The 523701-nt window shown below is 50.5% G+C and overlaps 183 protein-coding genes and 1 non-coding gene across 184 annotated transcripts in view; 87 read left to right on the forward strand and 97 right to left on the reverse strand.

Annotated features, from left to right (window-relative positions):
• Positions 1 to 3897: 3897 nt before the first annotated feature.
• Positions 3898 to 7403, reverse strand: BO88DRAFT_449065 (uncharacterized protein; the record flags this gene model as incomplete). Its single annotated transcript, XM_025710465.1, has 10 exons — positions 3898 to 4199; positions 4263 to 4359; positions 4429 to 4539; positions 4588 to 4869; positions 4920 to 5137; positions 5195 to 5693; positions 5746 to 5853; positions 5926 to 6072; positions 6126 to 6140; positions 6189 to 7403. The coding sequence occupies 10 exons, from the start codon at positions 7401 to 7403 to the stop codon at positions 3898 to 3900; spliced, it is 2994 nt and encodes a 997-aa protein (XP_025566974.1).
• Positions 7404 to 7942: 539 nt separating this feature from the next.
• Positions 7943 to 9158, forward strand: BO88DRAFT_410609 (ankyrin repeat domain-containing protein; the record flags this gene model as incomplete). Its single annotated transcript, XM_025708009.1, has 2 exons — positions 7943 to 8355; positions 8423 to 9158. 2 exons carry the CDS (start codon positions 7943 to 7945, stop codon positions 9156 to 9158), a joined length of 1149 nt encoding a protein of 382 aa, XP_025566975.1.
• A 2570-nt stretch (positions 9159 to 11728) lies between these two features.
• Positions 11729 to 12546, forward strand: BO88DRAFT_467366 (YukJ family protein; the record flags this gene model as incomplete). Its single annotated transcript, XM_025711518.1, has 2 exons — positions 11729 to 12086; positions 12110 to 12546. The coding sequence occupies 2 exons, from the start codon at positions 11729 to 11731 to the stop codon at positions 12442 to 12444; spliced, it is 693 nt and encodes a 230-aa protein (XP_025566976.1). The 3' UTR covers positions 12445 to 12546.
• Positions 12547 to 12600: 54 nt separating this feature from the next.
• BO88DRAFT_400858 (uncharacterized protein) lies at positions 12601 to 13086 on the reverse strand. The gene is made up of 2 exons (XM_025705703.1): positions 13039 to 13086; positions 12601 to 12973 (listed from the first exon to the last, which is right to left on the reverse strand). Exon 2 carries the CDS (start codon positions 12875 to 12877, stop codon positions 12650 to 12652), a length of 228 nt encoding a protein of 75 aa, XP_025566977.1. The 5' UTR covers positions 12878 to 12973; positions 13039 to 13086; the 3' UTR covers positions 12601 to 12649.
• A 416-nt stretch (positions 13087 to 13502) lies between these two features.
• BO88DRAFT_467368 (wax synthase family protein) lies at positions 13503 to 14662 on the reverse strand (the record flags this gene model as incomplete). Its single annotated transcript, XM_025711519.1, has 2 exons — positions 13503 to 13769; positions 13832 to 14662. 2 exons carry the CDS (start codon positions 14660 to 14662, stop codon positions 13503 to 13505), a joined length of 1098 nt encoding a protein of 365 aa, XP_025566978.1.
• A 2340-nt stretch (positions 14663 to 17002) lies between these two features.
• BO88DRAFT_379363 (uncharacterized protein) lies at positions 17003 to 17798 on the reverse strand (the record flags this gene model as incomplete). Its single annotated transcript, XM_025704482.1, is given in 3 exon segments — positions 17003 to 17180; positions 17235 to 17653; positions 17666 to 17798. 3 exon segments carry the CDS (start codon positions 17796 to 17798, stop codon positions 17094 to 17096), a joined length of 639 nt encoding a protein of 212 aa, XP_025566979.1. The 3' UTR covers positions 17003 to 17093.
• Positions 17799 to 19772: 1974 nt separating this feature from the next.
• On the forward strand, positions 19773 to 20273 carry BO88DRAFT_329936 (uncharacterized protein; the record flags this gene model as incomplete). The annotated part of the gene is made up of 2 exons (XM_025702617.1): positions 19773 to 20058; positions 20113 to 20273. 2 exons carry the CDS (start codon positions 19773 to 19775, stop codon positions 20271 to 20273), a joined length of 447 nt encoding a protein of 148 aa, XP_025566980.1.
• A 741-nt stretch (positions 20274 to 21014) lies between these two features.
• Positions 21015 to 22688, reverse strand: BO88DRAFT_431676 (uncharacterized protein; the record flags this gene model as incomplete). Its single annotated transcript, XM_025709314.1, has 2 exons — positions 21015 to 22578; positions 22616 to 22688. The coding sequence occupies 2 exons, from the start codon at positions 22686 to 22688 to the stop codon at positions 21041 to 21043; spliced, it is 1611 nt and encodes a 536-aa protein (XP_025566981.1). The 3' UTR covers positions 21015 to 21040.
• A 2498-nt stretch (positions 22689 to 25186) lies between these two features.
• On the reverse strand, positions 25187 to 27094 carry BO88DRAFT_484172 (uncharacterized protein; the record flags this gene model as incomplete). The annotated part of the gene is made up of 3 exons (XM_025712269.1): positions 26779 to 27094; positions 26110 to 26709; positions 25187 to 26024 (listed from the first exon to the last, which is right to left on the reverse strand). The coding sequence occupies exons 1-3, from the start codon at positions 27003 to 27005 to the stop codon at positions 25187 to 25189; spliced, it is 1665 nt and encodes a 554-aa protein (XP_025566982.1). The 5' UTR covers positions 27006 to 27094.
• Positions 27095 to 28075: 981 nt separating this feature from the next.
• Positions 28076 to 29678, forward strand: BO88DRAFT_440517 (3-isopropylmalate dehydrogenase). The gene is made up of 3 exons (XM_025709796.1): positions 28076 to 28596; positions 28663 to 29083; positions 29132 to 29678. The coding sequence occupies exons 1-3, from the start codon at positions 28119 to 28121 to the stop codon at positions 29343 to 29345; spliced, it is 1113 nt and encodes a 370-aa protein (XP_025566983.1). The 5' UTR covers positions 28076 to 28118; the 3' UTR covers positions 29346 to 29678.
• A 362-nt stretch (positions 29679 to 30040) lies between these two features.
• Positions 30041 to 30761, forward strand: BO88DRAFT_400862 (uncharacterized protein). Its single transcript, XM_025705704.1, has 2 exons — positions 30041 to 30064; positions 30133 to 30761. Exon 2 carries the CDS (start codon positions 30276 to 30278, stop codon positions 30534 to 30536), a length of 261 nt encoding a protein of 86 aa, XP_025566984.1. The 5' UTR covers positions 30041 to 30064; positions 30133 to 30275; the 3' UTR covers positions 30537 to 30761.
• Positions 30762 to 31513: 752 nt separating this feature from the next.
• BO88DRAFT_484174 (uncharacterized protein) lies at positions 31514 to 32017 on the reverse strand (the record flags this gene model as incomplete). Its single annotated transcript, XM_025712270.1, has 2 exons — positions 31680 to 32017; positions 31514 to 31623 (listed from the first exon to the last, which is right to left on the reverse strand). Exons 1-2 carry the CDS (start codon positions 31912 to 31914, stop codon positions 31514 to 31516), a joined length of 345 nt encoding a protein of 114 aa, XP_025566985.1. The 5' UTR covers positions 31915 to 32017.
• Positions 32018 to 33669: 1652 nt separating this feature from the next.
• BO88DRAFT_467401 (polyketide synthase) lies at positions 33670 to 35118 on the forward strand (the record flags this gene model as incomplete). The annotated part of the gene is made up of 2 exons (XM_025711520.1): positions 33670 to 34506; positions 34571 to 35118. 2 exons carry the CDS (start codon positions 33670 to 33672, stop codon positions 34982 to 34984), a joined length of 1251 nt encoding a protein of 416 aa, XP_025566986.1. The 3' UTR covers positions 34985 to 35118.
• A 512-nt stretch (positions 35119 to 35630) lies between these two features.
• BO88DRAFT_440519 (cytochrome P450) lies at positions 35631 to 37415 on the reverse strand (the record flags this gene model as incomplete). The annotated part of the gene is made up of 5 exons (XM_025709797.1): positions 35631 to 36241; positions 36306 to 36684; positions 36711 to 37057; positions 37114 to 37264; positions 37338 to 37415. 5 exons carry the CDS (start codon positions 37413 to 37415, stop codon positions 35631 to 35633), a joined length of 1566 nt encoding a protein of 521 aa, XP_025566987.1.
• Positions 37416 to 38034: 619 nt separating this feature from the next.
• BO88DRAFT_484176 (type I polyketide synthase) lies at positions 38035 to 46366 on the forward strand (the record flags this gene model as incomplete). The annotated part of the gene is made up of 16 exons (XM_025712271.1): positions 38035 to 38570; positions 38634 to 39147; positions 39215 to 39338; positions 39397 to 39509; positions 39563 to 40007; positions 40062 to 40511; positions 40570 to 42701; positions 42763 to 42859; positions 42919 to 42944; positions 43032 to 43901; positions 43959 to 44112; positions 44201 to 44244; positions 44301 to 44375; positions 44422 to 44762; positions 44815 to 45292; positions 45348 to 46366. 16 exons carry the CDS (start codon positions 38035 to 38037, stop codon positions 46248 to 46250), a joined length of 7302 nt encoding a protein of 2433 aa, XP_025566988.1. The 3' UTR covers positions 46251 to 46366.
• A 1072-nt stretch (positions 46367 to 47438) lies between these two features.
• On the forward strand, positions 47439 to 49521 carry BO88DRAFT_467422 (Zn(II)2Cys6 transcription factor domain-containing protein). Its single transcript, XM_025711521.1, has 4 exons — positions 47439 to 47912; positions 47956 to 48292; positions 48354 to 48384; positions 48465 to 49521. Exons 1-4 carry the CDS (start codon positions 47782 to 47784, stop codon positions 49319 to 49321), a joined length of 1356 nt encoding a protein of 451 aa, XP_025566989.1. The 5' UTR covers positions 47439 to 47781; the 3' UTR covers positions 49322 to 49521.
• An 886-nt stretch (positions 49522 to 50407) lies between these two features.
• BO88DRAFT_331369 (sugar porter family MFS transporter) lies at positions 50408 to 52053 on the reverse strand (the record flags this gene model as incomplete). Its single annotated transcript, XM_025702673.1, has 2 exons — positions 50408 to 51520; positions 51580 to 52053. 2 exons carry the CDS (start codon positions 52051 to 52053, stop codon positions 50408 to 50410), a joined length of 1587 nt encoding a protein of 528 aa, XP_025566990.1.
• A 1178-nt stretch (positions 52054 to 53231) lies between these two features.
• On the forward strand, positions 53232 to 54576 carry BO88DRAFT_449080 (putative isomerase YbhE; the record flags this gene model as incomplete). The annotated part of the gene is made up of 4 exons (XM_025710466.1): positions 53232 to 53505; positions 53569 to 53609; positions 53667 to 53985; positions 54050 to 54576. 4 exons carry the CDS (start codon positions 53232 to 53234, stop codon positions 54574 to 54576), a joined length of 1161 nt encoding a protein of 386 aa, XP_025566991.1.
• Positions 54577 to 55012: 436 nt separating this feature from the next.
• On the reverse strand, positions 55013 to 55735 carry BO88DRAFT_330668 (gluconokinase; the record flags this gene model as incomplete). The annotated part of the gene is made up of 2 exons (XM_025702646.1): positions 55013 to 55477; positions 55553 to 55735. 2 exons carry the CDS (start codon positions 55733 to 55735, stop codon positions 55013 to 55015), a joined length of 648 nt encoding a protein of 215 aa, XP_025566992.1.
• A 161-nt stretch (positions 55736 to 55896) lies between these two features.
• Positions 55897 to 56890, forward strand: BO88DRAFT_449082 (putative glycerol dehydrogenase (GCY1); the record flags this gene model as incomplete). The annotated part of the gene is made up of 4 exons (XM_025710467.1): positions 55897 to 56073; positions 56134 to 56163; positions 56228 to 56525; positions 56601 to 56890. The coding sequence occupies 4 exons, from the start codon at positions 55897 to 55899 to the stop codon at positions 56888 to 56890; spliced, it is 795 nt and encodes a 264-aa protein (XP_025566993.1).
• Positions 56891 to 57502: 612 nt separating this feature from the next.
• BO88DRAFT_440521 (flavin-containing monooxygenase) lies at positions 57503 to 59634 on the reverse strand. Its single transcript, XM_025709798.1, has 3 exons — positions 59270 to 59634; positions 58802 to 59210; positions 57503 to 58741 (listed from the first exon to the last, which is right to left on the reverse strand). The coding sequence occupies exons 1-3, from the start codon at positions 59562 to 59564 to the stop codon at positions 57517 to 57519; spliced, it is 1929 nt and encodes a 642-aa protein (XP_025566994.1). The 5' UTR covers positions 59565 to 59634; the 3' UTR covers positions 57503 to 57516.
• A 254-nt stretch (positions 59635 to 59888) lies between these two features.
• BO88DRAFT_379378 (uncharacterized protein) lies at positions 59889 to 63468 on the forward strand (the record flags this gene model as incomplete). The annotated part of the gene is made up of 16 exons (XM_025704483.1): positions 59889 to 60030; positions 60106 to 60141; positions 60202 to 60277; positions 60339 to 60834; positions 60887 to 61122; positions 61171 to 61429; positions 61477 to 61499; positions 61551 to 61623; positions 61675 to 61796; positions 61843 to 61956; positions 62023 to 62091; positions 62145 to 62286; positions 62334 to 62474; positions 62527 to 62598; positions 62663 to 63208; positions 63265 to 63468. 16 exons carry the CDS (start codon positions 59889 to 59891, stop codon positions 63325 to 63327), a joined length of 2610 nt encoding a protein of 869 aa, XP_025566995.1. The 3' UTR covers positions 63328 to 63468.
• Positions 63469 to 63889: 421 nt separating this feature from the next.
• On the reverse strand, positions 63890 to 65222 carry BO88DRAFT_467434 (putative NAD binding Rossmann fold oxidoreductase; the record flags this gene model as incomplete). Its single annotated transcript, XM_025711522.1, has 5 exons — positions 63890 to 64426; positions 64487 to 64548; positions 64607 to 64708; positions 64770 to 64881; positions 64938 to 65222. 5 exons carry the CDS (start codon positions 65220 to 65222, stop codon positions 63890 to 63892), a joined length of 1098 nt encoding a protein of 365 aa, XP_025566996.1.
• A 1283-nt stretch (positions 65223 to 66505) lies between these two features.
• On the forward strand, positions 66506 to 67454 carry BO88DRAFT_449087 (SDR family NAD(P)-dependent oxidoreductase; the record flags this gene model as incomplete). The annotated part of the gene is made up of 2 exons (XM_025710468.1): positions 66506 to 66550; positions 66657 to 67454. 2 exons carry the CDS (start codon positions 66506 to 66508, stop codon positions 67452 to 67454), a joined length of 843 nt encoding a protein of 280 aa, XP_025566997.1.
• A 210-nt stretch (positions 67455 to 67664) lies between these two features.
• On the reverse strand, positions 67665 to 68757 carry BO88DRAFT_421611 (carbon-nitrogen hydrolase family protein; the record flags this gene model as incomplete). The annotated part of the gene is made up of 2 exons (XM_025708525.1): positions 67665 to 68335; positions 68433 to 68757. The coding sequence occupies 2 exons, from the start codon at positions 68755 to 68757 to the stop codon at positions 67665 to 67667; spliced, it is 996 nt and encodes a 331-aa protein (XP_025566998.1).
• A 459-nt stretch (positions 68758 to 69216) lies between these two features.
• Positions 69217 to 71478, reverse strand: BO88DRAFT_467442 (tat pathway signal sequence domain-containing protein; the record flags this gene model as incomplete). Its single annotated transcript, XM_025711523.1, has 2 exons — positions 69217 to 70480; positions 70543 to 71478. The coding sequence occupies 2 exons, from the start codon at positions 71476 to 71478 to the stop codon at positions 69368 to 69370; spliced, it is 2049 nt and encodes a 682-aa protein (XP_025566999.1). The 3' UTR covers positions 69217 to 69367.
• Positions 71479 to 73041: 1563 nt separating this feature from the next.
• BO88DRAFT_331457 (LysM peptidoglycan-binding domain-containing protein) lies at positions 73042 to 73716 on the reverse strand (the record flags this gene model as incomplete). The annotated part of the gene is made up of 1 exon (XM_025702678.1): positions 73042 to 73716. One exon carries the CDS (start codon positions 73714 to 73716, stop codon positions 73042 to 73044), a length of 675 nt encoding a protein of 224 aa, XP_025567000.1.
• Positions 73717 to 75950: 2234 nt separating this feature from the next.
• On the reverse strand, positions 75951 to 76865 carry BO88DRAFT_484180 (SDR family NAD(P)-dependent oxidoreductase). The gene has a single exon (XM_025712272.1). It carries the CDS (start codon positions 76824 to 76826, stop codon positions 76041 to 76043), a length of 786 nt encoding a protein of 261 aa, XP_025567001.1. The 5' UTR covers positions 76827 to 76865; the 3' UTR covers positions 75951 to 76040.
• Positions 76866 to 77766: 901 nt separating this feature from the next.
• On the reverse strand, positions 77767 to 79894 carry BO88DRAFT_379384 (phosphotransferase family protein). The gene is made up of 2 exons (XM_025704484.1): positions 79643 to 79894; positions 77767 to 79595 (listed from the first exon to the last, which is right to left on the reverse strand). Exon 2 carries the CDS (start codon positions 79502 to 79504, stop codon positions 77918 to 77920), a length of 1587 nt encoding a protein of 528 aa, XP_025567002.1. The 5' UTR covers positions 79505 to 79595; positions 79643 to 79894; the 3' UTR covers positions 77767 to 77917.
• A 357-nt stretch (positions 79895 to 80251) lies between these two features.
• ags3 (alpha-1,3-glucan synthase Ags3) lies at positions 80252 to 87915 on the reverse strand. The gene is made up of 4 exons (XM_025709799.1): positions 87418 to 87915; positions 87183 to 87358; positions 80525 to 87127; positions 80252 to 80469 (listed from the first exon to the last, which is right to left on the reverse strand). The coding sequence occupies exons 1-4, from the start codon at positions 87778 to 87780 to the stop codon at positions 80421 to 80423; spliced, it is 7191 nt and encodes a 2396-aa protein (XP_025567003.1). The 5' UTR covers positions 87781 to 87915; the 3' UTR covers positions 80252 to 80420.
• A 4720-nt stretch (positions 87916 to 92635) lies between these two features.
• Positions 92636 to 94551, forward strand: BO88DRAFT_400867 (cytochrome P450). The gene is made up of 3 exons (XM_025705705.1): positions 92636 to 92911; positions 92980 to 93417; positions 93474 to 94551. Exons 1-3 carry the CDS (start codon positions 92736 to 92738, stop codon positions 94384 to 94386), a joined length of 1527 nt encoding a protein of 508 aa, XP_025567004.1. The 5' UTR covers positions 92636 to 92735; the 3' UTR covers positions 94387 to 94551.
• A 1309-nt stretch (positions 94552 to 95860) lies between these two features.
• On the forward strand, positions 95861 to 97637 carry BO88DRAFT_331421 (MFS general substrate transporter; the record flags this gene model as incomplete). Its single annotated transcript, XM_025702675.1, has 6 exons — positions 95861 to 96025; positions 96096 to 96694; positions 96754 to 96772; positions 96832 to 97142; positions 97200 to 97470; positions 97530 to 97637. The coding sequence occupies 6 exons, from the start codon at positions 95861 to 95863 to the stop codon at positions 97635 to 97637; spliced, it is 1473 nt and encodes a 490-aa protein (XP_025567005.1).
• Positions 97638 to 98510: 873 nt separating this feature from the next.
• BO88DRAFT_440528 (F-box protein) lies at positions 98511 to 99758 on the reverse strand (the record flags this gene model as incomplete). The annotated part of the gene is made up of 4 exons (XM_025709800.1): positions 98511 to 98617; positions 98674 to 99074; positions 99154 to 99496; positions 99525 to 99758. 4 exons carry the CDS (start codon positions 99756 to 99758, stop codon positions 98543 to 98545), a joined length of 1053 nt encoding a protein of 350 aa, XP_025567006.1. The 3' UTR covers positions 98511 to 98542.
• Positions 99759 to 100397: 639 nt separating this feature from the next.
• BO88DRAFT_379395 (GNAT family N-acetyltransferase) lies at positions 100398 to 101384 on the forward strand. Its single transcript, XM_025704485.1, has 2 exons — positions 100398 to 100880; positions 100947 to 101384. The coding sequence occupies exons 1-2, from the start codon at positions 100493 to 100495 to the stop codon at positions 101177 to 101179; spliced, it is 621 nt and encodes a 206-aa protein (XP_025567007.1). The 5' UTR covers positions 100398 to 100492; the 3' UTR covers positions 101180 to 101384.
• A 39-nt stretch (positions 101385 to 101423) lies between these two features.
• Positions 101424 to 102851, reverse strand: BO88DRAFT_331551 (NAD(P)/FAD-dependent oxidoreductase; the record flags this gene model as incomplete). The annotated part of the gene is made up of 2 exons (XM_025702682.1): positions 101424 to 101685; positions 101749 to 102851. 2 exons carry the CDS (start codon positions 102849 to 102851, stop codon positions 101424 to 101426), a joined length of 1365 nt encoding a protein of 454 aa, XP_025567008.1.
• Positions 102852 to 103853: 1002 nt separating this feature from the next.
• Positions 103854 to 105182, forward strand: BO88DRAFT_410640 (aromatic ring-hydroxylating oxygenase subunit alpha; the record flags this gene model as incomplete). The annotated part of the gene is made up of 2 exons (XM_025708010.1): positions 103854 to 104674; positions 104735 to 105182. The coding sequence occupies 2 exons, from the start codon at positions 103854 to 103856 to the stop codon at positions 105180 to 105182; spliced, it is 1269 nt and encodes a 422-aa protein (XP_025567009.1).
• A 1383-nt stretch (positions 105183 to 106565) lies between these two features.
• On the forward strand, positions 106566 to 108950 carry BO88DRAFT_421623 (putative C6 transcription factor; the record flags this gene model as incomplete). Its single annotated transcript, XM_025708526.1, has 6 exons — positions 106566 to 106627; positions 106693 to 106804; positions 106858 to 106913; positions 106982 to 107382; positions 107455 to 108368; positions 108432 to 108950. 6 exons carry the CDS (start codon positions 106566 to 106568, stop codon positions 108948 to 108950), a joined length of 2064 nt encoding a protein of 687 aa, XP_025567010.1.
• Positions 108951 to 110165: 1215 nt separating this feature from the next.
• On the reverse strand, positions 110166 to 111354 carry BO88DRAFT_440533 (alpha/beta hydrolase fold protein; the record flags this gene model as incomplete). Its single annotated transcript, XM_025709801.1, has 2 exons — positions 110166 to 110603; positions 110661 to 111354. The coding sequence occupies 2 exons, from the start codon at positions 111352 to 111354 to the stop codon at positions 110317 to 110319; spliced, it is 981 nt and encodes a 326-aa protein (XP_025567011.1). The 3' UTR covers positions 110166 to 110316.
• Positions 111355 to 112119: 765 nt separating this feature from the next.
• BO88DRAFT_356488 (transcription factor domain-containing protein) lies at positions 112120 to 115033 on the forward strand. The gene is made up of 6 exons (XM_025703731.1): positions 112120 to 112542; positions 112638 to 113186; positions 113261 to 113424; positions 113497 to 113676; positions 113748 to 114083; positions 114151 to 115033. Exons 1-6 carry the CDS (start codon positions 112516 to 112518, stop codon positions 114800 to 114802), a joined length of 1908 nt encoding a protein of 635 aa, XP_025567012.1. The 5' UTR covers positions 112120 to 112515; the 3' UTR covers positions 114803 to 115033.
• On the reverse strand, positions 114976 to 117367 carry BO88DRAFT_91109 (tetrahydrofolylpolyglutamate synthase). Its single transcript, XM_025713250.1, has 4 exons — positions 116831 to 117367; positions 116657 to 116782; positions 116496 to 116603; positions 114976 to 116423 (listed from the first exon to the last, which is right to left on the reverse strand). Exons 1-4 carry the CDS (start codon positions 116933 to 116935, stop codon positions 115149 to 115151), a joined length of 1614 nt encoding a protein of 537 aa, XP_025567013.1. The 5' UTR covers positions 116936 to 117367; the 3' UTR covers positions 114976 to 115148.
• Positions 117368 to 117683: 316 nt separating this feature from the next.
• Positions 117684 to 119663, forward strand: BO88DRAFT_91126 (MFS transporter). Its single transcript, XM_025713251.1, has 2 exons — positions 117684 to 118111; positions 118172 to 119663. Exons 1-2 carry the CDS (start codon positions 117800 to 117802, stop codon positions 119408 to 119410), a joined length of 1551 nt encoding a protein of 516 aa, XP_025567014.1. The 5' UTR covers positions 117684 to 117799; the 3' UTR covers positions 119411 to 119663.
• A 713-nt stretch (positions 119664 to 120376) lies between these two features.
• Positions 120377 to 122439, forward strand: BO88DRAFT_379415 (4-coumarate-CoA ligase 1; the record flags this gene model as incomplete). Its single annotated transcript, XM_025704486.1, has 5 exons — positions 120377 to 121533; positions 121590 to 121878; positions 121947 to 122050; positions 122098 to 122251; positions 122323 to 122439. The coding sequence occupies exons 1-5, from the start codon at positions 120431 to 120433 to the stop codon at positions 122437 to 122439; spliced, it is 1767 nt and encodes a 588-aa protein (XP_025567015.1). The 5' UTR covers positions 120377 to 120430.
• Positions 122440 to 124074: 1635 nt separating this feature from the next.
• On the forward strand, positions 124075 to 124849 carry BO88DRAFT_331083 (nuclear transport factor 2 family protein; the record flags this gene model as incomplete). Its single annotated transcript, XM_025702659.1, has 2 exons — positions 124075 to 124264; positions 124326 to 124849. 2 exons carry the CDS (start codon positions 124075 to 124077, stop codon positions 124847 to 124849), a joined length of 714 nt encoding a protein of 237 aa, XP_025567016.1.
• Positions 124850 to 124936: 87 nt separating this feature from the next.
• On the reverse strand, positions 124937 to 126890 carry BO88DRAFT_467476 (carboxylesterase, type B; the record flags this gene model as incomplete). The annotated part of the gene is made up of 6 exons (XM_025711524.1): positions 124937 to 125570; positions 125621 to 125918; positions 125980 to 126095; positions 126148 to 126462; positions 126528 to 126612; positions 126672 to 126890. The coding sequence occupies 6 exons, from the start codon at positions 126888 to 126890 to the stop codon at positions 125023 to 125025; spliced, it is 1581 nt and encodes a 526-aa protein (XP_025567017.1). The 3' UTR covers positions 124937 to 125022.
• Positions 126891 to 127538: 648 nt separating this feature from the next.
• BO88DRAFT_467480 (putative extracellular exo-polygalacturonase) lies at positions 127539 to 129187 on the reverse strand. The gene is made up of 2 exons (XM_025711525.1): positions 128505 to 129187; positions 127539 to 128439 (listed from the first exon to the last, which is right to left on the reverse strand). Exons 1-2 carry the CDS (start codon positions 128915 to 128917, stop codon positions 127632 to 127634), a joined length of 1221 nt encoding a protein of 406 aa, XP_025567018.1. The 5' UTR covers positions 128918 to 129187; the 3' UTR covers positions 127539 to 127631.
• Positions 129188 to 129829: 642 nt separating this feature from the next.
• Positions 129830 to 130917, forward strand: pmeA (putative pectin methylesterase; the record flags this gene model as incomplete). Its single annotated transcript, XM_025709802.1, has 3 exons — positions 129830 to 130272; positions 130328 to 130440; positions 130490 to 130917. 3 exons carry the CDS (start codon positions 129830 to 129832, stop codon positions 130915 to 130917), a joined length of 984 nt encoding a protein of 327 aa, XP_025567019.1.
• Positions 130918 to 131310: 393 nt separating this feature from the next.
• On the forward strand, positions 131311 to 134054 carry BO88DRAFT_421633 (thermophilic desulfurizing enzyme family protein; the record flags this gene model as incomplete). Its single annotated transcript, XM_025708527.1, has 7 exons — positions 131311 to 131433; positions 131491 to 131686; positions 131759 to 132063; positions 132354 to 132443; positions 132580 to 132923; positions 132997 to 133470; positions 133541 to 134054. 7 exons carry the CDS (start codon positions 131311 to 131313, stop codon positions 134052 to 134054), a joined length of 2046 nt encoding a protein of 681 aa, XP_025567020.1.
• Positions 134055 to 134369: 315 nt separating this feature from the next.
• BO88DRAFT_379426 (2OG-Fe(II) oxygenase) lies at positions 134370 to 137000 on the reverse strand (the record flags this gene model as incomplete). Its single annotated transcript, XM_025704487.1, has 5 exons — positions 134370 to 134564; positions 134622 to 135181; positions 135248 to 135629; positions 135683 to 136759; positions 136926 to 137000. The coding sequence occupies 5 exons, from the start codon at positions 136998 to 137000 to the stop codon at positions 134370 to 134372; spliced, it is 2289 nt and encodes a 762-aa protein (XP_025567021.1).
• Positions 137001 to 138035: 1035 nt separating this feature from the next.
• On the forward strand, positions 138036 to 139178 carry BO88DRAFT_467490 (putative glycosyl hydrolase; the record flags this gene model as incomplete). The annotated part of the gene is made up of 1 exon (XM_025711526.1): positions 138036 to 139178. The coding sequence occupies one exon, from the start codon at positions 138036 to 138038 to the stop codon at positions 139176 to 139178; it is 1143 nt and encodes a 380-aa protein (XP_025567022.1).
• Positions 139179 to 139669: 491 nt separating this feature from the next.
• On the forward strand, positions 139670 to 140984 carry BO88DRAFT_421636 (uncharacterized protein; the record flags this gene model as incomplete). The annotated part of the gene is made up of 2 exons (XM_025708528.1): positions 139670 to 140543; positions 140599 to 140984. The coding sequence occupies 2 exons, from the start codon at positions 139670 to 139672 to the stop codon at positions 140982 to 140984; spliced, it is 1260 nt and encodes a 419-aa protein (XP_025567023.1).
• Positions 140985 to 142002: 1018 nt separating this feature from the next.
• BO88DRAFT_421637 (general amino acid permease) lies at positions 142003 to 145818 on the forward strand (the record flags this gene model as incomplete). Its single annotated transcript, XM_025708529.1, has 11 exons — positions 142003 to 142842; positions 142893 to 143045; positions 143611 to 143655; positions 143735 to 143927; positions 143994 to 144101; positions 144151 to 144261; positions 144313 to 144418; positions 144476 to 144638; positions 144694 to 144776; positions 144835 to 145044; positions 145110 to 145818. The coding sequence occupies 11 exons, from the start codon at positions 142003 to 142005 to the stop codon at positions 145816 to 145818; spliced, it is 2721 nt and encodes a 906-aa protein (XP_025567024.1).
• Positions 145819 to 145954: 136 nt separating this feature from the next.
• BO88DRAFT_379436 (SNG1 family protein) lies at positions 145955 to 147555 on the reverse strand (the record flags this gene model as incomplete). Its single annotated transcript, XM_025704488.1, has 1 exon — positions 145955 to 147555. The coding sequence occupies exon 1, from the start codon at positions 147446 to 147448 to the stop codon at positions 145955 to 145957; it is 1494 nt and encodes a 497-aa protein (XP_025567025.1). The 5' UTR covers positions 147449 to 147555.
• A 1029-nt stretch (positions 147556 to 148584) lies between these two features.
• On the forward strand, positions 148585 to 150258 carry BO88DRAFT_467499 (uncharacterized protein; the record flags this gene model as incomplete). Its single annotated transcript, XM_025711527.1, has 3 exons — positions 148585 to 149145; positions 149193 to 149679; positions 149747 to 150258. 3 exons carry the CDS (start codon positions 148585 to 148587, stop codon positions 150256 to 150258), a joined length of 1560 nt encoding a protein of 519 aa, XP_025567026.1.
• A 550-nt stretch (positions 150259 to 150808) lies between these two features.
• BO88DRAFT_449119 (uncharacterized protein) lies at positions 150809 to 151372 on the reverse strand (the record flags this gene model as incomplete). Its single annotated transcript, XM_025710469.1, has 1 exon — positions 150809 to 151372. One exon carries the CDS (start codon positions 151370 to 151372, stop codon positions 150809 to 150811), a length of 564 nt encoding a protein of 187 aa, XP_025567027.1.
• Positions 151373 to 152132: 760 nt separating this feature from the next.
• BO88DRAFT_421641 (uncharacterized protein) lies at positions 152133 to 155111 on the forward strand (the record flags this gene model as incomplete). The annotated part of the gene is made up of 9 exons (XM_025708530.1): positions 152133 to 152324; positions 152397 to 152517; positions 152550 to 152663; positions 152705 to 152880; positions 152902 to 152962; positions 153411 to 153710; positions 153772 to 154161; positions 154219 to 154314; positions 154378 to 155111. The coding sequence occupies 9 exons, from the start codon at positions 152133 to 152135 to the stop codon at positions 155109 to 155111; spliced, it is 2184 nt and encodes a 727-aa protein (XP_025567028.1).
• A 770-nt stretch (positions 155112 to 155881) lies between these two features.
• On the reverse strand, positions 155882 to 157846 carry BO88DRAFT_356522 (MFS transporter). The gene is made up of 2 exons (XM_025703732.1): positions 157338 to 157846; positions 155882 to 157286 (listed from the first exon to the last, which is right to left on the reverse strand). The coding sequence occupies exons 1-2, from the start codon at positions 157589 to 157591 to the stop codon at positions 155951 to 155953; spliced, it is 1590 nt and encodes a 529-aa protein (XP_025567029.1). The 5' UTR covers positions 157592 to 157846; the 3' UTR covers positions 155882 to 155950.
• A 1196-nt stretch (positions 157847 to 159042) lies between these two features.
• On the reverse strand, positions 159043 to 159519 carry BO88DRAFT_449122 (uncharacterized protein; the record flags this gene model as incomplete). Its single annotated transcript, XM_025710470.1, has 1 exon — positions 159043 to 159519. One exon carries the CDS (start codon positions 159517 to 159519, stop codon positions 159043 to 159045), a length of 477 nt encoding a protein of 158 aa, XP_025567030.1.
• A 790-nt stretch (positions 159520 to 160309) lies between these two features.
• On the forward strand, positions 160310 to 160992 carry BO88DRAFT_467518 (cell wall mannoprotein 1 family protein; the record flags this gene model as incomplete). Its single annotated transcript, XM_025711528.1, has 2 exons — positions 160310 to 160648; positions 160710 to 160992. 2 exons carry the CDS (start codon positions 160310 to 160312, stop codon positions 160905 to 160907), a joined length of 537 nt encoding a protein of 178 aa, XP_025567031.1. The 3' UTR covers positions 160908 to 160992.
• A 509-nt stretch (positions 160993 to 161501) lies between these two features.
• Positions 161502 to 163658, forward strand: BO88DRAFT_440547 (flavin-containing monooxygenase). Its single transcript, XM_025709803.1, has 6 exons — positions 161502 to 161630; positions 161695 to 161817; positions 161874 to 161953; positions 162002 to 162320; positions 162377 to 163012; positions 163067 to 163658. Exons 1-6 carry the CDS (start codon positions 161549 to 161551, stop codon positions 163516 to 163518), a joined length of 1692 nt encoding a protein of 563 aa, XP_025567032.1. The 5' UTR covers positions 161502 to 161548; the 3' UTR covers positions 163519 to 163658.
• A 71-nt stretch (positions 163659 to 163729) lies between these two features.
• On the reverse strand, positions 163730 to 165418 carry BO88DRAFT_467520 (proline-specific permease; the record flags this gene model as incomplete). The annotated part of the gene is made up of 1 exon (XM_025711529.1): positions 163730 to 165418. One exon carries the CDS (start codon positions 165416 to 165418, stop codon positions 163730 to 163732), a length of 1689 nt encoding a protein of 562 aa, XP_025567033.1.
• A 973-nt stretch (positions 165419 to 166391) lies between these two features.
• On the reverse strand, positions 166392 to 167153 carry BO88DRAFT_421645 (uncharacterized protein; the record flags this gene model as incomplete). Its single annotated transcript, XM_025708531.1, has 1 exon — positions 166392 to 167153. One exon carries the CDS (start codon positions 167151 to 167153, stop codon positions 166392 to 166394), a length of 762 nt encoding a protein of 253 aa, XP_025567034.1.
• A 1942-nt stretch (positions 167154 to 169095) lies between these two features.
• Positions 169096 to 171460, reverse strand: BO88DRAFT_356526 (copper amine oxidase; the record flags this gene model as incomplete). Its single annotated transcript, XM_025703733.1, has 5 exons — positions 169096 to 169640; positions 169688 to 170313; positions 170375 to 170539; positions 170591 to 170939; positions 170996 to 171460. 5 exons carry the CDS (start codon positions 171458 to 171460, stop codon positions 169218 to 169220), a joined length of 2028 nt encoding a protein of 675 aa, XP_025567035.1. The 3' UTR covers positions 169096 to 169217.
• Positions 171461 to 172111: 651 nt separating this feature from the next.
• Positions 172112 to 173459, forward strand: BO88DRAFT_440549 (uncharacterized protein; the record flags this gene model as incomplete). The annotated part of the gene is made up of 3 exons (XM_025709804.1): positions 172112 to 172243; positions 172292 to 172415; positions 172474 to 173459. The coding sequence occupies 3 exons, from the start codon at positions 172112 to 172114 to the stop codon at positions 173457 to 173459; spliced, it is 1242 nt and encodes a 413-aa protein (XP_025567036.1).
• Positions 173460 to 174427: 968 nt separating this feature from the next.
• BO88DRAFT_467529 (GMC family oxidoreductase) lies at positions 174428 to 176311 on the reverse strand (the record flags this gene model as incomplete). The annotated part of the gene is made up of 5 exons (XM_025711530.1): positions 174428 to 174513; positions 174598 to 174660; positions 174786 to 175238; positions 175319 to 176204; positions 176282 to 176311. Coding segments are annotated over 5 exons (1518 nt in total), but the record flags the coding sequence as incomplete, so codon positions are not given.
• A 745-nt stretch (positions 176312 to 177056) lies between these two features.
• On the reverse strand, positions 177057 to 178779 carry BO88DRAFT_467532 (D-isomer specific 2-hydroxyacid dehydrogenase family protein). Its single transcript, XM_025711531.1, has 4 exons — positions 178199 to 178779; positions 178091 to 178143; positions 177949 to 178036; positions 177057 to 177888 (listed from the first exon to the last, which is right to left on the reverse strand). Exons 1-4 carry the CDS (start codon positions 178516 to 178518, stop codon positions 177294 to 177296), a joined length of 1056 nt encoding a protein of 351 aa, XP_025567038.1. The 5' UTR covers positions 178519 to 178779; the 3' UTR covers positions 177057 to 177293.
• Positions 178778 to 180271, forward strand: BO88DRAFT_410672 (alpha-hydroxy acid oxidase; the record flags this gene model as incomplete). Its single annotated transcript, XM_025708011.1, has 8 exons — positions 178778 to 178871; positions 178925 to 178958; positions 179010 to 179347; positions 179405 to 179572; positions 179627 to 179701; positions 179796 to 180007; positions 180059 to 180135; positions 180196 to 180271. The coding sequence occupies 8 exons, from the start codon at positions 178778 to 178780 to the stop codon at positions 180269 to 180271; spliced, it is 1074 nt and encodes a 357-aa protein (XP_025567039.1).
• A 2723-nt stretch (positions 180272 to 182994) lies between these two features.
• BO88DRAFT_400882 (sulfatase domain protein) lies at positions 182995 to 186223 on the forward strand. The gene is made up of 3 exons (XM_025705706.1): positions 182995 to 183617; positions 183667 to 185367; positions 185414 to 186223. Exons 1-3 carry the CDS (start codon positions 183301 to 183303, stop codon positions 185988 to 185990), a joined length of 2595 nt encoding a protein of 864 aa, XP_025567040.1. The 5' UTR covers positions 182995 to 183300; the 3' UTR covers positions 185991 to 186223.
• Positions 186224 to 186876: 653 nt separating this feature from the next.
• On the forward strand, positions 186877 to 188130 carry BO88DRAFT_449133 (aminoglycoside phosphotransferase family protein; the record flags this gene model as incomplete). The annotated part of the gene is made up of 1 exon (XM_025710471.1): positions 186877 to 188130. The coding sequence occupies one exon, from the start codon at positions 186877 to 186879 to the stop codon at positions 188128 to 188130; it is 1254 nt and encodes a 417-aa protein (XP_025567041.1).
• A 111-nt stretch (positions 188131 to 188241) lies between these two features.
• BO88DRAFT_356539 (acyl--CoA ligase) lies at positions 188242 to 190034 on the reverse strand (the record flags this gene model as incomplete). The annotated part of the gene is made up of 4 exons (XM_025703734.1): positions 189915 to 190034; positions 189261 to 189860; positions 188893 to 189206; positions 188242 to 188832 (listed from the first exon to the last, which is right to left on the reverse strand). Exons 1-4 carry the CDS (start codon positions 190018 to 190020, stop codon positions 188242 to 188244), a joined length of 1611 nt encoding a protein of 536 aa, XP_025567042.1. The 5' UTR covers positions 190021 to 190034.
• A 1074-nt stretch (positions 190035 to 191108) lies between these two features.
• BO88DRAFT_440553 (putative amino acid transporter) lies at positions 191109 to 193106 on the reverse strand. Its single transcript, XM_025709805.1, has 7 exons — positions 192731 to 193106; positions 192667 to 192680; positions 192544 to 192616; positions 192166 to 192497; positions 191761 to 192119; positions 191371 to 191712; positions 191109 to 191321 (listed from the first exon to the last, which is right to left on the reverse strand). Exons 1-7 carry the CDS (start codon positions 192895 to 192897, stop codon positions 191238 to 191240), a joined length of 1371 nt encoding a protein of 456 aa, XP_025567043.1. The 5' UTR covers positions 192898 to 193106; the 3' UTR covers positions 191109 to 191237.
• A 1474-nt stretch (positions 193107 to 194580) lies between these two features.
• On the reverse strand, positions 194581 to 195622 carry BO88DRAFT_356546 (SDR family NAD(P)-dependent oxidoreductase; the record flags this gene model as incomplete). The annotated part of the gene is made up of 4 exons (XM_025703735.1): positions 195299 to 195622; positions 195006 to 195235; positions 194848 to 194949; positions 194581 to 194774 (listed from the first exon to the last, which is right to left on the reverse strand). Exons 1-4 carry the CDS (start codon positions 195574 to 195576, stop codon positions 194581 to 194583), a joined length of 804 nt encoding a protein of 267 aa, XP_025567044.1. The 5' UTR covers positions 195577 to 195622.
• Positions 195623 to 197215: 1593 nt separating this feature from the next.
• Positions 197216 to 199728, reverse strand: BO88DRAFT_467556 (glycosyltransferase family 2 protein; the record flags this gene model as incomplete). Its single annotated transcript, XM_025711532.1, has 4 exons — positions 197216 to 197548; positions 197610 to 197801; positions 197880 to 198777; positions 198845 to 199728. The coding sequence occupies 4 exons, from the start codon at positions 199726 to 199728 to the stop codon at positions 197216 to 197218; spliced, it is 2307 nt and encodes a 768-aa protein (XP_025567045.1).
• A 3925-nt stretch (positions 199729 to 203653) lies between these two features.
• On the reverse strand, positions 203654 to 204532 carry BO88DRAFT_440555 (class I SAM-dependent methyltransferase; the record flags this gene model as incomplete). The annotated part of the gene is made up of 1 exon (XM_025709806.1): positions 203654 to 204532. The coding sequence occupies exon 1, from the start codon at positions 204482 to 204484 to the stop codon at positions 203654 to 203656; it is 831 nt and encodes a 276-aa protein (XP_025567046.1). The 5' UTR covers positions 204485 to 204532.
• Positions 204533 to 205126: 594 nt separating this feature from the next.
• On the reverse strand, positions 205127 to 206834 carry BO88DRAFT_379468 (putative proline permease; the record flags this gene model as incomplete). The annotated part of the gene is made up of 2 exons (XM_025704489.1): positions 205127 to 206432; positions 206479 to 206834. 2 exons carry the CDS (start codon positions 206832 to 206834, stop codon positions 205127 to 205129), a joined length of 1662 nt encoding a protein of 553 aa, XP_025567047.1.
• A 1069-nt stretch (positions 206835 to 207903) lies between these two features.
• Positions 207904 to 208876, forward strand: BO88DRAFT_91415 (rhamnogalacturonan acetylesterase). Its single transcript, XM_025713252.1, has one exon. The coding sequence runs from the start codon at positions 207993 to 207995 to the stop codon at positions 208770 to 208772; it is 780 nt and encodes a 259-aa protein (XP_025567048.1). The 5' UTR covers positions 207904 to 207992; the 3' UTR covers positions 208773 to 208876.
• Positions 208877 to 215661: 6785 nt separating this feature from the next.
• On the reverse strand, positions 215662 to 216321 carry BO88DRAFT_91447 (uncharacterized protein). Its single transcript, XM_025713253.1, has one exon. The coding sequence runs from the start codon at positions 216155 to 216157 to the stop codon at positions 215825 to 215827; it is 333 nt and encodes a 110-aa protein (XP_025567049.1). The 5' UTR covers positions 216158 to 216321; the 3' UTR covers positions 215662 to 215824.
• Positions 216322 to 219851: 3530 nt separating this feature from the next.
• Positions 219852 to 223440, forward strand: amdX (putative C2H2 transcription factor (AmdX); the record flags this gene model as incomplete). Its single annotated transcript, XM_025702642.1, has 2 exons — positions 219852 to 219930; positions 219989 to 223440. The coding sequence occupies 2 exons, from the start codon at positions 219852 to 219854 to the stop codon at positions 223438 to 223440; spliced, it is 3531 nt and encodes a 1176-aa protein (XP_025567050.1).
• A 1195-nt stretch (positions 223441 to 224635) lies between these two features.
• Positions 224636 to 227593, reverse strand: BO88DRAFT_484214 (uncharacterized protein). Its single transcript, XM_025712273.1, has 2 exons — positions 227366 to 227593; positions 224636 to 227298 (listed from the first exon to the last, which is right to left on the reverse strand). The coding sequence occupies exons 1-2, from the start codon at positions 227528 to 227530 to the stop codon at positions 224752 to 224754; spliced, it is 2712 nt and encodes a 903-aa protein (XP_025567051.1). The 5' UTR covers positions 227531 to 227593; the 3' UTR covers positions 224636 to 224751.
• Positions 227594 to 227996: 403 nt separating this feature from the next.
• mvp1 (sorting nexin Mvp1) lies at positions 227997 to 234603 on the forward strand (the record flags this gene model as incomplete). The annotated part of the gene is made up of 9 exons (XM_025702653.1): positions 227997 to 228054; positions 228160 to 230882; positions 230939 to 231611; positions 232021 to 232095; positions 232133 to 232645; positions 232705 to 233457; positions 233513 to 233655; positions 233717 to 234307; positions 234418 to 234603. The coding sequence occupies 9 exons, from the start codon at positions 227997 to 227999 to the stop codon at positions 234601 to 234603; spliced, it is 5715 nt and encodes a 1904-aa protein (XP_025567052.1).
• A 4862-nt stretch (positions 234604 to 239465) lies between these two features.
• On the forward strand, positions 239466 to 243124 carry BO88DRAFT_91553 (Na+/H+ antiporter Nha1). Its single transcript, XM_025713254.1, has one exon. The coding sequence runs from the start codon at positions 239801 to 239803 to the stop codon at positions 243011 to 243013; it is 3213 nt and encodes a 1070-aa protein (XP_025567053.1). The 5' UTR covers positions 239466 to 239800; the 3' UTR covers positions 243014 to 243124.
• A 1488-nt stretch (positions 243125 to 244612) lies between these two features.
• On the reverse strand, positions 244613 to 246517 carry BO88DRAFT_91565 (adaptor protein STE50). Its single transcript, XM_025713255.1, has 3 exons — positions 246105 to 246517; positions 245869 to 246030; positions 244613 to 245797 (listed from the first exon to the last, which is right to left on the reverse strand). The coding sequence occupies exons 1-3, from the start codon at positions 246385 to 246387 to the stop codon at positions 244758 to 244760; spliced, it is 1485 nt and encodes a 494-aa protein (XP_025567054.1). The 5' UTR covers positions 246388 to 246517; the 3' UTR covers positions 244613 to 244757.
• A 4353-nt stretch (positions 246518 to 250870) lies between these two features.
• BO88DRAFT_330929 (uncharacterized protein) lies at positions 250871 to 251467 on the forward strand (the record flags this gene model as incomplete). The annotated part of the gene is made up of 1 exon (XM_025702654.1): positions 250871 to 251467. One exon carries the CDS (start codon positions 250871 to 250873, stop codon positions 251465 to 251467), a length of 597 nt encoding a protein of 198 aa, XP_025567055.1.
• A 445-nt stretch (positions 251468 to 251912) lies between these two features.
• On the reverse strand, positions 251913 to 254950 carry cdc48 (AAA family ATPase CDC48; the record flags this gene model as incomplete). The annotated part of the gene is made up of 6 exons (XM_025712274.1): positions 254635 to 254950; positions 254543 to 254570; positions 254419 to 254474; positions 254108 to 254357; positions 252549 to 254040; positions 251913 to 252499 (listed from the first exon to the last, which is right to left on the reverse strand). Exons 1-6 carry the CDS (start codon positions 254682 to 254684, stop codon positions 251913 to 251915), a joined length of 2463 nt encoding a protein of 820 aa, XP_025567056.1. The 5' UTR covers positions 254685 to 254950.
• Positions 254951 to 255656: 706 nt separating this feature from the next.
• On the forward strand, positions 255657 to 256822 carry BO88DRAFT_91656 (gamma-glutamylcyclotransferase family protein). The gene has a single exon (XM_025713256.1). The coding sequence runs from the start codon at positions 255943 to 255945 to the stop codon at positions 256564 to 256566; it is 624 nt and encodes a 207-aa protein (XP_025567057.1). The 5' UTR covers positions 255657 to 255942; the 3' UTR covers positions 256567 to 256822.
• A 36-nt stretch (positions 256823 to 256858) lies between these two features.
• BO88DRAFT_400902 (uncharacterized protein) lies at positions 256859 to 258058 on the reverse strand. The gene is made up of 2 exons (XM_025705707.1): positions 257773 to 258058; positions 256859 to 257684 (listed from the first exon to the last, which is right to left on the reverse strand). The coding sequence occupies exons 1-2, from the start codon at positions 257988 to 257990 to the stop codon at positions 256904 to 256906; spliced, it is 999 nt and encodes a 332-aa protein (XP_025567058.1). The 5' UTR covers positions 257991 to 258058; the 3' UTR covers positions 256859 to 256903.
• Positions 258059 to 258494: 436 nt separating this feature from the next.
• On the reverse strand, positions 258495 to 260232 carry BO88DRAFT_431728 (uncharacterized protein; the record flags this gene model as incomplete). Its single annotated transcript, XM_025709315.1, has 1 exon — positions 258495 to 260232. One exon carries the CDS (start codon positions 260230 to 260232, stop codon positions 258631 to 258633), a length of 1602 nt encoding a protein of 533 aa, XP_025567059.1. The 3' UTR covers positions 258495 to 258630.
• Positions 260233 to 260236: 4 nt separating this feature from the next.
• On the reverse strand, positions 260237 to 260488 carry BO88DRAFT_400903 (uncharacterized protein). Its single transcript, XM_025705708.1, has one exon. It carries the CDS (start codon positions 260476 to 260478, stop codon positions 260287 to 260289), a length of 192 nt encoding a protein of 63 aa, XP_025567060.1. The 5' UTR covers positions 260479 to 260488; the 3' UTR covers positions 260237 to 260286.
• Positions 260489 to 261885: 1397 nt separating this feature from the next.
• Positions 261886 to 262785, forward strand: BO88DRAFT_449153 (Mpv17/PMP22 family protein; the record flags this gene model as incomplete). Its single annotated transcript, XM_025710472.1, has 4 exons — positions 261886 to 261990; positions 262070 to 262345; positions 262403 to 262669; positions 262729 to 262785. The coding sequence occupies 4 exons, from the start codon at positions 261886 to 261888 to the stop codon at positions 262783 to 262785; spliced, it is 705 nt and encodes a 234-aa protein (XP_025567061.1).
• A 332-nt stretch (positions 262786 to 263117) lies between these two features.
• BO88DRAFT_356588 (DCN1 family protein) lies at positions 263118 to 265161 on the reverse strand. Its single transcript, XM_025703736.1, has 5 exons — positions 265006 to 265161; positions 264845 to 264888; positions 264054 to 264124; positions 263825 to 263999; positions 263118 to 263761 (listed from the first exon to the last, which is right to left on the reverse strand). The coding sequence occupies exons 1-5, from the start codon at positions 265087 to 265089 to the stop codon at positions 263335 to 263337; spliced, it is 801 nt and encodes a 266-aa protein (XP_025567062.1). The 5' UTR covers positions 265090 to 265161; the 3' UTR covers positions 263118 to 263334.
• A 494-nt stretch (positions 265162 to 265655) lies between these two features.
• BO88DRAFT_440571 (ribosome biosynthesis protein NIP7) lies at positions 265656 to 266513 on the reverse strand (the record flags this gene model as incomplete). Its single annotated transcript, XM_025709808.1, has 4 exons — positions 266371 to 266513; positions 265884 to 266305; positions 265733 to 265834; positions 265656 to 265679 (listed from the first exon to the last, which is right to left on the reverse strand). Exons 1-4 carry the CDS (start codon positions 266387 to 266389, stop codon positions 265656 to 265658), a joined length of 567 nt encoding a protein of 188 aa, XP_025567063.1. The 5' UTR covers positions 266390 to 266513.
• Positions 266514 to 266618: 105 nt separating this feature from the next.
• BO88DRAFT_400907 (nuclear export protein Noc3) lies at positions 266619 to 268888 on the forward strand. The gene has a single exon (XM_025705709.1). The coding sequence runs from the start codon at positions 266655 to 266657 to the stop codon at positions 268722 to 268724; it is 2070 nt and encodes a 689-aa protein (XP_025567064.1). The 5' UTR covers positions 266619 to 266654; the 3' UTR covers positions 268725 to 268888.
• Positions 268889 to 269215: 327 nt separating this feature from the next.
• Positions 269216 to 272209, reverse strand: BO88DRAFT_379516 (uncharacterized protein; the record flags this gene model as incomplete). The annotated part of the gene is made up of 2 exons (XM_025704490.1): positions 271999 to 272209; positions 269216 to 271920 (listed from the first exon to the last, which is right to left on the reverse strand). Exons 1-2 carry the CDS (start codon positions 272129 to 272131, stop codon positions 269216 to 269218), a joined length of 2838 nt encoding a protein of 945 aa, XP_025567065.1. The 5' UTR covers positions 272132 to 272209.
• Positions 272210 to 273862: 1653 nt separating this feature from the next.
• On the reverse strand, positions 273863 to 278769 carry BO88DRAFT_410698 (PT repeat family protein; the record flags this gene model as incomplete). The annotated part of the gene is made up of 2 exons (XM_025708012.1): positions 273863 to 278424; positions 278502 to 278769. The coding sequence occupies 2 exons, from the start codon at positions 278767 to 278769 to the stop codon at positions 273863 to 273865; spliced, it is 4830 nt and encodes a 1609-aa protein (XP_025567066.1).
• Positions 278770 to 282376: 3607 nt separating this feature from the next.
• BO88DRAFT_484230 (alpha-L-rhamnosidase) lies at positions 282377 to 285290 on the reverse strand (the record flags this gene model as incomplete). Its single annotated transcript, XM_025712275.1, has 1 exon — positions 282377 to 285290. The coding sequence occupies one exon, from the start codon at positions 285288 to 285290 to the stop codon at positions 282522 to 282524; it is 2769 nt and encodes a 922-aa protein (XP_025567067.1). The 3' UTR covers positions 282377 to 282521.
• A 534-nt stretch (positions 285291 to 285824) lies between these two features.
• BO88DRAFT_91882 (uncharacterized protein) lies at positions 285825 to 287265 on the reverse strand. The gene has a single exon (XM_025713257.1). It carries the CDS (start codon positions 286967 to 286969, stop codon positions 286196 to 286198), a length of 774 nt encoding a protein of 257 aa, XP_025567068.1. The 5' UTR covers positions 286970 to 287265; the 3' UTR covers positions 285825 to 286195.
• Positions 287266 to 289863: 2598 nt separating this feature from the next.
• On the forward strand, positions 289864 to 290728 carry BO88DRAFT_400911 (cysteine-rich PDZ-binding protein). The gene is made up of 3 exons (XM_025705710.1): positions 289864 to 290194; positions 290292 to 290415; positions 290474 to 290728. The coding sequence occupies exons 1-3, from the start codon at positions 290006 to 290008 to the stop codon at positions 290557 to 290559; spliced, it is 399 nt and encodes a 132-aa protein (XP_025567069.1). The 5' UTR covers positions 289864 to 290005; the 3' UTR covers positions 290560 to 290728.
• On the reverse strand, positions 290593 to 294727 carry BO88DRAFT_440578 (CAF1 family ribonuclease). Its single transcript, XM_025709809.1, has 7 exons — positions 294171 to 294727; positions 294024 to 294116; positions 293743 to 293969; positions 293048 to 293693; positions 292557 to 293003; positions 291241 to 291908; positions 290593 to 291175 (listed from the first exon to the last, which is right to left on the reverse strand). The coding sequence occupies exons 1-7, from the start codon at positions 294403 to 294405 to the stop codon at positions 290882 to 290884; spliced, it is 2610 nt and encodes an 869-aa protein (XP_025567070.1). The 5' UTR covers positions 294406 to 294727; the 3' UTR covers positions 290593 to 290881.
• A 256-nt stretch (positions 294728 to 294983) lies between these two features.
• On the forward strand, positions 294984 to 296835 carry pex26. Its single transcript, XM_025713258.1, has 2 exons — positions 294984 to 295528; positions 295590 to 296835. Exons 1-2 carry the CDS (start codon positions 295077 to 295079, stop codon positions 296452 to 296454), a joined length of 1317 nt encoding a protein of 438 aa, XP_025567071.1. The 5' UTR covers positions 294984 to 295076; the 3' UTR covers positions 296455 to 296835.
• Positions 296588 to 298406, reverse strand: BO88DRAFT_400917 (uncharacterized protein; the record flags this gene model as incomplete). The annotated part of the gene is made up of 3 exons (XM_025705711.1): positions 298165 to 298406; positions 297276 to 298092; positions 296588 to 297208 (listed from the first exon to the last, which is right to left on the reverse strand). Coding segments are annotated over exons 2-3 (1319 nt in total), but the record flags the coding sequence as incomplete, so codon positions are not given.
• Positions 298407 to 300706: 2300 nt separating this feature from the next.
• On the forward strand, positions 300707 to 301917 carry BO88DRAFT_330831 (putative succinate:fumarate antiporter (Acr1); the record flags this gene model as incomplete). Its single annotated transcript, XM_025702649.1, has 5 exons — positions 300707 to 300773; positions 300828 to 300875; positions 300939 to 300988; positions 301040 to 301238; positions 301304 to 301917. The coding sequence occupies 5 exons, from the start codon at positions 300707 to 300709 to the stop codon at positions 301915 to 301917; spliced, it is 978 nt and encodes a 325-aa protein (XP_025567073.1).
• Positions 301918 to 302424: 507 nt separating this feature from the next.
• BO88DRAFT_421685 (actin monomer binding protein) lies at positions 302425 to 303738 on the forward strand (the record flags this gene model as incomplete). Its single annotated transcript, XM_025708532.1, has 4 exons — positions 302425 to 302443; positions 302588 to 303225; positions 303312 to 303563; positions 303622 to 303738. 4 exons carry the CDS (start codon positions 302425 to 302427, stop codon positions 303736 to 303738), a joined length of 1026 nt encoding a protein of 341 aa, XP_025567074.1.
• Positions 303647 to 304584, reverse strand: BO88DRAFT_92022 (PHF5 family protein). Its single transcript, XM_025713259.1, has one exon. It carries the CDS (start codon positions 304350 to 304352, stop codon positions 304026 to 304028), a length of 327 nt encoding a protein of 108 aa, XP_025567075.1. The 5' UTR covers positions 304353 to 304584; the 3' UTR covers positions 303647 to 304025.
• A 305-nt stretch (positions 304585 to 304889) lies between these two features.
• Positions 304890 to 306403, forward strand: BO88DRAFT_440584 (pinin family protein; the record flags this gene model as incomplete). The annotated part of the gene is made up of 4 exons (XM_025709810.1): positions 304890 to 304900; positions 304987 to 305437; positions 305549 to 305617; positions 305691 to 306403. The coding sequence occupies 4 exons, from the start codon at positions 304890 to 304892 to the stop codon at positions 306114 to 306116; spliced, it is 957 nt and encodes a 318-aa protein (XP_025567076.1). The 3' UTR covers positions 306117 to 306403.
• A 257-nt stretch (positions 306404 to 306660) lies between these two features.
• Positions 306661 to 308463, forward strand: BO88DRAFT_356629 (alpha/beta fold hydrolase; the record flags this gene model as incomplete). The annotated part of the gene is made up of 7 exons (XM_025703737.1): positions 306661 to 306739; positions 306920 to 306972; positions 307072 to 307179; positions 307239 to 307348; positions 307439 to 307769; positions 307836 to 307887; positions 307965 to 308463. The coding sequence occupies 7 exons, from the start codon at positions 306661 to 306663 to the stop codon at positions 308240 to 308242; spliced, it is 1011 nt and encodes a 336-aa protein (XP_025567077.1). The 3' UTR covers positions 308243 to 308463.
• A 27-nt stretch (positions 308464 to 308490) lies between these two features.
• On the reverse strand, positions 308491 to 310390 carry BO88DRAFT_440586 (uncharacterized protein). Its single transcript, XM_025709811.1, has 5 exons — positions 309893 to 310390; positions 309693 to 309840; positions 309568 to 309640; positions 309387 to 309511; positions 308491 to 309329 (listed from the first exon to the last, which is right to left on the reverse strand). Exons 1-5 carry the CDS (start codon positions 310080 to 310082, stop codon positions 308621 to 308623), a joined length of 1245 nt encoding a protein of 414 aa, XP_025567078.1. The 5' UTR covers positions 310083 to 310390; the 3' UTR covers positions 308491 to 308620.
• A 502-nt stretch (positions 310391 to 310892) lies between these two features.
• Positions 310893 to 311540, forward strand: BO88DRAFT_449169 (60S ribosomal protein eL43; the record flags this gene model as incomplete). Its single annotated transcript, XM_025710473.1, has 4 exons — positions 310893 to 310911; positions 310999 to 311029; positions 311175 to 311339; positions 311477 to 311540. 4 exons carry the CDS (start codon positions 310893 to 310895, stop codon positions 311538 to 311540), a joined length of 279 nt encoding a protein of 92 aa, XP_025567079.1.
• Positions 311541 to 312720: 1180 nt separating this feature from the next.
• BO88DRAFT_92100 (putative PHD and RING finger domain protein) lies at positions 312721 to 314826 on the forward strand. Its single transcript, XM_025713260.1, has 2 exons — positions 312721 to 313108; positions 313226 to 314826. The coding sequence occupies exons 1-2, from the start codon at positions 312808 to 312810 to the stop codon at positions 314803 to 314805; spliced, it is 1881 nt and encodes a 626-aa protein (XP_025567080.1). The 5' UTR covers positions 312721 to 312807; the 3' UTR covers positions 314806 to 314826.
• A 1143-nt stretch (positions 314827 to 315969) lies between these two features.
• On the reverse strand, positions 315970 to 316071 carry BO88DRAFT_t44. Its single transcript has one exon. It is a non-coding gene; the product is annotated as a tRNA-Ser (tRNA).
• Positions 316072 to 316335: 264 nt separating this feature from the next.
• On the reverse strand, positions 316336 to 316997 carry BO88DRAFT_400926 (uncharacterized protein). The gene is made up of 2 exons (XM_025705712.1): positions 316872 to 316997; positions 316336 to 316780 (listed from the first exon to the last, which is right to left on the reverse strand). Exon 2 carries the CDS (start codon positions 316630 to 316632, stop codon positions 316381 to 316383), a length of 252 nt encoding a protein of 83 aa, XP_025567081.1. The 5' UTR covers positions 316633 to 316780; positions 316872 to 316997; the 3' UTR covers positions 316336 to 316380.
• Positions 316998 to 317789: 792 nt separating this feature from the next.
• Positions 317790 to 319808, forward strand: BO88DRAFT_92202 (MFS transporter). The gene is made up of 2 exons (XM_025713261.1): positions 317790 to 318752; positions 318821 to 319808. Exons 1-2 carry the CDS (start codon positions 318005 to 318007, stop codon positions 319726 to 319728), a joined length of 1656 nt encoding a protein of 551 aa, XP_025567082.1. The 5' UTR covers positions 317790 to 318004; the 3' UTR covers positions 319729 to 319808.
• A 918-nt stretch (positions 319809 to 320726) lies between these two features.
• BO88DRAFT_330037 (sister chromatid cohesion factor PDS5) lies at positions 320727 to 325380 on the forward strand (the record flags this gene model as incomplete). Its single annotated transcript, XM_025702619.1, has 3 exons — positions 320727 to 321083; positions 321195 to 322868; positions 322924 to 325380. 3 exons carry the CDS (start codon positions 320727 to 320729, stop codon positions 325378 to 325380), a joined length of 4488 nt encoding a protein of 1495 aa, XP_025567083.1.
• Positions 325381 to 326939: 1559 nt separating this feature from the next.
• Positions 326940 to 329662, reverse strand: BO88DRAFT_92270 (SWI/SNF chromatin-remodeling complex subunit SNF5). The gene is made up of 2 exons (XM_025713263.1): positions 327470 to 329662; positions 326940 to 327358 (listed from the first exon to the last, which is right to left on the reverse strand). Exons 1-2 carry the CDS (start codon positions 329549 to 329551, stop codon positions 327023 to 327025), a joined length of 2418 nt encoding a protein of 805 aa, XP_025567084.1. The 5' UTR covers positions 329552 to 329662; the 3' UTR covers positions 326940 to 327022.
• A 1400-nt stretch (positions 329663 to 331062) lies between these two features.
• BO88DRAFT_92215 (endonuclease/exonuclease/phosphatase family protein) lies at positions 331063 to 332295 on the reverse strand. The gene has a single exon (XM_025713262.1). The coding sequence runs from the start codon at positions 332089 to 332091 to the stop codon at positions 331195 to 331197; it is 897 nt and encodes a 298-aa protein (XP_025567085.1). The 5' UTR covers positions 332092 to 332295; the 3' UTR covers positions 331063 to 331194.
• Positions 332296 to 332730: 435 nt separating this feature from the next.
• BO88DRAFT_330867 (GMC family oxidoreductase) lies at positions 332731 to 336673 on the reverse strand (the record flags this gene model as incomplete). Its single annotated transcript, XM_025702651.1, has 8 exons — positions 332731 to 332926; positions 332995 to 334171; positions 334277 to 334582; positions 335508 to 335728; positions 335788 to 336170; positions 336225 to 336295; positions 336364 to 336400; positions 336488 to 336673. 8 exons carry the CDS (start codon positions 336671 to 336673, stop codon positions 332731 to 332733), a joined length of 2577 nt encoding a protein of 858 aa, XP_025567086.1.
• Positions 336674 to 338517: 1844 nt separating this feature from the next.
• BO88DRAFT_400931 (curved DNA-binding protein (42 kDa protein)) lies at positions 338518 to 340685 on the forward strand. Its single transcript, XM_025705713.1, has 5 exons — positions 338518 to 338662; positions 338942 to 339025; positions 339096 to 339200; positions 339271 to 340083; positions 340149 to 340685. Exons 1-5 carry the CDS (start codon positions 338635 to 338637, stop codon positions 340337 to 340339), a joined length of 1221 nt encoding a protein of 406 aa, XP_025567087.1. The 5' UTR covers positions 338518 to 338634; the 3' UTR covers positions 340340 to 340685.
• Positions 340686 to 343112: 2427 nt separating this feature from the next.
• Positions 343113 to 345771, forward strand: BO88DRAFT_449177 (putative PHD finger domain protein; the record flags this gene model as incomplete). The annotated part of the gene is made up of 3 exons (XM_025710474.1): positions 343113 to 344464; positions 344521 to 345300; positions 345363 to 345771. The coding sequence occupies 3 exons, from the start codon at positions 343113 to 343115 to the stop codon at positions 345769 to 345771; spliced, it is 2541 nt and encodes an 846-aa protein (XP_025567088.1).
• Positions 345772 to 347259: 1488 nt separating this feature from the next.
• Positions 347260 to 349589, reverse strand: BO88DRAFT_400936 (putative lectin family integral membrane protein). Its single transcript, XM_025705714.1, has 7 exons — positions 349099 to 349589; positions 348965 to 349031; positions 348836 to 348906; positions 348601 to 348781; positions 348359 to 348553; positions 347789 to 348305; positions 347260 to 347725 (listed from the first exon to the last, which is right to left on the reverse strand). Exons 1-7 carry the CDS (start codon positions 349185 to 349187, stop codon positions 347598 to 347600), a joined length of 1248 nt encoding a protein of 415 aa, XP_025567089.1. The 5' UTR covers positions 349188 to 349589; the 3' UTR covers positions 347260 to 347597.
• Positions 349590 to 349829: 240 nt separating this feature from the next.
• BO88DRAFT_431758 (dolichyl-P-Glc:Glc1Man(9)GlcNAc(2)-PP-dolichol alpha-1,3-glucosyltransferase ALG8) lies at positions 349830 to 351719 on the forward strand (the record flags this gene model as incomplete). Its single annotated transcript, XM_025709316.1, has 6 exons — positions 349830 to 349906; positions 349986 to 350064; positions 350129 to 350322; positions 350380 to 350873; positions 350929 to 351068; positions 351121 to 351719. 6 exons carry the CDS (start codon positions 349830 to 349832, stop codon positions 351643 to 351645), a joined length of 1509 nt encoding a protein of 502 aa, XP_025567090.1. The 3' UTR covers positions 351646 to 351719.
• Positions 351720 to 351836: 117 nt separating this feature from the next.
• BO88DRAFT_92474 (uncharacterized protein) lies at positions 351837 to 352462 on the forward strand. Its single transcript, XM_025713265.1, has one exon. The coding sequence runs from the start codon at positions 351960 to 351962 to the stop codon at positions 352323 to 352325; it is 366 nt and encodes a 121-aa protein (XP_025567091.1). The 5' UTR covers positions 351837 to 351959; the 3' UTR covers positions 352326 to 352462.
• A 1981-nt stretch (positions 352463 to 354443) lies between these two features.
• Positions 354444 to 357838, forward strand: BO88DRAFT_421700 (DDT domain protein; the record flags this gene model as incomplete). Its single annotated transcript, XM_025708533.1, has 7 exons — positions 354444 to 354446; positions 354536 to 354577; positions 354655 to 354798; positions 354853 to 354955; positions 355018 to 355034; positions 355091 to 356694; positions 356773 to 357838. The coding sequence occupies 7 exons, from the start codon at positions 354444 to 354446 to the stop codon at positions 357836 to 357838; spliced, it is 2979 nt and encodes a 992-aa protein (XP_025567092.1).
• Positions 357839 to 358454: 616 nt separating this feature from the next.
• On the forward strand, positions 358455 to 360410 carry BO88DRAFT_379586 (coenzyme A transporter). Its single transcript, XM_025704491.1, has 2 exons — positions 358455 to 359033; positions 359109 to 360410. The coding sequence occupies exons 1-2, from the start codon at positions 358701 to 358703 to the stop codon at positions 360081 to 360083; spliced, it is 1308 nt and encodes a 435-aa protein (XP_025567093.1). The 5' UTR covers positions 358455 to 358700; the 3' UTR covers positions 360084 to 360410.
• A 252-nt stretch (positions 360411 to 360662) lies between these two features.
• On the forward strand, positions 360663 to 362023 carry BO88DRAFT_400938 (RNA-binding ATPase activator ESF2). Its single transcript, XM_025705715.1, has one exon. It carries the CDS (start codon positions 360725 to 360727, stop codon positions 361778 to 361780), a length of 1056 nt encoding a protein of 351 aa, XP_025567094.1. The 5' UTR covers positions 360663 to 360724; the 3' UTR covers positions 361781 to 362023.
• A 4103-nt stretch (positions 362024 to 366126) lies between these two features.
• Positions 366127 to 368141, reverse strand: BO88DRAFT_400939 (ribosome-binding protein NMD3). Its single transcript, XM_025705716.1, has 2 exons — positions 367990 to 368141; positions 366127 to 367894 (listed from the first exon to the last, which is right to left on the reverse strand). Exons 1-2 carry the CDS (start codon positions 368049 to 368051, stop codon positions 366379 to 366381), a joined length of 1578 nt encoding a protein of 525 aa, XP_025567095.1. The 5' UTR covers positions 368052 to 368141; the 3' UTR covers positions 366127 to 366378.
• Positions 368142 to 368301: 160 nt separating this feature from the next.
• On the forward strand, positions 368302 to 372266 carry BO88DRAFT_379593 (pex2/pex10/pex12 family protein; the record flags this gene model as incomplete). Its single annotated transcript, XM_025704492.1, has 3 exons — positions 368302 to 370367; positions 370634 to 370751; positions 370819 to 372266. The coding sequence occupies exons 1-3, from the start codon at positions 368352 to 368354 to the stop codon at positions 372264 to 372266; spliced, it is 3582 nt and encodes a 1193-aa protein (XP_025567096.1). The 5' UTR covers positions 368302 to 368351.
• A 130-nt stretch (positions 372267 to 372396) lies between these two features.
• BO88DRAFT_356682 (glycoside hydrolase family 125 protein) lies at positions 372397 to 374563 on the reverse strand. The gene is made up of 3 exons (XM_025703738.1): positions 374134 to 374563; positions 372859 to 374069; positions 372397 to 372799 (listed from the first exon to the last, which is right to left on the reverse strand). The coding sequence occupies exons 1-3, from the start codon at positions 374259 to 374261 to the stop codon at positions 372528 to 372530; spliced, it is 1611 nt and encodes a 536-aa protein (XP_025567097.1). The 5' UTR covers positions 374262 to 374563; the 3' UTR covers positions 372397 to 372527.
• A 410-nt stretch (positions 374564 to 374973) lies between these two features.
• BO88DRAFT_400941 (uncharacterized protein) lies at positions 374974 to 377254 on the reverse strand. The gene is made up of 9 exons (XM_025705717.1): positions 377147 to 377254; positions 377029 to 377084; positions 376722 to 376966; positions 376482 to 376660; positions 376121 to 376423; positions 376040 to 376064; positions 375851 to 375988; positions 375623 to 375805; positions 374974 to 375566 (listed from the first exon to the last, which is right to left on the reverse strand). Exons 1-9 carry the CDS (start codon positions 377204 to 377206, stop codon positions 375418 to 375420), a joined length of 1338 nt encoding a protein of 445 aa, XP_025567098.1. The 5' UTR covers positions 377207 to 377254; the 3' UTR covers positions 374974 to 375417.
• A 247-nt stretch (positions 377255 to 377501) lies between these two features.
• Positions 377502 to 378872, forward strand: rad18 (E3 ubiquitin-protein ligase RAD18; the record flags this gene model as incomplete). The annotated part of the gene is made up of 3 exons (XM_025702623.1): positions 377502 to 378003; positions 378053 to 378167; positions 378224 to 378872. The coding sequence occupies 3 exons, from the start codon at positions 377502 to 377504 to the stop codon at positions 378870 to 378872; spliced, it is 1266 nt and encodes a 421-aa protein (XP_025567099.1).
• A 76-nt stretch (positions 378873 to 378948) lies between these two features.
• BO88DRAFT_330400 (putative vacuolar sorting protein SNF7 family protein) lies at positions 378949 to 380622 on the reverse strand (the record flags this gene model as incomplete). The annotated part of the gene is made up of 5 exons (XM_025702629.1): positions 378949 to 379635; positions 379703 to 379897; positions 379968 to 380186; positions 380262 to 380508; positions 380576 to 380622. 5 exons carry the CDS (start codon positions 380620 to 380622, stop codon positions 378949 to 378951), a joined length of 1395 nt encoding a protein of 464 aa, XP_025567100.1.
• A 477-nt stretch (positions 380623 to 381099) lies between these two features.
• On the reverse strand, positions 381100 to 383859 carry BO88DRAFT_379611 (TRAPP III-specific subunit 85 family protein). The gene is made up of 2 exons (XM_025704493.1): positions 382396 to 383859; positions 381100 to 382344 (listed from the first exon to the last, which is right to left on the reverse strand). The coding sequence occupies exons 1-2, from the start codon at positions 383465 to 383467 to the stop codon at positions 381197 to 381199; spliced, it is 2220 nt and encodes a 739-aa protein (XP_025567101.1). The 5' UTR covers positions 383468 to 383859; the 3' UTR covers positions 381100 to 381196.
• A 535-nt stretch (positions 383860 to 384394) lies between these two features.
• BO88DRAFT_421710 (tRNA adenylyltransferase) lies at positions 384395 to 388225 on the forward strand (the record flags this gene model as incomplete). The annotated part of the gene is made up of 7 exons (XM_025708534.1): positions 384395 to 385193; positions 385240 to 385791; positions 385850 to 386065; positions 386340 to 386497; positions 386555 to 386660; positions 386795 to 387222; positions 387272 to 388225. The coding sequence occupies 7 exons, from the start codon at positions 384395 to 384397 to the stop codon at positions 388223 to 388225; spliced, it is 3213 nt and encodes a 1070-aa protein (XP_025567102.1).
• A 585-nt stretch (positions 388226 to 388810) lies between these two features.
• Positions 388811 to 389932, forward strand: BO88DRAFT_331563 (DUF3716 domain-containing protein; the record flags this gene model as incomplete). The annotated part of the gene is made up of 3 exons (XM_025702683.1): positions 388811 to 388949; positions 389017 to 389352; positions 389418 to 389932. The coding sequence occupies 3 exons, from the start codon at positions 388811 to 388813 to the stop codon at positions 389930 to 389932; spliced, it is 990 nt and encodes a 329-aa protein (XP_025567103.1).
• A 263-nt stretch (positions 389933 to 390195) lies between these two features.
• Positions 390196 to 391471, reverse strand: BO88DRAFT_400947 (uncharacterized protein). The gene has a single exon (XM_025705718.1). The coding sequence runs from the start codon at positions 391210 to 391212 to the stop codon at positions 390292 to 390294; it is 921 nt and encodes a 306-aa protein (XP_025567104.1). The 5' UTR covers positions 391213 to 391471; the 3' UTR covers positions 390196 to 390291.
• A 614-nt stretch (positions 391472 to 392085) lies between these two features.
• On the reverse strand, positions 392086 to 393782 carry BO88DRAFT_440608 (uncharacterized protein; the record flags this gene model as incomplete). Its single annotated transcript, XM_025709812.1, has 5 exons — positions 392086 to 392697; positions 392720 to 392789; positions 392852 to 392921; positions 392980 to 393360; positions 393419 to 393782. 5 exons carry the CDS (start codon positions 393780 to 393782, stop codon positions 392086 to 392088), a joined length of 1497 nt encoding a protein of 498 aa, XP_025567105.1.
• Positions 393783 to 394545: 763 nt separating this feature from the next.
• BO88DRAFT_421713 (aminotransferase class IV) lies at positions 394546 to 395529 on the forward strand (the record flags this gene model as incomplete). Its single annotated transcript, XM_025708535.1, has 1 exon — positions 394546 to 395529. The coding sequence occupies one exon, from the start codon at positions 394546 to 394548 to the stop codon at positions 395527 to 395529; it is 984 nt and encodes a 327-aa protein (XP_025567106.1).
• Positions 395530 to 398750: 3221 nt separating this feature from the next.
• Positions 398751 to 400788, forward strand: BO88DRAFT_330433 (Zn(II)2Cys6 transcription factor domain-containing protein; the record flags this gene model as incomplete). Its single annotated transcript, XM_025702632.1, has 5 exons — positions 398751 to 398873; positions 399004 to 399376; positions 399497 to 399801; positions 399850 to 399984; positions 400039 to 400788. The coding sequence occupies 5 exons, from the start codon at positions 398751 to 398753 to the stop codon at positions 400786 to 400788; spliced, it is 1686 nt and encodes a 561-aa protein (XP_025567107.1).
• Positions 400789 to 402209: 1421 nt separating this feature from the next.
• Positions 402210 to 403515, reverse strand: BO88DRAFT_421715 (uncharacterized protein; the record flags this gene model as incomplete). Its single annotated transcript, XM_025708536.1, has 3 exons — positions 402210 to 402413; positions 402465 to 403143; positions 403226 to 403515. The coding sequence occupies 3 exons, from the start codon at positions 403513 to 403515 to the stop codon at positions 402210 to 402212; spliced, it is 1173 nt and encodes a 390-aa protein (XP_025567108.1).
• A 1255-nt stretch (positions 403516 to 404770) lies between these two features.
• On the reverse strand, positions 404771 to 407321 carry BO88DRAFT_329826 (C6 transcription factor; the record flags this gene model as incomplete). The annotated part of the gene is made up of 2 exons (XM_025702611.1): positions 404771 to 406037; positions 406090 to 407321. 2 exons carry the CDS (start codon positions 407319 to 407321, stop codon positions 404771 to 404773), a joined length of 2499 nt encoding a protein of 832 aa, XP_025567109.1.
• Positions 407322 to 407410: 89 nt separating this feature from the next.
• Positions 407411 to 408189, reverse strand: BO88DRAFT_92809 (uncharacterized protein). Its single transcript, XM_025713266.1, has one exon. The coding sequence runs from the start codon at positions 408079 to 408081 to the stop codon at positions 407449 to 407451; it is 633 nt and encodes a 210-aa protein (XP_025567110.1). The 5' UTR covers positions 408082 to 408189; the 3' UTR covers positions 407411 to 407448.
• A 586-nt stretch (positions 408190 to 408775) lies between these two features.
• On the reverse strand, positions 408776 to 411043 carry BO88DRAFT_356714 (deoxyribodipyrimidine photo-lyase PHR1). The gene is made up of 2 exons (XM_025703739.1): positions 409690 to 411043; positions 408776 to 409629 (listed from the first exon to the last, which is right to left on the reverse strand). Exons 1-2 carry the CDS (start codon positions 411003 to 411005, stop codon positions 409086 to 409088), a joined length of 1860 nt encoding a protein of 619 aa, XP_025567111.1. The 5' UTR covers positions 411006 to 411043; the 3' UTR covers positions 408776 to 409085.
• Positions 411044 to 412646: 1603 nt separating this feature from the next.
• On the forward strand, positions 412647 to 414980 carry BO88DRAFT_449202 (putative protein kinase; the record flags this gene model as incomplete). The annotated part of the gene is made up of 1 exon (XM_025710475.1): positions 412647 to 414980. The coding sequence occupies one exon, from the start codon at positions 412647 to 412649 to the stop codon at positions 414978 to 414980; it is 2334 nt and encodes a 777-aa protein (XP_025567112.1).
• Positions 414981 to 415401: 421 nt separating this feature from the next.
• On the forward strand, positions 415402 to 417635 carry BO88DRAFT_400953 (FMN-dependent alpha-hydroxy acid dehydrogenase). The gene is made up of 3 exons (XM_025705719.1): positions 415402 to 416530; positions 416596 to 417265; positions 417339 to 417635. Exons 1-3 carry the CDS (start codon positions 415829 to 415831, stop codon positions 417512 to 417514), a joined length of 1548 nt encoding a protein of 515 aa, XP_025567113.1. The 5' UTR covers positions 415402 to 415828; the 3' UTR covers positions 417515 to 417635.
• Positions 417636 to 418427: 792 nt separating this feature from the next.
• Positions 418428 to 420102, forward strand: BO88DRAFT_356723 (lytic polysaccharide monooxygenase auxiliary activity family 9 protein). Its single transcript, XM_025703740.1, has 2 exons — positions 418428 to 419541; positions 419668 to 420102. Exons 1-2 carry the CDS (start codon positions 418659 to 418661, stop codon positions 419964 to 419966), a joined length of 1182 nt encoding a protein of 393 aa, XP_025567114.1. The 5' UTR covers positions 418428 to 418658; the 3' UTR covers positions 419967 to 420102.
• Positions 420103 to 423305: 3203 nt separating this feature from the next.
• BO88DRAFT_410747 (nuclear transport factor 2 family protein) lies at positions 423306 to 424333 on the reverse strand (the record flags this gene model as incomplete). Its single annotated transcript, XM_025708013.1, has 3 exons — positions 423306 to 423565; positions 423632 to 423814; positions 423868 to 424333. 3 exons carry the CDS (start codon positions 424331 to 424333, stop codon positions 423306 to 423308), a joined length of 909 nt encoding a protein of 302 aa, XP_025567115.1.
• A 1496-nt stretch (positions 424334 to 425829) lies between these two features.
• BO88DRAFT_330454 (cytochrome P450) lies at positions 425830 to 427857 on the forward strand (the record flags this gene model as incomplete). Its single annotated transcript, XM_025702636.1, has 7 exons — positions 425830 to 426203; positions 426295 to 426504; positions 426570 to 426702; positions 426763 to 426837; positions 426896 to 427440; positions 427500 to 427553; positions 427671 to 427857. The coding sequence occupies 7 exons, from the start codon at positions 425830 to 425832 to the stop codon at positions 427855 to 427857; spliced, it is 1578 nt and encodes a 525-aa protein (XP_025567116.1).
• A 1150-nt stretch (positions 427858 to 429007) lies between these two features.
• On the reverse strand, positions 429008 to 429548 carry BO88DRAFT_410749 (fungal hydrophobin; the record flags this gene model as incomplete). The annotated part of the gene is made up of 3 exons (XM_025708014.1): positions 429008 to 429064; positions 429120 to 429205; positions 429251 to 429548. The coding sequence occupies 3 exons, from the start codon at positions 429546 to 429548 to the stop codon at positions 429008 to 429010; spliced, it is 441 nt and encodes a 146-aa protein (XP_025567117.1).
• Positions 429549 to 429926: 378 nt separating this feature from the next.
• BO88DRAFT_410750 (alpha/beta hydrolase) lies at positions 429927 to 430963 on the reverse strand (the record flags this gene model as incomplete). The annotated part of the gene is made up of 3 exons (XM_025708015.1): positions 429927 to 430412; positions 430461 to 430811; positions 430850 to 430963. 3 exons carry the CDS (start codon positions 430961 to 430963, stop codon positions 429927 to 429929), a joined length of 951 nt encoding a protein of 316 aa, XP_025567118.1.
• Positions 430964 to 431657: 694 nt separating this feature from the next.
• On the forward strand, positions 431658 to 433006 carry BO88DRAFT_400957 (palmitoyltransferase YKT6). The gene is made up of 4 exons (XM_025705720.1): positions 431658 to 431756; positions 431821 to 431986; positions 432058 to 432338; positions 432389 to 433006. Exons 1-4 carry the CDS (start codon positions 431736 to 431738, stop codon positions 432506 to 432508), a joined length of 588 nt encoding a protein of 195 aa, XP_025567119.1. The 5' UTR covers positions 431658 to 431735; the 3' UTR covers positions 432509 to 433006.
• Positions 433007 to 433966: 960 nt separating this feature from the next.
• Positions 433967 to 434927, forward strand: BO88DRAFT_421726 (uncharacterized protein; the record flags this gene model as incomplete). The annotated part of the gene is made up of 2 exons (XM_025708537.1): positions 433967 to 434106; positions 434162 to 434927. The coding sequence occupies 2 exons, from the start codon at positions 433967 to 433969 to the stop codon at positions 434925 to 434927; spliced, it is 906 nt and encodes a 301-aa protein (XP_025567120.1).
• A 2304-nt stretch (positions 434928 to 437231) lies between these two features.
• Positions 437232 to 439076, forward strand: BO88DRAFT_421727 (cytochrome P450; the record flags this gene model as incomplete). Its single annotated transcript, XM_025708538.1, has 5 exons — positions 437232 to 438134; positions 438183 to 438304; positions 438354 to 438658; positions 438717 to 438818; positions 438889 to 439076. 5 exons carry the CDS (start codon positions 437232 to 437234, stop codon positions 439074 to 439076), a joined length of 1620 nt encoding a protein of 539 aa, XP_025567121.1.
• A 1453-nt stretch (positions 439077 to 440529) lies between these two features.
• Positions 440530 to 440887, forward strand: BO88DRAFT_449213 (uncharacterized protein; the record flags this gene model as incomplete). The annotated part of the gene is made up of 2 exons (XM_025710476.1): positions 440530 to 440779; positions 440859 to 440887. The coding sequence occupies 2 exons, from the start codon at positions 440530 to 440532 to the stop codon at positions 440885 to 440887; spliced, it is 279 nt and encodes a 92-aa protein (XP_025567122.1).
• Positions 440888 to 441168: 281 nt separating this feature from the next.
• BO88DRAFT_467698 (Zn(II)2Cys6 transcription factor) lies at positions 441169 to 443331 on the reverse strand (the record flags this gene model as incomplete). The annotated part of the gene is made up of 6 exons (XM_025711533.1): positions 441169 to 442186; positions 442257 to 442569; positions 442654 to 442904; positions 442955 to 443104; positions 443239 to 443252; positions 443309 to 443331. 6 exons carry the CDS (start codon positions 443329 to 443331, stop codon positions 441381 to 441383), a joined length of 1557 nt encoding a protein of 518 aa, XP_025567123.1. The 3' UTR covers positions 441169 to 441380.
• A 1005-nt stretch (positions 443332 to 444336) lies between these two features.
• Positions 444337 to 445893, forward strand: BO88DRAFT_449215 (cytochrome P450; the record flags this gene model as incomplete). Its single annotated transcript, XM_025710477.1, has 1 exon — positions 444337 to 445893. One exon carries the CDS (start codon positions 444337 to 444339, stop codon positions 445891 to 445893), a length of 1557 nt encoding a protein of 518 aa, XP_025567124.1.
• Positions 445894 to 446333: 440 nt separating this feature from the next.
• BO88DRAFT_467704 (uncharacterized protein) lies at positions 446334 to 447324 on the reverse strand. The gene is made up of 2 exons (XM_025711534.1): positions 446768 to 447324; positions 446334 to 446716 (listed from the first exon to the last, which is right to left on the reverse strand). Exons 1-2 carry the CDS (start codon positions 447223 to 447225, stop codon positions 446362 to 446364), a joined length of 813 nt encoding a protein of 270 aa, XP_025567125.1. The 5' UTR covers positions 447226 to 447324; the 3' UTR covers positions 446334 to 446361.
• A 254-nt stretch (positions 447325 to 447578) lies between these two features.
• On the reverse strand, positions 447579 to 449037 carry BO88DRAFT_379660 (short-chain oxidoreductase). Its single transcript, XM_025704494.1, has 5 exons — positions 448910 to 449037; positions 448799 to 448851; positions 448623 to 448749; positions 448332 to 448555; positions 447579 to 448284 (listed from the first exon to the last, which is right to left on the reverse strand). The coding sequence occupies exons 3-5, from the start codon at positions 448704 to 448706 to the stop codon at positions 447711 to 447713; spliced, it is 882 nt and encodes a 293-aa protein (XP_025567126.1). The 5' UTR covers positions 448707 to 448749; positions 448799 to 448851; positions 448910 to 449037; the 3' UTR covers positions 447579 to 447710.
• Positions 449038 to 449503: 466 nt separating this feature from the next.
• Positions 449504 to 452237, reverse strand: BO88DRAFT_467718 (Diacylglycerol acyltransferase family; the record flags this gene model as incomplete). Its single annotated transcript, XM_025711535.1, has 4 exons — positions 449504 to 450488; positions 450556 to 450948; positions 450999 to 451640; positions 451687 to 452237. The coding sequence occupies 4 exons, from the start codon at positions 452235 to 452237 to the stop codon at positions 449504 to 449506; spliced, it is 2571 nt and encodes an 856-aa protein (XP_025567127.1).
• Positions 452238 to 453031: 794 nt separating this feature from the next.
• On the forward strand, positions 453032 to 454995 carry BO88DRAFT_467721 (cytochrome P450). The gene is made up of 6 exons (XM_025711536.1): positions 453032 to 453140; positions 453187 to 453282; positions 453333 to 453402; positions 453450 to 454005; positions 454060 to 454435; positions 454497 to 454995. Exons 1-6 carry the CDS (start codon positions 453054 to 453056, stop codon positions 454818 to 454820), a joined length of 1509 nt encoding a protein of 502 aa, XP_025567128.1. The 5' UTR covers positions 453032 to 453053; the 3' UTR covers positions 454821 to 454995.
• An 884-nt stretch (positions 454996 to 455879) lies between these two features.
• On the forward strand, positions 455880 to 460031 carry BO88DRAFT_379662 (putative ABC multidrug transporter; the record flags this gene model as incomplete). Its single annotated transcript, XM_025704495.1, has 4 exons — positions 455880 to 455921; positions 455984 to 456178; positions 456226 to 459527; positions 459583 to 460031. 4 exons carry the CDS (start codon positions 455880 to 455882, stop codon positions 459929 to 459931), a joined length of 3888 nt encoding a protein of 1295 aa, XP_025567129.1. The 3' UTR covers positions 459932 to 460031.
• A 189-nt stretch (positions 460032 to 460220) lies between these two features.
• BO88DRAFT_400967 (orotate phosphoribosyltransferase) lies at positions 460221 to 461529 on the forward strand. Its single transcript, XM_025705721.1, has 3 exons — positions 460221 to 460374; positions 460433 to 460568; positions 460640 to 461529. Exons 1-3 carry the CDS (start codon positions 460281 to 460283, stop codon positions 461124 to 461126), a joined length of 717 nt encoding a protein of 238 aa, XP_025567130.1. The 5' UTR covers positions 460221 to 460280; the 3' UTR covers positions 461127 to 461529.
• Positions 461530 to 463392: 1863 nt separating this feature from the next.
• On the forward strand, positions 463393 to 465185 carry BO88DRAFT_400969 (MFS transporter). Its single transcript, XM_025705722.1, has one exon. The coding sequence runs from the start codon at positions 463454 to 463456 to the stop codon at positions 465110 to 465112; it is 1659 nt and encodes a 552-aa protein (XP_025567131.1). The 5' UTR covers positions 463393 to 463453; the 3' UTR covers positions 465113 to 465185.
• A 439-nt stretch (positions 465186 to 465624) lies between these two features.
• On the forward strand, positions 465625 to 466784 carry BO88DRAFT_467733 (uncharacterized protein; the record flags this gene model as incomplete). The annotated part of the gene is made up of 2 exons (XM_025711537.1): positions 465625 to 465849; positions 465870 to 466784. 2 exons carry the CDS (start codon positions 465625 to 465627, stop codon positions 466782 to 466784), a joined length of 1140 nt encoding a protein of 379 aa, XP_025567132.1.
• A 743-nt stretch (positions 466785 to 467527) lies between these two features.
• BO88DRAFT_421738 (uncharacterized protein) lies at positions 467528 to 468561 on the reverse strand (the record flags this gene model as incomplete). The annotated part of the gene is made up of 2 exons (XM_025708539.1): positions 467528 to 468131; positions 468227 to 468561. The coding sequence occupies 2 exons, from the start codon at positions 468559 to 468561 to the stop codon at positions 467528 to 467530; spliced, it is 939 nt and encodes a 312-aa protein (XP_025567133.1).
• Positions 468562 to 472997: 4436 nt separating this feature from the next.
• Positions 472998 to 475072, forward strand: BO88DRAFT_440627 (MFS transporter). The gene is made up of 2 exons (XM_025709813.1): positions 472998 to 473719; positions 473777 to 475072. Exons 1-2 carry the CDS (start codon positions 473390 to 473392, stop codon positions 474959 to 474961), a joined length of 1515 nt encoding a protein of 504 aa, XP_025567134.1. The 5' UTR covers positions 472998 to 473389; the 3' UTR covers positions 474962 to 475072.
• Positions 475073 to 475108: 36 nt separating this feature from the next.
• Positions 475109 to 476165, reverse strand: BO88DRAFT_431793 (bZIP transcription factor; the record flags this gene model as incomplete). Its single annotated transcript, XM_025709317.1, has 1 exon — positions 475109 to 476165. The coding sequence occupies exon 1, from the start codon at positions 476126 to 476128 to the stop codon at positions 475109 to 475111; it is 1020 nt and encodes a 339-aa protein (XP_025567135.1). The 5' UTR covers positions 476129 to 476165.
• A 690-nt stretch (positions 476166 to 476855) lies between these two features.
• Positions 476856 to 478130, reverse strand: BO88DRAFT_379676 (putative protein kinase; the record flags this gene model as incomplete). Its single annotated transcript, XM_025704496.1, has 4 exons — positions 476856 to 477044; positions 477106 to 477413; positions 477468 to 477814; positions 477874 to 478130. 4 exons carry the CDS (start codon positions 478128 to 478130, stop codon positions 476856 to 476858), a joined length of 1101 nt encoding a protein of 366 aa, XP_025567136.1.
• Positions 478131 to 479338: 1208 nt separating this feature from the next.
• Positions 479339 to 480354, forward strand: BO88DRAFT_449227 (NAD(P)-binding protein; the record flags this gene model as incomplete). The annotated part of the gene is made up of 4 exons (XM_025710478.1): positions 479339 to 479464; positions 479546 to 479588; positions 479656 to 479867; positions 479944 to 480354. 4 exons carry the CDS (start codon positions 479339 to 479341, stop codon positions 480352 to 480354), a joined length of 792 nt encoding a protein of 263 aa, XP_025567137.1.
• A 123-nt stretch (positions 480355 to 480477) lies between these two features.
• On the reverse strand, positions 480478 to 480920 carry BO88DRAFT_449228 (Phosphoenolpyruvate/pyruvate domain-containing protein; the record flags this gene model as incomplete). The annotated part of the gene is made up of 2 exons (XM_025710479.1): positions 480478 to 480663; positions 480732 to 480920. The coding sequence occupies 2 exons, from the start codon at positions 480918 to 480920 to the stop codon at positions 480478 to 480480; spliced, it is 375 nt and encodes a 124-aa protein (XP_025567138.1).
• Positions 480921 to 481247: 327 nt separating this feature from the next.
• Positions 481248 to 481741, reverse strand: BO88DRAFT_449229 (uncharacterized protein; the record flags this gene model as incomplete). Its single annotated transcript, XM_025710480.1, has 2 exons — positions 481248 to 481470; positions 481548 to 481741. The coding sequence occupies 2 exons, from the start codon at positions 481739 to 481741 to the stop codon at positions 481248 to 481250; spliced, it is 417 nt and encodes a 138-aa protein (XP_025567139.1).
• A 536-nt stretch (positions 481742 to 482277) lies between these two features.
• On the reverse strand, positions 482278 to 483117 carry BO88DRAFT_93101 (uncharacterized protein). The gene has a single exon (XM_025713267.1). The coding sequence runs from the start codon at positions 482830 to 482832 to the stop codon at positions 482509 to 482511; it is 324 nt and encodes a 107-aa protein (XP_025567140.1). The 5' UTR covers positions 482833 to 483117; the 3' UTR covers positions 482278 to 482508.
• A 1594-nt stretch (positions 483118 to 484711) lies between these two features.
• On the reverse strand, positions 484712 to 485565 carry BO88DRAFT_93141 (ATP synthase subunit C family protein). Its single transcript, XM_025713268.1, has one exon. The coding sequence runs from the start codon at positions 485374 to 485376 to the stop codon at positions 484903 to 484905; it is 474 nt and encodes a 157-aa protein (XP_025567141.1). The 5' UTR covers positions 485377 to 485565; the 3' UTR covers positions 484712 to 484902.
• A 4482-nt stretch (positions 485566 to 490047) lies between these two features.
• Positions 490048 to 491273, reverse strand: BO88DRAFT_467744 (uncharacterized protein; the record flags this gene model as incomplete). Its single annotated transcript, XM_025711538.1, has 3 exons — positions 490048 to 490197; positions 490411 to 491100; positions 491163 to 491273. Coding segments are annotated over 3 exons (951 nt in total), but the record flags the coding sequence as incomplete, so codon positions are not given.
• Positions 491274 to 492046: 773 nt separating this feature from the next.
• BO88DRAFT_400973 (uncharacterized protein) lies at positions 492047 to 492912 on the reverse strand. The gene is made up of 3 exons (XM_025705723.1): positions 492760 to 492912; positions 492333 to 492698; positions 492047 to 492272 (listed from the first exon to the last, which is right to left on the reverse strand). Exons 1-2 carry the CDS (start codon positions 492824 to 492826, stop codon positions 492343 to 492345), a joined length of 423 nt encoding a protein of 140 aa, XP_025567143.1. The 5' UTR covers positions 492827 to 492912; the 3' UTR covers positions 492047 to 492272; positions 492333 to 492342.
• Positions 492913 to 494442: 1530 nt separating this feature from the next.
• BO88DRAFT_449234 (uncharacterized protein) lies at positions 494443 to 495080 on the reverse strand (the record flags this gene model as incomplete). Its single annotated transcript, XM_025710481.1, has 2 exons — positions 494443 to 494966; positions 495017 to 495080. The coding sequence occupies 2 exons, from the start codon at positions 495078 to 495080 to the stop codon at positions 494443 to 494445; spliced, it is 588 nt and encodes a 195-aa protein (XP_025567144.1).
• Positions 495081 to 495410: 330 nt separating this feature from the next.
• Positions 495411 to 496304, reverse strand: BO88DRAFT_400974 (uncharacterized protein). The gene has a single exon (XM_025705724.1). It carries the CDS (start codon positions 496254 to 496256, stop codon positions 495666 to 495668), a length of 591 nt encoding a protein of 196 aa, XP_025567145.1. The 5' UTR covers positions 496257 to 496304; the 3' UTR covers positions 495411 to 495665.
• A 259-nt stretch (positions 496305 to 496563) lies between these two features.
• Positions 496564 to 498018, reverse strand: BO88DRAFT_400975 (shikimate dehydrogenase family protein). Its single transcript, XM_025705725.1, has one exon. The coding sequence runs from the start codon at positions 497913 to 497915 to the stop codon at positions 497028 to 497030; it is 888 nt and encodes a 295-aa protein (XP_025567146.1). The 5' UTR covers positions 497916 to 498018; the 3' UTR covers positions 496564 to 497027.
• Positions 498019 to 498350: 332 nt separating this feature from the next.
• BO88DRAFT_400976 (putative pathogenesis associated protein Pep2) lies at positions 498351 to 499168 on the reverse strand. The gene has a single exon (XM_025705726.1). It carries the CDS (start codon positions 499099 to 499101, stop codon positions 498358 to 498360), a length of 744 nt encoding a protein of 247 aa, XP_025567147.1. The 5' UTR covers positions 499102 to 499168; the 3' UTR covers positions 498351 to 498357.
• A 257-nt stretch (positions 499169 to 499425) lies between these two features.
• Positions 499426 to 501531, forward strand: BO88DRAFT_440633 (3-dehydroshikimate dehydratase; the record flags this gene model as incomplete). Its single annotated transcript, XM_025709814.1, has 3 exons — positions 499426 to 500220; positions 500420 to 500501; positions 500630 to 501531. The coding sequence occupies 3 exons, from the start codon at positions 499426 to 499428 to the stop codon at positions 501529 to 501531; spliced, it is 1779 nt and encodes a 592-aa protein (XP_025567148.1).
• Positions 501532 to 501557: 26 nt separating this feature from the next.
• On the reverse strand, positions 501558 to 503604 carry BO88DRAFT_421748 (C6 zinc finger domain protein; the record flags this gene model as incomplete). Its single annotated transcript, XM_025708540.1, has 2 exons — positions 501558 to 501654; positions 501701 to 503604. 2 exons carry the CDS (start codon positions 503602 to 503604, stop codon positions 501558 to 501560), a joined length of 2001 nt encoding a protein of 666 aa, XP_025567149.1.
• Positions 503605 to 503787: 183 nt separating this feature from the next.
• BO88DRAFT_379696 (putative pentafunctional AROM polypeptide) lies at positions 503788 to 506224 on the forward strand. The gene is made up of 2 exons (XM_025704497.1): positions 503788 to 505889; positions 505944 to 506224. Exons 1-2 carry the CDS (start codon positions 503832 to 503834, stop codon positions 506136 to 506138), a joined length of 2253 nt encoding a protein of 750 aa, XP_025567150.1. The 5' UTR covers positions 503788 to 503831; the 3' UTR covers positions 506139 to 506224.
• Positions 506225 to 506482: 258 nt separating this feature from the next.
• Positions 506483 to 507012, reverse strand: BO88DRAFT_484302 (uncharacterized protein; the record flags this gene model as incomplete). The annotated part of the gene is made up of 2 exons (XM_025712276.1): positions 506483 to 506708; positions 506990 to 507012. The coding sequence occupies 2 exons, from the start codon at positions 507010 to 507012 to the stop codon at positions 506486 to 506488; spliced, it is 246 nt and encodes an 81-aa protein (XP_025567151.1).
• A 382-nt stretch (positions 507013 to 507394) lies between these two features.
• Positions 507395 to 508461, forward strand: BO88DRAFT_379698 (uncharacterized protein; the record flags this gene model as incomplete). The annotated part of the gene is made up of 2 exons (XM_025704498.1): positions 507395 to 507794; positions 508048 to 508461. Exons 1-2 carry the CDS (start codon positions 507579 to 507581, stop codon positions 508459 to 508461), a joined length of 630 nt encoding a protein of 209 aa, XP_025567152.1. The 5' UTR covers positions 507395 to 507578.
• A 501-nt stretch (positions 508462 to 508962) lies between these two features.
• Positions 508963 to 514401, reverse strand: BO88DRAFT_440637 (MFS sugar transporter; the record flags this gene model as incomplete). Its single annotated transcript, XM_025709815.1, has 21 exons — positions 514310 to 514401; positions 514141 to 514260; positions 513876 to 514084; positions 513780 to 513826; positions 513677 to 513731; positions 513509 to 513627; positions 513185 to 513451; positions 513014 to 513135; positions 512791 to 512963; positions 512676 to 512741; positions 512546 to 512626; positions 511670 to 511833; positions 510860 to 511612; positions 510563 to 510815; positions 510391 to 510510; positions 509958 to 510289; positions 509873 to 509910; positions 509699 to 509781; positions 509508 to 509566; positions 509160 to 509398; positions 508963 to 509092 (listed from the first exon to the last, which is right to left on the reverse strand). Exons 1-21 carry the CDS (start codon positions 514375 to 514377, stop codon positions 508963 to 508965), a joined length of 3498 nt encoding a protein of 1165 aa, XP_025567153.1. The 5' UTR covers positions 514378 to 514401.
• A 792-nt stretch (positions 514402 to 515193) lies between these two features.
• BO88DRAFT_330999 (oxidoreductase, short chain dehydrogenase/reductase family) lies at positions 515194 to 516249 on the forward strand (the record flags this gene model as incomplete). The annotated part of the gene is made up of 4 exons (XM_025702657.1): positions 515194 to 515669; positions 515721 to 515832; positions 515883 to 515996; positions 516049 to 516249. The coding sequence occupies 4 exons, from the start codon at positions 515194 to 515196 to the stop codon at positions 516247 to 516249; spliced, it is 903 nt and encodes a 300-aa protein (XP_025567154.1).
• Positions 516250 to 520334: 4085 nt separating this feature from the next.
• BO88DRAFT_400982 (uncharacterized protein) lies at positions 520335 to 521452 on the forward strand. The gene is made up of 2 exons (XM_025705727.1): positions 520335 to 520443; positions 520650 to 521452. Exon 2 carries the CDS (start codon positions 520705 to 520707, stop codon positions 521221 to 521223), a length of 519 nt encoding a protein of 172 aa, XP_025567155.1. The 5' UTR covers positions 520335 to 520443; positions 520650 to 520704; the 3' UTR covers positions 521224 to 521452.
• Positions 521453 to 522583: 1131 nt separating this feature from the next.
• CweA (putative GPI anchored protein) overlaps positions 522584 to 523701 on the forward strand; it is a 4583-nt gene continuing 3465 nt past the window's right edge. Inside the window, exon 1 of the mRNA XM_025703741.1 lies at positions 522584 to 523701. This exon is cut by the window's right edge and continues 3465 nt beyond it. Coding sequence (XP_025567156.1) covers positions 522748 to 523701 — 954 coding nt within the window. The 5' untranslated portion in view covers positions 522584 to 522747.

The raw sequence follows: 523701 nt of genomic DNA on the forward strand, positions 1-523701 counted from the left end.
CTCACAGAGAGATAAGCTAATAAAATATATTAAATAAAAAAAGAGTTTCTAGTATTATAAAAATACTATCACCTGCTCTATTATCTATTCCATGCAGAAATTACAGAAGTTTAAATTTGATAATAAGATTTATTTTTTTTTTTTTTTTTTTATAATCTTTTTCCCTCTAACCTCACCAGCCGCACGGAGGGGCGAGAGGACGAGGCATATTAAGAAAAATAGTATTATAAATAAATATAATATATATTTACTTTCTAAGCCCTGTTTGACCATCTGTTTACTGCAGAAATCATGGAGATTTAAAGATAATTATTAGAATACAAGCTCAGCAGCCCCACGGAGAGATAAGCTGATAAAATATATTAAGCAGCCGGAGAATCTCTGAATATAAAAGCTTCCAGTATTGTAAGGATATTATTATCTGCTCCATCATCTGTTCCCTAAAGAGGGATCCAAATATTATAAGAACACTGCTACCCGCTTGACCTTCTGTTTACTGTAAAAATTACAGAGGTTTAAATATAATAATAGGATTTATTTTTTTTTTTTTTTTCTTCTATAATTTTTTTTCCTCCAACCTCACCAGCCGCACGGAGGGGCGAGAGGACGAGGTATACTAAGAAAAATAATATTATAAATAAATATAATATCTATTTATTTATTAATTTCTATTATACTTTCTGCAGAAAGAATATTATCTATATACAAAAACTATAATAAAACTGTTAATTATAATATTACCTCTCTTTACCATCTGCTGGCTCGGCGGGATCACGCAGGTCTAGATATATTAATATAATATTATTTTTTTTAATAATTTTATCTTATTTTTATATTATTATTATCTTTATAATTTACTGTTTAATACATAACCTCTGCTTTCTTATAAATAACTGTAGACATATATACAGACTATCAGGTATTAATATTCTTATAGAAAGAAATACTTCTTGAAAATATATAATCTAAATAAAATAAATAATACTAAATATTAAGATAATTACTGAAGTAGGTGTTGTCACGTGCCAGGTATTCAGGCTGTTTATAAATAATTTCTTACTTTAGGATTTATCATAAAAATATTAATATATTACTTTATGTAACGCTTATTAGGATAACACTTATTATTATAATATTTATTTTTATAATATTTAATAGACATATTTGGGCTTAGAATCTGTAGAAAAGGGTATTAACTTAATTTAAATTTCTATTACATATACTAACCCGATTGAATTTCTGTTACATATGCTAATTATATTTAGAAGAAAATACTTTTATCTTTAAGTCCTTATAGCTCCACAGAATAATTAATTAAAAAAATAAAAGCTATATTATTATATTCCTTATAAAAAGCTCTATCAAATAATACTACTTACAACTTGATCAGACATCATTTGACCGTTGTCCCGTTGTGAAGATTTCCCTACTAGAAACCCTAATAATTTAAATCTAGAAATAATTTAATAAAATATAATAAGACTCTTTCTTTCTCTGCTTAATAAGGAAAATATTATTTCAAAATATTAAAATATATATAAAATTCTTTTAAATTTTAGCTATATTACTGGTAAGCCTGTTCTAGTTAAGCTATAATATTTTAAATTAATATAAGAATCTAGTCTTTGAACTAAAATTATAATTTTTTAAAAAATTATTTTTTTTTTTAGATTTTTATTATTTATAAAATAGTACTATCTTTGTCTGTATAATAAGTCTATATAATTAATAGCAGCAAGAATCTTATATTTTTTTAATAAATATTTCTTAGAAACACCTCTGAACATATATTTTAAATTAGTAATTTATTCCTGATACTTTTAGAGATTAAAGTTCAGAATAAAGTAAGAAATATCTCTAAATTTAATTTTTTTTTATTCTTATCTAATTTAGAGAATCAGTAGTATTTTAAAAATATTTTATTTAAAAAACTATTTTTTTAAAAATAAATTATTTTTTATTATAAATTAATAATCTATTTTAATTAATAAATATGATCTTCTAACTGTTGAATCTTTTTAACAATAGAGATAATATTTAATAATAATTCTAGATTAATTTAATTATTAAATATCTTTATTTCTCTATTATTTTTAATGGGTGGCATCTTCCTTAGATAATTAAAAAAAAAGAATTAAAATATAATAAGATTTACTTATTAAAATAAAAAGCCTGTTAACTAGATAAGAAATCAGCTACTAAATACTATATAATTATTTAATAACAGAGATAGTCTATATCTATAAAATAAACTAATTCTTAAAGAATTAATAATTTATTATAGAAGGATTAGTACCTTATAAGTACTAGAGAAATATAAAACTATTATTAATAATTTTATAACTCTTATAATTACTATAATATATTATCCTGATGACTTTTATCCTGATAGCTAGGTTATTCTATCACAAATCTCTTATTTTATTTTACTAGAGTATCTAGATAACTACTAATATAATTTATTCTTTTATTATAATTTATATTTTTACTTATTTATTTTACTTGTTATTTATTTATTTTATTACTTGACTAGTAATATCATACTTTAATATTAAATAAAGAGTATATATGATTTGAGCTTTCTAGATTATAAAATATATAAGATTTTTAGAATTTATTATATAAATATTAATATATTACTTTGTATAATATTTATTGGGATAATACTTATTATTATAATATTTATTTTTATAATACTTAATAGACTTAATTAGGTTTAGAGTCTGTAAAAAAGGGCACTAATCTGATTTAAATTTCTGTTATATATGTTAACCTGATTAAATTTCCTGTGATAGAATAACCTAGCTATCGGGATAAAAGTCATCGGGATGACGTATTATAGTGGTTGTGAGAGTCGTGAGGTTATCGATAGTGGTTCTATACCTCTCCGGCATCTATAAGGTACTGATTCCTCTGTAATGAGCTACTGATCCCTCAAGGATCAGTCTATTTCGTGGATATAGGCTACCTTTGTCATTATCAAACAAATATATGATGTTTAGTGGTTGATTCCTTACCTAGTCGACAGGCTTTCTACCCTGACAAGTAGATCCTATCACATTTCCGTTACATGTGCTAATTATATTTAAAAGAGAATATTTCTATTTTTAAATATTTATAATACTATAGAATAATTAATTTAAAGAAATAAAAAATTATATTATTATATTTCTTGTAAAGGGCTCTATTGAATGATACTACTTATAACCTGATCTAACTTCATTTGACCGTTGTCCCGTTGTGAGGATTTCCCTACTAGAATGCCTGCAAGATGCCAGGCAGTGATCAACGCGGAAGATAGCCATATAAAGTATTAATAATCATTAATAATCATGATTAGAAATAGCAGAATTGGAAGGATTCAACCCCCTGCACCTCCCCACCATACTAACAAAATTACCGGGGTCAACCGGAGTATAAGATATCCCCTTGCTTGTGGGTCAATGCAACAGCTGATAGCTCAATTTATGCGGATCCATGATAAATGAAGTATTTGGTAAGTAAGAGGCGTCACAGATAATGGCTATCTTAACAGCGTTGGAGTGGTCTTCTAGGAAGCTTATTTGGCTAGGCAATCTTCGAGACGGAACAGTGTTGTGGTGAACGGAGCCGTTTTTTAAACCAAGAAATAGGATTAGCTCCAATATAAGTAGATAGTCCCTTGGGAATGCTCTGCGTGAAGAACACCATGGCACGCAGCGTTTGGTGTCCTCTTCAGGAGGGATACCGTTTGGACTGCCTCATGCGATGGTACATCACAAAGGTACGTCGCAGGAAAATAACCAGGTATGGAATCAAACTATCAAACCAGAGAAAGACCTGTAGGAAGTGCAACCTGATATCGTATGATGGACTGCTTTACTACTGAGGAACATGGGGAAACTGGCATCTTGAAGACTATCTTATCGAAGACCTCTCACGTCCAACTCTGCCTGGGCCGTTTTCGGGGTCCCGTTGGGTCTCGCTTTGCCGTCTATCACAGAGGCGTGAGCGTAGCAAGGAAGAAAGCGCGACACGACTCTGTTGAGACTCGCGATTGTTTCCCCTATCGTTAGGGCCTGACGCCTTATTCTCAGAAGATTCTGAACGCGAGGTGGAGGGTGAAAAACATTTCCATATCTTCTTGACGATTTCTGGTAGTCCAAAGCACATCCAGAAGAGGGGGATTAGGAGAATAAGGGTGGTCACCATGGTAATCACTAGCGCAGTAACCATTAGCATGGCTTCTCGTCAGTTCATAGATTGACAGGATGGCGGGATACCTTCAACCTCGAAGACCCAGCCGGGATTATATTTGTCGCCATTTTCGAAGCCTCGAATGGGAAGAGCTAGTAGCTGTCCAATAAAAGACAAGGGAAGCTAATCACATTAGAATCATTAAATCCGAACCAAATGTACCCGGAACTGATTACGCGGTGCCGGACATACAAAACAGACTGTGATAGTCGTGAAGACGAATATAACGCGAGACTGCCTCGATTCCTCTTGCGCCTCGTCGATCATAGATTCCCTCTGCCAGATGTCAAGAAGGGTAATTAGCTGGGCGCAATGTCAGTTAGAGCATGGCTATATTAGCAAGTGACGAACCGAGTCTCGAACGCTGCGCGCGTTCTGTTCCAGCCTTGTAAATCGTTCCAGTGGATAGTGGACGTAGTTATCCGATACATTCACCCTGGGTCTCCATTGTTGGATACTGTTCATCGCAGCCGCCTGGTCGTTTAACGCTCTCTTGATGATGCCGATCTCATCCATAACGTCGCTGATTTTCTTTAGTAGGCCGGCGCCTTTCTGAACTTCAAGCTGGATGTGCTTGTTTGATGAGCGCACGGACTTCTCAAATCTCTCGTAGCATTTGCTGACTTCGTTGGACTGTATTACGTTAGTAATGGTTTGGTTGGACCTTATTGACCAGTACATACCACATCTGCAATCGCATGATCAAATGCGTCGAAGGTTGTGTAACCCTTGCCTTCGGACACATACCATGAGTCTTCAATGTACTTAATGCAACTACACGCTATCTTGAAAATAAGATCGTCTACCGTTGCAGCGGACTGAATTTCGCTTCGGACTTTATCAAACATGGACTGGCCGTACCGTGAATCCCATCTTTCTGGGAATGCTGAAATGATTGTACCTGGGAAAGATGTCAGCATATTCTGGTATGAAGCAACAACGATTGAACGCAACAAACAGTGGTCAATTTTCCAAAGCCAGAGCTGGGAAACCATCAGCATTTGTAGGCGGATCGGATCATCCTCCAAGTCAGTCCTGGCTGAAGGCATTCCTGGTTCTGAGTTTTGCATCAGTTGGCATCGCGAACCTTCCACCACGCCTTCATTGCCTTCGGGTATCACGATTTCTGAGGGCGTCGAACCCTGTCTGATGTTGCATGGCTTTAGTCCCGATGTTGATGCACCCGATTCCGCAATGGCCTTCCGGCCGATCAGAAACGCTGTGAGAACTTGGTTTTGGTCTCGGCTTTTCAAATCATCAGGCTCCAGGAAGTCATAGTTTGACTCGTCCAGTGTACGGGGGAAGTGTGGCTTGCAGTCTTTGTAGCTGCTCCCCAAGTCTTTCATTGCGTGGATATGTTTTCGGTGATTATCACAACCATCTTTGGGGCCTCCAACCTCCTCATCTTCCAAGCGTTTCTTCTCATCAACGCTATAGTCCACATCAACCAAGGGGAGCTATGTCGTCAGCATACTGAATTCCATTTGCTGAGACGATGTGCTGACTTACAACTAAAGAAGCTCTTTGGCCTATCTGGTTCTCTGCGGGGTCGATGAGCTCACTGACAACTGATGAGGCTCGGCGGAGTTTCTGTTTTTCTCGGCTACAATTTTCGAACTTTTTGTCCAAGTGTTATTCCCCAAATATGTTATGGCTGCGCAACGTTTCACATTGCGGAGAGGGTCTTACCACGAATCCAGGCTGCCTATGGCGTGCGACCAGCCCGGTCTCGTTGAAAGTTTCGAGGATAAACCGCTTTATATCGGCGCTGTCAGACATACTCGTGCCGCTTGGGTTCATCTGTGAATCGGATTTACGAATAGCGTCGATTAAGTGCTAAATCGAGGTTAAACTTCCACTCGAGCTTTTCACGTGCCTGGGACCCTTACATCTACCCACAGCCTCTAATCAAATGTTAGCAGTCCCGAGCAGTGATGCGGGGAATAACGTACGATCGTGTATGGCAGGTGAAACCACCTGAAACCACCACTAGACATATCCAGGGACGCTTTCCCAAGGGCATCGCCGTATAACATATCATAAACTGTAGGCAAGTATGTCCTGGTCAGCGGGCGCGTCACTTGCCATGGTGTCAGATCTTCCATAGCCCCCTCTGCTAGCTGATAGGAATCGAGATGCGATTCATGAGGATCGTCATGCACGGATTCTTTGGATGTTTCATTGGAGGTTGTCTGCATCCCAAGATACCAGATTGAGCTTCGGAGTTTTTTGCAAACTTCCCTACGTTCCGCATGCGGTTCAAAAGGTCGAGCGGGTTGATAGACAAACAAGGGTCTCGGCTTGGGCATGGTCCTTGGCGATTTAACCAAACTATGAATTCTATCCCACCTTCCGGACGCTGCAATTGTTTCTGGCGTCATTCCGAAACGATTAACGGCGGTTGGATTTGCCCCAGCGTTATAAAAACATTCAGCTAACTTTTTGTCCCTGTTGTTAGCGGCGTTATGAAGGGGGGTATTCCCCTCCCAGTCTTTGGCGTTGGGATCTCCTCCAGCTTCAAGGAGACGAGTGACGATTTGCAACTCGCCTTTGTGTACCATGTGGAGAGGGGTCCTGTCATGGTTGTCTCTAGCGTTGGGGTCTGCTCCAGCCGCTAGAAGCTTGAAAATCACTTCCCCAGCATCTTTAGAGGTGCGAAACTCCTGAAAGAAATTCAGCACTAGGTGTATTGGTGCACCGAATGTCGGGACTATTGCATTGACTTCCGCACCGGCGTCAATGAGAGTAATGGCATTTTGTGCTGCTCCAATAGACAAGGCCAGATGGAGGGGTGGTCTCTGCCTTCCATCCCTCAAATTAACATCGGCGCCGACGCGGACCAGAGCTGCAACGATCATAGGTGCATTTTCAGCTCTCGAGTTAGCGGCGCTATGAAGCGCCGTCTTGCCTTCGTGGTCTCTGCTGTTCACGTCTGGCCTGAGAGAGAGAAGGAGGTTGAGAATAGATAAAGAGTCTTTCTCAGCTGCTTTATGTAGGAGATAGTGTTCTTCCACTAGTTCACGGCGGTCGACACCAAGGCGTGCCAGGGTAAGAAAGGCTTCCCGAAAGCTGTCTTCATTTCCATGGCAGATATCATCCTTCATCCCATCAAGAATGGTCAGAGGATCGTCCATGTGCTTACGCGTGTTAACAAGTTTTCTGTCCATCGTGGGATGTAATATTGAGGTGGACTGAAAGTCAAAGCTAAGACACTATCGACGACAGGCTTCCGAAACTCAGCGATGATCTGATGATATACCTTGGACAGACGGCTATCTTAACGTACAAGGCCTGTATCAGCCCATACCTAGGGACCATGGGTCCTGAAACTAAGAGATACAAACCCGGTGAGGTTGATGGCCATGCAGTACGAGACTTTATCCGTGGATCGAAATAACACGCCAGAGATGGACACGAGAAAACAACAAGATCGGAACAAGCAAGCGTTACCGTTCACGCCTGGCAATCAATAATCCGGGTCATGTCCACATGACACCGCCTGGCTCTGATAGAATAGCACACTGACTGGTTCAAACACGGGTCGTAGTGGTGAGACCCTTGGCTCACGAAGATTTCAGCAACACTCCATCAACAACTCTTGATCGATTTATAACACACCGAACCCAACGACCATTTTCCCGGCTCCCGACCAACTCCACTTATCTTGATCACATTTTGAAACACTCAATACATCCACGCAGCTACTATGAGTTCGAGATCTCAAATTCGGCTGGACGCCACTGTTGCTGACTGTGGCCTTGTGGCTGAGCTTGCGCTGAACGTCTATCGCTCATGTAAAATGTCCGCGGCGGATTTTCAGAGCATGTCGGATGATATGTCCACTCTTTATATGACTCTCAGGGACATACGGGAAGACCTCAGCCAGGACGCTTCAGGCTTGAGCCACACCGGCATGGACTCTCTAAGAGAGAAGCTGAACACTGTACACGGAGCTCTCCGGTGCATTGATGAGGAGCTGAAAAACTACGAGAGAATGACATTTAGCTCCCGCCTGAGATGGGCGTATCTCAAAGATGTGTTGCCGAACACTGGCGAGGCCCATACTCGGATCGTCGGCACAACAACCGCATTGCGCCTTCTGGAAAAGAAGATGTCTATGTAAGTGAAAAACAAATAAGTCTGGAATCGAGAATTCAGAAGAGATAATGACGAGTGTTTGTTGCAGGACCTGCGATAAAGCTCTCGAGAAACAGATAGTGAAATATCTACGAGAAGTCCGGGATGGACTACACGAGGATTCGGTGATGAATCTGGTTCCAACGGACATGCCCTCGAAGCATCAGCGATGGCAAGATTTCAAGGAGGAGCTTCAAAGATATGTGGGTATACCACCCACAGTGGTCGATGACCACTGGGATTTCATCCATGCTGTTGTCCGTCGCGCGCAGAAAACTGGTGATTATGACATCGAGCTCCCCGAACCCTCCCAGGACGAGCGTGCGTTGATGAAGCAGATCGAAGAAAGCTTGGTGCGCAGGTCTAAGGATATGGATAAAAACATGAACGAGCTGCGTCAGAGAGCCCCTCATATCGACAGCAAGAAGACTTCACCAATCGTCACCATCGGCCTTCGTGCGTTACGTATTGTCTCAGATGAACGCCTAATCGTGGCGGCGGACGAAGGAGACTTGAAACGTGTCAAGACTCTGATTAATCGCCGCGCGAATGTCAATGCTTCTGACAGATGGCGCTGGACGGCGCTGCACATGGCGGCCTATGGTGGATACAATGAGATTGCCAAAGAGCTAATCGCAGCCGGGGCAGACCTCACAGCTAGGACTGTGGATGGGGAGACTCCACTCAGGTTGGCAGAAACAAACAGACATGTGGATGTAGCCGCTACCATTCAAAACAGAGTAGATGAGTTACATGACCAGGCAGGCCGTCAAAAGCCTCACTAAAGCAATGGGCAGCCAGTTTGTATGTACCAATCAAATGTCTAAGTCTATTGTAGCTTTTAGTGGTTACGTCAAAGATCTTTAGAGAAAGTCGTCCGTTATTGTATTCTATGAGGATATCCTTACTAACACATGTCTTGGCAATTGTAGGTATTCTGATACAGAAAATATGACCCAAATTATGTTGATCATATGGAATCAATTCTGCGCGGTTATGGCTTGCGCTTGGATCGCCCGGGAGGCTCTGCAACCTAGACCATAAGTCATGATATACTTGAAATGGATTTCACATGTGGATTTCTAAGTAGCCGCTGCTCCAATTCATCGGACCGAATCCCTTAGACATCATTGCGCTTAATGATTTACTAGTCCGTTCCATGGGATACATTTTCTAAATAAACACCACCTAGAAGATCACACTGTTCCTCAAATAGTGACGCCGTCAGAATTAACTTTCACCGCGAGGCTTGACCACGGTATTAAGGAGCCCCATACGAACCGAGATTACTCGACGCAGATATACGTTCCATTTCCGTGGGCTTAAGTCCCTATTTGAAGGGACAGCTCAGTCCCGTGTTATAATAAATTAGCACGGCGTCATGATTAGATCATATGTATCACCCTGAGATCTTTCCAGACTGTAGACAATATAACAGTGTCTGGACAACTGACTACGTTATGTTTTACGTTCGGGTCGCAAATCTTGGTAGCGCAAATATCATCCTGCGTCCTTCATGATGGAATAAAGTTTTAATATAGTTTTGAGTTTGGAATCAATCCAGTACCATCCAGATCGCTCTACAATAAGGCTGGTCTGAGGATAATAGGTAGGATAATATTATGATAATTGAGTTGATTAAGTATTACTATGAGGCCAGGGGTAAGGCCGTTATTTATGTTAGTGGGTGGAGCCACTAGCAGTCAGATTTTATTTAGAGTGATGATGTAGTCGAGTAGTGAATAGCCGGGCCTGATCCGTTTCGGTGACGGATAGACCACAAATAGCCAGGTCTGCCGAGTGGAGTGAAATAAAGTACCTAAAATTCCATGCAACTTGCGGACAGATCAAGAAACTCTAATTCTGAAGGTTCGCAGACCTTCTGACCTCGTACCCATAAACCCCATCACGTCTCCAGACCGTACCGAACTCAGAATCAACTAATGGCCCAGACTTCCACTGATGAGGTGGAAAAGTCGGCCGGACTTACAATCCATCTACGAGCACTAGTGAGAGAGTATCTTACTGCGCCGCTCTTTATGGTTGACATGGGAACTGGCTCACGGTGGGTAAATGGCCGATTATTTATTATAGTAGAATTTAGTTCTATATTGGCAATAGATAGGACATTCTTTTACAATTTAATATTTGGCTTGAGGACTTCTACTAGTTCTAGAATGAGCTGGACTTCGTAGTCAGGCATCTTGTTTTATAGTAGGTTTCCTGATTGGTGGAAAAGCTTATTGTGAAGTAGCTTTGTGGGATGATTTAGATTAGATAAAGCGGTGATTGCAAACAGGGTATAGGAGCGCTGGTAATAATAGAGACAGGTAAAGTACTGGATTTATATATGAAGCTGAAGTGTGGCGAATGACCAGTTTAAAGTGTAATAGGAGAATATCTGTATTGTTGGCTGTAGTTACTAATTTACTGGGCGCAGAACCAGTGTATGCCTTGAGTTCACTAGCCAATCATTCACTTTCTTTTAGGAAGGTAAAGGGATAATATGCCATGGCTAATATGCAGTAGGCGCGTTAGCAATCGTTCATTAGCCCCAGAAATAGCCTTCAAGTCTCGACCCGGGCCGCTGACAGCCGTAAAGAGGGTATACGCGCACAAGTCTCAGAAAAGCTTTTCTACCTACTATGGCTGACGCGAACGGAAGTACCCAGAGTACCAGAGTAGGTGTGATAGGGTAACTGCTCCGGCAGCGTGACAATGGTATGGCGGGTGATCAAGGTGTGTCTCAAAATATTGCCTTCTGCATGGCGGTCCCAAAGTAGAACACGAGCATCGCTGCACCAATGTGTATGTGAATCCTGGCGATACCAGATACTATTCATCAGTACTGTCACATAATACTAGCCTGGGTGAATCCCATGCTAAGTCGAGACTAGCGCCGTAAAGCTTAAATTAGCGGGATGGATCTGGACCCCGCTCACCGCGCCGGATCCGAGAGTTGCATCTCGCCCGGTCGACATAGTGGCCTCGGGTCCTGCAAAATTTATTTGTCGCTAGGCTGGTCGGTCTGGACAAGTCTATACCACATGTTCTGCCCCGGGATTGAGATGAATACGAAGGCCAAGAAACATTCTCTGACGGAGATGCTGATTGTACGACATGCTTGAGAGCGTTTTCTTTAGCGACTTTGCCAATTGATATTTTCTCCTGTTCAAATATCCATCGATGCCTAGTACTCCAGCGGAAAGATAAATAGGAGCGCATGTAAGTCAAAAGCAGTTCTAATGACTCAGTACTACTAGTAGTAATGTGTATACTTGCTAGTAGCTGCTTAACATATCTGACTAGTACTGCATTCTAGTACTTCGTCTAATAATTTCTTGACTTGAACAACATGCCTGTTCCCCACTACGGCGTCTGGGTTTGTAAGGCAGTCGACATTTATGCCGAACCACCTAACGTGCGCACGTCACACATTTATCTTCAATTCATCGACGACTCTTCGGGAACGCGAGAGGCTGCTATTAACGTCGAGTCCAGCGGTCGAGAGTCTCGTCTGGTGTACAAGTTGTCAAATGACTTGCCTTCTGCAGTCACCGACAAACTTAAGGACCTCAAGCCAGGCTTTTACCTACTTCAGGATTTTGACACGGATGGGAACCTAGATAGGCATCGCCATCATCACTTACACTATAGACACCAGAGGCTGCGCCACCTCGATCTACAGGGTCTCGACTATCAGCGTACTGAGGGTCTGGGGTGAACATTCTGGAAGGCGAGGTCTTGGAGTATGATAAGGAAGGGCCCAACAATGACCTAAGAGAGAAGCTAGTTCCCCTCCTCGAGAAGGCCAAGAAAGAGAAAGAGACCACGACTGTCTATATATTTGGCTCGTCTTACGGATCGGGAATCCATAACATTCATATGAACCAAGGCAGTCATCCGAAGTATGACAATGGTATCTACTCAGATGGGGCCCTACTGTTCAAGTTCGGGGACGACGGGAAAGGAGTGTTTCTGGCCTTTGCTTCACAGATGCTACCGACTGATTATGATGGATTAGCAGAGCCAGATAGTGAAAGCTTGCTGCAGTCAATTATGGGCACATGAGAAATCATAATATCCGGGAGTTGATGGTAAAGGCATGCAGTTATCCTGCAACAGATTGGCCTATGCTGGCACAAATTGTGACTTAACTTATCCTTAGCTGTAATAGTTGTTTTGAACATTCCCTTTCATTTTTGAATCTTATTCTCAATTTCCCCATCAAAATGCTAACTTAATGTCTTACATATACTAGAGTAAACATCTCCAATTACTGAAACGCCCTTGTCTGATACACAGGGGTAGTAACACCTGGTGACCCCCAAAAGAACAGTGTTCTTCGCTTTCCCCCCTTCAATTCCTGCCTCTGGTTCTGTCTGCGTAGTTCTTGTTCACGAGCACGCATCTGTTTGCTTCGCTTCCGACTTCGACGCTGTTGGTATCTCGAGTCGACGGCAGTGTTGTTGGTGCCGAAGAGTTTGCGGAGCCAGTCCAGCATGGTAGCGTCTTTAGAATACTCTTGAATATTCGTCTTCCTGATTGGCCACCGAAAAAAGCCCGCGTAGGTAGTAAAGTAAAAGCAATGCCGATTACACTGATAATATAGCATAAGTTAAAAAAGAACATTGTCTCTAGTGGATGGGCTGTGTTTATCCTCACGTTCAAGTTAGATGGGAGGACTTACAGTGGCCGACTTGTTGTATGAAGAATGTAGTAAATAGGAGCTTTTCTGATGTTAGCTTATGTGGGTATTCCGTGAATTTATTATGTTATGAACTAGAATTCAGGGCAGGTGACTGGTGGGGCGTAGTCTCACTTGATTTGCAATCATGTGACACCCCTCCTCTGTGGAACAAGATACTTCAATATTCAGAGGTGCCCGGGTGCCCGAAGGCTCAGCCAAAAAAAAAATGAGTAACCAATATCATTTCCTCACTAGTTATTTAACTAAGTAGTAGGGAAGGCAGTACGGGATGGCGGGACGGCTTGGGAATCTTGGTAATTTCTTCTTCGTTCCATCAACTTTGTAAATTTGTCCTGGTGACGGCAGGGATCAGCAGAATCACCTGACTTATTGATGACCAAAACCCATTCAGAAATAATACTACTGACTACTGCCAACCTTAGTGTCCCTGAACTTGCGTCAAAACTGCATGCATTTTCGGATACGGCCACTTGGGAGTGATCCAGAAAAAGAACCCCAGAACCCAAATATATCCCACCGCCACGGTGATCTTGTTTGAGAGTATTAACGAAATATCAATTTCGTCACCCCCATTATATCTCTTCACGCACCTCAACCTGCGCACTACAAGCACCTCCAAAGCACTAGCCATGAAATTGGCTACGAAGAAGAGCATATCGTGGTGCGGATGACATGGCTCGCCCGACTGCCAGTCGGCAATCGCATGGCACAATCCGGAGAGCAAGAACGTCCAGAAGGCCAGGAGACTTTCTCGCTTCGGCATCCAGGTGTAATGCCGATGAGATGGCGGGTGACCTGTGTTCCAGAGGAAGCGCAGGAGGAGAATGTGAGGCCATGCCAGAACTTCGTCCAGAAGCGGCTGATGCTGTATGCTTCAAGGGGGCTGCCAAAGAGTGGTTGCCATTCATTGGGATCGTCGAGGCGGAGTATGACAGTGAAAAGGATAGAGAGAAGAGTGTTGCAGAGATCGAGCATGAGGTAAGCAATCCAGATCCAGTAGACGGAGAGAAATAGGCGGATTTCTACCTCGCGGAAGGTAATAGGGGGATGATTATATGGATGAGGTAGAAGTCGGCGGAAGAAGACCTTACGGGAGGGGGCGAAGTCTTGAGCGGTAAAATTGAAATGCAAGGGAACAAGTGGTCCGATAATAATAAACTGAAAAGCCCAGCAGAGGATTATTCTGGTGATTTTGTAGAATGTGAAACTTGCTCGACCGGGAAATGTAATGGCGCGCTTGTTTCGTGGTGGGAGCCCAGGGCTCATGCGACGTTGCGGATCGTTCCAGAATTTGTATGTCGCGAGCCACGAGGATGATGTCCGGGGCACCCTCAGTTGGTCAAAATAGAGGACTGCTGCTGCATGTTGGATCCAGATGCAGGTGAAGAGTGCCCACAGCACATTCATACCAGTGAGCCATGTCAGGTAAGGGCTCGTATGCAGTGAGATGATTGCGCTACCGTATAGCAGTGGCGAGACATACAGTCGACCTCTGTAGGGGAGGTGGATGGCAACCCAGAATGATGCGCTTGAGAAAGCGAAAAATGCTGGGGGTATAAGGGACATCAAAAGCATCATGGGATGCTTGGAGAGGTGATCGGAAAGACGCAGGTGGAAGAGATCAACCGGTAGAATGTAGACGGAAGACTTTAATTTCTCAGTCCACTAAGTTGATTTTCGTACCTAACTATAAATTACCTGTTAAAAAGACACGTACCTCCCCCAACCAAGGCCTGTGGTGCGACATAATGCGACAAATCGCCAATCCCTGACGCGTCACTCTCAAATGGTCATTTCTAGGGATGAATATAGTGTTGGGACAAGTTTTTAATACCCTGATTCTTCGCTTTGCCAGGTACCCTGGCGTTAGCGCACTTGGCTATGGCCTGATGCCGTAGTTCAGCTGCATATTAATTACCACCATGTCATGAAGTCAGTGAAAACAAAAGAGAAATATATCATCTATGAGTCGTGTTTCACATCTCCCTCATAGGGTTCTTAATGATAAAATATGCTATTGCGACCCCCAACTCGTACACCACAGAAGAAGGAAAATGTGGAAGCATTTATGGCTCGATCACTGTGCAGAGAATTGCCCCACCCATCTACCGGGTACTCCTGATTGTTGCATGCAAGGCAAGGTAGCAGGTATCTGAGGTACCAGCAAGCATTCCGGTTCCATAGGCCCGAACAGAATCCATTTGATTAGAGATATGGCAAGTGAACTATAGCCAGGTTATCCAAGAACTCGGGCCCACGCCAAGGCTAATGCGCGAACAAAGAAAGTTAGTATCAGGCACTCTTAGTCCAAGCACGAGCTCAAGAATATCATTTGGTGCGCGGAGACTGGTTCCAAGATATTTTTCCCGCTTCTTCAAAAAGCCGCCGACAGTAAGCTGATTGGGACAATCAGTCTGGTGGAGGGGCCGACGCACAGGCCTGCGAATAGACATTACCTAGGGGCTCAACCAGGGGGAAATCGGTGGTAGTTTGGAGCATCAAAGCTTAGAACCCCGACTGCAGCGGTTCATACCAGTACGCTTGAGGAGTACTTCCACACCAACCATCTGTTCCACGCATGTAGCAACGAGGCAGCCAATATGATACAGATTTCGCTGCATTCTCTGCTTCTCCACAGTAGACTGTTAGAGCACTCCATCTTTACATGGCAAGCACCCGCCTAAGTCTCACGTATGGCAAGGGAGGGAAAACGCAAACACAACCTGCTAAGCGTGCTGGGCTAATTTCGGGTATGAATATGAAACGGGCCGTGGGGCTAAGAGACTCAGTCAGAATGAACTCAATAAAGATAATGACGAGAGACGCTGGAAGAGGACCGCGGCATACTAGGGAGCGGGTGGTGGGGCACCCCGCTTTTACGGCACTAGTGTTCACAGCCTTGTCAAGGAAGAGATTCCATTGAGTCCAGGAGCTTTGCGCAAGAAAGAAGCCTTGGTGAAGGGGGTGAGTGTGATGGATGTGTCTTAACATCTAACTCGCAATGTTCAATATCAAGGGACCAACATCCTATATGTGCCATATAATATGCCGACAGGAAAGCCACAGACAATAGGAAATTAAAGTAGTCGAGATTGGGTATAAAGTCCCACTACGTAGGAATTTAAGGATAGAGACTGGACTATAAGAATTTGTAGGTATAGTTATTGGAATGTTATTTCAGAGTGCAACGTCGACGATTGACTTCCCTTGGGATAGTGTTTAAAAGTGTCTACATATTCCGAATTGCGGCATTTTTTTCATTCGTCCATTTATGAGTTCTGGCTGTCACCTGACAGTAGATTTGCAGAGCTGCTGTATGCAATAATGTGATCGCTCAAACCTTTCCTGCCGCTAAAGCATGATTGTAGTTACGTTTTATTCGGTGGAATGGATATTCCTAAATCATATGATCAAATTGAATTGGTCGGGGCAGAATTGACAATATCCATTGGCAAATTCACAGTACTGGTCCCATCTCCTTCATTGCTGGGCTGTCTTAATTCTCATCCGTGGCAGGTCTGGCATGGGTAAGAGCATTTCCGACTTTCTGCATCTCTCTCGTAGCCTTTTGGGGCGATGAAACATAAACACTGTATCTAGTGAATGAGTATTTACTGTCTTCATTCGAGATCATGTTGGACTTGGTTGACTGTAACGTTTTCTATTATCGAGTCGATCAATGACTGCAATATACATATTTACTCGAAGCTGCAAGAAGTGCTGTCTGTACACCTATAATATTCAAACATCACATTTGTGTGGTCAAAGTATTACTTCGAACGCAAGTAGGACGTTCAGCTGTTGGTTCTACCCAACAACGGGTACGAGAGAGAATCCTAGATGCTATTCTGGAATATAGGCGTTTAGGAAGCACTAATGATGGCCGGCTGTACATTTACCAGCTCTGTCTATTGTATCCGATGACGAAGAACCTATCATAACCCCAATAAACTATATACGTCACTGGCGATCACTGGGTCTTGCCTTTCTCAGTCTGTAGGGTATAGCTTCATCTGTTGTGAGTCTTAGAAGAATACGACGATGGCATGCTGCTGTACTTAAGCAAGGTGGCCAGGAGCACGCCAATAATCGAGGCCTATGGGCACGCTGTTAGGGTCATCATATGGAAGTATTTATAGAATGAGCCTACCAACGACAGGTCGAAGCCTTCTGCAACTGTCAGCTCCCATTCGGGGCGTTTTCCCGGTAGATATACCGAGAGCATGTCCTTAAGCTCTGCTATCATCACCAGTACCCCGTTGTTATAGACATGCGTGTTTACTTTCCATATATCCTGTCCGCGGACTTCCAAGACAGTGTCCTCGCTGGCTGCAGCGGCGTTCTTAATGTGGACGTCGAACTTGTCCTTGAAAACACTCCATTTTGTCGCGATGGTGGCAGTAGGCTCAGCATCGTGGTTTTCACCAGGTAGGTGGACAAACCATGTCACGCCAGACTTTTTACGATGGAGTTCAAAAAGGGGCAGGCCAGATAAATCAAGAAAATACCGTCGCTGACTCAATAATCCAAAGTCACCGTCGACGGAGAATAGTTTAATTGGGAAACCAGCTTCACTTTAACAGGTCGAGATGGTGAAGTCGCCCCCGGAACAGCTCTTACTGTATTGCTTGATCCTGATGGTAGTGAGACGGGACGCAATATATTCCGGCCGAATGCCGATCGGCTTTTTGAGGGTGGTTGGTGTTGACACCATCGGGTTTGACCGGGTCTGGGAAGGAGGTAATGGATCGGTTGGGGTTCAGTAGAAGGGTTCGCTGGGGGGGACTAAACACATAAACCCCATTGTGATGGGTAGAGGAGTGTCATCTTATCTAGCTTCAAAATGGCCTTATTACCCAGGCTCCAACAGAGCAAAGGACGGGAAACTGGGGATATTGGTATTATACGACAGGGATTATGGTGTGCCCAGGCAACTGAACCGACGTTGGTAGACAAACAGTGAGCCGCGCCAAGAACGGAGACCTTCTCATGACTTGTCACGGGATGTGATATTTACATTGGGTTCTGTCCATCTACCTGGATCTACTATGGACACAATACATTACCACGCCGGCTTGGCATGCGGGAACATTAGTTGAACACTTTCAGATCTTGGGCCCCTTGATAGTAGCGCACGCCGATGGCCATAGCGCGATATAGCTAGGAATCTAAAAAGCCTAATTAGTCCAGATATACTGACCCCTGGATTCTCCACAAATAGCACTTTCCTGGCAATCAAACAATTATTGAGCTTGTAGCCGATACAATAGCCTGCCTCGCTCTACCTTCCTGAAATTTCACATCCAAGTTAAGATAGTGAGAGTGGGAACAAAGAGAGTATTAATACCCAGTAAACAAGTGCCTATGACGCCACGCCAATAACAATCAACGTAACCGTGACTATGCACAGGATAAGTAGGGTTTTCTTAAGCCACAGACTCATCCACCCAACATAAGAAATATAGCCATACACCAAGCCCACTATATCCTCGCGGTAGACAAACTGCTGGCCTTCTGGATAAATCCCCGTATCATCAACAGCATTATTATCACCTTTAGTCAAGATAAGTTACCTGGTTTTCATAAATATGCCTTGGATCTTCACAGACAAAAAGGGGGAGCGGAGGACATACTCTGATTACAAAACCCCATCTACTTCTCGTTCAATGACCCGAATCGCTCGGTGTACCATTGGTAGTGGACGAGCATCGAACCACACAATTGGAATATCACCGGTATATACCCTGTGCTGCTGATTCCAAAGAAATATGAGATCTCCTCAGTGGAGGCTTGGCTCCATTGATTCTGACAAGACCACCATGAGGGGATATGCAGTGCCGGCAATAACACATACAATCTTCCAGGCCACGAGAGAGACACCTAATGTCTTAAGGATTGGTAGTGCTTTGGAGTAGATGCATCTTAGCTTCATATCTGAAGTCACTTGGTGAAGCCGTAGTTGGCAATAGTGTAGAATGTGGTAGACCCGAGAGGACATAATGGAGATTCGGGGGAAAGCCGACGCTGCAAACTGGATGCCAGAGCACTTTTTAGCTATAGCGGCTCTCCTCTCTTGCTCTTGAAAGATTGTGTGACCTAATCGCTTGGCGTCAAGAGGATGGATATACCAACCTGGTAAATCCAGGCTCAGTCATTCCTAGGATAATCAACCGCCCCAACGCCTAGCTGGGAGCAAAACGTGGTTGGTCTGTTCAACATCAGCTACCCCCAAACACCCATGATATGGTTGCAGCCAACGCATTTGGGGTCACTTCGGTGTGATCCCACTCAGTATTGGTCCAATATGTGGAATAAGTAGGTCCGCTCTCATTATCTTCCCTGTCGGTTGTGGCCTCTTTTCTTGATTGTAACATCACCAGACATTAACCTCTAATTCTTGATAGGCCGACCAAGAGAATCATTGACACAAGGGCGAGGACCGTCCCCTCGAAGCTGTTAGAAGGATGCATGTTAGCGTGCAGGGATTTGACTCCCGTCTCCAGAAAATGACGCATCTCTTCATCCAAGTCTAGTGATGTGGTGCACAACAAAATTATAAAAGGTCCTCAATACCCAACTCTCTGACATCCAGAGAAACCAAACCAATCCTCTCCTTGAATCAGCTGCTGCAATTTCTACCCTATTTTCCCCACCTTCCCTTTCACTTCCATAACCTAGCAACCATAACATGTACAACAAGTTCGTAGTCGCCGGCATATCCGTTGCCGCCATTTCTCTTCTTCCTTCCTGTCCCGCACCTCCCATCGCTTCTCTCATTATCACCGGCCTAGCTGCTCCTCTTGCAGGTAATCTGCTCATGATTGGTCTCAACGGCAACGTCAAGCGTGCTGAGGTCAACGGCGAGGCTCGATTCAAGCGCCAGTCCTGGCCAGGTGTCCCTGACTACAACATCCAAATGTGCCATGACGCCAACATTGGCAGAAGCGTGACTGTCACTCAGACCTCCACTTCTTGTACATGCTCCTACGTCCCTGAAAACTAAAAGTGGAATTACTGATCATTACTAGCTCTAAGAATTGAGAACGTTGCGGCTGAATGCATGAACCTCGCTAGCCTTTTTACTGAGGAGGGAACCCCCAGCCCATGTGGCTCTGCTTGCCTCGAGTACATCAATCTCAGCACTGAGGACAACCAGAAGCTCATGGACATTATCAATAACCTCCTCTAAGAAGGCTTTGGCTGGTAGATAACGCTGGACAAACGAAGGATGACCTGGAAATTGTACTGTTAGCAGTTCGCATGCAGCAACTCATCGCTTTGCTGTAATATGTAACAGCAGTCTCTGAATATGATCTGCTTATAAGTGTTAGCCTTCTCGAGCTCCTTTAATTTCTTATGATTTTAGACTGGAGATGCCTTACACTGATCTCGAGATTATGATGTTTTTGTATCTAGAAGGATGTATGGAGAACATCGTTTCCAACGTCTTCGTACCCTGATTGCGCAGAAGAGTAGCTTCAGATGTTCAGCTGAAATACTGCTGCTACGGTGTCGATTAACGTAACTGTACACACGAAAATGCACTTACATGCCTGGCCCGCGGGTTGGGGCAGGTCAAGATACCTGTGTGAGGCAACTTACCCAAGCGACGGACTATCTTGACAAAGTAAAGTTGTTCGAGACTATTGGGACGTGATATATAACTTTACTTAGGCTTTTAATATTCCTAATGTGGGTCTCAGTTGATTATTTCCAATCGCTACGCTGGTGCTACATCAGTGGGGCCTAAGTACGACGCACTGCTTCGGTTCGCATAGGTTCGCCGGGTTTTAATTTGTATAGATCAAGCTGTATAGTCGTGGTTACTATTACGTTTTTTTCCTGTCAGACGTGGCACCAAGTGCGAAACTAATCAAAAGTTACGGCTCAAAATCCAGAATCAAGAAGCACAAGAGATGGTGTAATGATGACTACAGGAAGCTTGTCGGATCAAGATCAATAAATCATTGCGAGCCTTAGTGCTGCCTCGTGGATTCCCACGCTGCGCCAAACCCGAAATATGTGATAATCGCCAGGGTGCTCCCGTTCCATATATAGTTTGTAGACGGTTCGCATCGCCTCATCGGTAATCTCATCTCCATCGGTCAAGAAAAACAACACCCCTGGCCCAGTGAGAAAGTCCGGGCGGTCGAGGACCACAAAGAAAGTCTGGTAGGGTTCCCTGTGCCCGGGGTTTTCGCGGTTGTACCCCTCTTGTGGGAACTTGCGGGCACTTTGTCCTAAAGCGGGCTGGGAAAGGGCCACTCCCACCTCGGGTCGCGAATTCATTAACTCGCGATGAAACGACAGAGTCGCGCCTAGTGACTGGTTGGGGGCGGAACAAAATTCAAAGTATACTGTCTTTCTTTCGGGCAGGCTTTCCAGGATCGCGGCGGTGAAAGCCCGCCCAATCATCTCCAACGTCAAGGGATTTTCGTTGCTGTGAGCAAATGTGACGTATATGATATACCTGAGACCTGGCTCCTGGATAGGCACAGTGCCTGATGTCAGGACAATAGCCGCTTTGTCGGAGGATGGCTGGGCAACAGCAATTTCCTCAGGCAGTGACTCAGCTCTGCGCTGCCACGCCTCTATAACCTCCGGCCTAGGTGGTTCAACCGACCTATTAGGGTCGCCCTCATCCTCTCCCAGGCCGTAATCGTACACGTAATCCTCAACCACATCATCACGTTGGCTTCGAATGTGAAGGGAGGCCAATTCTCGACGGACATGGTAGATATTTCGGCACTTGCGAACCACAAGCTCCTCCCGTTCCGGCCAAATTCTCTCCTCCCATCCCTCGTCGTCATCGGGCTTGGGTGAAGGCAGGTCAACGCGAGCCTGGTACGGAAAATAGCGGTCGAAATTGACGAACAAAGGTCCGGTTTCGGCTTCATCATCCGGATAATGCGGATAGTCGCGGAAACTGTAGGACATAATAACAAATATAACTCCCTGGAGTTGCGGATCCTCTCTACTGAGGGCAACCTTTGCGATCCCAGGGAAGAGACCATCATCTCGAGATGGTGAGATGGCCTTGCGATGGAATATCTCACGCCGCTGATGCTCCACGCAGGCAAATACATCGCTTTGTGGGGTACAATAGATCTCAAATGACGGCCCGGGTAATGTGGATATCTCACGGGATAAGTATCGGCATATAGCGATGGGATCATTCTCTTGATCGAGGGCAACAGTCGTATAGACCTGAATTGCGAAGGCTGGATATATCGCCTCGGGTTCCGGCGTGGTTGCTTTGTAGACTAACAGAGCTGCAGGCTGGCTTGCATGGTCTTGATAAATCTGAGCACTCCATTGTAGTCGCCCGCGCCGTGGGATATTCCTGTTTCTGGCCATTGCTTTTTCTGAGCTGACTGGAAGGAAGTGGCAGTTGAGAATGCCAGGATAGTAGGACTGTAGACTGAAAACCCTGTGCCATGTTCTAATCCCACCGCCGAGCTGACCGCTCTGCTTGGAGTTTCTGCAGGTTTCCGCTGATTGGTGTAAGTGTAAAGCCTCTTAGTCTCTTACTGTAAGCGGCAGGCCAGTCTGCCACGTAAGGGAGACGACTATCCCATTGCACTGTGAGATATCCGTCTCTCATGCTTTCTTACCTAACCTATTCTAGTCTACTTTAGGAACAACATCTACCAGCAGCCTTTGGAGAATTGGTAGCTGCTGACAGTCTAACGGAAAAATACCAAGGCATTGAAGGAAGTTAGCATGATAGATAATAAGAAAGCAAAAAGGGGTCCGAGTTGCTGCTTAAATACTATAAAAGTAGCTATATGTTACAGCCACCTCCTAGTTAACTATCACTTAGTAAGGCGGACTTGTCAGGCAGAAAGCGTCGGTAAAGGCAGCGCTCGGGCAATCGACAAATCTAGACCAGTAATATTGTTTATCTTGTATTTAGTATAGATAAATAATAACTATGACTAGTAACAAGAGCATTCTCCTGATTATCCTAATTAATTATCTGGTGGGCCATAGATATCATAGATTAGTGTGTTCTATTTTTAGCAGGCTATGCTCTGATATATGTAGAACTCAGTATTATAGATATGCAAGTAATAGAAATTTATGTTCATGTTTTTCCCCCAAGAATTTGAGCTTATCGCGAAATGAAAAGACTCTAGGTTAACTGGGACTCATTCTTGCCATTATTCGAATATGATTCGTAGAACAATTGGATAAATAAAATAACGATAAGTAAAGATAAAGCTGTGCTGTATTTCCCATGCCCTTTGCTATCATTACTCGGTTCCATTCCCTCTTGCTTTCTGTTTCTGTCCGTTCTCCAAGTCTCTCCTTTTTCCTGCTTCCTTTGCCTTACTTCTACTCCTTGATCTACGTTCGTTTTGTATACTTCTAAAGTTTATTACCACGTCTCACAAACTATCCAGAAAGCATCCACATAACCTGGCAAACCCTTATGCCAAAACTTGTTCTTCTGAAGATACCCCAGCTTTTTCTCACATATATCATCACTAATTAGCACTCGGACATCCAGTGCATGACTTTTAATCACAGTAAATATCTGCCCCTTTGCACAAGCAGCATATTCAGTACATGCGTCAGTGTCTTGGCAACAGTCTGTCGCTGTAGCCAAGTCACTACAGTGTAGCTCCACGGCCTTCTTTGATTCATCTGTTATGCTCAGAAAGATTTCAATACGTTATCTGTCGACTGCAGGGTTTGTGGCGATGGCTTGAATAGAAGATATGGGGATAGCTTCGCTGACAAGTGTGTTGTATTGTCCGCCGACGATCGGGTTGCCCCATGGGTACAGATGGCTTTGTGATGGGCCTCGTACGCATTTTCAAATTTGGGTCCGGCAGCGGAAGAAACCTTTTAGCAGGGTATGCCAATAAGGGGAGAGCTGGTAGAGGTGGGGGTGAGGAGGGTTAGGAGACAGTACATTTTGCGGATAGGGTTGAAGTTGTAGGGTTCGTGATCAAAGTGCATAGAGGTGTTAGGACGATTATGAATCGAGTATGGTAGATTGTCAAGTCACTTGTCCAGGATGTTGCATAAACATAGGGGGAGAGCCCCCTTATGTACCCTGATCATCCGTAACACACGGTTATATGGGGATTGTGGCGTCTCATATCTGAAGGTCCCATTGTGTTCGTAATCACTTTGAGGTCATTCTTACGTTCGATGTTGCTCTTGACTTTAGTGATATTTCGTACCGCTAATGGACTCAGCTTTAAGCCTCCAGATCTTGACTATAGATTGCTCTAAGATACAGCTCGGGGCCCAGAGGTCTGTAGCGGGGAAATGATTTCCGCATTTTCCACCGTGTTCTGGGCTAGGTGAAGCTTGCGTCTGTGGCTCAGCATACCATATAATAATGGCAATGGATATTGCAATCCGATGCGGGGACTTCCGCAGCGTAATTCTGCTGATTTCTTTGCATAACAGGTCATCCGGCCGTTAGAGCCAAGATTACTATTGGGCATCGATCTTACTCAACCACAAATAGCGACTTGTACATTCGATGGATGACTTCTGCAAAATTTGGAAGATAAACCTCATTGACAATGGTAGTACTTATGGGAGGATACACCAAAATACATATGCTATCAATGATCCATAGGCAAGTTACATCGAACGCTTAAGGCTCCGCAACTAGCTTCAGTATAGTCTTATTGCTTTGCAAAGCGGCGGATGTAGATCCTAATCTGCTGCTTCTGCCTGATTCTGGTTAGTATCCACCATATCGAACTTCTTGGGAATGACTAGTTATTGTGGTGATAAGATCATGCGATGCCATAGATAAGTGTATTATTGAATCGTTGCGAAATTTTTAGAAAGTCCTATCCTTAAGGGGGAGAAGAAACCTTCAATTCCGAATTCATAAAAACAGGAAGATGTACTTGGTTATCGAACAAAGTACTGAGTCCTTTCACGCCTTGCCGTCAAGTAGTAGCAGCCACCAATGCTTGTGGTAGCTTTGCGTCTTTATCCGGAGCAGAAGAACGAGCTATCATATCAGGTTGCGGTACTGCAGAGTATTTATTACTTCGACATAGAAACCACCTACATTGGTCAGTTGTTTTGACTTCGAGTCGAGCGAAACCTAATCAAACGGTAAACCTACCATAGGGCAGCTGCCAATGCTACGACGGCCGGGGAACCAAGTCCCACACTCAAGCCGATAATCAGTTTGTGGTTGTTGGAATGAGAGTTGTTGTGGTCGTGGTCATCATCGGTATTAGGATGGGCGTTATTAGTGGCGGTCGCAGTGGGGGGAACGTAGGATACCGGTGTTCCAGATGTAGAACCCAGTCGGCGAGCATTACTTCCAAAAGGGATAGCACTGGTCAAGGATGAGAAGGTGCTTGCAGGGTATGTGGCGTGTATGCCCGATTCGACTGTGAGAACAGTCGTCATAGTGCTCTTCACCGATGTCGTACGTTGGAGATGGACAGGGCAGTTGATGAGTCCTTCTGATGAACAGTCAACAATAGTATACGTCGTTGAGGTAGATACTGTAGTAGTGACGAGATCGTTTCGCTGTCCAAGGGTGGCAGAGGGTGTTATGGTCGCCGGAGATGTCTTATAGCCGGCACAAATACTATCCAGCGTTGTGTAGAACACTGGCACGGTGGTGTTCGGCGTGGGGCCCCATTGGTATGTATCAACAGCAACTGTCGCCCCCGCAGCAGCACCCACAGCAAGGGTGTACTCTGCAACCGCTTCAAAGCCGCAGTGGGCATCATTGCTAGTAGAAGCGTCGATCTGCAACAGGAAGTCGGCCACATACGCGGACACTTCCCCTCCAATCCCTGCACTAAAGCTGAGATACTCGAACACGGAGACCGAGTTTGGGCTTGATATCTGGAAACCAATACTTGTTTGGACTTGTAAGAGGGCCCGCAGGGTTCCATGGCCTTGGACGGTTACTGGAAGAAATTCCATCCGCCCACCGGGTCTACGACATGTTAATTAGTGTTGTTCACCCGGGAAGAAAAGCCCACCTCGCCTAGGGCCTCAGCTTGTGATAGAGAATGACTCACACGGTGATACTCGATACATTGCTGTTGAACAACTCCAGAGCCAGCGTTAAGCCATCTTCCAGCTTTATGTGGATTCCACTGCTAATGTCGATTTCCGCTTGGGCTATTAGAACAAGCGAAACCTGGAATATAGCACCGGCCTCAAGACTAGATATTGATATTCCGGCTGGGGTCTCGGAAGTGAAGAGGTCTAGTGTGTAGGTAGCTCCGGCCGACAGCTGAAGATCTAGGTCCAGATAGAGCTCCAAGCTATCGAACTCGACCTGTGCATGTACTCCCGGAAATCCGTTTGCCTCATTTAGGTCAAAGTTATGATCCAATGTCGGCCAAGCGGGGATATCGATCAATTGGAACTGGGAGACGTCCTCGAGAATATCGCGGGCGGCTTCACGCGCATAATCTTCTAGCTGAGAAAGTGCAGAATCTGTGACATTCGCAATATCTGCCTCGGCGCTATCCACGACCGTGGTGACATTGAACCCATCCTCGACTGTCAAATAGCCACCGACAGAACCATTTATATAGCAGGCTTTGCAGACAATTTCCAGGCCAGATTGCAGGCCTATTGTCCCGTTTTTTGACCCAGCAGAAGTTTCCGTGCTAGGATAAGAGCGTCAGAATTAGGGTGTGTACTTTGCATTATGGAGCAAGCGGAGTTAATTTGATTACCTTGCTCCAATGGAAAATATAGTAGCATTTGCCCAACTCTTTGTCAACAGAGTCTGGTTCATCGAGTATGTCGTCCCCCTAGCCTCGTGTAGAGCCCATCTAATGGCGATGGTGGCGTCTTTGTCAGCATTGGTGTCAGCTTGCAATGGGGCGTATTTCCCCCCCATTGCGCGCACGATGTATAAGAATTGCAGGCAGAGGAGCCCACAGATGCTTTTGGTCATCATGCTGAAGCTGTTAAATTGCTAATCTCCATTTGCTTTCTGAATATGGAGGCAGGCGAGTGATTGTTCAAATAGTTGGCTGCTTCGCTCAGCCTTGTGCCGCACCGCAAAGGGGCAAAGGTGGTAACACAAAAAACAGTTGTATCACAGCCCCCTTAATACATTTAGAGGGCGAAATGATGGCGCAGCTTGCCTGCATTAGCGTTGTAATCGGCCGAAACGTAACTCTCGGGAGCTGAAATTGGGTCGCGATAGCTTTCGGTGGATCGTATACGGTACAGTATATTACCTGGTTCTGTTACTCTATCACCACTATAATTGTGGAATTATTATAGCCCAAGTTCATTGGCATCATGTGGTCTCAAAAGGAAAGAGAAAAAAAAAAGAAAGATATTATGCGGACAGGCATATCCCCATTAGACTTATGGGTCGTCTGGGAAGGACTAGGACAAGGCTAATTTGGCCCTAGCCCTTCCTAGCGGCGGACGGGCCTTCGTGTCGAGGTTTCCGTGCCTCCCTCTCATATCGCTTGTGCTACTTTTGGATTGGCCTCCTCTTGGGTATCTTGAAGATGAACGTATTCTTAGAGAAGACATTCGGTCAACCATAGACTATTCGTACAGATCGTGGCAGAAGTTACGCGAGGAGGTGCTAATCCCTAGATCTTTATTGCTATCATCAGTATCGAGCTATCAAGATCATGAATATGAGAGAAAGATGGAAATAACCTAGGGTAATATTTGTGTGTGAGAGGTACTATAGTGATAAATAGTGTCCCGGGTCTAAGTCAACCTTGTATACTAGATAGACCGGTTCTATGGCTTCCCAAACTATCTCCAGTATTTCTCTTAGCTCAATCTTCCGAAGAGCTGTTCATTGTGATGAATAATATGCATCGGGAGGAGAATGGAAGCAGATCCATGTCTCTCGAAGAAAAGGGATAGTCATTATCGGGGGAACGCCGGTTGTTGTTATTCCCCGCACTTTCGGCCTGATCTCCGACCGCGGAACGGATATAGTATCACCGTTCCTACGGGAGGGATGCTCTACTAGATCTCAGGACTTTCCCACCTGCGCTGGTTGTTACTCACTCAGATCAAAAAGGCTACGAACACCATGTCGGATTCAAGAAACTACAACATCCTTGTCCTCCCAGGGGACGGGATCGGTCCGGAGGTCATGGCCGAAGCCATAAAGGTCCTGCGAACCTTCAACACTGCCTCAGTCCAGTTCCATCTGCAAGAAGAACTTATTGGCGGCATATCTATCGATACCTATGGCCAATCCGTTACACAGCCCGTAAAAGATGCCGCAGTTTCTGCAGACGCCGTCCTTTTCGCCGCGGTTGGGGGTCCAAAGTGGGATCACATCAGGCGCGGACTTGACGGCCCAGAGGGGGGTCTATTACAGTTACGCAAGATCATGGATATCTATGCAAACTTGCGACCGTGCTCTGTGGAAGTTCCAAGCCGCGAAATTGCTAGGGACTTTTCACCGTTCAGACAGGAGGTGATCGAGGGGGTCGATTTTGTAGTCGTGCGAGAGAATTGTGGAGGCGCCTATTTTGGCAGAAAAGTTGAGGAGGACAATTACGGTAAATCTCAATTCGCTGAGTGGGAAGTAGAAGGTGGCTAATATTTATTCTGTAACACGAGTGCAGCAATGGATGAGTGGGGCTATTCCACTATTGAGATTCAACGCATTGCTCGTCTCGCCGCGGAGCTTGCCCTGAGGCATGACCCACCATGGCCCGTGATTTCTCTTGACAAAGCCAATGTCTTAGCATCATCACGTCTGTGGCGCCGTGTTGTCGAGGAAACCCTTTCAATAGAGTATCCACAGGTGAGGTTGATCCACCAGCTCGCAGATTCAGCATCATTGATCATGGCTACCGAGCCCCGAGTCCTCAACGGTGTGATTCTGGCGGACAATACCTTTGGTGACATGATATCGGACCAGGCGGGGTCACTAGTTGGAACACTAGGTGTCCTGCCCAGTGCTAGCTTGGATGGTCTTCCTCATCCCGGCAAGAAGGAAAAAGTTCGCGGTCTATATGAACCAACACATGGCTCCGCTCCGACGTAAGTGCTCTTTGATATCCTGTTTCTCCTATTGCTAATAGCTTGAAGAATAGCCGGCAAGAACATCGCAAACCCAACTGCGATGATCCTCTGTGTGAGCCTCATGTTTCGATACTCTTTCAACATGGAGATCGAAGCGCGCCAGATTGAAGATGCTGTGCGAGCTGTTCTAGACAAGGGAATCCGCACTCCTGATCTCGGGGGCAAATCAGGCACTAAAGAGTTTGGTGACGCCGTTGTCGCTGCACTGAAAGGGAAATAGCAGACCTGAAGCGTTATACCCAGACTTGCGACAAGTATCATATGTGTTGATTTCCTAAGATATGTTAGTGGTCACTTGGACACTAGAAGAATGTTGTGAGTGGCCAAATCAATATAGTTAGCAACATTTACCTATATGTAGTCGGCCTTTGCCGTCCTGTGGTGAGCGGGCCGTCTTGATGGACAAATGGTTGAAACATCCTTCCTTTGGGGCTGATATTGTTACAGAAGATTTCATGAGTACCGCGACATTCGATGTCTGAATTTGTGTCTCATTCTTATTGTTTGACCTAGACTGGGGAGATAAACCGATCTGGTGGTGTGAATCACGACGATGCTTCGGCAATGTGAAGTTGTTTTGTGATGAATTATCTTTCTCCCCTTAAGCACATATGATCAAGTAAATAAATCTACGACCTTTTCAGCAGTTACCTGCAATTGTTAACGTGATTGAGGTGGCATTGCATCTTCCCGGGGCTGCTATCCTTTCGACATATTAGGCGTTAAGGAGAGTTATGATGAACCATGGTTTCACAGACAGGTGAAATTCAACGTCCACTTATATGGTGTTTTCGGACGGTTTATTTCTTAATCTGGCAAGCAGATGACCTTATTAGTAACGGCACAGACGTCATGATTACTTATACCTGATTATGACCGGGGTGCCCCATCCCTCTCTCTCTCATGAATCCTGCAAGCTGCGTAACAACTTCTGAAAATGCAGGTGCCCTTTCCTAGTATTCCTCCTTATATCGGCAGATCGGTAAACTAATACTGGCTTCTACTAGATCTAAGCAACGAATAAGCTACCGAAGTGCGGTGGTTACCACGCATCCCACAATAACAGGAAACGAAGCAAAGCCGAGTGCTATTCATCGTACACACGATCATCTCGTTGAAATCATCGATACCCCAGTACGATATTTTTAAAATGGAGGCAAAGAAGAATCTACTCTGTGCTCAGCTCGAAGGTCGTGAATCGCCTGCCCCGGAAAGTCAGACCGCCGAACAACAGGCGCCTTTTTGCTGGGGCAGAATTCCTCGCAATCTGCAGCAGCCAGCATATACTTCAACAAAGGGGAGCTCTGACCCCGTCAAGCCCTTTGTGTTGGAAAGCAACCCCGTCCATCCTCTGGAGGCGTCGTTGGCGGCGCAATATGCGCATGACAAAAAGAGGAGTATCTCAGAATGATGTTGGTTTTATCTCCCTTTAACTATTGTTTCACTTCGCCGCATTATCTGCTTTTATTCTTGGGTGATGTATCCCGTCTATTAAAATACTCTGTGGGCCCCGGCTCATTCATATTTCGTGAAGACGTATATGACTTTGTGGTGAAATACCGAGAAGGCACTTCTATAGCCGTTGGTACAACGGTGTTCAGGATCCTTGACATAACGGAATAACACTCATTAACACTCTACCTTGGGTCATGGAATAGATGTAGAAGGGTTTTCATATGTATAGCAACACACCATGCGGTCCCATAAAGCGGTCTTCCTTAACGCTTTAATAAGAGAATCATCGACGCTGTTAGAAAGGGTAGATAGCGTGATCAGCAGAGATGTTACATTATCTACCCCTGTAGCATCAATATAAGCGTACTCTTACAGAACCCCGGGGGTGTCGTCAAGTACCTGTTGAAAATGTAACTACGGACCGTCACAATGAGTGGTGACAAAATTTGTGTTTTCAAAACAAATATCACTTCCAACAGCTTGGATCGATACTAGCAACTGCGTCACTCAACCTGACTACGGAGATATCATCAGGTCTTTGGTAATGGACGTCCAAGATTGAAGGGTTCCAACCCTGCCCCTGTGTGGACTTTAAACCGATGTGACAAATAGGTTCAGACATATGGGATATTAGCAGCGAGGGCCCATGCCACCTATTTATACATACCTTTTTAAAGTCAGATCCACGACAATCCTAAATGACGTTTGGTCTGAATGTGCTTTACTAAATTAATAGCACAGTGGACCTGGCAGGATGTCGGATACTGGATCCTATCTAGACGAGTGCCTTTTCTTCTTATCATATGCGATCTTCGAAATTGTGCACATTTTTTAGCTCAACGATACGGATCAATCTCCTCGTAACATTTGCAAATGTTATTCACAGATAAGATTCGTTCCTCATTCCACTGCCCGTATACTTCCAACCGACTACTAGTTCGAGACAAGCTTGTAGCTGGCGAACGCAGTGTCACTGTCAAGGCATCCTGGCGCAGTTACATTTTGGACGCCCTCCTCGCAATTTGAATCGGTGAAGAATTGCGCTGGGAAGAATTGTCAGGTGATATGAAAGACCTTAGGGAGATGGAGATTGACTTACCAGCATATCCTGCTACGACGTAATAGGTGGTGATAGAATGAATGGCATAAGGGCCTGCAAAGGTGCCACATTCATCAAGGCCGGATTGGTACAAGCCAAGCTCACCCATGTTGTCCTCGGCACAACCAGTTTCACCCCAGAGGCGGAGTTGGATAACTCGCGTGTCGGTGGTGGGCAACGCCATTGCGGAAACGGCTAAAGCGAGAACGGAATAGATCTTGAGCGTGAACTTCATAATCGCGATGTGGTCAATAGCTGGTGATAAGAAATGGAATTTGAGATTTGGGTATCTGAGGAGAGAATCTGCAACGATTGTGGTAACGCTGGTGATGATAGAGGTATGTGTAGTCTGTGAGTGTGGTGCCAAAGACAAGAGTTAGGTCTGGCATCTGGCTGATGGTCTTTATATAGTTATACTTTGTGATGAGTAGCAATTTCGTTTATCTAATTTTACTCCGTGGGCAGTGCAATGTCCGGATGGCAGGGGAGGTCACATGCGACATAAGGACATACCTATTACGAGGAGGTTTTAGTGTACTTGGTAGACTTAGCTGGGGTCATGGTGCACATTGCCGTTCACCCAACAGCATGATCAAAGACATGCACGTAGTTCATACAAGTCATACGTCTTGAGCTTAGCAGTAGAGTGGTTCGATCCCAGTTTCCTGTTCTGGCCGCACGGAGAAACATGTCTTACCCAGGCCAAGTCCGTCAGCCCGACCGTCCACTCAGAGCGCGGTGATGCGCGCCCCATGGAAGTGCCATCTGCAAATGACGAGGCATGAGGAGAACCATCAGGCTCCCCATCTGTCTAAAACAGCCAGTCTTCGGGATTTACCCAACTCCACCCACGAGCGGAATTCGTCTGAGAGACCTCTGCAGTCTGTCCACCTCAAAGCGGTCCGTTCCAAGGTCATTCGTTAAGATGGACCATGCGGTACGGTCAAACCAGGAGATGAATGTCAATACTAGCAACCCCCCGCCAGATAGCTGCTGGGACCTACTTTGCCCTCAAGGCGGCAACTTGGGCGAGTTCACATCCGGCACCACCGACAAGACGTGGCTATGCTGAATCCAGAGATAGTATAGCTTAAGCGCTCCAATTTATGCAGCTTATTTCATTCTCGCTACTCATCATACTCTGGCCCAAAATAGACCCGTTGTGCCCTGGACGCCTGTCAGGCCCCCCGCGTAGTAAGTCGGTAAATCGTCCAGGATGAATGACTTGACTCAGTCACGCACGAGCGACTTACGTTACTATCGCATAATGCTCCGCACAACTGAATATGTTACAACTCAAGATTGTCTGTGGAAAATAGAGTGATCAGGGTTCTGTGCAGTGGAGTTCCCACCCAAGACCCGGCAGTCGTCGCACTGGCAATAATACCAGCATGCAATGCAACCAATTGAGAAGGTTGTAGGATGCAGGCTAATTTCGTGTCTTGCGTTCAGCCAGCAGACGGTTCACAGACATGGTCTACTACCATTTCGGGTGCTAGCATCCATCAACCCACCTGGGCTCTGTGTTATTCTTCACCAGTCATTAACCGGCGCGCCCTCGGCTACCATGAGCCAACAACTACAGCCGTTCACGAGAGCGATTGCCGCGCTACGATTGTTACCCCAGACTGTTTGGTGGAGATGGGTGGTGGTTTGACTGCTGACTTTCACTCCAAGTCAGAAGAGTTCGGTCCGCCCGTCTCTCCCATTCCACTAGTATCGCCTCGAGGTTAGCGACTGCCAAGAATGCAGTAAATAAGGGCCGATAACAAGCGGCTATCTCCTATCTTCTGCGATAAGCTCTAGGAAGGGCAATATAGCTTGCAATTTCACCGAGAAGGACGGAGTGTAACTTATGAGCCGAATCTGGATAATCGCCGAGCAGTCGCATAATCACCGATTCTTGCCCAAAAGCAACCTCACCAGCAGTCATGAAAAAAGAGCTGATGCCTTCTTCGTCATCGAATATAGTGTTCGGAAGTCTCACACCATGACAGTCTTCGCTTCATCGACCATCCAGCCGGACCAATCCCAACCGTGGCAGGAGATTGATCGGCTGGTGGAGAAATATTCCGCGCACCCAGATACCGTCACGCCCGTGCTCGCCAATGCTGTGGTTCTTCTTACAGGAAGTTCAGGAAGCTTAGGGTCGCACTGTCTAGCACAGCTAGTTCAATCCAACCAAGTGAGCCAGGTCATCTGTGTCCTCCGAAATAGTCAGAGTCCTAGCCCATCCGTCAGCCCCAAGGCCTATCGCCAGCAGCTGCAGGAGAAGAAAATATTCCTCTCCGAAGCCGAATGGTCTAAAGTTACCTTTATCACTTGTGATCCCACGGACTCGCACCTGGGACTTGACGCAAGCGAGTATCAAGATGTCCAGCGTCGTATCACTCATGTTGTGCACGCTGCCTGGCCCATGGACTTTCGTCCAGGTTTATCGTCACTCTGTGATCAGTTCCAGTTCCTTCGCCATCTCCTGCTTCTCGCCGCGTGCGGAGGCGTGCGCCGGCGATTCCTCTTCGTCTCTTCCATTGCGGCGGTGGCCCAGCGTGGGCTCACTCCAGCCCATGCCGGTGAATTGATAGAGGAGGCCTCCATGGTCACCCAGCAATCTGCTACTGGACTGGGGTATGCCGACGGAAAGATCGTTTGCGAAAAGATCCTCGAACGGGCGGCAGCCACGTATCCAGACGAGCTGGAGATCGCCATAGTCCGAGGCGGGCCTATCGTAGGATCTCGCGCCACAGGCATCTGGACCACCAAGGAGGTGGTGCCGATGATGTTGCGATCATCGTTGAGCCTTGGAAAGCTGCCCCAGCTGCGAGGCGTAAGTTGCACTCGGAATTCTAAATGCCATGGAAGATGCAACCGCTAATGTGATGTATGCACAGACCTTGTCGTGGATGCCCGTTGACGATGCGGCCGCCGTCTTTTGCGAGATTCTTCTTGCGCCGCATCCGCTGGCGCCGGTCTACCAGGTGGAGAATCCCATCCGTCAGGCATGGAGCGATCTGTTGGATACCGTGGGCCCTGTTCTGGGGCTGACCACGCGCATTCCCTTCGACGAGTGGCTGGCTGCTGTGGTGGAAGCCGCCGAGACGGAGGGCTCCACGCGCAGGTACCCCGTGCTGAAGCTGAAGGCATTTTTTGCGCGGTTGTTCCAACCTGCCGTGTGTGGGCATGTTATCCTGGCCACTGATCGCTCCCGGGCCTGTTCGCCCACTCTACGCCAGATGAGGGCCGTGGAGGATGAAGTGGTGCTGAAGTTTGTGCAGCACTGGAAGGACATTGGCTATTTTGCCTAGGCAGCATTGTATCCTTGTTATACCTGTGACTTAGGCCGATCACCGAACTGCAGAAACGAGAGAATGACACATTAATCTTTGACCTGGTATTCCTTTGGATTTGCACACTTATCCTTGTCCCAAGTATGGATATTGAACCTTGTGTATGAAGACTCAGTAAAGGGTGCCAACAACTCAAGTCAACAACCGACTGCTTTGCCGAGCTGCCGACCGTGGGCTGCGCTGGATAGACTGCCCCTGAACGGGCTTCGCAGCATAAGTAGCTTCGTTTTCCTTCTTGAGTTTTCACGGACCACCAGTGTGTTGTTTGTGGTCCTAATTAATTTATTGAACCCGACAATTCGAAGAAAATTGTCAAGTCGAATAACAATGGTAATACTACTGCGACCGAGCACGGATGTAGATGAGTCGTAGGCGGATACATCCCAACTCTCCTTTAACAATATATATTTTCCGAATCGTACTAGGACGAGTGGTAAGTAGTAGGAGTACCGAAGTGTCGGTCGGGATATTACTACTAGTCCACAATAGTACTATTGTAGATGAACACCGATTTATTGGGCAATGGAAACAAAACCGTTTTAAGTTGTGTGGAAGCAGATCTAAATCGACAATTAGAGCACCATCGCATAACCGCCGGTCTGTGTTAAATCCGCGGTCGGAAAGACACCATGGGACCCTGACCGCCGGCCGTAACATGATCCGCCACCACATACTCAACATACTCAACATCTTTGGCTTCGCTGTCATCTCGATCCACCCTCCGCATGTCAAATTCCCAGAATAGACGGGCCATGGTGAGCATCACCTGCGCCAGCGCCAACGGTTTACCGATACAGCTCCGGGCTCCGATCGAGAAGGGCATGTACGCGCGGCCGTCGACTTCCTGAGTTCCCGATCTCTTCAGCCACCGGTCGGGATTGAACCGAAAGGGCTTTGGCCACTCGGTGACGCGGTGGTGAATGCTGTAGATTCCTACCCCGACCTCACAGCCCGGAGGAAGCCAGTGTCCATCGATAGAGGCGCCTCCGTCCTCAACTTCCCGCCATAGAGCACTGGCTGCTGGCGGCGAGAGGCGTAAGGCTTCATCAACGCAGGCCCGCAGAAATACACACGAATTCAAAGCTGGTCCCAGGCGGATATCCCTCAGCGAGGCAAATGCCGACCGTACCTCGTCTGTTACCCGGCGATGACATTCAGAAGAGCCGGTTACGTAGTGGCATACAGCAGCCATGGTGGTTGATGACGTATCAGATCCTGACTTTTCGTCAGCATGGTAGTACTGACCCGCGATAGCAAAGGGTGGCCGAGGGTCACCGACCGGCAATGATAAAGGTGGCAGTCTCCGTGCTCAATTCCGTCACGCCCAGACCCTCTCCTGTGGCAGGGTCCTTGCATTGCTGTAAGAAGGCAAATAGGTCCCCACCCTTGTCAAGGGCACGCAGCCGGGTCCCCAGCAGTTCTCGGATGAATCGAACAAATTGCCTGCGCCCAGCGATGGACGAGGGAAATAATTGGCCGTCCAGGTTAGCTGTCGCCAGTTCCTGCGCTTGCAGAAGCACGCTCAGTCGAATGTTCGACGCGGCGATTGCCTCAATCACATAGCGATATTTCGACGATCGGAGAGTGTCGAAGTCTGAGTCGAAAGAAACCGAGGTCATCGTATCGAAAGCGAGGCGGTCAACTATGACGACTGTTAGCTACACTATCTTATCTCAGGGTTAACAGGAGACTTGCAGTTGCGTGCCATGTCAAGAGGCGTCGTCCATCCATTCGCCATTGACGACGGCGTCGTGATCAAGCATGCGCGTATGACCTGGGATAGCCGATCAAGCTGAGAGACGATCCTGGGCTGCCACGATTCAAGACTGCGGGCGGAGAATCCCTGGCTCAGCACCCGGCGTCGGCGGCTATGCTGCATCTTATCTTGCATCGTGAGGGTATTAGGTGCCTGCTGCGCGAGCACCCGGTAGTTCACGTATTTCTTGACAGGCGCGCGATGACCGTATATGTCTTGGACAGCCCCTGCCGTGTTAATTAGTAGCCGGTTGGGCGCATACCGCACATGGTCCCCTGTTGTCATCTTAGGCGGAGCTGAAGTGCACATCCTGTGGTATAGGGAGAATTACCATATCGCTCGTGGCAACGGTAGATGTCAATATGAATGTCCCCTTTCCACGCATGATACGCGGAATATAGATTGCTGAACCGCGCAAGCAGAGGGCCGGGGTATCTGGCCAGAGGATGGAAGACGCCCAGATACAGTGTCCGTGTTAGAACCTGACCTCCCCGATGACCGTTAGATTGGCGTCGGTCTTGAAGGAGTTGAGTTGGGGTTGGTAGATGCACTTACAAGTAATATGAAGCCAACCAGCAACGCAATACCTACATTTCCTGCTTCACCTACGCCAGTAAACAGCTTGAACATCATGTTTGGCGAAACTGGGTGCTTGGTGTCTGGGGTCACCTGTCTTGGTGACGCTCAGTATGCTTCAGTGAGAAGTTGAATAAAGACAAAGTAAAGTTCTGGCGGCCCCTTCACCTAATTTGGGCTGGTGTAGATTGGCTGTGGAAGTTACTTCGTCCTAGTAATTTGCAGCGGGAGACCAGAATTGAGCTGTGAATGGGACAAGAAGTTAATTTGCGGTCACAGGCAACCTGGATTATGCACCGAGGCGGTTTGCATCCACTGGGTCGGCGTATATCCTCTGCGGAGTGAAGGTCGGTGACTATCCTGACTATCCCGATGTAAGTCAGACATAATCGGCGTTATTGAAGTGATGACGGTCTATCCGACGTGACATTCGGCCCATAATTGTGCTGGTCTGCAGGACCAAGAACAGAACCCGGTTGCTATATGGCAACCCTGACCAGTTCCAAATTGCAACAGGACTCAATAGGTATGGCCCGTGCCTCCTCTCGCACTATCTTCATGCTTTATTACATCAAGTTCACAACCCCATCACTTTATGAACAGAGCGAATAATCAATCTTCACTTAGTAGTTTCATTCAATCTTCACTGAACAGCCACAATTTCGAGTACGACGTAATGGGGATCACGGTTGATGAACAGAACCATGCTTCACGCTTGCACGAGCCTATTGCCATCGTGGGCATGGCCATGCGGCTGCCTGGCAGAGTAAATGACAGCGAATCCTTTTGGCGGATGCTAATTGAGAAGCGAAGTGGGCTCTGTGACGTGCCGAAGGACAGGTATCACCTGGGCGCCTTCCACGATCCGCATGGCAAACCGGGAACGGTGCGCATGCGGCAGGGGTACTTTTTAGACGACGTTGATGTCCGCCAATTCGATAGCAATGTGTTTTCGAGCCCCAAGAAAGAGCTGGAACGGCTGGACCCGCAGCAGCGCCAGCTCCTCGAAGTCTCGTATGAGTGCCTGGAGAATGCGGGATGCGCCCTGTGGCGGGGTCGAAATATCGGCTGCTACGTCGGCGTGTTTGGCCAGGACTGGTTGGACTTGAATGCTAAGGAGACACAGCATATGGGTGCCTATCGCGTTACGGGCTATGATGACTTTGTGCTGGGGAATCGTATTTCGTATGAGTTTGATCTCCGCGGCCCTAGGTAGGTACAATCCTTTTTGTCACACTATCAATCAACTAAAGTACGAAACTAATGCCTACCAAGCATGACCATCAAGACTGGATGCTCCTCATCATTGGTATGCCTTGATCTCGCCTGTAAGGCGCTGCGCGACGGTGACTGTGACGGTGCATTGGTTGGTGGAACAAGCTTGATCTTTTCGCCTACCATGAGCCTGGCACTTAGTGATCAGGGTGTGCTATCTCCGACTGGAACATGCAAGACATTTGATGCATCTGCCGATGGTTACGGGCGTGGTGAAGCAATCAACGCTATCTACATCAAGACCTTACGACAGGCCATACAGGGCGGAGATCCCATTAGGGCAGTCATCCGAGGTACGAGCGTTAACTGTGACGGACAGACCCAGGGAATGCTCACCCCGAGCCCAACCGCGCAAGAGGCACTGATGCGCCGTGCTTATGCGATGGCCGGTATTACTGACTTCGGCCAGACGGCCATGATCGAATGCCATGGTACCGGCACCTCCGTGGGAGATCCTCTCGAGACCACCGCCGTGGCCAAGTGCTTTGGCGAGACTGGTATAATCATTACCTCGGTATGGACGGACCTTTCCGCATTCCAAAGGCACCAGTCGGAGACTGATTAAGATTTGTGTGGACTAGGTCAAACCCAATGTCGGCCACTCCGAGGGGGCGGCCGGCTTGACGAGTCTCATAAAAGGAGTTTTGGCACTGGAACACCGTCAAGTGCCGCCTAATATCCACTTTTCCGAACCAAACCCCGATAGTGAGTGTTCCTCCAGCTTCATTATCCAGTATGTGTCTGACTCGTGGCCTGCTGTCAGTCCCTTTTAAGACAGGCAAACTGCACGTCCCTGTGGAGGTTGAGCCATGGCCTGCGGACCGTGCCGAGCGAGTCAGCGTCAACTCTTTCGGAATCGGCGGTGTCAATGCCCATGTAGGAGACCTTGTTTCTCTTATCTGCAAGCGAATGTCTCCTCATATCCACAGGTTATACTTGAATCCCCCCGCCAATGCGGGATTGTCGATCAGATGTCACGCCCCAACCCTGTTGTTGGGGAAGAGAACGCCAATTTGCTGCTCTTCTCCGCCCACAGCGCAGTCTCCCTGCAGGCTTCCATCGCCGCACATCAAGCGTACGTTGAGGAAGGTCATGCCCCCTTGCAGGATGTGGCATACACGCTCGCCAATCGCCGGCCCCATCACACCTATCGCGCTTATGCGGTTACAGGCGACCAAAGGTCCTGGAATGTTTCGACAGTGGAAGCTGCCAGTTTACCTCCACGCATTGTGTGGGTATTCACGGGTCAGGGAGCACAATGGCCGCAGATGGGGGCAGAGCTTCTGGAGGTAAATGCCACCTTTCGAGACACAATTCAGAAGTTGGACCGTTTTCTACGCACACTACCCAGTCCACCGCCATGGACCATCGAAGGTGAGAAGTATGCTCCAAGGTCAAATTTGGATGAATGGCTGATGCTAGATTCAGCTGAGCTACGCAAGCCAGATACGATCAGTCGAATCCACGAAGCCGTCATGGGCCACCCCCTGTCCATTGCCCTCCAGATTGGGCTTATTGATGTGCTGCGGTCCTGGGGCATCGTCCCCACGGCTGTGCTGGGTCACTCATCGGGGGAGATGGCAGCGGCATATGCCTCCGGTGCCATCACTGCCGAGGAGGCGATGGCTGCAGCCACCTTCCGAGGCGCGAGCCATGAGACCTCCTCCCGCAAAGGAAGCATGGCGGCCATCGGCCTTGGTCCCAAAGAAGTGCGGCCCCTACTCCAACAAGGAGTCGTGATTGCTTGCGAAAACAGTCATCAGAGCGTGACGATCTCCGGGGACACCGAAAGGGTCGAGGAGGTTGTGCGTCTTATCCAAGAGGAGCAACCAGGGACTTTCGCACGCTTCCTACGCGTGGAGAAGGCTTTCCATTCTCGTGAGTGTACCTGGAATCCCTGACTACCATGTCTAACTAGATGCTCACCTAATGATAGACCATATGCAGGAGTATGGACCTCACTACGAAGAGCATCTCCAGCCATTTCTTCAAAGCAGGTGCCCCGAGGTCCCCTTTTACTCGACGGTCACGGGAGACAGGTTAGCGGGAGATGGCTTGGGCGCCACTTACTGGCGTCAGAATATGGAGAGCCCGGTGCTATTCAACGCCTGCCTCCGCTCCGTCCTACGGGACTACTCTGATAAGCTTATTTTTGTCGAAATTGGACCGCACCCTGCGCTCAAAGGCCCTATCCGACAGATCCTTCACGACGTCCAACGACCCGACGTCGGGCACGTGGGAACTCTCCAACAATGCCAGGAAAGCCTCCTGCAATGTGCAGGCACGCTGTTTCAGCATAATGTTTCCCTTGATCTCGCAATGGTCTGCCCCCCGGGTCAGTGTGTCAAGGACCTGCCCCGTTATGCCTGGCAGAAAGACGTGTCCCACTGGGCTGAGCCACGCCTTGCGCGAGACTGGCGCTTTCGAGCATATCCGCCGCACGAACTGCTGGGAAGCCGGGTGATTGAAATGGGCCATGAGCCGTCATGGAGGAATGTACTGGCCTTGGAGCACATTCCTTGGCTGGAAGGCCATCGCGTCAGTGATCACACGGTGTTTCCTGCGGCAGGTTATGTTTCTATGATCGGGGAGGCTCTGCTTCAATTAGAAGGCGAACCAGCTTACTCGCTTAGAAACATCAGCATCAGTACAGCATTGACGTTGCAGACGGAAAGGTCGACAGAGATCCTGACAAGTCTCCGCCCGATATCACTGGACTCATCTGAGGCGTCTCCATGGTATTCATTCAGCATTAGCTCCTTTGATGGAACTCGCTGGGTGCGAAACTGCTATGGTGAGGCTAGAGCGTCCGTGGATGAATCTGTATCTAGGAACGCGGATATGTTAGCGGTACCACTGCCGCGTCCAGTTGATCAAAGAACTTGGTATAATGTCCTACGTCAGGTGGGCTTGGATTACACGGGGGCATTCCGTGGTCTGCAATCCATCTCAGCTGCGACAGTGGACAACAGAGCTACTGCGACCGTCCCGTTGCAGAAAATCCACGGAAGTGCACATTATGCGGTCCATCCCGGACTGATCGACCAGTGCTTCCAGTTAATCACCGTGTCTGTCTGTCGCGGCCAAGCACGGAAATGCCGTCATCCCGCCGTCCCAACCTTCATCGAAGAGATGGTCATTATTCCCACCAAGGGTAGTGTAGAGGTGATTTCATATATCCCTACATCTGAGGGAGGATCATACGTTGGCGAGCTTGTTGCCCAATCAGCAGGCGAGCTTGTCCTCTCCGTGAAAGGGTTCAAGGCCTCTGCCCTCACTGCAGCGAGTCCTGTCTCGGAAGATGTACCGCTGATAACACAGTTGGAGTGGAAACGAGACGCCGACTTCGCTGATTTAGCCAAATTGATGTACCCCAGTAGGCAATGCCCTTCCGAATGGGCTCTACTGGAGGAACTTGTACTTTTGTGTATGCTGGAGCATCGGTGCCAGCTACAGGTCGACGAGCAGACCCCCGAGCATCTCCGGGTGTTCTTTGCCTGGCAAAAGACTCAGCTAGACCGATACAGGAGAGGGAAGAACATTTTGGTGCCTGCAGATCTCGAACTCGAAAGAATGAGCCGTGCCAATCGTCTGGCTCGCGTGGATGCCCTAGTGGCCCAAATGAAGGCCTCGCCATATGCAGTCTTCGCCACCGCGGTACATCGCCTTTTCATGGCCGCTCCAACAATCTTCACCGGTGAAGCCCATCCGCTACAGGTCCTCCGGCAAAACCAAATCTTTGAGGAGTTTTGTGCTATCACGGACTCTTTAGAATACGCAGATGCGGTGGCGCTCTTAGGTCATAGCAACCCCGTCATGCGTGTCCTGGAGGTCGGCGCTGGGACAGGCGGAACGACCCGGAAGATCCTCCAGGCACTTACCTCGTCTAATGGCGAGCGATTATACAGTAGCTATACCTATAGCGATGTTTCACCGGAATCCTTAGCGACAGCACAGGAGCAGTTTGCCGACCGCGAGGGCATGCTATACGTTGCCTATGATATCGCGCAAGACCCTGCAACGCAGGGCCTTGAGCTGGGGCAGTACGACTTAATCGTTGCTAGTAATGTAAGTGCTGTCAACACTCAGTAGCTATGTTAAGTCGGGTATGAGTGTTTACCAAAGTTAGGTCGTGCATGCCACGCCATGTTTGCAGACATCTCTTCGACACCTCCGCAGTTTGCTGAGCCCCCGAGGCCGTCTTTTCTTGCATGAGCTCTGTCCTGGTGAGTAAGACCTTCCGGACCGCACACTGTAGTGTGACTTGAGAGCTAACAATGGGCAGAGGCCAAATTTTACAATTATGTTATGGTAGCTGTCCTCCCAACTTTCCAGCCTGCAGATCCCTCGTTCCACCGGTGTCAATATGTCTCGATAGCTAACAGCAGGGATATATAGGGATATTTACCTGGGTGGTGGCTTGGACGGGCGGACAATCGCCTCGATCAGCCATATGTTTCAGCGGACCGATGGACCCAGGAACTAATTGCTGCAGGCTTTGAGGAGCCCGATGCCGTTGTGCTTGATGGGGTTGTTCCATATCATAGCAATGCAGGCATGATCGTTTCAACGGCCCGTCCGCGAACAATTCCCTCTCGGGTGACTCTGTTGTGTTACACCCCTACAGAAACATACGTGGAAGCTCTTATTCAGCTCCTCCATGAATTAGAGTTTTCCGTGGACATCTGCACCCTAGGCGAGCCTCTGCCCCCCACGCAGGATGTAATATCTGTGCTAGACCTGCAAGAGCCTACAATCCACGGCATGTCAGAGACAACGTTCAAGGTAATACTGGGATACTTACAAACACTCAAGAAGAAGATTCTGTGGGTCACCAGTGCGTCACAGGTGAAATGCAAAGATCCCAGAGCTTCCATGATTCTAGGACTGGCGCGCACCGCCCGTAATGAGTTGTCGGCTAGGCTGATGACGGTGGAGGTGGACAACGTGACCCCGAGCTCGACTGCAGCATATTTGACGATCAGAATCTTTCTCCGTAGTCCCCTTTCTGACCTTGGGCCTGATTTCATGAATCCGGATTGGGAATATGCTATCGTTGACGGGGAGGTTTTGGTGCCCCGTGCACATTGGACTAATATCTCCGAGGCCTTTTCGCATCTTCGCACCTCGGCCCCCTCAACGCGGAAACAGCTCGCTATTGAGACGCCGGGCTTGCTACACACCGTAGGCTGGAAGGAGAACGAGATTGGCAGCTTGGCAGACGACGAGGTCCTCGTTGAGACCAAAGCAGTCGGCTTAAACTTTCGTGTACGCCGCTTGCCCCCCTGGAGGTCCAAGTGGCCCAATTGCTGACATCTCATACAGGATGTGCTGATCGGTCTGGGGGTGCTTGACAACAGTGCTAGAGAGGTGGGACTTGAAGGCGCTGGCACTATACGAGCCGTCGGTGCCCAGGTCGAAACTCTCTCTGTCGGTGACCATGTAATGTATATGTCTAGTGGGTGCTTCCGCGACCCATGTAAGTTTACCAGAGGCTATCTGCGTCCGAATGGACGGGACGATGTCTTTTGAGATGGCGGCATCGCTGCCTTGTGTATTCACTACAGCTGCTATGGCTCTGGTGGATAAGGCAAGATTGAGCAAGGGTCAGGTACGTTCATTTCCCAACAAGACACCTGCAGACTCCCTGACGATTACAATTCTCAGTCCGTTTTGATCCATTCTGCGTGCGGTGGAGTCGATTTGGCTGCGATTCAAATCGCCCAGATGATAGGAGCACAGGTACGTGCCATCAGTCTCATGGCAGGAGCATCGCTAAAGGACACAGATATACTGCACCGTGGGGAATGAGGAGAAGGCACAGTATCTGTTCGACCATTATCAAATCCCGCGCGAGAACATCTTTCATTCCCGAGATGCATCCTTCCAGCGGGACATCATGATAGCCACCAGAAATCGTGGTGTTGATGTGGTGCTCAATTCCTTGTCCGGGGAACTATTGTTGGCCTCATGGAAATGTGTCGCAGAGTTTGGGACCATGGTCGAGATCGGCAAACGAGACTTCCGCCGCCGTGCAAAGCTTTCCATGGAGGCCTTCGAAGCCAATCGAACATTTGTTGGTCTTGACCTCTGGCAGCTATCTCAACAAAGGCCCAGGCAAGCCGCTGAGTAAGTATACCATTTCCAAAGCACCGTGCGCTGCTGCTGACAAGTTTACTAGGCTCCTAGAGCGTTGTGCGGACTGGATACGGTCTGGGGCCATCTCCTTAGATGCCCCGGCCAACATCTTCCCGGCCAACCGAATCCAAGATGCCTTCAGATTCATGCAGGCAGGTCGACACATTGGGAAAATTATTATTACTATGCCTGATGACCCCATTGATCTTGGATCAGTGCCTGGGAAACCCTCCATCACTCTGCGGCCTGACCGCAGCTACCTTCTTGTGGGTGGGCTAGGGGGGCTGGGCCGCGCGGTAGCTTCCTGGATGGTCGAGCTCGGGGCCCGACATCTCATCTTCCTCTCCCGCTCTGCCGGCCAGCTTCCTGAGACTGTCCAGTTTGCAGCTGAGCTTCGATCCCAGGGTTGTGAGGTCCAATTGATTACAGGCAGCGTATCTGAGACAGATGATGTCCATAATGCAGTTAATGCAGCGACTATGCCAGTGGCTGGCGTCATAAATATGTCGATGATCTTAAAGGTATGTGACTCTCGATATTTATGAGAAGCCGACTAGCTCTGACTCCATTCGCTAGGATGTATCACTGGCGGACATGAACTTCTCCGACTGGACTAGCGTGGTGGAACCCAAGGTTCAGGGGACCTGGAATTTGCACCATGCCACCTCTGCTGACCTGGACTTCTTCATTCTATTCTCTTCGTATAGTGGGATTGCTGGTCAATGGGGACAGGCAAACTATGCGGCCGCCAACTCCTTTCTTGATGCTTTTGTGCAATATCGACATGGAAAGGGCCTGCCAGCATCGGTGATAGATGTCGGCGTTATGGGTGAGGTGGGTTTTGTATCACAGAATGAGGCTCTATTCGACCGCTTCGCGAAGAGTGGTATGCATATCTTGAAGGAGCAGGATCTTCTGGATGCAATGGTTCTCGCCATCGCACGATCAGCTCCTAGACCCACCGGAGCCCAGGCTGAGGCGTACTGCAATGCCAGTCAGATTCTACTCGGTGTACACACTACCGTTCCCATATCGACCCGCTCCAGCCGAGTAGCCTGGAAGAACGACATTCGGATGAGCATCTATCATAATATACATGGGGGCAGCGAGGTATCCCCGGCTGGAACCTCAGACCAAAACAGCCTCCGGGGATTCCTTGCTGCATGTGGCTCTCGACCCGAGATCCTGGAAGAAGAAGAAGCCACAACAAGGATTGCGCAGTCATTGGGCTTGGCGCTAGCAAACTTTCTCCTGCGGGATGCTCAGAGCATCAGTGCCCATGATTCCCTTCCTGCTCTAGGGGTCGACTCTCTTGTGGCCATGGAGGTCCGAAACTGGATTCGGCAACAGCTCGATGTGGATGTCAGTGTCTTTTTGCTCCTGCAAAGCCTGTCGCTACTGCATGTAGCTGATCACCTTCGCCTGGCCCTTAACGCTCGCATGGCGGCCAACGGGCCTACCTCCGTCGAGGCATCGTAGATGCAGCATGTAGTCCCGATACAGCCGATATGCAATCCCAATCCCCCGTGTGTCGAACTTGCCAGAGAGCGTCAGCTCTGCTGATTGGGGATATTGTATACCTTTTAAGGTGCTACCTTCGAAATAGGAGCAGGCTTGATGCGCAGAATAGCACGGGAGGACTGGATGGTGGCTTGGTACTTGGGACGCGAATGATGGAGTCACCTTCGTCAGGCCAGTAGACTTGTGAGCACGACAGAAAAATAGCCATATATTCAAATTGTGCATAAAGGCGCACAGACGACCACGTAAGGCCTTTTCCAATCCCAACTTTCACCGAAAGTATATGCGACAGGGCCCGTCGGCGGGGGTGTTCACGGATCTCCATTCAATAGTGGACAATACCATTTACTTTATCCTAGAACCAGATTAAACGGCGGTCAGTGTGGTTCCGTAAGATTCTTGGTCATCAGTGAAACAACTAATCATACTATGGCATAGCTGTCCGTGATCCCACCATGGGCTGTGGCAGAGAACTGGGACCAATTTGTTATCTAGTTCTCTGTCGACCATAGGCGACATCTAATGGAACCGAAATGGGTGGCAGGCCGTGTATTTGCCATCGGCCCCCGGAGAAAACTTCCGGTGGCTGGGGCCTGTCGGAGGGACGAAGAAGTTTCCATTGGATGTATTGATCAAATAGTTCTCTGCACTAAACCTCGCCGCTGACGAATCCCCTGCGACCGGCGAGGGTGAAGACTTGTAAAGATGGTCACCACTATCCACTAAACATGACGAGAATCTGCACCGACGGCCAATATTGACTCCGATGCATAGTCCGTGATAGCTCTGCAGCAGTCACAGGGATGATCCTTTCCATGGCCCCAGTTCGACTACCCCCGCTAAGGTACGAACAATTGGCGATCGACAAATGGTAACTATGGGGTTGTTTCTGTCGAGATCGGCACCACCACACCCCGAAGCCTACCATTTTGGAACAAACCCCCTTAGCTTCCTGGATAGATCACGACCAGAAACCCCCTGCCCGACAGCCTAAAATCGATCATAGATCTCGATCCGGATGGTGTCCTTTACTAGCGCCGCGTTGCCACCAATCTCCACTCTTCCAGCTGTGCTGTTGCTCAATGCACCATAGCACCCCGCCCTTTCCTCCATCCGCTGGTCCGGATAGTGCCCTTTTGGGTAGACGGAAGTTTGACCAGATCCTGGCCAGAAGCCCTCTCCATCTGTGATTGGAGGGTGGGCTTACCAGGCCCTAAGTCACTGCGCTGTGTTAGTACGGTCATAGGGTGGCACCTGGGAGGACATGGCTTCACAGGTGGCCAATACCTGCCCATTGCAAACGAGCGATGCAACATTCCACGATCCCCCTTCTTCACTCAAGGCTGCGTGCGGCCAGCACATCTTATCTACAAGGTGAGACAGGTTTTCTGCCGTCGACGGTAAGCCGACTAGTGCCAGGTTGGTTGGAAGGTGCGTACATATAAACGACCATTGGGTTCCTTTGTTGCAAGACCGTGTGCTGCTGAATATGTCCGACAATCCAGATCTTGATTCACGTGGGGCAATGCGCTCCAGGAGGCTGCGTCTAGCCTGTGATGCCTGTCACAGGGCAAAAATACGATGCACAGGCGGTAGCCCTTGTAAGAAGTGCGAGAACGCGTGCGTGAATCCCCAGCACCAAAAGCGACATCGTCCACCCTAGTCCCCTTTCTAAACAATCGAGCGATAGTAATGTCCCGTGCCAATACAGCTACACTCAAAAGCTTGGCAAACCTAAGGGCAGCCGGAACAAGAGGACACTGGCTAGGCTGAGCGCATCCAATGGTGGGCGGCAGGGGCCAGCGAGGACTCCGGACACACTGCCACCATCTCCATTGCCAGCTCCGAATAACCTTTCCCCAACGATTATCGACAACCCTTCAAGATCCTTCTCAAACGATCAACCTTTGGAGGCCGATCTCGAATGTCCCTGGATACATCCTTTTTTCGATCTCGATGCTACAGTGTATCCTCCTCCACCTAACGGGGGCCTGTGTCAGGTGAGTTCGCAGTTTCTTGCAATCTGGGGTTTCCAGTCACACAGAAATGACAGTTCTTCAGCTTGAAAACACCTACCCAACTTTGGAACACGGTATGTATCTCTCGCGGTGAAGGGCAGAATCGCCACAGGTTCCTGTCGATTAGGACTGACGTACGACAACCCGACTTCAGGAACCGAAAACGGGCAGTCCAATGGAATTATCGCGTTCGAATCCACACATGACCATTCAGACGCAAGGCTCATGTCCCCAATTGATACTACTATCAACGGCAACATATATAGAGTTGACATACAACCCCGTGCGGTTACACAGAAGCCGAATGCTGCAACCCCCAGCCACATCCCGGCTTCTTACCCCCCCAACAAGGCCCCCACCGGCACTTCTATCGCTTCATCCCTTCTCTTTGAAAATCCCGGCCCATTCCAATGCAAAGGGGAGACGTCATGTTCCTGCCTCCGGCTGTTAACAGAACAACTCTATCTCCTCCATTCCACGGAACGCAACCACCTTGCCATACCTTTCGATCAAGTTCTGTCAATGGCTTCGACGTTCATAGGCTATGCTGACGGCATCCTGCATTGTGTACTGTGTCGACTTGACAGCACAGTATTGCGACTAGTCATGACGGCGCTCCAGACAATTTTCAGCTGGGTTTATATGGGCTACAGCAAGCAGCCCGAGCCCCCCCAGCTGCCCCCCGTCCACTTTGGCGATTGGAGAGTGTCGGAGCAGGATGGGGAAATGGTGAAGGTGCTTCTTACAAAGCACTTTCTATCCCTCTGTCGCTCTGTGGTTCGCATCCTACAACTCCGGGTGGATGAGATGCATCTACTTGCCAAAGTCCAAACGAGGTTTCATTGTATGGACACTGCAAGCATCAGCGTTATAGCAGAACAACTGGCTATCTCACTGTCGGATGTTACATGGCTGGTTCGGCATTACAGCAAAGAGAAGTATGTGATCCCTGACTCGCCATCATCTCAACAAAGCCCTGAAAGAAGTGCAACTGTCGCGGAGTCGGGCTAGGCGCGGAGGGTTGCTGCGTGACGAGAAAATGTACTCCTTCGAGGGATCTTCTTGACATCCGTCGCGTAAGATGGCGAGCGGATATCTGACCCTTACTATATAAGTTATCGAGCGTGGCGTCGATCAGAGTGGTATGTTCTCATTTAAACTTTAGCAGTGGTAAATTCTTCGCGCGTTGATGGTTCAAGTCCTCAGCCTAGCCAAGAAATCACCTTTAGGATCAAATGTCTTAGATCCCTTTATCCGTTTCAGGTGAAGAAAACCAATTATTTCCCTGTGCCACCCAAGGCTCTACTGTACCGAGTATTGCAATCTTTCCGTATAATTTCCCAGTATTATTGAGCCAATGCAGGCACACTGGTACGCATGACTTCGGTCTGCAACTTATTACCTATGTTTATGAGAATATATGTATGTCATACACGTTCTCGCACGGCGTCTGACATATCAAGAGTGTTAGGTGCCCTTTAAATGGTTAATTTCTGTCCCGAACTAGGGCGGATTTCTAAGATGGGTCTGTTTACAATGAGTTCCGAATAATTACACATAAGATCATCTTCTCCCCAACACACTATGATTACCTAATAGATACCTGCACAAGTCATGTCATTGTTGGTTGTGGCCTCGAGGACGGAGTACATAGTTATCCTTAACTTTGGTGATCACCTCTCGGACAGTAGCTAGTATCACTTTTCCTCGTTTGGTGGTTCCTTTCGTCCTGAGACTGCGAATTACAGAAAGACGAGCATTCTACTCATTGTGCAAACTACCCGATGTTGTCTTATAGGCCCGCTTACCATAAGTCCCGTTTTCCTCATTGGCTGCAAATTACACGGAGAAGAGAGAGTATGAATGAGGGTGTAAAAATTCCTTTTCGGCCCAAAATCAAATAGGGATACTCAGGAGAGCACCACAAAACCTTGTTGAACAGGACAATCGCACAGGTAAGCAACAAGAAAAGTTCTCGAATGCAATATTTAGACGTAACTAATTATGCCATTATGCATATTTTATCATGAACATCAGTCATAGCCCGCGTGATCTACGACCCACTATTGCTAGTCACACGTCGAGCCGGTTTGCCTCTCAAACCACTTCCAAAGTAGTTTCTCCGGTAATCTTGTTGTTTGCTTCTTTGCTAACATTCCCAAAAACCTCATCAATTTGCTCTAGGGTCCTGCCGGTCGTCTCAGGTACCAAGAAAAAGGCCCACGTTCCTGCAAGAAAACAGCATGCCGCAAAGAAGACGTATGTGCCATAACCAATATTAGCCATCATGGCCGGAGTCACGATTCCAACGATGAAATTAGATAGCCAATTGACGCAAGTTGATAACGCGACCCCTTTGGAACGGAGTGCATTTGGGAAGACCTCCGAGGGCAGGGCCCAGCCTAGAGGCGAGTATGTATTTCCGTAAACAAGAATGTACAGGAAGGCCATCGCCACACAGGCCCAACCAGCCGATGGGTTAGCCCAATTGGGCCCATAAAGAGCCATTAGAACAGCAATGACGACATAGCAGGCTCCCATAAGGAAACCTCCCAGTATAGCCAGGGGTCGCCGACCAACTTTGTCGATGGTGAAGAAACAGACTAGGACGGTGAGAAGCTGAAGGGAATTGAATACACCCGACAAAATCAAGGACATCTCGCCCTTCTGGCCGATTGAAGTGAAGAGCGTTGGCGCGTAGTATATGAAGGCATTTACACCCGAGAATTGTTGGAAAAATCCTACACCCACGCCGACTGCTGTCCTCTTCCAGGTCTGCGGCTTGAATAGATCCATCCATATCAGGGCCTCTCGCTTGATGCCAGTCACTCCCGGGCGTTGTTGCTTTTCCATGAGTTTCTGGGCTCTAACCTCACTGATTATTGCGTTGAACTCAGCCTGGACTTTCTGATCGCTCAATGGAAGGCCGCGCAGCCGACTCAGACTCTTGAGACAATCCTCTGGCCGATCAACGAGCGCCAGCCACCGTGGTGAGTATGGGAAGAAATGGATACCGATTCCAACAAGAGTTGCGCTGACCATCTGCAAGCCAAAGGGCACACGGAATGAAGCTTCACTATTTACTAGTCTCATGCCGAACGTTATCCAATATGCTATGACTGACCCGGACACGAGGCAAATGGATTCGAGCACTAATAGGGTTCCTCGCAGGTTTGGTGGTGAAATTTCTGAGATGTAAAGTGGTGCGCCCTGGTATTGCCAGATATATTAGCGAGCTGTCTTGCATGGGACAGGTGATCCATCTCTACCATAGCCAGTGTACCAACCCCGATACCACCAATTGCCCTTCCAGCAACCAGCATACCGTAATTTTGGGCCGAGGTCTGGATAATGGCCCCGATGTCGAAAATGATAACGACCACCGTCAGGGCCCACTTCCTGGAGACCTTGTCGGCAAGATAAGGCATGAAGATACAACCGACAAATGCCCCGAGGAGCAGCATGCCTGTCATGAACCCTTTGCCAAATTCACTCTCCGCCTGCGGGATAGCCGCATGAAATTGTGGCATGACATTGATGACTGATATAACTCCCTGGTCATACCCAAAGCTGAAACCCCCAAGAGAAGCAAGGCAGGCGGCTCCAAGAACATACCCCGAGCTGAAAAGCCCTCTGACGCCATCCGGTCCATATGAAGGCATCATATCCAGCGCTTCAACACCAAGGGTGCCCCTCTCATCATGCTCCACCGTAGTATCATCCTCTTTCGACTTTTGATGCATTGAAAAACTTGAGCGAGTTATAAGTCTTGACCGTCTCTCCATGTATTTACCTGACTGAGGAGGCAGGACTGAGCACTTAAGTAGCCCGTGGGGCAGGGTATATCTGACTGGAGTTACCCCGGCCGGCTCTAAACAACCCCCCCAGACGGCAAAAAGGCATAAGCGCACCAATCACATCTACTAGAGTGGCGTACAGGGATTACGAAAATAACACGCGCATCGGACATCTCTCTTGACCTGACCTCCGGCTACTTACCATGATTATTAGTCCCGTGTCGTGTCGGTCAGTCATTGGGCGAATACCGCACTTACTCGTCTCTCCATAAGCTGGGTGGCCGGAGACGTGTGGAGTATACGCATTCTGTCTACAATGAAGTGCCTTGATGATTTCTGCTAGATGGCTGAAAATACGATGATTTCCAGAGCCACATGTTCTCAGTCACCGAAGACACCGCTTGGGGTGTAGTGAGGAAAGGAGGCGTTTCATAAATGGGCCATGTCAATAGCTTGTGTATCATATATCTAGAGCTCTCAGATTGGTCGTGGTCAACGATTATATTGAATCAGATATATGTTCGCCCCAGACCTTCTTGGTGCGACACCCCGGCTATATTCAGGACCGAACAGCAACCAGGCTTGTCAACCCGGATACCAAATGACAGGTGGAATGAATCAGTAATGCACCACACGTTGGGCCTCTCATAAGACTAGTTGCAACAAAAACTTTTTTTGCCCGGCATTATAACGAACAGTTGCTCCTATAGTACATACGTCACGACATGCGAATTTAGGAGTACGTAACCGTTGTGACCATTCTACGGCTTTTGCGGGGTCCCCACATGTCTCGAGGGTAGTATTGTTTCTGGGGGAGGCTGCCTGTGTAAGCCGTTTCGACCACCGGCCTCCACTCATCCGTTCATGTCTCTCCACGTCGTGGCCCGGGAAAGTTGTTAACATGGCACGGAATCGGGTGACAGACATCGGACTTAAATCACTGCAGAATAAGGGGCTCGGATATGCGCCCCGGTTCCAACCCCCTCGGCCGATTCACGTGATGTTAGGCCGTCAACGTAAGTATAGGCCTCCATACCATTGTACATGGGGAACTGAGCTTCTACTATCTCATTTTGATGACCCCTGGTGGACCTTATCAGTTCCCTGTGTCCCCTTGAGCCGTTATGCAGTACAAACTTCTATTAGCAGGCGACAGAGCCGACTTCACCACGCTCGAATTCGACCAGAAGAGAGGAAAGTTGAGCATCCTTGCTAATTATGCAGCCCCCTTCAATGCTTCCTGGGTCGAGCTATCGTCATCGCAAAGGGGCCTGGATAAACTTGTCGGCCTATCCGAGGGAAACGAGTCGGGTCTTTTGTATACCTTCGAGATAGATCACCTGAAAAAGGATTGCACAATTACCAGCCAGTTGCCAACTCTGGGAGCGCCTGGTCATTGTAGGTAGATACATCACTCGGTTTACCATACGGTTCTTATTAGTGACAATTTGGTCTTACTAGTCACCAAGTTGCGTGATAATACTGCACTAGCTCTTGGCACTGTTAGTCGACATCAGGTCCTCGTTTCGACACATCTACTAACATTTCACTCCATGTAGTATCTTGGGGGATCTGTTGCCCTCTATCCCATTTCCATAACAGGCAATGGCAAGATACTGCTTCAAGATGTTCCGCGAGCGGAGATTCTACCGGAATCTCCCTATCAGTCGATTGGACACGGTCCTAACAAGGCCCGTCAGCAACAATGCCATGTGCATCAGATATTGGAAGACAGCCGAGGCATACTATACGCCCCGGATCTGGGATCCGATAGGGTTTGGATACTTCGGCGCGACGGCGTTCAGCATCTTGAAGTCTGTGGCTGGCTACAGTGCCCTCCCGGAACAGGCGCTCGACATGCCGTATTGACTCCCAATGGTATGTACTCCTCGCCTCAACACGGAGATCCCATGTTCCGGAGCTAGCTGACCTTAAATGCTAGAGACGATAATGTACGTTATCGGAGAGCTCTCGCACACTGTCATCGCATTCGACGTATCAGCTGCCCCTGCAGAGGGCATACCCCCGATTGGTGGCTTCGCACCGAGTATAATCCCTCCGGAGGTTCACCCTGATCATCAAGGCATGATGGACTCTGCCGAAATCGGTCTTCATCCCTCCATCCCTAACGTTATCTATGCCAGCAATCGCTGGGAGAGGCACATCGCGCAGCGTGAACCATACCTCCGCAGTGTGCCTCGCGATCTACCGCCGGGAGATGCGATCGCTATTATCCTGCTCTCCGAGGATGGCAGGAAGGTCAACGACATCAAGCACGTACGGACAGGCGTTGATGTCATCCGTGGCATGCGGCTCAGTGACGACGGCAGGTATGTCGTTGTAGTCGGACAAGAAGGGGGTGGCGTGGAGGTCTATGGAATCAACGGGGAAAAGGGAGACAAGTGGACTTTGATGGCCGCCCTGAAGGAGGGGCTAGAAAACGGAATAAAGCATGCTATTTGGCTATAAGATGGTATACATAGACCGTCGACAGTCCATGGACATGTATACTTGACATTGAGTTGAATTTTTCATATCACCTTTATAGAATGGAAGGAAGAGCACTAGATGATTCTAACCCCTGCAGCAGTGACCTCCCCAGAAGAGATATATTTGAGTTCAGGAGTCAAATTTTCCTTCTCTATATAACCTTAGGGAGTAGGAAAGGACTGTCAATGCCTTGAGTGCAGTATTGTCATATGTCAATGTTAGGCTTTAAGTTGCTAAAATGTTGGATCGAAAACCTCTGCAACCTATTTTTCATGTACACCAAGCTTTTTCAAGGCTATGAGTCTGATGAGTGGAAAAGAGTTGATATTCGAAAGGTATTACGGTTGCGAATTTCAAAATAGACAAGAAAAGATCCAAGCACATTCCTTTTCATGTCCAACGTCATACCAACGTTTCAAACAGATTGGCTGCCTTTGGTAATACCCGAGCATACAAGAGACAGCACATGGCGCTGCACCTGCTCCGCTGATCCTTCAACATTGATGGTAGTGACATCCCACTCGCTCTTCTGTGGCTCCTCCAGGGCTTGCAGCTGGGAACGCACCATATTGCTCTTCATGTAGTGGCCCTCTCGCAGATTCACACGTTGCATAAGTGTCACCTCACTTACCTTAAGGTAAATAAAGTGGATTTTGATCTGCGACGAGCCGTACACAGCGATGCGCATGACCTCGCGGTACTTCTCTTTCAAGGCGGAACAGGAAACGATTACCGATTTTGGGGGATGAAAGTTATTGCGTTGGCTAGGGGACAGGGCCTCAAGGGTGGCCTCGCGCAGAGCAATAAGCCAGTCCCAGCGATCTTCATCCGCAAGAGGTACTCCGTTCCTCATTTTATCTTTGTTGGATTCAGGATGGTACTGATGTGTGTCAAAAGTCACCTTATTGGCTATCCTGATTCAAAGTCCATCCCTCATGGACAGTTTCCAACCTACATCATCTCCTTCGAGGAACGGTACACCCAGCGAGTGTCGCAAATATTCACATATTGTTGTCTTCCCACACCCGGCAGGACCAGAAACAACCCAAATATGTTGCAACTGTGTATGGCTAGGGGAGTGTTCCTCCGGGAGCTCGCATGGGATCAAGGACGACTGGGCGTTCAGTGCGAGCGGCATGATTGGCACTCAATCGCATAGTTCAGATGTGTCAGTGACCCTTTCTTCGGTGTTGGTCCATAGTATTGTATTTGAAAAACAGTGAGTATAGACTTCCGGATGTCCTATCGGGCTTAATTTTGGCTTTTCGCCGCTTAGCGACCGGAGGTAATCCTAGCGGAATGGTGAACCGGGCAGACTCTCCTTCAACCGAGGTCGGCCAGGGAATTAAGGATAGCGGCGTGCCCCGCAAGGACATATTCATCACCAGTAAGCTTTGGAACACACATCACCCAAATGTCAAGGAGGGTCTACAGAAGACCCTGAGTAGCCTGGGTACCGACTATCTTGATCTTTACGTAAGTGCACTGTCATTTTGTATGCAGCCTAGCATCTGGTCTGACGAAGTATTCCATCAGCTTATTCATTGGCCCGTTCGGCTGGTTCCTGTGAGCAGTTCACATTCCCAGCATTCCGCCCCAGAGCCCTGCGCGACTAACCTTCTCCATGCAGAATGAGACGAGCGAGCTTCTGCCGGTACACCCGGATGGCACCCGCTCGGTGGACCGATCATGGGATCAGAATGAGACCTGGCGCCAGATGGAGGAGGTTTACAAAGCTGGTATGGTCAAGGCGATTGGGCTCGCCAACTGGTCCATTCCCTATTTGGAGGAGCTCCGCAAGACATGGACCGTTGTCCCGGCTGTAAACCAAGTCGAGCTGCATCCTTTCCTCCCTCAACATGAACTCCGAGAGTATTGCGACAAGCTTGGTATACTCCTCGAAGCATATTCCCCTCTAGGTTCTACCGGTGAGTAATTCATCTAGCTATTATTCTTGTGTCCCACAAAAGCCATGTGCAAATTAGTAAGATGTCTTTTGCTAGGGGCTCCTATCATGTCAGATCCTGAGATCCAACAAATTGCGGACAAGAATGGGGTCTCCGCCGCCACGATCCTCATCAGCTACCACGTCAACAAAGGCGTGGTTGTTCTTCCGAAATCGGTGAGTGAGAAGCGCATTGCTAGTAACGGAGAGGTTATTCCACTATCTAAAGAGGATCTGTATGTGCTGGACGGAATGGCGGCTGCGGGCAAGGCGAAACGCTTGAATACGCCGCTGTGGGGATTTGATCTGGGCTTCGCGGACTGGTACGGTCCGGTGAAGTCGCAGTAAAGCTCATATAGCTCTGTATGAGTATAGAAGGTTTCAATTCATGAAAATAAGGAAGTGAACTGCTGAGTAGACTCTGTCACGAATTCTATGAAGCTAGTATTCTTTTCCAATGAAGACCGCCATTCATGAGTAAGGCTATACTATATTCCTATATTCAGCATCGAATGTGCCACTATGGGCCGGAAGACCTGAGTCTAGCTTAATGATGAGCCCTTGGCCTATACTATCCATAAATCTTGTTTTCTCCGATTGTTCCCCAGTTACACGTGAACCTTTGGTTTGTCCTTCTGGCCAGATGTTTCACAAAGGCCTCCCGGTTATAATGCGACTTTACTATTTTACCTTGGATTACATGCAGCAGATGAAACATTTATCAGAATTTATTATGGTTCCGGAAAATAAATTCTTTGGAATGTTGTTATCAGAAAGGTTGGATGTGTTGAATTCGGGTACTTAGGCTAGACAGGGCACGAGACGTACATCTTCCCTTCCCTTGAGGTGAGGTTAATTAAGATTCTACCCACGCAATGATCTTCAAAGCAAATGACCTTACAGGCGCTTTCAGAAAGCCATATTTATTGTAGTTGTATTGTCTATGAGGTCCTTGGGTGGAGGGAAGCTAAGGTTTAGTCCTTGTATGGAGCCGGAGATATACCTTCCATCAGAGCCTTTATGCGCATAGCAAGCAGTTTGGAATGGAAGCGCGTGTAGGGGAGATAGCCGACCATGAGCCAGAGGTTGGGCACCCCAGTCTCCCGGTACGCAGTTTTGAACTCACCCTCCTCATCAATGCCCCAGATGGGACCGCACTGGTCGGCGATCTTGTCACCTAGAGTGGCACGGATCGAGTCAATGGTGTTGGAGAAGCCAGTTGCGAAGACAATCAGGTCGAATTGGCGCTCACGCCCATCGTTGAGGATTACCTTGTCCTCCGTGAACCGCTCAATGTATCCTGGCTCCACCTTGATCTTGCCATTGATGATGTGCTCACACGCACCGGCATCGAAGTAGAAGCCACCGTTGCGGGTCTGGCCGAGGGTGGAACCGCCCGTGCCGCGCTGACCACGCCAGGTCCGGAGACCACGAGCATGGAGTGCATCCAGAAGAGGCCGGTCAAGGTTTTCCAACACCTTAGCATTACGCCTGGCGAGTTCTTCTCCGGGCCCCGTAGGGGTGGCAAAGAAAAGACGGTCTTGTTCCTCATGGCTAGGCCGGTTGCCTTCGGCATCAGGACCATAGTTACCGATTGTGCGCGGGACGGAATGGGTCAGAGACATGATGTAGGTTGGAGACCGCTGAAGAAGTGTAACATCGATGCCCCGGCGCGAACAATCGAAGGCCGTATCGAAGCCAGAGGATGAGGTACCAACGACACAGACCTTCTTACCCACAAACTCACGCGCACTGTCGTGGGCCGTTGAGTGGCGGATAACACCACCCTTGAAATCGGCCATCCCGGGAATATCCGGGGTCATGGGAACGCCGCAAAGGGAGGTAGCCATGATGACCTGCTTGGGGTGCAATTGTCTGGTTTCGTGGCCTCCTTTGTTAATCACGACCGTCCAGTTACGCTGGTCGTCTTGCTCTGCCTTCACGACCTCCGATTTGGTCCAAACATTTAACTCCAAGGCCTCCGCATACCACTTCATGTACATTCCTTGCTTCTGAGCGGGTGTGTACGTGGGCCAAAGCTTGGGGTACGGAAAGTAAGGTAAATCATCAGCCCAGTGGGGGAAGTGTAGCGATAGGTACTCATAACGCTTCTTCCACACGTCGCCGATCTCTTCGCTGCGCTCAATGATGAGGCTATCCATACCAAGTGCCTTACATCTGGCAGATAGCGCAAGACCACTATTTAAGAGCAAAAAGAGTCAGTCTTTGTGAAACGAGATCTGGAAGAAACAGACTAACTTCTGGCCTCCACCAATGATCAGGATCTCGGGGTTGGCAGCGTCGATTTCCGCAGCTCTTTGCTTCTCCCAGCTGACGGGGCCCGTCATATGCCCGTCGGAAGGAGGAACTTCGGGAAATGGTTTCAGCTTCTCTGCAACCGTGTGCATTGTGTAAATCTTCCACCCCTCCTGAGTGAAGACCGCATTGATAACGGCTGAAGAAAGCACGACTTCAGTCTCAAAGGACACGACGAATTGCAGCTGAGCAAAGTCCAGATAGGGCCGGGAAATAGTCGGAGCCGGGGTAAGGAATTTGAAGTTGGTGGCCTTCGTTTTAGGGAAAAGGTCCGTGGCAGCCTTGAAGATTGCCGAGTGAAAATTGAAAGTGCGGTAATCCCAGGTGAAGGACAACTTGTCCCGCCAAACGCCTGTACCGAGAAGGACATGTTAAGGAATGCCTGCACGCGCTCGTAAAAGTAAAGCTCACCATATGGAAGGAACATCTCAGCAAATGCCTGAGCGTCCCCAGCTCCCATGGTCTGCGACAGCCGCGCCACGATGTCTTCGGCTTCCCTTTGGGCATCGCAGTCCGTGGGAATTTCAATCCCCAAAACATCTGAACTGGGCAAGACATGATTATATTTGAAGTCGTACATAAAGTTGTCGTCGACTGGAGGCTTTGAGGGATGGCATTCCAGCTCCTTAACCACGGCTTCGGCCTTGATATCGGTCATGTTGGCTTTGCTGCTGTCCAGGACAGAATCATGCATGGTGACAGCCATTGCGATCGATGTAAAGAGGACCTTGGAGATGTACCAGACGTTGACAAGATAAGCATCCTGTCCATCTTTCTCTACATGTCGCTGCAGCTACCCTCGTGCCCTTTTTCAATAGACAGCTCTGCAGCATGCTTCCATCCAGGTGACCGGAGATAAACGGGTGATTGGGGCGTCGGATAGAGTCCTGGTCACATGACCGGACATAATCAAGCCCGTCCACCCGATGCCGACGACCTTTTGCCTGTGTCTCTGGATGAATTGACTCCAGACGCACTCTTTGACCCATACACTCCAATCTTCTCCATCATATCGTCCGATTCCTATGGCATGATGGTCAACCAGTCAGGATCGGACCTCTCCCACGCATCCGGCAGAGGCGCTGGTTCTCCGCGCCGGAATAACGAGGCCGGGGACACGCAGGGGCCTCCCAAAAAACAAAGGAGACAACGGCCCTCTCTCAGCTGCGCAGGTTGGTGCCATCCAATCCCTGCAGTATGGGCTGATCCAGAAGCGGTCACACAATGGCTAACGCTAGGGCTGTCAGAATGTCGCCGGCTGAAAATGAAATGCGACCGGCAGGGTCAGTAAACAAGCTAACCTGGCGTCTGGAGTGTTTCTCCCGGCTGAAAGAAGATTGCAGTGCCATGCTCCAACTGTGTCCGTCGACGCCGGGCCCCGTTCTGTAATCCGGGGATAACCGACCAAACACCGTCACGGTGTGTGTTTCTCTCGTTATCCCTGCGTTCATGTCTGTCACCAGCTGAGTCAGTATCATAGCAGAGAGTCTGAGGTGCACCAAAGACCGCACCAGGCTGCCGGGCATGATCAGCCCTCGCAATCCCCGGACGGAATTACTCGCCTTTCACCGGCGACCCATGAATTTGGCCCTCACCACAGACAACGATGGGAATTGCTACCCCAACATGACTCCTCCCAGCATCACAATCATGGCCAAGCTATCGTCGCTGCACAGGGCTCCGCGGACGATCCGGGTCGGAACCTGCCGCCGCAGCATAGCGGCAGACGGGATGAACAACTCGCCCTCCTCGCCCATGTGCTACAGTCAGACTCCTTACAGAACTCTCCTTCGGTGCCCACAAGCCGAAATCTTCTGGCTGGCCACGGTGATTCAGGCAAGGATAGTGGCCTCCACAACGCCGCACAGCCTCTCGGGGTGGGTGAACAGAGCGGCTCCTACGGCACATTGATGTTGGGCAAGGGAGGTCGGTCAAAATACTTGGGACCGACTGCGGGCAGTGAATGGTTGAAAGAAGTACGTCTCCTTGCTGAAACGGCACTCAGTCCGCTAAGAGTATAAATGGTAGTCCGAAACACAAGACATATCAGACAGTCCGCCGGTTACTCGCGCTCCTTCTCCCAAAATAATCCAAGAACCGATTCCATCTCAGCCTGGTCGGTTAACTCCCGGTACTGCTCCCATCGCCTTTCCTTTCAACGTTGCAGCCTCTCATATCAGTACTCGCGAACTGCTCTCCCGCCTGCCGCCAAGAGAGGAGGCGGAGACATTGGTTGCGTCGTACTATCGCTACTGTGCTTGGCAGTGAGTTTCGGAGACCCAGTACGAAAGATGGCCCTGACAAAGGTTTAGTCATGATGTGGCTCCCAGAGCCACTTTCGATAAGACATTTGACCGAGTCTACGCAAATTCAAGTGGAATATCTTTATCCCCACAAGTCAATCCACAGGAGATTGCACTCGTTTTTATCATCCTGGCTCAAGGCACCATGTTCAATATTGAGATGCCCAACTACGATCCATCTACCGAAGACTGGCTACACCTCTCGGAGCTGGCTCTGGTCAAAGGACGCTTCCTCTCAAATAACATGGTAGCCGGTCTCCAGACCTTAGTAAGTCTTCATTTAATCGCGCCCGATCAGCTACTAATATTTGTTAGCATTTGATGGCGCATCTGCATTTGTATAGGAACCCCTTCGTTGCGTAATCTCTTCAGGCTAACATCTGGGGTAGACAACTGGATAAAGGCGGAAGAGGTGACAATTCCTGGCCTCTGTGGGGACTGGTCATGCGATTAGTTCAAGCGGTAAGCATGGCTCCTTGAAGTGACGACAGCATCTAACAAGTCCATCTGTAGATGGGTATGCACCGGGACGGTGCCCGCTGGAACCTCTCTCAAGATGTGATTGAGGAAAGACGCAAGGTCTTCTGGGAGCTGAATGCTGCCGATACCTTTCAGGCTCATTGCTTTTCGAGGCCGTATGGATACCGCCTGTAGGCTTATTGCAGTTCTGATGTCGGTCAGGTGCGCGATTAATCCTGAGCATTGCGACGTCGAATTCCCTGCCGAGCCGCTCCATGTAAGCCAGGAGAAGAGCTATTCGAGACTACGATTCGAGCTATCTCAGCTTTCTTCCGAGTGTGTACTTCATTGTTACCCAACCCTGCTTTGTTTGTTATTGCTTCGGGGCTAAAGAGGCTGAAGAATACTCCATATGGCCATGAAAGTACGAAAACCACCGTACTCTGCTGTCACCGATCTAGACATTAGGCTGTATGTCTTCCTGTTCGACAATTGCAATATATTCGCATGCTAACCCTACCGAGGGCGGACTTTGAGCGCAACCTTCCCTTCCCCCTTCGTTGTCGAGCAGCGTTCCTGTCCATGCCTTCTCGGTATCCCCACGTCCAGGCGGCAATCGAAGCATCACCTGAACCATCCCGGAGGTCAATGACCATATCCTTCCAAGTTTGTCTGCCCATCCCGTCCATTCGTGCATCTGCTGACCGAATCAGCAAAGTAATCTTGCACTTAACATATCGGAGACGATAATCAATCTACATCGGCCTTATTATGCCAAGGCGCTCTACGACATCAACGAACGTACAAAATCCATATATGCGCCCTCATTTCTCACAGTGATCGAGCGTTGCGGGGTAACGCCATCCTTTAGGCTGTCCAATTATGATCTCTGCTTAACATTGGTAGATTATCATTGCTATTGTTGACGACATTCATACCCGCTTTCCCGCGGTCAGCACCAGACAATGGAATTTCTGGGTAGGAGAATCCATTTCCTTTGTCAATAAGAGACCACAATATCTGATGGTGTATGGCACAATAGTATCACGTGTTTGGTTCGGCTCTCTGCTTAGGGACGTTGGTGTTGCGCGATCCCAAGAACTCAATGGCTACTTTTGCTCTTACGCAGGTTGATGCCGCGATCAATCTATTCACTTCTTTGGTTCAGCACGGCGCCAACACTCCGAGATACTTCCGTAACCTGCAGTGGCTTTCGAAACTTCGCGCTCGGGCATCGTCCAAAATTGCCACAGCGTCTACCGCCGCCCAACAGGCTGACTCGCAGCGAGGCCAGAGCGATCCGGACAGGCGGGAAATTAATCGAGAAGACAGAGAAGATAGTGAGGATGTCGAGCTGCTCGGTTGGCGGACCAGGTTGATTGAACGGGCTGGTCAAGGTCGTCCGACTATCCGCACTATTCAGCTTGCTGAGACGCCGACCGATTCTCATGAGAGCTTTGATGTCTCAAACGCATCGCCGCATGGGCATATTCACAGAGCCCCTCAAGGTGAGCTGGGAATTGGAGATAATATCATAATCCCAGGCTCATCCCTTCCTATGGTGACCCCCGACTCGACAAACGAACTTGTGAGCATCATTATCCCAGCGTACGCCCATTGTTCGAACTGACACATACAACACAGTTACAAGACTTTTGGGATCCAATGCTGCTGCAGGATATATTGGGAGGCATTCCAGTGGAGTAGGCAGATATGATGATGACTTCGGAGCCGAGTCTCTCTTAACTTTCCTCCGTCGGGAGGCCAGAGCACTACAACCATCTGGCATGCTCTAGTAGTGGAGTCAAATTTCGTTCCAAACAAATATGTTCCCAACAAGTGTGGTACGATGCTCGTATTTTCTTGACTTACTATGATAGATAAAAGGTATTCTTCAGGCAGTATCATATTTTTAAGCTTCAGAAATTACAGCCGACGGCCTTTAAACATCCCGATGCCGCCACTCAGGGTTCTGCTACACACCTATAGATTTGTTCACAAGACCAGAAGCTTATGCACCCCTTCAACTTTAAGACCATCTTAAAATTTGCTGGGATGTTAGGTCTACTCTAACTTTGAAATGCGAAATGTCCCGTCTACAAAGGCCTCGTGGTAACCTTTAAGAAGTTGCCAATGCAAGGAAGAATGCATATGTATCACACCTACAGTTCTGTCTCTGGGCTTTGATGGCCAGCAGAAGTAAGGCTTGCACAAACATGACCAATGAAACTATTAGTCTATTTTACCGACTGGAGTTATATGTAAAACACTAGGCCTTGTCCTTCACAACTTCCATGATAGGGAGACCATTGTCGTCAAAGTATACCGGTACGCCATTGCGGAACGAGTACTGTAGAGCGGTGGCAATCTTAGCCGCCTCATAGGCATCCTCGGGGGCGCAAGTGAGAGGCTCGCCGTCAAGAACCGCGGCTGCAAACTCTTCCAAGTCTTTGATGAACGATTTATCGTAGAGGACGAAAGCATCTGGGGTTGTAGCCGTACGCACACCATGCGAATCACGAATCTCAACACGATTGATAGTGGAGTTTGCATTGATGACCGAGTGGGCCTTAGTCCCGCACACGCGAGTCATCCCCTCGAAGCCGTTGGTGAGAGTGCGGCCCAAGTGGAAGGTGAGGATCTTGCCGTTGGCGAATTCTACCAGACCCCATCCGTTGTCGCAGTCGCCATACTTAGCAAGCTCGTCATACACAGCCTGTTGCCCCATGGCAATGACTCTGTTGACCTGTTTCTTGGGGTTGGTGAGGCCCGACTTGACATCCAGGTAGTATCTACCAATGTCGATCTGTGCGGTGTGAGCAACTGAGCCCTGCAGGGACTGAGTAATAATGGAAATATGACTGACATCGTGGACCCCCATATCAACAAAGATACCTCCAGACTGCTCGGAAAATTTCACAAAGAAGCCTATGTAAGACGGTTAGAGCTCACTAGACTGTCGGTGATCGTTTGAAAGAAAGCTCACCTGTAGGATCCTGCTGGTCAATGCAAGAGCTCTCGACCGCGTGGATGTCACCGAGTGACCCATCCATGACCATCTGCTTCGCCTGACGATACGAATCATCATCTGTTCTGGATTAGTCGATAGGCCTTCACTTTTAGCACGGAAATTCAAAGGCGTGACTCACACCGTCGACAGAAGGGCACCAAGAACTTAAGATGAGGCTTGGAAGCGGCTTTGGCGACGACCTCCTCAGTAGTGATGACATCTACCGAGATGGGCTTCTCACACATCACATGCTGATCGCAGGTTAGACATCGATTTCACATGAGTGAACAATTGCTTGTAAGCTCACCAGGCCTAAATCAAGTGCTTTGAGGATTAACGGGGCATGGGTAGCAGTGGCCGTCGAGATCAAGACAGCCTCGGCACCGCTATTCTTCATGCAGTCCTCCGGGTCATCGAAGAACTTGACTGACGAAGGCAGATTTGTCGCTGCCCACTCATCTGCCCCGGGTTTTGTATCGCAGGCAGCGACAAGCTCAATGCGAGGTTGCTGGAAGGCCAGAATTCGGGCGCGAATGGCACCCAGACGGCCTAGGCCGATCAGAGCGATCTTCATGCGAGGTTGGGCGGTCATGGTGAAAGGAATAAAAGGTGTTATTGATGCTTTTAGAATATAAAGGCTCTGAAACAGCTTGCTTTTATTTCGTCTCTTTATTTATTAATATTTTCGGGCGCAATCCTATTCCAGACATGATTGAGGGGTCTTGGTTAGGGTCCGATGTATGCGTTCATGGTTCAGTCAATGTCCGACGGCCGATGCTTCCGCCCGATCTGCTTAAGTCCGACTCTTGTTACTTGACCCGATCGGACAAAATGTCTAGAGGGAAAACATTCAGTGAGCTACTCCAATGCTGCTCCTTCCACTATCCAAGACATTCTACTTTTTAGCATTGGGGGTTGTTCCTCTTTCGGACGAGTTGGAAGATGATTTGGCCTCATAATTAATATCCTTATGACATGAACTATAAACTGCACATACATGGCAGCGCAAAAGTCTTTATAACCTTATGTGTTTTCTAGACATTCTCGTACTGTTTATTGGTCTCCACTAAAGTACTGTCCTGACCATGAGCCGTAAAATAAACCGTCTAAGTTTATCCTCCGACACTACTAAAAGGGATACATTGTGGAAATATATAATCGTTGGGCCAGGTAGGCGGATTGCCTGCCCTTGATGAACACTGCGACTAAGTATGAATACCTGGTAGCGTTGTTCATAATTGATGAATGGGCCAATGCCGTGTCCATGGGGACTGCTGTCTATTTCTGGGTCATGGGTGGTTGCATCAGGGGCTCTATCCTGACCGCGGTGGCCAACGGCTTCATTCTATCCCATCTGCGGCAGTCACAGAGTGCACAGCAGATGCAGCCAGTATTCCACTCAATAGAGGCCCTTTGCCATCTTCCAGCTTCAGCACGTGACCTCGTTGTTTTGGTGGCAGAAGGATCAAATATTCCTCTGGGTACTTGGCAGTGATGATAGTGGGGTGCGATTGACCAGGTACTAGATTGTAAGGTGCACCAGTCAATGAGCGGGAGGCTGCGTTCTCTTTGTGTTTGTGCGTCGCACTACAAACAACCAGCTTACCGATAATGGTATACGAACAGGGATCATCACTATTTAGTGCAGTGCGCAGCAATAAGACCTAATTTCCCGAAATTCATTCCAAGACCTGCCCCCCTCGTTCCTATTTTCCCCTTCCATCTCTTATCCTCGGGGGTAGTTCTGTGCTCCTCCTTTTGCTCCACCACCATAGTCTTCAGCCTTGGGGAAAACTTTGAGACTCCCCTCACCAGCAAACTTTCTAGCAATATTGACTCGCATCTTCGAGGCTACTACTACTGTACTTACCCACCATGGCAAGCATGAAACTCAACGGAGGGGTTGCCCTTGTGACTGGGGTGAGTTCCTCCCATCCCATCTTGCGCAGATTAATCCCCGTGTACCTTCAAGCATTCGAGACAGCAGCACAATATAATCAATTCTAACTCTGCTTTGACCTACTAGGCATCATCCGGCATTGGCAAAGATGTTTGCTTTTCGCTCGCCGAAGCCGGCGTCGAGTCAATTGTGCTCGCCGATCTGAACCTCCCTGACGAGGCCATTCTGAAGGAGTGTCAAAAATTCTCCTCTCACCCTAACTTTCGTGCCATTGCTGTCGTCGTCGATGTCGTCGATGAAGCCAGTGTTAACGATATGGTTCAACGCGCTGTTGCCGACTTTGGCCGAATTGACTACTGCGTCCATTCCGCGGGCATTTCGACCAAGCGTTCACCCACCTCCGATCTAAACGTGGAGGCGTTTGACAAGGTAATGACAACCAACTCCCGCGGATCGATGATGGTGCTGCGCGCTGTCACTCACGCCATGGCACGCCAAGAGCCTCGTTTGTACACCAGCACACGCAGCAACACGACACGCAGTCTGGGCCGCGGGTCAATCGTCGTCATCGCATCGATCAACGGCATGATATCAGCGGCTGGCATGATGCCATACACAGCGTCCAAGCACGCGACCATTGGGATCGCCAAGACCGCCGCCGTGGACAACTTTGAGAACCAGATCCGAGTAAACATTGTCTGCCCATCGTGGACTGATACTCCAATGATGCAGAGGGGCATTGAATATTTTCCTGCGCTAGGCCCAGCATTACAGAAGCTGTGTCCACTCGGCAGGACCGCCATGGTGGAAGAGGTGTCCGACGCGGTTGTCTTTCTGTCTAGCCCCGCTGCTTCGTTTATTAATGGAGAGTCCTTGGTAATTGACGCGGGGTTCACTCTGACGGGATTTCGGTTAGCTCACTAGATGCTACCATGTCGTTCAGTAGAGGTCATGTCAACAAAACACCAAAAACCTATGATGGGGGTGCTCTAGCTTTATCGAAATGTGATCCTTTCTTCCAGTTTCTCCATCCTCTTTATATCAGTTGACTAAGTGTTTCACTTGCAGATAGAATTCTTAGCCTAGGAAGATACTACCAGTTTTTCCTCTATTTTCTGGTCCTCGGAGCGTTACTTAGTCGTCTCGAATCGTATGCTCAGTATCCGTAAATCTCGCCGGTTCTCTGCGACTTCGGTCCACCCGCAAATCAAAAACATCCAGCCGTTGATAACCACCCACAACGTCGTGATATTGCTTCCCCTCAACGCAAAGCTCCAAATCCAAGTCCGCATACAATATTGCTTCTTCCATCTGCAAGAACTCCCGTGTCTGCTGCTCCTGCGTCGACTCCATCACCGTAAATCCCTGAACCGGGGATCCCGTGGGATCGAGGAACATGGTGACGCCGCGCGGTGAGAGCTCCAAGGTCCGGCGAATCCGCGCGGTGTCACTGGCTCCAGCGACAATGGTATCAATGGCGGTTTTATCGAGGAATCCACTGCACATCACACCAAAGCACTTTGCCTCGAAGCAATGGGCAGCACAGCGCAGACGGTTGGCCAGGACATTGTTGTAGTTCGACCCAGCGGTAGTAGCAGAAGCATCCCCGGTACTACCCGCCGCCTCGGAATGGTCATCCAACATTCGGGTAGGCCAGATACATGGCCACGATGAGATATGAATCTGCTCCCGCTGTGTCATAAGAGTGTATCGTGCCAGCGGGTTCGTGTTCTCTCCGCAGATGAGCGCGCCGATATTGCCATACGGGGTATTAGCGACTCGCAGCCCGTGCCCGTCACCTGGGCCTCCAGGTCAACTTCTCGAAGAAGGTTGGCATCAGCTTGCGGTGATGCACGGCGATTGAGCCAGTGCTGTCGATGATGAGGTTCGAGTTGTAGAGACAGGCAGTACTGGTCAGGCTACGCTCCGAAACGCCGATGCTCACCACAGTATTGGTCTCCCGAGCGGCAGTCCGCAGCGCAGCAACCTCTTCGCCATCAATGGCAATCGAGTTTGCCACCATACGGGAGAACAGATGGTGGTTATCTGTGGGTGGACGCAGGGCACTCCAGAGGGGAAAGGCCGCAATGTAGGACTCGGGGAAGACAACTACGTGGGCGGCATTGCGCGCCGCTTGATGGATGAGGGAGACGGCTTTGCTCGTGGTTTTAGACGCGGACAGGAAGTGAGGCGCGACGTGGCAGGCTGCTACTCTGGTGATGACCATGGTGAAGACGAGTTACAGCACGGTGGTCTTTACATGTAGCAAATTGACGCAGTTGAGAGTCAAGGATGTTATCGGTGAGGGGGCTGGATGATAAGGCCATGGCGGGAAACCCGCCCGGCGCGCTTGTCGCTCCACTTTCGGGTAATCCCAGGATCAGTCTTCTTGGTTCGGCCAACCTTACTTTTAACGGTTATGTTGATCAGCACGGCTAGACATACACAGAATTTAGTCGAGCAATCAAAATTCAGTTGGTAGTAATATAGGGAGATCAACATCTAAGTCACCAATTCCTCGCGACACCTCGTCCCATTATCTCACCGAATATGCTGAGGCCCGGTCAGTGATCCAGTACTAGCTTTAGATAGAGTGCAAGACTTACTCTGCCACCACCTTACATTTGCACAGTCCGATTACATGGCTAACAGGCACAGTTGAGAGCAGATAACAACGGAAATGAGTCTTTGACATTGACACACACACAATATCCCTTATATACAATGAACACAGTAGAAAAGGTCCATCAAGGAGAACAAAAGGAGATGGAACCGGAGATACCACCACCTAAACGATCAGTCATAAACACGATCTCTCTCAGTCGCGCGTGCTCACCCTAGGAACAACAATGGGCTTCCATGACATGAGCAGGCGCAAACATAGGCATCGCATCTTCCCACAAACTGTTCGACAACACGGTCTTGTTGCTACCATCGGCTTCCATGAGCACGATGATAGCGTATGGCTGCATAGAATCATCGTATAAGGGTGCCTCCTGCTGGAAGCCGAACATAGCGGTACTGTATAGGATACGTCCATCCTGGGTCCACACGGCATGGGCATCACTGGCAATAGAGGGAGTGAGCTTGGTAAGTTCACTGCCATCCGGGTTCATGGTGAAAATGTCATAGTTGTCGCCGATGTTATCCAGGTTGGTGCGCCGTGTGAACAAGATCTTCTTGCCATCAGGGGAGAAGGCCGGGAGGTTATCCCACTCGGTTGTAAGTTGGGTCACTTGCCGGGAGGGTAGATCGACAATCGCTAATCCAGTGGTGCCTATGGTAGTACCATTGGAGGCAGTACCGGGCCACGTCCGGAAAACTACCTGCGTGCCATCGTGGTTGTAAGACGGGAACCCGTAGTTGGTGATGTTGTTGCCGGCGAGGAGGGTCACGCCCGTGCCCTCCGGGGTAACACTGAAGATGAACCCCGGGCTACTTTGGCGACCCACAAAGTATGCACCGTAGCCGAACGTGATGTTGGTATCATTCGGTCCCCAGTTGCCCTGATAGGCACGGGCGTTAAAGCCTTCCGCGATAGAAGGGTTGATCATGCCCTTCTTGGTCTCGAAGAGGGTAACCTGATCAGTGCCGTTCATTTGGAGACGCATGAGATTGCTCTCCGCGACACCCTCCATCTGTTGTGACATGGCCATCATAGGGCAGCCTCCACGCTTGGCCATCGGGAAAACATCCGTGAAGCGGTAGTCCCAGTCCGGGTCAAAGCTCCAGAGCGGGGAATACTGAGTCTTCGATGTCGACGTACTACCACCAGTGGGACCTTGTTTTTCGTAGATAATATATTTGCCATCTGGCGACCAGGCAGGGGAGCGTATCGCAGGTGTCATGGTATTCATGGGAATGGTCTGGTATTGCGTGTAGTTTTTACCCGAGATGGAGGTGTAGTAGATACCATTGCTGGCCGCCTCTTTCATGACATAGCCAATAACCTGTCGGGTGGATTCAGTGATTAGTATGATGTGCTACAGTGTGGCTGACCCAGGATACTTACATCGTCGGTGACGAATGAAGGACTGATCTTGGTCCCATCTCCAGTAGCATGAACAATACGGTCAGCACCAGTGGCGAAATCAATGGAGACGATGCTGGTGTTGAGGTAAGATCCTTCGAGCAGCTCAGGCTGCAGACGACCATTGTATGTGTCCTCGGTCAACATCTCATAGAAGACCAGGCGCTTTCCATTCGGGGAGAATCTAGGCGATCCCTGGGTGTAGTTGCTCCGAGATGAGACGAGTCGAAAGTCGGTACCATTGGGGCGGGCTGCGTAAATGGACAACTCCTGGGTGTGCTCCCATCCAGAGCCGTCGCTGTGGCCCCGCCATGGAGTGTTGCGATCGGATGTGAAGACGATCCACTCTCCATCAGGGGACCATGTCGGCTTGAAGTATCCATTGGGTAGTGAAGAGTTGGCGGCCTCGGAGATTCCGGGAATGAGTGTGAGGTTCTTGAGCGATCCGGTCTCCAGGACCATGAGCATTATCTGGCTAGTCTGATTGTATCTCGAAGTTGCAAATGCCAGCATCTTGCCATCGGGGGAGATCGAAGCAGAGTCGTCGACACCGGGTGACAAAGCGACCTCTTCTATTTCTGCCCCCACGGTACTGGTGCCATTAATGGCGACACGGTATATATCCGCCTGTCCATCCCCTCTTCTCTCCGACGTGAAGTAAACATACTTTGCGTCAGGGGACCAGCTGGCTCGGAAATCGTACACGGAGTTGGAACCCAGGAGGAGCTTCTCATTGGAGCCGTCTGGCTCGGCAATGTACAGCTCGGAATAGTTGGGACTGATGCGGTTGTGGAGGAAGGTACCTAGTTTTGTTCCTGAGGTGGCTTCTCTCCTAGCCTGGTCTTCTGCATGTAATGCACCAGAGACTAGGGTGGCAGTGGCTAATGCAAGCCAGGCCCATGCCTTCGAAACAAACATGGCTCTTTTCACACCCTATTGGCAGGGGTGACAGGGATTGGTTGAATGGGTAAATACAAAGATAACAGAAAGCAGGTCACCGCTCACACACGATAGCCTGTTATTGAACCAAGTTCTGTGACAAACTTGGGCAGTAGTCGAAAAGCAAGCAGGGCCAAGCTTCGTCTTAAATGTCAGAACTCAGAACTCAGAACTCAGGACTCTGAAGAGCGGGATGGGGTGGGGATGTACCCGCTGACAATTGGAAAGGACCAGAGCCATCTTCGCTTAGATGGGCAGAATTGTCTCAGCACTGGAGTATGGCCCTCAGGGCTTAAATTAGTGTCTTCTAGTGTGGAGGGTCAAGAAAATGCAGGTGCCACGCAGAGAAAAATCCGGGAGCTCCACCTTTCGGACCTTGAACCCTGAAATGGATACCCGTCGGCGATCACTTGTTGCACTTCGTATAGCGAATTATCCCTCGGACCTGCCCACCCGAGGCGATCCGCGCCCCCCGAACCAGGTACACGTAAAGGTGTGACGGATATGAGGTTGCCAACCTTGCGTAGTTGTAGACCATCTCAAAAGACCGGTGGAGAAAATACAATACGATACGCCACTCCTAGCAATCTCGGGCCTCGTCCGGGCTGCTCTATACCCCTCTGATGCTCGTTCTTCAAACAACACGGGATAATCTTCTTCGTCCAGGAATCCTCCCGCATGTATTGCATGATAGCTCGGCCATAGTGTTTCAGGGCCCTTTGTAAAAACTGAACGGATCATTCTCAGCAAGTCGAGGCAGGACGTTTTGTAATTGGGATCGGAGGTCCACCCACTTGTTCTCCCACATCCCGCATGAGGACTGGAAGAAGGGAGCGGGGAGGATGTGCCTCTTTTCGTGATTGGAAACTCGGAATTGGCTGTAAATAAAATCATTCTTCGAACTGAGGCAGCCGCGCAATCCTTTTACCTCCGACATCACAAGGCCGAGCGGAACGTCGAGCCCACCGAATAGGCAACCGTCGTCATTTCTATTGGGTCCTTCAGGCTTCACAAAGGGGAGTCTACGCACTATTTCCGACTGGTCTGTATGCCTTCACTGCCCAATGGTGTGTCCCAACGACGTCAGATTACGATCCAAACAGCACACAGCCGGCGGCTTCAGCTGAGTCAAGCGTTCTTCTTGAATTATCAAAGAGGCTAATGAACGCTGACCCTACAATGGAAAGAATATAGTGTTGGTGTATGATGTTCAGTTTGGGATATCACAATGCTTACTGAGGGTTGATGACTACGGCCGCACCCGAGAAACAAGACAGTTTATAGTTTTAAAGATTTCATTGTTTCAATGGTGGCTATTGATGTATTTATCATCTAGACCTGGATTGAAAAGCTTCCTATTTACAGATAGGCAATTGCTCAAAGGCCTCTCTAACAGCAATCCCTTCCCAAACCCGTGGTTAAAGTCAAGACCCAGTTGGAACGTAAAGGAAAGTACATGGGCTTCGAGCAGAATAGAAGCAATGATGGACGCATACGGCTGGATAAAGCCGTCTGTTCAACCGACCCCCAATGGGAAAAACTCTAGCTGATAACGGTGATATTGCTCGACAGAGCAGTGCAGTTGATCGGAAGATCAATTGGTGGAGCTGTTCCCCCGTTGCTGAAAGCCAGACTGCTGTAATTGTATGTCGGGCTCAGCATCATGATTTGGCCAACAGTCGTCCCATACTTGTCGGCAAGATCCTTATACACACCCCACTCAAACGAATAAGGCTGGATGATACATTGACTCGGCGAGCACTCGGGGACCTTGATGAATTGACCAACCCGCAATGTTTCATTAGCGGACTGACCGCCCGAGAGTGATTCGGTAGTTATGTTGAGACGGAGGGCGATCTTTTCATATGTGTCCCCTTTGACGGTGTAGTACAAACGTGGTCCACCGTAGATGCAAGTCCGGGTACGCCCCACATCTTTGATCAGGCAGGATTTATTGTCTGGAGTGCAGGTTTCGCCAGGTATGATGAAGACTTCGCCAATATTAGGTGGAATGGTCACATCTGCCATAAGGTTGTGTCGGCCAATGTCACAGACACCGCGGTTGGTCTTGCGGGCAACCTCGAACACCGTAGTCTCTTCGGTGATATCGTAGAGATAACTTGTGGTATTCAGGGTACTCGGATCGCAGGACGCCGAGGCAACGGCAATTGTGCCCAGAGAAAGAAACATAGAAACGGCGGATCCAAAGCTCTTCATTGTGACGGTAAGTAGTCTTTACTGGGGATGGAAAGAAATTGAGATGAAATGAGTGACTATGGAAATGAGAAGAGTGAAACAGACGATGTACTGGAAGTACAGGAGGCCCTTTTATAGCTATAATAGATTATATCCTAGTAATGATTGATCCTCCATGAAGAAGTGGCTCCGGGAGCACGATGAGGAAGTTACGATCGGTGATCATGAGCCGCTCATGCCGCAGCAGTGTGGTCAAGATGCATATGAATCCCGATTGCGCCTTCGCAGTCCAGGCGACCGACATTCAACACTCCTGAGTACGTGTATAACGATCACTACGTACTTGGGGTATCCCTTTCTCCTCCGACGGCACATCACGGAGTTCCGGTGCCTTCCACTCCCTATAGCCTCGTCAGCTGCGATATGATAGACACGTTAGCCACGCCATGTTGTCCGCGATATCGGGAATTTTGTTAAGGCCTTCTAAAGACACTAAAAGCGCCAGTGCGTCTTGTAAAGTGCATCATCGCCATATCCACCGCCCTCATTGGAGGAATCTAGATGCTCTAAACAGGGAGCGATGTACGGACATACCCCAGTTCGACCCATAGACTGGTGGGTCGGACGGAAAATCTTCCGCGGGTAAGAACGAGTACTTTAGAAGAAACGCACACCTTGCATGCGTAATATTCCCTTTAAATAGGGATCTCATTGTCGGAGGTCGGATGTGGCACAAAGCTGGATCCATGCAGCCAAAACTAGTATCAAAATTATGCATTTCTGCTAGGCTAAGCGATAGGATATTGCCCCTGGACAGACATCTTGAATAGACGTAGATGTACTACTCACATCGAACACGGGAGGGTCAGGAGTGGAGACACGGTGTTACAATTGAACTCGGTAGGCTAAATCTTCATCATCTGTGTTCATCCATACTACTGATCGTTCGAAACAAAGAAATCAGCCATCCTCGAGAGCGGGACAGAGTGTTTCTGATCAGGCAATGATTTTCAAGCGAGTGGGTCCAGGGCAGCAGCAATATGAAGAGCCTGTTATCTCCGAGGATCTTGAGTATCTTGGGTCTCCTCATCCCCCAACCATGCACTGACAAAACGGCTAGCGTCTGTCGGCACTCCAACAGGGCTCTTAGGTTTTTGATTCATTTAGGCATGATTTGCGATGTATTCATGTCTATGATCTGCGATTACTGCGAAAGACAATTGGGAATACTGTAGCCTAGGAGCATACGTATTCAGCTAAGAAGGTGTGCACAGGAAGAAAACAAACCCCAAAACCTTGAAATGGACGCCGTGGGGTTTCGCAAAGTGACCCCAGATTGGGTTATAGCGGCTAAGTGGGCGGTGTTGGAGTTGTTTTGGCACGCTTCATCTTATCGGCGGAGCCCAGACCCACGCCGCCGATCTTGATTAAAGCAGGGTCAGACTGGCTCAGCGCAGACCACAGAAGGAGCTGAACTAATGCGATTTCAAGGGCTTTCCCATCCAAGGTCGGGGATATAGGTGATGACCGGCCAATGATCTGTGTTGGATTAAGAGGCGATTGCGTTTTCTGATAATCTGATGTATCTCCCGTCTCGGAACCATTGTCTAGTTGTTCGCGGGAGGGCTCCAGTGGGTTTTACGGCTAGTATTGGTTTAGAAAACAATGCCTCCCTGTTCTCTCTTTCTCTTTGAAGGCCTACCTTGCGAGTTCAATAATGACAGAGCAGACGGTTTACCGCAGCTGCCCTAGCAAAGTCCACAGTCTACTCCCCCACAAGGCGATCCTTAGGGACAGCAGACCTGTAGTTCAACCGAGCAACATAGTTGAGGCGGATGTCAATGCAATCCAAGTATCATTTTTCCATCACTATTTCCAATGTACCAGTGTCACCACAGCTATTCGTTATTTGACCATATTTTGAGCAGCCACGCACGAGCATAACCTTCACTTTAATAACTGAATATGACCTATTGCCTCATTAGCGAACACAATATGATTCCGTGACCTTGCTTACGTTTGCTGTATTGAGTTAAACGCCTGCCTTCATAAGTGTTTTTGATATCGAACTTCCCTGATCTTCACGTAGGTACCGCCATCGTCAAACTTCAAATTGGCCAGAAAGTTTAACATGTCTCACAGTACTCCTTACGCACAACGTGTGCTTATACCGTGTGATTGTCAGGTTTCCGAACCTTTATCCTTCTTTTCTACATGGTTTGAGTGATGGTACATTAAAAACTTTAGAGTACGTACTTTGCAGTTAATATCTATGTACATTTCATGGTGACTTCGGTCAAGACGTTGGCACATTTCTTCAACCCCTTGACAGAAAGCCCTGCATTCTAAGCCGGCAATTTCAAGCCAGTGACCTCTTCACAGGCTTCTACGACCTTCTCTTGCAAATCCTCATCTCTTGCAGCCGGAATTGGCTGACCAATTTTTCCCTTGGGCTCGAAATACCCTCCAGACAGGTTCTGTTCATCATAGTTTCCTTCGGCTAACATGACATACGTATCAACACCATCCTCCACCTTATCTGGAGCACCCTGTCCGCCAAGCTTAGTTGCCACCCACCCGGGGTGCACCGAGGTCACCGATGTGTTCCTGAACCGCCGAGCGACTGCATTGGCGAGGAGCATGACATGTAGCTTAGAATCACAGTATGCCGGGTAACTTTGGTATCTGGCCTCGCCGCGCTTGAACCAGAACATATCATCCATGCTCGCCATGTCTGCGTACCGGTGCAGGTTCGAGGAAATGAAAACGAGGCGTTTGGGTGGACGCAGCAAACAGGACATCACATAAGGTGCGATAAGGTTGACCGACACTAAGGCTGGAACACCAGTATCCACATTCTTCCGAAAGCCACCTTGCATGATTCCAGCATTGAGGATGACAGCATCAAAATCACCAATTGCGTTGGCTTCGTCGCAGAGCTTTCGTGTGTCTTCCATCTTGGATAAGTCGGCAGTCAACACCCCGGCGGCACCCGGGCACGCAGATTTGGCGTCCATTGCACGTTGTTCGTTGCGCGCATGCAGGTATACGGTGTGACCTCTGTTAACAAGCTGCCTGGCAGCCTCGAGGCCAAGCCCGTCGACCGAGCCAGTAATGAGAATGCGAGCCATTTTGCTGATCGCCAATGATTGATAGGCCGAATTTATGGGAAGTACTGCCACGGCGAGAAGCTTCCGAATTCAGATAAAGGCAGCGAGAAGGGAGGGGGGTCGGGGAGTTGAGATACAGTCAAACTGGAAGGTGAGTCTGTTGTATGGCTGTCCTCGGGACTGTCGAAGCAGTGTTTGATGGTCGTGGGGCAAAACACTGCACGGAACTAAAGTCCGGTAACTCCGACAGTTTCCCGACGGGTTTGTAGACATGGGATATGATGGATTCTACACGGTGGTTGTAGCCAACATCCTGGACCCTGGGTGGAGCTTTCGGCATCTCCACACTTTCAGAAGGTGTCGTCGTGTCAGGGCTTTTTGCCGGAGCTCACAGGATCAGAAACTGTCGACGTGCTACGAACCGCTAAAGCAGAAGCGATATTTCCATCAAGACATATCCCAACAGGGACTGAGAGCGCACGCTCATAGGCAACATAACCCTGGCATGTTGCTTCACCTGAACTATCCCATGGGAAGGGACAGATAATTTACCTACTTCATGTGGCTCCATGTTAATTGCTCTTGTTCAACTCTGTACTCTATTCGTCTCGTTCTTTCGCTTCGTAAACGGACCTTATGAAATAGCAATGATCAATCTGGCCAACGTACATACTACAAAACAATATACTGATCACACAAATAAATTGTGCCTTTTACGTGGTATCCAAACTTCATCACGCACCCTGCAGGCACAACCAGACCATGGGGGACTCCACTCCCACGCAAGCTAATGCGCATTGCGTACACCACCAATGAATTACCGACTGTCAGCACGCTATCTAGGTTTTCCGTCAGCTAGAGCTACATGGGGCATTGTGACGGTCTGAATGTTACCTTTGTGATTGACAATCGAACTGTTTCGAAGTCAGTGGCTGAAGTTTCGTCATTCATGAGTCGATGTGGGGAGAAGATATATCAAGAGGATATTATAACTAAATATATGCAACGGTGTGACTGTATCCAAATGAGCAAATGATCTTTCTGGTCAACGTAAATATTGGGGGACAGCTACTTGAATGAACATATAATCATTCTGCTTCGGAAATAGATTGCTAATATACCTGGCTTCGAAGCTTGTTGAAAATAACAAATGAGCCATCACCGACCAGAGACAGTTCTTCCAGCGTTGTCGGACCATGTCTCTCGTCTGGTGCATATTCAGAGGTTTCACTTTCAAGCTCGTTGTCTACGTTAGTTCCGCAGAGGGTATCTGCGACCTCCCTGGTGTAGCCATCCGGGTCCCACGCCAATGGCCGTGTCTGCATCTCTTCAACCTTAATCGCCACAATTTGTTCAATTTCGGCTCTCTCTGCAGGCTCGAGTATGACCAGTCTCTGTTTCCAAACATCATCAATGGGAGTAGACGTCGATCCGAAGAATCGCTGATCGATCTTGTGCCAGTATATCAAGTCAAAGGCGAAGTTGTTCCTCGCTGCATATGCTATCCAGAAATCCCCACTCTCCCAACTGTCTTTCATACGACCCGACAGCCGTTGGGTATTGGTTAACCATCCCTGCTCAATCGCCCCATCCTCCTGGTCTCTCATCGCCTTGAGAAAGGTCGGAAGACGTCTTCGGTATTCACTGCACCAGTCGTCAAGTCCCTGTGGCCAGTATTCAGGCTTTTCAATCAGCAGCCACCAAGGAGCTGCAAACGAGAATTCAACAGGCGCGGCATATGTGAACTCCCAATCAACGACGCCGACAATCTTCAGCTGTTCGCTCAGTAGAATATTAGCTGGGCGGAAGTCATCGCACCAAAGTTTGAACGGGCCGTTATCGAAGGCATCCAACGGCTTTGTTAAATGATGTTCTCTGGCGAGTTTGCGAAAAAGGTATCGAGCAACAAGCTTCCGTCGACAGTCGTCGGCTGAGTCGATCGCATCATTACGCTGGTTGATGAGGTGTGCAATGTGGAGTTCTGCTAATGCTTCCAAATATGAAGATGTGGTTTCGAACGTCGTATTGGGAAGTTTTGATCGAGGTAGCGAACCCAGTCGAATCAGACTATTCATGGACATTGACAAAGGCCGCTGGGTCACTTCCCAGGTGAAATCATCGACCTGGTCTAGTGACCCTATTCGGGGTAGATTTGGCTGAGAAAGCTTCAGCAAAACGCTTGCAACCTCTCCATACAACGCCTCCAGCCTGGTCTCATTGATATCGGGGTTAAGGATACCACGCTCTTCGCGGGGACGACCAGGCCTGTTGAGAACATCATACAAGTTTTTCTTATGCTCAATGTATTCCATGATAATGAACGGGCCTAGTCCACGAGGACTTTCCTCCCTCGGTCCCCAGTGACAAACGAAAGGAACAGGAATGGCAATCTGATCATTGATATATCGCATCATAGCAACTTCATTGCGTACTTTCTCTTCGGGAAACATGATTGATCCTGGCTGAACGAAACGTATGACCGTAGAGTTTGCATTCTTGTTCTTCATCTGGAAGGTGATGTTGTACGAGCCTTTCTCCAGATATGTAAATTCATCAACCTTTCCAGGGCCATGGTGTCTTTTCAGGAATTGCGCGACGGATTGTAGGATTTCGGGGTCGAAGAACTGTTGAACCCATGCATTGGTAATGGCTTCAGCCTTCTCCCAGGCGACGTCGTCGTAGTGCAGCCGTGGCTTCATGCTGGCTAGGTGCCTCAAGAGGTAAATGTCGGCTGATCGTTACGAAACAGACAGAGATCGCAGTTGAAAACAACTCTGAGTGATAGTGATTCTGAGCCTGTTAGTACCAGCGATGAGAAAGTTGAGTGGTTATCCTACGAGTCCAGCCCTGGGGAAAAGTGTTCCTTAAATCCCGCATTGATCCCCCACTAAGGCAAGGGGATGCACGTCGAGTCGCACAATTCCCTAAGATCAGCTGCCTGGTCGAGGCCACTCTACTCCACCATCTGCACGTCAAAATAAATGGGATGACTTCTTAATTTCCTGGGCGGTGCTTAGATAACCCAGTGAATCTTAAACAAGGCCTTTGTTTCCCATGCACACACGGTAAAATGGCTTGCTCAGGCTGATCGGCACTGCGAGACAAAATCGTGGTGTTTAAGCGTCGTCTTGCTAGATTTGTAGTGGGAGACCAGTCGTATTTGAGTTTGCCAAGATCATATCTTACGATAAATCGCTGACTTGCCGTGGGTAGAACTTTGGTCATTGCCAGCCTTGCAGCTTTTCACTGCAGTCTTGCGCAGGAATATCCCGGCCGGATAAGGCTCCCCGACTGGAGAAAACCCGTGGCGTCGAATCATACGCACACACGCATTTGCTACTCTACTCTCTCACATTACACTTCTAATCAAAAGTAGTGTTAAAGAATGACAATATATTCAATTGCTGATCATGCGACTTATATACAAATCTATATGCTATAAGACAGGGGAATTATAGGTCTATGGTCATGAGTAGTGGTAATGATGATGACGTATCTGTGCTTGCCAGCACTGCCCTGTAGAAAGGGGTACAGACGGCAACACATGATGCCTAATGCAAATAAGAGACTCGCGCACGTAAGTGCTGGATCTGGGTTGACCTGGTAGGGCATAATTTAGGGTCGGTTGAGCTGTTCGCGGCGGTAAAAGAGGAGGAAGCCCCAACTGTTTCAAACGTTAGAAGAAGATCACATCAAGAGTAGGGTGGGAGGAGACTTACCTTGCCAGGAGTTGGAAGAAGAGAGCGATCCAGAACCATGCGTTACCGACCTTGTCCACCGACGTGCCCACATCTGGGGAGATATCCGCAGGGCCAATCTTGTTGGGGGCGAAGCCGCGGGCGCAGATGGTGGCGATGGATCCCAGGGCCTGGGCGGCCAGCAGGACGAAGCAGACATGCACTCTAGTCATGGTCTGCAGCAGAATCATACCCAACCCGACTTGTTGAATTTCGTCGAGAAGTCCCAGCCAGAGCCACAGGCAGCGGGACACGATCGATCCCGACAACAAGCTGCCGGCCCAGGGGAGATAGTAGCCGATGTTGGAGGTTCCCCACCAGGTTTGTGCCCATCGGGGAGCACCCAAACTCAGACCAAAGACTGGCAAGATCCAGCTGTGTTCCTTCGACAGGGCACGGAAGATGACAAGAATGGCCACCCAGAGGACGACGAAGAAGCCGAACACAAGGAGGACAATCTCCCAGGCCTTGGCATGTTTGGATGACCAGAGGAAGGACCAGTTGCGGCCGAAAGCAGCAGAAAGGAACCAGTTCTGGATGATGACCATGAAGAAGAACCACAGGATGATGCGTCGACGGAACAGAGACTTGTAGAAGAACAGGATACGACTGGGAGCTTGACGATAGTAGTTGGGCAAGCCCAGGGCCAGCAAAACTCCAATGACGAAGCAGAGGGCAGCGATGGGCATCACCACGGCTGTGAGTCGCCAGGAACTCAGGGCCGCCACAGATACACCTCCAACTTCGGCGGCTGTGACCTTGGAGCTCCAGAACCAGAGCGCGACCGTGTAGATCTGGGAGATACCTTGAATGATACTAGCGCGGAACATCCAGTCCTTGACAGGCACGGCACCCTGGTCTCCAAAGTTCAGAGCGAAGAACAACGAACCGCTAGAAGATGCAATGGCGTAGACGCCAGCCGCAACGTTCTGAGCCCAGGAGCGACCGAGAGAGGTGAGACCGAACGGCGAAACACCGATAACGATGAATGCCAAGCAGTAGATGAACCACGGGAGACTGAGGGAGATGACGGCCGGGAATCGATGATACATGAACCACCACACGATGGAGGAAAGGCAGTAAATAGCGGCGATGACGTACAGCTTCACTGCGGTCTCTCCGACCTGACCGACAAGCAGGGTGATTTGTGCCGAGTTGGTGGCGATGATCTGACCCAGTCCCAGGAAGAGCGAATACACTGGCCAATTGCCCAAGCGACGTCTCATGAATCGCTGAACAGCGATCGGACGCGTGTAGCCCAACCGCATCAGCCAGCGGTCAATCTCATCCTCCCCATTGAGTTCAGAGTCTTCACTAGAGTAGGACTGGCGGTTGTCTGTAATAGGCCCATCATGTACGACACTGACAGAGCTAGGAACCGCGATCGCACGGTCCTTGGGTTGTTTCTTGAGCTGGGCATCGTTGTATGAATTGTAGAACTTGCGCTCACTCTTCATCAAATAGACCTCAATGCAGTAATCCGTAATAGAATTTTTCTTGTTCAACTTGTCAAGCGACTGCTCGAAGCGACGAGTGAAGTGACCAAGGCTGTCCGTGAAAGTCGGGTCCACCTTCTGCAACTCGAAGACGGGCTGGTCCTTGTCCTCGCCACCGAGACTGCTGAGGCGGTTATGGTCGCCAACCACGGAGGGCAACGACAGCATAGAAACAGTCCGGAAATGAGTCATGGGCGGCGGTGTTGGACACGCTGGAGTGGAGATCTGGGAGACGGGGTACGGGGATACGGGTCTGGACAGGTAGGAGGCGCGAGGTGTACTGTCTCCAGTGATCGCATGGGGAGAGAGGGTGTTGTTCACAGCCTGCATAGCCTCCTCCGGGGAAATGTAATCCTCCTGCGGCCTGTGGTCATCTTCCTCAGCGTCGGTGTCGTGCTCATCTTCTCCGTGATCGGTGGAGATCTGGCTCGCGGTCGCTTGCTTCTTCGTCAAGCGCTTTCTACCCTGACCAGGGCCGGACCGGCGACCCAGTGACAGTTTGCGGTTGAGACTGCTGTCGCGACTGCTTCCCTCGGATGCTTGAATTTCTTGAAGTCGAGCGTGGGCCTGCTGGATCATGGCTTCCGGGGGAGTGTCTGAGCCGTCAGACCTGGACAGAGCCATGTTGGGAAGCGCCACGGTGGAGTAACGCGCACTCTGAAGGTTTTGCAGGTCCCAGACACTCTCCGACCCCGGAATAGAGCCAGTCACTGTGTCCTTGTTCTTCTCATGGTGAATCTTGATCGACGTTCGCTGGAGGGTCTCGAGTTTCTGGATCCACTCGAGAACGGGGAACCGCTGCTTAGCGGAGTTTGCGCGCATCTGGGCTCGGGTTTCGGGAGACGAGTCCAGAGCCGATTTAATGGCAGTCCTCAGCTGGTGTAGGAGATGGCGAGTGGCGTCCGACTCGACGGTGTACCACCAGCCTGGCATCTGACCCAAACCACCAATGCGAGATCCAATTCCCAAAGCACCCTTTCGACCGAATTCGACAGCAATCAATCCGAATGGCTCATCGCGAGACGGGATCAGAGCAAAGTCAGCACCAGAGAAGACACATGGGGGTAAAGCAGTGAACTCAGGTCGCGAGAAGACCCGGCCAGGGAACATGGCAGCGATCTTCTCCAGCTTGATGGCAGCTAGTCTTCCGTAAAGATCGATGATGGGACCAACACAGATCACCTGCACCTGTGGCCGGTCAGAAAGAACGGCGGGGATGACATCTGCAATCAGATCGACACCCTTCTGCTTGGACCATCGACCCACGAACACCAGGAGGTCAGCGTTTGGATCCTCGGTCAAGCCTGCCCACTTCTGAGCCTCGAGCTTGTCCGTGATGCGTTCCTCGTAAGACCGGGTTAGAGCTTTCTCGTCAGGGGTATCCTCCAAGGCCGCAGTATCAGTCGGGTCAGGGTTGGGCAGACTACCAATCTTGTCTAAACTCCAGAAAATGGGATACCGAGCCCATGAACGCTTTCCATACTTTTTTGACACACCGACCGCGCCAAATCCGCGCTGGTGGAATCGAAGGTAACTCGCTCCCGTGTGAAGCAGGTTGAACACATTTCCGAACTGGCAGTACTTTGTGGCAACTTCAACGGGCAGGTTAAAGACTGAACAGACTTCCTTCTTTTCCTGCTGGGTACGGAGGGGCCAGAGACCCTGGAACTCGGCGTTGTGGAGAGACAAACAAACGGGGATTGTCCGTGTCGGCAGGAGGTACAGCGGTGCCAGACATCCGTGGAAATCGTTGATGTGGTACATATCGATCGATGGGAAACGCTTGATGGTCTCTGCGATACACTGGTTCCAGGCGGAGTAGTAAATGGCACTGTCCAGATCATCCATCCGAGGAGGATACGGCTCTGCTTTCGTCTGCTGCCGGAACACGGGGGCGTCAAGAAGGACGTAGGTGATGTTGTTCAGAACATGATACTGCACATTAACGAGATAGGGGTTGTCCAAGATCTTCACGACGTATGGCTCTGTCGGGGTATCCTCAGGGTATTCGATGTCTCCCACGCAGGGAACCACCCAGATGAGGTTCTGGTATCCCAGGTTTTGGGACATGAGCTGGGCCATGACTCCCAAACCACCAATCTTGACCTTGGCCTGCCAATCCGCGATATCGTACTCCATGGTGGCGATCAAGACGGTGCGACGTTTCTCGGGGGCTCCTGCAATGGCCAGATCGCCTGCCACGGCGGCAACCTCTGATTCTTCCCGGTCCATCTGGCCATCACCTCCAGCTTGACCCTTCATCCTGCGCCAGAACAACAGCGGGAGCTTGTCTTCCTTGACCACGTTGCCATCGGTGTTTAGCTCCACACGGTAGAAGGTTCGAATGAAGATGAAAACTCCCGCCAGCCCCATCAAGATCGGGACAACCCAGAGGAGAATGAAAAGGACCAGTTGGGCCCATCCAGAGCCGACCGGAAGCAGTTCATAGCGGAGGTTGGCATCATTGAGGGAGATGGTCCAGCCAAGGTGCGGGAAAGGGGGCAATTCGGTGATGTTGATCACGTTCGAGGACAAGTAGGAGGGAGGCAAGACCTGTACAACTGATGAGTTGTCAACATCGCCATAGACGTTTGTCGTCTCCGGAACACCGTCTTTGCCAGTTCCCCAGACACTGATCTGTCCCACGGACGGCCATTCATAGACGAAATCATACTTCCAACGGCGATCCTTAGTATCAAACCGCATCTTGCTGTCCAGACCGGCATCATAACCGTATTGATTGTACGGGCCATTCCACCACAGGTGGGGAAATCTGCGAGGCACATCGGACTCCCAGTCATAATCACCCTCCTGGATGTAATCACTGCTGCCAGTAAGGCGGGAGAAATACTGCACCCGGATGTGAGTGCCCTTCCATTTCTGGGCATCTGTGCCTGTCCAGGTCGGGAAGTCGATCGTCGTGTTGCCACCAGTGTAGTCGGTCCAGTTGGACCAGTTAAGGCCAAAGTCAGTTGTGTAGCGGAACTGGTCAGCACCAGCCGCATCATGTTGAACATAGTAGCTGCCGTTATCCGACTTGTGCACCAGGCTGGTAGAGTAGTTGGCAAGGGGCGATATCAACGGGTTGGTGTGGGTTCCGACTCGGAATAAAAAGCGGTCAATAGCATCTACGCGCGTTCCAGACGTTGTGGAGGCATTCTTGACGGTTATTTGGTGGATTCCGTGATAGACATTGGTCAGGTTCGCGGACCAAGTCCAAACAGTGGGAATTTCGCCGATGTAATTGTTACTGCTCGTCCTGGCCGTCACGTTGGTGCAGCTCACGCTGGACGTGTCAAGGGAGGCATTGACGCCCTTGATGGTGGTCGAGTTCAGGGAGATTGCTTTTGTGATCGCACTGCAGTCCATGGTCTTGGAATAGCCCAGCTGGATTTTCAGGGTTTCCCCAGTATCCTCGGAAGACAGCAGGCGTGCATCGTGACCAGGAACAAACTCGGTGACCGTAGGGCCAGGTTCAACGAAATCGCTGGCCTTAACGTAAGCCCGGAATTCCCATGGCAACAACTTCATTTTGGTGGTGCAGCCGTAGGACTCGGTGCCGTTGCTAGCGTCACTTGGCCCATCCTGCAGTGTAAGTTCATCGTAGGGATAGAAGAGGTTCTTCAACTTCGTTCCCGACTCAAAAGGAGACAGAAGAGCAGAGTCCTTGCTAGAACAGTTCTGGCCATATGTTTCCGTCTTATTGGCATTGTGATATACGAGCCAGAGAGTATCGTTACTGCTCGAGGCCTCTTTCTGGACGCCAGGGTAGTAGCTGCGCAGGACCGACCAGAGACCAGTCACCGTCGGAGTAGTCGAGGAACCCGGAAGATAGAGATCCTTGGTAAGCTGGGCAATGGTTTCAAGGTTGAAACCATCATTTGCCACTGGGTATTGCTCCCGGATTTCGAACATGCGCTTCATAATGTTGCGAAGCGGGTGTGCCGGGTTCCGTTGATCGTAGGTAACAGTGATATCGTTGCAGCCATTCAATCCCTTGTCGTTGGGGAAGTCGTAGAATTTCGAGGTGTTCAGTGAGAAGCAACCATGCGTCCACCACGCTGTCTGATAAGTCATAGGCTGCCGACCGAACAGATAGTTGGAGGCAGTCGCATCGAAGACGTACATCTCCTGCTCCTCACCCCAGAGAATCAAAGGAATTCCCGGCAGCTCCAGCGTAACAATGTATAGACCCAGCAGGTATTTCTCCGTACCATTCTTGATGGCTGGCCAGCGGAAATTATCCTGGTTCGACACACCATACATATGTCTAGGATCCAACTCGCCCGTGTAGGCATTGATGAAGTCGTTAGTAACGAGCATGCCATTCCAGGCTTCGATGAAATCGGTGGGCAGGTCAAAGCCAGCCACCAGGTTCCCGTCCATTCCCAGGAAGCGGGTCATCGAACGATAGATGGTGTAGTGAAAGGCCGCGGCGTCCAACGCTTGCAGGCCATCATCTCGGAGGAAGTAGGAATCTGACGAGGCATTCGTCAGCTTCGCGCCAGCATCCGCCGAATCAGGCGTCTGGTTTGGCTGACGACCCCGGCCAAGGTAGAGACTCCCAAAGGTGTTGCCCGAGGTGATCTCTCCCGGCAGGAAGAAGTTCTTCTTTCCGTATTGTTTGGCACATTCACGGTAGACGGCGAGCATGTCACCCAGTGGATCCAGAGTGGCTTGGACGGCTTTGTCAAACCGGAATCCATCAATATCCAAACTGGCGATCACAATGCAAGAATGGCGGGTGATGACATCGCGAACCGGCTTGTGCCATTCTCGCAGACGATCTTGCACCGATGCGAATTTGGTGAGCTGTCTCTTCCAGTCGGGGAAATTACCAAATGCCTCGAGTTCACCGTACTGATCGAAATCACTGTTGTAGCAACCATCCAGGTCCTGCACGCCACCGGAAGTCAACGGGTATCCCGTCTCGTTCCAGAACCTCGGGTAGTTGCAGGTGTCGTTGTAGTCATTGCCGAACTGGAAATCAGCGTACTGTCTCTCGGTGACGTACTCCACCTCGTACTCTTTCGCATTGAAATCAGCCGAATCGTTCAAGTGGCCCTTGAAACCGATCAGGTTACTCAAACTGCACGGGAGATCGTTAGTGGCATGGTCGTCTGGAATACTCGGGGCATACTCACGTTGCTAATGTATTATCCATAATCACGTACATATCCCGGTCGTGGATCTCCTTGATGGTGCGCCTCCAGTCCGACAGGGTGCCATGGTGCTTATCGAGGAGGGTGGTATCCACTGGAGAGTACCCATCGTAGCCCCAGGGAAGGTTCATCAATCCCGTACCAGCGAAGTAGATTCCCTTGAAGAGTCAGTCAGACGGAGATGACATGGGGTTTAGTAAAAGAGTGGTGAACTCACCTTGAATCCCATTCCTCTGATGTAATCGAGGGTATCAATCAAGCCGACTAGGTCACCGCCATGGCGCATCTGATTGGAATCGAGTACATGTTCGTAGGTGGTGCCGTTGATATCGTCGTTAGCGGGATCTCCGTTGGCTATGCGGTCCAGGAAGATGGTATAGATGGGAAAGCGCCAGTTGTCTGGTGACGGATGGTAGGTGTGATTAGGCCATTCTCCCCAATAGTTTATCGGTCCCTCTGCGGTTTTATTCTCATTCAAATTGTAGTCAACGAGCGACTCATCGTAGGGCCAGCCCACGGTCGTGACGCTGAGTAGCCCCAGAATGAGCACCACGCAGCGCTGAACCGTCGTGCCGAACATGATGGCAAGCGGCGTGTGGTACCAGGAATTCTGTGCCAACCAAGGTCCAAAGGATTATGCAGGAACCCAATGCCACATGCCCGAAACTTCCGCACCGAGTACAGCGAGAGAAAGCAGCACAAAAAACGAATGACTTTAGGGTATGAAACGAGAGAAACGTGGGAGGAAAGCTTTCCCAGGGGGATGGTTGAAACGAGAGAAAGAAAGAGGAAGACAACGAATTGCTGCTGGGAGGGATACTGCTGCTAATGCTACGAGAGACCAGAGACTAGACTACTCGATGACGAGAGACAAGCGCGGTGCTTAAGCCGTCGTGAGACCACTAAAACCTTTCGCCCGCGGTGGGGTCGCCAGGCCCTGCGATCCAAGACACCTGTTCGGTCATTCTCTGCTCTGGGTGGCTATTATTAGGAAACGTCATATCAGGATAGCATGATTGGGTGAAGTGGAGGCGGGCCTCGTCAGTACACCCTCCGTCATTCGATAATAGTCAACAGCGCTGGATATGGAGGGTATAGGTGTGTGTGTGCTCAGTGCTTATGGTGGTGATCCCTGGACTTTACCGCTGGGGCAGCCGCCACTACTGCAGTCACTGAGAGATGATCAGTGTGACCGACACTCAGAGCGCTAATCTCGATCATCCTAATTTCTAAGTTCAGTACGAACGAAGATGTTTTTGTTCTGTTCTGTTCCTGTTCCTGTGCCTGAGCCTGTGCCTGTCTGACCGACAACAGTATATCCGTGGAATCCTATCAGTTATTGCCAAGGTACAAGTAAAAATCTGATGTCGGGCCAGCAAATGGGGCGAACATTGGTCGTTGTGTTTCGGCACAACCAGGGTTTTCTTTTTTTCTTTTTTTTTCTTTTTTTCTTTTTTCTCTCTTACCATTTGCCTTCGCGCAGATTCTATGGTTGGAACCAGGCGCGGCTCGGTGGAGATCCGAAACCATCTGGACTTTGCTTGTAAGCACTGTGAGTGGGCATGTCCCGGATCCCCTCTCCACTCCAATGACCCACGTACCCTCCAGCGAGTCGCCAGATCCTGTTATTGTGTTATCTCAGCGGACAATTCGCAGTCAGAGGGCAGGGACCCTGTCCCATGCCTCACACCTGGCCAATGGGCATTGCACGGCGCCATGCCTTGTCCTGCCGACCCCGGTTCGGCTGCATCGCCACTGGCCCCGTCGGGATATCGGACAACACTTCATCTAGGGTTTCTAACTGGGCGGCCAGTCTGGCCGTTATCAGCCCAAGAAACGCCTCATAAATCGCATACAGCGTAAGACGTCATGGAACCTATCAGAGTGTTTCGGTCTGCTTCGGGATTGCCCCGTCGTCGTTGAAGGAGGGGCAACCAGGCACATTGTGAATCCACCAGACACTGACACAGTCCGGGTCGCAGAATGAGTGCCAGGCCATCCTCCTGTCCTTGGCCCTTACCAGACAATGTCCCGATTGAGTTTCTGTGGTTCCAGCCCAGGTTCCATCCCGGTATTCAGAAATGCTTCGCGATTCTTCGATTCTTTCACACAGAAAGCTTGTTGCAAAACTGTGGCTACGCAACAACCCACTGATGAGCCACGGTCGCAGATGTGCCCCTCAACCGGTGCATGATGCTGACATGCCGCACATTCCCAGGCACACCCCAACGAGAGAGTCAGTCAGTCTGGTTGGCGACCTTGGACGCGTACGCGACGAGGTGGCCTTTCTGAAGATCAGCGATCTCGCGGTGATGTTGTTGGCTGAAGAGAAATGCTAGATCTCAGCGCGGGACGGGCAGTGACCCGATCAAAGCCCACCAGGATCTTCACAACCCTTACTACGATGGGTAGTGTTCTTCTATATTCATGACAATCCTTAATAATGTTGCCGCCGAAGCGAAGTTGACTGACTCTGTAGTTCATGCGAGTTAATTCCGGCAACTGAGTTACCATTCACGGCCTGAGATCAACAAACACCATCGTTTGTCTCACCGGGGGGTTTTGAAGTGAGCAGAAGCAATATGTTCTCCCGCGATAGAGCTATATATAGAACACTAACCGCCGCCATTACGTAGGCAGAAGCAGTCGACTGCTTCACTTGGTCGCAGACATGAATCAGACGCTAGCATTATTCACCGCTGCCGTTCAGACATGGAGTATCTGCCATAGATCAACTTGTTGGTTTCCACACGTCCCGCCATCGTGCATCGGCCCCAAAAAAGCATGATGTTGCGAGCTACGGAGTACCATTCTAACAAATTTCTTTCGCTCGAAGTCTGCTGTGTTGTACTGCATATGCAGCAGGTACCTTGGTGTTGGGGGACAAAAACAAAGCAACTGAATGGTGGAATTAACAGGTGAGAATAAGCAGGCAATCCTATACGCAAGTACGTGGTACGTCGCACACCGTACCTGCAGGCTAAGAAAACCCAATGCCACATGTGCTCAGCGGGAGGGAAAGAAAAATTCAATTCCTGGCTGCTGCTTGCATGCGCAGATTTTTCCATCCAGTCGCCTAAACTGACTACATCGCTGGGACATCTTGTCGGCGTCGGATTTCTCCGTGAATGTGCGGTCGGATCACACGCAGTTGGGAATCCGAAGATTCCATCGATCAGAAGAACGAAGATTTGGATATCTCTGGGAGGGTTGGGGCGAAATAATCTCGGCAGGGGTCAAATCCAATCGCATAAACTAGCTTATCATTGGGGCCAGACCGGGTTCCTGCTGCTGTCATCCTGATGTTGAATGAACCGTCTCACCAGAGGCATCGAGTCACTCTTGGCAATATGCTCACTCATTCACACAGCCCCAAATCCTGCTGAAGAGGGTGGCACCCAGAGTCCGATTCTGTCGAGTCTTCTCGGACTACCAGTGTATGGAAAGTTCTAGGCTCTCTGAGAAACTTGACAGCGAATTAACTACCGGGGCCATCTGTCGTTGTCATTCCCGTAACTGGAGGCATAAAGCATGCTGTGTGATTGATAAAGTGGCGAGACGTGATCGATCATACCAAGATGATAAATGCTCACCTCCATCTCCAGACATCAGCACGGGTGATCTAGGTGATCTATCCAGCTTTCCGCTAAGTCCCGCTCCGAGTACTAATCCAGCCCGCTCCCGAACGCGACGAGCACCACGAATCGCGGTCGATCGCATTTGGTCCGGAACACTCACAATGAAATCTCTTGAGGGTAATTTGGTGGCGATCGGTATATACACCGCCAGGTTGCCTGCTACACTGTGATATGCATGAGTGGTCAGTTTATTCAACTACCTATGTCAACAACAGAAGGCGTCCAGAATGACTGCTTCGTTTACGCGCCAAAAGCAAAACTCCAACTAGCTGATCTTTCATGCTCGATCCGGGCTGATTTTCGGGCCTCGTTATGATCAAAGGCTTTCAATGGCTGTACTAATCAATACATTTAGTTGTAGCTTTGATGATGGTACAAAAATCTATACATACCATACGAGCTTTATAAGCAGTGAGGGCCTCATTGAAGAGACGGAATTATGAGTACAAACTAGTAAATAGAAAAGTCCAATCACTACACGACGGGACTAATGTCAGAGACATAAGCCTAAACATCCAATCACTTTATTGGGAGGCAGATTTCGAACGTCAACATATGCGACCGGCCCAAGTTTCAGATTCTCACCCCAAACGAGTACTAGGCGAAGACTTATCTCCAACACCTTCAACACCTCTACAATTGAAGCCTGGACCACGTCGCGAGCAATGCATAGTATGCCACTCAATATGTCAGTAATAGTAAGAGGATGGCCTGTAACTTGTCAGTTCGGCCCACTGACATTCGCGATAATGATGATGTGGGCACGATTTGATATGCCTAGACATTGCTGTGTTGACGGCTCTGGAACTAGTACATGATGCCTCTATTCATGAAGTCATGGAGGGAAACGCGAAAGTGAGTATGGTGGAACACTTCTTCTGCTATAGAGTATAAGAGCTCCTTCAGCCACCCAAGCACTCGAATCGCTTGGATGGTGCTCTTCAGGGTATTCGGATAGTACTATATATATAATATTGGCATCCGGCAATACTTATTTAGTAGTCCGTCGGTACACCAGGGTGCACCAACTACTTAGTTTGCAATGTATGAACGAACTACTAGTATAAACCCTGGCAGATGTGCTCCCACGCTTGTTCATCTATGATATCGGACAATTCCATGGGTTTCTGCCAGTCGATCAGTGTCCACCGGAGAGATCTCATCGAACATCATGATGCTCTGCTCGGACCCACATCAACCCGGGATGAGATGATCTTATTGGCGGTACAGGCAGCCGCAGGCTACCCAAAGCACAACACTGCATACTTTCTCTAAGTACCTACTTAGTGTTTATGTACATAATGGCCCTATGAATTCGTTGACACCCAATCAGAATTGCAGGTGGGATGTTTGTACACATTCATGGCCAGTGTTATGCAGTTAGTAACGATCTTTACACTGGACATCAAGCAGTTCAATAAACTTCAATATTCGCTCTCCCGCGATTGCGTCCCGACTTACTAGCAGTACTAGTACTCAATAATGAGGAATCCTCGGTCGCTCCCCACTAGCACGAGAGACTCCCACACACCAGCACCAGAACAATCAACATTGTTATGAATACCACCGCAACAGAACTATCCAGACATCTCATGCTGATGTGTTTTTGGCGACTGATAAGCCGGAAGCTTAAAGAAAGATCCGGCCCTCACCCCCACTTCGGGAAGCTTAGGATAGCCGAAGTAGCCAACTGGCGGTGCAATGTTACTTTTATTAGTACTCTTATTAGGTCTCCTGCCAGCAGAGGAATGGCGGTCGCGTGATTTGGGGCTGACTCCATAAACTCTTTTCCTTCCCCGCGAAAACACCAACTCAGGCCTGCAATTCTCTATCCCCATCCCCAATCCCCCTTCTCTCACACTACTCTGGGTGGCGCCCCTTCGCGCCCCTTCCAGTCATGCTGGACTTCTACACGTTGGCGGTGCTCGGCCTCCTGGCCGTCTTCGGATACGCCTTCAGCCGTCGCGAGAAGCCCGACCCGCGCGAACCACCAATGGTGCCCAGCAGTATTCCCGTGGTCGGCCATCTGCTGTGTTTCTTGTGGTATGGCTTATCATACTTTACCATGCTGACGTGAGTTTTCGAGTCCCTACAAACTGGGTAATTGGGAGCTAGACGACGGACCTTCTAACGCGCCGTAGCGAGAAACATGCCTTGCCCATTTTCGGCCTCAATATGGTCTTCACCAAGAGCTACCTGGTGACCTCGCCTAGCATCCTGCTGTCCATCCAACGGAACAAAAAGTCCCTGAGCTTTGACCCGTTCATCAGCATGACGGCTGAGCGTATGGTCGGCATTCGTGGCCCGACGCTGGAGCTGATTCGCGAAAAGCAATCGGGCGGTCAGGGATTGACGCAGACCATCATCCATGCCATGCAGCCCACCCTGATAGGCGCGCCCTTGGATCGCATGAACGAGCGCATGACGCGCCTGCTACGACCCTTGGTGGATGAGCTGGCCAGCGCCACCACCATCGACCTCTACGGCTGGTGTCGCCATGCCATCACGGCCGCCAGTACAAATGCCTCGTATGGGCAACTGAACCCCTACAAGGATGCGAACATCGAGGAATCATTCTGGTGAGTGACTAGTATTCTACGCGGAGTTAAGCGAATTATGGGGCTGAGTCTACAAGGTCCTTTGAGTCGCACCTCAGCCCATTGATGGCCAACTTCCTCCCCTGGCTCACTGCGCGCACTGCGTGGCGGGGACGCGAGGCGGTCGTGGCCGCCATGGTGCGTTACTACGAGCAAGGGGGCCATGAGGACGGATCGGATTTGACCCAGGCACGTTGGAAGACGATGAGAGAGGCTGGGATGCCCGTCGAGGATATTGCGCGGGAGGAGGTGGGCATGGGCATCGGGCTTCTCTCTAACACGGTCCCCGCCGCCTTCTGGATGCTGTATGAGCTGTACTCTCGACCCGACCTGCTGGAGGAAATCCGGGAGGAGATTCGCACGAATGCGCTCCGCGTCGACGCCGACCAGCGACACATCGTCGATATCTCGGCTCTACGCGACAACTGCCCGCTCGTGGTCTCGAGCTTCCAGGAAATCCTACGCGTGCAGTCTGCATCCGCCCCGACTCGATTTGTCATGGAAGACGTGATGCTGGCGGATCAATATCTCCTCAAAGCGGGCAGCATGATCAACATGCCGGCCAAGACGTTGGGTCGCATGCCCGAGGCATGGGGAGAGACGGCGCGGGAGTTCGATGCGCGGCGGTACATCCGGTCGGAGGAAAAGAACCCGCGGCGCACGGCAGGCTTCATGACGTTTGGAGTGTCCCCCGTCATCTGTCCCGGGCGACACTTTGCCAGCTCTGAGATTCTCGGATTAGCCGCTCTGTTGGTGCTCCGATACGATATAGCGCCGGTGGATGGGCAGTGGCGCACGCCGCGATTGAACTCGATGGCGGTCGCGTCGAACATGCGACCGATCAAGGATAAGTTTCCAGTGACGGTGCGTCCACGCAGCGAGTATGCGGGAGTGGAATGGGACTGTACGGTGCAGCCCGGCAGTGGAGTGTTTAATTTGATGGTGGGATAGGAGTACTTAATAGCTTGTATGATGTAGAATGGAATGAGTAACTGCCAGAGAAGTCTGCCAACGACCACGTGGCTGGTCAGACCTTATTTGTTTTTTTTCTTCACGAGAAAAACTGCCGGTCGCTGCTGCAGTCCAAAGTGAAAGGAGGGTGATTGAGCACGTGGCCAGTGTAACCCCAAGTCATACCCCGAATCGGGATGCATCAACCCATTCCATTACATTGACCGAGTCCGATCCGACCAAGAATACTGGTAGTACCTCTGATCCTCAGGATGAAGCATCCATGCGTTCAATAATCCTAGCACTTGCTGCGCCAGCTGCAGGATGCGCCAGAAAGGGCGGCACGTGGGCCCAAGCGCCGTCCTGATTAGACCCATCGAGCCCACGTGCCTGACAGACTGGCAGTTCTGTCCATGCCCCTTAATTCCTTGACAAAGAAGATCAGTGAAGTCTCGGTAAGTGAAATAAAATGCTCTAGTTGACTCACAAACCCTCTTCTGATATCTGATATCTGGCATAGGGTGTAAAGGGGAAATGGCAGAAAACATTGAAGTTACAGCACCCCAACTGTCTGCACTGCGGCCGCTTATCGCGAATCAGCAGCGATGGCTCTATCGCGCCACCACCCCTTGAACCATCGAATGAGAATGCGACCTCTGCACGCGCCCGATTTGCCCTGCAACGAGCGTCCCTCCGAGCTGCGTATATTCCTCCCTTCGGATCCCCCCCTTAGTACTCCGTACTTGGGGGGCCAACCGGCGACACCCAGTGAGCCCTGCACGTGGAGCGACGGTGTCAGTCGGGCTGGATCCATGGCGTCCCCACTTCAAGCTTTGGAGCAGAGAAGCTTGGTACCTACACAGTAGTAGTAATCCTGACCAGGACTAGGTACTCCATAGAGAGCAAGGAGACAAAGTGGCTCGGGGACACCGAACCACGAGTTCCTATTGTCGTGTGCCGGTGGGTCACCCTATCTCTCTCTCTGCTTACTGTGTAGTCAATATCATCCTGATGGTTTACGCTACCGGAGATAGCAGAAAATGTCTGTCAAGGTGTCCCCATGGACCAGTGAGATACGAGGAACCTGGCCTATTCCCTTGTGCCCACGCCGTACTACCTCAAACTTGACACTATCCTCTCCCCTCCCCACCACAGAGATCCGCTTTGCATTTCACTCTCTTCCTTCAGCCCAGTTCCCTGCCGCGATGATGGGGCAATTTCCTCGGACAAGCTTTGCCGGCTGCTGCAGGTCACCGACTCTATAAAACCTCTCCCCCACCCACCGGTCGAGCGTCTTCCTGCTGCTGATTGTCGCCGCTGTTGGTAGGGTATCCCGTGGTCTCGTGCCCCGGCTGGCTAACGTTGCCCCTCCTGCTGCTTCCCCCTTGCTTTCTCTTCTTCTTCACACTCCTCCACATCTCCAAGTTAGCTCTATCTGTCAGTTTCCGAGACTGCAAGCTAAGTCTACACAATGATGGACCGCAGTGACGAGAAGACCAAGGAGCTGGTGGTGTCGCCGCACGGTGACCCTCACGTAGATGAGGATCCCTTGGCCGACACCGAGAAATCCTTCTGGGAGCGCAGTTGGCCTACCTTTGCCTGCGGTGCTGGTTTGTGGTCGGATGGATACTTGCAATATGTCAGTGATTTCCTCTCTTCTAAGATGTCCCTTGAGGTTCAATCGCACTGACATAGGTTATGGCCGTCAGGTCATCGGTACCGTCAACACCATGCTCGATAAAATTTATCCCAAGGTCTACGATGGCTCCACCTACAGTCAAAATGTCTCGTCCATCGCTTTCGCTGGTACTGTTGTGGGCATGCTCTTTTTTGGCTACCTTTCCGACCATTGGTCTCGATCCAACACCCTCATGGTCTCCACTGTCATCCTGTTCGTTTTTGGTGCTCTCTGTGCCGGTGCCTATGGCCATAATGGTAGCCTTCCCGGCATGTTCACGGCCCTGACGGTCTATCGCTTCTTCTTGGGTCTGGGTGTCGGAGGTGAATACCCTGCTGGTTCTGTCGCCGCCGCTGAGAGCAGTGGTGAACTGGCCGAGGGCACCCGGCACCGCTGGTTCATTCTTTTCACCAACTTCCAGCTCGATCTGGCCTCTGTCGCCTCATCGCTCGTGCCCATGATTGTCGTACTCGCTACCGGAGAGAACCATCTCCGCGCTGCCTGGCGTATCTGCCTGGGTCTTGGTGTTATTCCGCCGCTCAGTCTGATCTACCTGCGGATGAAGCTGAAGGAACCCGCCGAGTACACCCGCGAGAAGATGAACAAGTTTCCCGTCTGGCTAATTGTCAAGTAAGCCTCAGCCCCCTCCCCCAATGGGATCAGGACATAACTAACCTGGATATCACCAGATTCTACTGGAAGCGTTGGGTAAGCCTGCCAGGAACTTCAGGCAAACCGTATCATTTCGAATTCGCTAACTCGTCCAGTGTGTCGTATCCTTGATCTGGTTCATCTACGACTTCTCCACCTACTCCTTCAGTATCTACTCGTCCGCCTGGCTGGCCGATATCATCGGCGATAGCGCGCCCATGTGGCAGACACTCGGCTGGAATACCCTAATCAACGTCTTCTACCTGCCCGGATCTGCTCTGGGCGCATTCCTGAGCGATTGGTACGGTCCGCGCAACACACTAGCATTCGGAGTATTCGTGCAAGGAGCCATCGGCCTGATCATGACCGGATGCTATCCCTACCTGGATACCCCTCACTACGTGGCCGCGTTTGTCGTTGTCTACGGGTGAGTTCACCCCCGGTCCCCTATTGTCCCACTTCGCACTAACCACCCGGTTGACAGTATCTTCCTCGCCATGGGCGAAGTCGGCCCCGGCGACAACATCGGTCTCTGTGCCGCCAAGACCTGCGCGACACCCATCCGCGGTCAATACTACGGCACCGCCGCCGCCATGGGCAAGATTGGCGCGTTCGTGGGCACCTACGTCTTCCCGGTGATTGTCAAGAACGCCCCGAACAAGATCCGCCAGGGCCAGGATCCGTTCTACGTGTCTAGTGCTCTGTGTATCTTTAGTGCGTTTTTGGCGTTCTTTTGCTTGCCTCATATAGGTCAGGTAAGTAACCAGTCAATGTGATCTGATTGACGATAGGTGCCAGTGCTAACTGAAAATAGGATACCATCACGCACGAGGATGCTCGCTTCCGCGCTTATCTCGAGTCCCACGGGTACGACACATCTAGCATGGGCACGGCGGGCGGAGAGAGGCAGAGGACGCAGTGAAATAAGCATTCGATGAGTTGAACGAGCCATGTATCTTATTCTATTTTTATTCGACGAAAAGTGTATTCTTGATCATGAGCATACTAGTTACGGTACATAATTTAATGCCCTTTACGGAGATATTTACTGTACCCTATCGCAATGAATGTACAACCCACCGCAGAGTAGATAAGTCCATAACATGAAAAACCACATATCAATAAGCAGAATGGAATCTGCTAGCCAATGTCACATGTCAAATAATCAACAGGACCAGAACCGGTAAGTTGCATTGTTATCGTGCATAACGGACACCAGACCCCCGACTCCCGACCCACAATCCCGGCCCATTATCTCTGCGTCAAATAGATAACCCTAGATAATAATCCACCAAGTAACCCTGCTATTGCAGCCCAGGATTCCACGCTAACCATCCTGCAGGAAGATACTAGACTCTGCCGGCTTGCCTGCCATCACCGGCCGTCCGTTGGATCTCCGGGCATCCGGCAGCCGGAGATACGATGACCTCCACCATCGTCTACGTAGTAATTTCTATCTGAAAAGCTTATCTTTATGAGCATGTCTACCATAAGATAATTATTGTATGCCGTGAAGGTCCGAGAGAGAATGGTCACTCGAGCGTACTGTCTATCTCCTAGATTAGTTGTCATCGCTAGTCTAGACTGATTCGTATGATAAGCTTAGTTACTTGTCGATTCAAGAACTGCCAGCGGGCTTGTAATTGAGAGATAAGGCAACAATTAAGCTATCTATACATGTATCTAGTATGTACTTATGATGGTTGAAGCTTGTAGTGCACGATCGTTGAAAGGTGATAGTTTCTTAGTTGTACACCACTACACACGCACACACCCTAGCTACTGACAGTAAAGAGTGCTCTAGCATACTGGCCAGCAAGTTAGCAGTCATTTTAAACGTAGCTGGTTCACCCAACCGTGGAAGGAAAGGCCGGTTCGCGCAACGTCATAAGCAGCCGTATCCTGATTATGTGGCGGGCCTCAGGTGTATGTCTGATCTGCAATTTCCAGCACGTTACGCTACGGTGCTTGGTCTCCTCTGGGGAGTCTTCTTGGGGCAAAGGGCCGTACGGATCGTCAGGCTGGGCTAGACTGACTGATTTCAGAGTCAGGTCGGTCAAGGTAGGCGAGACAGCACGAAGAAATTCCATCAGGGCTTCCGGCGGGACCACTAGATTCTGCAAACGGACTTCGCGCAGGCGTGGAAACTGTATTCCCGGGAAGATCTCAAGAATGGGGAAAGTTGTAGGGGGGTAAGACGCGTTGATGGAGTCGAATTGATACCGTAGTACCTCGAGAGTCGGGCCAACGGCTGTCAACAGCTCACGGGGACGTTCTGGATGGTCGCCCTCCTGTGTTCCCTCCAGACAAAGGTGTAAGTTCAACAAGCCTTTCATGAGGGAAACAAAGGATGTCCATTCTTTGAGTCAGCTTCAGCCTGGCAAGCGCCACGCCATAGCAAGGCTTGCCACAGGTTGACAGATGCTTCACGTTCTGACCCCTCGCAATCAGGGCTCTAACAAGGACGCAGAAAGCTCGATCCTGCTCTCTGGAGATCAATTCATGCCGGCGGAGTTCCTTGGGGAACTTGGGGGGAAAGCCGAGGTCGTCTGTTAGACTGCGCCAGCCTAGACATATCGAGTCACGACTTCCTTCGGCAGGGCGATATCGTAACCCGACTGTAGTTAAGTTGACAAAACGGCTCATACAGTGTCGGAGAACGCGGATGGCAGTCGGCGATTTCAGTATGGGTCGATGATCTTTCATGACGAAGTGAAAATCCTGATAGTATTGCGAGATGTGGGCTGAAGCTGAGTACTCCTCCTCAGGCTGCTGCTGTCGCTGTTTCTTCATTGAATAGCTCCAGGACAAGTCTGAGCTCCTCGACATGTTGGCGAATACCCTCGTGCATGGAAAGCTCATAGAGTTGGCACAGTCCGCCGGAGGTGCACAAGACGGAGATGCTGCGGAAGACGCGTCGAAAGGAATCGAGAGTGATGTTGTAGAGCGACCGACAAGTCAGTCGAAGCGCACACCAGGCTGGTAGCTGCAGATAGGTGCAGATTTTCCTCACCAACTCAATGGGAAGACAAGCGATGGACATGTTGAGAGAGAGAGAGAGTTTCGATGTGGTGATTTCACCAGGCTGTTGGGGAACGCAGAGCGCGTCTATATACTGTCGAGGCATTCATTCATTCATTCACTGTCGCCAGGCACCTACCTCTGCTGCCTACCGTGGATGCACCTATCATCAACCCCCTAATGTGATTGTATCCAACGTACATGCATGGATTGAATACATCCCTCCCCTGCTCCTGCCGTTCTATGGAAAATAAGTATTCTGTTAGGGGTCACCGGCATGGCCATGGGTGGTAGTTTTAGGGGAGCAGCAGTAGCGACCAGTCTGGATGGGCGATAAGTTTGTTGGAGAGTTAGTTGTTGGTAAATGCATATTAGTTAACCTTGGACGGCGGGCCGGGCCATGACCACAGCCAGGGAACCTCCATGGCAACCTCCATGGCAAGGAACTCAAAACTGAAATTCTATAACATTAAAAATGAAAACAGATTTAGAACATAATGTCGATCTGGGGCCACGGAAGGAATTCGTCAGAAGGATGAAGAAAGGAGAGACGGAGAGGAACAGTTGGGGCAGTGGATCCCCGCCGATCGATCCCTTTTCCCTCCAACCAACCCGGGCGGTGGGTGATCCGTGCACGCGAGTCAGTCATCATCCATCCATCCATCTCTCTCCCCGCCAGATTGAAGCTATTCCGACAGGGATAATATTTCTCAGACCCTTCAATACCACCAACTCTTCTATTGTATAAATCTAAACATGGCATCTCCCAACACCTCCCCCCTCCGCCTTGAACCCGCCACTCTCGAGGACCTCCCCGCCCTCACTGACCTCTGGTACAATGCCTTCACCACCGAGTCCATGCTGACCATCTGGCCCGACACCCCGGGCGTGCGACAATGGTGGCACGAAGCCAACGAGCACGACATGCGACACAAACCCGCAGAGAAATTCCTCAAGGTTGTCGACACCTCCCAGAATAACCGCATCGTCGCCTACGCCAAATGGTCCCTGCAGACGGCGGAAGAGCGCGGTGCTCGCTGGCCGGCCTGGCATCCGGACATGGATCCGGTGCATAATGATGCCTTTGTCAAGCAGCTGGAGACGTTCCGGGCTGCGTTGGTGGGTGGGGGGAGACCGAATTATTGTATGTTCAAGCCATTCGTCTACAGAGCTTTGGAGAAGGGGTTGGTGTGGCTAATGGACGTGGTAGATCTTGATATGCTCGCGACTCACACTGATTACCGACGGATGGGTGCCGCTCGTCTGCTTCTCGAATGGGGCTGTCGCGCTGCGGACCAGGCAGGCGTGCCGGTCTATATTGATGCCAGTAAGGCTGGCAAGCCCGTCTATGAACGGTTTGGCTTCGAGGATCGTAGCCATGTCTTTGGGGATACCGGTGCTTTGGCGCCTATGGTGCGGGATCCTCCCAAAAAGGATGCGTGAGGTAATATAGTGCAGAGGACGTGGTAGAGGAGTATACGTCTGGTTTGTTCAAACTCCATCGGCAACAGGGAACTCGGAAGAAGGATATATTTATAGTTGGAACCAAGGCCTGCCAACTAAAATGGTGGCCAAACCCCTACCCAATAGATACAATAGATCGAGTACGTACTTCAACCACGCTAAATAACAAGAAGCTAAAGGGTCCACAACAAGTTTTATGTAACTAAACACTGGCAATCCCCATCTATATCTTGGCCGGTCTCCGAACCAGAGCATTCGTCAAGGTCAAGAGACTGTCTCGCTCTTGCGCTGTAAACTCCCGACGACCAGGACCACCCCGACTGCCATCACCGCCGCCGCGAGCACTGGCGCCTGTGAACAAGTCATCTTGCGCCCGCGACCGGTAGTCGGTGTGGAACTTCCACCGTTCCGCCAGGTCGGCGGGCAGTTGGCCCAGGAAGGCCTTGGCAATGTATTTGCCGATCACCGGAAGGAATTTGTATGCACTAGTCCCCCGTTAGTAATTGTACGGAGTAGTTGACACTCATAGCTTTTGTGGGAATACTCACTGCCCAGTACCGCCGGTCGCGACAAATACGTTTTGGTGTTCGGGATGGCGGTCAAAGATAAAGTCACCCGTTGGGGTCTCGTTGTACCAGCAGAGACATGTCTTCTCAAAACCTCGCGACACCAACTCGGGTAAGATCTCACCCAATCCAGCCAGCAGTCGTTGACGGCCTTCCTCCGGAATGAAGTTGGCACGCTGTGAGATGGCCTCGCTGGGTGGGGAGGAAACGTTGGACGAGGACAAGGTGTAGCCGAAACTGTGACAAGCCACCTTCAAGTATCCGGTCTGCTCATGAGGCGGGAAGCTGAAGAATCCCGTAGACAGATTGAAGATGATGGGGAGGTCTTTCAGACGCTTCACCTCCTCCGGGGTAAGCCGCACGAACCCGACGATCTGCGCGGTGGCCACCATGGTATTCCATGAGGGCACCAAACTGGCGGTCCATGCTCCCGTCGCCAGAATGAACTGATCGGCGGTGATGCGCCCGCCATCGATGGTTCGCACGGCGGTCACTCCGCCATCCGACCCTTTCTCCAAGCTCGTTACATGTCCATGGCGACCGGTGACAAAGGAGACGCCCGCGCGGATGCAGCGATCGCGCAGGCCGGTGATGGCGAGGCCCGCATCGGCCCAGCCCGCAGCGTTGTTGTAGAATCCCTCGAAGCCTGCTCCGATGGGAGTGCCCGACACCGTGGGGAAACGATCTTTCAGGGCGGCCACATTGTCAAGATTGTGCCATTCGCAGCCCATATCCGTGAGGATCTTCTTGGTCTTGCGAATGAAGTCGGATCCGCCCGCCGAGACGAGGTCGGCAGGCCCTGACTGCTGTGCCGTCCAGACACAGGGGGTGTGATGGAAGGAGTCCGCATAGTCGGGACTGGTATTCCAAAGCTCGTAGGCATCACGGCCCATCTTCGCATAGACGGGATCGCCATAGTCGAAGCGAATAACGCGCGAGATGTCATTACTCGATCCATCGGGGACGGGCGGCATGGACCGATCCATCACCGTGATGGAGGAGAAGCCATCTTCGGCCAGGTACAAGGCTGTGGAGAGACCAAAGACGCCGGCTCCCACGATCACGATGGACTGTGTCTTGTCCATGACTATACTAACAAGAGAATATCCAGGAATCAGAATGTAGTGTCATGGGACCCCCCTAGGCCAGACCCCAGATTCTTAATGTGTTTGAGAACAGGCATTGGACGGTTGTTTTGCCCCGGCTGGGAACCGGGAACCGAACCGAGTCCGTCTTGGCTTGCGCCTGCAGCAGTTGGATTCCTTCTTGTTTGGGTGAAGGAATCCGTGGATGTGGGGGGAATTGGCTTGAAGCGATGAATGGTAATGGGAGAGACTAACCGTGGACCGGTTCCGTGGTGGAGAACTGATCATGCAGTCCAAGTGGACAAACTGCACTGGTGAACTGGCAGCTCCTCGGCCGGCTGACAGCTCAAGCTTTCCCTAGACCGGAAATCATTCAGTCAAAAGATTAAGGTGAACTAATAATAATCTTGCTGTAGGGAAGATCTGGGGCTTGACTTCCCCATCGGGCTATGCATGTAAGGGGGCGGGCTCTGTTTGTGCCCTCCATCACAGTTTCATCTGTCCGGGTCAAAGCTCCCTTATCGCTCCGTATCTGATTGCCAGCCGGCGGATCGGTCAAAGGTCCCTTCTACCGGCCGTGTCTATCTCCAGAGAACATACCTCTGTATCAGCACCACGATAGCGTCGTGAGCTGGGATAGGGCTGGATGCTAGTCCCATGCATTGACCAGACGAGGAACCACGGCTGCCATCGCCGCCACGAGGCGTTCCGGTGCCAGAGAATCCAGGCTCCGTCCCCGACCTCCTGATCGCTTTGGAGCCGGTGGACGGCTATGGAGCCGCTGTCAGGGAAGAAGAGGTTGGACTGGAATGAAGCATGATGATAGAGATAACCAGATATCCAACTGGCTATAAAGACAGTATCTCGTCTCGTCCTCAAGTTTGGTAGAACAACAACAACAACAACCACCAAGATCCATCTCCACTCAAGAGCCTCCAATTCCAGACTCTCTCAAAAACCTTCAAGAACCACCATTCTATTCTTCACATCTGGTCTAATACCATGGCCTCCGCATTGTGGAACTACCTGGGTCTCCGCGAGACCCCCACTGCCCCTACCAATGAGGCCGTGCGAGCCCTGCCGGCCTCGTGGTACACCTCACAGGAAATGTTCGAGCTGGAGCGACGCGCCATCTTCTCCCGCAAATGGCTGCTGACCACTCACAAGCTGCGTCTCCCCAACACTGGCGACTGGCTGCAGTACGAGGTGTCCGGCTTCAACTTTGTCCTGGTGCGCGACAAGGAGGGCAACATCAACGCCTTCCACAACGTCTGCCGCCACCGCGCTTTCCCCTTGGTGACCGAGGAGAAGGGTTCCGCCCGCATCTTCGCCTGCAAGTACCATGGCTGGTCCTACGGCCTCAATGGCAAGCTGGCCAAGGCCCCCGGCTACCAGGACCTCGACGGCTTCGACAAGAGCAAGAACAGCCTCCTCCCCATCCACGTGCACCTCGACGCCAACGGCTTCATCTGGGTCAACCTGGATGCCGGTGAGCAGCCCGAGATCTCGTGGGACGATGACTTCAAGGGCATCGACCTGCAGTCCCGCTTTGCCGATGTCAAGTGGGAGGACTACACCTTTGACCACACTTGGGAGCAGGAGGGCGACTACAACTGGAAGATCCTGGCCGACAACTACAACGAATGCTACCACTGCGCGACTACGCACCCCGACATCCCCGCCCTGGCCGACTTGGCCACCTACTCGGTCGACACCAAGGATGGCGGCATCATCCACGATGCCCACTCCAAGCCCGACCAGATCGCGGCCGGGCTCCGCATCGCTAGCACATACTACTTCCCCAATGCCTCCATGACTGTCTCGTAAGTGTGCCTCTGTCTAATTAACCCCCACCAGTTCCACCCCTAACGTTTTATCTGCAGGCCACACTTTTTCTTCATGCAACGCTTCGTCCCGCTCTCCCCCACCCGGTCGGTGATGAAGTACGAGGTGTACCGGAACAAGAACTCGAGCGACGAGGACTTTGAGCTGATCAACACCATGTACAAGCGCATCATGTCCGAGGACAAGTATCTGTGCGACCTGACCCAGAAGAACCTGAATGCGGGAGTGTTTGTGAACGGCGAGCTGCACCCGAAGATGGAGAAGGGCCCCTTGTATTTCCAGAAGGTGGTGCGCGACGTGGTGACGGAGCACTTCCAGCGCGAGGAGAAGGAGGGACAGGAGTACTGGCCCGCCCGTCAGCGGGTGCCGAAGGAGGCGGCGACGAGTGCGCAGGACATGCAATTCTGCGCCAACCTGGGGTGTGGGGCGGGTAAGGAATGCTGCTCGAATATCGGAGCGCAGCCACCGGCGGCGGTCGCCTGGTGAGGGGGAAAAGGTTTCATGAAGGGGATCTGCAATTGGGAGAGAAGAGAGAGTTGAGCTATGATTCATCTTGACGAGTTTGACACATTGTTTTCGGCAAATCAGGTTAGCGATCTTTGTTTGTTTGGATTTGAGATATTGTACCGAATTAGAATAGTTTCTTATTTTAGCATGCTTCCCATCTTTAATGACGTTCAAGTGAATCATGGTGCAGCATTTCTGTCGCGTATTGCGACTAGATAAGTAAAACGGGGTTATCAAGAAGGCGAAGAGGGGAGATAGTAGAAAAGAGAAGGATGGCCAAGACGGGAAAAGCAGCCTGAAGAGGAAAGGGAACCAGACTAGACCACGTGCGCTCACCTGACCGGTGGGAAATTCACCGGACTTTTTCTTTTTTTTCTCAAGACCATCCGGGATACAACCAAGTACTGGGACAAAGAAAAGTCGAAGTTTAATGATGATGTTAGTCAGAGGGGGTCCAGTCCCAGTTCTTTTTTTGTGCTTCCCCTTCCCACGCCTGGTCTGGAATGTTTAAACCTTCAATCCCCTGCAAGTACTAGACAGATGCACCAAAACTTGGACAGAGTGACGGGTCCAGGCGGGGATTCCCAAGGACTGACGGGGCCCAGCTGACCACTGGCCATGGAAAGGGAGTGTATTGGGTCAAACTATGCGAGGGTGGCCATGAGTTCGTAAGTACTACTTAGCTGCTACTAGGTACTATGAATAGCCCAGCCATACGTGAATAGGACCAGACTCGGCTTATCTCTCCCATCGACACACACACACCGGGAGATAGTACGTTGGACTGAATGTTAACGTTGTCTGGCTGGACCCTCCGGGGAGAGCGGCAGATCCACCTTTTTTGCTTGCTGTCCCTCCGTCCAGGTATAGCCGATAGTTAATCTGGTACTACTAGTAGTAGATAGCAGATAACCCTTCAGTCCCTCAACTAAGCAGTGACAGTTCCCAGGTTCCACTACTACCAACCCAACCCGACTTGGTACTGACAGACATACTTAGTACAATACCCTCTTTCTTTTTTCCCCCTCCTTACACCCTGCATCTATGTGTATTATTATTGGTTGTTGCTTATCCCCTCCAAGCCCTCAGCGTACTCGGAAGTGAGTACTACTGATAGTAGTGGACACCCTAATATTAGTGGTGGTAATAGTACTAATAGTAGTAGTATATGCCCGCGCGCCAACTCTCCTCCCTCGTTCCTTCCTTTTCTAATCCCAATCCCCTCCTCCGATCCCCCTCCTTCTCCCTCCCCTCTTTTGTTCCCGCGGGCATCGCGTCCCGTATTCATTCCCCTCCCCTCCCAGCAGCTCTTTCATCATCATCATCATCATCATCTCTTTTGACTTATCCTGGGAACATAACATGACGCCACCAGAAGGACAGCGTCGGAGATTACGGTCGAATCATGCTTGTTTGAATTGCAGGTGCGAAGATGCCAGAGAAATTCCTATCTATCTGCGGAGAAACAGCTACTCACCCACGTTGACAGAAGGAAGAAAACGCGGTGTCCAGGCGAGAAACCGGCCTGCTCGTGCTGTGTGCGGCTTAACCAGCCGTGCTCGTATACGCCCGTCACGAGGACGTCAATAGGCAGTCCTTCCGTGGGTTCTCCCAACCTTCCCTCGACTTCGCGGTTGCTGATGCTCCACCTCAGAAAGATCGGCTGGCAGAGCTGGAAGAAAAGGTCAATCTCATTCTAAATGGCAATATGTAGGTCTCTCTCTCTCTCTCTCCTCGCGTTGTTGGCCGCAGTACAATATCCTCACCAATTCTCGCAGACTAGCTCGATCGACAGGTCCCGAGACAAAGCTATCGCCACCATCTCCGAGACGCCGCGATTCTCACACCCCTTATCCTGTACAATCGGGACTAGGCGAGGGCACGACCCCTCACTCTTCACCCTCGGTCATCGCCAGAGCTATCAATCTCTACGTGGAGCACTGTCACCGGCAACCGGTGTGGTGTTTCGACTTTGATGGGCCAGGCGAGCCTGGCTCTCTCCCAGAAGAGCTGATTTGTAGTCTGTTGGCACTCACCTTGCGCTACTTACATGAGCAGGAGCAGGGCCAGCACTATGCCGACGATGCAAGGACTCTCATCATGCTGCGCGTTGCCAATGGGACGGTGGAGCTGGCCACGATCGAAAGTTTGTGTCTGCTGTCCTATTCTTCTTTCATCGGTAGGTCTACCCCCGGAGTGGCCAAGTAGTGTGGAAAGTAATAGTATCTAATTGTATGTCCCGTTGCCGCAGATGGCAATACGCACCTCGGACAGTTCTACCTAGGCCTGGCGTCCCAGCTCTGTCGCGCGGCCATGCTAGATGTTGCGGTCGCCTATTCCCCCGAGGATCCACATATGGAGCGAAAGAAGCGGCTGTTTTGGAGTCTGCAGTTGCTCGAGCAATCGTACGGCCGACAGACGGGCATCTTACGCACATCGACCGAGATCTGGCGCCCGCCATATTTCGCGACGGATGGCGACCAGGACAGCCACAAGGCGACGGGGCCTCCGCCGCCACCCATGCCGCAGGACAGCGTGGGGTGCACGAACGCCCACGATACAGGAATCTGGAACATGAGCATTCAATTCGGCTGGGTCTGGAGTAATGTCAGGGGCTATGTATCGGACTGTGCGCGCAGCAAAATGAAGGAGCCCTGGCGGCATGAGTCAATGTACTCGATGATACTGTCCGACCTCACGGAGATCGAGAACCGGACGCCCCTCTGCCATCGTTATGATCACGTTCAGTTCTACGAGCGTACTGGCGAGGAGCTATCCTATGAACTGGTCTACTGGGTACCCTGGTTGAAGTTGCAGTTCATGTACCATGCCATCCTCACCGTCCTTAATCACCCGTTTCTGTACATCATGGCCTCCCGCCAGAACCCCAACCTGGCCATCCCGAACAGCTTCTGGCGACGGTCCTCGGAGCTGGTGGTGCTGCACGCCACCTGGATTGTGCGCTTGATCGACATGGTGGTGGAGAAGGAGGTACGCCTGTCCGACCCCTTTTTCGCCCATGTCGCCGCCATTGCCGCCACTGTGCAGCTATACTACTGCTGTGCCGGGGACCCCCGTCTGAAATATAAGTCGCGGGTGGACTATGCCAAGTGCCGCCAGTTCCTGAGGACCTTTGCCACTACATCGCGGGCCTGCGAGGGCTTGGTAGGTGATCATCCCCCCCCCCCCCTGTCTGCAGAATGAACAGCTGACTTCCTTTCTTTATAGCATCGCATCCTCGACCAGATGATGCGCATTGCATCCGGCTCGGAGAATGTCGACTATGAGACCTGGCTCCCGTCCAAGATCTACTTGAGTATCCCACTCATGTGGGACATCCTACAGTTCAACGGCACGGATCGGTCGGCGGGCGGGAGGGCAGACGGCCGCCTGCTGCATTCCTCATTGGCAGCATCGGCGGTCGGGCAAGGCTCCGAAGAGGACTCGACGCTCGAGGTGATTGTCACAACCTCGCCGGAGGTGACGGTCAACACCGCCGACGGGGGTCAGGCGGTGCCTCTGCCTCTGTATCGGACGCCAGCGACCACCAAAGCTAACGCAGCAGCTACCTCTGTAGTGCGTGACACCCTCATTGCGCCGATTGACAGTCTGATGGTCAATACTCCATGGCTCTGGGCCGACTCGGCTCCACTGGGCGACATGGAGAGTTCCCTGGGATACGCCAACTCCGGTCCGGGCGGCGGAGATGCGGAATTTTCGTCATGGTGGAATTTAGGAAACCTATGAACCGATCCAAACCTGCGTGAATATCTAATACCAAGAATAGTCTTGATTGCCCTTTTGATTCGATGGAGATAGTATGGCTACCTACCCACTCACACACAACCTGAGCGGAGACGTCGAAACCGGCAACCGAGAGGAGAGAGACAGACAAGACATAGCGAAAGAGAGACAGAGACAGGGAAGAGGAGTCCCGACCAACCCCGCACGCACAAAAGAAAGTACCCTCACCCTCATCCTCATCGTCCTCTTCTCCTCTCGTCTATTCTCCTCATCCGTCCCCCTTTGACTGCTCGTCCCGCCTTTCAATCCGCGGTCAACCTGGCAGTCCCTATGCGAGTTCTACCTCTATCTCGAGTCTCTTTCACCCCCATGAGCGAAAACCCCCCAACCAAGAGACCATACGCGCCACCCGTTCTCCGACCGATAGAAGCGAGGGGCATTGCCAATCCGACGAAGGCCAAAGCTCCTCCGTAAGACACGCTAGGACCCGCCACTATCCAGTGCCGCCTTGCCTGTTTCGGACATCTTTTCCCAGGGATCCATCTTTTCCCCCTCGCGACTTTGCCTTCCCTAGATAAGATACGATACGTCTGCCCCCATCGGCCCGCCAATGTTTCCCCCCTCCTAACTTTAGCGTCATGCCCTTTGTTTGTTGTTGGGTTGACAGTAGCTCCACGCTTCCCGACGCAAGTCATCTTACACACAAACACCGCGTCGGCTCCGCTGGTGCTTCGGGGTGATGTCGATCCCAACCCGGACGTCTCGGAACGCCATGGATATTCCATCTTTTGGGCCTGATAGAGCGCAAGGGAGACGACGGTGAAACCGGTACTGCAGACCCCCAGCAGGGGTTCCCGGTGTGGTATGCTGTCTCTTCATGCTTATCGGCCATCAGTTTCCCGCGCGAAACGCGTCATCCCAAAGCAGGGGGGGTTGCACATGGCTAGTACCCCAATTCCCCGATTGCCGTGTTGGGGGAAGGCGGGGGTGAAGAAAAGTAATTCCCGATGCCGCCGGGCTATGCGACCAGAACTTTCGCTGTATGCTGTAACTCGCCACCACCACGTTTGCCATGGGCGATGCCTTTGAATAGTGCGGATGGCACAAACATAACCATCCTTCCCATTTCCATGTTTCCTCTCTACACCATGGCGATCAGCCAATCGAGCTCCCCTGTTCCCGACAGCCTGATGGGGACCTCTGCTACTGTTGTAGCATAGGACGATATCGGGACACGCTAATTCTTTTGCAGATTGCTGGCCCTCCTGCATAGACCAGTCTCAACATAACATGTTGTCTATAGTCTCTAATATTCCCGTTGTGTCTAATGTCTAATATCTACTGATGCTCTTCAACCAGACCACGACTTCTATGCCAACACACTCTTCAGCCACTCATGGGCCTGGCCATATATGTCTTCGCAAACCTTTTTCCGGTACGTTCTTTCGGCCGCATTCCCCTCCTGGCCATGCGTGAAGCCATGCGTGAAGCCATGCGTACACCCTCGGGCCAAGGTCCACTTATACGCAGACGTCTCGAAGGGCGCTTCCTGGTCCTCTTTGTCGTGCAAGCCCGCCAGACGGTGGATCATCTGCTGGCCTTCCAACCGCAACATATCCCACTGCGCGGCAATCATGTAGATGCGCGGGGGCAGGTCTTACGGGTCGGCGTACCAGGGGCTTAGCAGCGGATCGCGTCGGTTCTGTCCCACACAGACATACCCCCAGTCCAGAGCCCACGCCATCATGCCTATCTTGTCCAAGGGGCCATCCGTGTAGGGACGGGAGGCTAGTTTGACGGGCGGTGGATGGCCAAAGTCGACAATCGGATAGTAGACGACGGCGGCTTTGACCCGTCCATGCAGGGGAGGCAGCTGCGACACCGACAAGGCCAGATTTCCGCCCGCACTGAACCCCCCAATGGTGATGCGCTCCGGATCAATGGGCAGGGACTCATCCGCCAGCACGTCCTTAATCTGGGCGACTAGATCGTAGGTGGCGGTGGGGAAGGGATGTCGGGGTACGCGGCGGTAGTCCAGACTCACGACGAGCATGCCGGTACGCCCGGCCCAGGCGACGCAGAAGCGGTCATCCACCTGGGCATCCCCCACGGCGAACCCCCCACCATGTATGTTCAGATATAAGGGCAGGCGCTCACCCGCGCGATAGTTGGGCGGGAAGAAGATGCGAGTGTTGAGCATGGGACGAGATGGATAGCGACGGACGAAAGTGGGCTGGTAGCGACGGGGCGGCTGTCGTACCAGGCGCCGACAGTAGAAGTAGATGGCGGCCAGGGATTTCAGCAGCCATAGTCGGATGAAGCAGTCCACGCGGTGCCAAAAAGGCATGCGCACTTTCCAGAGAGGGGGAGGAGACTCCGCGGTGGTGGTGTCGGCCTGTTCCTTCATGATTGAGGCTGGCCGGTGAGACAGACGGAGGGAAGAACAGAAAAAAATAATCAGTTCACAGAGGGAAAGCGAACTAGCGCGTTGGGGACGTAATCCTTCGAGACACAGCCTCCCCGTCCGTCTAGCGCTCCCGTCATCGCGAACTAGATAAGTCCAAAGCCTTTATCTCCCACGCCTACCCCCGAGGAGCTCATCCCGTAGTTCACCTCTCGCATAAAGAGGCAAGAAATGCCGCGTAGGGGACCATCGCCATGTTTTCCCCTCCCCGCACACAGCGGGCCCAGAAGAGGGAGAGAATGGTGTGTGACCGTCTTGCAGTGGTTGACATGGCTGGACGGGGACTAGGATGTTATGTGAGGGTACTGTGAGTGCCTGGGGATGGTTGATCAGGAGTTAGAATGATTCTTTGGCATCGTAGCAGTGGTGGGTGATGTATAGAGATTAGGGAAGAGGGCCGATCCGAGGCTCTACCGCGCAAACCTCCTCCTTTTAAGACCCTATTATCTGGCCAATGGTAGTTCTGTCAACTGAAATCGAGTGCTTCATGACAATTCTGGTGTCTTTGACACTGTTAGGCAAGGAAGCAGTAGTAGTAGTATTCTGTGTCTAAAGATGTGAAATTGAATAAGATTGTGTTTGTGTCCGGTTGAAGCTTCCCCGCATCGGAGCTTACCTCAGCAGTCCCTCTCGTCTCCACTTTCCTATTTCATCGATTCCTCTCCTCTCCTCCTCTCCTCCTCTACTTCTCGACTACATCTTCCTCATCGCTATACATCCCCATTACCTTCTCGTCTTCTAGTGCCCACAAACCTTCCTGATGAAATGATCTGCTTCAGACTTCTGCTGAATTGGCAATTCATCATGGCTATGATCCCCATTCGCGCATCTCCCTCCCAAGCATGGGCGAACGGATGAATTGTGGGTTCCCTTTATGTCATCATGGCATCATCATCGTCCTTCTGCCTGCCAGCAATATCATCATAATCAACATCATCATCACCGACTTCTCCTCCGATCGCCCAAGATTTTTTGCCGGCCAAACTCAGGAACCCTTCCATATTCCTTTTCTCTCTCCCCGGAAACCAACCCCTTCTCGAATCTTCCCAGAGAACCACCTCTCCCACTACCTCCTCTTCCTGATAAACCGGCCGTCGTGCCCCCATGTCCATGCGCAGAAAGAAATCCGAGGTACGTGCTTGGGTTCCCTGCCGCGCCCTCCCTCCTCCCCTTCCCCCCACACTGAATCGCCCATTCCTTAGTCCTAGTCTCTTATACATTCGTAGACTGCCCCAGCCAGGGCCGATCGCGCCCAACAACCCGCCGCCGAGTATGCTATCAGCTCGGGTAACTATCATGAGGACCTGCTGCACGATCTCTTCCGCGTCGTCCGATCCATCGACCCCGATCACACTCCGACCCTCGTCGATATGATCCGCAACCATGCCTCGCTGGACGAGGTGCGGGCCTACCTCACTCGCGCCCTGGCCGCTGCCCAGCCCTCGACCCCAGATCAGGAGGACGCCCTGCACCGCCTAGAGGGCCTGCGTCGCGGTATTGAGGTCGAGAGTGAGCCCCCGCGCTTTCGCCCTCAAATTATGGACATCCGGTATTTGTGCAGTAATGCTCCTTATCGCGTCCCTGCCAAACCCTGGACTTCCGTCACCGACGACGATGACCTCGTCTCCCACCTGGTCTCCCTCTACCTAATCTGGGACTATCCCTTCTTCGCCTTTTTCGACAGCGCAACCTTTATTAAGCACATGGCCATGGGCAACACCGAATCCGACTTTTGCAGCCCCTTCTTGGTTAACGCCCTGTTGGCCAACGCTTGCGTAAGTCCAGCCCACCCTGCTGTGTGTCTCTTCGAGCAGACTGGATAACTTATGGGCATTGCGTGGCTCTCTAGTACTACTCGCAATACACTGAAGCCTACACTGTTCCCGGTGATGTCCGCACCAAAGGTGCCGATTTCCTGGCAGAAGCGGAACGCCATCTCCAATCGCATCAGTTTGAGAAGGGAGGCGACATTCGTCTGGCATCTTTGCAGGCGCATCTATTGCTGTATGAGAGGTATGCTCGAACCAACCTGGGCGCCCTGACGCGTCGACCGGAGGCCCTGACCGTATGTTTCTAATCCACCAGGTACTCCTTGTCGGGCCACAATGACTGGGGATACACCATGCTGCATCGCGCCATCGAGATGGGAGAGTCGTTAGGCATCGTCAACAAGAAGACCGGCTTACGCCTCTCCGTATCCCAAATGTCCGAGGATATGATCGTCTCCATCAAGCGCACCGCCTGGGGCCTGTTCCAGGTAGACACGTAAGTGCGATTTCACGTCTCTGTCACGCAATATATGTCCTATGGCCTATTCTGATAGTGGACAACCGCAGGGTCGTCCACACCAACTTCCTCCGGCCAAGCCGCGTTAGCTCCGTAAGTGTTGAGCCCATCGACCGAAATGGCAACAACACGAGCGACATGTGGGCACCGTACCCAATGTCTCAAAAATCTCGCCCGTCATATCTAAACCTATATTTCGATGAGGCATGTAAGCTCTCCTTCATTGCCCGCGACATTTCTTGGAGTCTCTCCCGCACCGATCGGTCGGGCACAGAGCCAGATCAGCGCAAGCAAGAACTCTACGATCGGCTCAGTGCATGGGAAAGCAATCTTCCCGAGTGCTTCGATCCGGCCACGCGACCGGCACCGCATCTACTATTGCTCAGGTAAAGTGCTCTCACGATGCGCGAGGCGGCGGAGCATGAGTGAGCTAACCAGCCCCATTGTCTACAGAATGCGCTACCATACACTAGTAATAAATCTCTGCTGCGATCGATTCGGATTCCACCCTATACTCTCCGAGGGTGACCAGCGTACGCCCCGAGATAGTAAAGGGTTCAGCGCCCTGGAAATCGCCCTTGCGTCAGCGCGAACCATCGCCACGCTCACCCAGCAGCTACGGGTGGAATACGGGATGGAGCATGCCCACCAGTTCGCCATGTATTCGGTCAACCTGGCGCTGTTCACCCTCCTCGGCCAGGACACCTTTGATATCCTCGACCGCGACTTCCTCACCCTGACCAGCGCCATGTCGATCATTGCCTGCCGCTCCCAACTGGGACGCCACCTCTTCCACCTCTTCAAGCTGTCGGTGCGGTCCCGCAACCAGGGCGATCGGGTGCAGCAGTCGGAGGAGGTGCCGCCCGGGATCAAGGAGCTGTTCCAGCCAGACTCCAAGGCACAGGTGCCCGACCGGTGGGATAAATACGCCGAGGGGTTAACCAAGATCGACGGCGAACAGAGTTACGTGGACCACTTCCAGGACGATCCCCAAGCGTTAGCTACCTCTGGGCTGCACGAGATGTTGCAGCGATACGAGCGGTTAAGCGTGGGCAAGGAAGACGAGTGGCGTGACCGTCGGCCAAAGGGAGTGACGCATTTTTGAACTCGCTCTTCTTCGGCAAGAACATAGATTAGACCATGTCCCAATGTGGTCATGAAGCTCAGATACATCCCTGAGACTGTACATATGCATGATTCGACTCCATCTGTAGACGATACACGAAGTCCATTTCAATCCCTAACATATTCGCTCCTTCACGAAGTTCATAGAACCATGATATCAATTGATCCTCCACTCGGTAACCCGAAATATGATTCATGAATACATATCACTACCCCCCATTCGTGCCCCTTTTGTATGATTACATCTCTCTAAACAAAGGAAAGCCTAATATAATACATCCGAAATAAAATAATGAGTTCGTTCACAGCAGACCCCGCGTAGCTTCTCACAAGTAAAGGCCCTCTTCTTCGAGGGTCTCCAACACCTCCGACGCACTTCCAATCAAGTGCAGACTACCCGTGATGAGCACAAGCGGCGGCACACGGCCCTGGCCACCGACGCTGCCAACACCCCCCGCGCAGCGGATAGCTTCCTCGACGGTGCGCACGACAGTAATACCCGTCAACTCCTCACCGGGGATACCGCGCCAGTAAGTGTTCAGCTGGGCCTGCAGGTTGAGGTTCTCCTCGCCCACATTACCATGGAAGGTCATGGACGCGCGCTCCATATCCGCCGTCTCATCCTTCTCCCAGGCGATGTTGGAGCAGAAGATGACATGATGGAACGGCTTCTCAGCCAGGCTACTCCCATTACCCGCAGTCTGACGAATGCTATCCCGGAGGTGGCGCACCAAGGTGAAAGCATCGCGGGTGGACTGGTTGAAGATGAGGACCCGCTTCGCGGAGTCCTGCTGCGGTGCAGCCTTCTTCGCGAACCAGGATCCCACCAGGTCCATGCTCTCCACGGTGTGTGCGCCATCCAGATGGAACCGACCGGACCGGCAGTCCCGCGTCTCGCAGCGGCCCGGCCAGCTGGCGGTCTCCAGGGCGCGACGGAATTTCTCCGGTAGGGGAGCGGAGGTGATGTCCTCGGGAATGTCCGAGTAGCCCATGTTGCGTAGATGGGTCGCCGCTACGGCTATGGCCAAACTAGCGTTTATCTTCTGGAAGTCTCCTGCTAGTCCCAGTTCCATGGTCTCCACTTCTGGGTGCATGGAGACAATGGTCAGTGGCGCTCCTACTTCAGCGGCGATCTTCTGCAGGGTAGCGGTAGCGCCGGGAGCTTGGGGAATAGTCAAGATCGGGACACCGGGCTTGATGATGCCGCCTTTGGCCCAGGCGATGTCTTCGATGGTGTTGCCGAGAACGTCGGTGTGCTCTAGGGCGAGACTCGTGATTGCACTGACACTAGGTCTGTGAAGTACATTGGTTGAGTCATGTCGGCCACCGAGGCACACTTCGACCACGGCGGTGTCGACTTTCTCCTGCAGGAACCCGTGAAGGGCCACCAGGGTGAGGAAGCGGGCAAAGGGAGGGCCGCTCTTGGCGGTCTCCTCTGTCAGACCGAGTCGGCCCCAGACATCACAGAAGTACTGGACGAATTGGTCTTCGGTCAGAGACGTGTGGTGGAAAGGGGTATCGTTGGAGGGGCTGATCCGAATGCGCTCTCGGACAGTGCGCAGATGAGGTGACGTGTAAAGTCCCAGCTTCTTGATTGGGTTCTGTGACATGTGTGAGTGATGACTGTGGATGGAATTGTTCGACAGCTCAGCTGCAGTGATTGCAGCGCATACCTCGTGACTCTGGTACTCGGACAAAATCGAGAAGATAAACGCCGAGGTGGAACCTTTGCCTTTACTTCCGGCAATGTGCACCGCATTCAAGGGATCGAAATTGGGACTCTGTAGATCGCTGTCAGTGGCTATATATACTATTCTCCGTGAATATTACAGACCTCATATCCCACAGCACGGCACCATCTCAACATGTCCTGGATGAAGACATCTTGGTCCACTGTCTCGATCTGGAGTTGACGATACGCAAAGTTGGTGTTGAGCGCATTGAGCAGGCGAAGGGTGTCCTTTCAGGGTGTCAGCATGAGCTTAGGCATTGATTTGGAATGACTCACATTGTATGTAATGTGTACATTCTTTCCTCCCGCCCGTTCCGCTGAGGAAGGGTAAGCTGCGTCCGACGGGGGATCCCTTTCAGGCATGAACTGGATTGACGGCATTGTGAGGGGTGATTACGATTACAAAGACCTTCGGAATCAGAAGATGTCCTGGCTGCCTTGTTTGGTCAATGGTGAAACTCATTCTGATGAGCTTTATATAGATACCCAAGGGGTTTCAGTCGCAATTACTTGGCATACTGTTCTGGTATGCATCCTTTGATGGGCCAACATGCGCCGAAGCTAAGCTGCAGGTCCGCGATGGCGTGAGTATTAGGGTTGCGCACCCTACATGATCGACAGGTCGAGCCCGGACTTTCTTTCACCGCCAATAGTTTAGCTGTTGCAGAGTGGAGATGCATGATCAACGATGCAGCCGCTGACGCGGCTGCGCATTTAACTTCTTCTTCTACTTCTCGGCGTAGTTTCGTGTTTTATTTAAACTTGCTTTTGCACCCTGATCGTCGTTGACGCCACCCCTGGGGCTCAGCCGCGATCTTCCCCAACTTTTTAGTTTCCATTACTTAAGGGTTATTTCCATAAAGGTCCCCATTTCCTCTTTCGGCAAGTTGAAGCTTTGAATCACACCGAGCGCAGCTGAGAAAGTGACTCCGAACTTCTCGGGAACAGACGGAATTTTACGTCCCCACGAAAGGCCCCGTGCCGTGAAAACACTAGCCAGGACGTAACACATCCCATCCTTGATGTGATCTCCGGTTGCCAATTCCGGAAAACAAGCATCGATCGGACGGACGCATATGTCATCGGACAAGGAGAGGATGTCAGCACAGAGCCAGTATAACTATGCCAGAGATGGCAAGTTTCGCGGTCGATTGACGCTTTGGCTAACCCAAGTCATTCTTTTTGCATTCTCCAGGGCCTTTACCAACCATTGTTCACTCCCTAAGGCAATCAAGTCAATTTATCATGTCTCAAGAAGTCAAGGACAAAGGTCCTCAGGAGGTTGTGCACGCAATTGAGCTGGGCTCCCTGGGGGGCAGCTCCAGCAGTGCCAGCCTCCAGCCACTCTCTCAAACGCCCTCAGAGGCGCCACCACCTCCTCCTCCGCCTCATACAGTGTTGACGGAGAGGAAGAAGATCATGACCATCGCTATAGCGGCCATCGTGGGTTTCCTAGCTCCGGTATCAGCAAACATCTACTATCCCGCCATCGACCAACTATCAGACGACTTGCATGTCTCCGTCAGCAAGATCAACTTGACCATCACCACGTACATGGTAAGATACCAATCCGGGTGCGAGACAACGTGCACCATAAGCTAACATAGATTGAATCAGATCTTTCAAGGAGTTGCGCCGTTGGTGACGGGTAGTATCTCCGATGTATATGGCCGTCGGCCCACGATGCTCGTCTGTCTGATCACGTACCTCGCCGTCAATATCGGCCTGGCGCTACAAGACAACTACATTGCGCTCATTGTCCTCAGAACCTTCCAAAGTTGTGGAAGTAGTGCTATCTCGGTCGTTGGAATGGCTGTCACGGCCGACGTGGTCACTAGAGCCGAGCGTGGTAAATACATGATCTACTCGTCGCTGGGAATAACAATGGGACCTGCACTGGGACCTATTATCGGAGGTGTCCTAGCCCAGTTTCTTGACTGGCAAAGTATCTTCTGGTTCCTAGCCATATTTGCCGCAGCGATGATAGTCCTGATTCTTGTCTGCTTCCCCGAAACCTGCCGCATGGTGGTAGGAAATGGATCCATTCCCGCGCCGCGATGGAACCGTCCACTCATTCCGATCGTGGAGCCCTCAGCCTATGAGGGAGCTGAGGCGGCTAAGAAAGAGCTGGAAGACGGGCCTAAGCCCCGTCGACCGTCGCCAATAGACAGCATCAAGATCGCCTTGGAAAAGGAGACTGGCGCCATCATCGCCTTCTGCTCCATCCTCTACTGTGGATACTTCGCTGTCCTCAGTAGTTTGTCTTCGGAGCTGGGGGAGAAGTATAACTACAACTCGCTCCAGATCGGTCTGTGCTATATCCCGTACGGCATCGGCAGTCTCACCTCACGGTGGACCGTTGGGCGATTCGTGGACTGGAATTTCCGTCGCGTAGGACGGCAGCATGGCTTGGAGGTGGCCAACAACCGCCAGATGGATCTCCTTGAATTTCCCCTCGAAAAGGCCCGTCTTCAGATCACCTTGCCGATGGTTTATCTGTCCTGCATCTGCATCATTGGCTACGGCTGGGTCATGAATTACAGGACCCATGTGGCCGGACCGCTCATTATGCTGTTTTTCACGGCGCATACTATTTCGGGAGCCACCAGCATCCTGGTCACACTGCTGATCGACTGCCACGTAAAGCGGGCGGCGACAGTCACAGCTTCCAACACGATGTTCCGTTGTTTTCTAGGTGCGGGTGCGGTTGCAGCCGCAGTGCCTATCATTGACGCAATCGGTATGGGCTGGATGGGGACCCTAATTGCTGTGCTGTGGGCAGTTGGCAGCATACTTCTTTGGGGTGTTCTACTCTGGGGCCACGACTACCGCAAGAAACTGGCGGGGAGGGTCTGATAGGATCGTCATTCTTTCAGGGGTGCCAACGCACCCAAGATCTACGAGCCACTGTAGATCGAAGTAAGAAAAAAAGGATGTTTCATAGATAGACAAGATCGGATAGGTAAAATCAGGAACTCGTACCTTAGACCTCTCGTGCATATACCAGAAAAACCTTTTCATGCGTACGTTGTAGACGAATTTTGAAGACATGGCATTCCTAAAGCGATCAAAGTTTTGACCTGTCGCCCGAGTATACGCAATGGCGTCCCTTACGTCGCCCGTGCGCTGCCCTTGCATTTTGCTTTGTTCCGAATGTGCTTTGTAGAATGTGCTTTGTAGATTTGAGCGGGGATCAGGCTGGGCCATATTGCTTGCCCATCATGCCGTCCACGTCTTCACCTGAAGGTGATGAAAGATGATTGCCGTGTGATACGAATCTAGTGAGAACCGGCGTCACATCGTGGGATCACGCAATGATTGTCGCCGGTGTGATGCCAAAAAAAGCAACACAATCAGGGGAATGCAAAAGTTCTCCGGACCGACGTGGGGAGCTCCCTGTCCGAGCTGGCAACTGAACTCCGAAGAGAGGTCCCGACAAGAGCTGGTGTGGAGTTGGGCAATATCTGCAGTGTCAGTCTGCAGCAGTGCTAGTGTGCATCACGAAATTGGCCGATCGCCGTCCCCGACAAGAGGCGCGGCCGGAGGCGCAGATCATCGGCCTAGAGCTGCAGCAAACCAAGACGGCCCCTGGCCCACACGTGCAGATCGATAGATTTCATCAGCAGCAGCCAGTCTCAAGCTATTGTTCCATAGTTTCTTGGTCAACAGGCATCAATGCTCAGCTCGAAGGACTTACGCCAGAAGGTTCATTTACGTAAATCCATCACCAATCCCTGCTGGCTGAGAACGAGCCTTCGTCGTAGAAAGTATATAAGGGAGAGAGGGTCCACTGAGAGACCAAAGCCCAGACACGAGCAGATCAAAGAAGCTTGGAGACAGAGCCAGTGGTGATAATCTCGTGAACTTCTCTTCATCATGCATCCTCCACCAATGCCCCGACAACACAGCGACAGGTCTTCGCACACTGTTTCGAAATGGACTACACCCATCCCTCAATGTTCACTCCCCCGATTTGTCTTTGGCTCCCCTCGACGCTCTCCGAGTAGCCGAAAGATCCTCATTGATGCCGACTCCCCTGACACGAGAGCTTTGTCGCTGGCACAATACCGACTCCTATCTGCTCGGGTAGCGGTGGGCTTGCAGAAACTGGGCGTCAACCCGAAAGATCGCGTGCTGTGTGTGACCTCCAATGCCCTCTGCTATCCTGCGCTCCTCATGGGCACCGTGATGGCCGGCTGTATCTTCGCTTCAGGACAACCTGCTCTCAACCAGGCCGAATTCCATCGTCTCATCTGCTTTTCGCAACCTTCGGTAATCTTTGCCAGCCGTGCCACCCTTCCAGTTGCCCTTCAAGCTGCACGTCTAGCCAATCATCCCGATGACCGAATTTTCGTCTTTGATGATGACCTCCTAGACGGCTGCGGCGAGCCAGAAGGTCCAATCCAGCACTGGCAAACGATGGTGGCGTCCGAATGGGAGGGGTCCCGATTTTGGTACCCCTCTGTCATTTCTTCCCAGGAGTACAACAGTACAATTATGCTTCTTTTTACTTCCGGCACAACTGGTGAGCCCAAGGGGGTGGAACTGTCGCATCGCAACTACATCGCTGCAGCGATGGGATACATCCGACGGATTTCCTCACATCCAGCTTGGAAGTACAACCCTCGTCATGGAGGCCCTGAAAACGTCCGTGTGTTGGGTTCTCTTGCGATCAATCACAGTGTGGGGCAGCGGTCATACTGCGCCATCTTTCCCAGGATGGGTGTTCCGCTGTACTTGATGCGACGCAATGACTTCCGAAGCATCTGCGAGGCAGTTGAGCGGTTCCAGATCACGGATGCAATCATTCGGAGCTCTGTTCTTACTTCCATGGCAAAGAATGCCTCCGTTTGTCAACAATACGATCTGTCATGCCTCCGTCGTGTCGAGGCGTGTGCTGCGCCAATGAGCCAGTTCACGAAGTTCAAGCTCGAAGGCATGGGGATTGGATACGTCGCCCGTGCCTGGGGGCTTACAGAGTAAGCGGGGTCCTGCAAGACGAGTGTTCACTGTTGCTGACTCTATGACTGAATAGAACGGGGACTATTACTGGGCCCGATCCCCTGCGCCCGCCAAAGTCCGAGACGGTCGGGCAACTGAACGCCACATACGAAGGAAAAGTAACTGATTCCAGCGATCCCTCGCGGACGTTGAAGACAGGAGAGGTTGGCGACATCTGGATCCGCACGCCAGGATCAACGCGAGGGTACTGGAACAATCCAGCCGCGACGGAGCAAGTGATGGGGGCAGGCGGCTGGATCAGCACAGGAGATGTAGGATACGTCGATGACGAAGGCAATTGGTATATTGTCGACCGTAAAAAGGTGATTCCTTGCAACCTTGCCGCCGGGTTTGGCAGGAAACATAGGACTCTAGCTCACTGTTACCACAGGATTTGATCAAGGTTAACGGAAGCCACGTATCTCCGGTCGAGATTGAGTCTGTCCTACTACAGCACCCGCACGTCTGTGATGTTGGGGTTATCGGAGTCGCAGTGTAAGCCGCCTGTGTCATGGTTTGGAAGATGAATCTAACTCCCGCAGAAACGAGGACGAGGGGCCCCGGGCCTACATCCAGACGTACCCGAAGACCTCCGTGTCCGCCGAGGAGATCCATGAGCTCATCTCGGAGAAGCTACCTCCATACAAGCGTCTGTCAGGCGGTCTCTCGTTCATTGAGAAGATTCCTCGGAACGCGGTATGCACTATTCCTTGCCATTGCCATTGCCCTCCATGAGCTGCAGATGCTGACCATACTGTTCGTGACAGTCCGGCAAGGTGTTGCGCAGTGAGCTTCGGCAACTAGCCATCTCAGAGCTGGGAGACTATCTAGGAAACTACCACGGCACGTCCGCTTCCAGTTCCGAAGGGGGAGTGCACCTCTAGTTGTTGGTTTAGGTCTTTCTTTCCTGCCGATTGTCTGCTTCGGCGGAGATTTTCACGGGTCTCACACTGCTTCCAATTTAATGTCGACATATCTCCTTTTCTGTGATAGGTGAGGCCCAATGTTGGGGGGGGTTCTGGTTCAGTGCAAGTAATAGGTTAATGGTCGCGCCAGCCACTCGCTCTTTCTTTCTGCCATTTGTTCGTGTATATATAGATATCCTTCAATAGCTTGGCGGGGTGAGCCCATTAGTCTCTAATGAAGGAAAAGTTCCTGGGAGTTGCTGTTCACATGATTGTAGAGGTTCATGGTCTGCCTCAGACCTTCTGCTCCATCAATCTCATATAGGTGTAGCCAGATTGTAATTTTGAACCGTGCAGAGTATGGTTCGCATATGGTATCAGTCAATAAGGGCAGGAGAAGTAGATAGATCGCAAGACAACTGAGCAACAGAAGCGACTTGGGAGATGGATCGAGCAGGCATGTGTGGGGGGGTGAAAAGTGAGGAGAAAAGGGGGGCGGGGAAACACGGCAGAACCCCCGCGCGGGACACGTGCCGAACCGCCGACGGATCCCTAGAAAGTACTTGATATACTTGATATTGGGTTAGTTATTCTTCTGTTAGATCGGTATTGCTTAATCGGTTGTGAGATAAGTACTAGTTTCTCAAGAGGGGCCTTTGCATACAAATGATGGCGTGGGACTATGAAGATACTATACACCTAAGATTTGCTTTCGATTCAGATGGTGTTACTACTTAGTAGTACTACCTGGAAATGCGACAACATATATTCATATATATCGAGATTAATTGGAACGGTCTCGCCAACGGGAAGTCGTTGGTTTCAACTTGATCCTCAGACACTTACCACGGTAGCATAAGGTAGAATATATATAGAGTAATGGTTTACCTCCATCATAGTAGAGAAAACACAAAAAAACTGGCGTGCGATGGGTGTTACAACCTGAGGCAGAAGCAGGCACCGTCACGTACTATCTATCCACTTTGGGATTAGCGCAGAGGCGGGACTGACTCTTCCTCCACAACAAGTTTCCGGCTGCAATTGCCCAACAATCAATTAGTTGTCAAGGACTCCGTACGGAGTACTGTGAATCTATTTCCTCCGGGAAACATATATCGCGTCGCCCTCCACAGTTGTATGCTTATCTTTTTTTCATTATCAGATTATCACACATCAACGACCAAGCATGATCTAAGCTTCTCCCGCATGCAGACAGTTACCGTCAACCCAATTCCAACAACATGAAGGAATCATGAGTGACAGGCTGCAACCGCACTCCTGAACGCCCACTCCGATCCTCGCGTGCCACCCTCACCCGGTTTGCCCATGCCAATTCGGCTGCCATGTCCTCCACAGAGCACAATGATGCTATATCACTCCGCAGGATGGGACCGATTCGCCCAGTCGGGAGTTGAAAGCCGGATCGAGAACCCCGGATGCTACGGAAAGCCTTAACTCTGACAGGCAGCTTCAACCACGGTCGGGAATGATGTCATGTCGAGTGAACCTGGGATCGGGAGGGGTAGCCACGAGTTATAGATATACTGCTGGATGTGCAGGCCTGGTAGAGGTGTGTTCACCTTTTAACCGGCCCTCGAGATATTCCCATCCAGTATGGTCTACAATATCACCGAGAAAGAAACGCAGCCTACTATTTGGAGCCACATCAATGGCTCCGAGGGCGATATCCTCGATCGCTACTGCATCTCCGAGCTCTGCAAGGGTTGGCCAGTATATCGCGACGCCTCCGAATGGAACCACTACCGCCATCTCTTTGTCGACAAGGGCGCTTTTGTCTTCACTAGTAGGTCGCGTCTCTCCTTTCGGGGCAGCCAGTTTAGCTAACATGCCGTGTCTCTTTCCAGCCTGGAGCGGCGGACTCCCCATAGACGATTTCATCCAGACATCCATCAAGGGACGCGCCAATGGAGACCACATCATGCATCGCGAAAACGGCACGCTCGTAGACCTGAACCCGACCACCGGTCGCGCCATCGGTAAAATGAAGGCCACCATCACTCAACGCTTCAACTGGGACGGAGTTGAGTTTGACGTCGAGTGTGATTGCCGCTTCATAAACTTCTGTCTGAAACAGGGAGGGGATTGGAAAGTGGTCTACATAAAACTGTTCTACGAGAAGGATCGCGTCACACCCGCAGATGGCCAGACGGTGCCGAAATTTGACCGGGCGGAGTTGGAGAAATACCCCAAGGGTTATCAGTATCTGGCAGTGGCACAGGCCAAGCTGGGCCATCCCATCTTGAATGATTTGCCGACGATGAACAACAAGGCGTTCTACAAGCTGTACGAGGCAATGGATGCGTGGATGGAGGCCCGACCGGTCGGAGATCTACTGGAAATTCCCAAGGAAGCGTCGCCACGGTACTGAAATTGAACTACGTAATGACTTTATGTTATTTTCTCACCTGTCATTGATTGGATATTTGGCAACCCAGTTTGGGGCTAAGTTATCACCCCAATCCCATTATTTATTGCAGATAGCATATCATCACTCATCGCACATAACATCAACCAAACTGAGTATTCTCCCAAACCTACATATCACGTCCAAATACGGAATGGAATCGAGGAGTTGTAGCATCCCCCATCCAACCAGTCCCCAGTCACCTTCCGCACTGGCGTACCCTCGCCAAACTCTAGAATCTCTCCACCCCCAGGAGCATCCGCATCGAAGGCCGGCCATCCAACCGTGACATTAACCGTAGAAGGATTCTTCAAGAACGCCAGAATATGATCCTGCATAGTCTCAGAAGTCTTCACCTCCAGCCCCGGGACCTCTCCGACGTCTTCGCGATAAGTCCCAAAGATCATTAACAGGTCCGACCAGTGGAAGGCCCCCAACCAGTCAACGGGACTGATATTGGTAAAGTTGCCGGCCCAGAAGTACCGGTACGTCTCGAGCCCGAGAGACTTTCGCAAAGCTGAGTCCTGAGCAGCCCTGCAATCCCATTCTCCCTCGCTGATCATTACGCTCGTGGTATTCGCCGATGCGTCCTCGCGGGCTGCGTCGGAGCGGATGGCTGGGCCTCGGGCGACCTTGCCTTCGAGGTATCGCTTTGATTCGTTGGAGAAGATGTATTTTTCGTCGGCTGGAAGTACTATTAGTGCGTGACAAATGAAGGGGACGGACAGTTCATACGGATGTAATTGCTGAATGCAATCGAGGGTGAGCCCGAGTACCGATTAATGTATTCCTCAATCTGCACCCAAGAGACCTGACGCATGCACTCCAGCTCGGCTTCCGCATCATCGCCGTAGTTGCAGCCCAGGGCCTTGGCGACAATGTCAAAATCCTGGTAGACGTCGTCGGTGGTGCTCAAGTCGATAGTGACGGAGGGTGGCTGTGAGATGATGCCGAATTTAACTGCCAGCGGGTCATCGGGGAAGGCGAGGGTGTAGAGGTGTGTCAGGGCTGCTCCTTGGGATTGACCCCAGAGCTACAGATAGTAATTAGTCGCATTGCACAGAGCTAGTTCAGCATGGTGTAGGACGACCGACCATGATATTGTCGCGATCTCCACCAAAAGCCTCGATGTTCTCATGCACCCATTCCGCCGCCGCCCTCACGTCCAGCAGCGTGAGCGACGTGTCGTTCAGGGCCCGGGACTTGGGATCTACAGGCATATACGTTAGTGGACGCAATAGCATAGCAGGCGGGAGACATACTTCCAAAGATGTTCGCGCGGTAATTGATGGTCACAACAATATGTTCCTGTGAGCGAGACACCCACGGCGAGGGCAGCTGAGAGGGGATTTCAATCCCGCCTGTAATGCCTCCTCCACCAGTGACGAACAATGCTACAGGCAACTTCGAGGTGCGATTGGCATAAGACGGAGTCCAGACTGCCAATGACAGACAGTCTTCCGACGTCGACCAAGCCACTGCCCCTTGATTAAGGTTTTCTCCCAAGTTGACCAATAGGTTAGGGGGTGAATATTTGTTCCACATGGTGCTTTCACCAGTCACATATTGCGGACAGGCTGGCCGTGGGTTAGCTGATGTTACCATCGGGACGTTGTACGGTTTGTTAAGAATTTCATAGTACCTGGCCCATATCGAGTCGAGTCATACTTCCTGCGCGACTTTTCAGGTTTTTGTGGGGGCATCCAGCGAAGGTCACCGACAGGAGGCTATCGCAATGATCTGGTCAGCAGAGATGGTCGTGTCCAAGAAGTCAATCAGCACCGACCTTGGCATACGGAATGCGCAGGAATTGGCGAACATTGGGGTAAGTATCATTCAGCATTCCGATGAAGGTGCCCGTCTGCGTCTCCACGGTCAAATTGGACCAGTTGGAAAGCGTCCGCGGGGGCTGCCAGGTAAGGTTGGCATAATATGGAGGATAGACCTCGGCGGACGCAATGGCAGCGCTCCCAAGAAGGGCGCCAATATTCCAAGATAGCTTCATGATTACTGCCTGCCGTTCCTGGGCCGGGATCCTGATTCAGACGAATCCCAGATGATCCTTGGGCGCCCTTTTGATCCTTATATAGCGCCAAACATCCCGTGGGAAAAATCCTTCTCAAAGCTTGAGCTCCGTCATCCATCCCGGGCATTCGGAGTAATTCAGGAAGAAAGCTCAACAGTGCGGAAGTCGGATGATGTTTCTGGGACCGATCTCCGGGCTGGTATAGATGCGACGGACGCCAGAGAGGGCCGATTGGCGGAGGAAGGATCAGCGGATATGTCTTATGCCGGATGGTGCGGTGGTTCCATCCCCACGCCAGCCTCCCCGCGTCCACTTCCTGGGGATGGACGAGCGGCACTGGCCGAAGGGTCCCATTTGGACCCAACGATGATGCAGAATGCAGCTTATTGCGGGGACACGGAGAGAAGGACGGGATGACCGACAAATCAGCGGTGGTGCCGTATATTAAACATGACGGTGGGAGTGTTTGCAGTCCGGATGAAGCCCGATTGATTACACTGCCTGAAGGAATCCCCATCAACACTTGCACCAGATCGCTCGTTAGATCATTTATCGACCTACAAAAGTGTTGCGTACAATCCGACTGCATTGTCTTTCGAAAAAGATGGTAATTTCACTAATTCTATTGTCACATTCTGCAATACATACGACCATACCAAATATCAACCCTGAAGAAGATCTCCACCCAGTGGATTCAGAAAGCATTCTGGCCAAGGCTATTTAGCCTGAAGCTCCCGAAGTGCAAGTGACGCCCAAACCAGACGGGGTGTTGGCGCACAACACTTCAGACTTGCCCGATGGCGCCTTGACGTCGAACCCACTGATGGAGATGCCACACGTTCCATCCGCACCGCAATCAAGGTTGGCCACAACCGGGTCGTACTTGTCACTGGTTGTCCCACTGAAGCTTGTCACGACAATATCCGTCAGTTTGGCGTTGCCCGGGTTTTCCTCGCAATAGTCATCGTCCTCGCCATAGCAGCTCTGGATCTGGAAGGCGTAGTCGGAGTTGTCCACAGTGAAATCGTTGAAGGTCACATTGCTGACCGTGGAGGTACCGTGGTCGCCTCCACTCGGATAAGTCTTGATCCCCGCGGCTTTGGTGGAGTTGATCATAGTTGCGCCCGTGACATAAATGTTCTTGACCCAGTCGTCGCTCGACTTGCCCAGCGATCCCACGGAAATGCCATGGGAGCCGGTGCAGCTGATTGTGTCCACTGTCACGTAGTTGGAACTGGGCTTGAAGGCGACACAGTCATCATCGTTGACTACGGTGACCTCGGTGATGGTCACGTAGGTACTCTCGCCAATGTCGAACCCATCAGTATTCTTGGGCGGGTTGTCTGACTTGGAGTTTGCATCCATCTTCAGGTTGGAGAAGACTACGTTAGTGGCGCCACCCTTGACCGAGTTGAACACGTTGGGTGGATTCTTCTGACGCAGCCCAGAGATTTCTAGGTTGCTGCCGCCAGTGATGTACAAGAGCGTTGGGCGTGAGTAACTACTGTCCGAAGCAAAGAGATCCCACCTGGATTGATTCAGTCAGAGTCAAATGGACTAGAAGACTTGCTTCTGAGAGGGGTGACTACATACGCATCCTGGCCATTGCCATCGATGACACCAGATCCGGTCAATGAGCGCAGCTTCATTCCATCTACATCGGAAACACTGATCATCGCGGTGCGACCGCTCCAATAATCGGTATCGCTGGCGAACTTCAAAAGACCTTCCACCTGGATGTCACAATCGCTGCAGCTGTCCAAGTCCAGCACACTGTTGAGGTAGTAGGTGCTGCCCTCGGGGAAGACGATGGTGCCACCATTTCCGCACGAGCTGAGGGCCTCAGTGATGGCGGGGACATCGTCGGTGGACGAATCGCCTCCTGCGGTAGGGGTACAGACGGCGCGAGCGTGAAGGGAAGAATCCGGGGCTCGCTGGACCTTGGAGGGAGCAGCATTGCTTAGCCCAAGGCTGGCCAGAAGGAAGAAGTTACGATATAGCGCCATGATGAGCGCTTTTGTGAGAATGATTATGGATTACTCGCGCTTTCGGAACAGGCGATCACTCCGGCGATGCCTAGCCCACTATATACGAGTCACATCCTGCTCGGATGTATATGGAACTGTACCTCATGCGGCAGTAGTATTTAGTTGCAGCGAACTGAATCAGTGAAAATTGTGTGGGATGCCGAGGCAGACCCTGTCATTTCGGCTGGGGGTCAGTTTGAAACGAGCCGGATGCTTAATTTAGTGACGGAGCTACCGCCGTGCCCTGACCATGTCATGGCCTGTTGAGTATCGGTTAATTGGCCTACAACAGCTGGCAGGGTCCTCAATGAACTGTGAACACGACTTTGCAATTTATTCTTATGCCGAACTGCCGACCGATCCCTGCGAGGCGCGACGAAACCCCGCCCACTAACATGCAACACTCGACCGTTCTAGGAAGCAGAGCTGCCAGCTGACGTGCTGGTATGTCGATCCGGATAATTTGCAAGGGCTGTTCCTCCGCCCCCTGCTGAGGGCTGAACCTGTCTGGTAGCTTCCCGATGGCACGCTGCCAATCGCTCCATTCTGCACGGAAGACCGTCGGTGTCAACGGCGCGTTCCTGCAGGCGGAGGGTGCTTATTTGAAACGCCATGGCGTCCCTGCCAGGAAGGGAAGATGGTTATTCATGGAAGTGTGGAGTAAATTCTCCGGCAATGGTGTCTCTTGGCGCTTGGCCGCCGTTCGGTCCCAGTGTCTTGTTGGCAGCCTTCTAGGGCGAAGAGAGACATCTGGAGATGTCATGCCTTGAGCTGACAGACTTGTGGCATGTACTCGGAAGCAGGTTATATAGTCACTTGGCATAGCTGTCGATTCCTTCCTTTTCTGACCCCCTGCTTGGACATCATCCTCACTTACAGCAACAAACCACCATGTATACTTTATACCTTCTGGGCACTCTTGCCGTCCTAACTGCTACCGCGGTCGGAGCTCCGGCAGAGCACCTTAAGAAGCGAGAGAGTCGGACTAGTGCTCCCTCGGGGTGCCTGACGGTCGGATCCGACGGCACATATTCCACCATCGGCGATGCGCTTGATGCTCTGGGCTCATCCACTTCGTCCGCTTGCATTTACGTGGCTAGCGGCACGTATGAGGAGCAGCTGACCATCGACTATGATGGCAACCTGACACTATACGGTGAGACCACCGATACTGGCACCTACAAGGACAATGTGGTTAGCATTACCCACACCATCTCGTCGTCGGATGCCGGCTCTCTCGACAAGAGCGCCACCGTCAACGTGGTGTCGGACGGGTTCAGCATGTACAACATCAACGTGGAGAATGGATATGGGGAGGGATCACAGGCGGTGGCGTACGTATCCTGACTTCCCCAACAGAAGAAGAGTGGTAGCTTAATAGCATGGTAGTCTCGTCGGAAACGCAGATCAGCTCGGCTTCTATGGGTGTCAATTCAGCGGGTACCAGGACACCCTCTATGTCAAGGCCGGCACCCAGTACTACTCCAACTGCATGATCGAGGGTCAGTATCTGTCCAAACAGCACGAGTCAAATTTGACTGACTATTCCAGGCGCGGTCGACTACATCTTCGGGGATGCATCGGTGTGGTTTGGCGAGTGTGACATTGTGTCCAACGGCGCCGGCGCCATCACGGCCTCATCGCGCGAAACCTCCTCCGACTCAGGCTGGTACGCCATCGACAACTGCAACATTAAGGCCGCATCAGGCGTCTCCCTGACGGAGAAGGTATACCTGGGCCGGCCGTGGCGCGTGCTTGCGCGGGTCATCTACCAGAACTCGGTGTTGTCGGACATCATTAACCCCAAGGGGTGGACGACCATGGCAGACGGTGCGACACCGCTGTATTATGAGTACAACAACTCTGGCGCGGGATCAGACACCTCAGACCGCGAGTATGAGTCCTCCATTTCCGCGGCAGTTGACAAGACCACGGTGCTGGGCGAATCCTGGGGCGACTGGATTGATCGCAGCTACTAAGAGTGTTGTGGGTTGGACCAAAAATTAGACTAGCACCTCATCGGCGGCGCGATGAGGCCATCGTATGATCAGCCCCCACAACCAGTATAGCCATACTTTATACCTTAATATGAATTTAAGACGGTTAAGAACTTGATTTTACCCCCCCTTCCGGCAGTCTGAATCTCATTCCGAAGTGGTCGATTTTCAGCAGATCCCGCGCATATCCCGTAGAGATCCCGTCCACTCTGGAGTCAATTTCTGCTCACCACTCGGTATCCAAATGGCGTAATGGACCCAAAATGAGGCCCGGGCGTTTATAAGATATCGGGATCTGGGGACCACCCGTAGAAGTCGAGATCCTGAATCAGCACAACTATCTATTCCTACCTGCACCATATTCAGTGTAGCACCATGTCTACCAGCTTGCCAACAGAAACTAAGAATGCCACCGATGCATTCGACATTGAGCGACAAGCGTCTGTATCTGCAGCTGCAGCTGCAGTGCCAGTGGCACCAAAGTCTCTCGGCGCAGGCGTATGTCATTTCTTATATTCACCGCGAACCATCGACTAATGTGCATATTATATGCAGTCTGCACTAGCTCTTGGCGCATTCGGCACGACACTGACTACCCTATCCCTCAGCCTGATGGAATGGCGCGGCGTGACCATCACCAACGTCTACGTGGGTAACTTCTTCTTCATCGCAGCATTTGGACTCGTCATCACTGCACAATGGGAGCTCTCGGTGGGAAATGGTTTCGCGTACACAGTATTCAGCGCATTCGGTATACCTCACTCATGCACCCCGTTCCTTTCAACCAAAATAGCAAAGCTAATCAGACTGATATTCCGAACAGGTCTTTTCTACGCTGGTTACGGCGCGATCCTCACTCCAGCCTTTGGCGTCGCACAAGCCTACGGTTCCGACACAACGCAGTACAATAATGCGCTGGGGTTCTTCATGATATTATGGACGGTATTCGTATTCACATTCCTTATAGCATCACTACCGATCAACCTGGCGAACATTGCGGTATTCTTCTTTGTGGATCTGGGGTTCTTGACTGTGGCGGCGAGTTACTTTGCGGATGCGGATGGACACGCTGACTCGGCGAGAGCATTGCGCAAGACCGGAGGGGCAAGTTGCTTTGTGGCGGGGATGGTGGGGTGGTATATTGTGTTTCACCTGTTCTTGAAGGATAATAGTCTGTTGGAGTTGCCGTTGGGGGATACGGGGAGGTATTTTGCGAAGAGTAGGAAAGGGAGGGAAGAGTAGAGGGCTACGCAGTGTGGTGGGGTTAGAAATGGATGGGATGGAGATCGACAATAGGAGGACTAATTAGTAGTAGTATAGTATATCAGGATATAATGTATTGAGCTAATTGTTGTGCCGCAAGATAAGCTTATGTTCCAAGCCAACCCCCGTAATTGCGCTGGTTGTGCCATTCTCAGCGGGATAACGACATCTCCCTTCCACTCAAACTATCCAACAACCCTCACCTTGTCGATCCACGATGCGATGTGCTCAAGCCCGCAGATGGCGTGATCCGTGCGCGTCATTTACAAGCTTCCAGCGCAATCATCACCACCTCTTGACTACTTTTTGAGTCTATCACAACACCCTACTTATATGCAAGTAGTTGCCCTGTGTCACCATGCTCGCAGCAACTCCTCCCAGCCCCTCTCAACCCTCACTCTTCACCTTGCTATCCTCACAACCACCACCATGACCCAATCCGACGTCCCAGCCACTGACCCAGCTGTCTACGAGGCCTACAAAACCCAATGGGCTTCATTACCCGACACCGCCGACGCCTGGCTAGCCCGGGCGCGTGAAGTAGCCACCGTACTAAGCAAAGACGCCGCGCAGCGCGAGCAAGAGAACAAGTCCCCACGGGCGGAAGTAGCCCTACTCAAACACTCCGGACTGCTGAAGCTGCTGGGTCCCAAGAAATATGGCGGAGGCGAACAGCCCTGGAGCGTGGGATACAAGGCCATTCGCGAGGTGGCCAAAGGAGATGGGTACACACTCCCCGCCCCCATTCCATTCCATCATCCACATCACACAACAGCAATACTAACCCAAACCCACCAGATCAATCGGCATGCTCCTCGGCTACCACCTCCTCTGGTCCACAACCGCCAACATCGTCGGCACCCCCTCTCAAGCCGACCGCATCCACCAATGGATCATCACAAACAACTACTTCGTCGGCGGGGCCGTCAATCCCCGCGACAGCGATCTAACCATCACCTCCGACGGAGAGGACATCATCTTCAACGGGGCCAAGTTCTTCAACACAGGTGGTGTGGTCTCCGACCTCACCGTCCTCGAGGGCGTCCTGGACGGCACAGGCGAGCACATCTTCGCGCTGGTCGAGACCCGACAGGCGGGGATCAAATTTGCGCATAACTGGAACAACATCGGACTACGCTTGACCGAGTCCGGAGGAGTCAAGATAGAGAATGTGCGTGCGCCGTGGACAGACGCACTGGGATGGGATAATGTGTCGAAGAGGCCGCGCGAGGAGGTTCTGGGCGTGCCGTTTGCGAGTTTGTTGCTTCCGACGTATGTTCTACCTTCCTTTCTTTACATTTATATTCATTCATAAATATTGTAATGCTAACTGAGAGGGCAGAATCCAACTCGTCTTCAGCAACTTCTACCTCGGCATCGCCCAGGGCGCACTAGACTTTGCATCCCAATACACCGTGAGCACGACCCGTCCGTGGCCCTTCGGCGGGGACAACAAGGCCTCCGCGACGGAAGAATTCTACATTCTCGAGCGATACGGGAACTTCTTCGCGCATCTCCGTGCGGCAGAGGCGCTGGCTGATCGGGCAGGGGAGGAGATCTCTACCTTGTATCGCGAACACTCGGATAATCGGCCTGGGTTGACGGCCAGACAACGGGGTGAATTGGCCGAGTGGGTTGCCAGTGTCAAGGTGGTCACTACGGATGTTGGATTGAGGGTGACTTCGGGGATCTTTGAGGTTACTGGTGCGAGGGCGACGGCTGTGAAGGTCGGGTTGGATCGCTTTTGGCGGGATATCCGGACCCATACCCTGCATGATCCGGTGGCGTATAAGAATCGCGAGCTGGGGAGGTATGCTCTGTTGGGTGAGGTGCCGGAGCCGTCGTGGTATACTTAGAGTTGCGTTCACTGATAGAGCTTTATGAATATACATGTTCCAACGATTGTATAGCTGAGATGGTGGTGTAGACTACTGTCACGAGATCCCGTAAAGTACGATCGTATACCACGGATACTGTGTGAGTTTGGCATCATGTTGCTGAGAATGAAGCCCGATTGAGCATTAAAGGAGAGCTACAAAGACCAATGAGAGTGAAAGAAATAGGGATAAGGTTCAATTTCATTGCAACTAACTAAAAAAAAGAATAGAGAGCGAGGCGTAATTGCTCACTCAATCTCATTTCACGAGGAAATTTCTGCTACTCTCCCTGGACTACTTCATCTTCCCGCTTTGGCCGCGTTGACTGAAGGGCGGAACAACGGCCAAGATCACTGCACAGGAATAACGAGTGCCGATACTAGCCTCATTTCCATAAGAAATGTGAGAAAATGCCATCTCCTTATGCTTGGCTTCGCCAAGCCAGGTAATGCCAGGGAGGTAGTATGACGGCCAGACATCGTTGGTCACCTGGCAAGTGGAAAAATTAGATTTCAAGTCCGCAAGAAATTCTGAGATGTAGCTTACCTCTTTGAGGTCCTCCTCCTGTCCGCGATCAGACCTAATGTATCTTCGGAGATATGGAGCCACACGGACACCCCATTCCTCGTAGAGGCTGTTCGGCTTCTTTGGCAGGTGGTGCTTTTCTCCAAACGAGAAGGCTTCTATCACATCAACCACTTCGCGTGTCAACAACAGACGCTTCCAGTGCTGGTCCACATCAAGAAGTGCACTACTAGACTTCCAAGGGTACACTTCGCTATACCTGAGGGAAGACTTTTTGCCCTTTGCCAGGTAATATTTTGGAACAGAACGCAAGTAGTTTCTATTGTAGTACCACCCACGCCCAGAATCTGAGTCTTGCTCAGAGCCTGAGTCCTGTTCGGAATCGCCGAAGTAGGGTGCTCCATTATCTTCATAGTCTTCATCATATTCCAAAACCGGGAGGATGCTGACATCCAAACCAAGTGCTTCAAAAACCGCATAGACGACAAGGTCGGCGCCCTTCAATGAACGCGGGAGCTGGAGCCCGGCTATATCCGAAGTATGGGGATAGGCATGGGAGCAGTGGACTCCAAACACGCCGCCTATCACAGACCATTAGACATGGTATATTCGGAGTACAAAGAAGATATTGACCGGGGGCAACTTACCATCTTTCATGAATCCAGGGGTGGTAAGTAGACTTTCAATCAACCCATAAAGTGGGAGAGTGTGGGGATCAAGCACGGGACGGATGGGAGCGAGTATGGCACCGGGCATTTCCCGTACATATAGGTTGTATGTGAGCGTGATCCGATGGCCCGCTCTGATCGTCTCGATTTCATGCTCGCAATCCGAGTAGAAGGCTGCCCATTGAATACTAGAGCTACTTTGTCGGCTCCATTCAAACTTGGCCATCTGCCCGTGATGCTGCACAATCAGGTTGCCTCCCTCGAATTGGCATGGCAGACAAACCACGAGTGATCCAATCTGGTGCTCCGAGCGTGGCGTGTCGACATGCTTTCGGAAATGCCCAGAAGGGCCCGAGTATACCTGCAGTGGTTTCAGTCAGCACGTCATAATGTTAGGGACGGGAGCAAACGGACATTTAATTTATACAACTCAGCCTTCAGCTTGCGGAACTGCAATCGATTCTCGGTCTCACTGCTTATACCAGGCAGAAGGATCTGCTCGATGAGCTCAACAATGCCAAAGTCGGCTGGGTGGAAGCTCGTCAAAAATCGGTCGGGGTCAAGCTTCCCTGCCCGACGGTATTCAGGGTCAAGGATGTCCTGCCCACCCCTACCAAAACTCGCAGGTTGGCAAGCATCAAGAAGTGTTTGGAGTCCGTGGATTGAACCATCACTGGTCTCACTTAGCACTGGAAGAGTGAGCTTTTGTGCGGTGGAGTCGTGATCAGCACCCCAGTGAACCACCTGCACACGGGGTGAAGTAGGTCCAGCTGCTGCTTGCTCGGAGCCGATGGGATTCACAATCGGGATGCTGCCTCCACATGTGAACATGGCAGACGAGGTTTCGCTCTCAATCGCCTCTCTCAACTGCTGGCATGCCTGCGTAAAGGCAGCAGTCGCTAGGGACGAAGATCCGGTGGTACTCTTCTCTTCTGCTGTTGCCACGCGTGCCGCACCCAAGGTGTCTAGGAGTCTATCCATGAAACCAGGTTCAGGGACTGCAGGGCCCTTTGTCTCACGCACGTCTCCCTTGGATATCTGTTTTGCTCTATCCTCAGATTCAGTATCTTCTGCGTCGGTACCCTCAGTTTCCATATCATCTGTCTCCATATCCTCCGGGTCCTCATTGACTTCATCGAGACTATCTTTGTCGGAGGTTTGCTGCAGATATTCCCGGTCACAGGCTACCCTGGAGCCGACAGCCTCCCATCGGCTATTGATTCTTCGAAGAATTTTTTCATTTCCAAGGACATCAGTGCTTTCCTCGATATAGCCCGGAAGAAGGCGATTCAAGTTGTCTCTGAGTTCAGAGGCAATTTCCCGCAGCTCCTCGGCACCCTCCCCACTCCATTCCAATGGCTTTGGGTGCTTCTTGGGAGCTCTTCTTCCATAGCCATAGTATGATCTAGATTCCAACTGATCCAGGATGGAACGGTTGAGCCGGTAAACACGGACAAGAAACCTATCAACGCAGGCATCGACTTTGCAGTCCTGTCATGTTATATCAGCATATTTTCAGGATGGTTCAGACGCTATCATGTTCTTTATATCTTCACGGTAATGTACAAGAGATATGGTAGAAAAAACAGAATGTGAAAGAACAAGCCTCAAATATAAATTTCCACATCAACCAGTCAACACCCAACAGAGCACTTACCTCGATGGCAGTCTTGTTGACCCAATCCTCCAGGTCTACAAGGGTGCGCTCAAAATGGGCTGGCGAGCGAGACATCTTCCGTCTTGTTGATGGCGAAGGTAGTTGTTGTAGTAGGCTTCGTGATGGGGATTGAAACAAACGGCAGCGAGTGAGGTGGGATGGGTATTTATGCTGGAGGGGGGAGAGTCCGGATGAGGTGAGGATAGGGCAAGAATGATGGCATGGAAGGTGCCGAGGGATGCATTACCTCCAGGCAGCAAGAGCGGCAGCCTGGAGCTTTGAGGTCTGAACCCTGGGTAACCTGCATAAGAACGCCGGGATGACTGACAGAAGTGGCACGTTAAATAAATCATGTAGGGTAATAGTCCAGAGTCTCCACTGGCAGTAGAGGCAGGATGATTCCAGGATGTTGAATGTATGAACCGGGAAGGATCCGATCAACATCTAGCTTGGGCGCTGGGGTATTGGGTTGGTGTTGCACAGGTGCGGGACAGGCTATCAATGCACAGAACTGCGTTTGATACTAGACTGCTCCAATAAATCTTTCTTCTCATCAAGGAAATATTGCATTGTTGAATCACTCAGTCACTGTTGTCTTTTGTTTGTACTTGATCGCAATACAACCTTGGTGAGCGATACTAGAATAATTACTACCTAAACAGAAGCTTCGAATGTACTTTAAACACATGAGCGATGAACCCTACTACTACTGCGATTGAACGCCTGTCCAAGCAGCCGAGTTTCACAATCAAAAGGACGGTAACATTTGACCTACTGGCTTCTGCTATCGTAGCTGGCAACGTCTACTGGAAAGCATGGCAAACCCGATTCTCCTGTTCCAGGTTGCGCACAGATCCCTTATCACCTGCCTCGCGTATAACCCCAACATCCTGTGCCATCACAGGCCATATGTACATAGAGAAAGCTATCGCTCTTATACAGAGAATGGGTTCCAATAAATCTGACCTTCTCCTGCCCTCAGTGTGGATTCTGTGTTTCAGATGCCTTGTGAGCATTCCACATGACATCAGGATCGGCGTCAGGGGCGCCCACAAGATATAAACGCCAGCGTCAGACATTCCCCCCTCTGACCCCTTTCATATCCTGACAATGGTCGCATCAGCAGTATATTTTCTCCTGGGGCTTGTCTCCACCGTCGTCTCATCTCCCAGTCAACTAACCCTCACCTCCACCACACCATATCTTGACAACGCCAAGTCTGCCGTGAGCACACTACAGATATGGTACAACCAAACGACAGGACTCTGGGATACGACCGGCTGGTGGAATAGTGCCATTTGCCTGACCGTGCTGGGCGATCTCACGGCACTGGATCCCTCGATGATCAGCTCTAGCTCAGCAACCTTCAACAATACATTTATCCAAGCCCCAAAGTCCACTCTTTCCCATAGCCTTCGCAAGCCAACGCCGCAGTACAAGCACCAGTCACCCTTGAACGATACTGAATCTGGTACTGAGTTTCTCAATGATTACTACGATGACGAGGGGTGGTGGGCGTTAGCATGGATCCAGGCCTACGATCTAACTCAGGATCAGCGATACCTTGACACTGCCGTGAACATCTTTGATGACATGGCAGCCGGGTGGGATACTACATGCGGGGGAATCTGGTGGGACAAGAGTCATACAGGTAACAACGCTATCGAGAATGAGCTGTTCTTGAGCGTCGCTGCTCATCTAGGGCGACGAGATGCCGATAACGCATCTTACTATCTCGACTGGGCAATGAAACAATGGAATTGGTTCGAGAATAGCGGGTTGATTAATAGTAACAATACCATTAACGACGGACTGGATCTGACAAGCTGTCAGAATAACAACGGCACAGTCTGGAGCTATAATCAGGGCGTGATTCTAGGGGGGCTGGTCGAGTTGTCGCAGCTGGTCTCGAATACATCGTATATAGTCACAGCGCAGCGGATTGCAAATGCAGCTATACAGACATTGAGCGATTCCAATGGAGTGCTCGAGGAATCCTGCGATCCGAACTGCACCGGGGATGCGCCACAGTTCAAAGGCATTTTGATGCGAAATCTTCAGATGTTGTACCAGGCTAGTCCTGATGATGGGGTGAAGCAATTCCTGCAGCAGAATGCCAACAGCATCTGGCATAATGATCAGGGTGATGGGAATCAACTCGGCCCTGTCTGGTCAGGGCCTTTCACTGCTGCTGATGCATCTACGCAGAGTTCTGCCTGTGAAGCATTAGTGGCGGCGGCAGCCATTCGCTGAGCTTATGCGTCACTGGAATAGTGCTTGCGCGTCAATAATGAAAGAGAGCTAGATTCACGCAGTACATTCATGGGACTGTGCAGTGATTGCCCATCACGGGACTGATGGACAAATCTACTATATAAAGGCTTGCCTCGCCGTCTTCTCCTCCAAATTCTGCATTTTCCTGGGATGGGTGAGTTCGAACCAGTGCGACTAGAAGCAGAGAGTCTCAAAATGAGTATTTTGACGCGGGTCTGCCGTTCACTTCAACCTGTGATCGCCCAATCAGGCACAGAAGGAGCACCAGCGCCGAGCAAAACAGTGAATCCTCAAACTGGTCATGGATTCTGCTGCTTTTCAACTCCACGATGGAGTGTTGCTTTCATCTCACATTCTCCTACCTCACATTCTCTCATTTACCTTTCCCATACAACTCGACTGCTGATCTCACTTTCCTACCTGGCCAAGTACGTCAGAGCAGTCCAAGAATGGAGGAGGAAACATCAGGGATGGAGCAACCAGACTATATACTCGATGAAGAAGGCGAGATACTCATCGGTTTGATGTATCCCAATCAGCCCTTCGTTTCCTTTGAGCCAGGAGTAGCGCGTGAGGCCGCCCCCCAGGTCGTGGATTTCGAGCTATTGCAACGATGGATAGCAATGGCCACAGATGCGGGAATCATGGAAGAGAAGTATAAGAAGCTCTCGATACTTCCACTTAACGTTCAATCTGATGATCAAGTCGAGGCCAGTGAGCCGGAAAGTGGCATCTGGGGGGTCGGCGGGCCACCTATTGACATTCTCCCGAGCTCACTGCTGACGGAAGAAGAACGACAAGCGCGCAGACGTATCAGGGAAGACCTAGAGAGAAGACTTCAGGCTCGGAGCGATGAGAGTCAGAGTGAAACCGAGATCGTGGTTACCTTCCAAGCATCGGCGAAGCATCTTATGGCCGCGTCGCCGTACTTTAAGGCCCTTCTCTCCACCGGCATGGAAGAGAGCGTTGAATTCCAGGCAGATGGAACAGTGCTGACGACAGCTGAATGTTGGGACGAATGCGCGCTTCTTTACGTCCTGAAAATCATCCACTGCAAAAGTCATGAGCTTCCAGACAAAGTCGACCTAGATATGCTTGGCAAGGTCTGCGTCATCGCTGATTATTACGATGTCAGTGAGGCAGTACGCTTCGCTGCACGGCCTTGGATTGCGAAGCTCAACCCTTATGGGCCCGAGGACGGCTATCGCGACGCTGTGATCTGGCTCTGGATCAGCATATTTTTTCGAATGCCGGGTGTCTTCAAGGCAGCGAGCTTGACTTTGATCAAGGAAGGAAGAGCACACATGCCACCTCTGGGTCTTCCGATTCCGGCACATATCGTGGGTAAGTTGCATGTCTAATCAGTATAATGCGAAGTCCACTGCTGACAACTCATCAGAAGAGATCAACGCCCGCCGAATCAAGGCTATCGAAGGATTGATGGGCCACGTCTATCGTGTCCAAGACGAATACTTGAGCGGTAAGAGGGGCTGCTCATTTGAATGCAGTTCCATGCTGTATGGGGCCCTTACGAAGAACCTCAAAACACACAACCTGGCCAAGTCGGACTTCAAGGCACCCTTCCTGTATCACAATTACACGTCTCTTGTGAATATCATTGATCGGTTCAGGCAGCCACGATGGTACGATCCCAGAAGTTCGAAGTACCTGTGCTGGCAGTACCTCGAGCACGAATGCCATGATGCCCAATTTTGGGAAATTCGATTCGGAAGGTTCCTTGACGAAGATGGAATGGAACTGAAGGAATTTATTCAGACGGACTGACGACAGAATGCGGATCCTGACAACTTTTCTTTTGTACGCCGGTGATGCTTTGCTAGTGGGATAGTGAGGGGATGTATTTTGACTCAGATGATTTATCTAAAGCTTGTAAACTACTAGTTGATGAACCACTAGTTAAAGACTGTATTCAGGAATGACATCTGAGTTTATTGTGCTTGTTTTTCTCGACTGTCATTTCCATAGCTGCCTCAGGCAGGAAGTACTAATCATGTGCCGAGCTAGTCCCGATTTAGGAACAGTTGGTCAAAGTTAGTCAGCTGAAGATTTTCCAGCTGGGAAGTGATCAATCAGCCAATTAGAAAAGGCATAGTAACCGTGTGCCCACTGCCTGAGGCAGGTTTGCCTCCCGCAATAGTTGAGAAAAGGAAAAGAAGGAAAATCGAAAGGAAAGTTGGTTATCAACAAGCCACGCTATGAGAAGCCAACATCGCCATCATTTCTTCGTGTGTTGGGCATAAAGCAATTATGTTATCGATAAGAAGAACTAATGCGGATATACCATCGATTTCGAGACAATGCCCTATCCCAGCATTCCTTCCAGCTCGAGAAGGCCGGTTTCCACTCTACCTCTGCATATTCTAAGTCCACTAAGGGCAGTCATTCGATGGTGTTATGTATAAGGCAGATTGCGCATACTGCAGCATTCATGGCTGGCTGTAACTCTCATCTGCCGTCTGCAGCATTCGATGGCTTCGCACTGCTTGCGTTCCAGGCTTTGGCATGGAAGATCCGCAGTATCCACTGAGGTTTGCGGTTCCATGCTACTGCCGTCGTCATTGGTTCCTTCACGATGATGGCAAACCGATTGACCATTCAGACGTGATCCGAGTGGACCCGAATCGGGCAATGGAGATAAGAGCTCGCTGACGAACTGCAGAAAAAATTGGGAAGAGGGACAGGAAGAAAAATGGGGGGAAATGGCGTGCCGAAATAGCCAGCTCGTCTGCGTAACAACCAACTCAAGTCTCCGAGTCTCAGTGACCCTAAGCAGCACCCCATCATGAGTTTATCAACAACAACGGTCGAAAAAAGGCTCCTCGCAACCGCAGAGCACCTCAATGTCCCTAATAAATCCCGCCCAACATCGGTTCCGTGGGTACATCCCCATTTAGAGCAGGGCGTGGTGCCGATTAAAGGCCGCCAGCTGCGTGCCTCGCAACCCATCCGCCAGGGCGAGCTCCTGATGATTGACGTGCCCTATGCGCTCATTCCCGTCGTCGATGATCCGGCCAGTAGCGATAGTCTTCTGTGCAGCAACCCAACTTGTAGTCGCCAGACACAACGCAGTTCGGGACGAATCTCGTGTCCCAATCGTTGTCTCGCGGATGTAGTCTGGTGCAATTCGACCTGCCAGGAAGCTGATCAACTGCGCCATGAATTTGAGTGCACCTGGCTGCAGAGATACGCCGCTCCCATCCGCGCAAAATGGGGAGAATATGACTTTGGGATGATGTGGCTGATCGTCCGCATCCTCGCTTCCCGACATATGGAGCGACAGCAGCCGTCTGATACAGACAATGAAACGAATCAGCGATTTAAGGGTGGCTGGGATGCCATTCAGTCCTTCTGTGGCTCGATAGACAGCTGGGCCCATTCCCAGGTACGATCATGGACGGCGTTGGTCAAGAAGTACCTTCGCAGTAGTCCGGTTCTGCCACACGACTTGAGTGCCGACGACGTCGTGGCTTTGATCTGCCGGGAGGAAGCCAATTCCTTTGGCTTATATCCACGAGAGACGGGTGTATATCCTGTCCCAGAACCCCCTGTGGACCGGGGAGAGCAGTTTGCTGCGGCCGTGTATCCCCGAGCAGCGATTGCCAACCATTCGTGCAGTCCTAATGTAAGAGACCTCAACTGTTTCCTTGACCCTAGCTAACATGACCGACCAAGATCATGCATAAACCAGACCATCACGGACGGATGGTATTCACTGCCTCGAGGGACATTGCCGCCGGCGAAGAGTGCTGCATATCCTATTTCGACCTGAGCAAACGTGTTGATCTTAAGTCCCGTCGTGATCACCTCCAGGGTTTGTTCAGGTTTGTTTGCGGATGTGACCGATGTTCGGCAGAGGAGCCATCGGAAAAGGAGTCCGACTGGGTTGGACTGCCTTTCTTGGAATAGAGTCTCTGCACCAAGATGCTTATAGGCCCGATAGTGGCTAGTGTTTTCGGGATTTTCTTGGCTCGGTTTCTTTCATTACAGTTACAGCGCCGACGCATCACCAGCTGGTCCTGGTATGAAGTTATATAAATGATTGATAGAAGAGATGATCAATATGTCTGGTTAGAGTTAAGACTTCCACGTGTTCCATGACTTCATAAAATATGAAAGTTCTCCGTGCCTTTAATAGTTCACGCGACATATGCTGTTTCAGCCTTAATCAGGTCATTAACAGCTAAATTAAACTCCTTCCTCGCGTTATTCTAGAACCCTACCACACATTTCTCCCGGAATAAAAGAAAACGTCAATGTGCTCCTCCTTCACCAATCTTCCGGCCAAGATCAGGCTACACGATCGCCGGCTGCCCAACATCTCGATCCGATAACAGCCCAGGATGATCGCACAGAGCTATCTGCATCTCAAGTGGATGCCCTCCTCTCATAGGCCGAACCCCGCCCGAAGCGCCCTAACGCCGTGCTCCTAATGCAAGTACGTGGGGGCAATCTCAAACTTCAAAAGCGGTATGATCGAGTGCTGGCGGTTAAATAAAAGGAATGCTCGTGATTAGGAATGGGAGCATGTGCAGCTATCAAACATGGATACCAAGTACCGTCAACCTGACCCTGGCGTGGCCGAGACCAGCGACCATGCTTCAGAGTCTCCGGAAAACCCGAATATCACGGCCGGATCGCAGCATCTGCATCGCAAGCTGGGCGGAAAAGAGGTTCAGCTCTTCGCGGTCGGGGGAGCCATAGGAACATGTACGTGTCGGCATGCCGGTAGCATTGAGGGCACAATTTTCCAAACCCCCGACTAACTGTCCCCAGCACTTTTCGTCCAGGCGGGTGCTATGTTGCCTAAGGCTGGTCCTGCAGGTCTTCTAATTGGGTTTCTTGCGTACACGCCTATTATACTTGCTGTCAATCAATGCTTTGGTGAGCCTGTTTCCTCCGAACCTTTGTTCCCGTGAGCTAACTATTGCAGCGGAGATGGTCTGCTATCTGCCCATACCCTCTCCATTCATTCGGCTCGCCGGTCACTGGGTAGATGACGCCCTTAGCTTTGCCATGGGCTGGAATTTCTTTTTCACCATGGGTTAGTCGTAAACCCTCTCAGCATATTCTGCAAGGTTAACCTCAACAACAGCATTGGGGATTCCGTACGAGATCGTCGCTATCAACATCCTCCTCACCTACTGGACGGATCGTGTGCCTGTAGCGGCTGTCGTGGTGATTATGCTGGTGCTTTACACGTGGGCATCTCTGATCCCTGGGCTATTATATCTTCGACATGACTGATTCAATCTCAGACTATTGAACGTATTCACTGTTCGCTTCTTCGGAGTGTCGGAGTTCTATCTGTCATTTTTCAAGATATTCCTCATGGTCGGACTTCTCCTATACACCTTCATTACCATGGTCGGAGGCAATCCCCGGCACGATGTGTACGGCTTTCGATACTGGCGTGACCCGGTGACTACATCCTCTCATCGTTAGGCATAATCCAGACTGATGACATGCCACGCAGGGGGCTTTTGTGTCCTACATTGAACCCGGAAGCATCGGACGCTTCTGCGGCGTTCTAGCCTGCATGATCCAAGCCTCATTCACGTACGGCCAACCCATCCACCTAACCTCCATCTACTTCCATAACTCACCCATGCAATAGAATGGTCGGCCCGGAGTACATATCCATGGCCGCCGCAGAAGCCGCACGACCACGACGAGTAATGCGCAAGGCCTACGCGGCGTACCCCTGGCGACTGGTTACATTTTTCATCCTGGGTGTACTATCAATGGGTATACTCATACCTTACAATGATCCTACGCTTGCTGCGACCTTAGGAGGATCGGGGCACGAAAGTGGCACGGGAGCTGCGTTGAGTCCGACCCTACCCAGATATTCATCCAGACTCTGCCCTCTAACATCCATCTCTTCTCCAGCTCACCCTACGTAATCTCCATGAACCACTTCAACATCCAGGTCCTCCCAGACATCGTCAACGCCCTAATCATGACCTCCGTCTTCTCTGCCGGCAACAACCTCGTCTTCTCCGCCGCGCGGACCCTCCACGGCATGGCCCTCGAAGGCCGCGCCCCATCCCTCTTCGCACGGTGCAACCGCAACGGCCTCCCCTACTACGCCGTCGGCGCCTCGCTAACATTCTGCCTCCTGGGCTTCCTCCAAGTAAGCAACTCCTCCGCGACCGTACTGAACTGGCTGGTGGGAATAATCGTCGCCTCATACCTGTTAAACTACGTCGGCACGTGCATCACATACCTGCACTTCTACGCGGCAATGCGCAGACAGGGTATATCCCGGGATGCACTCCCATACAAGGGAGTTCTGCAACCGTATGCGGGGTGGTTCGCGCTGGTGGGCACGATAGTCATGACGTTAATTATTGGGTTCGAGATATTTCTGGATGGACAGTGGGATGTGCAGACGTTCTTTCTGGATTATACCATGGTTGGGTTTTTCGTTGTTGCGTTTGGGTTTTGGAAGGTGGTGAAGAGGACGAGGTATGTGTGGCCGGGGACGGCGGATTTGGGGCTGGGCGGGTTGAAGAAGGAGATTGATGAGTATGAGGCTGGGGTGGTGGTTCCTGTTAGGAGGGGGGTTGCTAGGGTTTGGTATGGGTTGTTTGAGTAGGTTGGTTTGGGGTTTGGGGAGTAGATGGGATGGGGATGCTTCGTTGCATAGGAATGAGGGTGATGGGAATAAGGCTTGATTAAAGATCGGTCTTGTTGATTGCTATAGATTTCATACGATAGGTTCTTCCCAGTAGCTAGTCAGTGTATGGTAGATCGAACGATGGCCCCGTGTTCTGTCGGGAGGTGTGCACCCTTTCGAGCCGCGACATTTCCTCCCTGATGCGCTCTCCGAATCCTTCTGGCTGCGTCTCTGATGGCCCACCTTCCACTGCCTCTGCTTCCCCGGCCGGTCCCTGCTCTCCATTAGTACCCGGGGCTTCCTTCTCCGCCTCTCCTTCCGCATCAACGGCCAAACGCTCCTGCGATTCCTTCTTCGCCTCCTCCGCCAGTACCGCATAATGCGCCCGACGGTACACCCCAAGGCTACTCAGCACCATCCCGACAATCTCATACGCAAACAGAACCGGCAACGCGTAATCCAGTTGGGGATTGCACCCACCGGACCAAATATCCACCATGACCTGGAAGATAGCATGCGCGGGAAGCGCATATCCCCATTTGTAGAACCCCGGGGACAGCTCAAACGGCAACAGGATTGACGAGACATTCAATACAACCCATGAGATAAGGGCCATGGGAACGAATGGCGGTGCTAGCCAAATAGTAAATACATCCAAGACGAGGAAGTTCAGATGCGCGAATAACCACAGCGCCATCCAGGTAATCATGAATTGGGCGCCGTTAACGTGCCAGCCATATCGGAAGGCCCAGATGGCGCCGGTCGTGCAGAGCGCGCCGATGAAGGTGTATGTGGCTGAGATGAGCTGGCGGATGATGGCGATGCGGTGCGCGTCAACTGAAGTGTACAGGTGAAATTGCTGGTAGAGGCCATTGAGGTAGCCAAGATAGAAGAATTCTTGAATGAGGATGAGGATGACCACTAGCGTGTTGTAGATAAGGCGGGAGCCTTGGGTGGTGGGTTGGATGTTGATGGCGGAGAGCGTCCAGGGGTCAGCGAGGGTAGCGATGGCTGTCTGGTCAGAGGTGCTCATAGTTTGAAGGATGGCAGGGCCGTTGGTAGTGGTGTAGATGATGCGAGCAGCTTCAGATAACGACAGGATGTTGGACTCGATAGCGGAATCTACGACGGTGGAGTAGCGCGCCTCATTCCAGACTAGGGTCATGACATCACTTGTATTGTAAGTTGCTGTCCCGATGCCGGTGAGAGCAGCTGATAGACGCGAGGAAGCATTCCCGACGATGTACAGGCCTCCCCAATAGTGAATATTGCAGACGGTGGAGACGATCGACGCAGGATTGGGATAAGCCTGGACTGACTGTTCGCGGAGGGTCGGAAAGCCGGACCCTTGCAGCTGTTGGTAGGCAGCGCGCACGGCCCGACCGATGGCCCCGCCATCGTAGTCAACGAAGAGGACATTGAGGTTATGAATATGAGTGGTCTGTTGAAAGATGGACCCGAACAGATAGCAGAACAGACCAAGGAAGAGGAGTTGTAAGATGAGCAGGTTGATGGTGGCAGCCTTGAGTACGGCTAGACGCAGCGGGCGCACCTCCGGGTCGTGGATGCTGCGGTGAGGGCGTTGGCGGGCAGCGGCATACAAGGCCATGGGTGTATCCTAGGAGCAGTCCAATTTTCTTCTGTTAGATATAACCTCCAGAGGTCGTGAAGATACGGCAATCTCCCGGTGATAGTGAGTTGAGGGCTGGGCCGGAATCGCGGGGAAGTCAAGTCGGAGGGAGATTCCATGGTTGAGCGATGGATACGAGATCCGGTCGTTGAACCTTGTTTGTTCCTTCTTTGGAAGGTTTAGTCATCGGATTAGAGGTAATTCTCGAAAATCGTCCCTCTGTGCCCTCTATAGCAGTGCATATGTGAAAAGTGCTGTCTCGACAGTGCTTCTCATAGATACTATATACAACTTGCGAGGCCCACTACCAAAATGAGCGGAAGTACCCCCTGGGCTTCCGGTTGAGAACCAATGCCCGGTAACACAGAATATGCAGATTGGCTCGAATCTCCCGTCTAGTACTACTGAACAAAGCAATATTGTAGGACAATCACTAGTAGACAGCCGAATTATAGGGCAGCACCACGCAATTTCCCAATACGCCTGCCATTCGGCAGTGACAAAATCCCCGGCACTTGGGCCTTCGCGTCTCTTCCATAAGATCCCAGACGCCGACTAGTAGGAATGACCGACAAAGAGGAACAAGATCACCTAATTAATAAGGGGCAGATCCCGAAAAGCTCTTCGTTCGCTTGTATCTCAGTCGAATCACTGGAAGGTATATTACGTGGTAGTAGTAGTATCGTGTGTCAACTACAAAATATATAAATATTTTTACAGCTCCCACTGGTGCATCAGCATCATGGCAAAGGGCGACAACAGTTCTCCTCAGCGATCATCAAACATTGCCCGTCGATAGCAATCATTTCTGTCCACTAATACTTGCATAGCCATGTCAGAAGGAGTTCATCTTTCACAGAGCGCTTGTGCTCTATGCGGGGACTGGCCAACAGGTGGTGAACGGATAATAAGTGAGCCTTTGGCCCCTCAAACCTCGCGCAGTATCATCTAACCCAATCGCAGACCTTGACGGGGACCAAGTATCTTTCCAGACTGTACGTGAGTGCGAGATTGAATGCAGAGAGTGTGATGGCAACCCAATCCCAGAACTTTGGATTCATACCCGGTGTTATCAGCTTTTGATGGCCAGCTTCGGCCCATCTGACAGACCCTCCATGAAGGATATAAAGAATTACGCTGTTGATACGGGATTAATTTATGGGAAGAGTTATCCACGTGGACCTCCCGGAACAATTCTGGAGGGTCTCTCATCTAAGCATACCTCATGCATTATCACAGAGTCCTTCAAGAAAAGCTTTTTTGATAAATTGCCCCCGGAGATACGACGCAGGATCGCAGGGTTGTTTGGACCATGCTGGTACTTGGCTGTCCTAGGCGAGGCCCGCCGGCTCATTGACTATATTCGACAAAGCGAGAAGGATTTGGATGAAGAGCTTGACCTCGACGAAGACTTGTGGATATCGCGGATTGTTTGCCAAGATCATTGGTACCTATCACAGATCAGCAATATGCCAATTGAGGCGACTGAAGGAATGGAAGTTTTCCACATACAGCCACCCCAGACCATTCACAAGATCATCGCTTCAACGGACCAAATTGGTGTGCGTTGGATCCAGTTTCTCGACCGTGAAACTACTCCGACACAAGATCAGTCACCATGGTACGAGATATACGACGTGGAGGATTTTGAACCAAGGCTGTGGGTTGTCTGTAAAGTAAGCAACTCTATCCTCAGTATCTGGGCATCAGCTGACGTACTTAGGGTCTTATATTAAAGAGGATTGAAATCGACGATGACGAAGCAACACGTCTCTTGCCGTCGACGTGGACCTCCCCGAATACGCCCATTTTCCACCCATTAGAAGGTCTCTGCCATGGCCACTTACAGGAGGCTCAACTTCACCATATGAAACTTGGACCCCAAGTAGAAGGCATTATTGTCGTCCGCGCAGGCGCCTATAGCATAGTCGGGATCCACAACTTCTCGGGCCGGAACAAAGCGTTCTGGGAGTTTCTCGAACAGGTGCATGCCCGTAGAGGGCTACGGACGAACCCATCTTTATACTGGTTCTATTTCCCGTTGAATGACCAAGAGGATATCCTAAAGGTTTGGGATCGGCAGTTGGAACACCCCGACGGACGAACAAACTTCGATGGTTTAATTGTTAGTGCTTCCATCTCATATCTGATCTCAGGGACTGACCGGCTAGGTACAAACATCCTTCGGGAGGGATATGACATTCGGAGCGGTATATCCACCCGCCTTTACTAGACGTAGTATATACCGCCCTATGGTTCGGGACACTGATGGTCCAGTTTCCGGAATAGTTCACGATGGCATGGATTTGAGATTCCAAGGAATGTCGGTGTTTGGGGTTACCTGCCATAGCCCGCATGATGGCGAGACTCGAGCCCCGGTCCCAGTACGTTACGCCATTGGACCTCCAGGGGCCCATCCCAGCGACTACCTCGTACCATGGTATATGACCAAGGCCACATTAAGGGGTGTGACTAAGGTACAAGTGTGCAGGGACCGGACGCAGTCGCATCATCCTTGTCTGGGTATCTTGATGTTCTATGCCGATGGTCACATCGAGTCCAATGGACAGATTCGCTGGGATTATGGACTGGACGAAGAGATATGCAGTCCTTTCGTAGTCGCCTCAGGGGCGGTTAATGAAAAGGACACCATCAAGGACATCCGAAATGCAGAGGACCCAGTAGTGGCCGCTGTGCATCGAGGTGAATGGAAACCTCTGCCTAGTCAAGGGATACTCGCATGGTGGTTTAGCGAGTTGGGCGATAGACTTGACGTTTACTATGAGTAGTTGGTACTACATGGCTTTTTAAAGCTTCCAGAAATCGAACCCAAGTTCACGTATACTCCAGCGCTAGGGAATTAACACAACGCTTCGATTGAAGCGACAGTGCCTGTAGACCTGACGAGAATAATGCGCAGGATGACCATGCCACGTGAAATTGTGGCTTTATAGACTACGCTTCTTTTCAGTTACTTGATGCATCCGAAAGCATCGAATAAGACAACTGTGCGTAGCGATACAAAGATTTCCACTTCGTCTTTGGCGGAATATAATGAATATCAACACGAGACCGAGGCTTCTACAAGATCGGGTAATTGTCAGATCAGTGTCACAGGAATCTTGACATACGTTGCGCAGACACCTGATCAGACACCTTTTTCTGCGTCATAGCGCCTGCAGAACTCTATCTACGGAGCATACGTGAGAGAAGACTGTTGGCATATGGGAAGAATAAAATGACCAGGATGAGAGGAACAAATCTGCGTGGCAACCACATACAATCATTTAACAACCCTGGCAGTGGATACATGAGTCGCCTCCTGCTAAAAAAAAATCATCAATCATGGGTCCCGCATTCATTCTTCATCAACTGGACAACTCCATTGATCCGGGAAGCCTCAGGCGAGTGAATATTAACGTAATCTCGAGAATCAGAACCATCCACTGAACCAAACAGCGGCACCAGGAACTCATCTTCCCTTGAGTACGACCATACTCTAAACTTAGTACCGAATGCCGTGAACGCGTACACCTTTGACAAATTAGGGTGCCCAAGAAGATAGGCCATACAGACTGCGAATGCATGTCTCGTAAGCCCATCAAGATACTGAAGACTGGGATCAACCGCCACAGGTTCATAAACGCAAAATGCCATCCTATCGACATCGACATCGACATCGACACTGTCATCCCGTATATTATAATGTTCTATGGTAATGTCCAGGCGTTGACGGGGACAATCCTCTGGCGGGGGTTTGTAGAAGACAACCCAATCCTTTCCAGGGAAGAGATGTTTTATCAACAGATGACCCCAAAGCCTAACCACTGCTCTTTCATCGCCAGGTTTCTGGGCGTTCTCCCAAAGCCTAGTGAGACAGATATCATCGGCAATGAGCGACATTTTCTGTCGATGGTTAGCTGGACATAACCTGGTTTGGGGATGAGTACACTAACTTGCAGAAAAGATGGTATGTTTTTGAAGCGTCAAAATCAGGCAAATTTATGAGTTGCGTGTAGTAGGAGAGGTATTGCTAGAGACGAAAATTCAATCGTGCCATCTGGGAACTGCGGATGTATGATGGTGGATTTATACAGTTGGCAAGGTAGTTTGGAGGCATTTATCACTCCAGCTATTCCTTGGAGCCTAGTACTGGCCCGACTAGGCCGTAGCCTAGAGATAGTTAGATTTTGTGATGGTGGGTAGAGTTGAGATCTGATTCACTCTTCAGATATTGCTTTCAGATGGCGCCAAGTAGGCGCTTGTTTGTGTTTCCACCATTCGCCTAGGTGTTGCGAAGTCCCCATCTAAAGACTGACATACGGAGTGGTTGGGCACTGTCCATGAAGTTAATGAAACGCCTAACCCCAGCTGTCTGTCTCTATGTTTTAACTGTTGCGGTATGCCCATGCAGGAAGAGGCTTGAAATCTCGGCCATTCCCGCCAGCCCTTTCACCGACGGCAGCACCCTGTTCTTATTAGGGCTGAATATGGAATAGGTGCAGTTCCAGTGGATATTCTTCTAATAAAACTATCCTATAAAATATGTTCAGTGCGCAGGAGATCAGTTATCCTTTCAGCATCTGTCCGCCGCCCTCCCTATCATCAATCTCCCCAGGTATTGCTACCACTAATCGTCAAGACGCTTTCCTCCGATGCCTGCATGACCTGCGACTCGGAACCAGATTCTCAAAATGATGACAGCTACAAGAGCCAACCCAAATTGTTCTACCGGTCGACCGACCGAGGTGTCTGGTCGATTAGATCCAAACTGGTCCTCAAAGATCGAGGAAACGATATCCCAAGCGACGAGGCATCCAACATCCGACTTGTTGAGAATAGGACATCTATCCCAGTACCCAAAATCCTCAAGAAATGAAAAGAAGGCGATCATAGCCTGATGCTGATGGAACGTGTTCCTGGCGAGCCACTCAGCACTGCCTGGCAGAAACTCGCCGCGGAGCAGAGAGAAAACATCGCAAAACAAACAGCGGATTATCTGCTCCGACTTCGCGAACTTCAATCAGATTGTGGGCTGCCCCTTGACGGTGGACCAATATTACCCACCGCTAGCTTGAAGGACTTCAGGGGTTTTGTCCCCGCGGTCCATGCACTTCAGATGAAGAGCTTTGGAAAGAGATGGATGGTGCCTTGCATGAATCTGTTCCCGAGGCCGTGCGGAGACTACTCCGACGTCGAATGCCGCCGGCTACGCCTTATACCTTTACCCATAAGGCCTTAGCTACGTCAATATCATGGTAAAAGATGGCTCTGTTACTGGAATCATTGATTGGGAGACAGCCGCGTACATGCCTGTATGGCGTGAGTCTCTTTGTGTCTCATTCTCGGGTTGTGAGGAAGATGAAGAGTGGGGGATGTTGTTGCGCAACTACATGCCTGATCATTATGCTGTATACAACTTCTGACACCAGTATCACTACCTATGTCTCTATCCAAACATATGGGCAAAGCATTTCATCGACGAAGCCGAGCGTGAGGCTCTTATGGATGAGGAACAAATCTCGCTCACGGGATGATGGATAAGGTACATTTAGAGGGAATATGCGGCCCTCAGATATCAAGACTAAGATAATATAGAAGATAAAATTCAATCCTTGTAAATAATCACAGCTGCAACTAGTCAGTAACCAACATGTAAAGGGCGAGTTCATATAGTACCTAACCAGTCTATAGAACGTATCAGACACACACTAAGCCTATTGTGGTCTAGTATCTATGCAGGGATGATGCCTTGGCTCATCTCACACATCCATTGTTTGCCTCGATACTACGACAACCACAAACAATACCATGTTTTCCATGTTGAGAGGAGTCAGAAGGATACGACCGTCCCAGCCAGCAGCCCAGCTATCCATCCTTTGTCGCGGTATTGCCGTCAAACATCAAAGCGGACATATCTAAGTTACTGATATTCAAATAGGAAAACCAATCAGCCGGGATGAACTTTTTGCATATACAAACGGCCATTTCCTGGTCAATGAAGAGCATCAGCTGGCTCAACGCGACGTAAAATTCAATGTCGATGCTCTCTGCAGTGTAGCTGCGGCTCTCGGTGATGTTCCATCTCCCGTGGCAAGCGTGGACAAAATGGAAGGTGGATTTAGCAAGGCTCTCCTGATAAGAAAGGAGAACGGGTCAGAAGTCGTCGCTAAGATTCCATGTCAGATTGCTGGACCTGCAAGGCTGACAACTGCATCCGAGGTGGGTGTCCTTGAATACTGTATGTCGTCCTTCGCTCTCTCTTTTTCACCGGCGCATGTGAGAACTGATGGGACCGGTAGTACGCAGAAATACCACAATCCCGATTCCCCGGGTACTCTCATGGTCTTCAGACAGGGCAAACTCCGTAGGCGTCGAGTATATCGTAATGGAAAAGGCTACTGGTGTCCCCTTGTTTCGTGTATGGGGTGACATGACAGAGTCCGAGAAGTTGCAACTTATTCAGAACGTGACCAAGCTCGAGGCACAGTTATCCGCCATTCGGTTTCCTGCCTACGGTGGTTTATATTTGCGTGACCATCTAAAGAAATCAGAATATCAATGTCTACTGCTAGATGACAATGTTGATCCATCGCAATCATCTTGTATCGGCCCCTCTCCTGACCGGTCATTTGACACCCAGTCTGCTGAGCAGCCTACATCGGCAAACAAGCCTATTAATCGAAGCCCTTGTATGTCCCCTGCATTCTGCACCCTCAGAGTCACCGCTTATACTTACCATCTCACAGGGACCACAGTATCGGGACTTGGTATAGCTATTGCAGAGCGTGAACTATCTCGAATTGCGAGAATGCCACCTAACAAACCATCAATGTTCAATCATGGTAGTGTCGAGGAACAAGCCCAGCTTCTTGAATAATTCACGATAAGCCTCATGCCAATGCTAGACACTCATCCCTTACTAGGCCAATCTGCACAGCCGACACTTTGGCACACAGACCTTCACATGGGTAATATCTACGTTGCGCCCGACGACCGCACACGAATAGTTTCAGTCATCGATTTCCAGTCCATATCAGTTATGCCTTTATTCCTCCAGTCCCGTTGGCCCGAGTTCTTGAAGCCCCCAGACAACTACACCAAAGGCTTCACGAGTCCTGAGCTTCCTGGTGGGTACGACAATATGGACGATGAGAGCAAGATGCTGGCCCGACGCGAATGGTCGCAGGCCAAACTAGCAAAAGCATACGAAGTCTCGACCTACCTCGAGAACCGACCCGCACATACTGCGAGGAACGTGCCGCGAGTGTTCCGAGAATTGTTCACCCGGTGTGGGGAGGTGTCAGAAATGGGAGTTATTCCCCTTCGAGCATGTCTGATAGAGATCTTTCAGAACTGGTCCAACCTAGGCTTTACCGGATCGTGTCCATACTCCTTCACGGAAGAAGAAATACAGACGCATGAGCGACAGTTCGCTGAATACCAAGCATGGCATGATGTTCAGCATCTTGCACAAGAGTGTCTGGATACAGACGCCGAAGGATGGATATCACCCGAGTTAAACATGGAAGATAAGCGACGCCAGAACCGGGAGTTACTGGCGATGTTTATCGAGCGTATGGCGGGTGAGAAGTCCCCGGAGGAAGCGAGGCAGATGTGGCCGTTTCCAGATGACGCTTAGAGACCAGTGTACATTATTGAATCTAATACATGGAGAAAAATAACACAAATCCACTCCACATACGCGTTTCGCGTCTCACCCAAAACAAAACAGTAATAACAACCCATCACAGCAAGCAAGGAACACTCCCTTCCCAATGTAGTTAGTCTCCTTTCCCCTTACTCATCTCTATGACATAATCAATCCTTAAAGACCGACTAACCCAATCAAGCAACTCTATTATGCAATATGATCCAGTAGTGGCCCTCTTTAACTCTCAACTTGAAATTCCCCGTCCGTCCCCATCCCATCCCCCCCAGACTGAGTCGCTCGTCCCCACAGTCCAACGTCACCGTCCTCCACGATGGGTCCTGACATGGCACAACTTGGCATATTATTTTTCTCCTGATATTAATATCCAGGTGGGAAAGAGTCCACGTGTGTGACGTTGACATACTATCCTTGTTCTTCCGATGGTTGCCGGCAGCATGAGTGGCCTAATCTCCGACCGGGGCTATGTTCACCATCATGTAGATTGTTGTAGTTTTTAGGGATGGAAATAGCAGTGTATTGTTTGGATGTAGTTCATATAATGCAGGCGGATATAATATGACGATGTTGCGAGATTCTGAAGTAATGTTGTGGATCTTTGCAAACGGATTGCTCAGTGGTGGATGTTGAATATATATTGTGGAGCGAGATGAGGAATCAACGATTGAACGTCGAGGTCAAGGCCCAATGGTCTTAACAACAGGTCTAGAATTGTATGGAGGAAGATAATAATGTGGTAACATCTAATTGCTATCATAACGTCATACGAATTGATCTATATACAGCAGGCACTTTTCAATAGGACCAGACTAGTGCGGACTATCCTCATCCGAGTCAAAGTGCTCGCGCGCCCAAGGACTGCGCAGCCGAATAGCACGACCCTTGTAGAAGAAGATAAATGGAATCGGCACAAGCAGAATGGCGATAAAGCCCAGCAGACTGGACGCCCACTCATAGTCGAGCTTCTCGTACATCTGCGTAGCGAACAGCGGGAAGCCAGCACCGACGAGGTTGCGGACGAGGATGACACCAGCCAGAGCGGAGGCAGAGTAGGTCTGGTAGCTGTCGACAACATAGTTGAGGATACTGAGGATGACGATGTAAAGACCCGCTCCGAAGAAAGAAGACGCAATGATGGGGACGATCCAGTGCACGGAGCGGTAACTGGTCCAGCCGAACCAGAACAGACTGATCGGGATGAGCAGCGAGCCGACACGGGCCATCCACATACGCGCTTCCGGGACACTGCGGCCGCTGTTCTCGGCCACGCGGCGCAGGTAGTACCGTTCCTGCAGCGGAGAAAGGGCGCAGGCGATGATAGGGCCAATAGCCATACCCAGGAAGCAGAGACCCTGTTGACCGACGTTGAAGCCGTGGCCGTTGGGTTCGCCAAAGACGAGAGGGAAGGCTTCGTTAAACAGGTAGACCAGCCCGTAGAGGAAGCCGTTGTAGATGGCGGAAAAGGTGGTGATGGGCTCGGTGAACAGGAAGCGGAAGGGACGGGTGAGGGTGATCGCAAACAGCTGGTGCAGGCCCTTGCGGTCTTCTGCGTGGAGGTCGGTGGTGGTCTCCGCAGAGCGCAATCCCTCGCGTTGCATCTGCTTACGCACGCGGGCCGCCTTGCGCTGCAGGATGATGCTGTGGCGGGTTTCCGGGACAGTGAGGACCAGCGCAATCCAGGTGCCACCAGTGATGGCCATCATGATCCAGAAAATCCAGTGCCAGTTCAGATTCAGGCCGATGTAGCCGCTGATCACCAGGGCCATGGGCGGGCCAAATGTGCTACTGAGACCGTAGAAGGCCATAGGGCCACCACTGTGGTTACGCTCCCACAGATCACTGATGGTACCACCCGTGTTGGTCAACGGGGCACCACCGGCGAAACCGGCGATGAAACGGCAGACAATAATGGTGCCAATGTTAGGTGCCAGTGCGAGAGGCAACTGGAAGATGGACATGATGAACCACGAGACGATGTAGACGGGCTGGCGACCGAAGTACTCGGACAGCGGAGCCAGCAAGACAGGTCCAATGGCATATCCCAGCACATACATGGACAGACATAATGTGGTGACTTCAGTGGACACGTGGAAATGTTCCGCGATGCCGGTGGCTCCGGAGGAAAAGGAACCGCAAGACCAAGTGCTGGATTTGTGTTAGTAGGGTCGAGACACAGGCGGTTGACAATAGACCTACGTGATAACGTTCAAAAAACTGGCAAACAAGGTAATGTACCACTTGCGCCAGTATCCCCAGCAGCGCGGGTTGTCCCGATCTTGCGGACCAAAGGTGATGCGCAAGGGGAGGGCTTCATCAGGCTGGTTCCTGGCGCGAGCCAGAGCTTCCTCCTCGGTGACGACCAGCGGAAGAGTCTCACGGTGTAAATCCGAGATCTCTTGCTTCTGGTCGGCAGTGGCGAATAGGTCGCCGACGTGGGATTCCTCGGTCATGGTCGCGGCGCCAGGCACAAGTGAGGATTTTTGGTCAAGAGATACAGAACATGGAAGTTGATTCGGATCAACAGGGGACGAAAGACTTTTAATAAGGAAAAGGAATATTTGCGGCGCGAGGGGCAAAAGGGCATCAGCAGCCCGCCGCGTGACGTTCCCCGAGTGCAGTCTTTTGCCATGGCCCAACTCCACTGGCCGGTGAGGGTTGCAGATGGTCTACCAATGAGATGGAGGGCACATAAGCTTCGACTCCAGATTTCTCCAGTTGCAGCCGTGTTCTCCGTCTCTTCGGGGTATGACCGAGCTGGTTTACAGGGTAATCCGGTGTCGGGAGGCAAGCTTTGAGCGTCAGGTTCAAGCCTCGGTCAAGCTTTAGGGCGCCGTGCCATCCGGGCGAGGATTCCAGAAAAGAGGGCCGATAAAGGCGGGATCTTGGCCGCCTTACCCGAAAGGCGCTTAGTGTGGCTGCACTCCAGGGGATCGTCTCCTCATCATTCCTCCATCCTTTCGTCTCCCCGTGGAGTTGCCCTTGTTTCTCTGACTCACCGAATCCGCACGGTCGTCGGCCGATACACATTTCCCCAGGCAGGAATGCCGACACCCCGCCGGCTGTTCCATTTGCCGTTGATGCTGGTCCAGCAAAACTGTTTCCCTGCCCTTGTTGGGCCGAGATGCTTCCGGTGAGCTGATTCTGGTCTAACAGCAAACTAGAATCAGCCACACCGCGTTGGTTTTTTTATTTATTTCTTTTTTTCCCCTGCTAGCGAGATAGACTAGATAGCTGCTGCCATTGCACCGAATAAATACTCTTCCGTGATAAGCACCTTATCTTCCCATAGTGTACCACAAGTAAAGAAGGTAGTACTCAGCTGCCCTAGGAAGAAAAATCAACCTTTTTCACCGTCAGTGTTAATGTTAATAATATGGAACCATAGTGATTCCCAGCCGCCCTCCACCGGCTTTTAGGCTAAATGCCATCAGCCCCAAATCCCAACCCCAACTTGCGAGACCAGACACACAGGACACTAAGTAATCTCCCCGGGCTGTTTTTCGGAGGGTTAATCCCCACTTGCCATTGGTAAGCACTAGATAGGTACGGCTCCTTCGAGTCGGTTTAGTTCCCACGGAGAACCAAAAAGTTGAGCTCCCCGGTGAATGAGTCGGTCGGTATGTCGCTCCCACCACGGTCGGCATGCTTACGGGCGTCGCTCTCATGCCGGCTGTCAGCATCCTTTCCCCGTGAGAACTGCCCCTCACGTAATACTATATCAACCAAGTACGGAGAACGGTGGACACAGTAGACAGTAGAGAGTAGACAGCACGGGTATAGCTGGGTGCCTCGACACGCGTGGACCTTCTGCCGCTCCTGGTTTGGCCTGGCCTCTTCGTGGATAACGTGTTGGTGTGACAACCAATCAATCTATCTCGTCTGCTTCATTGATCATCCAGCCTCAAAGCTGATTTGTTGTGCGGTCGCTGGCGCTGCTCAGCTCTTTTTTTTGGGTCACAGCTGGTCTGCCCACATTGGCATCCACTTGGCTAGTAGTTGACCAGGCCTCGTCCGTGCCGCTCATCACTCGCACGGAATCAATTCTCCGCTGACTACCGAGTAACCCGGGGACATGCTGGCATTCTGGGCAGCTTGAGCCATGCAGCGCGACAAGAATCTCCTCTCCCTGGTCGTTGTGCACGCATGGATCGTTGGCCCATCTTGGCATCTGATGGTCTCCAGGCGCCGACTCAACTGATCTCGTCCTGGTTGGCCCGGACATTGTTGCCTCGCAGAGAAGTCCGATCTCAGGGTTTCTCGGTTTGCCTCCCTCATGGGGTGGCTGTCTTCCGGACATGAGTCGGCCCAGGGGCTCCACCGGGCTCGTTGTCACACCTTTGGAAATTTGGGTGCACAAGGCGTTGGAGACGCCCGGCATCCTTTCCGTATATTGCCATTGATGTTTGCATACTTCGCGCGAGGTATGGAAGACTTTACGTCGATGTTATCTGTCCTATGGTGACATGGACTTGATGGGCAGTAACTTGATAGGCCAGAGCGAACACACGGTCTCTGCCACTATGAATGATAGCCATGCATTGTCTGTGTCGTGTGCTGTCAGTGCTTTTGTGCGGTCCCCGCGGATTAGTGAACCTTGAGCAATAGTGATCATCGGTCGGAGAAATTCGCCTTTGAAGACAATTTTCACTGGTTTGTCCCACTAATGTGTATCATAACCTGCCAAAAGCCCGGTTTGGTGTAACTTGGGGGAAGAGGCGTGAGTTCTCCTCCAGCTGGGGTATTGTCTTTCCTGGAGAATATCAACCTTGAACCTACAACCCCCGACCGCCAACCTGCCTGTTACACCTGTACACTGGAATATTGGAGTTGATGGCAAGATTGATTTGGCACCTTGCATAGCTCGAAGCTTCATTCCGCGATGATGAAACTGTTGCAACCGCAGGCATGCTACTCTTTCGATGAGACATACTGTGCGGTCGGACAACAATAGGGTCCTCCACGCGACGGAGTTAGTCCACGGGTGAACTTAACCCCTGTTATACAGCATCCCTGGCGATAGTCATACAGAGCAGACCGCCTGTTCCCAGGTTGAGGGCTCAAATTCAAGGTCACTGTGTATATATATCGCAGCCGGCCTGCTTTATTTCAGCAATAACACGAGATACAAGATAGCGGAAGGAACACGAACCACTAAATCAGCTATCAAAATGCGCTTCGCACTTACGGGGACCGCCCTTCTGGCATATATCTCGCTTGCCACCTCGCATGTCATCAAGCGGGACATCTCCATTGTCCTTCGTGGTCTTTCCACTTTGAATGCCAATATAGGCACATTCGGTGCATCCGTTTATCGTTACGACGGAACACTTCCTGCTGCGATTGAAATCTTCCACCAGGAGAGTAGCCTGGAGAAAGATCTCGAGGGAGTGGCGGCCGACACCAACAGCACGGCGGAGTGGACCGCCCAGGAGAGCAATAGCGTGACTGAATCCTTGGTGGGATTGGAGCCGATTATGCGAACCTCAATTGCCGCACTTGTGATGAAGGTTGGAAGCAATCCTCTAATCCGTCATTTTTCTACGAGGTGTTCTGACCCTACGATTCCAGAGAGATCTCTTCATCGGCGCCGGCGTGGGCTCTGCAGTGCGGCTTAATTTGGTCAACATGAGGAGCCGGACACTTGCTCTTTCTGTGGCGTTGCAGAACAAGGCTGTCGGTGCTGATAAGGAGACCATCCGACAAGGGACCGGGGATGTGGACGATGCTTATGACAGTGCGATTGATTCTTATGAGTCTCGGCTGTGAGCAAGTCTGTGCCGCCTGTGGCTTGGTCAAAAAGGTCTTCGAGACATCGGTTAGGCGCCCAGAATATCTGTTCACGATTAGCTATTCTCAATGCAAAGGGTGTTGACGTATGGTCAATTTCCTTTTTTCAGGAGATGAGCACCGCGTAGTGGTCGGGAGTCCACATCCAGCATGTCTTGCCTTATGAGGGTTCCGGATGTGATCTATCTGTTCCGCGCACTCAAGTTGGGCTTGTCGCTACAAAGTCCCAACGTTTGATTTACAAAGGAACTGGGGCCGGCGCTTAGTTAACAGCTAGTTCGCTAACTAGCTATTTAGCATATTGACGAGCACGGATGTCTCGGCCCCCCTGCGGCCAATGAGGAGCTCAATATGGGTCTACAACACCTACTTAATGCATGCCAATGCGACAGCTACAGCTAGGTTACCAATGATCGATAGAGTTGATACTGAGGGCTCTATTGTTCCCATCCTCGGCGATGTAGGGCGAGAGGGGAATTTGTCGAGCCGAGGTGCATCTCCCCGACGCGAGCGGGGTTGGAACTTGGTACAAAGTCGCCCAGCAGGAAAAGCAATTCCCATCCCTCGATTCACCGCATTTCACTCCCCCTGAACTCGTTCTACTACCACTCACTCTCATCATGCCCTCCAACTACGCTCACCATGTGGGAAACCATGATTTTACTCGTGCCACCGTCGTGATTATCGGGGCCGGCGTATCAGGTACGACATGATCCCCTTGCTTGTGACCCGGGATATCATAAACTCTTCGCTGACAATTTCCCAGGGATATGCATGGCTATTGATCTTCTCCGTCGAACCCCCATCCGAAAGTTCGTCATACTCGAGCAGGGAAGCGCCGTAGGAGGAACCTGGGCCAACAATCTCTACCCAGGCTGTGCATGCGACGGTCAGAAGCGACCGGCCCAACATGGTCGCGCGTATAGATAGCTAACAGCCGTGTAGTCTGGAGTGCCCTGTACAGCTATTCATTTGAGCAGCGTCCCGACTGGACGGCGGAGTATCCGGCTCAGGAAGAGTTTCTGGTAAACATGTCTTGCTTTCAACGCATATCAAAAGCTGAGCCCCTGTAGGCATACCTCACGGATATTGCCCAGAAACACGGCCTCTACCAATACATCCGGTTCAACTCGACCGTACAGAAAGCCCGCTGGGACGATCAGCAACAGCAATGGAAGGTCCAGGTTGCTCTGAATGGCACCAAGGCTAGCGAATTTCATGAGGAATATGAGCTCACCACAGACTTCCTGGTATCCGCCGTCGGACAACTCAATGTGCCCAGCTATCCCTCCATCCCAGGTCTGGATGATTTTACCGGCAAGTTAATTCACTCAGCCAGATGGGACTGGACCTACGACTTCTCCGGCAAACGAATTGCCGTGATCGGAAATGGTAATTACTTCATACCCAATAGAACACTTAGCATCATATACTAACACCCGTGACAGGCGCCTCGGCAATCCAAATTGTCCCCGAAATAGCTAAAACGGCCTCTCGTATAACCATCTACCAACGCAGTCCGAAATGGGTCGTTCCACGCTTTAACAAGCCGATCGGCGCTTTCCAGCAGTCCCTATTGTCATATATACCTCCCGTGCGCTGGTGCAAGAGAGTCCTGCAGATGCGTTTTCGAGAATGGTCATACAATGTTCTCGTCACCCCCGGCACGGTCCCGGCCCGCGAAGCTGAGGAAGCCGCAAAGAAATGGATGAAAACCCAGTTACCCGACAAGCCCCAATTGTGGGACGCTCTGACCCCCAACTATGCCATAGGATGCAAGCGAATCCTCATTTCGGACGACTTCTACTCAGCATTGAATTCGAGTCACGTAGATCTCAATACCCGGCCCATCCAGCGCGTCACAGCCACGGGAGTGCAAACAGATGATGACGAGCAAGAGTACGATCTTATCGTGTTGGCTACTGGCTTCCGTGCTTCGGAATTCCTGCACCCAATCCGGGTGTATGGCGCTGGGGGCCGGTCGCTGGAAGACATCTGGAAGGGCGGACCAAAAGCTTACTATGGCATGACCGTCGAAGATGTGCCGAACTTCGGCATGCTTTACGGACCCAACACAAATTTGGGTATGTTCATCCTCTCATCAAGACCTTCAAGAACTCATGCACTGACAGAGATAGGTCACAACTCCATCATCCTCATGATCGAAGCCCAATCACGATACCTAAGCACATTGATCCGAGCCGTAGCCGATGCGAAGAAAAAGGACCAAACACTGGTTATTCAACCCCGCCCGGAAGTGCTACGCGAATACAACGACCGGGTTCAGAAACAGTTGGCAGAAACCAGTTTTGCTGACCCCAACTGCCAAAGCTGGTACAAGACTGATGAGGGCCTGATCACGAACAACTGGCCATCCACAGTGGTGCAGTACCAGAAGGAGGTATCTCATGTGCGATGGACGGATTTCCTTATCAAGGGAGATGGGGCTGCGGCAGTGGAGAAGAAGAAGGCAACTTATGTTGGTCGTGTCAAGGAGGAAGCTCTGGTTAGCAATGTGACGTTGTTCTTGGGGGTTGCTTTGGCGGCTGGAGGAGTTTACTGGCGTGCTACGAGGGGGTGGAAGTGGTAGGCTTTAGGCTGCTGTTTCGTGATAAGGATCTACTGTAATGTCCTCAGTGGAGATAGTGAATTAGCTTGCTCGTTTGTCTAAGTCGAGGGACGCCCCTCGTAGACAAAGTAAATGGCAGCGAGACCGAAATTCTGGGCGTCGTGTCTGATTTTGGGTATTCCATTGCTAAGGTTCGGACATAATACATCCCACTATCCCAACACATAAACACCTATCCAAACATAATCTTAAACCCCTCAAACCACCTCCCAGTCCGTCTAGAAGTTGGAACCTCAGCAGCAACAATCTCAGCTATCCCAGTCACCAAATCCACCTCCTCACACGGAATCAACCAAGGTCCTCTCCACCCAGTATACAATCTATGCCCGAAATAAAAGACCACGAAAATCGGAATACCCACATACGAAGTAACGAACGTCGAGGTATCCCATTGCCCCGGAAAGAACACCGTAAACCCATTCAACCATAATAACAAGAATATCACACAGCCAGCAAAATACGCAGCATATGGCTGAAACCTCGACCGATACGGCAACCCCGCAACATCAAGTCCCTGCGCCGTCGTGGCGTTGCGAAAGCGAATGTAGATAACACATACACACACCCAACTGAGATACGCGCCGCTATTCACGAGGTTGACGAACCAGTTGAATACTGTTGCGGTGGAGGAACTGACGTTCATGTATGCGAGGAGGGAAAATAACGAGGTAAATCCCAGAGACATGTACGGGACACCTGATGCTGTACAGTGTTTGAATATCTTAGGCGCGGTGCCGAGTGTCGCCATGGAATATAGTGTGCGAGTGGCAAGATATAGCCATGAGTTTCCGGCCGACCAGGCTGATAACAGAATCACAATGTTGATTACCGAGTCGAGACCCTTGATGCCTGCGTCTTTGGCTGCGATCGCCCAGGGAGAGGCGCTGGCGTCGCTGCTGCTCCCTAGTAGCTGGTTGTTGTTGCTCGGGCAGATCAGACCTATGAAGAAGGCACCGAGGATGTAGAAAACGACGAGTCGAATGAAGAACCGCCGGCCAGCTGTAGGAAGGTTTTGGCGGGGGTTTTGCATCTCTCCTGCGGTGATAACGAGGAGCTCTGGGGTGAAGGCGAAGATATAGACGGAGAAGCGTAGCGTTGCGATGAAAGCTACTAGTCGCCCCGAGGCTCCACTGACGATGTACTCATTGGTAGCTCCGGGGCTGTGCCAGTAGGCGAATCCTATTGCTTTGTGATTTGGGGCGCCGCCGCAGGTGATTACCAGGGCCATGATGAAGAGGCCGATGATGCCGATTACTTTGATCGACGCGAACCAGAATTCCGTCTCTCCATATACCTTGACCGGGAAGCAGTTCAATCCCACAATGACCGCCAGCATGATTGTGATCCATACAGCGATATTCACAGGACTAGGCCAGTAATCAATGACGAGCGCCGCCGCAGTAATTTCCGAAGGAACCATGATAGCAAAGACGTAGTAGTATATCCACCCTAAGGCAAACCCCATACTACTCGAGACGAATCGATGGCCGAAGTAGGCAACGGATGAGCCACGGACTGGAAGGAAGGAGCTGAACTCAGTTGTCGCAGTCACGATGCAGAAGACCAGTACTGTTAGGAGAGAGTAGCCCAGCAAAAGGAACAGCGGGCCCCCGATGCTTAGAGATTCACCACTGCCGATGAACAGTCCGGTCCCGATGGCACCGCCAATAGCTATCATTTGGGTGTGGCGCGGTTTGAGGCCTCTGACGGTCTCGACTTGGATGATATTTTCCACTTGGCCTTCTTTCTGTGATGGGATTTGGTATAACCCATTCTCTATATCTGCTGAAAGGTCTGCTTTGGTCACGTCTGCTGTCTGGATCGGGGCATTGTGGCTGGAATTTGGCTCTGAAACTGACATTGTGTGCTCGTGCAATAATTTTCCCTAGCTGGAAGCACATTAGTTATCATATGTTATTGACTTTGAAAGATTCAAGTCAAAGCGCATGGTGGTCATTGTGCTATAAGTATCCAGAGATCCTATATCTGGCTATCAGCATAATCCGGACTTTTGATAACGTTGTGTACAGCATCTTGCATAGGGTGACTCGGCTCATTTTAGCCAGAGGCCACTCGTGATATGCTATCAGCAATTACCGAGAAGGTCCAATGATATCGTAGAAAGCTTGAATATCAATGTCAAGGTGATAAGTATGAAAGAGATAAGAGTAAGGGGATCGCAATCACGTCCCGGAAGTCAATATCTGCGGGGAAAGGTGCCAGATATGACTCGGCTCCCGGGCTCTGGCTAATACGTCGTGGTGGATACCACTTGCCCGTGTTGGAACTTCCGTTATACACTTGTAGACACAATAGTGTATTTATTGGTTGTTCTTGTCGGCTCTTCAATACCTATGCTTTGTATGCGCAGCTGAGCGTCTTGATCTTGATACGGAGTGGCAGTAGCAAATTTAAAGCCAAGGGACTTTGCTCTGGTAATAGGCCATTATAACTTTTTTTTCTTCGGTTTTCCTGCAGCTCCTACAATAGAAAGAGTATCTTGCTATAGTACTCAAAGCTAGACAGAACGTGTTGATTTTCCAAAATATAAATATTTCAGTGTATTATCAGCTAATTATTTCCTGATATGATTAAGAAAATATTTCGCATACGTTGCTTTATTTTTCTTTCCATCCTCAGCTATAGCATTACTTTCAGGCAATACATCTGCTTATGTTTGAGTCCATTCAGCAAAGGGTACAGACGTGCGACAGATGGTCAAGAATCAGATTATGTCGATAGCATCTGAAGAGCGTTCGATGTTTTATCCATCCAGAAGGGCGATAGACCCAGGATCCCATCTATTGTCGACGCCCATGAGCAATGTAGCCTACTTAGACCAACCTCCGTTGCTTTAAATATTCGTAATCAGGCATTGCCTCGTAAACCCTCTCAAGAATAAAATTGGCCACCTCGTCGCCAAATTCAAGTTTCCACCCTTCTGCCTCCGAAGCAATATCGATAACCTCGGGCGCCTTCTCTTTCAACACGCCGGAGGATCCCATCAGAGTTACTCTCATGGTAGTTTCAGCTTTCTGAAGTATAGAGTCTTGCTCGGAAGCCGCATCTCTTGACGAGGATTTATCCTCAACACTGACACTTTCCCACTCAAACTTCAGAACTGTGGGGTCGAGTCCCGTCTGCTCGCAGAATTTTACCACGGCGCCTTTATTGTGAATAAGGTCAGAGGCATCCAGAATGATTGGATGCGCCTGTCCCTTCCGGTGAACACACCAATCGTATAGCATCCGCGTCCAGCGTAGAGTTAGAGTGACTTTTAAATAGCTCTCCGATAACAAACCCTCGAAGGGATTATCACCCGAAGGATAAAGGCCCTTCAGAGCCCGATCAGCTCGGTACATCGATGGAAAAACTAAGGCAGGATGCCGGATAAGAAATGCCAGCTGCCAGGTGGCCAGGTACCCGTCTGGGAGGACAGTCTCATTGAATGGAGGAAGTCCTTTCGACCGACCATATTTGCTATCCACACGAACCCGGAAGAATGAGTGGTAATCGGGCGCCATCAAAGCGGCTGAGGCATCTCCATTAGTGGCGTCGGCATCATGCAGCATCTTAGAAATGGCGGCCGGATTCATAAGCCAAGAGATATGCTCTTTGACAAAGAAAATCTTCCCTTCATCAAGGGCCAAGGCTGAAGATCCTTCCAGTGTCTCCAGACACTGTTGGAGGACCCCCTGAACCTCCAGTGCTTGTTCCAGTGTCCATTGCGCGATGCACTTGCTGAGGAGATCATCTTTGATCAATTTAAGATATATTGGTGTGAAACAATATCCGCCTTTGTCGTTGGTGATGGCACCTGGCTGATCGCTAATAGAGAGTATCTTTAATAATAAATTGGACGCGGTCCGAGGCATGCTTAACAGCAGTATGCGGCGAGGAGGGCTCTGGGTAGTATCCATGCCGGCGGTTTGTTCATGAAGACTGCGTGGTGGTTCGAAGAATCAGACACCAATCGATGGAAGCCTTCGCGAAGGTGAAGGACGAAACGGAAGTGAGGTGAAAATCGCCTTATGTCTCTGTGGAGTAGACAAAATCTATTCTGAGACAAAGAATGTAGGGGTTGTGAAAGCGAAGTCCCCGGTGCCGAGCCTACTGAATGGTGACCATCAAGCTGATAAGGTACCCCTTTATTAGAGGGCCCTCTCCGCGGAATGATCATTCCAGATCATTCCTCGTACTCCCGAGGACAGGAAGAGTTGATGTCGGCGCATGAATCACTAGACCAAAAGCAATATACCCCTTTTGTTCTGCTAGGCGATAGAGAGATACATGTCCCAACAGTGAATCAACTTGTGAGAGGCTGAGATAAATTAGGGTGAAGCCAGAGCACATCAGGAATTATATAGTTGAAAGGCATAAAGGTTGGCTTTGGCGTGAGAACCTGAATTATTCGGCTGATGATAGAGATAGGTCTGACTACAAGTGAGAAACCAGTCTTGACAGGGTAATAAACGGAAATGGTATGTGGAAATTCCTCTAAGAGTGCATATTCAGTAGTCAAGTGGGTCATACCATCGAAGAATGTCTGAAAATAGCCAATATGGGATGACATCTCGGGCGCTTATTGATTCTTGGTCAAACTAACTGACTGATTTATCGAAACTTACGTAGAAACAATGCACCAGCATACAGCCAGCCGTCATACTCCTATGATGAATACTAGGTTGACATATTAGTTGAAGTGCACTGGTATCCCTAAATTGGCGGTGCGGCTAACATAAGAATGTGATTTCCCAGAAGCAAGGGGCCATGAAACTATCTACATACATGGTAATGAAACAAAACTTAAGGCAATCTGCGATATTACTCACACTTTGTTTGAGCTCCTCCTCCCATGGTCCGACAGACAACTATTAACACTTATTGGGACATCACGGATAGAATGCACATCGAAGCTTTTCATGGGGAACTAGCAACAACGACGCGGAATTAGTGAATACCAATTTCTGTCGGGGACTCAGTAACGAGCTAATCATGTGTGTATTAGACAGGCCTCTCCGGTTATCTTTCATCCCGGAGAACAGATATAGTCTTGCCTCGGGCTTTTGACCAGCCAATTGGGACAGTAGGTAGACAAGAAACATGCAAACCAAAGTTGCTTAGCTGAAGATATCACTAGGGTAGAAGGAGTTAACTATATTCCAGACCATCCCATTCATATGCTCGAGGGTCACTATGGCCTTGCTGCTTGGGCCAGACACTGTCTTTTATCCGGTACTTCACCCCCATTGCATGTCTTTTAGGGAAGCCTATAAGCAGCTGCTACCGGTGAACATAATACCCACGCATCTTGCAGCCATTTGTGCGGCACTTTCATACCATGTTCAGTCGGACTTGACCCTATGGGCGCGTACCTAAGCCGCGAGAAGTCTACTCAGCCGGGATAATCTACAAGGATCACGCACATATGAAAGCTAATCATGGAGTACTTCATAATATTCAAGTATATGGCTTTATTATGGCACAGCTGAGACGACTGAATTAGGCTTGTCACACTCCAGGATTACCCCTTCTGCCGTTCCATGTCAGTCGCTATTTGCTTTCCATGCAAAGTGACAGAACCCCTTAAAGATCCTCAGTTACCCTTCTTCAAGACTAGCCATAGCTATTCTTTGACTTGCCACGACATTTCGGGAATGTCACAGGTGGCTCTTAGGCTGGGAGCAGCATCCAGAAGAAGTCTGCTTGGCAGGCTTCTGCTCATTAAGCTCAACACTCTTGTTGAATGCCTGTGTGGACGGAGGGACATCATTCGCTGGGTTGAAAAGGCAGAAGTTATAAGGGCTCAGCCGAACCTGTGCCATTTCGGCCGGCATAACGGGGAAGTCCTCTACACGTGGGTTATGAGTGAAGCCGTAAGTATGCCAGATGACAATATCATCGTTTCGGACCGAATCTCGAGCTTCGCTAATCCATGATTTGATACCAGTACCGCCAAGGGACTGATTCGTGTAGTCACCCGCTGGGAACAGTTGACGGTCCTTGTATTTGGTGACCCAGATCGGACTCTCACAGAATTCCGACCGGCGCGAATGCCAGGAGCCGGGGCGAGCAAGCAGCATCTATAGTCGTTAGTGTGGTCCAAGATTTAATAATCCGATCGGCTTACCTGAGAGCGATGAGGCACCAGTTTGTACCCAATTGGAGTTAATGACACGGGGTTTTGGACATTCTCGTTTAGAATCTTGAAGACTCTTCCCTTCGAAATGTCATCCTCAACAGTTCCAGCCCGATCAAGGATCTGCTGTTGGGTTATGAATCCGGTACCAAGGGGGTTCAGATCCTCATCCCAGGGAAGGGGGACAGTATCGGTAGACGCAAAACTGTTCTTGTGACCGCCCACGGCTGGGTCGATACGTAGGTTGAAGAGATGCTGATGATACGGGGCCATCACTCCATCTGCAACGCGGGTGCCCCAGGCTACCTTGGCTTCTTTGTCGATTGGCTGGGTAGAGAGAATGCCCGTAGCACGGGTTTCGAAGGTGAGTTCTCCCGACTGATCGAAGTACCACATGAAGATGTATTCGTAGTTCGCCACAGTGATGATCGTTTGCAAGACAAGCTGGCGCTTTCTCACTACCGTTGCCTTTCCAGTTCGGTGATTTGTATGCTTCCACTGGATTCCATTATCTATTTCATGGATGCAAATGGCGTTCGGCCTAGGCGCAGGGCTACCATCTTTGGCGACAACACATCCGTCAAGGTATTTGATGAGACCGAGGCAGTCACAGCCCACTGTTATGGGTCATATTGTCAGATATAAGTCGCATTCCTGGACAAAGGGTAAAGAGCGTACATTGAAGGTTGTTTGCAGTTACACCTGCACCGACGTTTCCTAGGTCAAATGCTCCCTTTCGATAAATTGGGTTACGGGGATCGCCGTATGGCACAAACATTTCCGCAAGAGAGAGACGATAGAAGGCACTTTTTCCATCAAAAGACACGTCATGAAGGGTCATTCCTGACCAGGATTAGTGTTTGGTCATCCTCCAAACTTTGAAGTACAGCTCACCTTCACGCCAATTGAACCCAACACGAAAGCGCCATTTCTCCCATTCGATCAAGTATCCATTGACAGTAAAGGACGCCCCTTCTGGCTGAATTACTTGGTAGGGCTTCAGGGTAGTTCGAGGAGGACTCTTCTGCAAGCGATGATCATATTCTGGCTCGACAGGGTTGGTCCGCCGATGGGGCACAGCCGAGCCAACAGCCGTGGCGGTTTGGTCTGATCCCAAGGGTAGACGAATGATTTTTATCACCTCCATCTTGCAAAGATCCACAATGACCATGAAATCCAGAGGGAAGCTATAATGACTGGAGTCAGGGTCATTATTTTCGGGATTGCGCATATACATGAAGACCTATAAATGAACCTATCAGCTGCGTTTGCACGACTCCGCAGATCAGGGAGCCGTACCTGGGTTCGACGAGTCTGTGTATCTTCGCCATCTACGCCGTAATCCCAAGGATCGAGGACGACGGTGGTCTCATCAATTTGAAGTCTCTTGATCTCCGCCTGAACACGAGGATCCTTCATAACAACTTGCGCCGCTTCGTTCATCTCCGCCCGATCGACCGGACCATGAAAGTCGCGTGGAAGCTCCTTGTGATGGACAATAGTTTGTGCGGAAAGGTCCACGATGCTTTCGAACAGACGAGGGGTGTACTCAATATACCAAATGAGGAAGATCTGACGGGGGATGAAGGGAAGGGGCCGACCATGATGCTCTGCGTCCAGGAAGTCAACAAGAGCAGCTTTAGGTGGTTCTTCCAGTCCAGCTGCTTTGAAGTGGAGTGAGATCCCATTGTATTTGGCCTTGACCAAATCAGTCGCCTGCCGGATCTCGTCCGGGCTGGCTGGATCCAAAGGGTGGCACGACATCGTGAAGAGAGGTGATTATGTGAAAACTTGATAGGTGAGAAGATACAAAAATGAAATTGATGGGTGTTAATGCTATCAGCAAAGAATAAATATCGCATCGTGGGGCCGAGTCAGCGAGCAGAACAGAGTCACTGAACACCAGCCGAGTTGAACGCTGAGCATGCATCTCCACACGGTGGGTTGAGCCGAGTGCAGGGGTCCGGTCCTTATACCCAGTGACAGACTGTCATTAACTCTCCCACGTCCTCATGCTTGCACAGAGATTCTCCCTGTAATCACTACACTAGTATCATGGCAGAGCGTGATGTGCAGTCTGTCCTACAAAAGCTCGCGACAAGGCGGAGTCGGAATGACTGATTCCGAGCGTGTTCGCCAGCTGCTGCCAGCATGCGCATCCGCGGGAACTCCTTCTCTTCTAGGTACCGATCCCATGCAAAGGTTTGTTATCGCGAATTTGCTCAGTGTTTTGGTAGTCTTCTATTCTATCATGCACAATATGCGACGAGAGAGGCAGGGTGGTGGCCACATCAGATAAGAACATTGGCAACATCGGAAGGAGGATGATGCGGGGAAGGGTTGGGGCCGAGTCACCATTTATCCGCATCTTCATCCTGTATCCCAGAGTTTCTGGACGCCGTTCCTACCACCGCCATGCCACGTCGCGTATGGTCAACCGAAGAAGACGAAAAGCTCATTGCCCTCGTTGAGCAGTTGGGGGATAAGCGTGGCAGAGACAGTAAATGGACTGAGATCTCCAAGAACCTACCAGGGCGGACAAACAAGGTCCGTCCTTCCGGAGGCAGGTTGCGGGTTGAGTACTGACAACAACAGGATTGTCGAAAGCGTTGGTTCCACTCCCTAGACCCAAAACTGCGCAAAGGTCGCTGGACCAAAGAGGAAGACGAGATTCTCCTCGCCGCTCATCAGCGACTAGGACCTGCTTGGAAGGAGATTGGTACGCTGTCCATTTAGGTCGTCTTCTTTTTACTGCCATATACTGAGTATCCGGGCAGCACTTCTCATCAAGGGACGAAAGGATGATCAGTGTGCGAAGCGTTATACCGATATTCTAGACCCCTCTGTGAAAAACCGCCTCAGAAGTTGGTCGCAGGAGGAAGATCAGTATCTGACGACAAAGGTAAAGGAATTGGGACATAGATGGGCTACAATAGCATCGGGACTACCGGGTCGTCCTCCTTTGACTTGTCGGAATCGATGGAGAAGGCTATGCAAAGAAATCGCAACCATGCCTAAACAGCCCAGCCAAGACCAGGACTACTCCACGGAATTATCACCATCCTCCGGATCCGGCTCAGTCTATCCAGGCACAAGCAGTGGCAATGCCAGTTCCTTGGACAACGGTTCGCAGGATGATGGGGAAAGCCCCGATGGTCAGCTGAATGCGATGGATATGGCATCCGGATTGTCGGAAAACATATTCTTATCTTCACCATTTGGTTTGGACGATGCAGCTATTCTGTCCATGCGTTACCCAGATGAAGGCTATATGTCACTTCAACATGACTCAGTGATGTTCTCGCAGCCCGTGATGCAGAACCAGCCCCCTGGAAGCAACCCGACGAGAACACACACCGGGCATCCATCATCGAATGAGAACGCCGAGATGAATACAGTACCAAGGGATTTTCCCTCGATCTCGAGCCCCGAGGGCCGGGCTGGAGACCGCGACCGGCTTATGTCCAACAACACCCGTATCAGTGGTCAAGAAACATCGCCTACCAATGACCTTCACACCTTCAATGCGGACAATATTCGGCTCGCTTTAGACTCGTTTTCACAAAGTGCGGAGCCCGATCAGAATGCCTTGGAGGAAGCAGCCGTTCGACAAGTGCTCATGTCTGCTCAGTGGACCTCTTCAAATTCAAGGGATGCCTTATCACGGTCATATCCTACCCAAGCGCAAGAGGTTCATCATCACCACCACTTCCATCATCATTTCCATCATCACCATTACCACCACCAATCTCATGAAACATAATATCTACCCTAATAATATAGCGCATGAACATAACATAAAGTACCTTTTCAACTACAATGTCCCCTAGCCTGTGTGTATCTGCCAAAGAACATTGGAAAATTGCTCAGCATATCAATTAGCCATAACATACAACAGATTATCATTTCAATGTGATACTTCAATTCGATAAACCGTGTAGTTCTTCGAAACATAATTCACCACCAATGTACTGTCGGCCTCGTTAGTTGCATTCCTGCTCGGAAGTGCGATAAGCGGAATCCCTTGGCCGACTGGGCCGAGTCAACAGCATCCCACTTCAAACTGATATGACTCGGCCCAATCCTGATTGGCCACACCCCTCTTTTCCATTTGTCTGTGCACTGCATGTCCCCAGCCCTTGTGGATACGGAACTCAGCATCGTACTGTTGGGTGCCTATGAGCGTCGGGAAGTAGCAAGAGGTGGCAGAAAGATGCTAGCTAATCGGTAATACGAAGAGACGTACACTTGATTATATATCAAATACACATAACAATATTAGTATGTTTATTTAAAGGATCTCTTCGTAGTAAAATATGTACTATTTTCTTAGCTAAATCATACTGGACTCTCTATTCTGATATCCTGGAAAAGAGAATTGATTATTAATAATTCGTATTATCGATAGTTACTACCCCTGTTAACTACCCTAAAAAACTATCAAAAAAACATTAAAAAAAAAAAAAAAAAAAAACTAGAACTTTAATAAAAAGAAAAGAGCTATGAAATATAGAACAAGTATTCTATTTTTATATGTAATCTATATGTAATCTTAAATACCAATACAACAAGCTGACAGATCAAATAATGTATTAACTATAGATACTCCATGTAGTACTTTATATCACTGTCTATTTCTCAGGGCTTAAGTATTTTCAAAGGGTAGATCCATACGCCTGCGAACTGGAAGCAGCACGGAGAACCCCCAGGCGCGCTTTAGTATAAATCTACCTACAAATCGAGACGCAGCTCATCATGAGAATTTTTCTTCTTCGCGTCGGAGAGAGCATGATCTGTAATCTTCTCGGCGACCATAACTGCACCCATTCGAATATCATTAGCACTAACGGAATCCTATTATCTGTATTTAAAGAGTTAAATTCATTGCATGGGACACTTACAAGCAGTTGCCAAAGGCAGAGACGGAGGTAAGAAAGGGAAGACTGAAACGTCCACAACTCTCACTGTAATTAACAACCCAAGTTTAGTTTGACTACCGACCCACACAGACACACACAGGGAGAAATGGAAGTGTGAGGGAGGAGGATTTAGCTCATGGGGGAAATAAAACAACAGCAGCAAAACTCACCATTATCCAAGCCAAACACCTTTCCCTCAGAATCCACTACCGCACCAGGATCATCTTTCCTCCCCATCCGCAACGTACAGCCAGGATGATGCATGGACCGGAAACTCTCCTTTACTGCATTCTGAAGTTCGGTGAAAGTGACAGCTGTTCCATTTGGGGCCATTTCTTTGCCATCAGTAAGAATCTGCGCCATACCCGGGCTCTCGAATACTCTACGCATATACTTGAGAGCGCCGACAGCCACCTCAAGGTCCGTATCGCTAGTCAGCCAGCCGGGTTGGATGACGGGTTTGTCTGTCATTTTTGCAGAGTTGAGGGTGATGTTGCCGTGGGACATGACGACCATGGGGATGGACATGAGAGAAGCGTAGTTGGCGTCGTTGGGCCAGTTGTAGCCCATAGGGAAGGATACCATCAAAGCTTCGGGCCAGTCTTTGGGCAAGCTATTTAGGTCTGTATAGTTAAATTGGGTTAGTAAACCGGGGTTTCTGTGCTTGTAAATGGGTTTTGGGGCGATAGAGCTTGCAACAAACCTGCTTGGGCATCCTTTGAAAAGTTACGTAAATCGCCGGGGATGTCGTAGGCTACTCCGTAATCGGGGCCTGGGTTGACAAGCATGCCGGTCAAGTTATGATTGAACAGATAATCATGCTGGTACCTGGTTTCATCGTCTAGGAGGATGGATGTGGTGGGTACGTCCACCTTGTAAGTAACCCCTACAACGATATGATCTTGCATGTGTTGTCCAACGCCAGGAACTTCAAGAACTGGAGTGATCTCCCATTTCTTCAGCTCTTCGGCTGGACCTACTCCGGACACCATCAGTAGCTGGGGGGAAAGAATAGCACCCCCTGCTAGGATGACCTCCTTGTTCGCCTTGATGGTGAACATTTCCGGGGACGCATCAGACAATTTACGAGTGACGGCAACACCCGTGGCAGTTTTATCATCAAATATAATCTTGTCTGCGAGAGTAAAGGTGAATATGTCCAGCTTCTTCGCATGTGGTTTGCCTTTTACGTAGGCAGTCCAAGTTGTGGCACGTTTCCCGTCTGTGCTGTTGATGAGATCCAACACCCAGCTTGAGCCGAAAAGCTCACCCGTGGCGAAGCTCAGGGCATGAGAAACCCCCATAGAGTCGAGGCCTTTACGGAGCCAGGTGCTAAATGGATGCGCCCACCTGGGGTAGGTAATCTCCAAGGGCCCTTTGCCCTGCAGGATGGACTCATCATATTCGGGTGTGGCGTTGGCCCAGCGTGTGGTCATATTTGGCGGGGTGAAAGTGACGGACTTGTCGAAATACTTCTCGGTTTCCTTATACGTCCAGGATTGGTCGTCGACTTCGTCGGCCCATTTCTGAAGAGAACCTACAGTAGGGCGCAGGTAGCCAAAGTAAGAAAAGCCATGGCTTCCTCCGACCTAGAGAGAACAACATGCATGCTTGCGTCAGCAAAAAAATGGCCGCAGGATGGGCAGGAAGTGCGACATGACCGAACCATTTTTCCGCAGGTGAAGTTCAAGTTGCGAGCCAAGTTGATTGGAATCCATATATATACATGTATATACAAACATCGTGTCAACACCTTCAAGCTCCCGGATCTGGTTCGCTGGCTACATAATCAAGGCAGGAATGATTCCACATTGATCTAATGTATACTGAATACATCTGAGCGTCGCATTCTCGTAGAGTCATGATGGTAAGACTGATAATGTTCATGACGTTGAGCGTACATTGAGACGTTTGTGGTTAAGCAGCGTTACATTGGTCTGCGGCATCCACCGTTCCAGACTTGTGAAGGCAGGGCGTGGGCATCATCGAATATTTGGAGTAACCGGCTGCAAACCAAACATCAAAGGCCGGGAGCTACCGTGAACTGCAGATGTTAGGGTAACGCGTTCAAATCGCGTTCGGCCCATTATTTTTCTCCCTTTCCCACACATAATCGTACGACAAGCTGGAACAAATGGAGTTGAACTGGAATAATCCCTTCTTTTGGTTGATACATTTATTCTTTCCAGCTATTTGACAAGTAATATGTCAAATTAATCGCTGGTGCCACCTTAGTACCAGGTACTATCGCTGCATGGCGGATCGTTGTATCCGAGCGAAGCTTAACTTTTTGTTTCCACCGGAATGGCTAACCATCGACGGGTTTCCCGTCGGTGCCGACCTGGTCCGATCATTTTCCTGGCGCAGCCGACAAATTGACAAACCTATCATATCGTTGCGAAGATCATCCCATCTTTTGCACTGGAAGAAAAAGTGCCGTACTGACTCAGTGTCCTCGCCACACGCACAGGTCCGGGTATCTGATTGCTTGATGGCGAAAAAGAAAACCCTGCAAGCCGGTGTAGCCTGTTCTCAGCTGTGATTAAATACATGCTTCTTGTCGAAGTTAGGTTATTGCATTGGTGTGGACTTGCTCAAGTGAGTAAAAGAAATAAGATAAAAAGGACTAAACCATGAACACGAATGGTTGATCATATCTGCATAGCGCCTACTACGCTCTAATACCCCAACTCCCTGTTGACGTGATTAACTAATGGCTTGCCCTGTGCCCGTCTCTCTAAATTATACGCAAAGATCTTCAACACGCGCTCATAATAATGATTCGAGTTCCCACTACAATGAGGCGTGATAATGACGTTCTTATACCCCCAGAGCTTATGATCAGCAGGCAACGGCTCTGGATCCGTCACATCCAAAGCCGCACCCCTGATTTTGCCTTCATCCAGTGCAGCCATCAAGTCCTCCGTATTGATGCAGGGTCCCCGTCCAACATTACTAACATAGGCTTTCTTCTTGCTGAGGATGTCGAACTGCTCCCGTGAAATCATACTACGGGTTTGGTTCGTGAGCGGAAGTGTGATGACCAGTAGATCGAGATCCGATGCAAGAAAATCATTTAGTTGCTCTTTCCCTGCAAACCATGCGGATGGGAATTCGCCTTCTGGGTCGCCCAGTCCTGGTTCAGTATAGTCTTCGGATCGGCGAGCCTCTGGGGTATCCCGGCTGTGCAATGTATACGCGTAGACGTCCATGCCGAATGCTTTGGCGACTCGGGCACATTGTCGGCCAATGCAGCCGTATCCTAGAATCCCACTTCAAGGTTGTGTCAGCACTGTTATGAAGCAGAAGGGCGAAGGATAGTGCTACACTCACATTCTGAGGCCGACCGCATCCTCTGTATCCTCATCGGTGGGTGGATCTACCCACTTGCAGGCCCTTTGGTTTTCGAGATATTCCGGAACTTCCAATAATTAGTGCCTACAATTATTGTGGAGAAGTTGACTTTCGGTCTTACTATGATGCTGAAACGCCAGGAACGTTGAGAAAACCCACTCCGTTATTTGGGGCCTTGAATAGGGATTAGTTGGCGAAGCTCACTGGAGCAAGTAGGTATTTTACTCACGGATGATTGCCATTCGACGTGCAAAATGCAATATCGGTATCTTCAAAAAGTGGCATGCCCAGTAACTGATTGCATCCGGCACTTAACAGCTGAACATAATGAAGCTTCGGCACCCATTCCTTCGGAGGAAATAGTTGCCAGGTGAAGAGTATTGTAGCCTCTGCCCATGTTTCTTTGGGGATGGACGGTAGTTCCTTCGCGTACATCTCCACATGATGATACTCCACCCGAATTTCCGGGTTAGCCTGTCGCACGTTCTGGAGCCATTGGTCCGGAGGCGCAAAGGGCTGGATGAAGAGTAGAAGGTCTGAATATGTCATTGTTTGAAGGGACCGATGTGGGTACCATATTCTATGAGCGCAGCATCCGTTATTTGATATTCCGGTAATGACTCGGTCTCTACAGAGCCGAGTCAAGGGCCCGAAGCCGTGTCACGATGCCATCAGGACCGAGTCAAGAGATCTTATCAGTTGCGATGGCAAACCACTATCGATTAGAGAATTAGGTGCATATAAGCACGGTTCGACGGACCACTGTAACTGTTCAACGATCATACCATTGAGTTACGCGCACGAAAATATGGCAAATCGAGGGAAAAGCCTAGACTCGGAAATCTTCTCCATTGCCGACTTGCGAGCCAAGGCATCGGAGAAACTTCCAAGAGTATTCAAAGGTAGCGCGCTCTACTAGATTTCTGTCTTGCGGCGTCCGCTGATCACTTAGCAGAGTTCTTCAATGAAGGCGCAATGGATCTCATCACGTACGTGGGATAAACTCCTTGGCACAGCATATCTGCATAACACAAGCCTAGCGTGAAAGACAACGAGGATGCCTTCAACCGTTACAAGATCCGCCCACGCGTTCTTCGCGATGTCTCTAACCTGGACACCTCCACAACGATCTGCAATACCAAAGTTTCTTTCCCATTTGGATTTTCGCCCGCGGCCTCCCACAAGATCGCTCACCCGGATGGTGAGGTCGGAACTTCCAAGGTTGCTGCTGAGGCGAATATATGCATGGCACTGTCTTCACATGCGACCTGCTCGTTAGAGGATGTCATAGCAGAGGGGTCTGGAAACCCATACATGATACAATTCATCATATTGAAGGATCGGAATATCACGAGACAGCTACTTGAGCGCGCAGAGAGTAAGACCAATGCTTTCTCTTTTTTATCATTGCGGGTGCTAAATCCTATTTCTTTAGAATCTGGGTATAAGGCAGTCATGTTAACGGTAGATGCGCCAATGCTCGGACGGCGTTTAAACGAGTACAGAAACTCTTTTGGGATTCCAAAAGGTATGGGATATCCTAACCTTGCCCCTGGCTTGGATATGAGTAACTTGACCGAGCCGGGCGAGGGGCTAGCATATGGTGAGTTATGGATGTTCTAAATCTTCCTTCAAACCACTAATGATATATTCTTAGAGGATGGTATTGAGTGGGCCGAAGCCATTGTATGGATAAGAAGTGTAACTAAGCTCGAAATTTGGCTGAAAGGAAGTAGGTTTTCTGATTAAGATTTTGTCCTGTGGGGAGGCTTACATTATCTATTAGTCTACACTGCTGAAGATGTCGCACTGGCCATCCAACATAGTCAACGGTGTTTTGATTTCCAATCACGGCGGTAGACAATTGGACGGCGTACCTGCCACTCTTGATGCACTACGCGAATGTGCACCTGTCGCAAAGGGCAAAATAGCTATCGCCATTGATGGCGGTATTCGCCGAGGAACGGATATTTTCAAGGCGTTGGCCCTAGGAGCGGACTATTGTTTTGCTGGGAGGATTCCTATCTGGGGATTAGCGGTTAGTTCATTATTGTCCTCCCATGGACCTTACCTGACTGTGATCTTTTAGTACAATGGAACGAAGGGCGTGGAACTTGCTGTCAAGCTATTACAGGAAGAATTCAAACTGGCCATGTGCCTTGCTGGGTAAGTTTCCTCGGGGGCTGTTGGACATCCACAAATCATGAAATACTGACTAGAATTCAGATGCAAAACTGTCAGAGATATCAACAAGAGTCACCTCTCTATCCTTGAGACGAACGGTGTACTTTCGAAGCTCTAAGATTCATGGCTTACTATCCTGACACCCACAGTCAGTATTCAATTGATATATGCGGTGTGAAACATGTACATTTGTGTAGCGATCCACATGACATCTGAGATTACTAGGATCTGAAGGGTGTGGACCCTTGATGCTGGTTCAATTTCCTATGAATATTGCATTAAGCTGGTTTTCCTTGGAGCAACTTGATACCTATGTGTATTTGCAGTTGAACGTAAAATAGTACGCAAACTCAGTACCCTATATCTCAATAGAAAAAGTAGAATAGAGAAGAGCCATAGGCAAATGGACCCATTACATGCACACTCACCTTTAGCACGAAATATTTCACATCATACGTAAAGATCCACACCTGGGTTGACCCGAATGCTCTATCCTTCCGGGAGTGCTTTCTGCGAGTCAACATGCAATTTCTCTCACTGTAGTTAGTGAGATTTTAGGGCCTCAGATAGCTACATTGGGCGCACTGATTGTCAGCATGTGACATTCATATTCTGAGCGATGTCATGATCGACGAGGTTTCGAAGGTCTCCCCGCGATGATTGAGTTGGCAAATCCCTCGGGGCGCAGTGATCTTCGCTGGGCTGGACTGCGATGCCCGGCTGACAGAGATCATATTACTAAGGGTGAGTGTATTTCGTTGTACTTTGAACGAGATATTTACTAGTTTACAATCCGAAGAAACTACTGTTTGCTTACTAGTAGCTGTAGCGAAGTTACGAGTCTTTGTCATGTGCCGAACGGATGGAGTGGTGGGATGGTGGGTGGGATATATATTTGGATGACTGAGGGCATCACTGCCACATCCTTTCAGTCATCCCACATCCTTCTTGATCAAACCTGAGTTGGTAGGTCAATAATAAGGAGAAAAGCACGATGGAGGATGGGACTAAGCTCGCAGCGCCTGATAGGTACAACAATGTGCTCACTACTCTTGGCAATGCAGGGTCTACAAGGCAAGGCTGAGTGCCGCGGGGAACGAGGTCATACGTGAAAGGCCCCTGGCAGTACCTCTGCGATATATTTTAGCAGTGTAACATGTCATATAATAAAGTTAAATCTTTGAAAGAGCATTAGGTAACACCCAGGCAATGAGAAACGCCAACAAAAGCGTTAGGCAACACAAACGGTGACACGTTTTCTGCCTGCGATACAGGATGAAATCAACATGACTAATTCTGTCAACGGCGCTTTGACGCATCTAAGCCAAGACCATGCAGGGTTTTGAGGAATCAATGATCATCTTACTCAGGGTGCTTGTTGGAAGTGAGTTGCACACTCATTTTCGGGTTTTAAGTGTGATGGCGACGGAGTTGTCCGGATCCATGCCATGAGTATCCGCCATGATCCACCGCGTCTATTAATAATGACAGCGAGAGACAACAAGAGAGACAAAGAGTCGGGAATAAGAGAGGAATCCGGTGGGACTGCCGTGTGCCAAGGACATTGTTCCTCCTTCTTCCTCCCCAATAGGTTTGACAACCCGGAGGTGCTTCCCACATCAGCATCAGGTCTCGTGCAAATAAGTTGGGTTAGGAGAATAATCCCGATGGGACGAGCGGGGAAGCGAGGCTGCAGCTGCTCCCATGTATCCATGCAAATGAGCGGATTCTAACATCATATGAAAGAATCCACACGTGCTACATGCTGCTTGCTGCAGTTTAGAATTGAACCTACAGTGGCACACAACCGTAACGGCACGTCAATGCATGATGTAACATGGGAGACTGTTCACTGGCCAAGAGAGGAGAGAGGCAATAGCAATTGGGCAGAGGCAGAAGGGGGCTATGTAAGACAGTGTTGGAGTGAGACAACGGGAAGAGGCAGAGGGAAAATTGTGAATAACAACAATCAAAAGGGAATAAATGAACGGACAAGAGATTTCCCTGGAAGCCTTGGCAGTGGAGCATTCACGGGTGGTCTGCTTACTGATTGGCGAGAGCGGATGTAACCCCCCGCTCGGGGGCCCCAAAAAGGAATGTGGTCACGCCCGGAGGGACCAGACTAGACTCCTCTGGGGCATCAGGCATCCCGTTTGGGTTGAAAATAAAAGATGCATCTTTTGATTCCAACTGGAAAGGAAGGTCCTCACCACGTGTTCTTGGGGGCGAGAGACAAGCCTGCGGATCGTTAGGAATAGTGGCAACTAGACCGAGAGAGCTGTTTGCTTGTATATCTCGATCGGTGGGGGACAAAAATTATTCTCAAACATGAAATCAATCTAGTGGTACCCCTATTGCAATTAATGGAACACGATGTTTGGGATGGATGGATTTGCCCCGGAACACACGACCGATGATAATTGCAGTTAAGATTTCCCCTGTCTCAGACTGACTTCCCAGGGTCTGCGGGTCTTGGCCCCGAGGCTGATTGGTTTTCGGGGCACGTCTGGCAACGCCGCTGCTTCTAATTTTACGATTCTCGCCTGCACAGCCAATGGTTTCCCATGTTGCTGGTGGACCATCAGGGTCCAGGGCCCTCAGGGTCCAGCTTTCTGTACGCCAGGCATCCATCGCAATTCATCCTCGGTCATTAGTCCTGTGTAGTGCTGGGTAGTACTGTGTAGTAGAGACCACTAGTCCCGGAGCACTACTGGTAGTCCACAAGTCACTAGACTGCTTGGAGGTTGGCACACCGTGAACCACCCAGCTTTAGAGTTCGCAGGTTCGTTGGACTGGCCAGCGTGCTATATTGCCTGTTTGGATGCAGGGCTGTGAATTGAAACTGCGGCTCTATCCGTGATTGCTGGCCGTGAGAAAGACTCCACCTCCTCAGGCCTCCATCATCATGGCGTCCTGCTCTTCTTTCCCCATCTCTCTCCTCTTTTTCTTTCTCCTCTTCTTCTTCCTCCTCCTCTCTTCTTGAAGAACCCCTCATTCCCTTCTTTCTCTTTTGACGCCTTCTTCCATCATTCCGGGCTCCCATCCCGGTCACGCCATCTCCGTCCCTCCACCCTTCAATGGGTGTGCTCTTAGTCCGTGGTGCCATGCGGTCCGTCTGCTGAGATACTGTGACTTTCCTGCTGCACCATGAAGCTCTTCAATCCCCTCCGTCGCTGTGGCCCTGCCCTGCAGCGTCTGCGTACATCTCCTGGCGAGTTCTTCGACTACACATGGGAGTTCACACGCCGATATTTCTTCACTGTCTCCTTCATCGCACTTTTTGGCGCCAAATTGTTGCATCTTTACGCTCACATCCATTCTCTCCCTCCTCCTAAATTCTTCCTCTGGGGCTCGACCTTTTTCTTCCAGGATGTGATTCTCACCCTCCTCATCCGCTTCTTCACCCAGAAATTCCATTGGCGCACTGTTGCATTGTTATCAGCTCTGGTGATTGTACCATTTAGGTAGGCTGCGCACATACCAGAAATGCCTGTCAATCACTGACCCATCTAGTTTAATCATGTCCGGAATGACCGCCGCAAATACCTCCTTTTACATCGTCACCGGTGCCGAAATTCACTGGCGACAAGCCAAAACCTTCCACCGCGATGCCGCTGCCATGCGCACATTGTTGCAGGGACTGACAGGATTCTTGATCGTGGAAGGCATTCTGCTCACTATAGCATGGTTTCTGTCTGCACCACTGCATCGCGTTGTTGGTGGCATCCTCACAATCCTGGGACAGCCATTCAAATGTTTGTTCCGTTGTATGAGCCGGGTTCGCGCGTTCCGCCCGAGATCTGGATTGCCGGAACCCGAGATCTACGAGCAGATCGGCGTCGATGACTATCTCGACGATAAGAGTGACGATGGCTCTTCGATCCACCTTCTCGAGCCGTATGGTGAAGTTGCACCTGTCACGAGACGGGGACACTCGATTCTGGTTAAGCTGGTTGTCTGGGTGCCATTCCTCAGCTTGGTCTTGCTGCGTGTGGTTCGACCCTGGGATCCCGCCTACATGTTTCTGTCAGAAGCCTTGCCAGTGGCACCCTTCATCGGTGGCCACCGACACTCCCCCGTCCGCGCTGGGGGGCTGCCGGGCGACTATGAGTGGTTGGAGAGTCGCACTCCGTTAGACAAGGTACCCAAATGGGACTGGCTGCCAAAGGGAGGACTGCCCGGCTTTGAAGACTGGACCAGGACGGATGTGCCTCGGTTGCATTACAACCCCGAAAGTGACCCGTTGCATGTATCTAACCTGCAGAATCCGGTGCTGGACTCCTTGCAGGAGGTCCTATCCAGCGGCAACGTCAACATTAAACATGTTATCCTTATCAAGTTGGAGAGTACTCGGAGCGACGTCTTTCCCCTGCGCAAGGACGCTTTCATGTGGAACCGCATCGCCAAAACTTATTCAGATAAGAAAATTCCCGACGACGTTCAAAAGCTAGTCGCAAACCTTACCCGCACCTCCGAATTCCTAACCGGCTTTGACGCGGGATTCGGTCACGACAACGAGCATGATTACGGCCGGCGGTCATATGGCGGCATCAGCGCCCGCAACGCTTTTACGACGGGCACCTACACCCTGAAGAGTCTTGTCGGGACGGTGTGCGGAGTGACGCCATTAGTCGCCGACTTTAACCGCGAATACAACCATCACATCTATCAGCCGTGCATGCCGCATATTCTGGATGCATTCAACCACCAGGATGATGTGGATACCAACCGCACCATTGATAACTCCGACTACCGCACCTGGCCATGGCATTCGGCATGGATGCAATCCGTCACCGAGGGCTATGATAATCAGGACAAGCTCACACCGAAGTTGGGATTCCATGACGTTGTGACCAAAGAGTCTTTGGAACAGGAAAATGCAACGCATTCCGCGACCTCGTCGAAGGAGGTCAACTATTACGGTTACCCTGATATGGTACTGGGCGACTACGTGCGCGATGCGCTCGACGATGCCGAACACAACCACCGCCGGCTGTTCCTGACGCATCTGACGGGCACTACGCACCACCCGTGGGGAATGCCCGACAACGCATACGAGGAGATGGTGTCGTCCAAAAACACCAACTCCAACGAGGATATCAACAAATACCTGAACACGATTGGATACATCGACGACTGGCTGCAGGAGATCATCGACATCCTGACCGAGAAGAGCGTTATCAACGAGACATTGCTCGTGATGGCTGGTGATCAGTAAGTTGTCCTCCATGATTTGATGTTTCGTCTACTAACCAGACAGTGGTCTCTCCCTTCCGAATGACGGCGGCGTCACCCCATACGATAACCCCCACATCGGCAGCTTCCATATTCCAATGGTGTTTGCTCATCCCCATCTCCCATCCATTGAAGTCAACACCCCAGTCATCACTCAACAAGTGGTCCCTACCATTCTGGACCTGCTGATCCAATCGTCCTCTCTGGGGCCCAACAGCACCCACACTGCGCAGGATCTGCTTTCAATCTACGAAGGCCAGTCCATGATCCGCGAGCTCGTCCCGGAAATGGACGGCCGCCAGAACTGGCAATTCACCGTCATGAACACTGGTGGTTCATGGCTGGCAGTACGGTCCGCTGCCCATCCCGAATACCGACTGGTGATTCCCCTTGTCGACGACGTCGAATGGCGGTTCACGAACGTCGAGCAGGATCCGGAGGAGCAGCACCCGGTGACAGAGTTCAACCTTGTTGATCTGGCCAAGAGGATGGAGAAGGAACACGGCAGTGATGCTGTGGACTGGGTGCGTGATGCCGCCCATGTCGCAGAGTGGTGGGTGATGGAGAACTGGCATTTGTACCAATATCATCCCAAACATTAGGATGTTACGACCTATGCGAGTATCAGTTGAAGTGAAACATTTGTAAATAGTTTTGGATGATACCATGATATCAGACATTTGCAGCATTTGGCGTTATGCTGTAGTTCACTGGCGCGCTCTTTACCTACCGATTGTTTCTCGTGATTAACTAGATAAATTGTTATACCAGCCAAGCTTTGCGGTCTCCTGTTGACAGCGATTACCTAGAATTTCGTTACTAAGACCAATCTAAAGCCTAGTTCCTCGGCGCCTAGATCATGATCTACCGTAGGGCCAGATGGAGGTGTTTGCAGATCGTTATTCAGTGTTGGTTTGACTTGGCGATCACCACGTTATCTGGACCACAACTGAAACGTAGCATAGAAATGTAATTCATCATGTAAACACATAATTAGTCAGCGAATATGGTCATATCAAGATCCATCTCCATCAACGTTCACGGCCCCTGTGGTGTTCCAATAATCTTGCCCCAGGCATAAAGTCACGTGCCTCCGATAGCGGCCCCTGAACCAAACCTCACCTCATCCAAGCCAGGGATATCACCATCCCCGAAGCTTATCAGTCAAATTGCGCCGCCACACGATAAGCTATCCAGGAACACCGTCGGCCTACCTATCACCATGTGTGCTCTACACACTAGCTTGCTCCTTCGCGCAGCCTTTACCAGCTAGCTGGATGATGGTACATGATTCACCATGAGTCATGCAACAATATCCATCCATATCAAACATGATGGTCAAAATATCCTCAACATCATGAGGATACTACTACTATATAACCCACAATGACAGTCTCAATCATCATGGCCTCCATACTCCCAGCGAATCGCTCCCACCCACCCTAGCTCATGACCACGACATCCACAACACCAACACAACCACCAACAATGACGACATCGAACCTCCCACCCCCCCTCCCCTCAACCAGCATAACCACCCTCCTCACCACCCTCTCCCTCCCCCCACCAACAACCATCACCCCCCTCCCCGTCTCCGCCGCCTTCCACACAATCTACCTCATCCACTATGCCCCCTCCGCCGCCGCATCCGCCACGCCTCCGATCCGCGCCCGCGCAGACCCCTCCGACGGGAGCATCACCCTGGTGCTGCGCATCTCGGGGACTCAAATCCCCCGGATAAAGACCCTCAACGAAGTGGGTGTAATGACCTGGGTGCGACGAAATACTTCCATCCCCGTACCCGCGGTGATTGCCTACTCGGCGAGTCGGGATAATCCCCTCGGGTATGAATTTACCTTGTTGGAGCGGGTGCCGGGGGTGTCTGTTGCGGAGGTGTATGAGGGTCTTGATGAGGGGAGGAAGAGGAGGTTGGTGGAGCAGGTGGCGGGGTTTGTGGCGGAGTTGCATGGTAAACCCTGGGAGGGGGGGTATGTGGGTGGATTGCAGTTAGGAGCCCGGGGCGGTGATGATGATGGGGAGGAGGGGGTGGAGAAGGAGATAGTGCGTGGTCCGCCTATTGAGGAGACGTACTGGCAGACGCAGGATGTGGAGACATATTGGTCAGGGTGTGGAATGGAGGAGACATTGGAAACGCTGAATCCGTTCAAAAGTGATGGGTATGCGAGTTACACGGAGTATAATGTTGCGTGTGTGGAGCGGTATATCCATGCTATTAGCATACATCCATCACTATCCCCTTTCAAGGATTTGATCCCTCGGTTGGAGGAGTTCATCTCAGTTATCGGGTCTGATGACAAGTTGAATGATGTACCCTATGTGTTGGCTCACAAAGACCTCCACTTCGCGAACATCATGTGCGATCCATCGTCTCCCGAATGTCCCATCACGGGCATCCTGGACTGGGAGTTTGCGAGTGTGGTGCCGGCGCCGCGGTGGAATCCGGTGCGGGCGTTCCTGTGGAATTATCGGTATGCGGTGGAGGATAAGGCGGAGAGGGATCGGTTGGAGGGGGTGTTTGAGGAGGTGTGTAAGAGTAGGGGGCAGGGGTGGGTGTTGGAGGGGATGAAGTTGAGTGAGAGGCAGGAGGGGATGCAGAGGGTGGTGAATCATGTTAGGGCTATTGTGGAGGTGGGTGTGAAGGGGGCGGGGGAGGAGAGGGAGGGGAAGCTGAGGGGGTGGAGGGAGATGGTGGAGGGAGGATTGAGATTGTTCAATGTGTGAGTAGACATTGAGATGTCTGTATACTACTTATGTACCTCTAGCAGCTCAATCCTAGAATATTACAATTGAATGTACATGCATTAACATCCATACTACATACAGTAAGTAGAATCACAACTTAGCCTCCCTCTCCAACTTCTTCAACTCCCTCCTCAAAATCTTCCCCGACGGATTCCTCGGAATACTCTCCACGAACCTCACACCTCCCCTCAACCTCTTATACCCAATAACCCTCTTCTCCACGAACTCCACAATCTCCTTCTCCAACCCCTCACCCCCCTTGCCAACAACACCCCCCTTAACCACAACATAAGCCCTAGGCAACTCACTCCCCGCCAACCCACTCTTCACCCCAACAACCCCCACATCCTTCACAGCCGGATGCCCCAACACAATCCCCTCCAACTCGGCCGGCGCGACCTGGAACCCATTATACTTGATCAACTCCTTCACCCGATCCGTGATATAGAAGTTCCCGGCATCATCCTCGTACCCCACATCCCCGGTCTTGTAGTATCCGTCCTCGGAAAATGATTCCTTATTCGCAGTGGGGTTGTTCAGATACCCGAGGAAGACGTTGGGGCCCTTTACCCAGAGTTCTTTCTCTTTGTTATCTCCGTCGTGAATGGGGTTGTATTTGGCTGTCATGTTGGGGAGGAGTCGGCCGACGGAGCCGGGGTGGGTGTGGGCTTCGGTCCAGGTCTATCTCTTGTTAGCATTGCGATGTCAAAGGGGAGATTTGGGGAAAGGGTGGGAATGTACCTGGAAATGAACAGCCGGCGCACACTCGCTCATCCCGTATGCCTGACGAACTACAAGACCCAGTTTCTGCTTGGCAGCGTGGATCAAATCCACAGCTAGTGGTGCCGCAGCAGATACCACCATACGCAAGGAGGAAAGGTCGTAGTTCTTAGTGGCAGCATTGGAAACCAGCTCCAGAATAACGGGGGGCACGACGTAGGCGTACGTGATGCGATGACGCTGGATGGTATCGCAGAACGAGGGGAACTGGAAGCGCGGGAGGACGTACATGGGTACGCCGGTGTAGATGGTGTAGTTGAGGAGGAAGCCGATGCCTATCACCCATTTAATCAGTATATTGGCGGAAGTGGGAGTGGGAGGGGAAATACCGTAAATATGAAAGAATGGCAAAATGCCCAGAATGCGATCTTGGTTCCAGACCAGCTGGCCCTGCTCGGCAACGGCACTTTGCACCATGTTCGCGACCATGTTGCGGTGCGAGAGCATCACGCCCTTAGGTAGGCCGGTTGTTCCGGAGGAGTAGACCAGGAAGGAGAGGTCTTTTTCGGGGTTCTGGATCGGGGGACGGTGCGGTGCGACGTAGTCTGTGTTTTTGATAGTCGCCCATAGTGGATCTAATTGATCGAGGAGGATGACACGGTCGCGGGAGAGGCCGGCGCGGTCAATGGCTTCGTATACGATGGAGGCTTGGGCGGTGGTGGTGACGATGGCTTTGGCGGCTGCATCGATCAACGGATGGCGCAGTTCTTCGGCGCGATAGCTGGGATTGACCGGGCAGACGACACCGCCGATGGCCAGGGTACCCCAGATCAGCGGGGGCAGGTCAATGGCATTTGGGGCGAAGACGACGAGCACGTCACCTTGTTGCCAGGACCATTTGGATTGGAGGTGGTGGCCGAAGTGGAGGGCGCGTTGGCGGATTTGTTGGAAGGAAAGGCTGCGGTTGGTGAGGGGGTCGACGAAGAGGGCTGTATGGGATTAGATTTGTTGATATCTGGCATGATGCGATAGTGGAGACATACGATGGGAGAGTGGATACGGCCTATCTGAACGCTCGAAGAGGGACGACCAGAGGTCAGTGGAGGGGATCTCCACGTCGGGGAATGGAGATACGGAGATGGAAGCCATTGCGTAGTACCAGTGGAAGATAGATAAAAAGTATTGGGACAGGGGACTGAAGGAATAATAAATATTGGACTAGTGTAATTGAGCCCGGGACTGTCATGCAAGAAAGTGGATCATGTAGTTTCACGGGCCATCTCTTTGTTGCCTTTATGACGGAAATGGAAGCCGGCAGCCTGCACTCATAACAGTTGGCTCGTAGTTCTATTGTTAGGGATTTCTTCTCCGATATAAATCATTGTTTCCAGCAATGGCATCACAAGTGGGCTGGCCACATACTCTGTTGTATTGCACGCACCGAGACGACGGCATGATCGGGCCGAGGTGATGCTGGGATGACTTGCTATCGCCGGGCCATCCGAGTGATCGTCAATACGTGATCATCCTATTATAGTTAGTGCATGTAGGCTTACACTGCAGCAATATAACTGCAGCTCATTCCAGATCGAGTTTTAAGATACTCCGACGAGCCGAGCTGAGTCTGTGGCGAAGACTCACTATCCTGCCATTGTCGGTCCAGGATCAATGGCGTTGGCCAACCCTAACAATTTGCGGTACAGACCAGTGCAGTCTTTATTGAATTATAAAGTAAACAGCATCCAGAGAAATGCAATCTTCGACGCAATATACTTGTATTGTTCCTTTTTCCATATAGCATTATCTGCGATCTTTGGATCTCGAGTAGGATCTGATGACTTGTCTGTCTGCATTATCGCCAAATCATCGGCCCACCTCAGCCGCATTTTCACATGCAACATCAGCCGCAATCCCCGGTCACAGACCAGATCTCACCCTACACAATTGGATCATTTTATCAGACTAACCTGGTCTTGCATAACATGAGCTAACTAGCACAACTCAAACAATCAATGCATCCGCCAGACATAGCCTGTTAACGGGCAACTTGCACCTTGCCCTGTGGTGAGGGCCGTAGCTCAGTATCCACCATTTGACTCTGTTTCCATCTCTGAGAGTACTCTTCTCGGACTATTAGATGTGAGTTTGTCCCGTGTACTCAAATCACTGCCAGATAGACGAACAGGTCTCTTACACGAACTGTATCGGTTCCCTCAGGTGTAATATGCAGGCATTGTGAACAGTATGCACATTGATTGACGTGCTCAGCACGAAATTATGCGGATTCTATGGATTGTGCTTTTATATACATTAAATCGCCTCCCATTAGTCGTCTAGTCATCCAATCTTTTTTTCCTTCAAGTACTCTATGCATTGTTGGCGCACGAAAAGCTGGCCCGAGAAGAGTCGTCGTGGATCGCCTTGCCGGACGCGTACAGACCAAGACCACACTACACAATTAGCAAAAGCTCACATTATGATGAATGGGAGAAAACTTACCATAGCACCACCAATGGCAAAGATGAGCATGTTGATGATGGTCAGGGCGCACTTCTTCGGGCTCGACCACCACTGGCCGTAGTTCATGTGCAACCAGTAGGCACCCGGCAGACCGAAACTGAACCAACTGGCAAACAGCGAACTAATCAGACTGACCAGGTTGCTGAAGGAGGGGATACCCTCGCCGATGATCCAAGCAATCACCCAGCAGGTCACACCAATACCGATCCAGGATCCCACGGAGACCCAGTCGTTCTTGTGCATGCGTCCCGACTTGCGGAAGATGCGCACATAGATGTACTTGAGACCAACATGTCCGTTGACCACACCAGCACCAATGATCTACACACATCAGATCTAATCCTCGAACACAAAGAGGGGTGGACTCACAGTAGGAATGGCCATGCCGTAGGCCACCTTCTTCAAGACAGGACCAGCCGATCCCAGAGCCGGCGAGTCAACTCCGTTACCCACATAGTAGTAAATAACGATGGCGGCGGTGACGTAGAGTGAGATTTCGAAGCCCTGCAGCAGACACAGCGCCTTGGGGAAGTCCTTGGGTTCCTCCATCTCGGCGATAAGACCGAAGAAGGCGACATGGGCGCAGTAGGCGAACATGATCTGGGTAACACCACTGAATGCCGTGTACAGGTTGGTCTCGGTGGTGATGCTGATGTTCTGTCCGCCCTTGTACTGGACACCGACACCGATCATGGTGATCATAACCGCAGAAAAGATACTCAGGAAGGCTATTCCATTAGCGTCGCTCTGCACAGACGGGGAACGGAAACCTACAGGCAGTGGAGATGTAGGTCAAATTCTTGATGGTGCGGGGCAGCGAGAGAACAAGACAGATGACGAACGCGACGATACTGAACACGATCGAGCAGGTACCGTGGTCGGTAATGGTGTTCATCATAACGGTGAAAGTGACAATATGGCTACCCATGATGAAGATGGAGAAGAGGATCTGGCCCAGACCGAACAACTCCCGGCCAAAAGTGCCCATGAGGATCTCTCCCGCATCGGCAAGGTTGTGGATGTAAGGGTGGCGTTCACGGAATTGGCCAATGACATAACCAGTGTAAAGGGCGAGGATACCGAGACCGATGATGAGAATGAGAGAGCTGCACCGGTTAGCCGCAGCGCAGAAGCATGGAGGCGCTGACTTACGGAACAAGACCCAGGGCCGTCATAGTAGCCGGAAGAGACAAAACACCGAGCGACACGGATTCAGCAATCATGACTAGGCTGGTTAGTATCTCGCAATTTGCAGTTATCGTTCTGATCACATACACATTCCGCATTGCCTAGTGCTATTAGCCTGTTGTCTATCACCACGCACGACAGAAGTACTTACCACCACTTCAAGGTCTTGTACTTGACCTCCGCATTAGCTTCATCGCCAAAGGCGTCCACCTCGGGCGCACCATCAATCGCCTTGAGGTCCTCCACGTCCTCATCCTTCTCCCGCTGACTCTTGGGCTCAACCGCATCGGGCGGAGGGGCAACGCCGTCCAAGCGCATCGTGACTAGAAATGGGAGCTGTGTCTAGTTGCAGATAGACGCAAGTAGCAGCAGCAGTAGCAGCAGCAGCTAATGTGCCGATGAACGTGAAACTGATACTAAAAAATTCTCACGGGTGGGTCGATGACGATCTGGTCCTCCGCTGGCTGAGCCTCTGCAGGATGAGCTGCCGGCCACACAAAGGTCGAGGTTGAACACGGAGGAAGACGAAAGGCCAGATGAGAGAAGGAAAGGAAGAAGGAAGGAAGAACCAGAAGATAGAAAGGCAGGTAGATACCCTGCCACGTTGAGTCGCGGTTACTACATCGGGGGGGAGCGCGGGCGTGGCTTGTCCGTTGAGAGGCCGAGGGCCGTGCCCATCCGCTAATTGCATCTGCATCTAGCTTTTTTTTCTCATACAATTTTCCTTATCAGCAGCATAATTAGTTAGCCAGCATCGAAGAAAGCGAAGATCCTGGTGTTCCTGCCCCACCGGCCAGCAGTTTCTTTTAGTGTATTTTTAGCTGGGCGAACCAATAAGGCAAAAGAGAGGTTAAAATTAAGTAACAGAAAGGCTCCCGCCCCGCCCAACCCTGCCGCGCCCCGACGATAGCCGCGTCTCCGCCGGACGCTGATTGGTGCGGTGACCCTGGCCCTGGTCGGCTCGGTGGGATTCCGATTGTGCTTCTAGAAAGCATTGTTACATCTGCTTGCCACTTATCGCTTTTTCGCGCCTTTCATGACTGACACAAATGACTGATCATTAGCTCATCGTTTGCTCGTCAGCTAATCGCTCGCTTCTGATTGATGGACACTGCTTTCCTTCTTGCATCTCGGTCTGCTTTGAAAGCGAAATCCCCGCGGCAAAGCTCCACCCGCTGCAGGCCATCCGCCTTGCCACCCACTACCTGCTCGTTTCTCCGGATATTGTTTGCGGGTTAGCGTCTGTTTCAACGACGACGGAAACCCGAGTTATCCGGGTGCCTAGGAATTGTGCCGCGTATTGCTAGGCTGCATATCAGGCAGGTACCGGCGTGTTTGGGTCCGAAGACAGCACACCATGTCTATCGCCGATGCTTTCCAGAAGAGCTTAAAGTTAAAAGTAGCAGTCCAAGATAGCTTGGACGTAGTACTTTCCAATTAGATCCTAAAGTTCACAAAGTATATGCTCCGCAGCGTTTCATTGGCAATGTGCTTGTTTCAATTGGCATCGCAGCTGCGGCCAAACGCCGTCATAGGGATATATTGTTCTCCACACATACTAGTAGTAGTATTGTCTTGGGGGTGGTGGTACAACGATAGAAAAGCACCACTGGTGGTAATCTTAAGAAGACTTGGAATTAGCAGATTGCAGGTCTGTAGTCTATTATTCTTATAATCCGATCTATGACAGATTAATCTTTCTCTTCTGTCCATCGAAACCCTGTACTCTGGAGAAATTCATGTCTCATTTATGAGAGACATTATCTCTAGGTTTACTACATATTTTTGCGGAATTTTATTTTTCCTAAGAACTGTAGTATCATTTCATATTACTTCTCCCCACAGGCCAGGGACCAATCCATTACTTATCTCATTAATGTGACATTACATTTAAGGATACTACTACTAGCTGTAAAATTGAGGTGCAGCTCAGAGTATTCAGTGGCATCAAATGTTTACTTTCGCGAGGCTCTACCTACATTGCATGTATCCGCTGTGGCCTCACCGCGCAGTATACCCTCCATCAACAGGAATCACAGCACCCGTCATCCAGTTGGCATCCTCACTCGCCAGTGTCACAGCCACCCGCGCAATGTCATCCGGCAACCCGGGCCCATTAAAGGGATGTCGTCGGATCAAGTCCTCCGCAGCGTGCATATACTCCGTCGTCTCTTGATAGATGGCTGTCCGGGTATCTACATGCCTTGTCAGTCATCACTCACGACTATCCCTAGACAGGAGACTTGAACACTAGGTTATAATACTTACAACCCGGACAGATAGCATTCGCATGGATGCGATCGCGCGCATAATCCAATGCCACCTGACGCGTGAGATTACTAACAGCCCCTTTGGAGGCACAGTACGATGCTATCACAGCTTAGCATCATCATCAATGCTATGTCATCTGAGATGGATCAACCTACGATTCTCTGTCGCTGCCACAATCCCAAGAATGGATGACAAGTTGATGATCCATCCCCGATCGCCCGATGGATGCGGATCCTGCTTCAACATCTGCGTGATGGCATACTTACTGCCCAAAAAGACCGAGCGAGTGTTAATCCGCATGGTGGTATCGAACAGTTCATTGGTGGTTTCATGAATTCGAGCCGGGGTACGGGATTCCAGAGAGACGCCTGCATTATTGACCATGCTACACATAGATTGTCAAGTCGTCAGCTTACATGAAATTCGATCCGAGTCATGTCACACATACATATCTAACCGACCAAATTGCTGTGCAGTCTTCAGCACCGCATTTTCCATCTGCGATGCATCTCCCGCATCAGCCTGGAGGAAGAAGGCCTGTCCCCCCTTCTGACTGATCGCATCGTGGGTAGTAATGTCCAGTTCATTTGGCACCGGCGAGCGTGCAGTCGGAGTGATGTCCGCACAGGCAACCTTGGCTCCTTCCCGAGCATAACGCAAAGCAATGGCCCGTCCAATTCCCGAGGACGAGCCAGTGACGAGAGCAACCTTGTTGAGAAGACGCATGATGGAAATGGCTGACTCGGTAGACAGGGTAGCTGTGTGGTAGCTCTACCCGACAGCTATGAGGAAAGGGATCAACCTGATATACCGATTACTCCTGGGCCCTCGTATCGAGGGACAGACATTGTCAGCCGAGACGAGCGATCCATTCGTAATCCTGCAGCTGTTTAGTGGTCAACGGTGAGTTTTGCTGCATGATACTGAGGGGTTTAGCCTGTTGTTGGGAGTTGTGCGGGGTAGAGGCGGTCGATGCGAACCAGATAAAGAGATATTATCCCTTGCGGTCAATTGAGTTGCACAGCAGCAGCTCTCTCGGAGCATATCCGATGCTATGATTGAACAACAAATACTGCATCTGCATATACCCCACCTGCTGTTTCTCTTCTGGTGTACCCTCATAGCGTTCACGCCTACAAGTGTCCCAAACAATATACTAGAAGTTAGCTGAATAGAGCAACAAGCCAAAGTGCCGTGTGAACAGTATATCGACTTGAGAGATCCTCGTCCGGAAGGTCATCGATGCGACCGCTGTCTGTTGCCGACTTTCCCAGAAGTGAGGATCACACTGTAGCCTGCGTTAAATGCCAATGAAAAGGTGTTAGAACCACTAATTGCAATAAAACCATGGCCGGAGATACATCGAGCATATACCCAGTGCCATACGCTATACCCAACTCCAGAAACCGATATATGTGTTGGTTAACAGCAAGATGTTTTATCAATAGAGAACGATACACTCCCTTCAAACATGACGGAATAATAGAGGTCATAACCCTAGCTAGCTAACCAGCTACCAACCCTACCAACCCTACTTACAATCCCCAGATGATCACATAACCAGATAATCACATACATACAAGCATAGCCACACACCAGCCTCACCCAAACCACGCATGATCACGATTCATGTCAAAATACCTATTAGCTCAGAGAATGGAAAGAAGGAAAGAGGCGAGAAGAAAACTCAAATTCGGAAATATCCGCTAGGGATGACCGTAGACCTAATTAGGACGTGGGCTGTGCAGGAATGCTAGGGTGCATCAAGTCATGAAATGAGCAAAGCCACCCCCTCCTTCACAAGGGGAGACATACATGCCAAATACAAACTTAAACGAGCGGAAAAGGATTGAGAGCCTCATTGATTCATTGTAAATGACATGCCATTCCCATCGACTCAGACACTCATTTATGGTCGGAGGGTATTTTCCACGGAGGTATTCTCGGGCCATAAAGGAGTTATCGATCAGAAAGTTTGTGCGATGCGTATGTTGATGGATGGATATGTTGATGGCGTAGCACAAGGAAGAATGTTCACAAACCATCCTGACAGAGATCCGGGATGTCCATTTTAGGTAGGAGTATTCAATCCAATGATCCGGTTGCCATCTTCAGTAGATTCAGATGAATGTATATTACACATTGACAAGGCTTCAACACCAGTAGCCAAGCTACCGCTACGGCGGCGCTCCCGTCCTCAAGATAGGTTAATGGCGGTGGGCTGTTGAAGATTAAGATTAGGGTTAACGGAAGGATGCAAGGCAACGCAGTGCTAAGAGACTAGTGCATCGAAGGCGTTGCGAACCTAGAAAGAGGGTTCAATGTTCTATCCACAGTAGTATATTAGGTTGCTTCCGCGTGAAGCTTATGTGTAGTGCTCAATTACAACATCCGTTACCTCCGGCTCTTCAGCGTGACTTTGTAGGGACCACCGGTTGCGAAGCGCAGCTAAGCCCGGCCCACTACTCATTCGGTTGCTCCGTCGCACGCCAACTGAGCGCACAGTCATGTTGCGTCCCAATCCAGTCGAACCAGGGCCACGGCTCTGCGCACTCTCTTCCAGTTTCAGCACCAGTCCAACCGCTTTATGGTCTTCCGTGAGCTTGGGCCGTCGCTTAGCAAAGTATCGGGCATATTTGTACAACGACCAATAATTGCTTCCGACATTGATGATAGCGATCATGATTTTGTAGGGCATCTGCAATCCAGGGTTAATCTGAAGTCCATCCCGCAACACTCATATAGGGGAATCATCTTACATAGTAGAAAATTATAATTTTTAAGCTGATCCGCTCCTGCTTCAGCCGCAGGTGAATCTCGTTAAAGATAATGACGTTCAGAAGGTACAAGGCGAAGGTGGCCATGATGAGAGAAATGCAGAACTTTGGGCGGACAACCAGGGATATTGGGAGGATGAACGGGGCTAGAATGGCAAGGACAGTCTCATATAACTGGTACACGTTAGGTCACATTGTTGATCTTAGATCTCCTTGAGTGGAGTTCTTCAGGGGAAGAGAGAGTGGACATACCTCCTGCAGTACGAATAGTTTCGTGCCGATTTCATATACCCCCAATTTCCATGATTTTACGAGATAAGTTACATTATACCGCAAGCCATTGACAAGAAAGAAGTTCCACCGCATGAATCGCTGCTTGAAAACGGTCATCTCCCCAAACCCACCCCGTCTTTTCCCCGCAGCGTAGAGAAATGAAGGGGGTGCGTGGGTTTCCACAAACACAGAGCTGCACATCTGGATTCTTCCGCCTAGCCGTCGACAGCTGTTGCCCAGGAACCAGTCTTCGCTGATCGAGAATCCGGGATGATCCTGAAGGGTGTCTCGGAGAAATGACCGTTCCCAAAGAGAAATGGCCCCATGGGGAAATGTAGCGCTGCCGATGCGTCCGGCAAAGGTGCGCTGCAGCCCCGCCAGCTTGTACTCCAGATCCTGCGCTTGCTGGCAGTATGTCCCTGGAGAGGAGTCTGCAGCAACAGCCTTGATCGTGTAGCCGATACAGCGGACGGTGTCGCTAAGCCGGGACACTACGACGGGGAAGGTAGGCGGCAAGATGCAGTCGTCGTCGATAAGAAGAGCATAGCGAAATTTCTTAGCAGCATAACATCCAACGAATAAGGCGATGATCTTCGATCCAACTGGGCTCCATATGTGGTTAACTCCATAGGGGCGACAAACCTCCTCAGTATGGTCAATTGGTGTCAGGGCATCTCCGTTCGCGATTACGAATATGTGTGATGGAGGGAAGATCTTCACAGCTGCCTCGAGGGTCCGGCCCAAAACAGATGCCGCTCTGTAGCAGGGGATGAGCAACGCAGTATCGGGGGCTGTCGGACTGATGCGGCGACTCTCATAGAATTCGTGATCCGGGGCGTCGTCCTCAAAGGTAGCGAGAAGTGGCGTGAATGAGTAGCTAGGTAGAGGCGAACACGGAACAATAAGCAACGTCTCTTCATGGCTTCGGATGGGCAGAAACCTACAAGACTGCCAGGCTGATGACAATGGCCCAGCCTCCCTGTAAGATGAACTTGTGGCGCATCACCCAGTACAGCCAGTAGATAGCACCTTTCCACAGAGGCATCCCCACCAGCACGAAATACACGAATGCGACATAGACCGTGTATGTGCCATATTCAATCACCAACTGGACCCAGTATCTCCGTTCGTGCTTAATGTTTACCAAAGTCGCCCGGTTGTAGAGGGTTCCCAAGCTGCTATCGCGGGCTCGACCCACCACACTGCGCAAAGACTGGCGAAAAGCTTTCGCGGGTTGACTGAACCTTCGCGTTTCGATGGCAGGAGGGGGGTCCGGTCTGATGGAAGGCTGTTCGCTCACAGCCCGAACTACTCCTGCACCGTCAGGAACTGTGGAATCAGGGATGCAACCTTCGAGCTCCACTGGATGCACTCCCTGGGGTCCATGCGGTGTTTCCACTACCACCTGGTCCTCTAGGAGCGGGTATATTGTCCCTCTGCCTTCCTCCAAAGCCCCCGAGTAGATCGTTTGTCGCCGTCGGGCATCGCCTGGATTTACTCCAGTGGCCGGATAGCTGGCGCCAGGTTTTCTTCGCTTGATGACAGACACCTCCTCCGCTGGGTTTGGAGCAATCGGCTGCGGGGACCAGGTTTGCAGGGACGCCTGGTTCCATACCTGCCTGAGTGACGCGGCAGCTAGAAGAGACTCGGGAATAACAATTTCCTCTGTGAGGGGCTCATCGAATGGAGTAATCATGCTGCCTGAGTGAGGCCACTCCGCAGGATCAAGGTCATGAGAACAAGCCTGGGGAGGCCCCTGGCATAGTTCCCAATAAGGGCCAGGGGTCTCTCCGGGGCCAGCATCCTCGGCAGCAGAGGGACTGTGCATGTAGGGTGGTTAGCCTATCGCTACCGCACTTCAGACCGGACTTGTGACCTGTCACTAGGTGCGCGCTTTGGGCCGTCCACCTTTATCTATATGATGAATATTGTCGACGATCGGCCGTCACGGAATGTCTGAAGGTCGAATTCGATGCGTGTCTCTTTCAAAGTGGTTACACAGGTCGAGGCCTGAAGGCCTCTTATCGACCGAGTCATGACATCTACACGATGGCATGATTGTGCATTAACTACCCCATAGACAATAAACACTGCCTTCACCACGTCCAGCGGAGATCCGAGTCAGCGCCATGCAGTGAAAGCATAGCTGGCTTGAAGTATGCTAGGCTCCTTGCGCACGGACCGAGGATCTGGGGCATTTGCCTTGGTTTTTTACCCTTATTTTAGTCCTACCTTATCTGGTATTAGTCAATATGCAGTCGTATTGTTTTATTTCCCCATGATCCGAACCCTAAAAGAAGGGCGAAAGCTCCTCGTTGCAACTGAGCCGATCGGGATGATCATTTCGTTTCACGGACAAGGACTAGATTGTTCCTGCAGGCTCGGTGAGAGTTTGTCATCCCCGCCGGTCCTATGGACCTATCCAACAGCTTCACGTCTATTCCTTCAGGCCTCTAGCTGAATTGGTGTGGATCTTCTGCGGCCGGCACCTGGCGTCACGGCATCCCCATCGGCGGCAAGGGGTAAACAGGGAGATCGGCGTTCCGAGACGCTGGTTTGCTGGGGCGTGCGACAGGACCAGACACTGACTCGATTCTTAGGCACAGTGGGATGGAGGTGAAGGGAGATTATTGGGAGACTGGGAGAGATGGTTTCATCTGGTGGACGGATAATAAACCCGCCCACATTGCTGGGCCGCATACCAGGAAATGGGATCCGGTATTTTGCCCTTCACCCATCAGCATCTCGCTGTGGCTGTACCTCCGCGGATCATCCACCACCACAGATGATCACTCTTAATGATCCAGGCAGTTCTATGCTCATACGGGGAACGAGTTCCGCCAACCAGAGTGGGCTGTTTGTAGGAGCTCCAAAAGCCACGGCTTGCCATTTCTCCGTGGGGTTGTCAATGAATGAGGCCAGCTAAGTCCATCGTAGAGGTTTTGACTCCATCCGTTATGGGCGAGGCAGCCGAGTATGGAATTGTATCAATTACCCTAGGCCTGTACCTGCCTTCACAGGGGACCATCTTGTGTAACCGGTTGAATCTGGACGTTGAAGTTTAAGCAGTTCATGTGTGAGATCACCCAGATGCCAGTGGTCTCGTGGGCTCCGATCGCTGTTTGTTTACCCGGTTTTATTTCCCAAGTTTGGCCGGCTGCATCGCACGGCCCGTGCCTTCTTGCTGGTACATCTCGTGTTCACGGGCAGCCTATCACTGTCAAAGATTATGGAAAGATGAAGATCTCCGGAGGGTACAATTCAGCACAGGTTGCCATCCTGCAAGGGACTGCCGCAGAGGAGGCTTCATGGTCGGGTTGGTAATGATGCGACCAGATCGAAATTCAGACTCAGCAAGCGATGACAAATAAGAATCGAGAAAATTATAGAAGTCGAAGTAGAAGTAGTATATCGACTCAGTAGCAAGCTAAAGAAGGGATAAAACCACATCAGGTAAGCAATGGGAGGACTGAATTCTCAGAAGCAGCATACCAGGGATAAGTAGTACGTCAGGAACAGTGTCCCAGTATCTTTTTAATCAAGGCCCAATCATAATGACGGGAAACTTTACTCCGTGAGCCGACCAGACCAACCAGACTGTTTGTGGTCTGGTACAATATTCCCGAACTACTACTACCACTCGAAGCTCAGGGACGGCTGATGTCGCTCCTCCCTATGTCGAGGTTTGCAGAGACCCCTCTAATGGGCATGGAGAATACTGATAGAAAGGGATACGAGCACTGTCTGAACAAGGCAACAGCCATTATACTCATTGTCGGGAAATACCAAAAATCTGCTCGGGTAGCACATGGCTTCGGGGAAGGTACATCATGTCTCGAGTACTTCCATGTGTCCAGGCCATTTATATTGCGTTCATTCTTTTGAATCCCGGAAAAACCCACCAATAGGGTCTGAGTTGCAGCTGTAGGCGTCTTGAGGGCTCTTCAATATGACATATACTGTACCAATATGCGCGTCGCGGTTATATTATCCGGCAGGGCGGGAAACCTTCCTTATGCTCTGGCGCGGTGGCCATTCGAGATACTCGCGATGTTGCTAAATCAAGAGATATGCATTCTCCAACTCGTAGAGCGATCTCGTGCGGCTTTGAAACGAAAGCCTTACAGGTTGCCGTCTTCTTGTACGAACCCTATGGGCAATGAGGACAGTAGACTAATCATTTGAGACGGCATCGTGTAACAACCTTCCACTATGACAGCGGCGATGTGCTACCATTGAGGCGGTCTTTCCATGGTTCGACAGGTGTCATGCTCTTCGGGATTTGAAGAGAAAGCAAGGAGTATCCGTTGCGGGCCCATATCTCACCCGCTGATTACAAGTATGCCGCCCAACTCCACGGCATAGTCCACAAATTCCCATAGGGATGTCCCATTCTTCGTGTATATCATACATATTGTTGAGAAATCTGCCAGAGTCGTAATTGAGCTGTGTAGCAAGCCGCGAAAATTCATCTTCATCAGCGGGCATTGCATCTTTCGAAATGATTGTTGCCGTGGAGAATGCTTGACTCGGTGAGTTCGAAACATGATTCAGTGTTCAGAGGTCAAAGCGTGGCTGGTGCGAGATGTCATTTTTGTGAGCCTGTACATGGCCAGCTCATTCTCAAAGAATTCATAATGTGACCTAAGAGCAATGGCCTTAGGACAATCGAAGAATGCGAAGAGTGCAGTTGGAATCCAAGCATCAAATCTGACGGGTTCAGCTGGGCTGGAGACGTACCCTTCGAGAACTTAGGAGAAGGTGAAAGTATTGACAATGGTCATACCATTCGAAACAGGTCGGTCGGTCATGAGTCAGTGATAGCGATATGAATCGCGTCTTTCAGTAATTGCAAGGGCGGTATGTCGACCAATGACGCTCATGAAGTAAATAATATCATAGTCAAACCTCATCGAAATGTGAAGGTCGCTGCCGATCCGGCAACCGTACATACAGCGAAGGAGACGAGATCAGCTGATATGCCCTTAGATTACCAAACATCAACATTTACAAAGTGACCTGTGAGCATTAGGTACCTCCCAATGCACGCTATAGTGGAAATGTCGGCTAAGGTAAGTCGGGAGAATGGCATCAGGTGTACTCTGCGGTTTATCGTGCCTAGGAATTCTGTCGATGTATCTACAATTATCAATGACGAGAAGTATGAAGCTGTTGATACATTTGTTTCGTCATTGAGTTTTGCTCGTAATGTGAGAACGCGGTATTATGGACAGGTTCTCCAGTGCATACCACTAGTAGTCTTGGTAGAAAATAATATCGACACATTGTATGTATGCGATGTCGTCCTGTTCGCACTTTAGGTGTAATACAATGCGAGGAGATCAAAGGGAACATCTTCACAAATTATTTTAATGATACTTTCTCTAAATTGTGTACGAAACTAGCCATCTAAGGTTGCTTTGCATAGGTACACGAAATTAGGAGGCCGATTATCTACCAGCCAAGGTTACTGTGTTGGACTTGATATTTACTGAGTATTCGAGGCTTGAAAGACACTCAGCTAAGCCCTTCAAACTTCGTGATAAGTGTGTCAGCTCTCTGACATTGGTAGAGACAGTCCTGGTGTCACAATAAGTCTGTCACCCCTCCTGCCTAAAATGTTTCAGAGCCTTTGCCGCAGACAAGTGCTACCACACTGCCAGATCCGATCTCTAATGTGTGGACTTTTACATCCTAGCACTACAATCCGTCAGCAGAAATAACCCAATATTGATGAATTACAATTGAAGTCTCTACGACCTATACGCGACAGCCATATACATCTTCGCCTCATCGACCAACACCCCCTCCGCACCTGCTTCCTCAGCAAACCTCTCGACAAACAACTTCTTCGCCTCACTCCTAACCCTCGAATCACCAAAATTCCGAAACATGGGACTAGCAACAGCCTTCTCAAAAGCATCCCCAGCATTAACAACATGATAAACACGATCCTGAAACGAATCCGTCAAGAAAACTGTCTTGACAACCAACCCAGCGCCCTCAAGAAGTTCCCTCAAAGACCATTCCCCCTGTACCCAGCTCTCATCCCACACCAACTGTACGCCCAAGTCGCTGCTAACCTTCTTAAATATCCTACTAGGAACATGAACATCCTTAGCCGCCACATCCGTCACGATCCTCCCACCAGGCTTCAACCACCGCATCCAACCCCTAATTGCCCTGCCAGGATCAGGCAACAACACCAACGCCGCAGCACAAGTAATCAGATCGAAGCCCTCATCTCCGCGCGGAAGAAGACTCTCCAATCCACTACCCGATAAATCAGAGATATCATGTTGGAGAAACGTCACATCCGAACCAGTCTGTTGGGCTTTGTGACGCGCCACGTCCAGCATGCCAGGACTGATATCAATTCCGACAACGAGACCGGATTTGCCGACTGCTTGTTCGGCGAGGAAGGAAACAAGACCTGTGCCGCAGGCGAGGTCAAGAACAGATTCGCCTTCTCGGGGGGCGGCGGTGCGGATGTATGCTTCTGCTAGGGCGCCGTGGTGGGAGGTGTCGTAGTTGTGGCTGCGTTCGTCGTAGATGGATTGGACGATGGAGGTTTGGGTGGGCATGATGAGTACCAAGTACTAAGAGGTAAATAACTAGCAAAAATGTCTCTGTTGGAAGAAGGAAAAATTGAGAGTCAGGTCTTCTATCATGATGCTGCGGTTGAAGTTATATATAAAGACGTAGTACTCTCGCTTATGTCCGGTGACCACAAGTGACCACGGCTATATGGTTCCCCACTGACGTAGATGCATTGAAATTGGCAAACCTTTTGAGCTTGTAAATCCCAAGGGCCTATCTAACATTTGGGTCCAATTCTTGTTATCCTTGTGATCTCTCATAGACTATGATTGGTAAAACCAGATCCAGTCGCCTTGATGCTACTTCATCCTCGGACCATACTACTCCGGACAACCTTTGTAAGCCCGAGCCTTAACCTTTTCTTGCATATATCTATACCTTAGATCGGTATTCAAACTAATCAAAGTTGAACCACAATAGAAGGCTTATTATCATTCTCGTCACTGAGCATATTAACACCCCTGTGTCCCACTTCACAGTGACCTCTAGGATATGGTGGAAGAACAATCAGCCGGCGTCAACCAGCGCCTAAATTCCCCAGCAACGAGTCCTATCCTATCATTCATTCGAGAGTTACAGCTATTATCCCCAAATATATATCTCTCAGATACTGCCATCTATTCACCCTACCACATCTTCTCCCACCACCTCCTCACCCAATGCATGCTAGCCAACTCCGCCCTCCTTCTCTCCAAGAACCCCCCATCCTCCCAAACCCGACACTCAGCATCCACCTCAGCCTTGCCAGAGGAGATATCAGCCTTTGCCGGATCCACTAACTTGGTACTCTGATAGACCTTCCAAAACACAAACATGACCGCCCAAAACGCCACGCCAAAGTACGAAGTCACGAACCCCTCCACACTGAACGGGACGAATACCGTGAATCCATTAAACAGCGTCACCGAGCATCCGATGATCAATGCCACGATAGCCGCGCACGGTTGACACGGCGATGCCCAGGGCAGGAATGTTTTCCGATCGATGCCCTGTGCCTTGAGGGCACGGTACCAGGCTAGGAAGACGCAGACCATCCCGGTGTAGGTGAGGATGAAGGCTGTGGTAGTGAGATCGACGAACCAGTAGAAGACCGTGACGGCGGAGGTATCAGCGACGAGGAAGGTGATACAGGACAGGAGGGAGACGACGAGGACGCAGTTGATGGGGACTCCGGCGGAGGTGCATTTCAGGAGAAAGGCAGGGGCTTGGTGGTCGCGTGCGAGGGAGTAGAGGGTGCGGCTGGAGCTGTAGAGGTAGGCGTTCCCACAGGACCAGCCGGCTAGGAGGATTAGGAAGTTGATAAAGCCGGGGAGACCGTGGATGCCGAGGTTTTGGATGCCAATAACCCATGGGGAGGCGGCGGATCCGGCAGCGGAGGAGTCGATGGCGCTGATGAGACGAGGGTCATTGGGGGAGCAGATGATGCTCACGGCGAGTACGCCGATAACGTAGAAGCCGACGATGCGGTAGAATGTCATTTTGACGACACGGGGTATCGTGAAGCGTGGGTTCTCGATCTCACCAGCTGCCAGTGCCGGGAGGTCGGGTCCGGCGACGGAGAAAGCGGCGTAGATGACGACGGAGAACCATCCCAGAAAACGGCCGGTGCTGCCAGTGGTGTAGTATTCGTACATGACGCCGTGGGTCCAGTTGCGGAAGCCGTAGATGTCGTGGTGGGGATTCCCGCCCAGCATGGTGATGAAGGTCAAGAGGACGAGGCCGATTAGGAGGAGAATTTTGGTGGAGGCCATGATGAATTCGGTCTCGCCATAGTATCTGACGGCGACGATGTTCAGGAGGAAGCATACGACCATGGCCATAGCAACCCATACGGCTGGGTTGACGCTGGTGTTCCAGTACTGCATTACTGTTGCCACTGCCGAGTATTCGGTGCAGAGAAGCATGAGTCCGCCGTAGAAGTATACCCAGCCCCTACAAATGTCAGTACAAAATTCAACGATGAGCTGGGGCTCCGTACATGGCAAATCCGAATGCTGGGTCGATGTACCGCGCTGCCAACTCGAAGATTGATCCCCGGATTGGCAAGTAGGCGCACATCTCACCCACGCAGAGGTTCGTGGGCCAGATGAAAAGTATGCCATAGAAGAGATATCCCAGAAACAGGGACAGAGGCCCTGCATCACGGAGGTAGGAACCGATGCCGACAAATAGGCCCGTTCCAATCGATCCTCCAATGGCCATTAGCTGCACGTGGCGCGAGGAAAGTCCACGCTTGGTTTCGTGGTATTCAATGACAGTTCCATTTTCTGTGTGAGAGAGACTATCGTCTCCAGACTCTCTGGATACGCTAGCTACCGAGGTTGACTTTCCCATGGCTGACTTTGGCAAAAGTGTGGATGTGGACGGCGAGGCCATCCATTATAAACTCTATTGTCCGTCTGCCTTGACGGCAGAAATTGATAAGTATAGCTTGAGTTGCAGATGGAGATAATGCAAGGTTTTAGCGAAGAGTCTGGGGAAGTATACTGGGTGATGCCATTCGTGGAGGAGCAGGACACGGATCGCGATAAGAGGCTGGATCATCGGACGATCAATCAGAAAGACAGCCGATGTTATCAGAGTTATCACGTTGCCGAAAGAGGGAGGAGATGGCGATGCCAATCTCGCCAAGTGATAAGCTCACGCGCCATCGGTACCGTCTTTATCTGTATCTGAGGTATGATCATATGCACAGATGAACCTTTTACTTTGATGGATAAGAACTTTGATCGCAACGACACCTAATGCGCTCCAACGAAGCAGACGCGACAGACTCAATCTGTGTACAAATTCAAGTCATGAATAGCTGATTCGAATCAAGTACAGAAGATCTAGCATCATCCAAGGTGGAATATGCTAAGGGATCCTCCTGCCGGGATTGCAAGCTTCCAGTGGTTCACGATCCTGACAGACCAAACATTATATATGTAACTGGCGGGTCTGCCGGTTCTCAAGTGCAAGGGGCAAGCCTGAGTTATTGCAAGAAAATGAAACCAGCGAATGTGAGTACCACTAACTATTCTTCAACCTCCCCTATATTCACTTGCTCACAATTCTTCAAGACATTCCCCGCTGTTTACCCCGGAATACCCTCGCTCGGCCTTGGGAGGCGCCTGTGACTTCCCCTCTTTTCGTCGGGATTTGATTTCAGCGCCATGCCTGTGGCTTCGGAGTCGCGGTGCAAAGCATACCGACTTGCATATTCATTTCGTGATGCAAGCACTTGGCTTGCTCTACTCATTCTTGCATTGGCTGTCTTTGTCCAATGACAAAACCCTGGATGTTCCATTGACCATGACCCACGAAACGCCATGAGATCTGCATATTTGCATCGGCCCTATAAGCAAGACTTGGCTTTACTATTTTTCCTGTTGGTGGAACGATTCATTCCATTTTCTCGAATGCCGGGTAATGTGCGATATAAAGCAACTGGTGGTGTCGTGCACATCATGACCTACGCTGGTTCACAGACAAGAATCCCCCGCAGTCACGATGAAGCTCTCTTTCCTTTCCATGTTTTTGACCTCCGCTCTCGCCCTCCCATCTCCCCTCTCATCGAGAAATGATATACCTCCATTCTTCCTCCTAGCCGGCGATAGCACCACCGCCGTCCAATCCAGCGGTGGAGGCGGCTGGGGCAATGGCTTCATCAACACCACCCTCCACAACGGAGCCAAAGGTATGAATTACGGTCACAACGGGGCCACAACAGTCAGTTTCCGATCCGGAGGCGACTGGGCCACTGTCCTGTCCCAAGTCGAAGAATACAAATCTGACTACCGAGCCTTTGTGACCATCCAATTCGGACACAACGACCAGAAAGCTTCCGCGAATATCTCTATAGCGGAATACACCAGTAACTTGGAGCAATTCGCAAAAGATGTCAAGAATGCAGGAGGCACACCTATCCTGGTGACGCCCTTGTCTCGTCGCAACTATGATAATTCTACTGGGACGCCTCTCATAATTGAGAATTTGGCGGACCAACGAGCAGCGACTATTGATGCTGCGAAGAATACCGACACGTCTTATATTGACTTGAATAAGGCGAGTACCGATTACTTGAATAGTATCGGGCCGGCCGATGCGTATACGTATAACCTGGCGTCGGATGATTATACGCATTTGAACGACGAGGGTAGCATAGTGTTTGGGGGAATGGTGGCTTCTTTGATTGATCAGGATTTTGCAGAGTTGAAGAGTGATGGCTATGTTAGAGTAAATGCGAAGCTTCTGACCGCGTTGGAGGAGGGGGAGTACTATTGGCCTTGATTGCTGGTTTGTCGATGGTATGGGGTCTGCTCGCATTGCACTTATGTAGTGTTCTAATCCATGCACACTGGCCATTCGACGATAGCTATTACAGATGAAATGACCATTGTTACCGATCCAGATTGAATCTTAATATGGGATATATCCTTACCTCCTCAAATGTCATGGCTGAGGTGATATCACACACAGTAACTGTTATCTCACCAAACTATGCTACTCTGTCAACGCCCACACATAATATCTATAGCACCACTCGCATCAACTCCTGTAACTCTGGTCTGCACAGAGCTCCTCTGTACCCCACGGCCAAAGTGCCTGTGATTTCCTGAGTGTCATCCAGAGCTAGCCAAATATATCCTTCAACCCGAATAACCTCCGATACTCTCCTCTGTTACCTCAGCTTAGCAGAATAGCATCATCTAGTGTGACATCTTAACCAGGTCTCACAGACATAGATAGACATTCCTGTTATAGGACTTATATAAAATAGCAGCATGACACCGTCATCGGACATTGCACGAGCCGCTGAGAAGAAGAGTTTCTGTTGCTACACATCATTGCATCTCATGAGGACAGTATATGTTGCCTTCAATGTACTCGGGCATTTACTCCTAGGTATTCTATACATCGGGGCCGTTCAAGGCAGTTAAATCTCTGCTTGAAATCGGTGTCAGAGACGCTGCAAATATAAATCATTTTACCTGCATTAATGAGTCATAGGCATGCACTGGAGCGTGCGTCAGTATAGGAATTTAACGCAGTATCAATTAGTTCCCAGGGTTCGAGTGTGACTGGTATATTTGATCTTACTTATATATAAACAGCATGTGATATCCGGGACTGCCATGAAGCAAAGCCTTTCAGCCCATTAGATACGTTGAGAGTACTACAGCGAATTATAGGATAGATCTATATCCCTACACAGCTCTTCTTCTATACCCCATCTCATTTCACCATGGATTCCTCCGTCTAGAGAATAAAGATAGACCTACAAAAAGAAGCAAGGATTTCTCCCCCCATACACACAATATCCAATCACGCACTACAGTCCACAAACAATGACAAACAAGCTTCTGCTGCCAGATGACATACCTGCGCAGCGCATCAGCCCAGATCTATAACACGGCGAAATACAGCCTTTCGATGTATGCAATGTTATGTGTATTATTGCATGGGCTTCTGCAAGGTTCGGTGGGTGTCAGCAGACAGTTCTCTGCAGCGGAAGTAGATGTGAGACTGTCTGGTAGATACAGAAAGTGGTAGGAAGTATATGCTACCAAAAGGTACACAGGGAGTAAGTGTTGAAACCTGAGAAGTTTCTCAACACACCACTACCACTACCGCCACCACATCACACACCACAACAGACTCAGCTGGCACACACATACACAGCAGCTAACTACTCTACTTCCTGATCGGCAATCTTCATCCGACAGTCGTTACATCTCCCAAAAATAACAGCGACGGAAGACAAGAAAAAAGGGTCACTTCAGACGCAGGGAGGGAGGGAGGCGAATCCCGAATCAAGAAGGTGACAGTGGGAAATGCAGTCTAGAGTCGGGTGCAGTGCATGAGAAATGAGACAATAATAGCAATAGCAGCAGTCCAGTCCAGTCCAGTCCAGCCAGACCCGAGTAGTAGTCACTCACTAACTAACTTACTAGTAAATTAGTTAGTTAACTACTAAGTTAGTAGCAAAGTGCTAACTCGGCCGTGACATCGAATAACCACGCAGAACTAAAGGATCGGCTTATCTCCGTTCCTTCTGATTGCATACAGCCGGTACCCTTTATTACCATACATACATACATTCCTGATTAAATACATTGTCACATTGTCACAATTTAATGTCTCAGCCAGGTTCACCAGGCAGTCATTCATTCATTCATTCATTCAGTGCCCTATATTCACATAGTTGAGAAATTCATCCTCCATATCTACCTACCACACACCCATCATCCACCATCCATTTTCAGCATCCAATCACCCACCCAATACCGTATAACCCAGTAACTTAATAACATAGTAGTAACTTTCCCATTCCACATGCAGGGACCACCAAAAGGCCCGTGCATCCAACCGGTCTTCTCTTACTAACTTAGTAGCTACTAGCTAAACTGCAGTAAGAAGGTAAGTAGGTCTGGTGGGATGTATGTGGGCTGGTTAAAATGACGGGCGGCCGGGCGCGTGTGCGCGGACGTGGATACCTTCCTTCCCTTCCTTACCTATCTATTCTACTCCGTATGTATTATCTATTAATTTCCTCCCCATTCCTGCAACGCGTTCTGCACGGCGGCCCGTGGCACGGGAAGACTTTTAGAAGGGGGCCAGCGCTATGGCGCTAGTTTAGGTGTGTGTGCATGCGAACGGAAAGACGGATGGATAAGTATCTAGCTATCTATCTATCTTTCTATCTATTTACCTCGGAAGTAACAACTACGAAGTAAGTAGGTGTGGTGTGGTGGGGAGCTATCTGTGGTCTACCTAGACAATTTGGTCTACAATGAGAATAGGTAAGATAAATGAATGAGTGAGTGACCGAGTAATTGGATACTCCCAATGGAATAACAAAAATTTCATCCCATCCCACCCATCCGAAAACCCTCGTAGAACAATAATAGTATGGAGTTGTAAAGTAAAGAAAGTGCGATCCGACACCAACCGTTCCGGGGCCCAAAATATCCCTCATCCGAACAACAACTTGAACTAAAACCAGCAAGACAGCAAGAAAAAAACCAGCATAATCCCGTTCCCGTAGCGTGCAGGATCGTCAAGGCTCAGCCGCAGTTCCGCTCCACCACTCCACACAGGGTGGTTGGAGTAAAATAATAATAAATATTATTACGCCTGCTAGTAAGTGAGTGAGTGTAGTGAAACTTACAAGTCAAGAGAAATCACCTCGGAGTAACTGCGGGTAATACCATCATGTAGTATCTAGATACGATGCCGACATGCATTAGTAGTTTGGAAAATTACTAGGAGAAGGTACTACAAAACAGGTTTAGCTAGGCTAGCTGGTAGCCTGGCAAAGCAATTATCGAGAGAAAGGAAAAATAAATAAATGGAAGAAAGGAATATCGCGCTAATTTCAATTACTTTTGCTTCCTGCATCACGCTACTGTAGGTCTTATGTTGCCTAGGGTGAGACCGCGTAGCACCAGGAACGGTCGAGTCAGCTTTTCAATGGGCTTGTGTGTTATGTGCTACTGGGGGAATCCCTGTTTAGTAAAGTAGTGGTGGGTGTGAGGAGGTGATGATTATTGGTTGTTAGGTAGTAGTAGTGGGTATTATTGTGTGTGGGCGCGCGCTTCCCACCATTATTCTGCTAGTATAATAGCTGTTCAATGCTGTGGTTTGAGGATGTGCAGTGGCAACTGGCAACTGGCAAGGTTACATATCATGCAACAATCAGGCCGAGGAGCTTTCTCCACAGATGGGAGAGCGCGGACATATTGCATACATAGAAAGGTGGATAGTTAGTCCAGATAGGTATTAGTATACTGTGGTTGACAATCACATCTTACTAGACCGGATGGGGTCATTGGAGTGCAAGTCAGCGAGGTATTATTATTACTCCAACCACCGAATTGTTGGTCACTTATCTGCAATGATCAAATCACACTTCGAAGGTGTATTATTAATCTCGTCGCCGTCGCACGTTGCTACTTATTTACTAGTATGTCTGGGCCTAGATGATTAAGGCGATGGTGTGGGAGACCGACTAGAAGACAATTGGCTACTATTTCAACACGCCAAAACAATGTGGAGGGGAGGGCCTCCCGTGCCAATTGCAGTGTGGAGGGATGCCCACCGGCCAGTGCAACACCACATCGTGACAGACTGCAATTACTGGTCAATGTTGAAGAGTGGAGACGCTACTGGTGGGGTGGGATAAGAAGGACAACTGCAGTGACAGCGGGCCTATCATCATCCCGGTCCTTAATTTACTCGGCCACTGGGGGATTGTCGGAGCTACTAAGGAATGGCGTGCTACTACTTCAGTCGCCCGTAATTAGGGAGTTATATCCGGCCATCTGATAGCAAATCAGCCCTAGAGGCGTTCCGTTGTCCCCTGTGGTCAACCAGAGCATGTAACAGCTATTCAGCACCTGTATCCCAATGTCGACCGGGGCTACTTGAATATCCCTCATCGCACAGCCTGCGCATAACGGTGGTTAGCATCCTTGAAGTACCCGCGAAGAAAGCACGCGTGAGATCTCGATGAGGACAAGCTGGGTACCTCGACTCGGTGCTTACAGCCTTATCCTGTAAGTATTATTACTTTTGTGACGAGTGCCACGGCCCGTGCAGAAGTTATCTCGCGCCCATGATGCCATCTTGCATATCCGCTCGAGCAAAGACCACCAGGGCGCCTGTATTTCACGATCGCCATGCACGCCGTCGGAGATTTTTCTTCTCAGGCTGCCTGTTACTCGCGTTGCGCAGGATCGACAATGCGATTGTTCTATGCTTCGTGTGGATGGGTAGCTGTCCGTACGGAGTACAGGAGGGCTGATGACGCTGCAGTGCACCATATCGGACCATAGTGGTCCGTGACACCCGTTGCTGGATCCCTGTCTGTATCCTGTTGCCAAGCTTGCTCAGATTACTAGGTTGATGCTTCATGCGCCTATCATCTGTGCAACACGTCCTCTGGATGCGTCTCAGATCGTCGGCAGCTTCGCATATGTACATGCTCAAGTCGGGCGGCTCTAGGTATCCGCTTCACTAGTTGGCATTTCTATAGCACAGCGTTCGTCGCCTCTCGCGGAAAAGCAGGGAGGTTTCATTTCTTGTTTTCCTCTGGAGATTCAAGGGGGTTGGTGAATCTCAGATGCATCAAGTCGTATAGTAACACGATCGCACCCGCCCCTAATCCACAACGCCCTCGGGCCAGCCGTCTCCAGTAGAGCGCTAAGGAGGCACTGGTAGGAGATCTTCCGCAACGGGACCCCAGACTGGTTAGGTTCGGATTACTCGGTGTTTGACAGGTGTACTAACGTATCGTTCCTCGGTAACCTTGACGGCGGATCGAAGGTTGCGGCAACACCAACGTGATGATTGGCATCTCCGCAATTGGTACCTGTATATAAGGGGATGCTAGCGTCCTGCCGACTACCCATTTCTTTCTCGGGCTTTAGCAGTAGTAGCTGGCCCTGGTGGTGACGATGCGTGTGTATGTGTAGATCCAGGGTATTGCTTACCTACTCGGTCAATACCACTAATACCACCGGTGCACCACAATGACACCGCACTAAATGCTAAATGGCGCTTGAGCTGTCGGTGGCCTCAGGTGTCGAGGGTCTGTGGTCAGCCAGAAAGAGGGACCGTGCGATAAAGGAACTGAAGGAACTGACCTCGGAAGGGTGTACTATGTAAGAACCGCGGCGAGCTCAGCCCACTACTACGTGTCCGCTATCCATGGGTGAGATGAAATTATGCTTCGCACGAGTCATACTGCTCGTTTCGAGATGGTTGTGCAACACCGCTCGACAACGTCCCATTCTCACACTATTATCCTAGAATTCTTAGATTCTCCTACCGTCGTCATTTACAATGCGCGGATAAAATGTTGCATATGCCACCGTCGACGTATCGCAGAGGGACCATGGACCCCGTGCTAGATCCATGCATGGAAGCTGTTCTCAAACACCTTCACGCCAGCAATCATTGCTCAACTTTCTGTCTGCAAGCCCATAGACGTCATAACGTGGGATGTTGCCAGACATGCTCAACCAATCGGTCGTTGTAGCACTCACGTCGGCAGCAAAGGTGGGCGGCTAATCCTGGGTAAATGAGATCCTCGTGCAGCTCTATAGGTTACCATGCAAGACCATCCCTTGACGCTGCAAGGAATTTTGGTTCATACGGGCTTCAAAGCATGTTAGCAACCTGGTAAGTGCATGGGATGTTTCTTTTGTGCGCTTCTTGTTGTTCATCGCTGGCACTTTACAGAGACATCACAGGCTTCAGCAGGACGGGCTTTTGTATGCCGCTCGGATTATAGCTTTCATTTTGTAGATCGCGCCATTATAATCCATGACTGGAATATATCGGTTGAAGACACAGGAACTGTACCTGCTCGATTCTTACTTGATACTGGGAGTCCTGTTCTAAATCAGTTCTCATTGCGACGGCACAGCGGTCGTGCGACCAACAACCGCCCGTTAAAGTTGACAGTCAGCAGGTCCGCAACCATCCGCACTCCCCCCATGCACATCCTGGATAAGACTGGACAGTCGCTTGTGCATAATGCGTGGACACTCTAATTAGTGTTGTGTTTGGGCCTGCCTCGGAATGGCGACGATACCCATGCTCAGACAATTTAGCATGAAAGTCAAACTCGCGTGCGCCAGTGACCTCCTCGGAATTGGAGACGAGATTGGCCAATGCGACCAACGTGGGCACGATACTTTGAAGGGATTACTCGTGTTGGTTGGTTGTCCGTTCCCGGAAATCGAGGGCGAACGCGCTGTTCCTAGGGAACCGACCCCAGTGCTTCAGGGGACGCCAGTCTTTGGGGAAACTGAGCAAGATGATCAGCTATGGCCGGCGCTCAGATCCAATCACCGGGCGATGGAATGTCGGAAGCTACTAGTGCAACCGATGGGCTCCGGATTATTTCGCCCACGGCCTTTGCCAAGTCTTCATCGTCGTCCGCTTGACAGGGAAAGGTACTCCACTAGGCAACGATCAACTGCCCGATGGGGGCGTTGCGGAAGATGAGGTGAAACCGAACAAAAAAAGAAGTCGTCGATTAACCTTAGCAGCTGGGACCAAAATTGGACACCGCCCGATGGAAGCGAGGAAGGATGAACCTAGGTAGTTGGATGCCTAGGCGCATCTGCGTCCCATCGTGGAGGAAAGATGGCTGGGGGAGTAACCGACATTCTCGTTTGTCGGGATTGGTACCGTCTTAGCTACTTTGACTTCCCAACAGTTTGTTAACACGATGAGGTATCAGCTTGGTACCATACTTTGCAGCTCTCCAAGCAGTCATTCGTCTCTCTTTCCCACCCCAGGCAGACCACTTTCCAGCCGGTGGAATGACCTCAGGGGTCCCACCTGCAGCAACGGATCGAACGGATACGATTGGCAAAATACCCGCTGGATCCAGGGAAATCCCCCACACGAACCTTGAACCTTCTCATTCGTCCTCCCCACAAAATGGCGCAGGCTCGGTTTTCCATGCTGCGGTCCGGTCGTGAGACTAGTGCAGGAGATAGACTGACTGACTGACTGAACTGACTGAGACTAGAAGATGGTCCAGTGCTCCAGCTCGCAACCGGTCCTTCCTTTTCCTGTCTCTCTCCACCCCCCCAACGTCTTCCTCCTTTCTCCCTGCCAAATTGGCTCCAGCTGCGATTAATTACGATCACTTCCATTGTTTCCCTCCATTACCCTGATTGGGGGGTTTTTGAAGCGGCGCCAGCCGCCACCACATATGTAAGCAGCCAAGCAGGCTAGGCAGCCCACCGACTCGGGCGTAGCCGTCGAAGGTTTAATGGTTTCCCTCCAACCCCAACCAGCCGACCCGTCGACGTGGTTTCTTTTCCCTCTTTGTTCCTACCCCATACGGATGACGGATGCTCTGACTGGGATCTCGCTTCCATCGTGGCTCCTGCTAAAGCCGGAGGCAATAGTGGCCGATCCGGGCAGTCACGAGGTCTGGGGTTGAATTCCACTCTGAACTCTGGCTCCTGCCGAGAGAAATGACCCAAGAGGCTAAGACGGGCCAAATAACGGCTTGGAGACCGAACCGGTATGGTTCTCTTACAGTCTTACCATATCTTACCCTTTCACCAGCGTCAATGTTACCTACGCGCCGTATCAATAATTACCCCAGGTCGCACACCAAAAAGCAGAACCGGCCACAATCGGCCTGCAGCCCGTGAGCCTGCCTGATCCAGTTAGCTTGCATACTAGTCCGGTAGCCTGAAGCGCCCTTGACTTTCAGTAGTGACTCACCAACTCACCGGTAATCTAATCTGCAATCCATTTGCCGATGATAAGTGACTGTGGCCAGTTGGGAAAAGAAACGCTGTAAGTAACGCGAGATAATCATCATCATCTATCTAGGGTAGTCTCTTGGCTAGTAATCCATTGTGGATTCATTAGCTGCTTGCGTCGTCGAGATTTCCTGGATGCCTCAGGACCCAGAAGAGTATGCGAGGTTCTAGAAAGGCAAGGCTGTGTTTGTCTTGTCTCTGAATGGCACCGCCTGCTTTACCTCTTTCTCAATTAATACGTGACAGACCAGACTGAACCTAATTCAACACACAGACTTTATGTTGTATCCCGGATGGGTGCGATTTTCTGGCATGCAGCATGAGCTTTTTTGATTATGCCATAATTTGGATCACCTTGATCAACTAGTACTGCAGCAAATGGCCCTAGTTTTCAAGTGTTGCTCTGTGCTCATCCTGTAGACACCGGCGCCCTTTCTAGAGATCTCCAGCGACAAACACAACAGCTCCAGCTTGGATGAATTCGAAACCCTTCCACCAAGCCACAGCGAGTCTTCGAGCTCCTACACCAATTGTTTGTTGCGAGATTGAACAGAGCAAGCAAGAGTACCGTCGACAAACATGAAGGATACTGTCTCAAATAACCGACAACACTGACATTCTGAAGTAGAACACAACTTATGCAGGCCTAGGTACCAGACCACCATCCTACTAGTGTGTCTTCATAGATTATTAACCAGATTAAAAATAACGATATGGTCCTCGTTGCTAGTGCTCCGTATTCCATGTCTCATTGGAAGTTGCACTCAAGACAATGAGAGGGAATTGATGATCTTGACGAAGCCGGTCATGCACGACTAGTCTATTCTCAGGACCAATTCTTCTTCTGCCTCCTTGTTACTGCCTTGTACTCTCGGCCGTGTCCCCTGCCGAAGGGCCATCGTTGACATTCTAGACGACGGTGTGTGTCGTAATTAGGATCATTCCACCGGCCATCGGACGGGCTCAGATGGCCAGGTCGCGGTCTACGTGGATAGCTTTCTTCGTCTGTCTCTCTAGCTGGCTAGTTAATTAGTTACTTTACTAGCAATCATCCCACTAGCAAGGGAAGTAACTTAGTAGATACTACCTGCCCAGGAAGTAAAGTGATCGGAGAGAGACCTGCGTGACGTGCGAATACCCAGGAGATACAAAGTTACAATACGCGCGGCCGGGATGTGACCGTATTGTGGGCTGGGACTAGCATCCACTCCCCCGTGACTGGGTGGTGGGGCCCGCTTTCTGGCTCTGGCCCTGTCATGGCCCATGCTTTCCCTCCCAAAGCACGCCGGACCAGAGCCACCCGGCCCACTCCGTTTCCCGTCACAGCCCATTATTGGCTGACCGACCGTGACTAAAGCTGGATGCTGTTTCGTGGGTTTGTCCCGCAACATTCGCCGGGGTAAGTTTAGTTAATTAGACGGGCCTCTCACTGCTCAAGCTGGTAAAATGTAGGTTGCAAAATAGGAAAAGAAAATTGAAAAAGGAAGGGGAAAAAAGAAAAAGGTCACTTTCGGCCTGGGTAGCTAAGGTAGTAGGTTGTAGTCCGGCCATCATTTAGTTGGGAGGCCAGGCTGGTCTGTTCGTAACCGGAGGAGCGATCCCAATACTTCAGGAAATAATATGGAGTAATAAATCGAAACGAAATGACATATCTGGCAATTGGAGATGACTAGCTAACTAGTTGGTTTAGCAGGTGAATGGACCACACCTGCTTACGACATACCATCGACCTGCCACTAGATAACCCGACCAGCTGCTCGGAGCATGTACCGTTGAGTGAGTGAGTGAGTGAGTGAAAAGAAAGAACGAACAGAAAGAAGAGAAAAGAAAAGAAAAAGAACCACTGCGAACGATCCTGCGAGTTGTTCAGTTCTGGTGCTCCCCGTGCAACAGGCAGACTACTACTAGGGCGTTTCCTTGCTGCGGCAGAAGCCACTAACTGCTGCGGTTCCTGCTCGTACTGACACCCCTCGGAGAGTACAGCCTTACAACCACCCAATCCACGCTCATCCCCCATCCCCCATTCATCAGTCATCCTTCCTGCTCACCTTCCATCCCTCTTAATTACATCTATCTAACCACCACCACTACTACAACTACTCCTACTATTCTTTTATTTTTTTCACTTTCATATTACCCCCCTCTCCCCACATCCCCAACTCAAAGTGTGCCTTTCTTCTCTTTCTTCTGAGCTATTATCTTCGAACCACATACCGCCCTCTTGCCTGCTTATCAGCAATTGATTGAGCACAGCTACTACTACCACTACTAGCTCAGCAACACCCGCCCATAACTCCAGTCGGCTATCTCCGGCTTATCCACCGACTCACACCACCATCGCGGCGCATGCCCGCGCAACTGACCTCCATCCTATCCTATACCACAATTCTCGTCTAAGGAATCCGGGTCCAATGGTTTCTGGCATTCGTGGGTGATTTAGTCCGTCCTCACGAGTCTTTCCGTCCGCAGAGCTTGGTGAGTAGCCACCCGTGGGTTTCCCCTGGAGCCTGGAAACTCAACCCCTGCTGATTACAGTTGCTAATTCCGCGATCGATTGCCTCTCCCCCCAGGAACGGAGCCACTTCGCCACCCACACCCACTTGGTCTAATTCCTTTGTAACGGTGATCCTGTTAATCGTCTACACTTTATCAAGTTATCGCCGCCCACAATTTCTATTCATTCAACCTACCTTGAAAACTACTACCTCCCCCCGAATAACGGCCTTCTTGTTTGTTCATCTCCCCGACCTTCTGTCCTGACTTGGTGAGCTTCCCGTGGCATTGCTGCATTCTATTCGCTGCATCTTTTGTCCGGACAACGAACCAAGCTAATTCTGATCTCATTGAATCAGAATGCTGTCAATGTCGCATCTCTTTCGCAATCTTCACCAGTAGCTTCCTTTCGTCACGTCTACTGTCCTTCCTCTATTGGCAGTGCTTTGTCGTCTTCATCTACCTTATAAACAAACACCCCGCCTCGCGCTATTCCAGACCCCGCCCCCGCAACCAGTGCTTTCGTAAACTGGTTCCCACAAAACAGAAGAACGTTCTTAGGATGTTACTAGATACAATGGTCGGCCAGGACCCGGCCACGAGCCCTAAGGTGGAGGACCTTGCTAGTATCAGCGAGGTCCCGGTCGATGTGCCTGGTGAGCTTATGTTCTTCGAGGAGTATGCTTATCTATCCGTGATTCCTAACAAGACCAGCTGCCCCCAAAGAGGACTCGAAGAAGGAGTCCAACGGCCAATCTGAGACCAAAAATAACGTGCCTCCCCCCAAGACTGACAAGCCCCGCCCTCATGGATGTACGACCTGTGGCCGGTCTTTCGCTCGCTTGGAACACCTCAAGCGTCATGAGCGCTCGCATACCAAAGAAAAGCCCTTTGAATGCCCCGAATGCGCGCGTTGTTTCGCTCGTCGGGATCTCCTTCTCAGACATCAGCAGAAACTACACATGACTACAACCCCATCATCACGTCCCAGAAATGGTCGACGAGAGAGCACGGGAGGCGCATCCACTGGAGCGAACCGGGTTCGCAAGAACTCAATTGCTAGTAACTCCAGTAACATGCGTCCCAGAGCAAATACCATCAGCCATATCGATGGGGCTTCCTTGGGAATGGTGAACACCTCTAATCCTCCACCAGCGCCAGCTGGCCACTCGGGTCATACTTATCATGCAAGTATTGGCTCCGCGTCAGTGGCTTCCAACCTGGATTTCCGAGGTTACTCTTCAGGTCACCATCCTTCCATGAATGGCTTGACAAAGCTAGAAACATCGGGTTTGCCCATGGATCTTTCTGGTGGTCTTCGCACTGCTCCTGTTTACGGTAGCTTTGACATCAATGTCCCAGATATGTTCATGGGCCATGGCAGTACCATCAACCCAGCGCAGCTGCACTTTGGAGGCTCACCCCAGACCTACGGAAACGACTCGCCATCATCCCCATATGCCCATGGTGCGCATCATATGCCTCCGGCGGATGGGATGATGGAAGATGATTTCAGCTTCGATTGGATGAACACCTTTGACCCTGCTATGCCTATGGGTAAAAGCGCCGATTCTGCCATCGATGAGTCGTCCCCTTCCGCAATGAGCACGGGCAGTCAGAGTGGAATCAGTGAAGCCATGATGGATGGCTCACATCGCTATTCCATCTCTTCAAACAGCTGGCACAACCCGTTTCCCCCACATTCGGCGGCAGCCGCCGGCCAGTTTCCCCTCGAGTACACCTCATCTAGCTTCAACGATATAGGCATTCCACCCGAAACGGTTTCGCCCAAGTCATTGATGGCCCAGAATCCCTTTGCGGAAACATATGCAACTCCTCCATCCATGACTTCCGTTGGCCAGCCCTTAATGGGTGGACATTCGCAGAGTATGTTTTCATCCTCTATGGCAACAAACGGAGAATCTCCTAATCCTTTCAACCTCCCTTTCGCGAATAGTGCCCTACGAACTCACCATTCCCCAAGCTCCACGGATACCTTTACAGACTCCACCCGACAGGCTCTATTAGCAAGCATGGCGCGCCCTACCAGTCTCAATCACCGCAAGTATTCCCAGCCCGCCAGCGGCATGATTCCCTGCCGCGATCTTTTCTCCCGTTCCTCCACGTTCACCGGCTCCGGTCAATTACCTAGCACCTCGGACATGCAACGCTACATCTCAGCATACATCACGTATTTCCATCCACATATGCCGTTCCTTCATATCCCGACCCTTGATTTCCAGGCGCCCGAGTACACCAACAACTTGCGGACTCCCAGCGGCCATCTCAATCTTAGCTCGACCGGCATCACTGGAGGTGGTGGCTCCCTGATCCTCTCCATGGCGGCAATTGGAGCTCTCTACGAATTTGATACTGCGGCCTCCAAGGACTTGTTCGAAGCTGCCAAGAAAATGATTCAACTCTACTTGGAGGAGCGACGTAAAGCGGACATGTCGACCCCGGTCGGGCGCCACAGTAACGCTCGTGACAGCTCGGTGCACAATACGCCGCTTTGGTTGGTTCAAGCGATGCTCCTCAACGTCATCTATGGACACACCTGCGGCGACAAGACGTCTGCTGATATTGCGAGTACGCATTGTGCCGCGTTAGTCAGCCTTGCCCGGGCGGCTGAATTGAATCGCCACTTAGATGCAAAAGACCTCTCTCAGGATTACCTCACTGCCGGACTTGCCAGCCGTGTTGGTACTGACGCTGACAGTTGGGGCCAAGCGGGGCAACCAAAAGAGAGAAGGGACTGGTTGGAGTGGAAGATAGTAGAAGAGCGAAAGCGAACTCTCTACGCAATATTTGCGCTTTCATGCTTTCTTGTGTCGGCGTATAATCATGCACCCGCTCTGACCAATTCCGAAATCCGCCTCGATCTGCCCTGCGAAGAGGATCTCTGGGCCGCGGAGTCCCCACAAGCGTGGAAGAAGCTTGGTGGACAGTCAACGCCAAAGAAAGGGCTGTCCTTCTCCGCTGCTTTGACTACGCTGCTTACCGCCAGTCAACGAGAGCAGCAATCGTCTACAACACAGGCCAAAGCATCTGGCAACGATGCTTCTGAAGAATCTCCCGGTAGCGAACTCAAACCTAGTACCTTCGGCTGCTTGGTTTTGATATATGCTCTTCACAATTACATCTGGGAGACACGTCAGCGGCACATAGGCCGGCAGTGGACGTCACGAGAGAACGAGGCCATGCAAGCACACATCGAGCCTGCATTGCGAGCCTGGCAATCTGCTTGGGCCAGCAATCCTGTGCATAGCTTGGAACGCCCCAATCCTTTCGGTGCAGGGCCTCTCTCTGCTGACAGTATCCCGCTGTTAGATCTCGCGTACGTCAGGCTATTCGTCAATCTAGGAAGGTGCAAAGAAGCATTCTGGCAGCGTGATTGGAATGCGATGTCAGACGAGCTTGCGCGTGGAACAGGTGTAGATCAACCCATGGACGATATACCATCTGATGTGCTGGACCCATCGATCACTGAGAGTTCCCACCAGATTGATCATCGGCGCGATTCAGTGGCAGATCTGGGTGTAGGTGATCTTGCTATATCCGGTACTCCCACCCAGGATCATCCTCTGCAGACTCTCATGGGCGTATACCGACCTGGCCAAACCAAGCGGGAAAGGCATCTGCGCAAGGCTGCATTCTATGCAGCTGACTCAATCTCAATGTCCGATCAACTAGGAAATACCTTCGCTGAATTCACGTGCCGGGAGCTGCCCATCCAGTGTGCCATGTGCACTTTCGACTGCGCTCAGGTGCTGGCAGAATGGATCACTACTGTTCAAGAACGCGTCGGTCCCTATCTAGGCGTTCTTGGCCAGGATGACGTCGACCTCATGCAAGCCACCAGTCTTCTCTTACTCGAGGAAGAGGACTGCAAATTGTTGGGCAAGATCAAGGAGATTCTTTCCAGCGTCGAAAATAAGATGCAGAGAGAAGTTCAAAGCGGCGTAACCATGTCAGCCCTGAGCGTCCTACAACGCCTGCCTAGTGTTGTTGAAGGGGGTTATGGCAGCAAAATTCTGATTGCCACGGCAAGTCTCCTTGACCGGGCCGCTGTGTGGCCAGTGACAAAGCTTATGGCTCGATCACTAGAAGCCCAAGCTATGCGGCTGAAAGAGCGTGCTCAGAACTCGACCTTGGGAGCCAACTAGCTCTATAACGAGGATGACTTGACGGCATTGTAATGCTGATAGTACACCCTCTCCTAGCAAATATCGCTTGGTAACCCTCCCAGACTGGCTGTGCTACCATGGATCGGCACTATTGGCCACATCAGATCGTCTCTGCATCTCAGGCCTACGCCATACGCGTTTCATTAACTCAAGCTCCTGACTGTTTCGCATCATTGTGCATCAGGATGATGGAGGGTGATTGATGAAGCAAGTTGGATCCTCTCACCAATTTCTCCAATGCAATCAATGGCGGATGACCTAGGCGATAACTCTTCTGGCAATCCTCGCTAGAATGCACCTTTACCCTTTGTCCATTCCTGACTGGTCGATGCCAGCAAAGCACGTGTTCGAAACGAGCTGACGTTCTATGACGGTGCCCTTTTATCCCCCTACAACCCCTTCACGGATCACGCAAGTGCGATTATGTTTTATTATTGAGTGCTTCCTTCTTCTGACACTGGTTTTCTGTGCCACTACCAAGAACTGTTCTGTGTATTTTGTTTTTATTTGTCATATCTGGGAAAGGCGGGACCTTGACAACGACCAGGGAGGTTTAGTTGCTTGTGAACCTAACGACTGGGACATGGATCTTCACGATACCCCAAACCATTTCTGATGACATGCAAGCATGACAATCCAATATTGAGACGATAAGTGCCATATGTTGGAGTTGGAGTCTTTGATTTATCATTTGTGCATATATTATATATAAAGCGTGTATATATTCAGACCATGTGAAATTGAGATCGAATGAGACTGGCATATTGATTCTTACTTTCTGTCCAAGTACTATGTTCATCCTATATGTGATTTATAAACAGTAGGGTAGTATAGTGGGTGTTGCGAGGTACTAGGAATCGTTCTTTCACAATACGGTAGATCCTCGTCTCGCCGCCATCATGTACTAGTATAAACCACGAAGACACCCACAAAAAGGTCATAGCAGTCCTGATAGTAGGACCCCTGAGAGTATTATAGGTTTGTGTGAATCAGTTTCCTCGAATTGGAGACCTCAAAGATACAATTACTATATAAAGGCACTTCCCTAAGAGGGTCTGAGCTAAGACCTACAAATAAGCGTCGCACCTACAGCTACTTACCGAAAGTCTAACATCCCAGATAATAACACAATTTGAACTCCCGACCAGCCATAACTGTAACGAATGAGAAACATAAACTCAATGAATATATATATATATATATAAAGCTCGAATTGATCATCCGTTCTACTTTTATACCATAATACACCATATACCGTAATAAAAAAAAGATAAACTACCACTGAATGATCTATACAATAAGTCTCTCGAAAGAGTACTTGCCCGCCGCTTTCCGCCGCAAATAACCAATCTCTCTGCTACTTCTCGTCTTGACCTCACCAGTGGACAGCTTGACCTTAGTCTTGCTGACATCGTTCGATCCGGCCTTGAGCGACAACGGCAACAACTTGCCGCTGGCGTCACCTTCAAGTCCATCATCGTCCTCCGTAGCGCCGAAGACCATCAGGTCCGCGCCGTTGAGTTTCTCGAGTCGCACCATCGCAGAGGCAGGGGTGTCGCTACCGGAGTCGACGGCGACGGTGGTGGTGGCGGAGCGGATGGCGCTGTTAGCGTAGCGGAGGTATTCGTGCAGGATGCCCTTGAGGTAAGTGGCCTCTTCGATGCCGGCGAGGGCAGCGGAGATTTCAGACTTCAGATCGGCGATGAGTTCCTGGTCGCGGGCGGTGATGGAGTCGTCGACGCCCGAGGCGGCGGAGATCCAGCCGGAGGGGCCGATGGCGTCGACGGAGGCGTTGAGGAGGTCGACGATGGTGGAGAGGGAGATCGGGGGGTTGGTTTGCTCGGCGGGGACGGGGATGGGAGGGGATTCAGTGAAGCGGGAGGTGTAGCCTCCTGTTGCGAGGGAGAGGCGGAGGTGGTGCACCATGGAGATGATCTCGGTGCGGGAGAGGGCGGAGCGGATGGAGGTGGTGATGGCGGGGAGGGGGTGGCGGTGGATCTTTTCGAGGGTGGTGTTGAGGGCGAGGAAGATGTTTCCGAGGCTGGGTTCGGCGTGGGAGAGGGCCAGGGCCTGGGTGGTGGCTTCTTGGTCTTGGTCTTCGCCGTTAGTGAGCGCCTTGGGGGCTTCCTCGTCGAGGGTGACGGAGCGGGAACGAGCGGTGTTGATGAGGAGCTTGAGGATGTAAGCGAGCTCGTCGGTGGAGAAGAGGACGCGGCCTTGGAGGACGTCGATGAGGCGTTGGAGGGATGGGTCCGATTCGGTCAGGGCTTGGATGAAAGATCCGGTGGGGAGGGAGGGGAGGATACGGGGCTTGAAGGATCGGCGGAGAGCGATCTCGACGTTGTTCGGCGACAGGTGGCCGATCTGGATGAGCCATTGGCAGGTTTGCTGGGGCCACAGGTTGATGGACAAGCGGAAGGAAGATGAGGCTGACAGTTGGTCCTGGCTCGAGGTGTCATCTTTCAGCTTGAAAATCAAAGACAGAAGATGGACTGTTGTCTCCGGGTTGACGTAGTCGTCTGGTGAAGGGAAGCCGTTGGCACCGAAGTAGGCCAGCACTGCACGGTCGAAAGCATCGGCGTCCTGGGCCTCGGAGCACTGGTGGAGGTCGGCAGTCAGCTTGTTCCAGCGCTCGACTTCCTCCGGCGAAGAGAGACCCAGAACTGCGGTATCCTCGGTGCGATGCTTCTTGGCGGATCCGATACCCCGGCCGATAGCGTCGATGAGCAAGCCATCCCTAGACCGTTTGAGGGAGGGGTTGGCAGTGTTGTGCGACGGGCTCAAGTCGAAGGCGAGCAGAGTGTTGTCCTTGGTGGCAATGGCAACTCCCAGCTTGGCGTAGTAGCTAACAAACGTTGTGCGCGCCTTGATGCCGGAGGCACTGGCTGGGATGTCGCCGACAGCGATGCTGCGCTGCACGGATTTGTATTGCGTGTCGTAGACGGCGATCATGGACTTGCCGGCACCGATCACGGACTGAGGGGAGATACGCATAAGGGAAGAGAATTCCTCGTTCTCAAGAATGAACTTCGAGGTCATAGTGGGAGTGTACTGGGAGAGATCGAAGTTGATGTATCCCTGTCCGAAGGAAACGTTCAGCCCAGCTGATCCAGCATGGAAGTACCACTGCGACCCACGGGTCTCGATCGTCTCAGGCCCCTCAATGTCAGGGAGGTTGAATGTGATCAGGTGGCGCATCTTCTGGCTTTCGTCGTGGCCCGAAGAGGAGGCATTGGCCGGAACGGAGAACATTTGGACCTTCACGTCGCTCAGTTTCGTGTGCTGAGAGCCAATGGGTTGCGAAACAAGCAACAGCACCGATGGTTCGTCGACACCGGTCTCTGTAAGGTTTCCGAAAGCTAGGGCGGCCAGATCTTGTCTGCGCTTAAACAAGGATTTCTTCGCATCTTCGAATTCGACTAGGAAACATGAGCGGATCTCGTGAGTTGTGCTGGTTTTAGCGACCTCGCTGTGCCGTAAGCTCCAATGCTGGGTCTTCAGGTCCGAAGACAGGCGCCGGACGCGACCGTCTTGATGAACAGCCAGAACATCGAACGATCCTTCCTCTTCCTCCTTAGACTCGGTTGGAACAATGCCAACAAAAACCGCAGGACTCTCCGAATCGGTCACTGAATAAGACGAGGAACCGATGGAAGGCGCACTAGATCCGTTTCCGCCATTTTCCTCCACGAAAGACTTGATCTGCTGTTTCACGGCGACGTAGGTCTGCCTCCTGACAAGAGACTTATTGATCTTTCTGCGCACCGAGCAGGGCTGGCAAGAGAACGCGGATTGAGGTGGGACGGCGTAGGAAGTCACCAATTTGGGTGTTTGGATCTAGAGAGAATCGGCAAGTCAGTCTCTATTATCCTGTCAATGCTGAGTCCGTGGAGTTGATGCATACGTTGTAGATATTAACGGCCTCTCCATCGACCGCAACAACCACTTCATGTCTCTTGCGCTTTTTCGAGTCGGCCAAGCTATGCACTTCGCCCAGGTGGGTTTTACCGGTAGAGGCATGCAACGGGCGCGGCAAGTGAGCCAGCACCGATGGGGGCTGCAGATCCATGATTGTAAGAGCCGGTCCAAAAGAATGCGATCGAAGCGCGACCGTTCTCGCCGAAGAGCTGAGGCACCTTGAACTTCCTGAAGAAATCCATTCTGTATGGCTTCCCGAAAAATTTCCGGGCTTACATTGTGCCGATCTCCGGGCGGTGTCTCCCAATGGGGTTAGGGGCCACATGACTGCGGGTCTTGTATGGATTGGGTATGGTATGAAATGACGTCCAAGGCGGGCATTATTGGCTCCCTCGGTGGCCGCGCGGAAACACGCGCTGCTTCGCGTCGATTTCGTTCCTTAATTGCTTATCGTCGCTGCAGCTGAGAAGCTGATTCCAAACAAAATCCTAACTATCCGCTCATTGACATTCTTACCCCAGTTCATGTCTTGATTACCCCTTTAACCTAATTATATTCCCTTTAGATGATGAGCACTGGCTCATCTCATGGATGCATCGTGGTGAGCCAGATTTAGTATGGCTATGGGACAGGGAGAGCAGCGTGCCATCCATCCGTTCTTTCGAAGAGGTCATTGTCCCCTTTAGCTTCCCCATGTCCATTGATGCTTATATTCTATAGAACTTGGGATATCCACGAGCCCAATTAGTCAAACACCCGTCGGCAATCACTCTTACGAAGGCCCGGAGCTTCTACACAAACAACCACCCAGCAACCATGTCCCTGCCTTGTCCTCTTGCCCCGAGCCGTCCCCTACGCCTGTTGCAACACTAGATCATGACCCTAACGCCGGCCGGAGAAAGAGACGGAAAACTGACAAGGAGAAGTCGAACCCAACAGCGTCAGGTCAAGGATCTGTGATGAATTATGTTATCTCCAAAGATGCGCAATCTCAGGATAAAGACACCACCTCAGTTGAGAGCGAAAACACAATTACGGTCGACGATGGCTTGGTACCTCCGGAGTCCAAGGCTGGCACTGAGCCCGCTACCCCTGCTTCAGAGGGGGCGGACACGACTAAACAAGGGCCTGACCACGAGCTTGCAGCCGCCAGTACGCACGAACCGGTGACAGAAAGAAGGTCACCTCGGCAGAAAACAATCAAGTTAAACCCCAACGGAAAATTGCTGCCTTCTCCTGTGGCAGATAAAATCGAGGATAAACCGAAGAAGACGAGGACCAGCAAGCGTAGCAAGGTGGACTCCCAAAAGCTATCCGGTTCCGATAGCAGGGTGGTGATCATCCGATACGGCACGGAAAGCAGTGTGCGGGAACGGGTGGGAAAGCTGATTGACGATATACTTGCTGGTCAGAAGAACCATGGCGCCAAAAAGGCCTCCCAGCCTGTCGCCTCTGCCTCTTCTACAGTCGCACAACCGCCACAGAGGCCAACTCATCCATTCTTCCTGAAGAAGCCCACGCGCAAGCAAGACACCACAGACTCGCAGTCCCGAGAACCTAATTCTACCAATCCACAGCCCTCCATGGGAACAGGACTTACAGCGCGCCCTTTCCCTGGCCAGGACACAGCATCAACAACCGTTCCTTCCACCACTTTCTCATCATTCAAGCATCGTCGCTCTAAGTTTCCAGAACCTATACAGCCAATTTGGCCTCCACGCGACCTAGTCCATGTCCGAGGCATCGAACACAATACCCAAAATACAGCCACTTCCGACCCTTTGATGCGGGATTGGAAGAAGGCAAAAATGGCTGCTATAAGCATCCATGACAACGAAAGCGTACTTGTACACCAAATACGGCAATATTCGTCACACTCGCCCCAAAGTCTAAGAATACCCTCAAAACACGTCGCTAGCGGGAAGGTCATACAAACAGCCGTGACCAGACAACTAGCGGCCTCTTCTCACGGCAAAAAGACACTCGTGGGATCCTGTCACCCAGCTCTTAGAAAGCTTCATTCGTCGCTACCCAGCTACATGACTCCATTCGATCAAGGGGCATTCGAAACGTTGAATTGGGCTCAGAAGTATGCTCCTCAATCGGCTGACCAAGTTCTCCAAACCAGCAAGGAAGCATATATGCTCCGGGACTGGCTGAAATATCTTATGGTTACAACAGTCGACACCGGCAAATCCTCCAAGAGCGATGAAAAAATAAGAAAAAGTGCCGAGGAGAAGAAACGAAAGAAACGCAAGAAAGAGAACTTGGACGGCTTTATCGTCTCAAGCGAAGACGAGGCATACGAATTGGACCCTATCAATGAATCAGATGATGAACTAGCGGGAGATGTCACCACTAAGAGAACGCTGGTGCGGTCCAATGACTTGGCTCTGAGTTCGAAGTCAGGCGCTGATAGAGCTCGCGTATCCAACGCAATTCTCCTCAGTGGTCCTCCGGGATGTGGTAAAACGGCGTCAGTGTACGCGGTGGCAAAGGAGCTTGATTTCGAAGTTTTCGAAATCAACCCGGGTAACCGCCGTAGTGCGAGAGATATTGTGGAGCGCGTGGGTGATATGACACGAAATCATTTGGTCCATAATGCGAAGACTGGCGAAGTATCTGTCGCAAATGGGCCCGATGAAGCGCCACCCGATCACAAGCAAAACAAACTGATGGGCTTTTTCAAGTCTGGTGCTGCTAAAGATTCGAAGGGGTCTCCCAAAGTCGACGCAAACAGCGCCACTCAAGTGGCCGATATTAAGCGCTCTCGACACCAGAAGCAGTCACTTATATTGTTGGAGGAAGCCGACATTCTTTTCGAAGAAGATAAGCAGTTCTGGTCCGGAGTCATGACACTAATCAACCAGTCGAAACGTCCAATCATCATAACATGTAACGACGAGAATCTTATCCCTCTTCAAGACATAGGATTTCACGCCATCCTTCGCTATCGACCTCCTCCACTAGACCTTGCCGTCGACTACACCCTCCTCCTGGCTGCAAATGAGGGCCACATGCTCAAGCGCAACGCTGTTGAGGACCTATATGCGAGCAACGGCAGAGACCTTCGACGGACCGTTATGGAACTCGGATTCTGGTGCCAAATCGCAGTCGGGAGCGAAAAGTCTGGTCTCGATTGGATTATCGACCGGTGGCCACGGGGCTCGGATCTCGATCAGAATGGCGATCCGCTCCGAGTGCTGAGTTTGAACACTTACGAACCACACATGGGCTGGTTCAGTCGCGATATGTTGATGTGCGACGGCATAGACGCTGATATAGAGACCCAGCGCGAGGCCTTCAATTGGTGGCAGCTCAGCACCCAAGAGTCGGAGAGTAAAGCTGATGCCAAGTCTAACCTTTCCAAATCGCCATTGAACCCGGTTTCAGCCACAACGAACGCCGAGCGGCTCGATCAATTACGGCAGGCGTCCGAGTTCATGGATATGAAGAGTGACCTGGATATTCTTGGCTCCTCTTGCTCGATCGAAGCCAGACTGGTAAGCCATGACGTCTGTCATACTATATGATTACCAGACATTGACTTTTTCTTTAGGATATCGTGGATACTTCGGCTCCTTTCATGCCCGAGAAGCAGCGATCGAACTACGCTGAAGGCTACACCTTACTCGACACCTCTCTTGTACCTGACTATTCGCAGACGCAAACCGCCATTGCTTGTACATTTGAGGTCTTACTTGGGAGAGCTTTTCGACATGAAGATGGACAGGACGAGGCCGCTCGAGCTGCCCAGGTGCTGGAGAATGTCGCTAAGCCCGAGTCTGCGAATACGTCCGAAGCAGGTCTTCTCTCCGCATTCGCGCCCATTATGCGGGCTGACCATGTGTTTCCTGCACCTACGGGACGCCTGGCCCCCTCATTTGAGAATGGCCTAGCGCCTATTGCCGAAGATCTAGGCCCGTACATTCGGGGGATCATGTCCTATGACATGCGTCTCGCACGATATCGCCATCTGCTGACCGGCGCGCTCTCCGAGGACCAGAGCGGTACGAAACGCGGGCGACAAACCAGGGCTAGCCGAGCGGCGCTAGAAGGAGGGAGCAAAGCTCACACGCGGAAAGAAAGATGGTTCGCATCGGATGCGAACCCATCATTGATCCTAGCCACTGGCAAGCCAGAATGGCAAGATGTCTTGGTGCAGAAAGGATATTTCGCGGTTCCATCCGGTGGGGAAAGCATGCCGGAATGCCCTGAGCAAACATCGGAGAGTTCAAGTGAAGGGGGCATCTAGTGGTAGATAGATACACAAGGTGGACACGACTGCATTTTTTAAACGAACGTATATAGATACCGAGATACCAGATGAAATAGAATAATGTGCAAGATGTGTTGTTGATGACCGAGTAAAGTGCAGTTGAACCATGGTTATCGAGGGGGTCCTTGACTTGCCAGCCGCACTAGCGCCTCCCGCCGGTGGAGACTCGCCGACTTTCCCCCAAAGAGACAGACACTCGCTCACTTGCACGCGTTGCTGCTGTCTTATCATCCAACCCCCGAGGAAGAGCAGGCCCTTTTCCCTCGCTGGTGCCCGATTGTTCATCGCTATCATCTCAATCGGCTGCTTACTATTGTCTACGTCTGCTTGATCTGCTGTTCTCGAACCCTCCGTGGCCGTAGAGGTGTCTGTCGTGGTGGTGCCCTTTCGCGCAACACTTATCACCTCATTGCTCCTCTCCGACCGAGCTCCGCTTCGTCACTGCCTATCAACAGTCGCATCCATCGTCCCCAGCCACCACCGTCTCCATGTCTCTGTTCGGCACTTCGCCGGAGGACTCTCCACTGGCTAATTCGGCCCAGAGGTCCAAGGCCTCCCTTTTCGCAGACGAGCCGCCGTATGGCAGCAATACGGGCAATGCGAGCTCCTCCCTGTTCGCCGATGACGACAGCTCCGGCTCACCCTGGATGAGTAACACCAATAAGAGAACGTCCAAGGAAGAAATCGTGAAGACCCTGCTGCCGGATTCCGATGTCCCCGAGAGCTATATCGATGCGTATGATCTAGTCCTTAGTGCGGGGGACCGCGTTGGAACCGGTGTCGGGTTGACGTCCGTTCGGGAAATACTGTCGGGCAGTGGCCTGAGCGCCACCGATCAAGCGAAGATACTCAACCTTGTTATCTCGGGCGATAGTGACAGCTCCAATGGTCTTGGCCGGGGAGAGTTCAGTGTCCTACTAGCGCTCGTGGGTCTTGCGCAGGAAGGCGAGGACCTTACGTTTGATGCAGTGGACGATCGACGCAAGAGTGAGTTGGCGCTGGAACTTGTCTACTTTAATTAAGCCACTAACGGGCGCGGCGTGCAGAGCTCCCAGTGCCGAAAAGCTCTTACCTCGACGCATTGCGCGCCAAACAGGAATCATCGGCTACACCTGTCCAGTCACAAGACCGTCCCGCTACGCCTCCTCCTTCCTCCGCCCCCTTACGAGAACCGAGCTCGACTCAGTCGCGACGATCTGCCCGAGGGTCGATGGGTAGCTTAGAGGCGGATCCGTGGGGTAGTCCCCAGCTGCACCGTGGCCACAATCATGCCCAGACCGAATCTGAGCACGCCGTCTTGAATGGGTTTGGGAGCGTGCGATCGGGATTCAATGCCTGGTCGAGTAGGGCCAGTGAGGGGGATCATACACACGGAGCGTCTGATAACGGCCGTGCCAACGGTCATGCCGATGCTCCACCTAGCAATACTGGATTTGGATGGGGCGAGAGCACGGGGAATACATCTGAAGGCAGTGGTGGTGGACTAGGAGGACCTGTCCGAGCAGGACTTGGAGGCTTTGGCTCCTCTGGAAGTGATCAGGGCGAGCCTAATCCCCGTCGGCGCTCGTTGGGGATAGGCCGGGTCAGCAGCCCCCGTCTAGAAGAAGTCATAACGATAACGCTACTCCCGGAGAAGGAGGGCATGTTCATGTTTCAACATCGCAATTACGAGGTAAAGTCGGCGCGTAGGCAGAGCACGGTCGTGCGACGGTATAGCGATTTTGTCTGGCTCCTGGACTGCCTTCACAAACGATACCCATTCCGGCAGTTGCCTTTGCTTCCACCCAAGCGACTTTCAGGTACGTTTGAACAAAGCTTGTTAAAAGCTCTCCAAGATTACTTACCTGGTAAAAGTCAATGGCACTCACCTTGCAGCGGATTCCAATTCCTTCCTTGAGAAGCGTCGCAGAGGACTCGTCAGATTCACCAACGCCCTCGTTCGTCACCCGGTTCTCAGCCAGGAGCAGCTGGTCATTATGTTCCTAACCGTCCCTACGGTACGTCTGTTTTTGGTATTTCGTTCTGGGTACTTCTAGCTGGGAAGCTAATGTTGGGTAGGAACTTTCGGTGTGGCGTAAGCAAGCCACGATATCAGTACAGGATGAGTTCACCGGCCGAGCCTTGCCTCCTGATCTAGAGGACTCGTTGCCATCGGACCTCACGGACATGTTCGATACGGTTCGCAGTGGGGTTAAGAGGTCTGCGGAGGTATACATCAACCTATGCACTTTACTCGAGCGTCTAGCCAAGCGCAATGAGGGGCTTGCCGCGGATCATCTGCGATTTTCGCTCGCCCTTCAGTCGCTTACTGAGATGACGCGAGACACGTATGCCTTTGACACCAACGACGTGCCGTTGCTCAATGAAGGCATCAAGGCCACGGCGCGGCACCTCTCGGCCAGTCAGAGCTTGCTGGAAGATGAAGCACGAGCCTGGGAGGAAGGGATGCTGGAAGACCTTAAGCGCCAACGGGACTGCCTGGTCAGCGTTCGCGAGATGTTTGACCGGCGGGACCGTTATGCGCGCAACAACATTCCTCAGTTAGAAAAGCGGATTGAGAACAGTGAGAGAAAACTGCAAGAATTACGGGCGCGGACCCAGCCGGTCAAGCCAGGGGAGATTGAGAAAGTAGAGGAATCAATTGTCAAGGTATGGACTTTCTACAATTTCGAGGGTGTAGCGTGGAAGATGAGAAAGGGAAAGGGAAAGGCTGACCTTGCATGTTACCGCTGTAGGACAAGGAATCGATTGTGCATCAGCACGCACGTGGGGTGTTCATCAAAGAATGCATCCGCAACGAACTTATGTATTTCCAACAGAGCCAGTATCACATCAGCCGGCTTCATCAGGACTGGAGCCAGGAGCGAGTGAAGTATTCGGAACTGCAGGCTGACAATTGGCGGTCACTGAGCGATCAAGTGGAAGGAATGCCACTGGGTGATTAGACTTCGACAGGGCCCAGTCTGTTCCCCGTGTCGTGGTTGGCACGTATGTCTCGATAAGTGTGTGTGACTTGTCAATGTGGGAATTACCGGCGGTAGTCTTTGCTCAGGATCTTGTCACGTTTATTTGCTTCTCACACGCATAATGTCTCGCTTATTTTCCCCTCTGTTCCGCTGTGTTTGCTACGACGCTGTTCCATCTATGCTGCTGTGTTGTTTAGCCTGAAATCCGTTGTCTTCTCCTTGATTTTTTTGCCCGTGATGTGTTTGTTTGTCATGCTTTCAAGCGACTCCTGTTCTCTCCGTGGTCGGCTGCAGATTGCAGGGATGATCTTCTGACACATGGTTGGGTTGCTTTTTGGGACTGACCTGCAGGAGAGAGAACACACTTGCATGCAGAACCAAGTCAAATTAGGCATTCATCGTGGGTCCATCTGTCTGTCTGCCTCGTGCTGGTAATTTTTCCTCCCAGGTGACTTGACTTCAAGTGACTGGTGGGTTATCCCCAAATTTTCCATGAGTAGTAAGTAGTAGACCCAACAGGCACTGGGGCTATATCCACGCATTTTGTAAGTGCGTAGTACTCGAAATCGAATTTATCCCAACCATCACCATAGGAAAAATAATCGCCAAACTCTTTTATTAACAAATACATCAATTGAGCTAGTACTAGTACTTTACCAGTACTACTTAGTAGTAGCAGTAGTTAGACAATGTATTCGCGCGCTAGCCGGGTTAAATAAAAGCGAAGACATCATCACCCACAGTACCCCTGACCCTGATTGGCTGGTTACAGAACTACGCAGTACTTAGTTGCAGTCAGGAACTAAGCAAGTACTACTATAGTACACATACGTATCAATTCTCGAATCATTCAGTTCCTGCCTGTTCACGTGGGATTCATCGTGCAGGGAGCTGCATATAATGACTACTCTAGTAGTTGATTGCTGAGCATTGCTAATACTACTTAGTAAGGAGTCGTATTTAGTGGAATAGATATTAGTGTGATTACTGACTCAAGCAAGATCTGTATTCTGCTGATGCAGTAGATAGATAGATCCATCGGTTGGTTTTTCATGGATGTGTCATCTCATCACACACTAGTAGTATATGTAGTTCAGGTTTGGGGGTGGGGGTGGAGATGGTATGATTGATGCCTGCATCGACTTTGATTTTATTTTCCCTTCTTTTCAATCTTTCAATTGAAGTTGCGACTACATACTGCGAGTCTTGGGAAGAATCATAGTGGTGGAAATATTTTGGAAAAGAAGGAGGGGTGAGTGACTTTTGATACTATTACAATAGTTCGATGGGTTTTGTGTTACCTTTCCTGTGTATTATTACTTTTGAACTCCAATAGTGCTATTGGGGAGACTAGAGGGGGTAGTGTGGTGATATTGTTATAGTGGTAGTATTGCTTTTGTTATCATGCTGATAAGTAATTGTTGCTGGGTCGAAGCAGTCACAGTGCTTTTGTTGGTAGACTTTCTAAAGTAATACTAATTGCATAATTGCATTTGCCATAGTATCCCGGTTGCGATATACTAACTCGAAGTGACAAGGGCATATTATTAGATGCTATGATTTAGTCGTCCTTCATTGTATTATGGCTTGATTGTCAGCAGATAGTTATGAATGTGACAAGTCGGCTTATGTTCACTGGCTGGTTGATATTGCAGAATATACTAATACGGCACTGTAGCAGATGTAGTCAGTATATCGGACAGTGTTCAATGAAAGTGGTACTGTGTACCACTATAACAAACAGTAGACAACTAGATAGAGTTCGAAGCATCTCGATTATGCTTCAATGCTATCATCTTACTGTAATGTCCACTTGACCACCTCCGTGGGGTTGCAGTGGCACAGACTCGAGTCTCTAAATGAATTGTAGACATAATTGAGTTTGCCTCAAAGCTTATTTGGCATGATGGTGTGAGAACACTTGAAGTGCCTTCGTCGAGGCAACTACCTCTCGTGTTGAACGTGATAGATCTATCCAACTGGTCTTGTTCTTTCATTACTTTCAGTGTTCCCCTGCAGCTAGTAGACAACCTATGAAGGCTTAAGGCTTTTCTCCATGCAGCTCACTCAACGGCTAGAATTGGGTCTCCATGCCTGCCAAGGCAAACGGGCATTGGATTGGGCTCTGTTTGAACTTTATTCTTGTTCACTCTGTATGCCTGGATGCAGAGTACAGTGCAGCATCACATACCTCGCATGCACACCTACCTTCCTCGTGCAGTGTAGACAATATTTAGCCGCCGTAATAGCATAGAGCAGAGTCAATTGTTTGCACAGCCTACCTGCCACTCATCATGCAAGTTGCAAGTGTTTGGCGCGCTAATTATAAGCGGACATTTTCAGTCTGTCACACTCACACACTACCTACAAACCAGGTATATCTGCATGGGATATGGCTGCTGCTGTCTAGACCAGACACGTCAGGGTAGTGTAGGTTTTGTGGAGGTGGACTGAATCTGCAGCATGTTGTTTGCGGGCTTTCAGTTTCTGCTTCGTGCTCTTGTAAGCATATCGAGGAGAGATTCTCAGATGCAGTAGAAAAGTCATGGCTATTTTTGGATGTCTGTCACAGGTTTTTACCCGCCCATTTCCGGACCTAGTCCACAAGAATAGACATTGGGATAAAATCTGTATAAGTTGGATGGTATGGCAAACACCTCAAGTCAAATCCGACAGTGTTCCAGAGAAGCGCTTGAACGGTAGAGTCCTCTATGAAGGCAACAGAAGGAGTAAGCGAAGGTGTACCTGTTCTAAGTATCTGGTGTACCTGACTCGCTGGATCTAGTCCACACTAGACCCAACCGGCACAGTCAATCAGAGTGCTTTCCCTTGGGGAGAGTAATCGGAGAGCGCTGGACCTGGAATGGAGACGGAAGTGGGTGGATTGAACTACCACTGACTTACCAGATTGGTAGTAAGCGGGAAAGAGACCGTGGGCAAGGCAGCGTAAGTGGCGGGCGAGAGAAGAAGTTCTAAGTGGGCAGGAGGCAGATGGACGGAGGGGCTGCTCCCCACTGTGGAGTTGACACTAACGGGTTAGTGTGGCTCACCGCCAATAAAGACCGGCAGGAAAAGTCTCGGCAGCCTCGCAGGGCGAAGAGCGATAAGCCCTCCGGCTTGCCCGAGCGGGTAAGGTGGGTGATGTTGGTTGGGTGCAGTGGTGTAGCCCCGATCTCATGTAGAGAGAGAGGGAAAGGTCGTGGTACGTGATTGGTACCAGCTGGTGTGTGTGTGTGCTGAATGATGATGAGGAGAATGTTTGGTGACAAGTGACTGGTGACACGGTCTCCCTTCACACCTGTCATGGTCTGGAGCAGCCATGGAGATGAGGTTTTGACACGAGATCAAGCTTATCCTGCATCCTTCCATCTGGTACATGCCACAAAGTTGGCTAGTTACAGTATCTAGGCCTTCCATCTATCGAGTTATCTATCTCCAGGTTACACGAGAAATCTCCCCAGCGGTAGGTCAGATCGGGGGGAACTAGTCTGGGGCAAAAGAGACAGGTGGTACTGCTGCTGATTGATGTTCGGAGAAGTGAGAAAACATCGGCTACTTATCTAGTACATCGTGACTATCAATAGATGGATGGAATCAAGTCCCGGAGGAACCGGGAGAGAGAAGAGAAAACCAAGTTGAAGAGCGGGTTCAACTTCTACGCGAGGTCACCAAGTGGGATGCCAACCAAGTATTCTTTGTCATTGCCAAGGGATACTCGGGAAATGAAGGAAGAGAGGGAGAGAGAGTAAGCTGAGGATGTGTAGACTGTAGAATACACAGCTGGTAAGAAGAAGAAAATAGTGACTAGAAACGGGCGAGAAGAGGAAACGAAGCAATCTAAAAACGAGAGTCCCGCTCTGCCAAGCCTTAAAATTGTTCGTTCCGCGAACGACCATGGATCCTCCCTCTTACTCTCTCTCCCTCTTACTATCTACTGACTAAACTAAACTTTAGTTTTACAGTGGCAGAGAAAGAAGGGGAAAAAGAGAGTTATTCGCACCATTCCCCGCCCGGTGCTTCCTTCGCCCCCGTCACCTTTTACCTGCGTAATCGCATTCGTTTCGGGTGCTGGGCTGCATCCAGTCCCCCTCCCAAGTTCCCAACCTTCGCATCAAATCAAGCGTCACGATGCCGCTCGGGCACTGGGTCTCGGGCTTGGTTGTGGTCTTGGTATCCCTATCATCTTCATGAAGGAAATTTCCGGTCTTCTGGTCCCGGCCATTCGCCAGTCTTTGCCCAGACGCCCAGTCGTTCTTGGTTTTTTCTTGTCCCTCCACGCTTTTCTCTGTCTGCCTTGGTGTTGGTGCTGGGCTGAGAGAAACCTGGAGCTTCTCTTTCTTTCCCCGTTTCTTCTACTACTACTAGTCTACTTTCCTACTTACTTCTCTTCTCTCCCGCCCTTTCTTTTCTTGGGACGCATTTCCTCTTACCTACTTCCTACTCACTCCTCCCTAACTCCCCGGTCTTTTCTCCTCCCTCTGACCGCATCCCTCTTACCTTTTTACCTCTCTATCTCTTTATTTTCCACCTTGAGCGGTTCCCTTTTCTGGCGGAGTCGGTCAATATTATCGGAGATCTTCCGGATAAACCATCCATTGCCTCTTCTGGTAAGCCCGGAACCTCTCTCTCTCTTCCTCTCACCCTCCCTCCCACCTCATAGTCTACTTTCCTTCTCGATGGTTACACGGACCAACTCTTTTTCCTTTTTTTCTCCTTCTACTACCATCCCTTTTTCTTCCTTTCCCCCGGAACTTATCTCACGTCCAGCGCTCACCTAGGCATCTCATCTTCCCCCTTGCAGGACGCACCCGCGACGCCCTTGGAACGACCGCGCCGCCTCGCCCCCCCCTCCCTATCCTCCTCCGTCCTCGCCTATTCTCCGCGGCCTCCGTCGCCCTCCAGCTCGGTCCGCGTTTACTGATCCCCCCGAGGTATGCGGGAACCCGGCGCGTTGGTTGATTACAGTTGAGGTGGATCTCCCTTGCTTGTTGAATTGCGCATTGGTCCGATCGGTGGAGGTAATTCCGGGATTTACGGCGCCTGGTGCAAGGCTATATCGGGGTGAAGATCACGGGCTGCGCGGGGAGGACTTAATCAAGCCATCCCGCAGCTCGAGCAAGCGCCCGCCGCACGACCTCTGTAGCTAGTTCGGGACCCCGTCCGCCCGTCGCAAACCATGGCGTGGGACCATTTGGACATCGATAAGCCACATCTGGCTTACATGATTCTAGGTGGCTTCACCAGTCTGTTCATGCTGTGCTCTTTGTTTGTGAAGGAGAAGCTGTACATCGGTGAAGCCACCGTGGCTACCCTTTGCGGTATCATTTTCGGGCCTCATGCGGCCAACCTGTTTAATCCCAACTCGTGGGGCAATGTCGACAAGATCACCCTCGAGTGCTCTCGCATCGTCCTGGTCGTCCAGTGTTTCGCCGTCGGTGTCGAATTGCCCAAGGCGTACATGGAACGTCACTGGAAATCTGTCTTTCTGCTGCTGGTACCCGTCATGACCTGGGGCTGGCTGGTGACTAGTCTGTTCATCTGGTGGATGGTGCCTCCCCTCTCCTGGCTGGAGAGTCTCGTGTGCGCCGCGTGCGTCACCGCCACCGATCCCGTCTTGGCCTCGTCCGTCGTAGGTAAGGGTAAATTCGCGCGACGAGTTCCCAAGCACTTGAGAGACTTGTTGTCGGCCGAGTCGGGCTGCAACGATGGCATGGCCTTCCCCTTCATTTACCTGGGCTTCTACATCTGGCGCTACCGCCCTAATGCCGGGGAGGTGTCGCTCAACTGGTTCTGCATCACCATCCTCTACGAGTGCGTGTTCGGCGCAATCTTTGGCTTCGTAATTGGCTACCTCGCGCGTCATTCCATCAAATTCGCCGAGCGCAAGGGCTTGATTGATCGTGAGAGTTTCCTGGTCTTCTACTTCGTGCTGGCCGTCTTTTGCGCCGGCTCAGGCAGTCTGCTGGGCATGGACGATCTTCTGATAGGCTTCTCGGCGGGCGTCGGTTTCAGTAACGACGGTTGGTTTACGGAGAAAACAGAAGAGTCGCACGTGTCCAACGTCATCGATCTCCTGCTCAACTTGGCCTACTTTGTCTACTTCGGAGCCATCATCCCTTGGGAGGACTATAACAACCCGGATATTGGGCTCGTGCCGTGGCGACTCGTAGTCATCGCTCTCCTCGTCATTTTCTTCCGCCGCATCCCTGTCATGTTGATGTTGAAACCTATCATCCCGGACGTGAAAACGTGGCGCGAGGCCCTCTTCGCCGGCCACTTCGGCCCCATTGGTGTCGGAGCCATCTTCGCTTCCATCCTGGCTCGGGCGGAGCTAGAATCGGACAGCACGGAGCCCTGGTCGGAGGCTGATTTGCCAGGTCCGGGAAGTTCTAATTACTATATCATACAGTTGATCTGGCCCGTCACGACCTTCATGGTCATCTCCTCGATCTTGGTCCATGGTTCATCCATTGCCGTCTTCACCCTAGGAAAGCGCATCAACACCTTGACCATCACGCTCTCCTACACCACCGCCAACGAGGAGGGTCCTTCATGGATGAACCGTTTGCCCCGCGTGCAATCCCTTGCCAAAGGATCCATGTCGTTCCGGAAACCGGATGAGGACGAATCGTCGAATGAGCCGGAATATCCCCCGGGAACCCTGCCCCCCATTGGAGTCCCAGGTAATTTTCTGCGTCGGGTTCGCGACGAAGATACGGAGTCGACGGGTGGTAAATCTGCGCGGAGACGCCGCAGACGTCGCAGACGCACCGACGGCGCCGGTGGCCCGATCAGTCAGTCAGCTATCGCCCCTCAACGCCCGCTGGAGACGGAGTCGGATGAGCAAAAGGAAAAGAGTGATGAATCCAGGGAACGCGACAAGATCGAACGCGAGGCGTCCCCGCCCTCCAAGGAAGGCGATAAGTTTGGACGCGAGCCTGCACTCGAAGTTTATCTGGAAGGTCACAACATGGTCATGGAAGATGAAGAAGGCAACGTTCTCAAGGTCGAGGACATCAGTCACATGTCCACCGAGGAGCAGCAGCGTCATATGGAAGAACAACGCCAGAAGCTGCAGCAACAATCGGATGAATACGCTAAATCCCGCGGCCAGCCTCATGGCAGCAGGACTGAAGGAGAGGAGATTGAGCAGGCCATTGGCGAAAAGACCGGGCACCCGCTGGACAAGGCTCGTAAACGTTTTGGCCAGTGGATTGGCCTTGGGAAAGGTCGTGCCGAAGACCAAGAGGCCAAGGAGGCCAGAAAGACTGAGGAAAAGAAGAAGGCTGAAGAAGCATCGAAGAAGCCTGCCAAGGCGAAAGGTCGCTCCGCTCACGCCTATCAATTCGGCAACACCATCATTGTCGAGGACGAAGATGGAGAAGTTATCAAGAAGTATTCCATTCCTTCTGGGGATAAACCCGAGACGGATGCTCCTGTTCGTCGCGGACTGACAAGGATGGGTACATGGTTCGGTATGGAAGAGGAAGGCGAAACCTCGCAGGCCGCCCGCAAGGCTGCGCAAGACGACTGGCTGGCGGATGATGGTCTGCGTTTCACCCTGGCTGATGACAATGATGTTGGCAAGAGAGGCGTCGAGCACAAGGGTCGCCGCATGACCAAACATGAATTTGCCCAACAGATTCGTAACCTTGGTCCAAAAGCACGTCGTGATGTGGTTGAAGAGACCGACGCTCCCGAGCGGGTCAAGAAGGCGGCTCGCCAGGAGGCTCAGAAGGCTGAGAAGGCTGAATCGCAAGAGCGCCGCCGTTCAGACCCTGGAGTGGCCTCTCGGCCTACCCCTGCCCCTGCCCCCGTCGCCGAAGATGACGAATCCGGCACCGGAAGCGAATTCACGGACGACGAATCGGACGTGGAAGTGCCCGGCGACATTGCCGCTTCGTTGGCACGGTTCACACGTGGCACAGCAGCTGAGGAGCGTCGCAGTTCCCACCTCAGTCCAACATCCACGTCTCCGAGATCGCGTCCCCGGTCACGACGGGATTCCGATGATGATGGCACGGAACGTATTCCCCCTGCTCAACTTCGCGAAGCGGCCGGACTCACCCGTCCTCCCCAGCAAGCGGATTTGGATGACACGGGTGAAACGCCAGCGGAACGCCGCCGTCGTCTGGCTGCGCTTGGTGAAATCAATGACTCGGAGGATTCCGACGATCCGGATGTTCTTCTAGAAGAAACGGATGATGAGGGCAATGATGCAGAGGCGAAGGTCTCCTTTGCCGACGGCACGAAGCCTCCAACCAGCAGACAACAGTCGGGCGAGAACTCCAGTGAGGGACAAGAGAATAGTTCTCCTTACAACCGACACAGTCGCAGTCAAAGTCGACGGAGCATCTCCTGGGGCGGCGAGAAGGGCCGTGAAAATTGAGACAATCCCACGAAAAATGCAGCAAACATAGAGTGAGGGATAATGTGAACTTCGGGCAGTGAAGCTGAAAGGGAAATTCTCTCAAAGGGGGTAATATAAGAGCCCAAGGAGAGGGGGCAAAAGAAAAGGGGAGGGCGATGAAACCAAAGCCACCTTGCGGTGTAGAAAGCTCTTCTTTTCTACTGAGCCAAGAATCAGCAGGTCCTTCCTAGAGCTCGGTTATGGGTTTGCTTGTTCTTGAGCATCTGGTGTTCGTTTTGCATGCATGGCTGGGTGCGATCATGTATAGAGCGCGCTTTCACTTTTTTTGTGTAACTACTTTACCCTTTTACTTGCATTTGTTTGTTGACCCACCGCCTGCTGGTGCCCCGCGCTGTGCAACCCAGCCAGCTCAGCCCAGCTGCCTCTTGCTGTGGTGTACTGTGGATCAGTACTATTGCTACTGTTATTGACTGATAGAATGATGGATGGGATGGACTTGCTGACCTGTGGTGCCTACGTTTAGCACCATGATCTTGTAATGGGTACGAGAAGTACATATATGACATAGTATACTATTTCTTTCAGTATCTTCGTTTCTTCCTTCCACTTATATACTACAACTAAGTCAATCTCAACTGCTCATTAGTACATCAGTTGATCAGTGCGGTAGTAGTACTACTACTAATAACTGCCTAGATAGTACTGAAACTAAAGCCACACTTGGTACTATCAGATTTAGATTTCTGTAGTAACGCCACAGCACTAAAATATACTTTCTCATGGCCCCCTATCATGAACCATCAGTACTTACTAGAGATAAACAGACACCCCGGACTTTCAGACTCAGTTACTACTGGTAGTAGTAGTAATTTCTACACTGCAGCAGCATCATTACTACTGCTAAACTAGCATGTGAAATCCAACTAATCAGGTAGTAAGTACTATGTTTAGTTAGTACATTCAAGCCATGACTAAGGGATATACTTATACTTAATGTCTGGAGGATATGCCAGACTGGATACCACATAGTAATTACTGGTAGTAGTTGCCGCAAAGTAGGACACTAGTAAGTAAGTACTGTGGTGATTACTAGTTACTGACTAGTATGTATGTTCAAAGACGAATAATAGTAGGTTCAGCTACTAGTATACTTAACTAACCAGGGAGTAGTAATATATGTCATATAATGCTACTTATACAGTCGATTGTGATATGATTGGTTAAAGATTTCTGGAATGATCCTGATTAGACTGGCAATTATGCTGGGGTGAATGTAAGCCATCTATTTAATCTATCCATGCCGAGTTCTCTCAAATATGCGTGGAGAAATATTGAAGTGGGCATCGAAAAGTACAGGTCACGATGAATGCTGCGTAAATCCGGAAGTAGACATGATAAGTTTAGAATAAAGGTAGACAGAAATTTATTCAGAGAAATTAAGATGGTAAATAGTATGTGTTGAAACTCGGACATAAGGTAGCCAGTATGAAAGAAGAGATAGTAGTGCAGAGAGAAACCCAACAAATGCCACGCTGATTTATGAGCTTTTCCTATTCCGGGATCCCCAACACCGTAACACCGCTGATATGATGATGATGATGATGATAATCGAGACAACGAGAAGAAGCCCGCATTAATGGTTTGAGAGAAGATCGAGAAGAATGGGAGGAATGAAACGACCCCATGTCAGGGTCCGGGGGTATCTCAAGCGACAATTAAACGTGATGATGCTTCCATCGAGAATAATGCTGCGGTGCGCTGCTCACAGCACGCCGCCGGGCAGATTGATCTGTGCCTGTCGTCCCCCCTCAAAGCCGGCACTATTCGGTGCAGACCCTCCCCCGGAATACATGCCGCTATCGATGGGATGGACCTGCTTTCGCAACATAAACATGGGCTTGCGTCCTTCCTTTTCGAGCTGTTTGAATAGAATGAGTGGGCGTTCCTCGAGCCCAAGACATCGTTCTTGATCACCGTATACAATGTATAGTGCATATTGTTTCCAATCCGCGTTGATGTTGTACTTTTTGAGTGCAGCCGGAAGAACCTTGTGGCATGGATCGTCCATCGACACGCGGAAAGACTTGAAGATCTCCACGCTAGGTGGATCCTGAGTCGCCCTTGAATCTGAACGGGTGGGGATATCGGGGCGCGTAGATTGTGTTGGTGTAGGGTTTAGACGATCCGGCCGCGACTGTGACGCCGCGGTATCGTCGTGGTGGTTGTGAGAAACATGATTTATGCTGCTAGAACTCGGTTGTGTATATGCCCGGGAGGCTAGGGTCTGTGGAGCATATTGATTGCCTGGAGAGGTCGGGGACGGAATGCCTGGGGATAATTGCGACTTGCCGTTCAGCATAGTCAAGTGGGAGGAATTCGCGGTGGACGGATCTAGCCCATCGCTGTACATGCGACCCTCGTGGATCGACGGAGGAATATGGGTAGGGGAGTTGGTTTTGGGCGTAGTGCCGCCAGTGTGGTTACGCTTGGAGAACGTCCGAGATAGGATACTTCCAGAACGATCCAACAGAGTGATTCCGGATGGCGATGTGAGCGTCGGCCCATCATGGTATCCTTCCGACCCGGATCCTGGCACAGAAGAAGGCGGGGGCAACGGCTGCGACTTGTCTTTCGCCATCTTGAACACGGGCAGAAGCTCTTCGCGCAGTCGACGGTATTCCTCTGCAATCCGTCGCATTTCTGACTCCATAGACATGATACGGTCATCTCGTACGCGAATGGACCGAATCAACCGGGAAATATCGTCCTGAGTGGCGGTTTCGTTCATACTTTGGTCCGCGGCTACCGAGGTAAACACATTAGCAAGACAGATCACAGGCAGCATCTGCAAACCAGGGAAGTCATGGACATACAAAGCGGGATGTAGTGATCTGCATCAATCGGAATATCTTGCTTGACTTTCGTTTCGTACACGCTCTTCAAGATAGTCAATCGATGTCCGACACTCGCGATCCCCATCTCCTTGAGTTCATCATGCTTCAAAGCAATGAGCGCTTCGCCGACAATCTCATTTTCTGTTGTAACACAAGCACCACGCAGTCAGTGACCCGGACGTCTTAGCGCCTTTGTTTTGATCCCTTGGACTCACCTAGAAACGCGGCGCAGTATTGACGAAGACCAAGGGCGGCCACAAAGTTGGCACATTCCTCAGCAGTCCACTCAGTGATGATTGTTCGGGGCGATCGGGGATTCTCGTCCACATTGGCTAAAGTCGTAGGAGTATGCTCTGCTGACGGGAATTCTGATTCGGAAGGGGAGGCCTCGGAGTCGGTGGCCAGATGGGGGGAGGTAATCACGCTGCGCTCGTACTCGTCGTCCGCATCCGAGTCGGCATGATAGGAGGTATGAAGAGACATGGCGAATGAATTCATTCAAGTAACGGTGACGACGCCCCGAGACACGTAGAGGAGGGGGCTGGGGAGGACGTCGGACCGGCTAGCAGACTCAGCGAAGCGCCAGCCTCTAGACCCGAGACAAGTCGCCAAAGATTGAGCACAAAGGACGGACCCGGTCGCACAGAAGGCGTTGAAGTTGTCAATCACGGACTGACCGACGCGGATGAGGAGTGTTGGGAGCCAAACTTGGTCGAGCAGGCGTGCCACATGAACGGGAGGGACGGAAAGCGGGTGAGTTATGAGGACACCGACAGTGAAGATGGTCCGAAGGTGCGAAGCGCGGAGTTGATCTGGAGGAGATTCGGGAGGAAGGAGATAATTATGAGAGAGAGGAAATAAAAAGAGCTAGTGGAGAGGAAGAAGGCGTAAAGACGAGGAAGAAGAGACGAGGAAGCATGGAAAGCAGCCGTGATGGAAGAGGAGCGGAGGGGGATCCTGAGGCCAACAAGGCATGCAGCGACAGCGAGAGCGGGGAAGCTCGGCCAAGTTCTGGGGGTCCAACCGGAGGATGAGATGTGCCAAAGGGAGAAGAAGAAAAAGAAGAACACCCTCGTTGTTGATAGTTGGTTGGGCGATAATGAGAGATCAAACACCACGAGGCAGGGCGACTGATGAACTGGGGTGATCGCAAGAAGAAAGGGTGGACATCCACAGGCAGATGAGAGGCAGCGATGGATGAGAGCAACCGAACAAGAAGCTGGTTGGGCGCGGAGTCCAACGAACCGCCGAACGGGAAAACCAAGAGGCGCTTCTAAAGTTGGATCGCCACACGTGATGCCGGTCTGGACTCTCCGCTGCTCACTTTCCTTGTATGTACATCCATTCTACAGTCTACCCAGACAGCTCAGGCATCTCCATTTTATCATCATCCCCGTGGGTTAAGTCAATATCCTTGGTCTTACCATATGACGGGGATCGATGGCATCTACGGATTCTACTGTCGGCCGTTTATCGGCTCAGTCCGACCCCCCTCTCCAGTAACTGGCTCCGTTAATGGATCCCTCATCCTTGCTTCGTTCCCAGCCCAGATGCTGGGCAGAATCACTTGGTGACGCATCTCGCAGACAACGGGTGGATAGTCCAACCAGGAAAAAATCAGGGTTGAAGAAAATTAATTAAAAAAGGAGAGCCATCGCCGGATCCAAGCGCCAAACAATTGCTCCAAGCAGAAAACTGAAAACTGATAAGAACAAATGGTGGAAACGGGGCCCCATCCCCTGGCTGAAGTTCCGTGCGATTACTGAGGACACTAACGAAGCGCCCATCCTAGTGACCAGCACTATTATCACACAAATGCTACTAGTGTCGATGACTCGATGGGGGTTCATGCAAACCAGAAGCATCGCCCGGCAGGCTTAACGGCCAGTGGACAGAGGGGGGTTGGTTATTCCCACTATTATTCAAGCCAGGCGCTGTCAAAATTCAATAGTGCCGGAGCCTCGACGTTTTCGGATGCTCTCTGGGTCCGAATCCTCCGCTGTCATCGTGCCATTCGTTCCCCATCTCGACGCTGAATTGTCGATGAATGTCCATGCAAGGACATCCATGGCTCCATCAGAGAAAACTCTTTTCCACTCGTCTCCATCATCTTCCTCCCCTTGCCCCTTTTTTCTAGCACTTTTTACCTCCAATCCACTCGAGCTTGGATGGCCGGTGCTATATTTAACTTTCCTCGGATACTATCGCCGAAGGGCTTTGTCTCCGTGTGCCTGACTCTCCGGAGAAGTCTATTTGCACCATCGATATCCCCACCTCAGCTAGTAGATAGTAGATACAGCTTACGTATAATCGACGAGGGTCCTACGTGTAGGAGTGAATAATACTGATTCTACAGCAGATTGTAGACAACGGCCGAGTCTAAAGTCATGGCCACCGAATTTCATCCGTTGCAGCTGAGAACAATCCATACGAACGGATTCAATGACTGTGGAGCAGCCGGAGCAACACAGCACGCTTGTGTTCTACCCTTGAGCCGCCGCTATTGAGGCGGCAGTATAACACACACACAGTCTATCACTTGAATAGTATCTACTCACCAACTCAGGAGATTTTCCATCGGCCACGCCGATCACATCAGACGGGGACAGAAATATCCGATCCATACTAAGTAACAGCAAAATCTCGCACGCATGAGAATAAAACCAGCACCCTGCTATATTCCTCACCCCCCTCACCGTGCGCTGTCCACATGAATCAAGGAAGCAACTACTAAGCGCCCGGATCTGGTCCATCCTGCATTGCATGGGGGAACGACGGAACAACGGAACGACACCTGCCTTACCTCGTACATCTTATCAACATCCCTCCCTCCCCTTGCGAAGCTAGTACTAAGAACCAGCCATCCCGCAATCATGTGTCTTCTTTTATTTTTTTCCATACGGTTGTGACACCCCAATCCCTGGCATCTCGCAGCAAAATCCTTACACGAACATGTGGGTGTGAGCCAGCCAGCCATCGTTCATGCCTGCCTCCTTGTTGCTTACATGCATCAAGTACATAATGGGAGGGAGATTATTTGTGCCTCGAGGGTAGTGGAGCCCCATGTATGTCTACGTAAGTTTCGTATAATATGTAGTATATGTATACCCATACCCACCCCGGCGCAATGATTGCATTCTGGTCAAAGTCCATTCGATGCGCCAACCGCCGTTGGTGATGCTATTTATATCGGATGTACCCTGAATAGCCATGTTAAGGATATGCCCCCGCATTCTCTCTCGCGCGCGCCTATATACGCCCTATGGTAGATAAATACATACGGGAGGAGATGCAGTGCTGTGTGATGCGATGCGATGCGATGCCAGGCGGCTAACCTTCCGTAAGAATATCCGTTGGCTTCTTGTGACCGGAATTATTCAGGGCGTAGCAAACTTCCTGCATTGTGAGGTATCCTTCACGGCCCGGCATCGCTTGATGATATCCCCAAGGAATAAAGAATTCGTATTTGGGAGTTTGTCATCGGTCGGCTAGGTTATATATGTCTTGGATACTGGATCATCGTCTAGGTCGGTCTCGATATCGGGTATAACGTAGAATTCGAACTGTATTCCAGAGATAACTTCGTACATCATCGAGCCGAAGCGCGCAATGTCGGACTTGACTGAAGCGAAGTCTTCAGATACGAACATTGCCATATCCTCATCATCCGCGACAATAGTAGATTCGGTAAAATCGCACATCTGGAGGGAGAGATTCTCATAAAGCAGGAAATTGCGTGTCGCAATATCGACCACCAATACTCGCCGCTCGTGTACTCGACGGACGATATGTGCAGCTTCTTGAAGTCATTGTAATCGTCGAGTGTTGTCCACGGTATCATGGTGGATACGTAAATAGCGGCTCAGTGAACCCTGGCGTAGGTACGGCATTCGAATCTCGGTGTTCGAGATGTGATAGGGCTTTATCACTCCTGGGATAGGTCCAAGATGGCTATACGCATGTCCTTCATGCTATAGGGATTGCTTGTTTAGCTCATTCGTCTGCTCGTAGCTGACAATCGTCGTCTCAGATGCATCCTTTGGCACAGTCCAAACATTGGCCGTTTTGACTCAGTCATCCGAAGCGCATCACGCGTCCGACTCGACCAAGCCCGATCAACTCGGGACTATCGTTATAGCTCATTCTGAATATAGTCAATGAAGATAGTAGCTCTGTGGGTGGTGTCTAATCTGTTGGCTGCAGGAGTTGTGCGCATAAGACAGAGCAGCAGCAGCAGAACAGCTTCGCCGTGAGAGATACCCTATCATTTGCACTCCATAGATTCAATCCTATTATAATCTACAATCTCAAAACCCTCCAGAAATGAACGGCAAGACCTGACCACATTCATATCATGACCTCTCAACATGGTCATTACTATATAGATTAACGCTAATCAAAAGCGGCAACCCATCTTATCGGCGGTTCCTGCGCTGACCTCCGACGACCGCAAGGCTCGCCTTTCCCCGGACTAGGATTATTCTTCGCCCCCAAGTTCTCCTCAACCATCCCCTCCTCCTCCCCCTCTTTCTCTACCTTTACACCTCCTCCGACGCTCCCTATCACATCGCGAACCAGACAGGTAAGACACACAGAAATATAAAAAACCCCCGGCCCCTTTAGATACCGCGAAAGCTACTCCAACCCGCGCAATCTTTTCCAGAACCGTAGTTAGTACCCGCTAACCGATCGCGATCGCAGATACTGTACCCTCTCGTTTCTCACGAGCAAGAGTCGCACGCTACTACCGACTTGGGGTTTATATCTATATATATACTTTGGTACCTGTTGCGCTAGCTCGGATTATCCTATTCTATCTCCCTTGTCTGGGTGACCACCGTCTATACGAAACGCAAGCGCTACACCTGGTTCCCGCTTCGCGCCGCGCCCACCTACCTATCGTCACCTCAACTCAACCACCACTTTACTACACTATACTACACTACACTACACCAACCCCAACCCTCCAAAACCAACAATAATGCCCTCCTCCTCCTCCCCCAACCAACCCACCACAACCACCTCATCCACCACCTCCGACCTCGAATCCGACCTCCTCCAGCACCTAACAAGCACACCCGCGCTCGAAGACCTCCACGCCACACTCCTCAGCTCACTCCAACGACTCGGCTGGACAGAACGGATCCGAAAACTCGCGCAGGAACTCCTGCGCGGCGGACGATGCGAGCGATTCGACGAGGTATTCGAAGCGGTAGTAGCGTCTGCGGAGGGGCGGAAACACCCCATCCTAGCGGAGGCGAATAAAGCGAAACAACAAAGCAATGGGGACGAGGACGGTAGTAGTGGGATTGGGGATCTGGAGGCGTTTGATGTGAGGATTCCGTCGGCGGTGGTGGAGCAGGGGGTTAGGGCGTTGAAGGAGGTGTTGAGGGAGGTGGTGGTTGCGGAGGATGGGGGGGATATTTTGGGGGAGGTTGAGAATGGGCATAAGGAGGAGGGTGGTGGTGGTGGGAGTGGTGGTAAGGGGTCGAAGAATAGTAAGGAAGGTGGGGGGGATACGGCGAGTCCGGTCAAGAAGGTGAAGAAGGAGTCGAAGGCGGGGAGTAAGATCAAATGATATGTAGGTGGTCTTGCCTGTCTGTGTGGGGTGGTGTGGCGTGGGTGGTTCGTTTGTTTCGTGGCTGGCGTGTTGGTATGGTGTTTTGGTTTGGTTTATCTGGATACTTCTTGTCAGGCTATTGCTTACGGCGTTGCTTTGGTGGTTTACTACGGACGGCGTTGCATTATCCTGATACCAGCATGGGCATGTATGCATGCCTCATTATTTTGTACAACAGTGGGGGGTTGTCTACCAAGACGTGCAATTCATTTACTCTTTAAGCTTATATTATGGTACTCAGTATGCGAGACAGATATTCGCAATCTCAGAACGGGAAAGGAAAAGAAAAGGAAACTGTAACCCAATACGAATTTCGACCGGGGCTATATCCCGGCCTCAAAACCCGCTGTTTCTAAGTAGTAGTAGTGCAGATGGATAACTAACTTGGAAACATGCAACCAATCTAGTCATAGAGGCTGTCGTCATTGCCGGCTTCACCGAACGTGTTGTTGTCCGTCACCTCACCCGCCGACGGGAAGCGGAAGAAGCTGCTGCCACCCGAGTTCTTCAGGCTCTGGGCAAACGCCTCGTAGCGACGGATCTCCACGTCGCTGACGGAGCGTCTGGCCGACTTCATCGCCTCCTCGAAGTGTGCCCGGGTAAGCTCCGGCACCGGGTCCTCCTCCTCGACCTCCTCGTCCTCCATCTTGATATCCTCGCCCTGAGCCTCACGCTGCTTCTGGCGTTCAATGTCAGCGCCGATAGACTGCTTGATGGCAAGCTTGACAGCACGCTGGGTCACGAAGCCGAGATCAGCACCGGAGAATCCGTGGGTCTTGCTGGCAATGAAGGAAAGGTCGATATCGCCAGCGATAGGGGTCTTGCGGAGCTGGGCCTTGAGGATGCTCTCACGAGAGGCTTGGTCGGGCAGAGGAACGTAGACCAGGGTGTCAAGACGACCAGGACGGACCAGGGCGGCATCGAGCTGCTCAGGTCTGTTCGTGGCACCAATGACGAACACGTTCTTCTTGGAGGTCATACCGTCCATCTCTGTTTGGAAGTTAGCAACTACTCAGGTACATCGAGACAATCAACTTACCAGTCAGAAGCTGGTTGACGACACGGTCAGAGGCACCGCCGGCATCACCGACAGAGCCACCACGAGACTTGGCGATAGAATCCAGCTCATCCAGGAAGACAACGCAAGGAGCAGCGGCGCGGGCCTTGTCGAAGATATCACGGATGTTGCTCTCGGACTCACCGAACCACATACTCAGCAGCTCAGGACCCTTGACCGAGATGAAGTTGGCAGCACACTCGTTGGCCACGGCCTTGGCAAGCATGGTCTTACCAGTACCGGGAGGACCATAGAACAAAACACCGCGGGAAGGAGAAAGACCAAACTTCTGGAACTTCTCGGGGTGGTCGACAGGGTACTGGACGCTCTCGATGAGCTCGCGCTTGACCTCCTCGAGACCACCAATGTCCTCCCAACGGACGTTGGGCACCTCGACAACAGCAACCTCGCGGAGAGCGGAGGGGTTGGAGACACCGAGGGCGTAACGGAAGTTCTCCATGGTAACACCCAGAGAGTCCAGGACCTCCGCGTCAATGGTGTCCTCATCGAGGTCAATCAGATCCATCTTCTCACGGATCTGCTGCATGGCGGCCTCAGAGCACAGAGAGGCAAGATCGGAACCGACGTAACCGTGGGTCTCGGCGGCAATGGTCTCCAAGTCGACATCATCACCCAGCTTCATGTTCTTGGTGTGGATCGAGAGGATCTCCAGACGGCCAGTGGGGTCGGGGATACCGATGTCGACCTCACGATCGAAACGACCGAAACGGCGGAGGGCGGGGTCGATGGAGTTCGGGCGGTTGGTGGCGGCCATGACAACCACGTTGGAGCGGGCCTTCATACCGTCCATCAGGGTCAGAAGCTGAGAGACGACACGACGCTCGACTTCACCGTTGGTCTTCTCACGCTTAGGGGCGATGGAATCGATTTCATCAATGAAGATGATGGCAGGGGAGTTCTTCTCGGCTTCCTCGAAGGCCTTGCGCAGGTTGGACTCGGATTCACCGGCCATCTTGGACATGATCTCGGGACCGTTGATCAGGAAGAAGAAAGCGCCAGTCTCGTTGGCCACAGCACGAGCCATCAGAGTCTTACCGGTACCCGGAGGACCGTACATGAGGATACCACGGGGAGGCTTGATACCGATGGACTTGAAGAGCTGGGGGTGGCGAAGGGGCAGCTCGACCAATTCACGGATCTGAGCCATCTGCTTCCTGCAGCCACCGATGTCGTCGTAACCGACCTCGTTGAGGTTGCCCTCCTCATCCTCGCGCTGGATCGGCTCACCCTCGCAGTGGATGATGGTATCTTGGGCGACGATGCCATACTCTGGGGGATCCACCTCGACAACCTTGAATTCCACTTGTCTCATACCACCTCTTACTGTGAACAGGTCTCCCTGTCTCACGGGTCTGTAGGCTTCGCGGAAGTAGGGGGCGAGGTAGACATCGAAAAGGGAGCCAGTGAGGCCCTCAACGGTGTCGGCGATGGGGAGAACGGCAATACGCTTGGCCTGTAGATGAGAACAAGCGAGGTCAGTAAGAAGTCGCTTGGATAACGCCGAGAGCAGTAGAACTCACGTATTTGATGTCGGGGCAGGGGTGGACGGTGATGATATCGCCGTGCTTGACACGCAGGTTGTGTCTCACAACACGGTTGATGCGAGCGCTTCCGTCATCAAGATCATCATCGGCCAAAACAATCAGAACGGTGTCCTTGCGCTTCTTGCCCTTGACGAGAACGGTGTCACCCCGGAACAGCTGGAGGGTGTCCATTGTGTTGTTGGAGAGAGCAATAACGGAGTTGTCATCGTTGACGGCATCGGTGACACTAGCACCCAGACAGTCAGTACCCAACCAGCATCCCCGCACCAAGGCCAGAGCTAGCTTACATGAGGGAGTTGGGCTTCTTCTTCTTCTTCAAGATAGCCGTCGAGGTGTCGAGTTCCTATTTCGCGATGGTTGTTAGTATTCGCCATCAAGGTCCCTTCCCGTTCTGCAGACAAAAGTCTTTACCTCTTTCTTGTCGGCGCCGGAGGCGTCACTGTGCGATGAGGTTAGCTTCTTGGAACGATGTAGAAGTTGATGCCAGAGGTTCCATCACGTACTGGAGGTTCACCCTCTTCTTGTCGTGGGTGTGATCGGGTTCTGCGCTCATCTTGAGGGGAAGCTGGATAAGGCGCGTAAAGCAACGTAGACACTTGGGTACGTATCAAGGACTGTCGCTGTACCGGATTTGGTGAAGCTCGGCAACAGGGACAAAGAGGAAAATGAAGGGGGATGGGAAAACGAAACAGAGATACAAATCCCACCAGACCGAAAGAGATGGCGGAGGGAGGGAAGTAAATTGACAGGATGAGATGGGATGGCAGAGGGGGAGGGAGTTGGAAGTGAGATCGGAGGATGGCAGAGAGAGAGCTCCAGTTAAGAGGTGACGATAGTGCCAGGCCCTACCGGGGGCTTGATGACTTAAGCTGTTGCAGATTCACGAGCCACCAAACCCGGTTGCCGCCACCGCCTGGGGAGGAGAGAGAAGCGTATGGAAGCCGGTCGTATCCACTCTTGATCGTCCCCCAACTAACCACTACTACAACTAACTAGTATTTATCTGGGGTCAACTAATATTTAGGTGTTGTTTCTCCATCGTTGCTTTATAAGCCATGATGCTTTGCACAAACTGAGTCACTGTGGCTGTTTCCCCCCTCACTCTGCTGTGACTGTCGGGGATATGCGTGTGCATTGCACCGCCCGGTAACACTGTGTCCGTGTCTGTACATCTGCCTGAGGCAGCTATCCTCCCTGCATGCATGCACGGAGTGCTTCTATGACAGCCAGGGCATGGCATCAGTCAGCCTGGACCAGCCCAGGCTGTCTCTGGCTCTGCATTTCCATGCCCAAGGCACTGTCAGGACAATAGCCTTGTGGTGGGCGGCGACTGCCTTGCCGGCAACTTGCTGCCTATGAACGGGACTTCCCTATTCGGCAGACAAGGGTATACATGTACCATCGAACTGACCAGAGCCGTGTGAACCTGGCTTTCGCCCAGTTGGCGAGTTCATCAGAATACTGCTCCCCTATATAGTGCTATGTGCACACAGGGCTATGTTTGCACGCCGGGGCAACAGCTCGACCAGTCCTGGTGACTCGAGCAAATGAGTATTCACAGCAACATTCTGTCCAACATGGCCATCAGTATATAAGTTTCTGTTAACGGCCTTGTATAGCTATATACCCATCACCTGTCCATTGCTATCTCTTTAGCTAACCCCCCCATGAGCGAACGTTAATCACACTGAGACATTTCCCGCAACGCAACACGAGACTCTCTCTCCATCAGGGGACCACTGATACTACTACCGATAGATCGTTTGCTTGCCTCATTTGATTAACCTGTCCCACTCTTATAACTCTAAGTCATGGACGATAAGGCTGATTACCCCTCGGACTTCCTGCAAGCACGAAACAACACATTGACAGACGATGAGGTAAACCATCTGCTCGAGAAGCCGGGCTGCGCAGCTCGCTTCGTCTACGGAGTCCTCATGCTCCCCACAGCACTAAAATACTTCCTCGACATGCCGCAGACCACGGACATTGCCAAATGCATGATGCACGCAACTGTGTACGGGTTCAAGCTCTACCACTTCAGCCCGGACAGCACACCCGTCATGCTGCCCTCAGAGGACCCGCAGCACCGAGTCGAAGGGATGCTCATCCTCGGATTGAATGAAGAACATCGCAACAGAATCTACGAATATGAGAGCGGGCTCATGAGGCTTGTCGATGTGCGGGCACATGTCACTCAGCTGGACTCTTTCGAGGGCTACGATATTAGCAGTGTGCGGATTGTCGATGCGGGGGCGTTCGTCTGGAACCAAGAAAAGGTGGACGAGGCGATGAATGAGCTTCCGTCGACAGAACAAGGTCTGTATACCTGGCCTATGGATGGACTGTTGTGTAGCCAGATATATCGGAATATGCTTGCGGCTCAGCGCGCGTCGACGATCGATTTGGCGAGAACGTCGGCACCGAATGCTTAGGGGGTGGTCCAGCTTGCTGGGAACATGGATCCAATGAGTAGACGTTCTGGCTTGGTTACTTGGCGTTTGGTCGGTTGAGGGATCTAGACTGTCTATTTGTACGACGACTATGATTTGCTCGGGTGTCAGGTGTTGGCTTGGTAAATAAATGGATGTGTTACATGGACAGATGAGACCCTTTCCTAGCATAGCAAGCTAGTAAAATTATCCGTCTTCTCCATCCCGATCTATATCTATAGTATACCACCCTGCCAAGAACAACTAGAAAAAAAAAGAACCATACGCAATAATCGCTCAATACAACATGAAACCCACCCCAATCCCATAAGATCCCCTACTACAACCCCGTAGCGACCCAAGAATCCCAAACCTCCCAAGCCCCGGCCATAAAACTAACCAACCCGGTAAAATGCTCGGGGAACCCAATACCCTTCTCAAAGCACCAATGAAGACACAACGGCGCCCAACAAACATTATTAACGAGACTCTTCCTCCACGCCCGAATCTCCTTCCTCAACGCCTCCCTCTTCTCCTCCTTCCCCTTGACACCCTCAACTCCAGCCTCCTCCTCCTCCTCCATCTGCTTCCTTCTCCTCAACACCGTCCCCCTCCAAAGCACAAAGAACTGGAAGAAAATATGTCCAAACCACGCCCTCGTACTCCAAATATACCACTTATCGATGCCGCCCCACCGATCCACGAACCGCTTCGACACGATCCCCTTCTGCGCAAGATACCCCACGTTCTCGAGCGCCTGGTAGATCACGTTCACGAACACCTGCAGCAACGTCAGGATGTAGAGGGGTTTATCTGCCGGTGGGTGTTTCAGGGTCTGAGAGCCCCATGTCCAGAGGGGGAAGAGGCCGAGGAGGCGGAGGGTGAAGCGGGTTTCGGACATGAGGGAGGAGAGGGCGAGGAGGGGTGATTTGGAGGAGGATGATGATGATGTAGATTTAGGGTTGGGTGGTGTGGAGGATTTGTTGCGTAGACGAGCGAGCAGGCTGAGACGCGCTTGCAATGCGATCCATGGTGCTGAGGAGAGGATGTGGTGTAGTGTGTGTGCGAGGTAGCCTGTTACTGCCAGGACTCGTTCCTGGCCGGCGGCGGTGGATATGAGTCTGTTGTGTGTGGGGGGTGTCGGAGTTAGTGGGATTGAAGCTCGGAGGTGTTTGGTTTGAGGATGTTGCGAGAAGGGCAGTGGCTCACCTATCGAACCGGTCGACTGTCCGGTCTGTCGCCTTGAGAGCTGCCAGCAGCTGTTGGCGGCGACGTCCAGCGCCGGTTATTGACGATACCGGTGGTGGTGGTGGTGGTGGTGATGGTGAGCGACAGTCGTCCTGCGGGGGGTTCCCCTCATTGTTGTGTTTTTCGTTGTCCGCGACAGCAGCGGGTGGAGAGGAGGGTTCGGGTTCGTGTTCGGCCATGGTGGTCTATTCTCGCAGTGGTGATTATGTCGACATTGCTAGAGTCTGCGGACACTGGGGAGTTCGGGGACTTTATTGTCATGGGGGGAAATAGAGCGAGCGTGATCGTCAATCCAAGCATCTGACCAGCAGCTGCGCTTGGCGCGGTGCCGAGGTTCGGAATTGGCTCGGAATGATGGGTCCTGGTGGGTGGATGGATGGACCTGCCGCGGTTGGGGGGATGCCGACGGTGTGGGTTTTGCAGATTAGATGGTGATTAGATACTACTAGAATAGATACTACTTATGTTTTGATTTCCAACATCCAGATAATGACAAACTGGAGATTGCTTTTCATTATTTTAATGATTAATTAGTTAGAGAAGAAAGACTTTGCTGTGATCATTGACCTGTCGGCTTATTCTGCTCAGGCATATGAGAAATTAGTACATGAAAAGGAAATTTTCGTACCCCCACATTAGTTACTTAAGGAAAAGTAGTGTTCACGCAGGAGCCAGGATTCCGTGCTCATCCCGCGAAGAGCGGATCATCGTAATAGTAGCAACTTGATTGCCGTCACCACTGGCTGAATACCCTTCTGGCTGTACGCCAGTAATATTTCGCTGATTTTTGGGCGCTCGTATCTTTGGTCGATCATTACTTCAGGAACGGCGTTCTCTGTCCTCCTCTGCACGAGACGCGAAATCAAGGAGACAACCGCCCGACTCGTCATCTTCATCGTCCTCGTCGTAGTCTTCATCAGCATCGTCTTCTTCTTCTTCATGACCTCTTCCGGACCAATGGTCTTCTTCGTATTCTTCATTCACGGTTGCCGGGACTCTAACGATAGTACGCGGGGTGCGAGAACTGACGTTCGGGCGGCGAGGATGCTTGTTAATACTGTTCCATGCGCCTTGGGCAGTCGCTGGCTGTCCTGAGATAGTAGAGCTCCGTCGAGACGTTCCAGATGGTCCCGCTTGCGACGACCCTGCTTGCGGGTTCCTAGCGGTCGAGTTCGTGGAGTGTGAGCTAGACGAACTGCCACTTGCCATGAGCCACTCAGGAATTTCAAGATGAGGAGGCGGAAGGGGCGCGGTGATTGGTGCAGCAGATGGCTGAGTAGATTGCTGAGTAGATAGCTGAGCAGATGGAGTAGCGAGTGGTTCTATAGATTGAGCAACACCTGATGCGGTAGGAGGAGCGTTGGTAAAACAACCAGCAACGGACCCAGCAACTTGGGCAGTAAGGACCGGAAGAACGGTGGTAGTCGGTTTGGTATGTTTAGACGAACCGGACCTCTTGGTCGCCTTATCCACAAGCTTCTTCAACAGGGCCGATGGTGATTTACTGTCCTCAGCGAGCGATGTGCTTGATTCAGCTCCGGGACGTGATGGAGAGAAACGTCGGAGACCCAAGTTCCTGACAATGTTTGCATCCGATATGCTGCGGTCACGCAAATCCCACTGACTGGGAGCCCTGACAGCCGTGTCTCTGCACACCTCGTTAATGCTGCCCCATGCTCGTTCTTGAAGATGAGGTGCACAGTTGTAGCAGGCGCGATGGCTGCAAGGAGGGTAGACTGACGATTGTAGCAAGGGGCGGTCTTCGGAAAACTGGTCTGGATCGGTATTGGAGACGTCTTCGACAAAATCCACGTGCGGATTCTCGTCGTCATCGTCATCGTCATCGCCTATGCCATAGATGACTCCAGTCACAGGGAAAGCAACAAGATGTTCGGAGTGTTCTGCGGCAACTGTCTGCAGGACCCTAATTTTCTGCCACATCAATATTCTCTTCTGTATTTCCGTGTAGTGACCAGCCTTGATGGCGTCGGATATCCAAGGACTGAGGACGGGGGCCTGGCCCGGTTCCATGCGGTGGGAGAAGCCGGTGATGTCTACACCACAACGATAGAACCAACCGAGCGCCGGGACAAGGCCACAGGACTCGCATGTCTCGTGCTTGTCAAGTGCATGCTCATGAAAGACGACATCGTGTTTGCAATAGGGGTCACCGCAAGCTCTAGATTCTTCCTCATTCCACCCCGAGAACGGAGGGAAGAGACGGGGTCTGCCGTCCTCTCGACGAGCCACAAGGTTGAAAAAAGGATCAACAACCGGTTCGAAAGCAGCATGCCGATCCCATCTGACGGATGAAGGCTCACTGTTGGGGGGTGGGAGGAAGACTAGCTGAGAGGATGAGTCTGACCTTTCCGAAGGGCTCTCCTGACGTTCCTCCTCGTCCTCAGGTAATCTAGAAGACATGATTCTTCAAGTAGTTGAGTTGACCAAGTGTGACACAACGATGAAAATGGTGATTCAAAGGATGCCTCCTGATGATGAAGGCTTCCTGTGAGGAAGGAAAACACGTCTGAGTGTTCGTTGAGACATCGTGTGAGATGTGGACGTGTTAGGCCTCTTCACCAAAGACCGGGTCCAAAGGTCTCGGCACTCAAACGCCTCAAACGAGCATTTGCTATTAGATGCTTGCCAGCACGGTAGCAGAAGCATTGTGAACGCTAGGTTAACATGCACATGGCCTACAGATAAGTAGTGCCATAAAGGCAAGGCCTAGGGCTGTGATGAAGCATTCATCTCTATATAAGCAGCATTATGTGAGCTACATTTTCTGCCTGTGCAGTTGTTAGTGGATAGGAACTGTGCAGAGCAGATTTAGAATCAGAAAAATACCCAAGATGAGTGATATATTGAAAATAAGCTCGATTATTTTCTGTTCCTGGCTGCACTCGGCGTGCACCTTTTGGGCCAGTGCCCTTTCCTCTTAGGGTATAGACCATCTGGAAATACCGGATTTTTGAGATAAGCCTGAAAAGGAATCATAATGAGTTCAATACTATATATATATTCCAGATTGAGATAATGCCTGGAAAATACAGAGAATCCTAGCAGATATAGCGAGGCATCGGAAAGGTGGACATTGGAACCCTTAAGATAGATGCTTGCCCGCATGTCGGAGCTGACCGAAAGGCGGGCAGCCCGAGGCCGCGGGTATTAAAGCGGCGACATTCGCCATTTGCCGATGAAGTGACCGACAGTGAAATTATTATTGTCTTTGATTATTGACTGCTTTCCTCCTCCACATTCCCAACAGCAATAATCAATCACTGCTATCTACTAACTAACTATTCAACTATCTATCTACTCACTCACTAGTCGAATTGACTTGACCAGTTGTGTTTGGTGAAGTTGGAACTAGATTCCTGTCTCCTGTCAGCTTAGGGCAGGTGCTGGTCCCTCCATTGAATTGATCCGTGGATTAACTATTATTATTGACTGGGTCTCTCTCACTACTGCTCTTATCCGCGTTGACCTTCCCCATATTGTCTGTGTTGCTGCATCTCATTTCAGACTCGCTCAGGAACTCTTCCGACCTCGGTAAGCTTTGGCTCATCTTCCCCGAACAAACCAGCCTCCTTCCTTTCCCTTGACTCGTTCCCGTTCGTTCCTTAGCCTCGTTAAGTTACTAGTTGTTTTGGCTGGCTGCTGTTCAGCCAACAATCCCATCTTCCCTCTCCCCCTGCTACTCCTTTTCCCTGCCGTTCTATGCGGGACAGCGCATCTTCCGTCGCCAACCCCATGTTTTCCACCTAATCTCAAATCTCACCTCCCCTCTGTCTGTCTGTCTGTCCTACCTTCTTTCCCCAACCCAAAACCCACTTCATTCCTCTTCCTCTCGTTCTCCATCTCCACCAAATCTCCATTGTGGTTCCCACCCCACTCCCTTGTCTGGCTTGGCTAACCGTGTCCCGTAATATCCGTAGCTGCCGTCTTCGTGACTTTATCGTCTTCTGGCTCCCGTCCTTCTTAATTGACCATATCGCGCGCGCTTAATCTTCTTCTCTTTCCTCACCTTCAGCCTCACCCACACCCTCAACCACACCCACCAGATCAGCAAAAATGTCTGCCAAGTTCCAGGACGAGGCCGTCACCTCGATACGGGAGGATACAAAGGAATTGGTCCACAAGGTTGGAAACCGGTTGACTGGCGATGGCTATCTCGCTGTATGTTTTGCGCCTGTGTAATCGCACCCCCGATGCGTGTTTACAGTCCACTGATTGAGACAATGCGCGTCCATTATAGCTCTACCTCCGCCAACTGCAGTCGAACCCCCTGCGCACCAAGATGTTGACCTCCGGTGTCCTGTCCAGTTTGCAAGAAATCCTGGCCTCGTGGATCGCCCATGATGTCAGCAAGCACGGTCACTACTTCAGCGCCCGTGTCCCCAAAATGGCCCTCTACGGAATGTTCATCAGCGCCCCGCTGGGCCACTTCCTCATTGGAATTCTGCAGCGGGTCTTCGCTGGCCGGACTAGCATCAAGGCCAAGATCCTACAGATCCTCGCCAGCAACTTGTTGGTATGTCCGATCTGAAACCCTATTTTGACGTGCGCTTGGAATGCTGACGCGACGCAGGTCTCCCCCATCCAAAATGCCGTGTACCTGTGCTGCATGGCAGTTATCGCGGGCGCGCGCACCTTCCACCAGGTCCGCGCTACCGTGCGGGCCGGTTTCATGCCCGTCATGAAGGTCAGCTGGGTCACCTCGCCCATCGCGCTGGCCTTTGCCCAGAAGTTCCTCCCCGAGCACACCTGGGTGCCTTTCTTCAACATTGTCGGGTTCGTCATTGGAACCTACGTCAACACGCACACCAAGAAGAAGCGTCTTGAGGCTCTCCGCAAGGTAAATCAGCTACGTGACGATCCCGCCGACGCGACCAGTCGCTAACCTTAGCACGACAGCGCTACGACCAACGCCGTGGACCCGGTAGCGAGTACGACAAGGGCGACTACCGGTAAACGATGTAAATATACTGTATCTAGCTTATGACTACCGACAGGGCAGTGTGGACTTTCCAATAATGGTCAGTTAGAGCAGTCCGTTCACTCGGGTACGTCTCCCGAACCCGAGAGACTGCCGGAATGAGCGGCTGCCTCAGCCCAGCCACCTTATCGGAAAGTCCACCCTTTCGCTGTCATCCATTTCATTACACCCATGACATCCTAATCTGACCCGGATATACCTCTGATGATGGAGCTCTGGCGTCGAGATGAAGATATGTTTGCCCTGCCCCTGTTATGATGAACATGTTTTATCGATTTTCTATTCTCTTCTTCCTTGGCGACACCACCATGCTGCATACCTCTTCTGTCTATCACTGTCGCCATAGCTTTCATACCTAGTATAACAAAATACCAAGATATAAAGATTCCCCACACCATCCCTTACCATGTAATGATAATAATCATAAACCCATCCCATTTATCTACCTAACCGTCGTCGTAGACTACTAATCAAATCTCACATCAAGAATGATTAAGAAGAATAAAAAAAAAAAGAAACACCACCTACTCAACCTCCATATCCTCCCCCCTCTTCTTCTGCACCCACTCCACGAAATCATCCAACGCCCCCGGCCACGCCCCATCCGCACTCCACCACCCAAAGTTCTCATCCTCCATCGTCTTCCGCATAAACACCTCCACCTGCTCCCACAGATCCTTATTCACCGGCCTCTTCCCCCTCTCCTCCAGGAACTCAGTCCACCAATCCAACCACGGAGTCGACTCCGTGTTCCACTGTACCCCGCCATTCTGCGGCGTGAAGAACAGCCGCCATTGCTCCGCCGCAATCTCGAACTGCAGGTTCCGCTGGCCTTGCATGCGGCAGAGTGGGAAGGTGAAGCGGTACACCCGCCGGAAGAGGTCCGGTTGGATGGGAATGCGCGCGCGGATGTCCGCGGCGTGGGCGATCATTTTGTCGAGGGTGTCGGCTCTATTTCCACGTATATTAGTGTATGTTTGGAGATGTGTGGGATGGTGGATGGGGGGTATTTACCCAGTCATTCTCCAGCCATTGATGAAGCCCTCGCGGGTGAATTCGCCCATTGAGGGGGATTTGAGCAGTTCGGCAATTCCTAGACACGCTACTTCGTCGAGACCGACTTTGATGTCGCCCAGGTATTTCATCGCTCCTTCGATGCCGATCCCGTCTGGGTTGTCTTCTGGGGCATCTGATGGAGGTTAGTTTTGGACATTTATGAGGAAGGTGGTGGGAGTGGACGAACCTCGATAACTGTCGAAGATCTTGCTCAGTGAGGATGTGCTACCGCCGGCGCCGGAGGAGCTTTGGAAGTATCTGGAGGTGAGGTTGGAATTAGCGACTGTTTGAGATCAGTTGGTTGAGTCATATGGTGGTGAGTGTATGAAGCAGAGGGTGTAGAGAGTGCTGAAGTGGGTGGAACTCTGATGCATGCTTGGATTTCAACACGCAGGCTGGGTGGTCTCATGTGTAAATGTCCCGTTCTTTCTGCTTTTGTGCTAGGCATCCTGCAAGAGCAGTATTTTTTGGACCACTAGGTAAATGGAGATAGACCTCAAGGCAGATTCTCTAAGCGCACGGATGCCAGGTAAAGTGTAGGAAACTCTGGCTGAACGATATCGATGTCGAAATTTGATAACAGACATACTACACGCTTGTGGAGGTCTCTTGTCTGAAGCTGCCATGTGAATAACGTTCAGAGATAGCAGAGACTTGATCGACAGTCGTTTACTGCACATCGCATGCGACAGAGTGACATCTGACAGCGTCAGATTTACGTCTTCAGCTGTATCCGCCATGGCTGAACAATGAGATGTTTCAGGATGGCCTGCGCCAACACCTAACAGTACCTTGATTCAGTCCCGCCGGACGAGGGATACAGACAGATGAGACGACGCCAGGCCTAACGTATTGAAATAACCAAGCGAGGTATAAGATGACCAGGTCCCTTGGACCGTGGGCCACAAGAGTGGAAACGCGATAGCATAGCCAGGAAGTAAAAGAGAGGGAGAATAGAACACAAAAGCATATACTCACGCATCAATAGCTTGTTCCACATTCCAGCGAGATGCTTTCAAGAACTATGTGCATGCGACGAGTCAGTCATGGAGGAACACGTGATGAGCGCAGATAAGACTGGTTGGGCGATATGGCATCTGCCGAAGGAAGGGCAAAAGAAGCAATGAGACAGTGTATACCTTTGCAGCTACTGCATCTTTGGCTTGGGTGAGGTTCACGAATTGCATTATACATTGCTTTTGAGCAGTAGAGTAAGGCGGCATGGTGGGGTGAGGCAGGCAAGTGGCCTGCGGGGAAAATATTGGCAGATGGAGGGGGTGTAGAGGCTCGTTAGGAAGCCAACGAGAGAGTGAAGATGTGAAAGGTTGGTGGCTGTGAGCACACTGGCTGCAAAGGTGAGGAAATATACAGAAGTGTTGTTAATCCGCTGCTGAAATGACTGGATGGGGAAACTTCACATCTCCGAATCGAGCTCGCTGAGTGAGAGGTGCCCGTGCACGTGCCCCGCATCTAATATTCTAATCTTCTGCCAGCTTCACATCACATTCCCCAACACCACCACTTACGTCTGCCATCTGGTGGAATTGACTTGCTATTCAATATTCTAGGTGATACAGCAATGTCTGTAACAGTCTAGTCTACTTTTATCATGCTACGGATGTCCGGCAAAGCCGAAATCACAGAAAAATCATGAGATAATAGATGGATAAGGTGAATTGAGAAACACTTTTCTAAATGTACAGACAGACGACTCCAGAACTCCTGCGAGAATGCCCAGGTATCTAGTATGAATCTCCCATGTTCGATCCCGCGTATGCAAGGCTTTGGCTTAGGTCGTAAACAGAGTATCTTCCTAAAGGAAAGTTAGCAAATTGATACGGTGGATATGACACTTCGTCAACCTACCTCTCTCAGGTACTCTCCAATATCTGCCTGACGGAACACCACGTTGGCTGTGGGCTCCAATCTCCGGGTCTCAGCACTCGACCGGGCAGTCACACCGAATCCCTATTGTCTATCAGCCTGGGTTACCTCAATCCAGCCAAGGGCCTCTTACCAATGGCGTATCATTCATATCCATAACAATCACACCAGCATTCTCCGGGCAGTCCTCGCTGAATCTTCCGACGTGGGCCTTGGCCACGTTGGAGCCATAGAGGAACGGCATCACACCGTTCTGCTTGATCCACACCTTGTAGCGCGCATGGGGAGCGAGGACATCCAAAGCCGTAAGCTGGATTCTGAACTTTCCGGTCTTGGTGAACTTTCCGATGCAGGTTCCGAGGGTGAGGAGGTTGGCGCGAGGGATGCTGGTTGCGAGGTTCGCCAGGGAAAGTCTCAGGTAGTATACTCTGCTGCCGTGAAGACGGAAAACATAGCGGTCGTTGGCATCTTCGGAGCCAGAAGGAGGAGCGATCAAGTTGTTAAGACTCCTTCCAGTGTAATTGGCCAACTTCTCGAACAAAGTCCGGGTTTCCTCTAGTCACAAATGTTATGAGAACCCATGCGCAAGAATCACAACAGACGGGGATGGTTGCACCTACCTTCGGTGAGTTGACGCATCTTGAAAGACTATTTCAGTTCACTGCACTAGATGCGAAAACTGAAAAGAATATCAACAAGCAGAAAAGCGCAGGAGGGTTTCCAGACGCGATTGCGATGCAGCCTTTGTAAGTCGAAGCTCCGCGGGAACAAAAATTCTAGACAAGGTGGAGCGGCCGCCTTTAGCGTCCAGGTCTTGGCACCGCAGGAAAAAAGTTTCGGACAGTCAACCCGCGCAAACAACTTGCCGCTACCACACCCCAGAATATACCCCAGGCACCGCGAAATGGCTCCTGCACGTACGACTAAACGGAGACGGGTGAGCCCTCCTGGAGATGAGGAGCGTGGCTCCAAATCCTCGGGTGGTGCGTCTACCAGCGACTTCTACAGCAATGCCGCCGAGTGGGACCTCGAACAAGACTATGAGCAGCGCCCGCGCAAATTGGGCAAGAAGGACAAGGAACAAACGAGATTGCCTATCAAAACTGCGGAGGGTCTACAAAATGTGGCAGAACCGGAACCTGAGCCGGAGGCTGAAGAATCCGACAGCTTTCTGGGTACCGATGACGACGAGGATATGGAGGATGCGGATTCCGATGAAGATGAGGAAGAGGTTGAAGAAGAGAAGCCGAAGATCCCATTGAAGCTGCAAATTATCCAGACCAAGGAGGAACTTGCCCGACTTGCTACGTTGATTAACGAAGATCCGGAAGACAACATGCCGCTGTTCAAGACAATGGCCGAAATCATGGAGAGGGGAGAGCATGTTGCGATCAAGAAACTCGCCTTGGCCGCCCAGGCCGCAGTGTACAAGGACGTTATTCCTGGCTACCGAATTCGACCCCTCGGCGACGAAGACCTGTCCGCGAAAATCTCCAAGGAAGTGCGCAAGCTACGGACCTTCGAACAATCCCTCCTTTCGAACTACAAACATTACGTCCAGAAGCTGGTGGAACTCACGAAACCAGCCAAGAAGGACGGCCCCCAGGTGGATCCTGGCCTCAAGAGCATTGCGATCAACTGCGCCTGCAACCTTCTCCTTTCCGTGGCGCATTTCAACTTCCGTAGCGAGCTCTTGAAGATCCTCGTCAACCGCCTCGCCCGTAAACAAGTCGATGCCGATTTCGTCAAATGTCGCGAGACAATGGAGGAGGTTTTCATAAGGGACGAGGACGGAGTCGTGTCCCTCGAGGCTGTCCGCCTACTATCGAAGATGATGAAGGCCAAGGAATTCCGCATCAACGAGACCGTCCTGGATACCTTCCTCCACCTCCGTCTGCTGTCCGAATTCTCCCGCAAGGCGTCAAGAGACAGAATCGATCGCGAAGAAGAAGAGGAGACCCCGCAATTTGGCAAGAAGCCCAAGCAGAAGCGCGAGTTCCGCACCAAGCGAGAACGCAAGGTCCAGAAGGAGCGCAAAGCAGTCGAGAAGGACATGAAGGAGGCCGACGCCCTGGTCTCCCACGAGGAGAGAGACAAGAACCAGGCAGAGACACTGAAGCTCGTCTTCGGCGTCTACTTCCGAATCCTCAAGCTCCGCATCCCCAAGCTCATGGGCCCCGTCCTCGAAGGTCTGGCCAAGTACGCCCACCTGATCAACCAGGACTTCTTCGGTGACTTGCTGGAAGCACTCAAGGACCTGATCGGCCACGCGGATCGAGCCGAGGAGGAAGAAGAGGAAGAAGAGACAGACGAAACCAACGAAGCGGAGCCAGCCACGACACGCGACGCCCAGCGCGAAGCCCTCCTCTGTACCGTCACAGCCTTTGCACTCCTGGAAGGACAAGACGCCAGCAAGGCCGCCAGCACACTCCACCTGGACCTGAGTTTCTTCGTAAAACACCTCTACCGCTCTCTCTACAACCTCTCCATCAACCCCGACGTCGAATTCAACCCCGACAAATCCCTCCGCCTCCCCGACCCCAACTCCCCCGAAGCCAACCCTGCCTGGCGATCCAGGAAGAAGGTCAACTTCCAAACGCCCATGGTTCTGCTCCTTCGCTGCTTGCAATCCACTCTTATCTCCCGCGCACACGGAATGCCCCCTCCCGTCCGCCTAGGCTCTTTCTCGAAGCGCCTGATGACATCCTCGCTCCAGCTGCCCGAGAAGTCCGCCCTCGCGACACTGTCGCTCATGAACCAGGTGGCCAAGCATAATGCACGCCGCATCTCCTCACTGTGGCACAGTGATGAGCGCAAGGGAGACGGTGTGTTCAATGCGTATGCCACTGATATTGAGGCGACTAATGTCTTCGCGGGCACGATCTGGGAGGGAGAGTTGTTGCGCCAGCATTACTGTCCTCAGGTTCGGGATGCTGCGTTGGATGTAGAGAAGATGATTGCGACGCGGAAATAGAGTCATTGCATTTAATTAGCGGGTCAATTTTATCTATCATATCTTACGCGTTTTCCAACTTCTCTCTTATATCTTTTTTTTTATATTCATTATTATTATCATTATCTGTTCACCATTCCCATAGAGTATCCGATACCCGGTAAAATGAAACGAATGAGATAACTCAGAGAAAACCCCCCTTTTTTTAACTTCCTTTTCCTCCAACTCCGAATCCATAAATATGCCCTTACAACACCATTGACACCTCACCTCACTCTCATCAATAATCTCATAATACCCGCTCAATGAGATGCCAACGAAAAAAGAAACATACCCTCGCTCGTCATGATAAAACTCAATAAAACATAAAGTCATGACATCGTCCACCTCATAAGTAAAGAAAACAAAAGAAGTAATTGACTGAGACTTGACTGACAGTTCAGCCATTCAGCCAGCCATTCCACTATCATCAATCATACTTTCTTCACCAACCCATCACCATTCAAATCTAATCACTCGTCGACCCTCTCCAACGTCCCACTCCGATGTCTACCAGACCCCTCTCTCTTCCGTCCAAGACTAACAGTAGTAGTAGTGGTATTGGAGGAAATCAGCTCAAGCGGAAGCGGAGGCGGACGACGAGGTCTTGGAGGGGGTCCACCAGTACGACTACCAGTACTACCCTGCGAAGGCGATAGCCCGACAGGAGTAGTATTAGTAGTAGTAGAACCAATAGAGCCAGACGCAGTCGAGGCCGGAACAGGATGTCTGAAAATCGGGTACGGGTTATCGAAGCCCTGCTGCTGCTGCTGGGGAGTTGAGTTCAAGCTGCGAGATGGCACAGCAGGCAACCTATTCTTGTAAACGTCTGGAAGAGGCCAGCCGTGCAGAGTAGGAGGTGAGGAGGAGGTACTATCAGGAGTAGAAGTGCCAGCACCGCCGATTGAAGAGTGAGATTTCGATAGCTTGAGCACGCCGGGACGTCGAGCGGGCGTTGGACTTGGAGTTGTCAGCATGGCTAGCTGGTGCTTCTCGAGACGGATGCGTTCGAGGTCGCGCTCGGCGAGGATTTTGCTTTGCTCGGGGGTGCGTAGGACTGGGTGGATGGTGCTGGGGTCCAGGCTTGGATCGTGGCTGGGATTTGGATTGGGGGTGGTAAGTTTGTCCTGTGCCTTGTTGTTGTCGACAGGTTGAGGTTTGTTCTCCTGCGTGCGGCTGGCGTTACTGTCATTGTCACGGTGACGAAGTAGGTTGAAGAAGCTGCGTTTGGGTGCAGGTTTGTCCATCTTGGGCTGTGCAGCAGATGTGAGTAAGGCTTCGGCTTGTTCGATTGCTGGCACGAGCAGGTCGGGCAGATCGAGAAAAGTAGATGCTTTGGGAGTGGGGGATCCTGAAGTGTCCTCATAGTCATCTTTCCAGGCAACTCGCTTTTCAGTGATTTGGTGATGGTGGTCTCTGACGCTCAGGTAAGCGGAGGACGAGCTATTCACAAGACTGGCACTGCGTAACACGCTCGACGGGGCTGCTTGTTTTCTTTCTTTATTTTCCTCTTGCTCGTGCTTCTTCTTCATCTCACCATACTTCCTATCTTCTGTTCTCGGCAGCAACTTGTCCCTCCCATCATCCTGCGCGCTCAAGTCTCGGTTCACCATCAAAGGAATCGACGGGCCCTGCAGCCCAGGACTGGGGGTCAAGATGCCCTCAGATGCTGGGTTGCCAGGGCCAAGCTTACCCTCCTCTTGGAGGTCGTACCTGAGCTTGCCAATTTCCTCGTGGATGGCAGTGATGATTTTCGACTTGATGACGCGCACTTCGCGTCGCAGCGTGTCGATATGAGCCCTGACATCCGCAACGGCCGTCTGTGCCTCCTTCAGTAGCTCAGTCTGAGCAGCTGCTTTCTTGTTGATGGCCTGAGCTAGGTCAACCATCGTGTCCACATGGCGAAGAACTTGGTCCATGTGCCAGGCGTTTTTGTCCTCGAACGTCTTGACGAGTTTACTGGCCGCATGCTGCACGTGGAAATGGAGCTGCTCTACGTGCGAAGCAAGTTGCTCCTCCAGCGCCGCCGTGTTTTGATAACCTGGGTCTGGTGGCGTAGGGGCGAAGCCACCCCGACCAGTGGAACCCAGAAGCTGCGCTCTATCGACAGGGACCTGAGTGGTAACGTATTCGCTAGACGAGCCATCAGGACCAGCGTGGAACGTCGACGCAGGAGACGCCAATTTCGACAGACGGGTGTCGGAACCTTTCTTGACGGACGAGTCACCGTCCCGGGTTGGCGTGAGCGAAATGACTTCCTCTATACTGGTCACCCCGTGATCGCGACGTGGCAGGTCGGACGTTCTATCAGACAAGATCGTCTCATACACCGATGGGGAGTACGTGCGTGCAGCTTCGCTCTCGCGGACCGTGGATGCCGCACTCTTGGGAGACGCTGGCTCAGCTGCATAACTGCATGCGCGTTGAGGTGTACTGACGACCTCGGGCAGTCTGCTATTTCTGAACTCTCCTGTACGGGCAGCTGGTGACGATCCGCTCAGGAGAACGGCATCGAGCAGAGTCGAAGTATGTCCCTCTTCTGCTTGATTGCTGTGGATGAGCGAATGTTTGAATCTAGCGCCTTCACCACCACCACCACCACCACCACCACCATCCTTCATGGGCGTACGCACAGAAGAATCCGACGCCTTATCGAAATCCTTCAAACAATCATCCAACCGTATCACACTTGACTTCCGTGATAGCGACGATGACCCCGAACTCACCTCCATCACCCTAGGTCTGGGAGTGTACAGCCTCTCGACTTCGAAATTGTTCCCCTTTGCAGCGAAAGAATCTAAAGAAGAAGAATCATCCCGGAGGATAGTGATTTTCGGCATCGTACTTGCCGGTGGGACCTCCTTGCGAAACTCCTTCTTTAGGTCCTTGAAACTGAGCTTGGCCTTGAGAGCCTTGAAGGTTGATTTCTTTTCCGACTTTCTCTCACCAGTCGCTGATGTTGATGCTGCCGCCGCTGTCAAACGACCCGGTTCAGTGAACGAGCGTTTCTTAGCAATGCCTCTGCTCCAGAGACTTCCACTCCCGCTTCCACTGGTAGGCAAGCTAGGGGGAGTGTCGTTTACAATTGAGTTGGCTCGAGCAGTGCGAGGATTTGGCATTGGTAGAGCGAGGTCGGAATCGAAGTCCAATTTGCCTAGTTCTGGCGAGATCGTTTTAACTGTTTCTTTTTGTTAGCTTTCTTTCTTTATTCCCTTCCTTCCTTGCAGTATGAGATGAAGAAAAGAAGCACACATACCACTTTTCATCGAGGAAAGACTACCCTGCTCGGTATCACCGCTCAATCTCATCTGTTCTCTCTCCTTGGCCCGTCGCAGAGCCCACGCATTTCCCTCATTGACCGACATGATGAAGAAGCAGTATGCTAGCATGGTTAGCTGTGTCTTTTTACTTCTCTAATTATTTCCTTCTTTATCGATTCAAGTTCCCCAGGATGAATCAGAACTCACCAGCTTAATCAAGTCCAATCAATGGATGGAACTGGGCTCTGTATTAGCACAGTGAGCAATCTGACTCCTCAATCCTAACAAGAAGAAGATAATACTCTACCTTTCCCAATCAAAACCAACTTAACTCAAACTCAAAGATTAGGCTCCTTCCCTTCCCTATCCCTAATCTTCTGGTTCTCCCGTTCACGCAGACGCTGCCAAAGCTGAGCGGAACGAAAAAGGATCAAAAAAAACGTGGCACGGTAAATCACAGCAGGACGCATTGACGACTAAGCTGTGAGCAAATGGGAATCAATCAATCTTGAATGATGCGATGTGATGTGCGTACGTATCGACGACTAAGCAAAGCAACGCAAAGCAAAGCAAAGCAAAGCACAGCGTAACGTAACGTTAGTAGTGGTAGTAAGTTCTATCCGTATCTGAATTCGTGATGAAGGCGTATCGTGAAGATGAAAATCGAAACGAGACGCGACAGAACGCAACACAACACGAAGATGGATGGATGGATGAATGATACGAGATGAGACGAGGAAACGAGGAGTGAGTCGGTAAACAACATTCTCTACTAGATGTATGCAGATGTGTTTTGTCTGTATGCATGTTTGCATGTTATGTGGGCGCTGGTGTTACTTGTTTCTACTGCTGTGGGTTTGGGGGATATGTGTGGTTGATAGGGCGAGTGAATGAGCGCTGGACTTGGGGTTGGGTTCGGTCTGCTTGATATCGCTGGTGTGCTTTGGGGGAAGAGGGTGGCTGGGAGGGATTGGAAGGTGGTGAAGTCGTGTGAATCTTTGTTTCTACTATGTGCTCTGTAGGGTTACAGGTTTTGGGTGGTGTGAGGGGTGAGGTGTGCTGAAGGAATGGGTTAAAGGAGATGGATGTGTCTGTCTTTATAGGAGTTTATATTAGAGACTGGGCTTGTATTTGAATACTGAGGTCGCGAGAGTTATATCTTGTATCTGATGATGTAGATCATAGGGTTCGGGAAGGAGAAACTACAACGCATGCTTGATCTTGGTTGTCTTCATGTGTAGGTGGTCTAATCTTGGGCATTATGTGAAAGTGGTGTAGTTAAGGTAGAAAGAGGTTGTTTCTCCAGAGTGTACTGTTTTCCATCGTAAATTAGGGTGCTGGGGGGATATTTCAAAGGAGTGGTTATTGGAGATTCCTACGATGGAGTAGCTCTCAGCATACAGGCACGAGAGCAACAACCAACCTTTATAGGCTAAGTCAAGGTCAAGGATAGGTCCCACATATCTACTAGCTAAGATTCTTAAAGTATTTCTAACATCATATCATTATATCATATCATCATGCACATCATTACATACTGGCAGAAAACTGCAACAGAACTACTACCAATCTGACAAAAGGAATGAACGATTTAAAAATGCGGAATCAATAATTCAGACAATTTGAGAGGAGAGCGAAACAGCTCGACAGCAGAATACCAAATACAGGGGAATCGATGGAGAAACTGGTGGGCGCGCGAACTCGGCAACTTCGAACAATCATCGGGTATATGCATGCCAAACAAATGCTAGCAATGGTGCAGCAAAAACGCTCATCAAGAACAGATTCCTGAACCATATTAGCTTTGGCAACCACAATCATGAACAATAAACGTCTCGGTCTTCAACACCCGACACGACTCTACTGGTTGTTCCTCCCACGGCGACGGAACGGCGAGAAAATAGCCCCAAAGAAATTGGTGAACACAGCCCGAAGGATGGTCTTAAACCAGCTGTCATGTTTACGGTTCAGAGAAACAGCTGTGACTGACCGGTTTTGACTTTGGGCACGATCTTCCTCGTCGCCCTTGGTGGCAACTGCCTTGTCGGCGGCATTCTCGGACGGCGCGGCGGGCTCGGTGGCGGGCTGGGACTCGGAAGCCTTCTTGGTCTGGTCTTCGGCATCGTCTTCGACATGGGGCTGTTGGGTGGATGCAGAAGGCTGCTCGGTAGAAGGTGCCTCGGTTGCTGCTATGACAGGGTTAGCTCCATATTCGGTAATTTCTAGCTGATTCGCTGCAGGACTTGAGAGGTGCTTACGCTCGGTAGGCTTGTTTTCGGCGACGACTGCCTTATCTGTGCTCTCAGGCTGGACGGGAACTTGCTTGGACTCAACGTGCTCAGGAACAGCTTCGTGTTCCTTGTGAGTGGCCGCATACACTCCGGCGGAAATGGCAGCACCGGCAGCAACAGTAGCAACACCTGCACCAAGAACCTCAGGGCTAAAGATGCTATCCTTGGCAGACTCCTCAGGAGCGGCCTCCTTGGCCGTCTCAGAAATAGGCTCTTCGTGTGCTGTCACAATGTTGGCCTCGACAGGAGCCTCGACCTCGGTAGGCACAGGCACTTCCTTGGCTTCAGGCTCAACCGGGGCCGGCTCACTGACAGTTTCAACCTGGACAGGTTCCTCCTCCTCGACACTAACAGCCTCAGCAACTTCGGCCTTCGGGGCTTCCTCGGTAGCAGCAGGCTCGACAACAGTCTCAACTGCAGCCGGTTCATCCTTAGGAGCATGCACCGGCTCGGCAACCTGTTCCTCAACCTGTGCGACAACTTCCTCCGCAGCCTTCTGCTCCTGTGGCTCTTCGGCCTTGGCGGTTTCTTCGTGGGTCTCAGGGGCAGGCTCTGCGGCAGCAACCTCCTTCTCGACCGGAGCCTCAGTAGCTTCAACAGTTGCGGCCTCAACAACCGGTTCGGTAGCAACGGGCTCCTGAACAGTTGGCTCAGAAACCTTGTCGACAACCTCCGCCGCCGCGACTGCTGCAACAGCCGCAACAGCAGCCTCAGCAACGGCCTCCTTCTCAGAGTGCTCGGTGACCGACTCAGCTGCCGCTTGTTCTTGGGCAACTTCCGCAACCGGCTCCTCAGCAGTCTCCTTTTCGGCCTCATGAGTAACAGGCGCCTCGACAGCAGGTTCCTCGATGGCAGCCTGTTCAGCTGGCTCTTGAGTCACCGGCTCCTCAACGGCTTCCTTAGCGACGGGTTCTTCGGCAACAGGTTCCGTGGCGGCAGCCTCCTCAACGACAACCTCCTTCACAGCAGGTTCCTCGACAGCCTCCTTAACAGGTTCCTCGACCACAGGCTCTTCAACAACAGGCTCCGTGGCAGTAGGCTCCTCAGCGACGACCTCTTTGACGGGTTCCTCGACAGCAGGCTCCTCAACAACAGCCTCCTTAACAGGTTCCTCAACAGCAGGTTCCTCGACGGCCTCCTTAACAGGTTCCTCGACCGCAGGCTCTTCAACAACAGGCTCTTCGACAGCAGGCTCCTCGACAGCAGGCTCCTCAACAGCAGGCTCCTCAACAGCAGGCTCCTCGACAGCAGGCTCCTCGACAGCAGGCTCCTCGACAGCAGGCTCCTCGACAGCAGGCTCCTCGACAGCAGGCTCCTCGACAGCAGGCTCCTCGATAGCCTCCTTAGCAAACTCCTCGACAAGCTCTTCGGTGACTGGCTCAGTTTCCTTGGTCGACTGGTTGTCAAAAACGATCTCATCTCCAGCAGTCGTAGCGACAGTAGACTCAGCCAAGTTGGAGGACTCGTCCGTCGACTCGTCCGCGACAGTGTCCTCAATGGGCTCCTCCGTCTGCTGGGATTCTTGCACAGTAGACTCCTCCACGGTAGGCTCCTTAGTAGATTCCTCGGGAAGGGTTTCTTCAGGCTTGGTCTCCGCGACGACTTCCTCCTTCACTGGCTCTTCAGCAGCCGGAGCTTCAGCTGTATGCTCAGGCTCTTCAGCAACCGCCTCCTTGGTCTCTTCAGCAGCGACCTCGGCAGTCTCCTGCGACTCGGGGACTGCGGGAGCAGCTTCATGAGCAGGCTCCTGGGGAGCCGGGACTTCCTCCTTCACGGTCTCTTCATGTGCAACCGTCACTTCAGGCTCGTCTTCCTTGACGGGTTCTTCTTCCTGAACTGTCTTCTCGGCCACAGGTTCCTCGACGACCGGCTCTTCAACAGCCGGTTGGTCGACAACTTCTTCGGCCGGAGTCTCCTGAGTAGTCTGTTCGACGACAGGCTCTGGCGCGGTTTCCTCGGTCTGCGTGGTGGTTGCTTCAGGGGCGGGCTCCTCGACAACAGGCTTCTCAGAAGCCGGCTCCTCAGCAGCTGGCTGGGCAGATGCCTCGGCCTCTGTAGCGGTGGCTTCAGCAACAGGCTCTTGAGCAGGCTCTTCAGCAACATCCTTGGCTGAAGTCTCCGTGGCCGGTTCCTCAACTGCAGGCTGGGCGGTCTCTTCAACAGTCTCCGAAGCGACGGTCTCAGCAACGGGCTCTTCCGCAACCGCCTCAGCCACTGCTTCCTCCGCAGCAGTCTCCTTGGGAGACTCCTCAGCCGTCTCTGGAACGGAAGCCTCGACAGCAAATTCTTCTGCGGCAGGCTTCTCAGCCACCGGTTCTTCGACAGCCGAGTCAACCTTGACAGCTTCTTCAGCCACCTCCGTGGTCGAAGTCTCGACAGGTGCCTCTTCTGCAACAGTTTCAGTCGCTACCTCCTCGACAGGGGTATCCTTAGCAGGAGTTTCCGTAGTCTCTTCAGCCGGAGCATCAACAGCAGCCTGTTCGGTAACAGGCTCGTTAGAAGACTCCTGTTGGACAGGCTCCTCCTTGGCAACCTCTTCAGCGGTTTCCGTGACCTGTTCAACGGGCTCCTCTGTCGGCTTCTCCGTGACCGGTGGCTCGGCGTTTTCGGTGGTTGCCTCTGTAGGGTGCTCCTCTGCGGGCTCTGCAGTCTTTTCCTCTGTCTCAATCGAAGCTTCAGCTGCACCTTCAGATGCCTTCTGTTCAGCAGGCTCTTCTGTCTTGAGCTCCTCAACCTTCTCCGCAGCAGGTTCAGCATGCGCTTCTTCCGCAGACGGTTCAGTGGGCTCATCAGCAACTGGGGTCTCGGTGACAGGCTCGGTGGCCACCTCCGCTGTCTGTTCAGAATCGGTGTTCTCGAGGACAGATTCTTCGACCGGGGCCTCGGAAGGTTGAGGGGCGGCGGATTCCTCCTCAGCGGGCTGCTCCACAGCGTCCTTGTCGGTAACGGATTCCTTGGCCTGCTCCTCGACAGGTGCAGATTCCACAGGGGCCTCTTCAGTGGTGGCCTTGTCCACGGTTTCCGTGGTAGGCTCAGCAGTCGAGGGCTCCGGAGTAGATTCCTCCTTGGTCACTTCCTCCGAAGGTTCTTCAACGGTGGGCTCCACAGCAGGGGTCGCCTCGGCGGGTTCTTCGGCCTTGACTTCCTCCTTGGCGACCTCCTGCGCAGGTTCCTCCGTAGCGGGCTCGGTAGCCGGAACCTCAGTGGGCGCTTCCGCTGTTTCTTCTGTAACCGACTCCTTCGCAGGCTCTTCGGGAGCAGCCTCAGTGGCAGTCTCGGTAGCTGTAGTGTTCACCTCTTCCACTTCCTTTGTAGGCTCTTCTGCGGTAGATTCGGTAGTCGTCTCGGCGGCGGGGATCTCCGGTTCCTTCGGTGCGGACTCTTCCTTGGGGGCCTCCTGCGTAGTAGCTTCTTCAACAGTCGACTCCGTCGGCTTCTCGGCGGCAGGTTCCTCACGGGCCGGTTCTTCAGTAGCAGGTTCAGCAGCAACATCCTTGGCAGCAACCTCGGGGGTTACTTCCTCCAGGACGGGCTGCTCTCCCGAAACCTCAGCCTGGGTCGGTTCCTCCGCTGCGGGCTCTGGAGCAGACTCTGCCGGCTTCGACGTGACCTCCTCTGTAACCTCAGTGTGTTCAGGCTCTTCGGCGGCCTTTTCGGTGTCCGCGACGGTGGCGCTCTCTGTCGAAGTCTCGGGTTGCTCCTCAGCTTTGACCTGGACGTCAGATTCAGGCTTCACCTCCTCGGTGACGGCGGGGGCAGCTGGAACCTCTTCCGCCTCCTTCGGTGCGGGCTGGCTCTCAGCAGGTGTTTCCGTCGCCTCGTCGGCCTTCTCAGTCGTAACGTCTTCGTGCTTGGAGTCGGAGGTTTGTTCGGCGGATTCCGTTCCGTTGACCTCAGGTGCCGCGACACCGTTGGTGGCAGGCTCCGTCACTTCAGCATCCTTCTTTTCTTCCGGCTCGGGGACCGACTCGGACTGCTTCTCCTCGACGACGGGTTCCTGTACGGGGGCAGCATGCTCAGCGGCTCCATTGACGCCGTTCTCTTTCGGCGCGGCTTCCTCGGTCTCTGCGGCGGCATCTCCGCTCGGTCCAACGGTGAGAAAGTTGTTCACCAGACCTCCTTCCCCTGCGGCTGTAGTTGCAAGGTTTGTCAGCTTCAGATGGGTTGCGCGATGATGCAATGACGGGGAAAAGAAGGTTCAAGCGTACCGTGTTTGACAGCCTCGTCGTGGAACCACGGGCCGGAAGCGCCCTCGCGGAATCTATATTGATATTGACCAGGCGACAGCTCCAACTCGCGGTAGAAAAGATATTCTGTCGAAACCAATCCCTCCTCATCCGGTTCGGTATCCACCATCTTGGAGCTCAGTTCGAGGGGCTCCCATTGCGGCTCGGAGAAAGTGCCGGCCACGAAGACGGGATCGTCAATCGGACGACGGACAGAGATTGTGACGGTCTCACCAGCGGGGTGGGCCATTGTGGTCATAAAAGGTCGTAACAGTCGTTAAGATGCAACAGACGCAAACAGAAGGAAAGAGGAAGATAAAACTGTAAGACGCTGGACTCGACTAGGCTTTTTTGTTGTTGTTGTGATTTTCTGAGAGTCTGGAGGTATCAAGACAAGAACAGACGGGCCACCGCAAGGATATCAATGGACTGGAAAAGCAATAATATACAGGCGATCAGACGGCAAACGGCGTGGTAGGACAAGACAGCGCCCTCCCGAGGTGGAATTGAAAGGTGTATGAGGAGTGAGGAGGTAAGGGGAGGGGGAGGATGTCTTGGAGGGGCAGCGGAGAGATGAGGACGAGATTGGAGGGGGGTGGGGAGAGATGGGAAGATGGGTTTGATAAGAATGACTCTTTTGTTTGGGAGTACAAACAAACAGCGATGGATGATGAGAGAGGTAAAGTAAAAGTAAAGAGAAGATTGGGAAGAGAGAGGGGAAATTCTAATCAAAAGGTTGGAGAGGGAGAGGATTGGGAGGAGGGGGAGGAGGAGGAGGAGAAAAAAAAATTACTGGTAGGACGGAGCAGCGCCGTACGGACAGGACAGGACAAGACAGGACAGGACAAGAATAGCACCAGCAACCCAGTACCAGCATCCGTCAGTTACTTGCTTAGTAGTACTACTACTTAGTAAGTATCTAATTCTTCCCAGTAACTACATAACAATAATAATAAAACACTGCGGTCCCCACGGAAGACCGATGGGGACCCAGGATGACTGACTATCTATCTAGTCTACTCCTTCTAGTGTAAGGATGGCCGTTAATTAGCCCGGTCAGTTGGCGGGGCAGCTGCAGTTGTCACAGTGATTTCCAGTTTTTCCCCCTTCTGCCTAGTAAGGATTTGTTTTGATTTTGATTTTTTTTGGTTTGGGAGGGTCGCGCCATGATGCCATTGCCCGGGGACAACTACTTTTCTACTACGTACAGTTTTGATTTTTCCTCCTCACCCGCTCCTCGATGGGGGGGGCAAAGGAAAAGGTGGGTGTGGATGACCACTGATAATGGAACAATCAATGAGGGAGGGGGGAAACGGCAGAATTAGACCCAAGGTTAAAACCTACGAGGAGCGAGTTGCAAAAGCATGAATGATCAAGCCATATCAGACCGGAATGATTGCTGGAAAAGCCGAGGCGCAGGCGTTGGTCCGGCTCCAATGAGAGGCCGTTCGCATTGCAAGCGCCGCAGTCCGGAGAGGAAAAGAAAGAGAGGAATTATTGGCATCACATTCGCCGATCCTTTTCAAGCTAACGAGCGCCTGGGAAAGGAAAGGAAAAATGCGGTGAAGTGATGTGGCTTTGAGGGCACCAATCATGCGAGGTGAGAAGAGAGACGATGAGAGACCTTGCGATGCAAGATAAGCCTGGACATGCGCCTTTCACAAGCAAGCTCTTACGCTTCGGAGGACTGTGAGGGTACTACATATTCTTCCTGGAACATCTACTGCTGCTGCTGCTTACAATGCAGGTTTTGTATGATGCAGGATGTAGTTGGGAACAGGCTTTTCCTCTGCTGCAGTTATCTTCTCTTGTTCTTCTTTCTGCGACTGATTTTCCCCTATGATGTTCAGCGGAACGTTGGAACCAAAAGAAAAAAACAAAAGAGAAAATCCCTGATGGAGCGAGTGACTGACTGACTGGCCCGGCAGAGTGGAGAACTCTCTCAGTACTAGAAACTAAACTAGGCTGAATTAGTGGCACCACCGGCACCTCCACCCGCAGCTCGCCGAAAAGAAAAAAAAAAAGACTTTTACTTTTTCGCAGGGCAACTCGGCACCGGCGGGAAAGCGTCCCGAAACAGAAGACAGGGAAAAAAAAAGTCCATCATATCAACAACAACAACAAAATACCCTGTACTAGCAGTATTTACTTCGCGCGTTTCTGGTTAAGCCACCTTTTACCAATTCACCAATTATTGAGGGCGGAACTATACTAAAGTACCTCAAATCTGATCTAAACCTGATAGTTACCCTGGGGAATAGATGGAGAGACAGATAGATCCGATCGCATCGAATCCCGCTGCACAGCATATGTAGGTCAATAAGTACCAGTCCAGTCAGTCCAGTCCAGTCCCATCTGTTTTGCACTTACATGTTCGCCTCCGCAATTCCCGGTGTTATGCTTTAGTCGCTGCATAACAAGAAGACATCATGATCATCACCATCATACTTTTCCGGGTCGGAGGGTTGCTGTGTTGGCAAAAGCGAAACCCGCAGTTCCTTCAGGTCAGGTGTATGATCTTCTCATCCAGTAGAAGATAAGTATGTACTAAGTGCCCTGCAAGCTCGAGCTTCATTGCACCTACGAATAAGAAATCATATCGATAATTTCCTAAACCACCATTCGGTGGAAGGGAACCGAACTGATCTAAACAACAGCATAACTCACTAATAATGAATACAATGAGTCATATAACCAACCTTTTCTCCTTTTTCCTATTTCATCCTCTCGCTTCCTCCCTCCCCTATTGACCTCTCTCTCTCCCCCATCCACTATCTATCCATACTCCATAGTACTCCGTATATCCATCTACTCCATCAAATAGACTCGTATTTCTGAGTCCCTCCCCCTATCCAATAAACCCCCCATGCCCCCGGGGCCTCGACTAACCCAGCCAGACAAATTCCAATTCCATTATAAATCGCAGTGGAGCCCAAGTATCCCCTTCCCCCCATCCAGCCCAGCCATGGACACCAGAAACCAGATCACGGCAATTACTTACCAACTGAGTCATGACTGACTGGGCAACACCAAAAACAAAACATCTGCCGTCGTCATTTCTCACACTCTGACGTAGTTGGGTAACTATTTTTTTTGTTCTTCCTGCATAGAAACAAAGTATAGAGGTAGCAGCGAGTAAGAAAAAAAAATGTAGTAGTCTAGTCCGTAAACTCTATTTTGTTTTTATCTCTACTACAACTCAATGCTTCCCCCCCAGTTAGATCCATGATTGGTTGGGGTTTTCTCGGAGTCCGCTTGCCCTCGTTCACATATCTGCGAGGAGCTCGAGCCTCGGGCAGCGAATGGAAGATGCCTTAGCGGCGCGGGATCGTCACATGGATCCTAGCAGTAATACTCAAGCTGAGTTTCTACTATGTAGTAGATGCTTTTTGTGTGTGGGTTACTTTCTAAGCTGTTCAACAAATAAAAATAAACAAACAACCACAATAGTAGTTCATGGTACCAACTATGATGTTCATAGTATCTTGAATGTCTATGAGATAATACTACTAAGTACTATGTACTTGGAAGTAATACGTCAGTTGTCGGCATTGTGTTTTGTTCAACGGCCGAGTTGGATTTGGTCGGTAGTCTTCTCTTCTATCTTGATCTTCAGTCTGATACACTGGGACTTGTAATGCCACAAAATAGAGGAATCTACCTCAATAAATGATTCCAATACTATACACCCATATCTCCCCCTCTCTCCAGTAAATACTACCACCACCAAAATGTTTTGCTGCATGTCCCGCTTCTTTGGTGACAACACCGTGTGAGAGCTTCTACACACTGGTTACTTACTGAACATGCATCAGCTCTCACCACTACTCCTCCTTTGACTAAATTAGACTTGTTGTCCACGTAACTAGCATTGTATATTATACCTGATATTATACCAAAACCTCGTCAGTGTCTAGTAGTCAGGTATACCACGTCTATTATTCATGTGGGGTACCTTAATGGTGTTTAGGAGGTCGACATGTTCTAGATAGTGGAGGAGATTCACGCAATATCCTCCGGTTCCGGTTTACGCATAATCGGGATCAGAGGCTTTGGTGGCCAATCCCTAGAATAGTCCATCCACTCGAAGGGCGCTGAGAACTTGTGACGCCCTGAACCCACCCAGAAGCCCCCATCTTCACGAGAACCAACGGGCTGTGATAACTTCTCCCGAGTCGGCAAAATCACGCGCGCGCGAGAGTTGGGCGGTATCATCAAGTCCATGTGGAAGCGATCTGCATCAGTCTCGATCGACCACCGGCATTCCAGTCGCCCATAAGGAGTGTCGTACATGGCTTGAGCAGAATGAATTGTAGGCCCAGGTGTCGGGGCGACCTGTATGTGTTTCCAGCCTGGGGCCAGAGGGCTGACGCCGGCTACGACAGAGTGCAGCCAATTGATGATCGAACCCAGGGCGTAGTGGTTGAAGCTGGTCATTTCGCCAGGGTTGATGGACCCGTCCGGAAGCATGCTGTCCCACCTCTCCCACATGGTCGTCGCTCCCATGGTGATGGGGTACATCCACGATGGGCGAGACTTCTCCAGCAGCATCCGGTAGGCGATCTGGGGATGTCCGCTCTTGGTGAGAGCATGCGTGATGATTGGAGTGCCCGCGAACCCGGTGGCGACGCGAAACTTGGCGAGCCGTACGAGGTGGACGAGACTTGATGCTGCAGCTTGCGCTGCTTCAGGGGTGGAGTGAAGGTCGTACACGATGGCAAGGCTAAGCGCCGTTTGGGTATCGCCGACTAGTAAACCAGTGGCCGTTATATACTTGGCCTGGAACCTTGCCTTCAGTTGGTCATAGTCCGTCTTGAATCGTGCGGCATCCTGACACTGGCCGAGGACCTGGCTGATCTCGGACATCACTGAGGTGATGTGCACGAGATAGGCATCAGCGACGAGAGTTCCGCTGGTGCGTGCATCCCCGGGTTCCTCTGGCGGCGCTGTTGGGTCTAACCAGTCGCCCAGTTGCCAAAGTTCAGGATCCCAGAGTCCATCCGAGCCGCGACGGATGCCACGATCAATCCAGGCGAGCATGCTTTTATATTGTCGGCGGAGAATGTCGCTATCCCCATACGACCGGTAGAGGGCCCAGGGTGTCAGGATCACCACATCGTCCCACACAGCCTGCGGCGTATGCGGCCACAGGGTCTCACTAATGATATTGGGGACTGTAAATGGAGGCACGCAGCCATCTTTCTCCCTCAGCTGCTCAGCCGCGACATCTTGCAACCAGTCGCTCAGCATGCCAGCAGTATTGTAGAGGAAGTTGGCCGATGGGCAGAAAATCTGGATATCCCCGGTCCAGCCAAGGCGTTCATCCCTCTGGGGACAGTCTGTAGGGATGGACAGGAAATTCCCACGCATACTCCACCAGGCATTGGTGTGGAGTTGATTGACCATAGGGTGCGAGCAGGAAAACCATCCGCTGCGGGTCATATCAGTGTGCATCACAAGCGCCTTGATGTTGAGGAGCAGTGAACCATCGCTTTCTTCATCCCAACCATTGACCTGGACGAATCGAAACCCATGGAATGTATACTGAGGCGACCAATCTACCAGCTCTGTACCATTTAAAATGACTTCGTCGGTGCACTTGGCGTGTCGCAGGGGTCGAACCCCGAGCTCGCCATTCTCTAGCACTTCGGCGTGGATGAAGGAGACGCGAGAGCCTGAGGGCTTGTTCAACGAGCGCACACGAAGTCGACCGACCAGGTTCTGGCCGAAGTCGATGACAGTAGCACCGGACGGGGTCTTGTGGACCAAGACTGGGGATATCTCCTCGGTGATACGGACTGGGGGAGCGTTCGGTGCCACCAAGGCCGCGGTTGGTATGTCGAGTTCCCGGACGGCCACCCAGCGGGAGGCCTGGTCAAGGAGCGAGCAGTTCCAGGTCGGATTCTCTTCACGGGTATCGTAAACCTCGCCGTCATAGAGCTCACTCCGGATGATGGCACTGGGGGTACATTTCCAGGTGCTATCAGTACATATGGAGAGTCGGTCTCCCTTAGGTCCCAGTTGGATCTCCAGCTGGGCCAACACGGCCAGTCGATCCCCATACAGCTGCCTTCGCCCACCAAGGAAGCCGAGGCGAGTGGCGTACCAGCCCTCTGCAACCTCTACTGCAAGGACATTGGGGCCTTCGGCGTTCAGAAGGGGCGCGATGTCGAACACTTGATAGTTCAAGCGATGGCGGTAGCTGGTCCATCCGGGGGCGAGACACTGATCCCCCACCCGATTCCCGTTGACGAAGGCGCGGTATACTCCAAAGCTGGTGATATAAATTCGGGCCTTGTCGATGGTACTCGCCACAGGAAGTTGGAATTCCTTCCGAAACCGCACCGGCCGCAATGGATTATCCGGCTGTGGATCCTCAGGACTGGCAATAGGTCGGGCTACCCAGTCAGCGCGGTCGAGTAGTCCACACTCAATGCTCCGCCAGGGAGACCAGGAGGTGGCACAGTCACCCTGCTGCTCCTCGCCGGCGCTGCACCCGTATGCCCGAACACGGACCTGTGCGATTTCTCGGGATTGTAGTGGGCCACTGGGCCAAGGGACGAGCATCGATGCATTGCTGCTCACATGGTAAGTTTCCTCCGGAGATCCAGAACGAACAACTTCCACTTCGTAGGCCGTCTGCTCCCAGTCGCGAGGACTACTGTCGGTGGTGAGGAATCGCCATGACAGACGCGGAGTCGCCGTTCCAATGCCAAACCCGGTTGAGTGTTGCTCAACTGTAGGGGTTTCAATCAAGATCTGGCTGGTCATGGCCGGGGATGATAGTAGGGGCGAAATAGCATCAAGAGAGACAAGAAATACTCATATCCTTCATAAGCCAGGGAATATTTATGTGTGATGTATGCATGCCAACGAACTGCAAGCAGTAGTCGTCTCTCGCGCATCATTCCCACGAAACCCCGAGGGGCTCGGAGTAACCCCGCATACTGTGTCAACCTCACCCCAGCACTAGACAGGAATCTTGAGGTTTCATTGTCTTCTTCCGAAGCATGTGGGGATAATCATAGAGTAAGATGATAATTCTTCTTGCGGGATTGAGTCCTGACACTCCTCGCAATGAATTGCTATGATGATGACCATATCCAGGAAGTATAACAGACAATACTGGTTGGAGAAGAGGAGAGAATACATAACTTTAGGCGAGCATAGTTTAGTTGGATCACATGACTAGCACGTGTTGCTGGATGTATCCAGGCAATATTATTCTACAGAGTACTTGAAGTAGTAGGAATACAATGCTAGATGTTCTATAGGAAGGGCGGGTCTAGATCTTATGATCTTCATCTCCTTAGCTCAGCTCTCAGGGAGAGGCAGTCTCCTAGTTCTTGAGTAGTCATACTTGAAATAAACCCGTTCTATAAGTTGTAACGACATAATCTGCTTCGTGGGTATACCTTAGTATGAAAGAAAAGATCGTATCAAGTCTTCATTAAATCGATAAGTGTTGAACAGCCAAACTCAATAGATGCTCATGTCTCAGCAATCGCTCCAACCATAACATAAACCCATGCTCGCTATCTCCCGCAATGCACCAGGCTCCTGAACCCAACCAGCCCAAAAGTCCAAAGAGAAAGAAAGCTCATCGACTCATAAGCGTTCAATGGTCGTAGCTGGAACCAAATCAATGCTGCTAAGACGAGATAAGACGGAAAAAATTACAATATCTCCAGATCCTCGAACTCGACCACCAATCCTTCGTTCGCTGATGCCGCCGCCGATCCGGCCACCCCCGGACCATTGGCCATCGCCCACATCGTCCCGGTGCGAGGCAGACTATGCGGGCGACTGGCATAGACGCCCACGTGGACGAACTTGTCTTCTACCCCGTAGAAGAACCAGGTTACTTCCCGCAGCTTCTTCCACGTGCTGCTCACGGCCGCCGGGCTCGCTGCATACGGCACCGCTGATGGATCCTGGTACCATATCCAGAGCGAATGTCCAACTCGCTCTAATTTGATTCTTAACGAATGCATAGCCGATGGACCGCGATCGGGGATCGACAGTGGTGAGAGACACCAGTCCGCACCGTCGGAGGTTGCGCTTACCGACGATGCGTTCATCGTGCCCGAACTGAACTCCATCCCGGCCTTGACCCATTTACAGGGTCGTAACGGTTGAGGGTATCCGGGGCGGCCCGATCGTGGAGTACTGTCTGGCGAAAATGATTGCGGCGCAGCTCCGGCAAAGATAACCAAACCACCCTGGTCCCATTCCATTTCCCAGTCGGCCGTGACAGTGACCTCGGCAACTACAAATGGGCTCCGCAAGGATGTAAACACGATAGGAGCCGTTGCAGTATCCCGGTTCGGTGGCTTACGCCAAAGGTCCGTATTAGGGCCGGCGGTGAGGGTGAAGTATTCCATGCATGGCGGTAGCGAAAATGTCGAGGGCAGATTCAGCGCCGTAAAAGACGAACTGCTGGGGGGCATTTTCCTTATCTCCTCTCGATTCCTTCGACCACTGGAGTAACCACTAAGAGACGTCCCCTGGTTCGTTGCGCGAAACTTCCGTGCTACCGTGATGACACTAAGTAGGCGAGTCACTCAAGGGCCCTCTTATCCTTACTTTAGGTTTGCACTTAGAAAACTTTGGCGGACAGCTCGTGGGAGGGTAATGAGCGATGCCCGCTGAGGTGTGAGGGAAGGGAGATGAAAGAGAAAAGAAGCGTGCGGTGTGGGCAAGATTCAGTTCCGATTCCACCTTGAAGCAAGGGATTCCCGACCTCTTGACGACGTGCTCAACGTCAACCTGCCGTTCTGGGCCCTGAGAAAAAGAAAGGTGAAGGCAGGGAAAAGGAGTCGGTAATCAATAAACTAGACTAGTAGCAAACCAAGCCTGGTCCGGGCGCCCAAGTAGTGTCTGGGGGAAAAAGCAAAAACACAAATGATTGAAAACCGCTAGACTATGTCAGGGTCAGTTGAAAAGAGTCCTTTAAAAAAAAGGAGATGCCCGGAGGGGGGTTGATAAGGCGAGGATGGGAGACGTACAGTTAGCTGGCTGTGCGCTGAGACACGCACGAACAGTACCAGAACAAAGACTTATAGCCAGTCCAACGCGACTGGCGGTGATCTGACAACATCCCAGCTAAAGAACCCAGCCCGTGGCGATGCCACCCGAAGGACCGCTTTATAGAAGAGTCAGGTCAGGGAACCAGCGAGCTGGCCCCAGGGTGATGGTCTGGGCAGAAAGAGCGATGTCCAACCAGACGAACCACGGCGCTGGAACAGGCGATCATTGCTCGACAGTATCCAGGAACCTGGGTAGCACGGCGACCCGTGCTTGCATCTTCCTTCCTTTCTTTGCTTTTCTGTGCCGTTCTCCTCTGGTTGCCCTTCGCTTTTCCCTTAATTAATTTTTCTTCTTTGCTTTCCCCTGCCTTGTGCATAGAGACGAGTTCCCGTCTTTGCAGGTTTGCTATCCCAGCCTGGGCTCTGGAACTCGCCGTCCCAATGCAGACCAGTTCAGGAGTGGCGGGTCATCCTGCAGCTTTGGGAGACAAACAGCTTTTTGGGGAGGACCACGCAAGTCTGAGTTGTGGGAGGGAGGGTCGCCTTGTTCAGGGCAGCTGAATGTCCAGCTCCCATCTGCACGAAATTTCCAAAGCCCAAGCGAGTCGGGGATTGGCTGTCAGAATTGGAGGGGGAGGATGTCGTGGAAGAGCTGAAGCCGAAGTGGAGGGAAAGTTGGGTTGTGCGAACGAGAAGGATTTAAGACGGGCAATTTGTTGCCACATCCACTCGGAGGCCACGATGGTCAGCAACCACCGCTCATCTTATCTACTTGCTTTCTCTTCTTCCCGTCTTCCATGGCCAGTCAGCCGTGATTCTATTTTGGCCTGCTTACTGCCGTCCGGGAGGCATACGCATGTGGCCCTTTCGGGTTGCGGGTGGTTGTGCACACCATCGCGCCCGTACCTCGAAACATTGGTCATGAATCAAGAGGGCTGCATCGCTGTCGCCTAGTGCACCATCCCAATACTATGTATGAACATCCCCGAGGCCTGAAGAACTGCGGCCAGAAATTAAATGGTCTAATATGCTTACCTGCAGGTGTAGGGTGTTCTTGGTTTCCGAAGTCAGCACACCATCATTGGCCTTAATTGGGGCTAAGGCATGGTGACTTGGAAAATACCCGTCGAACTATGACTTGTCACGATCTGAGGCGCCTGGGCGAAAAAAGACGTGATCCTCTTGACGAGGCTGTTAGCTTCTTGTCTATGCCCTCTCCGAAGACTAGCTTTATAAATCCACCTGCCACTCTTCGGGCGACGGCCGGTGTTGGCAGGCGCCCAACTTGAAGATTAAAGCGCTAGATCTCCGCCCGGCACTTGATGGCTGCTCTGAAGTGTGGATTGACTGTAGTTATTCTTCACACCCGGTGAGCTTTTCTGGAAAGCCACTGTCATAACCCAGTTATACGGATCGACCGGTTTTGCAATGCGCTTGTGATTACTGACATGCTGTGTTCAGCCGATGAAACTCAAAGCCGGACGGCATTTCACACCGGCCGGATTTCATTACGGACTTCGGATGTTCTGGCTAGACTCGCCTGATTTTTGAAACTGAAATTATTAGCAAGTAGGCATATCAACTGTTTGTTGCTGCTCCTCTTCACCCTTGATCTGTTACTAATATTCAAGGGCATCTGGAGCTATACTAAAATCAAAGCAGGCATTTCAGATGTATAGGCATCTATTGTACACTCGGCAAACTTTGCATATTCTTCGGAAGCACTCCGTATACATTCGACTGCAATGAATCCCAGATGCAACATGGAATCACATTGTTCCGGACTGATATATGCATGGATCGGCGGGATGTGTTAGGATATAACACCAGTTTAACAGAGTTTTGTGACTGATTCAAGCCAGACTGCAGCACACCCTGCAGAGAACCTTGTACTATTCGACCATGGACAACTAGTACGGTGTTGCTTATTGGAGTATATACTCTGATGATCATCTCCATTAGTACATCTGACACTACACTGCTACCGAATATCATATGACAGTATATATTAGTACTGACCAGCTGAGACCAGTAGTAGATACTATCCAGCCAAATCAATTACATTACACAGCAACCTTCTCTATGACTTCCTACAGCAGATAAGTCTTACTAAAAATACTTAAACTAAAATAACCAACCCACAAAACCAACATCCACCCACCGTAGCTACCAATGTAAATATGTATAACCCCCAACCCAACTACGGCACCCCACACCCCACCACCACGCAAAACCCGGGTGCAGTTTAGTCTAACACTACCAACCAAGCAACTGGCGTCATCATCCCTCCAATACTCTCCACCCATAATCCATCCATCCAATACTTCCTATCCCGACATACTACTCCCATCCATCATATCTTTCACCACCTTCCACCATCTCAACATATAACTGCTCATACCCACTTCTCTCTTTTTCCACCCCCAAAGTAATAAGAAAAGACCAAGGCAAAATAAAATGGTCTGCGCCAAATGCCAAAAGAAACTCAAACAAACGGAGCTCGCCACTCCCGGCGTGAAACGCAAAACAGAAATGTACTATGGCTCACCGGCCACAACGCTCGGTGGTAGTAGCAGTGGTGCTGGTGCTGCTTCTGCCGCGGGAAAGGCTAAGTCTAGTACATTGGGGAGTACGGGGATTGGGAAGGTATGTATATCATCTTTTCTTCATCATTACTATTGTTGTTACTATTACCAGTACTGTGAAAAATGATGGTAATGGTGATGATGCTAATATCGTATAGAGCAAACTCCTCAGTTCCAAAGCTAAGAACCCCTACGCGGCGTATGCTTCCTCCTGTGAGGTTTGCAAAACCAAGACGGAGCAGGGCCGGAAGTATTGTCAGCGGTGTGCGTATCAGAAGAATGGTTCGTTTTCTTTCTTTTTACATTACGATTGACGGATGATCTGGCTAACGCCGTCTAGCGTGTCCGATGTGTGGGAAGGGGTTGACGGGGAGTTCGTCGAAGAATCAGCCTGCGATTACGGGGCAGAAATTCAATTTGAAGTAGAATCATCGGTTGGCAGTCCTTTTGTTGAAGCATCTAGATACCTACTTATGTCTATTATCACTATAACTGGGAAGGAATCTGCATGGCGTTCGGTTGATTCGGGATAGTCTTAGGAACAAGAAAGGTCTTCATTGCAAATAGAAAGCGAAAAGAAAACAATAAAAGCTAGTTATACATGACCGACGAGATGATATATGCAAGACTCAGACCTGCTGTACTACCAACCAAGGGCTACATCCCCTCGGGGAAAGAAACAAGTCCGCACAACGACAACTATCCATATCCATACACTACTACTCCATCACACCTCAGAAACACCGGCTTACCGATCGGCCAGCATGTTCTTGACGCTGGCGTAGTACTGCGGCTTCACAAACTTCGAAATCTCGTCCTTCGACAGCCACTTGAAGTCGGTCAGGTTCTGAGCGTTTCCGGAAAGATCGGCCTGGCCGGCCATAATGCGCGACTTCATGAAGAAGACCTTCTCGCCTGCGGGGCCGGTTGCCAGCTTGCTCGGGTTGCGGAAGTTGTAGACGTAGTGGCCCACGGGGTGGTAGCCGACCATCCAGGTGTTCATGTTGACACCGGCGGCTTGCTCAAGGGTACGTTCGGCGGCCTGTTGTCAAATAGCGTTAGCGCTGCTGCCACTGCTGAGGCACTGAGCAGAGTCAGCGAACTTACCTGACGAAGAGTCTCTTCAGCCACGATGGGAGAGCTGGGGAACGTCCAGAAACCATCCTTGGACTGCACAAGGAGATAAAGAGTCCTCTGCAGCGCCCGGTTGAGGCTTCTCTGATCGTTCTTCTGGTCCGCCTCCGTCACCCGGGGGAAGGGTCTCGGAATCTCTTCCTTCTTGCTAGTATCCTGGGAAGTGGCATTGACCGTCGACTCCGCATCTTGCACAAGCATCTCCACCTGGTGGGCCGGGTCCGACTCGACGGCTCCAACGAGGAGTTCATCGTTCCATGCCTCCTTCGAGTACGGGTTGTACTTGCCGATGTCGCGTGCGGGGGTCTGACGCTCGCGGATCTTGCGCTTCCAGTCCTCGTCGGCGGGCGTTCCACGCTTGAAGTAGAAGTATTTCGTGAAAGGTAGCTGGAGACGCTCGTTCAATCGCTTCTGGTAGAAATAGTACGCCTTTTCGAAGTCGGTAAGGTCGCGGGTGATTTGAGGGGGGCGGGAGAGGACCACGCCGGCCTTGATGGTATGGGTGGGCTTCACGACGGGGAAGGCTGATGCGGCGGTGGAGGAAGATTCTGTGGAAGCCTGTGTTGAGGCCGTGGCGTAACTGCGGCGGACAAGCGTCTCTTGACAGCTTCTGCACACTCTGGGATCGGAGATCGCAGGCCCTGGAGCAGTCAGTACGGACACGCATTGGTTCTCAATTTTGGGTTGACAAGCACATACGCAAAAGCGACGCTACGCGCCTAGCACCATTGGACCCTGACGACATCTCCAAATGTGTTGCTTATATGCTGGGGTGCTTGTCAACAGTTCCGGAGGCCGACGATATAGCGAGAAAAGTTGGCGGTCACCTGCGAGGGAGCGTCGGGACGGAGCTAGGCCCGACTGGGTTAGCATGTCATGTGACCCATTATTCCGCTTGGTTTAAAAGTTCTGCAGTGCGGCCCATTTCTGTTCTTTTCTTCTCTACGGCACCTTTCCTTATCATCACTGCGTTGAGTAACCACGACCAGTCGATCATTTTCCGGTGCTCAGAGCGGTTTTTGCGGCCATTTTTCGCTAGCGGTACCTTCTCAAATCAAGGCGTACTGTTAGATAGACGCTGCATACATTCCTTCAAATGGCTTCGCCTATGGAGACTGTAGCTGTTGCTATTTAATTCTGCAAACTAGGTATTCTGGTATCTAGGAGCTACTTTTATCGTAATTATGGAGTGTAATGAGTGGTCAACGCTCATTAGGCGAGTTATAATGCAGTGTGGTGGCTGGCTTTCAAGAGGGCCTAGCCAATGTGGCATACCCTCTCATTCGTACCAAAGACGCGCAGTTTGTTTCCATAAACGTCCCAGAATTGCGCGCCTAAGCGTGGAATCAATCGGCCCTCGTCGGCCTTCTTCTGTGTCTCAGGAGAGACGTGGGGTGTTAGGGATATTCTGGTTACCTCGCCAGCGTCCTTGCCGCCGTTGTCTTGGACGACTTTTTCAACTTCGATAGAGCCGAACATAATACGGACGTTGTTGGACTTGGGGCCTCTAGGTAGGACGACCGTAGCCTCGAAGTCGCCGATGACCTGCTTCGTGGGCTCCTTGGACTTTTCACTGGGTTGAGGCGTCTCTGGAACTGTTGGCGGAATTCCAGGAGTTCCCCTGTCTCGGAGCTGGGCAGAAAGTTTTATGAAGACCTGAGCAGTGAGCAAACTATCAAAGCCGGCTTCGTGATCAATCGTCCGCATATTGTACTTGGTGAATTGAGGGTGTATACCTGATCGACATTAGTGAGGAACGACAACATAGTTATTGACCTACTTATTGCTGGTGTTGGCTGTGCAGCGAGGCTGTCATTTATTTCCTGCAGGGAAGACCTGGGATTAATGGAGCCACAGTTGTGTGTGGCCATATACTTCGTATCCATCAACACCGGGAACATCTTGTGAGCCATGGCTTGGAAATCCTCCACACGGTCGGGGAGAGGCCCAAAGAAGCACCGACAAAAGTAAATCAGGTCCGTGAAGAGGTTGTGGCCCACCAGAATAGGTCTATTCTTCTGCAAACGCTGCTTCACCCTCCGCGAGAAGTCCTGAAGGGAACTTTGGGGGTTCTCCTTCGAAGACGACATCAAATTAATGAAGCAGAAAGGCTCGAGGTTGGTCAGATCGCCCCCAGCTAGCGCCTCCGCGATCCATCTGAATCCAGTCTGTTTCCAGATCCGTTCTTGTACCCATTTCACCCTCTGATCGCGAACGGCCTTCTCGCGCTGTTCGTCGTAGTCGATTATCTGTATAAATCCCGGCCTACTGACCGTCACCAAATTCGGATACTCCACTTCGATGAGCTGATGAACAAGCCGCTTTTGAAACCTATTGAGGTCTGTCGGCATAGATTTGGGATGATTGGGTGGAGCAGGTCCATTAATAGGCCGAGGTGGCGGGATATTAAGGTGATTCTCCCGGGCCTGCTATCACCGTCAGAGAAGCAGTACTAAATGTGACCGAATCTATTACTTTACCAAGCGCCAGCCAATCATCTACAAGACGGCGAGCATCCTTTAGAAAGGCTATAGACTCATGCTCATGGTCCGCGACATCCAGGGAGCTGCGTGCTGTCGTGCGTTCGTTCCTCTGCATGACTCTGGCCATTATTTGACTTTCCTCATCTCTCGACAAGTAGGTGACGCCATTCTTGTACAGATCCTCCATGCTAAACTTGTTTTCCAGGAGGAACTCGACGGCTAAGTAGATCGTATTAGGTTAACGGGATGCGGGCAGCTTTGAAACGAGCATACCACTGCTTTGGAAGGAACAATTTCGGTCTAGATCCAGCTTTCGGTCGATGATTGGGCTCAAGTATAGATTGTATGGCTTCAAGGTGTACGTTGCTGTAATTGCGCTATTAACACATCAACCTGGAGTGGTGGACATGTGTGTCTAACCTGTCTCCGGATCCTCATGGCAGATAGTCAAGCCAACTTGTAGTATTTGGTATTGATCAGCAGAATTTTTGACTTCTTCATATCGCTCTTGCAAGGTGCTTCTGCTCTTGGGAGAAGGTCCGAGGCCTTTGGCGATGCCAGAGAATTCAAAGTCTATAGATACGAAACAACAGGATGCCAGGTCATCCAATACTCTGGGCAGGTGGTAGAAGAATGTTTGGGCGGATATATCCATGGTTTTCGGCAGTTCAACGATGCAGTAGCACCGTGCAAAGAAGAGTCAGTATATATAAAAATTTGTAGAGTGTAAGTAAGGCAGATACAAGGGAACCGTATCTGGCTATTGTGTTAATGAATAGGTGAATCGGGACGGAGTAGTAGATAGTGGATCAGCCTAAACAAAGAATACTGTGAGATCCCCAGTCAGAAGCTTGTCATAAGAATCGGAAGATTCTAGACCCAGTTGCACTGCAATACCAGGGAAGAAACAGCCGAGACACACGCAACGAATTCCAGCAAGATTCATGAATGGATGAATGATGGAGAGGGGAAGATTGTCACTGGATTCCCGCGACTGGAGCTGTGCCTGGGGGCCTCAGGCGTGGAGAGTCTATTTTGGGGAGTTTCCGACAGCGGCGTCCCGTGACATCAGACCCCAGACTCTCGGCCAGCGAAACGCATGAGCCGAGGTGATGCTGAAACTCCTCCAGTCCAAGCATTGTTCTTAGCCCAACTTAGTGTCACGCTGTTCCCTCTACCGTCCCAACCACCCAGAGCTCCAATTCGATCGCATCCATTTATCCCTCGTGCAGTTTCTGCTTTTACTGATAGCCGCGCACGTTCCATTCGATTTCCCTTCTTTGACTCCTCTTTCCGATCCGTCGCATTTTCCGCTGGCGGTGAACAATGGCCGACGATGGTTCCTACATGTCGGCGTCCCATTCGCAACTCCTCTCCTCGTCCACATCCTCATTGTCTCCCTCCAAGCTTTGCTCGAAAACATACAAAAAGGCATCAAGCCTCTTCTTGACACTACGGTTACAAGAAGCACTTTCAGCCCTTGAGCCTGCGATTACAGTAGTCAGGGGAGCCGACGAGCAGTTCGTCAATGGCGATGATTCCGTCGCGCCCGTTGCTTCAGCCCAGCCGACCTGGCGGATTAAAGTGTGGAATCTGTACATTACACTCCTGAGCCAAATCATTGAGTTGGGGCCTGAAGAAGGCAAGAAGTTGTTTGGGCAGAAAGAATGGAAGGCCATCTCGACCACTGTTCGCGATGGTGAGATCTGGGAGACCGTTGTACGGACGGGGTATAGAGGCTTAGAGGGATCAGTGGATGCAGAAGTCGTACATAACCTGTCAGTCATCATGTCGGATTTTCAACTACTTTCCATTACTGACAATAGTCACTTACCGCAGAGCAACTCTCCTGTTGAAACACTCGCCTTCACAAAAGCTCAATCAACAACGCCTCGAAACATACCTATCGTCTTACGGACAACCCAATCTGGATATATCAGACCATCTGACTAGTGGCTCATCTACACCGCGGGCAAATGGTGGTACGGATACCCCGAAAGACCTGGCTGCTAGGGTGAAGATAATCGAGCTGTTCACCCTACATGTTCTTCCCGCAAACGAAGAGTGGGAGTATGCGCAGGAATTCATCAACTTGAGTGAAGTTCTCGATGAGGACCGGAAGGAGCTATTTCTGCAGACGCTAGAAGGCCTGAAAGAAGAGAAACAGCAAGGGGAGCTGCGCGCCGCTGCCCTCCAACGGGAGAAGGATGCTGAGCTAGAGATACAAGCGCGAGAGGAAGAACGCCGCAGGGTAGAGGAAGCTGAGGCTGCTGAACGTGCGCAGAAAGGACATGGACGCAGCGGTAGTGAGGTGGATTACGGGATTGAGAAGACCTATCCCAATGGCAGCATTAAGGGCAAAGGGAGGTTTACAGAGAAGCAATCCAGCAAACCAGGTACCTCCGCGGGTCGGACGGCCTTCTCACCACCTGGTTCGAAGAATATCAAGAAGATCGAGAAGCCCGAGGCGCGGGCCAAGCAATCACGCGCACTGATCAACGTGGTGCGCAATATCCTGAAATACGTCAGCAAGAGCATCGCAGGCAACCCTTTGTCATTCGCGCGGACGCTTTTGTTCATGCTCGGCATCATAGCTGCATTAAGCCGACAAGACGTGCGGGAGCGCATCCGGAGGATAACAGGCTCCGGTTGGCAGAAAATCAAGGGTACTGTCGGGATGGGAGTGAAAGTGAGCTACATTTGATGAGCTATAAATTCCGCACTCTTTTCCATTGTCTATACCCCTATCTAGATATCAAACGCCAGGGACTTGTCATTTCCCTTGCTCGACTGCGTGATTGGGGCACGCGGGTTGCCTTTATGTTATATACGATTCCATTTCTATGTAAACTCTATGTGCTGATTGCTTGTCTATGCTTTATTACGATTATTTATTACCTTCCTGGGACAAAGTCACACCTGCCCCTTTGCTCTTATTTTCCAGATCCGTCCTGCACGCAGCTTCAGACACTGGACAGTCCATTTTCTCCCCATTCTCATTTGCGTTTCCCTCTCCATCACACTCCACATCACTCACACTAGCACTCTTCCTTTCAACCCGCCGATGCCACCACTTGAACATATGCACAAAGAAATGCGCCACACAAATCTGCTCCGTGGTATATAGCAGCACAGGCACAGACGTCTTCGACTTGATATACAGACTCAACGGGCCCCACATGGCATAGAGCAGCGGAATCCCCAGCGCAGTACTCTTCGCCGGACCACAGAAGCACACAGCAATAGTCTCCTGAGGATTCATCTGCTGGAAGGGAAAGAATGTCTTCCCTTTCACCGTGAACGACACACCAGAGATGATCCTCGGCGGGCGAGAACAATAAAAGCAAACAGCCGTAAGGAACATATACAGCGCAATGTTGAACAAAACCACGAAGACAATACTCGAAGCGGAAAGTGTCTGGAGCGCACCTGTTGCGAAACAAGAAGAGAAGGTAGACCTACACATCACCAGTTAGCCAACCACTACTATCTCGAAAATTAGGCGTGTCAAATCAATGAACTTACCAGACCAACAGAATCAAGCACGCGGTGCTAATCTTCGCAATGCGATACTTGGCCAACACCTTGCCCACAATATCCGGCCAAACCCAACGTATCAACTGACCCACCACCAACGGCAACAAGACCGCCAGACCCAACTGCTTGAAAACGTCGCGATACATGTCCGAGAGATCCCCATCCCCGGTTCTCCAGACATCAAACTCCTTCGACTTCGGCAGCAAAGTCACCGTCCACCCAGCGGTGATAAACGGACCGAGGAAATTCGCAATAATGACCTCCACCAGCGCAGCGGCATCATCACCGCCCGCTGAGCGAGTCATGACAACATTCGAAGCAATAGTGGTAGGAATGCAAGCCAGGAAGATATACCCGGCCAACAGAGCGCGATCGATATGTTCGTCCGGGTCACCAGCCAAGATAATATGCACGATAGCGAGGATGAAAGCCGGGATAACGAGGAACGATAGACCCTGAACAAGAACATGCAGTCGCCAGTTAAGGAGGTGGATAATAAGCTTTTCTCGAGGCACGCTGAGGCCGGAGATCAGGAAAATGAGGGCCATTGCGCCATAGAGAATGCTATACTCGGAGCGGATGATGCCGCCGCTCTTGGCGACGTTGGGGAAATAGTAGGCCAAGACGCAGGCGACTCCGATGCCGATGAGGAGCCATTGGTGGAGGATAAAGAGGGCGATGGTCTTGAGAGTTCGTGTTATGCCCCTGGTGGGTGTGGGGTCATGGTTGGATATGGACATTGCTGCTGCTGCTGCTGCTGCTCAGCTCATACGGCATGTATGTCGGGAATAAGAAATTTTCATATCTTGGCTTCAAAGTTAGAAAAAGCGATCCCAAATCTCCAAAAGAATAAACCTAATCAAGAAATTCCACATACCAACATTGTCGCGTGGTGGAATGTTGAAAAAGAAGAGTAAAAAAAAGAAGACTCGGATCATGTCCGAGCTGGGGGGCTGATAAACTGATAGGCTGAACGATTGTCCATTTCATCGGTTGCTTGACGCGATCCGGGGTTGGGACCACAACTATCAATAGTGTGGTGCAGCGTTAAAATACAAAATAAATTAGAAAGAAATGAAAATATTTCTTCAGTATTTATACAATTACTAGCGATAATGAGGAATCACAACATCCAGACTAGCGAGATCGATACATCCTGAAGAGCCCTCGAATCATAGTGGGGTTTTCCATAGGCTTATTGGGATTAAGGATATCGGTTCATCCTTGGCATGGGTTTCCACAGTTGTCGGTCACACTACTATTCGTCTACACCATGATCTATAGAAAATATTTATATATATTTATGATGAGTCTAGTATAGTTGCTATTGGGGTGTATCCGCGCCAGAATATCAACTTATACCTCAGGCTCTATCCAGATAAGGCTGCATATTATGTCCTGCACTCCTACATAGTCACAAATCCAAGACTCAAATCGGAGAAGATTGGATTCCATGTCTCTCGTACAGGTGGTATATACTACATGAAGTGTCACACTATGTGACCAAGCCCTTTCTACTCCGATACTGCACGTACAGATCTCTCCGATGGACAAACCCACACCACCATCAACAGGCATGGCTGGAATAACAAGACAAGACATAAGAGGGACTATACAGAAACACTATACAGGAAGACCCTCTGCACCAGAGTAAATAGAGCGATGAATAATCAAAACAGCAGAGATCATATGCTAGCTAGTTAACTAAAAGTAACAATCTACTGACTAAACCGTCCAGTTATACTTTGACATGTGAAGATCTGGGGGATCGATCGCTTTCCCTTGTTTTTAGTATTTTACCTTATCGGTTTATCCCCTCTTTTTCTTTATCAGTTTTTTACATTTCTGATCATTTATTTTCGTCTGTTTTGGGACATGTCATGTCAGGAATACATATCTCCTCGCAGTTCAAGACTTATGTTCTGCTTTTCATAGGGTATTTTCTCTTAATAATCTTATTATGTATGTTCGGAAGAATGACCTCCGATGGGCGTGGGTAAATCATGAACCGTGGGGTAAACCTTCAGGAGAGGGGAACATGCATACCCCGTGACTTGCAAAAAAAGGAAGCAACAAAGTGGTAATATACTAGCTGGAAAGGGGAAAATCCCAGGGGGTCACAAAATTAGAGGCATAGTTCTATCTTTTGTTTTTCCTTTTATCATATTCAGACTGTAATTATTATCCATCCCACACAGGATGAACATTTCCTTGCTATTCACAATTGTCGGCACCGGCGGACGGAGAAAGGACCTCGGCTGAAGAACGACCCCAGGCTTGGCCCGGAATTACCCGTGGAAATTATAGGACTGGTGCACCAACTTCCTATCCCCCACACTTTAGGGTCACGGTCTTGTCTCGGGGGTAAAGAAGGCCATGTCACAAGCTAAGGCTTTCTATGTAGGTGAGTAGGTAGCTACTGCTGCTTACGACTGGCAGATGACGACGATATGCTGGAAACCAAGCCATTAAGGAACTCTCCAGCATGTGAAGAGTCCGGTCTTACCTGACATTTGGGAACCATGATCTTTGGTTCCGGCTTACCATTGGCACTCTGAGTTCACTTTTGGCCACGCCACCTTTGGGCCACAAGGACTGGAAGTGCCAATCTGCGCGCCGTTATTCGGAATGACTTTGTGCAGCTCCCGATGCCTCGGGGTGAGGTAGAATAAGTTCAGTAGACACGAGCAGCTTAACCACCACCGGGGAGATGGCAGCCGTAAGGGTATAAGTGATGGGATGTCCCCCACGTTAAGGGAGTTTGTAAATCGTGGAGAGTCCAGAATCCAATCACTTGACTAGTTTCTTTTCCTTCCGTTGACCCTGTCCTAAGTTAATACTCGAGGCGTTCGGTTGTTGGTCTACTGTGCGAAGACGGCGGCATTGCTTCCGCTCGTCCAGAGAAGCTTCCTCCGCTTCCCCGTCATAGCTCCCTCCACGCCCGGTACGCCTGGGCTAAAATCAATCCAAAGCGACAGCAAAAGCCGCCACTGGAGCCGAGCCCGTCTGAGATCCTCATTGCCGAGAACGGCCTTGCGAATGTTTGGGATCTTCCAGCTAAGCCGCTAATCAAGTGACTCCCTCACTCGCCGATTTAAATACCCTGGGTGGGTAGAGCCGAGGGACGTAGTTATACTTCCGTATCTCCCCGTATTTTTGGGCCTTCCTGTGAACCTCCGAGATCGTCCCCGTCCTTTCTTTTAATTAAAAAAATAATAAAGATCCCTGGACTCCGGATCGCTGGCGATTCACTCTTGATCTTTCTCTCCTCTTTTTCCCCCTTTTGTCAAAGCACTTTCGCTGCAAGCGATCGACTAGAAGCTCAATCCACTGCGTTGCCGGCTATAGCTCTTGCAGAAGAGCTTGTTACCAATTGACGGAGACAACAGCATCTCTGCAAAAAATATCAATTGTGCACAATGTCCGCAAAAACTGTACAGGGCCGCAATGGCAAGAAGCCAGCCTCCCCGGCTGTGAACCTCATCGGTAAGCAAACCCTCCCGGCGCATTGACTGAGTACTGTACTAACTTGCGATTCAGCTGGTGGTGGTGCCGGTATGATGGAAGCGCTCGTGTGTCACCCTCTCGGTATGTGCTAGAATAAGTCAATTGACTGTCTTGGGTGAGAACTCCACTGACAGTATATGCCAGACACCATCAAAGTTCGGATGCAGCTCTCCCGCCGGGCCCGCGCACCGGGTGTAAGTGAACACCATGTGTGAAGCATTGAGCCACAGTTAACGGATTTATAGGTAAAACCCCGTGGGTTCGTTGCCACCGGTGTTGAGATCGTGAAGAAGGAGACTGCCATGGGTCTGTACAAGGGTCTGGGTGCCGTCCTTGGTGGTATCATCCCTAAGATGGCAATTCGGTTCACCTCCTACGAATCATACAAGCAAATGCTTGCTGATAAGGAGACCGGTGCCGTGACCAGCAAAGCCACTTTCCTGGGTAAGTCGCGATCCATAGCCCTTTCCCAGTGAGGCATGGAGGCTAACAGGGCTCCTTCTATTTAGCTGGTCTTGCTGCTGGTGTGACCGAAGCCGTGGCAGTGGTCAATCCTATGGAGGTTGTCAAGATTCGTTTGCAAGCACAACATCACAGTTTGGCGGACCCTCTCGATGCCCCCAAGTACCGCAGCGCACCACATGCGCTTTTCACCGTGATCAAGGAAGAGGGATTCAGCACCCTGTACCGCGGTGTCTCCCTGACTGCCCTTCGTCAAGGAACCAACCAAGCGGCCAACTTCACAGCCTACACTGAATTGAAGGCTTTCCTCCAGAGAGTTCAGCCCGAGTACAGCAACACCCAGCTTCCTTCCTACCAGACAACATTCATCGGTCTGATCTCCGGTGCTGTCGGACCTTTCTCCAACGCCCCGATCGACACGATCAAGACGAGACTGCAGAAGACCCGCGCTGAGCCCGGTCAGTCAGCCGTATCACGTATCATGGTCATCGCGAAGGACATGTTCAAGCAAGAGGGTGCTCGCGCCTTCTACAAGGGTATCACGCCCCGTGTGATGAGAGTGGCACCTGGTCAGGCCGTCACTTTCACCGTGTATGAGTTCCTGAAGGGCAAGCTGGAGACCTCCGGGTGGGCTTTCGTTGGTGGAAACTATGAAGAGTAAGTGGCTCCCATTGAAGGGATGGCCACTGTATGTTCTCGAAAGCATTTGATACCATGAGCATGGTGGCGTTTTCGATCGCTGAGTTATCAGTATTCTCCTGTTTATATGTTTGGGGGTATTGGAGAGCCGCCAGGCGAGATCCACGTGGAGTGGATTGTATATATTATATCCTTTTTCCTTGTTCATTTCCTATGTTAGCATACCTCCGTTCTTGGATAGAGTCAAATAAACCATTCAGAGAAATTCAGTGAATTCCGAGGGCGTAGTATAGAGTAGAAGTAGATACAAAACTTCCCACGTAGATAAGAAGGGGGCCGATCGCCCGGGGGCAGCAAACTACAGCAAACTGAGCCCCGCTAGAAGCAAGACACACCGCTTCTGCCCTTCCCCTCCGTCTGTCTCCCCGAAACAACCTTCCAGATAAACCCCTCGACTGCAGCAAGTAGACCGGCCGAGAAGTTGCATAATCCGAAACGGCCAGGAGCTACAGCTGGACCTTTATTCACGATGCAGTCCGGAATCTCAGGTACATATCTACATTTCTCGTTCCCCTCGTCTTCCCCTTGTTCCTGACGATTACGACATCCCGCAACCGATCCCCTCGGACATGCCACCTTACAAATCCAAGTTACGCTCAACTCCAGCATTCTTTGCTAACTATACATAATAGTCTCTGATGAGCTTCACGAAGCCTTCAGGAACTTCGTCTCCGATGAATCCATCTTCTGCCTTCCCGTAACAATCAAGTCGGAAAGCCTGTCGCCCCTTTCCCCGGTTCCTTTCGCCTCTCCGAACGCCTTCTACCCGTCTCTTTCTCAGCTCTCATCCGTCCTTGAACCCAAGACTCCTCTTTACCTCCTCATTCGTCGCCCTGAGGGTGGTTCATCCTCCCTCGTGGCTTTGACCTACATTCCTTCCAATGCTGGCGTGCGCGCTAAGACTCTCTTCGCCGCAACCCGCGCCACCTTGGCTAGGGAACTGGGAACGGAGAAGTTCGCTTCGACCATCTTCGCTACGGATGAAGATGAGGTCATTGGCGAGGAGGCATGGAAGGAGCGGGATGCAGAGAAGAAGGGCACCGCGGGCGGTTTCCGACGGGAGGATCTGATGGGCGAGAAGGAGCGGGAGTTGGAGGCTGTGCGAAGAGCCGAAGAGGAGGCTCGCAGCGGCACTCCGAGCAGAGATATTGGTATTGGTGGCACGTTCAAAAGGGGAAACCCATTCGGTGGTGCATCCGTCAAGATGCACGTGGATGACGAGGTTAAGCAGGCCCTCGAAGGGTTACAGCAGGGTGGCCTGGTTCAGCTGGTACGTGTCTTCATGATCCTGCGATCAATGCATCTGGGTTAAGTGTCTTTCATTTGGAATTCTAACTTCGCTTTGTCTAAATACAGGCCATTGATGTCCCCACGGAGGCGATCAAGGTTGCTGCCGTTGAGTCCGGAGTGGAAGCAAACTCCGTCCAGTCACACATCTCTTCATCTTCTCCCCGGTACACTCTTTACCACTACCCCGACTCTGACGTGGTGATCTTCATCTATACCTGCCCCTCGGGTTCCTCGATCAAGGAGCGTATGCTGTATGCCAGCTCCCGGATGCATGCAATCACTATGGCTGGCGATCAGGGCCTGAAGATTTCAAAGAAGGTAAGAGCTGAGTTCAAACGCTCAATTGATTGAAGAGACTCCCTAACACAGCACGCAGATCGAGGCATCCTCGCCCGATGAGATCACGGGCGAAAGGTTGCATGAAGAAGTCCACCCCCCACAGGATAACGGACCGAGCCGGGGATTTGCGAGACCGAGACGTCCGGGTCGGTAAATCTCCGTGCGTGGGTAGATGACTCGTAATTTCTTGTATATCCCGCTCTATGATCCGCGATAGTATATAGCCCCGGGCACCTGTGACCGAAACACCGCCGGTACCAATCTCCTCTCTCTTCTGTAGCTGTAGCTGTCTCACTCTCAACAACCGTTTATATTCGCCCAAGCCACCCCAATAAGTCTGCAGAGCTCCCTAAGACCAGGAGCATACGATGCAGAGAGCAGACGTTCTTGCCCAAGAGCCCAGACGCGTGGCGAATAAGGAAAAACAACACCCAGCCCGCATCAATGATTTCGAAAACTTTTCTTTTGGTAGAATAAATCCGTCCTCGAACTTCCCAAGTTTATAATCTTCGGGCAACCGTCTCGATCCTTTTCGAGTCGCGTGCACTCAAAGCAATAGAAGGCATCACTGATTCCCTCTCCACCACATACGATGCACTTGTTCTGGTAGTTTCCGAAGGAGCACTCGTCGCAAATGCGGACCAGGGTCGTGGGACGCACGTAGGAGTCGCACACGGGACATTTGCCGTCACACTTATCGCACAAGCGGCCGATAGAGATACCGGGCTGCTTGCGGCACATGACGAGATCGGGGTGATGGCGAGACATGGTGGGATTATGAGATTAGTAGCTCTTTTGTGAAGGTAGGAGAGACGTGACGAGTCGTGAAGAATGAGGAAATAACGAGACAAATATCAGATCCGCTGTCGAAGAAAGCTGCAGTTATTACCAGCAGTTACCGCTTCGTAATTAATATAATATGATATGTCAGCAGCGAGACAGTGGAAGGCAATCGAAGAAGTCTGGGTCGGGGAGACAGAAGAGAGAGGCAGAGTGGGAGGGAGATGGAACTGGAACTGGAAGAAACGCTCTTTCGGGGCGGTCTGGTGGTCCGTGCATGGGCCGTTGGAGTCCCGCCGCGCCGGGCATATCGCGATACCGAAACGAAGGTTTGATTGAGAGAAAGCTGCAAATGAATACCCGGTGACTTCTGTCTGGCTGTTTTCGCGGAATGTTTTGATTCGAGTTGTTCGATACCAAGTGTCTGTTCTTCTAATCCTACAAAAGCATTTTTGTTTTCATCTGATTGATTGATTCTCTTTTGCTTCTTTCCTCACCTCTCACGGCTTCTCCTCCCTGCCAGATATGACTGAAGGGTATATAATATTTCGCTGCCTACCCTGACTACTTTTCTTAACGAGAAACATCCCTGCTAACATGGGCCATTTGCATGGATATACAGAACTCTCGCGTCGGCCGTCGCCCTCCCCGACCAGGACACTACTACAATCCCGTCCCCAGAAGCAGGGCTAAAGCGGCGGCAGTCGTCAATCACGGATCCTGATTCGGAGAACAAACGCCGTCGTCTTAGCTCACAAACGGACCATCACGATGATACCCAGTCTATTTCGGATCGCAAACAGGCCTCACCGGATGTAACAGAACGGAAACCGCGGCGTGGCGCAGGACGGGATGAGGAGCGCAAACGCGGCCAACGACTATTCGGTGCTCTGCTGGGGACACTTTCGCAGAGCTCGACCTCGGCGGCCCAAAAGCGACGTGCGGATATTGAGCGACGACAACAGGATAAGTTGAAGTTGCAGGATAAGGAGTATGGGGAGCTGAAGAAGAAGAGGCGGGAGGAACGGGCGGTGATTCGGAAGAAGGAGCAGAGGTTCTACGAGGAGGAATCGGTGAGTTTGGAAATTCCGTGTTTCCGGGGGATGATGAAGATGATGATTTGCTGGGTTTCTGGTTTGCTGCTCGGTTTATGTCGTGCAGGCGCTGATGGATGGATGTCTCAGATGCGCACGCGCCACTCGAATATGATTGCGATGGCTCATTTCCTTAAGACGAGGACGGAGCCGGTATTAGTATGTTTCCCAACCTTACGGTTTTGTGGCGTCGGGGCTTGAGTTTGGGTGGTTCTGACTATTCTTTCTGCAGTACTACAAGCCGTGGCAGCTAAGGGCGGAGGATGAGGATATAATACAGGACCAAATTAAGGAGGCGGAAGCTACTGTCGCAAGAGAAGTGGCGGAGTTCGAAGCACGCTATTCGTCCCACGAGGAGAAGAACCCCGAGCAGCAGGAGGAGAAGATGCAGGAGACTGAGCTTGAAGAGACCCAAGAACCAGCCTCGGTGTCTGAAACGGACGCCATGGAGAATAAGAGTGTCGCTCAAGCGTCTTCGGTGACTATGGGAGCTGAGACAACAGCCGATGGAGGCTCCGAAGAAGCCAAAGCCGAGACCACACCTGCTAATGACAGCAATGTATCTACTAGTATGGACCATGACCGCTCGGATATCCATCGACACGATGATGATGGCGGTGAAGTGGAGGAGGACCAAGAAGATACGGTGATCTATTAGCAGCAGAAGCGGTGACACCCTTTCTCATTTTTCTTCTTATTTAATTTCACCATATTCTATCACATTGAGTAGCGAATTGCACTGTCGACCGGAGGTTGAAGGCAAGTCTATGCTTCTCCTCCTTCATGTACATTATTAGTGTCTGCATCGAGTAAGAACCGAGGCATTTCGGCGGGAAGGCCGGCGAGTTCCCCCATCGGCTGGCTGAACACAAACAATTCGGCGGTCACCAATCAACCAGGGCGAAACTACTGCCAGGAAAACAGGTTATGTGTACCGGAAATGCCATATTACTCGTGCCCAATGGACTCTGTCGCCTCATTTCCTGTAGTTAGTCTTATATTAATCGATCAATAGCTCCGGTTGCACGTGACGGGACAGCTGGCGGGGGTCTCCATAGGGTACCATTTATAGATCCTGGGAAAGTCGGTATAGCAGCATGCAACTTGCCTAAACACTTCTTTCATTCATCTGAATCTCTTCCTGCAGTAGACATCCTTGTCAGTACTTGAACATTACAGCTTCCATCCAACGTTGTTCCGTCATGACCGTGGACAAGATCGATGTAACCGGCGACCCGAGGGTCGAGCGCCGCTCGGCAAACGTCAATGGCAAGACATACGGTATGTAGGAGATGCAGCACATTTGATGCAATTCAGGGGACGGGTATTCTGCAGACTCAATTATTCCTCAAATCATGCATTATTTACTATAACCATGCAGCACAGCTGGCCACCTATACTATTCATCTAGTCCTAGAGACACTAGAAGCTGTAACACATGATCGCTGATATATATCGCAGGCTACCTCTACAGCGAGCCCGAATCGGGGGTTTATCGGGCAACAATCTTCCTCGTGCGTGATGCCATCCCAATCAAGAGTGACTAGTGATATCTATCACAAATGTAATTCAAGCCAAGCAAGACGATCTAACTATCAATATGCTGCGTACAGCTCCATGGCTTCCCCGACCTATCCATGGGATGGCGCTACCAAATCCCCATGTTGATTTCCATGGGTCTGCGAGTCGTCGCGCCAGATTGTCTAGGATACGGCCGAACAGTACGTGCCATCATCTCCATCAAAAACAAGAATATCTTCAATTCTAACGAAAAGAATAGGACGCACCCGAAGAAATAGAACTATATTCGCACAAAAGCTGCGCCAACGACATCAAAGAACTCGCAATCCAACTAGACGCACCCGAGATCATCCTCGGCGGACATGACTGGTAAGCACTCACCTCCACCTTGATATCCAAACAAACTATTCCACACTATAACAGCAAACAAACAAATAAACTAAACACTAAAACCAACAGGGGCGCCGCCCTCGCCTACCGCGTCGCGCTCTGGCACCCAGAGCTCGTAACGCACATCTTCACAGTCTGCGTGCCGTACGCAGCGCCAACACGCAAATACCTCGCGCTAGAAGACATGGTAGAGAACATTGCGCCGCATTTCGCCTACCAGTTGCAATTCCGGAGCGGGAATCTCGAAGATGTCATCTTCAGCAAGGAAGATATCGAGAAGTTCTTGTCGGCGCTGTATGGCGGTCGGACGGATGAGAGGGATGTGGCGTTTGATGCCGAGTATGGGGTTTTGTTGGATCGTATGGAACTTGTTAGGCCGTCGCCTTTGTTGAGTGAAGTGGTGAGTTGTCCTTTCTTACCTCCCATAAAAAGAGAACGTTGACATGCTAATGTGGATGACATCCAGGAACTGGAATACTATGCGAATGAATTCTCGCGGAATGGGCTGAGAGGGCCGTGTATGTTCCATCCATCCCTATTCCCATTACTGCCCAATCCCTAGTGTTAAGGGGGAAAAATACTAATAAACGCACAGTAAACTGGTACCGCACACGAGAGATAAACTACGAAGAAGAGCTCGCCATCTTGAACGCACGCATCACAGCCCCATTACTATTCATCCAAGCGCTCAAGGACTCCGCGCTGCCGCCGCATCTAGGAAAAGGAATGACAAGGACAGTCCCGCATCTGACGTACAAACAGGTGAACACGTCGCATTGGGCGCTGTGGCAGGAGCCGGAGGAGGTGAATGAGATTATTGCGTGGTGGTTGAAGGAGGTGGTGTTTAAGAGTTTGAGAATGTCGAGGTTGTGAGGTTTGATTCTGATGGGGGTGGTATGTATGGGTAGTTCTCGAGTGTAGTACTTTTCTGTACGCATATCTTGCTTGATTGGTTGATTGTATTCTTGGGTCTGTTTTGGGATTATCCGCTGGGCGGGATCATTTGAGAATTGTTTGGGATTCACAGGTTATTGAAAATGGGTTTCCAGTACTACTAGGATAAAGTCATTTATATAAATAACATGGAGGTCGGCATATGAGAGCTGTTCGAACGAGCCGTGGGGAAGTTCACTGGCAAGTAATATTATAAACAACCAAGTAAATATATCTATAAACAACCAAATCAAGTCATAAGTAGCTATATAACAATTCTTGTTGAGAGTTCGTCAATTGGATAAGGCTACAAGAAAATCAATTATCAACGATCTGGGTCTCAATATGACACCCGACCTTGTCCCAGCGATCAATAAACTCCTGACCCAAAGTAGCAGTAGTGACGATACCGCAACGAGACACCTTCTTCACCTTCTCCTCATTCTCAAGAATCGTCATGGCCGCCTCAGCCAGACTCAGCCCAGTAAACTCGTACATAGTACCCTGGTATCTCAACTTGCCCAGCACGCGCTGAGGCGTGGGGGTATCCTGGTCAGCAGTCGCGACGGCGCGGTACTCGACGAAGTCGTTGACGGAATCCTCGAGGGTAGGACCAGTACCCGGAGTGTAGATGTATTTCCTGACGAGGGTGCGAACCGGAGGCAGGAGTAGAGCTGTAATAGCGAACAGGAACGTATAGTGCCAGAGGATTCCGGTGAAGGCGTTCCTGGCGCGGAGGAATTGTCTGAAGTAGAACCGGGGTCCGTAGAACTCTGGCATCAGGGTACTGCTGCGGTGGACGGTTGTGGTATCTGCTAGGCCTGATGGAGAGGTGGTCAAGATGCCCATGTCGCGGACGGATCGGATACCGAGGAGCCTCGCCCATAGCGGCTCACGGGGGATATCTTTCGGAGGGGCCGATGCGGCCAGCGCAAAGGGGGTGGAGATTTTGCGCATTTCGGAAGGTGGCACATTCTCGAAGAAAGTGAGAACTGTAGAGAGAGTGCCGCCGCTTGCTCCGGAGGATCTGCGAGGGTTGGTGTTAGGTATTGGATGGTCCATTGGGGTAGGTGGTGTCTCTCACTTGATCTCGTGGATGTCACCGGTGATTGATCTGGTGTGGCAGGATAGATCTTCGCGGACTCGCTTCACTGTAGCCCAGGCGAGCAAGTCTGCAGGTGCGCTTTCGATGCCAACGCAAGGGATAATCTGATTGATAGTTAGGTTGTTGTCGTATTGCGGAGTCATGAGGGTAAGGTACATACAACAGCACCATTCGCTTTGGCAGTTTCGTGGTATTCGTCGATGATCTCCTTGACCCAGTGTGTCTCTCCGGTACTGCTTCGGTTAGCTATGCATTGGTGGACTGGTTATATGGCGGCAAACTGACGCATCGACATAGTGAGTTCCGTTGCTGGCACAAGCTTCAATCACGGGCGTGGAGTATAGACAGTAGGGACCCACGCAGTTTATGATAACTCGCGTCTTTTGGACCAACGGGTGCAACTCCTCACGGTTGAGTTGCACGGCGAGGAGGTCTACAAGCAAGTCAACGGTGTGTTCAGCCAACAGACATGTAGTATCAAGTACCTGGCTCGGCACGATCCGGGTTCACATTCTTCAGCTCTTTGGCGATATACTCCAATTTGCTGAGAGAACGACCAGCCAGAGCCCACTTCAGGTTGGTGGGAAAGTTCTTGACAATGTGGTCAGCACAGAAGCGTCCTGTATAGCCCGTGGGCCCCAGGACGATCAGATCATATTGCTTGTTGGATTCCATTTGTTTGTGAGGCTTGGTCGGCTATATCGATTTGTGATATACGAAGGAGATGCTGGATAGCAGATACAGATAGGATACAAGCACTATGCAAATTATTTGACCGCCAGGGATGAATCTAGGGGGGATTCCTGAATGCCACCCAGCCATGACGGCGTTGCTGAACAGCGGTCCTGGGCTAACCCGATGTGAAGAAACCTCCGATGAGAGGACCGAGGCATGTGGTTATGCTTAATGCAGTAATGGGATGAGGGGACATTGTGTAGTTCATTGTAGCCGTCTCTAGCATATGAAAGGGTTTTACTCGCTTCTGTTCAGTAATCAAAATCAAGCAAGGGTCCTAAGAAGCTATACAGATCCTTGTTGCTTACCATGAGGTAACTATTGCCGACTAGTTACAAAGTGGTTAGTAAACTAATTAATTAGTTGTGTTATGCTGTGTCGCATTACATAAGCTTCCGTTTGTGTACACACGTGCGTGGGGGGCTGCTGGTTCGAGATAGATTCGCACAGTACGGCTCAAAATGACGAACATGACTATGGTCAAAGAAATAGGGGGAGTTAAAGAAATTACAAAGCTCTCTAGAGATTTAATCATATAGTTTTCCACATTATAAACAGTATGCTGCCACTAGAGTAGCCAAGTGAATACATCATAGGGAGCATCTGCATTTGAAGGGGTACACGTGACCAAAGTTCCAGCCCTAAGCGAGCCCGCCCACAACCATTCCCGCCCGAGTAGAAAGCCTCAGTCTCGATTTCGTCTTACCGCACTGTTATCATCTTCGACCTCAACAGCCGCACAGAGACAAGATGACGAAGCGCACCAAGAGTATGTGCCCCTCTTGAACCCCTACAGAAAGACCGATGAGGTTTTGAATTTATGAACGACGAATCGCGAGACTAACACTTATTGCAGAGGTCGGTATCACGGGTAAATATGGTACCAGGTATGCAGCCACGCTTTTCCACCACGGAGTCTTGAAATCGGGATGAAGTCGATCGAGTTTTTATTTTCCGGAAATCGAAGACGACAGATTCAACCTCGAATTTTGCGATACAGAAGAATCGATATTGACGATGGTTTGATAACAGATACGGTGCCTCCCTGCGTAAGCAGGTGAAGAAGATGGAAGTGTCCCAGCACGCCCGTTACATCTGCACCTTCTGCGGAAAGAACACCGTCAAGCGCAAGGCTGTTGGTATCTGGGAGTGCAAGGGTTGCAACAAGACCGTCGCCGGTGGTGCCTACACCGTCTCGTAAGTACCAACTCTACTGTTGCCGCTGCTGCTTTGGATAAGCTGCGTCTTGGGTCCAGTGCAATCTCCATCTACTTGGACTGGACCCTTGAGAAGCGGGCATGACATGGATGCTAATCGCTCGGATTGTGTTACAGTACCCCCGCCGCCGCCGCCACCCGCTCCACCATCCGTCGTCTCAGAGAAATCGCGGAGGTTTAAATGTGATAATGGGATTACTTTTTTCTATTACGTTTAAATCAAAAAATGAGAAAATGAGATCTGGAGAATTTCAATGAGCGAATGTCTCTTTCCACGAAGCCCGCTAGTTCGATGTTGGTAACGCCAACTGCTGTCGTTTGCACAAGGATTTTTCTTCACCAATAGATTTAAATACCATCGGTGATTCCAGACCTTTCACCCAGTTCCATCGAACCAATTAGTCGATTTACCGGATTTATCGGATGAACCTTTTCGTACTACCACTCTTGTTCTGCACTTGGAAACAACGGAGCAACTTGTGATTGTGCCATGCCATCTGATGGACTTGTTTGTGGTAGCATGTGAGTATCTCAACAGGGGATGTTGGGTTCAGGTTGATGGATGTCCACTCGATAATTTTGAGTTGAGTGTGTAGGGAGACACCGCCAACCACCGCATTTCCGCAAGGATGTAGAGGAGAACGCCCCCCTCGTGCATTTATCGACATGCATGCATACTATCCATATGTGCCAAATGTGGTCATCCTTTCGCTTGATCAACCATATAGAGTTCTATCCGTAGCTTGTTCGGACAGGTTGCTCAAGACGGTCGCAAACCTTAAAGAAATGTGTTCACTACGTATCTGTTCCTTTTCTTTGGTTATTTTCGTTTTCTCGAACTACCACTAGGGACGGACCGTTGTGTCAGCTAAATATATCAAGTTAACTAATTATTCGTCATTGTTTAGGCAGATAAGAAAAGGTCATTCGGGAATTCGCACTACTATACACTAACCACTAAATACTCATGGAGGGGGGGAAGATCAGGGTCACACCGACCCGTGGACTTTTCTACTAGCTTTTTCAGGGAAGAGAAAGAAAGACAGTCAATTACTAAAGCAGAGGGAGGGAACCAACTAACTAGGAAGAAAGAGGCTTGCTGAGACTAGAGATGCAAAGGTACTCAGCTGGTGCTGCAAGGGCAAGGCATTTTTCTCATTCATCATTCAAAAAAGAGAGCGCGCGGGTGACTAAGGCCAGGCGACGATATTCAATGAAGATCATTGGCTGGACCAGAGCCGGTCACGTTGGAGGCCAGACTGCATTGCGTTAGGCTGGATTTCAGGTCCACCTTCAAAAGGCCGGTTGCTTTCTCCCCACATCACTCGACCTGCTCTCTCTCCCCTTCTCCTTCCCACTCCCTCTGCCTTCCTGTCCCTTCTGCCGGTTGCTCTTCATGCCTTCTCTCAGCGTCTCTGCAGACAATTGTGGCACATCACCTTCTGTTAATGTCCGACACCTGTATTGTGTGCTTAGGAGACCTTGGCGAAAGCGCCAGCGATCCTCTTGCCGTCGCCGCCGAAGCCGCGCCAAGACTTGACCTCGGGGCAGAGGGCAAGTCGGCGGATACCTCTCTCAACAACCATGATGGCGTAGATGGCACAGAGGACTCGGGTCAGATCGCTCAGCTCCTCCCTTGCGGGCATATCCTGCACAATAACTGTCTGAAGCCCTGGGTGGAGCGAGCCAACAGCTGTCCGATATGTCGTCGGAGTTTCAATATGGTCGAACTAAGTGACCGCCCTGGTGGTAAGTACTTGATAAGTCCCTTTTCTATTGACCTACCTACAATGGTCATGGATAGTCTTTACTTCTTTCTTGTTTGTTATGTGTATCTCAGTTAACTGATCTGTGGCTTCCCTTTAGGTCCCGTCACATCCTCTTATGCCGTGCAGGATCGAGTTCAGCAAGCAGAAGTCGACCCCTCGATGATCATTGAATATATAGATGATGATTTTGCCGATTTTCAACCTTGTCCAATCTGTGGGGATGCGGACAATGAAGAACTGCTTCTCCTCTGTGATGGCTGTGATGTCCCCTCTCACACATATTGTGTTGGCCTCGATTCCGTCCCGACGGGTCCCTGGTACTGCGCACGGTGTGTGACGCAACGTCGCCTCGGGCGATCTCCTGAGACTGCCGACTGGTCTTCCCAGTCACAAGACAGGCGTGGTCGTCGCACAAGAGCACAGCGACGCAGACTGCAGAGCAGGAACCAGCTCAATTCGCTGCACTGGGCTCGCGTGTGGCAATCTGTCTGGGATCATCTGAATCTCGACTTGGACTTTCCGTTCGATGATGACATGGCTGCGGAGCGCGCTCGACAAGAGCAGCGCAGGGAAGAAGCCCATCAGCGTGATTTCCGAGCCTGGCAACGTCGCTTTGAAGTTGCCGAACAGCAGGGTGGTGGCAATCGGTTCCGAGACACTGCCGCTCTACTGGATATCGAGGCGCCTCGCCCGTCGCGGCCTCGCGTTCCTCGTGAGCCCACTCCAGAGCCCGAGTCCCTTGAAGAGATGAGGGCCTGGAATGCTTTCGAGCGTGCCCGCGAAATAGAGAATGACCCAAGCGCGGCCCGGAAACGTAAAGAACCTACGTTGTCGCCATCCCCCGAACCTACCGAACCTGAACGCAAGTTGAAGCGGCCCCGAACACGAAGGGCCGAAGACCTGGCAGCTCGGGCGATGCAGAATGGTGAATCATCGAGAGCTGCTAGTGCGCATGCCACCGCTCGGATCAATGCCGAGAGTTCGAGCGAACCGAGTTTCCTTCAATCCCTCCTAAAGGAGGTGGAGGAATCGTCCAACCCGAACGGGGTCACTTCCCATGGCGCCTCCGGTCAATCATCCATTGCGCCCACCGATCATACGACCCCAGGCCCCTCGTCGCCTTCTATTTCGCCTGCCCCATCTAACCATTCTTCCCCGCGTCTGTCTTCCGTCACACCGCCTCCAACCCTCCGAAGCAGGCCCATGTCTCCACTACAACTGGGGTCACCAGCAGACCCGTCCTCTCCACCTTTTTCGCCAGATGTGTCGCCGGTTGGTTCTGCTCGCAGTGCCCAAGACGATCACTCGTCGCAAGTCCCCACTCGCCGCCCAAATCGTCGGATACCTCGCTCTGCCACTCGATCAGCGGCTATCCGTTCCGACGACAGCTCTCCCAGTCGTCCCGGCTTATCCCTCAAAGTCAAGTCTGACATACAGAAGCTGGTCGGGTCATCGCTTAAGCCTTACTATCGCTCGAAGACCATCACGAAAGAACAATACACGGAAATCAATCGAAATATATCTCGGAAGCTGTACGAGCGTGCGGGCGACGTTGAAACGCTCGGGATCGGGGCCAAAGCCACGCTGGCTACCGTGGCCAAGGATGAAGTGGAGAAGGCCGTTGATGCGTTGAAGCAACGCCACGACCTCAATGACTCTGTTGATGAAAGCTCTTGATACTTGAATAGCGTCTTGCATTTCCCGGCGTTTTGCAGCGATTAATCTGATTCCTGTGGGAGGATAAGGGAACCCGGCGTTTGTTTTTCAAGTGACAACTCCCGTTTGGCCGGAACTTGCACGGGAGGGTTGGATACCCATTGAGAAATATACTGGCCGGCTGGGTGGCGTATGTTGTCCACCGCATACTGTAGCATTGCCTTGCATTTATTATATACCTGAGTGATATACTATGTCATTTTGCTGGCCGTCCAGATCCTAGACGGCCAGCGTGGGCAGTACATGCGTCGTTATGATTCTGCGACGTAGCACAGACACAACAATGTAAACTTGGTCCTCGTCCCTCACCGCTCCAATGACAACAAGAAACCACTGAAACCCAATCTTTCGATCCTAACAACCCAAACTTGAGACCAACCACCACCTGCTGCATAACCATTCAATCTGTAACATCAGTCCCGCAATGCAGAAAAGTAAACATGAAAGTAGAGTACGTAGTACTATAGATAGTCACCGCCAATTGCAACCGATCGGACTCACCCGCCTAGCATATATCGAGTATCGACTGATCACATACATCACATCCTCCTCTCTGCCTCTTTATCTGCCCTCTCGTTCTCGCTTAAGTATCACGGACAGCCGGATATTCGGCCAGTGTCCTGCATGCATGCACGGGTTCCCAATCAACCACCATAGATCGTTCGGATCGTGGGTTGCCGGAGCAGTTAGCTACTGAGCTATATTGAGTTTTTCGTAAACGGACACTACAACTGTAAATAGATCTGCTAGCTAGCTAGCTAGGCTACGTACGTAGTTACTAACCGGTTCGCATGATCTGGAACTGCCTTGGGAGGTACTCGTTATCTAGCAGTAGCTGGCTAGGTATCAGTGCATGCATGCACGCTTGCATGCTAAAGGCTGGAACTGAGGGCTCGGGGTTTGGTTTCATGATATACTTATTACATACATACTACCACATACATACATACATACTGTACATAGTAGTGTAAGGAAGGGAGAACCGACCAAAAATAGTAAGTAGTAGTCGGATAGAACCTTCCTCCCACCTCCAACTTATGCACTCAGAAACAAGACAAGAGTAAGTAACTTACTAACTAGACAGTTAGTAGTAAACACTAGAGGCACAAAAAAGAAAAAGATGTGCGACACCTCTGGGACTCGAACCCAGGCGAGCGAACCCACAGGCTAAACTGCTAGTACGAAGATGTAGTAGCAGGCCTGCCTTAATCACTCGGCCAAAGTATCTGATTGGAAATATTTCTTATCCCTCATAGTGACATATAACTATAATACTTATTCTCTGAGTAAAGCGAAGATGATCCACATTACTCAAGCTCTTCTCTTTGTTCCATGGTTTCGGGTATTGGCATTATTGATTGCTTAGCTTAGAATGGTTGGGTTCGTTGTTTAAACTATGGTAGATAAGGGTTTTTTTTTCACTGTTTTCTTGTGTGTGTGGTGGATCGGAATAGTTCCGTATGGCCCTGTGTTGTATGTACTAGTAGGTAAATCTTGCCTTGTGGGTTGATTGGTGGATGTTGGAAATTTCTTCAATCATTTGGTGGTAACGGGGTCTGTTTGCTCTGCTCTGCTGCTAATGCGGTTCTCGTCACGGACTATCATGTAGCGGGCGGATAAGTTCTTAGATAATAAACTTTTTGTTTTGTTTGTCAAACTAGTCTGCCTTGTATTTATTCTCCGGCATGAGTTGTCTACGACCACGTTATCTAGTACCAGATAGGAGGTGAGTGTCAGAGACTTGACCTGCTGCAGAGCTGTCACATACTTCTGTCTTGTCTCTCTCATTTTTGCAGGACCCAGTCAGGGCTCCATCCAACAAAGGTCTAGACGTGAAAAGAAGGGAAAGAGAAAGGCAAGAGAAAAAAATTTATGGAGCCCATAGCTATAATCTATGGAACCCCTATCTTTTTCTTCCCATGGTCCCACTACAACACTATTCAAGCCACACAAGCACAAAGTCAGCCTATTTATCTTCAAGTAGATTAGTTCTGGTGATGAGGTTTCAAGTCGCTGGGGGTTAGCACCTGGATTTTTGTCCGTATTAGGTATGGTTTCGGCTTTCGGTCTCAGAAAATGTGCCGCCGTTCCTGGTTCGTATCTCAGCGTGTGGCCCGTGGACAGGCTGAAGTTAAGCGGATGACGAATCACTGCACAAGTTGCAGACGCGCAGATAATAAGTCCTACAGTGGATTGCGTGATATGGCAGACCGATTGCTGTAACTACCACGTGCTGCTATTGCTGACATATCTACTACAGTCTGGCACGAACACATGAAACCGACTGATCTCGTCAACGGTCAGTCTGCGCACGTCCTGAGGACGAAGTGTCGAGAAATGTCGAGATAGGCACGCCAAGCCATCGGGTAGAAGTGGGCACTGGATCCAGTGCTGATATCTAACCTTCTTTATGAATCATTTCGGAGATTCGGAGCCACCGAGGCGCGAGCTGGTGCCCACTTGGCCGCATAGAGCGAAGAGTTTGCATCCCATGGCCCCCAATCTGTTAGTGCTGCCTGAGGGGCTTGTTGTGCAGCCGGGGAAACGCATTATTCATGACGCTTGCGCTATGTCTGGCCTACATATCAGTATGTTCCCAATGAGAATCCTGTAAACACCGGGGACCCTGGTCATCCTTCGGATATAACGGCTCATAACTAAGCCCGGGCATGATGGCATTGCCCTAACTAAGCACAGGATCACATCTGAGGTCAGTCGGGGATCTGTAGGAAGGTGGGTAACCTGATCCTGGGACCTTGGGGTGTTTATGGTCAATATGAACCGGTCCTAGGAGTGGGGTCCCTCGCTGGAGATATTCCGCCTGGCTTAACCCCGTCGGCTTTTCCATGATTAAGACCGGTCTTGATTAATCATTTCTTCATGTCTTGGCTTGAGGAGGCCCACTCAGTGAAGAGGCTTGGATGTCTTTATAATGTCCACCATGGCCCTAGTCTCCCGGCAGGTGTTTTGCGTATCCTGTTCCCCAGTCCCTCTAAACATTTCAATTGGTCTGTGGAGACAGTCTTGTATACTAGATCCGTCTGCATCCAGGGCGGTTTCCTCCATATTGAGAACTGGTCTTTCATCCTTCGCGACCCTTCCATAGCATCAAGATTATTAGCTCTCGTTGGCGCATTTGGGTGAGCGCAGACATATTATTATGAGTGACGTACAGCATACTTCCGGTGCTGCAGCACCGGAATCGAACCTTGCACCTTCGCATCTTGACACAACACACGAAGCGCATCTGCGATCCTCCGACTCGACTCTTAAATCGGAATCCGCCAGTACATCCGGCGACCCAGAAAAAGGCCGCGAAGACGTCATCGACAAGGAGTTGGAGCAAGATGGATATGATATCGAGGCCGGCGCACCTCAACCAGAAATGGAAAAGGCAGCGGAGAAGGAGAAGGATCCCAATTTGGTGGAATGGGACGGTCCAGATGACCCCGAAAATCCCCAGAACATGCCCCGTTGGCGCAAGTGGTTGATCACCATGTCGCTGTCCTTCATGACTACATGGATCACATTCGCCAGTAGTGTCTTCTCGACTGCAACCATTGTGACTGCCGAGGAATTCGGTGTCTCGACTGAGGTTATGATTCTGGCAACCAGTTTGGTGGTTTTCGGATTCGCAGTTGGACCGTTGTTTTGGTCTCCTCTGTCGGAGCTGTATGGACGTAGGCTTCCCTTGTTCTCTGGCTACGCCATCTTCGCCATCTTTCAGATTCCCGTTGCAGTGGCACAGAACGTGGAGACCATCTTGGTCTGCCGATTCCTGATTGGTATCTTTGGCTGCTCGCCCCTGGCGGTGGTGGGTGGTGCTTTGGCCGACTTTTGGGATCCCGTTGATCGTGCGGTTGCTATTTCAGCGTTTGCCAGTGCTACCTTCATTGGACCCGTGCTTGGTAAGTATATATCCCTTGCGGAATGAAAAACATACTGTAGAAGTTATTTGCTGACATGTCTGATACAGGTCCTATTGTCGGAGGTTACCTCACTGACTCGTACCTTGGCTGGCGCTGGACGGCCTGGATTACCTTGATTGCTTCGGGATCCTTTGGCCTGCTGGCCTTCCTTATTGTCCCCGAAACCTATGCGCCGAGGATCCTTCAGAAACGTGCCGCTCGTCTTCGCCGGGAGACTGGGAACGAGGCTCTGCACTCCCTTTTGGACAATGCCCGCCCCACGATGAACGACATCGTGACCAAGTACCTTCTGCGGCCGGTGATGATGCTTTTCCTCGAGCCCATTCTGCTTCTGATCACTCTGTATTTGGCATTGGTATACGGCATCCTCTATCTGTTCTTCGAAGCCTACCCCGTCTCGTTTGAGTCCGTGCGCGGGTGGACGAACGAGGGTATCGCAGGGCTGCCCTTCATTGGCATCTTAGTGGGAGTGCTCTGTGGAGCGGCGTTGATTATCTGGCAGACGAAGACGCGATTTGCTCGGAAGCTGGCCAAACACGGCCGTGTGGTGCCGGAGGAGCGTCTCATTCCGATGATGATTGCGTCGGTGCTGCTGCCTGCCGGTCTGTTCTGGTTCGGTTGGACCTCGCATCCCAGTACCTCCTGGGGCGCTCAGGTCGTGGCTGGTGTTCCCATTGGCATGGGAATCCTGGTGATTTTCATGCAGGGACTTAACTACATCATTGACGTGTACTTGATGTTCGCCAACTCAGCCATCGCCGCCAACACCTTGGTGCGGAGTAGCCTGGGAGGTGCCTTCCCTCTCTTTGCTACGCAAATGTATAACAAGCTGGGAGTAGACTGGGCCTCCAGTCTGCTCGGTTTCATCACGGTCGCCATGATTCCCATTCCCATCCTCTTCTTCTTCTACGGCAAGAAGCTTCGGGCTATGAGCCGGTTCAGTCCGAAGTTGTAAATTGAGTGGACGTGTGAATGAAGAAGGATGAAACAGGAACTGAAAACTTGCATCTTCTCTCATGGATTTCTCATTATGGGTGTGACTCACACAGCATTCTTCACGCATCATCAGCATCAGCATTATGGCGTTGTTCCAGCGGATATAGAACTTGGGATGATTAATGTTTATTGATTGAGGTAGTAATGTGACAATGGGGGATATAGATAACTAGCGATGGCATTTGCATCTGCAGGTGTACTCCATATAAATATACATACAATATTAAAATAATATGATGATGATAGTGATGGTTGCACATACTGGTATATATTAATTGTTATTATTAATGTGTTCATATGGTGGTGAAATCCGGAAAGTGCCAACGGGATGCTTGCCGGCTCTACTTATGATTGGTCAATGCTCACCTCCAGACCGATTGGGAAGCGTGCAGCTTAACCAAGTCAAATCACCAACTGGCTGGGAGGTGAAAAGACAAATCCACCCTGTTTCTTCATCATTGCAAGACATTAAGACATTTCTGACCAGAAGTCCCCTACTGCGTACTGATCAGTAGACAACTACTGGAATAGTAGTAGAAAACTTCCTGAAACAGTACAAAAGCAAAGGAGTCGCGCGACGCGTCCCGAAAGTGGAGGCGGTGGAAAGGCGGTGATTTTCTTGTGGTTCTTTTGGTCTCGCCGGTCGGACTTCCTTTGCTGTGCTGTGCTTTGCTTTGCTTTGCTCTGCTTTGCTTTGCTCGGCCAGTCACTCTCTCCTCCTCCAAGTCCACCGTCTATCGGTTCTCTTCTTCTTCCCCCCAATTTCTCCTCCCACGTGCAGCTTCCTTTCCTCCCTCCCTCCCCCCCTTTTTCGACACACATCATTTACCATTCGAGTTTCTTATCCCATCTCGTCGTCGACTGCTCCCCCTCTTCAACTCCCACCCCCCTCCGATACCGCGCATGGTGTATTGAAGCTCGTTCCAACTCCCTCGGCTTCCCCGCGCTTTGTCCACGATGCCCGCGCGCACTCGTCAGGGCCCCTCCGTCGCCTCGGAGGCCGTGGACCCGGAAGATACATCTGCGGGCCTGCGCCGTCTCAAGTTCAATGAGCCTCTATCCTGGCGCGTCGGGCGGTCCGCCATTCCCATCGCCGATCTGCTGCAACGCTTGCAGACCCTGGCGCAGGAGCTTCGCCGACTGGAGCAGGAGGAAATTGATACGGACTCGCTGAAAAAGGTCTCGCAGGAGCTCGCGTCGGCTCATCTCCTGGCGCACAAGGATCGCGGCGTGAGAGCCTGGGCGGCGTGCTGTATCGTCGATGTCTTGCGTCTCTGTGCGCCCGACGCGCCTTTTACGGGCAATCAACTGAAGGTGCGCGGCCAATTGCCAACCCCTGAAGACGGTCGCACTCGGCCTTTCATCCACCTCTCGTTATTGCTTGCGCGCGATGATCGTGCTGACTGACGTTCGCTCGAAATCTAGGACATTTTTACCTGCATCGTCTCGTCCATCGTCCCCGCGCTCGGGGACCCGTCCAACTCCTACAATGCTCAGCACATCTACGTCTTGAACAGTCTTGCGGAGGTCAAGAGTATCGTGCTGATGACAGATCTGGACCATCCCGATTCATTGATCATCCCTCTATTTACGAGCTGCTTCGACATCGTCTCTGGGTCCTCTAAAACGTCTACGGGGGAGGAGGTCGCCAAGAATGTCGAGTTCGACATGACGCGCCTGCTCGTGACGGTTATTGACGAAACGCCTGTTCTTGCCGCCGATGTGGTCGATGTCATAGTGGCCCAATTCCTGCGCATCGACCCCCGTGCCATGGAGGCGCCGAACAAAAGAGGGAAGAGAGGCGATGCGCCGGTGGATGCGAAACAGGGAACGCTTCTTCTGAAAGACTACCCCCCTGCGTACAATATGGCCAAGGCCATCTGTCAAGCATGCCCGGAGAGGATGACGAGCCACATTAGCCAGTATTTCAACAACGTCATCATTGATGCGTCTGCGGAGGGCGCGAATGGATCCTCGAAGGGCGGCCATCGCAGGCCCAATCTGGACGATTCCGACGAGGAGGGAGAAGACATCAAGGAATTGAGCAAGGCGCACCGCCTCATCCGAGAACTGTGGAGAGCATGCCCCGAGGTCTTGCAGAACGTGGTTCCGCAACTCGAGGCGGAATTGTCAGCGGAGTCGCTGTCCTTGCGTCTCCTGGCTACCCAGACCATTGGTGATCTTACGGCAGGTATCGGGGTTGCTGGACCACCCCCTCCGCCGCCGATGGATCCTGCCGCTTATCCGCCGGTGGCCATAGAGGAGTACGCGCAGACGATCCCTCAACCTAGTGTTCTTCTCACCCCCTTCTCTCCGAAACCCTTCTCGCAGACACACAGCTCCACTTATGAAAGCTTTCTGAGTCGCCGGCTGGACAAATCCGCCTCAGTAAGAGCTGCTTGGGTCACTGTTGTCGGCCGGATTCTGCTGACATCCGCGGGTGGCTCTGGCTTGAGCGAAAGCGAAGAGCAGTCGCTCATCAAACATATCGCCTCGATGCTTCGCGATGCGGACGAGAAGGTGCGGGTTGCCGCCGTCGATGCCATCAGCAACTTTGGCCTGACCCAGGTCGTTAACAAGTTGGGCGCCAGTGGAGGCTTTTCTACCCCCGATTCCGTCCTCTTCATTCTTGCCGAGCGGGTCAAGGATCGCAAGCCACAGGTCCGCGAGCACGCAACGCAAACCTTGGCTCGAATCTGGGCCGTTGCAGTGGGTGAAATTGAGCAGGCAAACGAGCCAGCAGTCACTCTGCTCAAGGATGGACCCACCAAGATCTTCGATGCCTTCTTCACCAATGATCCTGACATTCATGTTTTGATCGATCGCGTCCTCTTCGATATTCTGCTTCCGCTCAACTATCCTCCCGTCAAGAGTAAGCTGACGCGGAGTAGCTCGAGTCAGTCTCAGAAGCAGAAGGACTCGCAGGCGTCGGAAGGCGATGGAGATATCGATGTCGACAAAATTCGGGCCCGTCGCATACTCACCCTTCTCAAGAGTCTCGATGAGAAGGCGAAAAAGGTGTTCTTTGCCATGCAAGCCCGTCAAATATCTATGAGGACAGCGATGACGGTCTATCTGCAGGCTTGCGAGGAGTACAATGTAAGTTCCGAGGCAGTCCCTCTAAAATTTCATGTGCTGATGCCTTTTGATATAGGGCGGCGTGATGGAGAAGGACCAAGAACGGATTAAGGCTCAGTTGAGCAAGGTGATTGACACCTTGTCCAAACTTCTCCCGGACCCGTCGCGGACATCTGCGGATCTCTGGAAATTCGCCAAGGTGCACGACCGGCGTGGTTACCAGCTGATCCGGTTCTCAATGGCTGCGGTCAGTGATTACCGGACCGTAGTCAAAGCCATCAAAGAGCTGGGGAGGAGGTTGCAAAGCTCCAACAATTCCTCCCTGCTTGATACTCTCACTCCTCTCTTGTATCGTTCCAGCTCATTGGTGTTCAACAGAAGCCATATTCCAGCCATCATGAGTCTTTCGAGAACGGATGAGAATGGCTTGGCTAACCCTGCCCAGGAGATGTTGCGGGAGATCTCTTCTCGGAATCCCGAGGTACTGGAAGCGCAGGTCCAGGAAATGTGCAAAGATCTGGAATCGCAGACGCCCAGCTCCTCCACGAAGGACGGTGCGGGCACCGAAGAGATCCTCAAAGCATGCTCTGGTTTCGCAAAGAAGCTCCCATCGAAGCTTCCCAAGGAACGGAAATTCCTCCAGTCATTGGTGAGCTACGCACTGCACAGTCCGTCACCTAGAGCGGCTAAGCATGCCGTTTCTATCCTCATGGCTGTTGCCGATAAGAAGGAAATGTACGCCAAGGACCTGATACAGAAATGCGTTTCCAACTGGGCTTACGGATCTGATCGCTTCCTCACCAAATTGGCTACCTTGTCCCAGCTGAATCTTTTGGCTCCGCGGGAGGCAGATGATGAGAGTGACGCTATCATCTCAATTGCCGTCAACAAGATTCTCTTGACCAATCGCTCTCCTCAGCCAGACGCCGGGTATGCGTGGTCTGATGTAATGGATGATGAAACAGCAGCCAAGGAGTGGGCTCTGAAGATCATTGTCAATCGCCTACGTGCGAAGGATGGCTCGGATGACGAAGAGGACTTCCGTGCTCACGCCGGACCGGTCTATGATACTCTAAATAAACTCGTCGTGAACGACGGCGAATTGTCTAAGAAGAAGGACACGCCCGCGACGCAAAAGTCACGGCTACGTCTATTGGCAGCCAGGTCACTGCTTAAGCTCTGTGCGTCCCATGGACTTTGCGACCAGTTGCTTAGCCCGCGGGATTTCAACTCGATTGCTTTGGTCGCTCAGGACCCAGTCCTCGAGGTGAGAAGTGGATTTATCAGCCAGCTCAAGAAGAAGCTTGTACAGAAAACGCACTTGAGCTACCGTTGGTACACAGTCCCCTTCCTCCTCGCCTTCGAGCCTATCGCCAGCTTGAAGGACAGCACACTTACCTGGCTGCGGTCGCGAGCTTCATTCTTCTCGCAACAAACCAATGGCAAAAGAAGCGATCAACAGACGGTCATGGAATCCTTGTTCTCTCGTCTACTGTCCCTTCTCGCCTACCACCCCGACTATCCTCCGGCTGAAATGGAAGAGTCTACTCGGGTAGCCGAACTAGTCGACTTCTCCCGCTACATTCTCTTCTATTTGCAGGCTGTGGCCAATGAACACAACCTGTCACTGATCTTTCACATCGCACAGCGTGTCAAGCAAACACGAGACGGTATCACGAAGTCTGACGAAATGAGCACCCGTCTCCACACGCTATCAGACCTCGCCCAAGCGACCATTCGTCGCTTTGCGGACATCTACTCGCAACAGCGCAAGTTTGGAGGCGCAGCTGGCGGCACCAACATCCTGCAGACTTACCCCGGCAAGATGGGAGTGCCAAGCTCGATCTTCGCCCCGATGGGTAGCCACCGCGAGGCGCAAGAGGTTGCAGATAAGAACTTCTTTCCGGAAGAAGGCGAAGACTTGCTGGATCGCATCGTGCGATCCGTCATGAGGACTAAGAGCGGGTCCCACGGTTCAGCAAAGAAGAGAAAGCCCGAATCGGCTGAAGCAGGCGGCGACGCAAGTGCTACGAAGAAGGCGCGGAAAGACAAGGAGAAGAAGCCCGCCCGGCCGCGCAAGTCGTCCGGCTCTGCGGGAACCACCAGGACCCCGAAGAAAAAGAAGAAGGACGATGACGGTTGGTCCTCAGATGAGGGAGCTGCCAAGAAAGCTAGCACAGCAGCAAGGAGACGCAGCAGCAGAGGTGCATCCCGGAGAGTCAGTTACGCAGACCGGGACAGCGATGAAGATGATATGGAAATGGACGAGTGGGAGGAAGAGCAAGCCGAAGAACAAGAGGAAGTAGAAGAAGAGGAGGGCGGTGCCGACAGCGAGGAGGACAACGACAGCGTTGACCTTCCAGACAAAGAAGTTGCCCTGGATGAGATCCTAAGCGACAGGGAAGACTCGCCTCTCTCATCGCCGCCGCCTACATCCCCGCAGAAACCCACCGAGCAAGCACCTTCAAAACCGAGTGGCAATGGCAAACGAACCTCGACTCTACCAAACCGGCGATCCTCTCGAAGAGGATAAGAGGATCTGGATACCCTCTCTCCCTGAGTGTTTAGCTAGCATGTATGTATCAAAAACCAGCGCGAAGTGAACATGTGATATTTGCAGCGTCAGTTCGAAATGATTTATATTGTATCTTTCATTGACTTGAGTTGTCGGAGTGGTGTCATCCTCTGTATCTTCCTTTCTACTTATGACTCTTTTGAAGGGCCCCCCCCCACCAACCTACCACATTGTTAAGCAATCAATCCATCCCTTTTTCATATCGTCGATGCAATCTGAACTGGAACTGAATATGAATTCAATTGAATTGTGTATACCCATCTCCATCATCTATCGCAGTTTATCTTTATTCCTCTTGTCCAGTTCCACCCCTCCCGCAAGCAGTTAGGATATGTGTGCATGTATGTATGTATGTATGTACTCCGCATGTATGTTGTCTATCTATCTATCTATCAATCCACCCATCCATCCATCCATCCAATCTATATGTCTGTCCGTGTTTCTTCATCTTCTCCTCTCTTTTCTCCTTTCCCTAACTACCTGTATCAACCCAATCCTACCACTTTTATCACACTTCTCAATGAAGCCCACGACGATGACCAATAAAGAGTATATGTAAAAATCAAGTAGCAAGTCACGTCACATCAATCAGTCAATCTAGTAGTAGTACTAGAGACTGATTTAGTAGTAATGATCGTCGTATCAATGACACCCAGAGGAAGCTTCTACCTCAAACTTTTTCCCTATTTAAGTAATAGTGAAGTAGTAAGTGTCTAGTCTTTCTTCCCTTATTCAAGGTACTTACTATGTCTATTTACCTACATTAATTAGAGTATAGGACGTACGTGTTCATGGGAGATACTACAGAGCCATTGTTCTCTTTCGTCTATAGAGGAGCTAAGCTAGGGGCACAAATACAAAATGAACTAGGCGATGGCAATTTTGGAATGTGAAGTGGCTTTATTACTAACTACTAACTAACTACCACTACTACTAAACTGCAATTACTTAGTAGACTGGTTGGTCTCTGTTGTGAAGGATTGTATGGAAGTAACTAACCTCAGCTGGTGAGTGGTCTGCATCAATGTACTATCGTAGTAGTTGTTGTATTATCATTTGAATTAAAATTACAACCCTATGGTTGGCATTGGGATATACTGGAGAACTTTATACGGTATGTGATAGTCACCGGATATGTATTCAAGGGTGATGGGAATTGCCAAGTAGTCGATGATTCTCTTGCAACGCTGCCCAAGAAGCACAACAATAACGAAGAGGTCCCTTATTTACGCCGACCATGAGGTAGGTAGGTAGGTAGGTATGGTGAAATGACAGGGTGTAGAGGAAGGAAGTAGTAGAGGAGAAAGAGATAAGGGTGAGTATCCATCTTCCAAGGCATTTCTGATAGTAGAGACATCCAACGAGATGGAAAAAGTAGAAGGTTCGAATGGATGGATGGATGAGAAACCAAGAACAATCGCTCAGTCATGTACATACACAGACATCAATGATTTGAAGTAGACAGTCAAGAGGATGATGCCAAAGGCGGGAACAATGAGGAGTCAATAAAGGAAGGGAAAGAAGAGTATAAAGTGTACATTGATGCGGGTTAATGAGTGAAAAATAGACACCCCCTGCTCCATCATTCAATCATTAATTACTATGATGCGTTGCCCCCGGTTGCGGCTACGGCTGCTGTTTTCGCAACTCGTTCTTCCACCCGCTCTTTGTGTTGGCGGTTCCGGAGATGTACTTCAAAATTGTCGACTGTCGTGCCAGGTCCTGGAGTGTACAGCTTACCCGGACAGTCGTGGCAGCGAATGCGAGGGAGGTATTGGTATTTCAGCTTGTGACCCGGCTGACTGTTGGAGTTTGCTACCGGCAGCATGGTTTCCGTGTCAACAGCGGTGTAGCGCATGACCCCTTCGAAAGAGTCGTTGGGATAGGAGAGTTTTAAGCGTGCGAGTCCCGCTGCAAGCCAACTTGGCGGCGGGGGCTAGATAAAATCATGTTAGTATGTGGCTGTCTGCGGCACTTCTTCGGTAGCCAGACATTGCGGCCCGTGTGGAGGTGACGAGATGGAAGTAATAGGTCGTTAGTTACTCACCCCGGGGACTCCTGGCTGAGGGGGATGAGGAGCATCTACGGCTCCGATCTGTTGGGCGGGGACTGGTCGTTGTCCGGGAGGAGGAACGCTGGGTACACGGACTTCAGGTTGGGGAGCGGCGGGCGGAGCCATGGGGTTCGGGGTGGGGGTCTGAACTTGGGGTGTGCTCTGCTGCGAGGCTGGTTGTGCTGCCGGGGTCGCAAGGCCTTGTATCGACTGCAGGCCATGCGTGAGGAATTGCCGGAATTTCTCCTTGGAGATCTTGAGCTTGACGAGCAGCTTATCCGGCTCTTCGACAACGCTTTCCTCGCGAATCTCGCGCCTGCGACTTGCAGCTCTCGCCTCGTTATGTGGTTCGGGCGTGGCGGACTGACCCAGACTCGCTCGCAGTGCCGCATGTGCCGCGCTGGCAGCTCCTCTCATGCCTCGTGTACGTGCCGTTCCTTGAGCTAGGTGAGGCCCGATAGCAGGGGAGCCAGTAATTGACGATTCATCACTGTCGGACTCCTCGGACTCCTCTCCGGTATCCCGCAAGCCGACAGCAGCGCGCCTAGAACGGCTCGAGCCCGACCGCTTGTACACGTTGCTATCCTCCAGGGACGCTGCGCAGTTGGGTATGACTGTCGAGACGAGCATGGTCCGGATAGTGCGTTGACGATCCTTGAGATCGGGCAGTGCGGGTCCACCACGACGATTGACAGACCGCTTCTGTCGGCGTTGATCTCGCGATATCGACACCTCAGTCCGCTCGAGCTCCGTTTCGTTCAGTTCGTATAGGTAGGGAGTGAATTCCTTTGCCGCCTGGAAAGGTCGGAAAGAAGAGGTCAGAGGGGTAGGGAGGAATGCGGTCTTCAGGTCAGGATCATCGATCGGACGGCCATCGAAGGGGTGGGAGAGGATGTAGAGGGATTTGGTGAAGAGTTGTGATTGTTCGCGGATTGAGTGTGCGATCGCGGTCGTGAACTCGCCGGAGAGAGACAGGTCGTCGGTCATACGCTCCGCAAACTCCTCGGGGGAGTTGTGGGGATCATTGATGTCCCATTCAAACTGGTCAATCAGTGTATGCTGGCCAATCGTGATGTTCAATTTCACTAGAATGCGCATCTCATCATTCTTGTAAGCGCTGTAGGGGAGGTGAGGATCCAGTGGCTCTTCTTCCATGAAGATCTGAGGATAATAATCGCAAAGTTGCTCCTGGATACTTGAAGAGATCATCCGTATCAGCGGCGCACACGACTCGATAGGAATCTGTAGATCCTCCACGAGCTTCTCTGCGAACAAGTCGGGAGAAATCACGCGATCATGAAGATTCCACGTGAAAGTATCTCGGATCTTGATCTTTTCCCAGTCGATATCCAAGCGGATTGGCACTAAATCTTCAATCTGTTCATTCTGCGTCTTCAGATCCTTGCGGGAGATTCGGAGTTCCCTCGTCCGCCGGTTCCCAGGACGACGTCGATTCGCAGGATATAATAGCTGGGGATGTTGATTCCGCAAATCGGTACGCTGATTGCCGAAGCCTTCGTAGCCAACACCATAAAGAGCTGCTGGGTTCATGTGGTTCTCGCGCCGTACGGCCAAGAAATAATCGCGCTCAGCGCGTTTCTGATGTAGAAGCTCCTGGCTGGGATTTTGCCATGCTGTCAAGGCAGAGTGGTGGAACTCCCGGTTGACATAGTCTTCAAGAAGAATCCTGTCGGCAGGAGTCTCACGTACACGTACGGGGAGGCCTTCTGTCGATTGGGAGGAGTTGATAACAGAGCCATCCCGGGATCGTTTCTTGCTCGACGCGGATCCATTGGCACTGTTTGCCTGAGACGAAGGTGATGGATTGCCATTCGACGCGTCATGGGCGGATTCGGTAGAACCTAGAGATACCCCTGATGCGGCGAGAACAGCCTTTGCGTTCTGCTTTCCCTCTGCAATTGCATCGGATCCGCCCGAACCTTGTCCGGAAGAAGTCTCGGACGCGACGGCGCCATAATCCATGCTTATATGAGACATCCCTGAACCAATCTGTCCTTCGTCTGTCGGGGCGTCAATTGAGAACTGTCCAGGCTGAGAGAGGTCGGGCGAGGGCATGCTGGGGGGATAGAAAGATTGAAGTGTTCCGCGGTCGTCCTTGGCGTGTCGGGCGAGGCAAAACAGACGTCACTTGCACGGATAGGCGGAGAGATGAGGAGGCACTAATTGAGCGGCGAGGATGGATAATTGAAATGGACGACACTCAGTCACGGCAGCATCCTTGAAAAAGGACTGTAGGATCGAACGCATCCAGGTCAGCTAGCTGTATGAGAGAGTCCCATGTGCAGAAAAGTCAATGGTAGTGGCGACGCGACGGCGCACCGGGCGGAGGCGCGATACGTCGTCGGATGTGCGCAACGGACGAGCATGTCGCAAAGCTACTCCCAGGTGAGTCGCATCAACCAAGTCCTGACTAGAGATCACTCCGACAACAAGAGCCGCACGGCCGCGCGGAGCATCAACAGCGAAGAAGGCAATGGATGACTGACGAACTGGGGAGGGAGGAAGCAAAAGAGACATACCAACCAACCGGCAGAAGGGAAGGAAGGGAATGCAGGACGAATTGGGGACGCGACCGAGCAAGAATAAAGGAAACACGATTTAAACAACAACAAAAAAGAATGATACTAACCAAGAAGGAAGGGGACAATAATATCCGTAATCCGAGCAGAGCGACTCGGGATGGCTGGTACCAGGGCAAGACTCAGGCAGATGTGGATGGGTCTGCGTGCCGGTCTGGGTCTTTCTTTTGCCTTTCACAAGTGAGGGAAACGGACGAGAAACGGGCTAATCAGCTGACGTTTGCTCCCGGGGGGATCTGGCCGGTATTCGATCACTCTTCCAGCTCCAGCTCCCGATTCTTTTTAATTTCTGGTCCCGAGCTCCCCTGATTCGATCTCCAGATAAGATGCTAAACGCGATCCAATCGTTGGATCGCACAAGAACGTGGGGTGGTTTGGGTGGTTTTGCCCCCGACTCCTTAGTAGTGGCTTTTTTGGCGGGTTTTTCCTTTGCGGCGGGAGGGAAAAAGAGGAGAGAAGAGGAGGAAGAAGGGGAAACGGGCGCGAGAAAAGGTCGACTGAGAGTAAAGTAGGTAGTAACAAGGTCGCTCTTCTGCGCTGCCCGGCCCGTTACAAGTCTGGTCTGCTCGGGTTCCGTGTGTGAGGGCAGAATGGGTAGGGGAAGGGGGCAGCTAGGCTGGTGCCAGCAGCACCAGCAGAGTCTCCTGCGATCAGCAACCGGTTCGCAGGGCCTTTAGGGACTCTCATGAAGCCATTCCAGGTCCATTCTTCTGCTGCTCTGCCTTCTGGTCTGATCGTAACCTTCCTTACGCTGGATACTGTATGCCTGCGGTAATACCGTTCGCTGTCTCGTATGGTAAGCAGCGCGTGTCCGCTCGCTATCCCCCATCGGGACGTCAGGTGACACCGCACCATTCCTGAGTAGGTAAAATGAGGGACGCTAGGGCGTCATTGCCGGGCCTTGGCGTCACCGAGCCGTTTTGATGGTGGATTGACCGGGTCTTCGGATCGGTACGGATGCGTATCAATTCTTTCCTTTCCACTTCTGGCTGATCTCCCTCAAAAATAAAGTCCATCTTCTCAAGTATTCGCGTCTTTCTATCCCTACTGAAGTATGAAAAGCATTTAGGGATGCTGGGGGAACAAGAAAGCCAGCTGATGGGGCCTTCGCACTAGTGACTAGTCGTATAACATCACATCGATGACTACCGCCCGATGGTCCGAGTTAAAGACCCCATCGTCGAATCGATTCGCCAATACTGCATAGCCCTCCACTGCCCATGGCTGACGACCATGGCTAAGAACCTTGTCTGCTGTTGACTCGAGCAGTACGTAGTCAATGCGCGTCGGATCCTGTCCTTCATGTCCAAACCCCGTCCAGGTTTTGTGGTTTCCGTAATGCTCCCGGGGGTTTACCAACTTCGCTGCATCTGCCAGAGGTGACTCCGGCGCCGTCAAGACGGTATACGCCTCTTGGTCTTCCTGACTATTAAAGTCCCCTGTCAGGAACATCCCCGAGATCATGGGGCCAAAGGCTTTCCCAGTCCGATACTCCTGCAACTTATGCAGAATAATATGGGCTGCTTCTAGTCGGGACCGAGACCCTTGATCGTCCAGGTGGGTATTCATCGCCAAGATCGTCTTGCGACTGGCACGGTGGGTAAAGACACCGATGGTCACGATGCGGATCGAGGCGGCATCCCAGCTCTTGGAGGGAGTGTCGGGCGTCTCAGATAACCAGACAGTCTCGCAGTGTCGTAGTTGCCAGATGGAAGGCTGGAAGAGGATTGGCGAATATTCGCCTGCTTTGCAGCCGTCATCTCGTCCCACGCCGATATAGTCCCACGTATTGTTCTGCTTGGAAGCATTGAGTCCAGTGAGGATGTCAACCAGCTGGTTGTGTAGGACTTCCTGTAGACAAATGAAGCCTTCCGCATGGCGTGTGTTGTACTGCAGCTCGTTCAATAGAAGCTGTACTCTGTCTGCCCAGGGGCGCTCGCCTTTGAATGGTGAAGAGGTAGCATATCGGATGTTGTGTGTAAGGATGCGAAGGGGGAGCTCTGTCGCGACCCTCATGGTGGTTTGAAGGGCAAGAATTACAGTAGACAAAACTAATAATCAGGAAATGAATTACTCACTAGCGATGGAAATAATAGAAGGATTGAAACGAAGTTGGGTTAAGTACTGAAAAAGGTGAGGGGGTGAGGTCGCCTCCGATGATTGATCTTGTGATTGGACCAGACGTGCATGAGACTCTCATGTAACATCAGTTGAAACCAGTTAGTACGACTACTTAGGGAACACAAGGCTAATTATATGAGTTACTGTTGTGTGTCCGTCATTTATACAGAAAATAGCTTGAGGATTCCGTCCATCGGGGCATTCTTCGCTGCGGCTTCCTATCAATAATTGAAGGACATGCCGTCTGCTACAAGGTCACTTCCGCCATTACTTCTCTTGAGCGGGAAAGGCCGACTATCTCGACACACCAGACATTGATAATGGTCAATCTGTATTAAGTTTCTAACGCACTATTTGTAGTAAGAAGTATTCTAACATTTATGAAAGTTGTACACCGTTGTGAACAGTTACGAGTATTGATTGATATATATATATATATATATATATTGCTACTCGTAAGGATATTGATAGTACATATGATAGAACTCTGACCCGTACCAACAACACGCGTCTGCTATGTATCAAAAACAAGTATTAGACACTACGAACACCCGAGATAATATCTGCAGCTTGTTCAGCTAACGCGTACACACACGCTTGTATATGTGTGCTCAATGGAGTCGGGATTACGCTCGCATCGACAACTCGCAAACCTTCGATCCCCCTGACGCGTAAATCGCCGTCAACCACTTTGCCCATGCAAGCACCGCCCGTAGGATGGTACAGCGTCCTATGCTCATTAGCAATTTTATCTCCCTCATAATGATATGTAGTATGAGAGAGCAGCTATGGGCTTACGCAGCTCGACGACGGATGAGATCATCGATGGCTTCATCATCCGTATTAGGACCTAAGGGCTGATAGTTCTCTTCGACTGTTTCTGAAACAATCATTTCCTGTCCCGCTGGAGTGTCGCATAAGACTTCTCGCAATTTCCGAAGTCCCTCACGCAGGACATGTCGATCAGCCTCGGTAGCACAGTAATTAGGATCGATATGAGGTGCGCTTCGGGCGTCTCGATCTGCTAACTTGATGCTGCCTCGAGAGGTTGGAAGCATACAGGACACGCCTGTCGTAATATGAGTACCGTCCACTGCGATGGTAGGGTTCTGAGTGTTGTGCGCTACATAAACGGTGAAGGTTTCCACATGCACGCGCTGGGAGGCTATGAGCGGATGCTCATCTGGGTTGCAATTGGGGTCATCCTTGGCCAGTGCTTGCCGAAGGCCATCAAGAGGCACTGAATCTAAGGCCACAAAGTCAATGGGATTTCCTCGGAAGAAAGCTGGGTCAGTGAAGGCGGGTGATCCAATTGCTAGCCCCTTCTCTGGGTGCTTCAACTGCCACCATTGCGAGACTGCTACATGGTCCGCAAAGTGACGGCCCACATCCGGAAGATCAAGGACAACATTGATCCCATGTGCTCGTAATTCTTCCGCTGGGCCAATACCCGACAGCATCATGAGCTGAGGGGTACGATATGCGCCCGCAGCAATGATAACCTCTTGACGTGCCATGATCTGGCTTTCGTCCTTATCCTCCAATACTACACCTATTGCAACCTTTTGACCCCCACGTTCCTCCACTAGCACTCGCTTGACCAGGGTTTCAGTCATGATCTCCACGTCTAGCAGATAAACGGAGCTCGACATTCGTCGCATCCCGTTCTCGCGATTCTCAACAACTTCAGCCAGCCCATAAGGGCTGCCGGAATTGATGTCGGGGTTATATGTTACACCGACGGACTTCCAGGCCTCTTGCATCAGTTGACGAAGAGGGTATCTGCGGCCTGTAGACGAAACGGACTCAGGTTTGATCGGACCATCATGGCCATGGACTTCGGGGTCGGCCGAAGGATCGAAGTGATGCTCAAGCTTCCGGAAATAAGGTAGGAGACCTTGGTAGCTCCATCGAGAGTCGCCGACTAAGCTGGCCCAGAGGTCATAGTCTTCTTTTGCACCTCGCATCCACCCACCTAATCGCACCACATAGAATTCATCAGCTCTGGACTGTATAATCAAGAAACCTACCATCACCACCTCAAAGTTGAGGATTCCGATCTATGATTGCTAAAGCTCACCACTGTTGATTGTGGTACTACCACCCAGAGCCTTCCCCGCGTGATTTGAGAGTACACGATCAGAAAGATGTTTCTGCGGCACCGTCTCGTATGTCCAATCAAGCTCTGATCCAAGTAACTGAGTGGCTTTACTTCCGTCTGGTACGAGGGGGTGGTTGCTGGCATCAGGGCCGGCTTCGATAAGCAAGATCGACAAAGAGGAGTTGTATTGCTTCAGCCGTGAGGCTAGGACACAGCCAGCTGTACCACCACCGACAATAACGTAGTCAAAATGCTCACTTGTAGTCATCTTGGTATCCACACGGGCTGGTTTAGATTAGGGGGCGTTAGCACGGTGGGGTATAAAAAGGGAATATTATACATGGGGTTCCGAGGGAGTATAGAAGTCGATCACAGAACTTCTACAGAGATAAAGGGGGCATTGACCCCGCTCGTCAGCCTACTCAAATTTTTCTGTCAAATGCACCAAGCAGAATAGCTGTTGCTAGAATGGAAACTAAATCCAGCATATACCTTAGGGATCTCCATAGGCATTTGGTGACGTCAATTAAGGCCGCCAGCTCCATCTTGACCCGATCTAATAGTCTGACCGGTGAGAAGTTGAACATGCCCGAGCGCACCCCTGCCAAATGTCGCCCGTATTTACCCTGTACATTGTAGGGGCACGATGCGCCGAAGGATGGCAGAACACGAGGTAATGCATGACAAGGCTGCGAAAAGAAGAAAAAGGACCCCCAATCCCACCACGGGAAGTTGCATGTAAGTCAGATTTTAGCCTGTTGGTGAATGATTGGTTGAGGGACGGAACGCGTGTGATGAAAGGAATGTCACTCTTGTTTCAGCCCAAGCGAAAACACATTCTACAGTAACAAAGTACAGAATGTTGTATGAGAATTGCGACTAGGAAGTTTATCTGAAAGTGGGAGGGGCTACAATTTTTTTTATTGTCATTTTCGCTATAATTTTCTTCCCGGCCTTAATCGATCCAATCTGCCCACTGACGACCGTTCAACTGACCATTCAGTCTGCACTCGCACTTCGCCCGGCTCTAACGATAGAAAAGGATCTGGCTGTTGTGCCTGACCAATTGCCTCTGTCCAATTGGCCCCGAATCCTCGAATGATAGATCGAGATGAGTGGACCGAGCCTGTCTCAGTGACCGCCGTTTTCGATGTTAATGTTTGAGTGCATTCATGCAAAGTCGTTGGTCGCAGACGCTTTAGCAAGTGACATGAAGGGTTGTATGCCGATCGTTCGTATGGAACATTCTCCATAGAATGGAAAGGAGCGAGCCAGTCGAGCAAAGGCCACAGCACAGGAGAATTGGCTATCATAAGCGCCACCGTCCATTCCACCGCTGTCCAAATGCTGATCATCTTTCCATGGTCGTTAATGGCAGAGAAGTCCGTTCTGGCGATGGTTACTGTACGGACCGCGGTAATGGCAACAACACTGTTTGGAAGCATGTTAATGTATGCCCAGCTTAACAGAGTCAGCGTCGATTTACTTACAATAACCCCAAGATCAGAAGACTGATCATTACTAGTTTCTCCGGTCGGGTAATCTTTGTTCTTATAATTCTAGGCAGCGGCAAAACTAGAATTGCCGCATTTGTCACAACGTCAATGATGCTCACTGCCATAAAGGCAGCATTTCGATTGATGCAGTGGCCTTCCGAATGTTGCAGGTTCCAGTTGTAGCTCAATGGGCGACAGTTCAAGAGGCTCATGAGGGTAGCCCCAAGGCTCCAGAGTATGCAGACCGCCATAATGACCAGAATCGCATGTCGGGCGGCCTTGGATGAAGCAGCAAGGGATCTGAACAGGGCCATTAAGACACTGCATTTCACCAAGCCCAGTCCTGTGGCGTAAGCCAACCGAAGATAGTAGACACACTGTATGCAGTCATTAGCATCGAAGCGTTGGCAGCCTATTGGGCGCTTACATACCTTGAGTGTGAAAATAAGCCGCCAGCTCTGTGTTTGAGACGTTGGGTAGCCACCGTGCCCGATTGTCAGAACTAGTAGGTAAATGCGACATCCGTTAGAATTCAACAAGTCCTATTCTAGGGTAGTCGCGAAAACATACTCAAGTAGGTCGCCACAGCGTAGGAGTAGAATAAGAGCTGCAACGATCCCGTCAGATATTGAGCTAAAAGGACCAAGATAATCCTTTTTGGATTGTCGGCGAGGAATTTGTCAACAAGACTTACCAGAGACACGAGCGTCATGGATTCTGGCATGGAGAATAATGGCCTTCGTCTTCTGGACAACCAGAAGCGGAGACCTGTGGTGAGCGTTGCCAGGAAAAGGCACACGGCCAAGGTGATGGCCACATCCCTTCCATCATGAGACAGCTCTGCTGTGCGCTTTCCTATTGCCTCTGTAATCAAGCCCATGATGCCGGCTGCGGGCACTGATAAAACGCACCCGTGCAAAGGGAAGGGTGACACATCAGGAGGCCGATACAACGATGCCTCTCAAGGACATTGCGCTCGTCTGACGAGGAGAGGGGCGTATATAAGACCGTAACTTCGCATCCTGTCAGAACGCACTGTTGATTAGGCCTTCGCCCCCAAACTTTTCAAGCAAACTCAACGCTGGGGCGGTATAAGGGGCCCGTCAGAGAGAAGGTAAGCCCCGAAAATCTGCAGGACATCCATGTGGTGGTCACACATGGGCGGGGGGGCCAAATCCTGCAGACTTCGGGTAGGCTGAAGGAAGCCATTGATCAATAAAAGTAGCCATGAAGCGTGGATGGTGGATGCACGTTAGCGGGCCATGAGGCAGTGACAGACTTGAACACTCCACCTTCTCTTACTTATTATTATTGCTGCACGAATGGCTGGGTGTGCCCATTGCCTTGCAGGGTTTCTGTTATTCTATAATATGTGCTTATTATTGATTTGCCATGGTCTCATCTCAGCAGAACACACGAGTAGTCATCAAGTGGGATGGCTTGGCGGGATAGCCCGAAGACATGGGAAAATTAAGTAGTAGATCAGCGCTATCATCACATGGCGAGGCTCTCCTTCAGCAAGCACTAGATTCCTTCGCATTTTCTGGAGCACATCCATGGTCTGAGCACCGTTTCTTCTTCTTATAATCTCGAAACCAATCTAATGGTCAAAGCTAGTTTCTGTTAGTTGCTGGCTCAGAGATATTAATTCCTAGCCAGCGTGCATGAGCCGTGGCCCGCGTACTTTCTGCTCAGTCAAGCCATGTGCAAGCCAACGATTCTGTCTGGGTTTACGTGGAGCATAGACGGTCAGCCACGCAGCAAACTTTCCCATATCGAAAACAAAGGAAAATATTGCATAAATATCCTTGAAAAAAGTACTACGCAGAAGAAGAACCAATAACTCTAGTCGCGCTGTTCCGTCGTGGTCTCGGCTCCGCTGGATTGTCACACAGCGATCGTCTAGTACTCTCAACCATCCCATTACTTATTCCTGGATTCGTTTTCAGGACACCGTCACTATGGCTTTGCAGGTTTCACGTGCTATAGCGTCAAGGGCATGATCCAGGTTTGACAGCGGCCTGAATCTTCAATCCGACAAAACCTCCGCAGTCCGGTTCGTGCCATCTACTACTGCCAAGGAGGAGGTTTGTCCTACTGTGTACTACAGCGGAGGGGAGTACAGTCTAGGTTGAAGATCTCGCAAGCGATCGGTTTGCAAGCAGTAATGATGAGAACAACTTGTGGCGACTGAGACCTGAGGTGTGATGTCATACTGGATAATATGGAACTTGCACTTACTTGGTATGACATGGGGCACTTGTTATGAAGGGGAATGATCAAGAGAAATTGTACGCCTGTCACGGGAAAACTTCGCTCGGTAACCGTCTGAAGCTCGAAGGGAAAGCTCAATGAGTTCTACAATACAAAGCATTGGTCAACCCAATCAATTACCGAAAGACAGGAGAGTCCGGAGTAGTTAATGTGAAGGAGGATGCTGAATAGCGGGTTGGGCGTCAAAGGGCCAGCCAGTCAAGCAGGCAACGAAACAAACCACTAGGTTTTGTTACTAAATGAAAAGAAATGGTAGGCGGTCAGCTGTACAAAAGCGGAGGATAACAGCAAAACATTCAGATACCAAGCCCTACTCGGAAAGGGAAGAGAACCCCACCGCCAACGCAGCGAAAAACTAGGCCGAAGCCCCCGCTCTAGGTATTGGTGGTAAATAATACGGTGCGGTGCACACGACTCCATTCTCACTACTAGTAAGGTTCTCCAGCTCTCCAGCAGAGTCCATTTTCCTCTTTTCTCTTACTGTTGTGCTAGAACTATTGCTCCCCCGGATACCTTCATCTGTAATTCTTCCTCGCAGCAGCGCGAGGATCCCCCTATCGATACACAATGGCTGAGACTCAGGCCCCCGAGGTTGGTAAGTGCTCATGCCACATCCCAGCTACCCCTCTTGGTCCCTCCAATTTGAAAAAAGCTCCGGCGTTTGTGGGCTCCCGCTTGCTTTCGTCGTCATGGTTCGGCTTAGGTTTGGCGACGACTCTGGAGCAGCGGACGAGCGTTACGGAACGATCGCAACCTGCCCTCGTTTTGAACTGCCTGTCAAATATCTTCATTTCTATCATCACCCTACAATCTCCGGCTTAAACATGCCTGTTCGCTCTCCACCCTAACTAACCCGGCCTCGGTCCATTTCTAGACTACACCCTCAACAACCCCGACACCTTGACCAAGTACAAGACCGCTGCTCAGATCTCCCAGAAGGTTCTTGAAGCCGTCTCAGGTGTGTGATTCCTCGACCCGGGCGTCTGCGCCTAGTTTAGGGCTACGAAATTCTAATCTCGTGATACTAGGATGGTGTGTTGAGGGCAGCAAGATCGTTGAGCTTTGCCAGAAGGGTGACCAGCTCCTCGAGGAGGAGATTGCCAAGGTCTACAAGGGCAAGAAGATCCAGAAGGGTATGTTCTCTTTGAGAGTCCGGAGAAACCAGTGTCAGATCAGCGAGTTAACGTGATGCGCCGGGGAAAGGTATCGCTCACCCCACCACTGTCTCTCCCAGCTCCTATGTGACTCCCTACACTCCCCTGGTGTCCGACGCTCAGGAGGCCGAGACCACCTTGAAGGCCGGTGAGATCGCCAAGATCCAGCTTGGTGCTCAGATCGATGGCTTCGGTACCATCGTTTGCGACATGGTCGTTGTCGCCGACAGCAACTCATCCGCCGATGTGGTGACCGGCCGCGAGGCTGACCTTATCCACGCCACTCACTACGCCAACGAGCTTCTCCTGAGACTCATGGTTCCCCCTGGCCTGCTCGCCAGCGGAACTGATGAGGAGAAGCAGAAGGCCGCTGCCCAGAAGGCTCCTACCCAGGCTCAGATCACTCAGTTGATTGAGAAGGTCGCCAAGGCCTACGACTGCAACGTTGTCGAGAACACCACCAGCTGGCTGTTTAACCGCAACGAGATTGAAGGCGAGAAGAAGATCATCCTCTCGCCCGGCGCTGGTGTCAAGGGCGAGGGTGTTCCCGACGTCGGTGAAGTCTGGGGTGTTGAGCTTGGTCTGTCTCTCGGATCCGGAAAGGTCAAGACCCTCCCTCACCGTGCCACTCTCCACCGCCGTACCACCACCACCTACGGCCTCAAGCGCCCTAGCTCCAGACAGACTCTCTCCGAGATCGTCAAGAAGTTCGGCACGTTCCCCTTCAGCTTGCGCCAGCTGGATGACGAGAAGTCTGCCAAGGTTGGTGTTGTCGAGTGTGTCCGTGGTGGTGTCCTGAGACAGTACGAGCCCGCCGGTGATGCCGACAACGCTCCCGTCTCCCGCGTCCTGACCACTCTTGGTATGTTGCCTATTCCCATTAATCTACGGCTACCGCAGAAGATCTCTCTTCTAACAAGGCTTTAGCTATTACCAAGAACGGTATCACCCGTCTTGCCGCTCCCACCACCCCTGATCTTTCCAAGTTCCAGACGGACAAGAAGATCGAGGACGAGGAGATCCTTGCGATCCTCGAGCGCCCGTTGGCCAGATCCACCGGCTCCAAGAAGAACAAGAACAACAAGAAGAAGACCGCCGCCAAGAAGGCTGACGAGTAAATCATCGTCTGACCTGGGCGTCACATCTGCCGTGTCCGTGGGCGTGTTGGTTTGGCTCAAATGAAAGCCTATGATTTCTTTGCAGAAACATTCTTCGTCATACCGAAGCATTGGCGATGCGCGCCATTACAACGATCCTTTTTGGAGCTGCATCCAGGGAGTTCTGCAGATGATGAGGGATGGGGGAAATCCGTGCGAAAGATGAGCCATGTGGGAGACTTATGTCTTCCATAATACCCTATTACAAAACCTGTTGTCACATAACTAGTTCAGAAGTTCAGAAGATGCGATATGTAAATGCTTGAATAAAAAGAAGCAAAAAAAATGAGGCAGAACATCTTCCTTGCTTTCCATCAACATCACTAAATCTATCCGGCCTATGTATACCAGTCTGAAATTTGCCTCCGATGCTGCATATCACGCTTTTACCTTTGCCGCATTCATACATGAAAATAGGTGTTCCCGGAATGGTTTCTTTCTACTCGCTCTTATTTGCAGGAAATGAGATTATGTACGATGACCCGTTCGGAGTTCAGTTGTATCTAACGGTGAGGTCAGCATAACCCGGTCCCTTCCCCATGACCTCCAGAGAAGAGGACATCTCGCCCCTGATGAGCTTTCCGGTCAACCAAGCATTAGTTGATCTCTTCGGTGCTTTAAGGGGGTGTGGTATATCTCGTGAGACTGTCATACTGGAGAGGCAGGTTGCTTGCCCAGCCGTTGCCGCCACCCCACCCCCGACAAAGGCTTTAGGAAAGGCAACATTTAGTAGTTCTCTTTGTCAGTATCATTAAGCTTGGGTCTGATAGTTTCTCTCCCAAGTAGACTAGTTGTTCTGTTCAACAGCAGGGTTCAGCATATAGCCGTATACCGGCAGTGAATCCAGCCAAATTGGTGGCTTGGGGCGGGATGCACGGAGTGAAGGAGAACCAGCTGTCTATCCAAGAAGGTTGATTTGAGTGAACATACTGTGTTCAGCCCACTCTATCTCATTCACTGAGAGCTTTCTAGAGGTGTGTTGGGCAGTCTGGGTGTTGAGAGGGCATGGAGGTTGAAGGAGTGGGCCAACTGACCTCCGTCTGGCTTCTCCCCAATCCTTCCTCCTCTTCCATCTTCCATCTTCTCCCTTCCCTGTGTCTTTCCCCTTTCCACTTCCTACCCAAAGTTCTCCTACCGACTTCCATCATCTCTGGACGGTTTGTTATTTTGATTACAGGAGAAACATCTGCTGTCTACTTCTTTGGAGTACTTGCCGCAGTGTCGTACCCTTCTTTTCCCGCGGCTGCAAACTCACTCTCAGTGACATCGGAGTATCATTCACTCACTTGCTTCACTTTCCCCAAAGAACCCCAGCCACAACAGCTTTCTTAACTACTCGCTTCATCCCTTTCCATTTTCTCTTCTCTTCTCATTCTTGATCATTCTTCTACAACGTGTAGCTCAAGTTATTACCTGAACAACACGTTCAAGAATCACATCTCCTTGCTCTTCCGCATCGTCAACCCCTCCTACTCATCAGTCTGATATCGGAACCTTTCCAGAGAAGTCAGCCACGATCTGTTTCTGCATAGAATACACACTCGTTGTGTATAACACATTGCAGAATCCTCGTTTGCGAAGTTGACCTTTCTTCTGAGTTTCCGGATACTGCTCTCCTGCTTCCTTGTTTCTCTTCAAACTTTCTCATTCATCCTTTCCTCCTCACTAACCTACATCTTCTTCCGCTTATCCATCATCTTCTTCGTTTGTCTGCCTTTTAGAGAAGGTTCGCTTTGCTTGTGGTTTCAAACGCTTCACCAGATTGTTCTTTGTCGTTGAATCCAGCAATCTCCTTCTTTGGCATCTACATTGGCACATACATCGTGTCTTCTTCCTTCCAATACGCCATCTTTGTATCAGCTACAGCAGAAGAAACTGCTTCAAGAATTGCTGAATGACTTTGTCGTACCTGGTAAGTTTGAATATAGTCCTGGAGCTGTGTTCTGCGTGTGTGTTCTCCTTCCCCAGAGCTTGGCTTACTCCTACGGACCAAGTCGGTGCTCGTGCTTTTGTCTTCTTGTGTCTTCTCCTGCTGTTGTATGTACCTTAAGCACTGGACGGACCTCATTGTATCATCAGGACGCTGCCATATAGTCCGCGTGCGTTGGGCATCAGACTTGGACCTGGAAAGCTTCAGGATGTTGAACGGCTGACCCAATCACAGGACTTGAAAACTTGCTGAAATAACTCAGCCTTCATTTTAATTTTCACATCTTCTCGATCCTATTGCAGCTTGTGTCATATAAGACACTTAGGCAGGATTTACAGAGTTGTGTTGGCACTTATTACGATTCTATCTCACGGCCCCTTGACGCGTATCATAGGGTCACTCTAGTAAGCACTCCACTCCAGAAAATGAAGAGAATAAGTCTTCTATTCTATACAACACAAAATCCAGTTTCAAGGATCTAATGTTACATGGAAACCAGATCGAGGGTGTCTGGTATTTTCGTGGTTGACAGAGCTCCGCGGCGAACCCCCTAGAGGGAGGCCTGATTGGGACTCGAAAACTTCCGGCACTCCAACTCCGCAACCTTTCTTCCTTCCATCAACCCGCAGACAGCGCGCGGGCTGGCCTCGATTCCAACCAGCCACGCTGGGCACGCTCGGTGTTTGCTTGGAATCTATTAATCAGTAAGCAATTGTCATTTCAATTCGTCAGTCGCAACTTTTTGTTTTCGCAGGCTAACCCTGGCTCTGTAGCCGTTGCAACTTGCGAGCCCTGTCTACAACAATGGCTCCGAATCTCCGTTCGTCGTCCCACGCCTGGTCGAATAACTCTCGCCCCTCCACTCCACTTGGCGCACCTACTACTGCAAGCACTGCTTCTTCGCTCACCGATTCTACACGGCCTCGCAAGCAGCGCCGCACTGGCTGGAACAGCCGCGTGGCTACCGATCCTCCTCAGGACCCGCCCTCTCGCACCCAGTCGCGTTTGGAACAATCGAAGAATGATGCTTCAGAGACTCTGAGTGATACAAACCTCCTCGATAGCAGTGCCGGATGGGTTGAACCACCATTGAGAGAGCCTGAACCCAGCTTCGCAGACACGCCATGGTGTAATGTTTCCCATCACGCGAACCCCGTACTGTCCAGTATGCGCCCACTGGGAACCATGCCGTCGGCTGCCGACTTGCGCAAGGTTGGACTGGCACCTATCAAGCCCAGTGTTCAGAACATCTCTGCGAAGAAGGAGTCACGGGCCACACCGAACGGCGAGGGAGGTGATACCAAACCTCAGACCCCCTTAACGCCCGCCGAAGAGCCGATGGACGAACCTCTGTCTACTAAGAACAAGGCCTCGCCGGACATGTCTGCTTTTACTTCTCTGCCTGTTCCTACATCGACTGATGTAGACGTCGATCGGATCAAGATTGCTGTCGAAAAAGCCCTCCGACTGGCGCTAGAGACCAACAATCGCCCTGTTTCACGCGGTCTCATCAGATTGTGGGAGACATGCAACAAAGACCCTTTTGCGCTTTCTATTCTCGACGGCATCTGCCAGGAAAACCCCGGCCCGCGGGAACGCTCAGCCTTCCAGAGTGTTATGCGCGCTGCATGGAAGGAGGTTCAGGCGGAAGCCGACGATGACTTTGCCACAGCACCTGTCTTGGCTCGCCCCCGGTCGGCCAGCAGCATTTCATCACTCTCGTCAGCGGTATCCCTTGATGCTGAGACCTTTGCCCCCGGCATGGCTCCTGGAGCGGCAACTTCCCGTGCTCGCGCCAGGGGTAGGAAGGCCAAAAGGGGTGCTCCTAAGAAGAAGGAGGCAGTCGCCCCGCCCAGTGCTGCTACGGCTCCCCCACAGAAGCATGCGCTTGAAGACGAGCCGAACCCCGAGGAAGAGGCACGAATCAAGCGTACTCGCCTGCAGAAGCCTCTCCCAACCATTGTAGCTTTGGAAAGCCAGATGCGTTCCTCATTGGCTTCTGACCCACAACAGTCTAATGTGCCATCTCCTGTCCCCACTGCAGCCAGTAGATCGCAACCAGCATCACTGGGAGCTGGCGTGAGTAGCAGACAGCGCTCTGAGAGTCCAGCTAGTAGTGATGCCGGCGACAACCGACGACTGACACCTACCCTGACGTAAGTTTCCCTTGTCTCTCTACCACTTGTTCCGCTGAACACTAACATGCTGGCAGAAGCGACAACGAACGCCAGGAGAACAACGACTTTTGCCACAATTGTAACGGAAGCGGCCAGCTGCTGTGTTGCGATGGCTGCCCAAATTCTTTCCACTTCTCCTGTCTTAACCCGCCATTGGACCCGGCAAACCCTCCAGAGGGGGATTGGTTTTGCCCGAAATGCTCGTTGTCAAAGCCCATGACGTCTTTGCTGGGTTCCCTGGACAACGCTCCACAGAAAGACTACCTCTTACCCCTTGGCATCCGCGATTACTTCACCGGTGTGGCTACGGGCGAAGAGAACAAATACGATGAGGTCGTGCCACTTCCCAAGTTCTATCCCCGCCGAGGGGCCCGCCATGGCCGTTATGATGACCCTTATCTGCTACGAACACAGGATGCCAAAGGCAATGTGATTCTTTGCGCAGCTTGCGGTCGCACGAGTGGCGGCCGTCAGCCCATCATCCAGTGCGACTATTGTCCTTGTGCTTTTCACATGGATTGTTGTGACCCGCCTATGCCCATGCCTCCCATCCAGAAAGGCGGAAGTAATCGTAGGAACCACAGCTGGATGTGCCCTAACCACGTGTGGCATGATCTACAATACTGGGTCAAGGACGAGGAGGGATACGATGTGCTGAAGCGCATTCGTCGTCCGAAGCGACCCCGAATGATCGACGTCGAAGTCCTTCCAGATGAGGAAGAGGTCGAGAGAATGGAGGAACAGGAAGAGGAAGGTATCATGTACCGTGTGTCAGAGCGCGGTCTAAAAATGGACTTCATCCAAACAGTTAAGAGGTGAGTGGACTCCTAAGCGTGATTGTTGGTTAAATCTCTGACTTGTCTGACTTGTGGAGAAGGGAAAACGAAGAATACAAGCTGATGAAGGAGGCCGCGGGCAAATATCTGGACTATGCCACCTCAGAATTCGACAAGCTCGTGGCCAAGGCCAATGCATTCTACTCATCCCAGAAGCCTGCTTTTGCGGAAGAGGACACAACGGCTGCGATCTTGAACTCACGCACTATCGCTGAGCGGGAAGCGGCCGCGAACCTCATCTCACTCGCACAGGGCGACGGGCCTACTAGGCAAGGGCCTGAAGATGGAAAGATCGGTTTGCTTATAGACCAACTCAAGGCAAACGCTCCGCCCGATCTTCCCTCGGCCAACACGGAGATCGCCTCTCTGCGTGCTCTACAGAATTTGATTGAACAACGCATTCAGGTGCTGAATGCGCAGTCGGAGCCGCCCGAGCCAGCCAGCACTTAGTCCATCGCCTTTCCATCAATGAATAACTTCAAATATCGTCACAGTCAAATCGCATCATCGAATCAATCTACTCGGAGCCTATTACGTTGCCAGTCACGGCGACTTTCTGTCGGGAACAGCCATCTCGTTCTCGATAAACAAACAGCAAAACCGAAAAAAGAAAAGAAAAAGAAACAAAAAATCCATGACAAAAAAAAATCCAAAACACATATCAAAACAAAAGGACAAATAAAAGATAGGAAAAGAAACACCAGGCTAATCCTCTGTGCATAGATAAAAAACACAACCGGTGTCTCCGCACTGAGATACTATCGGTTGTCACATATTGGCGATGATTCGCCTTGTCAGTGTCACTTGCGCCAGACCAAGTCGGCGCATGCTTTACAAAGATTTTAACACTTCAACCTTCTATATTATTACGCCATGCTACGACCTTGGTTACCTACTATTTTTATTGCTGTTCATGTTTCGGTTTGGCGCGGCGCATCGCAGTGGTTGGCAGGGATCACCCGTGGCATTAGGGAATAAGGCGTCGGCGTCCTACTACAATTTCCATATTAGATGGTTTTATTCTTTTCTGAGCAAAAAAACCATGGTCCAATTTCGGCTTATTGAACATTTGGCGCATACAGAGCATGGCATTCTTGGGCATATTGATTGAATGTTGCATAAGAAACGCAGCAACAGCTGCGAGGCATTTTCATGTTCTTTTCCCAATTCTATGTTTTCTTTTTTACTTTTCTTTTGACTTTTTCAATGTCCGGTTCATCTCCCCCGGATGGACCGGCCGGGGGAGATGGGCCAATCTTTTCACTCATGTGTGGTTTTCAGACAATGTTGGGTAGACCGAGACGCACCACACCCACCACATCAAAAGGGACCTACCCCTAGAATAGTGGTGCGTCTCGGTCTACCCATTGAGAGATGGGGCCAATTTCTTTTCACTCTCATGTATTGTTTAGACATCGTTGGTAGACCGAGACGCACCACACCAACCAGATCCAAAAGGGACCTACCCCTTCATATCATGATCAGTGGTGCGTCTCGGTCTACCAACAAACAAATATCCATTTCTGAAATTTCATGCATTTTACACTTATTGCCGTTTTCATCCACTCAATATCTCTATCTTGTAGAAAGTGCAGTAGTGGTAGGTTCCGAAGTAGCCGGGCAAGTTACCGCACTACGGGATTTACTCGCAGATAAGTCGGCTTTAAGCAGAATCCTTCTTCCCTTCCCTTCCTTCCTTCCTTCTCTTGTCCTGGAGGTCTGTGATACTACGTACTAGGTTCGGCCTGATTGGTATATAATTTGGATGCTGTAATACGTATCAGTGGATTTGGATTCGAATGAGGCAGGCTAAGGTTGATCAATATCATAGGATTTTTTGTATGGTGATTTGATAATACATCTTACGAATCGCGGGCTGTCTAGTAGACACATTGCTTGACAGATTTATCAATGAATTGATTGGTTGATTGGTTGGTTGATTGATTGATCCCTGACCAGATCATCTATATTGCGCTTTACCGCACAGGAAAGTAAACGGGATCAAAGTCCAGCAAGTGTAATTGTAGATGTACATGTATAGAACACCCCGGGGAGTGGTTTAAGGAACGCGACATAATATAACGTTAGCTAGTATAAGATAGAAGAATAGTTACACATGATGGTTTATTCAGATAACGAAGAGAAGGAATACCCACACCGTACAACGGAGCTGTCGGGTTTCTCGTGATATCGTTCGTTACCGCAGACTGGCTGACTGGTAGGTCATTTCAAGTCGTTGGTAGAGGTACAGAGGGGAAGGAGGGATGAGAAAATGTTTAGAGGAACTTCTTGGGCATGTTCGCACGGCGACGCTTGTAGATGATGTAAGCCACGGCAAGAAGACCCTGGAAGGCGATGATCATGCAGATGAAGAAACCCATGCGGGGAGCGGAGGAGGTGATGACTGTAAGCGAAGGGGTTAGTTGCTATTCATATGGTTTGGAAAAAGGAAAGGGGGAGTGCTCACCTCCCAAGAGGTTCTCGGTCAAGCTGAGGTGAGACGAGCGCAGGGTCTCCTGAAGCTGGTTGAAGCGGCCATGGTAGTCCTTGCCCTCCAGGTCACGCTGGATGGTCTGCAGCATCTGTTCCATTTTCTGGAGTCTGGCGTCGAGGCTGGCGATCTGGTCCTTGCTGGCGAGCTTCTGGAGGAGCTCGACTTGGCGGTTGGCGGCCTTGGTGTCTTGGCTTCCGAGTTCACGAAGGATGTTGTCGGTGGCTTGGTTGATGCCCTGAACGCGGTTGCTCAGGTCGGCAAACTGCTGCTCGAAGCCAGTGTTGACAGGGGGTGCCTGCTGCTGTTGTTGAGGAACGGCCTGTTGCTGAGCGGCAATGGGCTGCTGGTTGGTGTTCTGCTGCTGGATGGGCACAGTGCTGCCTGCTCCAGACTCGGCGGATTGGACAACGAACTTGAAGACTTCGAAGGAGTCAGGGTTCTCGGGGGTTGCAGCGGTAAGACCAAAGACGTTGCCGGTAGGGAGAGCGACCTGCTTGGGTTAGGAGGTTGATGCTAATGGAGATGTGACTTGCATGGACGCACCTTGTCGGTGGAAAAGCACAGCTTGTCGTCGACAGTAACCTCGAAGACAGACTTGGTGTGCTTCAAGCGAACGGTAGAGGGCCGTCCAAGGTTGCGGTAAGGGTAGTCGCAGTGACCAAAGGCCAAGCTATCAACGCTTCTGTGGCTCTTGTAGTCTGTAGTGCCATCGTTGAGGAACCCGCGCACACTGCCACCCTGGTAAATAGTTAGCTTTGGCCATCAGACTGTAGCTTCTGGCTTACCCTTCCGCCATGGCTGTCAATGACCAGAGCAAAACCGTCGAATTGGTTGACGGTATAGATGCTGGAAGTGCCAATTCTGTCTTTGCCGTCCTTGGCATACCAGAGCTGGAGGTTACCTCCACCCCTTTCGGGACCAGTCGCTCGGAATTGGAACTCTGCAGTCCATTCCGGTTGCGATACACTATATAATTGAGTCAATATCAATCAACAAAGGGCGGACGCTGACAGGACTTACGGAGTCTGGGACCAAGCAAATCCCCTTGTGTTGCCAGGGTAAGGCGGTGTCAGGATAATTTTGTTAGAAAGCTACGGAGCAATTAGTACACAATGGCTTCAAGCTTCATCATGGGAATGATCAGCATACGATGTCGGGATTGTGCGATTCTCCTCCAGTCTGCCACCCAGAAATGGCACCGCCATCTGTTGATAACCTGGGAGGCAGGCATTAGTAAATCGGGAATTGACTCAGCTGAGACTGGTTGCAGCAGTGACACTTACGTCTGGCCGAAGCCAAAGCTGGAGCTTTCAATCACCGATTGAGCTGCGGCAGTAGCAGCCAAAGAAAGGAGAGAAGCAGGGATCTTCATGATGTCTATGCAATCGGAGGCTCGTCACGCAAACAAGTTATGCAGGTACTAAGTTTCAAACAACAATGAGGAGAAAGGCTGTGTATGTAACCAAAGCACAGCAGAAGCAGTCAATGGGTAAGAAATAGAGAGGGATTGACAGTGGGAGAGCCAGATAAGAAGAAGCAAGGTGAAGCTCCAAGTAAGCTTGGGTGTATCTTGTTACTGGTCCGACGACGATCTCCGGTTCAACAAGGCGGAGACAACGCGCGAGGTGGTCCACCCAACCACAATGGCGATCACGCAGAAACGGATTTCCCTGGCAATAGAGGTAGTTGCGGGGGAGAAGTCGACCAGATGACGAATTTCCAAGCTAGAGAGAACGACCGAGTGACGGACTCCTACGTCCGAAGCCAAGTCCATTGCCGCAGCAAATCGTAACCAGAAGATCTGCCGGGAAATGCAGGGGACAGATTGGCCTTTCTGCTCCCCGTCCCCTGTCGCGGTCACGTGTTCCCCGCCCCGGATGGGTTCCATGGGCCTATTCTTGTCATTACTATCCCTCTCCCTCCCCAGAATTGGCACAACTTCCTCTCGCCTTTCCATGCCCCACGCTCCTTCCCTTTCCCTTCTCCCGGCGGCGCGTCAAGCGCAAGACTACCAATGACCGATCTATACCCTTCTTTGGCGCAGTGCGCCATCGTTGCAACTGCTTTCAAAATCCTTTTGTTCCCCGCATAGTATGTTGGTCCGCAAATGGTCTAGAACAGCACCGCGAGGTTGCAGAACTCACAGCTGAATTGTGGCTGGAACGTGCAGCAAATCCACCGACTTTGAGGTTCATCGAAACTGGCTTGCGATTACACACTCGTTGCCCGTCAAGGAATGGTACTACGAGGTACGTACCCGCCAGCGCATACCGCTTCAAGGGTGATTCATACTAAATTGCGGATTTACATTAGAAAACGTCGGAATGGACCCTCGACTACCCTCCCTTTTTCGCGGCATTCGAATGGGTGCTCTCCCAGGCGGCACGTTATGCAGACCCGGCGATGTTGATTGTCAACAACCTCAATCATGATTCATGGCAAACAATCTACTTCCAGAGGGCCACGGTTATCGTCACGGAGCTGGTTCTGCTCTTCGCTTTGAGCAGGTAATTCGTCCATATTGTATTCTTCCTCGTTCAACTTGCTGATTCAGGAACGATCAGATTTGTCAAGTCGGTATCGCAAGAAAACAAACACCTTGCGCACATCGCCAGCTTGTCCATCTTCTTGTCCCCCGGTCTGCTTATCATCGACCACATTCACTTTCAGTATAACGGATTTCTTTACGGCATCTTGATATTGTCAATCGTTCTGGCGCGGAAGCAGTCGACTCTTCTCTACAGTGGGATTAGCTTTGCCGTTTTGCTATGTCTGAAGCACATCTATCTATACCTCGCCTTGGCATACTTCGTCTACTTGCTGAGGGTCTACTGTCTGGACCCGAAGTCGATTTTCCGCCCTCGTTTCTTCAACATCATCAAGCTCGGCGTGTGCGTGGTTGGCGTGTTTGCCTTGGCTTTCGGACCGTTCGCCTCCTGGGGTCAACTGCTTCAATTGAAGGACAGGCTCTTCCCCTTCTCTAGAGGGTTGTGCCATGCGTACTGGGCACCTAATGTTTGGGCGATGTACTCTTTTACTGATCGCATCTTGATCCAGCGTAAGTTCAATTAACCCAACTCCATGCTTTCGTTCAGAGGAACTTACTAGTGCAGTTGCTCCGCGGTTGGGTCTTCCAGTCAATCAGGACGCTCTGGTCAGTGTCACCCGTGGTCTGGTCGGAGACACCTCTTTCGCCGTTCTTCCTGAAGTCACCAAGGAGCACACGTTTATCTTGACCTTCTTGTTCCAGTTGGTGAGTTTTTAGATCTGGTTTGATTCCGTGCAACACCGCTAACGGTCACTAGCTTCCGTTGATCAAGCTCTGGTGCAACCCTGAATGGGAGACTTTTGTCGGTGCCATCACCCTGTGCGGATATGCATCATTCCTGTTCGGCTGGCACGTCCATGAGAAAGCGGTGCTCCTGATCATCATCCCGTTCAGCCTCATCGCGCTCAAAGACCGGCGCTACTTTAGCGCGTTCCGCCCCCTGGCTGTCGCCGGACACGTCTCTTTGTTCCCCTTACTCTTTACCGCCGCCGAATTCCCGATCAAAACGGTCTACACAGTCTTGTGGCTCGTGCTGTTCCTCTACGTATTCGATCAGGTGGCACCTGTCTCCGAGCGGCGCCGGATCTTCGTCGCCGATCGCTTCTCCCTGCTGTACCTGACCATTGCCATCCCACTGATCATCTACTGCTCCATCCTGCACCAGGTCATTTTCGGACTGGAGCGGTTGCAGTTCCTGCCCCTGATGTTCATGAGCAGTTACTCTGCCGTTGGAGTCGTGGGCAGTTGGATTGGATTTATGGTAGTTTACTTTACAGCATGAGAGAGAGCAAACTGTATAGATATAGATACCAAAAAGTGCTGAAAATTCAATACCATACTAAATAATATTCACACAAAGCTGGATAAAGAACCATGATGTAATCCACCGCCCGCGCCACAACCAGCCGCACCACATACACACACACGTACACACCGCCCTAAATCATCAGACGCGGTGCGCGCCAGTTTGCTCAGTTTGGCTCATCCACGTGCAACCCATCGCCCGAACACGGACCCACTTGATCAGCCAGTTTTGCAAAGTTTATCATCAGCCATCAGTCCCAATGCAGTTTAGCGCGCATCGGGATCGTTCCCATGGATTGTCACACTGCAGATGAGACTTCCGTTGCTTTCTTCTTCTTCTTTGACCACTTTCATGCTTTGTTTCATGCACAATGTGAATGGGTTGTATATTGGGTGCTATTTGGGGATATAATCAAATTGACAGATTTCTTTCAAGGGTGGAGAGGTTGGATGGATGCCTTGCGTTTTGTGGGGAATGTGGTTTGTTTTGGGTACTTACTGGTATATATTTGGGTGGGTGATAGGTCAGATGGGGGTTACTATGGGGGTGAGAGTAGTACGAACTTAACACATAGTAGTAGGAAAGAGTTTGGGCAGATGATGTTTCACCTACTATGGGTTTGTTTAGGTGGCTTTAGGTTTATGTCTTACAAGTAGGCCGTGTTTCTAGAATATGGTGGGCGTTTTAGTTGATGTTGTTCTTAACGACGGGGCAGAGATTGCATAACTCTATTTTCGGGTTCTTGGACAACTGCCATTGTATGAACGATGATTTCCGAATATATTGAAAGAACTTAATAATATATTGAAAGCTTTTTATGGTAGTGGACAAGCTTCTCCATACAAGTAATAAAGGAAAGTACCGTTTTTGTTGTGGTGGATTGTTGTATGCGGTAGGTGGTGCTTATGTACCGTATAGTTAGCCAACACTGTAGCCTGATCGCGATAACCGTACTGAAGAACATGGCAGATTGGTCTCTATTTTATCTATGATGCGAGGATAAGAGGGGGACCATAGAAAGAGAATTAATTCGTTAGTAGAAATGATGATGGTTTGTAGATAAGATGGCTATAGTATGATGGTAGTCTTTCAACGTATGACCTAGCGGAGAGCAAAGATTTACGCGACAGATACTAAATCTGGCTTGTTCTAGATCTGGCTGTCTTAATATTTGTTGTATACAGTATTATCAAGTTGGTGGAGCTTCTGCTAATCGTTAGGTATACTGCTAAGAAGCCCGGGCTACTTTTGCTCACTATGGAGTCCAAGTCTGTGTAAATCCATTGCTACCGAGTTTAGAAGAAGATTGTCTGTATCAGATACATGAGAAGCAGGCTCTAATCTTTAGTAGATATCGATTATTAGTTGATAAGCTGGTACCATGCATACATGATAAGTTGCTCAAGCATGTAAAGTGATACAATAGCCAAATATAATCCGGTAGCAGCATAGATTCCCTAGCCCGGGGGATGCAGATAGAGGAAATACAAATGCATACCTGCTCCTAGTGAGTCAGAACGAGGTGGGTGCGAGAATGGGCAAGCTCCGAGCATTGAACGGATACCAGGTCAAGTACCCGGGTGAAACTACACGAGGACTGTCAAGTCAAACTATGACACAAACAGAACAAACAGCTTGCTACGACAATAATACTAGCACTGAACCACCACTAATTCAAAGTATATGATTGTAGTAAGTCAGAAAGGTATGTAAATCTGGATGTGGCTGCAAAACTACCGAGTTGTTGACCTCGAGTCGCAAGGTCAGTGAGATCGTCCCCGCAGACGGGTCAGGCCGTGATCAGATAGAGCCAGGTAAGAGGAACAAAATGGGTGCAGGCAATACCAAATTTATCTCAAAATAATCTCCGGGAAATGACGAGTCGAATGAGTGCAAAAACATGGGGGTAATGGGGGGAAGAGAGGGACGAGCAGAAAGGAAACGGACACTGGGGGGCAAAGACGGGGAGTGGGAGAGGGTTAAGGGAAGGAGAAGCAGCCTGAAGCGGTATAGCGGCAGCGAATCCCTACCGAGCGTCCGCCCGACGTCTTGTCCGTTCTGTTCTCCTCCTCTCGGCCAATCACCGTGCCCGGTGCCTCGGCGGCCCTCCCACCACTTGCCGCAATGATCCTCATGGGGCCCGGTTCTGCCGTCGCTCTTTTGCGGCGACCGCTTCTCTCCTTTCTGCCTTCTCCTCCTCTTCTCTTTCTTCTCTTCGCCTTCTCTCTCAGTGCCTCTTCTTCACTGCTGCCATCCCTCACGCCTCGCGCATCTTCCCCGCACGCAGCCCCGTCTCCCTGGGATATTATACCCGCATCTAGATCTCGACTCCACTTTCGACTGAGCTTGCGGCTCCACGCTTCCCTCGTCTCGTGTCTTGGTCGCCTCGGGTCCGCGCAACTGGTGTGAAGCGCGATTGAACACGCGTCGTGTGAGTAAATCCTCGATCTACACTTTCATCCAGGCCTCGCATGTTCGTTGGCGACTGCCCAGGCTTGCAGATGCACCATCGGATCGCCTTTTATGGATCCCAAGGATCTCTCCGCGCGCAGGCATCTCGCATCGAACCCACGTCTTGAAGCACAATGAGTCTTCCACGTGCTTTGGGTTCTTTTTGCACTGCGCATTGCTCTTTATCTTCTGGATTCTTTGTCCTTTGTCTCTGTCATACTTATAACTAACTATTGTTTGCGCTTTCTAGTCACATCCATGCTTTCCACCACCCCGAGCAGTCTATGATCGATCGTATTATAACTAATATTCCTTGAAGGACCATGGTATGTCGCGAACAAATTACAATGCGCTGGATGCGAGACGCAATGGATGGCAGGAAGAAAATTGCAATGAGACTGACTTGGCTGTTCAGGTATTGTTCAAGCGGAAACCGGTCCAGTACCTTCCTCGACCGGTCATTGAAGATGACAGCTCCGAGGCATGCATACCCCTCAACTTTTGATCGACGTACCTGCTGACATGAGATTGCAGGTCTGGGTTATCCCGGAAACCAACGAAGTTTTCGTCAACTATGAACCGTATCTGCAAAGAATGGATTTCTACAAGCAGCGGAGGTTCATTTGCGAGATAACAGGCCACTCGGGCCTAACGTTTTTCGAGGCTCTTCGAAGCGAAGTATGCGAGAGATTATTCGCGTATTCTTGTTCCCAGACGCTAACGTCCTGTTAGATGGAGGAATCGCGCGAAGTTAACAGCGCATTCCCCGATGCCCTCAAAGAACCCATTCTGCGCCGACTTCAGTTCTCCACAGTATCGCGGGTCGATAACCTTGGTATGTACATAGATGGTCGATACCATGGACATCTTGAGTGGAAGCTAACATGCGCATTTTAGTGGATGAAGTTTACGAGGTAATTACGTGGTTTGGAATATATTTGCCGGTTTGCATGTCGCTGACTAGTAGTAGGAGTTCAAGCAGGATTTTTACCCAGGAGAACCCGTCCTGATTTTACTGGATGATAATACTCGCCTTCACGGCACAATCCGAGACAAAGTCAATTTTCCGGACCAGCTCAACCCCGATGGAACACTTAAAAGGCCGGCCTATTCCACGTATCTCGTCAAAGTTACGGATCGTCCCAATGAAGAGGCGCTACTGGACCAGGAGCACATCACTCGCGACCGGAAGACATTCACCAAGCAAATGCTGCGTGCGTTCATTAAAAACAACGTTACTCGAGAATCGTGGAATGGTGCGCCGTGGCTGGTGAAACCTTCTATTGCGGAGGAGTTTAGGATACCGACTGAAGTACCAAAGCACCTGCAGTACGGGGCAAAGGTTGCAGAGAAGAAGGCGATGAAAAAAGCGGACCAGGAAGGCTTCTTTGGCTTTTTCGCATCCCAGCAATTACCCGAGTTGAAGCCCGCGGTGAAGGGCCAGAAAGGCAAGCCTTCCCAACAGGATATGGCCCGGAACAAAGAAGCGCAGTTCCTCGAATACCAACGCTCACTCAACGGCAACCCGACTTTTGTTGTCGCCAATAAGCCCACAAACGGAGCAGCCCGATCCACCAAGACCCAGGAGACGGAAAAGAAGCCACAGCCTGCCCCTGCGGTTGTCGTCAAAGCCGAGCCTCCCAAGGAGCCATCTCCTCCCCCGATCAAGTACCCTATTGAGGACCTCGATATTGCTCCAGACCGCGAAAAGAAGAAGCAACGCCCAGAATTGAAGTTCTTAACCGTGGACGAGACCGATGATCCCGAGGATGCTGATCTCCTGCATGATGATATTGACTTGGAATCAGTCGGGCGTCTTCTGGAAACGTGGAACACTCTTAACGTCTATTGCGAAGTGTTCCAGCTCGATTCCTTCACATTCGATGATTTCGTCCAGGCTATGCGGTTTTCATCTGAGGACGTGGACTGCGAGCTATTCGTGGAGATGCACTGCGCCGTCCTGAAGAAGTTGGTCAATTCGGAGAAGGATGACAATGGCGCTGTCCAGATATCTCTACCGGAACTTCCAGACGAAGAAGAGGACGAATCTGAAGAGGAAGACGAGGAAGAGGAGGACGAACCGACACCCGAACCTGAGCCAGTGGTCACGAGAATGACCACTCGGAGTAGCCTGGCGAAGGCTGAAGCAGAGAATCTCAAAGCGCAGGCCGATCGGGAGCGGTCGAGCTCCGTGGAGGTCAAGATTCATCGCGCTGCGGAGATGTTTGGGGAGTACGGCTGGATCGATCGCCTGCGGAAGCGTGATTTCCGAAACGGGGGTTGGGAAATGGTGATGATCGGACTCCTGCACCAGTTGTCCGCCCGTCCACGGATGGAGAAGGTGTGCAATGAGATTCTGAAGCACCTAGCTCCATTGGACGCGGAACCCACCCAGGAGACTGCGCAAGCTCAGTACTCTACACTGGATGTGAACCTGCGCGTCCAGGCTCTCCAGATCATCTGCATGCTCAGCCTAGAGACTAAAGCCATCCGCAACTATTTGGAGGAGTGCAGTAACCAGATGACCGAGTTCCGCAAGGAGAAGATCGAGTACCAGAAGGCGCGCAAGGCAGCGTATGTATACCTTGTTGAACTGATTCCGTTCACAGAAAAGCTTTTGCGATAGACTGGCTAACTTTATCACGATCACAGTCTTGAAGAACTCCGCCGGTTACATCAGGAGCGCAAAGCTCTGCAGCCCGAACCGGAAAAGTCACCCAGCCCAGCACCTGAATTGGAAGCCCTGGAAGACTCCAAAATGACCGGTGTGGATGGTGATTCGGAAGCTGTGGATTCGGATGAGGAAGAAGTTCCTCAGCGGACGCTTCGTGGAGGCATAGACCGGGCGCTTGAACGCAAGCGCAAGCAGGAGGAAGAACGCGAGAGAAAAGAACAACTCGCCAAGCAACCCAAGGGCTCCAAGCAGTTCCAACGAGTGCTCAAGAAAATCGAGGACCAAAAGGCCAACATCCAGAAGCTTGAAGATAAGATCAATGTCGTCGATAATGATCTAAGGGAAGCCGACTGCCCACGGACCAGGTGTCTTGGAAAGGATCGGTTTTGCAACCGCTACTGGTGGTTCGAGCGCAACGCCATGCCATACGGTGGAATGCCCAACAGCTCAACGGCAGAAGCGCAGTACGCCAACGGTCGCCTATGGGTTCAAGGACCCGATGAGATGGAGCGTGTGGGATTCATCGACGTCTCAGATGATCTGAGGAAACAATACCAGAAGGACTTCCAGACGACTCCGGCGGAGCGCAAGAAGACCGAGGAAGGACATACCAGACTCACCAATGCCACCGAATGGGGCTACTACGAGGACCCAGAGGCGATCGACGCACTTCTCGACTGGCTTGATTCGCGAGGCCACCGCGAGTCCAAACTCCGCAAGGAATTGCTGCTGCAGCGTGATAATATCGTGAAGTACATGAAACACCGCAAAGAGTACCTAGAGCCGACGTCCGACGAGGAGGAGTCGGAGGATGTCCCGGCCAAGCGCATGACAACGCGGAACAAGACGTATGTGGATGATAATAAGCATCGCTGCATGCGTTGGCGCAATACCACGGCATTGTCGGACAATGGCCATCTTCATGTGGATGCTTCACGGCCGACGAAGCGGGCGAAGAGGATGACGGATGAGCCCAAAGAAATCAAGGCGACCAACCGTCAAGGCAAACCGCTTACGCGACAGGGCACCAGATACAACTTTTAAAGCAACCCGTCGAGGCTCCTTTTTCATTTTGGTTTTTGGACATATAGGTGTTTCTGGGGGTTGAACTGCATGCATTGCTGAGGATACTTGGAGTCGTCAGCAACCCAAAAAAGGTTAGTATATCGATAGAATTGCATGAGCGACGCGACCATGATGCTTTTGATTTCCCGCATATATTTCCATTCTATGTTATACTTGAGTTCGTGATAGACGGGAAAGGGGAGTGTTGCTGGGCTGCGGAGGATGAGATTTACAAGGCATTGCCAAGTATATATATAACTGATGAAAAAGAAAGAGAACTGCCTGCCTCTGACTCGCGGGTATTGTACATTATCTTCCGAGGAGACGAATAGAGGGGATTCTGGTATAGTTGATCTTAGTATTCAGTGGTGGAGTTAGCTATCTTTATCTCCGGATGAGTAACGCCGCGGCTGCGGTTGGCCCTCCAAATCCGGAAAAATACGACCGCCCGCCACTCGGAAGCCGAGGTGTTATGTGACGGTATTCAGCTGACTGGGCAGTGGCAGCGGCTGGTATCGGCATGTCAGCCCGTAACGTCATCCCCGGCGATTCTGAGTTTCCGCTCTTCAGGCCGCCCGACGGAGTGCCACCATGACGATGCTTTATCATCCTACGCCTGGTGTCTGGGGCGTTGCTAGTTACTAGGCCTATCTTTTGTTATCTTGTACTACCCTCCTTGTTGAATCTCTCTCCGCTGTGAGAAGCAAATATTTCTGACTGTTCACCCCGCGGCATCCTATCTCCATGGCCCCGATCCTCCGCTAGCCCGCGACAGACCTTGCTGCAGTCTCCTCAGATCACCCCCCGAAGAAGCACCGGGTCTCGTGCCAGTCTTGTGCTCATGTCGGCTGTCATTTCGGACCATGCTCAGCCTGACTCTTCTACTACCGGATCCGACCCCTCACAGTTTCGTCCTACATCACCATCCGTAAACAATTCGCAATCGTTCTCTCCTCAGATGGAGCAAGTCGCACAGTCGAGACCGGCCCGAGGCTCGACACCAGGCGATGCAACTGATCGCCTAGCCGTGGGTACGGCGCAGACGACCGCCGTCGACGATGCCTCCACCCCGCGTCCGTCGCAAAAGAGCCGTGGCGCAACGCAAGAAGTCAACAAGCGGAGCGTAGACTACTTATTACGAAGTGGAGTGGCGGGGGGTTTGGCGGGATGTGCGGTGAGTTTTGCTTCTGCAGGAACGCAGAGGATCGGAATGCGAACCGGACGTAGTAGACTAATTCGTGTCACCTAGGCCAAAACTGTTGTCGCTCCTCTCGACCGCGTCAAGATCCTATTTCAAGCGTCCAATCCACAATTCGCCAAGTATTCCGGTAGCTGGTTTGGCTTAATAGCGGCTGTCCGCGATATCAGGCGTCATGAGGGCCCCAGAGGTCTCTTCAAGGGCCATTCGGCGACGTTACTCCGCATTTTCCCCTATGCCGCTATCAAGTTCCTCGCCTACGAGCAGATCCGAGCAGTGGTGATTCCGTCGCGCGACAAGGAAACACCGCTGCGCCGACTCGTCTCTGGAAGCATGGCCGGCATGACTTCTGTCTTCTTTACGTATCCGTTAGAGCTTATTCGAGTACGCTTAGCATTCGAGACGAAACGCACGTCTCGCTCGTCGTTCCGCGACATCATTCGACACATTTACAACGAGCGGGTCACTATGCCATCATCGACGGGGGCATCTGTAAAAGAAGCCCCAGTGACCGCCACTGCAGAGAGTGTCTCATCGACGGTGAACAAAGTCGTTCCTCGTTCTGGACTGGCCAATTTCTACCGTGGATTCGGCCCGACTCTCATGGGAATGCTTCCCTACGCCGGAATATCCTTCTTCACCCACGACACCGTTGGCGACTGGCTGAAATCGCCGACGCTATCCCCTTACACCACGATACCTGAATTCGAAGAAACCGGACACCCGAAGAAACATCGTCGGCAGCAACTAACCGCCGCTGCGGAGCTTTTCTCCGGAGCGATCGCGGGTGTTGTATCGCAGACTTCCTCGTACCCGTTCGAAGTGATGCGACGACGCATGCAAGTCGGCGGCGTTGTCGGCGATGGCCACCGACTCGGCATTGTCGAGACCGCCCGCACGATATTCCTTGAACGGGGCTTCCGTGGCTTCTGGGTTGGGCTGACGATCGGATATCTCAAGGTGATCCCAATGACGGCCACCGGATTCTTCGTTTATGATCGGTTGAAGGGAAGACTTGGCATTTAAGAACCAAACTAAACCACTGTGGATCTGCAGAATTTGTCCTCATTTTCTTTTTCTTTGTCTAGATATATACCGAATTGGCGTCGTTGGATTCGATACCTGCACCTGCATTTGTTCATACCCAAATTATCGCATGCACGAGAGCCCGGTCTGGGCTCGGCTCTCATGGGAACGGATGACGGAATATTGTATATACATATACACTTTAGAATGGCTAGCGCTGCGCACTATCTCAGTGAGAGCTGATAGTTGCGATCAGTTGATAGTTGGAGCGATCTACACCTTATCGCGATCATATGCAATCATACAAAGAGAACCGTTATATCATCCAGCCAAGAATCACTCCTTAAAAGATCTATAATCATCACTTCTTCTGTACCTATTACTCTCGTACATCTCAAGACTCCAACTAGCCAATCTACAACCTAGTACCACCCCCTCCCTACATCGAAGTATCTAGATCCTGAAGGTGATGAAGTCCGAAAATCCACCCCTCCGATTGGCCACCCACCGCGGCGCACAGACCACCCAAAAAAAGTTCCCGTTCGATGAACTTCTCTGCGATCATCTCCAATTCCAATACTTCTATTTCTTTCTTCTCCCCTCACATACACAGTATACAAGATACGAATATATCTAGCATAATGACCACCCGCAAGCGCAACGACTTCCTCGACATCGTCGAAAGCGACGACGAATCCGGCAACGACGACCGCGGCTACGACTCCGAAGCGGCGGAGCAAGAAAAGAGCAAAGGCCGGGCCGTGAAGCGGAGGCGCACGCAACCAGTGCAGTCGACGAGCGATCTACACGGATTGAACGATGATTCGGGGGATGAGGACTCGGATAATGGGGTTGGGTTGGGAGATAGTGAGGATGAGAGGGTGGTTATGAAGGGGAGGAGCAAGAAGAGCAAGAAACAGGCTGCTGCTGCTGGATCGGAGGATGAAGACGATCAGGAGGAGGAGGAGATGAGTGATAACGACGAAGACCACTACCTGGACGCCAGGACGGAAACAACAGAATCATCCTCCAAGAAATCAACAAGCAAGAAACCCCTCGACAAAGCGAAGAAGGCGCCTAAGAAAAACAAAACGGGGGTGATTTACTTCTCCTCTCTGCCTCCGTACCTGAAACCGTTCGCGCTTAAGAACCTTCTCGAGACGCGGTCGTTCGGGCCGATTACGAGGGTGTTCTTGTCGCCTGAGGTCCGGCCTGCTAGTGCGCCTCGTCGGAGATCTAATAAGCGGAAGACGTACTCGGATGGATGGGTTGAGTTTGCGTCGAAGAAGACGGCGAAGATTTGTGCGGAGACGCTGAATGCGACGATTATTGGGGGCAAGAAGGGCGGGTGGTATCATGATGATGTGTGGAATATGAAGTATTTGAAGGGGTTCCGGTGGGCGGATCTGATGGAGCAGGTGCAGAGGGAGAGGTCAGAGAGGGAGGCGAGGAAGAGGGTGGAGGATTCGAGGGCTAGGAAGGAGGATAAGGTGTTTTTGGAGGGGTATGAGAAGGGCAAGGTTATTGAGGGCATTCAGAAGAAGAATGAGGAGAAGGGGAAGAAGAAGAAGGATAGTGCGAAGGATGTTAGGATGGTGTTTAAGCAGAATGAGGTTAAGCTGGGGAGGGATAAGAGTGTGGAGGATCCGGGGAAGCTGGGGGATGATACGAAGAGGGTGTTGGGGAAGATTTTTTGATCTTCTACTATTCTCGTTTATGTAGTCTAGGTTTCCTTTTCTTGGTTAATAGATATCCCTATTGTCTTGTTCATTGGTCTATGGATATGGTGGTGTGTATGCTAAGCTAGTACTAGATATAGATCTTTGCTCCTTGGCTGCCTATACAGAAGGAGGAGGGTTTCCATGCCTTAAATGAGATTGCTCCTCATGACCATGTCAAAGCATAAAGGTACCCTGCCTATAACCCTAGCTGACCGTCCCGATACCAGTAGCGTCCGCAAAGTCTAGATCAATCTTAGCCCAGCTTGACATTGAACGAAGCTGTGATCAACGATACAACACACCGACGATGGTTGTTCCATTTTTATCAAGACCAGCTACTCCGGTAGATCCTAATACTGCGGTTTCTGTGGGAAGATATGCGCGTATGAAAGCAACGTCTTTAGATACTCTCGAGAGGCTCTGCTTCGGTCAAAATAGTCGAAGCCATGATGTACTGTATCATCAGTTCCTTGAGCCGCGATTTCACTTGGATAACATTGATCGCCTCTTATAGTGACTGAGAAAAAATATGCTTTTGGAAGAACTCCATCGAGAGCAGGTACTTCTTGTGAGACGCCAGCTAATCGGAACTCAGGTGGGAAGCGTCCGAGGTATCATGGAGCAGTAGTCAAGATATCCATTAGAATATGTATCCCGAGTAGTGAAAGGTGTTGCTGCCGTAAGCGGATTAGAGAAGACCTACAACCACTATACTGATAGTGAAGTCCCAGAGGTTCTGTCCTATAGATAATGTGCCTCATCATAAACTGCTAGATCGAAGCAATCACTTAGGTTTAAAGGAGGCGGATCCGTAAGGGACAGAATACTAACTCCTATTAGGTCTCGGTAGGTTCTTGAGAATTCTGGCCCACTCACACTTCTCTTCTCATGCGATTGGCGGCCTCTCACGCGTGATCCAATCGCGAAACCCCAGTCTTTGATCTTGATTGTTCAGAGTTTTGAAACATGTGCGGCCCTGCTGTAAAACCTGTGCGTAAGAGAAGGACTTCAAGGGGATAATAGCCAGGGGGGTTGGTAGGTTCCGATTATGTACAGCTACATATTGTCGGACTTGTTTTTATATATCAGATACTATCAGGTCTTTTATCCAGAGTGCTGAAGCACAAGGCAGGGAATATATCCAGACTCTTGGACTAGCCCAGTAGTATTTTCAGTAAATTCCTGATCTTCTTTTTGCAGGTCTTGTAGATAAGAAAAGGGCTTCAAATATCTTAAGTGCTGCCGAACCGCTGACAGCAACTTGGTTTTGCGCTTGATAGAGGTTTCCTCCGGTTGCAGCAGTTTTTGCTTCGATTATAAGAAAGGGGAATCAAAGCCCAAGGGACGTTATATGAGGGTCGCTGATAAGAGTGAGGTTTCTTGCAGGTCTGTCTCCGCAATGACTTTGCCTTTCTTGGGTATAAGAGCGTTATCTAACTCCGCCGGCGACACTTGACCATAGGCTGCACCATTAACTTAATCTAGCATTTCGAGACAATTATCAACTTACTCCCATGGGTTTGTTGAGTTGACTAGGAGAGCGCATCTCCACTAGTATTCCTTTCAACGCCAATACAGCTGTCCTTGTCTCCCTCACTGATGTTTCTATCATAGAAAACACCTTCGTTCGTCAGTAGGTTCTATTGCTTAACCCAATAGAGGAAGCAAGCCAAGTGTGCCCTTTCCAAGGTCCAGCTGGATGGGCTCGTCATCATATGCAACACCGAGATTAGTGTCTATTCGGACAGAGATCTTCTTGTCGCACTGCGTTGAGCCATCATGTTCAGTGGAGGAATTTCGAGAATTTCTAAGGCCTCTGTGAGATTAGAATTGGAGACGAGGGCATCTGCGCTTAACAGAAGAACAGTAACCAGTAGCTAGATTTTAGGCACGCATCGAATCGGTATTCAGTGAGCTGTTGTGTAGAGCAGCAACCAGACATGAGATAATTAGCCAAATGATTCGGGGTTACTGGTATTGTCTCTGAAGACTCATGATTCCATAATGTTGATATGAGATCGAATTTCTCGGGCAAATGCTGTATTAGCGCTTGTCTAATAGGAAACAAATTCAAGCGGAATTATAGCAACACGAAGAAGAGCATTCATCTTTGGGTAGAGTACTCTGAGGCATCTTTTCACAGAGATGTGCAATTAACAGGACGATAAAGTGGACGTCGTAAAGAGTGCACATATTACTTTCTCGTGCTTCTGTTTTGCCGCAATGATCGTGTTGACGCGGTAGCTCAACGACATCTAATAACGCAAGCCAGTGTATAGGAAGAAAACCTGGATTATCCCTGCAAAGAGTAGGTATGACTGTGCAGATGAAGTAGTCTATAGTGTTCGACAAGATGTCATGAACAGTCTCACAGTATATTAAAGTAATGCTATCGAACTCCTGTGGTAGAAGATGTCCCAGTCTCGTCGTTGTACTAGGTACCAGATTTCATGGAATTTCGCGAACTGGGAAAAATAACCTAAAAGGTGATTAGCTCTATATTCTGTTCATTAGATCGGTGCAAATCCCACAATTCGTGGCCCCCTCAGAGCTGGTTGTCCGCCCTTCAACTCCCAGACCTCTACAAATGCTGAGAACGGATCATACCCAATCACATGCAACAGCTTTAGTTTTGACTTCCTTGTACAACCCTGGCGTGGAATCCCGAAGCTCATCTGTCACACATTCGATGTTAGATGTATCGTGGGAGTCCTCGTATCCGGATTTCCGATTAGCCGATTGCGCGTGCTTATAAAGTGCTGCGGAGGATTGTCATCGAGGAATCCTCAGATCCAATCTTGGGGAATTATTGGACTTGATGTCTGACATGCCAGTGTATTCCACTAAACCAGGTAGACAGCCACTGGTAAAACATCGAAGCAGCGTCCAATATAGACAGGTGAGTATTGCCAACGACACCAGTTCTTGGACAAACGCCTGGGATAGGTCGTGTCGTTTATGTCATGAGCGTTTAATAATTATGCGAACCCTTGAGCTAGCGGGACTTGCATCAAATAGAAAGATAATATTGATTTCTCGCTGACAGTCTAGAACACCGTCGGCACACAACTAAAAATCAGCGGCTCCGGAGACATCCTAGAACTCGTAGATATTGGGTATCGTTATAGAACGGAGTCGCGGTTAGTAAAAGCCTGAAGAGCCTGCAGCCACCCACTGGCCAGTGACACTCCTGATAATGACTTTCTTGACAATGGTACGATAAAGAAAAACCCCACCCACCAGGCCATGACAAAGAGGACTTTGAGGCCGAAAAGATGAAGGAGTATTCCATTCTATTAGCTTCAAGATAGTGTATGCCCTACCTAGCATACCATAGTCATCGCCTCGGATGTATCTATATAATTGTGACTCGGAACCCAGTGCTTCGGCGCTATAGTACATAGCTTGTTGCTGCTGTGATACCAATGCCGCACTAGTGTAGTACTGATGTCCATGAGGCAATGGGCCAAAAAGTCGGCTTGCTTAAGGGAGTGGTTTCTGTTTTGCATGCAGTGCATATCGAGAAGAAGACATCAACGTCTTGAACAGTGGTTTCTGCCTATATCCTGGCTCTTTATAAATATCGTATGTATAAAAAGATATCTCCCTGTGTATAATGATAAGGTATGCATATTCGCGTATCCATATCATTGCTGCTGTTGTGTTGTTTTGATAGTTTTCGTCTTGAAAGATGCAAGTCGCCTGTGTAGCGAAACCTAATCGCCCCCCCGGCTTCGATTTCGATGGTTGGCAGAGTATTACTCCTTTGCAGTACTAGTTGGATGACGACGAAGGGACCTACCTCTTCGTCCACTCTTGTGTCATGTGCTGTAGAAGTGTTTTCTCGTTCAGCTCTACTGAGAGTCTCCATAATCAAGCATCTTGCTCAGTTCCATCCTCTGGGCAAAACCGCTCAGCCCGCTGGCTGATCTTGCTTTAGCCACCAAATTCGTGGTGTTCGGACTCATTCTTATTCATGCCCATAGGGCTCTAAGACGGACGAACAGTGCTTTAATTGTACTCCATGTACAAGCCGACTGAAAAGAACCAGATTTTCTCATCTTTCGGTGTTTCTTCTACCTAGGCTTATTGCATCATGCCATCTCTGAACCTTCTCTTGGAACCAAGCGATTAGGGCATTGTGTAGTAATGAACTGACTTGTGGGATGAAAGCCTATATGATCTCTTGAGTGGGATTGGTTCTCCCTTTGATTAGTGTGATAGGGTTCGCGAGTGGAGTGTAGATCTAGGATATGATCGAGTTGTGTGGAAGACAGAAGACGAGGCCTGCAGAATCTGGATTTATATAGAGCATCGGAATCATTGTCTATTCAATACCTGCAGTTACTGCCAGCTACTATATTCACGATGATCATGTCGGACGTGAAGCTCTACTTTGGATGAGGAATACAAGTCAGACTTCACCAATCCTAATCAATGTCTAATCATTCACTTCATCTATGATAACTTTTTATGTATCAGACCGGATATTGTTAACCATAACGATATCAGAATAGCCATGAAAACGCCAGAAACCCCTATGTGCAGTCGTGATTAAGAAAGTCCCGTGGAACTTAATGGTCATCGTCCATGTTCAACTCGTCAAAGTCATCAAGCAGCTCATCCATGTTGATCTTGGGCACCTCCTCGTCATCGCTATCCTCGTCCATATCCATGCCACCCTGCTCCACAGGGGCACTTCTCCGTGCCTTGTACAGATCAAGAGTGCCACGCAGTTCCTGATCTTCTTCGACATCGCGCAAGAACATCTCGAAGTCCTCTTCAAGGCGGTTACGCTCGGCTTCCTGCTTACGGTTGAGGTTGCCAGCCGCTTGCTGCGCCGCCTCCTCCTCGTACTCAAGAGCCATACGCTTAAGACGCCAGTTACGGTTCTTATTCTTCTTCTTGCGGGCGTAGAATTTCTTCACGAGAACAACATCGGGAATAGCGGAGCTGTACTGGCCACTAGCCTCAATCGCCTCAAAGTTGGGGTCGTTGAAGTTGGTTCCAGTCAAGTGGTAACCGAGGACGGAGTCACCGACGTGGAGGACACCACCCAGGTGAGTGCGGGTGAAATAGGTTTGATCGTTCGAGCCAAGATCCGAGGCACGGGCAACGGTTGCCTCGGCCAGGTAGTACCGTCCATTCGACCGTCCAACCAGTTCAATGTCCATAATGATAAACTCGGTCAGCTCCGTCACATCGGCAAGACTCCTGAAGGGCGATCTCCAGTAGGTGTTTGTCGGGACATCGGCGGTCTGGAGGGTGTTAGGGTCGAGAAGGTTGACAGAGGTACCAACGCGGTAGCAGAGGGCCAGGGGCGAGATGTTGCCCAGCGATCTGGCAAGCTTAATGGGCAACGCAACCAAATCATCCTTGCAGATAGGGATCAACTCGATCGAGAAGGTGAACTTGTAGGACTTCGTGGAGGTGTGGATATCCATGGAGATCAGCTCCTGCGACTTCTTGACCTTGGTGGGGACGACGGAGGAAAGGAACTCGACCATCTTCTCCGCATGGTTCCTCTGCGCAAAGTAGAAGTCCAAACCGTCCTTAGCCTCCTTGATGTTGATTGTATCGCGGTGAGCGTTGTGCTTGAGGATGATCTGCTCAAGGTACAAGAAGGTTCGCTTGTGAGGCACCTTCTGGCGCAGCTGAATGCTGGAGTTCCAAGTGTTGACAGTGAACGACTTCTTGCAGTCAGGGCATTGTAGCGAGGCGACAACGTATTCAACCTCGAAAGTCTGCTGCACAATAGTGCCCTGAAATGCCTCCTGCTGGATGGTGATCTTGACCTTGATACGTTTCGAGTGGGGTTCGGTCCAGATGAAGCTGGCATCGATAATGCGGACCTTGGACAAGCCGCGGAGCTTGCGCAAGCAGTGTGCGAGAAGTTCCTTCGATTCGAGCGCAGCACTAACCCAGCTGGTGGGGGGCTGGAGCCACCGCTCGCAGTCCTTGCAGCAGTGAAGAACTGCCTCTCTCTGAATGCCTTGGGAGATATCAACCGTCAACTTCACACAGTCCTGACAAAGGGCACCAGCGGATGTTGTTCCATCGATAGGCGCGCCACAGTTGCAACAAAGGATACTAACAAGCGATGTGGTTAGTTAAGGTCCCCGAACAATATTGCCCTCATGTATGTTTACAGGGAAATTTTTCTTTCGATTTGCGGGGTAACTCACGTCGCAGCGATCTGCTCCTGCGGGGCCTCGAAAGGCACCGGCGCATCCAGGTCCATCGACATGTTGGAAGCAGGGATGAGGCCTGACACCAGATAAACAAGAGGGTAAAAATAGGGAAGATAGAAGAGCCGGCGACTCCTGCTCGCTGAATGATGAAGCGAAATTTAGATTTGTCATGAGGATCAATATTTGCCCCGCCGCGAGAACTTTTTGTTTGCTCTGTTTGCTTGCTGACTCCATCCTTAGTCACCGTTTGTCTTGTTTGCCTCTTAGCAGCTTCCCCAATTGCGCTGCTTGTCGCCACTGCGAAGAAAGCTGTCGAGCTCTCGTTTGGTACCACTACTGCTGCAATATTGACCATCATGAATAGGGCATTGTTGAGAGCTGCCTGGTCCTCCAGGACAGCACTTCGCGCGCCTCCTCCCGTCTCTCGCGCCGCGTTATACCGGTCGACCATTCACCCAGTAAATCGAGCCTTTGCTTCAGTATCTTGCCTCCGTTCTGAGCAGCCTTCATCCTCGTCCTCTGCAGTGCCACCGGCATCTGACTTGAAAGAAGAACCGACAGCGAACTCCGCGTCGGAGAGCACCCCTCACATCCCATGGTATCTACAGGAAGAAGCACCTGTGCCCGAATCAAGGCAGACAACTTCGCGAGATCAGATTCCCGAATTGCCAGAGAACCCTCCAGCTATTCTCCCTGCACTCCTCGACTACGTGTTCAAGGACATTGGTCTCGATGAATTGAAGTTGATTGATTTGCGCGGATTGGAAACTCCGCCAGCTCTTGGTGCCAACGTGATTATGATAATTGGAACTGCTCGCAGTGTCAAGCACTTGAATGTGTCCGCAGATCGCCTTTGCCGCTGGTTGAGAAGTACCTATAAGCTGTCTCCTTACGCTGATGGACTCCTGGGTCGGAATGAATTGAAGATCAAGCTCCGGAGAAAAGCTCGGCGTGCTAGGCTCGCCAGCAGGTCTGGTACTATGTTTGACGAAAAGGACGATGGGATCACGACAGGCTGGATCTGTGTCAATGCCGGTGTGGTAGAGGAAACACCAGTCAAAAAGGATGAGAATTATAGTTTTGAAGGGTTTGGCCACACTGCCACTGGCACTAGGGTTGTTGTGCAGATGTTTACGGAAGAGAAGAGAGCCGACGTCGATCTCGAGAGCCTTTGGCAGAAGGCGCTGGACCGATCCGAAAGAGAGAAACAAAGGATTTCCCAGGTTAATTCAGCCGCACCTTCCGAAGAGGTTCGTGCTTCCAATTCGATAAACGTATCACCATCTGACCGTGAGTTCGGCCATGCCTCCAGGTTTCCCACTAGCCCTTTGTTCGGACAGAAGAGGCTGCTTCACACCAACCGGCGTCCCGCTAGCCAAGACTTCGACCGTGCAGCAATCCATGCAGAAGATACGGAAGTAACTTTGGATTCCCAGCCTTCGTCTTTACTTCGAGACCATGACCATAGCGACCATGGAAATACAACCCGCTCAATGGACGCACTATTTGACCACCTCTCAAAACTATCCGACGTTCAGGCCAGGATCGAACTCGGAGAGGGCCCGGAAGATAAGGACTCTACACTATTTATGCGCCTATTCCATGATCTGCTATCAATCAGCACGGCGGCAGAGAGAGCAATAGCCCGTCTTGTCCTATTTTGCAACGCGATTTCCAGACAGCACCCGGGGTATACAAAGCGGGGTTTATATTCAGCGTTCACAGAATGTACATGCGCTGGTTGTTCAGTATCTGATGATCTAGCATTTTCAGTTGTTTCAGCCTTGTTATCTCCCCGACTAGCAGGGACTAGCCCTGACGTTGCAGGGCACGTTCCGGAAGCGGACCAGGAATTAGCTCTTCTTGTGCTTGAACATCTATCTCTGCGCGCCACCAATATCGTCAATATGAGAGTGTTCGACATGATCTATCGAGCCGTTGCCAGTTCCCTGTCCACCACTGTACCAGACGGAGCAAATGATGCGCAGACTGGAAATAATAGCGCTCTTTTTCGAGTGTCTCGCCTGATCGATACTCTTGACCTACCCTTTGAACCCGAGCAAGCCCGCAGCCTTATGCTATCGCTCTTCCAGCACGGCGACTACAATGGCTTTTGGAAGTTGTGGCGCAAGGGTCCCCTCAATGGAAGTCTGCGCACCGCTGCTGACTACAAGATGTTGTTCCGGTTGCATGCTGATCTGGGAGATGAACTCCGTGCCCGGGACTGCGTATCAACATGGATTCCGATGATGAGGAGAGAGGAAAACCCGATACCCCTCGAGGGAGAGCTTCTGGTAGATATCAAGCGCTGCCTTTTGCTTGCCGACCCAGATATTGTGCAAAAGGCCGCGGAAGGATCGACGAGCAATCTGGTCCGATTCTGGAACGCATGCCAGATGAAGATGCTGAAATGATGCCCCACTAAGTCATTGTAAATAGTAGACACTGTACTAGTAAATAACACAATCTCAATTCCTTCTTGTTGTGCGGTAAAGTAGCAGTAGCTGGATGTGAATGTGACGGTGGATCCGGACCTGGCTGACGGGTGCCGATAAGCCTCGGCTCAACTCGCCGCCATCGGATTGGCATTCACCGCAGCAGCAGCTGCACCTCCGCATTCTCTCCATCCTCCACCCAGTCACCCCATCCCAACTGCTTCTTCCACCTAGGGGCCAATGACTGGCGTTCAGCTGCCATCATGGAATACCTGCCCAGTCTGCAGCAAGAATTCGATGAGCTGAAGCCATCGCTATTCGGTACGTGCCTTATCGCACACCCCAAACCATCTCAACGACCACTCGACTAACCCTGATCCCTTCGCAGAGCTGCTCGCCGAACAACAGCTCTCTGACCTTCTCCCCCCTTCAATCCGATACATCCTCGCCGTCGCGACTCATCGCCATCCACGATACCTCCTCCGAATCCTCAACTCCTACGACGAGATCTACGCGCTCCTCTCCCTCGTCGTCGAACGCTACTATCTCCGCACCTTCGGCGGCTCGTTCACAGAGAACTTCTACTCGCTCAAACGCGAACGAGTCCTCCTCACCAAGAATGGCGAGATCCCTCGCGCCCAACTCGGCGCCCCAGGCCCCGTCCGCGAAGCCCTCAAGCTCCGCACCTCCGAGGTCTGGAAGAACCTCCTCGTCCTCGTCGGAATCCCCTACCTAAAGCGCAAGCTCGACGAAGGCTACGACATCCACGCCGCACCACAAGCATCCCTAATCATGAGCGGCGGCCCCAGATACAACCCAGGCGACGACCTCCCTCCAAACCCAACAATCCGCCAACGTCTCCTCCACTACTACAAGTGGTTCCTCCGCAACATCTACCCCTCCGTCAACGCCGCTTACTACTTCTCCATCCTCGCCTTCAACCTTGCCTACCTCTTCGACAACACCAAATACTCCTCTCCCTTCCTCTGGCTCATCGGCACCCGCATCCGCCGTCTCAGCTCCGCAGACCACCGCGCCATCGCCTCCATCCTCGACCCTAAACCCACTCCCCCAGGTGGTCCCGGCGGCGCAGGCGCCCGCACTCGCCCCGGCTCCGGCCTCCTGGGCCTCCTCAGCCCGCAGAACCTCTACCCCCAACTCCTCACCTCCCTCCGCTACTTCCTCCCGGCGTCAATCTTCGCCCTCAAGTTCCTCGAATGGTGGCACGCAAGTGACTTCTCGCGGCAACTCGCCCGCAAAGCAACCGAAGTCCTGGACCTCCCTGCCCCCGTCGCAGCAGGAATGACGCCTCCCTCGGAGAAGCGTAAAGCAGCCGCTGCCGCCGCCGAGAAACAACAGCAGCAGCAACCATCATCCCCAACCCTCAAATCAGCACTCAAATCAACCCCACCAGCACGCACACGCATCCAACCACCCATCTCCGCAACCTCATACCTACCCATCTTCACCGTGCCACTCCCCCCACCAGACTCGGATGTCGCGTCCGCGTGCCCGATCTGTTTGAATGCGCTTACAAACCCTACGGCGTGTCAGACGGGGTATGTTTACTGTTATGTGTGTATATTCCATTGGTTGAATGGGGAGCATCAGCGACAGTTGGATTTCATGAATGGGGAGGGTGCGGGCGCGGCGTGGGCTGATGATGATTTGGAGGGGGGTGAGGAGGGGAAGCAGGGTGGTGGTGATGGTGATGAGGAGGAGATTAAGAAGTCGAGGAGTAGACGTGGGAAGTGGGAGAGTGGGAAGGGGAGGTGTCCGGTTACGGGGAGGAGAGTGCTTGGGGGGACGGAGGGGTTGAGGAGGGTGTTGGTGTAGATAATACGTAGTATTCTAGAGGGTCATATTGTATGATTGGTTGGTGGGGGTTGTATGGAGCGTATATATCCATAGTACTTAGTATAGTATGCATTGTATGGAATGAAGTCTTTTTAAGTTCAACATGATGTTCATGTTCACTTAGATATTGATATTGATATTTGATAGCTCAAGGAGCCCATAGATAAACAGGCCGGGTATATTATAGCACATCGCACTATGCACACGCAATGCTAATCAAAGTGACGGAGTAGCAAGCATCTAAGAAATGACATACGGCTCCGCTCCATCTCCGAATAGGACTTCTGGTTGTTCAGCCGCGACCTTCAATATAGTCTGAGAAAAGACAGAGTTCGCCCACGCGAACCACGGTCTCGTATATGATTTGATGTTGTTGACATCGATGGACTCGTGGACTAAACCCAGGAGACTAGAGTTGCGGACTAGGTTAAGGGAGTCGGTGATCTCCGTGACGTTGTCGGTTGTTAGTGCCTGCACGAGGAGGGACATTGGCCAGGCGTTTTCGAGACCAACTAAAGCGTCTGTGTTAGCTGTTTTGGTTTCAAAGAGCTAAGGTTCGGGCATCGCTTACTGTGAGGTCCACCGATGCCGTGAAAGTCCGATCCAGTGAGGTAGTATGGGTTTCCGTTAGGGTCGAGGATCATCTTGCGGGTGTTTTGGTAGACTTGATCGGACTTATCGACGAAGCCTAAGTAGGGTAGAGCTAGGAGGGATGGAATGTTCGCGTCGTCCATGAAGATGCGCGAGCCGTATCCGTCTACTTCGAAAGCGTAGACATCGCCGTACGTTGGGTGGTTGAAAATGCCGTGTTGGCGGACGGCTTGCTCGAGGTTCTCTCCGCGGGTTTGGAGATTGGATGCGAGGGTTGAGTCACCGCCAGCTGCGCGGATCAGATCCGCGGTCTTCTTCAATTGTACGGACATCATGGCATTGGCTGGGATGAAGTAGCCCAGGATAGTGGCGTCATCGCTGGGACGGAATGCGCTGCGGATGAGTCCGGTGCCTCCGTTGAGCGGGTTCCCAATCCCGGCCAGGTTGAGGGTTTCCGTGCCGAGAGTTGTCTGGCGCTGGAAGGTGTACTGGTTCTGGACATACTGATGGTCACTGTTGAAGGTTGGCTGGGACTGGGCGTCGGTGGTGTTTATGAGTGTGTCCAAGGCGAGGTACCACCGGCTGGTGAGGAATTCGGTGGATCCGGTGTTTTCGTAGAATTCGTTGCCCAGAGCGAGGAAGTTGGCCAAGGAGTCGAGCTCGTATTTGCATTCGTAGACAACAGAGGGCTCATACGCTGGATGCACAGTATCCTGTTGGCCGTTGCTTGTTGCTTGGATTCCACTAGGTGGAGGGGGCTGGAACGCGTTGCAGTAGGCCGATTGAATAACGAACTCAGCCTGCGTATGAATGGCTCCGAGGATGAGACTGTAGAGAGCCGGATCCTTCTTTGCCAGTGTTTGATAGCCCGTCAACTGATTTGTCGAGTCACGCAGCCACTCTGCGTTGATGTCTCCGGTCACGACGAACGTCTGAGCTCCTTGCCATTGCGAACTATCTCGCCTCATCTTTCGAGAGGAGGAAGTAGTGGATGTGCTATTGACATGCCAGCGAATGGTTGTGTCCAGTGTGTTTGGAAAGGCATTGCGAAACAGCTGAGCCATGTCCTTGTCTACCATGCGCGAGGTCACATCGTCGATGACCTGCTCTACTGCATTCGAGACAAAGGTCCGACATTCTGTTGCGGGTCTTTGGTAGGGCAGATTCAGAGGACCACCGCTGTATGGGGCACTGGAAATGACGAAGAGAATGAGCAGGCTGATACAGAGAAGATGTCAAGGGAAGAATCCCTTACTGTCCAGTAGAAGCATAAGAGGTATAGTCTGGACAAGCCCGACGCAGAATGGAAGGCTCATCGCGAGCTGCAGCTCCCCTTGCACCCAAGCCGGCGGCGAGGGTGACGGCCAGCGACAACGAGCGCATCTTGACGGCTGGTTAGCGGTTGTCGCTGATGATGAGTTTAACTTATGAGGCCGGAAGGTTGAACCAGTGTGCCATTGATCCTTGAAAAAGAATTAGGGGGAACAATGGCATGTTTTAAAGTGGGCGGGTTGGGGAATGACAGGGGAAGGCAGGGGAATGCGGGGAAGAAGATCGCAAACAGCCGATTTCCTCGCTGATCCCCCGGATTCCCACCAGTCTTTCCACCCATCATACCACTCACTCTTGCCCTGCAGGATGCCATTGAACCTTCCGGATTGCACATAGTGCATGGCAGTTAAGCAACTCATTGCATGTTATAACTCGCATCCAGTGCTATCTGCGTTGTACATCTACTAGTCTTGTCATGTCTAGTAATAAAATTCTCCGCTCGATCAAGTGTCTTGATCAGCCGATGGCTCAAGGGTCTTTCCGGTAGTCGCCTGACACCCTTTTTATATTAAATGTTGGCATTAGCTTGTCGATCACATTTCAGGACGGTATTCGCTTAAACATAACATGAACGCTATCATACTACCCTTCGAAGCATTGACTTTGGCGCAGAACTGGATTTATGTCTCCCTGGTACAATAGATTGAATGATGGAGACGCTGATGGCAGTTATCTTCACCTTTCAGAGCCAGCCGCACTCATGACGATCAATACTTTAAAGAAGATTGTTTATCATGAAAGAAGTCACACTAGAGAACGCTGCATATGCGTCACCGATATTTGTATAGTCAAAGCTCTACCCTAATAGTACATGGATTGGGCATATTGATTGGGTGGAAATTGCTATGCCTGTCGAGTGAAAACAGTGAAGCTATATACTATAGATGCAGCGCTGTATGCAAGAACATATAAGCATTGGGATAAGGAGAAATAGCAGACCAGATATTGATGACATGTAACAAGCAGTCCACTGCATCGTACCAAAGGGTATACTGGGTGTGAGTCTAGTCTGGGTTGAGGTGGAGATACCCGGGTTTGACCGGTTCAATGCACTGCATATGGGAATGGCTTCTTGGGAGTGCTTAGGCGCACTAGTCAACCAGCGTATATCGGTCACAACCCCTGGATATGGTATATGAGCCCCAGAAGCAGAGAACAGTCTCGAAAATGACGCGGTTTCGGAATCGTCCGGTTATCCAAGAGCTGTTCACTTCTTCGAGAAGAAGGACATGATGCTACCCTGTCCCGGTTTCGCTGCTGGTTTGCCCTTTGGCGCACTCACAGCGGGCTTCTTCTTGGGAGGTGGAGCTGGCTCGTCCTCTGAGAATGACTCCCAGCTTGGTTCCTCAACAGTCACTACGCAAGGAATAAGTCAGTGATGGCCTTACTCTAGTAACATGTGATAATCTTACCAAGATAACCCTCATCGTCCTTGACTGTCTTCTTCTTCATGACTTGGCGTCTGCCCCTGCGACGACCGCCCTTCACCGTAACTTCTTCCTTGAGTTCAGCCTGTTTCGGCGGCGGCTCGTCGATAGGTTTAGACTCTTCCGGTGACGGTGCAGCATCGGGCATTTCTTCGTCTTCGTCTTCGTCTGATACCAGTCAGAAGAGTTACCGACAATAAGGAGGCAACGTACCATCATCTTCCATCATCTTTCTGAGCCTCTCTTCACGCTCTTTCCGCGACTCACGTGTACCGGCGAATGCGGACTTCCCTGAGTCTCGGAAGAGCTCCTCGGGCTCCTCATCCCCATCTGATGCGTCGTCTAGAACCACTGCTACATATCAGTATGTGTACAACGTCAAGAAAGACAGTAAGTACTCACCATCTTCAGCAGCACTGGGCTCGGCCTACATGATTGTCAGTCACTCAATACAAAGGATTCAGGTAAAGTGGTGGGACTGACCGATTCGGCAGCCGAAGTAGCCGGCGTCTCTGATTCTTCCTTCTTCTGCTTCGGCTTGGCTTTTGCAAAAGAGCTAAATATACTGCCCTTTTGCTTTGGAGGAGCTGTCTTCTCAGTTGGCTTAGACGCTGGAGGGTCCTCGCGTTTCGCCGTTGTCTCCGTCTTCGGGGGCTTGTCTTCAGGTTCTTTCTTGGGTTGTGTTATTTCTTCTTCCTTAACAGGACGCTTAGCTGGAATAGTCGCCTTAGGAGGAGCCGGAGCCTGAGCGGGAGCTGGTACGGGAGGGCGGCCGCCGGTTCTTCTCTGCAGCACAAATCGCATTAGTATCAGAGGAACATGGAAATGCAAGCGCACGTCTTACCCGGACATTGTTGCCCTGGATCATGCCCCAGGTCTTGCCGTATTCTAAGGGATCCTCCTGAGCATGCTTGGCGATCATCTCTCCCGCAACATCTGTCAAGACGTTGAGATCCTGAAGCACTGTTGGCTGAAGGCTGTAGACGTATATCGACGAGATTGACTGGAAAGTCGCCTTGGAATCTGCGCACTCAGTTATTAGACCCCACCCTTTGCGCAACGCAATGGAAGCAATTCCACGTACCCTCCAAGTCTTCCTCTCGTACAAGCACAACCGAGGACGTGGCGATCTCATCCCTAGCGACATCCTGATTTGGCATCGAACTGCTGATGTACGGGCTGCTCTGGGGAATGCCATCGAAGCTGTCCTGAAGGCCATTCGTTGTGGAAGGGGTCTCGGGCGCTTTCTGAATCCCCGTGATAATGTAAGTCGCATTGACGCTGTTTTGCTTCTTGTTGTTTTCGTTGCGATGGAAATCAAAGAGCATCCTTTCCGACAATAATCAGAATAATCCATATGCATAACTTCGTGTTATTCGTATAAGACATACTGCTTGGCCAGGGTACTATGAACCCGAAGGGCTCGACCTAAGGACCGGTAGGTGACCTGTAGTATGCGCCGAAGCTATTAGTAGATATCCAGCTTGCAGCACATTAGACATGGCTCACCGTGCGTCGCTCATTGAGAACATTCTCAGCGAGATACCTCTTATAATCAGCAACAGCCATGATGACAACCGTCCCTTAATCGTGTGTGAAAAACGGCGTCGTTCAAAGCAACATGCGATGCGGAGTAGATTATGGTCGACGCGTTCTGGAAGCACTTTACGCGTATCAGTCAGCGGGTCTTGGCACCGCAGCCAGTCTCCGACGCCATCACAATAACTACTCTTGACGATCGCCAGTTGCCATTCACGGTCTATTACAGCCCCAGGAACTTTTCTCACCCCGCCTTTGCTCACTAGACCTACCTGTATATCCGATGATACGTCGATAGTCGCCGCAGCCTGCACCCACCCACCCTATGGACCAAACCTTCGACCTCCCCGACTCGACCGATTGGCTTACAACGCCACTGTCACTTGTCGCGCCTCTCGAATCCGCCCTCCGCTGCCAGGTTTGCAAGGACTTCTTCGATAACCCAGTGATTACCTCGTGCAGCCATACTTTCTGCTCGCTTTGTATTCGGCGGTGTTTGAGCACGGAAGGAAAATGCCCCGCGTGTCGCAGCTCTGATCAGGAATTGAAGTTGCGGCGAAACTGGGCTGTTCAGGAACTGGTCGAGGCGTTCCAGAATGCTAGACCCAGTGTTATAGATCTGGCTAGAAAGGCTGCTGCGCGGGGGAGTGCGACTGAAGAGGCAGATTCGGAGGAGCCAGCACCGAAAAAGAGAAAGGTCGAGGCGGTAGATGGACCTGCTGCGGAGGGCGTGAGGACTCGATCGCAAACTCGGGGAGTGGGCTCTCAGGAAGATCCTGTTGCGATTGAGGTCATTGAGGACAGTAATGATGAGGAATATGTTCCAGGTGTGTAAATCATCGGCAAAGTTGCGTCGCATGCTAATTGCCACTGAAGAGGACGGACTAGTCGCGTGCCCGATTTGCAGCCGGAGGATGAAGAATGAGGCGGTATTTCGACATTTGGATACATGCACTGGAGAGCCTGCGCCACCGAAACAGTTGAATTTTGGGTAAGATATGTCTTCTGGAGAGTGTCTACATGTTTGCATCTGACTCGGAATTATAGCTCGTTACAACCAGCGTCGCAGAGACCAAAAGACGCGCTAAATAAAACACCAGAACGACTGCCCATTATAAACTATTCTTTATTGAAAGATAATGTGCTCCGAAAGAAGTTAAAAGATTTGGGTATACCGAACACGGGCCCGAGGCCCCTTCTGCAACGACGTCACACAGAGTGGATGAATTTATGGAATGCCAACTGCGACTCCAAAACGCCAAAGTCCAAAAGGGAATTGCTGCGAGAACTGGATATCTGGGAACGTACACAAGGCGGCCAAGCGCAATTATCAGGTGATGTCACAGATACCGTCATGCGCAAAGACTTCGATGCGGCGGCCTGGTCAACGAGCCATGACGATGACTTCAAGCGACTCATTGCGAATGCGCGAAAGAAAAGCGAAGCGCAGGTGCGCACCACGATACCACAAGGAAATGTAGGCACAAATCAGGCAACCAACCAGCTTGCCAGCCAGACAACGTATCAGCCTTCAAGTGCGCCTGTTATTGAGCACACGGAAGCCATACATGCGGCGGAAGATGCCCAACCCCCGGAGAGGTTGCCTGTAGAAGACAAACTTGTCATTGTTCCTGAGGTACAAGCGCAGACGCTCCAGGGCTCAGTCGATAGCCAGATGACCAATACGCAAAATTAGTTGCACTTGGTGTATGTGTCTAGAATATGCGCATTGTGCAGGTACCAGGCCCTGGAGGTTTGTTCATCGTCTTGCGCTAAGCAGTGGTATTGGGACCTTCCTCGACCGACATCCTCGACAGGCGGTCCTCCAATTCCGATTCCACAGCTCGCTCCGCTGCAGTTCTGCGAGCGGCTTCCTGAGCGCCCTGCTGGAGACTGTCGAGTTCGGCAAGCTTCTTGCGAGTCTCTTCTGCCTCCTTCTCTTCCATATCCTCCCGCTCCTTTTTCTCCAGTTCCTGCAGCTCGTCGTCGATCTCAGTCTCATCAATCTGTGGACCAGCCTCGTTCATGATGTTTCCGACCTCATCCACCTTGGACATCTCCTCACGCAGCTCTTCTACCACATCCTCGACCCTCTCTGCACCACCGATCTGAGTATGCAAGCCCCGAAGTGCGCCGGTGCTTGCCTCCATGACCTTGACGAATTGCACCTGATCCGTCGCCTGCTCGATTTTGGAATATACCTCCTCAAGCTGCATCAGAGTATCCAGTCTCTGTTTCAGATTATGCTCCGCGAGCTTCTTAGAGCGCACAGCCGAGAGCGCAGAAACGCGGTTCTTGTTTTGCAGTGCCATTTTGGCAGTCGCATTAAGCTCAGTGATTTTATTCTCCAGGTTTTCCACCTGCTTGTTCATAGTCGCCATGAGCGTTTTGATAGAGGCGACGGCGGTATCTTGCTCTGTGATATCTTTTGGAGCGTCACTGGTTCTGAATTTGATGGTCTGCAACATAATTAGCATCCTACATGGTATAGATAAAACACCGAGACATAGGAATAAAGACACATACCTTGCCATCGTACGCAATAGCACCGCTATCGCGGGACATATACAGTAACAGCACATCCATATCCGCATCCGACAAGCGACTTCCTTCATCCAAAGCACCCGCGAACTCGTTCACGAAGCTTTCCTTGGAAAAAACCAAGTCCGTTTTGGACGGACTGTTCGCCGTGGCGTGCTTGACTACACGGTCCGCAGCCTCCTATAAGCACACCTCATTAGTCCTACCCATTCCAACAACCACGAACCGAACCTAAGCCAACGCAACCTACCTTCAAATTCTCCACCAATACCAACTCCTGAGGCTGTAACCTCGGCGTCGCCTCCTCGCCTCCAATCACAACACCCTTCAACTGCTTCATACCCCAGCTCATGACAGCCCATGGACTCAACACAGACGTATCAATCCCCCACTGCGGCTTGCGCAAACTCGCTGGGTTAGTCCGATAAAGATGCAGCGGCACCATGGTTCGATTCCTTGTCGCTTCGTCCTGTTCCACACGGAGTCATCATTAGTCACTGTACACCCCATTCCCCTCATATACATGTATATGGTTGTAACATACAAAGACCGCACCCAGTGCGACAGGCCGTCCACACTCCGGAATCTCTAGATCACGTAGCAAGGATTCATCAGCTCGGAGGATCAAGTGATTCGCTTTGCCCTTCGAGGCGGGCCCATGTGGAGCGATGTAGCCGTGCTTTGCGGCGGAGGTTAAGGCATGTTCCCAGGCTGCGATATTGGTGGTGTATCCCTCGGGGTTGGTCTTGCGGTGGATGGGGAAGTCTGAGTAGAGGGAGGGGAGGCGGTTCCTGCAGTTACAGATAATATGTCAGTATCAGTGGCTAAACAGGAGGGTAAAGCGGGGCAATGACGGACTTTCTGAAGGAATCCTGCGAGAGGATGTATTGAAGGAGGGTCGTCATGGTGGTTGTTATGGTAAGTGGCAGATGAGTATGTAAAGTGAGACTGTGATAAAATGGATGTAAATGTATCTAAATGTGGTCTATATTGAGTACTCGTAATAAAGAAAATGTACACACCGTCGGTGTAGGCTGGATAGCCCCCGTGCGTGCGTGGTGCTACTGAGGTAGTATCAGGATGTCTATCTGATGTCAATAAATGGGCCACTTCGTCCTTAGCGTTGGTTGTCGGGGAGGTCATCTTATCGATAAGAGCTAGTCACGTGTTATGGTCATGCTGCAGCTGGCGATCATTTTCTGCCACCGCCCAATTTTCAACAGATTTCGGAGCCTTTTTTTGGGGACTGGATATCCTTAAATCCGCTTAATTCCGAGATATTCAGAACGAGGCTCGCTAGGCTCTGCCGGTTTGAGCGGTCTGAAAGGCGGTAAGGGTCTACCCTTTGAGGACTACGGATATGTTAGGACTATAGAGATAGTGGAATCCAATTTAGCATAAACACGTAGAGAAATATTAATTGACACATGTCTATGGTATTGTATAAACCTATGCGCCCATCGCACCATAATTGCGTCCCTAAGCTCGTTCGAAGTCGTCATTGGCTGCATTGTCATCATCTCTCGTGCCTTGCGCCGGACCAAGACCGCCCGAATCCAGCGGATTCGAGATCAAAGATTTGCGATTCATGCGCCGGTCCAGCTTCTCGCTGGTTTCTTCCGTGCCCAGTGCTTCGGCAGTGGCTGCCTCGTCCCTTGTGTCAAGCCCTCGGGCCTCTAAGTACTCGACCTTGACGGCGTGTCTTAGGTTGTCAACGAACGTTTGCATCTCGGGCATTGGAAATCCCCCATCGCCATCCAATACATCTGCATATAGCCGCTCCGCCTCCTCGAGAGCAGCCGATGCTAGTGATGGTTTCCCCAGACGAAGCCACATATCGGCGGCAAATACACTCCACATTCCAGCCTTCCTACGTCGAGAGCCCCATTTCATTCCGCTCACCGGTGACCTCGCCGCATAGCATGCCGACACACGCTCACTGAAAAGGCCCTGGCCGATGGATCCAACTAGCCCAAGGTCCATGGCCCGCATGGCCCATCGAGCGGCGCTTTCCACTGCCGAACCCCCACGAGACTTCAACAATTCCATGGCTAAAGTGAGGCAACGAAGTGCATTAGGTGCGTCTGAGCACCGTGTAAGATAGGAATAACATGCCGTGTCGAACATCTGATCGATCCCGTCGAGCTTCACCTTGGTCCCCATTGCGGCCGGATTGAGAAGCATGCTTACGGCGCACATCTCGTAGGCACCCGCATGGTACTTCCAAGCCTTGTCGTTCGCATAGTCCGACCGAAGAAGCTCATACGTGGATGCTGATAACTTCCAGTCGCGGAGCATGAACGCGAAGTCAGCCATTTTACGCAGAAGTGCTTCAGGCGTGTCAGGCCTATAGTAACCGTGAGCGACATCGTAGTTCCCGCTAGCTCCTCCGGATGTGAGGCTGGAACGAGAGCCAGTTCCGAACCCCGCCCATCTTCGGGACATGGACATGAATCGGCCACTGATACCGCGCCTACGGGAGGCCACCTGGTCATTCCAAACAGCGACTCGGTTTTCCATGAATGGTACGACGGACTGCGCAACTAGCTCTCGGATAAAGGCCTTGATTGCCATAATATCCGAGTCGAAAAGGTAAAGACCATTATTATCCAGGTCAACCAAGGGCTCTGTTGATCGTCAGTAATTGTGGTACTGTAGATGCAGGGGTCTAGTCATACCAGCTCCACCCGAGAGTCGCTCGGGAGGCGAGAGCCATTCGCATTCCGGTACTTGAACACTGTCATCATCGGTGACCACGCACTGATTGCTGCGCAGCCTCAACAAGTGGCAATGTAACCCAAAATGACGCTTCATTTGGTCGTACAGCTTGGTCGATTCTGCAATGTCATCCCGATCCTCGTCATGCACGAGCACGTAGTACCGGAGGTATTCAGAGTGACACCAATCTGGCAACCTCTTAGGCCCATTGCTCGTATCTGCATACAGTTGTCTGAGGGTTTCAAGCGGGGCAGTATTGCGTGAGCTAATAGCAATGACGCTGGCCACTGGATGTCGAAATGTTTCATGTGGCGTGGCCGAGGATATCGACAGAAGGTGTCGAAGAAATACTTTGTATAAAGGGGATGTTGTAGGAAAATTCAAGAAATCTCTGGGGCGCATTGATCCGCCCAGCGGATCATCTGCCGTGCCCAATTGCTTCTCCAAGACCTCTTCCACCTGTGCCAGGGAGGGGTTTCGCCCTGAGCTCGAATTGGTAGGGGGCGGGCTGTTGCTGGCCAAGTTCACGAAGCGCACCCCGTAGTCTTCCCAGCCACGACTCGACCCCACGCTGTCCCTTATAACCAACTTTCCGGGCACATTCTCGCCGAAAGGGCGAATCAACTCCCAGAAACCACCAGCAAAGCCTTTCTGTCGTACCAACTCATCGGTGTCCGCTGATGCATAGACTCCAACCACCGGGGAGAACGAGCGTATGATTAGAGAACGAATCTCCTCCGCGCCATCGAAACGACCTTCGACCGGGGATCCTAGGGATGATCGGGCTAATTGTGGAGTCGACGATCGGAAAGAAGGAGCACGAGGTGATGCGGACCTAATCGGAAGTTCTGCCGTCGTGGCCGTCAGGGGCGGGGTCGGGGAGCGGATCCTCGAATCTACCAGGTCTGCATCGAGAGCCGGTGATGAGTCGCGGCGCTGATTCGGATATCTCGACTTGGATGCGACACGTGGAACGCCGGGCGAGAACGACGGCGGAGGCTTGACCGGAGCCGCATCTCCGGGCGATGTCATGGACTCCGAGTGGCGTGGGATGCGCTGTGAACAAGAGTAGAAATGACCCTAGAGCCCATGGACCGGGTGGGGAGTGATCCCACGGAAGAGTGACAAAAAAAGGGAGTGATGTGGTGTGGTGAGGTTCGGAGCGAATTGTCAGGAGAAAGGGAATGGCGGGAGGAATCCGGCAATGTTGTAGGGATGCGTTGAAGCCAAGTCACCGCGGGCGAATCCCAGAGCGCAAGTCGGGCGAACAGCTCCGTTGGGCTAATGCGTCCCTCGCGGCAGCTAATGTCGGGGGACAAAATGATGGTGAGGCACTCTTTTTGACAACTGCTTTTCAGAATATATATATTCTGGTGTCAATGAGGAAAGCAGACTGGCTTACCAGTGGACTGTCATCGAACGGAGAGCTGCGACAAGCTTCATTGTTCGTTTAATGGATTGAGTTGTTGTTGACGGCTCGGAAGGCGGTGATGATCCTCCACTTGATCTGCCGGGCAATTGTTTAATTGTTCAGGCGCTGCTGTTGATCCCCTCCACTCTCTTCCTGCGATGCGCTCTGCTTGTAATCGGGAACACAAGGCTGACCATCTCATGACTCAATAGAGTACATTCACTCGTCAGTCCATTTGACTCATCCTGGGATGGCTGCTACCCATGCTCAGATCATCCCTCTTCTCCTTGCCTTCCAAGCGCCGCCTACTCCGCCTGACCGTTCCTCTCTCTCCGCCAACTGATGCTTCCGCCGCAATTGGATTTCTTTTCCTTCCCAGAATCTCCCCGTTGATACCCCGTGCTTGTATAAATAGCCTCCGGTCTACATCCGTACCGCACAGCTCTTCCATGAGCCGTCGGAGATCCTCCAGCCTCTCCCCTCAGCGAACAAACAAAAGACGGCGCATACCTGAAGCTGCCCCGCATCCGGGCGCTGCAGGAGACACCATGACTCAATCCGCGAATACCGTTCCCACCATTGAACTTACCGCTCTCGAATCGACATTAAAATCCCTCTTACTCGATGTCGCAGAATACATACACGAGAAGAATGTGGCAGAAGGACGCCACGATACAGAGCCTACGATACTGCGATTTACCGGTGGATGGGTGCGGGACAAGCTCTTAGGGGTGGGCAGCAACGATGTGGACGTCGGTATCAACAACATGACTGGATATCAGTTTGGTTTGCTCCTCAAGGAGTATATGGATAGACCGGAAAACTTGGAGAAGTACCGACAGAAGCAGCCCAATGGAGAGTTGAAACATGCGATTGCTAGCCTACATAAAATCGAGGCGAACCCGGAGAAGTCCAAACACCTGGAGACAGTGACGACAAGGATATTCGGCTTGGATATTGATCTCGTGAATCTACGAAAGGAGACCTACTCGGAAGACAGCCGAAACCCGCAGATGGAATTTGGCACAGCCCAGGAAGACGCTATGCGCCGCGATGCGACGATCAATGCGCTTTTTTACAATCTGAACGAGTCCAAGGTTGAGGATTTGACTGAAAGAGGTCTGGAGGATATGCACAAGAGGATCATTCGTACCCCGATGGAACCGTATCAAACCTTTCAGGACGACCCATTGCGTGTGCTGCGCTTGATTCGCTTTGCTAGCCGACTGGGTTATAACATCGAAGAGGAGACTCAGGAGGCAATGCGAAATGAGCTTATCGGGGAGGCTCTCAAGCTGAAGATCAGCAGAGAACGGGTGGGCAAGGAGCTAGAAAAGATGCTGCAAGGTTTGTAACGTCCAAGCCGGCATTGATGGTTGCTCACAGTTTCCAGGTCCTGATCCCCGCGGTGCACTGCAATTTATTGACCACCTTGGGCTATACCCGACCATCTTTGCCAACCACCAGGATGATGCACAAGCAGATACTTCGTCATGGGCACTTGCATACAATGCGCTGGGGAGAATTTTGAAACCTCATGATGATGACCCCATGATCATCAAGAATGTCTGCGATTTCCTCATACGCGACAAACTTGAGTCCTACTACGCGTGGATGATTGCAGCATTTGCTCCATGGTCAAGTGTGCCAACCCGCGTTGCGAGGGGACCCAAGGCGAAACCTCTGCCGGCCCGGACTGCGGAAGTAGCTCGAGACAGTTTGCGAGCAGATAACAAGACAATCGCCGTCATTGGTGATGCGGCACATAATTGGCAGGCCATTACCGACATCAAGAATGCTGTCCTCGAGGGACGCATGGATGGAACTGCAGCAGAGGTGCGGCAGCAGGTCGGACTGCACATCCGCTCGTGGAAGAAGGACTGGAGACTCTGTATACTTCTTTCCATTCTCCAAGAAATTATGCGAGGCGGCGAGTTTACCAGCGGTAAGGACTTTCCCACGCCCATTGTCTGGATATGAAAGTGATGCTTACGTCATGGCAGTTCTGGAATCGTACGATCTCTTCCTCTCCTACATCAAAGAGCAGGATCTACAGGATGTGTTTGAACTGAAGCCCCTCGCGAACGGCGGAGAGATTGTGAAGGCTCTTGGTTGCAAGACAGGGCCCTGGATGTCGAAAGCCTTGGATATGTCGATCAAATGGCAGCTGTTGCACCCGGAGGTTACCGAGAAGGAAAAGGTGCTTGAAGAGCTGTCCCGTAGAAAGGAAGAGCTAGGTATCTCTACATAGTAATAGAAATATCATGGCTGCTTGGATGATAACTTCTTGTTCACCTATTGTACTAGTCCAATAATATCTAGATGCCTGATTGGGACATTGTAGGGCCATTGTTCGGTTCCCGTCTCTTACCGCTCGGTAAATTTGCCGACGGCGATGGATCTCCGAGTAACCTGCCCCAATCTAACTTTCTATGGACATTTTGTTCTCCGTCCCCGCAAACACCATTCTTAGATGAATAGTGGGGTAATTAGGCATGTCGGTAGAAGAATTACGAACAGTGGCGCGTGAGTGCCTACGCCGCGGTGATGCACACATCCCAGACTCGATGCTGGACAAGCTCGTCGTTCCCGGAGAATTGGAGCGTTTATGGGACACCATCTCAGCCCACGAGGACAAAGACAATGCAACTGTATGATAAGCCATTTTGTTATCGTACTGAGACAGTGTTGCTAACTGATTACTACAGGCATCTGAAAACCTGTATTTCGCTCGGGAGTTCCTGAGACTTCGGAACTCCAATGAATTATCAGAGCCTGATGTTGCCGCAGCAAATCACATCTATGCCTGGACGAGTAGGCATGCTCTTCCATCTGCAGTGTATGTGGAATCCATGGAAGAGCCCAGTGGTGAGTTGAAAGCTTTCCCCTCTCATATGCTCAAATATACTAATGTAGCCCAGAAGAGAAGAACGCTCTTATGCATGAAGACAAGCTGAGATCATCACTGTCAATATCCGTGATCGCAGCCTTGGACTCTCAGTTTCCAGTTCATAAAGCAGCAGATGTGGCAAACATCATTCTTGCATTAGCAAGCTTCACTTCCGAAGCGGACCCGTGGACAACAGATGAGTCACAAACGGCGTCAACTGCCATTCTTGAAAGGTTTCGCACAACATCACCCCCGACACCAGAGGCATCGTTTTGGGCTGTCCTTGAAACCATCCTCAAGGACATAATCCGACCTCTCTTCACGAGGACCAGGAACCCCGCCATCACAGCAGCAGGTCGCAAGGACATGCACCCTATCCCTCTCCCCAGATTTGATACCAGCATTCTTGACCCAGAGTCGAAACCATGGCGATCCTCAGATGTCTACGCGACGACCGTTTTCTCCTGGATCATAACACAATATCAGGTAAAACCATCTTCAACTGACTATATTACTTGCCACTAACAGCTTCCAGGCGTCAGACATAAGCCGTCTAGAATCCCACTTTCCCCTTATTGTCCCACCCATCCTTGCCTTGATTGATGATGAAACCAACCCCAACAAAACCGACGGCTGCACTCTTCTCACCCATCTCCTGCAACCCATTCAGCAAGCCAAATCCGATATTCTGAAGCGTACCAATCTTTCCTCTGTCTTCATCGATGCCATCAAACCATGTCTCCTCTCTCTACCCACTATAACCCCCGAACCCGACTCCACCCGTCTCCTAAGCACAGCCTATCCAACCCTCTTCCTACTCCTCAAAACCAGCTACTTACCCAAGGATAAACAAACCTACATCACTGAGTTAACGAAAGTCCTTCGCGAGAACCTCATCCCCTCCTTCCACCATATTAGCACCCTGACACCCTCCGGCGGGACACAATCTACGCTATCCTCGTTTCCACATCCGAAATTGTCTACTCTTCTATTAAACAAGATACACGATAGTCTCTTCGATCTCGCAGTTCACACAACAAAGTACCTACAGGAAATCATCCCGCTCATCTACAGTACGCTGACCAATCCCTTCGGGACGGCGTGTCCACCTCTCCTTTTGGCAGGAGTGGCTGTTACCAGAGCTGTGATTCTGAATGCACACCCGAGGATTTGGCGCTGGAGGGGCGAGATTCTGGGTGCCGTGGCGGCATGTTGGCTTACCGTGGCTGACGAGGAGGCTGCGGAGCGAGGGAAAGAAGATGGAAAGGAAGAGTTGATTAAGTTAAAGATGCACCTAAAGGGCGTGGTCTATTTGCTGAGGATGGTTTTGGAGAATCCAGATGAGGAGATCACCAAAGATGACGAGGTAATTGAAGCGAAGGAGGGATTTGCGAAGGAGGTGGAGGAGCTGGTTGGTGCCGATGAGGCATTGAGAGAATTGCTGCTTGGGGAAGTGGATGGGAAAGATGGAATGTATTTCGGCGCTTGATACCAGTGGGGACTTCTTCACCTGCGTCATTCTGGATGATGTTGGTCTGGTTATATGGGTTGTATAACCAGTAATATAGCCCTGAATTGATATTTTCCATCTCTACTGCCAATACCTAGTCTCTCCTAGTCAACCCCATATAGAAGGCCTGGATGATTTCATACATACAATCAAACAAGCCCCCTGCTGAATACCCCCGGAATGAGTTCGATGTCATCTCGGACTCGAAAGCAAGTGTTATCCTTCACATAACAGAGGCAAGTCACATATCCTTCCCAGGATCGACTTTATTCAGCACACTGCCATTATACCCTCTCAGCATCAGATACAACCACAATCCCATTCACTACAGTCCCACAACTACCACCAGCAAAGCAAGCCCTACAACCAGCCCCGATGCTAGTAGCAAGTAACACACTCCATACCATAATCAAGCCTCTTCCATATCTTCGATCTCAAACCCTCCTTTTCCTCTGACAAACTCATCTCCAACACAACTTCCCCTTCCATCAGCATCTTATTACCTTCTACTCCCAAATCCAAACTACAATCCCAATGCAAGAACCACCACAACCAGCCCCAATCATGTTCCGAATCTTCAACTACGCCCAATCAAACCCCCAACCCCAACCCTCAACCTCACCACCATCCTCCCACAACCACAACCACAACCACACCCCCAGCCCGATCCCCTCCGTCCGCGTCGAAATCCCACCCTCAGAGCGTACGCCTCCCCCCTCCCCAATCCCCCATCCCAGCCCTCCAAACCCCCTACTAACCAACCAACCCAGTCCTCCCAGGCCTAACCCACAACGACCTCCCCCTCCTCGGCACCCGCCCCAGCTCCTCAATGCTGGAATACCACCAACTGCCCATCCTCCGACACCTCGAATGGCGCATCGACGAGACCACCAACGAACCGCTCCGTCGACCAGTGAAAGACGTTGTGTCTCTGACGGCAGCATACGCACAGACACGCGGATGTGAGCCACCGGAGCCATGCCTCCATTGCAGGGAGGGCAAGAGCGTGTGGAAGACGTGCGTGGTGGGGTTCGATACCAGGGAGGGAATGAGTGCGCATGGTGCTTGTGCGGCGTGTCGGTTTAGTAGGAGGGGGTGTAGTTTTAGTAAGTACTCGTCTTTCTGGGGGTGGAGTTGGTTGGGAGAGTGTGTAGGGCTGACTGTGTGGTAGATATGCAGGTTGAGGAACCTGAGACTCCGGTTAGAGTTAAGGATGAAGATGGGGCCGACGAGATTGGCCTTACGACTCCACCGCCATCTGGGTCAAGGGGATATTTGATTACTGCTGTTGCTGCCGGTCGTAGTCGTGGTGGAGGTAGGGGTGGAGGTAGGGCAAGAGGGCGCAGATTCATTCGTTCGAGACCGTATAATCTCAGACCGAGGGTTACTACTCCAACACCTAGCGGAAGCGATATGGGGTATACCAGTCGTGATGAAGAGCGGGACTCGAATCGGGAGATAAAATCAGAGAGGAGGGAGGCTGTTGCCTACTCGCCCGGTACTTCTCGACTCGATGGAAGTATTCTGCCCTTTCCGTTGGGTCCGGAGACGATTGACGATCTGCCGTTCTTGAGACGCGCTGTTACGGAAATGGAGATGCATTTGGGGACGTTGAGGAGGGTGAGACAGTTGGAGGATAGGGAGAGGATGAGGGATACTAGTATTAATCCGTGGGAGTTGGTGTGATTGATTACATGGGGAGGGCTGGGATGTTGTTGTGGTACATGTTGTTGATGGGTTGGTGTTCAGAATGGTGGTAAGGGAGTTATGGTGCATAAATTGATGGGGACGTGTACACTGCGTTGTGTTCATAGCGGAGAATGACTTGCATGTCGGATATGGTGATAGTGTGATCACTTGTGGAAGTTAGCGTTCGATGGGATGGAGTTACATTTGAGTGGAAAAGCATACTTGGAAAAGAAGGAGGACTGGCACCAAGCACCAGTGAGTGTAAATGCAGTGTCATTAAGAAATCAAAATACGAAACATCTTCTCTGATCTAATGCGGCCGTTCAATTCTATCGTAACTATATACAAACCGACGTTTAAGACCCACGAGACGAAGTATACACCTTCTGAGGATACAGAAAACCACCAAGGCCACCATCTACATGATTCTCAATTCTCGGTCTCAATCCCTCCGACGACGAAGGCATCATATCAAAGCCCTGAGTACTCAATGACTCCTGAGTATTAACCTTCTTGACAACATCCACCAGCCGTCCTAATATGGCGTACTCCAGCTTCAGCTTAATGCTATAAGCGACAGGCTTGAACATGACCTGCAATGCATAGTACCCGGCGTACTGAATCCCGACGACGGCTATATCAAGTATCAATACCAGGATATTAATCCCGATTAGCTGCGCTAGAATACGACGATGTCGGTCTTCAGGACGAAGTCGTAGCAGCTTCGCAGCTTCCCAGACATACAGACCGGAGAGGAGACCTTCTTGGAGACAGAAGCCGACGAGCTGGATCCGCTCCATGATGTTGTATCCGTGGTTGAAGAGTCTCCAATGTGTGGAGACGGTTCCGTATAGGAGGACCGTTATGGGGATTTGGAGGAGGATGTCATCCAGGATGATGAGACGGAGTAGATATCGAAGGATTGTAGGGTCCTGGAGGACGAGATGGAGACGGGACCAAAGGACGAGTGAGTGGCCGGTTATCATGCCGCACCAGCCGATCATGATAAGAGTGACGGAGCCGTAGGGCGAGATTTGGGGTCGAGAGAAGAGGAGAATATATCCTACGCACTGCGGGACGATGCTTAAGGAGGCAACGAGGAGGGACCAGAAGTAGACGCTGCCTCGGCGTTTAAAGGTCGAGAGACAGAGGATGATGAGTTCGATGGCATTGTAGCAGGCGATGGCGGCAAAGGCCGTGAAGATATGCACTTGATGGGAGTCTCGGTATATGTCGGGGAGAAGGCGCCCTGAAGGGGTGTCGCGTTTGAGGAGCATGGGTGAGGGGGACACATGGTTGACAGGATGGTTTGTGGTAGTGAGGGGGAGGGAGGAGAGTGGGAGATTTATTGAATGTCTACCAGGGTCGCCACGCTCAGGGTCCGAGGAGAAGAGGATCTGCGAGTGGATGCAAAGGACAATGGGGCCAACAAGGACCGCTCAGGCCTCCGATTTGCTCCTCATGGGTAGGATGGCGTAAGTGGAAACATATGCAGGGAGGGTGCGGATGCGGAGAGAGACTAGACTAGAGGGGGATCGCTGGATGAAGCACGATTAAGGGTATGAACGGCAGAAGATCGCCTCACCGGTATCAGGGGGTCCCTGAAAGCAAGGGCGATATTAGCTCATGGATACGAGGTCTACGCGTGGCCGAGCATCTGACGGAGAAGTTAGCCGATCGACTATCGAAGTTTGCTGACAGCGACAAACCGGGGGAACACGCGGGAGGTCGATCACTTGCGGACAATAAACTAGCCCGCTATAAGGTGGATCTTGGTTCAATAGTAGATCCATATCTTCAGAAGCGGCCGGCCTATCCGACATGATGTATTTCTTCAACACTGTTCTGGAAGCCTGTGCATTGACCACTCGGGCTGCTCGCCCCCAGAAGGCGAGAATGGCGCCCCATTGTCGAGCTGATATTTCACTCATTCATTTTTTCATATAAAAGTGTGATTTGAGTTCGTGGTGGTACTACTTCCACCGGTGACTGTGAAGGTTCTCAAGCTGCCAAATGCGGAATCTAAACCATCTCTGGAAGTTCTGATTTATCATCTCAAGCCCCTATCCCGTAGCCCCGTAACACAAGTGCTCAATAGTTTCGTGAGGTGATGGGTATTGTGGGATGACACATTTGTCCAGGCAAACAGACTAAGGTAGACCCCAGATATCAAAAGGCCATATGGATCTCAGTGTCTCTTCGTCCTTCACAGGCTCATCTGGATCGTCAATTTCAGGATTGGTCAATACGGCCTGCAACATTCCATCAAACATCTCATGATGCGCTGTCTGCGCCGCCTCCCAGTCACCCGTTGGCACCCAGCCATCAGTGGCCGTGTTGAGCAAGCCTGCGAGGTCATAACGCAGATTATGCGCTGCCTCAAAAAGTCTATACTTCTTCTGATGATCTGCCAGTTTATGCGGTGGAGGGACTACGTAAGGACATGGTCTTGCAAAACCTAGCTGTTCCCAGTTTTGAGATGTGTCAATCAAATCGTGGTGTAGTGCCGCAGCCCCATCCTTCCATGTCCTGTAGCTGTAGCGAAATGGTCGGAATAGATTTTGGTTGATCAATCTCGGCTTTGAGAGCGTGGGTATAAGAAATTGGGTGCAGACATCAAATGCTCTAGTGCAGACCTCATTCTCCGTTGCAAAGTCGGGAATCTCATCCGCATACCAAAACGCCGGCTCAACGCTAGCGGCCTGCCAGTCAATGATAGCCGTTAGCTCAGAAGGATCACCCTCTGAGACAAATATGTTCCTCTTGTGAAGGTCTGGGTGAAACAATACTGGTGTCGCACAGTCCTTTATCCGGGGATCCTGAGACATGCATCTCATCAGGTCTCGCGTCTGAGCTAGAAGCATCTTGTGTGTTTCTTCAACTGAGCCATGATACATCGGTCATCGTTTCATTTACAAATCCACAGCCGGAAGCCTCGATAGACCAGCATCAATAAGGCCATCGCAGTATTCATAAAGGTCATTCCCTAGCCGTTCGTTAGCCAATACTGAAGCCGTGGGGGGGCAGTGATTTTGATAACCCACAGGGCCCCCGGTTGGGTTTTGTATAATGTGAAGCTTGGCTGCTTCCAACGCCACAGTCCCAGTATCTGGTTCCACAATGTGGCCCAATACAGAAGTCTCCGTCAAGCACACGCCTGTTGTCGGGGCTTACGGGACTGCGTATAGAATGCAGACTCCCAAAGCACGGAAACTGTAGGTCAACCACTTCTTTAAGCTTCCGGTAGATTGCGTCTATACACTTGATACGTTTTTTATCGCCCATTTCATGCCACTTCTTGTGCAATTGAACACCAGTTGCATGCTCCATGATGATGTATTTGCTGCCAATGGGATTATCGATGCTCGTGGCATCGTTGCTCCAAGCGAGTATCTTGGGTATAGGAACGGTAGTATTGCCTTGCACTGAAGAGCAGAGTGCACCATAAGCCAGTGAAGCGAAAGAATGATGAGAGTAACTTACGATATTCGATCGTTGCGATCTCAGAACTGGTAGTCAGCTGTGCCGGACCAGCCAGCGAAAACGGAAGTCTTGCGACCACTCGTTTGTCGTTGTCCAGTTCGAAAATGAAGACCCGGTTGAAACCACCTTCCAATTTTTGACATCTCGTGATGATACGTGCACCTGGCGATAGAGTAAGGACTTTGCGACAGAGGGCATCAAAGTCGAATTGAATGTAGCGAGAGGCTCGCTCCTCATCGTCTTTGCGAAGCCAGCGCCCACTAGTGTAATGATGTGGATCGAGATCTAGGTGTACACCATCGCGATCATCGCGACCACGATCTGTTGGTGTCGAGTGATCGTGAGACATCGGTGTATGATACATCCGCAAATCTCCCCGGGCTTTCCTCGTAGCCGTTGAATGCGAATAGAATGCCTTGTCCACCACGCGGAATGTGTGTCTTCTAACGAGCCCTGTTGTTGTCGAAAGGAAAAAAGGGGGTAGTCGGCGCGTAGCATGACCTGATCTTAACAATTGCTGTATCATCTTGCTAATTGTACAAGTTGGAATGAGAAGCAGAGGGGAAGGGGAAAGGGAACACATTTATCCTCTGAAGCCTATAGTGGTTGCAGCATAAGGGCGGATGGAGGCGTATGTCTAGTTTTCGTTGGCTCCCTAGCAACAGACAGTGGACTGTGGTGACATAGAATATATGTTCTCTTTTGACAATGAGTATGAGATATCATACCCCTTGAACCTTGTCACCTTCTAGCCGCAGGGGTCATAGTCCACATCATTATAGGACCGGGAAATATGCGTATGCAAAGGAACCGAGGAGTAGTGAGTGACAGCAGTCCAACGGTCCCGAATTCCCGGGTGGACAGTCCCCGCTCGATGGGAGCCTTATTCGACCGCCCGGTAGGCAAGGATGCTGGTGTCCCACCGACAGTATGATGCACCTCTGATAGGCACACTTCTCCGATCCGACTTAAACGTGGTAGCCTGCCTTGGAGACACGTCAGTCTCGACTCCATCCTTCTTAGCCACTTTGCGTCCCCCTGGGGTGTCCCTCACTTCTCGGCCATCATCAAGACGAAACCCGACCTCAAGTTCTACTATCGTTCCTTATACCTCGGTCTACTGCATCATGGCATCCATGAACCAAATTCTTACTGGATATGCCACTCGTCGAGCGACACTAGAAGCCAGTAAAAATCCTTACGCCAAGGGTATCGCCTGGGTTGAAGGACAACTAGTTCCCCTCAGGGAGGCCCGCATCCCCCTAATCGACCAAGGCTTTCTGCGCAGTGATTTAACCTACGATGTCGTCTCCGTCTGGGACGGTCGGTTCTTTCGCCTGGACGACCACCTCTCTCGACTTGAATTGGCCTGCGCCAAATCGCGTCTCAAGTTGCCTCTATCCCGCGATGAAGTGGAGGAAACCCTGGTTAGGATGGTCGCGCAAAGCGGTATCCAGGACGCATATGTGGCTCTGATTGTGACGCGGGGACTGCAGAGCGTTCGCGGTGTCAAGCCGGAGGATTTAGTAAACAACCTGTACATGTTCGTGCAACCCTATGTCTGGGTCATGGATCCAGAGGTCCAACGGGTCGGTGGAAGTGCTGTCATTACGCGAACTGTTCGTCGGGTGCCACCAGGGGCTATCGATCCTACCGTGAAGAATTTACAATGGGGTGACTTCACTCGAGGTATGCTCGAGGCTGCGGATCGAGGTTCTATGTACCCGTTCTTGACGGACGGAGATGGCCATCTCACGGAGGGATCTGGTTATAATATTGTTCTGATCAAGGACGGTGCAATTTATACGCCTGATCGCGGTGTGCTACATGGTGTCACCAGAACAAGTGTCATTGATGTTGCACGAGCTTGTGGGATCCAAGTTCACCTCGAGGCTGTGCCGGTCGAGTTGGTATATCGGTGTGATGAAATCTTCATGTGCACGACAGCGGGTGGAATAATGCCCATCACTGAGTTGGATGCCAAGCCTGTGAATCGGGGGCAGATTGGTCCGGTCACGAAGAAGATCTGGGACGGGTATTGGGCTATGCATTATGACCCGGCCTACAGCTTCGCAGTCGGATTTGATGACGAATCAAAGGCCAAGTTGTGATTGTAGGGAAGTGTCAATGGCCGAGATTCAGATATTGCATATCCGTAGAGAGGTTGACGATCTGGCGCCCTTATATTTTGTGGTCTGGTAAGTCCCCGTCAAACGTTGGTTTCCGTGGATAGTAAGTATATACACTCCTGGGGCGATGTAACCTTTCTCAATGACCAAACACTTTCCCGAACCGGGATTTGGAAAGGTTCCTCGAGAGTCGATGACTTCTTGAGTCGACCAAGCCAGCTGTGGATCACTACCGTCACTTGTCTCTGAGCTATATAAGGTGACTTTTTGCAGAGTCTATTTCGATACTTTGTGATCAGCCTATTATATTAAAGATAATTCCTATCCTTCAACAGGGAGGACATCACTTGAGTAGATCGATACAGACTCTTTGAATAGCCGAGTGGACAAGATCAAAGACGAAGGCATCACTCTGCTGGCACCCAACCATCATGACTCCAAAGCCATTGACTCGGTGTACTTTATATGGCGACTCATGTGGGAACAAGATGACTGAAACAATCAGAGCACATTCATATGGCAGGTAATGATGATAAAGAAGCAATTCCAAAGAAGGCTTGGTGGATTGCCCAGACTAAATCCGGTCTGGTATGAGTTGGAGGAAAGGGACCGGTAGTTACCGGGTTAAATGACGAGGCTCGCAAGAGCCCAGGAGATTTCTTTGTTTGTCGACAACAGGGTGCTTAGCCAGCTGCTCGGTTGCGATCATGCCATCCCCGGATTAGTGCTGTTTTCCTTGCCAGGTCCTCCCTTCCTCCCCCCTCCCAATTTCTCCTTGGGTACTTAGTTGTGTTAAGCATAAATAAGGGGAAAAGCAAAAAGTAGGTAGTAGTTCTGATGTCATGGAGATGGCTAGACATGAATGTCGGCACGAATCTTACTTCCTGGCGTCGTTACCATTCTAGCATGGAAGGCTCAGAGATGACAGGTCTGACCGATGAAAGCCTTTTGGGAGCGCCCTGGCACCTCGCAAAATATCGAGTTTATACGGTCTCATAGTATAGTGTACGATGAGAGGTAGATTGTATAAATTTAAACTATTACTTTTACTGTTTCTCGGCAATGAGACCGTCGGCCGGTAGCAGGATGGTCAAACTTGCTAAGTATCTTCGTCAATATGAGTATTTCTTCCTCCCAAGCTCTCCTTGAAAGGGAAAGAAATTAGTTACTGTACTCGCATCTCGTTAGTTCTGACTGTCCTCTTCGCCATTGTGTGTAGATGGACAGGATCGGTGATCAGAAAGGCATGAGGGACAACCGCAGTATGGAAGTATCGTACTACGATTTCGAGTCTGGTACATCACTTTGACAACGTCAGGATATAAAGATCACGATTTCGCTACTGGCTGACTTTTCCATTCCTAAATATTGCGCGCGTCATATTCCGGATGGCGGAGATGGAGAGAGTAGAAAAGGAGGAAGTGGAAAGAGACGGCGAGAGCAGGTGACTTCAATTATCTCATCCTCGCCTCTTTCGCTCTTTTCCGCTCTGTCAACCCACCTGCCCCTCGACTCCTTTCCCGATCATATCATCCTATGCATGCATTAGACATTGTTTCGATTCCTTTTCCGAAGACCTTCAGCGACAGGGATGAGAAAAAAGTCCGAAATTGCTGGCTATTCCGGCCGAAGGAAACCACGAATCAACATCGGAATAGACTATAAGCGAGATGTTATAGTGCGCTCTTTTCTCTCTCTACCAATATCCCGTGGAAGGAAAATGCTAGACGGTTTGTCATAAGCAAGAAAACGTTTCCCATGAGGATCGTATGCGTGAAGAGTTCAAGAATTTCTGCAAGGAGAGACATTACTAGTTATAGTGTGTTAGTTGTCTGATTCCTACCCTTGCTGTCTTGGTGATAATCTGGTTCGCCTTTTTCTTTGTTTCTTTTTTTCTTCTGCTTCTTCGTGGTGCCTTTTTTCTTTTTCTCTTCGCGCAAGACATACATAAGCGCGGCACTAGGACTAGTCTGCGTGGCCAAAGGCGCTGGATCGCTTGCTGACAGGGTCTCTGTCGCTTCTTAGGCTTGCCTCTGCAAAGCTCTACGCCGTTTGTTGATGAACCGGCTTAGACACATCTGATTGAAATGTCATAGAGTCGTCTAGCAGGGATACTGGACAACTCTCCTACCCCATAGTATTGCATTTTCGACTGACCATGCAGCTGCTGTCCATCCCCAGCCCCGATCGCACCAACCGGAAAGCGAAGCATCACCACCGCTTTTCGAGCCTGTCGCACGACGCTAAAACCGCCGATCCCTGCAAGATCCCCCAACTGCCTGAGAGGGGGTTGTCTTCCCTCGCCCCTTTAGGTCCCCCCAATGGCTCCCGCCTCAACGAGCCTGCATTTGCTTTAGCCATATCACACAAGCCTAGGCAGCCAGGACACATCTGGAGCCTTCTGTCCGGTACGTCGCTGTGTGCCGAAATACCGAGGAGCGTGGCGGGAGACATTGGTTGCTCAATCGATTACTCGCGCGCGGTACAGAGTAGATTATTTTTCTTTCTGTTTTGGATGGGGTGATAGGTCACAAGGATATTCTGGTGCAACGTCCGTTATCGCATCATCATCCGTTTGGTCTGGTTGTTGCGACCTCCACTATAGCCCCCTGCACCAATAGTGGAGAGCGGGAACATAAGGACCAGGAAAGAGCCAGGACCAAACCCCGGCGGGCGTTCAGCTGAGTGAGAGAGGTACGGAAGGACGGAGTGCGCCTCTGCCTTATCCGCGCGGTCACAAATAAAAGGCGGACAGCCGACAGGGCCCTAGCATGAAATCTGACAGGCCGGCATGAAATTAGCGTTCAAGGAGCCACGGTCTAGGATCATTCGGAACCAAGACAGGTCGGAATAAGGTGCACAAGAGTCGCCCACGAAAGCGATGGTCTCTGAACATCGTCATTCTCCTGGTGTAAGCCACCACTCAAGTGTGTCTCTATGATCCTTACTAGCCGGAGCTACGAGTCAAATCCAGAGACCCCCCAAGGTTTAATGAGTGTCACAATAGACTTTGTACGCCCACCAACAATCTAGCAACCTGCTTCCTGTTCCTGTTCGCATAAGTATTGTTCTCTCTGCCTGACAGCGACACGGTCAGTGTTCCTGGGCCAAGTGACGATTTCCCTTCCCCGCTCCATCAGACCAAACCATTCAGTAGCCCGCTATATTCTGGACGACGCCGAGCAGGACGCGAAGTAAACGAGATGTCTTCTGGGGATGGCGCCAGAAACAATCCACCTGAGGCTTCGGGAGCTGCCAAAGCGGGCTCTCGAAAGAAGATCCGACCCACATACTCCTGCTTAAACTGCCACAAACGCAAAGTCAAGGTATGGTTGTCTTTAAAATCAATACCCATTGTTCGCGGCGCGTGCTTTGGGGGCTGGGGGCCGTCTTAAATGCCGAGCAGGTCTCACCATCGTGGTGTCGTGCCCTCCTGACTAACGCGCGACTTGACAGTGCGACCGAGTAAAGCCGTGCGGTGCCTGCTGCCTGCGCGGTACACCGTCCGAGTGCGAATACGGCACCAGCAAGCGGGACCGCCATTACATTCAGCAGTCGGCTTTAATCGAGAACCTTCTTCGGTCCTGTGAGAATCTGAAACAGCAGCTTGCCGAAGCTCGCCAACTCGCCAACCTTCCCGCCATAAAGGATGAAGACGGATCGCTACCGAGCAGCCAGGCGCTCTACTCCATCAAGGAGTCGGACAACTCGGTTGACGATGGAGACGACTCATTGGACGAATTAGACCTTTCTTCCAAGGCCGCAGACAATCAGTCTTTGGCCTCACCCAACGCAGTAGCGCTGGAGGAGCAACGTACACGTAAAGAAAGTACGTGGTTATCATACCCTCCCCGACCTTTGCATATCCCTTTCGCTCACCAGGGTCCAGGTCGTTCCTCCTCTCCACCGTTGTTGAAAGAGAAAGTCATCCTTACTGATCCCAATCTAGCCAACGCATTAATTGAATTTTATGTTGAACGCTTGGTCAATGATTTCAGTCCCACCCAAGTCAGCGGCACCATCGCGTTACGTGAAGCTCGGTCCTTGCGAGTCTTTTCGCCGATTCTGTGCAGTGCATTTGAAGCGGCATCTCTCACATTCGCTGGCCGGCGCGATGGAAACCGCTCAGTCGAGGTAGCTGGACACTCGCGTTACCTCCGAGTCTTGCGCTCTCTTCAACATGCTTTGTATGACCCTCAGCAGGGCAAGTCGACCGAGGTTCTTGTCGTCGTTCTTCTAGCTACTATCATAGAAGTGAGTCCTGATTGTTGCTTGCGCGATCCCTCGCTAATGTCGGAATAGGCCTTCAAGCAAACATCCAAAGACTCACTTCTCAAGCATCAGCTGGGTGGTTTGGAGCTTTTACGGACTCGGACACCATATCGACATCGACATGGCATTGAGCGCTCTTTGTATGTTGACCTTCGGATGTATTGGGTAAGATAAGATTATCAACATTGCCCCTAGGAACGAATCTGACAAACTGGCCAGGTCACGGCAGCCTTGGTACATCGGAAGCCCACTTTCCTTGCGGAAAAGGATTGGTTGACAGTCCCATGGCCGGGAGACGGACCGGCCAAGGACATCCTACAACGCCTGCTGGATGTTGCAGTGCATATCCCGGGATATCTTGCCCAAGTTGACGAGTTTTCCGCGCTACTAAAAGGGGGGGACAAGCCCCCATCAGAGCTAGTCAACATGCAGAGTGCCATTTGGGAACGGGCCACCGAACTCCAAGGTCTTCTCCAAGTATGGAAGAACATGTATGCCGATACATACCCGTCCGGCGGGCCATGGGAGGAAAGTCCAAGCGAAGCAGACCCAACCGACGACTTCCCTAAATTCAGGTGCCGCAACCCCAGCACAATGCAAGTAATAGTGGGACAAAATATCATGTACCCGGACCTGCTTCTGGCGACATCAATGACCTTCTACTGGGCTTTGGGCCTGATCATCTCCACCACCGACCCAGGACTAGTCAGCGTCCTTGGACTCCAGGAACGATATCAGTACGCGTGCAACATCTGCCGCAGCATGAAATACTATACCCAGAACATCCCGGGCTGTCTGATCTCACGAGTCATGTTCATTCTCCGCACTGCCTTTGACAATTTCGCAGACGGGATGATTGAGAAGGAATCGATGGCGGAAATATTTACCTATATCGGTCGGAAATTCGAGCTCCCTGTGTTTTCCAACAAATGCACATCCTCCTCGGTGAAGGGCGAAGGAAAACCATGATTTATGTGTTAATACTTTCCCATACATCGACCTCTCCCTGCATTTCTCGCCTAATCCTATCCTTTCGAGCGGATATTCCCATTTCTGATATTGCGAGGAGGCTTTACGATTGTCATGACCATTGCTACGTGTGATTACATGATCGACACGTCATTCATTCTTATACATAGGCGTTATGGCTAGATACAGGAGCTGGATGTAAGTTATTTGCGAGCGTATCTTTCAGAGCAAGCAGTTGGCTAGATAGTATCCAATATTACCTTCCTTACTAACGAGTTCCGAGAAAAGAGTGTTTTGTCTCATGGGCTTTCTATGATGCAATGGTGGTATATAGTTGTCCATCTATTATCTTAGCTTTCATCTTTCAATTCATCAGTCCTACATCTTTTCTTCACATCAATTTGTATATATGATTGTATAAATATTTGTGATGTGTATTTATCTTCCATTCCTCTCTCCTAGTTGCTCACTACCTCCTTTCAGTTGAGAATATATAACTCAACAACTCCGCACAGCCATACTACTAATAACAGCATTTGAACTGATGAGTAAATCCTAATAATCTGAATCAAACCATCAAGACCATAAAAGGGAAATAAAAATAAAATTGAAAATCAAAGAAAAAAAAAATCAAAATAAATAAAACAACAAAATGCCCAAATTAAACCAATGCAAAATTACTTCATCGTACGGAGCGTCTCAAGTGACATTATCATCATCATCATTAATTTATCATTTCCACATATCGTCATACTAATTGACTAGTTCTCCTAGTACACAAGTTATACTTTTGAATACATTCATGTAGTGCGTTTCACCGGTCCCCGAAGCAGTCCACCCTCTCCCCCTCTCATCATACACCTGGGCTCTGTAGATGAATTGTAGGGTCTAAAAACGGAGGAGACCTGTCTACCATGCAGGAGAAGGATGTAGAACGAAGAAGGCCAACAGGACAGCGCAGCCCAGCCCACATTGTCCTGTCTATGTGGGCCAGCTTACATACGGGAAGGGGGGTCTGAGCGGACGATGGTCATCATTCGATAAGGCAAACGAAACAGATCACATGTCGGGGGAAGGGGGACGCGGTGTGGTCTGGATCTGGAATTGCATTGCATTTTTCTCTCGCTCACATGACGATGCATGTAGCACGGATCTTGACTCTTCTTGAAACTTTTTGGGAGAGGGTGGTGTGATTGGTTGATTTCAAGCCCAGTCAGTTCCAGTGAGAAAGGAAAGCCCTGTTCATGGCAATTTTTTTCTTTTCTCTTCGAGGTAAGAAGTGTGCGTGTGAGCGTGCATGGATACAGCATCAGCCAACGAGCACCTTTTCCAAGGTTACGCAGAGCGTCAGCACGCAGCACTCGGTAACTGGACTAGGGAGAGAGGGAGGAGGGTGGGTTTATTGATTGCTGGGCTGCACACTAAGGGGCATCGCGTCCCCTCTGGGAGATTGTTTTGCTTGGAGCTGGGGCAATGATTGGCGCAACGTCCGTGAATTTCTCCGGCGCCGCTGCGACCGGCGCAATGGTCGGGTGGACGAATCGGGCGGCCCGGTCGGTGGTGGCCCGCAATCTAGTGGCTGGATGCAGTGCAGATGCTGCGGTGCTCCGCAGGTGCGTAGTCGACTATGTTCTGTGTCATTCGGCTCATACTGCTGTGGAGGATAGACCGGTAACCGTCGGGATAGAGATGAATGCATTCCGTGCGAAGAGATAGTCTCCGGTGTCCTGCGTCATCTGGTGGTTGCTGTTGCTGTTGCTGTTGGGCTCAGACTTGCGCGCGGTGGGTGGTGCTCGGATGGTGAATCCACCTTCGGGGTCCACGGGGAGCCAGTTGGCTGTGAAACGGGTACTTCCATCCGGCATTTCCAGCGGGGTAAGCCCATTTTCGTCCAAGTCCATGGTGAAGCTAATTTCCCTGGACTGGCTTTTGCTATTTCCTTCTGCGTTGCTGAGAGTGGGCAGTGGGTCGCCAAACGAAGGTTGAACCAGTCCATCGTCGAGCGCGTGATGCAGTGAGACCGAGTCGGGGAAGCCAATATCGGGTAGTCCATAGAATTGTACCGGCTCGCCTTGATTGTATTCCCGGTCCCATTCCCCCTCACTGCCACTGTATGACTGTTGGCTCATTCCCGGTGAGCTGCAGGGGTCATCGAGAACGGGCGACTGGACGAATTGTAATCGCGAGCTGGGGCTGTCCTGTGATGCTCGCGGAGAAGGTGTACTTGCGGGAATATTCATGTAAAGTGCGCGTTCAGTAGCTAATTGGGATGCCGAACGGAGCAAATCGTCTAGAGAAAAATCGGTGGTGGTGGGCTTGGTATCGGGGGCGGTGTTGAACGAGGATTCTCCGAATCTAATGCAGCAGCCATTGTCAGCTGGAAGGTCCTGGAATCCTTTGATCATGCCATGGCCATGGCGCACACTGGAGGACGCACATTGAAGATATTTTGTCCGCCAATTGAGGTACATTCAAAGCATTAGCAACACCCATCGGCTGCGAGGGATGGTAAAGGCCCGAGCCTGTCTCGCCTGTCGCGAAGTCGAATTCTGCGCAAAGCTCCGGGCTCAGAAATTGTGACGATGACAGATCAAATCCGTTGAGACTCAGATGGCTTCCGTATAACTCCTCATCCGTGAAGTTAGACTCCAGGCCGAGCATCTGAGTGTCGGATGGGCCCATGGAAGTCCATTTCTCGAATTCTTGAGGATGGCTCGTATGCAGCATTGTGGCGAGGTCTTGCGTGGTGATTCAGCTAGTCGAGCGATGGAGATTGTAATGTTATACTGATTTGATCAGATCGTAGAAAGCACTACAGCATAACATTCAATGACGAGGATTGCTGCCTCTGGAGACTTTGTACGGTTGATTGAACTATGGCATGTGCAACGAAGGCCTCGTCGAGAAGCCGCGCACGACGGCGATTGATGCTTATAAGACATACTCCGCAGGTCAATGCAGCAGAGGGGCGTGCTAAATGAATCTTGAAATTGGGTTCGTCATTGTCACTGTTGCTTGAGGAAGTGGGCGACCACGGGCCGCAATGGGGTCGGTAAAATACAAACTAGAGCAATCGGACATTGGTGGAGCTTGGATACATTAGAATACTCGAGGGGAAGCTCAGTGATTTGACGGACCAGGAACCATCTGATCTTCACGGGGCCATGTGGTGTCGCTGAACCTTGCATACCCCATATTCTGGTGTGGCAATTAACCGAGCACCCTCCCCGGCCTGCCGAACTACGGGAATTAAAGGCTGTTAAAGCTGAGCGCCTGTTGGTTCGATTCCCAATGCAATGGCTTTTCTCCCCGCAACGGCTTCGGTTTTTTGGAGTTTAACCGAAAGGCCCAGGTTCGGACCGAGCGAGCACGGCCCGTTCGTTAAATCTGGGGTAAGGGGAAGGGGCCTCCCAACAACCCCGGTCCTTGCAGCCAGTGCAGAATCATGCGATGCCCGACATTAGCGACGGGTTTATGCCTGGAAGCGATGTTTGCTATGTTAAGAGGAAGAGGGCATGGCGCTCGGGAGGTGGTGTCCAGAAAAAGAAAAATCGTTTGGTAGATTTAAAACCCGCGAGCCAGAACAAACAAGCCAGAGACACCAAAATCAGCATAAATGCTCGTATATGTACAGGGTAACAATCAAAGAGCAGTATCCAAGAATTAACAAATACTACGAGGTACTTTGGGCTAATAGCAGCAGCCGTTGCGATCAAATGCCAATGCCGGGGTAAGGACCGGCAGATGCAGGCACGGGGCAATGAGCCATAGAGGCAAGCTGGAGCGAGCCCGATTCAGGCAAGATAATCAACCGAGAGGGAGGGGATACTGTGCCTGCATATGCCAGTCTCTGCGACTGGCCTAGAACCAAGCATGCCCTGGCGGGAGATGATTTAAGCTCTCTCCAGCCGATGGCCTGCGGATGCGGAGCCGATGCAACCGTGCGCTGAAATGGGCATCGGCGCTGTGAGAAACTCTAAATCTAAAGAGCCAACCCAGTGCCCTTCCGGGTCCACCGGTAGAGTGCTAAGACGGCCTTGCGACGATGCCGAATCTCGCTGTGATTGACAGGGCGCCCACGCGCCTGCGCAACGGCGCTCCGCATGACCTGTCGAAAGTTTCGTTGGTATTCAGTGTTCAACGTTACCACACAGGACTCGGTCGCTCGGATCATCACCTCGCACGCATTTAGAATACCCTCCCCCGCTTCTTTCTGCAGCCGCTCCACAATCAACAAGAGAAGAAAGCTGCCTTGAAGTAGTTGAATGCCGAAGAAATACGGCATAAAACTGATATCGGGGTCGTAACGTAGGATATGGTCTACCGAGTCTGCCGCATCAAGGGCGTGGGAGATGGTCGAGGCGAACGCGGGCGATGAAGTCCAGAAGTCCTTATCTTCGATCAACGACACAGGATCCCATTTCCCGACAAGAAGAATATGTAACACATGCACGAGATAAGATGCATACGAGATGACCGTTTGAGTATGCCATGAATAAGCCTGGGCGAGTGAGGGTTCGACTGGTTGTTGATCGGGTTTAGGGGGAAAGGCGCTGGATAAGGGCGCATCGGGATCCGACGCAGTGGCAGCAAACGTTGTGAGACTAGCCTTATAAAGCTCAAGCTGGCGCAGCACTTCACCGACGTGCGCATCCCAGGCGTCCTTCCCATTCAAGCGTGCTCCAAGCATCGGATGGTTACGAGCTTGGTTTAAGTCGATTAATTCGCCAGTAATGGTCATGAGAGGCAGGAAGAAGCCGAAGATAGAGTGGTCATGGCAAATAAAATTAGGGAAAACGCGGCGTTTGTTCTTCTCGCCTGAGAGCGGGCACTGTGGTCCATCCGGTTTGGGACTATTGCTGTGGATGTTCCCAGACTGCCATGACCCTTCGTCCAGCGGCAATAAAAGATCCTCGCTTTCAGCATCGAGTAGAGCAAGGGGACGATTGTAGCAGAGAGCGAGGTGACGGTCCATGATGTAGAGAAGCCACCATGTCCGACGACGCTCTTCACGGTGCTCTTCGGTAATAGCGCCACGCAGTTCGTGGCCACGGTCGCATACGCAATTCAAGCTTGGCCGAGCAGGGTTTGAATAATCGAAAAAGGGGCCCGTGTCAACGCCACTCCATCCCGCAAGTGAATAATCAAATGACGGGCTCGAGCCCTCTGGGTGATTCTCCTCACTAGGCATCACCTCGATCTCTTGATTGAGCTTCAGTTCCCGTGCAAGAGTAAAAGCGGCATGCCACCTAAGATTGGTTAGCTTCCTTGCTCGCTTCAGGTTACTTGAATAAAACGAACCATCGCATGCTAGCGGCCTTTTGTTCGCTTGAAGAGATAATGGATGCCACATGGATGTATGTGATGACATCGTCCAATGATCCTGCAGGGCCGACCAGCCCCCGATCATCACCGCCAGCTTCAAATGGATGGTGAACCGTTGTAGGGGGACCGTCCTGACCGATCGCAGCATGAAGTGGGTCGCTCGCCGCGGCGCCCTCTTGCTCTTTGAATGACACGTGAACCAACGGTCGCAAGAGCCGTAACGTTAGAGCACATAAAAATTGACATATCTTCTTCCTCTGGGGAGGAGATATCGGCAAAGCAAACGCACGGTCATCTAACGCTGCCACCCAAAGCATGCTGGCCAGAAGTGCAGGGCTGCTAGGCCGAGGGGCTTCCCGACTCAGAAATGACGCCTTTCGTAGAACATAGCAGTGAATGTGATGACACACGGGATGCATATGCGTGGAGAATGCGCTTGTGAAGTACAGGTCGAGAAGGTCGTATACTAGCTTTCGAGGCAAGCTCGACTCCAAATATGGCATTACTGGCTGGAGTACTGGATATTTTAGGATTGTTGCAGACGGTGCTGGTGTCTGTCCAAGGCCGGTTATCTTAGAACCCTGAGATGCTGGATCACTGTAACCGGCCAGGTCAACCCCATTCCAGATATCAAAGATTCGAGGAAAAGGGCCTTCCCCAGGGCCGATGCCAGCCAAGGGCTCATAGGAACCTGGAGAGACATGCGTGCCTGCTAGCCACTCCTCTGTCGCATTAACTGTATGCCCTGACTTCCTTGGAGGAAGTGATACATCCGCCTGAGAGCGCCGCTCGTCAATACTTGGGGCTGACACTGTCACATCATTTGTCGCTGGTGATCTATGGCGAAAAGTTGTAGAGGGAGAGCCATTTGGAACCGGACCAGATCCTGCTTCCGCAGGTGCCGGTGCTGAGGCTTGGGACTCCACAGGTTTGGTCGGCTTTTCAGTGGCAGCATTGGGCTCTACCAGTCGGGATCGCGCAATGCGTCCTCGCTTGCGTCGTTCGCGGGTGAACTCGCATCGGATTTCACTGCGAAGGCAGCGCGAGCAGGGAAAGGCTCGATCGCACCGCACGCGACGCGAATGGCAGGAGTCGCAAGCTATCCGATTCCTTCTCCAACGACGTTTTGTTGAGGCTCCGCCGGTTGGTTCTTCGGTGGCTGCTGGAACGCTGGATGCCTGGGCGTCCCCCGACTGGGCAGAATCCATTTCAGGCCGACATTGGCGATTCCAGAGGTATATGAGGGTATGCTAAAGAATCGCAGTCTGGAAAAATGGGTTTGAGAAGTCAGCAACCGGCCAAGACGAAAGGAGCGAAAGAACCGGACCTTATTCCTTACGAGGCAATTACAAGCGGGGAAAGAGACCGAGGCAGTTGTTGATGAGTAACTGGCTTGACATACGTACCCACGACGACAGCTAAGCCTTCTGGGATGCGCCGTTGACAAGACGCAATGCGGATAGAAACCCGTCGAGCAGAGGAGAGGACTTTTCCATGGAGGAAGAAGGGAGCTGGGTGGCAGAGCGCAAAACAGGCCGGGCAGAGCAGAAGCGATCCATCGCGGGGAAACCGTCGGGGCTGGACTCCGCACGCGCTAAAAAAGGGCCCTAATCCCAGAGCCGGGCCACACATGGAGAGCTCTCCAGGGTTCACTGCCCTGGTGGCAAACTCTGGTTTGTCACTAATAGGCCGCGGTGGGGTGTGCCTAATCGTTTCACAGGAGAATTGAATTAGGAGCACCTCTAGAACTCTGGTTTTGGGATGGTCGCTATGAGGTCGCTTCCTTGCGAAATCAAAATGCCAATGGTCGGACAGCTGGCACGTTGCCAAGGCTAGTACCAAACTGAATATATTGCTCCCGCTGTTGCCAACAAATCCACCACAGAATTCACTCGCGGACCGTCCGGTGTAGCCGAAGTCAGCACAGACTTCAATCGAAGTTGAATGCGGCGGTCTAGTGGCTAGCATCGTACCATCGAGTCAGTATAGGCGACTAGGTTCCTGCAGCTGCATCCGCATCTGCATGTGTACCCCAGCTGTCTGACCCTAGTAATCCGCGTCTCGGAGATCGGCCTCGCCCACTGCCTGTTTGGTAGGTGAGAAGTAAGACATTGTAGCAGATACGATGGAAACTCGTCGTCATCAACAAACTTAATCCTTGTCACTGCCACTGCTTTCTCAACGGTCAGCGGGGTCTCATTATATACTTAGTACGCAGTAGTTTGATTGATCTATCTGACCGGTGCCCATAGTGGGAAAGCCTTGTACTAGAGACCATATCCAATATGTTAACCAGGACACGGTCGACCGAAGGATGTGGTAGTGAAGAGAGTAACGTAACTCGAGGAAGCATGCCGTGAGGATTTGGGGAAGACGACCTGTTGGTTGATGCGGACAAACGAGACAAAGGACGTGGTTCGATCACCTGATCTCCTGAAATATTGGATTTTTTCAGAAGGCGCGGTTCATGTTCTTCTCCAACCGCTGGCTGTCTAGGATCTAGCGTTAGCTCCAAGTAGACACGCAATCTGATGCTCCTACTTTGCTGGGCTCTAACCAGATCCAATCAAAATCGCAGTGAGCGATAGTAAGAAACTATTATGAGTTCTTGCAGGGTCGATCATTTGCTCGAAATGTACACAACTCATGAGCAATAATGCTGGTAATATTATTCCTCCTACTGGGAGGAAGGATGTCTGCCATACTCCTCACCCTCCTTATCCGGCTTCGAAAACACTGGTGATGATCATACTTACAAGGAAAATGCTGGAAAGCTATCCTGCATTGACTGGTTTTGGAGTTCGTGATAAATAGAGGCTGAGCTATACAGTTGAGGTACACAAAACATGGTTATATCACTACAGATTATGCTCGACAAACCCCTTAGGATTCGAGGCTAATTCATAATGGCTCACAAGTACTCTCCGGACTGGATTTAGGCGGGCTCCCGCTTGCACATCATAAGCAGGTCGTCAGCGGCCCTGGGCAACCTTCTTATAATTCTCTAACGCACGATCTCGACTCTGAGAATGATCCACTATCGGCTTTGGATAACCATTCCTCTCAGCAATATCCCCAGCTCCTCTGCCATATGGGTCATGGACCGCCGCGCCCTTAACGGCACGTAGTTCCGGCACCCAGTGACGAATATACTCGCCTTCAGGATCAAACCGCTCACTCTGGCGTAGGGGATTAAATATCCGAAAATATGGCTGGGGATCAACCCCAGTACTAGAACCGAAACCCCAGCCGCCGTGGTTCGAGGCGAAGTCGCCGTCTATCAGGTGTTCCATGAAATATCGTTCCCCTGCACGCCAATCTATCAGAAGGTCTTTTGAAAGAAATGATGAAACGACCATGCGCGTGCGATTATGCATCCAGGCGGCGTGGCTCATTTGGCGCATGGCGGCGTCGACGATCGGATAGCCAGTTTTGCCCTCACGCCAGGCATTGAAGTGATCCATGTTATACGACCACGCTAGATTGGTGAATTCAGGTTTGAAGCACTTGTTCATACTGTGATATAATTGTGGTCAGTGTGGATACAAGTAGTTCGCAGATATGGAGAAAACACACCATATGAATGGCCAATGAACCAGGACATGCTTATAGAAATCTCGCCAAGCGACCTCGCTAATCCACGATGCATAACCAGTCTGGTTCGCATTCAGTTGACCTCTGGTTTTTTTGCGGGCCTCAAAAACAGCCGTTCGTGCACTAAGTGCCCCAGACGCGAAATAGGGGCTTAGCACGGATGTATTACGCCCGGCGAGTGAGTTTCGCAAATCATCATAGTCATTTGCCTTCTCCTCCAGAAACGCCTCCAGCCTACGGAGTGCCTCATGCTCGCCCTCCGGGTACAACTCCCTGAATCTTGTCTTTTCTTCCTCAGTGAGACGCTTGTTCTCCGGTGCAACAGGCACCTCGCAGTCAAAGAGGGTCTTGAAGTGCTTGCGTGCATCGCCGGGGTTCGACCCCGGCTCATCCGCAACCTCAAGGTATTCTGGATTCTCATTGAGGAAGGCACACCAGGAGCGAAACCACGGGCTATAAACTGCATACTGTTTCCCCTGTTGGCTGACTAGCTTGCCCGGAGTGACAACACATGTATCATGTGCTGCTTCAAATCGTATGTCGTTTCTTGCGCACAGTCGAACTAATTTCGCCTCGCGGCGCAATTCATCGACTTCATACTCCAGGTTTGCAAAGAGGTGACCTGCACCCCATTCCTGGCATAAATCTATAACCCTTTGAGGAATGTCCTTCCTCTTTTCCTGCGTCTCCATATACAAAGGAATATCCAGCTCATTCAAGTCTCGTCGCAACAATTTTAGTGTTCGTAAAGTCAGATCCACACGAGGGGCGCTCGACAAATGAGCTGTCAGGTCCTCCGGAGAGAGAATATACAAGCCGATCAGAGGCAGGTTGTGTTCTCGCGCAAGCTGATATGCCATTTGTAGGCCGCGATTGTCATGTAGTCGAAGATCTGTTTTGAACCAGTGAACGACGGCTGCCTTGGGCTCAATTTTCTGACGTTCATCGAACGTGTCTTCGTATGCCCTCTGTAGGGCTTCAATGGGTCGTTCCAGCGTTCCGTTATTATAAGCCTCGCACCGCTCGTTGCACATCTCAGGGGGATAGAATTCACGCAGGACGATGCCAAAGTCTTCTGTATCTTTGGCATGAGGATGTGGACGCATAATATCGGGCTTTCCGCGTTTATTGGTGTCTGATGAGGCACCATTGATGGCGGAAATGCTCGATGACTTGCGCTTTTTTGGTGGCATGTCGCTAATGAGCGCTATGAAGGCGCGTTGCAGAGATACTGTCCTGTAGGTGAGAACTTGTTGGGTATTGAGAAGTGGCCGGACGCGCAGACTCCGGAAAATCATACCGCAATTGATTTTCGAAGGGCATTGGAAAAGGCTGGGTTTCGTTGAGCTCTGGGGTCAGATCGATCGAGGATCTGGACCGCGCCAGGGACGCTGACGTCAATACCCGGGATGTTATCTCAACGAAACAACACCCCTGCGCTGGGACCTGTTCTAGGTGTTGCTGACAGTGCTTTGAATATTATAGGCTACCTTTTACATATTCCTACAAGAAGTCTGTTAGATTTTAACTTTTACCGAAAAAAGTCCTTGCGCGACATGGCCCATTCCATTGCCTGTTGCAATGTTCCTAGACAGAGGCAGTCATGCACTAGGCTGCGCGTTCAACATCTCATTTAGGCAAACAAGCAGGTAACCGCACGTTCGTGTATCATTTATCTTTCAACAGGACATGGGTGGATCCGCAAAAGGTGGTCCGGCTGTCCACTATAGTGAGCAAGCCGTCGGTAGTTCGTCTGGAAACGCGAGTGTTTGTATCCGGGACTGAAGCCGAGTCATTGCCCCATCCCAAGCTAAGACAACGGTGCTCATACTAGGTCGAGCAAGTATCTCTGTATAGAAGGTGATATTATACCATTTCTTAAGGTACCTCTGCGACTAAGTGGCTCAACGTCTATATGCAGCGATGCAAGTATTGGATACAACCTGACCTTTAAGGTGATTGGTGGGTTCGCATTTTCATGAAACCGGTATGTGAAACCCATAACTTCTGCCTTTGGTGCCTATAGCAGTTCATAGACGGGGTGTTGGGTTCGAGTAGAATTCCTTGCCGATGCAAGGGCATCTCAGGAGAATTCACAAATATGAATGGCCCAACTGTAGGAAAGGCTTCCCTATTGATAACTAAGAAGCTTCCTCCGACGGCAAAATGAAATGGCATTGAATAGTGCTATGTGTCATATGTCAATTGATAGATAGTATTGGGAGAGAGGCACCGAAGTATACGGAGAACATTTGCAATTTTTGGGACTACCCGAAGAGGTAGGAGAAGGCAACTACCCAAAAGTGTTGTTCTTGGTGCCTGAGGCCACCAGACAGGAGGTGTTGTGACTTTTTGACTTTCCGTGAGTGACCCCGCCAAGCACGGCAGAATGAAGAATTTATCCAAACAGTGGATGACTCCTTTCTGAACAGCAGTCAACAAGTCATTGGTGATGATGTTCTAGCTAATCAACTAGTGTGATTTTGCACCACACCTCTTCCGTGACATCCACTGTACAATCGAATACAAACAAATGTCTAGTTTGTGCTGCCCTTGATGCACGCCCTGCCAATGGCAAGACGGTTTGGAATCTGATGGAAAGAGGCTGAATGAGGGAGACTCTGAGCTATCCCCCCCAAAGCGGACCACGTCAACCAAATTCAAAAAGCCTCCGTGGCATCTTCTTGCTTTGCACTCACTACTCCACCGCTGGTGTTTGACAAGCCAGGGAATACAAATCACTGTATATCCAGCAGCTGCGTTATTTGCATTCGGCCCAGTATTTGTCTTGCTTGCACTTGTCCCTGTGACTACTAGCACGTAGATGGCTGCGCTATTCCTCTTCTGCTTGGGCCTGTTCTGGCTTTAACTCCGATCATTATCTCCGAACACCCAATCGTTATCTCCGAAGGATATCATTCACAGCAGTCATACCTGCCATGTCAATGTTCAGGTCCCCTGAAGAGGTCTCATCCTCGGATTCGTCCTCGGACGCGTCCTCGTACGAAAGTCAACATGATATCCCTACGGAAGACTGCGCGCCCGCCCAAGGTACACAGCTGAATAAGGAAAATGGCCTTGATGAATCTCGCCTTCTGCAGGACAATGCCCATCGAGACCATGAGGCTGATTCCGGCAAGGTGCTGGAGGGTGATACAAAGGGCCATTCAAACATGATGACGGCTGCCCTTCTCGAATTCTACTGTCTTACCCGGGCGGCAGACATCCTAAACAAACAGGCGGGCGCCAATGGACAGTTCACGCGTGACTCGCCTGAAGTGCGATATCTCGGGAACCAGTTGTACACCCGCAAGTCTGCATTCCTGTCCTCAGTAGGCGCGGTGTCTCAGGGCATTGAAGGAGATGAATGGGGGGCAACAAGACAGTATTATCGCGACAACCTTGATATGTTGGGCATGTCTATGCTAGACAAACTCAAAATCGACGATGTCGGTGGACAGCAATCTGGAATCACGGCAGCAACCGATGCAGGCCCGAGCTTAGAGCAAAGTAAAGCTCTTCAGCCATGGCCGGTCAATTCAGAATTGAATTTTAACTTGGTGCAGGCCGGACCTAGTGGTGTTGGACAGCCAGTCGGCCAAAGGCAATTAATTGGCCATGAAAACGTCCCTGCCCCACGAAACTTTCCATTCGACCTCACAGCTTTGCTTAATCCGTCAACACATCTTCCAGGAAGCTCGATAGTTGGCTTGCCTCTGCTTCAGCCCAAACCACAACCGCCAAGCAGTCATTTGTCACGTTACACTACGGAGTTTTCTGAGGTCAAAGTTCTAGGCCGTGGCTCCTTTGGTGAAGTATACCACGTCAAAAACCACATAGACGACCAGGACTACGCAATCAAGAAGATTCCTCTCAGCCAGCGAAGACTTCAACAGCTACAATGTGGTAGTCAAAATCAGCTGGAAAAAATCATGAAGGAGATTAGAACACTCGCACGACTCGAGCACACCAATGTCGTTCGATACTATGGCGCCTGGGTGGAACGGTCTCCCATTTCCGGTTACGCCACTTCGCTACACGAGGAGTCTGAAGATATCAACTCTGCGCAGATGCAAAGCCGAACTTATAGCATGGGAATGACAGACAGTAAAAGCTTCGGGATTGTTTTCGAACAGTCAGAGACTTCGGATGTATCACAGCATTCATTACAATTGGATCCTGAGTCAAAGGGCTCCAGTGCATATCATCGCCGTCAGAGCCACTCCAGTGTGGGCACCCACATATCAAAGGCATCCACTGCACATGGAATCGGGGAAGATGATGAGGTAGAGACCATCCCGCGCAACTTCAGCCTCGCCTCACAAGACCCGCTGTCTACCTTTGGTGGCACTGATGAGGATATTTTCACGGATGGCCTCAGTGAAGATCCATCCAAGCTACAAATTCAGCGCCGATACCGAAGCGCAGCTCAACTGCCCGCTGTTGTTCTGCATATACAAATGTCGTTACACCCGATCTCGCTCAGCTCTTACCTCAACTCACAACCAAGCGCAAACACGGAGCACGACAAAACGCTCCCACGGCGGCACTGCTATCATCTGGTGCCTTCTCTAAAGCTAATGCTGGACATAATCTCCGGCGTTGATTATCTGCATTCCAAGGACATTGTGCACCGCGATCTGAAGCCAGCTAATATCTTCCTTTGTGCCCCGGACAAGAAGCAATTGGATGGATGTTCTCCCTGTGCAAGCGCGCATGGACCGATCTATAGATATTGCCATCCTCGTATCGGTGATTTCGGTCTTGTCGCAGACATCTCGCACATCAACGATTGCCCTCCAGAGGGCTCATCGACACAGCCAGAAGACGCAGAGATACACACCGTCGTTGGAACCGAATTCTACCGTCCACCTTTCCACGCCAGCAAGGCAGGAATGACAGAACGCCCACGCCAGCATGGCAAACCAGCATCCCTATACGTCATTGACGAGACCCTCGATGTATACGCGCTGGGTGTTATTTTGTTTGAACTGGTTTATCCACTCAATACCAAGATGGAGCGCCAGCTTGTTCTCACCGGGCTCACCCGAGGACCACCCGGGCAAACTTCAACCGGACCTATCTTTCCCGAAGACTTCTCACACAAGCTTCACATGGGCTCCATGACCCTTGCTGATGGAACGTCAGTAGCTGAGTATGTAATGACGTGCATAAAGGGCATGCTCGAGCCAGATCCGCAACAGCGCTGGCGCTCCCCGCAGATTAAGAAGTATTTGGAGGAGCTTCTTTCACAGGTGCATGGCCTAAGCTAGAGTGTTGGTCTGTAGCATGGCCTCCCAGGGTTGGAATGTGTATTTAGGTAGCAAAGTGATCGATGGATCGATTAGTTGGGGTTGGCGAGGTGCACATGGTCAAGAACATACTGAAGATCTGGAAACGGGAGTCGATTAGCGTGTGCAAGGACAAGGGATCATGTAAATTATCTAGAGGTAAGCATAGCGTTGTACCGAATTAGATCGAAAGCATTTCCCTGCATGTTGTTACCCAAACTATTGAAGGTTGCGAGACTCTTCTGTACAACGTAGACAGCGGCGAACTCCCCGACCGCCACAACAACCAGGGCCTCGGCGATGCTCCGACCAGCCCGAGCGCCATTCTCCACCGCCAATTTGCGGGGGTGCAAACCGAGCACTTACATCTCTTCAATTCATGATTGTTTATTCTAGGATACAACTTAACTGTCTCGCGAACAACAACTGTGTCACAAGAAGACAGGAGGGCAGAAGAAGGGATGGCAGGTTTAAAGACAACAATTGGTATATTCTTACAGCACAACATCCAGCCAGACATGAAAAGTAAAGACTTTCCTATGCGGCTACTACTGCCAGTGTCACCCCGCAACGATGATATGCCGAAGCACGCGGGCGATCAGTTCCCCGACCGCGGGATCTCTCCGCCCATACAACACCGGTATATATCTCAGCCAAAGCCAAACCTTCACCTATTTAATCCCTTGCGCATGTCTTCCTTGTGCACGACCTTCCACCCCAGGCAATTCCAACTCCCATTGACCACCATTGTCTAAGTGGTGAGAACTTATCAGCAGTATATCGGATCAACCGCAGGCCTCCATAGCATCCTACTAGCTGCATAGGACAAGATGACGAAGGAGAGGCAGTTGTCTGCACAGCAGATTTCTGAGCACAAGACGCCCGACGACTGTTGGATTGTGGTGGACAATCAGGTGTGGGATGTGACGGATTTCTTGGAAGAGCATCCGGGCGGATCTTCGAGTAAGACCTCAGCGTCACGGTTGACGATACTACTAGAATTTGAGACTGACACCTTAACACAAGTTATCCTAAAGTATGCCGGACGCGATGCCACCAGAGCATACTCTGAAGTTCATGCTCCCAGTGTCATCAAGGCACATCTATCACCAGAGCGAAATTTGGGAGTGCTGGATGAAGCGACAATTAATGAGGACTGGTTGAAGCAACCGCCCACTCAGAACCCGCCCTTGCTTCTGGAAAATGAAAAGCCACCGCTAGACACCCTGATAAACTCCCATGATTTTGAACTGGTCGCATCGAAGACTGCTAGTAAGAAAACATGGGCGTTCTATTCCAGTGCTTCAACAGACCTGATCACGAGGGATGCGAACAAGCTGTGCTTTGACCGTATATGGCTCCGACCGAGAATCCTAAAGAATGTGCGATCAGTCGACACGAAGACCAAGCTGCTTGGCGTCAATACCGAGCTTCCGCTCTTCGTTAGCCCGGCAGCAATGGCGAAGCTCATCCACCCAGATGGCGAGTTGGGAATTGCTAAAGCTTGTGAGAACAAAGGCATTTTCCAAGGAGTATGCTTGTCATTCTTTCCCTGAATGTTGCCATCATTGCTTTTTCATACTGAACTCTTTTACAGGTCTCCAATAATTCCTCCTATCCCCTCGATGAGCTGTGCAGCGCTGCACCATCGGTAAATATGTTCTTTCAGCTATACGTGAACCGCGATCGTGAAAAGTCCGCTGCTCTCCTTCGCCAATGCTCCGCCAATCCCAACGTCAAAGCTATTTTCATCACGGTGGATGCCGCCTGGCCTGGGAAGCGGGAGGCAGATGAGCGCGTAAAAGCCGACGAAACACTATCGGTCCCGATGGCGCCATCCAAAGCAAAGAATGACAAGAAAGGTGGCGGTCTGGGACGAGTAATGGCAGGATTCATCGATGCCGGACTAACCTGGGAGGATATGGCGTGGGTGCGACAGCATACACATTTGCCCGTATGCCTGAAAGGTGTCATGTCCGCTGATGATGCGATCCTTGCCATGGAAGCCGGACTCGACGGCATCCTGTTGAGCAACCATGGCGGTCGGAATCTCGATACCAGCCCACCTTCCATTGTCACTCTATTAGAGCTTCACAAGCGGTGCCCGGAGATCTTCGATCGGATGGAGATTTACGTCGATGGTGGTATTCGGCGGGGGACCGACATTCTTAAAGCAGTGTGTCTGGGTGCAACAGCGGTTGGAATGGGACGCAGCATGCTCTTTGCAACTAACTACGGCCAGGATGGTGTAGAGCATTTGGTTGATAGTAAGTGTGCTCTTATTTTGTCTCGTTGCCCAAACCAGGCCAATTTCTGCTTGCTAACAATACTTACCACTAGTCATGAGAGACGAGCTCGAGACAGCCATGCGCAATGTAGGAATTACTAGCCTCGACGAGGCTGGTCCCCACCTAGTCAACACAGGAGATATAGATCACCTGGTCCCCAGCTCGGCCACTCATCCATACGCACGGATGGTAGCGAAAGGTAGACGTCCAATCGGACCAAAGCTATGATATGAATGATGAGTTTTAGCCATAATTTCTTAGCCAGTTTGGTAATACAGAAACGCATCCATGCCGCTTAGATAGTCGCAGAATATCCCCATCTCAAGCCACGGATGTCAGGATATTTGATTGGGTAGCTCGCATCCAAATTCTCGACAGACTTAAGACTCCTTGAGTACCATTATGCGTATAATTACGAATCAAGCCAAACAATGGCATAGATTCAAGTGGCACTGACATAGAAGTGCCGAGGAAATCAAACATGATCAGCTTTCGCAACTTTGTTTCATTACAGGCACGGGTGTACCGGAAGGCGGGTATTTCTAGTAATCTCATTCATGCATAGCTGCTCACCCATGTACAGATCGCATGAGTATGTACAAAGTCTTCTTCATTGCCACCAGTACCTGGAATGTCGGCAATTATGCAAGTTGTGGATGAAGTCATTCCATAGCATAATCTGGCCCATGCCCAGCAAGCACCGTTTATGAAGCTTTGTGAATTATCTCCAGATCCGGAGCGCCACTCCCCACAACTGACTCGACACACGCAAGGCAAGAGACGACTGGAGATCGAGGGAACCGGTGGAGCCGGGCCCGTTTTTGGGATCATCGACTTCCTGTCATCTCGCTTACCCGCTGGCGTGTTTCTACCCGGCGCCAAACCCCAATCTATCTCCGGCATTTGACATCGACAGTCCAACTTCATCTCATCCATTCAATCAATCTAGCTTTTGGCGCATCTCAAGCTCGTATGATGGATCCTCCTTGCAGGCCTGACGACTCGATCGACGACAGCGTGATTCTTCATGGTTCTACCAATCTGCAGCCCCCGTGACTTCTGAAACAGCGGAACTCCGAGCAACGCCATCAACCTGCCTCGGCCATAGATCCTTTCATCAAACTGCAAATGATCTGGAGATGACGGAAGCTTCGCTTAGCTTGATCAACATTGAAGATTTTTGGCAGAGCCGATCATCCGAGAAATGTTAAATAGCATGAACCGCCCTCGAAATGATTCTTCTCTGCAAGCAGATCGATTTCTTCCGACTCGCCAGTCTTTCATTCTTTTCCCTTTCTGAACTTCATTGATTGAAGTTCTTCCATTCTTTCGTCACTCTTTATATATTCCGCTGTGCGTGAATCAAAACAAAATGCCTCTTTCTAAGATCGCGGGAGTCCTGCTGGCCTCAGCTTCCCTTGTGGCCGGACATGGCTATGTGTCGAGCATTGAGGTGGACGGTACTACTTACGGTGGTTACCTGGTTGACACCTACTACTACGAGTCCGATCCCCCGGAGCTGATTGCCTGGTCCACTAATGCCACGGATGATGGCTATGTCTCTCCCACCCAATACGAGAGCTCCAACATCGTCTGCCATCGTGGCTCCGCTCCTGGTGCACTTGAAGCTCCGGTCGCACCGGGTGGAACCGTCAAGATGACCTGGAACACTTGGCCTGATGATCACCATGGCCCAGTGATCACCTACCTGGCCAACTGCAATGGCTCTTGCGCTGACGTCGATAAGACGGCTCTGCAGTTCTTCAAGATTGATGCTGGTGGCTTGATTGATGATTCGGAAATCCCTGGCACCTGGGCTACCGACAAGCTCATAGATAACAACTACACCCGCAGCATCACCATCCCGTCTGATATCGAGGCTGGAAGCTATGTTCTTCGCCACGAGATTATTGCCCTGCACGGTGCTGAGGACCTGGATGGCGCCCAGAACTACCCCCAGTGCATCAACCTGAACGTCACCGGAAGCGGCACTGCCACCCCGAGCGGAACCCTGGGAACTGCCTTGTACAAGGATACCGACCCCGGCATCTACATTGACATCTGGCAGAGCATCAGCAGTTACACCATCCCCGGTCCGACCCTATACACTGCTGGCAGCACTGCCACCGCGGCTGCTGCTGCGACTACCGCTGCTGCAGCCACCAGCGCCTCGACGACCGAAGCCGCTGTCGTGACTTCTGCTGCCGCCTCTTACGCTGGCACTGGATCCCAGACCACCATGGTCACCTCCTCTCGTCCTCAACCCACTGGTAGCTCCGGCAGCTCCTCCGATGTTGGTAGCTCTGGTAGCACCAACAGCCAGTCCGGCAGTGGCTCAACGGCTGGCGGCCAGTTCGGTCAAACCCAGCCTGACATGGCAGGACCCGGAAACGCCAGCCCCTCCGACTCAGCCTCTACCCCCACCAGCTCCACTCCCAGCGCTGCTTCCAGCTCCGCATCTTCGGCTACCTCGGGTGTCTTGAGCGGCTCCTGCAGCCAGGAGGACTACTGGTACTGCAATGGCGGCACGGCGTTCCAGCGCTGCGTCAACGGCGAGTGGGATGCGTCTCAGAGCATGGCTGCGGGTACTGAGTGCACTCCTGGCATCTCGGAGACACTGACGATCGCTGCTGCTTCGAAGCGTCGCGATGTTAGCGGTCTGCGCCGTCGTCGCTTGTAAAATAGATTCTGGGCACTGTTGTCAAGTGTTTGGCTAACCTGGAGGATCCGGTGAAGTTATATGACCATTCTCTCTAAATGTACAATATGTGCACTTTTTCCATATCACAGAAGAAAAAGCCTTCTTGACATAGTTTCGAAGATGGGGAAACCATATCCTGAGGCCATGCGTCTGCTTCAATATACGTCTCTCATATTAAGTAACCCCATTCCACTCAATGCAAGGAAAACCTTCAGTGCGGTCTTTCACCTCCTGCTAGATAAACTAGACAAACAAGTCTCCTCCTAAATGATTTACCTGAGATATAGTATGTACATACCAATACTGAATATGCCATGAGCGGTTTTTCTGTCCCCACTGAGCATGAAACTATTGAAGAAGGATGAAATGTTTGGCAGAGTACAGGTCTACAGATCCAGCACGGGGGTTGGTAGGGACATGCATGCATACAGAATTCAAGGGACTTGTCGTGAAAAGAAAAACATGGGGGTACAGTAAAAACCAGACTGATCTTTACGGATTTATGAGGAGAGAATGAAGGATAGTGTCCCCTGGTCAGGTAGGTGGCTGGCTAACATGTATAAATATCATGTGCACAGATGGTAGCTATACAGATTGCCCTCAACTTGGTGGCCATAATCTGCTATTCACAAAACCAAAATCGGTATTGTCCTGTTTGATAGTAGTGTGTCTCGGTGACACTGTCAGGTCTTGTGGTATCATCACCCAGGACTTGAAATCAAGGGTACTACGGAATGGAAAGTGTCATTGGGACCTGCCATATTCTCGCACATAATTTTTCATTGGCATAGGAGGAGCTTTTGACATTATCAATGCAGCGTAGCGGACAAGGTGCAGGAAGCAGATACAGCTAAGCGCATTGACCGATTGATGTAGTTATTGTCCCATGGAAAAGATCATTGATTAAGGCTTCTGGTACAAACTATAGTGGACACAAGAAGAGATATTTAACGTGATTCGGTTGTTCAGCGACACAGAAGATAGACCACGTCGCACGGGAATTAATGAAGTAGGGTTGAGATGTACGATCAACGACACAAGGAAAGCGTTGATAATCATTTCTACATTGGCAGAAGTGAGCGGTGGTATGAAGGTAATCAACCCAATACTCCACCGTTCCTAGTAAGCTTTCGCTGGCTTGGCTTAGCTAGTGCCTGAGCAGGGTTGCACTCGATTCTCGAGATCTAGAATGGCAATAGAAAAGCATAAGGGATGGTAATTCCACCAAGAGGGCAGCAGTGCGATAGGTATAAATCTATCAAGGGTGCTTTTCAGCATCTAATCCACGTAAGCAATATTCAAGGAAGCCATCGCCACATGAACACTTTGCCAGTATTTCTAGAGGTTGTGGCAATCCCACAATCGACAAAAACGTCCCGATCCCCTGCTTCGCTTGATCTCCCGATCAACTCAGGTGTCTCTATATCTCTTTCCATGACCTGAAATCGTGGGTTTACCAGTAGGGTGGTAGCGGCTAGCACAGGTAATGCTTAAAAATTGTTGTAGGCAATTTGACTATGTCGACGTGGCTCGTTCTCCGTAGTAAGCCAGGAGATGTGATACGTAATATCCTGCAGGTACAGTGGCTGGCTGATTGGTGGCGGTGTCGAAACGCAGGTAAATTCTTGTAGGGTGATGGAGAGACATTGTCATTTAGCGGCTAAGAGAAGCGGATTACTTTCTACCCACCCCATTGAATTCTTTGAAATCTCTGTTTTGGGGTTAAGTTCCTGTTCTTGTAAGACTCTTGACGACCGTTTCTCGAATATATTTATCTTACTAGATGCTATTGAATTCTATTCGGGTATGATCATCTTGCAGAGTCGGCGAAAGGTTGCAAAAAGAAACAATAACGGTGAGGCTATCTGGCTACATAAACCTTATTGCCTGCCGCGTCACTAATTGCAGCCAGGTTGCAGTGAAACCCTTCTACGAACTAGATGATAGGCTAACTACCCCGTATAAGATTTAGTTGCAGCAAATTATGAGGAAGCAGGTGCAGCATGCAAGGGCCTGGGGAGGCTGAAACTGGTGTCCCACCGGGACGGTTGCCTCCATGAGTCCATGCTCAAAGACAGTGTGTAGTGACTTGGTTACAATCTGTTCAGCCTTTCATGATCTAATATATTGTTTCTGTTTCAGAGAATCATTTTATAAGCACTTCTGATGCCACCGTGCCACACGGATGCTAGCATGAAAAGAAATGGCTCAAGACTTCGTGTAGCCTTGGATTTGTTCATGCAGGATGTATTGAATTTCCGATGAGAAAGCAATCGTCATCGCCATTGCTCAATCTGCAAATGATCATCCGTACTACAGTATTGAGCGGCTGACTCTCAGTTAAATAGCTCAACAAAGTTCAGCTCTGCTGGTGAATGGAGGGCAAACATGCAGGTCGCATTTCGATAGTCGCCTCTTTTGAATCAGTGTCGCGGTCAAGATAGAGTACTGTAGGGAGCAGATCATACTAAGAAGTATTAAGATATACATCGGCTGACTGAGGGTATCCCTTGCCGCTAAATGCATTGACTTACTTCCCACTTTGCTGAGGCAATAACACAGTGAAGTCCATCCAAGTATTTAATCTGAGTACTCACCCCAGCTGTTTGATCTCATTACATCCTCCAAAGCATTTCATTTGGTCTACAACTTTATCCTTTATCATCATGAAGGTCTCAGCTGTCCTCTTCGCCGTTCTCTTTTCTGCCTTTGTGGCAGCCACCTCTGAACACGATCCTGCGGCCAAGATTGGTGCATCCATTGGGAAGCGAACGGTAGGGAGCTGACGTCCCATTTGTTTTGTTACCCATGAAATGTCCATCAGAAGTACTGACTAAAAGGTTTGGTAGGAGGCCGACTCTGCTTCGTTATGCGACGATCTCGGTGTCCTCGACTGTTAAGCTACACGTTTCCGCAACAGCTATCCAGCCAGCTGCGCCAGCAATTGTGCCTGTGATGTTAAATGACTTCAAGGGAACGGGAGATGTTGGCAAAACACACCTTCAGCGTTTATACGCCGTCTTGTGTCTCTGTTTTCCTCTATGTGACTGTGTGAATTTGACTCTTGTCCACCGTGCCTTAGTATAGGCCATTTCCTATAACATGGATTTTCCTATGCTCTTATGCAAATAAAAAAGCTCGGTCTGACATCTACCATGATTCGACGCATGGGACCGTTTATCTTGTGACCCGAATAGTGTATTCTCTATATACTCTAAGCCACAGAGTACGATTCGTTACAGGCATAGCGGCTATTACTGTATCGATATCATAGCGTTCCATCAAATTGAGTGACACAATAATATTCCTTTGGACCAATTAAAGATTTGATTTGGGTCTCCCAGCTGCATCACCTGCTATATAGATCTGATATCGAGATAGATATACTCGATCTAGCACGACGAAGTGACATCTTGCAGCCCAGTCAACTGTCTTGGCAGAACCATCTTTGAATACGCAATCAAGAGTCCCATGCACCATAGCCACATCAGAGTTAGGCCCGTACGGGAAAACTTGCTTGAGGCGATGTGTGCAGTGCTTAGTTGGATTCCACAATGCTTTTCTCAGGGCATATATTCCTATCAAATCATCAATGATTAGAAAGAGTTTTGGAAAAACCTAAGAAATGATTCTGTCAAGCTTACCTTCTCTACCACGCGCTTCCTTTTCTCCCATTATTACCGTAGCATCGGGCGTAAAGCATTGTGAATATTTCTCGTGCTCATTCGGTGAGTCCATCAGGAGGTAGAACTCGTTCAAGAATCGTTTATAAGCGGGATCGAAGGGTATTAAGGGGTATTCCGGGCCCTTTTCCGGCCTTTCTAACGCTGGTGTTGGAGTTAGTCAAGTAGTATTTTGTGAACTATGGCCAGGTACTTACCATCGTTTGGCAGGATGGCCAGTGTCTCTTGTCTGTATTTCTCATCCAGAAGTACAGTTTCCGCCAGGCTTGTGTCGAAGAAACATCTCACTTGAACGATCTTCTTTGTTGAGTTGAACTTGCAGTGCCAGGAATAATGTTGGCTATACAAACGATTGCCCAACTTTGTTCGGGTGTCTTTGGTCTTCAATTCAACGTTAACCCACCCTTCCTCGTTTCTTGTCACGCTATCAGGGAAGGCTATTTCAAATATAGGGCCTGGGTCTGCTATCAGTTTGATGATCGGCAGCCACACCTTATCCAAGAATTCTGCCTTCGACCTGCATACTCCTGATAGAGCGTTTTGTCCTGTGATTTCCCAGTGCACATTGTCATCGACGTGGCTGAAGAAGGATTCGTAGCCGCGAGGGACTTTGCTTAATTCTCCGAATATGAGTAGAATATCGGCGTTGGTAACAAAAGACATAATGAGGCGTCGTTGGGGGAAAGCGTATTTTGGGTGACACTCATCAAGGACATTCAGAGTAACGGAGGCCAAGGTAAGACATTAATACTGAGTGGCAGGCCTGATGATAGCTTATCAAGCCTAAGCGTTCATTCTGCAGCAGTTGAAATCAGCCACATTCCAGGTAAAAGTTAAACATGCGGTTCGATCTTTCACAATGCCAGTGTCCTCAGCGTTGTGCCAATAAAGAACAACTTCGCTCTAGTCATATCTACACATTTCATTTAAATGTCTAAAATTCTACCTTTCTCCATATCTCAACCATTGGGGTTATTCGTGTGTCTGACATGAGGACTCATATCATGATGATGATCCACGATCCCAAAGCTACCATTCTGAATGTCATTGACTCGGCTTCCCGGATGACGAGATGAATGAGCCGTAGTGGAGTACCATTTGATAGATGTGACAGAACTGGATACTTGCATCTATGGAGAGAGCTCAGAACCTTGTTGTTCGAAAATTGAGAAAGTTTAACGTGTAAGTGGCGATCCCATAACTAGGGCACAGAACTGAGCGACGGTGTGGGGAATCACAACCTTATAGGGCAAAAGCTGAGTGCGAGTCTCCGCAATGGTCCGAAATTATGAAATGTTCGAGACGTAGGAAAAGCCTTGCTTGGGCAACATTACATTCGAGACCATTACGGTCCCGGCCTTTTCAATCGGAAAGAACGCGTCGGCGAGGTGCAATTCATTTTGATTGTCAACCTCCTCCTCTACTTCCTGAGAAACGACCAAAGCAATATTCTCATCCATTTATCTGATATATCTATGGTGGCGCGCCTGCATTAACTTCCACTCGAAGGAATGCATCGAAACCTTTGAATAAGCGACATGCCAATCAACGGGTCATGAGATTCCTATTATGAGACATTCCACATTGGCTACACAAATTGTATAACCCTAGCGATTGCTCAGAGAGCATTTACAGTCGCTATTCCAGCTAATTGCTCGGGAAATAGAGTTCGGCATAGAATGGATCTGCACTTCCCAGAGTTTCCGAATGGCAAAACACAAGGCATTGCCGGAAGGGAAACTAGAGGAGAATCGGGCTTTATGAATGACCTGGAGAAGTTTTCCGTAAGCTTAGCTGATCCTCTGCAGAGCCATCTAGAACCGAAACCTATAAAGGCTATGCCAATGACTTCACCACTTCCTACATTGTCAAAAAAACACTCCGTTCCCACTGCGCACGGATATGGCAACGGATGATGTCAAAATCTAATAGGTTTTGTCAGTCTGATACCAATGTGGAGATTCGATATCATGCCTTGAACCAAGTCGTAGAACAGCGAGCCGGTATGTTTATAAGCAAGTAGTAGCTTCAATATCACACGGGATCGGGAATGCTGTCCTTTCTTTGTTTCTTCAGACGACGCCGATCCCTAACCGTACAGTAACCCTTTTGACACATAACGACATTCCTCACCATAACCAATCATTCATCCTTTTAAGATGGAGACGCTTTCGGAGAGACTTCCTGTGTATCTCCACTGGGCACCACTGTTGATCCTCGGTCTGATCTTCATCAACTACACCATAGGAGTTATCAAAGCCATCAAGTCTCCTCTCTCACGGATCCCCGGGCCATGGTATGCACCTCTCACAACATTACATCTCAACTATGCATTCGCAAGAGGAACGATATGGAAATCCGTCGAGAAGTCCCACGCACAATACGGCCCGATCTTCCGCCTCGGACCGCGACAGGTTTGGATTTCAGATAAAGAGGCCATCAAGGCCATTCTTATGACAGTTGATCTGCCGAAGGTCACCATGTATGCAGAAATATCGAGAGATCGGACTAGCCCTGGATTGTTTGGGGAGATGTAAGTGCCCTGCTACTTTCCTTTTCCTCGAGGTGGATGGCAATACGGATGAGACGGGTTAATCGAAGTCTCGTACTGATATACTACAAAGTCGACCAGATCCCCATAAGCGACTTAAGAAGTTTCTGTCTCCAGCATTCACGATTGCATACGTTGATGGTCTTGAGTTTTTGTTTTCGCAATGTGTGAGCGACCTGATCAATCGATATGTGGATCTGCTGTCATGCCCCTCGCCAAAGGGCGAGAAAGCTCCGGTAGTCACGGACCTGATGGAAGATTTGCATAGTCTTGCCCTTGACATGTAAGTATTATGATGCACAAGGCCAACTCCGGAGAACACTTTGTAGTAACACTACGCAACCCCAGAATGGGAGAGTGCTCCTTTGGCAACGGATTCGGCCAGACGAACAAAAACAGGAAATTGGAACTTGAATTTGATGAGAAATTATGGCGAACAATCCCAACAGCCATCTTCAAAGGGATGACTCGGCGATACCAGGTAGTCGAAAAATCTTTTTAGCTGAAGAGAGGAGTGAGCGACCTGCTAACGCCGAATCAGTTTGTTTACATCAAGCGCCTTCTAAGGAGACTCGGCCTAAACATCGAATTTGACTGGCCACGAGAGATGATTGCTGTACCTACATCCCGTGAAGTATTCACAATCATGATCAATTTAACTGACAATGGCATAGGCCATCTCCGCAGTCGCAGGTCATCGAAAAGCAACCCCCAAGAGTGTCCGTCCCGACCTTCTGCAACACCTCCTCGAGAATGGCGAAAGACCAGACAGCGGAGTCAAAATGGGAACTAGGGAATTTGTCGACCAGATGGCCGAGATTCTATTAGCCGGGTCCGAAACCACGTCTGGGACAATCGCCTGCTTTTTCCTGGAAATACTACGGAACCCAGAAACGAAAGAGAAGCTGATGAAGAGCCTACCGATCCTTCATCCAACTGATCCAATTGTCCCAAGCAAGACAGTCCGAACGTCTTTTGAATATGAGTACCTCGAAGCATGCATTAAAGAGGTGCTCCGACTACATCCGATAGCGTCTGAGATGGGTCGTCGGACTGGAAAGACGCCGATTGAGCTGATGGGATACTACCTCCCTGCTCATACAATTGTTTCTGCATCTTATCGCCAGCTTCACCGAGATCCGAAATACTGGGTTGAGCCCCTGCGTTTTTGGCCTGAGAGGTGGCTGGATCCTCGGCCTTTTGATGTACCTGCACCTGAGTATGTCCATACCATTGTCACTGAGTGACGATGGCAATGTGCTAATTCTCTTTACTTAGCATGCAAGCTTATTATCCATTTTCTGCTGGGAAGCACTCATGCATTGGCAAGAAGTACGTCTCGAACCCTTTCTCTCTGTCTCTATCATGGGCCCTTTCTGAATTTTCTTTGCTTCTTTGTTCCCTCCCCTCCAAAATGACAATGAGACCTAATCCGTCCAAATACTACAGCTTCGCCATGGCAGAAATCAGAATGTTAACCGCCAATATCTTTTCACGATTTGACCTGGCAGAGGTGCCCGGACAGAATATCGACTACAGACAATATATCACAATGCAGTTCGAGAAAGGATCGTGGAAGGCTGTCTTGACGCCAAGATACCAACAGTCTCATCCAGTCTCGGCCACTATAGCTTAATTGATTATCGCCTTATCCTTATATGCAGTGCAGAGTGCAGACAGGGCACACTTTCTGCATCGATAACGACCAGTAGAAGAAGAAGATCGCTATCTAGTACTCGCGAGCATTTGGGGTCTCGGACGCGATTTATAATGGTTGTTATCGGAGAGACGCTGGAAAGTTTAGAAAATCGGTGTAGACCAGCTGGCACCTATTGTAGTAATATATTTGTCCATTTCTTGCTTCATAGATTTACTACTATATTGTGTTGCTTTCACTTGGAATAGATAGTAAGCACTTGGAACAGATAGTATTAACACCAGTCTTCGGTGCCATGATAATGTGTCAACAAATTGATATTTCCGGAAAATGAAATCATATCCTAAATAGTGTGTCTACTATATTGAAACCAGAAGACTGGACAGGTATCAGACCCACACTTGCATGTAAATGCCTGACAAGACCACACAAATACGCCACTAACTCTGGCCTTTATGTCATGACTCATAAGTAGACGATTGAATTGAGAATGAAATATTCAATACAGGCATTTATTGATCGAGTTGGTGATTCCGTTTTCAGTCCGACTGGGTGTCTGATGGTGTTGGCAGATAGCTATACAAACTCTCAATAGCTAGGTATGTATAGTACTTCATTTTCTGTACTATGGAATATCATTATTCGATCTTCAGTAGTGCGGGAGGTCTATAGGCTCGAAAACCTTGCAGACATTTTCATTTGCATTTGATAAGGAGACAGTACAGTACTGGAAAGAGATCTGTATAAAGATTATATAGTGTAATTCTTGTGACACGTCTTCTCTCATAGTAAAAATACATTCAACCATCCCTCTTCTAATATGTTTTACTAATTATGGTAGCCACAGGTTTGAATGACTGTTATGATATCCAATAAATACGACCAGGGCACTCAACCATTGGATGTTTCTGTAGTACTAGTCAGGATAATCACTACTACACTATCCCGGCTGCATTGCAAGCATAAAGGGAGGGATAGGAGTAGAGAAAATAGGTTACGAAAAAACAACTATAGATTCAAAAATTCAAGATTTTATTAATAGATGGTTCGACATGGAACCAAAACTAGACGAGGTGATAACTAAATCCATTATGTAGATGGATAAATAGTCGGTGCCATGGCCACGCGCTTAAAGAAGCGATCCCAGAGCAATGCAGGGGAGACCGAGACCGATGAGGTCACCCTCCTGCAATACAATCAGTATGAGGGGCCAAGAAGGGGTCAGGTGGTTGATTGCTTACAGTGTCGCTGCCACTGCCCTGGCAGCAGGCGGCAGTCTGCTCGCACTGGTCGTTGAGCAAGTTTTGCAGGCCGACAAGGTCAAGGGCTATAGATGTCAGAGCCAATTCTTATCCCGTAGCGAGATACATACCCTGGAGGTCAAGCGGGGAGCAGTCGTCGGCCAGGCCAATACCCTGGGAGCCGGAGCCAGAGCCAATGAGGCCGCTCAAGAGGCCAGACAGGATACCGCTGTCGATATCGGTGGAGTCACCTGCATAAGTGGCCTTGTTGCAGCAGGAGAGCTGGTTGCCGCTACCGCAGGAGTCGGCTCCCTGAGAGACAGTCATGCCAGCAGGGGCAGGGATGTGGTTGACAGCACGGCCGCGGACGGAAGGCTGAGCCACAACCACAGTGGCAAGAGCGAGAGCAGCAGCAGCAGTGAACTTCATTGTGACGGTGGAGTGGTGACTCGAAAGATTGTTGGAAGATGATTTGAATCGGAAGATAGGAGTAGCTTGATGATGGAGCGAATGGCTGATGATGATGAGGATGAGAAGAACGAGGGTTGAACAGGGCTATTTATGCCTTTGTCTTGCCAGATCGTACCTGACCCCGTCTGAGGTCGAACATGGCTAGTTTCGCTAGATGTCGTCGCATTCGTGGTAGGTTTACTGTTTGCGTGAATTGTAGAGTTGCATCCAGAAGGGCAGATCAGGCACGAGAGAGGCCCTTCGTAAGATTCTGAACGCTGGCGTTGCATTTCCGACCCTCCAGCTGGGTCCTCGATGGAGCCTATCTCACGATCTAGTGTGGAGGGCATACAGAGGTTACACAAGCCGTGTGGTAAGCCGTGCGGTGACAGCCATCCCTTGCTTGGCACTCCCGGCAGGCTTTTTAGCCAGCGTCGCATCCCGCATTCTTAGCCGTCGTCTGGGAGCCTTAGCCGGGAACGCCTTTCCCGGTTCCTGGTGCTTGTGGAGGGTCAGTTCATCCGTCTTCGGTGCCGACCGGCTTCGTTGCTCATTTTCTTCCTCGGGCTCACCGGTTAAACACCGATAGATAAAGGTGACAGCTACATCAGTTGTTTTCAGATGTCTGGGAACGTAATGTGTCCCCCAGAAGGTCTGAATTTCGGCATGACTGCAGCATTCTGCCAGGCGGTACGTAGATTTTGGCGTGATCATTGTGTCCACTTCGCCAATGTATAGTAGTGCAGGGGTGCGAATCCTCGGATCATACAGATCTCTATACATGGGATGGCCGAGCATAAAACCACTGTATGCGACGACAAATTTGAGCGGTGGATGAGTGGTCTGCCAATGTAAGCCAGAGAATCGGTCAAGTTACACGAATATACCCACACTGACGCCAAAAACTAGGCCGCGATCTCGCTCCTCCAGTAATGATGCGATGATCATCGCCAGGGTAGCACCGGTCGAAAATCCATTTATACCAGCAACCGGATTAAGGTGCTCCAGCTGCTTTAGCACACGCTTCACACTCTGTTCCAGGCCCGAGATCCGCTGGCAGTCAAAAATCCCATAACCCCAAACCTTGGACTCCATATCTGGGCCGTTCACGTCGAAAGGTGCTTCACTGTAATGGAGCTTGAAATGTGGTAGTGATCGGTTGCTCTGAGACCCACCTGCATTGAGGGCCTCTTGGAGGAAGTTGCGTTTTGCGATGGAACATATCAATCGATTGACCATGGCCTACAGACGGGTCAGTGTTGGTACATGGCCTGGATTACTTGGTTCTGACCATGAAGCATTAAAATGTTGGCCTGTTCACCAGTATTCGAGATATCTCTGCTATCTGCATAGTTACGTAAGTAGCCTAACGGCGGCAGCTGAATTCCTGTCATTTCCAAGATGATGAAGTATCGACTTTCTCAAGCAATCAAGTGTCTACAAAGCCTAGATCACACTGCCATTAGTAGAAGGCAATGTGCAATATTGCGTAGGAACTACGTCGAGCTGACGGAGAGCGGTTTAGTTGACCGAAAGTTGTTAACCATCGCACCTCATTGGCACAAGGATTAGGAATCCTAGTTGTTGGTGCATTCCATATGTTTCAGTTGAATGCGAGTTGAGATACGGCGGCGAACGAGTAACTGTTCTTCGCCTATTGAAGCCTCGTGTTAGGGTCCTGAGGCATTTCTGCGCCATCTCTCCACAGCATGGCACATGCATTTCGACTCCAAAAGGTACCATCGCGGGATACAGAATATAGTTCTGAAGAAGCAAGGCTCGTCAATCAAATACCCATACACTTCGTAGATGCCCGAAAAATAAGGCTTAGAGGATTGAAGCAGTGGCACGGCACGCAACCGGAACTTTCTGGAATGCAGCTGTGCATCTGAGCAGACAGTCCATTCTAGGAGTCATGTGATAAGCCACAGCATGATTCCCCTCTTATCAAAAGACCAGTGCCGATAGGTATGCCAAAAAGGCGCGAGTAGACGCTTTGGAGAAGTAGAAGTGAGGAGGAGAAGGGAAGGAGATGGAAGCTAGAAAGGGATCTGTTACTGCCTCAGGCACTAAGGCGGTGAAGGGCGGTCGGGACCCTTCATTGGGAATCCCCGCAACTTTGCCAGCTCAACGACGTCAGCCTCTCCCAGTCTCATCCTCGCCATCATGAAGCTCGTTTATCTAGGGGTAAGGAAATGGCGGAAGCTCCCTATTCATCGTTTCTGCTGTCTGACTCCGCTCATCTTGACAGATTCTCCAAAATGCTCAAGCTCCCGCCGTGGAGCTCTGCGCCGAGCGCGACCTCAGCAGCTACTCGCGCTTCACCAAAGGAAGCGTCAGCGAGTTCATGACGATGTTCAGTAAGACCGTCGCCGAACGGACGAAACAAGGACAGAGACAGGACATTCAAGAGCAAGGCAAGTTGGCGTCCCTCGGTGTCATCTTTCCATCGCCTCTGCGGCAGCCCCTGACCGCCGGTCGCCTACAGATTTCACATTCCACGTCTACGCGCGAACCCAAGGTATCGCCGGAGTGATCATCAGCGACAATGAGTATCCGTCCCTGGCTGCTCACCAGATCCTTTCGAAGATGCTCGACGAGTTCCTCTCCCTGAATCCGAACGCCGCCTCCTCCCGTGATCCGGTGCCCTTCCCCTCCCTCAAGACCTACATTCAGGCGTACCAGGACCCACACCAGGTGGATAGCATCCTCAAGATCCAGAAGGAGCTGGACGAGACCAAAATCGTCCTTCACAAGACCATCGAGAGCGTATGTGCTGCAAGAGAACATATAGGCAGAATGACGCTAACCCCGACCAGGTCCTCGAGCGGGGAGAAAAGATTGACGATCTCGTGTCTAAGTCGGAGGGACTTAGTGCCCAGTCGAAGATGTTCTACACATCTGCGAAGAAGCAGAATTCGTGCTGTGTGATCATGTGAGCCGCGCGTGGATACCGACGCCGATAACACCACGTCGAGATCCATCCTCGACACGACCCTCGGGATAGAGGATTTGGTGTGGACTCGAAGATCATTTTTCTGTGAATTATTTGGAAGCGTTCTGTTGCTACAGGCATTCGTTTATGGTTCTTTTGACCAGGCTGGATTTGCAGGCACATGCGGGACAGGTTTGATTTACGGTAGACGAACAAATAAGCCCGAGAGCAATAAAGTGGCTTTATAACTAGAGAGGGTGTGGCCGGGCATCAACCATGAGGTGTAGGGGGGAAGAAAGTAGACCCGAAATCACCAGCTATCCAGCTTTGCAGTCAATGGATAGTAGTGAGTGCGATGTACTGTGGCCTCGTCCCAGCAGTGGATCCGTAGAGGGGCACATCTGCGATGCTTATCTATGCTCGGGATCCGGCACGGTGATTGGCCCAACCAGGCAGTGCGATGCCTAAGTATAAATATTAGACTTATTTATTGCAAATCATGGGGAGATATTAGCTCATCCTCGGGCCCTAGTCTGCCAGTGCATCAACTTGTGCACTGCAGAGTCCCTGGGCTGGCTGCGGCACCACGCGACCACCCCTAAGCACCCAATCGGCCCTAACCCAGGTACAAGGACTTGCCAGCTGGATGAGTGTCCCTGTCGGACTGTTTCATCTCTTCTTCAACATGCTGTCGAGAAGTCTACGTGTGCCAGGTACCATCCAGTGAACCCTGCAAATCGGCCGATCATGCGGAGGGCGGCCACTCGGTCAGGTACGTTTAGGGCTTCCCAAGGCCACACCCCCTCCACCCCAACCAGCAGCACAACGAACAGCATCATCGGCGGTGGATCGCCAACTCACCTGTCCTGGCAATGCCTTCTAGAACACGCTCCACCTCAACCCAAAAAAGCCTCAGTTTCCATTAGGTACAGGAAGTGCCGGCTTGGGTAAGGCGGTGCCTATCGCCAAATCACCGAGGGTACCCGGGTCCCGGCCCGGTTGATGCCATTGGCCCTTGCCGCCGAATATCGTCCCCCCTCGATTCGGCAGCCTGTTTTGTGTGGGAGATTAGTAGGAAGAAGCATTGATTCACGGTGTGTTGGGCAACCTGGTGATGCGGGCGGTCATGACTCTATCTCGTTTCTTATAAGCCTTGAACCCGGGGTTGTCCACTTCTTTTGTCGGTCCCTCATTATACTCTCTACTCTTTCACTCCTTTTTACCCCGGTTCAGCGTTGCTTTCAGCGGTACATCCCATCTATCTAGGTCAGTGGCTCCCCGCCATTGCCCCCATCTATACTCGCTTTGTATACTAACCACCCCTCAGTATACCACTCCTCTCACGTCGTTCCCTTGCTTCGACTTTCCTTTGTGTCATTTTCATAGAAGTGCTCCGTGTCCAACACCGCCACTACATCTGATTCTCCAATTAGAGCGAGGAGTTGGCTCGCTGCTCGTCAGCATGGATTTCGACTTCCCTGTTCATCAGTCCCTGCCCTTTGCGGGGCACCGCAGCCGGTTGGGTGACTTTCTCACGGCGGACGTGATGGTTGCTGCAGGTTCGGCAGCCTTGGTCACTCCTGCTGTTATGATCCTAGACAGGTAGGAGCTTCCTCTCCTGTTCACCTACCAGACAGTGGTACTGACCATCATCTAGATTGGTCGTTGAGAAGTCATCGCACAACCAACCTATGCTTCCTGCCTTCCGCCGGCACCTCTGGCTCTCCATCACACAGCCTGCCACCTTCCTGACCTCTCGACCCAGTCTGCTCGTCTGGTCTCTTTACACAGCCACCTTTGCCGCCGCCAATGCTACAGAGACCATCCTGGACCAAGTCTACCCTCACGTCGACCACGCCATGGCAGGGGTGGCCACCTTCATGAGCACTTTTGTGGTCAACTCGTCTGTGGGCATCTGGAAGGACGTCAAGTTCGCCCAGCTGTTCGGTCACAGCAACGCCACCCCTCCCACTCCTGCTCCCAAGACCACGGCCTCTGCTCCTCCGTCCCAAAGCAAGATCCTCCGCTCCGTCAGTCGCACCATCCCCTTTGCCACCTACTCGGCCTTTCTGGTGCGCGATGCTCTCACCATCTTCGGCTCCTTCAGTCTCCCCGCCATGGTCTCGGCCTCCATCCCGGACTCCATTGCCTCAAGCGAATACCTGAAGATCCTGTTCGCGCAGCTGGCCATCCCGGCATCCATCCAGCTGGTCAGCACACCGATTCATCTACTCGGACTTGATCTTTACAATCGGCCCATGCAACTCTCGGCCTCGGACCGATTGAGTCGGGTGAGCAGGGACTGGATCGGGGCGTCCCTGACGCGTATGTGTCGGATTATTCCCGCGTTCGGGATCGGCGGGTTCGCCAATACCGAAGGCCGGGCGTTCCTGCACCAGCAATTGCGGCGATGTGAGGACTGATCTGCTGCAATGGCCAATCAGGATGTCAGAAGTCCATTATGATTCTGAATGACTCAAAGAAAACCAACTCCGTTGCCTCGCCGAGAAAATGGGGCCCATCCCCTCCAGGTGGTCGGCGGTCAAATGTTGAGTTTCCCGATCGGGAAACCCATCCGCCCATCGGGAAAAGGGTGACTTTTCCGTACCCTAGCCCTAGCACTTTCCCTTTCCAGCCACCGCCAATCACCGCCTTGCCGTACCCGGCCCGGTGTGGCATCCGGAACGCTGACTTGGCATCTCTCGACACTCATCTTTTTTGCTGCTGGCAGCAAACACACAAACCCGGTCACTAGTTGTCTATACCTATCTACCGAATCCCCGCTAGATAGCCTGATCTGACAGAAGACTATCTACTTGTTCGGCCTTGACTAGTACGAACTTCTGCCCCAAATATCGGACTTTAGATGGGGCATTCGGTCAACTTTCCGAAACCGGATGAGGGGGGAAGGGGGTTATGACGCAGTGCTGTGTCGATCTAGGCGCGCTTCCCATCCCACTTGGGGTGAATTATGGATACGCTCTGTGTTTCACCGCCGGACTGGATGCTTCGGCGTTTCCTCTTATCGTTGATGTGTGTGCGTGCATGTGAATATTCATCATGACTCTCAGTGTATATAGGCTTCAATGCTAGAGAGAGCATTACACTATCCTTTTGATCTGAGTAAGACTGCGAGTATAGTGGTGTCCATTCAAGCAGAGGCTCTTTACAACCAACAGAAATCCAATCCAGGCAGTTAGTATGTAGCCTAGTACTTGGTAAAAAGAAGAATGCTAAAACGTCACTTCATTCTTTCTATTCTTACCTCCCAGACACGAATAGATACTTATTCAAAAAGCTAGATAGCGAATACCTCGGCCCCTCGTCAAATATGCCCGACTTGGCACTATGTCTACTAATTCGATTTCGGACATGGTGTGAGTGTTCGTTTGTGGCTGAGCATAACACAACTGACACAATGGCATTATTAGTAGCATACCGTGATGAGCTAGTTATGTGAGTAGTGCGCAATTATGCAGAGAATCACGTAAGCAAAGGAAGAACAATAAACTTGCATAACTAATTGACTATGCAGGAAATCGCTCGCTTATGCACGGCCACGTGTGGTTGGCCATATCGCCCTGTCGTGATGCTCTGTATTACTGTAATGGGTTGCTTTTGCTTCTTGGAAGATAAGCTTTACGGTTTTCTTGTTTGTTGGGGAATTTTAGGTTCGCGGGGTGATGTGGCCACTGTGCTTTGCATTATGGGCGAGACATATAAGAAAGACGTTAATTTTGTTGTCTTTGTCGGTGGATAAGTAGGGTAGATTCGCGAGACTTTAGTCTTTTGTTGGTTACGTTCCTGGAATTAGATAGTTCATTTATCATTAAAGACGATTATTGCTGGATAGTAACATATTTTAGTGATGGGGATACACGACTCGCAGTCAGCTTCTCTTGTTGGCTGAGCTGATCGCAGTCGACGCTACGGACCGAGCCAGTGCTTAGGTTAGACTTGGCGACGGTGTCCAGACTTAATCTGCATGTTTCGACCTTCACCATGGGCTGGGATATCCAGGCATATCGGAGAGAGCGCATTAGGCTTAGTTGACTAGTTAGTCGAATTAGGTGAAACCTAGTCATGTCCGTGTTGGAAATGGATGTACCCCATCTTCTTGTGTCAATATGTTGGGATGATAATGGCAGAAGACTAGACAGGGTAGTAGTAAGTAAGCGTGTAATTTGAGCACCTGGATTGGTAGGTGTCAGCTGGCTGAAGAGTCATTCCATTGGCTCACATCGAGTGCGCGGACCACCCTGATTATGACGGTGCTGAAGACCTGCATGTATCCCACACCAACCATGCAGCTAGTTTATAGGCCTCGACAGCAATTTTGAGGCTTGTGCCGTCATCCTTTGGACTCATCTGGCAGCGGTTTGCATGTTATGCTCTCATAATCGTTGGTGAAACGCTGGCCAACAGTTGTATACTACTAACAGTGATCAGATCATACTGTCATCGAGTGCCCGTGCTACTAGGACGATGCTCGAATGGCAGCAGCAACGCCAAGTGGTGAGGGGTCATTCAACTTGCAGGGATATGCACGAATAATGCAAGCTGAGCCGTCGGCTCCCTCACCACGGCGTCGTACTAGTGCACCGACCGGGTCGTCGACGACTCTCACCCCGCTTCATTAATATAAAGCAGACATGCCAGGGTTGATTAATGCCTGCCTATATACCCCAGTCGCAACTTCAGTTCTTGCAAGCCACATCGACCTGACCATGGTGTCCACGACGCTGACTGCCGCTCTGGCGGGCGTATTTTCGCATCTTACGTATTTCCGGCGAGGCGAGCATCAACTCCACGGCACGACCTATACGCAGGTTTTCGTTGTCCTGTACGCCACTGCGGTCGCTTACCTGCATGTCTCATGGGGAACCGCATGGCGAGAGGCCCTGGTCACCGTCTCCCTGCATGCAGCATCCTACCTTCTTGGCACATTCAGCAGTCTACTGCTCTATCGTCTGGTGTTTCACCCATTGGGATCGTTCCCAGGTCCATGGCTCGCCCGCGTTTCGGATCTGTGGCTCGTTTCGCAGATGAAGAACAACAATAAACATGTCAAACTGGTTGAACTGCACGAGAGGTACGGGCCCTACGTCCGTATTGGACCCTCGACTCTATCTGTCATCGATCCCAAGGCTGTCAACATCATTCATGGCCCAGCTTCGCGCTGCTTGAAGAGCGGCTGGTACGACCACTCATACCCCAACAAGTCATTGCAGACAAGTCGAGACCCGGCCGAGCACCAGCAGCGCCGGAGATTATGGAGTACCGCGTTCGGCAGCAAGCAGCTGCGCGGATATGAGCATCGCGTGCGCAAGTACCGTGAGCAGCTCGTAGATCAGTTGATGAAAAGGGAGGGTCAGCCAGTGAATGTGACCAAGTGGTTCGACCTATACACCTATGACGTGATGGGAGACCTGGCATTCGGGGAGGGTTTTGGTTGTCTCGAGCAAGGCGAGTATCATTGGGCCACACAAATCATGATGGAGACAATGGACTTTGTTGGCAGCTCCTTACCCATGTGGCTCTTCCGTATGGTCTTGGAGGTTCCTGGACTGAAGAGGGCATGGTATAAGTTCCTGGATTACTGTGAGATGAGGTTGGTGGAGAGAATGAGGGTGAGCTGTCATCACACTTGCGTCGCTAGCACCGAGCTGACCAAACAGAATGAGCCTGATGTTCCCGACGTCAGCGCAGCGCTTCTAGCACCCTTCAAAGGCAAAGAGCCCGGGAAGGAAGACCAACAGTGGCTAGGAGGAGATTCACGGCTGATTATTGTTGCTGGAAGGTGAGTGCTCCCGTGGAACTAATTACAGATGCCTGTCTCACGCGGATAGTGACACCACTGCCTCGACTCTTGTTGCTTTGTTCTATGAGCTCGCCCACCGTCCCGAAGAGGTCGAGAAGCTTCGTGCCGAATTGGCTCCATTTGTAAATAAGGGTGGCGGCCTTGGAGACTTCTACGACAGCGACATTGGTCACTTGGGACACCTCAACGGGGCCATCAACGAAGCATTGCGTCTATATCCGGCGGTTCCGTCGGGAGTACCACGGATAATGCCTTCTGAGGGCATCACTGTGAACGGAGTGTCCATTCCAGGCAACACCATAGTTATCAATCCAACCCTTGCTATGGGACGGTGTAAGTCAACTCCGGTGGGCGGAGCGGCGATAAAACTACTGGACTAACGACGGGCCAGCGGAATTGAGCTATAAAAAGCCGCTAGAGTTTATCCCCGAGCGGTGGTACCAGCAGCCCGAGCTGATCAACGATCAGTCGGCTTTTGTCCCATTCAATATTGGTATGTGTTCTGCCTGGAGTAGAGGAAGCCAGGTCATGATTGTTAACTGACGGTGGATGATTGTGTTTAGGTACTTACAACTGCATTGGCAAGCCATTGGCACTTCAGAATCTGCGGGCAACGGTGGCGCATCTGGTCACGACTTTTGATGTGAAGTTCGCGCCAGGAAATGCGGAGAAAGATTTGATCAGACGGTCGAAGGATTGTTTTGTCTTGTATCATGGTGAACTTGACTTGATCTTCACACGGCGAAAGTAGCTAAGGACGGTGGTGAGCGACCGCCGTTGATGAGAGTGTCGATCGCACGGGGGGAATTATTACGTCGGTGGTGTTGGGCAGAAGGATCAAGGGTGTTTCAGCTCCACCCGTGTTTCAGAATGCGATGGCAATACGGCAGAGACGAGGCAGTCAGCAAGAAGCCTAAGTACGTAACTAGTGAAGTGAAGAATAACATGAATTATCTTTGGATGATCGAGTCAGGGATGGTCGATCTTGCTGCCTGGCTGTGCTGTCACTCAACTACTTACAGTAGACGGTGGGCACTTCGACTTGCGCATGATGCGCCTCCAATGAGGCAAGGGCGAGAGTTGCCAGGCACCGATCCGCTCGATCAAGCTTTCGGGAACGGCGGAACCGCGTTGGCCAGTAGACCCGTCGAGACCAGGTGAGGAGCCCACCTGGTAGGCAGAACAATGACTGGTAGCGAAGACTGGGCACAGACATGAGGATGAAAAGATATATCCGGTAAACCAAACACAGTGTAGTATGGTGTAGAAACGTGGAAAGGAAGGTATGCTGCCTGGTCGCGAGAAGCGAGAAGTGAGAAGCGAGAAGAGAGAAGAGCGAGTCACGACGCGGGTGCTTTCATTCTTCCCTCCCTCTCTCGTGATCGGCGTATCGGCGTATCTGTCGAACAATGCGAATCTTACCGACCACATCCTGGCACTCACCACCAATTCCTTAGTCATTGGTGGTTTCTGGTGTTTTTGCTCTTTCATCATCAGACCCACTCCTGTCCCATCATCTGCCAATCATATATTCTCCAGGTACACCCGCAGCCAATGGGGCTACTCTGCCAGGCTTTTGGGAAGATGCTGGCGTAATTCCACAGCAAGCACTGTACCTTTTTAGTTACCATACAGGCATACACAACATACAAAATACTGGCACTGGCAGTGGCCGCGTGGGCAACCAGCAAACCCAACCCAGTCAGCAGCAGCAGTAATCATCCAACCAGCTGAACCACTTGACCCATTTATAAATAAACAGTGGAGCCAAAAACCGGCTTGAATTTTTCATCGCTGCGGGCTTATCAGCATTCTTATTCCGAACTCCTCCATCCCAGCGTGTCTCATCCATCCCTCCTGTTTCTCTTCTTCTTCTTCTTCTCTTCTCCTCTTTCTCTTCTGCCGACCGTATATTTACACTCTCAACTTTACCTCCTTCCTCTCTTCCCCGTCCGATTCCCCGCCCCAAACAAAGTGATGCGTTAACTCGGATCCGCTTATCCGCTTTACACACCACATTACACACATACACTCTTCCAAACTCCATCCACCAAATACATCCACATCCGCAGCTAGCATCCAGCACAGACCACGACAATTTGCGATCGCTGAACGCCACCATCTATTATATTTATCAACAGACATTCGAAGTCATATCGATATCTGTCTAGAGTTTGTGTATATACCACACAAGTCGCTTCATCATGGCCAAGCTCAGTGATTCGGCTATCATCGTTATTGTTATCGTCGTGTGCCTCGCCCTCGTCTCACTGGGGGCCGCACTCACGAAACAGTTCTGGCCCGAGGCCCCCCAACAACGCTACAACTATCCCGCCGAGCAACAGTCTTACATGCGAACGGTCCGTCTGAAGAATCTGGGCATCTTTCAACGCGAGTCGATGAGTATGCCCGGGAAGATGCCCGCCGCGGCAGCGAGGGATGTAGAGTCAGGCTGTACGTTTACCCGTCAACCATCGCAATCGGAAGAACTGGTCAATTCAGATGTGGAACTAACAAATCGCTCGTTGCATAGACTCCGAAAATGAATCATCGCATTACTAGTCGCATCCCTACCTTCCTTATTCCTCCGACGTTTTCTATTGATATCCTCACACTCCTTATCGCGCCCATCCTCGACTCGTTGCCTACTCTCTATCTCTCCCTAAAAGCGAATTCCCCCAGCAAGCAAGCATCGCGATAACCCACTGCATGTACGATTGACGATTACGCATTACTACCTCGATTTTGACTTATTGATTGATGGACGGGACCTGACCTGAATGTTGTGTCTTTGCGCCATGGTGCGGTGTTGAATGGCGTTGTATTATATCCTTGTTTTTCATTTTTTTTTTGGTATATAGGATGCTTTTCAGTTGTTTGTTCGATTTGTGATTATTTATCTACCTTCTTGTTCATTCCTTGAGCTGATTGTTTCGGATGGTGGATTGGATACATACCACTTACACATATATACTCCTATACGGTCAACAACATGGCTTTCAACAGACTTCCATATTGAAGCTTCTCACTACTCATCAATCGCATACATAACAATCTATCTCCCCCGACTACTCCATACCCTCTCCAATCTCCTCTCCATCTCCACCCCCGGCCAATAATTACACTCCCTCCTCATCTCCCTTACAAACCCCCTCAACCTCTCCCTCTCCCCCTCATCATCAAACCACTCCGCACACACGACCACCGCAAACGACGCAATCACCATCCCAGCAGGCGACTGCCGGTTCGACACCGCGACCCCACAAACCTCCCACACAGCCTGCTTAACCTCCTTCTCCATCTCCACCATCATCATACTCCTCCCAACCCTCACCCCCAACAACAAAGGGTTATACATCGCCAACAGAATGCGAACAAACCCCAAACTCTGCGCCGCCACAATATGACATCCATCCAGATACCACCTATTCGGGAATCCCCCACCGTCACCTCCGTCATCAGAATAAATCGCCTCAAAAGACCCCGGACACATCCTCACCCACTCATCCCTCCTCTCTACCAACCCCTTATAAGCACTCACACTCCTCGCCGCCCCCTCATCAAAGCAAAACTGAATCACATGCGCAGCCAATATCAACAACGCATTCACCCACTCATGATCCCCCGACGTAGCCTTCGGAGCAGGATACAAATCCAATATATCCAGCGGAATGCGAAACGGCCGCTGCTGCGTAAACGCCATATGGAATTCCTGGCGCACGCCCACCCAGAACGCACTCTGCCGTAAACCCCAAGAAGTAGAACGATTACCCGTAAGACTAAGCGTCGGCCGGGCCTGCGCTTCAAGAAACACCTGCAAGCCACGGACAGCGGTGGTGGTGGGGTGGGGATGGAAGGGCGCTATACCTTACACCTTAGCATATACCCCTCTGCTATATGTAGGTGATAGATGGAGGAGGATAATACATACTATCCAATTCCTCATAAAATCTCAACGTCACCACCGCGGCAAGGAGATTCTCATCCAGAATGGCATTCGGCTCGGTGCTCACGGAGCGGAGATGCGCGATGCATCGGTTATGGTAGTGCAGGGTGGAGGGTTCATCGATAGTCAGGCCGTGAGGGAGGCCGAATCGGCGGGTGATTTGTAGTTGTTGGTCCTGTGGGAGAGTGCTAAAGTGGCGGGCTGAGGTGGAGAGGACAGCGTCAAGGAGTGGCGGGCTGGTTCGCGCGCGTTGGGGGACGATGGTTGTGAAGCTTTGGGACGGGTCGCCGATGTCGAACTGTTTTTTCAATCAAATGAGTTGAGGTGGAGTGGGTGAATGGGAATGGGGTTGATTGGGGTTGGGGGTTGGGGGTATACGTACCCATTTACCTAGGGTTTCGGAGAAGTAGCGGAGTAGACAGGCTTCTTCTAGGGTGAGGTGGGCTTGGGGTGGATGTATGATTGTGGGAGAGATATTGTGCTCAAGGAATGTGTTTGGGGATGGTGTGGTGCATGGGATGAGAATGGGTGTTGTAGGGCTGGCATTGGGGTCTCGTGTGGTTGGGTCGGAAGGCTCATGCTGATATAGAGCTGCCACGGCGAGTGTCTCGTCGACATACTCGAACGATAAATCTGCGTACTTGGTATCAGTATACTTTCGCAGTTGCAGGATATCAACCCACCTGATATGGTTGGACTGCGCTGCTTCTGTCCTCCCGAGGCATGCTCGTATTCAACGCTCGTGCTGTTGAGGAATCTTAGCTTGGGTCGCTCGCGGATGCATCTTCGTCCAGAGGTTCGACATCTGGTGCATGCTGGGCGGTTGTCGTCACCTGGTAGTGGCTGTTTTAGCTGTGTGTTTGTGCTCGGTGGGGGAGGGTTTGGGTTTACATCTCAGATGATGTTCTGTACATTATCAAGATATATATTTAGCGTCGGTAGACAGAGTCATTGGGATAGAACATACTTCGGCAATGCTCGCTACTACGAGTCAGTCCACTACTATCGTTGAAAAATGAGACAAAGGGTAGACATACCATGGATCGCGCCTTGTAGGCATCAGTAGCAGGAGTGATTGAGTGTATGAGGGCAAGTAGAACAAGTAGTAGACATTTTGTCGAAACGGGAGGGGTTCGCCGAGGGTTACCCCATCGGTCAGCAGTTCCACCCCCGCATGCGCCGTTCACCCTCCATATGCGGGGTTCACCACCATGATTCTTACCGACTTTGAGCTTCATTCCTCTTACTTGTTGTGAGATAATTCTGGGAGACTGTTAGGTCCAGATCTACACTCGTGTCGGTTTTTGACCCCCGCATTACACTTCACAGAGACCCTGGCTCGCTAACTAGCCCTGTCTTGTGGATTAGCGCGTGATGTGATGATATCTGCGGACAAAGCAATGGAAATGTCGTATTCTATTATTTGCTTCAATTGTCCAGATATGCGACATGACTGTTAGACTTTACTCAAATGATCCCCGTAATCGCGGGGTAGAAGCCCTACTCCGTAGATCGTTAAGAGTGCTGCGTAGGGTATGAATCTTGCAGCCTTTGTATAGGGAAAGGAAGCCTGTATAACTAGATTGACTAATTCTCTGGTCATTAAGTATAATGGCAGGTAAAATGTGCTCTCTGAGGCTCGCAATGATATCGTCGTGGCTGTGGAGCGTCTCCTACAGTAAGGGCGTCAATGTCCGCAGGTTGGGAGCAGGCATGACCTACCTACAGTACAAGTACGTTCATACTCAAGATCGCAATCTAGATAGAGCTCAGTTTGCTCAGGAGGGCTTCAGAACTACGAACTCGTGCAGAGGCGCTCTAGGGTCTACTCGCTGCGACGCATCGCCAACTGGTTGCTGCATGCCACCGCTTAGGGATAATCTCGCCGGTACTAACCGTTTTGGGGCGCATTCGGCGAGCATCGCCTTTTCGAGCTGTGCAGTATACAGCATCAAGTATCCAGCAATGATAGCCAAAAGGACATATAAACGGTTTCAATCATGTCTAACCTCAAAATGGATAGAACATATAGAAGTGAAAACACAGACACAAATTGCTAGTCAAAATGTACATCTCAATAGCCATCACTCTACTCACCCTCCTCGTCATCTACTACTTCATCCTCCCCATCATCAATTACTTCCGCGACCCTAAAGGCTTCCGCAAATACCCAAACCTTACATTCTGGTCCGGCATATCCGACCTACCTCTCGTTTATTATTCGCATAAAGGCATCCGCTACAAGCGCCTCCTCGAAGCACACAAAACCCACCCCGTCGTCCGCATCGGACCCAACTATCTCTCCTATGCAGACCCAGAGGCCATCAAAGACATCTACGGCCACGGAACAACCTGCACGAAAGACGTATTCTACTCCACGCTAGCCGGATCACATTTCCACCTAGCCGATGTTATCGACAAGGGCGAACATGCACGAAAGCGCAAAGTTCTATCGAGCGCATACGCGCTCAAGAACCTGGAAACCTGGGAGTACAAGGTCGCCGACATGACGCACCGTCTGATAAAAGCGTTTGATGCACAATGCACGGATCTATTACCAAAGGGCCATCGTCCACTCGAGAAAGATCTCACAATCGATTATCGCATGTGGACCAACCTGTTCACCATAGCAGCTATCGCCAACATCGGTCTAAGCGAGGACATCAAATTCCTCGACCAGGGGAACGATCTAATCACATCAGAGTCCATGGACAGCAAGACAAAGCGAGTTCATTTCCGCGATTGCCTCTTTGCTACAGGGTCAGCTACAGCTACTCTGGTCTGGTGCTACGACTGGTACAAGACCTTGGTGCGAGCAAGCAAAATCCTGTCTCCGACATACAACCAGAAATGGAAACTCAACAAAGACTGGGACGGCATCGTCTACAACCGTGCCACAACTCGATGGAAGCGATACCAAAATGGTGAACAGCTCGATGATTTCTTCTCTGCGCTCATGGAAGATAAATCGCATGTTCCACATAATCTCGAATGGGGCGAAATCATCGCAGAAATCAGTATCATGATGAATGCAGGGTCTGATACAACTGGGATTTCGCTGAGCAACGTGATGCTTCTTCTCCTAAATAATCCAAGGTGTTTTCAGAAATTGCGAGAAGAGGTTGACAGCGTGCTAGACGAAAACGAGATCGTCGCACCCTACGACAAAGTCAAGCATCTGCCCTACCTTCGGGCCTGCCTGGACGAAAGTCTCAGACTGTTTCCGCCCGTGTCGTTTGCGCTTCCGCGACGTACGCCGCCTGAAGGTACTATGATTCTATCAGATCATATTGCGGGAAACACCTCGGTCGGCATGTCGGCATACGTGGTCCATCGCAATGAGACCATATTTCCGGATCCTGAGGCTTTCCGTCCGGAGAGGTGGCTTGGGGAGAAGGGGAAGGAGTTGCAGCCCTATTTCATCCCGTTCAGTACTGGTGCGAGAGGATGCATTGGTCGAAATATTAGCTACCTTGAGCAGACTATTTTGGTTGCTTCGCTAGTGCATCGATTTGACTTTGCTTTGCCGTATCCAGGTTGGGAGCCGGAGAGGCATGAGACAACGAATCTTGGTTCGGGGCCGATGCCGATGAAGATTTGGAGGAGGGAGGCGGCTGCATGAACTACCATGACTTCACTTTTCTCGAGATTGGGTAGAGGTGAGAGGTTTTGCACACGTACCAAGGGATATAACAGGTAAACACGAATGGATCTATTCTTACGCATTTTTCTCCAATGTTCTAGGATAAATTCCACATATTCATTCTATGTCCAAACTGGGTGGGCAAACCTACAGGTCTTGAGTTGGATTATTGAAACACTACATAATGACATACTTAGGCTTTCTACATCTGGTCTTATTAGTTGTCGATACTTTCAGTTTGTATTCATTTCATTAAGATACAAACAGATCGAGAGCCATCTGACTGGTGCCAAAGCTTTAGTTGAATGGAGCATGACACCGAGCTGAAGACTGATGAAGGACTATATAAAGATAAAGCAGCTAAGACAAACCATCAGCCCCGAATGATGTTGAACAATATCTACCAGCCGGTTTCTCAAGATGATATCGTCGCATCAGGAAATATGTCTAGTCGGATAATCCATCGTCATCTTTGCCGCGCTGTTTTCCCTTTTTGTAACTGGTGGTTGCAAGCGTAATGAGTCCCAGCCGGTTGAACTTGCCATTGATCATTGATAGGACTTTATTTGAGACAGGCTCCACTGACGATTGCATAATCAATGCCTTGAGAAGATCACATTCCAGAACTTCGGGAACACATTTTCCTTTCGATGCCTGTCTTCCACACCTCTCCAGAACAGCGCTGTTTATCCAATTCACAACAACATCCCAGTCTTGTTCCTTCTTCACCAGCACTTTCCAGACTGGCAAATACTCATCAGGATAAACATCAGCCACCGCCATGTGCAATGCGCCCCACACCCTAATCAATTGACAAATGACTTCATCCTTTTCCTCGGCAGATAAATTTCACAAGTCCCAATCCTTATCATAGCATCCGATACTATCATTACGAAGCTTAAGTTCGCGAGAAAACATTCTCTTCAACTTTGTCGCTTTCCTCTCCAAGGTAGCTGCTAGCATCATGGCCAGGCGATAGTAATCAGCGGAGCGATTGGAGACCTTATCGAATGAACTAGCTTTACAGGCCTCTGAGTACAGGTCCATCTGGCGAAGATCTATCATGAAGTCTTCGAACCAAGCTCGGATGGTATCACCGGGGATCTGAGAGGTAGACCCAGCATCTGGATTTTCATTCTCCGGCTGAGACTTGGATAAACCTTTGGAAACGTGGGGCTTTGTTCTATGCTGTCGTGCGTGTTCCATCTTCTTCTTGATAGCTTCATGTTTGGCCCGCCTGGCATCATGTGCTTTCTTGGCTGCCTTTTGGCGAGAGGTTTTGGGCCATTTATAAATGGCTTCGGAAGGCATTGTTGTTGTGGTGGGCTATGGTCTTGCGTGGCTTGGGCAGAATGTTTCTGTAGCTGCGTAGGTAAATCAAGTATGGTAGAGGTAGGTGGCAAGGAGAGGGAGAGACCTGGTGTTGAGGAGACGACGAGGGGAAGGAGGAGAAGGAGGAAACTGGGGGTATTTATAGGCAGGAGAAGCCTGAGGCTCCCTCTAATATCCTCACTAAGATGATCAGTATGCCTTCACTAGGCAATGATTGTGGCACTCCCTTGACTTGCAGGGCTGAATTATAGTATTCATGAAGTCAAATCCGGCCTCTACTTCGACCCTTCTTATCTGTTATCTCATATTCAGTCTAGAGTACAGATCCATAACCTCATTAACATCATCATATTATTAAGTACATAAGATTCGCATAGCTATCATATTGTAGTCCATCACCAATCGCCCCAATTAAGTGACCCTTCTCCACCACGCCACCTACTAACCTAGAATCCGTAAACATCCTACTCATAATCCGTCCGCGACGTAACCCCATCCCACTCATCCCAAACCTTCATCAACTCCTGACAAGTATTCCTCACAATTCCAAACGTATCCGACCCCAACGGCAATCTCAACGGCAACTCCATCCCCTTACACCTCCCCTCCCCTCTAACCGCCTCCACAACCAACTCAGCACCCTTCCTCGGATCCCCCGGCTGATTGCCACTCCACTCCAAACAACCATCATACGCTCCCTGATTCATCTCTTCATACTCCGGCAAGCGATTCGGATTTCGGTACTGAATTACCCCGGCTGCCATGACCTGCGTGCGAAAATGTCCGTACGTCAGAATCGACACTCGGATATCAAACGGCGCCACTTCCGTTGCCAGAACCGGCACCATACCCTCTATCATCCCCTTGGGTCCTACATAGGTCCCCGCACAGGGAGCGGCGTAGTAGGTGCCTACGGAGCCGGAGAAGAGGATGGTTCCGGTCTTGCGGGCACGCATGTGAGGGAGGAGCGCGCGGGTAAGGGTGAAGGGGCCGAGGGCGTTGATACGGATGGAGTTGAGGAGGAAGTTGTCGCTATAACTTTTATTAGTGGGGATCGTGATGATATGCATAGTGTAGGGACGTACGTCATCTCTTCGAAGGTGGATATATCGATGTATCCTGCGTTGTTGACGAGGACGTCTATGGGTCCGTACTTGTCCCAGATCTCTTGGGCCTTTTTCTTGATCTCTTCCTCCGGAGATGCCATGTCCAATTCGTAGACTGCTGCGCCGGCATCTTTGAGGGAGATGAGACGGTCGGTACCGCTGACGCCTTTGCTTCCGCGGGCTGTGGCGATGGCTTTGTCGCCCTGTTGATTTGAATTAGCTCGTCATACGTTTAACTTCGTTGCAATAGTTGTGTACAGAGAAACGCACCTTATCAAGAATAGCCCGCACCAAGGCCTCTCCCAGGCCAGAGGAACATCCGGTAACAAGCCAGGTGAGTTGCTGTCCGGCCATAATGTTGAAAAGCAGAGCGTAGCTGGAACGATGCGATGGAATTCTTCAGCCTTGGTCAGTGTCCCAGGTCTTCTATAACTTGGTGGGATTACATTTACTAAACCCCACCAAATAGCTTGGATAGCCTTCAATCTAAACAGGTGTACTGTATAATAGGTTAGCCAATTGGTAGAGCCTTGTTAGGGCGGAGTTCGTTTCCATACCCCGCTGTCAGTTTATACGCCTTAGACTTGGCCCTGTACGGATCATATGCGAAGTGGAACTCTCTACGATGCACATTGGCGTTTAGAATAATGCAGGGACTATGCATCTCCACGGCAGGCGAGGAATAAGATGAAAGTAGATGACGTCAATACTTATTTGAAAAAGAAGGTGACTTTGGTGGAAGATGAACACCATGGTTGTCCAGCCCGCTATGCTGCTTTAGGGTCGGGCCGAGGTGAGCCCCAGCGCCACCATTATCGATACTACCATCATCGGCACCGCAGCTTTCTACTATGCATTCGTACTTCAGCTTGACTCCGGTTCTTAAGTAAGTAGGTTAGTATTCATTTGCTGTTGATGGGCTCTTAGGGGAAGTTGGAGATATATGGAGCGACAGAAATGTTTTGAGAAATTAAGCAAAATGAGGTATCTTCTTTGCAGACATTATGTTCTCAAGTCCCAGTAACTTGTGCAAGCAAGGTATCAGTTGAACAAGATATCAGAACAAATATACAACCACTAAACCTAAACCCAGCCAGCCAGCCGGCTACAAACACCAACAGAAAGTAACTAGTAGAGTAAGACAATAGGGATCACTCCACAATCTCAAACTTCACATCCCTCTCCACTCCAAACGTCTCCTTCCAATCATCCCACAACTTCGTCAACTCCTGCACGTACGTCTCATGCAACTTATCAACATACTTCTCATCCATATCCCACCTCTGCTGCACAACCTCAATCGGCTTGCCGACAACAACATTGAGTGGCTTCCTATGCGGACAAAACAACCCAAACCTGCCCTTCGAAAACGCAACCTTGTGACCGACCGCGAACTCCCACGCTCGCGCCACCAACCCCAGTGCCGACGACGACTTCGTATCAATCAAATCGAACAGCTCATTCTCTCCGAACGCAATAACAGGGACTAGATCCGCCCCTGTCTCGACCGCGACGCGGACGAAGCCCTTGCGGATCTTGATTACAACCCCCATAGTGCCCGGCTTGGCAATGTTATACTCGCGGCTCCCGCCGACGGTGATGGCGATGGAGCGGCCCATGCCTCGCTCGTCATGTCCACCGCGAGTGAGGTGCTTGATGCATGAGGTGCGGGAGACGCCGCTTGCCCCTGTCGCGAGGAGGTATTCGCGCAGGAAGGGTTGGTAGAAGAAGCCGTCTTTGACGAGCAAAGTATTGGTTAGTCCTGGGAAGAGGGAGGAGAAGCCGACGCTGTCAGCGGCGAAGGAGCCAAATGCCCCGCGCAGGGCAACGCCGTGCGGGTGGTAGCCGAAGATGTATTTTCTTCTGGGAGATAGAGGAGCGGAGCGGTAAAGAGTGAGAGGGAAGTAAGAGGCGAAGGCCTTCCACACAAAGGATGTGCGGAATGCGTCGTTGCGGTAGGGCAAGGTACCGGATTTGTGGGCCTTGGCGAAGTATTTGATGTAGAGGATGTAGAGGAGGACGACTAGGCGGAGACGGGGAACCAGGAGGAGAGAGTAGCCCAGTAAAGGGAGGTGGAACCAGGCGGTGCAGAGGAGTGTCATGAGGATGGATTCGGTCATGTCGGTTAGGAACGGTCTGTTGGTTGGTTAGATAAGATCTTATAGCGTTGTGGGGGTGGGAGAAGGGAAGGAAGGGGACTTACTTGGATGCGCCTTTGCCTTCGGTCTTGGGCATCTGCGCAGTTTGGAGGGTCTGGCCTGCACGGTTCGTGATCTCGTACAATCGTGGCTGATTCTCTGGGCCGGCTTCGGGGATGTGAATCGCTGTCGCCTTCTCCGGGTTACGTGCCAACTCTGCAATCTTCTCTGCAGCGGCGACACGACCTTCTTTCTTACAGAGCTTGGCAATTTCGGTTGCCTTTTCCTTGTAAGAGCGGTTGCTCATCACCTTCAGCAGTCCTTTGCTCAACTCTTTGGCGCTGATGTTGGGAGCCCGGCTCTTGTTGCCGTAGACTCCAATGCCTAGCCATTCCGCCCGAGCGGCGTTCTCATAGCAGTCTTGCCAAGCTGGAAGGACGATGTGGGGAACGCCATTTCTGAGGAAGTTAGGATACAGCTCAGAATACAAATTTGAGGGGCAACTTACTGAATAGCTTCGTACCACGAGTTAGCACCGCCGTGGTGGACAGAGCAGACAATCTGGCCCGTCTGCAACATGGCCATAGGCTCCACCTCGAACCATGGGCGGATCAGCACACTTCCCTCGTCGGTCTCCTTTTTGAGAGGCTCGATGGAGCGGCTGTAAATGTCATCTTCATCATGTGGATGCTTGGGCAACTTCCACAGGATCTGCACCTTCTCGCCCTTCCAAGCGTTGAGAAATCCCTTCAGGCCAGTTGCAATTTCCTCAGCAACCTTGGGATCAGGTGCATACAAGGTTCCGAGATTGACGAGGATAGTTGGGGCCTGCTTCAGCCACTTGTGCATCTGAGGATCCTGCTTCTCGACAGAAGCGGTGGGAAGCAGGATTGGCCCAGCCGGGAGGATATTCTCAGGCATCTTGCTGAATGGCCAATCCAGCTCTTTTAGGCCTGGAGAGATGTGGTATCTATCCGGACGCCAGGCATCGGCAAACGGAAAGCGACCGTGAATCTTGTGCTTGATGCGCCATTCACGAATCTCCCGACGTCGTCCACTGCCATGGTACATCTTGGCCGTCTTGAGGACAGCCATGATGTTGAGCGGGATGAGATGCCAGGGGATGGGGTAGGGGAAGCCAGTTCCAGGTCTGTTATATTAGCAACTGACTAATCATACAGAGGGAAGATACTCACAGAGGGTATTTCCATAGAGCAGCCGAGTTGGGTTGCATCCCGAGCACAATGTGACTCAGGGAGGTTGTATTAATCAGGATGGCTGTATGGCCCGTGTTGTAGGCAGCATCTCTGCCTTGAAGGAAGAAGAAGTCAATTGCAATCGTCGATGGCTTGACCTCGTGGATGATCTCGACGCAACTCTCATAGATGTCAACATATTCCTCCTCCGTCCAACCCCAGATGTCTTCACACAGAGACTGGAAGCCAAGGACAGCACCATGGTAGCCCGGGGGGTGAAAGGCACCACGCTTGCCTGTGCGGATGAAGACATCGGTGTTGGAGGGACCCCTTACAGGGTGGAAATGAATACGCGACCGGAAGGACTCGTCATAAGCAGGTGCGTTGTCTGCCAGAAGTTTCTCCACCCGGCGCTCAAGGACCGGGAATGAGCCAATATGGACTTCAACGTCTCCTTGGACGAGGAGCTCGTGCGTGATTGCCAGGATGATGTTCGTTTGACCATGTTCACTGTTGGCCAGAAAGAGGACTTTGGTAGGTTGTTTGGGCATGGTAGAAAAAGGAAGTATGCTCAATGCCAGCCCCGCTGGTTGAGCAGTCAATTATAAGAAAAGAAAGATTCAAGGTTCAATGATTGAGAGAAGCTTCGAAAAGAGGTTGAACGAATGACAAGAGGCGGACTGTTGGACGAAACCGCAGTGAAACAGATGGACCCTGACACTACTTAAGGCACATTCAGGGTCCGCCACAAGGACCCTTTTAAACTCGTGTTCTTGTGATACGTGCTGACTCCGCATTGTTTGTGGTTAATTGAGATAGGAGGTGCTTGGCGGAGGAGTTGAGAATTCACCCAAAATTGAGGAGATTGGGAAGGGCGCCGGCGGAGTTTCAAGCAACGCGACCACAAATCTGGGGGTTTAGCTCCAACCCTAAACCCATCAGAACATCCCCCCTCCATCCATGGTTCCACGTCGCATCAGGATCGACATGGAGGGCCACACACTCCCACAGGATCACCTGGTTCGATCAAGCCTCAGATCATCCTCAGATAACGGCGACTTCCCGAGGAATTACCGTGAATGGAACCTAATCCGACAAGGTTAAATGAGGTAAACTAAAAACACTGGCGGAGTTCCCAACCATCCATCGGCTGACCCCTGTTGTTCTGCATGCCGGTCACAGCATTGGAGACTGGAAGATGTCGAAGGAAGATGGAGAAAGGAGAACCAGAGCGGATCCCAACAAACAGTTGCCCTCATCCTCCGCATGGCGATGGTCGGCCAGATCATAAATAGACCAAGTCTGAACTCTCCTGCTGCTGCTGTTTGACCAGATCCAACTTTCACTCTCTCGTTTCACTCGTCAAAATGGTGTTTGCGATGGCCTTGCCTTCGGGCCAAATGCCCGAGATTAACCCTAGCAACCTGTCCCTGCCGGTCATGGCGGTTGTCATTGTATGTCCTGCATTAACCTGGTGGTAGAGTGTTGGCTAATTGTCAGGTCCCTTGGATCTTTATTCTTTTGATCAAATTCCTTCCACAGGGTCCTACCATCAAGGGTGTCCCGGGCTCTTTCCTCGATCTTTTCTGCTGTGGTGTAGGTAGCCTATCTTTACTGGACCTATCTCTCCCTCTAACAACATACAGATTGCTACCAAGCTCAACTTTGTCACTGGACGGAGTGCACACTACTTCAACTCCCTCCATGTCTCATACGGTATGTTCATCTTGGCGATACATTCTAATAGCTACTGACCCGATCAGGAAAAATTGTCAGGTTCGCTCCAGGACAAGCCACCACCAACACCATCAAAGGCCTTCGCAACATCTACGGTGCCGGATCTGGCAAAGGCAGCACCTTCCTCAAGACCGGCTTCTACAAGGGCATCTCTCGCCGCAACATTTTCACGGCCAGCGACCCGGTCTACCATGCTTCCGTTCGAAAGCTGTTCAACCCTTCCATGACTCCCAACAGCATGCAAGCTCATGCAAACGTGGTTCTGGAGTGTACCTCGCGCCTCCACGATGTCATCAATGCCACTCTTAAGACCACCGACACCATCAGTCTCAACCGGTTGCTTTATTGCCACTCCGTAGACACCGTCTCCGAAGTGCTCCTCGGCAAGTCCTTGGGCTGTTTGAAGCGAGGCAAGCCGTACTTCTGGACCGAGCAGCTCAGCCGCATTTTCTTCTGGGCCACGATCCGTGATCAGTTTGCTGGGTCTGGAGTCCCCACTATGAGCAAGATGATGCTACGCTACTTGATCCGGAAGGGTGTCCGCTCTCGTGCAGAACAGGCTCGGATGCGACTCATTAACGAGTAAGCGGATTCCCACCATAGCGTGTTTGACACAAACGCTAATGCATGTTATAGGCAATTGACTGCGTCCCACACCCGTCGCGACATCATGGTCGAAGTGATGGAGAGAGCCGCCACCAGTGACCTGCCAGTGGATGAAATTGCCGAGAATTTCTCGGCCATCATGCTGGCTGGCTTTCACACCACTCAAAACGCTCTCTGTGCGACTATCTACTTTGTTCTGACACACCCTGAGGCCCATGCCAAGCTGATTAGCGAATTGCAAGCGGCGTTCGCCTCCCCTGAAGATGTCTCTGGAGATGTCGCCGCGAGCCTACCGTATCTGAATGCCATCATCACGGAGTCCCTCCGTCTGTACCCACCAGTGCCACTTGGAGGCCCGCGCGTCTCACCGGGAGCCTATGTTGACGGGACTTACATTCCAGCCGGGGTAAGTGGCCTGACATGACCTGCTTGAAAATTGAGTTTGCTAACCAGCCAATCCGTCACAGACCGAAATTTGCACATCCCTGTTTGCGCTACATCACAATCCGGAATACTTCAACGAACCATATGAGTTTATTCCTGAGCGGTGGACAGACCCCGAATCCACCGACAAGAAGGAGGCAGTTCAGCCCTTCTTGGTGGGAAGCCGGTCCTGCGTTGCCAAGTACTTCGCGAAACAGATGATGCAACTTACTTTAGCGTCATTCTTCATGGAATACGAGGCAGAGTACATTGGTCCTGTCAAGGACTGGCAGCGGGAGAGTCGCTGCTACGCCTTCTGGGAGGTGCCCGATTTGAAGCTGAAGCTCCGGAAGCGAGAGGCTATCTAATGACCCCCAATTTAATTCTTTCTTTCACGAAAATTCCCTTTACCTTGACAAGTTTCTTTCTTCTCATTTCTTTAACCTTTTCTCTTCACCTACTTTCTTTCATTTACGCTTTGTGGATTTAAAGATTTGATGCTATACCCAGATTAAAGTTTTGGTGCAACACCATAGTTTCCAATATAACATTAAGGACGAAAAATATTTAAAGTTTTCATCCGAGGAATTTGATCCATCAAACCGAGGCTTCTTACAGGAAACTTAAGGTAGTTAGCTAAGCTAGTGTAGAAAACGTGCTAAGACCAACCTAAACAGGGTCCAATGGCATCTGCCAGTCAACGACTTCAAACGGCGGCGCGGGACCCAAATTTGAGTCAACTCCCACCGGTCCTCACCCAACCCCAGTTTGAACAAGATGCGCCCGAACCCACACCCCGAAACAAGCACACATACCCGTAGCCAAGGCCGGTAAAATGTCGGAGGGGTTGTAATATCCGACATACGGATCCGCGGCTGAAAGGGTTGAGGTTTCAGGCATGAGTGCAGCAACACATGGTTATCTCGCAGCCCTAATATTGGGTTTCTGGCCTTGTGCCTGACGATCCCGTTCGGCTTGAAACGCTGGTTTCCACACGGGCCATGTCCCCGGTTAACCCATCTTTGGTCTTCTGATAATTAGAGTTCCTGCAAGTTTACTACGAACTCGTGCGCCGATGGATGGGTAGAATGCGAATAAGGATGGTCGGGATCTGCTGGGGATCCGTGGGATTCGCTGCAGTTCACCTCGGGCTGTGTTTACCATTTCTGAGGTTTCAAGTATAGGGGTTTTCTACTTCCTTGTTTCTGGATTTCTTAGAGATTCTATGACTTGTTTCTGTTCATGTGACGGATAGATTAGATCCGGTCTCTGTCCGATTGACATTGAACTGGGCATTTCTGTTGGGCTGCGACTCGTCTGATCGTTGTGTCATCTCTTTCTGTTGTTCTGTTGCTTTTCTTGCTACAATACACTAATAGTAATGTCCACTTGATGGCGCATGCTGGTAGTCACCATCTGTCGACATCATGAAGTGGAAGGAGGATATCTGCTTGGAAGAACTTCCTAAGGTGAGTGTTACTATACCCATACAGTCTGAAACCCTCTGTACAACTGACACATGCCATAATAGTCTCCGGGCACAGATAGCACTGCCATCTCTCTCTCCGACGTCGAGAAGGATATCCTTGACAAGCAGGTGAATGCGCCCGCATCTGAGCCTGGCTTCTTTGGCATCTACCGATATGCCAGTCGCTTGGACATATTCCTCATTATCCTCAGCTCGGTCGCATCTGTAGCAGGAGGGGCTGCTCTGCCGTTGTTCACCGTGAGTACGTCCGTTCTCTATCTTCAGCAATGTCTTAACCATCATAGGTCCTTTTCGGCAACCTCACCTCAACCTTCCAAGACATCGTCGCAGGCACTATCACCTACGAGCACTTCCATAACGAGCTCAATCGATATGTTGTCTACTTTATCTACCTCGCTGTCGCCGAGTTCCTGACGATCTACATTGCGACCGCTGGCTTCATCTACACCGGTGACCATGTCGTCCAGCGCATCCGCGTGGAATACCTGCGCGCCATTCTGCGTCAGAACATTGCTTTCTTTGATAACCTGGGAGCAGGCGAAATCACTACCCGCATCACGGCAGACACAAACCTGATTCAGGATGGAATCTCCGAGAAAGTCGGCCTGGCGCTGACTGGGTTATCCACCTTTGCTACGGCATTCATCATCGCCTACATCAAGTTCTGGAAGTTGGCCTTGATCTGTAGTTCCACCCTTATTGCCCTGCTGGTTATCATGGGCGGAGGGTCCATGTTCACCATGGTGTATAGCAAGAGATCGCTTGACTGCCAGGGTCGTTGCGGTAGTTTTGCAGAGGATATTCTTGACTCTGTGAGGACGGTCGTTGCCTTTGATGCTCAGAATGTGCTGGCTGCCAAGTACGATGCCCATTTGCTTGAGTCTGAGGGGCCTGCCAGAAAAGCGCAGATTACCTTTGCCATTATGGTGGGTGCCTTGCTCTCCTGCATCCATCTGAATTACGGGTTGGGTTTCTGGCGCGGAAGTATCTTCCTCGTGCATGGAGATAGTGGTGTCCAGGCAGGTGATATTCTCACCATCCTCATGTCCATTATGCTGGGCTCGTACCATTTGGGTAACGTTGCTCCGAACACCCAGGCCATCTCGAATGGTGTGGCTGCAGCATCCAAGCTGTACAGTACCATCGACAGGCCGTCACCCCTGGATGCGTCGTCGGATCAGGGTTTGAAGCTCGGCCACATCAAGGGCAACATTGTGTTGCAGAATATCAGACACGTGTACCCGTCGCGGCCCGAGGTCATTGTCGCCAACGATCTGAGTGTCTACATCCCAGCCGGGAAGACTACAGCATTCGTTGGACCCTCGGGATCCGGCAAGAGTACAGTTATCGGACTGATCGAGCGGTTCTACAATCCCGTCGCTGGACGAATTACCCTCGACGGACATGACCTGCAGACCTTGAACCTGCGCTGGCTCAGACAACAAGTCTCTCTGGTATCTCAAGAGCCTCGACTCTTCTCCGCCAGTATCTACGAGAACATCAAATTCGGGCTGATCGGGTCCGACTTCGAGAATGAAACCGAGGCACAGATTACCAAGAGGATCCACGATGCTGCTCGCATGGCCAATGCACACGACTTCATCATGGCACTTCCCAACCGCTACGACACAAATATCGGGTCCTTCTCGCTGTCTGGTGGCCAGAAGCAGCGGATTGCTATCGCACGAGCGATCGTCAAGGATCCTCGTCTGCTGCTGCTCGACGAAGCGACTTCAGCGCTGGACGCTAAGTCGGAGGAGATCGTGCAATCAGCGCTAGACAAGGCCACCAAGGGCCGTACGACCATTGTCATTGCCCATCGCCTCTCCACGATCAAAGAGGCACATAACATCGTAGTCCTCGTCAACGGCCACATCGTCGAGCAAGGACTACATGGAGAGCTGATGGACCGGAGAGGCGTCTACTGCGACATGGTCGAAGCCCAGCAGATCAAACAGCGGGACAAGAAGCGGCACGAGTCGATGACATTCTTCTTCGAGGACGACTACGCCACCTATCCCATGGATGATCAAGACATCCTAAGCGATGATGGCTCGTTAGTCGGGCTCAAGTCCGGCAGCAAAAACCGACGACCTCGCAGCCGAATGTCCATGTTCATCCCACCGCTGCCGACAAAAGTCAAACAGACCTTCTCTCTGTGGTCGCTATTCAAATTTCTAGCATCATTCAACCGTCCCGAGTGGCCAATCATGTCCCTGGGTCTTGCTGCCTCCATCGTCGCGGGAGGCATTCAGCCCTCTCAAGCCGTCCTCTTCTCCAAAGCCGTCAGCACTCTCAGTCTCCCACCCTTTGAATACCAAAAATTACGCCATGACGCCAATTTTTGGTCCCTGATGTTCCTCATGATGGGCATGATCACCCTCTGCATCTACAGCCTTCAGGGGACCCTCTTCGCCTACAGCTCCGAGCGCATGATTTACCGCGCGCGCAGCCAAGCCTTCCGGGTAATGCTTAACAAAGACATTTCCTTCTTCGACCGCGAAGAAAACACCACCGGTGCCCTAACCTCCACACTCGGTGCTGAAACCAAGCAACTAGCCGGAATTAGCGGCGTCACACTAGGAACCATCCTCATCGTCTCCGTCAACCTGGCCGCCTCCCTGGTTGTGGCCCTAGCAATGGGTTGGAAACTCGCCCTGGTTTGCATCTCTGCTGTCCCAGTACTCCTCGCCTGCGGTTTCATCCGCGTCTGGATGCTCGACAGAATCCAGCGTCGCGCTAAAACGGCGTACCAAAAATCAGCCAGTTCCGCTTGTGAAGCAGCTTCCGCTATCCGCACGGTCGCTTCTTTGACTATGGAACCGGAGGTGCTGCAATCCTACGAATCGCAGCTCCATAAACAGCTGCGAAGCGACATCTTCCCCATAATCAAGTCCTCTGCTCTGTATGCTAGCTCTCAGGCCCTACCATTCCTGTGTATGGCGCTAGGATTCTGGTATGGAGGGTCCCTACTTGGCAAGGGCGAGTATTCCTTGTTCCAATTCTACGTCTGCTTCAGCGAAGTCATCTTCGGCGCGCAGGCCGCAGGGACGATCTTCTCTCACGCCCCGGATATGGGCAAGGCCAAGAACGCTGCTGTAGAGTTTAAGAAACTCTTCCGCAACAACAACCCCACTACTTCTGCGATAAACAGCTATCGATATGGCCCCCCTGTCCACGTTGCTACCATGCAGGGAGAAGTTGAGTTCCGCGAAGTGTCATTCCGGTATCCCACGCGTCTGGAACAGCCTGTTCTGCGCCACTTGAATCTCACCGTCAAGCCAGGACAATATGTCGCTCTGGTGGGGTCGAGTGGTAGTGGCAAAAGTACTATTGTTGCCCTGTTGGAACGATTCTATGAAGCACAGGTGGGCGAAATTTACATTGACGGGCGGAACATCAATGCGTTGGACAAGAAGTCGTATCGCAGTCATTTGGCGCTGGTCAGTCAGGAACCGTCGCTGTTCCATGGTACCATCCGGGAGAATATTCTCCTTGGTTGTACGGATAAGGAGCACGTTTCGGAGGATATGGTGGTCAAGGCGTGCAGAGATGCAAACATATATGACTTTATCATGTCGTTGCCGTAAGTCTCCCTTTCACTTTCTTTACGCTATGTGCGATTACTGATGAAGAAACAGACAAGGCTTCGACACCCTTGTTGGCAACAAGGGAGGCATGTTGTCAGGTGGGCAGAAACAGCGTATCGCCATTGCGAGAGCGTTGATCCGTAACCCCCGCATATTGTTGCTGGATGAGGCGACTTCCGCGCTGGATTCCGAGTCGGAGAAGGTGGTGCAGGCTGCGCTGGACGCGGCTGCAAAGGGGAGAACCACAATTGCGGTGGCGCATCGTTTGAGTACGATTCAGCGGGCAGACATGATATATTTCTTGGAGCAGGGAGAGGTAATTGAGTGTGGGACACATAAGGAGTTGTTGAGGCGCAGGGGACGGTATTATGAGATGGTCAATTTGCAGACTTTGAGGTGATTATGCCAGCGACTTGGTGGATTTTAATGGGATATGCGATGGCGTCAATGGTAATGTATATTATGGTGGGCAGTAATGGATCTTTTTCGAACTGTACATATTTTAAGGTGGAGTAGCATTTCGAATGGCGATTTATCCTCGGCGATAACTATCGGAGATAAGATAAGAATCGTCTCACACTAAACCATATCCATACAGGTGTTAACTGCATCAGGCTAGTGCGGGGTGCTTACCTCATCCACCCAAATGAGCCCAACTTTTTTGAATCAATAATTGCATCCAAATCCCCCCGCAACTTCCCCCTCCATCCCCGTGTCTATACCCCCTTTTTCACGCCCACACCTTCACAATGGCTCTCCCCGCCTACAAGACTGCCTTCCTGGAGTCCTGCCTGTCGGCCAATGTGCTGACCTTCGGCACCTTCACCCTGAAGTCGGGTCGCCGTACGCAGCCCTCCAACACCCGCATCATCCAACCTGAAGACATACTGACGGTTCATAGACTCCCCCTACTTCTTCAACGCCGGCATCTTCAACACCGCCTCTCTCCTCTCCGCTCTCTCCACCGCCTATGCCCACACCATCATCACCTTCCTCGCTGAGAACCCCTCCATCCCCAAGCCCGACATCATCTTCGGGTACATCTCCCCTCTCCCCATACCTCTCCCCCCCACCTCACGCACCACTAACAAAGCCATGACAAAAACAGCCCCGCATACAAAGGCATCCCCCTCGCCTGCGCTACTCTCCTCGAACTGAACCGCATCGACCCCGCCACCTGGGGCAGCGTGTCGTACAGCTACAACCGCAAAGAGGCGAAGGATCACGGCGAAGGCGGCAACATTGTCGGCGCCGCTCTGAAGGGCAAGACGGTGCTTGTGATTGACGATGTCATCACTGCCGGTACTGCGATGCGCGAGACCCTAAACCTCGTCGCGAAGGAGGGCGGCAAGGTCGTTGGATTCACTGTTGCTCTGGACCGCTTGGAGAAGATGCCCGGACCTAAGGACGAGAATGGAGTCGAGGACGACAAGCCCAGAATGAGCGCCATGGGCCAGATTCGTAAGGAGTATGGTGTGCCCACGACGAGTATTGTTACTCTGGACGACTTGATCAAGTTGATGCAGGAGAAGGGCAACGATGCCGATATGAAGAGGTTGGAGGAGTATAGGGCTAAGTATCAGGCTAGTGATTAGGGTGGTGTAGGTGATTGGTTGGTGGATTGGGGGGTTATGTTGTGGGCGTAGGAATGAAAATGTGTATGCATAGGGGCCCGGAGAAGTTCGTAAAGACGGTTACGAGATGTCTAATGTCAGAAATGTGAACAAATGACTCTTTGGCGAATAGTCCTTGTTTCTAGCTGGATTAGTACGGAGAGATGCTGGACTTGCCATGAGGCTAGCACAATCGCTGGTGCCCATATTCCCAGGCTTCAAGTGTCCGACGCTCGTTTGGCTAAGGTGGTGGTGCACTAATGGGGACTAATGGGGACTATGTCGGCCTCTATGGCGTGCTGCAGTAGAGCTCGGACTGGCGCACGCACTATGACGCCCTAAGGGGACCGACTACTACTTGGTCACCATGAAAACTCCTGAAAAGGGTGCGCGATTGATTGGCACAGCATTCCCCCTGTAGATCGTTCGAATCGCGCGGTTACTCTGAAAATTGGTCGTGATCAAGAGGACAAAAAAGCTAACCTGATAACTGGCGATTTCTAGCACGGAACATGTCCTTAGCGCAGAAGCATCCAAGTAGATGTGAATCACCCTCATTTACCAGAAAACTATGGAATTGCTCGATATTGAATGTCTGGTAGTCTGAATGATCTTTACCTCTAATTCCTTGCGCGAGCTTCCCGAAACAACTAAGTTTACCATCTACTTCTCAGTACTCCTTATCATACAAGATTTTGAGACCATTGTATTAACATACTGTACAGTTGCATGCAGCTAGGCTTGACAGGGTGCTATACATGGAACGAAGTCCTCTAATAAAATAATCCTGCTGGCCTACATTATCGTTCCGACTGACAACTTCATTTTCATGGGTTCCTACTATTTTCTTTTTGCCCCATCTCTAAATTGTTCTCAAACTTGTAATATAATTCGAAAACCTCATTGAATATTCCATACCTGCACAACTGTGGGCTGGGGCTGCGCTTATGGTTGGGGCGTTGGCTTTGGTAGGGGCTCGTCTGGTTATTACGGGTCCGAATCTTTTGGTCAGGGTTTGAACCAAGGTCTTATAATTTAAGTGTGACATAGCTGTTCCTCTAAGTAGGCATGCACCCACACAATTCTCGTAGTGTTTTGACTATGATGTACTGTTCCATTGACATACTACCATGTCGCATGCGAGAAGCCCGTCTTGTCATGGCGGTAGCTGGGTTTGATAAGTTCAAACATGGGCTAGAGTGTCAGCTGCATGCTATGTTTATGAACTCCTGCTGAAGTTAAGTGGATGGCATTAATTTATTATATATCTGTCACCGACAAGTTGGAGGTAGTTCTGATGTGGTTATAACATAACTATTAAGTACTAGTAGTACTATCTATAATATATTTTACTGGTAAGTATTATCCACTACTAGATACCCTGCTATAAGCCCACTACTCGATCGATCGGCCTACTTTTGTAGGGGCATGTCAACGACAGAATGGTCTCGGCTCGTATTTTGTTCTCCGGTTTCGCCTTTAACCAGTTATCTATCAGAGCTATGCAGGTTATGCCTTGCAGGATTGTTTTCGGAGTTTTCTCGAATCTGACCAGTCATTCTGCCGCTTGTCGGACGGAGTTTTCTCGGTACCGAATCATCTCCGAGATGCCAATTGACGCATTCTGGTTATCAGCCACGTTCTGGAATGCTCGTAACCCGGATTTGCCTGTTGCGCGATTAAGCATCCCGTCCCTTGTTGATTTGATGGTACTGCTGGATTTTTTTTCTCAGCTAGAAGATGACGTGTTTCCAAGCAATAATGTTCCTGCAGTAGAGATTGACTCGGAGCTTCGTGCCGTGCAACATCGGATATGGTCTTACAGCACGTAGATTGCAGTCACTCCATTGATGCACTCGTAATATACCTTGTGTAAAGAAGCTCTCTGCCGTGAAACCACACTTGTGAAGATGCCAGGGTAGTTTAGCTGTGGTGTGACAGGCACAGCTGCGGCTCCTAGATAGACAGATGCAATCTGGATTATCTGGATTATCTGAATTGCCCCTGATTTAGTTGGCCATCTAGTAACCTGAAATGTCTGATTCATGGTAAGTGTTGAAAGGAAGAAAATTTCTCACTTCTGATTATAGCTAACCTGTTTATCAGGTCCATCGGGAACGGCATCAGCCCAATGGCGGCACCGGCGATAGCTCGGCATCGGAGATGGATCGGTGTGTCGTATACTTAGAATCATCAACTCAAGTATATAAAGCCCTACAGGTCCATTATTATATACCATCAGCATCAACTCAACTGCAATAGACTACTCCATCTACACTCTTCTATTTAGACTTAATAATAATTACATCATGTCATCAACACCAGACCCGGCCAACGGCCCATCCCATCCTGCCCTATACAGGACAGAAACGAGGCAATCCCTCGAGAACCGCGGGATATCAGAAAAAGCACCCCCTACTGACTACAACTATCCCGATGTCGGACGAGAAGAAGACCCCGTCTTCCCAGAGGAATACACCGTCGAAACCAACACTGGCCTTGTCCCCGAACGAACCCTCGAACAGATGCGCTCCCGCACATCCTCGCATCACACATCAAGCTCCGACATCGAGAAAGCCAAAGAACCAGCAGAATTCGTCACCTTCACCATAAACGATCCCGAAAATCCCTTCAACTGGTCTCGTACATACCGCTGGTACGTCACAATGATCGCCTCTCTCCTTGTCGTCTGTGTCGCCTACGGCTCCGCCATTGTCACCGGTGGCCTCGGCCTCATCGAAGAGAAGTACCACGTCTCGCTCGAAGTCGCGACCCTCACCTGCTCCATCATGGTCTGTGGATTTGCCGTTGGCCCTCTCCTCTGGTCGCCTCTGTCTGAAATAATTGGCCGCCGTCCCGTCTACATCATCTCTCTCGTCCTCTACACCATCTTCAACATCCCCTGCGCCCTGTCCCCTAACATCGGTGGCCTTCTCGTCTGCCGCTTCCTCTGCGGTGTCTTCTCTAGCTCCGGTCTCTCCCTTGCCGGCGGCACCATTGCCGACATTTGGAACCTCGAAGACCGCGGCATGGCCATCGCCTTCTTCGCCGCGGCCCCCTACTGCGGACCCGTCATCGGTCCCATCGTCTGCGGCTGGATCACCGTCGGCGCCCACCGTCTCGACCTCTTCTTCTGGACCAACATGGCCTTCGCCGGCGCCGTACTGATTCTCGTCGCTCTAATCCCAGAGACCTATGCCCCCGTAATTCTTAAACGCCGCGCTGCCCGTCTCCGCAAGGAAACGGGAAATCCCAACATCATCACAGAGCAGGAGAAGCACAAACTCACCCTGAACGATATCATCCGCACCAGCCTCATTCGCCCCATCACCATGATCCTGACCGAGCCCGTCCTTGATCTTATGTGCATGTACATCGTGCTCATCTACAGCATGCTCTACGCTTTCTTCTTCGCCTACCCAGTCATCTTCGGAAAGTTGTACAACTACAACGACGGCCAGATCGGGCTGATGTTCATTCCCATCCTTATCGGGGCGGGTTTCTCCCTTCTCTTTACACCCCTAGTCGAGAAGCACTTCCACCGCATATGTCTTTCCCGTCCACCCACGCCCGAAGATAGACTCATCGGGGCGCTCATCGGTGCGCCATTCGTGCCTATCTCGCTCTTTATTCTCGGTGCTACTTCGTTCAAGCATATTATTTGGGTCGGGCCGGCCTCATCGGGAATTGCGTTCGGGTTCGGTATGGTGCTGTGCTATTATGCGGTCAATAACTATATCATTGATAGTTATCAGAAGTATGCGGCATCGGCGCTGGCTGCAAAGGTGTTTTTGAGATCGGGTGGAGGTGCGGCCTTCCCGTTGTTTATTACCCAGATGTATGATAGACTGGGATTGCAATGGGCGTCGTGGTTGTTGGCGTTTATCGGGGTCGGGATGGTGTTCATTCCGTATGTGTTCTATCTGTTTGGCGGGAAATTGAGGGGGAAGTTGGGGAGGAAGGAGTAGATTTGGGTATGGAGAGTAGACAAGTATGTGGTGTTAATGATGATAATAGATTATTAGATTTGATATATGGATAGATTAATGTTTTACACCTTCTAATTACAAAGTTATTCCCTCTCTGCTTCGCCTTGTTTTGACCCTTATCTCATATGGTTGTCAGATTCGTTTTCAGCTTTGCGCATGCTTGCTTTTTGGAGTGCCCACCCCGCCTAGTCTTTTCCCCTTGATTCCCCGAGGAACGCCGGTGATTTCGCATCTTCCATTCCTTCTACAGCCTTGTCGACGTGCTGCCTCTAAAAATTGGGCATCCATGCAGATCGAGACACTGCCAAGTTATAAGTGCGCTAATATGAAGCTTAAGCCTTTTCCAAGCTTCCATCGATTGTATTTTATCAGATAGGAGACTTCTGGTGTCACACAGTGTTTTGACCACATTCGGCTTTCCCATTTTCTTTTCTTCAGCACAGACGGTGGCGTAAAGCTTGAGAACTATCGCTAATCATTTCACTGCCGACATGACTTGGTTTACCGGTGCCCGAAACACGTCTGATAAGGGCTGGCATTTTGATGCGGTCAGTCTCTTGGCCGTAATTGGGGAGTCTATTATAGAGAGGCAGAAACGTCTTATAGTGGCATCACCATTCAGTGTCCTTCCTCAACTTTTACCGGCGCCACAAGCCATCTTGAACACGGGTTCGACAACCCAGCTGCCACTGTTCGAGAATGTGTCTGTTACTAGTGTGAATTCGAGAGAACTGAGAATCAATTGGGTTACTTCGCTGGCCTTATTCATCTGGTCGACGAAGTGGAACCATTTGAACTTCGCGTTTATTGCATTCGTCACTCGGAACGCTACTACACTAAAGCCAACCCCGATAGACTGGAAATTTATCATGGACCCACTAGAACGAGGATCGGGCTAAAGTCGCTCTGCCCCATGAATATTCTGACCTTGGCATCTGTTTTCTTGACAATTGGTTTGGCTGCTTGGTCGATTGTCCTCCACGATGGTGTCGGTTTGCTTGCCATAATCACCATGTCGATATCCAGCAGCCTTGCATGTCTTTCGCAGCATTCATATCCAGAACTCGAGAGGGAAGAGAAATACATCAACGAGCAAGAGAAACTTGTTATCAGGACCCGCAATGGTGCTGTTATTGTCGTTCAGTGCACCGAGGATATCGCCGAGGAACTGTATCTCGAGCAAGAACGGTACAGATATACCTTGCAGCCAGACGCAACTCTCTTCAAAGTTCTGATGGGAGCCAGCACCATTCTACTTATGGTCTCTGTGCTTCTTTTCAGCAACTGCGGATGGACAATGCAGACAGCTGTTGCTGTTACTTACATCTTGTTGAATTTGTGTTACTGGGCTGTTCCCGTGTTATTTGATGCGCGACTCTTCTGGGATGTAGCTGCTCTTTATGAAGTGGAGGTGAAGAACCGGAAGTGTAACCATAATATTACGGTCGCACTCTGGAATGCAATTCAGGAAACAGGCCAGGCTGGTTGCGTTCGAATAGCTCACTTATTACCTGATTCGGAAGCATGGGATCATTGGTTGGGGGAGGCGAAGGAGAATATCGAAAATAGATACTGGGATCCTGAGAGGGCAAGGGACCGATTGATGGCAGCGACATCGTCACGTCGACTCCCTAAAAGAGAAGTTGTTTGATAGACTCGTGGAATAATTATACACCATCTGCTATATCACAGGGGAACTTAATATCGTAACAGCTTCTTACTCTCCGACTCAGACTATTTGTGGATTGAGAAGTCTGATTGAGAGCTATAAGCTTGCGGGAATTGAGAATTCCCCCAAAGCCATGATTTCCGCGGGCTCTGCACATCGTATGTTTTACCTTTGGTCATGAAGGGCCACCTCGCGTCATATTTCCAAGTCCCCAGACAAATATATTGACTCAAGTAAAGGCTACAGTATGAGTACTGTCATCGGAGGTGACGCAAGAGCCTACCAAATGGTGTTCGAAAGAGAATGTTATTAGCGATTCCTGCCTGAGAGCAGCAACGCATAATATTCCCCCTACCGGCATTCCTTGTCTTATGAGAGCCTGGTCACGAGCGTGTGCTGCTTCAGCACTATGAAGGGCTACGGCTAAGCTGTGTGTTTTCTTGCAAACCGCTTGCTTATACTACTTCGTCTTATAATACTTCGTTCCAGTGAGTAAGTATCTTTTGATTACCCATGCCGCCATTCGACCAGCTGGACAAAAACATGGGTATTTTCCAGATTTGCAGTGGGAGTTTTGATAATGCTAGTCTGGGGCACCTGTTGGGGAGCTAGCGGCACGTACTTTACTATGCTTTCGCAGCGCCTTGCTGGATTGACCAACTTTCTGTTAGCCCCTGGATGTCTATTATGATTCTTTCTATCGCCTTCTAAGGTACATTCTCCCGTTATGCCAGATCTATAAATCTCGTGGCCGGATTGATTAACAACCCATCTAGGTCACGCATGTTGTATGCACTACTTTCATCATCCCGAATAGGTACTGCCTCCGTGGTCTTTGAAAGATGACTACTGAAGCCGTGTGACAATAATAAGCCGACATTTCTCGCTGCTTCGATTGTATTGACTGTCTCATTGCTCAGTCCTCTAGTCTTATTATTGAAAGTGCCCCAGAATATATCCTCCAATGTGACATAATTGTTGTATCTCATCCAACCGCTCTTGAGATGGACCTTACTTATCAGTTGTTGGTGGGAGTGAAGGTTTAGGCCAAATGGTGCAACCTCTGCTTCGGCCCAATCCACCACCCCAACTAGATTGCATGTGGTTTTGTTCACCATGATATTGCAGACACCAAAATCCCTATGTAATAACACCATGGGGAGAGAAAATATAGCATGTAAAGAGCTGATAAATTTCTGGTTCAAGGAGTGATATTGGTCGGGGAGAGAAATGAGTAGTAACTCAAGCTTACTTTTATATTGATTGTATAGACTGTTGCTGTAGCTTTGATCAACAACTTGTGGTGACTTCCACGAAAGCGCAAAGAACCTAGTACGTCATATAATCAGCAGTCTGGCGGGCAACATGGCGCAGTAGATATATATTGTGACGTCGGCTACTAACTCTTGCGCCATGAAGAAAACTTGACTAAATTCTCGGGGAATTGATTGTTAGGGGCCAGGATAAAATCCAAGTAGCTAATTCCCTGTATTTTATCCATGACATAGATATAAAGGGCCTCTTTTCCCTCCACATCTTCCCCAATCTGTCCCTTAAAGACGACTTTAGGAGCCAAACCTCCATAAATTGTGCGTGCCAAATTTACTGTGTCCATGTTCATACAAGAACGCTTGAGGCGGAATTGAGCGGCAAATTCGTCATTCGGCCCAGAATAGACCGTATAGCTGCATACGCCCTGCACAGCTACCGGAGCGACTTCACCACCCAGCTGTTCTCTTGCAAAGGCATCGCAGGCCATGGTTATTGACTGAATCCACAATGTTATCATTCTACAACTACACGTCCCGCCATATAGGGTTTGGAAGGGATTTAATAAAGTATAAGTTTTACAGAGGTTTTGCGACCCTTCACTTTAATTAGTAATTGTTCAATATCGAGTCTTCGCTTCAGAGGCAAATCTCTTCATGACTGGGTTAGCAGTTTTGACTTCCTTGTTCGTAGGATTAGTTCCGGCCCTGCTAGGTGTTCGAGAGTGCGCATGTGAGCTACGTTGAACAGTACGGGACCATCATAGCCTGCGGTCATGGCAGTTGGTAACGAGATGCTGACGCTGCTAGAATACATGGTGTTTTCTCCGTATCTAACGGCAATGGTATTCTTCAAACCACATATCTCAACAGATGGAGAATGTTAGATGCTTTGCGATGTTGAAGCCATACATCCAACTATAACCATAGAGCTCTCAATGCCCCCGTAAATGCGCACTGACTTGCTCGAACACCCTTCTGCCATTAATATAGCTGGTGAAGAAGTGAAGAACTAAAGCCTGTCCTCATACGGCAATACCAAGTTGTTAATCTAAGCCTTTAGATTGGAGTGATAGAGTAGAAATATTATTTTGACCTTTGGGCTCTCTGCATGAAGAAACCTGTTGGCTAATAGACCTTCCAGAGCTTTGTGTAATTCTTCACTCTTATCTAGGAAGCTTAATTGATATTTTGCGCAAGGTTAAACAAGGATATAATTAGTCCTACCTGTAAGATGTCGCGGACCTCAGCACGTATGATGAGGCTGAAACACTTGCTTCCATTATAGGGAAATTCGCATTCAGTTTTCCACTCCCTGGAGCCCCTATTCGGATCTGTGTTTCTCGACCCTCACGGTAGAGAGGCCAACCGAGAGTTTGACAACATCACTCGGTAACTCATGGCATATATTGAATCTGATCATCCAAGCCATTACCATCACTTGCCAGGGACTCTAAAACGTCTTCTCAATATCTCCGGTAACTTCATAATAATGGCTGTTGCGTGTCGAGATCGAGGGTCTTTATAGCCTCGATATGTGTTCGATCCTGGGCCAAATTCCGCCGTATTGTCTGTCGCGACAAGCGTATTAATTCTATTCTTGATTGCAGTCCTCTTCATCTTCATCTCTTGCATAATTCTCGGCATTCTTCCATTTATGGGTGGCCACAGCCAAGACCCTATACAGGTCCCCAAGGTTGGTACAATAATGAGCGCACTGAGATGCCGCTCTCCGTAATGGATATACGCTCTCAATCATTTCATGTTCCCATGTAGACCTATAAGGGCTTGCCAGTTATAGTAAACCTGCAGCGGCAAGAGCTTGTCCGTAATGTGTAATATGCCGAGCTCCGTAGAACGAAATAATATGTTGTTTTCCCCCGTTTCAGCCATCATCACTAAGGATGCTGTAGGTTCATTTCTTAAGATACCACCTGCTCCTCGTCAATTTCCAGTAATTTGACTGAGATGTTGGGAAGAAATATCACTGTTTTGGCTGCGTTGATTACGGCCCCCAACCATCTATGACGGGAAATTGAAACCGCGCCGATGGAACGGCACAATGAGTTCTATGAATCGGTTACAGGCTCCATCGTGGTGGAAACATCTCGGAAGCTAGATCGAGGCAGGAAAATGCAGAACAGCGAACTGAGTAGCACCAGTGAAGGGCAGAGGGGTCAACAGGATTACCAGATAGCGTAGCCATCCCGGCTCATACTGAAAAAAGGAAATATAAAGCCCAAGGCCAACTTTAGACAGGAATACTCGATTATCAGCCCCTGGCCCAGCGGGGTGTTGCTTCACCCATGCCACCAGCTGTGCCACCTCCTGCATATCAACACCTGGAGAATGTCGTCACCGCGCCCCTGCTTTGCACTCGACGAGTGCCATAATTCGATGACTGGAGACCTCCTCTAATTGGCCTTCAGTATGAGCGACGTATTGCCGCTTACGCTGCGGTGTGCCAAAGTCTGCCGTCAGCTTCCTTCTGCCAGTCGACCACTGGCGCTTAATAGGCTGATCGAGAAGCGCCGCAATAGCGGTTAAGAAGGAGAGGATGGCGGCGTTGATACTGGCTTCTTTAGAACCCTCAAAGCGCGTACCCCTGGCCTGTTCGTAATTCACATGTCCTTGCCAAGTAGCCGCAATAGATACTAGATAGCAAGGAATGGAATAGAGGCCGGTATATCACTTTATAGCAACACTATTAATTGGACATCTAAACCAGTAGTTCTGATATTTCTAGATATATATGATCACATGACTAGCTTTAAGTATTTTATCAAGACCATGTGAACAGGATATTTATTGATACATGGAATGGATGACTTCAACGCATAGCTTTCATCACATGTTATTTGAGGAAGATCCGCAGCAGGCCTTGAGCCTGTTTGTGTTCAGCTATCGGTAGGACCTCAGTCTCTGAGTCTACTATCTCGATGTTCATGTTCGGTTACAGACCTGATAAATTGGGCTGACATTTTTGTGACTGTCCACATTCTAATATATATCTCTGCCAAACGTGCCATCGTTGACAGCAATACCATATAGGAAGTGTCTAAGCAATAGTGCCGAAGACCTCTAGCCGTATACACATGGTTGCTAGGCATATGCGTCGCAGATAGCAAGTGAAGTCAGCATTGTATTGAGGTCTTCTGGCAATCGATGTTATATTTTTTCCCTAGCACACGGATCTTGCTGCGACCAATAAAATGTCGATAAAATTTAATATCAATGATGGAGAAACATCACTGATTGATCGCTTAAGCAGTGGGATATTTGTGGACCGGAAGGAGACTTTATCTCCTTTTGAAATCTTGCCAGTCTACAACCTGTCAGTTCTCAGCAATCCGTTTGCAGCTGCTCTTTCTTGACCATGGGTTGAGTGTATCAGATCTCCAAATTTGTTTGTAATGTTAAAGAAAGGCTTATATGGTTGTCGGCAGCAAACAGGTGGAGTTAGGAATAACCTCAGTCCTCTCCGGCCGCGTTTACCAACACCCGACCAACCAGTATTGTGAGAAGATAAATTGGGGAGTATAGCGTGCATGGGCTTCATCATCATCATCATCCGACGAATCATTTGCAGGTTCTGTCTTGTACTTGCATGTATATCTGTCTGAACGGGTATATAGTTTCTTGGGCTATCCACTTGGAACTGAGGATGCGGTTTCCCTTCGGAGGGTCCTAGCATATTTTTCATACATGAAGAAATATTATTTATTTAGAGGATATGAATAGTAGCAAGATAGGAGAGCAGAAGCAGAGTTATATATTTACACTGAAGAAAGTGAAGGGCTTGCAGCAGTGCATTTTCAGCATCCCCGATCCAGTGCCATTGAGTATATCATTGTGAATATATTGTAGTGCTAGATCATTCATTCGGAAATAGCACTCCTTATTAGGTTGGGTATTCAATGTCTGAGTGACTACGACTTCATCTTCAAAATTCACCCTATAATTTAACCACAAAGAAGTTAGAAGTCCACAACAGACTTTCTACCAACTTCTATAACTAGCCATCACACGACAATGAGGTTCTAGGGATGAGTTGAGCCTCCTATACATCGCCTGCAAAAAGCCGGAAATTCCCGACACCACTCCAATTTTTCAGCCGCAGCGCACAGACAGCCAACTCGTATCCGGACGAAATTTTAAGCCCGATAACGCGCACGTTGGGCAGACCAAGTGCTATATCATAAGAGTTTTCGCCTGACTGCCAACAAAGAAGTCATATGCGCGCGGTGCTCGCAGGAATTTGATCGGGTGAGGTGATGCGAACCAATCGGGAAGAGTACCCACATGGTGCATCCTTATGAGAAACATCCAAGCTGTATAGTCTCGACTAGTTCATTCCCACGGGACAAGACTCGCCAAGCCGATATTAAGTAAATGTTTAGTGCTATCGGCTCGGGTTCAGGCTTGTGATGAAGGGAGTCGGGTTGTTGTTACGGCATCCCGAGGCAGGGCTGATCAGGCAGTGGAGCAACATGAAGCTATCCTAACTTCGGGTGTGCAAGCAAAGCATGTGAAACCGGCAGATTCTGACGTGGTGTGCAACACTTGCCATGTGGTGTCAATGTGGGAAACCATTCAGCCTGATAGCGGATCACACTTTCACTTCAAACGCATGGCATGTCTGTGCTTGGCGACGATGATTGGGTCGTCAGGGGTTACTGGATGATTCCTGATCCTTCGGCTGGAATTGCCAGGTGATGGCAGCATCGGTCGGCCTCGCCGGGGATAAGCCAAGCTGACACAAGACAAGGTAAGCAGACAAGACAGTATTGTAGCTACTGGTAGGGTTACACGTCATGTTGCTGCATGATAAGCATGGGTGGAAAAGACCATGCCCTTTGATCATGTTATTCACCGCTGCAGTTCATAACAAAGAGTCCATTTCAATCTTATTCCACCTGGTGCATAACTTGCACAACCGCGGGAAGGTTATGCGGAATGCCACGTTCTGGAGCCGTATTCCACCGCATTTTCTTTCTCTCGGACCCACCACTGATTCAGCGCCTCCATCTTCAGTTTATTGCCACACATTAAGTGGCTGTTGATATCCCGCTGACTCGCCTGATCAGGGATGCCCTAACAAACTCCAACCAGATTAGCCATCAATCCCAGCGGCTCTGCATCTCACGACAAACGCTTTTTCTTACACATTATTATATCCTGCAAATTATGCATGCCGTTATCTCCGTCCAGACTATTTTAAAAACACCCCATCCGCCATGGCTTTCCCATTTTCCATCTTCACGAATTCCACCCTAGTCTCTCTTTCTTCTTGTGCAGAACCCAACTGCCATCCTCATCATGCCCGACCTCGAGGATCAATCCGAGAAGCCCACTTCTCCAGTCCAGTCCCCCGCATCCAGCACCACTACCATTGCCGCCCTCTACCCCGAAACCGATCTCGACAAGGGCATCATCGGCTGGGACGGTCAAGATGACCCCAACAACCCGCAAAACTTTGCCCCGAAACGCAAATGGATGCTCCTCGCCCTAATGAGCTCCTTTACCTTCATCTCGCCGCTGGCGTCGAGCATGTTCTCCCCCGCTATCAGTTACGTGGCCGCCGACTTTGGCGTCACCAATGAAACCCTCCTCTCCTTCAGTGTCACCATCTTCCTTCTCGGCTACACAGTACGCACCCCCCTACCCTCCCCACATCATCAACCCCTCCCATACTAACAACCTCAGGTCGGCCCCCTCTTCCTCGCCCCCCTCAGCGAAATCTACGGCCGCCGCATCACTTTGAGCGCCGCAAACTGGTTCTTCGTCGTCTGGCAAATCGGCTGCGCGCTCGCCCCCAACCTCTCCGCCTTGATCGTCTTCCGTCTCTTCGCGGGCATGGGCGGTGTCGGCTGCATCACTCTAGGCGCCGGCGTCATCGCCGACCTCTTCCCCCGGACCCAGCGTGGCATGGCCACCTCCATCTGGGCCATGGGCCCCTTGATCGGCCCCGTCGTCGGCCCCATCGCCGGCGGCTTCATCGGCGAAACCATCGGCTGGCGCTGGGTATTCTGGATCCTGCTCATCGCCAGCGGCACCATCGGCGCCTGCATCGAGCTGCTCAACCGCGAAACCTACGCGCCCGTCCTAATCCGCTGGAAAACAGCCAAGCTCGCACGCGAACTCAACCGTCCCGAACTCCGCAGCGCCTACGACATCTCCCAGGGCACGACACCCCCGACCGTCTCCCAGGCACTAATGCAGGGTCTTCGTCGTCCTATCATCCTCATCTGCAAGAGTCCCATCGTCCTTCTCCTCTCTATCTACATGGCCTTCGTCTATGGCCTCCTCTACCTTTTCTTCACGACCATCACCTCGGTCTTCGAACAGACCTACGGCTTCTCCACCGGTCTCGCGGGCCTCTCCTACCTAGGTATCGGAGTGGGCTTCTTCATCGGCATGACTGCCGTCGCAATGACCAGTGACCGCATGGTCGTCAAACTCACCGCTCGCAACAACGGCGTCTTCCAGCCCGAAATGCGTCTCCCCTTTATGATCATCTTCGCTTGCTTCCTCCCCATCAGCTTCTTCTGGTACGGCTGGTCCGCCAAGTACGAGGTTCAATGGATTGTACCGATCATTGGTATGGCGCCGTTTGGCATTGGCATGTTGGGCATCTATATGCCCATCCAGACGTACGTGATTGATTGCTATCCGGCGTATGCGGCCAGTGCGAATGCGGCGCTCACGGCGACGAGATCGTTGGTCGGTGCCGTGTTACCGCTTGCTGGGCCGAAGCTGTTTAGCAGTTTGGGGCTTGGTTGGGGAAACTCCTTGCTGGGCTTCTTGGCGTTGGCGTTCGTGCCCGTGCCGATTTTGTTTAATCGATATGGGCAGAAGATTCGGGAGAAGTGGGTTGTGAATCTGGATTAATGCCCCTACGGCCACTGGTGCATTTTCGTTGTGTTGTAAAAAGTTTTAGTGGGCATATTTATAGATGGTAGACATACATTTACATACATTAATATGAGATATGAATAGCATAACAGAAGATAATAATAGTACAGAGTGTCTTGAGGATTACCCAATCTCCATCAACACCTCACCCACATCTACCCCCCTAACAACATCCGGCCAAACATCCACAAACTCCCTCGTTATGCCCCACCCCTCCTTACACATGATCATGTTTTTGAAGCGCGTCTTCATGACCAAGTCATTCTTCTCGTCCCTCTCTAGGAGACTCTCTCCCCATGGCCACCTCACCTTCATACAACAGGCCAGGAACCCAAACAAGTCGTCCCTCTGTCGTGAATACACCTCCCACTCGCGGATCAGAGTCACCCTGATCTCAGGCCAGATTAACATATCCAGTGACGCCGGGTGCGGGATACGCAGCTGTTCCTGGACGGGATGCATAAAGGTCGGCAGCTTGGCGAATGTCTCTGAGGTGGGGTTGAAGAGCCATTTGCTGTAGTGGTAGCTGAGCCAGCCGAAGGCGAGACGCTCGGGGTCGCGCAGGGGACGACGGAGGGAGCTGGTGTGGATGGTGTTGGCGAGGGGGTTGGTATTGGTGCCGTAGAGGAGGTCGAGGGGGTGAGGGGAAGGAGGGCAGGAGATGATTATGGATGGGGGGAGGGTGAGCCAGAGAAGGGAGGGGGCGGTGGGGAGGTCTGAGTGCAGAGGCAGTAGGGAGTAGAGAGGTGGTATTGATTCTTCCTTGTTGGTTTGTGGTGGTGGTGGTGGTGGTGGTGATAATGATGATGATGGTTTTGGTGTTGTGGTGTATGACTGGATAGGCGGTAGTGGAAGTTGCGTCGGTGGCTGTGGTTGCAGTAGATGCGATGGGGATGAGGATGAATCTTCCCACGATGTGATCAATGACTTTAGTCCCTCTTGGCGATTTCGTAGGACTTGGTTCTCTCGTTGCAGGCCCTCTATTACTTGTAGGAGATGCTGCGTGCCGCTGTCGTCGTGGTAGCGCTCGCAATGCGCCACTTTGTCTTCTAGCTGCGCGGTGTATTGCTGCTTCTTTGTGCGCAGGGTTTGTTGGGCGCGACGGTCCCGGAGACGCTTTTTTTCCGCTGAGGAGAGGGACATGCGTGCCGATGGTGCTGTAGAAGGACTTTAGTGGGAGTTGAATAGATTCTGGAGATGAGACTAAGCCTGAGATTAAGTTGTGGATTAAAGCCGGAGATAAAGTCGAAGGGACTGTAATGTTGGGGGTGGAGTTATGCACTGCGTCACGGCACAAGCTGTGCATGTCCAGGAGGGACAAAGGTGATTGGCGAGGGCGTGTGGAAATACCATGTATCTGTGGCAATAATCAATCATTTTGGGGCTGGTGATCAAGTTGGCAATAGCCAGCTAAGTCATGTATGTGAATAGTGCTTGCTACTTATAACTTGTGATCTATTGTCAAGACGTAGGGTTGGACATATCTGGGATTTGATCTACGAGAGCTCGAGATTGCGGTTATAGATTGGTGGAAGAGGTGGTCAGCGACCACATAGACAGAAGAGGGTGCGGAAGTTCAGATGATCCCTGCTACAGTGAATGTTTCAACATCTGTTATTTTTGTTTGTTCACATACGTCGCACTAAAATCAAGTCTATATATGGGAAGGCCAGCTTCCTACAACCCCCGAAACCAAGGATCCGACAGCAACCCTTGCACAGTATCCCTTTCATCACCTTTCCACCGCAGCATTCGCGATAATACGTCAATAAAGGCCTGCTTATCGTCACCTTCAACGTCGTGAAGAGTTTTCTCAAGTCCTCCACTCTCTGGGATCAGCCCTGAATGCTTGAAATTGCCTGCATTGAGATCAGTGAAGCTCCAACATTGCTCGCCGAGAAAAATGACTACCTTCAGTATCAAAATATCGAGAAGCATACTTCGCCTCACGAATCACATCCACAGGTGGAGGTCCAAGTACCGATATAATGCGAGACAGATGAGCTTCCTCCGTGAAGGTAGAGTGTTCAGAGTTTGGTCCATCAAAAGGACCACTGCCCTGGGCTAGTTCCACAATATTAGCAATTTAGAATATCTGCGAAGAGAACATTAGGTCATACCAAAGCACCCAGGTTCCAGACATCAGCACTGTAGCTCCACCCTGCCCCAAGAATAACCTCCGGGGCCCTGAAACTATCCGGTTGAATGGGGTGGTAATGAGTCTGGGACCCCTCAATAGCCAGTCCGAAATCAGTGATCACTGGTCGGCCCAAGCTGTTTGCTTCCACACCGAAGTGATTCCTCGAAAGGTATATTGTTCGGTCTTCGAGCTGTTTTTGAGGCAGTGGTTCTTTCATCTCATCCTGAGACACTCTATCAAGTATGGAGTGGTCACGGAGAGCCATGAGAACATTGTCGGATTTCAAGTCTAATCAATTATTAGTAATTCGCAGCTTGCCTCTCTTTTGCCTAGAAGCGATACCTGTATGAATGACCTGACAATCAGAGTGGAGATAGCCAAGCCCTTCCAGAATCAACTTGGCAACAGGTCTGAGAACGTCCAATGGAAGCACATCCCCTTGAAACCGCCGTCTAAGCATCCATAGAGGCTCACACAATGGATCAAACACCATGCAAACATGGGTACCATGAAGACTTGGTAAATCAAAGGAATCGAGCAACGTGCTGACAAAGTTCCGGCCCACATGCCGTGGATTTGCGCGCGTAATGTCCTCAGTAATGCGAAGTTCCCTTTCGGCGTCTTCCTTTGTTGCATAGTTATTCGCCTTGATTTTGACTGCAACGTAGCGTGCTGAACACCAGCGCCACCTACTATCATGTTAGTCTGAGTCTATGCCAAACGGCTTTAACGATACAGTAGAACATACTGATTCAATTCACGAGCTAACCATACTGTTGAACTGGTTCCCCAACCCAGTTCTGCAGTGATTTGGTACCTGTCGTTGAGAATATCATAGAGGCGGAGAGGGTAGTAGTGGTCTGGCTTATAATGTGGAATGCACTCTTCTTCAATGACTTCCGCAGCGGATAAAGTTCGCAGCGGCACATTTGATGGTTTACATGGACTCGACTTGAAGACTTTGTTAAAAGTAGTTCTCAGAGACCTCCACGGTGATGCATACATTCATGATCATGGGAGTTGGAGGAATTTTGGACACGCACGGACCCCATGCAAGGGGACCTGGACCCACTATCTCCTGCGCGGAAGCGCTAAGACCAAGAATAGCAGGATCTTTTAATATCCACACTAACTATTTACCATACAATGAACGACGAACACACTATCTTCAAGTACATTTAGCCGTAGAGCATTCGAAGTGATACTAGGCATCTGAAAACCACGAATGCCCAAACACTTCACGATCTGTGAGTCGCTTGGCAGGATCCAGGTTCTTTAGCTTGGAGATAAAATCCATGAACTAATTCTGGTTCGATATGGTCCTTCCACTGGGCAAATGGCTTGTGTGGTATATATTCCTCTGATCTTTCATCTCATAGCATCCGCAGGATCTGGCAGTTAATCTCGCTATCTCCAATGTGTCTCAGCAGTCCACCGAGCTCTTCTTAGTGCCAAAGTAAGATGCTTAACGCTGTAGACGTATTGTGGCGGGCAATGCACCATGTGATATATGGAAGTGGAAGTGTCATCGATGCCAAAGATGACACGTCCCGATACCGCATAGAGACACTGGACATGTCAATAATGCTCTTCGGACTGATCAATTGCACTTACTACTTTCCCAAATGCAGATATGTCTGTTGAGTTCTCCCCTGAAGTGTGCTTCCGGATTGCACCAGTTGTCGTTTCCAGCGAGCATACCTTTTAGGCCCCTACCTATCGGCAGGTAACCTGTCACAAATCTAATAAAGAGATTATGGGTATTGTTAATAATAAGTTTATTTGCTGCTAGATAAATAAACCTCTAGCAGTGAACCAGCATCTAGCCCGCAGCATATAGCCCTCACATCTGGTACATGAACAGGAAGATAATTCTACTCTCCACGACTTGGGCATGTGGATACTATGTGTCAGGTCTAGACAGCCACCAAGCTTCGCTCCAACACGCCCTCAAAGAAACACAACAGGGACATAAACCACGGTACAATCTCTTCTCATGGCTTGACTACATTTTTTATCCTCGCCCCTCTATACTTTCTGGAACACACTTCCACCAGGGTTGTCCCGCAACCATGACGCCACAGCAGGGGCTCCCTTCCGCCATGGCTATATAAGCAGAACTGAATGACCTACACATTGATTCAAGGGCTCGACTTCCCCCTCATCTCCATATCATTTATACAACAATCCCAGCCCCAAAGTGGTTCAGAAGCATGTCAACGATCGCCCTCATTGGCCTCGATTCCGTAGGCGCCTCAACGGCCCTATCCCTAATTCGGCGAGAAATCCAAGCCACCATCCTCCTCGTGGACATCAATACCGAACTCCAAGACGCACAAGTGCGCGATCTGTCTGATGCCGCGCTTTTTTATGACTCCGTGACTAAAGTTCAAGCGGCCACGCACTGAGAGGCAAGTCAGGCTGACGTGGTTATTATCACTGAGGGGATGAAACCTACTCCTGGTAATCACTACCTTGCATACAAATGTACAGATCTTGACAAGGAAAATCGGCTAATCCCCGTGCATAGGAGGAGACATCTACGAACACGTATATTTCAAGACCACTGTACTGAAGAGCATACTCAAGGAGATGATGCCAATCAACCCGAACACTGTCATCCTAGTCGTCGCTAACCCAGTTGATCTGCTCACTACCCTGGCTCAAGATATCACGCGTCTGCCTAAGGAGCGAGTCATCGGGGTAGGGACCTGTCTTGACACTTTACGGCTACAGGAGGAGGTATCTAGCTTCCAGGGGGGGCGCGACAGAAGAGACGGAGGTTTGTGTGATCGGGGTACGGGATAATGAGAGCCAGGTCGTTGGGTGGCCGACTTCCCGAGGGAAGGATGGGGTTTCAATCGAGGAGAGGCTCGACGCGGAGGAATTTACCCAGGGCAGGATGAAGGCCATTGTTGCTGGTGAGGAAGGAACGCCGTTGGAGGTGGGGGCTGTAGCCGCCGGTATTGCGGTGGCGGTGCTGGAAGATAAAAAGACCGTCTGGACGGTAAGTCATCGGAGGGGTAATAATCGGTGTTGTTATTCGTGGCCAGTTGTGGTGGGGAGGGAAGGGCTGGTCAGGGAGGTGGAGGTGAAGGTGAGAGAGGGAGAGAAGTGGACATTTGAGAAGGGGGTTATGAAGTTGGGGATAATGTGGGAGCATTACAAGGTGAAGGAGTTTCACAAGGTGAAGGGGCATGACAAGGTGAAGGAGGCCGAAGGGCCGTAGTAGGGATCGAAGTACCTTAGGAGTGGGATTATACGTTGCTTGATTAAGCAATGAGAATACGCGAATGAATGTCTCGCAAGTATCGTATGTGTAGCAAAGTGGACTGGGATTCGAAAGACTAAATTATTGAATCCACTTGTTGTCGCCAGATCCATCAGCCTTCTTCCAAATTTGTCTCTGCTCACTCGCCACCACCTGCCTCTTCACGTCCGCGAATCTACCCGATATCACCGACAACTCAGATTGATCACTCGGTGCCTGTCCATAGATGCCCACCTTGCAGCCAGCCCTACGCGCGATCCGAAGAACCTGCGCGATGAGCGATGTAACCGGATCATCCTGCTCATCAAACAGCTCTACTAACTCATCCGAGTTACAATAAACACCAGTGTCAGCTGCGTGAGATCTTTCAACCCGATCGAGAATGCATCAAGTGCGCCAAGAAACTGCTCCGCCAGGACAACGTTTGACGGAGTCTCAAATATCACATACACCTGCAGTCCATTATCTGCCAAGCCCTGCAACGCCTTCTCTGTTTCGCCCACCGTGCGACAAAATGGAGTCATGGCCATCACATTCGTGAACTTCATTTGCTCACGCAGCTGTGGATAGTCCTACACTCCAGCAGAAATCCTTCATGAGCATAAGACTGCCACATCCTGCCCCGAGTGCAGCATGCAGGAGGCATCATGGGTGCCCACGATGGCAGAAACGCCGGGTTCACAACTGACAATGGCAACGTGCGGCTGTTGTCATTGTAGATAATCGCCACAGCGCGCTTCATGATCGGCATCCAGTCCGGTTGGTCGTGGCGGTGACGAGAATGCAACCTCATGAACTTGTCCATTAGATGCGCAGACTCTGTCAGACAGAGACGACCGAAAACAGCGGCATCATCTACGACCCCGGTGGTTTGAAATGCAGCCCTTGTGGCCAATGTTGTACGCCTTGAGAGCGGCGGTCGCGTCGCGACGCGAGTGCACGGTTTCCGGTCGGGCATGAACGATGAACGAATCACTGGTGAGGCTGTCTTTGGCCCCATTCCATGTCCATGGGGCAATCGTAATGGGATTCAGTGGTGCAGGCCCATCGAGCGAGCTGGGGATTTCGGGGCCACTGAGGACCAAGGCTGAGACGTTTGGCGCGGGAGTCAGTCCGTCGCCGTAGATCACATGGTGGCTTTATGGCCGCACTCTACATCGATTATGGAGACGAAGTAGCCTTCCGAGACGAGGAGCTTGAAGAATTGGTACTCGTCTTGGTCCACAGTGTCCTGGATGATGTTCTCTCCTAGCCCCCAGGCAGCGTTCATGATGATGACCTTGTGTCGATGGAGGTCACCTCGAAAGCCGCTGGAATCAAAGCATATCATGCGGTGCGCGGTCATGGAGAGACCAATGCAAGGGTAGTCAAAGCCATCAGGTTGTTGAAAATTGATAGCCCGGAAGGCGAAGAGTGACGCCTAGGACGATCGACAAGCATCCAGGAGAGCGCTTTCACCCATAACGCCGAGGTAGAATTCTGCTCTCCAGCAAAGCTAACATCCGGAAGATTTCCTTTGTAGCGCTGGATCCGACAGCCACGCTGAGGTTCTTCACGCCTGCTCTGAGTGGCTGCCTTAGTAGCAGGTAATCGTATACCTCGAGGAAAGATATCGCGTACTGCTTGTATAGTTGCCGCGCGATGTGCCATGCCTGATTCCCAGTTTGCACATAAGCTCAGCCAGGTGCTTTGGAATCACATTGCTGTCAATGTAGTGCCGGTAGCTAAATTCGCCATAGGACAACAGCCTCCTCCGATCTGAGGGAGCTGCTCAATAGCTATGGCAGCCTGATGGCAATATGGCTGGAAACATATGCTTGATAGATATTAAAGCACTGCTAGTGTGTCATGAACAGCCCTGTCAGAGCAAAGCCAAGTACACTTTATCAACCGAACTGGCGGCAGTGATATCTGAAGCCACAGCAACTGTTTAAGCTCAGCATCTGGTTCCAGCATACACCTCATTCAGTATGCAACACTCCTTTATCAAACTCAGCACACAATGTTCAATATCATAATAGAAGTTTAACTTACCATATAAGGCAAACATCCATCTCCACCATCATAGAAGCTATCTTCCCAATACACGCGCAACGTCACAAAAATTCAACCCTACCACTCCCAACTCCCCGGCATCTTCATCTTCGCACACCCGTCGCTCTCATCTCCCTGTTCGTCCCCCTTCTTATCTCCATCTTCAACCGCCCCATCCCCCCACCGTTCTCTCCAAATTGCCAACTCCTCCTTCCACAGATCGTTGACGCACGGATCACACGAACTCCCACAGCACTCGCCTAGACCAGGCGGCGGAGGGGGGTCATTGTAATCACGCTCTGCGGCACGAAGAAGTTGCTTTGCGCGGGTGTTGGGGAGACGGTTGCGACGCTTCTTGAACGAGGGGACGTCTTGGGGGGTGTAGAGGGGTGAGGGGGGCATTTTCTTCTTATCTTCTTCCTCAGTAGGGTAGAATAGACTGCTATGTATATGATGTTGGTGATGGTATAGAGATTCAGAATTGTGCGTTAGTGTTGTGGTCTACGATGCATGATTGTAGGTATACAGGTATGGCAATGAAACCTGCCGGATGAAGATCGGGTAGGATCGGGATTGGATATATTCGTGTCGGGTATGGGTGTCGGGATACGCAGATATGCATGGTGGATGTGGGATGGACAGTTGATGGCATACAATTCAATTTCCTTGCTATAATATATACGGATAGCTCTTATTGAAACTATCATAAGTATAAAAATGACAACAGAAGAAACCTAAGAGGAGAGAGAAGAAGTAGATAACAAACATGTGGTATACCATAACCCAACAACCGACAGCCAGACAGACAGGCAACTCACCCGAGATCACATGTCCATCAAATACCGACAGGTCACATGCACCACCTTCATCCTCGTAATACCGGTACCAAGCATACCCATACCCAAGACAGTAATAGATTACCTAACTTACCGAGTTCTCTCCCTTCCGGATCGAAGGAGACGAAACGAATGGATGAATCACATCCACAACCACATCCATCATCCCTCCGTATCCAGTCCATGATTCATCATCGAAATGGAATCATCCTATACCATTGCACCGTAGATAATTTCCCTACCCTCCTTGACACTCAATGGCTGGTAAATTCCACTCAATGGCTATGTGTCTGTGCTCTGCTCTCAGTCCTTCAGGTTGGTATCTATCCATCTGTCTGTGTTTCTACCGATCCGATCGTCGCAGGGAAAGCCCCGATACACATGATACGTAAAAAAAGTGGTACCTATGTTTTTTCTTGGCGCAGGGTTAGTTTCAACTTCCTTCCGTCGACTAGAATAGATAGATAGAACAACTGGGTTTGGTTGCACGGCAGCTCTTCATGTCGGTTGGCTGTAGGTACTTCTTTTCTTACTTGGAACTATGAGTCGAGATTCATGCACATGCAGGGATTAGAGCTGCACGACAAAATTTTTGATGAAAAAATTTCTTTTTGTTTTCTTTCTTACTTTCACAGCCCCTGAGATAAGACAGTTGGGTGTGAGTCAATTGAATGGGAAAATGTCTGGCAAACGCTCTCACTGCTACCATTGATCACATATATTTTGCCCTTGGGTCGCTGAGGCGGTGGTGGTGGTAGGGTGGGTGACGTTTACATTTGGGATCGTCAGTCTAGATCCACCGGGTGAGAGTGAAGGGGGTGCCATGGGCCACTACGGGTTTGGTTGATGGCTGATTTTTACCAACAGTTATTGAATATTAATTGGAGTGTGAGAGAGACTATTCTAGACGTTCTCTAGGTTAGAAAATTAGATCAATTGGTTCTTGTGGTGTAATGGAAAGTTAGTAGGAGGGCTTATAAGGCGGTAATCGCCCATTGTTGGGAGGTAGTGGCCGGGAGGCAGAGCTGCCCCCGGAGATTCCGGGACAACCGTTTCGTTGTCGACAGCTGGCATCAAGCTCGTACCTGTCTGGCTGGCAACCACACCTTCCGCCTTTAATAGACAAGGTCTTTTGTCGAGCTGTTCTGTCTGACCGACAAGCTTGAAAGCGTGATCATATGATAATTGGTTCAGAGACCTGATCTGACCAGCTAGGCTGGACCGAGCACTGTCGTTACCCCAGGTTTTTTCCATTCATGGGTCAAGTCCGAACTGGCAAGACATGAAAACAGCAGAGAATCATCAATCGATGTGGATATAGAGTCCCAATCCTACAATCAAATGTAGCTGGCAAATCCTTGGAGTTTAGTGGCCATTTTAAATCTCTATATGTACAGTATATTTGATGGTTGTAGATGATGACGGGAAAAGTAGTACATGATATATAAAAAGACCACCACAATAGAATTACCTCCTATCACAGCCAAGACAATCTCAAAACAAAGAATTTTGCTGATATTCCCCCCAATATCCCCTATTTTCTCTCCAATGAAGATGAAGGTTTGTAATCGAAGATTGGGAGTGGATCATAAAATCTCCGCAGATGTCGTGACTGCAATCATCCCTCGGTCATAATTTAAACGTACTTGCACATCATGGCAACCATCAGGTCGAACAGACCAATGGCCTCGACGAAGGCGAAACCAAGAATGGCGTAGGAGAAGAGCTGACCACGGAGGGCAGGGTTGCGGGAGACGGAGAGGAGGAGGGCACCGAAGACGAGACCGATACCGATACCGGCACCACCGAGACCGATGGCAGCGGAACCCATACCCAGGTTCTGGGAGACCTGGACCATGGCGTCGGCGATTTCAGAGGAGTACTGGCGGCGGGCCTGCTGGGCAGCGAAAGCCTGGCGAGCGTTGGCCTGGATGAGGCCGGAGGGAGACTGACGCTTGACGGTCTGGAAGGGGGTCATGGGGACGGCCTTGCGCTGGGTGGTGAAGGTACGCTTGGGGGCAAGCTGGAGGCGAGCGGCAGGGCGAGCGACCTTGGTGGAAGCAGCCATGGTGGAGGCCAGGCGCTGGGCGAAGACACGGGAGGAGGCCATTGTGATGGTTTGTGGTGGTTCTGAGAGAGGAGTTTCTCTAGAAAATGATGGGATTGGGAAGGGAAAGAAGGAAGGAGAACTTTTCTGGAGGAAAAAGCTGGAGGAAAGTGACAACAGAAGGCCCCCCGGGACATAAATACTCTCCCGCTAAATTTTCGCGGTTTTTTGCCCTTTTCCCACCCAGCCCCCCCGTCGGGTGTTAGTGCGCTTTGTTGGGACCAGAAAAAAAAGCCCTACCTTACTTTTTTGTTTGCTGGTGTTTTTGGCACTGTCTGTTTGTATTGTATTGTTCCTGTTTTTCCTGTTTATGTCTTGTCTTTTGGTATCAATCCGTTATCCCTAGTTGATCCTTTCGCTCTTTTTTCCCTTACACCGTGTTTGGCAGCCTCGTTTTTGGCTCATTATCCTTCTTCCTTCCCCCGGGAAAAGCAGTGGACATTCCACCGCACATACACACTTACCACAACTTACATACACATCCTGTGTACGCATACACACATACACACCCTTCGGGATCATTCGGGATGGTGGTTACCAGGGGAGCTACAACTGGTACAGCCAATGGTTTCAGGGTCTTCACCTGGCCGTGCTGGTCCGCGATGGAGCAATGGCCTACTGATTCTCACTCTCACTTTCCTTCCCCTTCAGATAACCAACCCAATTGCTGCCTCTGATGGAGTATTCCGTAGTCATGTGTGTATTTTACACTTGTACGGACCGATCCCTTCCGTTCAATTCCTTTCTTTCCCTCGTGTCGTCACAAAAGGAAAAAAACATTCCTGTCTTGTCTCTACGGGGCACTCCCTTCATTCTTTCCTTACATATAAATTGTCCCCTTCTCCCTTCCCCCTCTGACACCCACCCAACCCAGCAACAGACCGGGAAAGACAAGACAAGACAGGAGAAACAAGCCAAAAGAGACCAGCTACGGTATGCAAAATTTTCACAGCGAAACGGGAGACCGCAAAGAAGAAAAAAAACCAGACGTGCGGGTGGGTCCCTGCATCCAAATGGGTCCGATAGAGTGGTACATCCCCACTTAGCGGTGGCCGAACAACCAATGGGAAGTAGCCAAGACCCAGCTAATATGATGGCCAGCTTCTCGGTCGCAATCAAACCGGGCCGAATCGGGCATGCGGCTCCACCAGCACCGGAGTTTCTGAGCAAGAAAAATTCCCACTTCTGAGACGCAAGCAGGTTTGCGCCGCGTCGGCTGGAAGGAGGGAAGCTTCCCCAATTGTCCTGTGTCGCGTTGCTGCCGTTGCTCCTGGTCTGTTCCCCCCTCGGGAAATGCCTCACCGACTCATCGTATTGGGTTATCTGCCGTTTTGGGACAACCCGGCTCCGTACGGAGCGCCTTTCGCCGGGGAAACGCGCGACGATCCGTAGCTCCCTGAGCTAGCTCGCAAATAGCACAGAAATGTTAGTCCACACAGGCTTCTTGCGCTATGGCGCAAAAAATAAAAATAAAAAATAAAAAAAAATAACCACTGCCCACAATGCCTCAGCACGCTTGTCTCCGAGGGTGGTGCACGGGTTATATAGCTTTTTGGATACATCAGAGAAATTGATCCCTCTCGGGGGAATAAGGAGCAAATCTCAGGGGGATGTGGATGACCGGCGCAAGCTGAATAAGGGAGAAAAGTGGGCGCGCGCGCGGCGCAAGCCAACCCAATCCCATCGACATCATCCCGTGGCCTCTCGAAAACCGGACGAAAGCATATCCAACACCCACACACACACACAAACACAGTCAGCCCGCTAGTGGCTGGCTTGCTCGCGGTTTTACCCTGCTTGTGTGCTGTGTGGTTGTTATCGTGGCCACCACACCCCTTTCCACTTGAAGGAAGAATCCCTTGGAAGGAAAACCCATTGTGTAATTTTTACCTGCTTTGCTCACCAGCCCGTTTTTTCTTTCCCATCTTCCCAAGAAGACATCCGTCTGCTACTTATACCTGGATCAGGGTGAGGATTCCGGGGCAAATTTCTTCTACGCTCTCCCTATTTTTTTTTATCCTTTATTTTTTTTTTTCCTTTTTTTTTTGTGGCCCTCCCCCCCAATTTCACACAGTCCCTATCTATTTCCGAGGTCGGTCTCTAAACTCGATTCAACCCGGTGATCGAGATATGATCTCAGCCGCCCTGCAGTATTACGTAACCCGGCCAGCTTCCCGACTGAACCGCTGCCGCCGTCGCCGGAAACTGGCCTTGCCTTGCCTTGCCTTGCCTGGCGCTCTCTCACTTGTTCTGGCTCAATTTAAGCATGCAGCTGGTGCAGGGATGCCACGGGGCTCGAGCTGTTCGCGAACTGTTCTTCGGCTAGCAGGGGGGTGGTTGTTGTTGAATCCCAGTATTCTCAACAATTTAAACTATCAAGTAGAGTTGTAATGTGCAGCAATAATTTCTCGCTGAGTAGTAGTATCCACGGGAACACAAAAATGCATAAATCAAGTATCGTTCTGGTGATACCGACAGACTCGGAGGATAAAGGGTGATGCGGATGGGGGATGGGATCGATCGATGGATGGCTGCAGCGACACGGAGCCCGCCGTGTATCGGACCTGTATGGGTGGTATTATTACGGTATTGTGAATACGTGACGGAGATACGGTCTGAAGTGCCTTAAGGTATCAAGGCACGAGTTCTGTCGGGTCAACGGCAGGTCCCGGACCTCGGGATTTCAGTTGGGTTTAGTTGGAATGACGGCCAACTCAAAGCAGGTATGGCGGCTAACCTTACTATCTACGTATTGGGCTGGTAGCCGTGGCCGGCCATCATGCCGGTTGTTTTCCTTGGTTTGGGCACGTAGGAGTGATTTACATTGTAGCTTGTGGTGCGGATGATAAGCTGGAATTCCTGACGAATCGGAGCGTAGGGGAGTATCTCGGTGAGGTTGTGGGTGTGGAATGTTGATTGCTAGCCACGGCGAGGGTGGTATGTGGATAATATATATTGTGGTATGGAGGGTGGCTTCAATTTGGTATGTTGAGGGTCCACAGGGAGAATGGGGAAGATATATCCGGGGTTAGTGTTAGTTGTTTAACTTAGTGCTGTTTGAAGATGCTACTCGAGGCTATATATATAATCGGGTAGAGAAGTTTACTCCAGTAGTACTCCGTACCATCATATACTAGCTATACATCGCTTATAGTGTGTACACTTATCACACCAGAGGTAGGTGCTAAAACTAGATAAACATAGCAGTAACTTGCACACGTTCTTGAACTACTACTAGGAAACAAGATCGTATATCGTGGCCATCTTAGCATAGTCTAGATTAATACCATTGTAGCGGAGTATTGAGTTCGTAGACACCTTCATCTCTGCCTTATTCGAAACAGCAATTCTGTATCATGTGATCACAACGATCTACGTCCATCCTTCCTTTTCTAGATAACATCGATAGGGGCCCGCTATTTAACTGGACGATGATAAGTAAAGTAGGTCCCTTGCTTCATTGCAAATGCTCCTAATTGAAATACTCATCCCGACGACACCATGAGAATTGTATTGTTCATTTTATCATGTCTCAGCCATATCTTGCCGTAAGGAAAGCTGGGATAAGTATATTACAGAACTTCGAGTCAAATATACACCGTGAAGACCTACGTAGCTTGACCGAAATTTGGCCGATCCATAGAAGATGATTCCGTTCTGTATGCTAGGTGGTTGTATACCGCCTATCCGGTACCAACATGCAGCCATGAACCCATCAAGAAGTGTTGAATACCCTTTCTCCTACCGACTCTTAGATGTCTCGTGGTTTGATATCACTTACCGAGAGCTTCTCCAGAACTTTCAGACTGTCTTTTGTTCTGACATGTCTACAAAGGAAAAACACGTGGGTCTGTTTAGAACTAGGAGATCTCTCACACTGACATTGACATGTCTGTTCTGAAGTAACGATCGTAGCTTCCGCACCCCCGGACAGAACAATATTTCAGTTGAGTCATTGCTGATGCTATGAGTGAAAGCAACATAAGATACCGCTGTTCTACCATACTGCAGGTCAACTTCCCAGTATTGTACCAGTCGGTTTGCCATCAGAACATAAGCTCATTTCGCAACAGGCACAGGAAAGTCCCTTCCCCATTTCTCAAAGGGCGCCTCAATAGAATATCTCAAATCGAGCTCTATCTCCTCATCCGGCTCAAGTGTCATCTCCCATCTAACCTCTCCATCACGGCCCAGTTCCGCAGTCTTCTTTCCCGGCTTTCCCGGCTCCGTGAGATCCACCTTATCACCCGGAAATCCCAAGCCCTCTGGCGTCAGAATCTCAACATCAAAATGATCGCCCACATAAAACGGCACCTGATCCAATACCAAGACGTTGACTACATGGTCTCTTGTATTCTTGATCTTGCATGACGCTTTGAAATATGTGATAGTTAGTTCCAAGAATTCGTCGATTTTACTAAGTGTTATCCCCGGTTCCTTATAGACCACCTTGACGAACTTGTCCACCCCAAGGTTGAGTTCAAAGAATTCATTGCGCACGCAGCTTGGGACGTTGGTCTTGCCAAAACATGTGCCGTCAACGGTTAAGTTCACTTCACCTGATCGCATATTCACAGGTGAAGTATTCTGTATCTTGGCACGAAGAAACGCTGCGGCATGCCTCTTGGGCACTATCACGTGGGTGAATGAAGCTTGGAGGTCTAGCTCAGCTATTTCATAGCGGCGGGGCGCAGATGAGGGCTTGATGACACGCCGGCCAGGTAGTTCATACGATACACTCAGGCCATGGCCCTGGCTGATCGACTCGGGCACCTTGCTATCAGGCGGATAAAAGTCATGGTTCATCGAGGCCCCCAGCCCTTCCTCTAGGTTATCGGCTGTAAATGCCAGAGAAAAATTTTCCAACTCAGGAAAGCCAGGGGAGGGGAATGTCGGTTCTGATACCCCCAGTATTGGTATAGAAGGGGCCACAGACGACTTGGATTTAGTCAGCATGACTGCCAGATCCCATGGTGTCAATGATGGGATGGCTTGCCCCGGAGGCGATGTGTGCGCTTGCGGGGCCGACAGGGTTACCTGGGCATCTCGCCAGGTTTCGGAAGTCATGTTAGTGAACAGGGCACAGAGCCTGATCTTGACCTTTGAGAAAAGCGTATTGATGTTGAGGTCGTGAAGCTTGAGTTCTGACTTCGCCGGAAGCGTATAGATCAATTGCAACATCACTTCATTGCTCTGAGCCTTTTTTCCCGCTCGGTTCTGCTCATCACCAGTTAGAGTGCTACAGCTCAACGCAGACACAGGAGCAGTCATCTGCCCTTCCAGATGCACATCTACCTGGCAGAAATGGTCTGAGACCGACTTATCCGCAGCAGGTTTCTGATCCCATTCTTCCAACAAATTCGGATCCTCCCCTCCATAGAGCGCTGGTCCGTACTCCACTTGATGAGGATATTGTGCACTAGCTCCACCATAACCCATAGGCTGCCTCTCTCGATTTAGAGAATCGTTCCCAGGGTAGGCTTTAAAGATGCCGCATCCGGCATATAGTCCTTCAGAAGGGCGGAAGAGGGTGTCTTTCCTATTATCCAGGTCTCTGACTGGGTCAAAGACTTTTCTGTCAGAGGATGATTTGCAGGTGGACGAGTATCGGAGAACGTTTGCATGCTGGATGTCTATTACTTTGGCAGCGCCGAGACTTCCAACACGGATGGAAACGGGACCGACCTGGTGGTCGATCTTGTTGATGGTGATCGCGAAAGCACCGGGCTGTTAGCGGCTGTGAGATAATAATCTTTAGATATGATATACGGTTGCTAGGGGATCTGTACCTGGACACGGACAGGAAACTCGCGCGTGATGGTTGCCAGAGTAGGATGAAAGGCAACGGACTTTGTGGGAAGGGCCTCGACTGAGAATTCTTGGTGAGCAGAACCTTCCATGTTGATTACTTGCAAGATAGATAGATAATAAAGTTTGAGGAAGAAGATGAGGGTGGGAATGAAAAAAGACAAAGCAGCGGATGCTTCGACGAGGGCTGAATGATTTGACCAAGATATATGTCTTTATATCCTGCATGTGATCACCGCCACGGGGAGGAATATCCCTTTGTAGTTCTGAAAGTGTTGCTTTTCACTTGACAAGCCATTAATCTCGAAACGCCACAAGGTGAGCTGGGGTGAATGTCGGATTTTAGTCCTCACTGTCAGTTCACGATCTAATTGTGTGGAAATAACCTGGTAGGCATACAGTTGTCAGAGTAGACTTCCAAGTTTGGTAATAGGAAGGTTTCTCGTGAAGTTGCATCTTGATTATGGATGGGATCTTTCCATGTTAGATGATATCCCGTCCAGCAACATCTGCAATATCACTGAATGTCCCTTGTCATTAACGGATAACGCCAGCATAGCGCACTGTCGCCTTCACTTGCTCTGTTACGTGGCAGGTATACAGCTGAACATCTGTTCAGTACTGATAGGATGGAGATTGTTTGGCGCCATCCCTTATCATTAGAGTGACTGCGGTGTGTTATATACCAGCAATGCATAGTTGTGTTATGGAGTCACTTGGTGCAAGGTAATGGTATCCCGAGACTAGAGTACTTTCACCACATAACTGCAATGAAGCAGAAGATCACAAAACCGAGAAATTCGCAGCTAGACTATGTTGAACAGAACAACGGCTGAGCAGTAATTAGAGGATAATCCAATTTGTATTAAACTTCACAAGAACCCCACGAGCGAATTATAGACGTATAGTACTCAACATCCTGGGCTATTCACAAGGAGAGACATTGAAACTATCAACAGGTTCAAGGAAGCCGCAAAACAACAACACAGCAACAACAGCAACAGCAAATTAATCACACAAGATTATGACCCGGTGCGCCCCGAAGCCATCAGCAACTGTATGTACAGCGCGGAACCTGGATTCGACTCGAGCTAGAGATCACCACCATTAGTATGGAGCAGTTCATATCAAGACATGAGGCGCATACATACCAGTCGATGCTTACTGCTGAGACTTGCCCTGCTCCTTCTCCTTCTCCTCACCACCCTCCTTGCCCCAGTTCTTGCCCGTCTTGTGATCGGTAGTCTCGCCGAAGCTCTTGCTGAAGGATGCGGACTCGTTGTCATGGACATTCTTGTAGTCTTCCTCACCAGCGGAACCGCCCTCTTTGCCCCACTTCTTGCCAGCCTCCTTGGAGTACTCGTTTGACTTGACAGGAACAGGCTGGGGCTTGTGCCAGTGCTCCTGGGGCTTCTCAACGGGGACGCGGACTGTCTCGATGGCAACGGCCTCGGGCTTGTCTTCCCAGCCACCACCACGCTTGTGGATGTCCCCGCTACCATGAACATGGTCGTTGCCTGATAGATATTAGTATTGGGTAAATAAGGAAAACAGGAATAGATGGACTATGTCACATACCAATAGCAGGAGCGGCGATGGTGAGGCCAGCAAGGGCAACGAGAGAGAGAACAGCGGAGGCCTTCATTTTGAGTGATTGGTTGTTTGAAGCGTGAGCTTGTTGGTTGAAGGTTTGTTTGTGAAGTGAGGAGCTGTGAGGAGAGAAGCTTGATTGATGCTGATGATGAGAAGAAGTCGAGTTGGGGAGGATTCAAGGCCGTCTTTATACCTTTTCGCGAGTCCCTTCGGGTCTCTAGATACGTACCTAGAATAGCGACATGGCATATCCAACCTGTCACCGAATATCACAGACACTGACACATCCACGACTCCGAACAATAGTTGTCGCCATATATGCGAATTAGTGTCAATAATTGGATTGCATGCGCCACGGCTGCAGGGTCCCGAACGGTCAACCCCGGATTCTGTTCGTTGGATCGGATATGTACTTCGTGGCGTTGATATGTCATTTCGGCCCGGGGTTTGGCTGCCTATATTGGCAAAAGTGGCAGTATTCCAGTTGGTTGGGATTCCATATTTAGGTTTACCGATCGAGATTCCGAAGCAAGGGATGAAACTGTGGCCCTCGCCGCCTTCAAGCCAAACACCAGTTCGCGCAATATGAAAGGTGTAGATTTGGTGGCTGAAACTGTGTTGTTTCTCCTGACGATCAATGACTGTCTGGTTCGGGAATAGAAAACTATAGAAGTTTGACACGTTGGACTTTGCCACTATGGCATTCTTGTGAAGGCAGAAGAGCTCTCAATGAGATGTATGCGCGTAGTGAGTAGCATAACGTATTTCCGGTAGAGGCAGCAAATGATTTCCCGCAATAACTATGTGCAAACTGCATCAGGAGAAATACATTTTCGGTGACCGAGTCTTGCCAAACAGAGATGTCCGACCTGATTTCTCAACTTTCACTTAGCCAAGTAGGAATATAGGGCAATCTTTCTGCATTAGGCAAGTTCCCTTGACTATTGCGTGAAAGCCCGGAGGCGAGTATGCAAGTGATCTCCAATCGCTTACATTTTGGAAATGGTTACCTGCACATAGTGACCTGTAGTACTACTAGTTATGTGCTGAATGTGGCTGGCACTGTGTGACATACCAATGTAGTCTAGCAGAGTTGATCCAAAAAAATGTAATGAATTTTATTGTAATAATTAGATTAAAGGCAACAATTATTGCAAGTGTTTCAATTGTGTAAGTTGTCGGAATAACTACCCACTTTACTCGATAAGACATGATCCCGATATAGGTATTAAACACATGAAGATATAACGGATATTTATGTAGAACCAATTGAAGGAGAATTATCGACAACATTTGTTGTGAAGAAAATCGGAAGAAATCACTTCAATACAATGAACAGATGATAGTGGCGCAGCACAGGGGACAAACAACAAACATCGCTGGGATGAAATGCAACATCATGAACCAAAGATATAAACATTAAATATTACTATCACTTATAATATATTTAACCGACCCGAGAGTGAACCCATAATCTCTATGCTCCGAAATATTATCCGTATTCCCAGTACCTAGTTCCCAATTCCCTTCCGATAGGCGATCCCACAAGTTTTGCTCGTAAAGGCCGTCAGAATAAATTCGAACTTTTGCTTCTGTTACCAAGACATTAGTATAGACTATTATAGCGAAGGAGTCTGGATGTACATACCAAGAATAACTGCTGAGACATTACTGCTGCTCCGTAGTCTGACTTTCGTAGGACTCATGAGTGTCGTAAGAATGAGATTCATGCTGGTTGACCGGGACGTGATTCACGGGGTGTGCAGGTGGCTTGGGAGCCTTGGGCTTGTAAACTTCAGGCTTGAAGTCTACAGACTGGTGGATCTCAGGCTTGGAGCTCTCAGACTGATAGCCCTTAGACTTGATATCATCGGTCTTGTACTCCTCGGACTGGTAGGCTTCAGACTTGTAGTTCTCCTTGGGAGCCTTGGGCTCTTGGTAGTCATGCTCGGGGACGTGAATCGTCGGGGATTCAGGCTCAGAATACTCAGGCACGACGGGCTCTGAGGGAGAAGAGCCAAATGCTCGCGGGTAAAAGACCTCGGAGCGTCCAATCTTGTGGTTATTGTCACTGAGCTGGTATTTTTGCTCTTCAGCGCTGAGGCGATTGTTTTGGTTTTGGTTTCGGTTGTTCTGGTTCTGGTTGTTATTGTTGTTGTTCTGAGGCTGGTTCTGGCGCTGAGGGTTGGCGTCTAGAAAATGTCAGTTTCTGCATATCATGGTCGAGCTTGGAAAGACATACAACTCGTAGGTGCCGCGGCGGCCATAGTGGCGGCGAAGATACAGAGAACGGCGGAAAGCTTCATGATGGCGGCGAGTGAGAGAATTGCCTGTGCTGCTTGGTCTTGATCTGTTTGATGAAGTTTTGTGCTGTAGTGATAGCAGAAAGGCTGGGGACACTGGTCCTTTTATTGCTCGCAGAGTCACTGCTGAATAATGGTGGTTAGTCTAGCTATGAAAGTGACACCTGAGATATGAGGAATAATCGACAAAGACAGTGTTCAATGTGTACTCAATTATTCACACCCTGTACTACTTTTGCCTACGATTTGTGAAACGTCAGAGTGAGATCTATGCTATGTTGGGGTAACGGCAGCTGTCAATTGACAGCTCGTTCAAATGATCAACCGCTATTGGGCGTTATGATATCATTTGGGACAGCTACTGCCTATTATGGCTCTGATCTTCAATAGTGTTCCTTCCAGAACGATTATTTATATAGACCGCTTCTCATCATCTCCCTTCTTCGTCCATCACTACTTCGTATCATCGATCCCGTTCCCCTGTCACACTGATAAGTCTATCCCTATTCAGTTCACCACCACACTAACCACCAAAATAGTATACCGAAGACCAACAGAACATCGCACATTCGATCCAGCCCGCAACTACTACCGCAAATTCTTTCTCAAGAAGTCTGCCTCGTACATTCCAGCGCCCCCTTGAGGCAACTGATACGGATATCTCGGTTCCGTCTTCCACCTCACATATCCGAGTCTTTCATACCACAGCACCGCCGGAAACCCCGGTACTGCGTTCATTGATTCAAGGAATGCTCGCTTCTCCTCATTTTCAATGTACTCTTTGCTCAGTGCATTGACAGTAACAGTCTGACACCGCGGAACGTTCACCGCCATTTCCTCTACCAACTGCATTGCTCGACGACCAACACCACCAGCACGGTACTCTGGCAAAATAAAGAACGATTGAATAGTCAAGACAGAGTGGTCGGCCTGCGCAAGCCCCGGATCAGGCGGAGATGCGTATGCATCGAGCGAGATGTGACCAGCATGGATGGGTTCATCACCACTCTTGCCGGGAAGGATGATCCAGAAGAATGTTTTCAAGTCGGCGTCTTGTTTCTCACGCCAGGCGAGAATGCTCTCGTCGCTGTAGTCCCAACCGCAAATGTGGCGTTGGTGTTGGAGGGTAGCATATTCCGAGGGGTTGTAGAGGTTGATTGGGGTTAATGTGCAGATCATTATGTATGTTTTTGCACCGATTTTAGGTACGTATTAGATGGGATGATGGTAGTCTCATGGGCATGTAACGGCTGTTGCATCAAGAGGTCTTTTATAGGGTGTTGTGCTAGTGAGTCACGCTAGTAGTCTACCCGATAGTTCGGTGGTATCTGATTGGAAGATGAGGTGATATTCGGCCGGTTGTGCGGGGAACCAAAGACCATGAGATTCCATCCCTCGAGAAGGGTCGGAGTAAGCTGATGATGGTATCACATGCTCCCAAGACGGAGGCTGATGTCGTATTATTCCCTCCTCCGTGATGCAAGTCCGGGGCTTCTTGGCCGACAAACGGAGGGGATTTACAAGAACGCTAACGGAGAGCAGATCTCATGAGCAACAATCTTCTGAAAAAAATCTACTTATGGGACACAGAAAATGGAAAGCGTCAATTGTTCAGAAAAGTGCCAGAATAGGCCTCGTGGCAGCGCAGGAACGACATGGCTTAGTGCCACGGACACTAGCGACCGTCTGGAGAACATGCATGCGCCAGCAGCTCTGCCGAACCTGCGAATGGCTGGTTTGAAACCCAGTGGAGAACTGTCACCAGGAGGGCGTCCAGTGAGCGTGGTGCCCTCCTGCAAGTATTCCTCGCCCTGACGCCCGCCAGACATGACGCTGACGAGAAGCAAAGAGCATGAAACTACAGGAAAAAACAGAGCTCTGAACCATCGTTCGGGGAAAATCATTTCATGCAAACGAATCTCACCACAACTCGAACACGCTAAAACCTGATCAAACCTTCGATTTCACTCCATTCTCCCCAATCGCCTCCCTCATCACCCCCTCCGGGGCATCCAACTTCGTCCACAAGCGATATTGCTCAAAGCCCTGCCTCAACAACACCTCCAATCCATCGCGGACCACCCACCCACGCCTCTCCGCAACCTTCATCAGGGGAGTAACTTTCGGCTTATACGCCATCTCGACACACAACCCCGTCTTCGATTCCTGAAACAGCCCTTCAAAATCCTCCTCGTTCTTAACATCCCCAGGAATAGTCCCAATAACCACATCCACAGGTCCAATGCCATCCACATCCCCAACAGCCCTCATCTCAACGTCATTACCCCCACACCTCAGAGCATCAAAATCCCCAACAATATCCTCTGCCTTCCCGACAGTCCGATTCCAAATAATAATCGTCGAGAACTCAGCCTGTAAGAGCGCATACACGGCTGCTCTCGCGGCACCCCCTGCCCCAATGACGAGGCCTACTTTGCCGGTCCCTTTACCGGAATGTATGCCTTGCTGGGATAAGTAGTCGATAATGAGGGTGTAGAGACCGGACCAGTCTGTGTTGTCGCCTGTTACCTTAACTGCTCCGTTCCCGTTCGGAGATCGGGTAGTAAGTAGGGTGTTGATGGCTCCAATGGCACGCGCTGAATCGCTCACTTGAGTGCAGTGTTCAAAAGCGGCGAGCTTGTGAGGCATGGTAATGCTGGCACCGCCAAAGGAGGGGGAGGTGATGAGCTGGGATACTTCTGATAAGGAAGTGCATTCTGCGACGGTGTAGGTGTGTGGGAGGCGGTGGTGGGTGAAGGCGGCGTTGTGGATTGTCGGGGATAAGGAGGCGCGGATGTTGGGGCCGCCAAAGACGTGGAAGACGAGGGGCTGCGTCATTTTCAGTGTAATAATAAGACAAATTCAAAGACGAACAATGAGACTGAATTTGGTTAGGGTACTGTATGTGGTTATGATGGTTGATATAGGGCTCGGTGGTGGAGTGGTGGTGGAGTGTCGGGTAGGATCATAGCCTAGGGTATGTGTTTATCATCGGGAGGGAGCCGAAGTATGGGGTTGTTGGGTGGGTGTATGTTTATCCTGGAGAAGAAGCTAGTAGAAGTTGCCACAGCTATGGATTCATAGAATGCGTATATGTGGGTTTGTATTCTACTCTGAGATAGCATTGCTCTTAAGAGGGCTGTTGGGCATCTCGCCTTCCTATTCCAGTACACTGGAAATAACACCTAGCCCTACTCAATAGCACTAAAAATTTATAAAGGCGCAACTTATATTCAAGACAACACATACACCAACATACATTTAACAAGTAATCTCTACATCAAGCCCACTCCACATTACCCCCCTCAACCCACTCCTTCGCCTGCCAATACAACAAATCATGCTTCTCACCATTAACACTCCCCGTTGCCTTCTCCCTCCTATGTCCCGGCAAATCCCTAAGAACCTTGACTCCCATAGTCTTTTCCTGCAAATACGCCAAATGCCGATACCCCACCGGATACTCCTTCAACTTCTCATGATCAATCACGGGCACGCGATCCGGCGTCACAAGCACCAACTTATCCTTCTCATACCAATGTCTCACAAACCTCGCTCTCCACTGACCCTTCAACTCCCCATCAGCAATCTTCTCCCAAAAGAAAATAAACCGACAATCACTCTCCGCATCCACTTCACACGTTCCCCCATTTACACATTCCACCTCACTGAACCGCTGCGTAATAGTGGCTTTCATCTTGGTAACAGCACGCATCCCTTCAAGATTGATATCTGTAGTGCTGCCGTGCACGCGATGCATGATGAATGCACCCTTGTCCATCCCCGCCTGCGAGGCTGTGATGAATGCATCGTGGTGCGTGAGCCCCGTCCACGTCGTGTACACGTGCGCTTCTGGGTGGAAGATTGACCGGAAGTTCTCCCATTCGCAGGCGTCGCGGTAGCACGGCCAGCCTTCGGCGAGCTCGCGTAGGAGGTACCGCTCTATTGCTAGGTGATGGGGGCCGTTGTTCCGGATGGCGTGCTGGGGGCGGGAGTTTGGGGGGAGGGTGTGGAGATCGGGCATATTGATGATGATTGATTTGTTTTAGTTTGCGTGTTCTAAGTTTGTGGGGTGTGTGCGTGTAAGAGAGAGAAAGGGGATGGTGATTGTTTAGATGTAGATGGTGGGGTTAGTTCACTTTATACTATACTCATACTAGGTCAGTAGGGCATGCATACCCCGCGGGGAAGAGCCGGGGAGAAGATGGGCTCGGCAAAGAGATACCCGTGACGGGTAGGATCATAGCCGATGGACATTCTGACTAGTATAATATCTGCAGTCAGTCATATACTCTACAGACAAGTTGTTAGAATATCCAAATCGAAACCAGATATCACGAAAAACACCATGTCCGCCACCACCACTTCCGACCCCCGGCGCTACGCCTACCTCGTCGGCATCGGGGTAACCCACTCCATCGCGCCCCCTATGCACAACTACTCCTTTAACAGCATGGGCTACCCATGGACCTTCATCGCGCAAGAATGCCCGACCGTCGAAGACGCCATGACACTCTTCCGTCAGCCCACCTTCGCCGGCGGGGTGGTAACCATGCCCTACAAGCGCACCATCATGGAGCATCTTGACGGGCTAGACGAGTACGCTGTGCGCCTCCAAGCGTGCAACAATGTCTATCGCGCAGAAGATGGCTCGCTACGTGGAACAAACACAGACTGGCGTGGGATTAAGGGGTGCTTGCTATCAGCTGATCCCGAGGAGAAAGGGAGGGGTAAGGCTGCGGTGATTGTGGGCGCTGGGGGAGCGTGTCGTGCGGCGGTGTACGCGCTATATGCGGAGTTGGGATGTACGCCTATTTATGTGGTGAATCGGGATGAGGAAGAGGTTAGGGTGTTGAGGGAGGATACGGAGAAGGAGTATGGGGAGGGGTTGAAGATGGTTCATGTTGAGAGGTTGGAGCAGGTTGCGGGTTTGTTGGAGGATGCGGCGCCCGGGTATGTCGTTGGTACAGTTCCTGATGCGGAGCCGGTGACGGCGGAGGAGAAGGAGGTGCATCGCATTGTGGAGGCATTTTTGGAGGCTCCTACTAAGGGGGTGTTGCTGGATATGTGCTTCAAGCCGAGACAGACGAGATTTTTGAAGATGGCGAGACAGCGTGGGTGGGCTACGGTGGAGGGGACAGAGGTTATTGGACATCAGATGTCGGAGCAGTATCGGCTCTGGTGCGGGGAAGAAGAGAGACAGAAGTTGTCGCTGGATGGAGCGTGGTCTGTGCTACGGAAGGCTGCAGAGGAGAGTCCGGGTATTAACTTCTAGAGGATAAGAGTAGTGTTGGTGGATTGCAGGGACAGGGATCGGATGAGGGCATTGCCGATGACCTCAGTGTGGGCCGGGCCTGACGTATGATAGAAAGCATATAAATGCACACCCAAGGTTCATGCTACGCTTTGAATATCACATACATTGTATTATCAGTTGTTTCTATTCATCATGCCCTGCAAACCTGCCATCGCGTCCATGTCCGTGGGCCGTGCCTGGGTCCATTCTCTTCCTGAGAAGCTCTCCCAAATTGCTCAGGCCGGCTTCCAAGGAGTGGAAATCTTCTACGAAGACCTGGAATACCTCGCCAAAGAAAAGGGAGAACCGACAGAAGAGAATCTCCTAGCTGCCGCCCGAGAAACCAAGGACATTTGTTATCATCACGGCCTGGAAGTGATTGGCTTACAGCCGTTCATGTTTTACGAGGGCCTGCTGGATCGAGGTGTCCATCAACAGAAAATCGCCAAACTTCACACCTGGTTCAAGATTGTCAAGATACTCGGCACCGATATCATCCAAATTCCGTCAAACTTTCAGCCCGATGGCATCTCAGGAGACCTTGATCTTATCGTCTCCGACATGATCGAGGTGGCCGATTTGGGCTTGAAGCAAGAGCCGCCAGTTCGCTTCGCATACGAGAGTCTCGCCTGGGGTACCTATGTTTCAACATGGGACACTATGTGGGAAATCATCCAGCGGGTGGATCGCCCCAATTTTGGATGTTGTCTAGATACCTTCAACATCGCCGGTCGGGTGTGGGCCGATCCCGCAAGTCCTTCGGGGAAGGTCCCTGACGCAGATGCTGTGCTGGCTCATTCGTTGAATCGCCTTGTCAAGACCATCGACGTGAAAAAGGTCTTTTATGTCCAGGTTGTTGATGCAGAAAAAATGGAGCAGCCACTGGTCCCCGGCCATCCGTTCCACGTCGACGGCCAGCCGGCACGCATGAACTGGAGCCGCAACGCGAGATTGTTCCTGTATGAACAGGACAAGGATGGCTATCTCCCTGTAGTCGAGGTAGCGCGAGTAATCCTGAAGGAGCTCGGATTCGAAGGATGGGTGTCAATGGAGTTGTTCTCCAGAACCATGGCAGATCCGGATCCGACTGTGCCACAGAGTCATTCCCAGCGAGGTATCCGGGCCTGGCAACAGTTGGCCAAGGAGTTGGATCTATGATTACGATCATGATGGCTAAGTTGATATCAACCATTGTCTGGGACATGTTGCAGCTGAGCAAGGAAGTCTGTATCTAGATTTCCTGCATAGAACCCCAAGTTCTCGGCAAAGGTGGGCTCGTTTCTGTAATGATTAGTATGAATAAACAATAGACGGAATATCGACATACCTGGTTTGTGGAATAGAAGCCACCATTTCCTCGAAGAGAGCATCAAAGTCTTCAGGCTCCTGAGCCTGTGTTTCATTTCCAGCATCCATAACACCAGAAGTATTGGGCAAGCCGGGCATTGCCATTACTTGGTCTGTTACTACCGTGTTCCCCTGGGTAAGATCAAGTCCACCGTATACAGTGCCTCCAGGCGCCAAAGGCCTCTGGTAATCGAGTCGTGGCACTGACATGTAAGGCCACTCAAGGTGATTCCCCACGGGCAACCATGTAAAACGTAGCGCCTCACTTGGAGTGCCACCCTCACCGCTTCGCTTGAGTTTCTGCATATGATTGATGAGTCGACTGCTCAGCTGCTCCATTCCCGGTCCCAACATGCTAGGAGCACTCTGTAGGCACCGGTAGGCCTGAAAGGAAAAGCAGCGAAGCAGCGGAGATGAGCCCGCCATCCCAGTAATTTCTGTATATGCATCTAGTATCTCAAGAGTAAAGCGCAAGCTAGTCAAGGCCAGCGGCTTGATGGCCGGATCGAACGTCTTGTGCTTCAGCGCGAGAGAAAATACCACGAAGGCTGTGATTAGATGTAGCGTAAGAAGAGGAGGGCTTGCAAACTCAAGACCGCGATAAGGCCGCCTGGCCGTCACAAGGTCTTGCAAGTTCCGTAGCTCGACGATGAGCTCCTGGATAGGGAGGGTCCCAGATGGATAATAGAGTATCTGAGTAAGAAATCGCATCAATTCGTGGATAAGATTGAGACTGCTTAGAGCTCGCAAGGGGCCTTTTGTGACTACACTGCCTCCCGAAGCCTTGTCCGGTCGCATCATAGACCACAGCTCCCATTCGTCCACATCGTCCTCGCTCACTAAGGCACACTGTCGCAGATCATCAAGCGAAGCACATGGAGCTTTCTCCAGGATTGCCGAAGTAAGATTGTCGATCAAGATGCATCCATGCCGGATGTGTATGTAGCGAGCGCACCTGACAGATTCCGGAAGCATTTCGAGCATCCTCGTGGCTTCGCCAACGAGTACCCACGCCAGACGCAGATGGCCCACCCCCAGGTAAAGGAGGGTGACGATCAACAGAGATTGGAGATGGCCAAGCTGCAGCCGGTCAATGTCCCTCAGGACTTGCAATCGGATGGATTGAGCAATCTGCGTTGGGTCGACCTGGCTGCCTCGACCTAGTGTATCATGCATTGCCGATGAATAGGCGACAATGGCCCATAACACTAGACGACAGGCGGCGTCTCGAGCCGAGCATGACGCATCTGGAGGGGTGTGCAGGACGCGGAGGACGTCCCGACGCTCGACAATAGGAAGCCAGCTGTGGATATGGGTAAAATAGAACTGCAGCAGCTGATCGGCATTACTCGGGATGGGTTGATTGAGGTATTCCACTGAGACAGCCTCAGATATTCTGTGCCTGTCAGGGGTTTTTTCCCGGGCAATGCCCTCTCCTTCCTCTCCTCTTCCTCCCCCTTCATCAATGTCGCATCCTCGTGATGCAGTTTCTGCATATTCTTCAAGCTCGCTACTCGACTCATCCTGTGAGTCAGGGTTCAGCACTCGATACACGTGTCTGGCTAGCCGGGACTGTCGCCCACGCTCTGCCAACTCACTCGCCGGTAGCTGCGTCTTGCACTGAGGGTCGCGCAGGAAGCGTCGCAAGACATCCTCATTCCGAGGGAACCGCTCGAGAAAAAGCCCTAGAGTTACCTCTAGACTGCGAACATATCCCGACTGCAATCCCCGGTGCCGACTGATGTTTTCATACGTGCAGGTCCTGCCAGCCGAGTGGCAGATGGCGCAGACTGGCTGGTCTCCGTCGCATTTGGATTTTCGACGCCGACACTGATCACAGGCGCGAGCGATGCGCTGGCGCTTCAAAGACCTGGATTCAGGCATATCATATGCCGTGATTAGCGGCTACTGAATTTATCCGAAGATTTCTCCCTTTCCAAGATGCATCTTCTGGTGGTGCAGTTGAGTTTCAGTCTGGATCATGTGATCGGCAAGGAATTTACGCGGTCTCACTTTGACTGTCCAGTTCGTCCGCTCACTTTGCCACAGCTGAAGCAGCCAGCAATGACTCGAGATGCTGGAATCTGAGCTTTCCTATCATAACAGGCTCAATGTATAGTTCCAGCTCCCCTTTGACACCATGCGACCGCCTCGTATCCATCCCTTGCCGGCGGTACAGTGCGGACGCCACCCTGCTGCTCGTGGGATTCGTCGGCGCCGGGAAGAAAACCCTAGGCATCATTGCATCGGTCGCGCTGCGTCGCAGGTTCATTGATTTTGATGCTGTATTTCGCCAGGAGGTGCAACTTTCTCCTCAGGAGTACATTGCGCAACACGGTCCTGCGCGATACCGAGAGCTGGAGCTCAAATTGACTCGAACATTGCTAGAGAAATGCTCTACAGGATGTGTAATAACCATCACTGGTGTGGGATGGTCAGCGAATCGCCAACAGCAGGTGCTTCTAAAGGATTTTGCACAAAATCATCCTGTGGTGTATGTCAGACGCGACAGGGCGGATCTTCAGCGGTTCATCATGACCACCAGCCCAGACAAGTTCAACCGAATCTTTCAAGCAGGCAATGAGTTTTTCCAGTCATGCTCCAGTTTCGACTTCTTCAATCACACACAAGAGAAGGTGACTGATTACGCTGGTCGCCCCCTCCCGGCGTATATCAAACTCAAGGAGGCTGAGCGAGTGTTCCTGAGGTTTTTGCATCAAATCTTCGGGCGCACTTTTCATGTGCTCTACTCTTCGGACCCGTTCTCACCGTCTCATACATATGCGCTGCAGGTGCCGTTGACCTGGTTGGAAGGCAGTCCGGACTTGGGACTATTGGAGAGTGGTACTGACGCGGTTAACCTTGTGATTGACGGGGTTGCAGTCGATTTCGATAGTGGTCCATTTATGGAAAGGATTGCTAAGCATATGGCGACAATCCGTAAACATACCCGGGTTCCAATCTCCATTGAGGTTCCTCAGCAGTTAAGTCCTAGATGCTGCGAGCTCTTGGAGATGTTTTTTCGACTGGCGCCCGATGTTGTGGCGTGTCCTGTTGACAGCCCCGATTTGAGCCGATTAAAGCTGGCCAAAGGCCACACAAAGATCATTGCCACCTGTCAGTCAAGCTCTATGACGGGAAACCAGAGCATATTTTCTGAAGTTCGCTCTCTGCTGGAAAAGACAGATGAGCTTGGCTTTGACGCTTTTCGCATTACTGCCGAGCCCAGCTTCCCTGGCGATCTCACTAACCTGACTTTACGACAACGGCTGGGTGAGATAACCGACATTCCCATAACCGCATACCATACTGGGCCACTCGGCCGAGCATCTATATGTCTAAACCCTGTTCTCTCACCAGTGATACTCCCATATTTACCAGAACGTGACATAGGAGTTACACTCGCATCAGCCCAGCAAGCACTTACATCCTGCTACCTACTCCCAAAACAAACATTCACCGTATTTGGCCAAAGAGTCCAAAACAGTCTATCACCAGCAATGCACAACGCGGCCTACAATGCCTGCGGCCTACCACACAATTACGACTTATTATGCAGCGATCGATTCTCCGACATTTACAAGCTCCTGAACAGTACCGAACACGGCGGGGTGGCCGTGACACTACCGTACAAAACAGACGTCCTCAAATTACTGGATGAAGTCAGTCCAGATGCCCAGGACATCCACGCCGTAAACACAGTGGTCATTCAGCGCATTCAGCGGACCAACCATCCGTCTTCTAAGATCTTAAAGGGATATAATACGGATTACCTCGGGATCCGCGACTGCATCAACAAACATCTCTCTCCCGCCAACGCCATCCGACATGGCACAACTGCCTTGATAATAGGCGCAGGTGGTATGGCCCGCGCAGCTATCTACGCATGCTACCAGCTGGGCGTTCGTCAGATCTGCATCTATAATCGGACTATTTTCAATGCGCAGAAACTAGCCGAGTACTATACTCGTTGGGCTGAGAAGAAGGACACCCGTTTGCAGATAGAGGTTCTGCGGTCAGGCAATGACCCCTGGCCGGCGGGGTTCCGTCAACCGACGATCATCGTGGCGTGCTTGCCTGCGCCAGCCGGTGGACAGTTACGGGCTCCTATTACGATGGAGATACCGGGGCAGTGGTTGAGGAGTACGACCGGAGGTGTTTTTATCGATGTGCGTGTGTGATATAATATACCCGGAATATTTCTAGAAGTGCTAACTGGATAGGTCGCATATGGAATGCCACAAACGAAGCTGAGAATGGCTATGAATGAACGATCGAGTATGGGCTGGGTCGTGGTTGATGGGCTGGTGGTGTTGTTGGAGCAGGGCATTGCGCAGTATGAGCTGTTTACGGGAAGACCGGCGCCGGTGCATGTTATGAGGGGGGTGTTGAGGGAGTACACTAATGCTGTTACCTAACAGGTACTGTGTGTATCTTGCTTGTTTATATGGTTCCTGTAGGTTCCTTTTACTTTTTAGCGACACTCCAGTTGATTTCAATGCGCATAAACGAATACTTGGCGTTATAACTGCCACAGACACGATCATTGATAGTGATAGTAATGTTTGACATCACTATCACCATCACATTACCATATTTCCACCATTTGAAATTTCTCTACAGCCTTCCAATACAGAAAGTACAGTTGGAAAATCTTAATCCAATCATATACCCATTTCATTCCATTCATTCATACTTTCATCCATAGAATACCCTTACATACACACACCCCCTCACCACATCCTCATTGTCCAAGGTAACAAGGTTACAACAACCCAATAACAATATCACCATACAACTGCGCATCCAAATCCAACTTGACCTTGGCGTGCAAGTTCAAGTGAATGCTGATCTTCAGGTTGGACTTCTCTTCCTTGTTGGCGGTCAAACCGGGGGCCTTCATGCCTTCGTTGGGGAGGATGGCGCTGGCGGCGCCGGCGGCTTCCTCTTCGGCGCGGTTGTTGCGGCGGTTGCCGGGTGGGGTGTTGCTGGTGGGGAGGGGAGTGTTAGTTGGGATTGGGGTGGGAGACGCAGGTTTGGGGATTGAGGTGGGTGAAGATGCTGCTGCAGGATCAGATGGAGTTGGGGGAGTAGGGGAGGGGGGTTTGGAGGGTGGTTTGGGGGTAGTTGTGGAAGAGGGATTGGTAGTGGGAGTGGAAGTAGGGCTGGAGAATCGAGGATGTTACTACGTAGGTATGCTGGGATATGGATGGATGAGGGTAGATTGGGATGGGGGAGGTGATGGGAAGGGTAAGGGAGGGAGACGTACCCTGGGGAGGAAGAGTCGGCCATTGTGTCTTGAGTGATTGGAATTGGAGGAGGTTGGTAGGTGGATTTGACTTGTTCTTGTTCTTGGTCTTTCTCCTTTGAGGTGGTAGAGGAGTGAGGAAGAGGATGAGGATGAGAATTCAAAAACGAATCCGCGAGGGAAAAGTGCGAGTAGAAGTATGTCGAGGACAGCGACTCAGACTCGGACTCCGAATACCTAGACGAAGACGAAGAATAGGAAGAAGAATAGGACGAAGAAGAAGAAAAAGAATCCATGTAAATAGCAGACAGAACTAAAGCCCCCGATCCCGCCTAAACTACTTTATAAATCACCCCATTTGCAAAGCTAAAATAACTTCCTCCATCTGCAAGTCTAGCGATTAGTTCCGACCAAGTTGCATCGACTCCACCCCATCCACCCTACTTAATGCGCCGATCTGACTTTTTTTCTCCTCTTTCTTCTGATTATTTCCGTCCTTATCCATCTCGCTTGCATTTTCTTCTCTCCGATCCTTGTCGTTCATCCTGGCTAGCTAGCTAGGCACCTACTCACACACTCACTAGCATAACTCACTTGTCAGTCAGTCAACATGGTCCTCGGCATCGCCATGATGGCCACCATGCTCCCAACCATGATCGGTCTAAACCAAGCCAGTCAACACATGCGCGATAGCGAAGATAACCGGAAAGAATCCAGTCGGAAACAACGCTGTCATTTGTTAGTGAACTGTTCGGTGAATCAGGGTACGACGGAACAGCGCGAACAGATTCATAATGCGATGGTGTATGTGGGTCCTGAGAACCGAGTAAGTTCCTTCCTCCTCTTCTACCTACCTTCTTTACACTATCTACTACCATCCTGGGTATCCCTATTGCGGGATTATGCACATCCTAGAGATGGTAGTATGTTTCTCATCCTGCACCCATCATACCACATCTACATATCCCATCTCATCCCTGTCTCCCCCATTTTCTAGCTCCAACCCTAGAAAACCCACACGTTACCCAGAATTAATCTGTACCTGCATTGAAACAACCAAAAAGATCTAACCAAAACAGCTCTACATAACCAAAAACCCCAACCCCAACACCATGACCCCCTTCAACGGGGGCTTCTTCACACACCCACAATTCCCACCCGATAACACAGCCGGCCTGGTAACCATCACAGGGGAGACCCCGCCCACACTACGCTGGGTCTTCCTGGACGTCACCACGCACGAGGTGTGCTGGGGTGGGCGGGCCGAGAGCGAGGGCCAGGTGTGTGGGCCATTTGACTGGACGAAGGACGAATCGCGGATGACGCTGGAGGGGTGGGAGGGGTGGTTGGCAGTAAGGTTTCCGGGAGTGGATGACGAGGGGGTTTGGAGGTTGTGGTTTGATCGGGAGGATAATGGGGCTGGGTTGAGGGAGATGGGGAGGGAGGTGCTAGGGTTGGAGGTTGTGTTGAGGAGGGTAGCGGCTGAATCTTGATTTTATCTGGTAATATTTTCTTTTCATTGAATTTTTTAGGTGTTAATTTTTGTGATTTATTTGGGAAGGGGGTGTTTGGTTTGTATGATAATGATTATTTCCTGGAAAATGGAGAAATGAAATGAACGGTGGAGATTTGCTAGCTGGGTGGATGAATAGTGGAAGCGGATCGGGACGCGCGCGCGAACCAGAACCTGTGCTTGGGAGGATGCGAGATCCGCTGCGGCTGGAGAGGAGTCGGTGGTTTGGACCTATAATAGTGCACAGATGGGGCAAGAGCTGAAGCTGAATCCTGCAAGCTGAGATCCACTGCCTTGGTTGCCTGCCTTGATTATGAGGATCTTCTTTCCTGTCTAGGTTTGACTGTCTATTATTTGACTTTCTACAGAGGTTGATAGTCTTTAAAAATGTTGATTTACGGTGAAGATCACATTATGTCTTCTTGACGTTTGCTGCTCGTATATACTGTGTACATCGGTGTCTATTGAATGTCTCATCGATTCATGTCTCGGTAAGATCAGCATCCCGCTCAGTCCCGGCCTGGTGGATCCCGATCTCGATCATCCCAATCAATCCAATGATATCCATCAAACCCCAAAACTCCTCCCGTCCGACCCGTGCCTGCATTGAGCTACGCTACTGTGCGCTGCGTCTGCTCTGCTCTGCTCATGCCACATCGTGGAAATCTCTCATCTCACGACCGACTCGAAGGAATACTCCCGATACTTCCTCTCGCCCTCTCACTCCGCAGGTCCAGATCCATCCCCCCATCCATATCCACATCCACATCCTCGTCCTCATCTCCCCAAAACTCCTTTAGGTCTTCCACTCGCCAGGCTGTCGCCCACCCCGTCTCGCGCTCAATTCGCGTCAAAGTCTCAATAATGGCGGTATGTTCCGAGTGATGCGACATCACTTTGCCAGCCAGCCACAGCGGCTGCAGGGCATTGGTCCAGCAGCCACTATTTCCCATCCATTAACTTTATCCTTAAACTTTAAGACATGCTGCGTAGAGCAAGTATATCATGAAGTAAGGGCCAACTTACTGGTGTGTATTCGATGCGGAAATAGCGCAGATTTGCCGCGCGTGCCACAACACCGATTTCTAGACATATTGTTAGTCTCAGTATTAGTAAGTAAGTATATCCAAGGATAAACAGATGCCCAAGTGAGAGAAATTATCCGATCCGTCAGATGTAATCATCACGATGAAACAGACAAAGAGAAATTGACTCACCGGTCGCCGTGGCAGGGATATGGTCTTTGGTTTTCGTTGCAGCAAAAGCAATGCACAGGTATGGTAGAGCTGATTTCCTGAAACTGGACCCCATAGGTCAGCACACACATCCATGCCATCTGCCTACGGATACATCCACAAATTCCTAAATAGGAAATTGAATAGGCAACATACTAGCAGCCCCGTTCCCATAGAGCACCGTCGGAAACGGTCTTTCCCCATCACCCCTCCCCATTGTCTTCCCTCCCGCTGTCAGGACAAAGATCGGCTTCATCTGACTTGGCCGGTTCTCGTACCACTGCTCCACATCATCAAACAGGCGCTGCCACCGCTGCACATACGATTCGCCCTCCCTGGGACTAGAGAGATAGTGGCATGACACGCAGGACGCTGGTAACTGGCTGCTACCGCCGAAGAGCACCCCTAATGTCTGGGCACACAGGAAGACGGTGTAATTGGCGTACGTGTCGAAGGTAGTCATGTTTGAGGCGAGGAAGAGCTGGGATGCTTCCGTGGGGGTCATGTCGCGCGGAATCCAGTGGTGGATCGGGATAATGGTCTCTTCTTCGGAGATGAGGCCTCCGCAGACGTCTGTAACAGTATGTCGTGCATTAGTCTACTACTTTCTGAGGGGATGTGTGGGGGGTGACACCAGGAACAGGGATAAAGTAGGTAGACTAGATGCAACTAACCCATTCGCGCGAAGCACCAGAATAGCGCTTGCTCCTCTTTACCCGAGAAGCCGTTGATTTCCGCGGCTTGGATAAGGTAGGCGCATCCGTCGAGGTGACGGCGCCACTCTTTGGGATTGCCTAGACCTGTCAGTGGGTGGGGACTGTCGGAGGGGAAGAGAGGGGTACATACAGCTGAGCATCTCGAGGACGCATAAAATGACGCATGACGCGATAACAGGGGTCGTCTTTTGCTCTAGCTCCGGAAGAAGTTGATGGATGGCCTCCTGGTATAAGAGAAGACTTTCTGATTGCGACTTCTTGTTCTGCTGTCGCTCTATCTGTCGTGCTGACAGAGCAAGAATGGAATATCGCAGATGTGGCGCCGACTTGGCCATCTGAGGGAAGGTCGATGCGAAGTGTCGGTGGTTGTCGAACATGTCCAGCTGCAGGATTAGTATTAGTCCGGCGGGGTGTCTGGATCACTCACCCAGAGACAGATTTCGTTCAAATAGTTCTGCCAGAGTATATTCTCGCGCTCGGCTGTCAGTTCAAAGTCCCGTCCGGGTCTGGACTGGGCTCGTCTGCTTCTCTGTATACGTGCAGTGTTCGGCGTGGGTCCGTCATATCCAAGCACTGATGCCGGGGTACTGGCGCGACTGGGGATTTCTGTCCGAGCAGTCCACAGCTGTCGATTACGCAGCGTGGTATGAAGGGCTTCGTAGGCTGAGCCCGGAACGAAAACATCATTTGTCAAATTTGCTGGATCAGAAAAGACGCTATGATCAAACAATGGCGATGTTATAGACTGGTAGACTTCAGGTCCAGGAAAGTGCCCCGTGTTGTTGGAGAGGTTGCGCAGAGCAGTGAGCTCATCAACGATAAACTCAGGACTAGAATGGATGTACGGCTGGTGAGGCGCTTCATCGGGGTAAGGGTGAGGCAGTTCGTTAGCCTGATGAGGCGAATGGCCACTTCCAATATTAACCTCCTGGGCCTGGAAACTGTGATGCGAAAGAGGCGATACAGCCTGATTAGAACCAGGACTAAGCACCGTCGGATGAGCATCCGGAGCTGCTCCGGATACATTTTCCAGACCATCCGGCACTACATCCCCATCCCCATCACCATCACCAGGAAGCGATCGTGCCGAAGGCGATGACCCTCTTCCTTCATCAACCGGTGGACTCAGCTGCCGTTCCTTTCCAGCAGCTCGAGCAGGAGAAGGAACAACATTCAGAATCTTCCAAGCAACACCATAAGCCAACACTCACCCCATTTTCAAGAAGCTAAAACGAACCTTAAATTTACTCTGTTTCCTAGTCCCCCTCGCCGTCTGATTCATGGACGGATGCCCCGGTTCTAGAACCTTGATGTTGGCCTCACGGAAGGACCCTAGCATGCGCCATTGGCACTTGTCGCCGCGCCGCTTGCAGCCCGTGCACGTTGGTTTTGCTTCGTCGCCTGGATAAGTCAGCAATGAGCAATGGTATCTAAGTAGATAGGTAACTAGTTGTTGTGGCTATCAAGCTCCATTGCTTGCTTGCTGCTTACATTTCCGCCTTCGCCGGCTGCAATTCACGCATCCCGTGCGGGTCCGTTTCCGCGGAAGATGACGAGAATCGGCGCATGGCTTGGTTTGTAGTTCGAGAGGTTGTGATACTTCAGCCATAATTCCCTGTCATTTGTGTATGATAGAGGAATTGTGAAGAGGGAAGCTTGATGGGTGATGATGTGAAATCGCGGGGAATGATGGGGGAAGAAGAGAGAAAATTGCCTCATCGGGAAATGATACCCGCCGGGGAGAATGTGGGGAAAGTCGGGGATTTCCCCAGACATTGCATTTAGCCGGTTGAATTTATTCAGGGAAGGTGTTGAAGATAGTAATCATTCGTAACCAGTCGGGAACATCTAGCTCATACATAGTATACGTCTACTCTACATGCTCTACACACTCCTTGCCTGTCTTCTCGTCCACTCGCTCGCTGGCATCCCCAACGGCGCCCATCGACGCGTGCCAATGCAGCTGGACCTTTTCTCCGGTGAATAGCCGATCCACTTGTTCCAGGGTAAGGTTCCGTGTCTCCGGGTAAAAGAAATAGATCAAGGGGATGAAAAAGAAATTGAACACTGTGATGTCAGCTCTTGTCGCTAAATGGGGAGAGAATAGACTTACCGGCAAAATAGATATACGTGCGATAGCCGATGCTCTTAATGCTGACTGGGGTGATTTCCACCACCAGGAAGGTAAAGATCCCTACAATCATTAGCGTTTCTTAGTTTCCCATGAAATTTGCAGGACGTACAGTTCGTAGCAGTGGCGAGAGCCGCAGCTTGAGATCGTATGGACAGCGGAGCATATTCGGCGGGCACTACTATCATTAGCCATGTCCACAATCGCCCTAAGGGTTGTCAACTTACACAACCAGGGAATGGCCAGTAATCCCACACCAAAGAAGAAGTTGAACAGAAACAGCATGACCGTGGCGACAATACCAGATGCATGGCTACCGTCATATACCGTGCCCGCCAGTATCGCCATGCACGCGCATTGCCCGGCCGCCGCAAAGAGCATCAATTTCCGACGACCCAGCCTAGATTGTCAACAACTGACCACACTATACCATAGCCATATGGAACTTACTGATCAATAGCCCAGATAGGAACAAATGTCGAGGCAAAGTACGCCACGCCGTTGAACCCAGCCATCAACAACGCCAGGTTATGGCTCATGCCAACTGAATCCTCAAAGATAACCGTATTGTACTACTCAAGTCAGGCCCAGATCGATAGTTCTAAAACACAGGCCACTCACATATGTGATCAAATTGACACCCGACAGCTGCTGCATCATCTGCCCACCCATTCCCAGTAGCGTCCGATAAAAGAACTTCTGGTGGCCGTTTGTGAAGACCAGCTTAAATGACCCTTCCTGCGTGGCCTCTCGCTCTTCAGCGATAGCGGTGGTTATTTCTGTGACGTCGGCAGTCACTGCAGCGTCGTCTTTGTCGATCAGTCGGGCGTTGGGCTGGACGGCCCAGATGACATGTCGTGCTTCGTCGTGTCGGCCATGAGCAATAAGCTATCATCGTTATCATTAGTGATACTTCCATACGCAGCAAATAATCAATGGGCATACCCAGCGAGGAGACTCTGGAAGCACGATAATGCCTGCTAGTGTTATCAGGGCAAAAAGGATCTGCAAGGCAATAGGAAAGCGGAACTGCGCATCGTTGACCACGTAGCTCATTCCGTAATCTTCAACTGTCAGCCCTGGATCAACATATGTAGTATATGGCATACTCACCAACCCAGTATGCTGTCATCACGCCAAAAATGTTGATGCATAGCTCAATCGCAAGCTACAACTGTTAGAACGGTATCAGAGTCGACTTATTGTCTCCACTCACCCCCTTTCCACGACTTGCTGCCTTGCTCAGCTCCGAATGCCAGACCGCTGCCATCGTTAGCCTCGTCCATCTATCTCATGTTCCAACACAACGTACGGATAGTACTAGTATTGAGGCCATTCCCAACTCCAGCCACAATCCGGCCCACAATCAAGTGAGGGATACTATACGCACTGCACTGCAATGCAGCTCCGATCGAAAGAATGATACAGCCAGCTATGATGCACCACCGCCGACCGATACGTTCACCAATCAGTAGGGCAATGATGGCCCCGAAGAAGCATCCGATCTCATAGATGGCAGTGCTGACCACGTCAGCTATACCTAACCCATCCTAGTACACATCGCATGAATAACTTACACCGTCCCCTGCAACGACGAACTACCGTGTCCCGTCGCGGTAGTATCTATCTCCGGGAAGGTTCGAGTAAAGGCTGTCCCTGTCAACAGACCAGACATGACACCCTGATCATAGCCGAATCTAAGCAAGGGTCAACTCATGCAATGTGAAAGGGGCGCAGGATACGCACAGCAGGAACCCACTTCCTGCAGTGGTGGTGATAGCCCATGACAGGGCCTTTCCAACAAGAATAGTCATGTTTCCGTACTCTTCAGATACGTATGAAGACAGGCATAGCGATTAGGGCTGGCGCCATTCAGGGGCTCCATCTACTTTTATAGGGCGTGTAACCGCCGATGGACGGCCCGACGTCATGCTTTGCGGATTGCGGGGGTCGGAAGGGCAAAACCGGGGTTGGTGTGGAGGACCACGCAGACCGGGAAGTTTCTACGGTAGCTGCTGATTAGAGTTCTGTCGGTTCCTTGCGAGGCTAGAAGGCTATATTCGCAATCAGATGGACATATCTTTTGATATAACCACGCCATGCCTGGACCCATACTGACCCGACCCCAACAACTTCAAAATGGCGAAGCCTGGCACAACTATTCAATTTGGAGCCCTCTGCAGATGAGCAACTTGTATCCCCAAACATGGCCTTCCCGCTAAACGAGAACCGGGTGGAGACCGGGATAGGGCATCGTACGTTTGCCTATACAGTTGCCGCATGCGGTAATGTTACGCGCCTCTGCCGGGCCCACCTCGGCTGGACTCCGGCAACCCGCCGGCGCCATGGTTCCAGGGTAGACTATCGCGAAATTCCCATAAGGGAAGTATTAAGCCCCGCTGTAGTTACCTATGTGATCAACTCCTGCAGCTGTTTGAAGAGTAGGCCTAAGAGGAGTGTTGAATCAAGCATGAGGCTTCTGCACAGCAAATCGGACTGGATCTTCCTAGTTGGGTTGTCGTTAAGCGCTTCCATGAGCTGCTCGTCCACGTTATTTGAACAGCCGTAGTACCTCCCCTTGTCAGTCATTTTCCATAGTTTTCAGTTTTCCAATCTCCGATCAATTCACCATGTCTCCCTCAATTGCTATCGATAACACCACCCCGGAAGTGGCCATTGACCACACCACTCCCGCAGTTTCAGAGTCCACCCAACCCTCCGTCGTCGGCCGTACAAATGACCTCTTCTCCCTCGGTAACCGCACTATCGTGATCACTGGTGGAGGCCGCGGTCTTGGAATCGTCCTTGCTGGTGCCGTCATCGAAGCTGGCGGAGATGTCGTCTGCCTTGACCTCCTTCCCGAACCCAGCGCAGACGAATGGGCCTCCGTGCAGAAGTTGGCTGCTGCCCGCGGCCTGAAAGCCACATACATCAAGTGCGACATTACCGATGAACAGTCGACAGAGCAGATCCTCAAGCAAGTTGCCACCGAGGCGATGAGCCGGGGTATGCCCCTACGCGGAGCAGTGACCTGTGCTGGTATTCAACAAATGGTGCCTGCCTTGGAATACCCAGTTGATATGTGGAAGAAGATGTTGGATGTGAAGTGAGCAAACACTTCAAGTTCCAAGATGTACAATAGAAACTGACTCTTCAGCGTGATCGGAACATTTATTCCCGCGAAGCACTGCGCCCGCATCTTCAAGGAGCAGAACATCCCAGGCAGCATTGTGATGATTGCTTCCATGTCAGGTCAAATTGCCAATCGGGTTCGTTTTCGGTCCATTGATGTGTTGATCTAGACTAATGTGGTTGATAGGGATTGACCTGCACCGCATACAACTCCTCCAAAGCCGCCGTGCACCAAATGTGCCGCTCGGTGGCTCAGGAATGGGGTCAGTACGGTATCCGTGTGAACACTCTATCCGCAGGTGTATGTATCATCCACACTGGAATAATGCACGCGATTCTAATTATGCAACCAGTACATCCGCACGGCAATGACCGATGCCCTTCTTCAAGAGAAGCCTGAAGTCGAGGAGACCTGGATGCGTGGTGCGCTACTAGGCCGTCTTGGTGTCCCAGAAGATTTCAAGGCACCCACAGTATATATGCTTGCTGATGGCAGCGGGTTTATGACGGGTACAGATTTGAGAGTGGACGGTGGACATTGTGCTTCTGCTTGAATGGTTGATGATTTGGTGCATTTCAGAGGTCGGCGTTGGGATAGATACGGATATAGAATTAATGTGTTGTCTGTCACTGATTCGACGCATGAAACGATGCATGCAGGCTGGAGCTGTAGGGTGTATTACCCGATCGGGTAAGGGGAAGTGGGTTTCCCGATCAGGAAAAGATAGCCACATATCAGTCTGAAGATGGCTTGTTTGTGACTTGTAGATGATTCCAGATAGATGTGCTATGATGACAGTCAAAATCAAGTATACAATGCAGCTATTCTGCATCTCTATGAAAAAACCGTAATCGATGTGTGGATGACAAAGCAGCTGTTTCTCTTTAACGTAACCCACAATCGCGCGGCCTATACAATCACGCGGCCTGCTCCTCCCGAAACACCACCTCCAACCACCTACCTGAAGCAATTCAACCACTACAAATACTATCAAAGTCAGCTATCTTATTAAAAACTATAGCTGAGCAAGAAGGTAGAATCCTCCTTATTATTAAAATTATTCAGAAATATTAAATCATAAGTATTTATAAAATTATATATATTTTTAATATTCCTTGAACCATCCTTCGTGCTTGTTTAGCTAGACAAGGCTTTGTTAAAGATATGGTCAACACACATTAAAAATTATTAAAAAACAAAGAAGAATTACTTATTAAATAAATCTTATTTTTAGATAAGTAAGACGCACCTCTATAACTGCTTAAAGTTAAGAAAATAATTAATTTAATATTTTTTAAGTAAGATTATATAATATCCCAAGAAGTAGATATTAACTGGGCTTATAATTTTATTAAATATTATGAATCCTTCCGAACCCACTACGCAAGATAATATAACTATTAAAAAGCTAAAATAAAAGATCCTGAAGTTATAAAAGACTGGTTTAAATAGATGCAGAAAGTTATATAAGAGTACAGAATCTTACCAGATGATATATATAATTTTAATAAAATAGGGTTTATTATGGGACTGATTATTACTATTAAAATAGTAATTAGTTTCTAAAGAGTTAGTCGGCTGTCTCTAATTTAACCAGGAAACCGGAAATAGATTATTTTAATTAAATATATTTAATTTAATAAAGAGGCTTTATCTCTGATCCTGATTTTTAAAAGTAAAATATATTTTTAAATATAATATAAGGGTCAAACCGTTCCCCCTGCCTGGAGAATTAAAGTTAGTAATAATAATTAAATAATTAATATAATTAGATTTTAATAGCTTTAAAAATATTTTATTCTATTAATTAAAAGTAAGTCAGTGGGTAAATACAGTTTTCTAATTTTTAATAATTATGGTAGTTATCTGATCTCTAAATTTAACTAATATTATATTAAAAATAAGATTATTTTTATTTATATATTTTTATATTCCTTCTATTTACTTTAATCTCTGGATATTGGTTGTTTTAGTATGCTTAAATATGTATACAGCAGTTTGTGTGATAGGATCTACTTGTCAGGGTAGAAAGCCTGTCGACTAGGTAAGGAATCAACCACTAAACACCATATATTTGTTTGATAATGACAAAGGTAGCCTATATCCACGAAATAGACTGATCCTTGAGGGATCAGTAGCTCATTACAGAGGAATCGGTACCTTATAGGTGCCGGAGAGGTATGGAACCACTATCGATGACCTCACGACTCTCACAACCACTATAATACGTCATCCCGATGACTTTTATCCCAATAGCTAGGTTATTCTATCACAGTTTGATTGAATAGTAAGTATGCTATAGCTGTAATTATATTAATAAATTTAACTTTTTAAAAATCTATTTTAAGGCATACCAGCAAGCCCTAATAAGATTAAATATTATTAATAAATTTAAAGTAACAGGTCTAGTTTCTCTAAATTCTGATTAAATATTTTATTAATTAAATATTTACTTGAAAATATTACTTTCTCTGGACAGCCAGTCAAGTGACTCAGTGCTTTAAATATTATATAATATAAAGTATTTTTTGAAATATTAAAATACTGTAGAATATCTGCTTTAAAAATATTAAGTAAGTCTGATATTATCTATATACTTTATATTATAGTAATTTCTTAAGAAATGTAAGCTTGTAATAACTAATTTAATCTTACTTGCTAAGGAGAATAAGAAATTATGTGCTAATTATAAAAAATAAATATAAAAGAGAAAGTACTTAAAAAGGTAGATAATTTATATAGAAGGTATTATAGTTGAAGATATATAGTAAATTATCTAATATAATCAAGATATGGAGATTAGTAATAAAATTAAATAGATATCTTAATCTACAGAGACCCTCTTACAGGTATCTCTACAGTGCACTAATTGCTTTATTATTAGTTATAAGTGTACGCAGTGTTCTAAACCATTTAGTAATTAGTTATATAGCGTTTTGTATATAGAATTATATTGATTTAAAGGCTTTAATTTGATCATATTAGGTGTTTCGGGTAGGGGGGTGGGCCGCGCGATTGTATGGGCCGCGCGATTGTGGGTTACGTTAGTTATTCTTCGTAGCATAGAATCTAGCATTATGATCACGTGAGCCCGCGTAAGCACAGAGTCTGATTACCATGTCATGCATAATGTCAAGCATAACTTCAGTTGTTCAGTCTGAAGAAATGCTGGAGTACTCCATAGTTAATGAATACCTTAACTATCTACTGCGACTGACCTCTAAGACGTGCGCCCTTTGCATATTTCATTTTTGAACAGAGTTTTTGGGAGCAGTCAAGTCAAACAAAGCACTACGTTGAGACTGACACTAGTGAAATCATTGAGCTTGGTAAAATCAGGACCTCTTGAGATACTGGCTCACAAAGTAGGCTCAATTGTAAGATAAATCCATGCGTGCGCAATACCTTCTACTCATCAGGAACATCATCCCTACCAGTTCTGGAATCCCAGGCGATCAGAGTGATTGTTCGTTCACCTCCACTAACGAGACCTACTACGATGTCTGGAAAGCAAGGTCTCAAGCCCAAAAGCGGAGACCTCTACTATAAGCACCCCGTATGCATCCAGTCTCTGAAGTAGCTGGAATGCCTTTGGCATAATACCTCATAATGAGCGAGCCTAATGTAGCCAAGAAAGGGAGGACAGGGGCGAAGGGATGAAAGCATCCAGGGTCATCCGCGGGACCTCCCCTAATTTCCAAAATGACCTTGGCCATTCATCCCTGTCCGACATCCATTCTTGGTTATTCATTCCATGCCTGGCAAGGAATGTGTCGATAACCCGGGCAACGGGGCCTAGATCCGGGTGACAATGGGATTCTGTGTTTCTGAGCTTGTGCGACACCAGAAGGATTTGACTTAAGGGAGATTTTCTTGGGATCAGAGCTTTTCTGGGTGATGTTATCCTGGAAGTTGAAAAGGTGGGCAGTTGTTGCTTGGCATAGTCCTCTACTGTGGTATATCAACGTTGAACAGAGAAACCCGTAGAACGCGCGAATCTTGAATATTGGAATTGAACAAGATGATTTCCCATGCATTCAATATAAACTCTAATGTAAATAGTAGGCACTTATTGCAAAAAATATAGAGCATTATATGTGATGTCAGACCGTCCCGCATGAAGGCGTCTTGATGTTTATGCCGTATCACCAAGAGTAACTTTACACGAAAACCAAGATAGAACGATTCAGCTGTGGAACTAAATTCTCTTCTTTGTAGTACTAGTATTAGGAGCTATAACTCATTTTGGTCTAACGGTCCTCTAGTAGTAGAGTACTAGCAAGATTGCTTGGGGTGATTGAAAGATGCAAGTCCATCTAAAAATATATATCTCCCCTAGCATGACCTGCAATTACATATTATTGCTGTCCCACTGCTACAGGTTTGTGCTGCTACGTACACTCAATCACTAGTATTGAATAAATTCTATCTATAGCTTCCAGGAGACTATCATAACACATATGTCCATAAGCAAGCAAGTCCCACCTGGGCAGATCATTTTGATAGCTTAGAGTGGATGCTTTTCTACAAGCAGTGAATGAGTGGATGACCTGCATCCGTAGCCACGTTCCTGGCCTTAAGATTCCCCCATTCCCCCAGCAATCCAGCCTATCTACACCAATTGGGACTGCTACCATACCTCTCTAACAGCACCGCAAACCTCACATTACAAGAAATGTCATGTCGATAAGAATCTACAAGACTTCTAATCATACCTAGAGGGGCAGACTGTGGTGTACATATGTAGGTGGGACAATCCCCCTGATTTTTTGGGGATGTACAACCCCCAAGGAAGCCACCATCGGCCAACCCCTTCCAACATCCAGGTGTTGAGCCAGGGGGCGCAACCTTCGCAACCCCTCAACCATATCATTACCTCTAAAACCCCTCTCACCTATGTTATCAACACTTACCCTCTTATTTTCGTTAACTGATATCCTTCCACGGATCTAGCATCACTTGCGTCAGGAGTAACTGCATCTCTACAGCCGCATTTTACCTAAGCAGCATGAATATGACGAGTCCACTCAGCCAGTCGACAGATCATCCACTGATACAGAAAGAGAGACGCACTGCATCTGGATCCACTCCCCTCCCCACAGTCCCTGAAGCCGCGTCCATCGCATCAACTCCCGAACTACAACAAGGGGAATTCAACCCAGCTGATGGAGCAAAGCCATCCTCTCCATTCTATCGCCATGCCACACCATCACTGGCTATCGACCGACTGAAAAAGGCCGCCAAAGCGACGACGACAAGATATAGCCCCCTTGATCCCGAAGACCCGCCCACGGTTCACCGACAGCCAGTGGAATGCGCGAACCACCGTGAGTCGAAGCTCTGGGCTCAGAAGAAGCGACGCTGCGGATGGATGCAGAGACTGAGCCGCAAGCAACGCATGGCGGTCAAGGCGACAATTGCTGTCGTGACAGTTGGGACCATGGTTGCGATCGCGCTAGGGATTACTGCTGCTGTCGGAGGGGCCGTGTGGAAGTCAGACACCCAGCAGGTAGTGATTGGGGGGTAGGTGGGTGGCTGGTGATCAGTTTGGTGTGAGTTGTGGCAGCCAAGTCTGTCTCTAGGGAGTTGATGATTCTCTCCGTGATTGTTCAAGACACACAATGCGTGATTTTGGCGAACTGGAACTGCGGTACAAACAAGGCGTCATGGGCTAAGGATGATAATCAAGGGTTGGACAAGAGTTGCAAAGGGTGGGGGGTTGAGCTTCTATGTACATGTGAGTGTAATGGCAGGGAACACTTGTACATAAATTGTCATGACACACGCTTCAAGCTGTGGATACAGGTACGGCGTTGAATGGAGGACTATGATGATAGACCTTTCCCCATATTGAGAGAGGAGCAATTAATGAGGAAGCAGTTGGTGCCTGACACGGTAGATGTGGGTGCCTGGCTGCCTGAGTAAATTGACACTAAGCTAAGCGGGCAAGCTCACGTGACGCACACGAACTACAAAAAGCGGGCGGCAGCGACGATCTTTCCTCTTCTTTTTCTTTTCTCTACATACATCGAAAAGCTTTAACAGAGCCTGCCACGACCGTCGTCCAGCCTTCTCTACGGCGACGTGTTGCCTTCGGTCTACGGACTGATCGGCTCTGGAGAGTAATATTCCTTGATAGGAAGTTTGTCTCTCGTTGGGTCCTCTTCAGTGAGGGCGATGAGGGGTGAATGTCGATGACGGGATACATCTCATTTTAACACCAATGAATATGAATGCAAAATTTCAATTGATTGATGATTCAACGTACACCTGCATAAGACTTAATATCAGTAGTCGACTCTTCGAATTGAGAATTATTAGACGCCCAAGTTGTGTTAAAATGAACCTTGGATTGAAGGCAGGGAGAAAATTTGCTAGCTGCCGCGGAGGTTCTGGCATGCGGGCAGGAGTAAGCCACGCGACGCGGCGTCCGAACTGACAGCCGAACTGGCTGGCTTACAGTATTCACCTTTCCCTGAGCTGTCTGCAGGTGTCGATGGCGTAATGACCATCAAAGTAAACTAACGTTCCTCATCAGCCGGAAGGTATTAGACATCCCCAAAGCAAGCGATGGCGATCTGATGTTTTACGTGGTTCAGGCATTCCAGTCCCTTGTTTTCCGCGCGATTCATACCCCAGGAATGCTGACGGCACAATGGGATGGTGTCTCCTGCGACGACGGGAGCTGATGATGCTCTGCCCATCGGCCACAGGACCTGATCTCAACCATTCCTCAAGGCATTCTCCGGTCAAAACAATGTCCGGCGAGCTTTGTTTGTTGTACTGGTTGTAAGACGGCCGCATACCAAAGGAAATGTCCTCCGGAGGGATCGAAAATAAAAGGTGCAACAGGGTCCTATGATGCTGCAACCACGAGTTATCCAAACTGCCAAAGCCTGGTCTTTCTTTTATTCGGTCTGTCTTTGGTTACGTTCCTTCTAACTGATCTTCCCTTGGCCCATTGGCCGAAGTCATTCGTTGATCTAGATCTATTCGTCCCTGTATTCTATCCCTTTCGAAATAACTACTACGATTGTAATCTTCCGAAAACATGAAGGGACTTCAAAGCGGAATCAGCATTGCCATGCTCGCCGGCATGGCCAAGGCTACACTGATCTCGGGGGAAAGTGGCGTGGATGGTGGACAGGGGGCATCGCTGCCGATTACCAATGGCTTTAGCTCCACTGCGAATGAGGAGCATTCCGATGATCATTCGGTTGATGTCGATGCGAAGAAGAAGCTCGTGGATGAGTACGCGCACCACGGCCACCACTGGCCTAGGGAGGAAATCAACCAAAAAGGCAATGGAAATGACAACGAACATTACTACGACCCGCACATCAATGTCAAGTCGAACACAGTGACCGAGTCCCACAAGGGTGACCATTCCGTTCATGTTGACAAGAACTTGGGTGCTGTGAAAGGTGCGGCTCACAGCGGCCCACACCACCACCCTCGTTCAGAGCCTGACCTGATCAGTGGCGAAAGTGGAATTGATACAGGCAACTCTGCATCGTTGCCGGTGACAAACGGTTTCTCGTCTACTGTCAATGAGGCGCACAGCGACGACCACTCGTCTAAGATCAACAAAGACAAGACGGTTGTCGACGAGGATAAGCACCACTACCCACACGGTCACCACAGGGTACGAGACGGCAAGGACCTGATCAGCGGAGAATCAGGTATCGACACGGGCAACTCTGCATCACTGCCCATTACGAACGGATTCTCTTCCACCGTAAATGAAGCACACTCAGATGATCACTCGGCTGATATCAACAAGGATAAGACTGTCGTGAACAAAGAGCACCCAGAGCACTGGAAGCCCCCGAAGCACCCGGAGCACCACCACCGGGTACGGGGCAGCGAGGACCTCATCAAGGGGGAGTCAGGAATTGATACCGGAAATTCTGCTTCCCTGCCGATTACGAATGGATTCTCATCCTCGTATAACGAAGCAAGCAAGGACAGCCACGCAGTAGATGTCAACAAAGATGACACGGCT

Source organism: Aspergillus vadensis (assembly GCF_003184925.1).
Source record: "Aspergillus vadensis CBS 113365 unplaced genomic scaffold BO88scaffold_2, whole genome shotgun sequence".
NCBI classification, from domain to species: Eukaryota; Fungi; Ascomycota; class Eurotiomycetes; order Eurotiales; family Aspergillaceae; genus Aspergillus; species Aspergillus vadensis.

Bases quoted from the DNA above. Each gene is read 5' to 3' on its own strand.
- BO88DRAFT_400858 (XM_025705703.1), bottom strand. From the start codon at position 12,877: ATGCTGGACTGGCTCCGCAAACTCTTCGGCACCAACAACACTGCCGTC.
- BO88DRAFT_440517 (XM_025709796.1), top strand. From the start codon at position 28,119: ATGTCGGATTCAAGAAACTACAACATCCTTGTCCTCCCAGGGGACGGG. The intron at 28,597-28,662 runs GTAAATCTCAAT...ACACGAGTGCAG, and splicing joins AGTTGAGGAGGACAATTACG to CAATGGATGAGTGGGGCTAT. The intron at 29,084-29,131 runs GTAAGTGCTCTT...AATAGCTTGAAG, and splicing joins ACACATGGCTCCGCTCCGAC to AATAGCCGGCAAGAACATCG.
- BO88DRAFT_400862 (XM_025705704.1), top strand. From the start codon at position 30,276: ATGGAGGCAAAGAAGAATCTACTCTGTGCTCAGCTCGAAGGTCGTGAA.
- BO88DRAFT_467422 (XM_025711521.1), top strand. From the start codon at position 47,782: ATGTCCGACAATCCAGATCTTGATTCACGTGGGGCAATGCGCTCCAGG. The intron at 48,293-48,353 runs GTGAGTTCGCAG...ACAGTTCTTCAG, and splicing joins CTAACGGGGGCCTGTGTCAG to CTTGAAAACACCTACCCAAC. The intron at 48,385-48,464 runs GTATGTATCTCT...ACCCGACTTCAG, and splicing joins CTACCCAACTTTGGAACACG to GAACCGAAAACGGGCAGTCC.
- BO88DRAFT_440521 (XM_025709798.1), bottom strand. From the start codon at position 59,564: ATGGCTGTCACCATGCATGATTCTGTCCTGGACAGCAGCAAAGCCAAC. The intron at 59,211-59,269 runs GTGAGCTTTACT...TTCTCGGTACAG, and splicing joins TGAGATGTTCCTTCCATATG to GCGTTTGGCGGGACAAGTTG. The intron at 58,742-58,801 runs GTTAGTCTGTTT...GCTCTTAAATAG, and splicing joins ATCATTGGTGGAGGCCAGAA to TGGTCTTGCGCTATCTGCCA.
- BO88DRAFT_484180 (XM_025712272.1), bottom strand. From the start codon at position 76,826: ATGGCTCGCATTCTCATTACTGGCTCGGTCGACGGGCTTGGCCTCGAG.
- BO88DRAFT_379384 (XM_025704484.1), bottom strand. From the start codon at position 79,504: ATGAAGCCACGGCTGCACTACGACGACGTCGCCTGGGAGAAGGCTGAA.
- ags3 (XM_025709799.1), bottom strand. From the start codon at position 87,780: ATGTTCGGCACGACGGTTCAGCGCTGCGTGGTGCTCATTCTGGGGCTA. The intron at 87,128-87,182 runs GTGAGTATGCCC...TCTCCCGTGCAG, and splicing joins ATGGATAATACATTAGCAAC to TTTGAGTAACCTGATCGGTT. The intron at 80,470-80,524 runs GTAAGTCTCCTC...CGTTTGAAACAG, and splicing joins TTCTTCCAACTCCTGGCAAG to TTGGGGCTTCCTCCTCTTTT.
- BO88DRAFT_400867 (XM_025705705.1), top strand. From the start codon at position 92,736: ATGCTGGACTTCTACACGTTGGCGGTGCTCGGCCTCCTGGCCGTCTTC. The intron at 92,912-92,979 runs GTGAGTTTTCGA...AACGCGCCGTAG, and splicing joins TCATACTTTACCATGCTGAC to CGAGAAACATGCCTTGCCCA. The intron at 93,418-93,473 runs GTGAGTGACTAG...TGAGTCTACAAG, and splicing joins AACATCGAGGAATCATTCTG to GTCCTTTGAGTCGCACCTCA.
- BO88DRAFT_379395 (XM_025704485.1), top strand. From the start codon at position 100,493: ATGGCATCTCCCAACACCTCCCCCCTCCGCCTTGAACCCGCCACTCTC. The intron at 100,881-100,946 runs GTATGTTCAAGC...TGGACGTGGTAG, and splicing joins TGGGGGGAGACCGAATTATT to ATCTTGATATGCTCGCGACT.
- BO88DRAFT_356488 (XM_025703731.1), top strand. From the start codon at position 112,516: ATGTCCATGCGCAGAAAGAAATCCGAG. The intron at 113,425-113,496 runs GTATGCTCGAAC...CTAATCCACCAG, and splicing joins CATCTATTGCTGTATGAGAG to GTACTCCTTGTCGGGCCACA. The intron at 113,677-113,747 runs GTAAGTGCGATT...GGACAACCGCAG, and splicing joins GGCCTGTTCCAGGTAGACAC to GGTCGTCCACACCAACTTCC.
- BO88DRAFT_91109 (XM_025713250.1), bottom strand. From the start codon at position 116,935: ATGCCGTCAATCCAGTTCATGCCTGAAAGGGATCCCCCGTCGGACGCA. The intron at 116,783-116,830 runs GTGAGTCATTCC...ACACCCTGAAAG, and splicing joins ATGTACACATTACATACAAT to GACACCCTTCGCCTGCTCAA. The intron at 116,604-116,656 runs GTCTGTAATATT...AGCGATCTACAG, and splicing joins GCCGTGCTGTGGGATATGAG to AGTCCCAATTTCGATCCCTT.
- BO88DRAFT_91126 (XM_025713251.1), top strand. From the start codon at position 117,800: ATGTCTCAAGAAGTCAAGGACAAAGGTCCTCAGGAGGTTGTGCACGCA. The intron at 118,112-118,171 runs GTAAGATACCAA...AGATTGAATCAG, and splicing joins TGACCATCACCACGTACATG to ATCTTTCAAGGAGTTGCGCC.
- BO88DRAFT_467480 (XM_025711525.1), bottom strand. From the start codon at position 128,917: ATGGCGCTATATCGTAACTTCTTCCTTCTGGCCAGCCTTGGGCTAAGC. The intron at 128,440-128,504 runs GTATGTAGTCAC...GAATCAATCCAG, and splicing joins GATGGCAATGGCCAGGATGC to GTGGGATCTCTTTGCTTCGG.
- BO88DRAFT_356522 (XM_025703732.1), bottom strand. From the start codon at position 157,591: ATGACCGAGGAATCCCACGTCGGCGACCTATTCGCCACTGCCGACCAG. The intron at 157,287-157,337 runs GTAGGTCTATTG...ACACAAATCCAG, and splicing joins AGTTTTTTGAACGTTATCAC to CACTTGGTCTTGCGGTTCCT.
- BO88DRAFT_440547 (XM_025709803.1), top strand. From the start codon at position 161,549: ATGCCCTCCAACTACGCTCACCATGTGGGAAACCATGATTTTACTCGT. The intron at 161,818-161,873 runs GTCAGAAGCGAC...ACAGCCGTGTAG, and splicing joins CCCAGGCTGTGCATGCGACG to TCTGGAGTGCCCTGTACAGC. The intron at 162,321-162,376 runs GTAATTACTTCA...CACCCGTGACAG, and splicing joins AATTGCCGTGATCGGAAATG to GCGCCTCGGCAATCCAAATT.
- BO88DRAFT_467532 (XM_025711531.1), bottom strand. From the start codon at position 178,518: ATGACATATTCAGACCTTCTACTCTTCATCCAGCCCTTTGCGCCTCCG. The intron at 178,144-178,198 runs GTGAGTAAAATA...TCCCTATTCAAG, and splicing joins ACGTCGAATGGCAATCATCC to GCCCCAAATAACGGAGTGGG. The intron at 178,037-178,090 runs GTAAGACCGAAA...AATTATTGGAAG, and splicing joins CCTGGCGTTTCAGCATCATA to TTCCGGAATATCTCGAAAAC.
- BO88DRAFT_400882 (XM_025705706.1), top strand. From the start codon at position 183,301: ATGAAGCTCTTCAATCCCCTCCGTCGCTGTGGCCCTGCCCTGCAGCGT. The intron at 183,618-183,666 runs GTAGGCTGCGCA...TGACCCATCTAG, and splicing joins CTGGTGATTGTACCATTTAG to TTTAATCATGTCCGGAATGA. The intron at 185,368-185,413 runs GTAAGTTGTCCT...CTAACCAGACAG, and splicing joins CTCGTGATGGCTGGTGATCA to TGGTCTCTCCCTTCCGAATG.
- BO88DRAFT_440553 (XM_025709805.1), bottom strand. From the start codon at position 192,897: ATGCGCTTGGACGGCGTTGCCCCTCCGCCCGATGCGGTTGAGCCCAAG. The intron at 192,120-192,165 runs GTAGGTTTCCGT...CTAATGGAATAG, and splicing joins GACCTACATCTCCACTGCCT to CCTTCCTGAGTATCTTTTCT. The intron at 191,322-191,370 runs GTAAGTTTTCTC...CTAATTGTGTAG, and splicing joins TTGCCATTGGTGGTGCTATG to TGTGGTCTTGGTCTGTACGC.
- BO88DRAFT_91415 (XM_025713252.1), top strand. From the start codon at position 207,993: ATGAAGCTCTCTTTCCTTTCCATGTTTTTGACCTCCGCTCTCGCCCTC.
- BO88DRAFT_91447 (XM_025713253.1), bottom strand. From the start codon at position 216,157: ATGGAAGTGATCGTAATTAATCGCAGCTGGAGCCAATTTGGCAGGGAG.
- BO88DRAFT_484214 (XM_025712273.1), bottom strand. From the start codon at position 227,530: ATGGATCTGCAGCCCCCATCGGTGCTGGCTCACTTGCCGCGCCCGTTG. The intron at 227,299-227,365 runs GTATGCATCAAC...GATTCTCTCTAG, and splicing joins AGGCCGTTAATATCTACAAC to ATCCAAACACCCAAATTGGT.
- BO88DRAFT_91553 (XM_025713254.1), top strand. From the start codon at position 239,801: ATGGCGTGGGACCATTTGGACATCGATAAGCCACATCTGGCTTACATG.
- BO88DRAFT_91565 (XM_025713255.1), bottom strand. From the start codon at position 246,387: ATGAATTCATTCGCCATGTCTCTTCATACCTCCTATCATGCCGACTCG. The intron at 246,031-246,104 runs GTGAGTCCAAGG...GTGTTACAACAG, and splicing joins ATACTGCGCCGCGTTTCTAG to AAAATGAGATTGTCGGCGAA. The intron at 245,798-245,868 runs GTATGTCCATGA...TTACCTCGGTAG, and splicing joins AGATCACTACATCCCGCTTT to CCGCGGACCAAAGTATGAAC.
- BO88DRAFT_91656 (XM_025713256.1), top strand. From the start codon at position 255,943: ATGGACGATAAGGCTGATTACCCCTCGGACTTCCTGCAAGCACGAAAC.
- BO88DRAFT_400902 (XM_025705707.1), bottom strand. From the start codon at position 257,990: ATGGCCGAACACGAACCCGAACCCTCCTCTCCACCCGCTGCTGTCGCG. The intron at 257,685-257,772 runs GTGAGCCACTGC...CACACACAACAG, and splicing joins ACAGTCGACCGGTTCGATAG to ACTCATATCCACCGCCGCCG.
- BO88DRAFT_400903 (XM_025705708.1), bottom strand. From the start codon at position 260,478: ATGCTTCTGCTACCGTGCTGGCAAGCATCTAATAGCAAATGCTCGTTT.
- BO88DRAFT_356588 (XM_025703736.1), bottom strand. From the start codon at position 265,089: ATGCCGCCTTACTCTACTGCTCAAAAGCAATGTATAATGCAATTCGTG. The intron at 264,125-264,844 runs GTGAGTATATGC...CCTCACCTCCAG, and splicing joins GTGGAACAAGCTATTGATGC to ATACTTCCAAAGCTCCTCCG. The intron at 263,762-263,824 runs GTAAATACCCCC...ACGTGGAAATAG, and splicing joins AATGGCTGGAGAATGACTGG to AGCCGACACCCTCGACAAAA.
- BO88DRAFT_400907 (XM_025705709.1), top strand. From the start codon at position 266,655: ATGGCTCCTGCACGTACGACTAAACGGAGACGGGTGAGCCCTCCTGGA.
- BO88DRAFT_91882 (XM_025713257.1), bottom strand. From the start codon at position 286,969: ATGCCCCCCAGCAGTTCGTCTTTTACGGCGCTGAATCTGCCCTCGACA.
- BO88DRAFT_400911 (XM_025705710.1), top strand. From the start codon at position 290,006: ATGGTCTGCGCCAAATGCCAAAAGAAACTCAAACAAACGGAGCTCGCC. The intron at 290,195-290,291 runs GTATGTATATCA...AATATCGTATAG, and splicing joins GGAGTACGGGGATTGGGAAG to AGCAAACTCCTCAGTTCCAA. The intron at 290,416-290,473 runs GTTCGTTTTCTT...AACGCCGTCTAG, and splicing joins GTGTGCGTATCAGAAGAATG to CGTGTCCGATGTGTGGGAAG.
- BO88DRAFT_440578 (XM_025709809.1), bottom strand. From the start codon at position 294,405: ATGGATATATCCGCCCAAACATTCTTCTACCACCTGCCCAGAGTATTG. The intron at 294,117-294,170 runs GTTAGACACACA...GCGCAATTACAG, and splicing joins CCATGAGGATCCGGAGACAG to CAACGTACACCTTGAAGCCA. The intron at 293,004-293,047 runs GTAGGTCAATAA...AATGTCGATCAG, and splicing joins ACAGCCAACACCAGCAATAA to GTATACACCCTCAATTCACC.
- pex26 (XM_025713258.1), top strand. From the start codon at position 295,077: ATGGCCGACGATGGTTCCTACATGTCGGCGTCCCATTCGCAACTCCTC. The intron at 295,529-295,589 runs GTCAGTCATCAT...CACTTACCGCAG, and splicing joins GCAGAAGTCGTACATAACCT to AGCAACTCTCCTGTTGAAAC.
- BO88DRAFT_92022 (XM_025713259.1), bottom strand. From the start codon at position 304,352: ATGTCTCGCCATCACCCCGATCTCGTCATGTGCCGCAAGCAGCCCGGT.
- BO88DRAFT_440586 (XM_025709811.1), bottom strand. From the start codon at position 310,082: ATGGAATCCAACAAGCAATATGATCTGATCGTCCTGGGGCCCACGGGC. The intron at 309,641-309,692 runs GTCAGTTTGCCG...TAACCGAAGCAG, and splicing joins GGAACTCACTATGTCGATGC to TACCGGAGAGACACACTGGG. The intron at 309,330-309,386 runs GTGAGAGACACC...CAACCCTCGCAG, and splicing joins GGTGACATCCACGAGATCAA to ATCCTCCGGAGCAAGCGGCG.
- BO88DRAFT_92100 (XM_025713260.1), top strand. From the start codon at position 312,808: ATGTCCGACACCTGTATTGTGTGCTTAGGAGACCTTGGCGAAAGCGCC. The intron at 313,109-313,225 runs GTAAGTACTTGA...GCTTCCCTTTAG, and splicing joins ACTAAGTGACCGCCCTGGTG to GTCCCGTCACATCCTCTTAT.
- BO88DRAFT_400926 (XM_025705712.1), bottom strand. From the start codon at position 316,632: ATGAGAGAGACAAGACAGAAGTATGTGACAGCTCTGCAGCAGGTCAAG.
- BO88DRAFT_92202 (XM_025713261.1), top strand. From the start codon at position 318,005: ATGAGTGACGTACAGCATACTTCCGGTGCTGCAGCACCGGAATCGAAC. The intron at 318,753-318,820 runs GTAAGTATATAT...TGTCTGATACAG, and splicing joins CTTCATTGGACCCGTGCTTG to GTCCTATTGTCGGAGGTTAC.
- BO88DRAFT_92270 (XM_025713263.1), bottom strand. From the start codon at position 329,551: ATGCCCTCGCCCGACCTCTCTCAGCCTGGACAGTTCTCAATTGACGCC. The intron at 327,359-327,469 runs GTGAGTAACTAA...GATTTTATCTAG, and splicing joins CTCAGCCAGGAGTCCCCGGG to CCCCCGCCGCCAAGTTGGCT.
- BO88DRAFT_92215 (XM_025713262.1), bottom strand. From the start codon at position 332,091: ATGAGGGTCGCGACAGAGCTCCCCCTTCGCATCCTTACACACAACATC.
- BO88DRAFT_400931 (XM_025705713.1), top strand. From the start codon at position 338,635: ATGGCTGAGACTCAGGCCCCCGAGGTTG. The intron at 339,201-339,270 runs GTATGTTCTCTT...CGCCGGGGAAAG, and splicing joins GGGCAAGAAGATCCAGAAGG to GTATCGCTCACCCCACCACT. The intron at 340,084-340,148 runs GTATGTTGCCTA...ACAAGGCTTTAG, and splicing joins CCGCGTCCTGACCACTCTTG to CTATTACCAAGAACGGTATC.
- BO88DRAFT_400936 (XM_025705714.1), bottom strand. From the start codon at position 349,187: ATGAAGATCCCTGCTTCTCTCCTTTCTTTGGCTGCTACTGCCGCAGCT. The intron at 349,032-349,098 runs GTAAGTGTCACT...CCTGCCTCCCAG, and splicing joins AGCTTTGGCTTCGGCCAGAC to GTTATCAACAGATGGCGGTG. The intron at 347,726-347,788 runs GTGAGCACTCCC...CTTCGCTTACAG, and splicing joins GACCGAGAACCTCTTGGGAG to TCATCACCTCCTCCGCTCCC.
- BO88DRAFT_92474 (XM_025713265.1), top strand. From the start codon at position 351,960: ATGGATTGTCACACTGCAGATGAGACTTCCGTTGCTTTCTTCTTCTTC.
- BO88DRAFT_379586 (XM_025704491.1), top strand. From the start codon at position 358,701: ATGTCGGCTGTCATTTCGGACCATGCTCAGCCTGACTCTTCTACTACC. The intron at 359,034-359,108 runs GTGAGTTTTGCT...CGTGTCACCTAG, and splicing joins GGGGTTTGGCGGGATGTGCG to GCCAAAACTGTTGTCGCTCC.
- BO88DRAFT_400938 (XM_025705715.1), top strand. From the start codon at position 360,725: ATGACCACCCGCAAGCGCAACGACTTCCTCGACATCGTCGAAAGCGAC.
- BO88DRAFT_400939 (XM_025705716.1), bottom strand. From the start codon at position 368,051: ATGTCGATGGACCTGGATGCGCCGGTGCCTTTCGAGGCCCCGCAGGAG. The intron at 367,895-367,989 runs GTGAGTTACCCC...ATCGCTTGTTAG, and splicing joins CAGGAGCAGATCGCTGCGAC to TATCCTTTGTTGCAACTGTG.
- BO88DRAFT_356682 (XM_025703738.1), bottom strand. From the start codon at position 374,261: ATGCGCTCGTTGTCGCTGGCCGTCACCCTCGCCGCCGGCTTGGGTGCA. The intron at 374,070-374,133 runs GTAAGGGATTCT...CGTCATTTCCAG, and splicing joins TCTTATGCTTCTACTGGACA to TGCCCCATACAGCGGTGGTC. The intron at 372,800-372,858 runs GTAAGCGATGCC...CAGACGCTTTAG, and splicing joins CGGCATCGGTGGACCTCACA to TTGGTCTCGAAAACGCCTGG.
- BO88DRAFT_400941 (XM_025705717.1), bottom strand. From the start codon at position 377,206: ATGGCTGTTGCTGATTATAAGAGGTATCTCGCTGAGAATGTTCTCAAT. The intron at 376,967-377,028 runs GTATGTCTTATA...ATTGTCGGAAAG, and splicing joins CATAGTACCCTGGCCAAGCA to GATGCTCTTTGATTTCCATC. The intron at 376,661-376,721 runs GTACGTGGAATT...CTGAGTGCGCAG, and splicing joins ACGAGAGGAAGACTTGGAGG to ATTCCAAGGCGACTTTCCAG.
- BO88DRAFT_379611 (XM_025704493.1), bottom strand. From the start codon at position 383,467: ATGACATCGCCCGGAGATGCGGCTCCGGTCAAGCCTCCGCCGTCGTTC. The intron at 382,345-382,395 runs GTATGACTAGAC...GACGATCAACAG, and splicing joins GCGACTCTCGGGTGGAGCTG to AGCCCTTGGTTGACCTGGAT.
- BO88DRAFT_400947 (XM_025705718.1), bottom strand. From the start codon at position 391,212: ATGCTCCTCAAACGCGACACCCCTTCAGGGCGCCTTCTCCCCGACATA.
- BO88DRAFT_92809 (XM_025713266.1), bottom strand. From the start codon at position 408,081: ATGCTAGCCACTAGACCGCCGCATTCAACTTCGATTGAAGTCTGTGCT.
- BO88DRAFT_356714 (XM_025703739.1), bottom strand. From the start codon at position 411,005: ATGATTTTCCGGAGTCTGCGCGTCCGGCCACTTCTCAATACCCAACAA. The intron at 409,630-409,689 runs GTGTGTTTTCTC...ATTATATCACAG, and splicing joins GTTCATTGGCCATTCATATG to TATGAACAAGTGCTTCAAAC.
- BO88DRAFT_400953 (XM_025705719.1), top strand. From the start codon at position 415,829: ATGACGAAGGAGAGGCAGTTGTCTGCACAGCAGATTTCTGAGCACAAG. The intron at 416,531-416,595 runs GTATGCTTGTCA...ACTCTTTTACAG, and splicing joins ACAAAGGCATTTTCCAAGGA to GTCTCCAATAATTCCTCCTA. The intron at 417,266-417,338 runs GTAAGTGTGCTC...ACTTACCACTAG, and splicing joins TGTAGAGCATTTGGTTGATA to TCATGAGAGACGAGCTCGAG.
- BO88DRAFT_356723 (XM_025703740.1), top strand. From the start codon at position 418,659: ATGCCTCTTTCTAAGATCGCGGGAGTCCTGCTGGCCTCAGCTTCCCTT. The intron at 419,542-419,667 runs GTCCTCAACCCA...CTGACATGGCAG, and splicing joins CACCATGGTCACCTCCTCTC to GACCCGGAAACGCCAGCCCC.
- BO88DRAFT_400957 (XM_025705720.1), top strand. From the start codon at position 431,736: ATGAAGCTCGTTTATCTAGGG. The intron at 431,757-431,820 runs GTAAGGAAATGG...TCATCTTGACAG, and splicing joins TGAAGCTCGTTTATCTAGGG to ATTCTCCAAAATGCTCAAGC. The intron at 431,987-432,057 runs GCAAGTTGGCGT...GGTCGCCTACAG, and splicing joins ACAGGACATTCAAGAGCAAG to ATTTCACATTCCACGTCTAC.
- BO88DRAFT_467704 (XM_025711534.1), bottom strand. From the start codon at position 447,225: ATGCCTTCCGAAGCCATTTATAAATGGCCCAAAACCTCTCGCCAAAAG. The intron at 446,717-446,767 runs GTGAAATTTATC...TCAATTGATTAG, and splicing joins TATGATAAGGATTGGGACTT to GGTGTGGGGCGCATTGCACA.
- BO88DRAFT_379660 (XM_025704494.1), bottom strand. From the start codon at position 448,706: ATGGCCGGACAGCAACTCACCTGGCTTGTTACCGGATGTTCCTCTGGC. The intron at 448,556-448,622 runs GTGCGTTTCTCT...TCAAATCAACAG, and splicing joins TGCGGGCTATTCTTGATAAG to GGCGACAAAGCCATCGCCAC. The intron at 448,285-448,331 runs GTACGTCCCTAC...CACTAATAAAAG, and splicing joins TCCACCTTCGAAGAGATGAC to TTATAGCGACAACTTCCTCC.
- BO88DRAFT_467721 (XM_025711536.1), top strand. From the start codon at position 453,054: ATGGTGTTTGCGATGGCCTTGCCTTCGGGCCAAATGCCCGAGATTAAC. The intron at 453,403-453,449 runs GTATGTTCATCT...TGACCCGATCAG, and splicing joins CTCCCTCCATGTCTCATACG to GAAAAATTGTCAGGTTCGCT. The intron at 454,006-454,059 runs GTAAGCGGATTC...TGCATGTTATAG, and splicing joins CGGATGCGACTCATTAACGA to GCAATTGACTGCGTCCCACA.
- BO88DRAFT_400967 (XM_025705721.1), top strand. From the start codon at position 460,281: ATGGCTCTCCCCGCCTACAAGACTGCCTTCCTGGAGTCCTGCCTGTCG. The intron at 460,375-460,432 runs GTACGCAGCCCT...GACGGTTCATAG, and splicing joins CACCCTGAAGTCGGGTCGCC to ACTCCCCCTACTTCTTCAAC. The intron at 460,569-460,639 runs GTACATCTCCCC...TGACAAAAACAG, and splicing joins AAGCCCGACATCATCTTCGG to CCCCGCATACAAAGGCATCC.
- BO88DRAFT_400969 (XM_025705722.1), top strand. From the start codon at position 463,454: ATGTCATCAACACCAGACCCGGCCAACGGCCCATCCCATCCTGCCCTA.
- BO88DRAFT_440627 (XM_025709813.1), top strand. From the start codon at position 473,390: ATGCCCGACCTCGAGGATCAATCCGAGAAGCCCACTTCTCCAGTCCAG. The intron at 473,720-473,776 runs GTACGCACCCCC...TAACAACCTCAG, and splicing joins TCTTCCTTCTCGGCTACACA to GTCGGCCCCCTCTTCCTCGC.
- BO88DRAFT_93101 (XM_025713267.1), bottom strand. From the start codon at position 482,832: ATGCCCCCCTCACCCCTCTACACCCCCCAAGACGTCCCCTCGTTCAAG.
- BO88DRAFT_93141 (XM_025713268.1), bottom strand. From the start codon at position 485,376: ATGGCCTCCTCCCGTGTCTTCGCCCAGCGCCTGGCCTCCACCATGGCT.
- BO88DRAFT_400973 (XM_025705723.1), bottom strand. From the start codon at position 492,826: ATGAAGGCCTCCGCTGTTCTCTCTCTCGTTGCCCTTGCTGGCCTCACC. The intron at 492,699-492,759 runs GTATGTGACATA...AATATCTATCAG, and splicing joins CATCGCCGCTCCTGCTATTG to GCAACGACCATGTTCATGGT.
- BO88DRAFT_400974 (XM_025705724.1), bottom strand. From the start codon at position 496,256: ATGATCTGCACATTAACCCCAATCAACCTCTACAACCCCTCGGAATAT.
- BO88DRAFT_400975 (XM_025705725.1), bottom strand. From the start codon at position 497,915: ATGACGCAGCCCCTCGTCTTCCACGTCTTTGGCGGCCCCAACATCCGC.
- BO88DRAFT_400976 (XM_025705726.1), bottom strand. From the start codon at position 499,101: ATGCCCGATCTCCACACCCTCCCCCCAAACTCCCGCCCCCAGCACGCC.
- BO88DRAFT_379696 (XM_025704497.1), top strand. From the start codon at position 503,832: ATGTATAGTTCCAGCTCCCCTTTGACACCATGCGACCGCCTCGTATCC. The intron at 505,890-505,943 runs GTGCGTGTGTGA...CTAACTGGATAG, and splicing joins CCGGAGGTGTTTTTATCGAT to GTCGCATATGGAATGCCACA.
- BO88DRAFT_400982 (XM_025705727.1), top strand. From the start codon at position 520,705: ATGAATATGACGAGTCCACTCAGCCAGTCGACAGATCATCCACTGATA.